Source organism: Macrotis lagotis, chromosome 1 (assembly GCF_037893015.1).
Source record: "Macrotis lagotis isolate mMagLag1 chromosome 1, bilby.v1.9.chrom.fasta, whole genome shotgun sequence".
NCBI classification, from domain to species: Eukaryota; Metazoa; Chordata; class Mammalia; order Peramelemorphia; family Peramelidae; genus Macrotis; species Macrotis lagotis.
In genome coordinates, this window is record NC_133658.1 from 501,574,398 (window position 1) to 502,151,113 (window position 576,716).

The window sequence follows — 576,716 nt, forward strand, 5'->3', positions numbered from 1 at the left end:
CTCCAAGATGCCTTTCTACCAGCATTAATAATAGTTCATAACTTCCTTAAGATGACTGGAAATTTATTTTGAATTACAAACTTTCTGTCTGAGAGTTTTAGCAGTCCTTGGTTGCAATTCTGGTAGATCTTTAGGACTGAAACAGGGACTGGATTTATGGAGATCCAAGTGATAAATATTTGTATCTTCTCCATAATTAGGCTTATAGAGCTGTTTTAGAGATCTTTACAATCTTTTTTCCCCCTTAATTTTAAGCAGTGTTATCATTATTACAAAACTTGTCACTCTGTTTAGAGAAGAAACGTTAGATCTTAAGTACAAATAGATTTTTTCCTACTAAATAATCTTAGTAATCAACATTAAAAAAGAACCCTTGAATATCAAAGAAAATATATCCCTGAACCTAGTGACAAAAAAAAGCTCTAGAAATTGTAGCCAAAAGGAAAATAATACATAATTATAATTACAATTTGAAGCATCAAGGTTCATTCTGATCTGAATAATAAAGGAAAAAAGTGAATATCTGAAACTTTTTACTTTGAGTAAAAGTCTATCAACTCTTTGTAATTCCCCTTGAACTCTTCATTTCCACAAAATGTTATCTTTCTTCTTTAAATTCTGCAGAGTTTCAGTGGGAAATTCTCTGTGATGAGGTGATCATCATGAAGCAGGACCACAATATTAACTTCAAATTCTACAAAAAAGGAGAAAATGTAAAGACTTGTATATTTACTGACATTCCTTTAGGAAAGCAAAATATAAATTCTTTGTCAGAATCAGCTGGTTCTAAAAAGAAGATCTGATTCATGTACAGTGTAGGCTCTGTTATCTTCTTGCATTTATGTTTAATCTTTCATACCCTAGCTTAATCTTTCATTAAAAAGAAAACGCCTATTTTATTATTCTTTTTAAATGCCTTTTAAATAAATTTCTATCTAGTATAGTTATTCAATTTAAAAATATATACTTCCTCATATTTTTTGCCTCTATTCTAACAAAAGAAATGATTTTGTATCATTGGATTCACTTGCATTTTCCATTAATTCTGTTTGCCTTCTGAACAAGAATTAGCCACTTATTTCTGCCCTATTCCCTTCACGGCTAGCTTGTGTTGGTCTGGATGGAAATTTGAAACCTCATATTTGCAAATGAGTAAAAGCAATTTTAGTAGGACTAAAAATGTAATTTTTCTTCCCTAGAAAATACATTTTTATGTAAACAACTTTTACTTATGCCTTCTTTTTAATTGAAAAAAACAGAGATCTTCACTAGCTCTTTAGATACTCTAGTTGAAATCGTTCAGATTACATTGAAATAAGATGATGGAAAAGAAACCCAAATTCACATCTTACATTAGAACAAAAAGAAGGAAATTTAGCATCATAAAAACATATAAGAAACAAACCATCCAACTCAATATGACCTGAAAAAATTAAGGAATGCTTTTGTAACTAAAGCACTGGATATTTAATTCAATTCAAAATATACTCACAGGTCTTCCAGTATGAAATACCCTGATAATTCTAAAGTCATTCCCCTCTTTCACAGCAGATATGCTCTCCATTTACCTCAGTCTACTCCACCTCAAACCAGATCCCAAATCTACTTCCTTCGTGTTTCAGCGAAAGCAGTGCTGCTTTGGCTATTAAAATCAATGATTTCTTGCCCCAAACATGATATTAAACCGAACTATAATTCTATATTGTCTAATTATGTTTCTCTGACACAAAAACACCAAAATAAATCTCACTAATCTGATTTAACACAGATAATTTGAGGTGAGAGGTATTTACAGAATAAAAGCCTAATATGCTTATTTTTCCACTGAAAAATATATAAGGATAAAATAAATTAAGAAATTGCTTCAAAACTTTAAATTATGGTCTTACCTTCAAGGAAATGCAACTTGGAGTATGTTTTTGGTTAGGTACCAAAACAGTAAAACTACTTTATTATCTTCATCAACTAAAGCTATTGTCATGAATCCATTACATTATGTTCTATTTATAAGCTGTTTTTAAAGTGAAAATCATGGTATAATTAATGATAAGATATTCTGATTAAATATATTTTGACAATGCATATAAAATTATGACATTAATGAAAATATATTGGATTAGCTATCTCAAAGAAAAAACTACCATTTGTAGTTTGTTCAGTGAAAACAATAGTAAGAACAATATGATTAAAATTTTCTTGTGACAGATTTATCTATGCCTTCTGCTTGGCATAAAAGATCTGACTCCAAAGAATGAAATAAAAACACTATTTGTTGAAAATTTTCAGTTAAGTGTGGTATGTCAGTTATAAAACCTAAATTATCAATTATATTTTTCTATTATCCCTTTGTCCAATTAAGTTATTAAATGACAACCAAATACAAAGTATTACCCTAAATGGCCTAGCAATATAAAGACAGCAATTCTAGCAACATGCGATAATGGATATATTATTATTAAAGTATGAGAATTTTCTTGTTCATAATAAGTTAAAAGATTTTGTTGAGGATACAGAATCAAAGAACACAAATGACAACTCATGTACTACAGTGGTATGCAGGAAATATTTGAAAAAAAAAAAAAAGAAAAGAAAAACCTTCTGAATTTTAGCCAGATCCTCTATGGAGAATTGGAAGGTACAGATAAACATGATTTACACCAGTGGAAGGAATGACAAAGAGATCATGGATCTATTGAAGAAAGAATAACAGAGATTTGTAAAATGAAAGAAATTGTGATATTATAATAATATCTATTGTGTGTACATATATGATCATAATAACCTCACTTTTAAAATAAATTCACACAACCTTTCAAGTTATAGATACATACTTACCAACTTTGAAATTGGTAGTTTCAAGGGTGGGGCAAGTGAAGAGTCTAGGGAATATCATATATATGGGAACAGAAAGACCTCTGCAAACATCACCATCAGCAATTTGAATATTCTGAATCTCTGTGGCATCTCTGGCATATCCTTCTGCACAACCTTGAGAAAGGAGCAAATAACTTAACAAAATTAAAACAAGAAACAAGAAGTAAGTGAAATGTTTTAAGCATTATGAAATCTCTAAATAAAAATCTAATTTTTCTCTTCATTCTGTTTACCAAAAATAAAAGACAAATAAAAGTGGCATTGTTTTTTTAAAATCTTTTTGTTCCTCATCTTAAATAGTATCTTATTTTTTCCAGTTACATGTAAAGACAATTTTTAATATTCATTTTTTAAACATTTTGAACTTCAAATTTTCCCCTTCCTCCCTGATCTCTTCTCACACTATGATAAACAATTTGATATAGGTTATATATGTGCAATCATATTAAACTATTTCCAAATTTGTCATGTTGTGAAACAGGCCAAAAGAAAAAACACACAAAAAAGTAAAAATAATAGAATTCAATATTCATTCATATTATATCAGTTCTTTTTCTAGCAATGATAACATTTTCCATCATGAGTACTTTGACATTGTCTAACACAGTTGATTAACACACCATGTTGCTGTCAATATGAACAATAGTCTCCTGGTTCTGGCTCACTTCACTCAGCACCAATTTATGTAAGTATTACCAGGTATTTCTGAAATCTGTCCACTCATCATGTCTTATAGCATAATAATATTCCATTTTATTCATATATCACAACTTGTTCAGCCATTCCCCTTTGATTTCCAATTCTTAACTACCACAAAAATAACTGCTATAAATATTTTTGTACATGTAAGTCTTTTCCCTTTTAATGATCTTTTTGGAATACAGACCTAGTAGTGTTATTGCTGGATCAAAGGGTATGAATAGTTTGATTGTCCCTTGGAAATAGATACAAATTGCTTTCTAGAATGATTGAATCAGTTCACAGCTCCACCAAAAATTTTTTCCATATTTTCTCCAACATTTTCCTTTTTTGTTACATTATCCAATCTGCTAGGTGTGAGATGATACTTCAGAGTTTTGATTTGCATTTCTCTAATCAATAGTGAATTGGAGCATTTTCCTGGTATTGCTATTTTTTCTCCAATTACCAATTGAGAAAATTTTTAGGATTTTTTATAAGATTTTGAATTCAAACTGTTGTCCCTTTACTCCCCTCTTCTGAAAATGATGGGCAGTTTGATATACTTTATACATGTAATATCATGTAAAATATATTTCCATATTCATCTCAGTTGTAAAAGAAGAGAAAAATCAAGAGAAAACAATGAGTAAGAATAAAGAAGTTAATAAAAAAAATGCTTCAACTGGCATTCAGAGTGCATCAGTTCTTTACCTGGACATGATTAGAATTTTTCTTCTTAAATTCTTCATAATTGTCTCAGATAACTATGCTGCTGAGAAGAGCTGAGTCATTTATAGTGGATCATCACATAATGTTCTAAGGTTTGTCCTTTATTTTCAAGGAAGACCATGCCATAAGGGAGGTGATAGCAAGACAACTAATACTATGTACATTGCTTTCAGTTCTTAAGAGTATTTTTTCATCATATGACTATAGATAGCTTTGATTTCTTCATCTGAAAACTCCCTATTCATATCCTTTGACCATTTATCAGTTGGAAAATGGTTCATAAATTTGACTCAACTTCTCTAAATATTTGAAAACTGAGACAATTTGTAAAGATTTTCTCAGCTTTCTGCTTTCCTTCTAATCTTAGTTGCATTGGTTTTGTTTGTGCAAAACATTTTAAACTTAATAAATATAAAGTTATCCATAAAATATTTTATAATGCTTTCTATATCTAGTTTTGTCATAAATGCTTCCCTTCTCCATTTATCTCCATATGTCTCCATATATTCCTCACTCTCCTAATCTGCTTATGGTGCCTATATGTCTAAATCAGGTACCCATTTTCATTTTATTTCATAATTCATTGCTAGATGATGGCTTATACCTAGTTTCTGCCAAATTGTTTTCCAGTTTCCCAGATATTTTTGTCAGATAATGAATTCTTATCCCAGAAGCTGGCAATTTGAATTTATAAAACCCTAGGACACTACTGTATTTTGTGTACCTAATCTATTCCACTGAGCCACCACTATATTTCTTAGCAAGTATCATGTAACTTTCATGATTACTGCTTTAAAATATAGTTTGATATCTCTGATAGTTGGACTACCTCTGCATTTTTTAAATTAATTTCCCTGATATTCTTCACTATTTGTTCTTCCAAATAAATTTCATTATTATTTTTTCTTGCTCTTTAAATTTTTTTTGGTAGATTGGTATGGCAATGAATAAGTTAATGAATTTAGGCATTATCATCATTTTTATTATATTGGCTCAACCTTTTTTTTTTAGTTTTTTTTGCAAGGCAAATGGGGTTAAGTGGCTTGCCCAAGGCCACACAGCTAGGTAATTATTAAGTGTCTGAGACCAGATTTGAACCCAGGTACTCCTGACTCCAAGGCCGATGCTTTATCCACTACACCACCTAGCTGCTCCCCAACCTTTTTTCTAATTGTTTAGATCTGATTTTATTTGTGTGAAATCTGCATCTGTCTTAGCAGGCAGATTCACAAGGATTTTATACTGACTACAGACATTTAAATGGAAATTCTCTTATATTTTGGTGCTGGGCTTGGTTAGCTATTTATAGAAATGCTAATGATTTATAGGAGTTTATTTTATATCCTACAATTGTGCTAAAGTTGTTAATTATTTAAAGTAGTTTCTTATGTGGTTCTTTAAATATACCATCATATCATCTGCAATACCTATTCTAATTGCTTCCATTTTTGTTCTCATTGCTAGAGCTAACATTTTTATTATATCACTGAATAATAATTGTGATGATGGGCATCCTTGCATCACCCCTGATCTTACTGGGAAGGCTTTTAGGTTATCCCATTACAAATAATACTTACTGATAGTTTAAGATATATAGTACTTATCATTTAAGAAAAACTCCATTTATTCCTAGGCTCTCTACTATTTTTAGGGTGCTGTATTTTGTCAAAAGCTTATTCTGTATTTACTTACAGAATCATGATTTCTGTGAATTTTTGTTATTATAATATGGTTAATTATGCTGATAGTTTTCCTAATACTGAACCAGCCATGCATTCCTGAAATAAATTCTACCTGGTCATAGTATATTATTCTGGTGATAAAGTACTGTAATCATGCTTTTCTAAACTTTTTGCATAAATATTCATTAGGAAAAATGATCTAGTTTTCTTTCTAATTTAGTTATCAATGCCATATTTGTGTCATAAAAATTATTTGATAAGACCATCCACATTTTTTTTTGAAATTTTATGTTTAGTAATGGAATTGTTTTTTAAATGTTTGGTAGAATTTACTTGTTAATTTTTCTGACCCTGAGGATTTTTTCACAGGTAGTTTATTGGATGGTTTATTCAATTTCTTTTTTCTAAGATGGGTTTAAGTATTTTATTTCCTCTTCTGTTAATCAGGGAAATTAGGGTTTCAAAAATATTTACCATTTTGTTTAATTTGTCAGATTTACTAGCATACAATTTGGCAAATATTTCCTAATGATAGATTTAATTTCCTCTTTATTGGTGATGAATTCACCTTTCCATTTTTGATACTAGAAATTTGGTTTCCTTCTTCCTTAACCAAGGGTTCATTTATTTTATTGCCTGTCTTTTTTTTTTCACAAAACTAACTTCTAGTTTTATTTATTAACTCAATAGTTTTCTTCATTTTAGTTATATCAATCTCACCTATGGTTTTCAGGATTTCTGATTTGGTACTTAAATGAGGATTTTTAAATTGTTCTTTTTCCAGTTTTTTTTTTTACGTTGCATGCCCAATTCATCAATCCACTCTTTATTTTACAGCTGCAAGAGTCAGATAAATAAAATTTCCCCTAAGTACTACTTTGGTGGAAAGAAACAACTGAAAGAATGAGGTGACTTACCACAGGTCTCCACTCGTACCAACTGCAACTCTATGTTCTTAATGGCAGCTTCTGAGTACTCAACCACCAGCTCCCCTGTTAGTGGCTGTGTAATAACACAATTGGTTGAGTTGAGATGTCCTCTGATGAGAAATTTGGGGAGGGAGGCTCTCTAAAGGAAAATGAAAAGAAGCAAAAATTGGAGGAAATATGAGAAACCCTTCATTAGATCTAAGTTTCTGATCTTCTTTAAAAGGAAAGTCTTCTAGCCAATATGGTTACTTAAATAGCAGTAGAGTGCCTAGTTCTCACATAACTCTTCTCTCTAAATCTGTAATTTGCAAGAGACAGAATGATCAAGAAATACAAAGAGGAAACCCCCTATATAATATCCCAGAATGGATTTTTAAAATTAGCTAAAGTTCCATGAACAATAGAAAAATGGACTACTTGGTGAAACCAATTGCCAACATAGACAAAACTCCTGTAACTTCCCACTGTTACCAGAGATGAATCAGAGACAAATGTTGACTTCAAGACTCTTTGTTCAGAATAACAGTAAAAGAGGAAAACTTCAAAGAAATCAGAGTCGAGGGTAGGTGGATCATGGAAGGTCCAGATACAAGTAATCAGAGAGGTGCAGCAGTACTTAGACTGGGACCGCCCAGGCATCTAAAATCTCCAAGATTCCCAGCACTCTGTCTAAAGATGTCATAGAGGGCTTATAAAGTCCAATATTCCAAATTTCAGAGATCCAGGCGACTCTAATTCTGGGAGGACTTTTTACATTAGACCCAATGAATATCAATATTCCCATCCCCCTAAAACAACACCCCCCCACAAACATCCTATTTTAGAGCTACTCACCTCTTCCACTATGCTCTCTAGAATGCCTGTTTTATCAGTAACAAACTTAATTTCAATAATTTTTTTCACATTCATTTTATTTTTAATATATGAAATAAAACACGCATTTCATAATAATATCAAAATATAATAGCATATGAAACTTCAAATCTATGTACAACCTACTATTCCTTTTAAATGCATAGTAAAGTTAGGCAAATTTTTTTTCTCCTCCCCCCCTTCCCACTTCTCACACAGAGATACTACAATTTGAAACAAATATCTCAAAAGTTATAAAATTATTCTATACATATCTTCATTTGTTAGTACTTTCTCTGGATGCAGATAGCATTTTTCTTTATAAATCCTTTATAGTTAATTTGAATATGTACAAAAGCCAAAATGTATATTCACTCAATACTGCTATTACTGTATATAATGTTCTCAGCTCATTTTGCTTTTCGTTATTTTGTGCAAAGCTTTCCAGGTTTTTCGTTTTTCTTTAAAAAAATTTTTTTTTATTTATTTAAGGCAATGGGGTTAAATGACTTGCCTGAGGTCACACAGCTAGGCAATTATTAAGTACCTGAGAACAAATTTGAACCCCGCCTCCAGGGTCAGTGCTCTGTCCATTGCACCATCCAGCTGTCCCCAGGTTTTTCTAAAGTCACTGAGCTCATCATTTCTTATGGTACCCTATAAGAAATTCCATCACAATAGTATACCACAAGTTGTTCAGCCATTCCCCAAATGATGGGCATTCCTACAATTTTCAGTTCTTTGCCATCATAAAGAAGGCTCTTATAAATATTTTAGAACAGGTGTCCAAAGCATGGCTACCAGGGCCACGTACAGCCCTCAAAATCCATTAATTAGCATTATTACATTTTATTATTATACTCATAAATAATAAGGGTTTACATTGTAGTCATAAATGAATAATAAATTGAATATGTGGCCTTTGCCAAGTTTTTGATGGGTGATACATCCCAGAAGAACTTAAAGATTGGACACCTATATTTTAGAACATATAGGCTCTTTTCCTCCTTTAATCATCTTTGTTTTATCTTTTTTTTTAATTTATTTTATTTTCAATTTACAGAACAAAACAAGTAATTCATTAATACAGTAAAATAAAAAAAGATGAGAACACATAAAACTGCAACTCTCCCATGTACAACTTGCTATTCCCTCTAAACATACAACAAAGTTCTGATGTAAATTTCTCTGGATTTAGAGTCCCTCCTCATATGTCCTTTATTTTTAATTTGTGCATTTGTAATAGTCAGAATGACAGTTACCAATTTGAATCAATTTAATTTTTCTCAATTTCTCAATGCTTTACCATTAAGTATCCAACATATTCAACTGTATTAAAAAGCAAAAACATCCAAAATGTAATTAGCTTTTTCTTTTAGGTTTTTGCAAGGCAATGGGGTTAAGTGACCCACCCAAGGTCACACAGCTAGATAATTATTAAGTGTCTGAGGCCGCATTTGAACTCAGGTCCTCTTGACTCCAGGGCCAGTGCTTTATTCACTACACCACCTAGCTGCCACAAAACCTAATTGTCATAATAGATGGAGAAAAACCCTTCGATAAAGTACAACATTCATTTATGATAAAAATTCTTAAAAATAGAACCTCAGAGAAAGCTTTTAAAAAATATCATAATTAAATACCTTTCCAAAACCAAGAACAAGAATCACTCAAAATGGTGATGCTTTCCCAATAAATTAAGGAGTAAAGCATTTGACATTATTTGTCGAAGTTCTAGAAATAATTGAAGTTGCAGTAAGAGTAGAAAAAAGAATTAGAGGTGTTATGAAAGGCAAAATGGAGATAAAACTAAATCTATTTACTTGATTATATGATGATTTATTTAGTAAATCCTAGGGTATCTGTAAAAAATGCTAATTGAAACCACAGCTTCAGAAAACTTGCAGACTACAAAACAATATAACAATAACAAAATCCAAGAGATGCTAACAGAAAAGCAAATCACATTCCAAATAATTACAAATTACATTAAAATATTTGGGGATTTAGGGGCAGCTAGGTGGAGCAGTGGATAGAGCGCCGGCCCTGGAGTCAGGAATACCTGAGTTCAAATCTGGCCTCAGACACTTAATAATTACCCAGCTGTGTGGCCTTGGGCAAGCCACTTAACTCCACTGCCTTGCGAAAAAAAAACACCTAAAAAAAATATTTGAGGGGATCAATCTACCAAAATACACAGAATGTATATATAAATTCAATTATAAAGGGCTCCTTAGAGGAATATTAAGTGCTCATGGACAGATTATAACAGTCAAAGGTAATTTATAATTTTAATTTAATTTATAATTTACAATAATAAAATATCGAAAGAATATTTTAACAAGCTTGATAACAAACTAAATTCATTTAGAGAGATAAAGACCTAGAATTTTGAGGGGAATAATGAAAACAATACAATAGGAATAAACTGTTTATAGTTTTTCAAGACTTCAAATTATATTGTAAAGCAGTAGTCAACCCAAACTGTTTCATGGATCAATGGAATAGACTAAGGAGAAACAAGAGATTAAATAACTTAGTATTAGATAAATTGGAAAACACAAATTTATTAAGGAAAATATTCCCTATTTGATAAAAATTGTTAGGAAAACTGGAAAGCAGTTTAAGACTGTTTTCCTACCCAGTATACAAATCAAAAGAACCCTGAGGATTCACTTCATATTCATCAGATTGGCAAAGATGATAGAAGATAGTACTATTTAACATTGGAGGGATTGTAGGAAAATAGTAAGACATTTTTTAGACCAATAAAGAACTTTCCTGCTCTAGTCATTAAAATGCCCCAAACCTTTGACCTAGAGATTCCACTAACAAGCATTTACCCTAAGGATGTCATTAATAAGAAGCAAACTTCCATATACATCAAAATGTTTACAGCAGCAAATTTTTTTTATATCAAAGGATTAGAAATAAAGTTAATGTTCATTGAATGGAAAATGATCTAATCAATATAATGGAATATTACTGTGCCAAAAGAAATATGATAACTATAGAAAACCAAAGAAAGATCACGTGTTCTGATTTAAATGAAGTAGGAACAAGAAAACAATAATGTGTAATATGTAAAATACCATAAAATAGGGTGGGAAGCTCTGCTGCACCAGAGTGAAAGAGTTGTGAACTAGCCCCAGTCATCCAAGAAAGGAGAGTAGAATGCCTGGATCAGTGGCAATGGTGGTAGTTTCCAGACCTCTCAGCCCAGAGATTGTCAAGGAGAACTTGGAAGGCCAGCAGGAAAAGTCTGCCCACCAGGGTGAGAGTGGAGCACAGTTCAGCCTAGGCTTCAGCAGCCCAGACCTGACCCCAGCAACCCATGAGCAGCCTTGGGATCCACTGAATGAGCAGAGGCTGCTGCTTCCAGAGCTCTCAGCTCACGGACAGTAAAGGGGAATCAGAAGGAGATTACAGGGGGTTCTTTGCTATCACTGAGGCAGGACTCTGGTGCTTTGCCTATACTCTGATCTAGATCATGGTCTGGGGTCCCTGTCCCAGGAAAAGGGGCAGAAGCACAACAGAGCTTGCTGACACAGCAGAGCAGAGACCCTCCTTACAGTTCCAAGGAAGAAAGGAGTGCTTGTGGTCACCCACAGACCAGAGCACAGACCAGGAGTAGTACAAACCTCTCTTTAGATCATGAGACCTTGGAAGAATTGGAAACCTGCAGATTCCTAGAAGTATAACTGAAAACAGCTGCAGAAATCCTCAAAAGCTTGAGACAGTACATCCTCTATCCTGGAAGCAGAGTCCCATCTTTAAAGTCACAGACTGGTAAATAAGTAAACATCAGAAGAAAAAAAAAATCTTACCACAAATTTATTATGGTCACGAGGAAGATAAAAATGTACACTCAGAAGAAAACAAAGTCAAAGCTACTACATCCAAAGCCTCCAAGAAAAAGGTTAAGGAAGAGTTCAAAAAGGATCTTGAAAATCAAGTTAGGGAAGTAGAGGAAAAACTGGTAAGAAAAATGAAAGTGACACAGAAAACTCATGAAACTAAAGATAGCAGCTTGGTGAAAGAGATAAAAAACAGACTGGGTCATGAGCACCGGCCCTGGAGTCAGGAATCCCTGGGTTCAAATCCGGTCTCAAACACTTAATAATTAAGTGGCCATGGGCAAGCCACTTAACCCCATTTGCCTTGCAAAAACCTAAAAAACAACAATAACAACAACAAAAAAGACTGGGTCATATGGAAAAAGAGATCCAAAAAGCCAATCAGGAAAAGAATACCTTAAAAAGCAATTGGCCAAATGGAAAAGGAGATACAAAAACTTACTGAACAAAATAATTCCTTAAAATATGGAAGGGAAAAAAAAGAAAAAAGGGAAGCTTGATAACTTTGTGAGAAATCAAGAAACAATAAACAAAACCAAAAGAATAAAAAACTAGAAGGAAATGTAAAATATATCATTGGGTAAAAAACTGATCTGGAAAACAGATCCAGGAGAAAACATTTAAATATTATTGGAGGGGCAGCTAGGTGGCACGGTGATAAAGCACTGGCCCTGGAGTCAGGAGTACCTGGGTTCAAATCTAGACTCAGATGCTGTGTGGCCTTAGGCAAGCCACTTAACCCCATTTGCCTTGCAAAAAAACCCAAAACAAAACAAAACAAAAAACCCTAAAAAAAGATTATTGGACTAGGGGATGCTAAGTGGCACAGTAGATAGAGCACCAGCCCAGGAGTCAGGAGGACCTGAGTTCAAATTTGACCTCAGACACTTAATAATTACCCAGCTGTGTGGCCTTGGGCAAGCCACATAACCCCATCTGCCTTGCATAAACACCCCCCCAAAATAAAAATAATAAAGATTATTGGACTACTTGAAAGTTAGGATCAAAAAAAAGACCCCAAACACTAATTTTCAAGAAATTATGATGGAAAATTGCTCTGATACTCTAGAAGCAGAGTGTAAAACAGAAACTGAAAGCATGCACCAATCAAGGATGGAAAGAGATTACAAAATGAAAACTACCAAGAATGTTATAAATATATTTCAGAGCTCCCAGGTCAAGGAGAAAATATTACAAGCAGTCAAAAAAGAACCAATTCAAATGTCATGGTGCCACAATTAGGATAAAACAAGATCAAGAGTTTCTATATTAAGGGCTCATAGGACTCAGATAAGATATTCTGGAAGGCAAAAGAGCTTGGATTAAAAACAAGAATCAACTACCCAGGAAAACTAAATTACACCCTTTCAGGGGAAAAGTTGGGATATTTAATGAAATGGGGAACTTTCAAACTTTCCTAATGAAATGATCAAAGATGAACAGAAAATTTGATCTTCCAATACAGGATTCAAGTAATAATATTCAACTTCTTATATTCTTGCATGGGAAGATAATAATGATAACTCATGAACTTTCTCATTTATTAGGGTAGCTAGAAAGAGTACATATGGACAAGGCACAGGTGGGAGTTGAATTTGAAGGAATAATATATTAAAAAGATGGAATAAATGGGTGAGAAAGGAATATACTGGGAGAAGGGGAAAGGGATAATTACTTCACATAAAAGAGGCAAGAAAAAGTTTTTGCAGTGGAGTGGAAGAAGGGGGAAGTGAAGGGGAAAGAATGAGCCTTCCTCTCACCAAAACTGACTCAGAGAGAGAGAATAATATACACTAGAGAAAAGTAGAAAGGGAAAGGAATGGGAGAAAGAGGTGAGGGAGGTGATAGAAGGTGGGGAAGATTGTGGAAGGTGATAGTTACAAACACTTTGTGGGAAGTTAAGGGTGAAAGGAGAAGGATAATAAATGGGAATGGGGGAGTATAGGATGGAGAGAAATACAGTTAGTAATAGTAATTGTGGGAAAAAATATTAAAAGAAGTTTCTCTAATAAAAACCTTGTTTCTCAAACATAGAGAACTGAGTCAACTTTACAACAATAAGAACTACTCCCCAATTAATAAATGTTGATAAATGATCAAAAGTATGAATAGTTTTCATGTAAGGTTAACAATGTTATCTAGTTAAATAATTTTTTTAAATGTTCTAACTATTGATAGGAGAAATGTGGGTTGGAACAATTCTGATATACTACCTTATACCTATTGGTTTCACTAATAGAACAGAAAAAGAATATGACAAATGTTGGAGTGAATGAGGGAAAATAAGATTAATGCATTGTTGGAGTTGTGAAGTGATACAACAATTCTGTAGAGCAATTTGGAACTATACCCAAAAGGATATAATCATGCCTAACCCTTGACCTAGAAGTGTCACTATCAGGTCCATATACCAGAAGAGGTAAAAAACAGGAAGGACAAGACCTCTTTGAGGGGATGTCCAGTGGTTGAAGAATGGCTAAATAAATTGTGGTATGTGATTATGATGAAATACTCTTCTGTTATAATGATGGACAGGATACTCTCAGTAAAAAATTTACATGAGCAGATGCAATGGGAAATGTACTGTATATAAAATACCAGTAATATTATAGGATGAATGACTTAACTTTTCTCAGCATTGCTGAAAGCTCTGAAGAACTTATGATAAAAATATTATTCATCCCAAAAGCAGAATTACTGGCATCTGAATACAGATTGATACATTTTTTTTAAACTTTCTTTATTGAGGTTCCTCTTTTCTTTGAAGAGTTATGTTTACTCTTACAACATGACTACTGTGCTAATGTTTTTCAAGACTACATATTTCTAACCTATAATAATTTGCTTTTTCAATGGGGAGACTGCAGTGGGCGAAAGGGAGAGAATTTAGAATTCAAGAGTTTTTTTTTTTTTTTTTAGATTTTTCAAGGCAATGGGGTTAAGTGGCTTGCCCAAGGCCACACAGCTAGGTAATTATTAAGTGTCTGAGGTCAGATTTGAACCCAGGTACTCCTGACTCCAAGGCTGGTGCTCTATCCACTGCGCCACCTAGACACCCTCAGAATTCAAGATTTTAAAAGTAGATGTTTATGCATGTAATCAGGGAAAACAAAATTAATTAAATTTAAAAAGGGCAGCTAGGTGGTGCAGTGAATAGTGCACCAGCCCCAGAGTCAGGAGGACCTGAGTTCAAATCCAGCTACAGGGACTTAATAATTACCTAGCTGTGTGGCCTTGGGAAAGTCACTTAACCCCACTGCCCTGCAAAAACCTAAAAAGGTTATTTTATTTGCCTCTCTTCCTTTTTATATTAAAAATATTCTTTGTTATACTGAATGGCTCTTATAGAAAGGGAAAGAAAGATACTGGGAGAAACTCAGATGATATAAAAAAAAGTCAAAAATTACTTTAACAAACTGACATAAAAAGTCAACGGCAGGACTCAGTTAAAACCAAATTCTTGTATTTATTGCATATTCTACCATCAGAATTAGGTTTTGGGTTTTGTTGTTATTTTTTTTTTTGCAAGGCAATGGGGTTAAGTGACTTGCCCAAGGCCACATAGCTAGGTAATTATTAAGTGTCTGAAACCGGATTTGAACTCAGGTACTCCTGACTCCGGGGCTGGTGCTCTATGCACTGTACCACTAGTCACCCCCTACCATCAGAATTAAATAGTTAGTAAAAAAAGGAAAAATATTTTGAGAAAATGAAGATCAACAATTTTTTTGTAAAAAAAAATTTTTTTGAGATCTTGCATAATGCTGTTACATTTTGTCAAATGGTGAGTTTAAAACCTTAATATGTAGTTTTAATATCTTTAATTCACAAGTACTTGGATATAGAAGGTCTTTGTACTTCTGGTGAGATGATCTGCCAAAGTTTTAAAATGGTATTTGATAAATTTTCAGCTATTAATTTTCACACAAGTCCAGGAGATAAGAACAAGTTCTTTTGAAGAACATATTTAATACATGAACTTCACTTTAAGTTAATTTTCTGGCTTCCATCTTCTCTGCCTGCTTTGTTTTCCAAAACAAGACTGACAACAAAATGAAGATCATCATTGAGGAGAATAGTGGGTGGTTTTTTTTGTTTTTTTTGTTTTGGCAAGGCAATGGGGTTAAGTGGCTTGCCCAAGGCCACACAGCTAGGTAATTATTAAGTATCTGAGGCTGGATATGAACTCAGGTATTCCTGACTCAAGGGCCGGTGCTCTATCCACTGTGCCACCAAGCCGCCCTTGAAGAGAATAGTTTCAAGAAAAAAAGCTTCAAAATAAAATGCAAGTTATCATTCATTGACCATAATCAAAATAAGTCACTGAACTGTCACAATAGAAATAAAGATAGACTGAGACAGCAAAGATCCATGTATGATCAATTTATTAGCTAGGCTCTCAACTGTTGTTTTTATTTTTCAGTTATAAGTGACTCTGTGACACCTTTTGAAATTTTCCTGGTAGAGAAACTGGAGTAGTTTGCCATTTTCTTCTGCATCTCATTTTACAGATGAGTAACTGAGGTAAACAAGAGTTAAATGATTTGTCCAGGGTCACAAAGCAAAAAAGCAGATTCAAACTCAGGTCCTCCTGACTCCATGGTGGCTGTTCTATCTACTACGCCAGATAACTTTGAATTATGCTTTATTCCTTTTTAATTGTGTTTTTTGTTGTGTTGTTGTTCAGCCATATCTGACTCTTTATGGCCCCATTTGAGATTTTCTTGATAAAGATGCTGGAATGATGTATCACTTCCTTTTCTAACTCATTTCACTGATGAAGAACAGGGTTAAGTGAGTTGCCCAAGGCCATGCAGTTAAATTTCTGAGGCCAGATTTGAACTCACTAAGATGAGTCTTCCTGACTCCTGGCCCGATTATCCATTGTGTCACTTAAGCGGCTTCTTTACTTAGGCTAGAAATGGTTGTTAGCCTTTGTTTTTGAAGAGGACCAAAATGACATCATTATGTTAGTGTCATGCGGTATGTCTGACTGTGGATGATCAGATCAACACAAGCTTGAAGTGTCCTGCCACATTCAAGCAAAAAGTTCTTTTAAGGAAGCATACATCTGACATTCAAACATGCCAGCTCAATGCAGTTGTGATCTCTATAAGTAATGTTGGAATGCTAGGAAATTTAGTTCGAGAAGGGACCTCAGTGTCTGGAATCTTCTGCTGCCAAGTGATTTCAGAATCTTCCTAAGACAATTTAAATGGAAGTGATTCAGTTTCCTGACATGCAGCTGGTAGACTGTCCAGGTTTCACAGGTACACGGCAATGAGGTCAGCACAACAGCTCTGTGGACCTTCAGTTTGGTTGTCAGTCTAATAAGTCTTCTCTTTCACACTTTTCTTTGAAACCTCTCAAATACTGAGCCAGCTCTGGCAATGCATGTGTCGATCTCATTACCAATGTTTATAATAATAATAATAATAATAATAATAATAATAATGATGTTTGTCCTTCATTTTTTGAAGATGACCATGACATCAAGGAGGTGATGCTATGACAAATACATGAATTGGAATGAAGGGTGCTGTGTTAAAACACCAGCCTCACTTTCTCCTCCAGAGCCATCTGGGTAAAATGGGGAGGTAGGAATCAGGACAGGAGATGGCCCTGGATGCAAGGCAATCAGGGTTAAGTGACTTGCCCAAGGTCACACAGCTAGTACATGGCAAGTGTCTGAGGTCTAATTTGAAGTCCTGTCCTCCTGACTCCAAAGTCAGTGCTCTATCCTAGAAAGTATACTAAGCTAAATACAACAGAATATTCAAAACTTTTCCATTTGCGGTAACCAATGGTTCCACATATGAATGGTGTGGTGCTAGTTGACAGAGCACCTAGGTTTTCTTGGTGTTAACTGTTAGGCTAAAACAGCCAATAAATTGAGTCCTCAGTAGTCAAGGACCCCTAGTCAGGGCTATTCAACAGGAAGACAGCAAAACCTTAAGTAGCACAGCTATGCCTTCTGATTAGCTAGAAAGTAAAAACCTCTGACATTAGCTTGAAATTTCATTTGAAACTCCTCTTCTGAAACCTCCTTAACCACAAACAAAATATATGAATTGGAAAATCTAGAAAAGGCTACAACCACTTAGATTTAATCAGCTTGACCTTTAGATTAAGTTTCTCTAGAATGTGGAAGATGGATGAAGTTACAAGGGTGGAGGTACAACTAAAATCTTAAGGGAAGAAATAGAAGTCATGAGCCAATGGTGGAAATACAAGTCAGATACCTGTCACAAGAAAAGAATTGTGACTGAAATTACCTGAGATTATTGTGAGGAAACTTGCAAGGTTAAGAAAAAGCAAGAAGGAATATTAAATTTTGCATGATCATGTCTTAGTATTAACAAAATAGTATTAAAAAATCAATTTTCAACTTTACAGTTAATAGTATCAGACAATTACTGAAACAACTGTTATAGAGGAATGGAATTAATTTTTTCTGACACCTTGATTTGGCACACAAAGGAAGACATTTCAGTTGGTCAAATTCATAGCACTATAATTAAAAAACCCCCACTTACTTCTTTAACATTCTGCAAGGTTTCAGGTGTAATTGTAAAATCCACAGGACTTGGAATTGCTTTACCCTTCTGAGGCTAAAATTGGAAAATAAAGGCAAATAATATTAGTTCAGGATATAAGGAATTCTGCAAATAGTTTTCTTTGTAAACAAAGTCCATAAATAATCAGCATTATTGTGAATATATCCATTTAAAACTTATTCCTTAAAAGTGACATTACACAAATCTAAACTTATTTTTTAGAGAAATCTCACCTTTACAATGAAATTAGTAATGACTGTGCCCAAACTACCAATTAAATTCTAAATCTGAGTTTGTATATAAAACCCGAGTGTGGTGTATAATAATCAGAAAAATAGATCAAGTATAGCTATAGTTAGGAAACATGTGCTTAGCCAAAAAAAGGAAGAGGGACAACTATAAGGTATAAAATAGACAAATTTGTTTTCATGAAATAGAATAGTTTCTGACCAAACTAATGCTTCTAATAATGGAAGCAATAGAATGGGAAAAAAAAAATTAGTAGCAATTTCTTACATACAGCTTTAGTATCCAAGCTATGTAAACAATATACAAAGTTACAGTATTTTAATATTTATTTTATTAAATTGTTCATAATGTTACTTGTCACATGGAATAACTGCTTTCTTTTCATAACTTCTGAGAGAACTGGGGACATTAGAACAGCAAGTAGTTAATTTGTGGTAATTGAGTGAATCACACTGACTTTATTTTATTTTTCCTCAGTTTCTTGATGATTATTTATTTGTCATTCAAAAAAGATTTTATTTACTTTGAATTTTATAATTTTTCCCCTAATCTTGGTTCCTCCCGCCACCCCCACAGAAGGCAGTCTGTTAGTCTTTACATTGTGTCCATGGTATACACTGATCTAAGTTAAATGTGATGAGAGAGAAATCATGTCCTTAAGGAAGAAAAATAAAGTTTAAGAGATAGCGAAATTACATAAAAAGATAACAGGTTTTTTTTCCTAAGTTAAAGGTAATAGTCTTTGGTCTTTGTTTAAACTCCACAATTCTTTCTCTGGATGCAGATGGTCTTCTTCATTGCAGACAGCACAAAATTGTGCCTGATTGTTGCCCTGATGGAATGAGCAAGTCCATCAAAGTTTATCATCACCTCCATGTTACTTTTTAGGGTATACAATGTTCTGGTTCTGCTCATCATCAGTTCATGCAAATTCTCACAGGCTTCCCTGAATTCCCATCCCTCCTGGTTTCTAATAGAACAATAGTGTTCCATGACATACATACAATACAGTTTAAGCCATTCCCCAACTGAAGGACATTCACTTAATTTCCAATTCTTTGGCACCACAAACAGGGCTGCTATAAATATTTTTCTTTTTAACCCTTTTTCATAATCTCTTCAGGGTATAGACCCAATAGTGCGTAGCACATTTTTGTTGTCTTTTGAGCATAATTCCAAATTACTCTCCAGAAAGGTTGGATGTATTCACAGCTCCACCAACAATGTATTAGTGTCCCAGATTTCCCACATTCCTTCCAACATCGATCATTGTACAATGACTTTATTTTGTGACTCAATTATGGAGCTAATCAATAATGGGTCTAGTCTAACTTCTGTCTTGTAAGACAATTTTATTCAATCGTAGGTACTGGGAGAAAATATCATTGTACTGTTTGAATACAGCCCTGCATGACTGGAAAATTGGACCTGCTCTTTAACCCTAAACCAAGAATTTAGGTTATGCTGACCAAAAACCCAGTCAGATCCAAAGACAGATGCAGACAGTTTTCTCACAACTGTACATCTCAGGCAATTCATGTCTTATCTAAATTCCTTTGTTTACAGGCACTTTGGGGAATGGGACAACTTTTCTGATTTCAGAGAATTGTATCGGTTCTTTCTCCCTTCCCAACTTGGAAAATCACTAATCCTATATTCAAACAGAAATCAGATTACCTATGCAGTACTATTTCCTTTTAATTGGTCTATTTTGATTAATTTAAAGTATAAAATTCCATCCCCCCCCATTTGGGAGCCGGGCGTAAACTGAGGAAAATTGGATTTGGTTTCTTGGGCAGTTGGCATAATTTGTTTAATAAACCAATATGCTCAAAATTTATGCTTTCCTCAGTCATTTCATCTTTCATTCATCATGACACTAATTTTCAGGGAGCTTTTTGTTTCAACGCTCACTTATGCCAAACTATTAATTTTCTTTTCTGTTGTTTTTAAGATTGAGAAAAGAAATTTACAAACAAGTACATCAAAAAATGTTAATCTAAATATGAAGCACAGTGGGTTTAAGTACAAGTTATATGTATTGTGCTAAGTTAATATTTATTTAGGAGTAAAAGCTTAGCATTAGATCACTGGAAGGTATGTATTTTAGAAAAATATATATAAACTAACATCTTCCCCTGAATAACTTACTTATTTTGCATGGAAATTTATTTTAAAATTTTGAGGTCAAATTTTTTAAAGTTTTGAGTTTTCAAGTAAAACTACATATATTATAGTATATCAGGAAAAAAGAGTTGAGATTTTTTTTGACAAATAAGCTAATAAAACAAGTTAACATTTACCTTAAACTAGAATAACAAGAAATAATTAAAGTATATAATTTCTATTAGTGATGTATCTTTTTAAATTTATTTTTCTTAAAGATACTATTTGAGTTTTACAACTTTTCCCCCAATCTTACTCCCCCACCCCCGGAAAGTACTCTGTCAGTCTTTGCTTTGTTTCCATGTTGTACCTTGATCCAAACTGGGTGTGATGAGAGAGAAATCATATCCTTAGAGAGAAGTCTAAGAGGTAACAAGATCAGACAATAAGCTATCTCTTTTTTTTCTAAATTAAAGGGAATAGTCCTTGCACTTTGTTCAAGCTCCACAGCTCCTTATCTGGATACAGATAGTACTCTCCTTTGCAGACAGCCCAAAATTGTTCCCGATTGTTGCATTGATGGAATGAGCAAGTCCTTCAAGGTTGATCATCACCCCCATGTTACTGTTAGGGTGTACAGTGTTTTTCTGGTTCTGCTCATCTCACTCAGCATCAGTTCATGCAAATCCCTCCAGGTTTCCCTGAAATCCCGTCCCTCCTGGTTTCTAATAGAACAATAGTGTTCCATGACATACATATACCACAGTTTGCTAAGCCATTGCCCAAATGAAGGACATTTACTTGATTATCAATTCTTTGCCACCGCAAACAGGGCTGCTATAAATATTTTTGTACAACTAACGTTTTTACCCTTTTTCCTCATCTCTTCAAGGTATAGACCCAGTAGTGGCAGTGCTGGGTCAAAGGGTATGTACATTTTTGTTGCCCTTTGGGCATAGTTCCAAATAGCTCTCCAGAAGTGTTGGATGAGTTCACAGCTCCACCAACAGTGTACTAGGTGTCCCAGATTTGGCACATCCCTTCCAACAATGATCATTATACGTCCTGGTCATACTGGCCAATCTGAGAGGTGTGAGGTGGTAACTCAGAGAAGCTTTAATTTGCATTTCTCTAATAATTAATGACTTAGAGCATTTTTTCATATGGCTATGGATTACTTTGATCTCCTCATCTGTAAATTGCCTTTGCATATTCTTTGACCATTTGTCAATTGGGGAATGGCTTTTTGTTTTAAAAATATGACTCAGTTCTCTGTATATTTTAGAAATGAGTCCTTTGTCAGAATCATTAGTTGTAAAGATTATTTCCCAATTTACTACATTCCTTTTGATCTTGGTTACATTGGTTTTATCTGTGCAAAAGCTTCGTAATTTAATGTAATCGAAATCATCTAATTGGTTTTTGGTGATGTTCTCCAACTCTTCCTTAGTCATAAACTGCTCCACTTTTCATAGATCTGACAGGTTAACTAATCCTTGATCTTCTATTTTGCTGATAGTATTGTTTTTTATGTCTACGTCCTGTAACCATTTCTATCTTATCTTAGTAAAGGGTGTGAGGTGTTGGTCTAATCTAAGTTTCTTCCACACAAATTTCCAATTATCCCAGCAATTTTTATCAAAGAGGGAGTTTTTATCCCAAGGGCCGGACTCTTTGGGTTTATCAAACAGCAGATTACTATAATCACCTCCTGCTTTTACACCTAGTCTATTCCACTGGTCCACCACTCTATTTCTTAGCCAATACCAAAGTTTTCATGACTGATGGTTTATAATATAATTTTAGATCAGGTAGGGCTAAGCCACCTTCTTTTGCACTTTTTTTCATTAAGCTCCTGGCAATTCTTCACTTTTTATTTCTCCATATGAATTTATTTACAATTTTTTCTAGCTCATTAAAGTAATTTTTTGGAATTTTGATTGGTAGGGCACTAAACAGATAGTTTAGTTTTGGTAAAATTGTCATTTTTATTATATTAGCTCTACCTATCCATGAGCAGTTGATATTTGCCCAGTTATTTAAATCTAATTTAATTTGTGTGAGAAGTGTTTCATAATTGTTTTCAAAAAGATTCTGAGTCTGTCTTGGCAAATAGACTCCCAAATATTTTATATTGTCTGAGGTTACTTTGAATGGGATTTCTCTTTCTAGCTCTTCCTCCTGTATCTTGCTAGACATATAAAGAAAAGTTGAGGATTTATGGGGGTTTATTTTATAACCTTAAACTTTGCTAAAATTGCTAATTGTTTCCAGTAGTTATTTTAGATGATTTCTTGGGATTCTCTAGGTAGACCATCATGTCATCTGCAGAGAGTGAGAGTTTTGTCTCTTCCTTGCCAATTAAAATTCCTTTAATTTCTTTTTCTTCTCTAATTGCTGATGCTAACATTTCTAATACAATATTGAATAGTAGGGGTGATAATGGGCACCCTTGTTTCACCCCTGATCTTATTAGGAATGCCTCTAGCCTCTCCCCATTGAATATAATACTTGCTGATGGTTTCAGATAGACAATGCTAATTATTTTAAGGAACAATCCATTTATTCCTACACTCTCTAGTGTTTTAATAGGAATGGATGCTGTATTTTGTCAAAAGCTTTTTCAGCATCTATTGATATGATCATATGATTTCTGATAGGTTTGTTGTTGATACAGAGTATACTAACAATTTTCCCAATATTGAACCAACCCTGCATTCCTGGAATAAATCCTACTTGATCATAATGTATTATCCTAGTGATGACTTGTTGTAATCATTTTGCTAAGATTTTATTTAGGATTTTTGCATCTATATTCATCAGGGATTATAGGTCTATAATTTTCTTTCTCTGTTTTAACTCTTCCTTGTTTAGGTAACAGTACCCTATTGGTTTCATAGAAAGAGTTAGGCAGAGTTCCATCTTTCCCTATTTTTCCAAAGAGTTGATATAGGATTGGAACCAATTGTTCCTTAAATGTTTGGTAGAATTCACTTGTGAATCCATCAGGCCCTGGAGATTTTCTTTTTCAGGAAGTTCAGTAATGCCTTGTTGAATTTATTTTCCTGAGATAGAGTTGTTTAGGTATTTAATCTCTTCTTCATTTAACCTGGGCAACTTATAGTTTTGTAAATATTCATCCATTTCACTTAGATTATCAAATTTATTGGCATAGAATTGGGCAAAATAATTTCAAATTATTACTTTAATTTTCTCCTCATTGGTGGTGAGCTCACCTTTTTCATTTATGATACCAGCATTTAGAGCTATAATATATCCCCTGAGAGTTGCTTTGAATGAATCCCATAGGTTTTGGTATGTTGTTTCATTATTACCATTATCTAGGATAAAACGGTTAATTCTTTCTATAATTTGTTTTTTGGTCCACTCATTTTTTTAAGATGAGGTTATTCAGTTTCCAATTTGCCCTGGGTCTATATCTCCTTGGCTCAGTATTGCATATGACTTTTATTGCATTGTGATCTGAGAAAGATGTATTTACTATTTCTGCCTTTCTGCAGTTGATCATCAGGTTTTTATGTCCTAGTACATGGTCAATTTTTGTATAAGTTCCATGTACTGCAGAGAAAAAGGTATATTCCTTTCTATCCCCATTCAGTTTCCTCCATAAGTCTACCATATCTAATTTTTCTAAGAATCTATTTACCTCCCTAATTTCTTTCTTGTTTATTTTATGATTTGGTTTATCTAGATCTGATAGTGGGAGGTTGAGGTCTCCCACTAGTAGAGTTTTGCTGTCTATGTCTTCCTGTAGTTCTTTCAGCTTCTCCTCTAAGAATTTGGTTGCTGTCCCATTAGGTACATATATATTCAATATTGAAATGACTTTATTGTCTATGGTACCTTTTAGGATGATAAAGTTTCGTTCCTTATCTCTTTTAACGCTATCTTTTTTTGCTGCTGCTTTGTCTGAGATAAGGACTGCTACCCCTGCTTTTTTTACTTCAGCTGAAGCAAAATATATTTTGCTCCAACCTTTTAGCTTTACTCTATATGTATCTCTCTGCTTCAAATGAGTTTCTTGTAAGCAGCATATTGTAGGGTTCTGGTTTTTAATCCACTCTGCTATTTGCTTATGTTTTAAGGGAGAGTTCATCCCATTCACATTCAAGGTTATGATTACTAATTCTTTATTGCCCTCTGTGCTATCTTCTCTCTGTTTGTATTTTTCCCCCTTTCCCCCCTTTTATCCATATCCCCCAGTATTTTGTTTTTGAATACTACCCCCTTCAGTGTTTGCCCTCCTATATCACACCCTCCCCTTTCTTTCCCCTTTCCCTTTTTCCCTTCCCTTCCTTTTGTTATTTCCCCTTATTTTCCCCACTCCCATTCCCTTTCTCTATCCCCCCCTCCCCTTTTCTCCTTCTAATACTTGAAAGGTTAGATGTTTTATAAGTTAACTGAGTATGTGTAGCTTGACTTTAAGCCAAGTCTGATGAGAAGAAGATTCAGGTGTTTCTCCTCTGCTCCCTTCTTCCCCTCTATTACCATAGGTTTTTTTTGTACCTCTTAGTGTAATGAGATTTGTCCCATTCAATCCCCTCCCTCCTCCCATCTCTTTCCTGTCCCCCTTTGTAGGGAGGCAGTGTATTTTTTTAGATCATTCTATCTAGGTCATAGAAAATTCTGAGTGTCTGTCCCTTCTAATTCAGTATATTCTATTGAATAGAGTCAAAATTCCTGAGAGTTATTAGAGTCTTTCTCCCAAGTGGGTTTAAAGCCAGTTACATCCCATTAGATAGCAGTCTCATGGATCAGTCATGGATATCCATCATTTCTGGCTAGGTGTATTCTCTCTGTTAGAGTTACATTTCTCAAGGTTTATGAGAATCCCCGCCCCCCCCCCCCCATGCTGGGATATAGCCAGTTTCAATTTACTCGATTGCATTTTTTTCCTTTTACCGTCCCCCCCCTTTTTTTACCTTTTCATGTGTCTCTTGAACCTCCTGTTTGATGCCCAAATTTTCTGTTTAGCTTTGGTCTTTTCATCAGAAATTTTTGGAATTCTTCCATTTCATTAAATGTCCATCTTTTTCCCTGGAAGAGAAGGCTCAGCTTTGCAGGAAAGTAGATTCTTGGCTGCATTCCAAGCTCCCGTGCTCTTCGAAATATCTCGTTCCAGGCCCTTCGATCCCTTAAAGTTGATGAAGTCAGGTCCTGCATGATCCTTACTGTGGCTCCTTGATATTTAAATTGTTTCTTTCTGGCTGCTTGCAGGATTTTCTCTTTTATCTGATAGTTCTGCAGTTTGGCCACCACATTCCTTGGTGTTTTCATTTTAGGATCTTTTTCTGGTGGGGATTGATGTACTCTTTCAATAACTACTTTGCCCTCCGATTCCATGATATCAGAGCACTTTTCCATCACTAGATCCTATAATATTAAGTCCAGTCTTTTTTTCTCTTCAATGTTTTCAGGAATTCCTATAATTTTCAGGTTGCCCCTCTTCGATCTATTCTCAAGGTCAGTGGTTTTGTTGATGAAGTATTTTACATTTGCTTCTATTTTTCCTATTTTTTTAAATTTTGTTAAACTGACTTGCTGTCTCATGGAGTCATTAGTTTCTGTAGACTCCATTATTTTATTTTTTTGGGGGGGGGAGTTTTCTTCATTAACGTTTTGCAGCTCCTTTTCCAATTGGTCAATTCTACTTTTGAAAGAGCTCTCCATTTGACCAATTGAGGTTTTGAGAGAATTAATTTCTTTTTGCATTTACTCATTTGAAGATCTGAGAGAATTAATCTCCTTTTGCGTTTGTCCAATTGTACTTTCTAAGGTTTTGTTTTCTTGTTGCAAGATATTAATTTTCTCTCCCAAATTTTTAAGCTCCTTTCTTATTTCTTTAAGGAAGTCTTTCTGTGCTGGAGACCAGATTGTATTCTCCTCAGAGGTTCCAGGTCTCTCTGAGTTGGGGTGTTTCCCTTCCAGGAATTTTTCTATGGATCCACCTTTCTGCTGACCCTTCTTCATTATGTTAAGACCTTGAGTTGGTGGGGAGGCTGGTTCAACTGGGCTTGGAATTACTAAAGGCTTTACTGAGTGAAGTTTCTCTGGCTGGCCAGTAGGAGGTGCTGGTTGCCCTTTCTGGAGTGTCTGTGACCTTGGTTGAGAGGCCTTCTCCCTTTGCCCAAAGGGAGGAGTTTGAACTATTGAATTTTGCCTTCAATCAATGGTGGGCTTTACCCTGGCCTGAGGTCATTCCTCAGCTGGGCTGGTTCTTCTGCTCACACACCTGGGCCTGAGGCAGAAGTAGTTTGCATTTGTTTGTTTGGGAAGAGGCCTCTGTGCAATGGAGGCATGCACTCAGAGTTTCTCAGACCCCAGGAGCCTAGGGATGGTGTCCACAGCTTTCCTGCACCAGAACTCTTCCCACCCCCGGCCAGCCTGGTCCCCAAGCTCCAAGGGGACAGCACCAACACCAGCGCCTCTGTTTCCCCATGGACCCAAGCCCCTTTTGTCCAGACCCACCACTGATCCATCAGGTCCAGCTTCAAGGCCCTCAGACTCCTGGTTCCAATTCAGCTGTTAATCTGGCTGATCTTGGGGTGATCCTCCCTCTGAGCCCAGACTCACCAGCCTGAATTAGGCCAAAGCTGCTGCAGGAGACAAACCCTGAGGTAGATGTTCTTTCTCCTGGCTTTTCTTTCTGGGTTTTGTGGGTCAGATTTCTTTTAAGAGGTTTGTTTCATGTGATAGATGGGGAAGTGATCAGGAGACTTTAGAACTGTGCCTGTCTTCTCTCTGCCATCTTGGCCGGAAGTCTAATTTTCCTTTTCAATTAGATACAAACACATACACACATGCCCTCAATAAAATATCAAAGGATATTAATAAACTGTTCTTGAAAGAAGAATTGTAAACTATTAACAACCACTTAAAAAAAGACTTCAAATTACTAAAAAGTAATGCAAATCAAAGCAACCCTGGGGGCTTTACTTTACCCTCAGAAAATTGGCAAAGATAAAAAAGATGAGAATACTTAATGCTAGGGAGCTGCAGGAAAAGAATACATTCTGTAAAGTAATAAAGAATTATGAATTATAATGACTAAAATGTCTAATCTGTTGACCTAGAAACTCCACTACTAGTCATATAATTCAAATAGATCATTAATAAGAAGAAACTAAGTATAATAAAATGTTTGCAGTAGCACTTTTTGTGCTACTGAAAACAAAACAGATGCATGTTGAATGGGGCATGGGTAAACAAACAGAAGCATAAGCAAGTAATAAATGTACACATTAACAGTAACACTTTGTGAGGATCAAGTCTTAACAATACAATGATCAAAGATAATTTCCAAAGACTTGTGATGGAAGATGGTATACACATCCAATGATTGTCTGACTACAGATTAAAGCAAACTATTTTTCACTTTTAAAAATTTTTTTCTTCCTCATGGTTTTTTCTCCCCTTTCCCCAAAGACTAACATGGAAATATATCTAATATGATTATACAAGTATATCCTATATCAGATTACTTGCTGTCTTAGGAAGGTGGCATGAAAGGGAAAGAAGGAGAAAAATGTGGAAATCAAAATTTTACAAAAAATAAATGTTGAAAACTATCTTTATATGTAGCTGGAAAAAATTAAATAATGTAATGGAATATTACTGTACTGTAAGAAATGATGAATATGATGAATACAAAGAATAGAAAAACTACTGAACTCTGAAGAGTGAAATAATAATATATGCAATAATGAAAAGAACCATCAAACAATGTAAATGAACACTGAAGAATTACAGAGAATAGAAAAGATACAAGGAGGTCCATGGGTGTGAAATATTTAGTATATTTTTGGATTTTTTTTATTTACTTAAAATTGTTTTCTTTTTTTTCTTTAAAAACATTCTTTGTTATATGAAATGGTTCTCAGGGAGAGGAGAAGGGAAGAATATTGGGAGAAATTTAAGTAATATATAAGAAGTTATCAATAAAATTGATCCTTAAAAACAGTTCTGATTAAGATAGCATTAGACATTTATTCTCAGGCAAATGAATTCAAAGGGAAGGCATTTTTATCCCATTTCTACTGCTAGGCCTCTGAAGGCTACCAGCTGCCTGATGATCATCATCTTAATTTTCCAGTATGATCATCATAATTACAGATCACTAATCAAGACATCGGATGACTTCTATGGTTATAAGACCAGAAAAAGGTCATATATGGCTCCTTAAAGTAGCACTTAATGTATAATGCCAGAACAAAAAAACAAACAAAAGAAAAAAACAGGTTTTATTCATTCTTCCATGAATGAGAATAGAGAAATAGCAGAAAAAATTGCAAAGTCTAGTTCTCTGTCATTACCAATTAAGCAAGTCACTTAATTGTCTGCACCTTACAAAATAGGCATAATAATAACAATTATAGTCTACTTCAAAACAATGTTGTCTGAAGATTAATCAATAAAGCTATAATGTGTATAAAATGTATTCTGTGGCCAGGCTTACATAAATGCAAGGTAGTTTTATTAGCATTATTTTTTGTTTAAGGCAATGGGGTTAAGTGACATGCCCAAGGTCACAAAGGCAATTAAGTGGCTAAAAAAACCCCAGCAAAACTCCCAAGTGCAGAGCCAGATAAAAATGTAATTGGGAATATTTAACAAAATAAATAAAATTATAATACAACATAACTATTATTTTCAAAGTCAATATACAGAATTTGAACTCAGGTCCTCCTGACTCCAGGGCTGGTGCTGTTTCCACTGTGCCACCTAGCTGCTCCCTTCTTTTATTAGCATTATAAAAATTTACCTTCCTCCCCTCATTGACACAGAAACTAACTCTAAATGACACTCCGAGTATGGTTACTTAATGTGAATCCCCTTTAACTATATTAGCTCTCTTATCTCAATCTTGTCCACAAAGTTATCAACCAACTTTTTCAAACATCTTAATTCAAGTATATAAGTCTACAACATTTCCTTGATCTACCAGTCTATCTATTAATGCTACTGAAAAAAGAAATGAGATTAGATTTCTTATAAGAAACCATATGGGGCGCAGTAGATAGAGCACTGGCCCTGGAGTCAGGAGGACTTGAGTTCAAATAAAACTTTCAGAAAAGAGAAAAGCAGGGGAGGCTAGGTGGCGCAGTGGATGGAGCACCGACCTTGGAGTCAGGAGTACCTGAGTTCAAATCCGGCCTCAGACACTTAATAATTACGTAGCTGTGTGGCCTTGGGCAAACCACTTAACACCATTGCCTTGCCAAAAAAAAACCAAAAAAAAAACACCTAAACACACAAAAAAGTAACCATACACAGAAAAAATGTTAATTTGGGTTTCTGATTTTCCTGCCTTCTATAAAATCCATCAAAATATAGAAGCTTAAAAAAACAAAAAACATCCCACATAAAAATGTTCATATCATAAACTTTAAAATATCAATAAACAGCATAATTATTATGATTCTTTTAGGCTTTTTCTTTTTTTTTTAAGGCAATGGGGTTAAGTGGCTTGCCCAAGGGGCCACACAGCTAGGTAATTATTAAGTGTCTGAGGTCGGATATGAACCCAGGTACTCCTGACTCCAAAGCCGGTGCTCTATTCACTGCGCCACCTAGCTGCCCCAACTATGTTTTTTTTTTTAAGAAAATTTTAGACCTCAAATATTATCTAGTAATATATTAACATCTCTCAATAGAATCAACTATTGGATTCAATGGCCTTAAGAAAACTCTATCCAATGAACAAAAGGGTTGGAAAAATACTAATGCACGTTAGTCACGATCATCTATCTAGCTACAATTATTTATAATTTTAGGAACTTCTATGACATTGTAATGAATTTTGGTTACATTTAAAAAGTAGAAATAGCAGAAGTTAATCATCCCAGACAATATAAAATCTTGGGAAGCAGACTCAAGTTTCAAAAATTTTAGAAATACAATTTAAAATAATTTCCAACATTAGATTGTAGCAATGTGAAATCAGCACATTTATACCCCTCATATCTACAACATAACATTACAAAAAACATGACATTAGTAACCCCATTGGGAGTGGGAAGAAACGTCAAGGATGTTAAACCCCAAATCCAAGAAATACCTGCAGCAACTACACTCAACAATCTTCTGGCCATGACTTTTTCTCCACTGCTAACATTAGAATGAGTAAATCTATTTTTTTAATTATTGTTTACTTTATGCAATGTGGCAAGCTGAGTGCTAAAGGAGATACAAAGTTAAGATAAGAATACTTCCCGCCAAGATGAAGTCTTGAAGAGGAAACCAACTTCTCAGCTCCTATAAACCCATCAAGTTTATACCAGACTAACTAACATCTTACTCCACTTGTATCCTGCCTAATCTCTCTAGACTTAGGTGGGAGTGGGAAGAGGAGATCAAAAAATTCAATAAGAAAACTACAGTAAATGATTTATACCCCACAACTGCAGAGATCAGCTACAGGCTCCTGAGTGTAATAGGAAAAGGGGCCACAGGCCAAGCTGGTGGCAACACAGGGAGACTCTCAATGTGACTGCCAGGGATAGTTGTAGCCTAAAATAAAAGCCAGGAAAACCCCCAAATGCAGAGCCAGATTAAAATGTAATTGGGAAATATTTAACAAAATAAATAAATAAAATTATAATACAACATAACCATTATTTTATAAGTCAATTTACAGGATTTATTTCTATTTTGAATTGAAACTACTGGTCTACAAGACACTACTTCCAGAGGCAAGAGCAGAATGCTCCCCTAAATAGGTTCCAAGTTATGGACCTTGAGAGTCCCCAGAGTAGCAGAGCTGCACAATAGGACCCAAGAATGAACTGTTCCAGACCCTGAGGTGTCTAACACTCAGAAGAAATAAATATTCTTTCAAAACTTTAATGTCCTCAAAAAGTATTATAATTAAAAATAAGATGTTCTATGTGGATTGTACATTGGATAGGTTCAGAGGGTTTTAATAGGGCAAAGAAAGGGGATGGTAAATAAGAAATATGGAAAGAAGGAAGATTTCTCATAATTGGACTCTATGAGGGAGAAAAAGCATATAAATATGAGAGGAGGGATGGAGTAGGTATCAACTGAAACGGACAGAAGGGGGTTAAAAAACATTTGAGTGTCTCAATATATCAAATCAACAAGTAGCTCTAGGGTTTTGAGAGAATCAAATAGTCACAAGCAAAACAAACTTCCTGGCTCCCTCTCCCAAGTCATCTTTTTCAGCACAGGCTACACATATACACATTACTCTCAAGTCACTAGTCTAAGTGGAGGAATTAAAATATTATTTGCTCCCCAATCCAGGTTTTTCTTCAACAAACTAACCCCTACTCCTCTGAGGTTCATGTAATCCACCCAATCAAAATCCTGTTGGCTGCTTTCCTAGATACCTCCAGGGTACTCAGCACAAATTATTCCTCTTCTCAATTCCTGGCCTCGTATAGGGTACTTCAATATTCACAGTGATATTGCACCAAAAACCCTAATCCCATTTCCCAACCAACTCATTTTCCATGATCTGCTCCTCTACTGTACTTGAGTCAAAAGATGGTCATATCCTTGATCCTGTCTCCATTCACAAGTGCTCCATCTCCATATAAATGAATTCTGAAATTTCTTTTGGTTGTTCAGTTATTCAGTTGCGTCTGATTCTTCATGACCCATGAACCATAATGACAGGCCCTTATATCTTCCACTCTGTCAAAATCTGTTCAAACTTATGTTCACTGCTTCCATGGCAGATTATCCAGCTCATCCTCTGACATCCCCTTCTCCTTTTGCCTTCAATCTTTCTCAGCATAAGGGTCTTTTCCAACGAATAGTCCGAATTAATTTAAGTATTGATCAGTTTGATCTCCTTGCTGTCCAAAGGATTCTCAAAATCTATTATAAATACCCAAATTAACTTAGAAAGGGCATATCAAGGAAGATGCCATCTGCATTCAGAGAAAGAAGTGATAAAAAGACATATAGAATAATTTTACAAATATAAAATATATAAATAAATAATTGGTAGTCATCGCTATGGTGGGATGGGGAAAGAAAAAAAAAGGAATCTACATGGTTATTTTATTATATATTTAAAAGGATTAGCAAGTGTATATAAGAGATTTGAACTTTTCATGTAAAATCATATTTTTAGTATACTGTATTATGGAAATTATTGCATTATTCCATAAATTAAATAAACAAAATTTTTTACAAAACCTTTTCCAACACCACTGCAAATTTACTTTCCACAACCTCAATTGATTTCTTACTATTATTAAGCAATCCTACATCTCCTTAATTAATTCATTATTCTAATCACTAAAGCAGTATGTTCAAATCTTTTCATCCCTTCTCAAACTTCTCATGGTTCCCTCTTACCCTTTCAGCTGAGAAGCATGCCTCAATATTTTACAGAAAAAAATAAGACTGTTCCCTCTTCCTAACAAAAACTTGTCAAGGGTCACATATAGAATGTAATATTTATTTATACTAAATTTAACCCATATTATCAATGAGTATAATAAGGCCACATGGATAGGCTTTGAGGGTCACATGGGCCCTTGGGCTTTGAGTTGTATGCATCTGCTTTAGTGCTCTTCCCGCTATTATTTCTTATTTATCTTGTTATAGTTAAATATAGTTATTTATTTGGTGTTTTCCTCATTAGATTGTGAGCTCAAGTGACCTTCTTCATATACACAGTGTTTAACATTTACTAGGTTTTTAATAAATGCTATTGACTTATTGATCAATAAAATAAGCAATTATGTTTTTAGAGGACCTATGATGAAGTAACTTCATTTTCTGACAAAGATGTGTTAGATATAAGGTGCAGAAAGGGACATACATTTTTGAACATTAAACTGATTCATTTTGCATAACTATGTTAATTTGTTAGAAGGGTTTTTTTCCAATATTTTTAGAGGGGGAGCAGTAATAGCAATGTCAAAAAAACAAAGATGTTTTTGTTAAATGGAGTTTAGATAAGACACCAACACAAATAAAATAAAATATAATAAAATAATAAAATATTACAGTGCATCAGAATGTACAAAAAAGAAGTGCTATATGAAGCCTAAAGAGGAAAAGAGATACAAAGAGATGGGGATGTGAGGGGAAAGCTTCTGGAGCATATAGCATTCTGATGGACTGATAAACAATAATTCAACAGGTTAAGAGAAAAATCAAGGATAGCAAAAGCATGGAGGCTGGAAATCTCTACATGTATATAGTAGGCTGACTGGGGTAAGCAATGAAACAATGCAAGATAAGGCTGAAAAAGTAGAATGGAAAGTTTGGCAAGAACTAAATTTGAAATTTGTGAGTCTAGCTGCTAATTAGGCATTTGCTATCTCTTAGACAAAAGGGAAAAGTAGTTGTAGTTGATCTTTGATTTTATTTCACTTTTTTCCAGTCTGCTTTCTTCTCTTCCTCCCTACAGATAATTTCTTTCAAATGTTTCAAGACAGAGTTCCATTTCAACAAAAACTTGAGCAGACTGAAAAATCTGTAAGACAACCCTCTCCAAAATGATTGCTGTATTACATAGGCAGCTGACCAATCAGCTGCAGGTCCTATCAGCTGCAATGGGAGAGGGGATTTTACTTCCCTAATGTAAGAAAAATCAAGTTGTACTAGAAAATGTAACTTTAAAATCCAAAATAAGACCCAGGAAATAAACATTAGTTGTGAATTTAGATGTAAATGAAATCCAGTGTTGTATAAACAACTTCTCTTGATTTTCTGTCTCACCAGTCCTACTTTTGGGGCATGTCTGAGTTGAACCTTGGCAATCGGTGCTAACCCTCCATTATTAGCAGGGACAGCCTCCAATTGTCCTATGGGCTAGAGAAGGTAGAAGGTAAACTCCTTGAATTTTTTTTGAATGGTTTGTATCACAGACTTGATTGATCTAACCATAAGTTCATTCTAGAATAAATGAAAGAGGGGTGAGGATCACCAGCCTCTGCCTGAGTCTCTGAGATTGGCCTACATAAAACAGATTAGATAAGCTTATTTTATTACTATAAAATGTGGCAGGCAGTCCCTCTGCCCCTTTTTCCTTTCCATCTTTATAACTTCCATCACAAAATCCCACTCTAATGTCTTACTGTAGGGCAGAAGCAGAACTATCCAAGCATCCCTATGCCTTAAAGAGTTAAGGTCTTGTGTCTTAAATACAGGGCTAGACACTGACCCTATGAATGCATTAGAATAAGGAACTCACAAATGAGGAGATTCTGATAATGCAGGTCAGTACCTTTTCCTGGTCTGTTTTTTATTCACAACATAATGATGCTACTTCTCAGAGAGTAAACGCTTAAAAAAATGCTGACCTGAATGACTATAATAAGAAAGTTTCTATTATCAAATATTAAAATAAGAGATACCATCAAGATCATATCTTACAGTTGAATGAATGATGAATTCACATATCTTTGTTAAGTCCTTGACCAAAAGAGAGCATCTCAGGTCACACCGGAGGGTATACTGTAGGAAACAAAATTGGAAAAAAAAATGTTGCTTCAGTGAAATTTATTTTCAACTTCACTATGCCTTTTTAAGGCAATTTTCTTTTAAGATTTTACACACATTTTCATATGCTTTTTCTTTTAATAGCTTTGCAAATGCTAACAAAATTATTTAAACACATTTAATAGAATTTCAATACATAACTGCAATGCCTTATTTATTTAATCCATGTTCTTTCTACTTTCTTTGCCTATTTTGTTTTAATATATCAGAAATCAATTTAGGTATTTTTTCGGCTAATTCTGTTTTCTTCAGGTTACTTGATTAAAAAAGCTTTTTTTATTTCTTCATATCCTTCATGTTTACTACTCTCAAAAGAATAATTATATCTCATTAAACTTCACAGTACTGTGGAGAAAGTAGGATTTGGAATTCAAGGATCAGGATTTAAATCTCAGTTCTGTCACTTACCACCTATATCATTTTGGAAAAATGATTTACGGTACATGATATAGACATAAAGAGTGATACCATAATCCAATTTAGAGAGCAAGGAATAGTTTACCTCCATAGTCTGAGTTATGGAGAAGGGAAGAAAAAGGAGATAGAGACCATTATGAAATGCAAAATGGATCATTTTGACTACATTAAATTAAAAAGGTTTGTTAATTTTTTCCTCCTGATTCCTTATGATTCATGAGCAAAAGATTAAATTGATAAAAATGATTTATAAAACCACCTACTAGATAAACACTTTGAAAAAAAAGATGATTATTCTTAGGGAAGTAGTTTTTGTTAGTGGAACAACATCTTTCACATGGGAGAAAATAAAACAATGACAAGTCCTTTAAATAAGTCTTAAAATTATGTGTAAAATTTGGTTTTTAAAATTTATTTGTAAATCAAGATCTTGATGTGACAAATGGTCATAGGTTTTGACCTAAAATTTCTTTTGAGACATTTCTTTTATCTAAAAGGAAGATACAAACAAAGAAGTAGAATGTACTTGGAAAAAAAGTCTAGTCATTGATAAACTCCTGGAGATATATATAAAAGACATCAGAAGTATCCAGAAGAAAGAAGAAATGGACCACAAGTTGATTTACTTTCTCCCTCCTGTGCTTCTTGATTATACAGGTGATTCTATCAAAATTAAAAAGGTTTTTCACAAATAAAATCATTGCAATCAAGATTAGAAGGAGGGGCGGCTAGGTGGCACAGTGGATAGAACACTGGCCTTGGAGTCAGGAGTACCTGAGTTCAAATCCCACCTCAGACACTTAATAATTACCTAGCTGTTTAGCCTTGGGCAAGCCACTTAACCCCATTGCCTTGCAAAAACTAAAAAAAAAAAGATTAGAAGGAAAACAGCAAGCTGGGAGACAATTTTTGCCCAGTGTTTCTAATAAAGTAAGTCAAATTTATAGGATAAAATGTCACTCCCCAACTGATGAATGGTCAAGGGAGGTGAACAGGCAGTTTTCAGAGGAAAAAAAACTAAAGCTATATTAACGTCAGATAACAAAAGCTCTAAATTACTATTGATTAGAGAAATGCAAATTAAAACAGCTCTGAGCTACCATCTCTCACCTATCACATAGGCTAATATGCAGAAAAGGAAAATGATAAATGTTGGAAGGGATGTGGGAAAACTAGGACACAAACATACTGTTCAGGGGTTGTGAAATGATTCAACCATTACAGAAAACAATCTGGAACTATGTTCAAAGGGCTAAAAAATGCTATAAAACTGTGCTTATCCTCTGATCTAGCAATACCACTATTAGGGCTATACCCTAAAGAGATCATTAAAAAAAAAAAAAAGGAAAAAAGACCCACAGGTATAAAAACATGTGTAACAGCTCTTTTTGTGGTGGCAAAGAACTGAAAATCAAGAACATGTACATTAATTGTGATATATGAATGTTATTGTTCTATAAGAAATGATGAGCAAGCAGATTTCAGAAAATCCTAGAAAGACTTACATGAATTAGTGCTGTGAGGTGAGCAACCAGGAGAACATCGTACACAGTAACAACAGCATTGTGCAATGATCAACCTTGAGAGACTTGGCTCCTCTCAGAATTCAAACTATGAAGCCTGAATGCAAAGCAAAGTATACTATGTTCACTTTTTTAAAATTCTTTTTTTCCCCTTCCTTTTTCATGTTTTTTTCTCCTATAGTTCTAATTCTTCTTTCATGGGGAGGAAGCTTGGAGGGGAGAGTAGCAGAAAAATGTGGCACTCAAAAGTTTTCAAAAAAGATGAATTGGAAAAAATAAAATAAAAAATTGAATGCTGAAAACTATCTTTACATTTAATTGGGAAAAATAAAAAAATTAGATGATAATAATAATAATAATAATAATGATGATGATGATGATGATGATGATGAAAAAGAAAGCAACTTAAAAGCTTTGAGTCTGAGTTTTTTCATTCATAAAATAATAAAGTCAACCAATACTTATTAAGCACTTCTAGGTGTCAGGCACTGTCCAAAGAGCAGAGAATATAAGAATAAGCAAAAAAAAGAAAGGCATTCTCTGCAGAGGAGATGGAGCAGCCCAGAGTCAGGAGAAAAGCAACAGATCTAGCTGGCTTGGATCCCTTCTCAACATGGGACCTCAGGAGCAGGGATCTTCCAGGTTGAGAAGGGGGAATTTGGGGTAGGATGAAGAAAGAAGAGAGTTGAAGCTAGATGACTCTGAAGTTCCTTCTAGTTCTAAATATATAATGACCACAAATGCCACAGTTTGCTTAAACATTTTCCTACCTTTAGCTACCTGTGCTGTTTGCAGTAATTCATACATAAGCAGTTTTCAGTTGTAGACTTTTTTTAACAATATTCTTAGGATGCATTTCCCCCAAAGAGGAAATTTGACTGGGTCACTAGGCACAATTATTTTCATTAACTAATCAGAAGCTGCCATGTTGTTTTCTAAAAAATCTCATAAATTTATAGAACCCATCAATTTTGTCATTTTTGCATTTGACTATGTGGTACATCTTAGTTTTGTCGTGATGCGTGTCTATTTGGATATTATAGAGGTTTAACTTTGGAAAAAAAGGAGTAATTATTGGTATTCAAGGTAAACATTAAACATAACATGAAATTGATTCCAGCTAATAAATTCTATAAAAGTCAAGTCAAGAAGCATTTATTAAGTGCCCTCCTATGTGCTAGAAGCTTTCCTAAAGAATTAATACATATAATTCATTTTTTTTAGGTTTTTTTGCAAGGAAGTGGGGTTAAATGGTTTGCCCAAGGTCACATAGCTAGGTAATCTGAGGCTGGATTTGAACTCAGGTACTCCAGGGCCAGTGCTCTATCAGCCCCTAACACATATAATTTAGAAGGCTTAATTCTCAAGATAAAACTATTCCCTTCAAGACAATAATATATTTTTTTAAGGTTTTTTGCAAGGCAAATGGGGTTAAGTGGCTTGCCCAAGGCCACACAGCTAGGTAATTATTAAGTGTTATTATGTGTCTGAGACCGGATTTGAACCCAGGTACTCCTGACTCCAAGGCTGGTGCTTTATCCACTACGCCACCTAGCCACCCCAAGATAATATTTTAATATAAATCTTCAATCACTCCAAGAGTCAACTTTTAAAGTTTAATATCCTAGAAAGTAGATGTGATTTCTATCAGCATTTCACTAATAATAAAGTTAAACCAGCAATTTCATAGAACCTATAATTCCTAGTTTCATGGAAAAATAAAATCAATAATAAATAGCAAACAGATTTTAGAAATTACTTTTGCAATAGCAGCCATAAAGAAAGATACAAAAGGGAAAGGCATTGTCACATAAATTCAATAGATCAACTGACTGTGCGTGTGATCTAATCAACTTGTTATCTTCTTCCAATAATACAGATCCCAACTCATCCATGCTTCCTGATCCTGAGTGACTCTTGTCCATATTCCCCAAAAGTTAGCCACAAGGAGCTCTAATGTTTATCCTTCAATTTCAAAGACCACAAAATCAGGGAGGTGATACCATGACAGGCACATGAACTGGATTTGAGTGAGAGGATGCTGTGCTAAGTCACCAGTCTCACTTTCTCCTCTAGAGCTATCTGGGTCCAGTGGCCAGAAAAGGAATCAAGACAACTGGAGATGGCCCTGGTTGCAAGGCAATCAAGGTTAAGTAACTTGTCTAAGGTCATACAGCTAGGAAGTGGCAAGTGTCTGAGGTTGGATTTGAACTCCTGTCCTCCTGACTCCAAGGCCAGTGCTTTAGCCACTGTACCACCAAGAGGTTCTATGAAATGAACGAAAGGTCTTTTTAAACTTTCTTCAGACATCTTTAAAGTGTCAACTTTAAAGTGTCAAGCCTATCCACTTGGCTAGCCTTCATTTTTGCTATATGATCAATTTTTTTCCCTGTTATTCAATTCTTTCTGATTACCATTAGATCCCCATTAGTTATATATTGTGGTCTGCTCACAGAGAGTATCAATGAAAGACTTTTGCAATCTCTCAAGAGTAATCCAGTTTGCTTTCTTTCTTTTATGCAACTTTATACACAACTTGGTGTCTATCTTTATTGTCCATCCCAAATATACAGGGAGTTCTCACTTTATATAAGGGGACCATTCTGCAAATCTTTATGTAAAAGATTTTTACATATTTTTGCCTTGGACTTGGGGAAGGAAAAAAGGAAGCAAGAAGGAAAGGGGGCTCACCCCTGCAGAGGAAAGGGGCCAGTAGGAGTGAAGAGTGGGGACCTGGAACAGAGAAGTGAGAACAGGAAGCAGGTCCAGGACAGGCACATGGAGATGCGGCCAAAACCAAGAGGAAGAATATGGGGAAAGGACATGTGAGGGATCAGTTATGGACACAAACAGGATGGTACAGGGGTGGGGACAGACAAGGTACCAAGCACAGAGGGTGAAAGACAGACACATGGGGGCCTGGACATAAAGATAAGTGGGTAGAGTGGGTCAAAAATCTCCTCTTTCAGCTGAATGAATTCTCAAAACAAGCCTTTAACCCCCTGTTGGCAGCAGTGGCTAAGAAGTCTCTCTGTGTGTCTGGTCTTCTGCTTTCACTTAGAAGATTTTTTGGGGAGGACAGAGGTACAGCTAGGGATGAGCGATGAGCAGAGGTCCAAGAGTGGAGAGACAGAATGTACAGTATAGTTAAATTAGCTTATTTTTTGGAATGTAGATTTCGTTCAGAATTCTTTGCATAAAGTTGAATTTGCATGATGAGAATTAAAGTCCAGGGAGAATTTTCTATTACTGAACAATATAGAAGAGACATCCATTTCAATTCAATTCAGTAAACATTTATTAAACTACTATGTGCCAGGCCTTATGGGAAGCACCAGGGTTACAAATATGAAAAAGACAAATAAGGTCCTCACCATCAAGAAACTTACAATGTAAAAAAGGAGGACAAAACACAAAAGGAAGCTGAGAAGGATGTAGGTGGGTAGGATTACCTAAAACAGGTGCATCTTGCTCCATAGGTTTGAAACCAAGCAGAGCTGCAAATGCTGATCAGCAGCCGTTCTTCATCTACTTGGTCTTTCCTGTATGGACTGATATTACAAATGGGATGTTTTCAGATTATCCATTATTCAACATTAATGTCATCAGAAGCAGAAACATCTGTTTCAGGAACTCATTATTCAAGAAGCCCCTCTTTTACCAGGACACTGAGCTAGATTGAAGATATGATGGTGGCAAGTACCTCTGGGAAGAAGCTGCTGCCATGTTTTATATCCCACTTGATGTCTATTCTGAGTGGGTATATGAATACAGTTGGGGGGAAGGAAAGAGAGAAACAAAAAGAATTTTCATCAAGGTACAATTTTAATACTTCAATAGTTATGATTTGACTCTCTTTTGTACAAACCACCTACCCACAACTTCAGAATAAGAAACAATTTCAGGGAATACAAATTTTGAGATCTGCAGTCATCTTTATACTGTACTCTTTGACCTGACCAATAACTTATGAAGGTAGGCTAGATAAGTCATTACTATAGAAAAATCACAAGTACTCTATCACAATATAGCCTATAGGGGGCAGCTAGGTAGCACAGTGAATAGAGCACTGACCTTGGAGTCAGGAGTACCTGGGTGCAAATATGGTCTCAAACATTTAATAATTACCTAGCTGTGTGGTCTTGGGCAAGCTACTTAACCCCATTTCCATGCAAAAAAAAAAAAAAAAGGTTCCACAATACAGCCTATTATTGATGTTCTAAAACCTAAATTAAAACTGCACTGTGGGTATGCTTACATATCCTTCTCCAAGATGTTGAGGTACCAATGTTACAATGATTTTTGTCCATCTTTTTTATATCAAACTGACCGAAAAATTCTGTTGTATCATTTCTTTGTACTAATATCTTTTATGAATGAAGACACTCATCACCTTTTCTAATGGAGCACTGCTCCTATGTAAATTTTTACCAATGCAAAACTAAATAGTAGCTACAATAAGCAAGGCAACATAGCAGGGAGAATCAAGGTTTGGTGGAAAGATCACTGGACTAAGGAGGCAAGATGAAGATCTAGCATCAATTCTTTTTTTTTCTTTTCTTTTTTCCAATTATATGTAAAGATAGTTTTCAAGACTGATTTTTTTAGGGGGGGTGAGATTTTGAGTTTCACATTTTTATACCTCTCCCTCCCTCCCATCCCTTCCCTTCCCCATGAAAGCAAGTAATCAGACATTGATTATGTATGTACAATCATGTTAAACATAGTTCCTTATTAGTTATGTTGTAAAAAAGAAACAACTAAAGGAAAAAATGAGAAAAGACAAAAAATTTTTAAACTGACAGTAGCATGCTTTGATCTGCTTTCAGTCTCCACAATTTTTTATTTGGATGTGGATGGCATTTCTCATCACAAACTTTTTAGAATCATTCTTGATCACTGAACTACAAAGAATTAAATGCATCGTGGTTGATCAACTCACTTATGCTACTTGTTCAATGCTCTCCTGATTCTGCTTACCTTACTCCACATCAATTCTCATAAAGTCTTTCCAGGTTTTTCTAAAGTCTATCTGTCAGCATCAATTCTTGAGAAAGTTACTTAATCTCTGGGGACCTCAAGTTTCTAATCTTTAATATGAGTATTTAAGAAGCACTTCCAATCTCTAACTGATATAGTCGAAGGATATAAATAGACAGTTCTCAAGTTGTGAACAATTACTGTTCCAAATTACTAAAAAATCAGAAAAAATTCAAATTAGAGTAACTCCTAAGTTTTTTCATCATACACATCAGTTTGGTAAAACTGATTAAAAAAAAAAAGGAAAAAGCTAGATAGAGACTCTGCATAAAACCAATACAAGTGCAGCAGTACCACTCTTCGGCCTATACCAAAATGAGGTCAAAGAAAGAAGAAATTTACATATACATACATATATGTTTGTGTGTGTGTGTGTGTGTATTTATATTTCTATACAATCTAAAAATGGTTTCCTTTCAATTTAGTCAGTGAAATAATGTCCATTACTGTCAACTTCAAAGGACTATCAAGCAACAAATTTTTATTAATTATTTACGTGGCACTATACTTGGTGTTGAAAATACAAAGACGAAATTGAAAGAAGAGAAAATATTTAATATAAAAGTATATACAAAACAAATACAAAGTAATTTTGGAGAAGAGGAAAGCTGGGGTAATCAGAAAAGATTTTATATAAAAGGGGAGTTTGGGCTGAATTTTAAAGAAAAATGAGATTCTAAGAGCCAAGATGAAAATAAAGTATATTCAAGGTATACTCTCAGACTTTAGAGAATAACCAATATAAAGGCATGGATATGTCAGGGTATTAAGTGAGAAACAAGATAGCAAGAAGAGTATTTGACCTGAAAGGAAGGATTAAACTAGAATTAATAAAGTGTAGAAATATTTTTTGTAAAAGAGTTTATTTATTGTAAAGCAATTTGTTATTGTTTTTTCATAATTATTTTCCCCTCTGGAAATTTCTTGGCAATTTATAGCAATCATATGTAGATGAAAAAGTTTTCCTTCAATTCTTCATACCTTTTTTAACTATATAAGGAAAACCTATATTAATTATGTTATTATAAACAAGTATATTTGACTACATCAATAACAAAATAACAAAAATCACATAATTATATCAATAGATGAATAAAAGGCTTTTGACAAAAATAAAACACTTATAAAAAAGACCAGAAAGTATAGAAATAAATGGAACCTTTCTTAAAATAGCAAATTGTCTCTATTTAGAAAAATAAGCTAAACTTGAAGCTTCCCAGTAAGATTAGGAGTGAAACAAGGATGTCCGTTATCAGTGCTATTATTCAATTTTTCTATTAGAAATGCTAGCAAAAGCTTATTGCTTTATTAGACAAGAAACTGGAGGAATAAAAACAGACAATGAAGAAACAAAACTATTACTCTTTGCAGATGATACAAGGTAAATTTACAGAACCCTAGAGAATCAACTAAAAATAAGTTAAAAACAATTAACAACTTTAGCAAAGCAGGATGATATAAATGCACCCACATAAAATCATTAGTATTTCTCTATATATTACCAATAAAATACAACAGACAGAGATAGGGATTTGGAGTATTTCTTCATGTAACTACTGAGAGCTTTGATTTTTTTCTTCTGGAAACTGCCTGTTCATGTCCTTTGACCTTTTATCAACTGGAAAATGGCTCTTATTTTATAAAAGTTCAGTTCCTTATATATTCCTCAGTTCCTTATATGTTAGAAAAATTAACCCTTTAAGAGAAACTTACTATAAAATTTTTCTATCTCTCTTTCCTTCAAATTTTGACTATATTAGGTTTGTTAGTACAAAATCTTTCTAATTTCATGGAATCAAAATTATTCATTTTATTTGAATGCTGCTCTCTATTTCTTGTTCGCTCATAAATCCTTCCCTTCTTCAAAAGGAAAAAGATGTATTTGTACAAAATATTTATAGTAGTTCATTATGTGACAGCAGAGACTTGGAAATTGAAGGTATGCCCTCCAATTGGGGAATGGCTAAAGAAAAACCTGAGGAGACATCCAGAAACAGTCTTCAGAGTAACAGGGTCAGTGGCAGCAGTGTGGTTTCCAGACCTCTCAGCCCAGAGATTGTCAAGGACAACTCCATTTACACCAGGGTGCGAGTGGAGCACAATTCAGTCTAGGCCTCAGCAGCCCAGACCTGAACCCAACAGACGAGGAGCAGCCTTGGGAGCCACTGAATCAGCAGAGGCAGCTGCTTCCTGAGCTATCTGTCCATGGACAGTAAAGGGGAATCAGAAGCAGATAACAGGGGTTTCCTTGCTATCACTGAGGCAGGACTCTGGTGCTTTGACTATACTCTAATATAGGTGATGGTCTGGGGGTCCTAGTCCCAGGAAAGGTACAGAAGCACAATAGAGCTTGCTGCCATAGTAGAGCAGGGACCCTCCTCACAGTTCCAGGTCAGAAAGGAATGCTTGTGGTCACCCACAGATCAGAGCACAGGCCAGTAGTATAAACCTCTCCTTAAGACCTTGGAAGAATTGAAAAATTGCAGATCCCTAGAAGTATCTCTGAAAACAGTGCAAAAATCCTCAAAAGTTTGAGATAGTACATCCTCTATCCTGGAAGCAGAGTTCCACCTGAAAAAAGAATTAAAATCAAGTTCTAGACTGGGAAAATAAGCAAACAACAGGAGGGGAAAAAACTCTGACTACAGACAATTACTAAGGTCGTGAGAAAGATAAAAATACATACTCGAAGAAGATAACGAAGTCAAAGTTTCTACATCCAAAGCCTCCAAGAAAAATATGAAATGTTCTTAGGCCATGGAAGAGCACAAAAAAAGAATTTGAAAAGCAAGTAAGGGAGGTAGAGGAAAAATTGGAAAAAAAATGAGAGTGATAAGGGAAAATCATGAAGAAAATATGAAATGTCTCACTGGAAAAAACAACTGGCTTGACTTCTGGTCAAGATGGCGGGGAGAAGACAGGCACAGTTCTAAAGTCTCCTGATCTTTCCCCATCTACCATATGAAAAAAAAACCTCTTAACAGAAACCCAACCCACAAAACCCAGAAAGAAAAGCCAGAAGAAAGAACATCTACCTCAAGATTTGTCTCCAACAGCAGCATTGGCTGAATTCAGGCAGGTGAGTGTGAGCTCAGAAGGCAGTTCAGCCCCAGATCAACCAGATTAGCAGCTGAAGTGGAACCTGGAGTCTGAGGGTCCAAGAGCTGGACCTGCTGGATCAGTGGTGGGGCTAGACGGCAGGGGCTTCAGTCAACTAGGGAGCAGAGGCACTGGTGTTGGTGCTGACCATCTGGAGCTTGCCAACAGGGCTGGGGGAAAGTTCCAGTGCAGGACAACTACAGACACCATCCCTGGGCTCCTGTGGTCTGAGGAACTCTGAGTCTAAGCCTCCATTACAGCTGAGGCCTCTTCCCATAACAAACATTTGCAGACTACTTCTGCCTCAGGCCCGGGTGTGTGAGCAGAAGAACCAGCCCAGCTGACAAAGGAGAGTGAATGACCTCAGGCCAGGGTAAAGCCCACCACTGATTGAAGGCAAAGGAATTCAACAACTCCAACTCCTCCCTTCATGCAAAGGCAGAAGGCCTCAGCCAAGGTCACAGACACTCCAGAGAAAACAACTGGCACCTCCTACTGGCCAGCCAGAGAAACTGCACTCAGTGAGTAAAGCCTTTAGGGATCCCAAGCCCCAGTGAACCAGCTCCTCCCCAACTCGAGGTCTTAGCAAAATGAAGAAGGGCCAGCAGAAAGGAGGATCCATAGAAAAATTCTTGGAAAGGAAAGACCCTAACTCAGAGAGACCTGGAACCTCCGAGGAGAATACGATCTGGTCTTCAGCACAGAAAGATTTCCTTGAAGAAATAAGGAAGGAGCTTAAAAATCAACTGGAAAATTTGGGAGAGACAATTAATACCTTGCAACAAGAAAAAAAATCCTTAGAAAATACAATTTGACCAATACAAAAGGAAAACAAATCTCTCAGATCCTCAACTGGACAATTAAAAATGAGAATAAATCTCTCAGATCCTCAATTGGACAAATACAAAATGAGAATAATTCTCTCAGATCCTCAATTTGGCAAATGCAAAAAGAAAATAATTCTCTCAAAACCTCAATGGGTCAAATGGAAAGCTCTTTCAAAAGTAGAATTGACCAATTGGAAAGGAAGTTGCAAAAGGTTAATGAAGAAAACTCCTCCCGAAAAAAAAATAATGGAGTTTACAGAAACTAATGACTCCATGAGACAGCAAGAGCCAGTTAAACAAAATCAAAAAATCGAAAAAAGTAGAAGAAAATGTAAAATACCTCATCAACAAAACCACTGGCATTAAGAATAGATTGAGAAGGGGCACCCTGAGAATTATAGGACTTCCTGAAAACATCGAAGAGAAAAATAAGCCTGGATTTAATAGTACAGGATCTAGTGATGGAAAACTGCCCTGATTATCATGGAACCGGAGGGCAAAGTAGTTATTGAAAGAATACATCAATCCCCTCCAGAAAAAGACCCTAAAATGAAAACACCAAGGAAAGTTGTGGCCAAATTCCAGCACTATCAGATAAAAGAGAAAATCCTGCAAGCAGCCAAAAAGAAACAATTTAAATATCAAGAAGCCACAGTAAGGATCACACAGGATCTGGCTGCATCAACATTAAGGGATCAAAGGGCCTGGAACAAGATTATTTCAAAGAGCAAAGGAGCTTGGAATGCAGCCAAGAATCCACTATCCCCTACAGCTGAGCCTTCTCTTCCAGGGAAAAAGATGGACATTAAATGAAATGGAAGATTTCCAAAAATTCCTGATGAAAAGTCAAGAGCTAAATAGAAAATCTGGACACCAAACAAGAAGTTCAAGAGACACATGAAAAAGGTTAAAAAGGGGGGGGGGGGGGGTAAAAGGGAAAAAAACCTGCTATCCAATAAGTTGAAACTGGCTATATCCCAGAATGGGGGAAAAGATTCTCATAAATCTTCAAGAATTGTAACTCTAACAGAGAGAATATACCTAGCCAGAAATGATGGACATTCATGATCTATCCATGAGACTGCTGTCCAATGGGATGTAACTGGCTTTAACCCCACTTGAGAGAAAGACTCTAATAACTCTCAAGAATTTTGACTCTATTCAATAGAATATACTTAACTAGAAGAGACAAATACTCAGAATTTTCTATGACTCAGATAAAATGATCTAAAAAAAACCACTACCTCCTTAAAAAGGGGGACAAGAAAGAGACAAAAGTAGGGATTGAATGGGGTAAATCTCATTACACTAAGAGGTAGAGAATACCTATGGTAATAGAGGGGAAGAAGGGAGCACATGAGAAACACCTGAATCTTCTCATCAGACTTGGCATAAAGTCAACCTACACATACTCAGTTAACTTATAAAACATCAAACCTTTCAAGTATTAAAAGGGGAAAAGGGGAGGGGGGATGCAGAAAGGGAAGGGGAGTGGGGGAAAAAAGGAGAAATAACAAAAGGAAGGGAAGGGAAGGGAAAAGGGAAAAAGGGAAAGGGGAAAGAAAAGGGAGGGGGTGATACAGAAGGGCAAATACACTGAATGGCATGTTCAGAAACAAAATACTGGGGAATATGGATAAGGGGAAGGGGGAAAATACAAACAAAGGGAAGATAGCACTAGCATGGAGAGCAATAAAGAATTAGTAATCATAAGTCTGAATGTGAATGGGATGAACTCTCTCTTAAAACACAAGCGAACAGCAGAGTGGATTAAAAATCAAAATCCTACAATATGCTGCTTATAAAAAACTCAATTGTAGCAGAAACAAATATAGAGTAAAGGTAAAAGGTTGGAGCAAAATATATTTTGCTTCAGCTGAAGTAAAAAAAAAGCAGGGGTAGAAATCCTTTTCTCACACAAAGCAGCAGCAAAAATAGATAGCATTAAAAGAGACAAGGAAGGAAAGTTTATCCTCCTAAAAGATACCATAGACAATAAAGTTATTTCAATACTGAATATATATGCACCCAGTGGGACAGTACCCAAATTCTTAGAGGAGCAACTAAAAGAACTACAAGAAGACATAGAGAGCAAAACTCTACTAGTGGGGGACCTCAACCTCCCACTCTCAGATTTAGAAAAATCGAATCATAAAATAAACAAGAAAGAAGTTGAGCAGAGAATTAGATTGTTAGAAAAATTAGATATGGTAGACTTATGGAGGAAACTGAATGGGGATAGAAAGAAATATACCTTTTTCTCTGCAGTACATGGAACTTACACAAAAATTGACCATGTACTAGGACATAAAAACCTAATGATCAACTGCAGAAAGGCAGAAATAGTGAATACATCTTTCTCAGATCACAATGCAATAAAAGTCATATGCAATACTGGGCCAAGGAGATATAGACCCAAAACAAATTGGAAACTGAATAACCTCATTTTAAAAACATGAGTGGACCAAAAAACAAATTATGGAAAGAATTAACCATTTTATCCCAGATAATGATAATGAAACAGCATACCAAAACCTATGGGATCCACTCAAAGCAACTCACAGGGGATATATTATAGCTCTAAATGCTTACATGAATAAATTGGAGAAAGAGGAAATCAATGAACTAAACATGCAACTAAAAAAAATTAGAGAAAGAACAAATCAAAAATCCCCAATTAAATACAAAATTAGAAATTCTGATAAAGAAGAAATTAATAAAAGCAAAAAAACTATTGAATTAATCAATAAAACCAAAAGTTGGTATTATGAAAAAAACCAATAAAATTGATAAACCACTGGTCAATTTGATAAAAAAAAAAGAAAAGAACAAACTGCTAGTATCATAAATGAAAAAGGTGAACTTACCACCAATGAGGAGGACATTAAAGTAATAATTCTAAATTATTTTGACCAATTCTATGCCAATAAATTTGATAATCTAAGTGAAATGGATGAATATTTACAAAACTATAAGTTGCCCAGGTTAAATGAAGAAGGGATTAAATACCTAAACAACTCTATCTCAGAAAAAGAAATTCAACAAGCCATTACTGAACTCCCTAAAAAAAAAAATCTCCAGGGCCTGATGGATTCACAAGTGAATTCTACCAAACATTTAAGGAACAATTGGTTCCAATTCTATATAAACTCTTTGGAAAAATAGGGAAAGATGGAACTCTGCCTAACTCTTTCTATGAAACCAATATGGTGCTGTTACATAAACCAGGAAGAGTTAAAACAGAGAAAGAAAATTATACCTATTTCCCTGATGAATATAGATGCAAAAATCCTAAATAAAATCTTAGCAAAATGATTACAACAAGTTATCACTAGGATAATACATTATGATCAAGTAGGATTTATTCCAGGAATGCAGGGTTGGTTCAATATTAGGAAAACTGCTAGTATTCTCAATTATATCAACAACAAACCCATCAGAAATAATATGATAATATCAATTGATACTGAAAAAGCTTTTAACAAAATACAGCATCCATTCCTACTAAAAACAATAGGGAGTGTAGGAATAAATGGTCTGTTCCTTAGAATAAGTAGCAGTATCTATCTGAAACCACCAACAAGTATTAATATTCAATGGGGAGAGGCTAGAGGCATTCCCAATAAGATCAGGGTGAAACAAGAGTGCCCATTATCACCACTACTATTCAATATTGTATTAGAAATGTTACCATCAGCAATTAGAGAAGAAAAAGAAATTGAAGGGAATTAGAATTGGGAAGGAAGAGACAAAACTCTCACTCTTTGCAGATGACAGGATGGTCTACCTAGAGAATCCCAAGAAATCATCTAAAATAACTACTGGAAACAATTAGCAATTTTAGCAAAGTTTCAGGTTATAAAATAAACCCTCATAAATCCTCAACTTTTCTTTATATGTCTAGCAAGATACAGGAGGAAGAGCTAGAAAGAGAAATCCCATTCAAAGTAATCTCAGACAACATAAAATACTTGGGAGTCTATTTGCCAAGACAGACTCAGAATCATTATAAAACACTTCAAACACAAATTAAATCAGATTTAAATAACTGGGCAAATAGTAACTGCTCATGGATTAGTAGAGCTAATATAATAAAAATGACAATTCTACCAAAATTAAACTATCTGTTTAGTGCCCTACCAATCAAAATTCCAAAAAATTACTTTAATGAGCTAGAAAAAATTGTAAGTAAATTCATATGGAGAAATAAAAAGTCAAGAATTACCAGGAGCTTAATGAAAAAAAGTGTAAAAGAAGGTGGCTTAGCCCTACCTGATCTAAAATTATATTATAAACCATCAGTCATGAAAACTTTGGTATTGGCTAAGAAATAGAGTGGTGGACCAGTGGAATAGACTAGGTGTAAAAGCAGGAGGTGATTATAGTAATCTGCTGTTTGATAAACCCAAAGAGTCCGGCCCTTGGGATAAAAACTCCCTCTTTGATAAAAATTGCTGGGATAATTGGAAATTTGTGTGGAAGAAACTTAGATTAGACCAACACCTCACACCCTTTACCAAGATAAGATAGAAATGGTTACAGGACATAGACATAAAAAACAATACTATCAGCAAAATAGAAGATCAAGGATTAGTTAACCTGTCAGATCTATGAAAAGGGGAGCAGTTTATGACTAAGGAAGAGTTGGAGAACATCACCAAAAACCAATTAGATGATTTCGATTACATTAAATTAAAAAGCTTTTGCAGATAAAACCAATGTAACCAAGATAAAAAGAAATGTAGTAAATTGGGAAACAAACTTTACAACTAATGATTCTGACAAAGGACTCATTTCTAAAATATACAGAGAACTGAGTCATATATTTAAAACAAAAAGCCATTCCTCAATTGAGAAATGGTCATAGGATATGCACAGGCAATTTACAAATAAGATCAAAGAAATCCATAGCCATGTGAAAAATTGCTCTAAATTATTATTAGAGAAACGCAAATTGAAGCTTCTCTGAGGTATCACCTCACACCTCTCAGATTGGCCAATATGACCAGAAAGGATAATGATCATTGTTGGAAGGGTTGTGGCAAATCTAGGACACTATTACACTGTTGGTGGAGCTGTGAACTCATCCAACCTTTCTGGAGTGCTATTTGGAACTAAGAGCAAAGGGCAACAAAAATGTGCATACCCTTTGACCCAGCAATACCACTACTGGGTCTATATCCTGAAGAAATGAGGAAAAAGGGTAAAAACATTACTTGTACAAAAATATTTATAGCAGCCCTGTTTGTGATGGCAAAGGCTTAGCAAACTGTGGTATATGTATGGCATGGAACACTATTGTTCCATTAGAACCCAGAAGGGACGGGATTTCAGGGAAGCCTGGAGGTATTTGCATGAACTGATGCTGAGTGAGATGAGCAGAACCAGAAAAACACTGTATACCCTAACAGCAACATGGGAGTGATGTTCAACCTTGAAGGACTCGCTCATTCCATCAGTGCAACAATCGGGAACAATTTTGGGCCATCGGCAAAGGAGAGTGCCATCTGTATCCAGATAAGGAGATGTGGAGTTTGAACAAAGTTCAAGGACTATTCCCTTTAATTTAGAAAACAAAACAGATATCTTATTGTCTGATCTTGTTACCTCTTAGAATTCTTGTCTCTTCTTTAAGGATATGATTCCTCTCTCATTACACCCAATTTAGATCAAAGTACAATATGGAAACAAAGTAAAGACTAACAGATTGCTTTCCGTGGGGGGGAGGGTTTGGGGGAGGGAAGTAAGATGGGGGGGGGAAATTGTAAAACTCAAATAACATCTTTAATAAAAAAAAACCAACTGGCTTGAAGAACAGATCTAGGAGAGATTATTAAAGGATTTTGGGGCTATCTGAAATCCATGCCTAAAAAAGAATCTAGACATAATTTTTCTTTTTTTTAAATTCTTTCTTTTGTTAGTTAAAATGAATTAAAAACATTGTTTATTCATTCTACAAAAAATTATTACACATCTACAGTTATACAGCTCTGATGAAGGTAGAAAGTTTAGAGAAGATAGCCTCTCCAACCCTATCTCTGCTTGTTGAAATCCTTTTTTATTTTTAGAGGCTCAAGTCTGGTGCTTCCTAGTCCATAAAGCCTTTTTCCCCCCCTAAATATTTTATTTCTTTTGAGTTTTACAATTTTTCCCCTGATCTTATTTCCCTCTGCCCCACCCCCCACAGAAGGCAATTTGTCAGTCTTTAAATTGTTTCCATGATATAAATTGATCCAAATTGAATGTGATGGATGAGAAATCATATTCATAAGTAAGAAACATAAAGAATAAGATAGCAAGATCAGATAATAAGATATCAGGTTTTTTTTTTTCTAAATTAAAGGTACTAGTCCTTGGTCTTTGTTTAAACTTGACAGTTCTTTCTCTGGATACAGATGGTATTCTCCATTGCAGACAGCCCCAGATTGTCCCTGACTGTTGCACTGATGGAATGAGCGCATCCTTTAAGGTTGATCGTCACCTCCATGTTGCTGTTAGGGTGTACGGTGTTTTTCTGGTTCTGCTCATCTCACTCAGCATCAGTTTATGCAAATCCCTCCAGGCTTCCCTGAAATCCCATCCCTCCTGGTTTCTAATAGAACAATAGTGTTCCATGACATACATATACCACAGTTTGCTAAGCCATTCCCCAATTGAAGGACATTTACTTGATTTCCAATTCTTTGCCATCACAAACAGGGCTGCTATGAATATTTTTGTACACATAATGTTTTTACCCTTTTTCCTCATGTCTTCAGGGTATAGACCCAGTAGTGGTATTGCTGGATCAAAGGGTATGCACATTTTTGTTGCCCTTTGGGCATAATTCCAAATTGCTCTCCAGAAAGGTTGGATGAGTTCACAGCTTTACCAACAAATGTATTATTGTCCCAGATTTCCCACAAGCCTTCCAAAAATGATTGTTATTCTTTCTGGTCATATTGGCCAGTCTGAGAAGTGTGAGGTGGTACCTCAGAGAAGCTTTAATTTGCATTTCTCTAACAAGAAATGATTTAGAACAATTTTGCTCATGACTATGGATTGCTTTAATCTCATCTGTAAACTGCCTTTGCATATCCCTTTAACCAGTTATCAATTAGGGAATGGCTTTTTTAAAAAAAAAATTCTGACTCAGTTCTCTGTATATTTTAGAAATGAGTCCTTTGTCAGAAACATTAGTTATAAAGATTGTTTCCCAGTTTACTGCATTTCTTTTGATCTTGTTTACAGTGGTTTTTAGACATAATTTTTCAAGAAATTATCAATGAAAACTGCCCTGATATTCTAGAAGCAGAGGTTAAAATAGAAATTGAAAGAATCACCTCCTGAAAGAGATCCAAAAACTCAAACTGCCAGGAAAAATAGTCAAATTTCAGAGTTCCCAAGTGATAGAGAAAATATTGCAAGCAGCCAGACACAAACAATTCAAATATTGTGAAGTTACAGTCAGGAATACAGAAGATTTAGCAACTCCTCCTTAAGGTATCATAGGGCTTAGAATATAATATTCTGGAAGGCAAAAAAGCTTGGATTGCAACTACCCAGCAAAATTGAACATATTCTTTCAAGGAGAAAAGGGACATTTAATGAAACAGGGGACTTTCAAATTTTCTTGATGAAACAACCAGAGCTGAATCGAAAAGCTGATCTTCAAATACAAGACCCAAGTGAAATATAAAACGCAAATCATAGGGGACTTAATGATGTTGAACTACTTATATACCTGCATGGGAAAATCACACAGATAAAATATGAACTCTCATTTATTAGGAGAGCTAGAAGGAGCATATTAGAGACAAGGCACAGGTGGGAGTTGAATATGAAATGATAACATTAAAAGTTGGAGTAAATGGATGAGAGGAGAATGTACTGGAAGAAAGGGAAAGGGGGGAGGTAGAATGGGTTAAGTTATTTCACATAAGAGGCAAGAAAAAGTTGTTGCAGTGGAGTGGAAGAGGACAGTGAGGGGGAGTGAGTGAACTTTCCTCTCATCAGAACTGTCTCAAAGAAGGAATGATAGACACATTCAATGGGTACAGAAATCTATCTTACCCTAGAGGAAAGAGTTGGAAGAAGTAGGGGGAAGTAATAGAAGGGAGGGAAGATTGTTAGAAGAGGAAGTCAGATGCAAAACACTTTTGAGGAGGAACAGGGTGAAAGGAGGAGAATAAATGGGAGTGGGGGAAATAGGATGGAGGGAGATATAGTTAGCAATAGTGGGAAAATATGGGGGGGAAACTGAAACAAGTTTCTTTGATAAAGACCTCATTTCTCAGGGGCAGCTAAGCAGCATAGTGGATAGAGCACTGGCCCTAGAGTCAGGAAGACCTGAGTACAAATCCAGTCTCGGACACTTAATAATTACCTAGCTGTGTGACCTTGGGCAAGCCACTTAACCCCTTATATAAGTTAAAAGTCTTATATAAGCCTTAAAAGCCTTATATAAGTTAAAAAAAATTTTTTAAAGAACGCATTTCTCAAACATGGAGAACAAATTTATAAAAAATAAAATCCATTCCCTAACCAATAAATGATCAAAAGATATTTACAGTTTTCAGATGAGGTTATCATTTAAATCATTTTTTAAAAATGTCTTAAATCATTATTGATAGGAGAAATATGGGTTGGAACAACTTTGAGTTATTACTTTATACCTACTGGATCAGTCAGCTAATAGGACATAAAGAGAAAAATGACAAAGATTGGAAGGGATGTAGGGCAAATGACACATTGACACACTTGGTGGAATTGTGAAATGATTCAACAAATCAGTAGAGCAATTTGGAACTATGCCAAAGGACTATAGAACCATACCTGTCCTTTGACCTAGCAGTGCCTCTACTAGGTTTATATTCTAGAAGAGGTAAAAACAGAAAGGAGGCTAGGGCAGAGCCAAGATAGCTATGTGAACGCAGTTATTTCCTGGGAACTCCCCCCCCCCCCCCCGCAAACTCCAAAAGCCAACAAATTAAGGCTCTAGCCAAAATTTAGAGGGGCAGAAGCCACAGTAAGACTGAGTGATACATTTTCCCAGTCCAAGATAACTTAGAAGTTCCATGGGAAAGATGTATTTCACCAGGACCAGGGATTGGAAAAAAAGTCGCAGCTACAATGCAGCGCAGCCCAGACCAGAGATCACCGGCAACAGCTTGAAGGGGTGGTGAGAGAATTCTGCTACACCAGAATGAGTGTAGAGTGAGGAGCATGGGCCACAGAATCTGCAGCAAGCAGCCTGCACCCCCCAGAGATGGTAAGGGAAGTCTGCAGAGATTTCTCTGCTCTCCCTCAGGGTAGGACTCTGCTGCTAGCCTACACTCAGATCAGAAAAAAGCAATTCAACTACTGCGGCTCTATAGTCAGGTTGCAGTTTGGGCTTCCGTACTAAGTAGACAAATTGGATCCCTCCTTATAGCTCCAGGGCAGAGAGGGAAGTACTGGGGCCACCTATATATCAAAGCACAGGCAAGAAAGCATACCTTGGAGGAATAAAAGTCCCAGTGGGGTGTCCCCCCCCTCCAGAAAAAAAACCCAAAGCCTTGGAAGTGCTGTCTTTGGCTGAGGGAATGAGTAAACAACAGAAAAAGAAGAATCTGACCATAGAGAATTACTTTAGTCCCATGGAAGATCACAACACATAGTCAGATGATAACAAAATTGAAGCTTCTATATCCAAAACCTCCAAGAGAAACAGAAAATGGGCTCAGACTATGTATGAGCTCAAAAAAGACTTTTAAAAGCAATTAAGGGAGATGGAGGAAAAATTGGGAGGAGAAATGAGAGCAAAGCAGAAAAATCACGAAAACCAAATCAACAGCTTGTGAAAGATATACAAAAAAAATACTGAAAAAATAATGTTAAAAACCAGTTTAGGCCTAATAAAAAATCAAAACAAAAGGCAAATGAGGAGAAGAATGCCTTAAAAAGCATAACTGGCCAGCTGGAAAGGAGATAAAAAAAGCTCTCCGAAGAAAATAACTCCTTCAAATACAGAATGAAACTCAAGGAAGCTGATGACTTTATAAAAAATCAGAAAAAAAGAATACTCTGCCAAAAAAGCCAAAAATTAGAAGATAATGTGAAATATCTCATTGGAAAATAACCAACCTCGAAAATAGATCCAGAAGAAATAATTTAAAAATTACTGGCCTATCTAAAAGTCAAGACCAGGAGAAGAGCCTAGACTTCATTTTTCAAGAAGTAACAGCAAAATTGCCCTGAGATCCTAGAAGCAGTGGGTAAAATAGAAATCAAGAGATTTCACCGGTCACCTCCTGAAAGAGATCCCAAAAGAAAAACTTCCAGGATTATAGCCAAATTCCAAAACTCCCAAGTCAAAGAAAAATATTAAAAGCTGCCAGAAAAAAGCAATTCAACTACTGTGGCTCTATAGTCAGGTTTACACAGGATCTGGTAGCATCTACACTAAGGGCTCATAGGGTTTGGAATATGATATTCCAGAAGGCAAAAGATCTTGGTTTATAGCTGGGAATCAACTCCCCAGCAAAACTGAAGATCCTCTTTCAGGTGAAAATATGGACTTCCAATGAAACAGGGGACTTTCAAACTTTCCTATTTGAACAACCAGAGCTGAACAGAAAGTTTGATCTCCAAATCAGGACTCAGGTGAACCATAGAAGGGGTAGAAGAGACGGACTAATTATGAGGAACTTAATGATATTGAACTGTTTATATTCCTGCATTTATTGATAACTCATATGAACTTTCTCATTTATAAGAGCTGTTAGAAGGAGCATATATAGACAAGACATAGGAAGGAGTGGAATATAATGGTATAATATAGTAAAAAGATGGAGTCAATGGGTGATTAAGGAAGTACTGGAAGGAAGGGAAATGAGATGAAGAAGCTAAGAAGTTTCACAAATGTCAAGAAAAAGCTTTTTGCAATGGAGTGGAAAGGGGGAAGGCAAGGGAGAATGAGTGAGTCTTCATTCTCATCAGAAATGGCTCAGAGAGGAAATAACATACATACTTAATAGGGTAAGGAAATCTATCTTACCCTAGACAAAAATGAGAAGAAATGGATGGGATAAGGGGAAATGGGAGGAGGGAAGGGGGGAATAGGTGATAGAAGAGAGGGAAGATTGAGGGAGAGGGTACTCAGATACAACACTTCTGGACAGGGCCAGGATGAAAGGAGAGAGAGAGAGAATAGAATAAATGAGAGTGGGGAAGAATAGAATGGAGGTACAGCTAGTAATAGCAACTGTGGGAAAAAACATTGAAGCAACTTCTCTGGTGGACTTATGATAAAGAGAGCAATTCACCCCAGAGACAGAGCCATTGGAATCTGAGACTGAGGTCTCTCATCTTTTGGAGAAGGGGGGGGTTTATGTTTACTCTTATAACACATTCAATTTACATCAATGTATAACATGGACTCAATGTAAAGACTATCAGAGAGCCTTCTTTAGTGGGGGGGAAGGGAGGGTTGGGGGAAAATTGTAACATTCAAAAACCTTACAAAAACTGATAGGTGGATATTACTACTGTATATAATTGGAAAACAAAATGTGAACCAAAAAAAGAAAAAACAAAAACAAAAAGGAAAAGGATCTCTATGCATAACGATATTTATAGCAGTTCTTTTCTGGTGGCAAGGAACTGGAGATGGAGGTGATGCCCATGAAATGGGGAATGGCTGAAAAATTTATGATATGGGATTATGTTGAAATACTATTCTGTCATAAGAAATTATTAATAGGATGCTCTCAGTAAAAAAAAATTTATATGAGCAGATAAAATGGAAAAGGTGCTATAAACAAAATACTGGCAATCTTGTAGGATGATCAACTATGAATGACTTATCTTTTCTCAGCAATACTGTGATTCAAGAGAACTCTGAAAAACTTATGATACAGAATACTATCTATTCCAAAGATAGAACTGATGGCATTTGAATACAGGTTGAAGCATATTTTTATGTTTTTACTTTATTTTTCTTGAGGTTTTTCTTGTGTTTACTTTTACAAAATGACAGTTTTAACTTATAACAAATAACTTGCTTTCTCAATGAGAGGGAGTGGAGAAGGAGGAAGGAAGGCAGAGAATTTAGAACTCAAGGTTTTAAAAGTGAATGTTAAAAATTCTTTTTGCATGTAACCAGGGGAAAAAGGATATAAAACACAATGAAAAGAAAAACCTGGGAATACTTACATGAACTTGATGTAAAGTGGTATCAGCAGAATCAGAAAAACACTGAACATTAACAGTAAGATTGTAAAGATAATCAATGATGAAAGACTTAGTCTGATCAAAAGAATGATCCAAAAGGGTGTACTGGGGCAGGTAGGTAGTGCAATGGATAGAGCACCAGCCCTGGAGTCAGGAGAACCTAAATTCAAATGAGGCCTCAGAAACTTAACTCACTTAACTGTGTGACCTTGGGCAAGTCACTTAACCCCACTGCCTTACAAAAACTAAAACCTAATTAATTAATTAATTGATTAATATAGTGATCCAAGACAATTCCAAAGGACCCATGATGAGATGAAAAATGTAATCCACCTCCAGAGACAAAATGATAAACTGAGTGTAGATTGAAGCAAACTTTCAAACTTCCTTTATTTTTCTTATTTTTATTTGTGTTTTCTTTTGCAACAAGGGTGGAAGAGGGTCAAAAGAGAGAAAATTTGGAGCTCAACATTTCAAAAAATGAATAAAAAATATTTTCATGTAAAAAACAAATAAATAAATAAAAATAAGTTAAGAAATAAAATAATCCATTATTAAAGAATCACAATAATAAAGGTTTTGGTTGCACAGTAAAATTATAATTTTTTGTTTTGAAACAAGTATATCTTAAGGAAGGAAAAATTATTGCTCAAACAAAAATCACAATAGAACACTAATATCATAAATGTAGTTTTTTCTACTGATTTCTCAAAATGGAATTCTTGAGATATCAATCATGCATGACAAGCTTAAAAAGCATATTAAGATACAAAATAATCTGCCATTTATTTTTAAAATTCTATTTTTTAGCAAAAAATCTACCTTCTAGTACTCTAAAAAATGAATGCACATTTTGATATTTGTTCTCAGCAATGACAGTTGGTCATTATGCTGAAGAATTACTAATTCTTTCAAAGTTTACCATATTTTTAACATATTAATTGTTCTCCTGATCCTGTTTCACTTCCCTCTACATCAGTATTTCCAGATTTCTCTGAAGCCATTATCTTCATTATTTCTCACAGCACAATAGTATGCTACATTTGTAATATACCACAACTTATTTGGCCATTCCTGTGCTGGTTGGTTAGTTCTTGTCCTTTGTTATCAAAGAAGACCAAAATGACATCACTATGTTTGAGACAAACTGCAGTGTGTCTAATTGTGGTTGATCAGACCAATATGAGTTCTGAATGCTCAACCATGGATCGGGCACAAAGAATCAATGTGAGCACTTGGGGTGGGTACTCTAAACTTAATGGATATCATGTTTCCTTTGAGCTGCTTCAGTTCTGCCTTGCTCAGCACAGCACTCTCACAGATAAGGACATGCCATGCTGGGTGGTCCTGTACCAGTGTCTCTCAAGCAGTACAATCAATTCTAAAGTTCTTCAATGAGACCTTCAGGGTATCTTGATATCAAGATAGGTAGAGAGGTCCTCTCTTAGTACCTATTCTTTGCTGCTTCAGAAAGTCCTATAACTGTTTTTGTACATCTACAAAGCTTATATTGACTAACCCTCCCTTAAGCTACCTTTCTTCTACTTCCCTATTTCCCTTTTGAGTGAAACACGTTTTAACCTGTGTATGTATTTGTGTGCATTCTTTCCTCCTTTCACTAGTTCAGATGACAATAAAATTCAAGTGTCAGTCACTTTCCTCTCATCCCTCTCCTCCTTGTTTGTACTGATATCTTTTTGAATATCCTGATGTGAAAAATTTTCCATAAGTTTTCTTTCCCTATTTCACTCCTTCCCTTCAAATGTATTCCACATTACATTCTTCTTATGTTTATCAAGTCATAAAGGAAATCTCATCTTGTGCTTAACTATACCCAGGAATATAGTGAACCAAGACAATACAAAAGACTATGATGAGAAATGCTATCAACAATCAGACAATAAATTCATACAGACTGAATGAAGATCAAATTATATTATTTTTATTTTTTTATTTCTCAGCAGGCTTCAGATTAGGCAAGAAGGTGGAAGTGAGACCCTGCTTCTATTTATTTATTTAAACATTTTATTTGTTTTCCAATTGTACAAAATAGTAATATGTACCTATCATTTTTGCAAGGCTCAGAATTCTACAATTTCCCCCCCACCTTTCCTTCTCTCCCCACTCCCCCCATAGAAGGCTGTCTGAGAGTCTCTACATTGTTTCCATGCCATACACTGATGTAAATTGAATGTGTTATAAAAGTATACATGAGAATAAACATAAACCCACTCCTCCCCCTAAGAAGATGAGAAACCTCAAGAATAGAGAGAGAGAGAAATAAAATTGTACTTCATTCTGTTTTCAGAGTTAAATGGCTTTGTCTCTGGGCTGAGTTGCTTTCTTTATCCTAAGTCCTCCAGAGAAGTTGCTTCAATATTTTCCCCACAGTTGCTATTACTAGCTGTACCTCCACTCTGTTCCTCCCCACTCTCATTTATTCTATTCTCTGTCTCCTTTCATCCTGGTCCTGTCCTAAAGTGTGTTGTATCTGAGTACCCTCTCCCTCAATCTTCCCTCTCTTCTATCACCTATTCCCCCCTTCCCTCCCCCCATTCCCCCTTATCCCATCCAATTCTTCTCATTTTTCTCTGGGGTTAAGATAGATTTCCTCACCCTATTAAGTGTGAATGTCATTTCATCCCTGAACCATTTCTGATGAAAATGAAAGGTTCACTCATTCCCCCTTGCCTTCCCCCTTTCCACCTCAGTGAAAAAGCTTTTTCTTGACTCTTATGTGAAATCTCTCAGCTTCTTCATTTCCTTTTCCTTCCTCCAAGCACTTTCCCCCATTGACTCCATCCCGTTACCACATCATACCCTTATATTCTGCTCCTTCCTATGTCCTGTCTATATATGCTCCTTCTAACAGCTCTTATAAATGAAAGTTCATATGAGTTATCAATATCTTCTTCCTGTGCAGGAATACAAACAGTTCAACATCATCAAGTTCCTCATAGTTAGTCCCTCTCTTCCACTCCCTCTATGGTTCACCAGAGTCCTGTACTTGGAGATCTTTCTGTTCAGCTCTGGTCATCTCAATAGAAAAGTTTGAAAGTCCCCTGTTTCATTGAAAGTCCATCTTTTCTCCTGAAAGAGGATCTTCAGTTTTGATGGGTAGTTGATTCTCAATTGTAAACCAAGATCTTTTGCTTTCCAGAATATCATATTCCAATCTCTATGAGCTCTTAATGTAGATGCTGTCAGATCTTGTGTAATACTGACTATGGAGCCTGGCAGCTTTTAGAATTTTCTCTTTGAGCTGGGAGTTCTGGAATTTGGCTATGATATTCCTGGAAGTTTTTCTTTTGGGATCTCTTTGGGGGGGGGGGGTGACCAGTGAATTTTCTCGATTTCTATTTTATGCTATGCTTCTAGGATCTCAGGGCAATTTTGCTGTATTATTTCTTTTTCGTGTGTGTGTGTGTGTGTGTGTGTGTGTGTGTGTGTGTGTGTGTATTATTTCTTGAATAATGAAGTCTAGGCTCTTCTCCTGGTTGCAGCTTTCAGACAGCCCAATAATATTAAAATTATTTCTTCTGGATCTGTTTTCGAGATTGCTTGTCTTTCCAATGAGATATTTCACATTTTCTTCTAATTTTTGACTTTTTTTGGATATTTTATTTCTTCCAGATTTCTTGCAAAGTCATCAGCTTCCTTTAGTTCCATTCTGCATTTGAAGGAGCTATTTTCTTCAGAGAACTTTTTTATATCCTTTTCCAGCTGGCCAATTCTGCCTTTTGTTTTGCTTTTTCCATTAGGTCTAAACTGGTTTTTAACATTATTTTCTTCAGTATTTTTTTGTATATCTTTCATCAAGCTTTTGATTTGGTTTTCATGATTTTTCTGCATTGCTCTCATTTCTCCTCCCAATATTTCCTTCACCTCCCTTAATTGCTTTTCAAAGTCTTTTTTGAGCTCATGCATAGTCTGAGCCCATTTTCTATTTCTCTTGGGAGGTTTTGGATATGGAAGCTTTGATTTTGTCATCATCTGAGTATGTATTTTGATGTTCCATGGAACTGAAGTAATTCTCTATGGTCAGATTCTTCTTTTTCTGTTGTTTACTCATTTCCTCAGCCCAAGACTGATTTGCAGCACTTCCAAGGCTTTGATGTTGGGTTTTTTGGGGGGACACCCCACTGGGGCCTTTATTCCTCCAAGGTCTTATGCTCTCTGGACTGTGCTTTGATATGTAGATGGCCCAGTACTTCCCTCTGCCCTGGGGTTGTAAGGAGGGATCCAGCTATCTTAGTATGGAAGCCCAAATAGCAATATCTGAGTGCAGGCAAAGAGCAGAGCCCTACCCCAGGCAGAGCAGAGAAATCTCTGCAGACTTCCCTTACCATCTCTGGGGGTGCAGGCTGCTTTCTCCTAATTCTCTCTGCAGATTCTGCGGCCGTGCTCCTCACTCCACACTCACCCAGGTGCAGCAGAGTTCTCTCACCGCCCCTTCAAGCTATTGCAGGTGATCTCTGAGCTGGGCTGGGCTGCACTGGGCTGGGTTGCAGTGGTCCTGGTGAAACACAACTTTCCCGTGAAACTTATAAGTTATCTTGGACTGGGAAAACAAATCACTCGGTCTTTCTGTGGATTCTGCTCCTCTAAATTTTGGCTAGAGCCATCCTTTATTTGTTTTGGGGGGGATTTGGGGGGGTCAGAGTTCCCGGGATATGCTGCCTTCACGCCACCATATTGGCTCTGCCCAACCCCTGCTCTGCTTCTGAAGAGAAAGCAGTAGTCTGAGTCATGCTGCTGGCTTCTATAGAAGGCAAAATGTCCTGAGCTTCCCAACCCAGGAACACCAGCCCAAGCACTGGTCCCGTCCTAAGCCTACACTGCCTCTCTGATCCAGACCTGGGTAGTGGTGTCAACAATACTAGGCATCTGTAAGTGTGGTTAGAGTCTGGAACCTCCTTTTGTCTGGTGAACTGTCTCTGGGCACTAAAGTATTCTATGTACAAGGTGCTTGTAGCCAGATTTCATCTCCAATGTCTGCAAATCACTCAGTCTGTCTCTCTTTGTTAACAAATAACAAATAATAATTGATTTTTTTTTCTGAATTTCTCCATCAGGCTTCAGTCTGGTGCATTTTCTAGATCTATTTTAAGGAGTTTTGAGAGGAAGCTTGCTTTACTGCTTCCTAGTACTCCACTCTCCAGATACATAAGCCCTTGTGCAAAAATGAATGCACTTTTAAGATTTACTTAATAAAGAGCATAAATTTAACTTAAAGCAATAACCTTTAGCTCTCAAGCACAGATATGTTTAAGAATGAGAAAAGTATGTAAAGCACAGATGCCTTTGTTCCAAAGCAACTAAAAACTAAAGCAGGGCATCAGAGAAGGGAAAAAAAAGATTGTAGGCAAAAGAGGAAAAAGCAACAGAGAATAAGATGCCAAAAATGAAGAAGAAACTCTTTTTAAGAAGCCTGAGGTATAACTTCAAATATTTATATTAACAGTGAATAGCTAAATATGAAATTAAATAATGTAAAATGAGAAATTAATATGTAGAATACATTAGGAAATAGAAAACAGAATCAGTTGATACATCAAATGTATTATCACAATTGTTTTTCATAAGAAAAACTGTAAATCAGCTATTTAAAAATAAAGAAAATCTCACCTGAATGTTGACAAATACACCATGATAAGTCTCATACAAAACTTTGTTGCCCTTCACAAGTAGAGGAAATTCAAAAGGAATTTATGTTTTTCCACTGGGAAATTTTCCTGGCTTCACAATTTCTATTGAACTGGAAATAACTTGGATAGGCTGCAAAACAAGGTTAATTTAATTATTTTATCAACATTTTATTTAATAAAAAGGTACTTTGAAATGAACAATTTGCAAAAGGCCCATTAAAAATTCCAATGTTTCCTTAGCTTTTAGAGAATATGGTGTCTTTTTTTATTATACACAATAGTAGTTTCTACCTATCATTTTTTTTGGTAAGGTTTTGAATTTTACAAGTTTCCCCCCACCCTCCCTTTCCTCCCCCCTCCCCCACAGAAGGCAATCTGATAACTTTACATAGTTTCCATGTTCTACTCTTTAATACATTTCTGGTCAATTTAATTAGGTTGAAGGGACAGGCACAAAGGATTCCCTCTCTCACTTTTTCTTCTGTTTCAAGGTAGCTGTAAAACAATGTCTGTTTTTCTCTGACACCACATATGTTACCATAGAAAAATACAGGAGTTGGATTTGGTTCTACATTTTCTAACTTGATGCCTTTGAAACAATGGTGAATACAAAAAGAGTCAATAGAACTTTCAGAGTGACCAACTCCTCTAGTCACTAACCAGTCAACTTCTACATTTGAAATTTGATCTGTTAGCTCCAGAAATGAGAAAGGCGATCAGCAGGTATAACTATATTTAGTATGAGGTAAATAAATATTGGGCAGTTGGGAGGAAGAAAACAAGTTTTCATTTGGCACTAGTTTTAAAAAGTCTATAAATTCTTGTGAAACAACCTAAAGAATTAAATTGATAAAAATTTAAAGAGAGTAAAGGAAATTATTAAAAAGGTAAGTTTTGTTTTGGTTTTTTTGATTTTTTGGTTTTTGCAAGGCAATGGGGTTAAGTGACTAGCCCAAGGTCAAACAGCTATGCAATTATTAAGTGTCTGAGGCCACATTTGAACTAAGGTACTCCTGACTACAGGGCCAGTGCTCTATCCACTCTAGCCACCCCCATGAGGCAAAGATATATGATAGATTATAGAATTCATAGATAGAAGGAATGGAAGGAACCTTAGGAACCATTCAGTTAGTAAGACTAAGCAAATCTTCTTTACAGGTAAAGAAACTAAGTCCTACAAAGATTAAAAGACTTCTCCATGGTCACAAATCTGAACCCAGGTCAATTAATCAATTAAAAAATTTAATTAATTAATAAACAATAACAAACATAACAGGCATTATGACACCACACTAGATACCACATATGAAAAGACAAAAAAGAAAGGCCTTGCCCTCAGTGAGCTTATATGAGATCAGGGAAAACACAAACAAAAAAGTACATGCAAGATATATAAAAAATAAAGAGAAGTGTTTGATTCCTACTCTGCCAGCTCAGTTGATATGGTTAATAATGAGTAGCTAGATGGTACAATGATAAGAGCACCAGGCCTGAAGCACAGGAAGACCTGGAGTTCAAATCTAGCCTCAGTCTTATGGGCTGTATGACTCTAGACAAGTCATTTAACCTCCATCTGCTTCACTTTCCTCAAATATAAAATGGGTATAATTAAAGCACCCACCTCACGGGTTTACTGTGGGGAAGTCAAATGAGATTACATTTGTAAAGTGCTTATATTAGGCACTACAGAAATGCTCATTTCCTTCCCCTTCCCATAGAATATCTCCCAGGTGAATGCTGATGTGGTCAGGTCTTAATATCTAATTATCTCTTTTATCAAGCATAAATATGTACCTCTGATTAAGGCAGAAGGGGCAATGAGATGGGTTGGATTAGGGAAAAGCAGAGGGAAAAAATGCTGCCTCCACTAGAAGAAAACAGAACATGCAGCAGTCAGTTCAAATGAGTTCGAGAAAGGTCTGAGGTTTCAGAGACAAAGGGAGAGGGAGACACACTTGCTTCAAGGAGCATGACTTCTGGCAGCTACAGATACTGGAGAACTGTGATGTCCAGCTGGGCAGGCCCTGGGAGTCCAACTGAGGCACTCCACCAAAAAGGAGAACTGTGGGGATGCCAGAGGCACGAAAGGACTCTGAGGCTGGACTCTCCCAAAGGAATGAATGACCTTGGCCACATGTTCTCTATATATGGAATTCACTACTACCATATTATAAGGATTCAAAAATTGGTAATTAAGTAGGTCCTCGAATTTTAATTTCCCTTCTTTTTTTCACAGATACCACTTAAAAACTCTTCACTTAAGTTAAAACTCTTCACTTAAGTTTGAATAATAATTCTTAAAAGTATTTAAATTTACTCCTTAAAGTTTATTTTTAATGATCAATAAAAGTAAACTATGAAAGTGCATTAAAAAATGTACAGGGTATCTTATTCTACATTCACATAGATGATAATAAAATGTATGTTGTATGCAAGTAGGATACAATAAATAAACAATGAGGAAGTCTGAAAGAGAACAAGGGCAAAGGTTAATATCAAGAAATTGGTACAAGAATGGAGTATGAAAGCTATTTAGAATGCTCAACCTTTGTCCCAACCAAGTGAGGAAAGGCTCCAGCACTGATCCCATATAGCAAGGTAGACTGTGGACAATGAAAGAATGAGCAGGTACAGTGTGGGTCTACTAATAGAGGGAATTCTCAATGGATCTACTGATAGAGGGAATTTTCAAATCATCTGACTATTTTCCTAAGTAACTAAATCAACTATATTAACTAGTAATGATTTTTTTAAAATGTTATTTACTTTAACTTTAGGAAACAAAAGGTTAAATATTTCTAAGCCTCAGGTACAACTTTATGGAAAAGGTCATGGTTTCTCAAATGGGCGAAATTAATCTAGTTTTGCTTTCTCAATGTCTTACTATTCCGAAAAATATATACATAACTGCAATAACATGATGAAGACATTCAGACTATAAATATCTTGCTATTTCTTCAAGTTAACCAGGCTAAAAATTATAGGAATTTTTAAATCAGCTTCTGTTTAGGAAAGTTCCCCACAATAAAGGGAAATGACTATACAATTCTATTGTAGTTTTTAAGAAACCACTGGGATAGTTTGTTAAACACTAATCAAATCATTCAAAAATGTAAGCATTCTTACCTTAACAGAATTACAGAAAGCTTCAAACATACCAACACTTTTGGCACTGAGCTGCAGGTTCACTAATCCTTCCATTGTTAATAAAATTCCCTGGTGTTGTACTGAATCTTTGCTAGATATAACCACCACACCAGAGAGCACTTCCTACAAAAAGAAAAAAAAAGTCACAATATAAATTAACTGTTACCTTAACTCAAAGAATAAAGTACTAAAAAATAAATACATCCTATCTAGACATAGATCTGAGAATTCCAAAAAATATTTGTTATGATAGCAACAACAAAGACTCTGATGTCATATTAAGTTCTCTAACTCCATTTTTAAATTATTTATATTACAGGTTAGCATTCAGAGTGATCTTTTAAGCTCAAACGACAGTCAGACCCAGTGTAGTTGTTCATTACTGATAGAGACAGAAAGGACCTGTGCTTAATTGGTAACATGAAATTTCTGGATAGTGAAATTCCCTATAAAAGACAAGTTGGCACCTTCACTGCAACTTAGTCTTAGGATAAGGGTTTATAATCTTATTTATTAGGTCATGGACTACTTTGGCAGGCCTATGAAACTAAAGATCCCTTCTCAGAAATAGATTTTCAGATGCATAAAAGAAAAGACAGGATTACAAAAAAGACCAATTCCATTGAAATACCGTTATTAAAATATTTTTTAAATATTTTTCATTTAAAAGGTTAAATCACTTGGTCATGGACACAGAGACAGGATGTGACAGAGACAGTTCTTAAACTTAGCTCTTCCTAATTCTAAGGCCTACTCTTTTTTTTTTTTGCTTTTTTTGCAAGGCAAACGGAGTTAAGTGGCTTGCCCAAGGCCACACGGCTAAGTAATTATTAAGTGTCTGAGACTGGATTTGAACCCAGGTACTCCTGACTCCAGGGCTGGTGCTTTATCTACATGCCACCTAGCCGCCCCATCCTTCTTTACTTCTTAAGTTGGAGCAGCTAGATGGCAAAATGGTTAAGTGTCATACCTGGAGTCAGGAAGATTCATCTTTCCAAGTTCAAATCTGACCTGACACTAGCTGTGTGACCCTGGGCAAGTCACTTATTCCTATTTGTCTCAGATCCTATCTGTAAAATGAGCTGAAGAGGAAATGGCCAACCATTCAGCCAAGAAAACCCCAAATGGGATCATTAAGAGTTGAACACAATTAAAACAACTGAATCTCAGAACTTTTCTTCTCTTTATTATTTTACTTTTTAATTACATGCAAAGACGGTTTACAATATTCATTCATTTCCATTCTTCCATCCCTTCCCCCCAACCCCCATGGAGGTGAACAATCTGGTAAAAGCTGTAATGTAAAATCATCTGTAATATATTTCCATATTAGTCGTATTGTAAGAGGAATTAAAATTAAGGGGAAAAAAACATGAGAAAGATAGAAAAAACATAAAAGTTTTTAAAAGTAAACATATTCTGCTTTCCTCTGCATTCAGACTCCATAGTTTTTTCCTCTGGATGTGAATGGCATTTTCTGTAACAGGTATCTCAGTATTGTCCTTGAACTGTCTTTTTTTTTCCTTTTGGATTTTATTATTTCTAAACTGATTCTGTGGGATGGGGGAGGGGATGCTCTGCCTTCCCAGACCTCACAAGTAGGATCAGAAGGTGAACACCCAGTGGGTCTCTGGAGACAATGGGAGGGGACTTGAACTGTCTCTTGATTCTGCTCTCTTCACTCAGCATCAGTTCATGCAAATCTTTCCAGGCTTTTCTAAAGTCCAGCCATTCATGAATTCTCACAGAACTAGTACTGCATAATATTCATATACCATAACTTGTTCAGCTAATCCCCAAGAGAAGGACATCCCCTCACATTGCCAATTCTTTGCCACTATAAAAAGAGCTACTATACATATTTTCGAACATGTGGAACTTTCCCCATTTTTTTTATAATTTCTTTGGGTTAAAGACCTAGTAGTAGTAGTAGTAGTAGTAGTAGTAATAGTAGTAGTAGTATCAGATCAAAGGGTATGCCCAGTTTTATCGTTCTTTGGGCATAGTTCCAAATTGTTCTACAGAAAGGCTGGATCTGTTCACAACTCCACCAACAATTCATTAATGTCCCAATTTTCCCATATCCTCTCCAACATTGATCACTTTCCTTTCCAATCTGATAGATGTGAGGAGGTACTTCAGGGTTGTTTTAATTTGCATTCCTCTAATAAATAATGATTTGGAGCATTTTTCATATGACTATAGATAGCTTTAATTTCTTCAAGTGAAAACTACTTGTTCATATTCTTTGATCATTTGTCAATCAGAAAATGACTTGTGATCTTATAAATTTGATCCAGTTCTCTATGTAATTTAGAAATTAATACTTTATCAGACACATTAGCTGTGAAAATTATTTCCTAGCTTTCTGCATTCTTCCAATCTTCATTGCATTGGTTTTATTTGTTTTTTTTATAAAGTTTCTTTTTTTTAGTTTTTATTTATTTAAAGCAATGGGGTTAAGTGACTTGCCCAAGGTCACACAGCTAGGCAATTATTAAATGTCTGAGTCCACATTTGAACTCAGGTCCTGCTGACTCCAGGGCCAGTGTTCTATCCACATCATTGGTTTTATTTGTGCAAAAACTTTTCCATTTAAACTTTATTAATTTTAATGTTGATTATTAATTTATATCATGTATTAATCTATGTTAATTATATAGTTGAAATCATTCACTTTGTAATTTATAATGTTCTCTATCTCTTCTTTGTTCATAAACTTCTCCCCCGTATACCCATTTTGACCTTATTTTGGTACAGGGTGTGAAATGTGGGGCTATGTCTAGTTTTTGCCATATCATCTTCCAGTTTTTACAGCAGTTTTTGTGAAATACTTTGTTCTTATCCCAGGTGCTAATGTCTTTGAGTTTATCAAACAGTAGATACCACTGCTTCTTTTGTACCTAATCTAGTCTACTGATCCACTTCTCTTCTTAGCCAGTACCACACAGTTCTGATAGCTATTGTTTTATAATATAATTTTAGATCTGATACAACTTGGATAACTTCTGCATTAAAAAAAAATAATTCCCTTAATATTCTTGATCTTTTATTGCTCCAGTTGAATCTTGTCACTATTTTTTCTACCTCTCTTAAAATTAGTTCTTTGGTAGTTTGATTGATATGGCACTAAATATGTAATTTTATTTGGGTAGAATTGTCATTTTTATGCCTGATGATGGTGTCTTATCTTAGTAATAACTTTGTAAAATTTTATTTAAAATTTTTGCATCACTATTATTTAGGAAGATTAATCTATAATTTTGACTCTTCTGGTTTAGCTATAAGCACCATGTTGTTGTCTCCAAAGGAATTTGGCAGAACTCCAACTATTTTTAAAAATAGTTTATATATTATGAATTTTATATTTTTAATAATATATTTTAAATAGTATATATATATATATATATATATATATATATATATATATATACACACACACATAATTAATTCCAATTAATTGTTCCTTAAATGTTTGGTAGAATTCACTGACAAATTACTCTGGTCCTGGAGATTTTTTGTTAGTGAGTTTATTGATGGTTTCTTCCGTTTCTTTTTCTGATATGGCATTATTTAAGTATTTTATTTCCTCTTTGATAATCTGGGTAGCTTTTATTTTTGTGAATATTCATCCACTTCTCTTATGTTGTCAGATTTGTTGGTGTACAGCTGGACAAAAAAACTCTGAATTAATTTCCTCTTCATTGGTCAGAGAGAGAATAGGTCAAAACTTCTGTGCTGATAAAAGGTTCAGAACAAAGAATGTGAAAATTGTGATTTTTAAAATATATTGTTCAATGTAATCCTAATAGTGGTCTAAGTGATGCTAATTATTATCATTTTTTTTTTTAGATTTTGCAAGGCAATGGTGTCAAGTGGCTTGCCCAAGGCCACACGGCTAGGTAATTATTAAGTGTCTGAGGTCGGATTTGAACCCAGGTACTCCTGACTCCAAGGCCGGTGCTCTATCCACTGCACCATCTAGCTGCCCCAAGATCCTAACACTTTTTAAAAAATATAGGCAAAAGGGGTGGCTAGATGGTGCAGTGGATAGAGCACCGGCCCTGGAGTCAGGAGTACCTGAGTTCAAATCCAACCTCTGACAATTGCCTAGCAGTGTGGCCTTGGGCAAGCCATTTAACCCCATTTACCTTGCAAAAACCTAAAAATAAAAAATAAAAAAAATTATAGGCAAGGTCTTCCAGACAAGATGGAGGAGAGAGAGGACAGGCACTGTGTTAAGTGCTCCTGATAACCCATCAAAAATAACATGAAAGAAACCTCTTAAAAGAAACTTGATTGACAAAACTCAGAAAAAGAAGCTAGGAGAAGAACAACTACCAACAAGGTCTGTCTCAGGGGACTGTGGGTGAACCAGGAGCAGAGACCAGAGAGTCAGTGCAGGGACAGCAGCAGGGGGAAGCCAAGGAACCAGCATTAGCTGCAAAGACTGGTGAGAAGTGGGTCCCAGAACCAACTTTAGCCACTGAGCTTTCATCAGGGGAGGGGAGGTCTGCAAGCCTAGAAATCTTCCAGCTTGGTGCCCTATTTGCTCCATACTTTTAGCAAAGCATTCTTCCAGGAACAAAATGGTAGCCACAAACCCTACGCCCTCAGGCTCAGGTGTGGACTACAGAGGTCACTCAACTGAACTGGAGATTGGTTTGCAGCCCATTGTTCAAGGTCAACTCAAATCCTGCTGCCCCTGTTCACTCCATCCTCAACCCCTCCTCAGTTCCTCCAGGATTGGGAGAGGGTTTCAATCACTCCACAGAAAGCAACAAGCACCCCTAGTGGTGGGCCCTTGGAATTACTAAACCAAGTGAACAAAGCCTCTAGGGTTATCAAAAGCAAAGGTCTGAAAGCCAGACCCTCCTCCAACACAAGATCCTAGAAAAATGAAGAAAACCAGGGAAAAGGGGGACCCACGGAGAAATACTTAGAAATTACAGATTCTAACTCAGAGAATTAGCACTTCTGAGGAGAATATGAATTGATCTCTAGCCCAGAAAAACTTCCTTGAAAAAAATCAAGGAGTTTAAAAATCAACTGGAAAAATTGGGAAAAGAAACTCAAGAGAAAATTAACATGTTGAAAGAGAAAATTAACATCTCACAACAAGAAAACAAATTCTTGGAAAATACAATTGGACAAATACAAAATAAGAATAATTGTCTCAAGTCCTCAATTGGGCAAATGCAAAAAGAAAGTAATTTTGTCAAAACTACGCTTGGGCAAATGGAAAACTTCAAAAATAGAATTTATCTGGAAAAGGACTTGCAAAAGATAACTGAAGAAAATTCTTCTTTAAAAAAAGAATGGAATCTGTGGAAACTAATAACTTCATAAGACAACAAGATTCTGTTAAACAAAACCAAAAGATTGAAGAAAATAGAGGAAAATGTAAATTATCTCATCAGCAAGACCACTGACCTCAAGAACATATCAAGAAGGAACAACATGAGAATTATAGGACTTCCTGAAAACATTGAAGAGAGAAAAAAAAAGCCTGGACTTAATATTACATAATTTAGTGACGGAAAATTGCCCTGATATAATGGAACCAGAGAGCAAAATAGTTATTGAAAGAATATATCAATCCCCTCTCAAAGAGATCCTAAAAAGCAAACACCAAGGAATGTTGGGGCCAAATTCCAGAACTATCAGATAAAAGAGAAAATGCTGCAAGCAGCTAGAAAGAAACAATTTAAGTACCAAGGAGCCACAGGAGCCACAGTAAGGATTACACAGGATCTGGAAGCATCAACATTAAGGGACTGAAAGGCCTGGAATGAGATATTCTGAAGAGCAAGGGAGTTTGGAATGCAGCCAAGAATCTACTATCCTGCAAAGCTGAGTCTTCTCTTCCAGGGGAAAAAAATGGACATTTAATGAAATGGGAGACTCAAGAGAAACATGAAAAGGTTAAAAAAGGGGGGGGGGGTAAAGAAAAAAACTGCTATCCAATATCATGAAACTGGTTATATGCCCACTTGAGAGAAAGATTCTCATAACTCTTGACAATTGTAACTCTATTAGAGAGAATATATTTAGCTAGAAGTGATGGTCACTCGTGACTTATATGTGACTCAGATAGAATGATTTAAAAAGACTTCCTCCTTAAAAAGAGGGACAGAAACAAGATGGGAGGATGGAAGAGATTGAATGGGGGGTAAATCACATTACATTAAGAGGTACAAAAGACCTATTGCAATAGAGGGGAAGAAAGGAGGTTAGAACCACCTGAATCTTCTTCTCATCAGACTTGGCTTCAAGTTAACTTAGGCACACTCAGCTAAATTAAGAAACTTATCTTACCTTTTAAGTATTGAAAGAGGAAAAGGGGAGGGGGGACGGGAAGGGAGAGGAAAAAGGGAAACTAACAGAAGGAAGGGAAGTAGGAAGGGGAAAAGGGAAAGGGGAAATAAAGGGGAGGGGGTTGATATAGGAGGGCAAACACACTGAAGGCGGCAGTATCCAGAAAAAAAATACTGTGGAATATGGATAAAGGGAAAAAAGGGGGGAATACAAACAGAAGGAAGATAGCATGGAGGGCAATAAAGACTTAGTAATTATAACTTTGAATGTGATTGGGATGAACTCTCTCTTAAAATGTAAGTGAATAGCAGAGTGCATTTTAAGTAGAGAGATACATATAGAATAAAACTAAAAAGTCGGAGCAAAATATATTTTGCTACAGATGAAGTGAAAAAAGCAGGGATTGCAATCATTTCAAACAAAGCAGCTGCAAAAATAGATAGTGTTAAAAGAGATAAAGGAAACTATATCCTCCTAAAAGATACCATAGACAATAAAGTTATTTCAATACTAAATATGTATGCACCCAGTGGTATAGCATCCAAATTCTTAGAGAAGTTGAAAGTGCTATAGGAAGACATAGACAGCAAAACTCTACTAGTAGGAGACCTCAATCTCCCACTCTCAGATTTAGATAAACTGAATCATAAAATAAACAAGAAGGAAGTTAAGGAGGTAAGCTAGAAAGCTTAGATATGATAGACTTATGGAGGAAACTGAATGGGTATAGAAAGGAATATACTTTTTTTTTTCTGCAGTACATGGCACTTACACAAAAATTGACCATGTACTAGGGCATAAAACCCTAAAGATCGACTGCAGAAAGGCAGAAATAGTGAATACATCTTTCTCAGATCATAATGCAATAAAAATCATGTACAATATTGGGTCAGGGAGATATAGACCCAAAACTAATTGGAAATTAAATAACCTCATTTCAAAGAATAAGTGGCTGAAACAACAAATTACAGAAAGAATTAATTACTTCATTCTAGATAATGACAATAATGAAACAACATACCAAAACCTATGGGACACACTCAAGGTCAGGAGATATATTTTATCTTTAAATGCTTACATGAATAAATTAGAGAAAGAAGAAATCAATGAACTAAATATGCAACTAAAAAATTAGAGAAAGAACAAATTAAAAACTCCCAATTAAATACCAAATTAGAAATTCTAAAAATTAAAGAAAAAATTAATAAAATCAAAAGCAAAAAAACTATTGAAGTCATAAAAAAACCAAGAGTTGGTTTTATGAAAAAAACCAATAAATTGATAAACCTCTGGTCAATTTGATTAAAAAAATAAAGAAGAAAACCAAATTGCTAGTATCATAAATGAAAAAAGGTGAACTCACCACCAATGAGGAGGAAGTTAAAGTAATAATTTGTGATTATTTTGCCCAACTCTATGCCAACAAATTTGACAATCTAAGTGAAATGGAAGAATGTTTATAAAAATATAAATTGCCCAGATTAAATGAAGAGGAAAATAATTGCCTATCTAACCCTATCTCAGAAAAAGAAATTCAACAAGCCATTATTGAATTCCCTAAGGAAAAAAATCTCCAGGTCCAGATGGATTCACAAGTGAATTCTCTCAAACATTCAAGGAACAATTAGTTTCAATTCTATATAAACTCTTGAAAAATAGGGGAAGACAGAACTCTGCATAACTCTTTCTATGACACCAATATAGTGCTGATACCTAAACCAGGAAGAGTTAAAATAGAGAAAGAAAATTATAAACCCATCTCCCTGACAAATATAGATGCAAAAATCTTAAATACAATCTTAACAAAATGATTACAAGTTATCACTCACATAATACATTATGATCAAGTAGGATTTATCCAAGGAATGCAGGGTTGGTTCAATATTAGGAAAATTGTTAGCATAATTATTATATCATTAACAAATCTATCAGAAATCACCTGATCATATCAATAGATGCTGAAAAAGCTTTTGACAAAATACAACACCCATTCCTAATAAAAAAAACACTAGAGTGTTAGGAATAAATAGTTTGTTCCTTAGAATAATAAGCAATAACTATCTGAAACCATCAACAAGCATTATATACAATGGGGATAGGCTTGAGGCATTCCCAATAAAATCAGGTGTGAAACAAGGATGCCCATTGTCACCACTACTATTCAATATCGTATTAGAAATGTTAGCTTCAGCAATAAGAGAAGAAAAAGAAATTGAAGGAATTAGAATAGGGGAAGGAGAAGACATAACTCTTACTCTTTGTAGATGACATGATGATATACCTATACACTAAGTGAGATAGCAGGAAACGATTACAGTAATCTGCTGTTTGATAAACCCAGAGAGTCCAGCTATTGGGATAAAAACTGCTGGCAAAATTGGAAGTTGGAATGGAATAAACTTGGATTACACCAATACCTCACACCCTATACTAATATAAGATCAAAGTGGATACAGGATTTAGACATAAAAAACAACATTATAGGCAAACAAGATGATCAAGGAGTAGTATACCTGTCAGATCTATGGAAAGTGAAGCAGTTTGACCAAGGAAGAGATGGAGAATGTCATTAAAAGCAAACTAGATAATTTTGATTACATTAAATTAAAAAGGTTTTGTACAGACAAAACCACTGTAACCAAGATCAAAAGAAATATAGTAAATTGGGAAATAATTTTTACAACTGCTATTTCTGACAAAGGACCCATTTCTAAAATATACAGAGAACTGAGTCAAAAGTTTTTTTTTTAAAGCTCCATTCCTCAATTGACAAATGATCAAAGGATATGCAAAGGCAATTTACAGATGAGGAATATGAAAAACTGATCTAAATCACTACTTATTAGAGAAATGCAAATTAAAACATCTCTGAGGTACCACCTCACACCTCTCAGGCTGACCAATATGACCAGAAAGGACAATGATCAATGTTGGAAGGGATGTGGAAAATCTAGGACACTAATATATTGTTGATGGGGCTGTAAACTCATCCAACTTTTCTGGAGAGCAATCTGGAATTACACCCAAGGTGCAACAAAAATGTGCATACCCTTTGAGCCAGCAATACCACTACTGGGTCTATACCCTTCAGAGAGTATGAAAAAGAGTAAAAACATCACTTGTACAAAAATATTCATAGCAGCCCTGTTTGTGGTGGAAATTAAATGAATGTCCTTCAATTGGGGAATGGCTTAACAAATTGTGTGTATGTCATGGAACACTACTGTTTTCTATTAGAAATCAGGAGGGATGGGAATTCAGGAAAGCCTGATAGAATTTGCATGAACTGATGCTGAGTGAGGTGAGCAGAACCAGAAAAACATTGTAGACCATAACAGCAACATGGGGGTGATGATCGACTTTGATGGACTTGCTCATTCCATCACTGCAACAATCAGGGACAATTTGGGGCTATCTGCAATGGAGAACAGCATCTGTATCCAGAGAAAGAACTGTGGAGTCTGAATAAAGACCAACAACTATTATCTTTACTTAAAAAAAACAATTATCTTCTTATGCAATTTTGCTATCTCTTATACCTCATTTTTTTCCCCTTAAGAATATGATTTCTCTCTCATCACATTCAACTTAGATCAATGTATACCACAGAAACAATGTAAAGACTAATAGACTGCCTTCTGTGGGATGTGGGGGGAGGGAAACAAGATTAGGGGGGAAATTGTAAAACTCAAAATAAATAAAATCTTTCTAAAATGAAAAAAAATGAACGCAAAAATTATTACGATATGTCACTGGGGAAATTTTTTTATAAAAAACTAAAAAAATAAAGTTTATAAAAAAGTGAAGTGGTGTAGTAGTAGTGATAATGGGCATCCTTGTTTCACTTTTTTCACTAAAAAAATAGTTTTTTTAAAAAATGGGGGAAAAATTATAGGCAATAATACAATTTGGAACCTTTCCAATGTTTCAACTAATCTAACCCTGTGTTAGGCAGTTAATCACTACTTAAGATTCATGGTGAACTGCAGTGAATTGAAAGACACTCCTTTCCTCATGCCTCAAGATAATCAAACCGATTTGGGGCCCCAATTTAAAAAAAAACAAAATCAAAAAACCTCTGCCATCCAATTCTAGTATAGATAGAAAACTCCAAGAACCATCTGGGTCTGATTAGGAATACCCTCTCCTATATCCTGCACTGATTATTTCTTTTCAACCAAGCCCATTTTAGGATATAAAACTCTGCTTGGACCCCCTACCTTGAATGTATATATCTTGCACCTGGGAAGGATAAACCTCTCTATGTATTGCCACATTATGTGTGTAAGTGTGTATACTTGTTTTGCCTACTTGCTGCAACACATAACAATAAAGCTCAAGTTTGTACTAGCATTCTGAGTACCATTTTCCTGTGAGTTCTCAATTCAGGACTTTGCTTTAACTCCAGTGGTAAGGTCAAATAAAGCAATCAGGGTTTCTGTAAAAAGAGACTGAGATTCAGGAAATCAGGAAAGAGAATTAATAGTTTAAAGCTGAAAGGAATTAAGAAACAGGATAATAGTATTTTGAATCCTTTGACAGTGTTTGGAGAGTCATTAGTAAAACATCATAGGCACTGTATGTAACTAAAGAAGTACTTCCCCTTTGTCTAATGGGCTGCTTCACATAATGCAAAAGACAGGATTTCCTTGGGCTCCTTCTGAGTTAGAAAGAAGGTGTGTTGTCTCCCATCCAAAGACAAAGCTATTCTGTCATAAAAAGCAGCCCACACTGGACAACAACTTAAAGGAAAGTGCAGAGTTTGCTGCTTTTACTGCTACTTCCTTTATTGTAAGAGAACCCAGTCCAGAAGTTTTCTGACCCCTAGCCCTTGGCACAAGTCTTCCAGGTATGTACTTCTTTTATTTTTTATTTGGCAATTCAAATATTTTTTAAAATAAATCAGAACATGTCAGCACATACAGTGCTAGTATCTAAATTAATTTTTAAAAAAGCAATTATTAAACCTACAGTGACTTGAAGTTGAATCTATATATTCAGCAAGTTTAAATCCATTCTTGCACACACCTGTGTTAATTCCTCATAAAAACCCTCATAAAAACGCCTTTCTTCAGATATGAACAACATGAAAATGAAAATGAAGATTAAGAGAGGTAAATCTCCCAAACATTTCTGCTAGAATCTGCTAGCAACCACCTGCCACCAAGTTAAGCAAAGTAGGAAGAAGAATATTACAATTCTTTCAGCAAGAAGGATGGTTAAATTGTGCTAAGCCCAATCCCAACCTCAATGAAACGACTGGGAACTCTTTAAAGAATGACACTGTCTACTCCCAACCCCCTTTTCATGACAACTCAAAGAATAATCACCAAGGTAGATACAGAATGCCCTTCTGAACCACAGAAAAAAAGCAGGTCCCTAACTTGTCCTGAGTTCCAGGTTCTGCTTAAAGACCTAACATAGAAGCCACTGACCAAATAGACTATACCTCACTGGATATGGCCTTAAGCTGTCCCCTGGTGAGCTGTGTCACTGCACTCCTAAAAAGTCCCCAGGTGCTACAGAGGAGATCTTGGTAAAATAGACAAATTAGAGCCAAGGAAGAAACAGATCCTGCACTGTCCTACAATGGACACTAATAGCTTGGACTATTCTCTTTGACCACATGCTCTGAAACCACCTGAGAGACCCTCTAAGAGAAATGTTCCCTGCTGTGGGGATTAGGGTTGATTTTGTGGCTAAACCACAATACTGACGAGTTGCAAATATAGGGTAGATGGGAAGGACCTGAAGAAGCCACCTTGGATGAAGTCACTCACAGTGTATCCTCAAAGGTATCATGCCACCCTACTAATGATGACTAAAGCTGAGGCCATTCAAGAGATCTAGAATCTAGAGTCGAGACTGTCTGAACATGAGGAAGAGAAAAAGGAGCATGACCCTCGGGTACACACCAATGAGGCTCCCAAGGGAAGATACAAGCAGCAAGAAATCTGGCCTTGAGATAGTAGAGACAAGGACACCCAATCTGCCCTACACTGGCACTTCTGAGAGCTGGGTGCTTCCAAATGGATGATTTTAGTTAAGTCAGTGAGTGAACTGAGGGACTTCTATCAAAATCTATGCAGAAAAAGAACAAGAGTAGAGGCCAGAAAAGACTGTGGAGGCTGAGCCCCCAACTTGCAAGGGTGCCAGAGGGGAAAAGAGGAACAGAGTGAGAATCAAATGGTTGCCTATGAACAAGTAACAATGTAAGGCCTTCCTGAACCCAGGAGTATAGATACACTAATTTCAGGAAATTCTGAAATTCATTATGAGACACCCAAAGCAATACAGAAACTAAGTGGTCATACTATCATGGGTAAAAGCACTACAAATAATTTGGAAGTAGGTCTTCCACTGGTTCCTCAAACATAGGTTGTCATAATCATCTCCCATCTCTCATTATAGGCAAGGATGTTATGAGGTGTCTGTTTCAGTTTCAGAATAAATCCAAAGCCCTGACACTAACAGCTGGATATATTCAGTGGCAAATAGTCTAGCTCTCCCTCCGAGAGAGTTGCTAACACTCCTCAGTTCAAACCTAGGCAAGAGGGACTGTACCAGTAATTAAGGAGTTACTTTGTAGTGATGATATTATCACCACTGTATCCCCATTCAACTCCTATCTGATCAGTCTAATAAGAGGGAACAATGACGGGTAGCTCACAATAGATTATAAGAATCTGAATGAGGTGGCTTATCCTGTTAAGCCTCTTCTGCCTAAGATCATAGAAACTACTAAGAGTATACAGAATGCTGGATGTGAAGCAATTTGGTATGTATAATCTTGCTAACATGTTTAATTTGGTTCCTATCTCCCCTGAAAGTCAAGCCCAGTTGCTTGATTTATGTTCACATGCTTACCCATGGAAATGATAGCAGCTGTTCACTGGGGCAATCATCTTGTGGCCAAAGGCAGTTTCCCACTAGACTATAGGGTGGTGGTTTCCAGACAGCAGAGGAGGCAGAACTGGTTGGTTCATTTTTTTCATTTTCCCATTCGAGAACTGCAGTCAAAGGCAGGACTCCCATACTAGGCTACAGGAGGGGCCATGGCACATAATCATAATCCAAAAACTAAACTGTAGACGAGAGCAAATCAAAGTAAACTTCTATTGCAATATACTAAATATTAAGAGAATTCCAAGAAAAAAAATCTGAGAGGAAAGAAAGAACTCCAAAATGATCACAGGTAGAACCTCGGAAAAAAGAAAGACTGGTCATAAGAACTCCAAGACTGGTCTAAAAAATGAAGGAAAGCTGAAACAAAGAGATAAAAACATGTAATTGGTACACTTGAAAAGAGAAAGCTTAAAGCAAAAACCAGACAACTTAATAGTTAGGTGACAGCCTGAAAAAGAGACTCAATCAAAGGGAACTCAATGATTCAATGAAGAAATATAAATAAATCAGAAGACTTCTTGGGGCAGAGTCAAGATGTCAAATTAGCAGCAGTCACCAAACTGAACTCTCCCAACATTCCTCTCCAAACAACTGTCTCATATCAAATATGGGAGTGGCAGAGTAAACAAAGTTAAAAGTAAGATACTACTAATTAGAGAAATGTAAATTTAAATAACTCTAAGGTATCACTACATCCTTATTAAAAAAAATGAGTAAACTAATAGAATATTGGTAGTTGAGAATAGGTTCAACCTCCATTCTGGAGAACACTTTAGAACTATGATCAAAGGGTTATAAAATGCCTTTTGACCCAGTTATAGCATAGAAAGGATAAAAACACAGATACAAGAACATTTAGCTTCAGAAAACTCAAGCATCCCTCACCTCCTTATGGAAACAAATCTGGAATCATTGGGTGATGTGCCTTGACTCATGGTTCAGAGACATCTACAAAATCTGAGAGGCCTGCATTTCATGTAAATGAGACTTTTTTTGTACTTAAGTAACCAAGAAGTCAGGCCATTGTGACCAAAGACTACTGTCAAGGATGCTTCAGGGAACCAAAGTACCTGGGTCAACTTTATTGTCTTTTAGGGAAAACTAGAGTAATGTTGAAGGAGGATGGAAATGAGGGAAATCTTATTACTGGTCCTATTACAGTAGGCAAAATGGATTCTAAAGTAGAATCTTACAATAAAAAGAACACTTAAAATAAAATAAGATAAAAATTCACCCAAGGTTAAGAAGCTAGAGCAGAATCTCTAAACAAATTGAAAGTGGCAGAGGTGACAAGGCAACCATAAAATTAAATACGATTAAAAGACATAGTAGGGAAACTACATTATGCTTAAAGGCACTATAGATAATGAAATATCAATGCCAAATATATACGCACCAAATGATATAGTATCTAAATACCTAAAACAAAACTTTTTATGTATATGATTTATTTATTTTTATTGTTGCTTTTTAATGTTATTTTACTTCATTTTTTCTAATTACATGCAAAGACAGTTTTCAACATTTATCTTCATATAAGATTCCGAGTTCTATATTTTTCTATCTCCCTCCCTTCCCTCCTTACCTTTTCTCTCTCACCCCCTCCAGACAGCAGCAAGGAATCTAATACTGGTAAAACAGGAATACTTCACCTTTTTAAAGTAACAGATCTCTCTGGTAAAGTCTATGGACTCCATCAGAAAATAATATTTTTAAATATATGAAATCAATCAATCAATATTTATTATGTGCTGGTATGAGCCTGGCACTGTGCTAATAAAATAAATGTTTTTACAAAGAAAATAAATTATACTGACTTTTAATTTTTTTAATGTTCCTAGGATGTAGTTATATTTATATATTTTTGATACTTTAACATTTTGTTTGTTTTCCAATTATATACAATAGTAATATGTACCTATCATTTTTTGCAAAGCTCTGAATTCTACAACCCCCCCACCATTCCTTCCCTCCCCCCCCATAGAAGGCTGTCTGATAGTCTCTACATTGTTTCCATGCCATACACTGATATAGATTGAAAATGTTATAAAAGTAAACATAAGAATAAACATAAACCACCCCCCCCCAAGAAGATGGGAAACTGCAAGGAGAGAGAGAGAGAGAGAGAGGAAAAAAAATTATACTTCAGTCTGTGTTCAGATTTCAATAGCTCTGTCTCTGGGGTGAGTTGCTTTCTTTAAGTCCACCAGAGAAGTTGCTTCAATGTTTTTCCTACAGTTGCTATTACTAGCTGTACCTCCATTCATATTTCTCTCCATTCTCATTTATTCTATTCTTTCTCTCCTTTCATCCTGGCCCTGTCCAAAAGTGTGTTGAATCTGAGTACCCTCTCCCTCGATCTTCCCTCTCTTCTATCATCTATTCCCCTATCCCCCCCTTAACCCATCCCTTTCCTCCCATCCTTCTCCAGGGTAAGATAGATTTCCTCACCCTATTAAGTGTGTATGTTATTTCATTCCTGAGCCATTTCTGATGAGAATGAAGGCTCACTCATTCCCCCTTGCCTTCCCCCTTTCCACTCCATGGAAAAAGCTTTTTCTTGACTCTTATGTGAAATCTCTCAGCTTCTTCATCTCCTTTTCCTTCCTCCCAGTACTTTCCCCCATCACCCATTGACTCCATCCCTTTACCACATCATACCTTTATATTCCACTCCTTCCTATGTCCTGTCTATATATGCTCCTTCTAACAGCTCTTATAAATAAGCAAGTTCATATGAGTTATCAATATCTTCTTCCCATGCAGGAATACAAACAGTTCAATATCATCAAGTTCCTCATAGTTAGTCCCTCTCTTCCGCTCCCTCTATGGTTCACCAGAGTCCTGTACTTGGAGATCAAACTTTTGGTTCAGCTCTAGTCTTCTCGATAGGAAAGTCTGAAAGTCCCGTTTTATTGAAAGTCCATCTTTTCCCCTGAAAGAGGATGTTCAGTTTTGCTGGGTAGTTGATTCTTGATTGTAAACCAAGATCTTTGGCCTTCCAGAATATCATACTCCAATCCCCATGAACCCTTAATGTAGAAGCTGCAGATGCTGTGTAATCCTGACTATGAAGCCTTGGTAGCTGAATTGTTTGTTTCTGGCAGCTTTTAGAATTTCCTCTTTGATTTGGGAGTTTGGGAATTTGGCTATGATATTCCTGGAAGTTTTTCTTTTGGGATCTCTTTCAGGGGGTGACCGGTGAATTCTCTAAATTTCTATTTTACCCTCAGCTTCTAGGATCTCAGGGCAATTTTGCTGTATTATTTCTCTCTTTCTTTCTTTCTTTCTTTCTTTCTTTCTTTCTTTCTTTCTCTCTCTCTCTCTCTTTTTTTTTTAGGATTTTGCAAGGCAAATGGGGTTAAGTGGCTTACCCAAGGCCACACAGCTAGGTAATTATTAAGTGTCTGAGGCCGGATTTGAACTCAGGTACTCCTGACTCCAGGGCTGGGGCTCTATCCACTACGCCACCTAGCCGCCCCTATTTCTTTTTCTTTTATGTGTGTGCATGTATATTTATTTCTTGAAAAATGAAATCTAGGCTCTTCTCCTGCTCGTGGTTTTCAGATAGCCCAATAATTTTAAAATTATTTCTTCTGTACCTGTTTTTGAGGTTGGTTGTTATTCCAATGAGATATTTCACATTTTCTGCTAATTTTTGGTTTTTTGGAAAAAGTTTTATTTCTTCCTGATTTCTTGCAAAGTCATCAGCTTCCTTTAGTTCCATTTTGCATTTGAAGGAGTTATTTTCTTCAGAGAGCTTTCTTATCTCCTTTTCCAGCTGGCCAATTATGCTTTTTAAGGCATTCTTCTCCTCATTTGCCTTTTATTTTGCTTTTTCCATTAGGCCAAAACAGGTTTTTAACATATTGTTTTCTTCAGTATTTTTTTTTTGTCTATCTTTCATCAAGCTTTTTGGTTTTCATAATTTTTCTGCATTTCTCTCATTTCTCCTCCCAATTTTTCTTCTACCTCCTTAATTGCTTTTCAGAGTCTTTTTTGAGCTCATCCATAGTCTGAGCCCATTTTCTATTTGGCTTGGAAGTTTGGGATATAGAAGCTTCAATTCTGTCATCATCCGAGTGTGTGTTTTGATCTTCCATGGGGCTCAAGTAATTCTCTATGGTCAGACTCTTCTTTTACTGTTGTTTACTCACTTCCTCAGCCCAAGACTAATTTATAGCACTTCCAAGGCTTTGGGGTTTGTTTTATTTTGGGGACACCCCACTGGGACCTTTATTCCTCCAAGGTTGTGACTTTTAATTTTTTAATTAAAATGTTATTTTTATTCTTTCCCATTCCCCCACCATTGAAAAGAAAAAGAAAACCTTTATAGTAGGCAAAGTATAGCAAAACATATCCCAGTTTCAATCATTTTTCATTCTGAACCCTGAGTCCATCACATCTCTGTCAGGACTTGTAATATAATCATTCAAAATTTTTCAAGAACTCCCAACTTAAGGAAAAATCTAATTGAAATCAAGTGGTTAAATGAATATTTTTAAAAATTGCTAAGGATATGTATGTACTCTTTTTTTCTAAATTTAAATAAATCTAACTGAAAGAAAAATAATAAATTAAAAATTAAATAAAACAACAAATCTGAAAAGAAATTTGTCAAGTTGAATGATAGATAACTACCGAGTGGAAATCATAATGGGAATATGTAGGAATCATATTTGCCCCAAAACCATTAAAAAAAACTAATGATCATAAAAGATAACATTTGAAATTCAAAAGTTTATTCACAAGCAAAATAATACAATTAGAGGTGGAAGGGAAACAACTGGAAAACTTGTGAAAAATTCACAATAAATTTAAATGAAAAAGAGCTAATAGTCAAGATACACAAAGAATGAATACAAATATATATCTATGAACAAGAGCCATTCCCCAGTAGATAAATGGTCAAAAAATTGCAAACTCTATTAACAACTAACTGAAAGAAGGCTGCAAGTACCTAAGAAGTCCCAAAACAACTTTGTTTTCATTGCATACATAGAAAATTGGCAAAAAGGGACAAAAGATGTAAACTATCAATGTTTGGGGAGTTGTGAAAAGATGGATACTAATGGAATGTTTGTAATAGTTATGAATTGGTCTATCAATTCATAGGGAAGTAAATTACTCAAGGAGAATAATTATAATGTCCATGCCCTTTGATACAATGATTCCAATGCTAGGCATATACCCTAATAAATTCAAAGATCAAAAGAAAACCTCTCATACAACAAAATCTATATAGCTATACTTTTTGTAGTAGCAAAAACCAGGAAACAAAGCATATTCTAATTAGTTGAGGAATAGACAAACTAAGTGAGGCACATGAATATAATGGAATATTAATATACTATAAGAAAATCAGGAGCGGCTAGGTGGTGTAGTGAATAAAGCACTGGCCCTGGAGTCAGGAGTACCTGGGTTCAAATCCAGTCTCAGACACTTAATAATTACCTAGCTGTGTGGCCTTGGGCAAGCCACTTAACCCCATTTGCCTTGCAAAAAAAAAAAAAACCCTAAAAAAAAAAAAAAAGAAAATCAATCTACAAGTGTTTATTAAGTTCCTACAAGGAGTCAGACCCTGTGAATAGAAGTATAAAAAATCAATCTGTTATTAAAATGGAGGCATAAAAGTGTGCGTGTATGTGTATACACATATATTTATGTATGTGTATATGTGTATATGTACATGTATGTGTATGTGTATATGTATATATACACACACACACACACACACACACACAGCCACAGGCACAGCACACCACAGCTGGGCCAGGCATCTGGGTCTGTGGCAGAGGGGATGGTTTCCAGACCTCTTGGCCCAGGACAGCTGGAAGGGATGGTGAGAGAACTCTGCCACCCCAGAGTGAGTACAGAGCAGAGCTCCTGCCTCAGAGCAGTCCCGCAGTGAGAACCTGCAGCAGAAGTAGGCAAAACCACCCAGTACTTCCAGAGCTATCAGCCCACAAACAGTAAAAGACTTGGGGGAGACTGCAGAGGTCTCTCTTCTCTCCCTTGTGCAGGACTCAGCTGTTTGCCCATACTCAAATCCAGGTTGCAGTCTGGGCCACCACAACACCACCATAGCCAAGCTCCTCACAGCTCCAGGGCAGAGGGGGGGAGCCTGAACACAAGTAAGAGAGCAGTCAGAGCCTCTCATAAGATCTTGGAGGAATTAAGGTCCCTGTGGGTTGTCCCCAAACCACCCCCCCAAGTCTTAGAAATGTGGTAAATCAGTCATAGGCTGAGGAAATGAGCAAACAACCAAAAAAGAAGAATCTGACTATAGAAATTTGCTTTGGAACCATGGAGGATAAAAATACATACTCAGATGATGACAAAATCGAAGTTTCTGTATCCAAAACCTTCAAGAGAAATAGAAAATGGGCTGAGGCTATGGATGAATTCAAAAAAGGCTTTGAAAAGCAATTAAGAGAGGTAGAGGAAAAAATGGGAGGAGAAATGAGAGCAATACAGATAAAGCATGAAAACCAAATCAGCAATTTGGTGAAAGAAATACCAAAAAAAAAAAAAAAAACTGAAGAAAATAACAAATTAAAAACCAGTTTAGTCCAAATGGAAAAAGCAACACAAAAGGCAAATAAGAAGAATGCCTTAAAAAGCACAATTGGCCAGCTGGAAAAGGAGATTAAAAAAGCTCTCTAAAGAAAATAACCCCTTCAAATACGGAATGGAACTAAAGGAAGCTCATGACTTTGCCAGAACTCAGGAAGAAATAAAACTATACCAAAAAAAAAAAAACAAACCAAAAGTTATAAGAAAATGTGAAATATCTCATTGGAAAAACAACTGACCTTGAAAACAGATCCAGAAGAGAGAATCTAAAAATTATTGAGCTACCTGAAAGTCATGACCAGGAAAAGAGCCTAGATTTCATTTTTCAAGAAATAATACAGCAAAATTTCCCTGACATCCTAGAAGATGATAAAATAAAAACTGAAGAAATTCACCAATCACCTCCTGAAAGAGATCCCAAAAGAAAAACTTCCAAGAATATTATAGTCAAACTCCAAAATTCCCAAGTCAAAGAAAAATACTAAAAGTTGCCAGGAACAAGCAATTCAACTACCATGGCTCTATAGACAGGATTACATAGGATCTGGCAACCTCTACATTGAGGGCTTATAAAACTTGGAATATAACTTTACAGAAGGCAAAATATCTTGGTTTACAACTGAGAATCAACTACCCAGCAAAACTGAACATCCTCTTTCAGGGGAAAAGATGGTCTTTCATTTTTTTTAATTCAAGATTTTGTTTGAGTTTTACAATTTCCGCCCTTGCTTCCCTCCCCCCACCCCCTCAGAAGCAGTCTATTAGTCTTTACATTGTTTCCATGGTATACATTGATCTAGGTTGAATGTGATGGGAGAGGAAATCATACCCTTAAGGAAGAAAAATAAAGTATAAGACATAGCAAAATTGCATAAGATAATGGGTTTTTTTTTTTTAAATTAAAGGTAATAGTCCTTGGTCTTAGTTCAAACTCCACAGTTGTTTCTCTGGATACAGATGGTATTCTCCATTGCAGACGGTCCCAAATGGTCCCTGATGGTTGCACTGATGGAATGAGCAAGTCCATCAAGGTTGATCATTGCTCCCATGTTGCTGTTAGGGTGTACAGTGTTTTTCTGGTTCTGCTCATCTCACTCAGCATCAGTTCATGCAAATCCCTTCACGGTTCCCTGAAGTCCCATCCCTCCTGGTTTCTAATAGAACAATAGTGTTCCATGGCATACATATACCACAGTTTGTTAAGCTATTCCCCAAATGAAGGACATTTTCTTAATTTCCAATTCTTTGCCACCACAAACAGGGCTGCTATGAATATTTTTGTACAAGAGATGTTTTTACCCTTTTTCATTATCTCTGAAGGGTATAGACCCAGTAGTGGTATTCCTGGATCAAAGGGTATGTACATTTTTTGTTGCTCTTTGGGCACAATGAAAAGATGCACTTTCAATGAAACGGGACGTTCAAATTTTCCTATTGAGATGACCAGAGCTGAACAGAAAGTTTGATCTCCAAGTACAGGACTCAGGTGAAGGGCAGATGAGAAGGACTAATTATAAGGAACTTAATGATGTTGAAGCATTTTTATTCCTGCATGCTTGGAAGAAGATACTTATAACTCATATGAACTCTCTCATTTATAAGAGCAGTTAGAAGGAGCATATGCAGACAAGGCACAAGAAGGAGCTGAATATAATGGTATAATATCGTAAAAACATGGAGTTAATGGTGATAAAAGAAAGTACTGGGAGGAAGAGAAAGGCTAAAATATTTCACATAAGAGTCAAGAAAAAGCTTTTTCAATGGAGTGGAATGGGAGGTGAGGGGAAATGAATGAGCCTTCATTCTCTTAAGAAATGGCTCAAAGAGGAAATCACACACACACACACACACACACACACACACACACACACACACACACAAACAATTAATAGGGTATAGAAATCTATCTTACCCTAGAGAAAAATGAGAGGAAAGGGATAGGATAAGGGGAAATGGGGAGGGGGAAGGGGCAAATAGGTGATAGAAGAGGAAAGATCATGGGCGAGGGTACTCAGATACGACACACTTCTGAGCAGGGACAAGATGAAAGGAGACAGAGAATGGAGTAAATGAGAGTGGGGAGGAATAGAGTGGAGGGAAATACAACTAATAATAGGAACTATGGGAAAAATAATGAAGCAACTTCTCTGGTGACTATGATAAAGAAGGCAACTCACCCCAGAGACAGAGCAGAGACATTGAAATCTGAACACAGACTGAAGTACACTTTTTTCTCTCTCTCACTATTCTTGAGGTTTCTCATCTTTTTGGGGGGAGGGGGGCTCATGATTACTCTCAGAACAAGATTACTGTGATAATACAAAATAAACAAATCTAATGGACATTATGATATAATAATGTAAATATTACTGTGTTGTAAGAAATAGACAGTTTCCAGGAAACCTAGGAAGATGTGAGTTGAAATAGAACCTAAGAACAATTTATACACTAACAATACAGAAAAGAGAAAAAACTTTGAATAAAGCATTATATCCCCCTCCTGATAAAGTAGAGATGAAATCAAGATTCAAAATGAGACAGAGTTTTGGACATAGTCAATGTGGAAAATTGTTTTGCTATATTATGTGTAGCTGTTACAAAGGATTTGTTTTTCTATTTATTTAGAAGGGATAGGTGAGAAGAGAAATAAATACTTGTTAACTTGTTAAGTTTAATATAAAAATAGAATTGTTCCTAAAACTGATAGGGTTCTTTAAACACCAATTCACAGTAATCCCTTCCTGTCAATTGCTGAGTAACAAGGACTCCTTTTTGAGTAAGTTTAGCCTGATTGACACTCATCTCAACAGACTAAGAGACAGAGACTACCACTCAAAGACTACCAGACATGGGCAGTGGTTCAGAAATAGATATTTCAAGTAAAAAGGACTCTGCATTGCATCACAAATCAAGCTGAAATGATGGTAGAGGATAGAAACCCAGAAGGAACATCTTTTATGCATAGTAATTTAGCCAGTCTCCAAATACCCTCAGATATACCTTCAGAGCACAGTACCACTGCTAGCTAAACTGGTTGCTCTCCCAGTAAACAAGACTATAATGCTGATAATGAAGACTGTGATTATACATACATTCAATCAACACAGATCACAGGAAATGGAAGATTTTCCAAATAGGAATCAGACTATCTTAAAATGTCACAGGTAAACCTAGTCAAACTATTACATATATAGACAGATAATTATGTTAATGTTTAGCTATGTAATATGTGTACTGTTAATGCAATATGGCTACATGATATGCCATTGATGGGTATTTGAATACACCTGTTTTATTTTCTTTTTATGCTTATTTTCTTTGTACTGGTATTATGTCTATATTGTAGCTAGGTTCATGTGTTAACTGTTTAGCTTTACTGTTAGCTATATATGCATACAGCATATTTTGCTATTTGTAGGCCTACTTATTACTTGTTTACTGTTAAACATATTTGTTTTTGCTTTGAAATGAAATACTGATATGATTGTATGTTATGTAGTCTTCAACTTATTTGGAACTATACAGACAACACTGCATTCTGAGAAGTGATGCTATGCACTGAGATTTGTATAGTTGACATCTAATTGCTGTGAATGACTCTCTACAGTGATTGCTTGGGATGCTTCTGCTCATTATCTTTGTAATGTGATGGTAAGACAGTTACCCAATCTGGACAAACTAAATCCTAGGATGCTGAAAGAAATGGCAAGCTATTGTGTCAATGATTTATAAAAGATGCTGGAAGACACAAGAGGATCATGTTGGGGGTCTAAAGTTAAGCAAAAATGTTTCAATTCTCAAAAAATATAAGAGGGAGAATTCACAAACTTCAGGCCTCTGAGCTTAACTTCCATTCCAAAAAAAATTTCACAATATAATAAATGGATTGCTTGTGAACAGGCTGAAAAGAGTGATCATTAAAAATCAGCCTAGCTTCATCAAGAATAATTTATGCAGGAGCAGCTAAGTTGCACAGTGGATAGAGCACCGGCCCTGGAGTCAGAAGTACCTGAGTTCAAATCCGTCCTCAGACAGTTAATAATTATCTAGCTGTGTGGCCTTGGGCAAGCCACTTAACTCCATTGCCTTGCAAAAATAAAAAAATAATTTATGCCAAACAACCTCATTTCCTCTTCTGACAGAATAGAACAGTGGATAAGGAGAATAAATGAATAAATTTTTCATGCTGTCCATTCATAAGGACAAGATAGAGACAGAGATTAGATAAAAGACTTGATCTTAATGGCAAGATAAGAAATAAGAGGTGATTCATGAGTTGATGTCAACTTAGTGGCTGTATAATTTATTACTGCCTTGAATTAATCAACCAATCAACAGGCAATTTATTGCTTTACAATGTGCCAGCCATTGCACTAGGTACCAAGATTACAAAAGACATACAAAGACTATTGTCTTTGTCTTTAAGAAGTTATTGGGAAAACAGTACCATGGGAAGCATAGCAGAGCTTGCGCGTGTGTGCATGCATGTGTATGTGTATGAAATAAATGCAAAATATACAGAATAGGTAAAAAATAATTAAAGAAAGCACTAAGCAGCCAAGAGGAATTAGAAAAGGTAAAATGGAGGAAGTAGCATTTGAGGTAAACTTTGATAGAAGTTTAGGGTTATGAGTATAAAGAAAAAATAAAGAGAATTCTACACTTGGGAATCAGCTCTGGCAAAGGGTCAGTAATGAATTTTTTTTTATAAATATATGGAATTATAAGATAAACTGGAAGGGACTTCAGAATCCATCTACTCCACAATCCTTGTTTAAAAGATGAGGCATTTGAGGCCAACCTAAGTTACGTGATTCACCCAAATTCACATAGATTAAAAAAAAATCAGAAAGAGTATAGAGCAAGTTTAAATGATGCAAAGTCAATGGACATCATAATTTTGTGGTGTCTTTGCAGACATTTCCTGATGTTAATATTTTTTAAGAAATACAAGCCACGGTTCAAGTTAGATTATTCTGTTTCTCAAAGTCAAGCAACATTTCCAAGTGGGTTTGTAGCTCTTTAAAATGAATTTCTGAGCATACGTAAAATCGCGTCACTTTTTTGGAAATGAAAATCATGGTGTTCACCTCATGGAGTTTTACCCCCTGAAAGAAGTGACTGATAATTAATTTTCTGTTATTTTAAAACAAATTCCTTTATTCTGCATGTAAACATTAGATTTTACATATTCAGTTAAAACTCACAACCCCAAATTCTATGGTAGCAACCAAGTATGTTTCCTCTCAATCTCAAAGAGCTATGGATAATAGTATTCAGGAGTTATGTTTTATAATTCTCTTGTCATTTAGCTTTTCTTGATGTCCTTGGCTAGAGTCCAGATTTCACAGATAGATGCAAGTGCATCTCAAAATAGCAACTTCAATTTTAAAATCTAATCATTAATTTTGCAGTTAAAAATAACTGTTTTCCATTTCAATTTTAATAAACACAAAAGTAATTAGTAGCTGAATCTAACTTCTATCTACTAGATAAATATGAAACATTTCAAAAATTAAGTGGGAATGGGGCTCTGGAGTCAGGGAGTACCTGGGTTCAAATCCGGTCTCGGATATTTAATGATGACCTAGCTGTGTGGCCTTGGGCCAGCCACTTAGCCCCATTGCCTTGCAAAAACCTAAAACAAAATACTTGGGAGGGTGGCTAGGTGGCACAGTGGGCGGGGGGGTGGTCCTGAGTCAGAAGACTCACTTCTCGAGTTCAGGGCGTGTGGCCCTGGGCAGGTCATTGATTCCCAAACTGTAAAATGAGCGGGAGTCAAGCTCTAGAAGAGAAAACCCCGCCCGGGGTCCGATAAGGCGGCCACGCCTGAAATGCCCCCAAAGTAAGCGGACTCCTGGGGAATCCACGTCGCCGTCCCGCCACGGCCACGCGGGGAGGGTCCGAGGCGGGCAATCCACGGCCATCTTCCGGTACAAAACCCGAGATGGGTGTGCCGCCCGCGGGGGGCTCCCACGCCGCCGCCTCCACGGCCCTGAGGGGCAGCGCCCACTTACCCCGGCGTAATACACTTTATTGGCTCTTTTGATCTTGATGTCCAGCACAGTCCCCATGGTGCGGCAGCAGCAGCGGCCCGAAGCCCTCCCTCCCGCCGCAGCCTCCTCCTCCACTACTCTGTCTCTTCCGGGCAGCCGCGGAGTCACGTGACGGCGCCCGGGTCACGGGATGGCTTGCACTATCTTTCCTCTTTCTCCCCCCTCTTCTGCATGGCTGGGGGCGGGAACGGGCGCCGTGCGCGCGCTCCTTCTCGCCCGGGGGCGGACCCGGGAGCGAGGGCGGCGGCCGGGGCGCGCGGTTCCCCCTCGTTGCTACAGCGACGAGAGACGCCGCCCGCTCCGGAAAGCCGGGGACGAGGGCGGGCGGTCGAGGCAAGCCCCGCCTTTCTTCTCTTTCTTCCGGGTCTAGAGCGGAAGGAGGCTCGAGGACCTGATGGGACTAAGGAAGCTAAGGGACGCCCCCTGGCGTATGGCAGAGGCACGCAGACGTCACCCGGCCCGGGGGCTGCCGGGGCGCCCTCATCCGGGCTCCCACATCCGGGCTCCCTCGCTCTTCTCTGGCTGCGCCGGAGCGGGGCTTTCCCCCTTCCGCACACACGCAAATCACTTTGTAGCGCTCTGTGGACGTAGCGAAACCAAGTTACGAACATGTAACGACGTGTAATCGTCTGCACACATTATAGAGTTACACACACACACACACACGGACATATATTATCTACAAGGTTCCTTCCAGCTTTAATTTATTCACGACTAACTTTCTTAAAACAACACAAAATGTATGGCTCCATTCAAAGATGAATGGTTAGGTGGCGCGGTGGATAGAGCACCGGCCCTGGAGTCAGGAGGACCTGAGTTCAAATCCAGCCTCAGACACTTAATAATGACCTAGCTGTGTGGCCTTGGGCAAGTCACTTAACCCCACTGCCTTGCAAAAGAAAAAAAAATGTTAAAAAAAAAAAGAAAAGAATCTATTCCATTGGTAACTAGGTCCTAAGCACTTTTTTAGAAGACCTTCCACTATTTCACTATTTACATACGCAAAAGACTTTTACTGGGCAATCCTTCTGGCATGGATGGTACTAAGAGAAAAAGAAAGGGAAAAAAAAGAACTAAAATAAAACCCCCCAGATCCTAAGCCTTCCCTTCTCAATTCTGAAGGCCCAAGGTTTGGGTCTCAGTCTGGACCCTGTGTGGATCAAGCCTAATCTTTGCAGTTCAAGATATGTCTTTGAATGTATAAAGGTGACAGCAGAGACACATTACAGAAGATGACACTTCCAGTACAGTTAAAAATCATTTTTTCTCCTGATTTGAGGTGATGATGATGATGAGGAGCAGGAACAGTTTCAGTAATAGAGTTACAGTACGGATACAGCTGGCATATTCAGCAATTCATCATACGGAGTCAGGCTCATCTAGATGTCATAAATTTCTTGTATGCGAATCCTAAATCCAAATCCTAAATGCAAATATGATCCCAAATCCTAAAGTTATACTCTTACCAGTTTCCTCTCCTTCCTTCCACTATTCTCTACTCAATATTCCCTGGCTCACGTGCATACCAAAACTTCCTCCTCTCTGAAAGTCACCGGGAAACCATACAAAATATTGACCTGGAAGGGCTGTCCCCTTCATCCTTAGGGGCTAAATAAAGATACTCCATCATTCCTATAGAGTAACTTAGAAATATTGCCAAATCAACTAAGGAATCTCCCTTTCATCCGTGCTATACATACCCACCATGGTTATATAGTGACAATTTCATTTACTCTTTCCTATTACAAAGCAAGAGGCCTCCAAACACCACCCCTTGGTAGCCCTTTCTTGGAAATTGTTGCACAAACCATTCCAGAGGAAAGGGAGCCTGTATTTCTCCAAGATATATGAGCCATTTGTAGGGTCAAGGACCTTGAAGTCAATATTTCATTGCACAGGAAAGGAATAAGGTAGAACCAGAAAAGGTCAGCCATAACCAGTCCATTCTTATAACAAGATTCCAAGAACGACTAGACCAGAGAACTCTTTCCAAGAGTGATCAATTCATCACAGACCTGCTGGGAGGTTGGATTTCTGACCTGGGAAAACAAACATATTATGATGCAGCTGTTGTTGGCAGTGACAATCTTCTTGTCCTCTTAAGACAACTGGGGGGAAGAGCTCAGTTTTACCAGCTGAGAACTGACTGAGGTGCTCTGAGGGTGATGATGATGACTGTCCTTCATTTTCAAAGAAGTCCATGACATCGGTGAGGTAATATCATGAATAGCACATGAATTAGATTTGAATGAGGGTTGCAGTGCTAAGTCGCCAGTCTTCCTTTCTCCTCCTGAACCATCTGAGTCCAGTGGAGAGATATGAATCAAGACCGGAGATGTGAGGAATCAGACTTAAGTGACTTACCTAAGGTTACATAGCTAGTAAGAGTCAAGTGTCTAAGGCTGAATTCCAACACTTGTTCTCCTGACTCCAAAGTCAGTACTTTATCCACTGTACCACCTAGCTGCCCTTAGGTACTCTGACCAGCACAAGCAGCCCATTTATATGGGAATAATTGCCTTGTCCTTTAATTAGGTCCTATGACCTACTAGGCAAGGCATCAACATTTCAATATCTAAATTGGCACTGGGGACCTACTCCCAAATCTCTATTCTTCTTGTAATAGGCTTAACTTGGTCATTTTGCATAGGATGTCTCTAACAACACGACTTTCTATGCAGTAGGAGGCATCAGCAAAATTCTTCTCTTTTTCCTGACCCTAAAGGGGAGAATCTTTGATTACCTAGTCCTATAGTCTTTAGATCCCAAACTAATCAGTAAATCACCTAGCAGTTATCAACTTCATATTATGTGGGGGCAGCTAGGTGGTGCAGTGGATAGAGCACCAATCCTGGAGTCAGGAGGACCTGAGTTCAAATGTGACCTCAGACACTTAATAATTCCCAGCTGTGTCATCTTGGGCAAATCACTTTAACCTCATTGCCTTGCCAAAAGAAAAAAAGTTCCTATTATATGCCAAACACTATGCTAAGCACTAAGAATACAAAGAAAGACAAAGAGCTAAAAATTTTGAGCTCTCACGAAGCTCACCATCTAATGGGAGAGACAACATGTAATCAAATATATCTTAACAAGGTATAGAGAATACATTGGTGGTAGCCTCAGAGAGAAGGTCCTAAGATTAAGATGGACTGAAAAAAGCTTCCTGCAGAAGGTTCGATATTAGCAGAGATTATCGAAAAAGACCAAAATGATATCACTATGTTAGAGATGAGTTGCAGTGTTTCTGACTGTGGCTGATCAGACAATTACAAACTTAGAATGCCCTACCACAGGTCAGACACAAATAGTTCATGTGAACACCTGAGGTGGTTACTCTAAACATATCTCATGTTTCCTTTGAGTTGCTTCAATTCTGTCTTAATAATAGAGCACAGCACCCTCTCTGATGTGGGCAAAGCAAGTTGGAAGGTCCTGTCCCAGTGTCTCCCTTGCTGCATAATCAATTCTAATACCTTCAGGGTGTCCCTGTATCACTTCTTCTGATACTCCCCTCCCCCCTTCCCCCGCCTCCCTGTGAGCATTTGCCCTATGTGAGTTTCCCATAATTAAGTCTTTTGGGCAAGCATATATTTAGTATTCTAAGTGGCCAGCTCATCATAGTTGTGATATTTGTAGTAAAGTTTGAATGCCTGACAGTTTAGCTTGAGAAAGGACCTCAGTGTCTGGTATCTTCTCCTTCCAGGTAATCTTCAGAATCTTCCTAAGACAATTTAAATGGAAGTGATTCAGTTTCCTGGCCAGATATACAGCAATGAGGTCGGCACAATGACTTTGTAGTCAGTCAAATCTTCTTTCTCACACTATCTTTTGGAGCCTCCCAAATAGGAAGTGGAGATAAGGAGTAAGATAATTCTAGTCATGGAAATAGCCAATGGAAAAAAAAAAAACCTTAACTTAGAAGATGCAAAGAAAAAACAACTAGGTCAAAGTCATTGGATCATAGATTACAATGGGAGTGGGGGTAAAGAGAGTCAGCAGAAAAGTAAGATGTAAGGAGACTTGAAAGAAGGAAGAGCCTTCCAAGCCAAACACATAATTTTTATTTGATCCTGAAAATAATAGGGAGCCTCTAGAGTTTATTGAATAAGGGGCTGATATGGACAGACCTGAACTATAGGAAGATCAATTTGTCAGCTAAATGAAAGATTAGAATGGGAAGAAAATTGATGCAGGGAGAAAGAAAAATTGATAATGACAGAAAATTGCAAATACCAAATGTAATATTACCTGCCACTCTTTTAAATGATTCTAGTAATGTCCAAATTCTTAAGATATTTACTCTTAATTAGGTTGAACTGAACCACACTCTAAGTACCTGCCCTGGTATCAGGACCTAGATTTGGCAGGATGTCAGCTTCTAATGTCCTTGTCCATCCTGTTCATTGAGGTATATGGCAAATTAGATCATGAAGGTAAATTAACCAGAATGAATGGGTATTCTTGCGCAGATTGCCAAGGGCAACTGGAATCTAATGCACAGGCTTTGTTAACCTCTCCATTTTCTCCTAAAAAAAATATAAGATCCTTATTGTGAGTCTGCCCTGGGCTGGCATCATTTAAGGACAATTTATTCCTCCATTCTTGAGTTTGATTTATTTCAGGACTTGATATTAAATGATGGCAGCTTCCAGGGTTGCAGAAGTGAGCTTCAAAATCCTGTCTATTATCAGTTGCTACGTTTGTTAATGTGTGCTTTCTCAAATACTTGCTTCAACAGAAAACCTAGCCAGATAAAGATTTAAACTCAATAACCTCAGTGTTCTTTTTATCACACCATCTATGTTTAATATCTATCTAGCCTTTTCCTATAGCCGCCATCACACTTCTTTAAATGTTTTCTGTTTCTCCATTAATCTGTCAATCTGTGTTTTCCTATACTTATATGACTCCTGTCAGAGTCCATGTCAATGTAATCTGTGTACCCTAGTTAACCACTCTTGGAAGTTCTGAGCTTTTGGAAAGAACTTTCCTTTATCTCTATTTCCCTGAACTAGGCAAATTTGGAAATGTAAGGAATAGATGACAGAAAAGTAAGCTTCTAAGGAAATTTAATTGTATATTTAGGAGTTTTGCAAATCAAAATGAGGTAGGAATCAACCTAGAAGTGACTTTTGAATTGTTCTGAATTTTGTTGGCAATTATATGAGACTCTAATTTATTTTTAGAACGGATTCAGATTTATTATTTCATAGCTAAGAGGAAAGGATACTCCAATTAGAGTCTTTCACCTCTCTTCTGTTCTGTACCTTTAATTTTTAGTCTTTTTTTGGCAAGTCGATGGGGTTAAAATGACTTGCCCAAGATCACACAGCTAAGTAATCATTAAGTGTCTGAGGTCAAATTTGAATTCAGGTACTCCTGACTCCAGGGCTGGTGCTCTATCCATTGTGCCACCTAGCTTCCCCTAATTTTTAGTCTTAGAGAGATTAATTGATAGTTTTCCATCTGTCCTAAATCACATGACCCCTTGAGAGGAATTTTCGGCCAAATTTGAATTACACTGAAAGATTTACTGAAAACTATTCATTAGAGACAAAGACAGCAGGGCAATGCCCTCTAGTCAGGGTCAATAGAATGAATGGGATATAAATCCCAACCAAAGGGAGGTCCTATCCTAATCCCTACAAAAAGAGAGGAGGGTATTGCATCTGGGAGCCTGTGGCTGAGCTCTGAATATGATCTGAGTTTTTGTTTTTGTTTTTGTTTTTGTTTTTGTTTTTGTTTTTGTTTTTGTTTTTGTTTTGAGGTAGAAAAGCTCAGGATTTTCATTTCACAAGCCTGCAAAAGTTCACAGATTAAACTTTTTCCTGGAGAGGCAATAAAACTTCTTGAGGACCAACTGAATAGCAAAGGTCTAGGTGAGAGTGCCTACGGGAAAGAGAGAAAGGAAAAGGTTGGGCTTAGACTGGAGTGAGTTCAGGCACTTAGGGCTGAGGCCACATTTCTCCATGTGGTTTTAGCTTAGAGAGAGAAAATGGTCATCCTGCAAAGATGAGAGGAAAGAAAGCAAGAGCACTCCACTTAAATGCATTTCCATAATGGGTAGGACAAGGGTCATGCTTAGGGAGTGGTTTAGTACCTGGCTCCAGGTGTTCTCCAATATATATGCCACAGGGGCAGCCCTCCAAGGAGTAACTAAGACAGTACCCTGTGTATAGGTGGCATTCTTCACATGTTTTTCCTGTCCCAAAGGAAGTGACATTCAAATCTAACATATCCTTTCCTCTATGACCTTCAAGTCCAACATAGCCATTTCCCTATGCCCTGCTTCATATTCTCCCCTAAAATTTTTGGGACCCAGATTCATCTGGGAATTGGGACATAGATCAATCAATATTTTGTAATTTCTTCAGATTTGAAAGGGGACATCATGCTTGCCCTATGCATCCTTTCAGGGCCCATTTGAAGAGGAACATATTGCAGTGGGAACTCAATTGAGGCAAGATCCACAGAATGTGGGGGTTGTCAGGGAAAGGTACCAGTTGGCTGGTATCTAGTAGAGGCCACTATTAGAGATAGCCAGCTGGTAGCCTGGAGAAACAAAACTCAGAAAAAGATTAAGCAAACAAAACCAAAGAGGACTATTTAACAGAAGTCCAATGAAAAGAAAAGCCAGGAAATTTATAGAAAACAAAAATTAAAGTTCACAATCTTAAGGCAACATCAGAATACATGGATACATGGATTCCTACATAACATGGATTCATTAATGGTTGCCATATCAAGTGGAATTGTAACCAAAAGTTCAAGAATGGTATAAACAAATACACTGAATAATCATTTTATAACAACACATGTCCAATAAGTGAATTGCAATATTTTTTTCTGTTTTAACTTCACCCATGTTCAGAATGGGAAAAAAAAATCTCTAGTTGAAGAAGGGATCTCTTTTTAAAACAGTTTAAAAATAGACCAAAGGTCAGCCTTCTGATAGAACTAGTCATTCTGAGATTTCTTTTCCTTAAAAAAAATTGTGATAAAGAATCATATCCTGATGTCACAATTTTTAAAAAAATCCAAGAGTAAATATTTGCTCACTGTTTAGGATTTAAAGAATGGTAGATCCAATGGCTCACTCATACTTTATTAAAGAGGACCTAGCATGATTATAGTAATTTACTATAAAGAGCATACTGGGAAATAAAATAAATGTTCCTTTATGTATTTAGATGTCTGGTCCAAGCAGAGGTCATGTAGACATTCCATTGTAAGGAGCCAGGGTGAGGCACTTTTAAGGGAATCCTGTCTTAGCTAATGCTGATAGCTCTTCCCTCAAAGGCCACTCCACCTGCAGTATTAAACCTCAAATCTCATAGTGCAAGTGAGCTCATTGGCATATTGTCTTTTTTGTTTAATATGCCTGATGTCAGAACAATTATAGTTATATATATGTGTATATATATATATTAATATAGCAATTTACTATAATCAGAGTTTCAGGTCGTTTCAGTTCTAAAGGAACCATACCGTGATTACGATCAATATCAGCAGAGATTCACAGAACAATGAAAACCAATTCTATCAATCACTGCACATGCACCTAAGGGCTATGCTGAAAATGGAGTATAATAAACAAAAACTTGGAATGTAAAAGTATAATAATACCAAATCACATTTAGAACTGGATTTAAAATTTTTTTCCCCTATATTTAAGGGGTTAAGTGACTTGTTCAAGGTCACACAGCTAGGCAATTACTAAATGTCTGAGGTCACATTTGACCTTAGGTCCTACTAACTCCAAGGCTGGTGCTTTATTCGTTGCACCACCTAGCTGCTCCCAGAACTGGATTTTTTTTATAAAAATAACTCTTTATAATAAACCTGTTTAATTATTAACCATGCTTAAAATAGATATAAATGTAAATCATTGCTTTCATAATTCTTTCAAACCATTTGAAAATCTTAGGTGACTTTAAATTTTTGACATATAGTATTCATTTCAAATGGAACAAAACAGAGTAGGAACAACCAGATTTCCAAATAGAGTGACGCATTAATTATTAAATTTTACTAAATATAATCTTTTCATTTTATATATATAAATATAATCTTTTAATTAATTATATATATATATATATATATATATTTATATATGCCTACAAATCTCTTGGTAACTCCAAGTAGCTTAAATTTTCACAGAAGATAACCAATTAACTGTAGGTGCACTACTTCTAAACCTTAAATAAAGATGAATGGAATTTAAGGCAGTTACAAAAGTTGATAATATAACCTATAAAAACTTACAAACATCAAAGAATAAGAGAGACTATTAACCTTCTTCATCATCAGTAACCTTACTGAGAGTTACACAATATTAAATTACCCAACTTTTCTTCAAAGTCCATCACACTTATACAATACTTCTGATTAGTTGTTTTTCTCTTCCTGGACTTTTTTTTTTATGTTTTTATGTTTTTGCAAGGCAAATGGCTTGACCAAGGCCACACAGCTAAGTAATTATTAAGTGTCTGAGACTGGATTTGAACCCAGGTATTCCTGACTCCAGGGCAGTTGCTTTATCCACTGCACCACCTAGACTTTTAAAGCATCTTGAAGACAGGATGAGTTTTTTAACATCCTGACTATTCTCTTCCTGAGTTTGCAATTAATATAGAGTGAAGATAGACAATATTGCCAAAAGAAATTAGCACTTATTATCAGGAACCAAGAAAATTAATATTACTTGAAACAATAGTGATAACAATCAACTGGCTTATGCCAAGCACTTTACAAGCACATAGCAAGGAAACAGTGTCACCCAGTTTAGTTAAAAATTTCAAGTACATTTTCCCTACTTTTTTTTTGCGAATAGAAAATGTAGTTACTCTAATCATATATGTATCCACATATATATATATATATATTCATTCACACAAATACATATGTATACATGCATATTCATATATTCCCTTTTATAAACACATGGTGGAAGACAAAAATTTCACCAACCTGGGCCTAAAAGACCTTGAGAAATTGTTGAAATGTATTTTCTAGTCGTCTACAATTCACACATTAACCTTTACAATCTTATGGTAAAGGACTAAATCATCAGATGAAACCTCAATTCATTCACTCTGTTTGCTATCAACAAGACAACTTTAAATTTCCAAAAGTTTAATAGGAATTTGTCCTTATACAAAATCTTTAGATTATCTTGTACAAAAAATACAGGCATTATAACAAACCACTCACATTCCAAAACTTCACCCAAGAGAACACTAAAAGTTCTAGTCTCATTAATTAAAATAGGTTAGACACAATTGTTATCAATATTAGATTAACATTACAATAAATTAATTTACAGATGAAAATATTTCACAACAGTATTTTTCACAAAGCTTCCAAATTTATCATAAAGCTTTTCTTGGTTAAAGTAAGATTTTTATATAAACACCCATACTTTCAAGTGTAAACTACTACACTTCAGAGACTAATGGAGGCTCAGCTTTTCTAAGCCAGAGAGAAGCGGGAGTAGCTCATCTCATGATTGAACTGAACTTTTAAGGAGCTCATTAAATGAAGAAAATTAACCAACTCAGGGGCTTGAACTTTAGGGTAGTTACACATAATTAATTATATAAAAAGATACCATTCTGTCCTTTTGTTTTTCTGCTAGTAAGGTATGACTTACTTTAAAAAACTTCCTACAGATATTCATCTTGAACGAAAGCGTTTTGTTTAAACCTGATTAACTTAATTTATAAAGGAAAATATTGCCTGTAAGTTTACAGTTTCTAACTGGAGTCATATTATTTATACTAATAAAATTTCCTAGCAAGGAGCTAGTCCCTAAGATCTTAAAACGATGATATCCTAACTCAGATGATAATTATTGATTATTTATTAATTTTAAAATGATCTTTTTAAAACAATTAAATCCAAAACCCAAACAAAAAGTAACTATAAACATTTCAAAACTTTCATTTCATTTAGACTGGTCTAGAAATGAATTCTGTTTAACAGGAACACATCCTAAACTTTTTCAGATCTATTGCACTCCCAGAACACACACACACACACACACACACACACACACACAATTCTCATTAGAACAAAAATTACACATTGGTTTACTTGTGTCTTGATATTTTAGGGACTCTGGCCAGTCCATTAAACCCCAAGAAAAGTCCGGTAAGTGACTCTTCTCAGTTCTCTAGGTCAGTGGAGAGGAAGGGCTTCCTGGAAGCTACACAGACTCAATATTTAAATTTAAATTAAATTAAATGATTTAAACATGCACTTATATACACATATACATACATACACTCAAATAATTTATTATTATTATTATTATTATATCATTCTAATTAAGACTAGTCAGAAAAAAAATTTTAGGGTCAATTAAAATTTCTTGAGGAACCTCATATTTCAAGATTTTAAACAGTCAATCAGTAATTATAATTCCTTGATGTAGTTAAATTCATTCTTAAGTTATCTTGTACAGATCAAACCCAGTTATCTAATTGCGTAGATAATAAAAAATGTTCATATTCACATAGTAAATAGCTCTAATGCTTCATGTTTTAAAATATTTGTTTTACTTAGTTCACTAAAAGAATTTACAAATAAAGCAATCTGGTATCAGGGTTTAGCATTACCCCATTTCTTATTAGAACACAACTTAATTGAGCTCATATATGGATTCCCCACTTCCAGAAAGAGTCTATAAATTAACTTTGGTTTATTTGTTCCCATATAGTTCTTTTCATTTCTTTTTAAAGATAAAGTTAGGAAACTTCCAAATCAGAATTTATTCTTTCAGTCAATTAATGACAAGTCATTAGTTAACTATAAGAAACCCTTTTGGACATTCCCAGGTTTTGAGTCAGAGACAAGGGGAGAGACTAGAAACCAAGCCAATACCTTAAGCGATACTTGTAGTCCTCTAGAAGCTGAGCAAGAGCTATGGGACTCTGTCTAGAAAGAGGGTGACATTGTGTGAATTTGTGGAGGGTGGCACCCCCCCAAAATTCACACAATGTCACTTCTCCCTCAATTTCTCAGGGTGTAACAAGGCTGACTAAAAGTTCAATTTGGTGTGATCTGGAAGAGATGGTCATGGTTCAAGGATCCCACACCTTCTAGAAGCCCAAGCAAGTCCAGGGCCAGATTCATTTCCCTTTATAGTTTGCCAGTATGATGACAGGGAAATTGGTGGTGCTTTCAAAAATATGAGAGTTCTTAAAAGTGAAAAATTCAAGACTAGATGTGGAGGTGGAAAAGTTCAGAATTTTTATTTCACAAACCTGCAAAAATTCATAGATTAAACTTTTTCCTGGAGAGACAATAAGTTGCTTTAGGACAGGCTGAATAACAAAAATCATAAGAGCTAACTGGGCTTAAAGTCCAGTCATGTAAAGTAGAGGTTATATTTCTTTACTGGCATATACCAGCTTAGAGAGATAAAGTGGCCATCCTACAAAGAAGAGAGGAAAGAAAGCAAGAGAACCTTTTTTTCTTTTCATTTTTTTTGCAAGGCAATGGGGTTAAGTGATTTGTCCAAGGTCACACAGCTAAGTAAGTATTAAATATTCAAGGCTGGATTTGACTTTAAGTAGAAAGTTCGAAAGATATAGTAATAATGAAAAAATTTGCAGCTTTATTTAGAAGTCAATAGAGAAAGTTATAGGATTAGGAGAAATTTGATAAGTAATGTGTTCCTAAATATGATAATTGGGACAGATTACTGTCACCTTTAAATCTTTGGCAGTAGATTAGATGGAAGTAGTAAATATTATAATAAAAAATGTGTGAAATAAATAGCCTTTATGTAAAATATAATTGAAATTATTAATTCATATATTGTGTGATACTATTTGGAAAATAGATCCAGGTGAATTGAATTTATTCTGATCTTAAATGAGATGTTTCCTAGAAATTATTATATTATTTGAATTGGAAAACTTGTTAGCTGTGTGATTTTAAGAGACTTGACTATTAATTTTTTATTTATTTTTAAACTTAAACATAAAATGAGAAAAGGAAAAAAGGTACATTCCCATGGACACAGTAGAACATAAGAGATGACTCAATATAAAACAATAAATTTCCATTTCCCTAAAACCTATGTAATATATCTTACACATCACTTTCAAAGCAACCCAGTTTTTTTTGTACTTCCTTTTAGTTTTATTCTCTGCTGTGTACTTTTTATTTTATTTTTTCTCCTTCCTTTCCACATCCCATCCTAGAAAGATATATATATATATATATATGTAATGTGTTTGTTTTTCTGATGAATTGTTATTATTTTTCCTTAGTAAAATAATTTTTTAGTAATTTCATTCATAGACTAGGCAAAATTGTCATTTTGTTTTATTATATTGACTTTACCTCTGTATGAACAATAAATATTTCTCCAATTATTTAAATCTGATTTTAGTTGTATAGAGAGTGTTTTATATTTATGTTCTTGTAGTTCCTGTATCTGTTTTGGCAAGTATTTTATACTGTCTAGTTATTTTAAATTGCTTAAAGCAATAAATAATATTGGTATCACATAGCATAGTTTTCCTATTTTTTCTCTTTTAGTTAATTCCATTTTAGCTTGACCTTTGTGTCTTACTTTGTAAAATTTGTAATTGAACTTTGTGATTACTACATCACTTTGTATTAAGTAATAACTTTTACTCCACCCCTTTATTTTATCTCTGTGTGTATCTTTCATTTTTGTTGTTTCCTGAAAGGGACCTATTATTAAATTCATATTTTTTAATCCATTCTGCTATACATTTCTGTTTTATAGGTGAATTCATCCCTTTTACAAAGTTATGATAATTAGTTGTATATTTCCCCTTCATAACATTTTTCCTCATTATTTATTCTTCTTACCTTCATTACCCTGTTCTATCTCATACACTTAACCTACTTCTATCCACTTTCTTGCACTTCTCTTCCTTATTCAACCCACCCCCAAGGGTCCCTCCTTTATCCTATCCCTTTCCCCTCTTATTTCTTTCTAAATTATAGGTTATCCCCTCTTTAGATTATTTCTGATGAGAGTAAAATTCCAGCACTACCAGTCCTCCTCCCCACTTCTTGCATACTCAATTATTTTTTTAAAAGGATTTATTTATTTACTTTCACATTACTACAATAATCTTACTATGAAAGTAAACATAAACCCTCCTCCACCCAAAAAGATAGAGAAACCTTGGGAGAAATAAAGTGAGAGAGAAAAAGTGTACTTCAGTCTGTATTGGGCTTTGTCTCTGGGATGGGTTGCCTTCTTTATCATAAGTCCATCAGAGAAGTTATTTCAACATTTTTCCTCATAGTTGCTATTATTAACTATATTTCCCCTTCATTCTTTTCCTCCCCACTCCTATTTATTCTATTCTCTCTCTATTATTACCCTGTCCTTCCTCAGAAGTGTATTGTACCTGACTACCCTCTCCCATGATTTTCCCTCTTTTCTATCACCTACATCCACCCTTCCCTCTCCCTGTTCCCTTTCTCCCATCCTTTTCCTCTCCTTTTCCCTTTATGTTGTTTGTTTTTGTTTTTAGGTTTTTGCAAGGCAATGGGGTTAAGTGGCTTGCCCAAAGCCACACAGCTAAGTAATTAAGTGTTTGAGGCCAGATTTGAACTCAGGTACTCCTGATTCCAGGGCTGTGCTCTATCCACTGCGCCACCTAGCCGCCCCTTTTCCCTTTATGTTAAGATAGATTACTATACCCTATTGAATTTGGATGTTATTTCCTCTCTGAGACATTTCTGATGAGAATGAAGGCTCACTCATTCCCCCTCCCCGTCCCCCACTTTTACTCCATTGCAAAAATTTTTTTCTTGACTCTTTTATATGAAATATTTTAGCCCATTTTACTTCTGCTTTCCCTTTCACCTTTCTCACCCATTGACTCCATCTTTATAGTGTATTATACCACTATAGTCATCTCTCTCTTCTGTCTTATCTATATATGCTGATCTTATAAATGAGAAGATTCATATGAGTTATCAGTATAATCTTCCCTTACAGCAATATATGAAGTTCAACATCCTTAAATCCCTCAAAATTAGCTCTTCCCAACTATCTTCTCTATGCTTCATCTAAGTTTTATAGTTGAAGATCAAAATTTCTCTTCAGCTTTGCTCATTTCAACAAGAAAGTTTGAAAGTCCCCTATTTCATTGCATATCCATCTTTTCCCCTGAAAGAGGATATTCAGTTTTGCTGGGTAGTTGATTCTCAGTCATAATTCAAGCTCTTTTGCCTTCTGGAATATCATATTCCAAGCCCTATGAGCCCTTAATGTAGACATTGCTAAAGCCTGTGTATTCCGGACTGTAGCACCATGGCAATTGAATTGTTTCTTTCTGATTGCTTGTAGTATTTTCTCTTTGACTTGGGAGTTCTGGAATTTGGCTATAACATTCCTGGTAGTTTTTTTTGGAGTGGGGGGTCTCTTTCAGGAGGTGATCTGTGAATTCCCTCAATTAGTTTCTATATAACCCTCTGCTTCTAGGCTATCAGGGCAATTTTGCTGTATTAATTATTTTTTATTTGCAAGGCAATGGGGTTAAATGGCTTACCCAAGGCCACATATCTAGGTAATTTTTAAGTGTCTGAGGTTGGATTTGAACTCAGGTCCTCCTGACTACAGGGCCAGTGATCTATCCAATGCTCCACCAAGCTGTCCCCTGTATTATTTCTTTTCTTTTTTTTTGCAAGGCAAATGGGGTTAAGTGGCTTGCCCAAGGCCACACAGCTAGGTAATTATTAAGTGCTTGAGACAGGATTTGAACCCAGGCACTCCTGACTCCAATGCTGGTGCTTTATCTACTACGCCACCTAGCTGTCCCCCCCCCTCCCCACCATATTATTTCTTGAAAAATGAACTCTAGTTCTTTTTCTTGTCATGACTTTCAGGTAGATCAATAATTTTTAAATTGTCTCTTTTGGATCTGTTTTCCAGGTCAGTTGTTTTTCCAATAAGATAGTTAGTTTACATTTTCTTCCAGTTTTTCACTTTTCTGGTTTTGTTTTAATTTTTCTTGAGTTCTCACAAAGTCATCAGCTTCCTTTAGCTCTATTCTATATTTGGAGGAATTATTTTCTTCTGAGAGCTTTTTTATCTCCTTTTCCATCTGGCCAATTCTTTTTAAGACATTCTTCTCCTCATTGACCTTATGGACTGCTTTTTCCATTTGATCTAAAATGTTAATTTTCTTTGGTAATTTTTTGTATTTCCTTCACAAGACTGCTGACTTGGTTTTCATGATTTTCCTGCATTGTTTTCATTTCTCTTCCCAATTTTTCCACTACCTCCCTTACTTGCTTTTCAAAGTCTTTTTTTTTAGGTTCTTTTGCAAAGTAAATGGGGTTAAGTGGTTTGCCCAAGGCCACACAGCTAGGTAATTATTAAGTGTCTGAGACCAGATTTGAACCTAGGTACTCCTGACTCCAGGGCCAGTGCTTTATCCACTGTGCCACCTAGACACCCCTCAAAGTCTTTTTTGAGCTCTTCCATAGCCTGAGACCAATTTCTATTTTTCTTGGAGACATTGGATACAGAACCTTTGACTTTGTCATCTTCTGAGAGTATATTTTGATACTCCATGGGTCCTCCTATGGTCAGATTCTTTTTTTCCTGTTATTTGCTCATTTCCCCAACCTATAACCTGATTTTAAAATACTCTATTATTATAAAAGCTTTTGGGGGCTTTTCATACATGCCCCAGGGACCTTAATTCATCCGATGTCTTATGAGAGACTCTGACTGCTCTCCTGGCTTTTGCTCTGGTCTGTGTGTGACCACAAGCAGTCCCCTCTGTCCTGGAACTGGGAGGAGGGTTTAGATAGAGGGATAGAGGGAGGAATCTGTTCAGCTTTGTTCATTTCAACAGGAAAGTTTGAAAGTCCCCTATTTCATTGCATATCCATCTTTTCCCCCTGAAAGAGGATGTTCAGTTTTGCTGGGTAGTTGATTCTCAGTCATAATTCAAGCTCTTTTGCCTTCTGGAATATCATATTCCAAGCCCTATGAGCCCTTAATGTAGACATTGCTAAATCCTGTATAATCCTGACTGTAGCACAATGGTAATTGAATTGTTTCTTTCTGGTTGCTTGCAGTATTTTCTCTTTGACTTGGGAATTCTGGAATTTGGCTATAATATTCCTGACAGTTTTTTTGGGGGGGGTGGGTAATCTTTCCCCAAATCAGGGATAAGGAGAGACCTCTGCAGTCTCTACCCACCCCCTTACTGTCTGTGGGCTGAACTCTCTAGAAGCAGCTGCTGGGTGGTTCCGTAGTTTCCCAGGACTGCCCCAAGGCCTGCGTTGGCCTTGGCTTCTCCCTCACTCTGGTGCAGTAGAATTCTCCCACTGACCCTCCAAGCTGTCCCAAGTGATTACCCAGCCAAGGGGTTTAGAAACAGCTCCCCTGTCACAGACCCAGGCACTCCCAGGGACCCAAGTGCTTCAGGGCTGTTCCTGGAAAATTGGAGCTGGTTGGCTTGAAAGTGGCTGTAGCCTGGGCTGCACTGTAACTCTTTCCATTCCTGGTCTTGGTCAAATAAACCTTTCCTGTGAACCTACCAAGTTGTCTCAGTCTTTGTTTCACTCAGTCTTTCCTTCAATTCTGTCACTCTCAAATTTGGTTAGAGTCATAATCTTACAGCATTTGGAGTTTTCTAGGGAATAACTTCTGGGAATTCCTGCCTTCATACTGCCATCTTGGCTCCGTTCCCCTCCACTATGTTTCTACTTTATAAATTCTTGCTTTCTTTCCTTATTATATATTATAATTACTCCTTTTGATCTATTATTTTTTAGAATCACCCCATCAAACAGATCTCAGCCTGACTAACAACTACTCGATAACAGAATTAGAGTACTGTTAACAATTTCTCTTATAAAAAGTAAACAGTTTAACCTTATTGAATTCCTTATTATTGTTCTTTAATGTTTACCTTATATTTTTCCGGGATCTTATATGTTGAATTTTCTATTAAGATCTATTCTTTTTTTCACAAATACGGAAAAAATCTTTCAATTGTGTCTTTTTTTCCTTTTATTCAGGATTACACTTAACTTTTGCTGAGTCATAACCCCAGTTCTTTTGCTCTAAAAATATATATTGTTGCAAGACCTGTGATCCTTCAACAAAGTAGCTGATATAATCCCAATTGTAGCCCCATGATACTAGCGATATTTTCTCTTTAACCTGGGAGCTTTGAAGCTTGTCTTTGATATTTCTATAATTTTTTTTCCTGAGATCTCTTTCAGGTAATGATTGGCAGAGTTTTTTTTTTTCTATTTCTGCTTTATCTTCTTGTTCTAAAACTTTAGGATAATTGTCCTTAATAATTTCTTGTAAATTATATCAATATTCCATTTCATCTAAAATGGTTTTTAACATGTTATTTTATTTGGGTTTTTTTTGTAATAATAATTTTCAGGTAGTCTATTTTTTTATATTTTTCACCTAAATATGTTTTCCAGATCAGTTGTTCTTCTGGTGAGATTTTTGCAGTCTTTTCTATTTTTTCATTTTTTAAATTTTGTTTTGTTATTTCTTGTTATTTTATAAAATCCTTAGCTTCTCCTAGTTGAATTCTTATTTTTAAGGAATTATTTTCTTCTTTATTTGATTTTCTAGTTTTATAAGTAGCCTTATTTGATTTCTAGCTGGTTGACTTTCTTTTTATCATTTTCTTAGTTTTCTTGGATTATTCTTTTTTCTTCTAATTTTTCCTTAATCTATCTTTAATTTTTTTTTTTAGGTTTTTGCAAGGCAATGGGGTTAAGTGGCTTGCCCAAGGCCACACAGCTAGGTAATTATTAAGTGTCTGAGGCCAGATTTGAACTCAGGTACTCCTGACTCTAGGGCCAGTGCTCTATCCACTGTGCCACCCAGCTGCCCCTCTTATTTAATTTTTAAAAGTTTTTCCAGTAATTCTTGTTGACCTTGTGATGTTTCCCATTATAAAATGAGTGGCTTTTTTTAGTTCCACTATCTTCCTCTGAATATGAACTCATATCTTCTCTCCCCATAGTAGTTGGATTCTCTATGCTTTGCTTGCTCATTTTTATTTTGCTTTTAGTTATTTTCTGAGTTCTTTCCCAGGGCTCAATCTTGGACACTCCTCACCATCCTTAAGCCATGGCTAGAGCCCTCCAGCCAAGCTGAACCACAAAAAATCTTGTTTTGTGTGGAACCTCTGGTAGCTGTAAACTTCAACAGTCCTCTCTATCCTGGAACTGAATCCAAGGACTCATGTCTCTTACAGCCAGTAAGGTGTGTGCTAGCTCCTTCACTCCCACATCCTCAGGTTGGAACCTGGTCTGGTCAGCTTAGCTGTGCTTGATGACCCTCAACAAGATACTTCAGTCTTCTCCTCCTCAACCATCCAACTGTCTAGGAGACAAAAAAGTTCCTGAAACTTGAGACTGCCTCCCAACTCAACTACTCGCAGAGCTTGTTGTTTGTTGATTCTATAGAGTCAGCCTGAAGGTATTTACATTTTAGTCAGGTCAAACTTCCACCCCTGGAGGTCAGGACTTTGCTGTGATCTTCTCAAGTTGTTTTACAGGACAACTGCATTACCCTGACTTTTGTTTATTTCTATTGACCTACACTAACTTTGAAGTAATATTCTGTCTTTTTTTATAGAGGAAATTTGTAGAACCTAAAGTTTCTGACCTACTCCACCATCTTCCCAAAATCTTCTCCAATTAGGTTTCTATTATATTAATAACCAATGATTAATTATGATTAAATTTTTTTTCCTTGCTTTTTCCTCATTCAGGGACCAGTCCCTATAGATCATTCAGCCAGTCTTTGAAAGACAAGACTAACAGATTCTCAGGGTACTTACTCTGTGATTTTCTTGGGCAGGATCTCATCCAACTTGTGGGCTTTTGTTTATAGTGTAAATAGAATCTGGTCTAGATGCATTCCAGACCTAAACCACTGAGCCCAGGTCCTTGCACCCCAATCTTGCAGTCTGAGGGAACCTTATAATGAAGGAGAAAATCAACCAGGATGGTCTGAGAAAAAATTAGTATTCTTTAGCTAGGTTGCTGGAGACAATTGAGCCTCATGATCAAGTCATGTTCTCAGCAGGAAAAGCTGAGAACTTCAGTCTACCTCCTCATTAACATATCTACCCCCTCCTAAATTGTTCATTTTCACCTGTCAGAGGTACCCCTTGTTCTAAAACTATTTAAGCATTCAGGGAACTCCAGTGTTTTATATTTGGTTACCAAGATAAACCACTGACCATCAATTTGATTATTAGCTAGCCTAATTAAACAATTGATTATGAATTACCCAGAAACTGTCTCTTGGGTTTTTCCATTCATGTCAATTTTAAGCTGTTACTTAGGTAATTGGTTTGTAATATGTATAAAGATAATGCTTAACATTATATCTGATAATTTATGTGATTAGAAATATTTTTAGAGTAGAGAACTCTTATTTAATTCTTTTTGAGATTTTTTTTTTTTTTTGCAAAGCAATGGAATTAAGTGACACACAGCTAGGTAACTATTAATTGCCTGAGGAAAGATTTGAATTCAGGTTCCCCTGAATATCCACTACACTGCCTAGTTGCACCTAGTCTTTTTGAGATTTAATTATTAAAAGACTTAGGTTATTATGTTATTAAAACTCTTTAAAAATATAAAAGATATTGATAATAGTTTTCTGTGAAGTTGGCATGCTAAGTTCCCCTTTAAAATGTACATATCTGTGAAAGCAGAATCCCATAATCTTACCAGAAATGCTAAGAGTTTAGTAATGATGAGTTAGAGACTTTTGTGGCATATTGACAACTGAGCAGTGCCAATATTTTAAGACTTCAAAATCAAGCCCTATACTCAAGTAATTTGTGACTATTATATAGAAACATAAATCTTTCTTTGTATTGGTCAAATTGAAAATAATTTAATTAACTCTTCTCTGAAAACTCTTAAAGGTTTCTGCCTGAGGAAAACTGACCACACCCTGCCAAGCATCAGATCAAACTCCTTAAACTTTTTATAAGGTCAAAAACCAGTCCTTCAACTAGAATCATATAATATTTAGCCAAGCACACTTTAAACTAACTTGCTAATACCAAATGTGAATTCAAACTGATGAATTTATTTATTTTTTCTAGTATTGTTAAGGTAAAATTAAATATATCCATATTGTGATAACTTGATAACATTAACTAATATAAATTCTCTTGCAATTTGAATATCATTAGGTTATAAATTCAGTGTTGAGTATTTCATTTTATTCAGATTATAATAATGAAAAAAATTTTCTTTGTTTTTAATCTGATGAGATATTTGATAAGGTTATACTTTTGCTTCAACTCTGCTCGTGACATGTTATTAATTCTATAATGTTTAAAGTTAAAAGCTACAGAGGTGAAAATACTTGCTACCCTTAATTAGAAAGAAAAAATTTATAGATCAGTTTATGTAAGTTGCACTTAAATTTAGTTAGAATGATTTCCTGTATAAAATAATTTAGAGATTCATTCAACTGAATTAAGGTTAGAAATGTGTTTTATTTTATGTTTCAAATTCATAATATTGTTTATGATATTATACAGGTATACTAATATGTACAGTTTTTCCTCTAATCTGGATGTTGTTACATTTTGAGCAGAACTGTTAAGGGAAAGAAAATATTTTAAAACTGTTATTATTTTTAAACTGTTAATATTCTGAAGTATTTGCCTGTAGCAAAGAGGAAGTTTCATTTAAAATTATTTGGCTATCACTTATGAAAATTGTAAAACTAATGTCTAAATTATTAGGGGTTATTATGAATTTAATTGAATATATTTTTGGCATTACTTCACTTAGAAAACTAAATCTACTCCCTCGTTGCAAATATTTTTGATGAGAAGGTAATTAGGAATTTATACTTTGACTATTGTGATTATGAAATTATATCTGGAATGTTTTATATTAAAGTTACTTTTTAACCAACCTTAGTCTTTTTATATCATGAAAGTAATAATTATCTTTTTACATCAGGATGGAGTTTAAGCTGTTTTTGAGAAAGAAAAATGCAAGTAGAAAGCACTAAGTAAAAATATTTTGTGTGATTTTTAGAAGGCCTGATAAATTTTTATTTGTTAGCCAATTTATTGCAACAACTTGAGAGTATTGACAATAATTGTGTCTAGCCCTACTGTGATTAGTTAGACTTTTCTGTTTGAGGTGAAACTTTTTGGTTTGAGGCCCCTAAATATTCTTTCTGAGCTTCATTGTTAGGTTTTTGTGACCTTGCTCCAACAAGCTTCAAGAAAAATACCAGCAGCTCTATGGGAGTGGCATATGATATATACATATATATATATATAGATAGATAGATAGATAGATAGATAGATAGATAGATAGATAGTGGACATCTGTCATTGGAAATAAAATTAGGAGGGTGACCTTAGGAAGGCTAAGGTGAACTTTCTTAATTCATCTTCCCATACAAGAAATCTTCACACCTATTAATTCTGAGCTTGATTGAATTATATTCATGGCCCTGTTTCTTCCTTTCATAAGAAATCTCTCTAACAAGGGCAAGATAGCTTCAATTTTTATGATAATTTATGGAATATCTAGTGTTAGCTAAATGGGAAAAGCTATTTTATTTAAGTTTATTATTTAATTTGGAAGTATCACCTCTAAATTGAGCATGTCTTGAAGAGCAAATATGTTTTATTATAAATAAATTATTTGATATGTACTGTAATGAAATTGATTGATCAATGTATTTATACATTCTGTCTCCAAACGTTTTAGTTATTGAAGTTAATCTAGCAACTTTTAAATAAATTCATTTTTGTATTACAGGTTATCTTTTTATATAAAATATTATGTTATTACTTCCTGAAGAGGGAAGGAGCAGCTGAAAGTAAATAAATAAATAGTTAAAGTAAATAAAATTTTGTTTTGGTGAAAATTTATTCAAAAAGATAATAATAATAACAAAATCAAATACATATGTCAAATATAAGAATACTGAATGTGCTCAGAAATTTCTGATTTTTTTCTAGTTGTATCTGAATTTCCTAAATATATCAGCATGACAATATGCTAACTTATATCACAAAGCAAATAAAGGTCAAAAAATCAAATTCCTTCCTTTTCTGGAATTTGAATCTGAGATGAATAATGAAATAGAATAGAGCAGAGTTAAATCATGATAGAATATATGCCAATTTTAGCTTTAGCCTACATAACTATATTGACAGATATCAAATTCATAACTAAAAGGGCTCATTCTATGTCAGATTCTCAGAGATTCTTTTTAGATTTTTCCCTTCTGCTTGTTTCTAGAAGTGTCCAAATATCTGACAGTTAAAAACAGGAGTGACAAAGAATATGGAAAAATGATATTTGTTCTTCATTTTCAAAGAAGACCATGACATCAGGTCATTTGCTATGATTAGCAAAGTAAATTAGATTTGAGTGAAGGAATGCTGTGCTTAGTTGTCAGCCTCACTTTTTTTCTCCAAAGCTATCTGGGTCCAGTAGTCAGAAGTAGATCAGGATGAATGGCAATGGTCCTAGATATGAGGCAATAAAAATTAAATGACTTACCCAAGGTCACACAGTTATTGTCAAGTGTCTGAGGTCAAATTTGAACTCAGGTCCTCCTAACTCCAGTGCTGATACTCTAAGCACTGCACTACCTAACTGCTCTATGGAAAATTATAAATTATCTGGTTTGGAGGTTCCTAATTTGTTATTCTTACTAGAGGTTTGAGCTAGCTCTCACTACTTGACTTGGTTATTGGCAAAGCAAATTTGAATTGTATTAAAATCTATTTTGTAAAATATTTTAACAGAAAAGATGATCTCTGCAAGTGACCTGAACTAGAAAAGCAGATCTGTTAGAAGCTGCTCTGAAATCCTACCCGTTCCAGAATGCCTAATGTTCAGAGGATCAGGAGATTACCCCTGGGACATGTTCTCAAAAGCCAAACAGCTTTATAATACATCCAAGGATAATGGGAATGGGTTATGTTTCTCTTTTCCCTTTCCCCCCTGTGTTCTTCTATTCTGTGTAACTACTATTTGCTTGCTGTGGATTGCTCCCCCAAAATCTCCTGTCAATGCATTGATAAATCTCTCTTCCCTTTCCCCTAAATTATTGAGTGTTGTGTCATTTAGTGATTCATTGCGAAAACTCTGCTTTCTTGAGTGAATCAGAAAAGCAATGACAGAAAAATGGACAATATAATTACAGAAAACTGTTTATACTAAATGTAATATTTCTTGCCATTCCCCTTTAATGATCCAAGTAATGTCAGAATTTCAATAATGCCCTTGCATTCCTACTCTTAAGATATTTATTCTCAATTAAGTTAACCTGGATCTCAGCTACTAATGTGTCTATCCTGTTCATTGAGATTTATGGCAAGTTAGATCTTGAAGGGTCAATTAACTAATATGAGTGGGTATTCTTGCCCAGATTGCCAAGGGCAACTGGAATCTCATGACCATGTCTTTTACCTCATTTGACCTCCTCCTCATTTTCTTCTTAAAGTTTAAGATCGTTTTTACTGTGAATTTCCTGGTGGGTCATCCCCTAGAGTGGCAGGTTTGTTATCCTGTTATCTTGGGTAAGGATGCTTTATTCCTCCACTCCTGAGTTTAATTTTTTTTTAGGACTTGACAAGGGAGACCAACCATTAGAAATGTAAGATGATAAGAACCTTTAAGAGGGTAATGAATGTAAGAAAAGAGAAAACGGAATATACAAAAGATATAGCAAAGATAGAAAGGATATGGGAAAGAAAGAGTCAAGTTTTAATACCTAAGTTGCCAAACTCATGGCCAAAATGCAGAGAAATTAGTATAAAGATTAATGCCATTTCTCAGAGCTCTCTTATATGCCAAGCATATCGCATGGAGCTCAGCCCACTGGAAAAACTTGCCAGGACCTTCTTTTTCTAGGTTGGTGGCTACTAAAATTCCTATTTATGTGCCTCTCATAGCAGATAGAGGCATCAGTCAACCAGGCAAATGGAATTTCTCAGAAGCCTGATGCTTATAGATGCGGGCTCATTGGACAAATGGAGGAAACAGGGTTCTAGGATATTGAAAAGGGGTATACTGGAAAGATTTACATGAACTGATACTGAGTGAGATGAGCAGAACCAGAAGAACATTATATACTTCATCAACAACATGTGATGATGATCAACCTTAATAGACTTATTTCATCCGTGCAATAATCAGGGACAATTTTAGGAGATCTGAGATGAAGACTACAATCTGTATCCAGAGAAGGAACTCTTTGGTTTCAAAAAACAAGGATTAATTTCTTCTATTTTTAAAAATTACATAATTTTGCTATCTCTATTATGTTTTTCTTCTTTTTTTGGTTCTGTTTCCTCTCTGAACACACTCAGTTTTGATCTATGCATTTCATGGAAGCAAATGTAAAGACTTTATCAGATTGCCTTCTGTTGGGGGGAGAGGGTGAGAGGGAAAGGAGAAGAAAAAATTGTCAGATTCAAAACCTTGCAAAAAAATGATTGGTAGAAACTACCATTGTATGTAATTGGAAAACACATTTAAAAAATCTGGAAAAAGGTGGGGGGGGCATAGTCATCTCTTGTTTGTGAAGGAGACTAATATCAGAGTGTCCCAAGCAAAGTGTCCCAAGATTATCAATGGAGGCTTCCTGGAACTATCCATCTTATTGGAAGGAATATCTAGCATCATCCAAACAACTTTGAACAGTCTCATCTATTCAAGAGCAACTATAGGCCAATAAGATTTAAGCAAACACTTCTCAAAGATGGAATGGTGTGAGAGATTGCTTTGGATAACTGGGAGTTCTAGACATCTAATTATTATTTGTTCTAGTTTCCTCTGAGTACCTTCCAAGGATTCCAAATAAGTTTTGTCCATAAAGACAAAATTCTCCAGAAACATCAATCTGTCAGGGTCATAAGGCCACAAAGGGAAAAAAAGACTGGATAATTTAGATCTTCTAGGATATCACTAATTTTGGGCCTCACTTGAAAGAGGTATGCTTGCAGATAACATGGTAAATAAAGGCTATAGGATCCACAGGCAGGAAAAAAAAGTTTTCTAAAATATGAAAAATTAAATAAATTTTTCAGCTTCCTTCTTTTTTGTCTTTTCTTTCTTTATTTTTTTCATAAGGTTTCACATTCAAGAAATATTGTTCTTTTTAAACTTTGACCAGACAATGAAGTCTCCAGACCACATCTTCTCTTGCTCCATGTCTTCCTGCAATTTCTTTTCCTTTTTTTTGCATGTTTTCTTTCTCTTTTTATTTTCCACATTACTGAAATAGTCTTGTTGTAAAAGTAAACATAATCCCGCCTCCCCATTCAATGATAGAGAAACCTCAAGAAAAATAAAGTGAGAGGGGGAAAAAAGTGTTCTTCCATCTGTATTTAGATACTATTGCTTCAGAATTTTTTCCACACTTGCTATTCCCCAATTGAAAACGGTCAAAGGCAATTTACAGATGAAGAAATCAAAGAGATCCATAGTCATATGAAAAATTGCTCTAAATCACTAATTATTAGAGAAATTCAAATTAAAGCATTTCTGAGGTACCACTTCACACCTCTCAGACTGGCCAATATGATCAGAAAGGACAATGATCAATGTTGGAAGGGATGTGGGAAATCTGGGACACTAATACACTGTTGGTGGAACTGTGAACTCATCCAACTTCTCTGGAGAGAAATTTGGAATTATGCATAAAGGGCCATAAAAATGTGCATACCCTTTGATTCAGCTATACCACTACTGGGTCTATACCCTGAAGAGATCATGAAAAAGGGTAAAAACATCACTTTTACAAAAATATTCATAGCAGCTCTATTTGTGGTGGCAAAGAATTGGAAATTAAGGGTATGTCCATCAATTGGGGAATGGCTTAATAAACTGTGGTATATGTAGGAACACTATTGCTCTATTAGAAACCAGGAGGGATGGGAAATCAGAGACATCTGGAAGGATTTTCATGAACTGATGCTGAGCGAGAACCAAAAGAACTTTGTATACCCTAACAGCAACATGGGGGTGATGATCAACCTTAATGGACTTGCTCATTCCATCAATGCAACAATCAGGCACAATTTTGGGGTATCTGTGATGGAGAATACCATCTGTATCCAGAGAAAGAATTGTGGAGTTTGAACAAAGACCAAAAACTATTACCTTTAATTGAAAAAAAACCATTATATTATTATATAATTTTGCTATATCTTATACTTTATTTTTCTTCCTTAAGGATATGATTTCTCTCTCATCACAATCAATTTAGATCAGTGTATACCATGGAAACAATGTAAAGGCTAACAGACTGCCTCCTGTGGGGGGTGGGGGTGGGGAGAAGGAATCTTGATTATGGGAAAAATGTAAAAACTCAAAATAAATAAATAAATAACTCAAAAAGAAAAAAAATAAATCCACCAAAGAAGTTGGTTCAATTTCTTCCCACAGCTGATATTACTGGCTGTATTTCCCTCCATTCTATTCCTCCCCACTCTCATTTATTCTATTCTCTCCTTTCACCCTGTCCCTGTTCAAAAGGGTGATGTATCTGAGTACCCTCTCCCACGATCTTCCCTCTCTTCTATCACATATTCTCCCCCTTTCCTCCCCCCATTCCTCCTTATCCCATCCCTTTCTTCTCATTTTTTCTCTAGGGTAAGATAATGTGTATATTGTTTCCTCTCTGAGCCATTTCTAATGAGAATGAAAGCTCACTCATTCCTCCTCGCCTTCCCCCATTCCACTCCACTGAAAAAACTTTTTTCTTAACTCTTATGTGAAATATCTTAGCCCCTTCTTCATCTCCTTTCCCTTCCTCCCAGGACTTTCCATTATCACCCACTGACTCCACATTTTTACTATATTATACCATTATATTCGTCTCCTTCCTGTGCCTTGTCTACATATGCTCTAACTGCTCTTAAAAATGAGAAAGTTCATATGAGTTATCAGTATCTTCTTCCCATGAAAGAATATAAACATTTCAGCACCATTAAGTTCCTCATAGCTAGTCTGTCTCATCTGCCCTCTCTATGATTCACCTGAGTCCTGTACTTTGATATCAAACTTTCTGTTCAGCTCTGGTTGTTTTAATAGGAAAGTTTGAAAGTCCCCTGTTTCATTGAATGTCCATCTTTTCCCCTGAAAGAGGATGTTCAGTTTTGCTGAGTAGTTGATTCTCAGTTGTAAACCAAGATCTTTTGCCTTCTGGAATATCATATTCCAATCCCTATGAACCCTTAATGTAGATGATGCTAGATCTTGTGTAATTCTGACTATAGACCCACAATAGTTGAATTGCTTGTTTCTGGCAGTTTTTAGTATTTTTCTTTAACTTGGGAGTTTTGGAATCTGGCTATAATATTCCTGCAAGTTTTCTTTTGGGATCTCTTTCAGGAGGTGATTGGTAAATTCCTTCAATTTCTATTTTACCTTCTTCTTCTAGGATCTCAGGGAAATTCTGCTGTATTATTTTTTGAAAAAATGAAGTCTAGGAAGGGGCAGCTAGGTGGTGTAATGGATAAACACCAGCCCTGGAGTCAGGAGTACCTGGGTTCAAATCCAGTCTCAGACACTTAATAATTACCTAGCTGTGTGGCCTTGGGCAAGCCACTTAACCCTATTTGCCTTGCAAAAAAAAACACCTAAAAAAATGAAGTCTAGGCTCTTTTTCTGGTTGTGACTTTCAGGTAGCCCAATAATTTTTAAACTATCTCTTCTGGATCTGTTCCAAAGTCAGTTGTTTTTCAAATGAGATATTTCACATTTTCTTCTAATTTTTGTTTTTTTTTGGGGGGGGTTGGAATAGTTTTATTTCTTGCTGATTTCTTGCAAAGTCATTGGCTTCCTTTAGTTCTATTTTGCATTTGAAGGAGTTATTTTCTTCAGAGAGCTTTTTTATTTCCTTTTCCAGCTGGCCAATTCTACTTTTTAAGGCATTCTTCTCCTCATTTGCCTTTTGTGTTATTTTTTCCATTTGACCTAAATTGTTTTTTAATGTATTATTTTGTACAGTATTTTTTTTGTATTTCTTTCACCAAATTGCTGACTTGGTTTTCATAATTTATCTACAATGCTCTCATTTCTCCTCCCAATTTTTCCTCTACCTCACTTAATTGCTTTTCAAAGTCTTTTTTTTTTTTGAGCTCATCCACAGCCTGAGCACTTGTTCTATTTCTCTTGGAGGTTTAGGGTACAGAAGCTCCAATTTTGTCATCTTCTGAATTTCCATGGAACCAAAGTAATTTTTTATGGTCAGATTCTTTTTTTTCTTGTTTTGTTTGCTCATTTCTTCAGCCTATGATTGATTTACCACACTTCCAAGTCTTTTGGGGGTTTGGAGGACAGGCCAGAGAAACCTTAATTCCTCCAAGGTCTTATGAGAAGTTCTAACTGTTCTCTTGCCTGTGCTTTGGTATGTGGATGACCAAAGGCCCTCCCTTCTGCCCTGGAGCTGTGGTGGTATGAGAGTCCAAACTGCAACCTGGATTTGGGTGAGGGCAAACAGCTAAGCCCTGCCCCAGGGAGAGCAGAGAGACCTCTGCAGTCTCCCCTGACCCTGTTATCATTTCTAGGCTGTGCTCTTGAGGTGCAGACTGGCTTCCCCAATTCCCACTGCAGGTTCTCACCAAAGGGCTGCTCTGAGACCAGTACTCACTCCATACTTACTCTGGTGCATCAGAGTTCTTTCACCACCCCTTCAAGGTATTCCTGGTGATCCCTGGGTCAGGAAGTCTGGAACCCCCATTCTGCCATGGACCCAAGCACCCCCAGGGATCTAGGCACCTGGTCTGGCTGCGTGCTGCACTGTGGTTGTGGCTTTTTCCAATTAGTCCCAGTGAAACACACTTTTTCCATGGAACTTCTAAGTTGTCTTGGACTGGGAAATTGTATCACTCAGTCTTTCTGTGGGTTCTGCCCCCTTTAAATTTTGCCTAGAGTCCTAATTTGACAGCTTTTGGAGGTTTTTGGGGAATGAGTTTCTAGTAATTCCTACCTCATGCCACCATCTTGCCTCTGGATCCCCAAACCTATTTTTAAGATTTATTTTCTTCAATATTTTTTTTGTATCTCCACCAATCTGCTGACTTGGTGTTCATGACTTTCCTGCATCACTGTCATTTCTCTTCCCAATTTTTCCTCTACTTCTGTTACTTGCTTTTCAAAATCTTTTTTGACTCTGCCATAGCCTGAGATCAATTTCCATTGTTTTGGGAGGTTTTGAATTTAGATGCTTTGATTTGGACATCTTCTGAGTGTGCGTTTTGATACTCTATGGGACTAAAGCAATTGTCTATGGTCAGATTCTTTTTCTTCTATTGTTTGCTCATTTCTCCAGCCTAAGACATGGTTTTAGTTCTTTACTAAAGTGGGGGTCTGCTTCCAGGGTGGAGAATGCATCGTCCCAAGCTTTTGAGAGTTTTTGCAATTGTTTTCAGGAATACCCTTCTGCACCTTAGGGGAGGCTCTGACTGCTCTCCTGGTTTGTGCTCTGATTTTGGATAACCATAAGCACTCCCCTCTGCCATGGAACTGTGAGGGGAAAATCCCTGCTCTGCTCCCCCAACCCCTTTACCGTTTCTGGGCTAAATGCTCTGGAAGTAGCTGCTCAGAGACTTGTGCTCCATGTTCACTCTGGTGTGGCAGAGTTTTTCTGCTCAATTTCCAAATCGTCCTTGGCAATCCTTGGGCTTGGATCTCTGGAAACTGCCACTACTGCCACAAATCTAGTTGTCTCCAGGGACCCAGACATCAGGTGGGCTGTTCCTAGGTGACTGGCATCATTTTGCTTCAGTGCAATTATGGCCCTTCCATGTTGTCTTGGGTCAGAAAATTGTTTCACTCAGTCTTTCTGTGGGTTCTACTACAGTAGAATTTGGTTAAAGTCATTGTTTAAAGGCATTGGAAGGGATTTGAAATGATTTGTCAGAGAGTTTCTTGGATTTCCTGCCTTCATTCTGCCATTTTGGCTCTGTCACCTGAGCTTCCCTTTTAAATAATGGTGAAAAAAGTATCAGTAGCTTATTCTGAACTATGCCTGAAGTTTTCTGAGTTTTCCTGGCTCACCATATTCCCTCCAAATTTGACTGAGTAATCTACACCCTGGATTTTTTTAGGATTGATCTCCCATTCCTTGTCCTACATAAGAGCTACTATCTTGTCTAGTGCCTCTAGCACCCTGGTCTCATCTGGTCTTGTCAACATTATATCATCAATGTAATATACATACCAAAGTCTCTTTCAGATCTCTGTCCACCATAATGTAGGATATGAAGGAGAATTAAGAGAGACCTGGGGAAGGATAGTGAAAATATATTGGAATCCCAGGTGAAAGCAAACTACTCCTAACCAGTCATAGGAATAGGAGAAAAAAGCAGTGGCAAAGTTGATGGCCATTTGTCATTCACCCTAGTCTTGGGCTATCTGGACTACAACATTTATAAGGCCAAGAGTTATAATAATAGTCATGACTTTCTTTAGTACACTCCACTATTAGCTGCCAGGTACCATTTACCTTCATCATAGGTAACAAAGCATTATTGTAAAGCAAACAAAGGGTTATTGTGAAGCAATGAAGTCTTCCTGTTTCTTTATCTCCATTACCAGAAAAGAATTATCATCTCAAGTACTAACCATAGAAGTAGGTGTGGAAAATTAGTGCCATACCAATCAAATTACCAAAAGAGACTCTTCCTGCCCCTAGAAACAAATGGAATACCCCACAATCAATCTTGACCACTAGATTTTTTTCAAGAACCCTATACTCTTATCTGCAGCCTCTATGCATATACACAGATTGATTTTGGAGTGTTATGAATACTTGATTCATCTGGAACTTGCAGTTTTCAAAACAGATGTATCTGCCACTTGGAGAGAGAGAGAAGAACCTCCTTGGATACTAGAGTAAAGTCATAAGGATCAACTTTCCAGGAAAATAAAAGAGAAAAGAAAAAAATTCCCATAATGTCTATGTTTAAAAAAAAGAAATCCCTGTCTCATATTCTGGATGGACCATGTATCAATCTCCTCTCTGTCAGAAGATCTGCAGCCTGTTTCATCATTGGCCCTCTGGAATCATGAAGTCATTGCAAGACTTCAGTTGTTTGTATTTATCTTGTTTTTATAACTGCATTGTATGAATGCTTTTTAAAAAATACAATATTCACTTCTCTTTAAAATCCTAAAAAAAATTGGGAATAAGTGGACCTTTGCTTTATGTGCTAAGTAATATCTTTCTAAAAACAAGAATCAGTATTAAATATATGTATATGTATATATATATATATATATATGCATGTATATAAAATAGGAGAAGACTAAAGGCTTTTTATAGCACTTTTTTATTTTTATTTATTTAAGGAAATGAGGTTAAGAGTGTCTTACTTACCCAAGGTTACACAGCTAGGCAATTATTAAGTGTCTGAAGTCACATTTGAACTCAGCTCCTCCTGACTCTAGGTCCAGTGCACTATCCACTGCACCACCTAGCTGCCCCCAGACCAGAGGCCTTTTAAATAAGAACGGGACAAAATAAAGATGACCATTATCACGATAACTCTTTAGCATAGAGCTAAAAATACTAGCTATAGCAATAAGGTAAGAAAAGAAAGAGAGAATTAGGATAGAAACAAATGAAAGACAATGACTGCTTTTTTTTAAGATCATAAAGGTTTACTTAGGGAATCCTAGAGAACCACCTAAAAAATTAACTTTAGCAGTTACAGGGTATGAAATAAAACATTAACGTATTTGTGTATTATCAACAAAATCTAACAGGAAGAAATAGAAAGGGAAATTCTACTTAAAAATAACTTAATATTTTTGAACATACCTGTAACTCTATTTACCAAGAAAAACATAGGAGCTATTTGAATACAACTAACACTTTATAGAAAAAGACAAACTTAGTGCTCATGGGTACTTAAGTAGATATAATAAAAATGATTATACTACCCAAATTAATTTGCTTATTTAGTGCCATACTAATCAAACTATGAAAGGATTATTTTATAGAACAAGAAAAAAATTAACAATGAAATTCATCTCAAGATACAAAAGGTTTAGAATCTCAAGGAAAATTTAGGGAAAAAAAGCGACAGGAAGGAAACCTGGAATTACCAGATCTCAAACAACATTATGTAACACTGATTATCCTGACCTCAACTACTTAAAGGCCAGGTATATTAAATTTTAATATTCGGTCAAGGTTTTCCTATACCCTTAAGGGGTTTGGGATGTCTAGGCTCTCTGCCATTGGTTCTAAGCCTTGCTGATGGTATTCCTCTAAGCGTAGGGATGGGTTCTCTGGATTCCAGTTCCCATTATCCTTTTAGCAAGCAGATTAAATATATTATATTAATATATTTATTATTATATTAATTATATTATTATATTATATTAATATTAAATATATGTATATTAATATACAAATAGCCTAACTCAATTCCTTCATTTATGTCAATCAGTGCCACGTACTTGATGAGGGGTGAGGCAGAGTTGGTGAAAGCAGGAGAGAAAGAGTCCTTTAAGGTTTTGTAGTCATTTTGGAAGCTTTTTGTCTTTCAGCTTTGAGAGAGAAGATGGATGAGGCCAACCCTATTTTAGTTTGCTGAAGGAAAAGTCTGTTATTACAGGAGCTGGAAGACTTCATCATGTCCCTATCTCAGAATGATACACTATTAACTCTGTGGAACTTATCCTTGGGTGAGATCTAGGACTCTGGTAGGGCTGTTAGCTCACTCTCAATAGGAGAGCTCCTTCACTTTGAAGTGTCTGGTTTCTATTTTCATATGTGTACTTTCTCTGATTTCTGTTTTCTAGTTTGGATTAAATAGGTTTCTTAGCTAAGTGTTATGTATGTTCATTGTTCATTTGTGTTCATTTTGTAGGAAAGGAGTTGAGTCTTGGATAAAAGCTTGGCATCTTCCTCTTTTCCAATGATAAACAACATGATAATAGATTGAATCTGAAAATCATATTATGTAGACATAATATATAAGGGAGCAGATATAATACATTTCTAGCCTGGTACCATCTTTCTCTGAGGATAGTAGAGTGGCCAACCCTTAACCCTGCTATTCTAGCTTCTCCTTCCTAGAAATGATGCAATGATACAGTCATGCTATATATAAGGGACAGCCCTACATTGAGAATAAATAAAACAGAGAAGTAGCAAATCTGAGTAAAAGAGGGAATACCACCCTCCCCCTACTGGTTTAGTACATGATAACTGATGTCTGGTTGAGCTGTGTGATCTCTACTTATTGGACAAAGAAGTAGGGACTAAGAAGGAAAGAAAAATACTTTTTCAGGAAAACCAGTTTTAAGGGCACAGCCCTTTCTGATTTTTTAACCAATGTCATAGGGGAACACAAAGTGTCTCTATATTATGTAATCTGGGCCTGCTTAGTACAAGGCTCTCAGAAAACCTCTATGCTGGGCAAAATGCTTATAGTCCAAAGGCCCTTTGCAATGACAAAGTAGTAATCATGTAGTCCTGGTTTAAAAATAGAGAAGCTGATCAGGGAATTAGATTAGGTGCCCAAGATATAGAAAAGCAAATGAACTTAGTTACCTAGAGTTTGCTAAACCTGAAGATCCTGTTAATGTTATTGTATTATTGAATAGTAATGATTCATTTTTAAAAAAAAGTGCTTGGAAAACGTCTTGCTAAAATCAATCTTAGATCAATTATTGAATACCAATGTTAACTCCAATAGATGTATAGCAAACATAAAAGTTCGCTTCATAAGCACAATAGAAGCATAATAGCTGAAAGATAATCACTTCATTCTTGGTATAAATCCATTCTGGTCATAGTATATGATTTTTATTGTATATTGTTGTTATCTCTTTACTAGCATTTTATTTTAAAAATTTCCATCAATATGCATTAGGGAAATTGGTCTTTCTTTTCTTTCTCTGTCTTGGCTTTCAAATGTCATATTGGTATCATAAAAGGATTTTGATAGGACTACTTCTTTACCTATTTTTTCAAACAGTTTACATAGTATTGGAATTAATTGTTCTTTAAATGTTTTGTAGAATATGCTTTTTAAATTCACTTGGCATTGGATATTTGACTGATTTTTTTTCTTTAGGAGAACATTTATGACTTCTTCAATTTCTTTTTCTAAGACAGTTGCATAAATGTTCTATTTCCTCTTCTGTTAACCTGGGCAATTTTTATTTTTGTAAATACACATCTATTCATTTAGGAGCTCAATTTTATTGATATATGGTTGGGCAAAATTGCTCCTGATAACTGCTTTTATTTAATCTTCATTTCTTGAAATCAACCTTTTAATCTTTGATACTGGCAATTTGATTTTTTCTTTTCTTTTTTTTTTGGCAAGGCAATGGGGTTAAGTGACTTGTCCAAGGTCACACAGTTAGGTCATTATTAAGTGTCTGAGGTCAAATTTGAATTCAAGTCCTCCTAACTCCAGGGCCAGTGCTTTCCACTGTGCCACCTAGCTGTCCCTTTAAAAATATTTTAAATCTAATGTTTTATCTATTTTATTGTGACAATTTTTAAAAAAACAAATCTTACTTTGTTAGTTCAATTTTTTTGTTTTCAATTATATTAATCTCTTCTTTGATTTTTCAGGATGTCTATTTTGTGTTTAGTTAGAAGAGTTTTAAATTGCTGTTTTTCTAGGTTGTTTTAGATGCATGTTCAAATCTTTGACCTGCTTTTTTTTTCTTGTTTATTGTTGTACATGTTTTTTCCTAAGTATTGCTTTAGTTGCAACCAAAAAATTTTAGTATGTTGTCTTATTGTCATTATTTTTAATGAAATTATTTATTTCTATTATTCCTCAATTTAAGATTAGTTAATTAATTTCAAATTAATTTTTAATCTCTGCTTCAAAGATCCTTTATTGAGAGTAATTTTATTAGTTTGTGGTCATGCATTTAATATTTCATTTTTTCCTGCATTTTGTAAGATCATTGTTCCCTAATATAATTATTGTCTATACATAATTGAGAAATAGATATACTCTTTTCTATTATCATTCAGTATTTTCCATTGAGAATGTGTCATATCAAACTTTTCTATCATTCCATTAATTTCCTTAACTTCTTTCCTACTGGTCTGAGAGGTGTAAATTAAGGTCCCCCCTTAATTTACTAATTATTGTTTTATTGCCTAATTCTCCCGATTAACTTTTAAATTTAAACTTTTTTAAAAAAAGATTTAAACTTTTAAAAACTCCTATTTTAATACTTAGCATTTCCTTCAAGAATTTGGATATTGTTTAGTAATATATGTTCAGTATTTATATTAATTCATTGCATTTTGGAAAATGCAACTTTTCTGTTTATTTGTTTTAATTATATCTGTTTTTACTTTTACTTTGTCTGAAATTATGAGTTCTACCTCTACCTTTTTTACTTCAGCTAAAGCAGAAGATTTTCCTCCAGTCCCTTATTTTAATCCTATGTATATCTTTCTGTTTCAGATGGACCACATATTGTTGGATTTTTTATTTTCTAATTCATTCTCTTATTCTACTCCATTACATGGGAATGTTCATCTCATTCACATTCATGGTTATGATCATTAAATGTGCATTTTTCATTAAGATTCTGTTTTGCTTCTAACCAATACCTCCTTTAATCCACCCTCTCTTATCCCCACCCATTTTCATAACCTTTTCTCTCCTACTTCCCTGTTGGTTAAGATGAATTTTTCTATTCAACTATATATATATATATATGTATATATATATATATATACATATATATATATATGTGTGTGTGTGTGTGTGTGTGTGTGTGTGTGTGTGTGTGTCTTCTTCCCTCTTAGACACAATTCAGATGAGAGTGAGGTTCAAGTGTTGTCTCCTCTTTGCCCCAATATCCCTCCATTGTATTCACGTTTTCTATTCCATTTATATGAGATAATTTTCCCATTTTTCCTCTGCCGTCTCCCCCCCTTAATGTATTCCTCTTTCTCACCCCTCCATTCTTTTGATATTTTCTCATCATAATAGAATCACATCCAAATCCTCTATCTTAGTAGAATCCCTCTAAGATGCCTATTTGGTAGTAAAAGTCTGAGGGATTATACATATTCTCTTCTTATGCAAGGATGTAAACAGTTTAGCTTGTTTAGTTCCTTATGATTTCTCATTCACCTTTTTATGCTTCTTCTCACTCTTGTGTTTGAGTGACATGTTTTCTATTCAGTTCTGGTCTTTTCATCAGCAATGTTTGAGAGTCCTGTATTTCAGTAAATAACCATTTTTTTCACATGTAGGATTACTGGGTAGGTTATTCATGGTTATAATCCTAACTACTTTGTCCACCCAAAATATATCATATTCCAAACCCTCCTCTTAAATTAAATTAAATTAAATTAAATCTTTTGTGAGCCTAACTGACTCCACAGTATTTGAATTCTTTTGTTCCTGGATATTTGCAGTATTTCTTCCTTAACATGGGATTTCTGGATTTTGGCTATAATATTCCAGGAAATTTTCATTTTGGGACTCCTTTCAGAAGTAGAAGTAGAAGACTAAAATATGGAAGGAAAATCTTTGAATACCTAACAGAGGATTTTATATTTATCCTTAGAGGTGACAGAGAACCACTGGAGTTTCTAGATTTTGGAATGGGGGTGGGGTGGGGTGGTATTTGAATTGTTCACACTTTTGGTTACTTTGATAGCTGAGTTAAAGATAATCTGGAGTGAGAAAAAACTTGTGGCAAGCAAACTAGCCAGTAAACTACTGCAAGAAACTAGGAATGAGGTGAGGTATGAAGATTTAAATTTATTAATGGGGTGTGAAATTAGGTATTTTTTCTGCATGTGTATATTTGATCAGCTCTGAATATGATTCCTAGTCCAAAACAAAAATTGGTAGAAGATTAGAATTGTTATCATTTAGGGGTTTTTTTTGGCTTTAACCAGACCTGTAATTTCAGTGGGGTAGAAACTCACAACAAGAAAACTCCATCTATAAATACACATTGACACCTGTTCTGGTGCTATACATAGTCTTAGAAAATTGTCTGAGGATTAAGTTATTTGCCCCCCACAACCAGTATGTTAACGCTAGAAACCAAATCTAGGTCTTCCTAATTCTGAGACTAGATATTTATCCTCAACATCACTCTGCCTCAAAATTTGTCCTTTAATGTGTATATGTAAATATATTTTAATATATATATACACACATATATATATACATGCATATATACATGTATTTGTTGACAATAAGGTACTATAATTCTAGATTAAGTATATTAAATATATTAAAGAGCTTCATTGTTCCCTCATGAAATACGGATGAGGTTAGAGTCTAGCTAATACCAAGCAAGACTTGGTGCCAACAGTATTGTCATAAGGTGCACTCAGCTACAACTACATCACACACTATTCTCCACACTCCATTAATAGATCTGTTTCCTAGTGTAATGGAGATTTGAAATTTGCATGGACCCCATCAGCTTACTCAGTTGATGCAACTTCTCCATATGAATGATACTACTATAAGAGTTCCAATGATGCCTAAAGGAAAGACCTTGGATAGGCTAAGGAGCATGCATAGACATGCTGTAACCAATTCTGAGTTTCTCTTACATGTTATCATAACTTTAAGCATCTCTCTCATGCTTTACTCCTCTATTACAAAAGTATATATCAATTGTCAATTTTAAAGCAATTCCCCACAAATAATTCCTATTTAAAATACTCAACAAAATTATAGTTCATCAGTAGTCCTCATCTGTGTTGAGCCTCACTTTGACTTCTAGCAGCATACCCATTTATTTAGAAAATATAGCTCTCTAACCTGCCAGAATCAACTCAGTAATTTACCTTACTCCCAGTAAGTAAACTTCAAAAAACACAAATCTGTATCTCTTCAGAGAATTGCTTTTGGTTTGGCCAAGCCTAGCAGTTAAAAACCCATCTGTTCATATCCAAAAGACAAATTTTGGGGGAGAATGAAGGGACAGTGTCAAAACATGCATAATCATTCTCTTTTCTGAAAACTGACTTACAGCAGAGTGCAAAACAAATACCTGTGATAGGAAAAATTTGACACCTTGGGTTTAAACACTATACTATTTCATGTTGTTCAGTTTTTTTTAATTCAGTCATATCTGATTCTTCATGACTCTAAGGTTTTCTTGGCAAAGATACTACAGTGGTTTGTCATTTCTTTCTCTGGCTCATTTTACAAGTGAGGAAACAAAGGTAAACAAAGTTAAATGACTTGTTCAGGGTCACACACTTTGTAATTCTCTAAGGCTGCATTTGAACTCAGGAAGATGAGTCTTCTTGACTATAGGCAAAGGATTCTTCATGTACCACCTACTTATCCAACTATTTTTATAGGCAGCTAGAATCATGTTCTATAATATAACAGAAGAGATCTCTTGAAAACATAACTGACATCTATGTGATTATATTTCTATCATGTTTGAAAAGAACTTTACATCTACCATCTCATTTGAACCTCAAAGCAGCCCTGCAAACAGGTATCCCATTTTATATATGCCTCAGAAAAATTAAATGTTTTTCTTTATAATTTTATATTTTATGGAAAAATGTTGTATGCAATTACATATGAACACCCTATCAACCTATATCAGATTGTTCACTGCCATGGGGAGGGGTGAGAGAAGGGTAGAAAAATGTGAAACTCAAAGCTTGCAAAAAATGGGTGTTGAAAACTATTTTAGCAGTAAGTAAAAAAGGAAAAACCATTGTAAAATGTAGCTATACAAAAAATTAATATTATATTTATTCCCTAATTACATGTAAAAAATTTTTACATTCATTTAAAAATTTTTTTGAATTCCAAATTTTCTTTCTTTCTTCCTTCCAACTTGTCATTGAGAAGGCAAGCAATCTGATACAGGTTACACAAGCGCAATCATGCAAAACATATTTCCATGGTATTCATGTCGGGAAAGAAAACAGAAAAAAAAAAAGAAAAATAGAGAAAGTAAAGAAAAAGTATGCTTTGACCTGTATTCAGACTTCATCAGTTCCTTCTATGAAGATGAATAATATTTTTTCATCGTATATCCAGAATTGTTTTGGATCATTGTTTTGCTGCTAATAGTTAAGTCATTCACAGTTGATCATCACACAATATTGCTGTTAGTATACAAATGTTCTCCTGGTTTTCTCATTTCATCTTTCATCAGTTCATGTAAGTCTTTCCAGGTTTTTCTGAAAGCATTCTATTTGTCATTTCTTATAGCACAATATTATTACATTACAATCATATACAACAACTTTTTCAGCCTCTCCCTAATTTGATGATTATTACCCCTTATTCTTTGTTACCACTAAAATATATGCTATATATATATACATATATATATATGTATATATTTGTACATGTAGATTCTTTTCCTTTCTTTTTAATAAATCTCTTTGGGATACAGACCTAGTAGTGGTATTGTTTGGTCTAAAGAAGTGCATGTTTTTATAGCCCTTTGAGCATAATTCCAAATTGCTTTACAAATGGTTGAATCAATGTATCACTTCACCAAAAGTGCATTAGTGTCTTAATTCTATCACATCCCCTCTAGCATTTGTCATTTTCTCCTATTATTTTAGTAAATTTGAAAGGTGTAGGTTAGCAGCTGAGAGTTGTTATACTTTGCATTCTTTAATCAATTGTGATTTAGAGTTTTTTTCACAATTGTAGGTAGCTTTGATTACTTTATCTGAAAACTGTCTATTCTTTTTCTTTGACTATTTATAGAGAAATCGGGTCTTTATCAGAGAAACTTCCTATAAAATTTTTTCACAGTTATGATTACTAATTATGCATTTCTATTCATCCTATTTCCCCCTGTTTATCCTATTCTTTTGTTTATGTTTTTAATTTCCCCCAATTTGCTCTCCCTTCTAGCAGTGGTCCCCTTCTCATCCCTTCCTTTCCTACTTTCCTGAATGTCAGAAGAGGTTTCTACACACAAATGAGTGTGTATGTTATTTCCTCTTTGAGACAATTCTGATTAAAGCAAGTTTCAGCACTCTGCCTCCCCCCTACCAAATCAACCATTTTCCCCTCCCCTCTTTTTCATTTCTTTTATGCCAGATGATTTTTCCCATTCTATTTCTTCCTTTCCTCTCCTCCCAGAGTATTCCTCTTTTTTTCAATTCATTTTTAGATAATTATTCTAACATATTCAACTCATATCATGCCCTTTCTATATATGTCTTCCAAATGCTCTAACAATAAGAAAGTTTTAAGAGTTACAAGTATCTTTTTCCTGTGTAGTAATGGAAATAGTTTTTAACATCCTTGAATTCCTTATGATTTCTCTTTCCTGTTTTCCTTTTTATACTTCTCTTGAGTCTTGTAATTAAAAGTCAATTTTTCTATTCAGCTCTTGTCTTTCCATCATGAGTGCTCTAAAGTTTTCTATTTCTTTAAATATCCATTTTCCCCCCTGGAAAATTATACTCAATTTTGCTGGTTAGATGATTCTTGATATAAAACTAAATTTTTTTACATTTTGGAATATCTAATGAAGAAACTGCTAAATCATGGGTTATTCTGACATAATATTTGAATTGTGTTTTTTTTTGGCTTACAGTATTTTCTACTTAAATTTATGGAGTTTGACTATGATATTACTGGGAGTTTTCATTTTAGGATCTCTTTCAGGAAGTGATTGATGAATTCTTTCAGTTTCTTTTCAACCTCTGTTCTGGAATATCAGGTAATTTTCTTTGATAATTTCTTGCAAAATGATATCTAAGTTCTTTTGCTTTTCGATCATTGCTTTCAGTTAGTCCAATAATACTTCAATTATCTCTGCTGGATTCAGGTCAGTTGTTTTTACAATGATTAAACAGTCTTTTCTTTTTTTTCTTCTTTTGATTTTGTTTTATTGTTTCTTGATATCTAATAAAATCATTAAATTCGTCTTGCCCTATTCTAATTTTTGAGGAATTTTTTCTTCTTTTTCATCTAGCCAACTCTACTTTTTTACAGAGTTCTCTTCAGTAAATTTTTATACCTTTTTAAAACTAATTGGCCTATTCTGGTTAAGGTACCATTTTATTCTGTATTTTTTGTGCCTCTTTTACCAATCTATTGATTCTTTTTTCAAATTTTCTTTCATCACTCTCATCTCTGTTCTTATTTTTTCCTCTACATCTCTGACTTGATTTTTAAAATCCTTTTTGAGATCTTCCATATTCTGAGACAATTCACATTTTTCTTTGAAATTTTTGATGTAGCATTTTTGACTTTGTTGTCTTCTGAGTAGGTTTTTGAGCTTCTTTGCCACCACAGGAACTTTCTGTAGTCTGGTTCTTTTGTTATTGTTTGCTCATTTTACAGCCTATTTTTTTGCTTTCTAACTCAGTGCTAAATGGGACTCTGTTTCTGGAGGGGAGGATGTACTGTCCCAAGCTTCAGGTTTTTTGTGCAGCTGTTTTCAGAGATAATTCTGGGGACATAGAAGCTTTCAGTTTTTTCCAAGGTCATATGATCTAGGGCGAGGTGTGTTTACTATTTTCCTGGTCTGTGCTCTGGTCTGTGAGTGATCACAAATACTTGTTTCCATCCTAGAACTGTGACCAGGGTTCCAGCTGCCTGTAGCTTTAAGCTCTGGTAAGCTAATGCTCCTCCTCAATTTGATACTGAAACCTAGGACTGTGACCCTGATTCAAGTATAGGTAAAGTAATAAAGTACCACCCCTTCAAAGCAACCACTTTAATCTCCTCCTAACCCATTGTCTGGTCCCCTTACCATTTATGGACCAAGAGGTCCAGAAACTTCCACTGCTGCCACTGATCCAATCATTCCCAAAGCCTACTGCTTGTTGACTTGAACCTAACTCATCTTCATGTAATAGAACATTTCTGCTGATCTTCTACATTGTTGTGGACTGGAAAATTGTTTCTCTTCATCTTTCTGTGTCTTCTGTTGATTCAGAATTTGTTTTGAGGCATGATTTAATGTTATTCAGAGGGGTTTGGGGTAAAACTCACATGAGTCCCTGTCTTTTCTCTGATATCTTTGCTCTACCTCCTTCCCCTCCTTATTAAATGTTTCCACATGATTAAATATCATGTAAGTGTTGGAGGCAGGCTCTGAGCCCAGGTCTTCACAATTTGTGGTATGATGAAAGAGTGCTGACTTTGTAGTCCTAGATCCAGATTCAAATCCTAGTTTTGTTATTCCCTATCTATGTAAACTTGGCAAAGTTATTTAATCTTCCTGGACCTCATTTTTCTTACCTGTATATTGAGACAGGACTAGATGACATTTACAGTTTTTTCCAGCTCAAATCTATGATCCTATAACTCCAAGTTCACTACTCTATCCACTCTATCATGCTGCTCCCAAAAAGCAAATGAATGTCTAAATCTAAAATTGTTTAACCAGATTATGATTCATTTTTAGAAGATCTCCAAAAATGGAAGCTTTTCTACTATTAGTGCATTATCGAACAATCAAGAAATTCTTTATATTCAAGTATTTTATTGATCAACTTTTAATGCTCAGTATATATTCTAGATACTCTGGGGAATATATGTTGAATATGAAGTCTTCCATCAAAGGAATTTTAATTTAATTGGGAAGACAATAAAATATATGAGTATGATTCATATAGGAGTTCAGAAGAAAGGGGGATTAATGAGGGTTAGTTAGAGAAGCATTTATGAACCAGGTGGGACTTAAACAGAATCATGGAAAATAGGGAAGATTTGAAAAAGTAGAAAGAGAATTACAGGTAGGAAGAACTTTATGCTTTAAGATTGAAATAAGTATCATGTTTATGGGACAGTTAGATCTGGAGCCTGATCTAACTAAAGCAGAAAAATGCACTTCAGAATAATGAGAAATGAAATTAGGAAAAAATCATTGGAATCAAATTTTTGAAGGAATTTGTACTTTATCTTATAGACAACAGAAAGTCAATGAAGATTTTCAATCTCAAAATAACATTATCAAAATAGATCTTAAAGAAGATTTTATCTGGCGGCAGTATATGGAAGACATTGAAGGAATGGGAGACTGAAATTAAGATGCTTAGATGTTACAATTATAAAGATATAAAGCCATTAGACAAAAATAATGAATGAATTGCGAATGAAGGAATAAGGATGAATACATATACAATATATTTTATAATTTTTAATTTATTTTTAGTGATATATTTTTATGTTTCATTAATTTTTAATATATCCTCCTCAAACTCCCAACCAATGTGGCTGAAGGGGAGGCAGACCACTCAATCTGTAACAAAACTCTAAAGTTTACACCAATCACAAGCTTCAGTAAATTATTTTCTCTATCCTAGCATTGCCCGTCTTCCTACAGATAAAAGAAAATGATTATCAACAAGACCAGCATAGGATAACTTGCATGGGACCAGCAAAGGAAGATAAAGTGTAAACCTTACCTAAGAAATAGACTCAAAAAACTAGAAAGACCACTTAGAAACTAGTGAGCTTTTTTCCCCCTCAGTTTGTATTCAGATATCATCAACTCTGTCTTTGGGATAGATAGCAATCTTTATCATAAGTCCATCAGAGAAATTGCTTCAATATTTTTTTCCCACAGTTGCTATTGTTAGCTGTATTTCCCTCAATCCCATTACTACCTACCCCTATTTATTCTATTCTCTCTCCTTTCTCCCTGTCCTTCCTCAAAAGTGTGTTGCATCTGATTACCCTCTCCCATAATCATTCCTCTCTTCTATCACCTTCTCCACTTTCCCTGTCTCCTTTCTCCCATCCTTTTCCTCTCTTATTTTCCTAGGCTAAAATAGATTCCTATAACCAACTGAATGTGTATGTTATTTCCTCTCTGAGCCACTTCTGATGAGAGTTAAGGCTCACTCATTCCCCTTCACCTTCCCCCTATCTATTACATTGCAAAAACTTTTTCTTGCCTCTTTTATGTGAAATAACTTAGTCCATTCTACTTCCCCTTTCCATTTCTCCCAATACATTCCTTTCTTGTCCATTAACTCCATCTTTATAATATATATTTTCATATGCAGCTTCCTCCTGTGCCTTGTCTAAATATGCTGCTTCTAACTGCCCTAATAAATAAGAAGGTTCATATGACTATCAGTATCATCTTCCCATGCAGGAATACAAGCAGAAACTGGCCAGTATTTGAGAAAGTAAGAAATACTAGAATAAAATTAAAAGTCTGGAAAAAATAGAAGAAAATACAATATACCCAATGTTAAAAGCATTTTTTGTTCTGCCAGTATGTCCAGTATATTCTATCATTAAGTTATCCATGGAAGCTAGATATTGCAAAATCAAATTAAGACTTTTAGTCTTTGATTATGAAGTTTTTAAAACCTTTGACATTTTGGAATTACATTCTTACTATAAACACACACACACACACACACACACACACATACACAAACCTACACAGTTTGGTGAGTCAGTCAACAAATAAATGGCAGTGACTAAGAGGGTAAATACTGAATATAAATAGTCACAAGCAAAATCAATTTCCTCATCTTCTAGTAGGAAATTAAAAGAAAAATATCTAGAATATAAGAGGAGAGTTCATCAATTTGTGAATGAATCTATAAAAACAAATGTAATGGAATATCATTGTATCTATAAAATCAGACACTTGAATGTAGAATCCTAGGTATACAATCAAAAGTAAAGAGTGAAGTGAAGGGACAGCTAGGTGGCGTAGTGGATAAAGCGCTGGCCCTGGAGTCAGTAGTACCTGGGTTCAAATCTGGTTTCAGACACTTAATAATTACCTAGCTGTGTGGTCTTAGATAAGCCACTTGACCTGGTTGCCTTACAAAAACCTAAAAGAAGAGTGAAGTGAGCAGAATCAGCAGAACAATATACAGAAGAATAATTTTATGCACAAAAACATCTTTGAATGGTTTAACTCTTATCAGTGAAGTGACCAATGATTCATGGAGAGGACTTATGAAAAAAGACTACTACCCACCTCCTGACAGAGATGATAGATTCAAAATGGAGAAACAGTCTGTTTTCTTTATGACCTTTATATGGATTTATTTTGCTTGGCTATGATCACTTGTTTAAAAATGTATTCTTAATTTCTTTTAGTTTTTCTAAAGGGGCAAATGTTAAAAATGTTAAAAAAAAAAGTAACAAAGCAATATGAAATAGAAATTCATTATTTCCTGTAATTTTCTTATTTTTGTCCTGTAAATGTCGAAATGCTCTTTTTTTTGCATTTATGTTTAGAATAAAAAATGAAATAAAATATTATATAGTACATTTATTTTATTTGTTCCATAGGTTTCTGAATTGTTTGTATATGGTCCTTTGAATGTGCTCTTAAAAAATAAAAAATCCTTTCATTGATGCTTTATTTAAATCATTCTTTATTTCTACCTCATTCTCTTCACCAATCATGCTCTTCAAGACAATCTAAAAAAAGAAACTCTCCCTTGTAATCTATTAGCATAGTCAGGAAAAAATAATCCATACCTTTGGTCCTGTCCAAAAATGTATAACATTTTTGACCTCTGGTTTATCATTTCTTTGCCAAGAAGTGGGAAGCATCTATCATCTTCTAGAGCAGTGATTAGTTATTCAATGAGCATAGTTTTGTTGATATTATTGTTCTTTTTCTTCTGTATGGTGTGGTTGAATACTTTGTTCTGGTTCTGTTCACTTCATAGTGTATCAGTTTGTACAAATTCTCACATATTTTTCTGAATCTGTTTCTTTCATCATTTCTTATGATGTAATAGTATTCTATTACAATGAGTATACTGCCAAATAAGGACCCAGTCCTTAGTAGATGCTTAAATTTGCTTATCCTTGTAGATTATATAGAGCAAGCAGATATTCTCTGCCTACTTGATAATACAACACATGGAGCTTCAGGTGATGGTTTTGATCATGATGTCTCATGGATGGTATTATGTGATAAAATGCCTTCCAATTAATTTCAGAAACAGAAGAATTGGTAAATCATTAGTTACTTAGTCAAAATGGAGTATTTATACCAAAGGTTTAAATAAATGATCTCTCCCTCCTATCCTGGCATCCTTTGAATTAGAAAAACTGTATAAACTACCAGTTAGAGGAGAGATGATCTCTTTTTCCCACCTGGTTGCCTTGTGTCCCTATTTCTTTTGGGTTATTTTTTTTCCCAGACCTGAAGTGAATGATTATCCTTGATATAAGAGTCCCATGGAAAGCAGTTAGAATGGAAGATATATAGGGGTTTTTTTAGGTTTCTTTTTGTTTTTTTTTTTTTTTATTTTGCAAGGCAAACAGGGTTAAGTGGCTTGCCCAAGGCCACACAGCTAGGTAATCTAGGTAATTATTAAGTATCTGAGACCGGATTTGAACCCAGGTACTCCTGACTCCAGGGCCGGTGCTTTATCCACTACGACACCTAGCTGCCCCAAGAATGGAAGATATATAAAACCTGTCAGAGGTGCCAGTAGAAATCAGTCAGTGGCAGAATCCACTGCAAACTGACTGTAAAGCAAGTGTTTGAAAAAGGATGTGGAGGGTCAGCTAGGTAGTGCAGTAGATAGAGCACAGGCCCTGGAGTCAGGAGTACCTGAGTTCAAATCCAGCATTAATTCAAACATTTAATAATTACCTAGCTGGGTGGCCTTGGGCCAGCCACTTTAACCCCATTTGCCTTTCAAATTCCTAAAAAAAGAAAAAAAAAGAATGTGGAAAGACAATCCTCTGAAGACAACAGCAACTTCCTGGATCATGGCCCCTCATTACTGAGACAAATAATACTTATGCATTCTAAAAAGAAACCAATTTACCTAACCTATTCAAAAGCTATACATAAAGGAATATTCATGGAAATAACAATGAAGAGAGAAAAGGTCTCTGGGGACCAAGAGTTAGGAGATATCCAATGACCACACATGTGCTTCAGTTTCATAGTATTTTAAATTTAATTCCATTCTCTTCAGTGACCTTCTGCATGCAAAGTGTCAATCAGCATTCTTCCAGGTTTGAGGCAAAAGATATGTTTTATAACTTGTTGTTGCTTTACTTTTTCAGTAAATACACTTGGCTAAAAGTTTATGGTATGATATTGGTTGATTGGGGTTTGTGAGTGATAATATTAAACTCCCTCGGAGTTTACTCCAGGATACTTCTCTCTAGGAATCTGCCAATGAGTGTGAATTAAGTAATAGACCTCCAGAGAGCTTCCAACTTATTCACAAATTATAATTTATTCAAACATTTTCTAATTTCCAGTTCTTTGTTACTTCAAAAAGTGCTGTTAATGAATATTTTTAGAAATATTGATCCTCCTTTTAATTCTTTGGGGGTGTAGGTATAGTTGGGATTTTATTGAATCAAAGGGTATTCATAATTTAGAAATTTGAGGGGATGTAATTCCAAATAGGTTTTCAGAATGTTTCAACTAATATTGTGATTGAAGCATTTTTATATGATTAATTATAGCTTGGTTGTCTTCTTTTGAAAAAATGTTTATTCATATCCTTTGACTATCTATTGGGAATATTTCTTGTACTTAAATATTTAAATTTTTTCCCTATATATTTAGTAATTTTTTTTAATCAAAGAAACTAAGCTATATGACCAGGAGATTCCTGTATACTGTACATGTCCTTGTCCTCCTTCATTTTTTTAGATTAACCAATATTTATCAACAACTTAACCCCATCTTCATCTACTCTCATCTTTGCCCTGAAGTAACCAAATATGTTGATTCAATTTAGAGAGTATTAATGATTTTCTCTAGCTCTTTATTGTCCACACTATATTCTACTGCCTAAAAATACAATTATTTTCATAATGGTCTTTGAAGAAAATTAAATTATTACTTCTTTGATTTCTAAAGTTGCCTCTTAATGTCCTTGAGTTGAGTTCAGGAATTTAGCTTTCCCTCAAAGTTAATAAAGGTTGTAATTAAGAGGAAAGATTTTATCTCCCATACCAATAGTCCCTGAGATACTTCCAGGACATCTGCTTCTTAGCATCAAGACCCATAAGTTAACTTGATACCATCCCCTAAAGATATATTGTCTGCCTTTGTCTGACTTTGTGTAATTGTAGGAGTTTTTATATCTTCCCAAAGAGACAGTAATTTTGGTAGTTTTTGACCCACTAGCAAAAATTACAGGATGTAGATGGGTCCCATAAAAATTTGTATTCCTTTATTGATAGAGAAGGGCAACAGTTAGCCTCATGTGAATACCAGTCCAACTTTCTTAGTATAACCTATTGTAATATTCCTGGCCCAATCCTACAAAATATCACTTCTTTGTTATGTGTCAGTAAAGAAAACTCATTGGGGTTATTAATCTTACTGAAGTAGCCAGTCTGACCTATTTGGGTAAGTTATACATAACCCTGTTAATAAATTGATTTTGCTCAGAATTCTCTACCTCAATTTGCCTTATTAGCTTTATTTGCTACAATTCTGAGGGGATTGCCTGGGATTTGGGAGAGAGGTTAGTCTCCATACTTGGAGAATCCCACACTTCTGAATGTTCCCCAGTGAGAATTTTTCACCTGAAAGGGGAACATACTTATCTTTTTTTCTTTTAAAAAATGTATTTATTTATTTTTCAATATTTTTTCATAAATGGTTTAGCATAAAACTATGCAAAGATAGTTTTCAAAAACTTTTTGGTAAGGTATTAAGTTTCACATTTTTCTTCCTCCCTCCCTCCCCTCTCCCCCTGACATAGAACTATCTAATAAAGGTTATACAAATAAAACTTTGTTAAATATATTTCTTTTTTTTTGCATTTCCATTTTTTTCACTTAAAGATTTTATTTATTTTGAGTTTTACAATTTTTCCCCTAATCTTACTTCCCTCCCCCCACCCCCCACAGAGGGCAATTTGCCAATCTTTACATTGTTTCCATGGTATACACTGATCCTAAATTGAATGTGAGGAGAGAGAAATCATATCCTTGAGGAAGAAACAAAAAGTCTAAGAGATAACAAGATCAGACAATAAAATATGTTTTTTTCTAAATTAAAGTTAATAGTTCTTGGTGTTTGTTCAAACTCCATAGTTCTTTCTCTAGATACAGATGGTATTCTCCATTGCAGACAGCCCCAAATTGCTCCTGATTGTTGCACTGATGGGATGAGCAAGTCCATCAAGGTTGATCATCGCCCCTGTTGCTGTCAGGGTGTACAGTGTTTTTCTGGTTCTGCTCATCTCAATCAGCATCAGTTCATGCAAATCCCTGCAGGCTTCCGTGAATTCCCATCCCTCCAGGTTTCTAATAGAACAATAGTGTTCCATGACATACATATTCCATAGTTTGCTAAGTCCCCAACTGACGGACATTTACTTGATTTCCAATTCTTTGCCACCACAAACAGGGCTACTATGAGTATTTTTCCTGATGAAAAGACCAGAGCTAAATAGAAAATTTGAACATCAAACAGGAGGTTCAAGAGACACATGAAAAGGTAAAAAAAAGGGGGGGGGGGTAAAGGAAAAAAAAAACTGTTATCCAATAAGATGAAACTGGCTATATCCCAACGTGGGAAAAAGATTCTCATTATGCTTCTTCATCATCTTTTCAGGGTATAGACCCAGTAGTGGTATTGCTGGATCAAAGTGTATGCACATTTTTGTTGCCCCTTGGACGTAGCTCCAAATTGCTCTCCAGAAAGGTTGGATGAGTTTACAGTTCCCCAACAGTGTAAAAGTGTCCCAGATTTCCCACAACCCTTCAAACAATGATCATTATCCTTTGTGGTCATATTGGCCGGTCTGAGAGGTATGTGGTGGTACCTCAGAGAAGGCTTAACTTGCATTTCTCTAATAAGTAATGAATTGAAATAATTTTTCAAATGACTATGGATTGCTTTGATCTCATCTGTAAATTACCTTTGCATATCCTTTGACCATTTGTCAATTGGGGAATGGCATTTTTTTAAATTTTTTTTTTATTAAAGATATTATTTGAGTTTTAAAATTTTCCCCCTAGTCTTGCTTCCCTCCCCCCAACCTCCCATGGAAAGCAAACTGTCACTCTTTACTTTGTTTCCATGTTGTACATTGATCCAAATTGAGTGTGATGAGAGAGAAATCATATCCTTGAGGAAGAAACAAAAAGTCTAAGAAATAACAAGATCAGACAATAAGATATATGTTTTTTTCTAAATTAAAGGGAATAGTCCTTGAACTTTGTTCAAACTCCATGGCTCTTTATTTGTATACAGATGGCACTCTCCATTGCAGACAGCCCAAAATTGTCCCTGATTGTTGCACCGATGGAATGAGTGAATCCCTCAAGGTTGAACATCACCCCCATATGTTGCTGTTAGGGTCCACAGTGATGTTCATGCAAATCCCTCCAGGCTTCCCTGAATTCCCATCCCTCCTGGTTTCTAACAGAACAATAGTGTTCTATGACATACATATACCACAGTTTGCTAAGCCATTCCCCAATTGAAGGACATTTACTTGATTTCCAGTTCTTTGCCACCACAAACAGGGCTGCTATGAATATTTTTGTACAAGGGATATTTTTACCCCTTTTCATCATCTCTTCAGGGTATATACCCAGTAGTGGTATTTCTGGATCAAAGGGTATGCACAGTGTTTTTGCCCTTTGGGCATAGTTCCAAATTTCTCTCCAAAAAGGTTGGATGAATTCACAGCTCTACCAACAGTGTGATAGTGTCCCAGATTTCCCACAACCCTTCCAACAATGATCATTACCCTTTCTGGTCATACTGGCCAATTTGAAAGGTGTGAGGTGGTGCCTCAGAGAAGCTTTAATTTGCATTTCTCTAATAATTAATGATTTAGAGCAATTTTTTATATGGCTATGGACTGCTTTTCTCTCCTCAGCCATTAATTGCCTTTGCATATCCTTTGACCATTTGTCAATTGGGGAATGGCTTTTTTTAAAAATTGACTCAGTTCTCTGTATATTTTAGAAATGAGTCCTTTGTCAGAATCCTTAGTTGTAAAGATTATTTCCCAGTTTACTACATTACTTTTGATCTTGGTTACAGTGGTTTTGTCTGTGCAAAAGCTTTTTAATTTAATGTAATCCAAATTATCTAGTTGTTTTTAGTGATGTTCTCCATCTCTTCCTTAGTCATAAACTGCGTCCCTTTCTATAGATCTGACAGGTAAACTAGTCCTTGATCTTCTAGTTTGCTTATAGTATTGTTTTTTATGTCTAAATTCTCCATTTGGATCTTATCTTGGAATAGGGTGTGAGGTGTTGTTCTAATCTAAGTTTCTTCCATACTAACTTCCAATTTTCTCAACAATTTTATCGAAGAGAGAGATTTTATCCCAGAGCTGGACTCTTTGGATTTATTAAATAGCAGATTACTATAATCATTTCCTGCTATTGCACCCAGTCTATTCCATTGTTCCATCACTCTATTTCTTAGTCAATGCCAGATAGTTTTGATGACTGTTGCTTTATAATATAGTTTTAAATCAGGTAGGGCTAAGCCACCTTCTTTTGCACTTCTTTTCATTGAATGCCTTGACTTTTTATTTCTTTAATTTACTTACAACTTTTTCTAATGCATTAAAGTAATTTTTTAGAATTTTGAATAGGGCACTAAACAGTTAGCTTAGTTTTGTAGAATTGTCATTTCTATCATATTAGCTCTGCCTATCCATGAGCAGTTGATATTTGCCCAATTATTTAAATCTGTTTAATTTTTGTGAGAAATTTTTTGTAATTGTTTTCAAAAAGTTTCTGAGTCTGCCTTGGCAGGGTGATTTCCGGGTATTTTATATTGTCTGAGGTTACTTTGAATGAGATTTCTCTTTCTAGCTCTTCCTGTTGTATGTTGCTCGTCATATATAGAAAAGTTGAGAATTTATGAGGGTTTATTTTATATCCTGCATCTTTGCTAAAATTGTTAATGGTTTCCAGTAGTTGTTTGGATTATTTCTTAGCATTCTCTAAGCATACCATCATGTCATCTGCAAAGAGTGACAGTTTTGTCTCTTCCTTCCCAATTCTAATTCCTTAAATTTCTTTTTCTTCTCTAATTGCTGAAGCTAACATTTCTAATACAATATTGAATAGTTGTGGTGATAATGGGCATCCTTGTTTCACCCCTGATCTTATTGGGAATATCTCTAGCCTCTCCCCTTTGAATATGATGCTTGCTGATGGTTTCAGATAGATACTGTTTATTATTCTAAGGAACAAACCAAATTTTCCTACACTCTCTAGTGTTTTTAGTAGGAATGGGTGCTATATTTTGTCAAAAGCATTTTCAGCATCTATTGATATAATCATATAATTTCTGATAGCTTTTTTTAAATATAATTAATTATGCTAACAGTTTTCCTAATATTGAACCAACCCTGTATTCTTGGATAAATCCTACCTGGTCAAAATGTATTATCCAACTTGCAATAATTTTGCTAAGATTTTATTTAATATTTTTGCATCTATATTCTTCAGGGAGATAGGTCTATAATTTTCTTTCTATGTTTTAACTCTTCCTGATTTAGGTATCAGCACTGTATATTGGTGTCATGGAAAGAGTTAGACAGAGTTCCATCTTCCCCTATTTTTTCAAAGAGTTTATATAGTATTGGGACCAATTGTTCCTTAAATGTTTGGTAGAATTCACCTGTGAATCCATCAGGCCCTGGAGATTTTTTCTTAGGAAGTTCAATGATGGACTATTGAATTTCTTTTTCTGTGATAGGTTTGTTTAGGTATTTAATCTCCTCTTCATTTAACCTGGGCAATTTATATTTTTGTAAATATTTTTCTATTTCACTTAGATTGTCAAATTTATTGGCATAGAGTTGGGCAAAATAATTCTGAATTATTACTTTAATTTCCTCCTCATTGGTGGTGAGTTCACCTCTTTCATTTATGATACTAGCAATTTGGTTTTTTTCTTTATTTTTTCAATTAGATTGACAAGATGTTTATCAATTTTATCCTTTTTTTCATAAAACCAACTCTTGCTTTTATTTGTTAATTCAATAATTTTTTGCTTTTGATTTTATTAATTTCTCCTTTAATTTTTAGATTGTCTAATTTGGTATTTAATTGGGGGGTCTTAATTTGTTCTTTCTCTAATTTCTTTAGTTGCATATTTAATTGCACATTCATTGATTTACTCTTTCTCTAATTTATTCATGTAAGCATTTAGAAATATATAATATATTCCCTGACATCTGCTTTGAGTGAATCCCTTAGGCTTTCGTATGTTGTTTCATTATTGTCATTATCTAGGATAAAATAATTAATTCTTTCTAAAATTTGTTGTTTGATCCACTCATTCTTTAAAATGAGGTTATTCAACTTCCAATTAGTTCTGGGTCTATATCTTCCTGGCCCAATATTGCATATGATTTTTATTGCATTGTGATCTGAGAAAGATATATTCACTATGTCTGCCTTTCTGCAATTTATTAATAGGTTTTTATGCCCTAGTACATGGTCAATTTTTGCATAAGTACCATGCACTGCAGAGAAAAAATGTATGTTCCTTTCTATCCCCATTCAATTTCCTCCATAAGTCTATCATATCTAGGTTTTCTAATAACCTATTTGCCTCCTTAACTTCTTTCTTGTTTATTTTATGATTTGATTTATCTAAATCTGAGAGTGGGAGGTTGAGGTCTCTCACTAGTAGAGTTTTTCTGTCTATGTCTTCCTGTAGTTCCTTCAGCTTCTCCTCTAAGAATTTGGATGCTGTCCCATTGGGTGCACACATATTCAGTATTGAAATCATTTTATTATCTTTATGGTACCTTTCAGGAGGATATAATTTCCTTCCTTATCTCTCTCTCTCTCTCTCTTTTTTTTAGATTTTTCAAGGCAATGGGGTTAAGTGGCTTGTCCAAAGCCACACAGCTAGGTAATTATTAAGTGTCTGAGATCAGATTTGAACCCAGGTACTCCTGACTCCAAGGCAGGTGCTCTATCCACTGCGCCACCTAGCTGCCCCCCTTATCTCTTTTAATGCTATCTATTTTTGCAGCTACTTTGTTTGAGATTGCTACCAGTGCTTTTTTTTCACTTCAACTGAAGCAAAATATATTTTGCTCCAACCTTTTACCTTTACTCTATATGCATGTCTCTGCTTCAAATAAGTTTTTTGGAAGCAGCATATTGTAGCATTTTGGTTTTTTAATCCACTCTGCTATTTGCTTACATTTTAAGAGAGAGTTCATCCCATTCACATTCAAAGTTATAATTACTAACTCTATATTGCCCTCCATGCTATCTTCCTTCTGTATGTATTTTTCCCCTTTCCCCCTTTATTCTTATTCCCCAGTATTTTGTTTCTGAATACCACCCCTTCAGTGTGTTTGCCCTACTATATCCACCCTCCCCTTTCTTTCCCCTTTCCCTTTTTCCCTTTTCCCTTCCCTTCCTTCTGTTAGTTCCCCTTTTTCTCCCCCTCTTTGTCTCCATCCCCCCTCCCCTTTCCCTCTTTTAATACTTCAAAGGTAAAATGTTTTTTAAGTTGACTGAGTGTGAATGAGTATGTGTGTGTGTGTGTGTGTGTGTGTGTGTGTGTGTGTGTGTGTGTGTAAGTTAACTTTAAGCCAAGCCTAATGAGAGGAAGATTCAGGTGTTTCTCATTTCCTCCCTTCTTCCCCTCTATTATCATAGGTCTTTTGTACTTCTTAATGTAATGAGATTTACCCCCATTCAATCCTCTCCCTCCTCCCTTCTCCTTCCTGTTCCCCTTTTTAAGGAAGAGGTGTTTTTAAATCATTCTATCTGAGTCATGGAAAATTCTGAGAATCCATCACTTCTGGCTAAGTATATTCTCTCTAATAGAGTTACAATTCTTTTTTTTTTTTTAGTTTTTACAAGGCAATAGGGGTTAAGTGGCTTGCCCAAGGCCACACAGCTAGGTATTTATTAAGTGTCTGAGGCTGGATTTGAACTCAGGTACTCCTGACTCCAGGGCTGGTGCTCTACCCTCTGTGCCACCTAGCCACCCTAGAGCGCACATTTTGATATGGAAAAAAATTGCAAATAAACTGTATATAGCCAGTTTCTTCTTATTGGGTAGCAGTTTTTTTTCCTTTACCCCCCCCTTTTTTTACCTTTTCATGTGTCTCTTGAACCTCCTGTTTGATGTCCAAATTTTCAATTTAGCTCTGGTCTTTTCATCAGGAATTTTTGAAATTCTTCCATTTCATTAAATGTCTATCTTTTTCCCTGAAAAAAAAAAGACTCAGATTTACTGGATAGTGAATTCTTGGCTGCATTCCAAGGTCCCTTGCTCTTCAGAATATCTCGTTCCAGGCCTTTTGATCCCTTAATGTTGATGCAACCAAGTCCTGTGTAATTCTTACTGTGGCTTCTTTATTTTAAATTGTTTCTTTCTGGCTGCTTGCAGGATTTTCTATTTTATATGATAGTTCTAGATTTTGGCCACAACATTCCTTGATATTTTCATTTTAGTATCTCTTTCCAGAGGGTATCGATGTATTCGTTCAATACCTATTTTACGCTCTGGTTCCATGATATCAGGGCATTTTTCCATTACTCAATCCTGTAATATTAAGTCCAGGCTTTTTTTTCCTCTTCAATGTTTTCAGGAAGACCAATAATTCTCGGGTTATCCCTCTTGATCTATTCTTGTGGTCAGTGGTTTTGCTGATGAGGTATTTTATATTTTCTTCTATTTTTTCTATTTTTTGATTTTGTTTAACAGACCCGTGCTGTCTCATGAAGTGATTAGTTTCCGCAGACTCCATTTTTTTTTTTTAGAGAGAAATTTTCTTTATTAACCTTTCGCAACTCCTTTTCCATTTGGTCAGTTCTATTTTTGAAAGAGCTTTCCATTTGACCAATTGAGCTTTTGAGAGAATTATTTTCTTTTTTGCATTTGTCCAGTTGAGAGTCTGAGAGAATTATTCTCATTTTGTATTTTTCGAATTTTATTTCCCAATGATTTGTTTTCTTGTTGCAAGGTGTTAATCTTCTCTTGGGCTTCTTTTCCCAAATTTTCCAATTGATTTTTTTTAGGAAGACTCAACATTTATTAAGCACCTTTAGTTGTGAAAGGTACAGTGCCGAGCACTGTACCAAGATACATAGAGTGACACAAACATTCAGCCCATGAGAGGGCTTAAAGGCTAATATGGATTTATGAAACACAAATGATGTAAAATGAAAAACATTCTTTACTGTTCAACATCTTGCCTAGCTGTCATTCCTACCTCTCCCTAAACATAATTTTTATCAGTTTTCAATTCACAGGGATTTTGATCACTATTGATTAGTTCACAGAGAATTCAACCTAGAAATGGGAAGTCACTTCATTAATACTTTGAAAACAGGGTATGAATGAGTTTGACTAATAAATGACCAGGCAGTTCAATCATTAATATTTTTCAAACAGGGCAGCCCCTAAAAGTGATGAATTAAGTACTTTTAATTTGCTGAAAGTCTATAATAGGAATACAATTTTCCTGTATTTTTAATTAGTGATTTTTTTAATTGATTTATATTCCTAATTTATCAAACTTTCAAGCTGCCTAGGAATCCAGGCTGTCAGCAATTATGTTAGCCATAGTCCTAACAACCAAGTTCTCCAGGCTCCTCCCGCAATGATCAGCTGGATTTTCTCTCTATAACATAAATCTCATTTAAGTAGATGATTAAATTACAACATTCGGTCACATCTTCAAAAACTATTCCTATGTGGGAACAGCTTCACATAGTACCAGACTTGGTTTTTTTCTCAAGTCTTTTCCTTTCCAAGACAAAAAACACAAAAACCAAGGAATGGAATGAGATGGGTTTTTTCCCTATCAAGACAAAAACAATGAAATTCAGAACTGGATCACTTGGCCCTTTCTCTTCTTAACTCCTCCCAGTTCAAAATGCTTAAACCTCTTCATGGCAAGCTTCCTCTTAGACCTGCAGCTGGGTTCCACACAGTCAAGCCTCAGTACAATCTCTTTTGTTTTTTTTTCTTTTTCTGAAAACTTTCTTTTGTCTGCCCACCACAACCGCTCTGCTTCCGACGGTTTTGTCTTTTCCCCAGTTCCTTCAGAGAATCCTGGCTTTTCTTGAACTGTGTCACTTTCTGAGGCTTGCCGCACTTTTTGCACAAAGTTCTGCGGATTCAGGGACGTTCACCAAAGGACTACGCTGGCTCTCCACCAGGTTCCTCCTGTGGCCAGGCCACTGGGGTCCCTGGGCCGAGGGCTCAAGGGCCGAGCGCCCGGCCAAGGATGAGGACGAGCTGCAGAAGACAACCGGCTTAGAGGGCTGACAGCAGAACACTCTCCAATTGATTTTTAAACTCCTTCCTTATTTCTTCAAGGAAGTCTTTCTATGCTGGAGACTAGATCATATTCTCCTCAGAGTTTCTAGGTCTCTCTGAGTTAGGGTCTTTTCCTTCCAAGAATTTTTCTATGGACTCTCCTTCTGCTGGTCTTTCTTTATTTTGCTAAGACCTTGAGTTGGGGAGGGGCTTGTTCCCAGAGGTTTGGTATTCGGATCCCTAGAGGTTTTATTCACTGCATGTAATATCTCCAGATGGCCAGTAGGGGTGCTAGAGGATTTTCTCACTAAGTGTAATTTCTCCAGCTGGCCGGTAGGAGGTGCTGGTTGCTTTCTCTGGAGTGTCTGTGACCTTGATTGAGACCTTCTCCCTTGACCTGATGGGAGTGACTGAAGTTGTTAAATGCTTCTGATTTCAATCAATGGTGGGCTATATCCTGGGGTGAGGTCATCACTCTCCCTATTGTCAGCTGGGGTGGTAATTTGTTGTTCACACATCTGTGCCTGGGGCAGAAGGTCTGTAATTGTGTTTGTTCTTGGAACAGCAAACAGCTGAAATGGAGACATGTACTTGGAGTTCCTCCCAACCAGAGGAGCCCAGGGATGATATCTGCAGCTCTCCTGCCCTGGAACTCTACCCCCAGCCCTGTCAGCAAGCTTCAGATGGTCAGCGCCAACACCTATGCCTCTGCTCTCTAGTTGACCCAAGCCTCTAGAGCAGACCAGGCCCTAGCCCTGATGCTGATCAAGCAGGTCCAGTTCTCCGGCCCTCAGGTTCCTGGGCTCCAACCCCACCGCTAATCAGGCTGACCCAAGGCTGATCTGCCCTCTGCACTGGACTCACCCAGTCTGTGGAAGATAAATCCTGATGTAGATGTTCTTTCTCCTTCCTGGCTTTTCTTTCTGGGTTTTCTTTGATCGAATTTCTGTTAAGAGGTTTGTTTTATATCATATATGGGAAAAGATCAGATTTTAGAACTCTGCATGTCTTCTCTCTGCCATCTTGACTGGAAGTCTCTAAACATATTTCCATATTAATCATGTTGTGAAAGAAGAATCAGTAAAAAAAAAAGGGAAAAAGAAACCATGAGAGGGAAAAAATCCATAAAACATAAAACAAATTTTAAAAATTGAAAATAGTAATGCTTGTCTTTTCTTCATCATTATATGTAAGTTTCAATATTGACATTTAGTACTGTCTATATGACAACATCTCTTCAACTCATTTAAGGAGAGATAGATGGAGCCAAGATGGTGGTGTGGAGGCAGGAATTCACAGAAGCTCTTCCGCAGATCACTCCAGACACCATAAAATTATGGCTCTAACCAAATTCTAGAGGGGTAGAACTCACAGAAAGACTTAGTAAAACAATTTTCTGGCCATAGACAACTTGGAAGATCCACAGGAAAGGCAGCCTGGGCCATAGGCACACCAAGCTTCAGCCTTCCAAGAATAGTCCAAGGGATGCCTGGGTCCCTGGGGGCACCTAGTTTGTGGCAGTGGGACTGGTTTCCAGATCTCTCAGCTCTGGGATCACCAAGGAAAGCTTATAACTTCCTGGGAAAACTGCAGCACCAGAGTAAGCTCAGAGTGCAGGTCCGCGCAAGCCTCAGTACAGCCCTTCCCCAGGAACCTGCAGAGCCACTCAGCAGCTGCTTCCAGATATCTCATCCCACAGAAGTTAAGGGGGGTCAGAAGAGATTGTAGAGCTCTCTGCTGTCCCTGGGGGCAGGACTCTGCTGCTTTGCCATACTCAGATCCTTGTCACAGTCTAGGGCCCCATACTTCCATACTACAACAGTGACTCTCCTCCCAGTTTCAGGGCAGAATGGAGTGCCTGTGGTCATCCACATACCAGAGCACAGGCTAAAAGAGCAGTCAGAACCTCTCATAAGACTTTGCAGGAATTAAGGTTCTTGGGGGAGAGTGTCCCAAAAACCCCTTAAAAGCTTTGGAAGTACATTAAAATCAGGTCATAGGCTGGGAAAATGAACAAACAACAGAAGAAAATGGATCTGACCATAGAAAATTACTTTGGTCCCTTGAAGGATCAAAATATACTCTCAGAAAATGATAAAGTTTAAACTTCTGTATCCAAAGCCTCCAAGAAAAATAAGAATTGATCTCAGGCTATGGAAAAGCTCAAAAAAGACTTGAAAACAAGTAAGGGAGGTAGAGGAAAAATTGGGAAGAGACCTGAGAATGATATGGGAAAATTATGAAAACCAAGTCCACAACTTGGTCAAGGAGATACAAAAAATACCAAAGAAAATTGTATGTTGAAAACCAGTTTAGGGGGGCGGAGCCAAGATGGCGACAAGAAGGGATCGAGTCTTAGGAGCTCTCTGATAAAACTCATAATCTAAGGACTCTAACTAAATTTTCGAGAGACAGAACCCACAAAGGGACCCAGTGAGACAGTTCTCCTACTCAAGATAACCTGGAAAAGAGCAGAAAGGCTCTGCTCCCCGGGGTCAGAGAGGCGGACTGCCAGAGGGGTGGCCCGCCAGAGCCAAAGAACTTCAGCCTCCAGGAGGCATCCCCAGGGAGTACAGCAGTAGGGGAGTCTCCTGAGCTGCACCCCGAGGAGCACCAAGCACAAAGTGGGGGAACAGCGGGGGACCTCTGCCAGAGCAAGCACATGGAGCCCAGCCCTCAGGGCACACAGCCAGCAGCTTGGTCTTTCTGCGGCCCAGATCCGGAAACAGAAGCAGGCTGAGGGGTAAGCAGGAGCCTCCAGGGCATGAGCCCATTGAGCTGAGGGAGGGGAGTGAAGAGAGACTGCCTAGCTCTGTCCTCTGCCCCTGGAACAGGACTCTGGGGTTCTGACCACATTCAGATCCTGATCACACTCTTAGGCCCCCCCATAGAACAGCAGGACCCCCCCCCCCACCTCAGCCCCGTGGCAGAGGGGGGTGCTTATGGTCATTCACAGACCAGGAGGGAGGACAGAGCCTCACACACTGAGACCCTTGTGGGAGTGTCCCAAAAACTCAGGAAGCACCCCAAAACCAGGCCCAGGCTGGGAAAATGAGCAAGCAGAGAAACAAAAGAAAGACTATTGAGAAATATTTTGCAAATGAGCCCAAGAAGGATCAAAATACTCAGTCTGAAGATGAGGAAGCACAAGCTCCTGCATCTAAAGACTCCAAGAAAAACAGAAACTGGGCTCAGGCTATGACAGAGCTCAAAAAAGACTTTGAAAATCAAATGAGGGAGTTGGAAGAAAAACTGGGAAAAGAAAGGAGAAAGATGCAGGAAAAACATGAAAATGAAGTCAGCAGCTTAGTCAAAGAAATCCAAAAAAATGCTGAAGAAAATAGCATGCTAAAAACCAGCTTAGGTCAAATGGATAAAATAGTTCAAAAAGTTACTGAGGAGAAGAATGCTTTAAAAAGCAAAATTGGCCAGATGGAAAAAGAGATAAGAAAACTCTCTGAGGAAAACAAATCCTTCAGACAAAGAATAGAATTCAGGGAGATTGATGAATTTACCAGAAATCAGGAATCAATACTTCAAAACCAAAAAATGAAAAAATTAGGAGAAAATGTGAAATATCTCATTGAAAAAACAACTGATATGGAAAACAGACTTAGGAAAGATAATTTAAAAATTATTGGAATACCTGAAAGTCATGATCAGGAAAAGAGCCTTGACATCATTTTCAAAGAATTACTACAGGAAAATTGCCCTGATATTCTAGAAGCAGAGGGCAAAATAGAAATGGAGAGAATCCACTGATTCTGCCCAAGAAAGAGATCCCAAAAAACCAACCCCTAGGAATATTATAGCCAAGTTCCAGAACTCCCAAGTCAAAGAGAAAATATTACAAGCAGCCAGAAGGACACTGTTCAAAATATCAAGGAGCTGCAGTCAAGATCACACAGGACTTAGCTGGAACTACATTGGAAGCTCATAGGGCTTGGAATATCATATACTGGAAGGCAAAAGAGCTTAGAATGCAGCCAAGAATGAACTACCCAGCAAGGCTGAATGTCCTCTTCCAGGGAAAAAGATGGACTTTCAATGAACCAGGGGAATTTCAAAGGTTCCTTTTGGAATGGCCAGAGTTGAACAGAAGCTTTGATCTTCAGATACAGGACTCAGGTGAAGCATGAGATTGGAGGAGAAGGGGGAAATATGAGGGACTTAATGATGATGAACTGCATGTATTCCTGCATAGAAAAATGACACTGATAATACTCATATGAACCTTCTCAGTTAATAGAGCAGGTAGAGGGAGCTTTTATAGTTGAAGCACAGGAGAAAGCTGAATTCAAAGATAAAATATGGTGTAAAAATAGAGTCAATAGAAAAAAAGGGAAATGGAATGGGAGAAAGAAAAAGGAGAAGGGGAATAGTCCAAGATAGTTCACATAATAAGATTTTTTTTATTACAATGAGCTATTACAAAGATATGGAAGGGGGGAGGCAAAGGGGAATGAGGGAACCTTTGCTCTCATCAGAGATGGCTAGGAGAGGAAACAGCAAATATACTCAATGGGGTATAGACATCTGGAGTAAGAAGAGGGGGAGCAGGGGGAAGGGGTGGGGATGTGAATAAAGGAGGAGAGGATGGACCATGGGGGGAGAGTGGTCAGATATAACACATTTTCTTTTTTACTTCTTGCAAGGGGCTGGGATTGGAAGGCCTGTTCAGGACCATAGAGCCAGGTGAATTCTGGGCCTAAGGGGTGGTATGGGGGCTCAGGGCTTCTTGGCCCCAGGACCAGGGATCTGTCTGCTGCACCACTCAGTGACCCTACAGCAGAGTCAGAGTGAAAGGAGAGAGAAAATATAGTACGTGGTAGTGGAGAAATAAGAAAGGAGGGAGTTGCGATCAGCAATGGCAACGTTGGAAAAATATGGAAGTAACTTTTGTGATGGACATATCATGAAGAATGTGATCCACCCTTGACAGAGTTGTTGGTGTTGGAACAAAGACTGAAGCACATTTTTTGTTATTATTATTTGGGGGAGGGTGCAGGGCAAGTGGGGCTGGGTGGCCTGCCTGGGACCACATAGCAGGGTGATCTTTGGGTGTCTGGGGCTGGATTTGGACCCGGTTGCTCCTGGCTCAAGGGCCAATGCTCTGTCTGCCACCCAGCCACCCCTACTATTATTACTATTTTATTTTATTTTGGGTCTTTTTTTTTCTTCTTTTTGGTTTTTGCAGGGCAGTGGGGATCGGGTGGCTTGAATGTCACATGGCTGGGTGACTGTTGGGTTTACAAGGCTGGATATGAACTTGGGTGCTCGAGGCTCCAGGGCTGGTGCTTTGTCCATTGTGCCACCTGGCCATACCTACAATTATTACTATTATTTTTTTAATTTTAATTTTTTTCTCTCCCCTTTACTTTTTTCACCCAAGCAAGTCTATATTCATGGGGGGAGGGGTATTTTGTTTACTTGTAAACAAGAATATTTTATTAATGTAAAAAAATTTGTACAAAATGAGAATAAAAATAAATTTAAAAGAAAAAAAAAGAAAACCAGTTTATGTCAAACAGGAAAAGCAGTCTAAAAGGTCAATGAGAAAAGTACCTTAAAAAGAAGAATTGACCAAATGGAAAACTAGATACAAAAAAAGTCTCAAGAAATAACTTGAAAAACTAGAAGAAATTGTGAAATAACGTATTGGAAAAACTACTAACCTGGAAAACAGATCCAAAAGAGATAATTTAAAAACTATTGGGTTATCTAGAAGTTATGATCAGGAAAAGAGCCTAGTCATTATTTTTAAAGAAATTCTTCAGCAAAATTACCCTGATATCCTAGAAGCAGAGGGTAAAATATAAATTAAAGGAATCCACAGATCACTTCCTGGAAGAGATCCCAAAATTACAAAATGCCAGGAGTATTATAGCCAAATTCCAGAACTCCCAAGTCAACAAAAAAATATTACAAGCAGCCAGAAAAAAACAATTCAAATATCATGGAATAATAGTCAGAACACAGCAGGATTTAGCAGCAATTACATTAAAAGCTTGTAGGCTTAGAATAATTTATTCCAGAAGTCAAAAGAACTTAGACTATAACTGAGAACCAACTACCTAGCAGAACTGAACATCTTCCTTCAGGGGAAAACATGGACATTCAGTGAAATAGGGAACATTCAAGCTTTCCTGTTGAAATGACCAGAGCTGAACAGAAAATTTGATCTTCAAGTTTAGGGCAGATGAGAAGGACTAACTATGAGGAATTTAATGATGTTGAACTGTGTGTATTCCTGCATGGGAAGAAGATATTTATAACTCATATGAACCTTCTCATTTATTAGAGCAGTTAGAAGGAGCGTGTATATATAGACAAGGCATAGAAGGGAGCTGAATATCAAGGTATAATTATTATAAAGATGGAGTTAATGGGCAAGAAAAGAATGTACAGGGAGAAAGGGAAAGCAGAGGTAGAATGGGCTAGGATATTTCATGTAAAAGACAAGAAAAAGTTCTTGCAATGGAGTGGATGGGAGGAAGGTGAGAGGAAATGAGTGAGTCTTCATTCTCATCAGAAGTGACTCAGAGAGGAAATAAGAAATCCATCTTAACCTAGAGGAAAATAGGAAAGGAAAGGGATGGAAGAAAGGAGACGAGAGGAGGGAAGGGTGGGTGTTCATGAAAGAAGAGAGGGAAGTTCATGGGAGAGACTTTTGAGGAGGGGACAGGGTGAAAGGAGAGAGAAATGGGGGTGCGGAGGAATAGAATGGAGGGAAATACAGCTAACAATAGCAACTGTAGAAAAAATATTGAAGTCCATTGAAGTTCACATACGATAAAGAATGTGATCCATCTCAAAGACAGAGCTGACAGTATCTGAACACAGACTGAAGCATACTTTTTTCCCTCTCACTTTATTTTTCTTTAGGTTTCTCTAGATGCTTGGGGGAAGGAGGGATTAGGGATTTACTTTTACACAAGACTATTGTAGAATTGTGGAAAAATAAATAAATAAATGAAAAATAAAAACATAGACAATAGGGATTTACTGAAGATTTGATTAATAAGGAATATTATGGTCAGGCCTGTATGTTATGAAGATAATTTTGGTAACTTGTTTGAATTGACTTTTATATTCCAAAATAGAGTTATTGAGGTATTGAACTGGGTTGGTAGTTTAGATCATAGACCTCTATATAAAACTTAGGGAAAACATACACTTAACTTTTATATTTATTATAAATTCTATACATATCTAACTGTACTAGTAATGATGTACATATAAGTTGTATGACTTGCACATAAAACATTGGATGAGATAAAGATAAAATAAAACTTTATGCTAAAGTCAAAAAAAAAGAATAGAAATAATCTTCAGACTTTGCTCTAATATTGTTTTGTATTAGTACATAAACTGGGACCTTGGACAAAAGGATTGAACCTATTGACAGCTGTACCTATGTCAGGAGAGTAAGACTGTGAACCTAGATGTAGAAATCATAGGAGAAATCTGAGTCCTCTCAGGAAGGATTCACTTTTGACAAAAAGCATTAATGAGTCTTTTCCTTAGTATGTGTTCTGGCCTCAAACCTGGTTCCAAGTTTGAATAACACAAACCATCAAGTAGACTTTTATGAGGTATTCTTTAATCTTTCGTTTTGTTTTGTTTTTGTAAGGCAGTGGGGTTAAGTGACTTGCCCAAGGTCATATAACAGGTAATTGTTAAGAGACCAGATTTGAATTCAGGTCCTCCTGACTCCAGGGCAGGTGCTCTATCCACTATACCACCTAGCTGCCCCTTCCTTAATCTTAAACTAAGGATCAGGTCTGTGACTAGACTACTTAGTTGAATGAACTACATGGCCCCTCAAGGAAGGATTCCTAAAACTATAAAAACCTCAGAATATATGTCTTTCAGAAAATATATCTCTGTTAATCACTAAAATATTTAATTGAAAATTGGACAAGGAAAAGATCTTTTTAATTTCTCCAGACTGAAAAGGTACCTTAGCTGATAAGTAGAGGAAAAGCAGAGTCTTCTACATTAGTAGAACTACAACTAACTCAAAGTAATACCAGATAAGAATTGTCATATTTAGGACTTGGGGAGGGCATGTCACAAAAGTCCATCAGTCTGTCTCATAATGTTTATTTTTGAATTTTTTTTGACCAAGATCTAAGTTGATGGTTTTTTCCCCAAAATTTCAAGAAAGATAATTTCTCTCTGACTCCTGATACTCGGCAAGTTAGAAAGCAGTCAAGAGATATACAGATAAGAAGGTGTCTTCAGGGGATCTAAGTCTGCATGGAATTTATGGCATCATAAATCAACTAGAGGCTAATCAGAAACTAAAATGTAATTTCTTTACTGAGAATTTTCAAATTCTGGTTTGAATGCTTTTTATAAATGCTAAAATATATGAATGAGTTTTGGAGAAAACATTCTATAGAAATTTGTTTAAAGGAAAAATATGAAACAGAGATAAACAGATTTGAGACAAGCACTAAATTTCTTTTTCTAAGTGCTTTCCTTCTTCCTACCCTCTCTCCCCTCAAAAAGAATGTGGAAGTACTTGGCAGGATTTGGGGTTAGAGTCACTCAAACCACATGATGCAGAAATGATCAACTTTGCTTTTGTTAATCAATCCTTGCCAGAGATCAAATGGTTTTTTTGTTATGTTTTCTGTCCTAATTGGAAGAATGGCTTAAAGGAAATAAGTCCACCCAGAAAGACAATGAATATTCTAATTTATTTTATGCTAGACTTTTCAATAGTTCTAAAAAGTATTTTAACAAGCACAGTCCAAGATGACTTAAGAAATACTTTTCAAAGGATGGCATAAGAAATGATTTTTATATTGTCACCCAATATTTGACATCAGGACAATTATTTAGAGATTTGGATCTGAATGGTCTTGTATGTAACCACTAAAGAGCATCAAAAACTAACATTGAAGCAAGGGAGGGAGAGAAATACAAAACTCAAAACTCAAAACCTTACAAAAAATGATTGTTGAAAATTACTGTTACATATAGTTGAAAAAATAAATAAATAAAACATTTTTTAAAACAACTAATAGTTGAATTTATTTAAATCATTCAGTTATGTTTTTAGTTTTTTCTTACAAAAGGACATTGAGGGGTTAAAGAAAGATTGTAATTAAATTGTTCAAACCCTGTTGTCACTTTAATAGGTATAAAGAGAGTGATGCCATTATATTATTTTAAATTATCAAATATTGTAAAATTATTTATTTAGAATGCTATAAGCCTGACAGATACTCAGTTGGATAAATTTTAAAACATTTAATTACTTCCTGCATTACAGTCAGGTAAAATTTCATTGCTTGTTAATTTAGCAAGTTCCTTTACTCTCACTTGATTGTATAGGGGGATGGCTGTGCAGAAAACTTTGCTAGTTGAAGGTTTACTATCAAGCATTATTTGATCAGGTTTAGCCAGGTGGTAAAGAAGAGTACTGGCCTGGGAAAATTGAGTTTCAAATGTCACTACTAGTGATTATAAATCAAAATTTGATTTGGTCAAAATCTGTCCTTAGAATTAAATTGCAATAAAGTCTCATTTAGCTCATTTACCTGAATAATTTTCTTGAAAAGGCATTCAGCTACATTGTTGTTATCTGACTGATAATAAATTTATTTACGTTTTAAATGCATATTTATGCTGTGAAACTTGATATCATTAACACTTAGAAAAATAACTTGCCTTGCAATTAAAATACTAGTGGGTTAAATATTTAACTGTGGTTTGAAAACTATTAAAATTTTCATTGAGATTCTAATAAGAGTTTCCCTCTTGAGGACTAGAGAATGAAGGAATGGAATTGTGTGGCAATATCTTGCTTTCTAATGTCAAGGAGGAGGTGAAACTATGTCTGGATAATTACCTAACTCCTCAGAAAGAGAAAGTCTCTCAGCTGAGACCTCTAAAGCATCAAAGATTTGATATCTTACTTCCCCCTAGTGAAGATTTCAAAAAAGGGGATGTCTTTCCTGGTAGGACAAATTTTTGGCATAAACTCTGGAACCAATACAGACTGTATGCAAAAAAGGTAATGACCTTTATTTCAAATACCCATAATCAATAATGAGAATCAGTGACTGGGCTGAAAAGTTATCTTAATCTTTTTGTTTTTCCCATTAAGTTCCTTTAGCAGGCAGTCTGGTGAAGCCTTCTCAGAAAAATGCATTTAAATGTATAAAATAAAATATTTAGGATTATAAAGGAAACTAATTATATCAGAATTGTTATTAATTTTTTTAAGTTTATAGATCCCATGTTAGAAACCACTGATTTATATCATGACTGAAGTTTCTATTATCAATCCTGTTCATTGTTGCAATTTTACAATGGGAGACCAACTGGGAACTAGAAAGATTTGGCAAGATCCATCAAATGTGACAAATACTGAAAATCTTGAATTTAATTCTTACAAAGGGGAAGGCAAAGACTTTGAGCTGATGTCTGTCATATTTGGTAACTCTTGTTCTTTTTTGCTTTTTTTCTCTTTGTTTAGCTTTCATATATGCTAGGTATTCTAGAACAGGAGTTCTTAATTTTTTTTTGGTCATGGACCCTTTCTCAGAATAATGCTTTTAAATACATAAAGCAAAAATACACAAGATTACTTCAAAACCAATTATATTTAAATAGTTAATGAAATATAATAAAAAAACAAGTTCATAAACAAGAATTTAAGAATCCTGTCTGTAGAAGACTTTTAAGACCTTTCTGATGAAGGGTTAGGTCAGTACATCTATTAAAGCCTCTGCTTCACAGTATAAATCATTTTTTTCATGAAAGGCAATGAAGCCAAGGAGCCAAGATATTGGAGAAAAGTGGGACCTGAGCTCTCCTAAATTCCCCTACAAACAACTTTAAAATAATGCCTTGAAATGTACTCTGGAGTGATAGAAACCATCAAAGTATGGGGCAAAAATTTCAACCCTAGGCAACTTAGGTCAACAGGACGGGGGCATTTCACCCAGTTGAGTGTACAGGTTGTGCCTTGGCAAGTCAACAGTACTGAGTCTGACAAGTCAATAGCAGACCAAGTCTGGCAAACAAACCCAGATCATTGAGGCATCTGAATCAGTAATGGCAACTTTGGAGTTCTTACTCCAAAGACAGTAAGGGCAACAGAGAACTCATCAGAAGGAGATTACAGGGGCACTGCTGGCATTGGATACAGGACTCTGTTGTATTGCGCATACTATAATCTGGGTCTCAGTCCCAGGACTAGGAGGGACCCTAACAAGCCAGAGGACAGTCAGAGAAGAATGAGGACCCTGGTCATAGTTCCAAGGTGAAAAGAATGATTATGGTTACTCAAAGACCACATAACAAGCCAGGAGAGAAGTGACTACATCTCTCCTTAGATCAGGTGTGTCCAACCTGCAGTCCATGGACTCCATGTTGTCCTCAAAGCCCATTCATGCAACAGTATTACATTTTATTACTATGCTCATTGGTAATATGGGTTACATTATAGATTAATATTAAATCTTTATGTGTCCCTTGACAAGTTTTTATTATATGATGTAGCCCAGAAGAGCTAAAAGGTTGAACACCATGTTTTAGATCTTATTCTGGAAGAAGCAAAAACAGATTCTTAGAGTTAACTTTGAAAAAAAACAGCACAAAAAATCTGAAGCTTGGGGACAGTGTCTCCTTCACCTAAGAGCAGATCATAATTTTAACATAAATTTTTAAACTTTAAGAAATAAGTTGGAAAATGAGAAAAGCAAAAAAACTGACCCATAGTTATGAAAGATGAAAACAAGAGCTCAGAACAACTGTATCAAACTAACTATGTGCAAAGTCTCAAAGAAAAGGGTAATTTGGTGTCAGGTCGCAAAAAAATTCCTGGAAGAACTCAACAAAGATTGACCTGGAAAATAAATTCAGGAGAGATGATTTAAGATGATGACATGGACAATGCCATGATCAAAAAGAGACTAGATATCATAGTCTAAGAAATTAAAGAAAACTACTCTAACATCCTGGAACCAGAGAGTACGATAAAAATTAGAAGAATCTACTTATTACCTCTTGAAAGAGATCCAAAGATTAAATCTCCCATGAACATTATAGCCAAATTCCAGGCTTCCTAGTCAAGAAAAAAGTACTGCAAGCAGCCAGAAAGAAAAAAACTTAAATATTGTAGAGCCACAATCAGGATTACACAGGATTTAGCAGTTTCCCCATTAAAGGATCAGAGGGTTTGGAATATGATATTCTAGAAGGCAAAGAAGTTAGGTTTACAACCCATGAAAACCTACTCAGAAAGACTGAATATAATCCTTCAGGGGGAAAAATAGATGTTTAATGAAAAAAAAAAGGACTTATAAGCATTCCTGATGAAAAAAATGAGAGCTGAATAGATTCTTCAAGACTCAAGGGAGGCAAACAGGAAAGAGAAGCTATGAGGGATTCAATGAGGTTAAACTCTTTACATTATTAAATGGGAAGATGATACTTGCAATTCCAAGAACTTTATCATCTTTAGGGCAGTTAGAAGGCATAGAGGGATGATATTGAGATATATATATATATATATATATATATATATATATATGTTTATGTATATACATCTATGTTTGTGTGTGTATATATATGCACACAAACATATATGTGTGTGTGCATATATAGTTATGGAAACCCTAAGAATTGAGAAAGAGGTATGCACTGGAAGAAGGGGGAAGGGAAAGGTGGAATGGAGATAAATTATTTCACATAATAGAAATGCAAAAGAGTTTTTACAGTTGAGGGGAAGATGAAGGGTGGAGAACACTTGAAACTTACTCTCATCAGAATTGGCTCAAAGAAAGAACAATATACACACTCAATTGGGTGTTGAAATTTATTTTACCCTACAGGAAAGCAAGAACAGAGAGGAACAAAGGAAAGTGGTTAAGGGTAGTAAAAAGGAAAGCATATTAGGAAAGGGAGAGGTCAGAAGTAAAACACTTTCAAAGAGGAACAAGGTGAATAGAGTTTGTGTGTGTGTGTGTGTGTGTGTGTGTGTGTGTGTGTGTGTGTGAGAGAGAGAGAGAGAGAGAGAGAGAGAGAGAGAGAGAGAGAGGAAGAGGAGGATAAATGGAGGAAATAGGTTAAAGAGAAATACACAGTAATTGTAACTATCAATGTGAATGGAATGAACTCACAAAATGGAGCAGATAGCTGAATGAATTAAAACCCCAAATTCTCCAATATATTGTTTACAAGAAATATACTTTAAACAGAGATACAGAATAAAGGTAAGGGTCCAGAACAGAATCTATTATGCTTCAACTGACATAAAAAAAGTAGGGATAGTGATCATGATTTCAAACAAAGCAAAAACAATTATAGATCTAGTTAAAAGAGCTAAGGAAGGAAACTACACCATGGTAATACTATAATGTATAATTTTTTTTGCAAGGCAATGGGCTTAAGTGGCTTGCCCAAGGCCACACAGCTAAGTAATTATTAAATGTCTAAGGTCGGATTTGAACTCAGGTACTCCTAACTCCAGGGCTGGTACTCTATCCACTACGCCATCTAGCTGCCCCAAGATATAATATATAATGAAGAAATATTAAAACTAAGTATATATGCATTAAGTGGTATACCATTCAAATTCTTAAAAGTTAAATGAATTACAGGAAGAAATGGTACTTGTGGAGGACTTCAACTTTCCTCTCAGAACTAATAGAAAGGACCATGTGCTTTTCTCAGTGATATATGATAACTATACAAAAATTGACCATGTATCAGGACTCAAAAATCTCACAATCAAATGCTATAAAACTCAAATATTAAATATATTTTTTCAGTTCATAATACAATAAAATTGTATTCAATGAGAGTCATTTAGATATAAATTAAAAATTAATTAGAAACCAAATAATCTAATCCTAAAGAATGAATATATATCAAATAACAAATCATAGAAATAATCAGTAATTTCATCAAAGAGAATGACAGTAATAAGACAATATGCCAAATTTTATAAGATACTACAAAAGCCATACTTAAGGGAAAATTTATCTCTCTAAATATTTATATTAATAAATCAAAGAAAGAGCAGATCAATGAACTGGGTATGATATTAAAAAAATTTAGAAAAAGAATTAAATAAGTACCAAAGTAGAAATTCTGAAAATCACAGGAAAAATTAATAAAAATGAAAGAAAATCATTAATAAGCAAAACTAAGGTCTGATTTTATGAGAAAAAGACAACAATAAAAATAGATAAACTAATTGTTAGTTTGATTTTTTAAAAAAGAAAGAATAAAATAAAATTACTAGCATCAAAATGAAAAAGGTGACTTCTTTCCTGATGAAGGGGAAAATTACTGCAATTACTAGGAGTTATTTTCTCCAATTATTTGCCCATAAATCTGACAATATAAGTGAAATAAAATTAATATTTTGAAAAACACAAACTGTATGATTAGCAGAAGAGGAAAAAGAATGCTTAAAGAATGCCATCTTATGGAAAATATCCATATCCAGAGAAGGAACTATGAAGATTAAATGCAAAGCAAAGTTTGCTCTCTTGAATTTTTAAAATTGTCTTATGTACTATGTCAATTTTTCTCTCTAATGTTTTTTTTCTCCTGTTTGAATTTGATTCTTCTTTCACATAATTAATATGGATTTATTTTTAGCATGGATATACATTAGAGCCCATATTAGATTGCCTTATGTCCGGGAAGTGGAGGAAATGAAGGGAGAAAAATGTAAAACTTAAAATCTTGCCCAAAAAAATGATTGTTGAAAACTACCATTGTATATAGTTTGAAAAATAAATAATTTTTTTTAAAAAAGAACTCCATCTTGGAAAACAAAATTGAAGAAATCATTGATGAACTCCCTAAAAAAATTCCCAGGACCAGATGGATTCCCAAGTGAATTTTACCAAACATTTATTATTGTTGTTACTGAGTCATTACTCATGTCCAATTCTCCTTGATTCCATTGGGGTTTTCTTGACAGAGACACTGGAGTGATTTACTATTTCCTACTCCAGTTCTTTTTGTGGATGAGGAAACTGAGGCAATCAGGATTAAGTTACTTGCCCAGGATCACACAGATAGTATCTGAGATCAAATTTGAACTCAGGTCCTTTTGACTCCAAGTCTGGTAGTACACCTGCCTCAAACATTAAAAAGTTATTCCAATGCTATATAAACTATTTGGAAAATAGACAAAGCAGTCCTACCAAATTCCTTTTACAACACAAATATGCTGCTGATACTTAAAATGGAAAAAAAGTGAAAATAGTAAGAGAAAACTTCCTAATTTCCCTAATGAATATTACTGCAAAAAATAATGATACAAAAAATAAAATTCTAAAAGGAGATTACATCATTGTATCACACATCACTGTATCACAATGAACATGTATAACCAGGAAACATTTATACCAGGAATGCATTTCAATATTAGGAAAACTAGCAGTAAGAATTTTAATAAAATGCAATACTCATTCTTACTAAAATACACTTAAGAATATAGTTATAAATGGAATTTCTCCTAAAATGCTAATATGTATCTACCTAAAACCATCATTAAGGAAATTTACCCTGAAGTACTGGAACAATAGAATAAAATTGAAAAAAGAAAAAAATCCAAGGAGATTCCAAAGTAAAAACTTACAGAAATTTTACAGCCAAGTTTTAAAACTCCCAGGTTAAGGAGAAAATATTACAAGTAACTGGAAAAAAATTTACATTCTGAAGAGTAACAATCAGAATAACACAAGATCTAGTAACTTCTGCATCTGAAGATCATAGGACTCAGAACATTATATTTCAAAGAGAAAAAGAGTTGGGGTTTCAACCAAAAATTACTTATCCAGCAAAGCTGAGTATAATCCTGAGTGTAAAAAAAATTCTAATGAACTAAAAGACTTTCAGGTTTTGTGACAAAACCTGAGGTAAACAGTAAAGACCAATTATAAGGGACTCAATATATCCAACAATTTACTTCTTATATGGGAAAATGTTATCTATACTCTTAATATTACTATCATTACTTGGATAGTTCAAAAAATCCTACACTGATAAAAGACTTGAGATTGAGTTGAGTATGATGGAATGATTCTGAAAAATAGGTTGGGTAGAAAGGTAAAATGGGGGTAAATATGCAAATGAGTATGAATGGAAGAACTGTTACAGTGGAAGCAGGTAAGGGTAGAAAGCTGGTAGTTCTGGAATCTTACATCATAACTATGTTAAAAGGGGAATAACATGTACATCTATAAGGGTACAAAAGTTTTATAAATTTATAAAGAAATAGGAGGGTGATGATAGGATAAGGGATGGACTTATAGAGGGTGAGGGTAGACAATAAGGGAGGCATTCTTAGTGGGTGAGTAGATTAAGGAATAGAAGGGCAAGATAGTGGATAAAAGTAAATTAAATACATGAAGTAGGTTAGTAAATAAGGCAAAAAAGGAAAAACGGGGCACAACTAATAATAACTTTGAATGTGAATGGGATGAATTCAGTCATAAAATAGAAATAGACCCAGAATTGATTAAAAATCAGAATCTGAATATGTGTTGTTTATAATAAACAATTAAAAACAAGAGATGCATACAGAGTTTAAATAAAGAGACTGGAATATAATTTATTATGCTTCAACTGATGTTAAAAAAAGCTTGAGGTAGAGAAATTATGATCTCAAAGTTAAAGCTAAAATAGATTTAATTAAAAGATGAAAAACAATGAAACTAGTGTAGTTATCAATGTTATCAATGTTGCTTAATATTTTTTTTTAATTGCTAATAGTAACAAGAGAAGGAAAAGAAATTGAGAGTGGAGCCAAGATGGTGTCATGAAGCTAACATGTTCCCAGAACTTTTCTCTACCCAAGATAAATGAAGCCTCTGCTCTGACATTCAAGCTACAGATCCCATCCAACTTTGTGGGAAAAGGGGGAAGTAAAGCCCAGGAGGTGGGAGAGTGGGGAAAACCACTGGGAAGCTTTTAGCCACAATGCAATACAGGTCCTGACACATTAACAACAGCAGGGATCCTGGCAGCTGGATACCAAGCCAGCAGAGGGTCCCAAACTCAAGCTCTGAACCCTGGGAAAAACTACAGTACCTACTGGTAGGGTCTTAACCCCAAACAAAGTCTAAACCTGGGAACATTGCAGTAAAAGACAGGCCTGGGTTGAGAACAAACCACTGCTAAATCAGAATCTGGACATAAAGGAGGAAACAAACCTCTGGAAAGACAAGGTCTGGTCTGCATAGGCAAAACCTTGGCCAACAAGAAGCCAGGGATTAGACCCCAGCCCCAGCATCTATACTCCCTATACCCTGAGAGCAGAACTAAAACAACAAAGATAAACAAAAAAAGTAAAAGAGCATTCACTATAGAAAACTACTTTACAGACAAAGATGACAACAATTCCATGCCTGAAGAAGAAATCATTGAAAAGTCAGTCACAGGGGAAGTGTCAAAACAGTATATGAATTGGACTCCAAAAGCTTATTGAAGAGCTTAAAAAAGAATTCAAAAACCAACGAAGAGAGGAAGAAGAAAAATGGAAAAAAAGAAAAGAGAGTCATGCAAGAAAATTATGAAAAATTGACTAGAGAATTCAATACCTTTAAAAAAGGAACACAAAAGGTAATTGAAGAAAATAAAACCTAAAATTTAGAATTGAACAATTAGAAATCAACAAATTTATGAAACTACAAGATCCATCAAACAAAACAAAAAGGTTGAATAAATGTAAGAAAACATAATACCTTTTAGAGAAAATAAATGACCTGGAAAATGGATCCAGGAGAGATAATCTATGAATCATAGGACTACTAGAAAGTCCAGATCAAAAACAAGAACAACAACCAAAAAAACCTGGAAAACATCATGCAGGAATTTATTAGGGGAAACTGTCCAAATCTCCTAGAACAAGAAAACAATATAACCATTGAAAGAATACTCAGAACATCTCCAGAAAGAGACCCCAGGATAAAAACTCCAAGGGTTATAGCCAAATTCCAGAACTTTCAAATACAAGAGGGACTACTGCAAGTAGCAAAAAGAAAAGAATTCAAATATAGAGGAAACACAATTAGACTCACACAGAACCTATCAGCCTCAACAATGAAGGACTGGAAGACCTGTAATACCATATATTGAAGGGCAAAGGACCTGCTATTACAACCCAGAACTTACTACTCTGCAAAATTCAGCATATACTGTGAATGGAATGAACTATCCCATAAAATGGAAGCAGATGCAGAATGGATTAAGAACCAGAATCCTACAATATGTTCTTTACAAGAAAGATTTGAAGCAGAGAGTCAACACACACACACACACACACACACACACACACACACACACAGACAGGTTAAAGGTAAAAGGATGGAGCAAAATATATTATACCTTAGCTGAAATAAAAAAAATCAGGGTTAGAAATCCTGATCTCAGATAAAGTAAAAGCAAAAATTGATCTCGTTAAAAGGGATAAGGAAATTACATTTTCTTAAAAGGCATTATTGGTAACAAAGCTAGAACATTACTAAACATTTATGCACCTAGTGATATAGCATCAAAATTCCTAGAGGAAAAGCTGAGTGATTTATAAGGAAACATAGCAAAACTTTACTAATAGGAGATCTTAATCTCTTTCTCTCTCTCAGAACTAGAAAAATCTAACCACAGAATAAATGAAAAGGAAGTTAAGAAGGTGAATGAAATGTTAGAAAACTTAGATATGATAGACCTCTGAAGAAAACTTAATGGGGATAGAAAAGAATATACCTTTTTTTCTCAGCAGTACATAGAACCTATACCAAAACTGACCATGTTCTGGGGCACAAAAACCTTGTAATTAAATACAGAAAGGCAGAAATAATAAACACACATTTCTCAGACCATGATGCAATAAAAATTACATGCAATAAAGGGTCATGGAAAGATAAACCAAAAACTTATTGGAAACTAAATAACTTAATCTTAAGTAATGTGTAGAACAAACAGCAAAAAATAGAAATAACTAATAATTATATACAAGAAAATAATATAGTGAGACACCATATCAAAATTTATGGGATACAGCCAAAGCAGTTTTGAGGGGAAACTTTATATCTCTAAATACTTATATAAATAAAGTAGAGAAAGAGGAGATCAATGAATTGGGTATGCAGCTAAAAAACTAGAAAAAAGAACAAATTAAAGATCCCCAATTAAATACTAAATTAGAAATTTTGAAAAATAAGGGAGAAAAAAGAAAAATAAGGGAGAGATAAATAAAATTGAAAGCAAAAACCCATTGATCTTGCAAATAAAACTAAAAGTTGATTTTATGAAAAAGCCAATAAAATAGACAAATCTTTGGGTAATCTGATTAAAAAAGATGAAAGATAACCAAATTATCAGTATCTAAAACAAATAGGGTGAACTAACCAAATGAGGACAACATTAAAGAGATAATTCAGAGCTACTTGCTGAATTGTATGCCAATAAATTTGATAACCTGAGTGAAATGGATGAATATTTACAAAAATACAAGCAGCCCAGATTAACAGAAGAGAAAATAAAATAATTAACACCATTTCAGAAAAAGAAATTGATGGAACCATCAATAAACTCCCTAAGAAAAAATTTTCAGGTCCAGATGGATTTACAAGTGAATTCTACCAAACATTTAAGGAATAATTCCTGCTCTACATAAACTATTTTTAAAACTAGGAGGAGTTCTGCCAAACTCCTTTTATGACACCAATATTGGTGCTGATACCTAAATGAGGAAGAACCAAAAAAGACAAAAAAAATTATAGGCCAATATCCCTAATGAATATTGATGCAAAAATCTTAAATAAAATTTTAGCAATGAGAATACAGCATATTATTACTAGAATAATATACCACGATCAGGTAGGATTTATACCAGGTAGACAGGGATGGTTCAATATTAGAAAAATAATCAACTTATTTGGACATATCAATAGCAAATCCAACAGAAATCATATGATTATCTCAATAGATGCTGAAAAAGCCTTTAATAAAACACAGCATCCATTCCTATCAAAAACACCAAATAAATAAATAAATAATTTTTAAAAGGGGCGACTAGGTGGCACAGTGGATAGAGCACCAGCCCTGGAGACAGGAGTACCTGAGTTCAAATCCAGCCTCAGACACTTAATAATTACCTAGCTGTATGGCCTTGGGCAAGCCACTTAACCCCATTGCCTTGCACTAAATAAATGAATGAATGAATGAATGAACAAACAGACAAACAAATAAATGAATGAATAAATGATTAATTAATTAATTAAAAACACTAGAAAGTTTAGAAATAAATGGATTTTTCCTTAAAATAATAAATAGAATCTATCTAAAACCATCAACAGGGGTGGCTAGGTGGTGCAGTGGATAAAGCACCGGCCCTGGAGTCAGGAGTACCTGGGTTCAAATCCGGTCTCAGACACCTAGCTGTGTGGCCTTGGACAAGCCACTTAACCCCATCTGCTTTGCAAAAACCTTAAAAAAACCCCATCAACAAAAATTAAAGATAATGAGAATAAATTCAGAGCAAAAATTAGGGGTGAAACAAGGATGCCCATTATCATCTTTACTATTCAATATAGTTTTATAAATGCTAGCTCTAGCAATAAGAGAAGAAAAAGAAATTGAAGGAATTAGAATTGGCAATGAGGATGCAAATCTTTCACTCTTTGTAGTTGATATGATGGTATATTTAGAGAACCCAAAAAAATCATCTAAAAAACTCCTTGAAACAATTAACAAATTCAGCAAAGTAGCAGGAAAAAAAATAAATCCACATAAGTCATCAAAATTTCTATATATGAACAACAAAACTCAAAAGCAAAAGATAGAAAAAGAAATTCCATTTAAAGTAACTATAGACAAGATTAAATATTTAGGACTCTACCTCTCAAGACAAACCCAGAAACTGTCTGAACATAATTATAAAGCACTTCTCATCCAAATAAAGTCAGATCTAAAAAAATTGGAAAAATGTCAATTGCTCATGGTTAAGTAGAACTAATATAACAAAAACGACACTTCTACCCAAATTAAATTACTTATTCAGTGCCATACTCATCAAAATATCAAATAACTATTTTCCTGAGGTAGAAAAAATAGTAACAAAATTCATTTGGAGCAACAAAAGATCAAGAATAGCAAAGGGATTGATGAAAAAAATGTAAAGGAGGGTGGTATAGCCCTACCAGATGTAAAACTATACCAGAGGGTGGCTAGGTGGTGCAGTGGATAGAGCACTGGCCTTCGAGTCAAATCTAGCCTCAGACACTTAATAATTACCTAGCTATGTGACCTTGGGCAAGCTACTTAACCCCATTTGCCTTGCAAAAACCTAAAAAACTAAAACTATTCAAGAAAGCAGCAGTCATCAAAACTGCCAGGTACTGGTTAAGAAATAGAGTAATGGATCAGTGGATTAGGATAGGTTCAAAAGAAACCATAATAATTATCTATAGCAATCTACTGTTTGACAAACCCAAAGACATCAGTTTCTGGGATAAGAACTCACTATCTGACAACAATTGTGAGATGAGCAACCTCGATAGAAGCAGCTCCTCTCAGCAATTCAGAGAGCTAGGACAACCATATTAGATTGGTTTTGGACAATGTTATCCCCATCTAGAGGAAGAAAAACAAAACAAAACAAAACAGAAACCCCTTCAGAATCTGATAAATACTTTGTAAAAATTATCTCTCTCCCTTAATCCTAATTCCTCATACTGAAAATTACTATCTGTAAACATGTTTAATCAAAAATATGTATGTACAATATTCACCTGACTGCTCACCACTAAGGGAAGGGGGATGGAAAGGGAAGAAGGAAATTTTGTAACAAAAAAAAAAAATATATATATATATATATATATATATATATATATATATAATATGCATATGGATGAATGTTGAAAAAAACTTTCATATCATGTATTTGGAAAAATAAAATGTCAATTAAAAGTATTAAAAAAAGAAAAGAAATGGAATCAGATTGGGAACTGAAGTAAAGGACTACCTATTTGCAGATGATTTGATGATGTATTTGGAAAATCCTAACCATTCAAAAACTTAGTTTAAACAGTGATTTTTAGCAAAGTAGTAGAATATAAAATAAACCCACATAATCATCAGTATTTTTATATGTCAACAACAAAACACTGCAAGAAGAGATGTAAGAGATACTTTATTATAAATAACTGTAGAGAGTATAAAACATGTGAGATTATACCTGCCAAAACAGACCCAGGAACCGCATGAACAAAATTACAAAATATTCTATATACAAATAAGTCAGATTTAAATAATTAGAAAAGCACTTATTTTTCATGGGCAGGCAAAGCCAATATAATAAAAATGACAATTTTATCTAATTAATCTATTTATTCAATGCCATCTCAATTAAATTATCAAAAATTATTTTACTGAGTTAGAAAAAAATAATAAAATTTATTTGGAAGAACAAATGGTCAAGAATATTAAAGATACTAATGAAAAATATAAAGGAAGGAAGTTCAGCAATACCAGACCTTCAATTATATTATGCTGTATAATTACCTAAACCATCTGGCACTGGCTAAACATGTAGATCAGCAGAACAGAGTAGAAATTCAATATACAACAGTAAATTATTATAGTAACCTTGTGTTTAACAAATGCGAATATTTAAGTTTTGGGTATAAGAATTCATTATTTGGTTGAAAAAAATTACTGAGAAAGCTAGAAGAAAATCTGGCAGAAATTAAGCCTAGCTTAAATCATTTGTCAAGACAAGGCCAAAATGGACATATCACCTAGATATAAAAGGAAATATGGCAAGAAATTTAGAACAACATGAAACGTATTATGTATCAAACTTATAGATAGGACAATAATTTATGAAGACAAGAGATAGCATTGTGAGGAGCAAAATGGACCATTTCAATTACATTAAATTTAAAAAGTTTTTGAACAGATAAAACAAATTTAGGGGCAGCTAGGTGGCGAAGCAGATAAAGCACCAGCCCTGGAGTCAGGAGTATCTGGGTTCAAATCCAGTCTCAGACACTTAAAAATTACCTAGCCGTGCGGTCTTGGGGAAGCCACTTAACCCCGTTTGCCTTGCAAAAAAAAAAAAACCTAAAAAAACCCAAATAAAACAAATTTAGCCAAGATTAGAAGAAAAGCAAAAAATTGGAGAGAGGAATTTTATAAATGGTCTCTCAGATCATGGTCTCATCTCTCAAATAAATAAAGAATTTTGTCAAATTTATAAGAATACAAGTCATTCTCCAATTAATAAATGGTTAAAGGATATGAACAAGCAATTTTTCAATGAAGAAATCAAAACTACCCACAATGATATGAAAAAATGTTCTAAACCATTAGATTATATTAGAGAATTGTAAATTAAAACAACTTTGAGATTTCATTTTGCACCTATCAGATTGTCTAAAGTGATAGATGCCCTTTAATTGGGGAATGATTAAAAATGTTGTATATGATTGTTATGGAATACTACTATTTTATAAGAAATGATAAGTTGATTTTAGAAATAATTCAAAGATTTGCATTCCTTTGCCTATTAGATTGATGTAACATTGAAAGTGTAAGTTAACTTTTGTAATACTGTTATTTTTATTAAATAATGAAAAGCTCATGCTATTGGCTGAGCACAGGATTTTCCTTAGCTATTTGCTTTTGGTTTCTTTGAGGAAAATTTTGTCATTGGATCTATATAAATATTTTTGCATGCTTTGATACATTGATCAGATATTTTATACTTATTGTGGTTATCTGGAATGGGGTTTTCCTTTCTATTACTGCTTTTATGATTTTGTTATTACCATACAAAAATGGTATTGATTTTTAGGGTTTATTTTGTAGCCTTTAACTTTGATGAAACTATTGTCTATTTTGGTATCTTTAATGATTCCCTAGGATTTTCCAAATATACTTTCATATCACATCATATAATATGATACTATTTCAAACATACTAATATAATAGCAAATGAGCTTTATTTTCTCTTTATTTACTTTATGGCTTTAACTTCTTTCTTTTGTTTTATTGCTGTTAGCATTTTCAGAACTCTATCACACAATAGTGAAGAGAGTGGGCATACTTATTTTACTTTCACAGTGGAAAAGTTCCTGGTGTATCCCATTGCATATGATACTTGTATTTAGTTTTAGATAGATACTTTTTATAATATTAGAAAGGTCTCCAAATGTATACTTTGCAGTGTATTTTTTTCATAAAAAGAATATTGTATATTGCCAAAGACTTTTTCTGCTTCTTTTGAGATGATCATATGGTTAGGATGTTTTTGGTTCTTTTACTTTTTTTGCAAGGGAATGGGGTTAAGTGTCGAATTTGAAAGCAGGTCCTCCTGACCCCAGGGCAGGTGCTCTATCCACTGCACCACCTAGCTGCTCTGATGTTTTTGTTTTTAATGTGATTATGCTCATTTCTATCCTAATGTTGATCTTTGTATACCTGGTATAAATTCCATTTGTTCACAATGAATGATTGCTTGAATAAATGGCTTTGATCTGAAAGGATTTTGTTCAATGTTAATGATATTGGCCTATAATTCTCTTTCTATGTTTTATGTTTTCCTGCTTTAGACATTAGGAGTATTTTTTTCCACAAAAAATTCTAGTAGAATGTTTTCTTTCTCAATTTTTGGTAATAATTTGTGAAGCAAGGGTAGTAAATTGTTTTTTAAGAGGTTGATGACCTGGAAGGATTTGCATGTATTGATGCTGAGTGAGATGAGCAGAACCAGAAGAACATTGTACACCCTAACAGCAACATGGGGGTGATGATCAACCTTGATGGACTTGCTCATTCCATCAGTGCAATAATCAGGTACAATTTTGGGATAACTGTGTGGCCTTGGGCAAGCCACTTAACCCCATTGTCTTGCAAAAGACTTAAAAAAAAAGTTTGATGAAATTCTCTTGTGAATCCATCAGGACATGGAGTTTTTGTTGTTTTTTTTTTTTTTTAGTAATTCCTTTACAACTAAGTCTATTTCCTTTTCAGAGATCCTTGTCTGGGCTTCTGATAGTTTGGATATTTTATATTTTTGAAGGTATTACTGTCTTTTAGGGTGTTATCAGTTTTGTTATCAAATAGTTGTTCTTAGTATTCTATCCCCTGTGGCTTTGTTGTGACGTCACTTTGATCATTTGCTATTTTATTGATTTTATTTTTTTGCCTTCTTTTTAATCAGATTAGCTAAAGGTTTATCAGTTTTTTTAAAGTCCTTTCAAAATATCTGCTTTTATTTTTATTTTTTTGTTTCCAATTCACTATTTTCTCCCCTAATATTTAGTATCTCTTCTTTGTGTGTTTATTTTAAGTTGTGTACTTTTAGACTTCCTATTTTTTTTGCAAGGCAATGGGGTTAAGTGACTTGCCCAAGGCCACACAGTTAGGTAATTATTAAGTGTCTGAGGTTGGAATTGAACTCAGGTCCTCCTGACTTCAGGGTCAGTGTTCTTTCCTCTGTGCCACCAAACTGCCCCTGACCTTATTTTTAAGAATAAATGTTCAATTCATTAGTTTTCTTTTTTCTATTTTCTTAATGTATGTTTGTAAGAATATGATTTTTCTCCTGAAATTTGCTTCAACTGGCTCTAAGAAATTTTAGTATGTTGTTTTACAATATAATTTTTTCTCACATAATTATTGTGTTTTTGTGATTTATTCTTTGATCTACTTATTATTTAGCGTTTCATTGTTATGCCTCCATTTGGGTCTGTTTCTTTTATTTGTGATCCTTGAAGTGATTACAATTTTTATGTCATGATCTGTAAAAGATGTAGTTACTGTTTTTTTCTTTTTGCATTTCTTTGCTATAATGCATGATCAGTCTGAGTAAAAATTTCATGTGGTGCTGAGAAACACATCCATTCTTTTGCATTCCCATTTAGAAGATGTCATAAATCTTTTAATTTTAGTTTCTCCAGCAATTTGTTCAATTCCATATTTCTATTTTGTTTGTTTTCAGTTCAAGTTATATAAAACTGAGAGAGAGGCATTGAAGTCTCCTGTCACTATTGGGTTATTGTCTATGTTTTCTTGTAGCTCAAATGTTTCCTTTGTGACTTTGTATTTAGGACATTTAATTTTATTACTAATATTGGTTTTATGGTTTCTTTCACTGTAATGCACTTTTTCCTCTTAATTTTTGCTCTGTTGTGTCAGATAGCATGATTGTAATTCTACTATGTTTTCAGAATTATTTGCTACAGAGTAATTTTTTTCCATCCCCCTCAGTTTTATGTATGTCTTTTTGTATTTAAGATTTTATTTATTTTGAGTTTTACAATTTTTCCCCAATCTTACTTCTCTCCCCCACCCCACAGAAAGCAATTTGTCAGTCTTTACATTGCTTCCATGTTGTACATAGATCCAAATTGAGTGTGATGAGAGAGAAATCTATCCTTAAAGAAGAAACATAAAGTATAAGAGATAACAAGATCAGACAGTAAGATAGCAGGTTTTTTCCCTAAATTAAAGGGAATAGTCCTTGAACTTTGTTCAAACTCCACAGTTCTTTATCTGGATACAGATGGTATTTTCCATTGCAGACGGCCCCAAATTGTCCCTGATTGTTGCACTGATGAAATAAGTGTGTCCATCAAGGTTAATCATCACCCCCATGTTGCTGTCAGGGTATACAGTGTTCCTCTGGTTCTGTTCATCTCACTCAGCATCAGTTCAAGCAAATCCTTCCAGGCTTCCCTGAATTCCCATCCCTCCTGGTTTCTAACAGAACAATAGAGTTCCTTGATATACAAATACCACAGTTTTTGGAAGGACTTTTACTTGATTTTCAATTCTTTGCCACCACAAACAGGGCTGCTATGAGTATTTTTGTACAAGTGATGTTTTTTACCCCTTTTCATCATCTCTTCAGGGTATAGATGCTGCAGTGGTATTGCTGGGTCAAAGGGTATGCATATTGTTGTTGCCCTTTGGGCATAGTTCCAAATTTCTCTCCAGAAAGGCTAGATGAGTTCACAGCTCCACCAACAGTGTAATAGAGTCCCGTATTTCCCACAACCCTTCCAACGATGATCATTATCCTTTCTGGTCATATTGGCCAGTCTGAGAGGTGTGAGGTGGTACCTCAGAGCTTTAATTTGCATTTCTCTAATAATTAATGATTTAGAGCAATTTTTCATATGACTATGGATTGCTTTGATCTCCTCATCTGTAAATTGCCTTTGCATATCCTTTGACCATTTGTCAATTGGGGAATGGCTGTTTTTTTAAAATATGACTCAGTTCTCTGTATATTTTAGAAATGAGTCCTTTGTCAGAATCATTAGTTGTAAAGATTGTTTCCCAGTTTACTACATTTCTTTTGATCTTGATTGCAGTGGTTTTATCTGTGCAAAAGCTTTTTAATTTAATGTAATCGAAATCATCTAGTTTGTTTTTGGTGATGTTCTCCATCTCTTCCTTAGTCATAAACTGCTCCCCTTTCCATAGATCTGAGGGGTCAACTAGTCCTTGATCCTCTAATTTGCTTATAGTATTGTTTTTTATGTGTAAATCCTGTATCCATTTGGATCTTATCTTGGAATAGGGTGTGAGTTCTTGGTCTAAATCTAAGTTTCTTCCATACTAACTTCCAATTTTCCCAGCAGTTTTTATCAAAGAGAGAGTTTTTATCCCAATAGCTGGACTCTATGGGTTTATCAAACAGCAGATTATTATAATCGTTTCCTGCTATTGCACCTAGTCTATTTGTATGTCTTTTTTTAATGCATTTCTTGTAACCAATAGATTGTACAACTTTGTTTCCATTTGTTCGTTTTTTATTTTATTAGGCTGTTTAACCCAAACACTGTTATATTTTCCTCCATTTGTTCCTAACTTTGAGACTTCTTTGTCAAGCAATAATTTTTTTATCTTTTCTTCTTTTAATATAGTACAATGTTCTTTCAGTTACTTTATTTTTTTAAGGTGATTCTACTCCCACTAACTCTCTTCCCCTCATCTCTAATCCTCCCTTCATCTCTGAGTCTCCCCTTTTATTTTTTCCTTTTTTTCCTTTCAGGTTTTGTTTGTTAGTTCTTTTTAGTTCCAGCTCCCTTCACCCATATTTACATTCATCAGTGAAATCCCTCCCACTTCCAAAGCAAGAACTCCTTTCTTTCCCTCTCTTTTTTGATCTTTTCCCCTCTCATCACTTATTGTCCTGCAGGCTCTTCTCTTTGTGAGACCACAGTGACCATCCCTTCATTATCATCTTCAAGTTGACTCAGACAAATCACATACTCTCCTTTATTGTCCCCTCTACTCTTTCTGAGTACCTTTCCATTTTGTAACATTGTCTCACAAAAAAATCCCAAAGCATTGAATCACCTGTGGGCAGGGTGTCACAGGCTGCCTTTTCACTTTTACCTCCTCCAGACTTTTTTCTTTACTCCTGTCTCTTTGAGTACATTTAGAAAGAAGTCTCTCTTACTTGACTCTCTGCTGTCAGTCTTTTGCTTTTGCAATCCTTGTTTGTTGCATTTATTTACTCCTCCTGTGTTTTTGTTGTCTGGGAATATTCAAGAAGCAAATCACATCTTCTTTGTAAGAAAAATTCCCCTTTATTATTGAGTTCCCTTTTAAAAAAATTTATGGTTAAACTGAGATTTAAGATATCTCACCCTGAAAGGCATCTTGAGTTTTATTGCTCTTCAGGATATATCATTCCATTTCTTCTTACACTGGTGCAGATAAATCCCATATGATTTGAATTTCCTTCCCTTTTTATTTGATGGGCTTTTTCTTGATTATTTACAGAACTTGCAGTTTATTAAATTAATTGTTAAATTTAACCACCATGTGTCTTGAAGTTTGTAGCTTTGGATATTTTTCTGGAGAGCTATGAATTCTTTCTATTGGTATTTCATTTTTTTGTGTTCAGAAGTTCTAAGTCATTTTCTTTCATTATTTCTTGTGTCATGGTATTCAGCTTTTTTGTTTTGTCATGTTCTTCTGAGAGACCTCTGACCTTTAAGTTGTCTTGATTTTTCCTATCTTTGAGATCAATGTTTTGCTTGTATGCACATGTTATCCTTTCCATGTTATTGTTTTTTGCATCTCTTCTTCCTTGTATATTCGCTTCACTTCTCCACATTTCCATTCCTAATCTATTGTTCTCCTTTTTTCTTTACTGAGACTTAATACATTCAAGTTCTTCAATTATGTGCATTATTTTTGCAGAGCAGGTCATAAATTCTCTTTTGATAATTCTTGTCTTCCTTTGAACCATTCAGGAACCACAGTCTCCTAACATTCCATAAGATCATCTGTCTCATCAAGCATTGTATCATATTCTTTTTTTAGAATATTTATTTATAGACTCCTGATCTCATTTTCAAGATCTGGATACTATATTTCTTTTTGCAAATATTTTGCCTGTTGATTCATTTTGCCTGTTGAGTTTGAAGTCTTTGAGTTTCCTTCTTCCGTAGATTTTTGGTTCAATCTTTTTTCTCCCTCTTATTTTCCCCCTTATTTTAACCCCTTATAAATAAATATAATAAATATTCAAAAAATAAAATAACATTTTATTATCCCTTTATTTTCAAAGGTTCTCAGCCTCTTGCCACACTAGGCAATTCAAAGTTCAATAGTCTACATCTTTGCCCTAGTCCCACACACTAGTCCCAGGTAGGTGTTGAATTCTTTTCTTCCCAATAATGTTTGTCCTTCATTCTTGAAGAAGATCACGTCATCAGGAGGTGATGCCATGACAAGCATGTGAATTGGATTTGAGTGAGGGGATGCTGTGCCAAGTCATCACTTTCTCCTCCAGAGCCATCTGGATCCAGTGGCCAGTTAGATATGAATGAGGATGATTGGAGATGTCCTTGGATGCAAGGCAATCAGAGTTAAGTGACTTGCCCAGGGTCATGCAGTTAGTTAGCATCAAGTGTCTGAGGTCAGATTCTAACTCCTGTCTTCATGTGCTCTATCCACTACATCAACTCACTGCACTTTCTTCAAGGTAGGTAGAATGAGGAATTGTTCCCTTCCCCTAATTCCCCACTCCCAACTAGTATCCTGTTTCAGTGTCCTATCCTCCTTCTGTTCCTAAGTTGTCTAGCCCAGCACCAACAATTCAAAACATTGCCACAATTATTCTTTGTGGTTGATTTCCATAGTCTGAGTTCCCAAGGTTCCAGGAGGTGGGCATTTGAATGGGGATAGGTTGGGAAAAGTGAACTCTATTTCAAACCCTGGCATGCATCATGGCTCTCTCTTTTGCTCTGTTCTGCTCTCCTTCAGAAAACTTTTGCAGCATTTTGGTTTAATATCAATAAAACCATAAATTTAACCAATATATTAATAACAAAATCAAGAAAAATGATTTATTTTTACTAATGGTTTAAGATATAGTTTTTACCAGAATATAGCACCCATTTCTTTTTAAAACACTAAAAAAACAGGAATAAGATAAAACCCCTTTTTAATTGGCAAGAATGGACAAAGATAACCAGTTTATCTTGTGAGAATGTACCAGTTTAGCTTGTAGACCTTCAAAAATAGCACATAGAGTTTTTTCAGAGTAGACAATATGAGGAATGATAAGGTTCCTAGGTATGAAGTGATTTGCAGGTAGTACTTTCCTTATAATTAAAATACTTTATGAGAGCACTGAACCTCTAAACAGTTCAGAGTTTTTCCTTTGATTAAAAGTGAACGATAAGAAAACCAAACTTTTGCAACTAACTTGAGAGAGCAAGATTAAACTTTTGAATTCCTGAGTTTCCTTAGAGACACAGAAAAGGGTGTAAGTTGTTATATAATATAGAAGAGAATTAACTACAAAGTGTAATGAAATATAAAATGCAAAACCAATATTTAGTTTTCTCATGACTTTTATAAATCTCATTTAACTGATGAACTTGGGGGAAATATTTTCATCTTTTGGTCCCTGATAATGCTTTGGAAAATGGAAATCCCTCATCATCTATTTTGTTTTATTTGTATCATCAGTCTGAGATGGTTCTGAATACCCATTCCATTCATTCTTTTCCAACAGTTGTGTGTATGTTCAGGAGTTGGGATTCCATCCTGTTCTTGACCAAAGATCTAGGGGAGAAAAAAGGAGGAGAGAGAGTTGGAAGTCAGTTTCCCTAAAGAAGAAAATTTGATCTAATTTCCAATTCACTTTATTTCATGTGCAATAAAACTTTGTGATTACAGTATACTAAGTATTGAATCTATGAGTGCATTAGGAAAAGACTTGAAAGAGTAGGATACATTTCATGATGGGGTTTCTGAGCTAGGCATAGGAAGGAAATTTCCTTTTTAAATATTCTGAGGAATATTCTATTATATTCTATAGATTTAATTGTGATTTTGCCAGTGAGGAAGAATTTAATCAAAGTTGCAGACTTTATTGGGGTATGGTGAAAAGAGCCACCCAAGCATTTAGAGACTGAATTCCCTCTGTTGACCAGTAAAAATACTCCATATTCATAAGAAAGGACTATTACCTAGAGCTTGTATCAGAGTAACTGACAAAGTTCAGACTTGTGGTTCAAGTAGAACTTCACCTGGTGGATAATTCAGATAGTGTACTTAGCTAATTAAGCCCTTGTATAATTAACAGAATGCATATACTTTTCTCATAGGGAAGGCACAAGTTGACCCCAACAATCAAAGGATCCCATGTAGGGACAGTGGTTACAAAGGATAATTATTATTGACCATAAATATTATCTTTGTTGGATGTTCTTATGTTAAACTACTTTGCATCAACACAATCTTTGAAACAAACATTCACAGAATCATAGAAGCATAGATTTGAAAGGGACCTAAGATGATCTCAAGTTCAATTCAAGCTGAACAAGAATCTCATCTAGAATATAACCAATAAGTTGTCTTCCAGCCTTCATTCAAAGATCCTTAGAGATCTGAACCTGTCCTACCTGAGTCCATTCTACTTTTGAATATTTCTTATTGTTAGGAAGTGTTTTCTTACACTAATCCTGAATTTGCTTCTTTTCTTCCACGAGTTGTTCCTAGTTCCTAGTTGCTCCTGGTGGAGCAAGTAGAAAATGTTCAATCTCTTCTGTGCATCAGTTCTTCTAATAGCTTAGAGCATGTATTAGGTTTTCCTATATCATTTAGTCTCCATGTTAAGCAATTATTCAATTGATCATATCTACTTTATAGGGTGGTCATGAAGAAACTCCTTTGCAAACTTTAAAACATTAAGCAATATGCAATTATGACAATCAACGAACAGTTAAAAATAATCAATAAATATGCATTTATTAAGCTTCTTTTATGTGCCAGGCACTATTCTGGGCACTGGGAATAAGGAAAAAATAAAAATAGTTTCTACCTTCAAGGGGCCTACATTATATATTAAAGACAAGATGAACATAAATAAGTATATTCAGTATATATACAAAATAAAATACAAGATGATTTTGAAAAGCGTATTACTAGAATCTGGATGATTGGGGAAAAGCTTCATTTAGAAAGTTTTCCTTGAACTGAGTTTTAAAGGGAAAAATACCTTTGAGAGGCAGAAGACATCCTGAATTTGGGAGATGGACAGTGAAAAAGCATAGGATTGACAGATGGCATAAAGTGTACGAGGAGCAACAAGAAAACCAATGTGACTGTACCATAGAATATAAGAAGGGGAGTAAGCTGAAAAAGTAGGTTGGAACCAGGTTTAGAAGGGCTTTAAATGATTATTGTTTGGTATTAAGTCAAGGTCCTTCAACCTTGTGGTGATTCTGCTCTGGCATTCTTCAGCTTATCAACACTTTCTAACCCCCCAGAAGTACTCAGTGGCAAAATTAGCTTTGAGCAAGCAAGGGACATAAGTAAACCCTAGGAAGTTTATTTTGATATTTTTGTGTGAAGACTATTGCAATAGTCCAGGTGGGAGGTAATGAGGGGTTGAACTAGGGTCATGGTAGTGTGAATGTAGAATAAGGGACAGATGAAAGGAATGTCATGAAAATAGAATTATCAGGCTTAATTGGGTGCAAAGGTTCAAGAGAGATAGAGGGTCAAGGATGATTTTTGAGGCTGAGGATCTAGATGACAAAGAGCTAGTGATGCAAACCTCTGAAACAGGTAAGATAACTGAAGAATAGGATTAAGAAGAATGATAATCTATTTCTTTTTGAACAAATTAAGTTTTAGATGCTATTGGGAAATCCAGGTGGAGGTGCACAATGGACAGTTGGTGATTCTTCTGAGAGATTAAGATTGTAAAATAGATGTAGTGGCTATATGTCATACAAAGTTTGGCTCTTGTGGATAGATCTAGATCTGGCCCAAGTTTCTCTAAGGAAGACTATGATTTCCACTTTTGTGGAGGCTGATGCTTGCTCTTTCCCTCCAAAAGGAACATTGGACTAGAAATATATCTGTCCTCAATACTTCAAATAATTGTACTCTATGAGTACAGTACTTGTATGACCTAGCTGTTTTGAAAGGACTCAGGAGTTCTAATTTCTTACACTCATAAGGTTGACTTCAGGTGTCAATTTTGGGATTGGTTTTTGTCAGCTATATTCAGGAAAAAGCCACATAAATTAGAAAAAGGCAGCCAGAGCCCCTTCTCAAGTTCACAGTTGATAGCCTAGCTCTAGTTTCCATGTGGGAGTAACTTCTCTTCACACACACACACACACACACACACACACACACACACACACATCATGGAATACATTTGAATAGTCCTCACACCATCCATAACCAGGAAGAAAAGAAGAAATGATTGTATGTCATTCCCTTGTAAAGATTCACTCAGTCAACAGTTCTTCCTTATTTCATCATCTGTAAAGTACCAGAGTCCTGAGTGCTGAGTCATACATAGTTGGTAGAAATTTGTTGCTGATGATGTTTGTTTGTCTGTGGTTCTTGAAGAAGACATTGACATCAGGGAGGTGATGCCATGAATTGGATTTCAGTGAGGGGATGCTGTGCTAAGCCACAAGTCACACTTTCTCCTCTGGAGCATCTGAGTCCAGTGGCCAGACATGGATCAGAACAACTGAAGATGGCTCTAGATATGAGGTAATCAAGGTTAAATAATTTGCCTAAGATCACACAGTTATTAAGTGTCAAGTGTCTGAGGACAGACTTAAACTCAGGACCTCCTAACTTCAAGACTGGTGCTCTATCCACTTCACCATCTAGCTGAACTTAATTAGCTAGGGGCTCAATAATCTACAAAGTACCCAAATATAGAGCTACCACATGCGGCTGTTCAGAAGTAAGCAGAACAGCTCTTTACACACCCTGTTATATTAATAATCTGCATATTGTTGAACAAAGTATCTTGCCACTATATTTTAAGTAATTTCATGCAATTTGACATAAGGATGGGATACCCCTAGTTGGAGGTGAATCTTTTAAATGGTATGTTGATCTCTCAGATCAAAAACTTTTATATATTCAATAAGCATTATATCTTGTTTTCATAATAACTTTAACCATGTGTCTATATAGTTTTGTCTGGTTTTGGTAATGGGGTTAAGTGACTTGCCCAAGTTCACAAGAACTTAAAAAAAGCTAGTATCAAGTGTCTGAGATCAGTTTTGAACTCAGGTCCTCCTACCTCCAGGGTCAATGTTCTATCCATTGCACCATTTAGCTGCCCTATATCTATGTAGTTTTGCTGTAAAATATGCCTTGTAAAAACGTGCCTTTTCTAGGTCTCATTTTCATTGAAGATGCCCTAAAATATATATTCAGATGATAATTTTTATATAAAAGCAGATATCTGGATTACTGACTTTTAATGTTCTCTCAGTAATTTTTCAAAAATAATAAGATCTGAGATTTTCTTTTTTATTTCCTCCCTCTTTCAGAACTGATGCCTCAAATTGTTAAAATTCTGTACCTCCAGAATGGGCTTTCTCTGTAAACTTGATATAGTCCAATTGTTCTTTGCATCTGTGTTTTCTTTAGCATCCTTTTTACTTCCTCTACTTCTATACCAACATCTAAAAGTGGGATTTCTACTGATACTAATGGAGGAAAAAAAAGATTTTTTAAAGGTTTTTGCAAGGCAAATGGGGTTAAATGGCTTGCCCAAGGCCACATAGCTAGGTAATTAAGTGTCTGAGGTTGGATTTGAACTCAGGTACTCCTGACTCCAGGACCTGTGCTCTATCCACTGTGCCACCTAGCTGCCCCTAAAAAATAGTTTTTTAATAAAGATTTTTACAGATCTTTTCTATTTTAGTCATTTTGTTACACTCCTTCCGATGTCATCCTTCAAAATTTTAGGAATGATTTTTCTGAGCTAGGTCTCTCTTTCCAAGCTTTCCACAAGACTTATTTTTCTCTCCCCTATTATTTAATGCCTTATTTTGCTCATCTTCTGTCATTATCCTTTACACAGTGTTACAAATAAATTTCTATTTTTAGATCAGTGCTGCCCTTCAATGTCTTTCTCTTCTTTTAAAAGAGAAATCAAGTTTAGTGGCTAAATAGATTTTTAGATCTTTTGACCTCCTCGTAGTATTAGGAATAGATTGTAGGTCCTCTTCCTTCAAGGACAAATCCTCTTTATGTGCCCTTTATTCAAGTCTCTTCTACCTTTTCATTTAATAAGGAATAATGAAATAGTAAAATTAAAAAAGATTTTGTACAAATAAAACCAACATAGCACAATTTTTCCTAATCAACTTGCTCTCTTCTTCTTGTCTTTAAACATGCTTCCAGTCTCTCATCCTTAAAACAAACAGGCAAAAAAAAAACCTTCACTAGACTTTACCATTCCTTCAAGGTATCATCCTATATCTCTCATTCCTTTCTGAGTCAATCTCCTTGGGAAAAATGCCCACTATTGTCTTCATTTCCTTTTTTCTCATTCAGTCCTCAGGAGAAAAGAGTAAAAATTCCAGTCTCACTGTACTGGCAATCCAATTGGTAATCCAGTTGGCAAGTCAAACTGAACTTTTTTCTGTTCCTTACTGAAGATATTCTATCTTTTGTTCCTGTTATTTTACCCTGACTCCATCCCCCATGTCTGGAATGTATTCTTTATATTTATATATAATTATATAGTTATATTTTATATTTATACCTTAGACATTTTTACATTTCTGTCTCATTAAAATGTAAAATCATTGTGAGTAGATAGTATTATTCTTTGTACTTGTAAAACCACTGCCTAACATGATGCCTGGCATCTGACAGGCTTGGCCTAAATGATTGTTAATTGATTTGCTAATTGATACCAATTATACTGTTTTTGGAAATGTTAAGAAGTTGTGTCTGTGTGTATGTTCTTTTATCCTGTTCCCAATTTGGGTATCAATAAATTGTTTCTTCTTTTAACATTCATTACCATTGTAGTAGGCTTGCAAAATATCTTTTTTCTCCTCCCATTAGGCTATCTACTTAATTACATATTTCAGTTTTCATGCCCACCTATACCATATGAAAAGGATCTAATAGTGATGATCAATAATGACAGACTTAGCTCTTCTCAGCAGTGCAATGATCAAAGACAATTGTAAAAGACTTGCGATGGAAAATGCCATCCACATCTAGAGAAAGAGCTATGGAGTCTGAATATAGACCCAAGCATACTATTTTTACTTTTTAAAATTTGTTTTATGCTTTTTTTCCTTTTCTTGGCTTCCCCCCCCCCTTGTTCTGATTCTTCTTTTACAACATGACTAATATGGAAATATGTTTAACATAGTTGTACATGTATAGTTTATATCAGATTACTTTCTGTCAAGGGGAGAGAGGTGGGGAGGGAGTGGGGTAAATGTGAAACTCAAAATCTTACAAAAAAAAAGAATGCTGAAAAACTATCTTTACATATTAGTGGGAAAAAAAGAAAAAAAGAAAGGATATAAAACATCAGGACAATAATTAAGAGATTTATTTGACTGGCAAAGAAAATTGGCAAATTTAATCCAAAGAACAAGAAAGCATAAGTATTTGGGAAGCAGGGTAACATGATATGACTTATGAGCTTTGAGGTATCCCCAACCTGAAAAGTAAATCTTCCATAGCCAGATATACCAAATTCAAAGTATACTCTTGGTCTGTATCCATTTAAAACTATAGTGTTCAGGTCTCAACAATGCATTTCCTTAAAAAATTTTTTTTTGCAAGGTAATGGCATAAGTAACTTGCTCAAGGTCACACAGCTAAGTAATTATTAAGTATCTGAGGCTAGATTTGGACTCAGGTCCTTCTGACTCCAGGGCTGGTGCTCTATCTACTGTGTCATCTAGACATGTATTTACATTTAAGAATCAAAATTGAAAGCAAAGGCATGTAATGAAATGGCAAATAAGCAATAGAACATATTCCCTATAAACACTCTCCCTCAAAGACACACACCATCATACATACACCTGTGGGGAAAAGGACACATGTGGGAAACACCTGTGAAGGGGAACATGTGTGAACATGGTATAGATTTAGAAAGCACACAGATTGGCAACAGATGGTCATGGTACATTTAGAGAGGGCAGATAGTTCAAGGTCTGAAGCTGTTGTTATCATCTGTAGCAATAGTCTAATCTTCCAGTTCATGCAAAGTTCTCTTCCACTTTACCTCAACTATGGACAAGTACAGTCACACCTTGCATCTCACTTTTTCCCACAAGTGTTTCATTTCCATAATCAAAAGCTCTGACAGACTTTCTGACCATAACCTCTTATCATTACATTTCTCCTCATTTTGACCTTTAATTCTTCTATTCCTAAGGATTTTTTCGGTGACTTCACTTTCCTCCTTTCTCTGACTTCATTTTCCTTCCCTGTATTGATATTACTGTTAACTAGTTTAACTTCACATGAAATGCTTGATCAGCTTCATCTATAGTATGATAAACCACACCCAGCAAGGAGTCAGCCAAGCTGAGAAAGGGAGTGCCTTATCCCAAAGTGAACTTTGTCAACTGATGGGTTGATATTGGGAAGGGCATATCATATGACAGTTTCAAAATAATAAAATGAGAAGCCATAACCTCTCAGGGTTATGACAAGATTTCTGAGGGGAAGAATAGTCAGTGCCTCTGGGAACAAAGCTTAACATAATGCTTAGAACATAGTAAGCACTTGATTGACTGGTTGACTGATCATTCAATAAGTCAGGGGAACATTCATGCTGTCTCCCCCGATGGAATGTAAGCTCCTTGAGACCAGGGCTAGCTTCTTTTTTCTTCTTTTTTGGTCTTTGAATCCCTAGCTCTTAATACAATGTCTGCTGGTTGATTGATTGCGCTGTTCTTGTTAATCATATAGGTATCCACTATATAGTTTCCCCCTGGATGCATATTGTCTATCCTTCTGGATACTGGATGTATATTCTCTATCAGATATAGGTTGACATGCTGCTGGTTGCACAGCTTCTGACACCTACTGCCAGGAATGACTCCAAAGGGCATGTGTGTGGAGTGTTTCTCTGCTTCTGTCTTTAGCTGGTACACTTTCTTAGTTTAAATCCAAAGACTTTTTGATGGTTTTTGTTTTTGTTTTTATTTTATTTATTTATTGTTAGAAACACTGTTACCATTACCTGACCAAAATCTCAACAACACTCCAATGAAAAAACTGTTTCTTGACTTTTCCTGATGTCCCTCCCCCTTTTATTGATTCACCTATTTATTTCCTCCTACAGATTCTCCACTAGGACATATTTCATTCATCAGCAGTAGGAGTTTCTTTGCTCCAAGCACCAAGATAAAGAACAATTTCCCCTCCAGCTAATTAATGCTTCAGACTTTTAGGGGATTTTTCCCTTTAAAACCAAAACTTCTTGATCTAGGACTTAGATTTCTGTTAGAGACCTCATCCTAGCCTATGTGTGAGCATTCTCTATGCCTTGTCATATTAATCTGCAAAGTCTAGATTACCCTTGTTATTATACATAGCTAACATTGAAGCATAAGGGTACCCTTTATCCCTAAAGAACTCCCTTCAATTTTACATTGAATTCAGTTCCAAAGGGAACCTGCCTCTGATGAAAGGTACTCCTGTTTTCTCAGTTTTGTTTCCTTGTATCCTCTATTATGTCACCACAAGGAAAATGTTTAATACTACACCACCTAGATGCCCCCCCCTTTTTTTTGATTTTTGCAAGGTAAATGGGGTTAAGTGGTTTGCCCAAGGCCACACAGCTAGGTAATTATTAAGTGTCTGGGGTCGGATTTGAACCCAGGTACTCCTGACTCCAGAGCCTGCTTTATCCACTGCGCCACCTAGCCTCCCCCTAGTTGCCCCTTTATGAAGATACATTGACAACATTTAAACAGGTTTCAGTTACTTAGGATTACTATTATGTTCTCCTGTGAGGTTGGTAATTAAATCTCATCAGAACACAAAGTAATTTGTGGAACTGCTAAATAACATTGTTAAATTTCACTTTAGCTTTTCATTGTTTCCTCAGAATCCATGTCTGACAATCAGACCATATCTTGGGCACTTTCACTAATTAGAGGTCATCTCCTCCAGTGCAGAAACTTCTGTTCCTAATCAGCTCCACCTAAAAGACCTAGCACATCTCAAACTCTCAGTCTCATAATCCCTCCTTGTCTATCTCAACAGCAATGTCCATTCATCTTCTCAGGAACAAAGGGACAAAGTTGAAAAGACAACCAGGTGCCCAAATTTCAACTTGCCTAGTTGAGTCATCTTGCTCTGGGTGACTACATGGGAGCAGTTGCCAAATAAGCAGAATAGAAAAGAAATCTACCCCTCCCTACCCCTATCCCATTCTGGGATATCTAGTTAAGAAAAACTAGGGGTGTGAAGGAGCAGTCTTGTGACAACAGATTGTTAAAACTTCAGTATGAGTTACTGTTTTGTTTAGTCTAGAGTCTAAGACTTAAAAAAAAAAAGATGGAGAAAATGTTAATGCAGATTAAACTTAAAAGTATGTCAAGAGAGCTGGGTTTTTTTTTTGTTTCTTTTGTGTTACCAGTACATCCCTAGCTATTTGCTACAAGGGGAAAAATTGATAGACAAATGAAATCAGAGGTGAAAGCACTCCTCTTTTAAAGGTCTACTGAATTATTAGCTGTTCCTGCTCAGTAGTCAATAAGGGGATTCTTTATTCTCTCTAAACATCAAAGTTCATGGTCAGTGAGAAGAGATTTAGACCCCCAAAACATTCAAGGAATTAACATATTTGTGTAGAACAGGGCATCTCTGCGCATTTTCTGTACAATCTCCAGTTACTCTTCCCCCAGTTAAATATTTGCTCTTTAGCAAATTAGCCAAGTAACAATTGGTACATCTACTCATCCCCAATTCTCATGAAACAGTGGCTATCTGGTCCCCACTGCCTGAGGGCCAGGTATGTGAAATGTGACAAAACTTTCCACCCTCCCCTAAGTCTTCTTCAATATCCTTAAAGGGACTTTTTCCTGGGGGGATGGGTAACTAGTCTCTATCAGTGATTTCAGCTCCCACTGACTCTATTTTCCATAATTTTAGAGGATACCAAGTATCTCGGTTTCATCTAACTATTTTACAGTCAGAATAACTTTTATAAAGGAATATTACTTCAAAGATAAATAAAGAACGGACATACTTTTACCCCAAACTTAAGGGCACAATCTCCCCCATTCACCATTTTGGTCTCTGGGGAATGGAGGGGGATTAAGTTCAAAGCTTTCTTCAGTTCCTATAAATACCAGTCCCATGAAGTTCCAACTCCAAAAGCTCCCCCTGGGCTTTCTTCCTAGTACTCTGGTTTTTTAGGTTTTTTTCTGTTGGACTGGCAGTAGCATTGGTTACCTTGGCTTCAGCCCCCCAAGGTTGGATTCCTCCAACCTGGCCTTAAAACAGAAAAAGATAGCAAAAACAAAACCTAGACTACAAAGCCTTCAGGGAAAGGGAAGGTGAGAGGGGGAGAGAGAGACAGAGACAGAGACAGAGACAGAGACAGAGAGACAGAGACAGACAAATAGACAAATAGACAGAAAGATAGATATTGTACTGGGTTGGTGGTTTTTAAGATGTAGTCTATAGAAGCAGATTGTTCTCACCTACATGATAGGGAAATATGAATATCTTTTCCCAGAATCTGGCTCCTGTTGTCTTTCACATGGTTGCTTCTCCCTTTTAGTGATCTGATCATGTGCAAAAGTCCAATTACACTGGAGAGTTCTCTAGGATTGTGGGAAGGCACTGTTTTTTTCAAATACTCTCCTTAGTGCTTTGCACAGTTGGTTCTCAACTGGTTCATGTGGTCGTGCAATGACAAAAAAAAGTCCCAACAGTTTGTATTCATAACATTTGGTATCCAGTTCTAATCTTAACAGTTTTTAGGAAGGGGCTAGCCTATCATGACTGATGGGTTTAGAAATCATAATTACCTCCCAAATATAATGTAGCATATTTTTTAAAAAAATGTGATATTTTATGCTCCAAATCATTTTTGATAAGAGAAATCCAATCAAAACAACTCTGAGGTACCACCTGAAACCTATCAGGATTGGCTTAAACTGGAAAATAATCAGTGTTAGAGAGGATGTGGGAAGACTGGGATGCTAGTGCAGTGTTGTTGGTAGAGTTGTATACTGGTCCAAATGGTTTGGAACTATGCTGGAAAGGTAATAGAGTTGTGCATTCCCTTTGATCCAGTGATGCTGCTAGTGGGTCTATATCCCAGGGAAATCATGGGAAGGGGGAGAAGATCCACATATACAAGAATATTTGTGGCAGTTCTTTTTGTGGTGGCAGGGAATTGGAAATCATTGGAAATTGCCCATTGGTTGGGGAATAGTTGGACAACTTGTGGTTCATGAATGTGAATACATTCTGTAAAAAATCATGAGTGGTTGGACTTCAGAAAAGTCTGGAAAGACTTGCATGGACTGGTGCTGAGTGAGGAAAGCAGAACCAGAAGAACACTCTACATATTAACAGCATTACTGTGAGATGATCAGTGAAGATGGATGCAGCTCCTCTTAGCAGTTCAGTGATCAAGCCTGAGAGACCTGTTATGGAAAATGCCATCCTCATTCAGAGAAAGGAATTAGTGAGTCTGAGTGCGATACTAAGTATACTATATTTACTTTAAAATTTTTCTTTTATGTTTTTCCTTTTTTGTGTTTTTTTCTCCCTTGGTTCTGATTCTTCTTTCACAACATGACTAAAATGTGAGATATGTTAAGCACAATTGTACATATGGAAACTATATCAGATTGTTTGAAGACATGGGGGCTGGAGGGAAGAGAGGGTGATAGAAAAATGTGCAACTCATAAAATTACAAAAGAATGAATGTTGAAAATTATCTTTGCAGGTAACTGGAAAAAATAAAAATAAATAAGGACCCAAGAAAATAGATAAAATGACAAAAAGAAAAGTTAAATAAAACAATTAACAAAAGGGGAAAGTAGATTATTTTTAAAAAAAGACAAGAAAAAACATCATCCCCTCTTAGAGGGATATTCTAGTTCTAAATGAATTCCCAGAACATTTAGGGTTCACCTCAAAGAGATTAGGAATCTGGGGTTGAATTAAAATCATTCCCTCCCCATCCCAGGTGAGAAGCCAAACTGCCCTGGATGCAAATTATCCTTGTCTGCTTCAGCTTAGAGTTCAACATATACATTCTTTGAACCAATTCCCTGGCAATACAAAGGGGGAGGAATCCTTGTAAAACAAAGGACACTGCACTTTTCTCTAGGGTTCCTTGCCAAGGTGAAGTGACCCCTTGAACTTGTTTTCTTGAATTGTCTTGTTTTCCAGAGATGAAACCCCTTTTAAACTAACACAATAGTGATCTTTTACAATTGAATTCTATTAAACTCTTAGTGTCCTTGAAGCTAAATCAGCTGCAATCCAGGCTCAGCTGGCAACCATGCTGCATCTGGGACCCTTTCAGATAAGCAGAACATCCTCCCTCCATGATCCAATGTTCCAAAGCCCTCCCACTCCCCTTTGCTCCCTTCCCTTACTACCCTTTCCTCTTCCCATGCCACTTCCTTTTGGGTGAGGATTGCTCTCCTTTTTGTGGTATTCCATTGACATCCAAGGCATTGTCTGTGGGAGGGTTCTTTGGTATAAGGAGTTCCCACATACATGTGCCTTTCTCTTGTAATAAATCAAGGTATTGCCCATATCTTGTGGAGTTGTGTTTTCTGATTAACACCAATATATAAGGCAATAGGAAATGCAGATTTATTTTAAAAAAGAAAGTAAATAAGGATGTTCAGTCATCACTATTATTTGATTAAATACTAGAAATGTTAGCTACAATGGCAAGAAAATTAAATTCAGGGAATAAGTATAGTAAAGAAACAAAATTATAGGTTTTTGCAGATGATACATTGGTTTACTTAAAGAACCCTAGAGAATCAACTAAAATTTAATTAAAATAATTAATAACTTCAGCAAAGCACCAGGATATAAAACAAACACACATAAATCATCAACTTTTTGTGTATTTCCAATAAAATTCAGCAAGAAGAGCTTATTCTTTCCTGGAGTATGCACAGACCCCACCAGATTGCTTGGTTAATGGAAATTTTCATGGACAGCCTGGAAGTTTGCTTCCAGTATGTTATCATAATGGGGAATAGAAGAGTCTTGTAGAACCTGGAGCAAGCAAAGATATTTTAAAATTATTTCTAGTTTGTAATATAGGGAATAGGAAGCTCTTTGTTTGGCTATGGAGAAATTCAAAAAGGCCTGTCAGTTTTAGCTATGAACTCTTGGGAATCTCAAGTAACTTTTGAGATTGACTTGATCATTACATCTAATTAGAGACTATACTGTAAAAGAGTGAGTCTAATTGACCTTGAGAAAAAAAAACAGGTCTTGGTCCTTTCTTTTATTCTCTTCTGTTATCTTTTCTTCTCTCTTCTCCTCCTCTCTTCAATCTAGTGAGTTAAAAAGATTGCCCAAGTTCCAACATTATGGAATCTGTATTCCAGCATCAATTGATGTCCTGAGGAACAAGGAGTAATTTTTGGAGGTGATTTTTGGGACCCCAGCTCAATGGAATGACTCATCTGACCAAAATGCTGGGTCTGGTAGTGGATTTGATGCTCCCAATGCTATATAGGAACTGAATTAAATTTTTAACTTAGTCCCCCAGAAACCTGGCAAGTGGGAGACTATACTTCTTGAGATATTGTGAAGAAAAGGTTTGTACATTTGTTTTTGAAGCAAATATTCCATTATAAAGTTCAATGTTAAATGGTTAAATGGAACTGGGATGTTAACCTATTTTATTCTTACCAATAGAGGAAAGATAGCTAGGGCATCTTTGAGGTAATTGGTAGTAGGAAAAAGACCCCTTACTCCTCTGGATACCTTAGCACACTGAGTATTAGGAGAAGATGCAGGAGTATCCACACTAAAAGGAGCAAAGTTGTAATAGTTTTGCACAGTTAGCTTGAAATACCATTTGAAATTTAAAATACCTAAAGAATATATAAACTGTTTAAGAGTCCACCTACCAAGTCTAGCACTAAGTGAACATAACTGTAAAATGCTCTTTACAGAAATAAAGACATACCTAAATCATTGGAAACATATTACTTTCTTATATTTTGACTATACCAACATAATAAAAATGAAAATGCTTATTAAATTGATTTAGTTATTCAGTGCTATAGCAATCAAATTATGAACAGGTCACATTGTAAAGACAACAGGTCACATTGTAAAAACAACAAAAATGAATTTGGAGTAACAAAAGGTCAAGAATCTCAAGGGAAAATAATGAAAAAAAAAGATGAAAGGAAGAAGACTTTGAATACTAGATCTTAAACTATATTCTGAACCAGGAATCATGAAACTATTTGGTTTAGGTTACGAAGTAGAAAAAGTTGATCAATGGAACACTTTAGATATATGACAAACTAATTTGGTAATAGAATAAAACATTCTATTTTATAGTGCTCAGTAAACTCAAAGATCATAACTACTGGATTACAGATTTATTATTTGTCTAACCTATTGGAAACATAGAAAGTGGTCTGACTGAAATTATATACATAAAGCATTTATTGAATACTTATCATTTAAACTTTGGGAATACAAATTAAAAGCAAAAAGAAAGAGCCTACTCCTTCAAAGCAGCTAGGCAGCACATTGGATAGAGCACCGGGTCAGAAGACCTGAATTCAAATATGATCTCAGACACTTACTAGATATGGACAAATTATTTCAACTTTGATAGTATGAGAAAGTCATTTACTCTCTGTCTTCCTTGGTTTCCTCACTTATAAAATAGGAATAGTATCTAATTCACAGGGCTATCATGAGGATCCAATGAGATAAAAGAGAGCTTAAAAGCAGAGGATAAAGAAGCAAAAGGAGAGGAAAGTGGCTAGATAGGGTTAAAGCAGGAAAGTGATCCATGGAGTCATGGACTGGTTCAGGTTTGAAGTTAGGTTTTGACAGAGGTTTCACATTATACATATCAAATTGATAAATGACTTCAACAACCACAACAAAGTTAAAATATCAGCAAAGAAGAACAGGAAGGATATACCTCTTTCTACTATGGACAGGGTAAGACTCCATGATTATACAAAGGATAGAAAGGACCATAAGATATAAAGAAAAGGCTATTTGATTATATAAAATTGGGAAAGTTTTCACAAACTAAAAAACATTGTTGAAATTGGAAGGAAATTATTAAATTGGGGGAATATAGAAGATACAGTTAAGAACATGTACCCTTCCTCCATAGTCAAAAAACTGAACATGTGGTTTTTGAGGGATGAAATCTAGCCTACCAACAACAATATGAAAAAAATGCTTTAAGTCACAAAAATAGAAGAAACATAGGTTCAAGCAATTCAAATACCTAAAATATTGGAAAGATTTTTAAAAAGGTCAATTGTTGGAGGAAATTTGGAAGAATAGGAACACTAATGTTCTGCAACATTCATCCAGTCATATGTGAAAACAATTTAGACCCATATCCCACAAAGTCATTAAGCTATGAATACTGTTTGACCCAAAAATACTACTACAAGTTATATATACCAAAGAGATCAAAGAAAGCAGGAAAGGATTTATGTATATGGGACTGATTTTCTATAAGTGGTTAGGTACCTCATTGGTACAGGAAGACTTAGACTCAAGAAGACCTGGATTCAAATCCAGATTCTATCTCAAGTCACTTAACCCTTGCTTGCCTCAGTTTCCTAATCTGTAAAATGGGGAGAATAACACCTACTTCATAGGGTTGTTGTGAGGATCAAATGAGATAATAACTGTAAAATGCTTAACACAGTACCAGGTTTAATGTGAATGCTATATAAATAATAGCTATTATTATTATACATAAAATTGTAATAGCACTTTTTGCTTAGCAAAGCACTAGCAATTAAGGGAGTGCCTGTAAGTTTAGGATGATTAATGAAATTTTAGTACATGAACATAGAATTATTTAGTTCTGTTAAAAATATTGAGTAAGAGAAATCTAGGGAAACTCATCTGAACTATTACAGAGCGAAGTAAGCAGAATCAGAAGAAACATTTATGAAATAATAATAGGTAGAATTTATTTAGCACTTTGAGGTTTGCAAAGGATTTCTTAAATATAATCTTACTTGATCCTCTGATCAAACCAATTGAAATAATAACAACAATTCTGAAGGGTAGGGACTATTAGTGCTCCCATTTTACCAATGAGAAAATAAGTGACTTGTCTAGTATCAAAGAGCAAGCATTTATTTGAGGCTATATTAGGATTCAGGTCTTCCTGACTTCAGGTCCACAGGGATAACCATTGAGTCACCTAGTCCCCTGTAATATTAACAATATTGTAAAGTCAACAACTTTGAAAGACTGCAAAACTTGGGTCTAATAGTAAGGTTTGGACTGCACCGATGCTGGGGATTGTAGTTCTAATTAGCTTGGGAAGAGGAAACTACTTTGAGATCGGGATCATAGAATGGGATTTTTCTTTCTATAGTGGAGGTTTGTTGAGGCTTTTTTTCCAGAGGGAGAGGGGAAGAAAAAAGGGAAGGACAAGGGAGAGGTGAAGTTACCCAACATATGGAGTGATGATTGTTGACAGTGACATTTGTCTGAATGATTCAATCTGATTCATCTTCCATTTTCATAAATATCTGTTGTAGATCTTGTTCTTGTGGGTTTTTTTTTGTTCATGGAATAAGGGTATGGCATTGCTCTAGAAGTCACAAATCAGAGTTACCTTTTCCTCTTCAAACCTGGAATCCCAACGTTCCAAACAGAATTTTTACTCTCTAATTGGGACACAGTGATGAGATAGTTGGATATTTCATAACTGTACTTGCAAATTAAATTATACTTCCAAATGAAAGCAGTACAGACTTGAGGGCTTTTCAAAGTTGCTTAATCACATGGGTTAGAACGGCAATGACCAGTCATAATTCCAGAGAACTAATGAGGAATGAATTATGCTACCCACCACCTGACAGGTGATGGATTCAAGATGCAGAATAAGATATACATTTCTGGACTTGGAAAATGTTGGAATTTGTTTTGTTTGACTATGTTAATTCATTAACAATGAAGAGTTTTTAAAAAATTGGGGAGAATTGGGTTGAAGATTGGGACTGGTGATAGTAGATAGTACCAAAAAAAAAAAAAAGAAGAAGAAAAGGGAATCATTTGTCTATTAAAAAAAAATGCACAGAAGATGACAAAAGAAAGTTCAGAGGAGCCACCAGACCAGCAGGATAGCTTTGAATCTAACATATTGAATCAATTTGTTATTCAGTCATTTTAGGTCTGTCCTACCCTTTGTGGGGTTTTCTTTTCAAAGACACTGAAGTGGTTTGACATTTCCTTCTTGAATTAATTATATACATTTAAAAAGGAAGCTCAAGGTTAAGAAAGTTTGGTCTAAAGCTAAAGGGATAATTTTAATGATACTTAGAATCCCCATTTTTGAACACTTGTGTCACCTTATTTATTTAACTTAGAAACAGAGTATATCATTGAAATGCCAGGTTGGATGAATCAAAAGTCAGAAATTAAGGTTGCTGGGAGAAATATCAACAATTTCATATATTCAGATGATACCATTCTGATGGCAGAAAGTGAAGAAGAATTAAGAAGCTTTTTGATAAGGGTGAAAGAGGAGAGTTTTAAAAGCTGGCTTAAAGTTTAACATCAAATATACTAAGATCTTGACAACTGGTCCCATTAATTCCTGGCAAGTAAAGGGAGAAGAAATGAAAGCCGTGTCAGATTTTATATTCTTGAACTCAAAGATCACTGCAGATGGTGACTGTAGCCATGAAATTAAAAGATCTTGGAAGGAAAGCTAAGGCAAATCTGGACAGCATACTAAAAAAGCAGAGACGTCATCTTGCCAACAAAAGTCTATATAGTCGAAGCTATGGTTTTTCCAGTAACAGTACATGGCTGTGAGAGTTGGAGTAAAGGAAAACAGTGCTGCAGAATCAACACTCAAATTGTGGTGCTGGAAAAGACTTTTGAGAGTTCCTTGGACAGCAAGGAGATCAAATCATACTGATTCAGACTATTCACTGGAAGGCCAAATATAGAAGCTAAAACAAATACTTTGGTCACAAAATGAGAAGATGAATTCACTGGAAAGGATCCTATTTTGGGAAAGATTTAAGACAAAAAAAGATATCTGAGAATGAGAGTGATAGACAGTGTCATAGGAACAATGAACATTTTGGAAGACAATGGAGGATAGAAGGGCTTGGCATTCTGTGGTTTATGGGGTCATGGGGTCACAAGGAAAGGGATATAACTGAATGACTGAACAACAATAGTACGAACAGTTATTAATGTAGGCAGACAAGATTTTTTGACTAATCAAAACACTGAATACTTAGTGATGATAGTTGTCTTCTGAACTTACCATTTTTTCTGACTCAAATTATTTTGCATGTTAAATCAGATAGGTTAGAAAGTTATTTGTTAAGGAAATTTGAGATCTCTCCCTAGACATTGATTTCAAAAGAGATCTGGTGCTACTCAAACTCAAGCTAGCGTTTGTAGACTGGTGAGCTAACTTCAGCTGAGATAGCTCACTGGTGGCCCTGAACAGATAAGCCTACCTTGAAAAGGTGAGGATGACCAAGCCCTCCTTCATTCAGATCAAATTAGTCTTCCTAAAGAGCAAGTTTGACCCTATCACTTTACCTCTTTCCTATTCAGTCAACTCCATTGGCTGCCTTGTACGTCCAGGTTCGTATACAAAATCCTTTGACTTTTAAGCTCTGCATAACCTGGCTCCTTCTTTCCAGTGTTCCTTCATATCCTCTATAACTTGGATACTCCCATCTCCAGACCCGGCATTTTCACTGACTCTTTTTCCTCATTGCTGTCTAATTTCCAGGGCTCCCTTCAAACCTCAGATAAAATCCTATCTTCTACAAAAGGCCTTTCCCGATCGGCCCCCAGCCCCTTTCCCTTTAACGTGTCTTAATTCTGTTGACTATCTCTAACTCATTTTGCACATATTTTGATGGTTCAGTTATTTGGGGGCTGTCTCCCGGATTTCAAGCTCCTTGAGAGTTGCCGGGAGCCACTTTGTATCCCTTAGCACAGTGCCTTGGAGCTCAACAAACAGCTGTTAGATGATGCCACCAGAAGAAGCTGATGGTCCTGGACCATGGGAGGGTCAAGTTACTTCCTACGTGTTCCCTCCAGCGTGCCCATTCTCTCCGCCGAATCCATGTGTATATTTGCACCTTGGGTTTATAACTCAGTTCTGTTGTGACTTTTAAATGTCTTTGCTTGGAAAGAGCTCTGTCCTGTAGGACTAGAGAAAAGGTCAATGCAGCAGGATTTTAAGTGGAAGTAGACTCTCTGAAAGGAATAGTTTTCTCTTATGAACACACACACACACACACACAAGTATCTGAGTGATTTAGTCTGGGTGGGAGGAAGCCAGGACGTTCTTGGATTGTTTCAAATCTTGAGATACATCTAAGACAGCTTCTCCCGGAGCCCAGGGATAGAATGTTGCTGTAATTAGAGACTTTTCTCCCTTCTTGTGTCCTATGCCTTTAGCAGGCATAGAGATAGTTTGCTTTCAATGAAGCGACATTTCCAGCTAAGTGTGATAGTTGGAGACACGAGACCCAGCTGGCTTCCCAGCCCTCGGGGGCTTCTGGTGCTGGAAGCCGGGAAGCCCGCAGCACGCTGGCCAGGCGCAGGAGCCGGGCTTCGCCCGGGGTCTGGTGGGTTTGAGTGAGGCCGGTGCGGGCAGGGAGCGGAGCGGCGGGCGGGGCCGCCTGGGAGGGGCTCGCGGGCCGCCGGCATCGCGGCCGCGAGTGCGGAGGGGGGCCCGCAGTGGGGCCCAGCCCGCAGCTGCTGTGCATTGTGGGGGAGTGCGCAAGGGGAGAGTCCGGGGTGGGGGGGGGCGCTCTCCGGCTTTCTGCGGGCCGGCCTGGTTCGGGGCGGGGCCTGGGGTGTGTGTTAAGTGTGTGCGCGCGCGCGCGTGTTAAATGCGTGTGCGTGCGCCTGCGTGCGCGCGCGCGCGAGGGCCGACTCTCCCTCTACAAATGCAGCACTCGGGGATGCAAAGTGGGATCCGACCCCTCCTCCCTTCTTCCCGGCCTGCGCCGCCAGCCATCCTGCCCTTCCTCTCCCTCCTTCCTCCCTTCCTTCCTTCCTTCCTTCTGCCCCCTCCCCACGGTGAATCACGCGCCCTCCTCTGACACTTGGCAGCAAAACAGCGCCGAATTTATCCTTCACGTGACCCGGGGGGGGTTGGGTAGCTGGTTGGGGGAAGGGAGGCGGCGAGGAAAAGGAGGGAACGGAATTCGCCGTTACCCCAGCGACAGGCCCCGCCCCCCGGTTTGGGGAAGTGGGGTAGGAGGAGTACGTCAGCACGTCAGCCGGGGTTTTGCCGTTTGATTGACAGTTGCCATAGCGACCGGGTCGGTCAGTCGCCATTTTGTCGGTAGGGTTTTTTTTTAAACCCTTTAGCTTCCCGCCCGAATAATAATAAAAAAAGCTCCCTCGGAGTGAGGTGGGGGCGGTCGCTGTGACTGCGGCGGGGGAGCCCGGGAGGCCGCTGGGGTTGCCGTGGCGGAGCTGGCCCGGGCCGGCGCGGGGAGCGGACGCCGCGGGCGCTGCTGTTCCTGCTACGAGCGTTCCTGCCGCCGCCGCCGCCGCCGCCGCCGCCGCCGCGGGCGAGACCGGTGTGTGTGCTGTGCGTGTGCGTGTATGTGTGCGCTGTGTGTGCGCTGTGTGAGTGTGCCGAGCGAGAGGGCAGGGGCGAGTGTGCGCGCGCGCGCGGCTGGGAGTGTGTGAGCGCGTGTGGATGCGTGTGTGCGCGTGTGTGTGTGCCCGTGCGAGGAGGCTCTCTCGGGGGGCGGGCGGCTAGGACTTCCCTGGCGGAGCCGCCGCCGCCGCCGCCGCCGCCGCCGCCGCCGCCGCCGCCGCCGCCGCCGCCGCCCCGGCCCCGGCGCTTCTCATTGCGCAGGTTTGGAGCGCGCGCCATTTTGTGAGATTTACAAAATCCTGGTCGGAGAGGAGCCGGGAGCCGCCGAGGCCGCGGGGCCCTGGGCCGCGGCCGCCGCCACAGGCCGCCGCCGCCGCCGCCCTCGCCGCCGCGCCCGCCCGGCCCGGCCCGGCCCGGCCTCGCCCCGGAGCCCGGGGACTGCGGTACTCGCCGGGGAGGGGGCCGGCGCCTCGTCGGCCTCCGGCGCCTCGTCGGCCTCCGGCGCCGCGGACACCGGGAGCCCGAGACGCGGCGGCCGGCGGGCCGAGCCGGGGGCGCCGGATCCGGAGGCCCTCGGACGGGACTGGGACTGCGGGCACCCGGGCGCCCCAAGGCCGGAGTCTCGGTGAGTGTCCGCCGGCTGCCCCTGCTCTCCCCCGCGCGTAGGCCGGGCCGGCCGGGCCGCGGCGCCCCCCGGGGCAGAGGGAGCGGGCCTGGGGCGCCCTGCGTGTGCGTGTGCGCGCGTGTGTGTGTGTGTGTGCGTGTGTGTCGGGGAGGAACCTGCCATTTTAGAGAGAAGCGGCCCCGGCCCTGCCAGGGCAGCAGCCCCTCGTGGGGGAGCCGCGGGGAGCCCTCCGGGACCCCCGGCCCCGCGCCCTCCCCGCGCTCATTTTGTGGCTCCGGGCTGCCCACTCCCTTTTCTGTCCACCTTCGGGCTTGGAGAAAGTCCTGGGTCTGTGCGGAGGGAAAGGAAGTGTCTCTCCTCTTCTCTGCCCCTTCAGCCCCTCCTTTAATTCTTCAGCCGTGGAGGGAAGAGAAGAATTATTCAGCAGTTGACCCTTTTCCTCGTTAAAATGAATCTGCAAACACGGGTAGGAGGAGGATGCAGTGAGATGAGGAAAACAAGGAGTTGAGACGATTTGGGGTAGGTGGCCGATGAGGACATGATTTTTACAAATACTTAATCTTTCAATCTGGGCTTTTAAAGTCAGATAGTCTGTGATAGTCTGTATTCCCTGATGTTCCAGCAAACTTGGCCTTTTGAGGTGGCAGCTTAAAAATACCTGTGTAGCAACGAGAGAATTTGATGGCACAACATATTTCTTATAATTTACCCACTAAAGTTTTCAGACGTGACTTTCAAAATCAGACACAAATCCCAGAGCCTTCTTAGAATTAAACATTTTTACCCCCAAAGCCAGTGAATACTTCAATATACAGAAAAAAAAGGTCAGTGTGTCCACATTAACATTCCTTAGTTAAAAATATCAATAGGGTAGGTGTCCATCTCTTAGACATCTTCAGGTTACTCCTTATTCTTTACTTAGATCAGAAGAATTCTGTCATGCCAAAGTTGTTTGATTCTGGCATTACTCATCAGAAAATAGATACACCTTAAAAACTGACTTTACACTATAGCAACATTAAAGAACACTGCTAATTCTGCAAAACAATTCATTTGATACATAAGCAACTGATTATAAGCAATAATGACATTGTAGCTCTTCTATATTACTAAAGCTTCATGACTAAAGGGAAGTAGTGGTTGTAGCTTGTAATTGGTTCTAACATTTGTTGAATTGGAAAGTGAAGGCTGAGACGATTTGGTGCCATTTTGTCCAAATTTGTTTTTTTAAAAAAATTGTTAGAAGAATATTCTTGTATTTCAAAATTATGTACTTTATGACTGGAAATTCTTAATGGAAATTGCTTCTTTTGGGTGTGTAGTATATACAAATAACCTTTTAACAAGTATTCTAATTAGATATAGGCCTTATTTGCTATTGATAACTATTCCTATAGACCTGTGATTTCATCTTTTGGGAGTTCACTCCAATAATGCAGATCCCAATCCATTCCTGCCTATCCTGAGTATCCATGGTTTCCCAAAAGTTTGCCCCAGGAGGTCTACAAGGCAGTAATTGATGAATATAAAATGAAATTATCTGTGTACCATTTCATACTTTGTATGATTAAGATGTGGAAGATTAAATGTATTGGCATAAGGAATTTTTTTAATTAATATAAGGAAAAGTTTTTTCCTTTAAATAGTTCTACATTTCTTTTCTGTTCTTTTGTTTATCAGATGTAGACAATATTGATTCCAGGTAGACTATGAATTTCTGTGTAGCATAAGATTCATATGATAATTTTTTAAGTAAAGTGTATGGATTGTGTCAAATACAATAATTAAGGGAATCTTTAGCTCTAGTTAAAGTTTTAAAAGTATGCAATGATTGAGAACTGTTCAAATTAACCAATTTAAAAAAAAAGATTTTGGGTGTTAGAGTACTGGCATTTTTATAACTACTGTCTAGATTTATTCAGAACAAAAGTCATTTTTCCAGAAAGTTTTCAGTGACTTTCTAAAACTGCATTCTACATAAATGTCATGTGAAAATGGGTTATGGCAACTTCATATGTCCTTACATTGGTTTGTTAATTAAATAGCAAGATTAACTATTTTGACATAGCATACATGTTGCAACTTTTTACATCTTTAAAAACTTTAATATGTAATATACCCTTTAACTGTCATTTGTTTGACATGATTTGGGACATTCCCAAAGATTTTGACACATTCTTTAATTAACACTTTGTCGCATAGGATATTGAGTGTACCTTTACTGAACAGTCTGTTTTTCCAATCTGACCTTGATTGCATCCCATAGGTTTTTAATGGACTTTAAATCAGGCCAGTTGCCCAGCCATGACACTTATTTATTACTTGTTTCTATTGAAAAAAGTTCTTAATCTTTACTGACCATGTAACATGTATAAAGTTATGTATAAAGTTGTTTGGAAATATTCCAGCTATATTTGAGAATATTTGTAAACCCAGAACTATTCTGCTTCTCAATCTGTCACTATATTAGTGTTTTTAATTCTTCAATGGAGCCAAGATCTGGGCCCATTGGAAGTTTAAAAAAAAAAAGCCCCAAATGACTTTTTTGTGGGTAAATGTTTACCAGAATGTGATCAAGATCTTATAGCAGGCTCACTTGAATTTCTTTTTTTATTAAGAGTTGGTTTAGCTCTGAAAGATAAAAGTGAGTTTCATTAATAAGAAAATGATTTTCCAGTTATTAATATAAATTCAAGTTTTTGTATTGTTTTGCCTATGACAGCCTCCCCCCCTTCCATGATTAGTGTTTTTTTTTCTCTTTTAAACTGGTCTTATCACTGTTCTTCCAATGATCTAAGAAGCCTATTTTGTACTGTAGAGGCCTCAGCATCATTCTTTTTAGCTTCAGGGCCCTCTGAAAGTCTTTGTTTTCTGAGGATTAATTAGGTTATTTCTTAGCAAGAGTTTTTCAGGTCTTGGTTCTGTTTTCATTTTTTTGACTGTACTTTGTTTTGTGCTTCAGTGTGGCTATGCTGCTTGATTGTTAACTTGATCAGACTTAGCTCTCATCAACTGCTGCAATATCTATTAGCTTTTAACACCTACCTCTTTTGCATGTTTTCTTGGTATAATAATCTTGATGTCACAAGTAACACAATAAAAGGCCACTGAAACTCATGGTTATGATAGGTATGAAATTCAGCACTCAACTGACAATTAAATCTGGTGGGGGGGAAATAGCTCACTTTCATCTGTTTTCATCTGAGTAAGTTCACATATTTTCAATCAGTCTAAAAATACACTTGAATGACCTTTGCTCTCCCAAAATGAAACCATATCACAATTTTTAACAATTGTTATAATAATTAGTGGACAAGTAATTTGCACACAACTGTAGAAGTAAGCTTGTAATGTGCAGTTAGGAAGGCAGTCTTCTGTGATTGCAAGGATAAAGGGAATTTACTTTAAAAAGAGCAAATTTACAAGCTTAGTTGTCTCGGATGGAGTGTATAACTTTTGGAAGGCATTTAATATGTACCATTCCATGACTTAAAAAAGTTATGTCTATGAAAGTTTCATAGAGGACACAATTAAGGCACAATTTTTAAAATCAGCATTTACTTACTGAACACCTGCTGTGAAAGGCAGTGTGGGAATAAAATATACAGAATATAATTCCTGTTCTCAAGAAATTTCCAATTTAGTCACACAAACACATTTTATTGACTCTAATTGATAGTTTATTGCTGGTTATAGGGACTTAACATAACATTTTGCTATTTCTCCTGTATCTCCCAGATCCACTAAGACTTCATCTTAAAAACAATAAAGTGTTGGTCTTTGTTTTGTTAGAAAATTTAAAATCAAATAGCAATTTTCTAGGATGCAATTTTTGCATTCTGTAGTGTTCTTTTGTTGAGGTAAAATTTTAAAATTCTTTGGGTAGGAATGAGAAGAGTAAGAATTGCTTAATAATTTAATATAATCTTAAGAATGCCTTGAATATTTAATTAAGAGAGTGATATACATGACAATTTATTAGGCACATTACTGGGAAAGAAAATAACGTTTACCACTTGCTTAGTACTTGAAAGAAAACTCACATTCTCCTATTTTTGTTCCTTATTAATTTGGATATTATGTGAATATTTTAGACATTCATTGTATAGAAACTGAGTGTATTAAAATAGTCTCCAAATAAAATTGAAAGGAGAGAACTTAGAAATAATCATTGAGAAACCTAAAAAAAATTTCTTATTGAATTATGTTATCTCATTCAAATACTTTTCATTTCCCTGATGGAATGAAACTTTCCATATAAAACTGATTTCTAATTGTTTCCTAAAGGAACAAGCCCTCACCCAAATGTCTCTCTATTCCCATAATTTCCTGTCAGTGATCTCAAGCATGAACTTGGAATCCTGCTGATTAAACCCTAATGAGTAGGAAGGCCACTCTTTTTTTTTTTTTAATGATTTCTATCTCCAGATTAACATATGCGAATCAGTATCTCCCTCTTCCCTCTTAAACTAAGAGTTACAAGTTTACTACTTGAAACAAATAGGCTATCACTTAAACATTGTCATTGAAAAGTTATATATTAACATACATTAAAATTATATAAATTTAGGAACCTGTTGTCAGTGAATTGTTTGATTTTTATTAAAAAGTTTAAGAATGTCATCTAGTTAGGGTGAAATAATAGAAAGATCATTAGTTTTGTAGCTCTTTGGGCAAGTTACAACTTTCTCTTTCCCTGAGTTTACTTGTCTGCAATCTGTGGTTTTTTGTGACCCTTCCATTCAAAGTACTTGCCTTATACATAACCATAGGTAATTGTCATACTTTTAAATTGTTAAATTATTGTAGTTTAGATCTAATACTAAATTGTGGATTGAAACAAAAGTTTGAGTTTGGATATAATTTAGCTCTGTAAACATTAAATTGATTTATTGTATTCTAAACATTTTCCTTATTTCCTTTTAGAGTTTTCAAGACAATGGGGTTAAGTGGCTTGCCCAAGGCCACATGGCTAGGTAATTAAGTGTTTGAGACCGTATTTGAACCCAGGTAGTCCTGACTCCAAGGCCGGTGCTTTATCCACTGTGCCACCTAGCTGCCCCCCCCCCCCCATTTCCTTTTAAAAAAGAAAGATTTTTCTTCTAATATTGCCTTGTAGCAACACTATTACAGTTGGGTGGAGAAAAGAAACAAAAGTTATTTAAGTTGGGTAGTTGAAATTACTAAGCACATTTATCAATTTTATCTAATGATACATACAATTTTCATATACTTGGTTTGAAAAGCTATTTTTAAGATAAACATTTCTTTCCTTAACCTTTCTTTCTAACTAGTTTTTGAAGGGATTATCTAAAGTCATTCATTGGAAAATAAATAACTGAATACTGGGAATGACCCAAATGATCTATTATCATTTTTGCCAATTTCTGTTAACTTTACTGCCATTAAGTAAACTGTAAGTGACCTGTAATTCTGATATAAGAAATAATTGCCAATTTAGAATTTCATAAGTTTTCCCCCCCTCTTGTTGTAGATGAAGTAGAATGCAGCTTTCTAAGTTTGACCTGCTGTTCACATTCATTGAAATATGGGAAACAAAATTTTGCTCTGTGGGACAAAGCAAACACCTATAATCTAATGCATCCCCAACTGTAGTTTAGACTCTAGTTTAGTTTGATTTGTCATCTTATATCATGTTTGTTTTTAGAATTAGAATTAACTAAGAAAAAGAGACTATTTCCTCAAGGAGCTTACCATCTAAAGAGAAGACAATACATTGGAGGAAACTGAAAATGGGGGAGGGAGAATGAGAATGCTTGACATCAAAGCATGATGTTTTGTGAATTCAAAACCAAGCAGAGCAGCTGAGAGAAAAATGGAGTTACCTGAAAAATTCTTAAAAGTTCTGTGCCCTCCAGTCATAAGGGAGAGGCATCTCAGTTGAGAAGGTTGAATATCAAAAATTAAGTCTATCAGCCTGTGGTGAGCCTTGGGGTCAAACTTAGTAGAACTGATGTTGGAAAATGGAGAGTTACCTGCAAAAGAGAAAGGAAAACATTGTTCCTTTGGTGATAGTGAAATGGATTAAAAAGATGAAATTTGTACCTGCTGGGGAAATTGATGAGCCAATTTTTTTTGTCCACATAGTGAAGTTGCTGAATAGTTACAGAGAAGAGTTGGGTCTTATCAGCATTTTGACTTTCTAAATTCAAGACTGAGATTGGTGTTGGCTTATTGATATGTAACTTTTGGTTAAAAATATGACTGTGTTTACTATCTTAATTAAACTGGTCTGCTTGATGTCCTGCAGTAATAGCTGAAAATGGGTATTTCACTAGGGAGTTGCCAACCCTAGACTTCATGATAATAGAGCTTGTAGTCCAAAAAAAAACCCACTTTTTACCTGAAACCTTCCCCATTTTCTCTTAAGTTTATCATTCTATTTATCCTATTTATAGCTCATTTGTATTTATTTGTTTTGCTTTTTTGTCTTTCCCTTTAGAATGTGAACTCTTCCAGAGCAGGGGCAGGGACTATTGGCTTTTCTTTGTCTCATTGCTTATCACACAGTGCCTGACCTGGAGTAGGTGCTTATTTATAAGTGCTTATTGACTGATTTTAACTACAAACTCCAGTGCTCTCTCCATTGTACCATCCTATCTCAACTGAAGTTAAAATAATTGTAATTATAATCTTGACTTTGAATTAATGGTACAAATATTACATTGTTCATGTATGTATAAAAATATTTAAACCAAGAAATTGATTTGTCATGTTTTTAAGAGACTGGCTTTGACAAACTTTAAAATGTTTTGAAAGAATATTTTGGATATAAAATGTCTGTTAGTCATTACTTTTGCAAGTAGTTATCTAATAGTTATGGTATATTGAGAACCACATATAACTTTATATACAGTCCTGGATTTGGTTTAGCTGGCAGTACCTTTGTATGTATACAGAATATTAACCAAATTTAACAGTAAGGATTAAGTTAATAGACCAATATTAGGTAGAATGTGTTTGCATTTGAAAGGAGACATTTAATGGATTGCCAAAGTTATTATCAGTTTTCTTTTGTGCTGTGAAAGACTGGGATGGCATGTCTAATTGAAATCCACAGTTAATCTCCTCATTTCTGAGGAATTATATTCAAAACCTCTTATCAGTGTACTTGTCTTTCAGAATTTATGGATTTAAGTTTTACCTCCTTGTTCTAGGGATGTGTAAAAAGAAATGAAATGACCAAAAGACACAGCAGGAGAAAGTAGGAACAAGGTCTTGCTTGGGTAATCTCTTGTGAACAATTGAGATTTGACTAGAGATTCTGTAACTCTATAATTTGTCTTATCTTGAAATAATCCTGATTCTGATTGTCATATTTTCTATTAATTAACCATTTAGATACAGAAGAATTGGTAGAGTTTTTATTCTTATTTTTGGAGATTGCATTCAAGTTTAGAACTTCCTTATATTGGTGTGTAGGTAACCCTGGCCTTTTGGAAGACTATCAGTGTTGTTAAACCCTGGTAAAGTTCATCCTAAGTGTGGATCTGTTTTTTGACAGACTCTTTTTTCAGGATCCATCTGGCTAAGTTTGCAGAAAAACTTTATCATCAGATTTTATTGTCAGTATCTGGTATCATTGTACAGGGGATGAAACAGAGTAAGGAGTAAACAAATAGAGCATAGAAAGTGTTCTGGTTATGAATCCTTCAGTGACAGTAGCCCTGGAAGACTTTATTAACATTTAAAGAGGTTGCTACTTATGTCAACTGAGAAGGAAGAGGTATACCCACAACATGAAAATTTCCTTAAACCACTGACATACAAGATTTAATTAATAAATCTATTTTTTATTTTAGATTTGTACCCATTTCGTGAAAAGTCTCAGTGTTACGCTTTCCCCAGGATTAAACTACTATTATTCTTGAAATTACTAAGTAAATCTGGTAGATTGATGATCTTACTGATGTGAGTACATTCCTCCCTTGATAATAACCTGCCATGCTTTTTCATTCTGTGTAATTCTTGTCCATGTTGTTATATAACTTTATATACTGTATCTGTCAGAGGTTTTTCTTAGAATCATTCTTTTAACATTCAGTGGGGTAACAGCAATTTTTAGCTGTCCTGTCCTCACTTTTGTTACATGACAAATGTACCTCCTTTTTTTTTTTATTTTTTCCCCTAGATAATGTCCATTTTGCTGCATAATATAGTAAATTATGATGTGCTATAGCCTAGTTAGGGGATTTGGGGAAACCTGTCTTTGTGGAAACCTGTGGTTTTTTTTTTAATTTTCCAAGATTCAGAGTCATGCAGTATATCTGGAAGAATATTGATGGAAAGTAATATCTATTTTCAGAAACTTTCTATGGAGTAAAAGGAAGTTTGTATAAAAAATTATTTGTAGTTCTTAGAACTTCTATTTTTAGGAAGTAAAATGTGTTATTGGGCAAAAGAGACTAATCAGATTTTGATAGGTATAGATTGTGATATAGGAAAAGAACATTAGATTTGAGAACAGGAGATCTGGCTCTCCATTCTATCTGCTATTCATTGACTGATACTGGGCCAATCACTTAGTTTGTCTGAGTCTTATCTCTAAATTGCATTATTTATAAAATGAAGATAGTAAATTCCTATACTAACTATTTCACAGGATTATGTTAGGAAAATCTTTGTGAAGTGCTACTTAGCTGTGTTTTTAGCTATTTTTCCTTTTCATTTTTGGGGTGCAATTTTTGTTTTGAGCCTTATGTTCTTAACCAGATTTTATATGAAGAACCATATTGAGTAGAAACATTTAGAAAAACTGATGCACTGCTCTTTAATACAGGACTCTGAAAGCCTTAAATATTGGACTTGAATTTAATTACTACATATTATAGTTTTATACATGGAGATATATGATGATTTCATGGGTATTCATGCAATCATTTTTTCTGCTCTTCTATTTAGTAATCGTGCATAAGTCAGAGCCTTCTTATCCATCTTATACATCTTTAAATAAAACTTTTATAGATAACCTACTCCATTTGTTAGAGAACTTTCTCTGGTTCTTTAAATATGTTGAATATATATACCAGCACTATCACTTGGGCTGCTACACCTCTCAAGCTTAACACATTATTAGTCCTTTTCTGGGCATTCATGCACTTAGTGATTTTTTTTAGTGTATTTGTCTTATGTGAGTTATCATTGGTAATGTACTTCAGCTAAAGTTCTACACTGATGTCTTATCTTGATATAGCTATGAAGCTGGATTCCCAAAGTAGAGGGCAAACTCTGAAAGACTTTTCTAAGCTGAATTTTTACACAAGTGGAAGGAATGCCAATATCATACTGGTGTAAGTATTGTAGATGTGTAGGGTATATATAAGTTGAGGACCAGCTCAGCTCAGTGAGGAGAGGATTGTTATTTTATCATTGATTGTTATTTGGCCACAGTGACCATTGGTGGTAGGGATTGTATTAATTAATTGTGTGCTTCTGAACTATAATATGTAAGTTTAATGTAGATTACTAAATATAATAATGTGTAAATGTGTTCTCAAATCGATTGGAAAGAAAATGTTGTAATCTAAAATTTTTGAGAGGAGAGAATGCATATATTTTTTCTTTTTTTCTTCTTTTCAGTTTTGTGTCAAATAACTTCTGGTTGGTGTTTATCTGTCATGTATGTGCATTCTAAAAAGATCCATGATTTTATCACACAGATTATTAACCCTTCCACATACAGAACAGATTCTCAATGACTCATTTATTCATTTTATTTGTTTATTCATTATTTACATGTCTATTTATTTTTGTATGTGCCTCTGTTTTACTTTGCTCAGTTTGGTAGTTAAGGGAATAGGACTAGAAATTGATTTTCCATTTAAATTTCAACTTGGACAGATAGTACGTTATGGTCTAAGATTTTGATTGCCTTTGAATTTCTGTTGTGCTCTGAGCTGCTTAGGTTCCAGGACTTTGGGTCTGTGTAAGGCTTACCCGGGAGGCTATCAACCTGGGGATTGGTTGTCTGGAGGGCATCAGAGTGCTTTATGTTTGAAGATATACCTCAAGGTAATTCCTTTAAATGTGCTGTTGCTTCTTGCAGGCTGCTTTTTGTTAGTTAAGTCTTCTCTATATAGATACCAGTGTAGTTTTCTTCTCTCCCTTGGCTATCCAGTTTCTTGACTCTTCTCTTTTCCCTTAAATGGAGAGACACTTTCAGTTTTGTTAATAAGCCTTTGGTCTTTGTCTTGTTACTTTTGAATCGAGTAAGGCCAAACTCTTAGACAGCTCTGGAGACTCCATAGAAACTAGAGGATGACCAGGTCCCCCAGTGGATTTCAGTCTAGCCATTTTCTGTGGGGGGGGTCACACAGTAAATACATATCAGTCAACAACTACTTATTAAGATACCTTTTGTGGCGTGGCTAGGTGGCGCAGTGGATAAAGCACCGACCCTGGAGTCAGAAGTATCTGGGTTCAAATCCGGTCTCAGACACTTAATAATTACCTAGCTGTGTGGCCTTGGGCAAGCCACTTAACCCCGTCCGCTTTGCAAAAAAAAAAGATAATTTTTGTGTGCTAGGTACCTAGGGATATAACTACAAAGAAGGAAACAATCAGGGTATTTAAATTATTAATTTGAGAGATGAGTTAATATATATATATACACACACACACACACAGATAAATAAAGGGTGGCTGGAGGGGGCACTGATAGGCAAAGATGTTGTGTGATCTGTTTCTTAAAAGATGAGGGATTCTCTGAGGAGGTAAAAGAGTAAATGAGAGTGAAGTTGTGTTTAATATAGAGGTTGTGATCATAGGATAGTATTAGAAGAATGGTAGTAATCTTGACAGAATGATATGAAATTTTAGAAGAATATATTTAGGAGGAAAGTCTTTTGAAATAGCTATCTCATAGACAATTGATAAATTAAAAGTGAGGAGAGAGACAGGGTCTGGGTATATAGATCTCAGTCATCTGGATAGAGATACTAATGGAATCCATGGAAGTTGATGAGGTCATGGGTAGAGTATATTAAAAAAAGAGAACACGGCCCAGTATATAATCTTAGGGAACACTCACTTTTAAAAGATGTCATCTATATGATATATCAGCAAAGGAAACAAAGTAAAGACTTTTCCCATACTGTATCTTTGGCAATCCCATCCAGTCCTATTATATTAACTGTCTCCTATGCAGATGATACTCAGATCTCTTTATTTTCAACCTTAACCTCTTCCAGGTTTCATACTCTCATGTCTAATCTCCTTCTAGGATATTTCTGATTATATGCAACACTTTAAATTCGATATACCATCTTTTTTTTCCCTTTAAACTTATCCTTCCTTATGACTTTACTGTTTTTGATTTGGGGTTGATTTCCTAGTTAGCCCTGAGTCACCTCCTGTCTTGTGCACTTTTCAGCTGTGAAGAGCTTTAAATAGCAAATAGAGGTCTTTGTGTTTGATTCTAGAAAGAGAGAGATCTCTTGAAGATTTTTTTGATCAGAATAGTGAACTTCCAATCCTAAAAGTTGTCTTTGTTGGGTTTTTTAGGCTTCTCATGTACAAAGTTCAGAGTTCTATCCACTGCTTCATAATGCTTTTCTTTATCACTTTCCAGTCTCGTCTTAAGTTATATGTAACCTCCATAGACTGAAGGAATATTGCATCCTATGCCAGCACAAGTATGCTTAGTTTCAAGTTTACTCCTTCCTTCTCATTTCTTAATAGTTTGGTGCTATTTGAAATAGATGAGACAAGAGACTGTGATATTAAAATAGGTGAGATGTATTTAACAAAACTGCTTGATCTGGGAGAATGACTTTTAGAAATGTTAGTAGAAAGGGAATAGGGAGAAAAGCAGTATCTGGCTTTTTAAACTCCTACTATTTTTGTTTTGTAGAATATTGACTCTTGCAAAGTATAGATTTGGAAGTGTAGTACTATAACTAGAGAATGTGTTGAACTTCTGACTGTAGCTTAGAAGGAAGATACTATTTGCCTAAGGCCAACAGACAAAGTGAAAAATGGAAAGTTTTTCTTTTTTGCTTTCCCAAGTCTTTCAGCCCTTCTCCTTCACTTTAGATATCCCATTTTTACACTCAAGCCATCAAGTTCCTTTACAATGAGACTTGAGTTTGTGGGAAAGGGTTATAAGATTCTTCTTGCTTTCGGATATTTTAAGTTTCTGCTATTAGACTTCACTAAGGCAGGCCCCAGTACTAAAGAAAATATTCCCTTTGTACAGCTCCATTCTATTTACTTACCTTATCACCTTTTGAGCCGACCCACTATATACAATTCCCAAGAAATTTGGTTATGTAAGGAAGGTTTCAAACTGAGTAAACTAGGGACTTTGACACTCCTTGGTTTTCTTATATAATTCAGTATAATTCAGTAGTATATTAATTTCAAGCTTCATTGGTATTTGTTTTAATAATAATAAGCAAATACATCATTTTATTTCCACATGTATGGTTTTTTTTGTTTTTTTTTTATTTTTTTTAGTTTTTGTAAGACAATGGGGTTAAGTGGCTTGCCCAAGCCAGCTAGGTAATTATTAAGTGTCTGAGGCCGGATTTGAACTCAGGTATTCCTGACTACAGGGCCAGTGCTCTATCCACTGTGCCACCTAGCCACCCCAACACATGTTTTTTTTTTTAAGAAAGATTTTATTTATTTTGAGTTTTACAAATTTCCCCCCATTCTTGCTTCCCTCCCCCCACCCCCAACAGAAGGCATTCTGTTAGTCTTTACATTGGTTCCATTCCACATGTGTTTTTTAAAGGAAAAAAAAATGATAAAAATTTTATTTTCTGTTATTTTCCTATTTGAGTATTTAATCTATTTTTAGTAGACTGTAAACTTCCAGAAGGTAGAGGAGTACTTTTTTTTGTACTTCTTAAGTTAAAAGCCATTTTTTTAGATGTTTTTAGTAGGAAAAAGATAAATTAAAAATCTAATTCATATACTATCTCACTTTAATTCTTAGCAGACAATAAAGCTCATATACTATTGAGGGGAATAAGTGGCACAGTGGATAGAGCACCACCCCTGGAGTCAGGAGTACCTGAGTTCAAATCCGGCCTCAGACACTTAATAATTACCTAGCTGTGTAGCCTTGGGCAAGCCACTTAACCCCATTGCCTTGCAAAAAATAAAAAAAAAACTATTGAGGAACATTGATAGTGAGTAGAAGGGAATTGGCATTAGAAATGAGTAGAAATAAACCAGTTTATTTGGAGAGACATGAAGGGATCGGGTAAGGAGTCGGGAGGAACAGAAATAACTAATGTAGATTTGGTTCACTTTTGTCAAAAGACCAGCTTAGTCTGATTTGGTGTGGTCCTTGTCTAGAATGCAAGGGAATAGTTAAATGGAAGGGTGAAGGTTGAAGAGTTTGATGGTTAAAATGATGAATGCAGTTGATAAGAAACTAGCAGCAACTAACTCTTTTAAGGTGATGTGTTCCAGCTAGTATTTGACAGAGTCCTAGAGGGATGTATTTTCTAAGTAGCAGTTAACTAAGTGTTTCTAAGCTTCCAACTATGCCTGTGTGAATCTGGGGGACCAAAACCTCTACCCTTGTGAAGTGCTTGGTTTTTGCCATGGTTACAGAAACTCACGTTAATCATTAAAAACATTTCATTGGAAGAGAAAAGGATTGGAACCAAGATGTCAGAGTAGAAGAAAGTACTGACCTTCCATCTACCACTCCTCCAGATGTGTAAAATATATAATTCTGACAGAGAAATTCAAAAAATGTCACAGTGAATCCTTTGTTCATCCCCAGGTAGGCAGATGGAGACAGGCCAAGAGGTCTGCAGATATTGGGAACATAGTTGGGGCAGGAGTCCGTGCTCCATGGACTCCACCAGAACCCAAGGGAAAGATTGAACCACCAGCATAAAGAGGTCCCAGATTCATACTGGAATACTTTAAGCACCACACTAGGGCACTATGACAGGGACAGGTGCCAAATGGTAGTTTTTTTGTCCATGTTGTCCAGTCTGATAAAGGAGGCCATGGGTAGCATGCTAAGAAAGGAGTAAGTGCAGAAGCTACTAAGTAGACTCATATCCTAGGTATGAAGTAGATTCCCACTCCCAGATTTAACCCAACCTGTAAGGGAAAATTCAAGGTAGCTAACTCAGACCAAAGGGGAGTCTACTTGAACTAATAGAGTGTTTCAGGTAACTGATGGGCATAGATAGAACTTTGCAGTAGTTGGAGCTTTGCATCTACTGAAATCTAGGTGAGGAACTTGGAGAACTCAAACCAGAGGGGCAGTCAGATGTTTTGCATCAGATCTCTTTGGGAATACTGAAAATTTGCAAATCCCTAGACTGTTCCTAAGGTACTGGAATAGCAACACTCCATTTCCCAAAAATCCGATTCAGAAATGTGGCAGAGCCAGGCTTACTCTAAATCCAAAATTAGGAAACTGTTTGAAAAGAATGAGAAAACCAAAAAAAGAAAACTACCATAATGAACTGTTTTGGTGAAGTTCTTATTGGGGGATACTTAAGACACAAAAGCAGAAGAGAGAATGATTTGGAAACATTGATGGGCAAATATCTCAGAATAAAAGACAGCTTGAGCACAAACTGAACTAGAATTCCTGGATTGGATGAAGCAAGAGTTAAAAAATTTTTTTTATAATGTTTTTACAAATGCAATGAAAATGTTAGATGAAAAAAGTTGGGAAGGAAATGAGAGTCTTGGAAGAAAATTATAAAGGGAAATGCAATTTGGCATAAGAGTAACAAAATCTTGTCCAAGCAACAAACTCCCTGAAAATTCAAGTAGATCAAATGAGAACTCATGACTTCATATGAGACACCAAGAAATATATATAATATAAATAAATTATATGTATTTTATATATATACTTATAAATAAAAAAACTGAAAAAATAGAAGAAAATGTAAAATATTTTTTAGCAAAAGCAATTGGTCTGGAAATGAGTTCAAAGCAAAAAAATTTAAGGATCATTGGATTATGGTTTTCACATGAACAAAATAAAGAACCTAGACATCCTGTTTCAAGAAATCTTAAGAGAAAACTAGCCAGATCTTTTAGAATCAGAAGGCAAAGTCACCTCCTGTAAGAAATCCCCAAATGAAAACTCCCAGGGACATCAGCCAAAATGAAGAGCTTCTAGCTCAAAGAAAATATACTGCGTGCAGCCAGACAAAAAGAATTCAGATCTAAGCTTACAACCAAGAATAACCCACCCAGCAAAACTGAATATAATGCTGAAGAAAGAGGGCTTCTAAGATTCCTACTGAAAAGAGTGTAACTTTGGAGAAAATCTGATATTCAAGCACAGAGTGAAGAGAAGCAGAAATTGTTTATATTCAAATGTAGGGAGGTAATTCATGTGTCCCTTCTGTGCTTTATCATCATCAAGCTTCATAGAGAAGGGGTCCAATTTGACAAGACCTTGCCATGGTTCTGTTATGTCTTGATGGTTTTAGGGAAAAAAAAATGGAAGAAGGGGGAAAAAGGGAATATATTGGAAGGGAGGAGAGGAAATTATCTAACATAAGAAGCTGCACACATAGAAATGTATGCAAACATGTTTGTTGTAAGGGGTAAAGGAAGAGACACTGGAACTTCACTTTCATCTGAACTGATGAAAAGAAAAAAGAATACCTCTATGCACACATACATACACACACACACACACACACAGAGACTTGGGTTTAAATATTCATTTCACTCAATTGAAAAATAGAAGTAAAAGGATAAAAGAAAATGAAGGGGAATGAGAAGAAGGTATACTGAGGAAGGGATTAGTACTGAGCAAGACAGACTTTAAGGGTGTATAAAAATACAACTCTTTTTGAGGTGGCAAAGAATGGGAATCTGAAGAAGTGTCCATAATTTGGGGTAGTTATGGTATGTAAATATGATGGAATATTATTATGCTGTACTTTTATAATGGTTAATCAGGATTCCAAAGAACTAATGATGAAACATAGTCTTCATCTCTTGTTAGGGAGTCAGGGGACTCACAATACAGATTGAGACTTTTTTAAGACATGGCCAATGTGGAAATTGGTTTTGATTCACTGTATATGTTTATAATGGGAGAAAATAAAACAAACCTTTATGTTTAGCATTCATCCCCCAAATATATTTCTGTGTTTTTTTTCACAAGAGTTAACTTTTATATATATAGATCATTCACCATAGACTGTAGATTTTAGGGAATTAAGGTTGTCTTGGCTCGTTTGGGAAGCTGGAATATGCAAAGCAAGTTGTGTCATAATTCTTTGTAGCATTCAAAAAGTAATGAAATTGCTGAAATTCATAAAATATAAATAGAAAAAAAATCCTGAGAAATTACATAGTCTTTTCTAGAAGATCTTTGGATATTCAACAACATAAAATAATTTGAAAACATCTGGAATGGAATTGTGTTTAGATAGGTATGGTATCATAGTTCCCACAAAATGTTTTCAGGGAATAAGCCTCAAAAGTTACCAAATCTTTTTTTAAAAAAATAATTTTTCTTTTTAAAAAATCAACACTCATTTTTTCTCAACTTCAAAACCTTTGTAACAAAAACTCATTGTTAAGCAAAACAAATTATTAGCTGTATCCAAATAATGTGTCTCATTATGCTTTAACTAGGTCTCAATTAATGTAAATACCAAATCTTGCAAGTGATCACATGTTCTAATTCATACTATTCAGAGTTATAATTATGCAAAATATGGTCATTGTTTCTAGCTCAATGCAAAAATGCATTGCATATTCAAATAGTGTGACTACTCATAGAATTCATTATGCACATTAATTGGGACTTAACTATATTTAGTTCAAAGTGTCTCTATCAATAGAGAAATGTGGTATTCATCTTTAGCCCTATGGAATCATGAGTATTTTGTTGATTAGAAGTGTTAAGTCTTTCAAAGTTGTTTGCTTTTATGGTAGTGTTACTAAGTTCTGGATCTACTCATTTCACTTTATTAGTTTATATAGTTCTTCTTAGGTTTTCTCTGAAATCAGTAAATCATTTTTGATGTTGCCTTTGCTTTGAGGATCAGTTTGTTTTTGATAACTTTGTTTTTTACTTCTTTCAAGTTAAAAGAGTAGTAGATTTTTTAAAAAAGAGACTTCTCAGGTACTCCTGACTCCAGGGCTGGTGCTCTATCCACTGCGCCACCTAGCTGCCCCAAAACTTAATTTTTTTTTTTTTTTAGGTTTTTGCAAGGCAAATGGGGTTAAGTGTCTTGCCCAAGGCCACACAGCTAGGTAATTAGTAAGTGTCTAAGACCGGATTTGAACCCTGGTACTAATGACTCCAAGGCCCATGCTTTATCCACTATGCCACCTATCCGCCCCAAAAAACTTAATTTTTCAATGAACAAAAATCTATTTTTTCATCCCTTCCTTCCTTCTTCCTCCCCCCCTTCTCCCACTGGAGGAAAAAGACCAAAAAACAAAGACCATTATAACAATTCTCACATTGGCCCTGACCAAAAAATATGGCTCAGGCTGTATTCTGATTTCATTGGGTATGTACCCGTACCATACCTTGATTTTCCTTATTCATTGTAACTTTCATCTGTAACATGAATATCACACTTGAGGAAATTATTGACTAATGTTGATCAGAAATGAAGGATTTAAAGCAAGAAAAGAAAAGAGCCTTATAACTTTGTATCAGCAAGTATCTACCAAGCTAGGTATTATTCTGGGTATTATGATAGGAGTACAATGAAGAAATAATGCTTACTTGCAAGGAGCTTGTGGTCTTACTGGAGAGGTAATTGTTATTGTCATGCTCAACTCTTTGAGTCCCCATGGATCATAGCAAAACAGACCCTTTACTATCTCTTGAAGTGTGTTCAGATTCATGATTGTTATTTCTATGATATTATATACATCTTCTCTGCTGCCCTCTTTTCCTTTTGCCTTCAATCTTTGCCAACATCAGGCTCTTTTCCAGTCTTATCTTCTCATTGTGTGACGGAACCTTTAGCTTCAATCTTTGACTTTCCAGTGAATAGCCTGAATTAATTTCTTTAAGTATTAACTGATTTGACTTGCTTTCTTGTCTGAAGGACTTTCAAATGTCTTCTCCAGCATCACAATTCCAAAATGTTGAGTCTTTTGTGTTCAGCTTTTTTTAAAGTCCCACTTTTCACAGCCATACATAGCTTTTACTATGCAGAACTTTGTCAAAAAGATGATGTCTCTGCTTTTTTTTAGAATGCTGTCTATATTTGCCTTATCTTTTCCTTCTAAGGAGTATCCGTCTTTTAGTATCATGGTTGCATTACCATTTGCAGTGATCTTTGAGCTCAAGAATATAAAATTTGATACTCCTTCCCTTTCTTCTCCCTCTGTCAGGAATTGATGGAAATTGTTGCCAAGTTTTTTTGATATTAAACTTTAAGCCACCTTTTTTTACGCTACTTTATCAATCTCATCAGTGGCAATATGCATGCAGTCTTGTCATACTCCTTAATCAGTTGTTCTGTGCTTGGTTCCAAGTGTCTTGGCTTACATACAAGTTCCTCACATGACAAATAAGTTGATCTGGTACTCCCAGTTCTTTGTGGACTTGCCACATTTTGTTGTGATCCACAGTTAAAAGCTTTTTGTGCTGCTAATGAAGCAGAAGTACACGTTTTTCTGGAACTTTCTCCATATTCCTTGAAGGTTGACCATTTGGTTTCCAGTTCCTCTGCCTCTTCAAAAATCAGCCTGCTCTTCTGTTAATTCTCGGTCCACATATTATTTAAGTCTACCTTGAAGAACCTTAAACATAATCTTGTTGATATGTGAAATGAATGGAGTGATTCTGTTAATTTGAACATTTTTTGGCATTGCCTCCTTTCTGAGTGGAGCATAAGCTGATCTTTTTTCAATCAAGTGACACTATTGAGTTTTCCAAATTTGTTGGAATATTGAGTACAGTACTTTAACAGAATGATGTTTTAGATTTTGAATAACTCAGCTGGAATTTTTGTTGTCATCTCCTGTACAATATTAGGAACCTCTATATTTCTTCAGGCATTCTATCTACTACATCTAATTCCTTTAATCTATTTATCACTTTCACTTCAGAGTCATAAAGTATTTTATTTAGATCATATATATCTATATCTATATATATATATCTATGTATGTATGTATGTATATAAGGTCTGATGTCTCCTCCTATTTAATTTAAACCTGAATTTTGTAATAGGAAATTTATTATCTTAAGCCACAGTCAACTTCAGGTCTTGTTTTAACTGACTGTAGAGCTTCTCTATCATTCCAGTTTTCTGTGCAATATTGATCTTTATAGCATCAGACATAAGTTTTGTTACCAGACAGTCGCAGCTGAGATTTCTTTTTGTATCCACTTAGCCAGTTCATTATTACTGGAGCTACTTATAGTTATCTCCCTATCTTCCTCAGCAGTAGATTGGTAACCTTCCAACCTGAGGGACTCATCTTCTGATATCATTTCTTTTATCATTTTAGTACTCTCTTTGGGGTTTTCTTGGCAAATGTACTGGAATGGTTTGCCATTTCCTTCTTTGCTGGATTACATTTTGTCAGTACTCTGTACTATAACCTTTCTTGGGTCACAGAGACTTAGAGATGGAGTGTCTATCATGTACAAGAAATACAAGACCATTTAACTGGATTATAGAGTAGGAAGGGAAATTATATCCATGGAAATTATATCCATCTGGAAAGATAGACTACAACCAAGTTGTGTAGAGCATTAAACAATAAAGAGAAGAATATATTTTATCTTTGGAAAATGAAAACTACTGGAGTTGATGAAATAAAAGTTGATCAAATTTGAAAAATCACATGGTCAGTTCTATGCATAAAGACAATTATTTGGACAGTAGTGTGCAGGATGACCTGGACTGTTTTTAGGCAGAAAGACCAATGAGGAAGCTAATGTAATAAGATAGACAAGAGGTACTGAGAAATGGTAATGGTAGAGGTATTGTTTAGCAGTGTGAGTGATGAGAAGGGTTTGAATTTGTGAAGGGGTGAAAATGGAGGATTTGGCAAATGACTGATTACATGGAATGAGGGAGGGTATGGGATCTAGGGAAATGATGAAATTAGGAAACTGGGGAAACTGGAAGCATGGCAGCAGTATCTTGGACAGATATAGGAAGGAGTTCAATTTTAGATATTTCTTGGATGTCTAGTTTGAATTGTCCAATAGACAATTTGTGATTGGGTGACTGAAACTTGGGGAGAGATTGGGAGGTAGGTATATAAATCTAGGAATCATCTACAAAGAAATGACAGTTATATTTATGGAAGTAAATGAGGTTACCAAGAGAATGTAGAGGGAGAATATGGCTCAAGACAAATAGCCAGAGGTAGAGGTATAATAAATAAGAATGGTAAAGGTGGCTGAAAAAGAATTCATTAGATAGGCAGTAGGTGAACTAGAATAATAGTGCCATGAAAGCCTATAGCAGATATGGTTGTAAAGTATGTGAACTAAGTTGATTTACCTTTATGTTGATTAGCACTACAGAACACTTAAACAGACTTAGTCTTCTCAATGCATATAAATCAAACTTTGGCTATAAATTTAGCAGTACAAACATCAACATCTCTAGGTACAAATTTCCAACCTGATTGCTAAAGGTCCCTTAAACCTATCTCATAATTGTGCTCGTGATAAAGTTCCTTCTCTGTCCAATTGAAGGCCATGTGTCTTTCTCCTCAGGTGGTGTTCTGCCAAATCTCCATAAATCACGACTGCTCTCCAGCAAACATAGCATGCTCAGGTTTTGAGTTCAGGAAATGCAACAATCTGACCTAATTTTGACTTAAGGAGCTGACTGGTTGCTTTAGACTCTTTTGGATTTTTGATTAACGACTTTTACCGGTTAAATCCACGTTCTGATTTGTGATTTATTACCTAATTTGCTTTATGTGATTTTGGATTGATCTTACCTAAAGTGTTTGTAATGATTTTTCAATGTTGTTTTCCCTCATTCAGTAGGTTCACATATATTTTATCAGTTGTTTTAGGAATATAAACATTGGCCAATTGTTTGATAATATTGTCTGTTATTTACTAAATTATACCACATTGGTGCTTATCATAATGAAAAAAACCTGTAAGAAAAATAATTAAAACCCAACTCAAAGAAGTGGTGATATAGAACAAAATGAATTGGTTATGTTAACAAACTTATTCCCCCTATGATGGTTAACAGGATAAAATGCATTGTCAATTGGGAGAAGACTGAGGAAGAGTATTGGTTTTGGTGAATAAGAGGAAGAGAACATTCTTGGTATGGGAAATACTCAGAGAAAATGCCCATATTTGAGAAATAGAATGTCTTAATTGAGGAACCAGTAGGGAAGCTAGTAGTGTCATGAGGAAGAGCTAAGTTGAGTAAGGTAGGGGGAGAGGTTTTGTAAGACTTTGAACACCAGATAGGATTTTGTGTCCTAGAGGTGATAGCCAGCAGAGTTTGAGTAGGGAGAGTGATGTTGACATCCAAAATCGATGTTTGCTTTTGGAAAGTCCTTTTGGTGACTGAATAGAGGGTGGATTGGAGTATAGAGACTTAAGGTAGACAGATCTACCAGCAGCAGGCTATTGTAGTTGTCCAAACGGGAGGCAATGAAGGCTTGTACCAGGATTGTTGTGATAAAAGAAGTGAGAAGGAAGAGTATTTGAGGATGTTACAAAGTTGAAATTCAGTAGTCTTGGCAAGAGATCAAGGGTGGGAGGCAGGTGACAGATAGTGAGAACTTGGGAGTGACACTGAGGTTGAGAGCTTGGAGGACTGTGAAGATAGTGTTGCCTGGGTTAGCACAGAAGGAAGTTGATGGGGGTGGAAGTGGGAAGAGAAGAGGTGAAAAGGTTATGAGTTCAATTTTGGACATGTTTAGTTTACTAGACATGTTACTTAGTTTACTAGTTTAGTTTTACTAGAATCTGTTTTGAGATGTTTTGAAAGGCAGTTGCCTATGTTATAAGATCAGCAGAGTGAACAGGACAGGATAGATACTTCTCTCAATTGACAATTTTCTTTCCTGCAGCCTTCAAACATTGACCAGTCTTCCCCATCTTTAAAACATCATTCACCAAATCTATTCATTTTTTCAAACTTGTGTCTTATCTTTCTTTCCTTTTTCATACAGACCCCTAGAAAAGGCTGCCTATTCTTAGTGCCTTTACCTCCTTTACTTTCTCACTCTCCTCTGCTACCACCAGATCTCTTAATTGCTAAGAAGGAAATTAGCCTTTTCTTAATCCTCATTCTTCTTGATTTCTCTGCAGCGTCTGAAATGGTTGATCACTGTCTTCCTTGATTCTCTCTTTTCTCTAGGTTTTCAGAGCATATTATCTCTTCTGGTTTTCCTTCTACCAGACTACTCCTTCTCTTACTGGAATCTTATCTAGTAGTAGGATCTAACTGAAGGGTTCCCACAGGGCTCTGTTCTGGGTTCTCTTCTCCCATTCATTAGGTGATCTCATTAGTTCCCATGGATTTGATTACCATCTGATGGAAGAGCACATTTGTAGCTGAGAGAATGAGGGCTAGTCTTCAATAGGAAGACTTTCAAGTTGAAGTTTGAAGGAAGACCTGGATTTAAAGAGATAGAAGGTAGAGTGTATTACAGTCCTAAGGTATGGAGATAGAATTGTAAATAGTCCAGTTTTACTCATAAAATAAAACGAAGAGTGAATTGTCATTTTCTAATTGAGTCTACCCTACCTTAGGTTTTTTTTTGGTGGGGAGGTGGAGGTCAGAATTAGGAACTGAAAAAAATTTATTTTGAAGAAAAAATTACCAACTGTTCTTGTTTTTTGGTTTTTATTAATATATTTTATTTTGGAAGAAAAATAGATTTTCCAATAAATACCAAACAAATGCCCTACAAAGGAGGAAAAGAATCTAGATTTACAAAGATACCAGTTTATTTCAAAGTAGTTAAAAATTAGAAACTAAGGCAGAGTGTACTGTCTTCTGACAGAGAAGTAATGAACATAAAATGCTGAAATTTTGAGATGGCAAATATGGACATTTGTTTTGCTGGACTATACATTTGTGTATTAAAAGCTTTATTTTTGATTTTCCTTTTTCAATAGGGTGATTATAAGGGATCAATTAATTTTAAAAAGGTATCAATTTGTCTAACTATATTATGCTCCATTTATTTTGATGTAATTTATTGCCAGGCAATGGTGTTGTTCTGAATTAAAAACTCAGGCATTGAACCACACTGACAAAAAGGAATAGTGAAAATATACTGCACAATCTTCTTACAAAATAAAAACACATTGCTCTAATGGAATAGGACTGCTTTTATGTTAGGAATGAAAGGGAAGTATTTATTGGAAGGAAATGTGTGAAGTACATAGGATTCATTTTTTAAATCATTGTATTGATAAAACATTATGCTCTTTAACAAAATTAAAATTAAACATTATTGAACTAATAATATAGTTATCCAATAAAAATTCACTTTTTTAAAAAATGTTTTTTACATACTGTTAGAAAAGAACTATATATACTTTAACATGGATAAAATGGTACCACCTTTGTCTGTTATTTCACTTGAATTTTATTATGTTTTGTTATCTTTATATTGCTAGTGTATTAATATTAACATATATATGCTATTCCCTAAATCATTGGGCATTTGTTTTCACCTTTTTGTTTTTACAAATTACTATTTTTAATTCTTTTAAATGCATGAGCATTTTCTTGCCATCAGTAATTTCCTTGAGGCATAATTCCATTAGTGGAATCTCTTGGTAAAAGTAGGAACAATTTAGTAACTTTTCTTATGTAATTACATATTGTTTTCCAGATTGATTGGGCCAGTTTGCAATTACAGTGTGGCATTTAACTACAGAAATATAGAGTCTCAAGAATTGGAAGGAACCTGAGTTCGTCTGGTCAAATACATATCTGAACAAGAATCCCCTACAATATAGCTTTACAGCTGGTCATCTTGACTTTACTTGAAAGACATCTGTTGAATTGGGGGAAGAGTATCCCACTATCTCCTAAGGCAGCTCATTCCACATGTGAGTAGCTCTAATTGTTAAGAGCTTTCCCCTTATATTAATATTTAACGCTAATAAGGCACCTAGATGGTGATGTGGATAGAGCACTAGCTCTGGAACAAGGAGGATCTAACCTCAGATACTTGATGCTTACTGTGTGAGCTTGGGCAAGTCACCTAAACCTGACTGCCTCATATCCAATGCTGTCTCCTGGTTCATAACTCACCATTGGACCCAAGATGGTGCTGGAGGAAAATGGAAGACTGGTGACTTAGCACAGCCTTCCCTCTCTCAGATCCAGTTCATCTGCATGCCATAGTATCACCTTCTTGATGTCATGGTTTTCTTTGCGAAGAAGGACAAAAATCATCAATGTTAATATTATTTGTATGATGTTATGGTAATATTATATGTTTAATATTATGTAGATAATATTAACATATTTCAAGGTCGGTTTTTTCTTTTGCAACTTTCACATGCTGTTTCTAGTTCTGTCCTAGGCTTCTGGGACCAAATAAAATTAAATCCTCTCTTCATGACAGTTTAAATACTTGAAGACAGTCACTCTCTTTACGTTTTCAGTTGTCCTCATTCCCTTCAACTAATCCTACCTACTTAACAGTCTGGTTGTGAGGAAATATGATTCATATAGCAGGATTCTGAACCTCTTTACTAACTTGAACAACCCTTTTGTAGTTTCACTGTAGCTTATCAACATCCCTCTTGTGGTACCAGAACCAAGTACTTGAAAGGAGGTTTAATTTAACATAGAATATATTTTCCCTCTTCCTAGATACTATGCTTCCCTTAATATAGCCTGTGATAAAATTAGTTTTTATATTGCTACATTATACCAATGACTCCTAACCTTTCATGCTACTAAAATTACCAAGATTTTAAACTTTTGTCCTTATGGGAAACATTATTAAAAAAGAATTTTGTAATACTTAACTTTGAGATTGCTGAAGTTGAATATTTTAAATTTCATGTTAAGCTCCAAAATTAGAGAATTTTCTTTTTTTTAAGGATAAATAGAACTTGATAAATGTGAGGAGAGAATTTGTAGATGATTTTGAGTTGAGTTTCAATTCAGTAGTAGTTTATATATCTACTTTGTGCAAGGCTCATTGTGCTGGGAATAGAGAGGCAAAAACAAAAAATGTTCACTATGTTCAAGTAGTGCCTTTTATAGACTTATTTCTCCTCTTTCCACTATGCTAGCTTCACCTAAGCCAATTCACTTGCTGATCCCCAAATATGACCCTCCATCTCTGTTCTTGGTGTCTTCTGCATAATCCTTCATACTTGAAAAGAGCTTTCTCCTCAATTGTGCCTTTTAAAATCAAGTCCAGTGCATTCTTTTTCAAATAATTCTCAGATGAACATTGCCTGTCTTTCCATAGCTTCTCAATTCTTAATAGTCACCCTTTATACCAATTTGGTTATAGCCATTTCCTGTGAAGTGATCGCTCTAGAATGTTTTAATTTATATTGATGTTTACTAGTGGTTTTTGAATTTGTGGTTGTTGGGGGTCAAGGTACAGTGTGTTGGACACTGGATGATCAGACCAATACAAACTTAGAAAGCTCTACTGCGATCAGGCACAAATAGTCTATAAGAACTTTTGGAATTTTTTTTGAACTATTATGGGTATTAATTGGCATTTCTGCTTTTGAATTTTTTCACCATTTGCCATTTGGGCACGACCCTGCTTTTAGAACATAGATTTCTAATAGAAGTCCAGATCATTCCTATTATAGATAACTCCATCTTTTTTTTCTTTTTCACACCCTCTTCTGATCTTCACCCAAATGTTTTCCAATAATGCTTGGAGTTATTCATGAATGTATTCTTGTTCGACAGTCAGATCTGTGACACTGACTTTTTTTAATACACCATTTTGAGTAAAGTGCAAATTCCAAAACAGTATTCCATTTAAAAGTGAAAGTCTATCAGGTTTCAGTGACACTTATGCTTTCGTTGAATTAAGACCTCTAATTTACATAATGTTACTCCATATTATCTATATTTTAAAATAAATATCTTACAAAATTTTTTGAAAATGAGATTCTAATATCTTCTTATATCATTGTAGATGATTAAGGGGGGGATCAATCCAATTGATCCATACATTGAAAAAAATCTGTGAACCTCCCACTTTCATGACTTCCATCTCTTTATTCTAGTCCAGCTGGATCTTTGCTGTGATATTTATTTCTGTTTATATTGTTGTAGTTACTTTGTAAATTGTTTTCTTGGCTCCATCTACTTCACTGTGCATCACTTCTTATAAATCTTTCTCTGCTTTTTGGTATTCACATAATTTCTTAAGAACAGTAAAATTTTGTTACAATGATCTACTACAATTTGTTTAGCCTTTCCCAGTGATGATCTTGTTTATACTTTGTTTCTAATTCTTAGTTGCCACAAAAAAAGTGTTGCTATAAATATTGTGGGGGTATATAGGAACTTTTTCTTTTTTTTAATTAACAATGTCTTCTTTTGGAGTGTAAGCCTAGAAATGGAGACTAGTTCAAAAGCTATGACTATTTAAAATTTAGTTACTGTATTTGTATAATTTCAAACTGCTTTCAAAATGGTTGTATTATTTCAAAGCTCTACCAAAAATGTATTAGTATGCCTATCATTTCACAGTCCCTCTAATACTGATTATTGCCATTTTTTTTGTCAACTATGCCAATTTGCAGTGTGATATGAAACTTCAAAATGTTTTGGTTGGCACTTGTTTTTTTCTTGGTCATTTAGATATTCCTTCATGAGGTTGTGGATGCTTTTTACAATTTTTCTTTTTTGAGAACTGTTTGTTTATATCCTTTTAACTATTGAGGAATGACTATTAGTCATATTTATTAATTGTTTATATATCTTGGATAAACAATTTATCAGAGAAATTTCAGTACAAAGATTTTTTTCCCCACATTCAGCTGTTTTCTTTCTTACTGTGCATTAATTTGTGCTGAAGATTTTTGACTTAATCATAATTACACACACACACACACACACACACACACACACACACACACAGCTTTTGCCACTATCTCTTTTGGTTAAGAATTCATTTCAAAGCTGGAGAAGTATATGTGCTATTTCTCTTTTAATTTTTTAATAGTCTGATCTTCACTATTTAAGATCATTTTTTCCATTTAGAATATATTATAGAATATAGTGTAAGGTATTAGTCTGAGCCTAATTTCAGCTAGATCATTTTCCAGTTTCCCAGGTAATTTGTTTTCTGCATTGTCAGACTTTGTCAAGCATAGGATTATTGATTTGTGTTGTTAGCCTGATTTTTTCTTGTCTACTCTATTCTGTTAATTTTTCTCTCTTTTTTTAAAAATCAGCATCAAATGTTTTTTTAAATAATTACTGCTTTTTTAATATAGTTTATGTTCTGGAGGTGTCATTCCCCTTTCTTTACTTCTTTTCATCATTTCCCTTAATATTCTGAATCTTTTGTTTTTCCAACTGAATTTTGTTATTTCATTAAGTTCTATCTATGGTAATTTCCATGCTATGGTTTTAAAAATGTAATTAATTTTGGTATTTTCATGGCCTAGTCTCTAGCTTTTCAAGTTGTTTCTTTTAGGAGCACTTTGTAATCTAATCTCTACAAATCTACTTTTTTACTTTGGTGTGTTGATTTTCCAGGTCTTTTATACATGTTGTAATTTTACTTAGAATGAAGTTTTCTCTTTTATTATTGCTTCTTGAGTTTTTTTTTGTTTTTTTTTTTTTTTTGGCAAGGCAGTGGGGTTAAATGACTTGCCCAAAGTTGCACAGCTAGGTAATTATTAAGTGTCTGAGTTTGAATTTGAACTCAGGTCCTCCTGACTCCAGGGGTGGTGCTCTATTCACTGTTCCACCTAGCTGCCCCAGTGCCATTGACTTTTGAAGATTTATTTTGTAGCCTTTAATTTGCTTTAAATTTATCTCAATTAGTAGTTTGTTAATTCCTTAGAATTTTTCAAGTAAACCATCATATCAGAAAAGTGATAATTTTATTTCTTCTTTATGATCTTTATGCCTTTAATTTCTCTTATTTTAATTGTTAGTATTTTTGAAGTATATTAATAGTAGGGAGAGTTGACATCCTATTTTTACTCTTGAATGCATTGGAAAAGTTTCTAGTTTATCTTCATTGCAATGGGATGCTTTTGGTTTTAGATAGTTTTTTTTTTTGATGATATGCCTTCTAATGCCTTCTAATTTTTATGGGGTTTCACAGAAGTGTATTGTGTTTTATCGAATGCCATTTCTGCATCTTTTGAGATGATCATGTAGTTTTGTGTGTGTGTGTGTGTGTGTGTGTGTGTGTGTGTGTGTGTGTTTGCAAGGCAGTGGGGTGTTGCCTAAGGTCACACAGCTAGGTAATTATTTTAGTGTCTGAGGTCAAATTTGAACTCAGGTCCTCCTTACTCCAGGGCCCAGTGCGTATTTGGTTTTCCACTAATGGAATTATGCCTCAAGGAAATTAATGATGGCAAGAAAATGCTCATTCATTTAAAAGTATTAAAAACATAGTAATTTATAAAAATAAAATGGTAGAAAACAAATATATATGCTGTCACTCTGTTGCTGTCCTTGGCCCCTACATACATTCATTCCCTCTTCTTTTTTTTATTTGAGTAATTAAAAGCAAATAATCTCTGCAGTTGTGGTTTTCTTTCTAATACTTTTTCCTTCCTTCCTTCCTTCCTTCCTTCCTTCCTTCCTTCCTTCCTTCCTTCCTTCCATTTTTTGCAAGGTAATGGGTTTAAGTGAAGTGACTTGCCCAAGGTCACACAGCTAGGCAATTATTAAGTGTTTGAGGCCAGATTTGAACTCAGGTACTCCTGACTCCAGAGCCAGTGCTCTATCCACTGCACCATCTAGCTGCCTCCTAATAATATTTCAAATGCTTCTTCATTATTATCTATATCCATGTTTGGTTAAGCTTGAATTTGCAGGCCCATGTCACTGTAGGTGTATCCTGAGCTCTGTTGCTCTTTGAAGCATCTTTTTTCCATTTCTCTTGGGTGTAGATACACTTGTGCTATTCAAATTTCTTTTCTTTGGTATTTGAAGGTCTGTGTCTTGACTACTTATAGAACTGAATGGAGTTATTAATTTTACCACTATGTATCTTGGAGTCTGAAACATTGAAGTTTTTTCTTTTTGTGAATTGTTTAAATTTTTATTTCATTTTCTATGTTCATAATATCCCGTAGTTCTCTTGTATTATTTCATTCATTCTAATTAAGGTCTTTTTTTGACATATTGTGGAATATTCTGACATATCCTGATATGGATCAGTATGTTTTATTTGCATGGTGAGCACATATTTCTTATATTTTCATTATTCTTTACTTCTAGATTGTCTGCTACTTCTATATTATTTTTATTTCTAGTCTGTTGTTTTCTCTTGTTTCTTTAGTGGGACTTGCCATTGCAGATTTCCAATTTTCTCTCCTGCACATGCTCTTATAATTTTCTTTACTCTTTTGAATTACTTAAGAGACAGCATATTGATTGGTTCCTTGTTCTTTTCTATCAGATCCTGTCTGGACAACTTTCCTTTGTTTGAAGTGTATTTATAGATGCCTAAATTAGTAGAGTAGATCTCGAGATCACATTTCCTTCTGTTTTTAATATTTATCCTGTTGATTTAACTGCTTATCATCAAGGTCTGTGAGCTTTCTCCTTCACAAGATCTATAGTAATTTCAGGGGTTTTTTCCCCCTTGTTCATTATCTGATCCTTTCCCCTTTGACTTGTTTTTCTTGGGTGGGATACTGGATCTCAAAGGATCTCCAAACTATCTACTTTGCTCCTAGTAGATTTAGAGTGGTTACAAGTTTTCCCAGATCTACATTGCTTTTTTCTTTAGGTTTAATGAGTATTAGCACTCTTTTATCCTCAGCTCTTAGGGCCTTATGGCCTCTATCAGACTTTTGCTCCTAAAAGACTGTGACTCTGGCTATTTTAGCCCCAAACTTTGGCAGTGATATGGGAAAGAGGGAGAGGGTCTGGGGTGAAGAGGTGGATTTTATTGTAAGCCTTTGTTGATTCCTTGAAAGTTGAATGTAGGGGGCAGCTAGGTGGTGTAGTAGATAAAGCACCGGCCCTGGAGTCAGGAGTACCTGGGTTCAAATCCGTCTCAGACACTTAATAATTACCTAGCTGTGTGGCCTTGGGCAAGCCACTTAACCCCGTTTGCCTGGCAAAAACCTAAAAAAAAAAAAAGTTGAACATAATGAGAGAGAAATCATATTCTTAAGAAAAATAAAGTATAAGAGATAGCAAAATTACATAAAAAGGTAACAGTTTTTTTTCCCCCTAAATTAAAAGTAATAGTCTTTGGTCTTTGTTTAAACTCCACAATTCTTTCTTTGGATACAGATGGCATTGTTCATCACAGACAGCCCAAAATTGTCCCTGCTTGTTGCACTGCTGAAATATTTTTATTTTTTCCAAGACTATGCAACAGTAGTTTTCATCAATCATTTTTTAACAAGGTTTTGAGTTTTACGTTTTTCTGCCTCTTCCTTTTCTGCCCCCTCCTTCTGAGAGAAAGGCTCTACATGTATAATTATGGTAAACATAGATCCATATTAACCATGTAGCACATTCTTTATTTGTGTTTCAGAAATTTAAATCTTCATCTTGGAACCCTTTTCCCCCCCAGGATATTCCTGCCTGCCCCATCTTCCTCCACAGTCTCTTTTTTTTAAAATTTTTTTTTTTTTGCAAGGCAAACGGGGTTAAGTGGCTTGCCCAAGGCCACACAGCTAGGTAATTATTAAGTGTCTGAGACTGGATTTGAACCCAGGTACTCCTGACTCCAGGGCTGGTGCTTTATCCACTGCGCTACCTAGCTGCCCCCACACTGTCTCTTACAACTAATAATCAAAAAAGAGAATTCCCTTCCTTCAAACAAATCTAATCAGTATATGGAAAAAGTTGAATACTATATATGCAGTGTCACACTGCAAAGAAATGAGGTAAAATATTTTCTTATGACTCCTCTTTGGAGACATACTTGTGTAGGAGAAGCTGGGGAAGGAGAGCTGACCTTCAGGCTGCTTGGATATCAAAGAAGCTAGTGGGGAGTCTGGGGTCTTCAAGGAGTTCAGGGGATATGGAGGAGGGAAATGTAGGTCCTATTATATCTTGTTTCCCTGCAGAGTGACCTGTGCACATTATTCTGGCCCTTGGTTCTGTTCTGTCAGGGATTTGGATTTAGAGCCCTAATTTTGGAATTCTTGCTGACTTTTGTGAGCCTCTGAACATTCCCATTTAGAACTACTGTTTTCAAGTTCCTGGCTTTTGTGGAGGGACCCCTTTCTAAGTATTTCAAGGCACTTTCTGGTTTCAGGCCTAATTCATAGTTTTTGTTGCCATCTCTGGTATGACTCCAGTTCCAGCCTTTGCCAACTTCTTTTTATGAAGTTCTGGGTCAGGCCCAGTTTATTACAGTACATAGCAACTCTCATATCTGTATCCTTTTCCATTCATAAGCAGCCAGATTTCTTTTTCTGGCTCTTTTCATTTCTTACTTAGACCATTAACATACCATCTCTTAAAATTTATAACTGTATCAGTATAACTGTAACTGCAAGAGTAATTTTTACTAAGATACAGGTTTAATCATGTCAGTGCCTTTCTCAAGAATCTTCAAGAGTTCCTTATTTCTTTTAAGATAAACTATAAATTCCTTATTATTATATTTGAGGTCTTCCATAATCTAGTTTCCAATTTACCTTTTCAGGCTTATTTCACATTATTTTTTTTCTCACATAGCCTACTTTCTGTCTAAATGTTTTAGGGAATAATTAATAGTTATTCCAATTTGTCAGTTGTTCTGAATATCAACCATTCCTGAAATTTACTCCCTTTTCTTTTCTGGTTTTTTGAAAATTTTGTATTTCTTCAAGGTTCAGGTCAGAGGTGCCCATTCTTCTTTGAGGCTATTTGATTCCCTTTCAACTTGAACCTCTCCATCCCCTGTTATTATTATTCTCATTTCTCAAATTTCCTTTGTGTAATTACTTATCTCTGTCCTAGACTAGCAGTTACATGGTAGTTGCTATAAGAGCTGGGACCTGCTTCAGACTAACAATATTGCAGGCCTAGACTACTATAGAAAGAATCTCAACAAAATTTTCCTTACTAGCATAAATATTGTTTCCTCTAAATTTTTTTGCCTTGCTGTAATATGAAATTGGAAAATCTTAATTTGGGAACAATGTTCTTGTTTTTTAAATTTCATTTAACATTTTGTCAACTTTTTCAATATAATTGATTTCCTTTGTAATCCTATTTATTTTATTTTAAGCATTTAAAAATATTCCAAGAAAGGGTCTTTAGCTTTATCAGGCTTGTTAAAAGGGGTCTTTGATGCACAAAAATTATTATCAAATTGATTCAGCTAAAAAGCTAGTTGAAACAATAAATTATATTGTATTTTGATCTGATAATATATGATACTATAATATTATAATTACCATATTATAATGCTTTAGCAAAGTAGCAGAATAGAAACTGGATAGATAAATCATCAACTTTTTTATATATATTACCAATTAAATCCCTGCAATTAGAAATAGTAATAGATGGCCTATTTAAAATAACTGTAGGCAATATAAAATACATGAGAGTGTATCTGCCAGGGGCGGCTAGGTGGCATAGTGGGTAAAGCACTGGCCCTGGAGTCAGGAGTACCTGGGTTCAAATCTGGTAGACACTTGATAATTACCTAGCTGTGCGGCCTTGGGCAAGCCACTTAACCCCATTTGCCTTGCAAAAACCTAAAAACAAAAATAATAAAAAAATAAAAAAATAATTTATTGAAGTACAGTGTCAAGACTTTTTTGAGCATAACTTTTAGGTATGATCTCTCTTTGATCTCTTGGTTTTTCTAGTGAGATATTTTATATTCTCTTCTGTTTTCCCATTCTTTTGATTTTGTTTTATTATTTCTTCTGAAGGCATTAGTTTCCTCTTGCCCAGTTTTAACTTTTAAGGAGCTATTTTCTTCCATAAGTTTTTGGATCTTTTTTCAATTGGTTGATTTTTTTTTCATAATTTTTTTGCTTTTCTTGCACTGCTGTTATTTCTTTAACCAACTTTTCTTCAACCTCTCTGATTTTTTTTTAGGTTTTTTTTTTTTTGGCAAGGCAATGGGGTTAAGTGGCTTGCCCAAGGCCACACAGCTAGGTAATTATTAAGTGTCTGAGGCTGGACTTGAACTCAGGTACTCCTGACTCCAGGGCAGGTGCTCTATCCACTGAGCCGCCTAGCCGGCCCCTCCTCATTTGATTTTAAAAGTTCTTTTCAAGCTCTTCTAAGTGGGTTTATGATTATTTACTTTTTCTTGAAGATTTACAAGTAGATATTTTGACTTCTTTGTCTTAATTTGAACCCTGATCTTCTGTATCAGTATCTGTCATTGGGTACTTTCTCTGTTGTTTTTTTCTTAAACAAGTTATTTCTTAACTGTTCACTTTATATTAGGGTAGTACTCTGCTCCCAGAGTGTGGAGGATAATGTCTCAGGCTTCTGGATTTTAAGCTTTCTTCTGAGTTCTTTCTATGATTCTTTGATTTCTTGGTTCTTTCAATGTTCTGAAATCTAAGACCAGGTGTGATCATTGATCCTCAGGCTTATTCATGCATTGGTCTCTGAATGACTACAGATAGATATTCTTCTTTGTTCCTGAGTCTTGCCTAGGGCCTCTAGCACCACTACTATTTCAAATGCTCTTGCTTCCTGGTGGACTCAAAATGTCAGTTCATTCCTCTGCCCTGGCATCCGGGGAGTGACTAGTTGGTTGGTTCTTACCCTTCATAATTGAAGAAGTCCAAAATCACATCAATATGTTAAAGACAAGTTAGGGTATCTCTGACTTTGGCTGATCAGTCCAGTATGAGCTTTATCACAGATTGGGCACAAATTGTCTTTGTGAACACCTGGGATGGATACTCTGAACCCATGCATCTCATGTTTCTTTTGAGCTGCTTCAGTTCTGCCTTGCTCATAGAGCACACAGAACATTAATTGATAGGAGGAATGTGTCCCTCTTATTGCACAGTAAGTTCCAGAATCCTTAAGAGAAACCTTGAGAGTGTCCTATACTGCCTTTTCTTAATCCCTTTGTGAGTGCTTGCTTTGTGTGAGGTCTCTATAAAATAGTTTTTTGGGGGCAAGCATATGTCTGGCATTGTACCAACGTGTCCAGTCCACCGTGGTTGCGTTCTCTATAGTAATGCTGGAATGCTAGGCAGTTAAGCTCCAGAAAGGATGTCAATATCTGATAGCTTCTCCTGTCAGGTGATCTTTAGAATCTTCCTAAGACAATTTAAATTGAAGCGATTCAGTTTCTTGGCATGGCATGGTAGACTGTCCAGGTTTCAAAGGCATATAGCAGTGAGATCAACACAATACCTCTAACGAACTTCAGTTTGGTAGTCAGTCTAATACCTCTTCTCTCCCATACTTTCTTTGGAGTTTCACAAATATTGAGCTAGTTCTGGCAATTCGAGTGTCAACCTCATTGTCAATGTGTAGCTCCTTGGAAAGGACACTGCCAAGTGAACTTGTTGTCCACAGTACTCAAAACTTCTCCATTTGCTGTAATTGATGTTTCTACATATGGATGGTATGGTGCTGACTGATGGAGCACCTGTGTTTTCTTTATTAGACCAAAATTAGCATAAGCAGCAGAGAATAGATCAATACTTTGTTGCATTTCAACTTCAGAGGCTGCATTGAGGGCACAATCATCTGCAAACAGATCATGCACCAACAATCCTTCCACTTTGGTCTTGGCTTGTAACCTTTTCAAGTTGAAGAATTTACCATCATTGTGGTAGTTGACCTTGAGGCCCTGTTCATCCTCAGTGAAGGCATTTGTGATAACATGACTGAGGCATTATGCTAAAAAGCATGGGACCACAGCCTTATTTCACTCCATTGGTGATTTGGAAATCATGAGAGCATCGTCTACTATCCAGAACCCAGGCAAGCACCATGAAATTGATGTACAATACTGTTGAACTTCTCCAGGCAACCAAATTTTGACATAATTTACCATATGCTGAAATGAGTGATCAAAGGCCTTCCAGGTCTAAAAGAATGGTATACAGACCTCTGTTCTGCTCCTAGCATTTTTTCCTCAAGTTGTCAGGTAGCAAATACCATATTGACTATTCCTCAATCCTTTCTGTAGGGTTGTGACTACAGCTCCTAATGTTTCCACACTTGCTCTTTCGTCACTTGTCTGTTGCCATGGGACTTTGAGATAGGATTTAAAATGGTAAGAAGTGAATTGTCTTTTAATTTGTGCATGAACTGGATTTAAGAAGGCCTAAGTTGCACAGAGTCATTGACCTTGTTCTCTCTTCCAAAGTCATCTTTGTCCAGTGACAAGACAGAGTCAAGACAACTGGTGATGGCTCTAGATGCACTGGATAACTTTTTGGGTCTTTGATGTCTAACCAAGCTCCAAGCACTCCACAGCACCCGCTTCAGCTGCCTTCATGATATTGGAATGTATTGTTCTCATTCTCCCATTCCACCAGGGAACAACTTCACATGCTTTGGGTAGACACCCCCCCCCCCCCCCCCCAATTCACTGCTGGGTTTGAGACCCCTCAGTTATCCTCAACCTCTTTGCTGAAACAGTTTACCAGGGTGTGACCACTGTGCATGCTGTAGCTTTTTGGAGCCACAGGTGGGAGTTCAGTGGCTCAGAGGTGGGCATCAAAGGTAGAAGTAGTCCTGAAAAGGGTTTGGCAGCCTTCACACTCTAAATACCAGTACTTCCTTGAGCACACCCATCTGGGACTGACTACAACCTGCAGGGCTCCACCCCTGTGTTGCTGCTACACTCACTCTTCCTACATATTGCAAGGGGAGGGATAGAGCTGCCTCTAGTCAGTGCCCCCACTCCCTTCAATCATTCCCTGATCAACACACTCCAGCACAATGCCCACTTGGTTTTTGTTGATTGGGTGATATATGCCCAGAACTTGGACCCATGAAACCACTGTAGGAAGTTAGATTTTTTTCCTGTCATCCTCTCAAGAAATCCAAGAGAGGTTTTAATGACTTTTCCCAAGGTGATCTTGGTAGTAGTAAATAGTAGATCCAGAATGGAAAATAGGTATATTTATTATGTATTTTTACATTGTACTAAACACTGTGCTTAGTGCTGGGGTGTGTGTGTGTGTGTGTGTGTGTATAAAGAAAAACAAACCTTTTTTCTTATGGAGCTTACTCTAATACTGTATTTATATTTTTCTATTCATTATCTAATCTGTTATTCAGTAAAACTAAAGGTAGAATGGTTTGCGATATACTGTTTTGATAAAGCTAGTTTGTATTTTGCTACGATTTTGCATGTTCTATGCTATTGGCTTAACAATCCAAGAATCTTTGCTTTGTGATAGTATCATCTATCTTTATCATAGACATTGTACATGCATAGATGTCATACCTCTTAAAATTCAGGTTGCAAAAATACCTTGACAGACTCTGATAGAGGTTCCAGTATGATGTGGTACCTGAGCCAGGAGCATGATTCAAGGAGTCTGGAAAACACCAAACTCTAATCTCAGATTCTCTGTTTGCTACCATCACATCTACCTTTCACCCATATTATTACTCAAAACTTCCCCACTCTTTCTGATCCCAGCACTGTGCAAGCCCCTAACTTTCTACTTTTTGTACTAGGTTTGTACTTGACTTCTCAGGTCTATGATAATCTATCAACCAAGGAGCAGCTGAAGGTGAAGTTCCATATTTTCCCTCCCTTTCTCCTGATAATTTCACTGATGTAGAAAGACACCTGCCAGCCGCCTCTTTTCTGGAGACTGTAATGCCTGATAGTTAATCTGTACATAAACTCCCTTTGCTCTTTGGGTAACACAGAGTTAAGAAGCAGGCAGGTTGCATGATCTTATTTTATTACTCTTTTTCCCTACCAGCATAACCCTCTCAACACTTTCACAATAAGAGAAACCACCATCCTTCAAGTTGACTCAGGTTTACAAATGCAGTGTCATCTGTGATGCCATTCACTGAAATACATCAATAGTCATATGCCAAGTCTTATCACCTTGAACCTTACAATAGGTCTTGCATCTATACTTTGCTGTTCACTCACAGAGCCACCACCCTGATCAAATAGGGAATCTTGTTTGACTTAAAACCTTTTGTAACCAGTTCTCTGCCTGCCTGCCTGCCTCCCTTCCTCCCTTCCTGTTTTCCTCCTTTCCTCCCTCCCTCCCTCCTTTCCTCCCTCCCTCCCTCCTTTCCTCCCTTCCATCTTTTTTCCCTCCTTCCCTCCCTCCTTCCCTTCCTTTCCTCCCTTTCCTCCCTTCCTTCCCTTCTGTGGGTGATATAAATACACTGAACAAAATCTCCAGGGACTGGTCTAAGCAAAAGAAAGTTTTTATTTGCTTTTCTCGAGAGAAGGGCACACTCCAAGTCTCATAAAGGTAGTGAAGATCAAGGAGCTGCCCCAAATTGACAGTCAAGCAAGATTGCACGGCCTAACACAATCCCCTCCTCCCTATCGTCCCTCTCTGTCGACTCATTGATTGGTTAGTCTTCAGAGTTATAGTCTACTTCTGAAAATCTACCCCAGCAACAAAGAATGAAAGGTTTTCATAAAGTATTACCTCACCATCCAGATGGCGAGAACATCAAAAAGACTTTAATGACCTTCTATGTCTGTCTAAATGAAATGTGAGTATGCAAGGTCTTCTACTATCCTCCTAGTCAGTAAAAATAGTCTTATCATTGAACAAGAGACTTATGAGCTTCTTTGGAACCAAGGTTTTTTTCATGGGAAAAATATCCTTCTAGTCAGTAAAAGTAGTCTTATCAAAAGTTAGAAGAGTGAGCCACCTATTTGGATTACAAGGGACATTCTTCTAGAAATAGTTTAAGAATAATAGCTTGTTCTTTCTTTAATATTTCTTGTTGATTTTCTTTTTAAATTTATTTAAGGCAGTGGGGTTAAGTGAGTTGCCCCAAATCACACAGCTAGGCAATTATGAAGTGTCTGAGACGGGATTTGAATTCGATATTCCTGACTCCAGGGCCAGTGCTCTATCTACTGCTCCAACTACTTGTCCCACTTTAATATTTCTTAACCCTGAGAGGACTTCACTAGGAATATTAACCCTGAAATGGTTTTATTAGGAATATTCCACTTCCATCCTTCTTTTCCTTTTGCCCTTAATGCCCAGTCTCACCCCTCGCTTCTTCAAGTGTCACCTAAAATCCTACCTTCTGCAAGAACCTTTTCCTAGACCTCTTAATAATCATAGTACTTTTCTCACTAAAATTTTCCCCAGTTTATATTGTTTATAACATGTTTTACACACACACACACACACACACACACACACACCCCCAGTCTTTTCCATTTAGACTGTGAGGTCCTTACAAGTAAGGTCTGGTTTTTCTTTTTGTTTTATTTTATTTTATTTTATTTATTTGAGGCATATAGCTTTGCACGTGAACAAATATTGGGTGGTTTATTAAATACTAGTTGATTGATTATTATTCCCCATTTCATATTGTCTTCTATTAAATCACCCCCTTTTTCCAAATCTTGCAGATCCTCTGTTGAGCTTTCTGCTTCAAATTTTTTATTTTGTTTAGCTTTTTTTTTTTGGATCTCAGAATCCCTTATGTTTGTATAGTCTTCTCACCTCAATTATTAGAGAAGAAGTTATGTCTCCTATCTTAGTCTATACACTAGTGTATTCCTTTTAATCTCTCTTTTTCTCTCTCCCATTGAGATGGTAAGAAATATACTTATTACACATGTGAAATCCTGCAAAACAGAACTCTTGTTAACTGTGGTCTAAAAAAATAAAAGAAAAACAATGCTTTGATTTGTATCCTTAGTTTTCTGTCAAGAAGTGGATGGTATTTTTCATCATGAATCCTTTGGAATTCTGGTGGATAATTGTATTTATCAGAGTTAGCAAATCTTTCACAGTTTACAGTATTACTGTTAGCAGAATGTTTATTGTTTTCTTGGTTCTCCATTTTGCATCAATTCATATTCAGAAAAAATCTTCTTCATTTCTTAAAGTACAACTGTATTCCATCCCAGTCAATATCTCATAACTTGTTCAGCCGTTTTTCCAAAAGATGGGCATCTCCTCAATTTCCAACTTTTTGTAACTTTAAAAAAAGATTTCTTTGATCTCTTATGAAGCCTAGACCTAGTAGCAGTATTACCGAACCAAGTATGCATAGTTTATATCCCTTTGAGTACTCATAGTTCCATATTCTCCAGAATGATTGTACTAATTGACAGCTCCACCAACAGTATAGGTTTATCCATTTTCCCACATTCCTTCAAGCATTTGTCATTTTCCTTTTCTGTCATTTTAATCAAGCTGCTGAGTGTTGGGCAGGACTTTGGAGTTGTGTTCAATTTGTATTTCCCTAATTATTTGCATTTTTTACTTTTTTTTCCCATTGGCTATTAAGAACTTGTATTTCTTCCTCTGAAAATTGCCTATTCATATCCTTTGGCCATTATCAATTGGGGAATGTCTTCTAATTTAAAAAAAATTTGCTCAGTTTCTCTGTATATTTGAGAAGTGGTACCTTATCATAGAGATTTACTATAATTTTTTTTCTTACGATTAACTTATTTTAAAATTTTGACATTGGTTTTGATTTTGTAAAAACTTTAATTTTATGAAATCAGAACTGATAATTTTGTTTCTAATGGATCTTCTTTTTCTTTGTTTGTTATGAACTCTTTCTTTTTCCATAGATCTGGCAGGTAATTTCTTCCTATACAGTCTTCTCACTGCAATTTTGAGAGAGAATGTTATGTCTCCTACATTACTCTCTACACTAATTTGCTTATGATATCATCCTTTTTTGGTCTACATCGCGTACACTTTTTTGAATTTATCTCGGCCTATGACAGAAGATGCCTAGATTCTGCTAAATTTTCTAGTTTTCCCAAATAGTCTTATTGAATAGTGATTCCTTGCCCCAATATCTGAGATCTTTGAGTTTAATGAAGCACTGTATTACTTCATTTGCTTTTGGATATTTTGTATCCTAATCTATTGATCAACCATTCTGTAGTCTGGTACCAGGTTGTTTTGATGATTACTACTTTGTAGTATAATTTGAGATAATTTACTTTAGGTCCCCTTACATTTTTACAAAAACAAGAAATTGATTACCTTCTGATGTTTTTGATCTTTGTTTTAGCCCTTCAAATGAATTTTATTTTTAGTCTTTTTTAGTTTTAATTTTATAAAAATAATTCTTTTGAAAGAAAGTTGGTTTAGTTAGTATTGTCATTTTTATTATGTTGTCTTATTCTGTCAATTGATATTTCTTTAATTATTTAGACTTTCCCTTATTTGTGTGAAGAATGTTTTGTAATAGGTTTTGTACAATTCTTTTGTTTGTATGTGTGTATGTATGTGTGTCTTACAGCTATTTTAGGTAGAATTTCTCTTGATGGATTTGGTTGCTAATATACAGAAATACTGGTGTTTTGTGCGAGTTTGACTAGATTTTTAGTTGATTTGCTAGGGTTCTCTAAGTAAGCCATCATATTATCTCCAAAGAGTGATAGTTTATTTCCCTCATTGCTTATTCTTAATCCTTTAATTTTTTTTGTCTTACCTTTATAAGAATTTCTAGTATGATACTGAATACAAGTGGGATAATAATAGGTAGCCTTTCTTCACCCTGATCTCATTGGAAGTGATTCTACTGTATCCCCATTACAGACAATACTTGGTTTTGGTTTCAGGTGGCTAGTATTTCTCATTTTAAGAAAAACTATTCCTATGCTTTCTGTTGTTTTTAATAGGACTAGGTATTATATTTTGTCAAAGACTTTTTCCTCATGTCTATTGAAATAATGATATGACTTTTGTTTTTGATATCACATTCTTATAGTTTTCCTAATGATCAGCCATCCCTGAATTCCTGATATAAATCACATCTGGTTATCATGGATAATCTTTGTGATGTATTGTTTAATCTCTTTGATTACTTCATTTACTTAAAATTTTTACATCATTCTTTTGGAAACTTGGTCTACAGTTTTCTTAGTTTTTGCTTTCCTTCATTTAGATTTCAAAAATGAAATTTGTGTGTCATGAGGAAATCATATTTGTGTCATAAGGAATTCTATTTTTTTTTTCAAACATTTTATGTAATTTTGGAACTAAATTTTCTTGAAATGTTTAACAGAATTCACTCGTAAATATATCTGGTCCCAGGAATTTTTTTAGGGACTGTAGTCAATTTCTTTTTCTAAGATTGGGTTATTGAAGGGTTCTACTTCCTCTTCTGTTAATCTCTTAATCTAGGAATTTATATTTTTGTAAATATCTATCAAATACATTGGCATATAGCTCCCAATAATTACTTTAATTTTTTTTTTTTTTTTTTTTTTTTTTAGGTTTTTGCAAGGCAAATGCAGTTAAGTAGCTTGCCCAAGGCTAGCTAGGTAATTATTAAGTATCTGAAGCCTAATTTGAACTCAGGTATTCCTGACTCCAGGACCAGTGCTTTTTCCACTGTGCCACCTAGCTGCCCTGGTTTCCTTCTTTTTAAAAATCTAAGTAACCAATTGGTTTATCTGTTTTATTCTTGGCTTATCTAATTGCTTTTTTATTTTTTTAGAAACTGAAAGCAAGTTCTGGTTTTATTTTTAGTTTCAGTGGGTTTTTTTTTCTTTCAGTTTCATTACTCCTTTGAATTAATAAGATTTCAACTTTTTTTCTTATTTTTTAGTTGCATAGTCAATTTTTTGATCTCTTATTTCTTTATTTCATTTAGGAAGGTCTGTAGAGATATAAATTTTCCCCTAAGAATTTTTTTGACTGCATTTCATAAATTTTGATATATTATCTTATTGCCTTTATCTTTAATGAAATTATTTTTATCATTTGTTCTTTGACCTACTTAATCTTTAGGGTTAGATTATTTAGTTTCCAATGAATTTTTAATGTGTTACCATCTGAAAAGTGTACTTTCAATATTTCTCCTTTTCTGCATTTTTTTGGTGAGGGTTTTTTGTTTTTGTTTTTGCAAGGCAATTGGGTTTGGTGACTTGCCCAAGGCCACACGTGGCTAACTATTCGGTGTCAGAGTCCAAATTTGAACTCAGGTCCCCCTGATTGCAGGACTGGCACTCTATCCACTATGCCATCTAGCTGACCCTGGTGAGATTTTTATGGCCTAATAGTACACTATCAATTTTTGTGAAGGTGTCAACATGTTCATTACTGAAAAAAAGATACACTTTCTGCAGAACTATGATATCTAACTTTTCTAAAATTTTGTTCTCCTGAACTTTTTTGTTCATTTTATGATTAGATTTATCTAGCTCAGGGTGGGGATAAATTGGGTCCCCTACTAGTATAGTTTTACTGTCTATTTCTTCCTATGTCTCATTTAACATGTTCTTCAAGAATTTGGATTCTGTGCCATTTGATGCATTTGTTGTTCAGCCTCATTTCAGAAATGTCTTGACTCTTTGTGACTCCCATTTCGGATTTTCTTGGCAAAGATACTAGAATGGTTTGTCATTTCCCTCATTTTAAAAATGAGGAAACTGAGGCAAACAGGCTTTGCCTAGTGATTTGCCTATTCCACACAGCTAGTGAGGGCTGATTTGAATTCAGTTCTTCCTGACTCCAAACCTAGCACTCTATCTGCTATGTCACAGTGCCGCTCCATTTGGTACATAAATGTTCAAAATTGAAAGTCATTTCTGTGATACTTAGTACAAAATGTAGTTTTCCTAATTATCTCTTTTTAATTAGTTTGTTTTTGCTTTGTCTGAGATCATGATTGCTACCCTTGCTCTTTTTACTTGTAGTGAAACATAATACATTTTCTCCAGCCCTAATTTTAACTCTGAACATCTTTCTATTTCAGATGTTTCACTTGTAAGCAACATATTATTGGATTGTGGTTTCTAATTCATTCTGCTTTCCTCTTCTGTTTTATGGGTGAGTTCATCCCATTGATATTTATAATTATGAATGTTATCTATATACTTCCCTTCTTATTATCTTCTGTTTATTCTTTTTTTACCCTGTTCCCTCTTCAAAAGTCTGTTTTGCTTATTACTGTGTCCCTTCGTGTACCTTCTCTTAGCCTATTTCACCCTCCTTGTTTGTATAATTTGAGTTTTTAAACCTATATGTATCACTCTCTTTCTCTCTTTCTGTCTCTGTTTGTCTCTCACATCATTTCAGATGAACGTGAAGTTCAAGAACTGCCTGCTCCTACTCTATTTCCCCTCTCCATTGTAAAAAAAAACGTAACATCAAAAACTCTTCCTTCTGTATTTCTTTTATGTGAGAATAAATTTCTCTTATTTTTTTCCTGTCTTCACTTCTCTAAGTATATCCCTCTTAATCATCTTTGTATTTTTCTTTTGATATTATCACAACATAATAGACTCAAGGCCATGCCCTCTGTCTTCTAATTACCCTTATGATGATATTCTTTTAAAAAAATATTTTATTTATTTATTTTTCCAACTACACGCATTGATAGTTTTCAACAATTTTTTTGCAAGGTTTTGAGTTTCATATATTTTCCTCTCCCTTTCTTTCCCCCCTGACAAAAAAGAATCTAATTTAGGCTATACATGTATAACCATGCTAAAAACAGATCCATATTAATCATGTTGTGAAAGAAGAATCAAATCAAGATGGGGGAAAAACATCAGACGGGGAAAAACTATAATATAAGACAACTTTTTTTTTTAAATTGAAGATAGCAAGCTTAATCTACATTTAAACGCCACATTTCCTTCTAGATGTGGATGGCATTTTTCCATTACAAGTCTTTAAGAATTTTCTTTGATTATTGTACTACTGAAATGAACAAGTGCATCATAGTTGATCATCACCCATTGTTGCTGTTAATGTGTACAATGTTCTTCTGATTCTGGTCACTTCACTCAGCACCAGTTCATGCAAGTCTTTCCAGCTGTTCTGAAGACCTGTCCCTCATGATTTCTTATAGAACAATAGTGTTCCATCACATTCATATACCATAACTTGTTCAGCCATTTCCCAAGTGATGGGCATCCCCTCAATTTCCAATTCTTTGCCATGATGAAAAGAGCTGCTATTTTTTTTATGTGAGATAAATTTCTCTTATTTCTTTTTCCTGTCTTCACTTCTCTTTTGGTGATCTCTTTGTAGTGGTATTGCTAGATGAACGGGTATGCATAATTCCAAAGCGCTCTCCAGAAAGGTTGAAACAGTTCACAACTACATAAACAATGCTTTAGTATCCCATATTTCCTACATCCCCTCCAACACTGATCATTTTCCTTTTTAATCAAATGGTCAGTTTGATAGGTGTGAGCTAGTACCGCAGAGTTATTTTAATTTACATCTCTAATCAGTAACATTTTGAACATTTTTAGCTCTGATTCCTTCATGATGATTATGTTAACAGTTTAAGCTTGTTAATACATCTCTTAGATGATTTCTCACTTATGTTTATATGCTTCTTTTGTGTCTTTTATTTTCTATTCTGCTCTTGTCTTTTTATAAGGAGTGCACAGTTTTCCAGTCTGTGTGTCTATGCACTGTTTTCCTGGATAGGTTATTTTTTGCTCCATTGCCTTCCAAACTTTTATTAGCAAGTCCCCCACTCTTTTATAGTGGAAGTTACTAAATTCTATGTCATCTTGATTGCAACTCCATGGTATTTGAATTTTTTTCTATTTGCTCTGTATTTTCTTTATTTTGGGATTTTGATTCTAATATTCCAATGAGTTTTAATTTTAGGATTTCTTTCAGGCGGTGACTAATGAATAATTTTTTTTTTTACTTTGCCTTTCTAAAATAATTTTGATTTCTAATTTCTTGAGAAAAGTTAGAAAGGGAGATAATAAAGAGTTTAATGGCAGCAATTAGTTGAAGAAATTGGGTTTGAGGGATCAAGAATATAGTTGGAAACACTGACCCAATTCATGGGTTACTTTATTGATTCCAGGATCAAATAAAACTACTGGTACTTAAAGCTGTGACAGTCTGCTAATGATCTCCCTTTTTAGCTTTTTTATACATTACTCCACCTGCAGCATACTATTGTCCAACCAAACTGACTTGGCTATTCCTTACACTCACTAAAATATAGCTTAATATCTAATAGTGACCAGGAAATTAAGGTGTGATACTATCTCTTAAACAGAGATAAAGACACAGTAATGAATCTCTATAGAAAGTTTTATGCTGAATTCAAATTAGAGATAATTCACTTAGTATTTTTACACTGTATATGATAAGTATTTTCACAAAGAAAAATGAGGATTCATGTTTTCTTACAGTTCTTAATTGTTATTGTTCGATTGTTTTATTATGTCTCATTTAATTTAAAAGTTCTTAAGACATCATCTAGTTGACTGAATACATTGATCAAATAAAAAAAGATTAACAAAAAATTATTTACCTATTTGTCCTATTCTCAGAAACATACAGAAAGATGATTAATATAGGAAGTATATTAAATCACATTTTTCTCACTAAAATAGTTTGAATCATTTTATATTTCATAATAAATTTACTTTCATCATAATAATTTAGTGAGAGTAAAAAGAGTACTATTAATAAGGAAAGTAATATTTGGAAATATGGTTTTACCTTTATCTTCAGTTGCTATTTTTGGTATTCTGTAATATATATATATATATATATATATATATATATATATATATACATACATACATACATACATACATATATATAATTGTAAATGCTAATTAATAAAAATTAGTAATATGTTGAAAATTGATTGTTGTTTTACTTTGTTCTGGAAGGAAACTGACATCAGGGAGATGATGTCATGCTGTTATAGATGAATGATCAAAAAAAGTCTATAGAACACAAGGTTAAAATGTTGAATAGAATTGAGAAGGATAAATGTAAAGTGAATTATTTGAGTTTAATAATGAACTTCTAGGGGCGGCTAGATGGTGCAGTGGATAAAGCACTGGCCCTGGAGTCAGGAGTACCTGGGTTCAAATCCGGTCTCAGACAATTAATAATTACCTAGCTGTGTGGCCTTGGGCAAGCCACTTAACCCCATTTGCCTTGCAAAAACCTAAAAAAAAAAAATAATAATAAACTTCTAAAGTTGGAAGGAAAAAAGTAGTTAGTTAGAAATTTGAGAACTATCTTGAGATTTGAGTAGATTTCAACTGCAATTGAATATAAGGTAGCAGCCAAAAAAAGTCCAATGCCATCTTAGGCTGTGGTGAAAAGAATAATATTATCCCATTGTTTTTGACCCTACTCAGATTACATTTAAAGTATGGTGTTATATTATGGTACCATATTTTGAGAAGAACATAGATAAATTGGAGAGCATCTAAGATGGTGAAGGGAGACTTTGAGATTAGTTGAAGGTTTTGATCATATTTAGACTGTAGAAGAGAAGAGTGATATCATAGCCTTATAGAGGAGACTTTATCTTTGATCTCAAGAGTATAAAACTGGGATTAATGTCTAAAGGTTACAAATTTAGGCATGTTATAAGAAAAAACTTAATCACAGGTAGCTAGGTGAAATAATATGGTAGAGAGAAAATAGGATCGAGAGTCATAAATACTTGAGTTCAAATCTAGCTGGAGACAAGTTACTAGCTCTATGACCCTGGGCAAGTCCCTTAATCTTGTTTGTCTCAGCTTCCTCTGTAAAATGATCAGAGAAGGAAATGGGGACAAATCCAATTTCTTTGCCCCCCAAACCCTAAAAGAATGGACATGACTGAACAACAAAAATTAATAGTCATAATTGCATAAGTAGGAAGGATTTATTTTGTATCCTTCATTTTCCTTTACAAATATGTTGAATATTGAGTTGGGATTTTAATTCATGTCAAATTGAGTCATGAAGCATTTATATACATGTGTGCCAGACATTGGGTACAGAGAAAGATTGAAGCACATCTTGATCTCAAGCAACTTATGGTCAGGTATGGGAGATTTGTAATAGCCAGGAAGATAAAAGAAATATATTGAAAAATTGCATTCTGAGAAGAGAAAGTAAAGAAGATGGGGCAAGGCCTGGGATTTTTAGTTTATAGCTGGGTTGGGGGATTAAAAGTGCCTTAGTATAGGGGCAGCTAGGTGGAGCAGTGGATAGAGCACCAGCCCTGGAGTCAGGAGGACCTGAGTTCAAATCCAGCCCCAGACACTTAATAATTACCTAGCTGTGTGGTCTTGGGCAAGCCACTCAAACCCTTTTGCCTTGCAAAAACCTAAAAAAAAAATGCCCAGTACAAAGACTGGGAGTATGGAGTATTGTGTTCAAAGACCTGCCAAATAAATCATTGTTTCTTGAAATGGATAGCTTGTGGAGGATATTGAACACTGGCAAAGGTAGAAATGATTTGGAGTCTGTAAACCTAAAAATGCCAAAGAAGTAGCTTATGTGGTACGGAATCATTGGGGATCATTGAGTAGGAGTATTATATGACATGATCAAACCTACATGTCAGTAGTATAGGTGAAAGGTGATAAGTCTGTGAGCCAGCTTGTGGTTGAGAAAGTTGTGTCATATATATATATATGTGTATATATATATATATATATACACATATATATATATATACATATATATATGATGTCATTGAGGTAGAAATGATGGTTTGAACTTTGTGGCATTTTATTTATATTTATTTTTACATATTTATATTTTTCTACTTTAATTTTTTTCACCTCACTATATTCTGGTCAGTACAAAGGCATATAATTCAGCATTTTTCTAGTATTGTTTTGGAAAAAAAAATACAAACTTCAGGCATTCAAACTCCATTTCTACCTCCTTCCTTTGTGACCTTAGGCATATCATTTAATCTCACTGGATCTTAGTTTCTTCCTCCTCCTCCTCCCTCTCTCTCTTTCTCTGTCTCTCGCTTCAAGTTCAGTTTTATTTTCAGTTCCAAATTCTTTCCCCTTTTCATTACAAAAATGTATAGTCATAGAAAACAAATTTCTGCATTACTTATGTTGCCGACTCCTCCAAAGGAAAGGAGAAGAAAATATGCTTCATTCTAATGTTTAAGAAAGAAGGGTTGGACTACATGATCTCTAAGCATCTTGCCCACTTTAAATCCTTTTATTTTGAATTATATGTACATTTGTGTGACTTATTTTTGGTAGGAATTGTGAAAGAAGGTAGTCTGAGTCTGTCATTATTTTTATCTATATTTTCTTCTATCTATCTTCACTTCCGCTACTTTAATCCTTTATCTTCACATCTATACTTCCTTCCCTTTATCTTCTGTGAACTTGGGATGTGGAATGTCTATGCTTCAATGCAAATTTATGAATTATTAAATTAGTTGGAGGTGATGTAGGGCTGGGAAGGACATGAGTGATTTGATTGATCTTTTTCCTTAAAGAGTAAATTTGACATTTTAAAAGGAAAGGAAATAATATACTTTCATAGATTTGTCATTTGGAAAAGAATATATATGTTTCAATAGATCTACTTCTAAGTCAATAATTAAATACTTGATAATGTGCCAGCTACTGTGTTAGGCTCTGATGATATACTTCTTATACATTAATCTATTCACAACCTATTTTTTTTGTAAAGCACCTTTTTTTTTTAACATTGCTTACAATAATCATACTGTAAATGTAAATAAAATCCCCCTTTCCCCCACAAAGAGAAATCTTAAGAAAAATATACTGAGGGAAAACAAAAGTATGCCTCATTCTGTATTCAGATACCATCAGCTCTGTCTTTGGCATGGATAGCATTCTTTATCTTAAGTCCATCAGAGAAATTGCTTCAATATTTTTTTGCAGTTACTATTGCTAGCTGTATTTCCCTTCATCCTATTTCTCCCCACCCCCATTTATTATATTCTTTCTCTCCTTTCTCCATCCCTTTCCAAAAGTGTTGTATCTGACTACCCTCTCCCTCTTCCCCACTCTTATTACCTTACCCCCCTCCCCATCTTCTTTCCCCGCCCCCCATCCCTTTCTTCTTTTATTTTCCTCTAGGGTAAGATAGATTTCTATACCAGTTGAGTGTGTATGTTATTTTCTCTCTGAGCCACTTCCATTATGTCAAAAGCTTTTTCTTGCCTCTTTTATGTGAAATAATTTAGCCCATTCTGCCTCTCCTTTTCCTTTCTCCCAGTACATTCCTTTGAAGAAAAAACTACAACTGTTGAGTAACTTTTCTAATATCATTCAGCAGTTAAGAATATTATTCTTGCTCACTATGGTACACTAGAAATTATGTATGCATATGTGAACATTTATATGTGTATATTTGTATTTCATATAAACATATGAACTCCTATAAACCTTGTTTTAAGATGTCACCTGTCCCAACCTAACCCAATGCAAAGAACAGTACAGTTTAGATTGCACAACAAAGAACAGTTTAGATCATAATTTCACCACTGATTACTAGGTTAACTGAATTATTCCAAGTTAATGGGTATTATTTGCCTGATTGTTGTTAGTAATATTGTGTTTTGGATTTGTTTGCATATTTAACTTCCATTTTAGAAGAAAATAAGGGAAAACTAGTAAATTTTGGAAATAAATGGTAGACAATCTGAATTGGATTAGTTCTTTATATATTTTTTAAAAGATTGTTTCTGTTGTCTGCACACATATATTCTAGTTCTTGTTATGCATCACTTTCTGACCCTTTGCCCTGTTCTCAATATATTATCTTGATTTCTGTAATAGAATTTTCTGTCACAGTATATTTATTTAGTTTGGTTGATGTTATTACTTTTTAATACTTCTAATACTTTCTCATTCCTTTCTTGGGTATTGTGGTGAGAATATAACCAATATCTATTGTTTTTTTTAAAGAATATTTCAGATTTTTGTGTGATTTTTTTTCATTAGTGCATCTCCAGTTTTAAGTCATAACCTTGAGTATTTTTCTTTATTTTTGTATACCTCTTGATTTATTTTTCATTCTGAGCTAGGGTAGCTTCTGTATCTTGATTAACTTGTACATTTTGGGGAACACCAATTAGTGCTGTTTAGAATTTCACTTAATCTCCAATTTGTCCAATTGCTTTTTCAGCACGTGGGCATGGAAATGTCTTGTTGGAAATTGATAATCTTTTAGTCTGGACATGATAGACCATATCCTTAGTTGGCTGTAGCCAAATCATGACATTTGTGTATTACCTTTTCTTTTTCTGTTAGTCTTTTTTGTCCCTGTTGTTCTAAGACCCTTGTTAGCACTTTTCAGCCAAGGAAACAATTTTTTTCTATCATGTCTTTTCCAAATATATTAACAACTGAACAGCAATTTTAACAAAAGTCCTCTGCTTCTTTAACTTGATTCTTTTTTTTTTAAGGTTTTTTTTTGTAAGGCAAACGGGGTTAAGTGGCTTGCCTAAGGCCACACAGCTAGGTAATTATTAAGTGTCTGAGACTGGATTTGAACTCAGGTACTCTTGACTCCAGGGCTGGTGCTTTATCCACTACGCCACCTAGCTGCCCCCTTTAACTTGATTCTTGCTTAGTCTTGTGTGCTCCATACTCAGACTCCCAAGGTGAATGATTTTTTTTTTAAGATTTTTGCAAGGCAAATAGGGTTAAGTGGCTTGCCTAAGGCCACACAGCTAGGTAATTATTAAGTGTCTGAGACCAGATTTGAACCCAGGTACTCCTGACTCCAAGGCTGGTGCTTTATCCACTATGCCACCTAGCCGCCCCGGTAAATGATTTCTTTATGACTGTTTGTAGTATTTGTTCTTTGAGTTCTGAGATTTGGCTATCAATTTACTTCAGACATTCATTTTAGGATCTCTTTTAGTTTGATGATAAGTGGTTTCTTTCAAGGTCTATTTTACCCTTTGGTGTTAGAATAGCTGGGGAGTTTTTCTTTATAATTTCTTGAAATAACATGTCAAGGCCCTTTCTTTGATTAGGATTTTTTTTTTAACAATTCTTAAATTTTGCCTTCTTAGTCTTTTCTAGGTCATTTGTTTTTTCAATGAGATGGTTCACATTTTCTTTTTTTTTATTCTTTTGACTTTCTTTTATGTGATCTCATTGGATCATTAGCTTCCACTTGGCCCAATATTAATTTTCAAGGAATTCTCTTTTTTGGTAAGTTTTGTATCTCTTTTGCTATTTGGTCAATTTTGTTTTTAAAGTGTTCTTTTAATTTTTTTTTTTTTGCTGCCTCTTTTACAAGGTGTTAATTGTCTTTGCATAATTTTCTTCTCTTAGTCTCATTTCTTTTTTCTTCCCTTCACTATCATTCTTTACTTTGATTTTCTTCTACCACTCTGGTTTAGAAAAATCAGTTTTTGTTTTTTAGCTTTTCTTTTTCAGCTTGTGTTCATTTTACATCTTTTCTTTGAGCCTTTGCTTTTGTAGTTCTTTTGACATCGTTGACTTCTGAATTCCTGTCCTAATCTCTCACAGAAACTTTTTGTGGTCAAGCTCTTTATTTGTTGTTTGCTCATTTTTTTCAGCCAATTTCTTGACTTGGAACTTTGTCCATCTCTGCATGAGAGATGGAAGGGGAATGCTCCAAGTGTCAGTCTTTTTCACATTCCTCTTTTCAGAGCTAGTTCTAGGGGTTTGATAGTTTTTGAGGAGGTCTGATTATTCTTTTCCTATTCTGCACTATGGTCCTTACCTAAAAGGGTCCTTAATCTGTCTGAATTGAGATCAGTATTGCTCACTAGAATTCTTGTTCTTTCTTGACTTTAAAGTATTCTTTTCTACCCTTTAATTGTGACTCGGAGGTAGGTATAGTGGTTTTGTGTCCAGTGCTAGAATGGGGGTTCCCGTAATCTTTTTCTGATCACTTGCTCAGTCCACTTAATAGCTCCCAAAGCTGTTTTTGTTCCTTTTGTCACCACCTATCCAGGCCCCTGATGTTGCAGCCCCTCGGACTTCTGGCCAGTTTCTACCTCCTGTGTCAAAGATCTCTCCTTCTGACCTAAATTATTTTAGGCTGAATGAATTTTCACCCTGACGTTTTTTAGGCTCCATCACTTCAGAATTAAGTTTGAGGCATTATTTGAAACTCATTTGGAGAGCTTAGCTGTAAGGTTAATAGACTTTGTTTCTCTTTAGCTCCTACATTTGTCTGACCTTTTTTGGTGGGGGGGGGGGCGGGGGGAAGGTCAGCTATGGCAATCTGATGGGTATAAAGTAGAAACTGGAAATTGCTTTAATATACTTATCTTGTTCAGCGTTCTCCAAGTGTTATCTCCAGAGGTGTCCACAAAGTCAAAAGCAATCTTTTTTTTCATAATACTTAAATATTTTAATTTTGAATGTAAATATATCAGTAGATATGAAGTATAAAAGTAGTCTCTTTTTGTTTGCGGGGGAGGATCATCAAGAATTTTTAGGGGAGTGAAGACCCAAAAGTTTGAGAATTTATGATCTTGTTACTAATGATTTGGAGCATTTTATATATTAATGTTGATAATGTGGATTACTTCCTTTTGACATTGATTTGAAATTATCAGTTGAAGAGTAGCTTTTTTATCCTCTAAGTTTGAATTAGTCTCTTACATATCATGGAACTAAGACCTTTATCAGAAAAGTTTTTTGAAGATTCCTCTTTACCTTCTAATTTTAATTATTTAGTCTTACTTGTATGAAACCCTTTTTTCATTACTGAAACCAGCATTGCTCATTTTAACTTCTGGAACCTGATAGTTCTGTCTGAGGCTCTTTGTCTCTGTTATAATTTCTGCCTTTCTCCTCTAATTTGTTTATTAAATGATTCTTTATATGTAATTCATATATATCCATTTCCAGTCTATTGTGTGCCACATGATCTATACCTAATTTCTTCCAGTTTTCTGAAAATTCAAGTCCTCACATTGTGATAACTGGGTAGCATTTACATTGTGCTATAGTTTTCAAAGCACTCTATATTTTTTCTCACATAATCCTCATGACATCCAGAGATCTATCATATTTAACTTTTCGAAGATACTGTATACCTCCTTAACTTTTCTTTTACTTGTTTTGTGGTTAGATTTATCTAATTCTGAGAGAGGGAGGTGGTTTATTTCTTCCTGTAACTCACTTAATTTTTCCTTCCAAGAATTTGAATGTTATACTATTTGATGCACATGTGTTTAGTACTGATACTCCTTCATTGACTGTGGTACCTTTTAGCAGTCTTAATTAGATACATTTTTGCTTCCATTTTGTCTGATCTCAGGATTGCTTCCCCTGCTTTTTTTTTTCCTGCTTCAAGTAAAGCACAGTATATTCTGCTCCTGGCTTTTAGCATTATATTTCTGTGCTTCAAATGTGTTTCTTGTAAACAACATATTCTGGGATCTGGTTTTTGATCTACTTGATTACCATTTCTTGTAGTTTCTTTCATCCTATTCCCTCTCCTCCTTTATACTTTGCTCCTTTCATTCTGTCCCCTCCTCACCTCATCTTCCTCAATCTACCCTCCCTCCTATTGTCATCTTTCCTCCCCCCTCCAGTTTCTGCCTTTTCTATAAGCCCCTCCTTCCCTTTTAGTTCCCCCTTTCCCCTCGTCTTTGTAAGATAAATTTCTAAACTCAACTGTTAGTGCTAGTCCCTCTGTAAGCCAAATCTGTTGAGAGTAAGATTCTAGCAATGTCCATCCCCTCCCTTTTTTCCCTCTTTTTTGTGCCTCTTTGTGATCCTTTCCTCCTCTCCCAGTACAATCTTTTTTTTGTGCCTTATAATTTTTTTATATCATTACATCAAAATCAATTTATACCCCCACACCCTTTAAGTATACTTCTTCTACTGTCCTAATAGACTTACAGTTCTTAGGAAATATTAGTATCCTCTTTCTGAATAGTAATCAGTTTAATCTTATTGAATAATATGTTGGGTCCCCCCCCCTTTATCTTTTTTGTGCATCTTGAGTCTTGTATCTGAAGATTGAATTTTTTGTTCAGCTCTGATCTTTTTGTCAGAAACATTCCCTATTTCGTTGAATGTCCATCTTTTCCCCTGAAAGATTATGCTCAGTTTTGCTATGTAGTTGATTTCTGGTTGTAATCTAAACTCCTTTGCATTTCTGAATTTTTTCTTCCAGGCCTCCGATTCTCTAATGTTCTAAATTCTATATAATCCTGCTATGACTCATTGGTATTTGAACTGTTTCTTTCTGGTGATCTACAGTAGTTTCTCCTTGAGTTGATAATTCTAAATTGTCTGCAATATTCCTTTAAATTTTCTCCTATTATTTATTTCTATCTTTATTTCTGTGAAGTTTTCTGTAGTTGTTTTCAATTTTTTGAAAGAAATTTTTCTTTTTTTCTTTTGGTTGAGTATCAATGAGAAGATTCAGAAATACTGATGATCTAAATGAATTTATTTTCTATCTTGCAATTTTGCAGTTGCTGCTTTGTTTAGTTTTTATCTAGTTGATATCTAGAGTTCTTTAAATTAATAATCAAAATATATTTTTAAAATGATAGCTTTATTTCCTTCTTGGCATTTTTTATTCCTTCACTTTCTTTTTCTTGTCTATAAATAGCATTTTTATTGCTATGTTAAGTAATAGTGTTGCTAATGGATATCTTCCCTGGCCCCCCCTCACAAAATGTGGAAGGGGGGGTGAGATCTTATTGGAAAGGCCTTTAATTAATCTTTATTACATATAATATTGGTTCTTGGTTTTAAATATACTATTTACCACATTAATAAATCTTCATTGTTTTTCCTCTGCTTTCTTCTTCATATATATGTATATATATGTATGTATTATCATATCATATCATATCATATCATATCAATCATCCCCTGCTTTCTTCTAAGAGAAAGTGTTACTAGAAAAATCTGAGTTATAATCCAAATTTGGATGCTTACTAGCCACTTGACCCTGGGTAGTCACTTAACTTAATTTGCTTTAGCCATCCTCATCTGTAAAATGGGGGTAAGAATAGCAACTATTCTCTAGGGTTATGATGACATAATAAGATAATAAATGGTAGTTCTATTAATAATGTTACTACTAACCTTTTCTTCATTAATATGATGTATTATGTTGCTTTTTTCTTAATATAGAATCAGCACTATATTCTTGGTCATAGGGTTTGTAATTCTTTTAAAATATATTGCTGTAAGTCTTTTTACTAATATTCCATTTATAATTTTTGGAACTTTATTCATTCCAGATATTAGTTTATACTTAAATCTCCCTGATTTAAGTATCAAAACCTTATTTTTGTATTAAGGAAGGAATTCAGTAGAGTTCATTAACTCTTCCTATTTTTCTGTATTATTGTTATAAAATTGAAATTACTTATTCTTTGAATATTTGATAGAAAAATTGCTTATAAATCCATTTGGTCCTGGTTCTTTTTTTCATTGGGAGTTCATTTGTGGTTTGTTCAGTTTCTTTTTCTGAGATTGGGTTTCTTGCATTTGCATTTTTTTTCTGTTCATCTGGACATTTGATTTTTTTGTAAATATTTTTTTGTAAATATTTAGCCCTTTTGTAAATATTTAGCCCTTTAATTAAATGGATTATTGGACAAAATGGTCCTCATGATTACCTTTTTTTCCCCATATTTGTTGTGGACTCTTTTGAAATGCTAACACAGTTTCTTCTTGTAATGAGTTTATTTTTTCCAACAAAAAAATTCCTGGTTTTCTTCTTTTAATTTATTTCCTTAATTGATTTTTAGAATTTCTTTTGGTGTAATATTTACACCAAATTGGTGTAAATATTTTTGGTTTTTTAAAATTTTTTAAATTTTATCCCCAAGTTATTGACTCATTTTTTTCTGTTTTTGAAGAAATTATATTAACATAACTTTTTCCTTAAGAATTATTATAAATGAATTACAAAATTTGGACTGTTGTCTCATTGTTATCATTTTCTTTAAATTTTCTTTCTTTGACTCACCTTTCTTTTTTTTAATAATTTAAAAAATTTTTTTGCAAGGCAATGGAATTGTGACTTGCCCAAGGTCACCCAGCTAAGTATTAAGTGTCTGAGGTCAGATTTGAGCTGAGGTCCTCCTAACTCCAGGGCTGGTGCTCTATCTACTATGCCACCTAGCTGCTCCCTCACCTTTTTTTTTCTTTTAAGAAATTATTGTGTCTACTTTTTAATGCTTTCTTCAGTGTCTTTACTAAATATATTTTTTATTTCGGTTGATCAGTAAATGATATGTTTACTATTTCTATTTTTCTCAATTTGTTTTTGATGTTTTATATAGCTGTCATAGTCTACTGTTCTCCCAGTAAAGATAGTGTTATCATCAAATAGGTGACTAACTAAAAAATGGCATGGTTTTTCTAGTAGTCGTTCACTGTTTCCCCTCCTAAAGGGAGGGTGCCTGGTTTGGAATGCAAGGGGTCTCCCTCTTTCTTCTAAGGACAATCTAAGAATAATAGTCTGTCTTTGTTTTAATGATTATTAACCCTAGGAATATTAACCCTGAAATGGTTTTATTGGGAATATTCCACTCAATTCCTCGTCTCTTTTTCTTAAAACAAACACACACACACACACACACACACACACACACACACACACACACACACACACGGCATCTGAAGTCCTCTTACACTATCCTTGATACCCCCTCAGGTTCTAATTCTCTTTTCCTGTCCACTTGGGACACATCTTCTTCTTGGAACCCTGAACAAACAACCCATACACACACAGAGACACAATGGAGGAAGATGGACTTGTCTGGTCTCTTTTCCCCTAGAGACATTCAATATCTTTCTGTATCTGCAGAGTCCATTCCAATCTCCAATTCGGATGACTTGTTGAGATCCCCTCTTCTGGTAAAGGAACTTCTTAACACAACATCTTATCAGACAGACTCATATTTTCATCATTAACCCATAAAATTATAAAGCTATTAAAATTCACATTTTGCCTTACTTACTGTCACATTAATATACATACTTTACTTGAACAAAAATACAACTTCCATAATTGTTCACTTCTCAAATGAATGTGTTGAAAATTATCAAGTTAGCTTGAACTTATAACATTTATATTAGATGACCATCTTTGTACACAAATAGCCTTAATCTCTTGCTCTTCATTAAAATACCTCAAGCATCGTCAGCTAAAATAAATTCTTCTTTCTTCCCAAAATGTTTCTTAACTAAACTATAAGTGATTTTTCTGATATACTCAACTGACTTACATTCCCTTCTCAAAGTAGAACTTGAAACTGCTACTGCACAGAAATGTATCTTGAGATTATATAACCTTCTTTATTCTTCTTACTAATTACTTTTTTTCCTAGCATAAAATAAAATCAAAGAATCTTAATTCTTCTCAAAACATATAGCTAACAGCAGAGATTAAAACTACATGCTGTCCTATCTAGCTATTAAATTTCACTTGCCCTAAATTTCCTATATCAGATTGACCTTTAGTGATTTACTATAAAGATCCAGGACATCAAAGGAAAATTCCTTTATAGACATAATTTTGAGTGTCAGTTTCTAGGCAGAGGTCATGCGGATAGTCAAATGCTTTAAGTCAAATTTTCTCTTTATCCAGTGAGACATTATTCAAATGTCATGTTTGGAGAAGTCAAGTCAAAAGTGTCCAACCTCAGGTTGCACTAAAAAACCACCCCTTCAGCTTTTTCTCCCAATACACTTGTCACCTGTCTAGTGTCAAAACCTCCTTTGGTTCAAGAGATCATTGACTGAACAGCACTTCCTTTGCTGATCATACCTGATGTCAGACACAAAACAAAAGCCAATTAAAAGTCCCATGATCTAAAAATAGTAATTCTGTCTAATTAGATCTCCAAGTGAATCCACTTCACAAGGATTAAATGCTAATTCTAATCTGGGTGGGGTGGTTCGCAATCAATCAGCCCCCTTCCCTACACATCTATTCTGAGTGTCCCTGATAACAGAATACATTAAATAAGGTTACTTTCTAAATGTTCAAAAAGCTATCAAGTTCCCCCCAGTATCTGGAATATTCCTTGAAATACAAAAAAACAACACTTCTTCACAAATATGTTTCAGAATTCTACTAGAAGGTTTATCTTCCGGGTGGTACTAACTTCTGATCTGCAGACCCACATTCCTTTGTTTGAAATGATATGTTCTATTTCTGGATAAAGACTGTATATTAGAGGCCTCTTGGCTAGCCTGCTGTATTATAGTAAATAAACACCTCCTTTGTCTAGGAGATTAGCCAGAGATTGTCATAGAAAAATTTCACAAATTATTATCATATTGTCTTGCCCATGTTCCTCATGTGCTTTTACTTCAGACAACTACAACTTTGATGTATGTATCAATGCAATCAATCATTAATTCCAGGTTTGACATCATTACAGTAAAATAGTTTACATTTCCAAAAAGTAGATCACATATTTGCACTCTTCAGCATCTTACTCATTGATAAGTCATCTAATTAGCATTACATAATTTTAATTTCCAAATCATTTTCCAAAGCATCCCTCACATTTATTCAACATTATTGGGAAGGGTATCTTGCAGTTAAGATATACATCCCAATCTCTTATACACTATCCTGAATCTGCATTTAATGTGGGGGAAGAAATCTGCAATTTTACTTCTTTAAAATTTAAACATTAAATTCTTAACCTACATTTCATTCTGACATCTCACTTTCTTAAAGCAAAACAAACAACAGGTTCTCTTAAAGTTAACCTTATAATTAAATATCTTTTGCATACAAACCTCTTCTAAATTTGTGCTTTATAAGCTTATTTATCTCTTCTTCCAAATACACTTCTATTTTCAAAACAAAGTAAGATTCTCCATGAATTTAGTCTTATACATATGATAATTTCAAAAGCTCAGTGTACTTTTTACTTAATGCCAGTGTTACATTTACATCAATAATTTCTTCTTTGTAAATAGCAGATAATAAAAAAGCTACATTGATCTTACATATAAATGTTAAATCTTTCACAAATTCTCTGGGCCAAAAAAACTTGAGAGATATAACCTGTTGGCAAGGTATTCTCTAGTTTTCTTATAACAAATCTTTACAAGTATGATAGATTAAACTTCAATTCATTTGTTGGTTGTAACAGAATTTTAAATTCCCAAAAAAAGTTATTTGAATCTGTTCTTGGTTTGTTTTTTTGGCAAGGCAGTGGGGTTAAGTGACTTGCCCAAGGCCACACAGCTAGGTAATTAAGTGTGAGGCCATATTTGAATTCAGGTACTTCTGATTCCAGGGCCAGTGCTCTACCCACTGCACCACCTAGCTGCCCCAAATCTGTTCTTATACAAAGTTTACTAATTATTCACTACATATTTCAATTTCATGTATATTCCCTTTATTCCCTAGAATTTTGCAACACAAGAAAAATTCTGAAGACCAGTTGTTACTAAAAATCCCTTTTTATAATTGCAAAATTTTCTTTATACTTCTCTTAAATTCTAAAAGTCATATTCAAAATAACCTTAAAGCATTTTCTTTTCAAAACCTAAAAAGCTCACAAATTCTTTTTATCTTTATCAGTTCAATTCCAACTTCTCAATGGTCTAACTTGTAAGAGTTTTCTATCCTTACTGACCAACATTTCTTAATATTAGAACATTTTATGTTCTAGGAATTGGAGATTCCCCTCAATTTGAGATATTAAAGTAATATGTACTAATTCTTTACCTTTCTGTTTATCATTATTCACTTACCCCAGATTTTTCCAGATATACATGAACTATACCCCAAGCATATTTTGAAACAAGAATAAAATACTACCTTCCCAATTGTTGTGTAATTCTAAAGCTTGATTAAGAGTACATAACTCATAGTCTTTCCTGGCTTTTGTCAGACTCCCAGCCTCCACCAAAGCCCTTCTGTCCATATCTATTATAACATTTCCATTAATTCTTTTTTCCTCCGACTCTGGAGGAGCCATAAAACATTAGAATGAAAAAAACAACACCCAAACCTTTTTTTTTCCCAAACCCCTTAATTCAGGTTACATATATCTTCAGATTATTTTTTTACAGAAGATTAAAACATCATGGAATTAACAATAACATAATAAAAAAGTTAACATTTACCTAGCAATTGCTTTCATAGGAAACTTTCCATCTTACTGGGTTTATCACTTTTCTAATAAATTCCCCGCCAGATAGTGTAAAAGTGGCAATTTAATGCAATTTTCAGATTATCCCAACCTCATTTAAACCTACATCTCCATTTGAACTTCTAGCTTTCTATACTACTTTTTTTACATTGATTTTTAAATCACCTCCCAAGGCTCCACAAATCCCAAAATCAGTCCTTTTACTTGTACAATGTCAAACCTGCTCAAACCTTCTGTCTACATGCTTTAACCAATTTCCATACTTAACAAATGATCTAAAAGCCCCAATTGTTTCTATGCCTTGATTCTCTTCTCAGATCTTTCAGAACCTCTTACTCAGACTATACAACTTACATTTTCCCTTAATATTCTTTTTCATAGCTTATACAGCTATATAATCCACAGACGTGATTTCATTTTCGACAATACATTTTCCATTCAAAGGATTTAATATTTAATGCTTCTTGATTTTTAACCAGTCAAACTTTGAGAAGACAAACAGCTACTCAAAAAATTTCACAGCCTAATTGGAATATTACTTGCTCCTTTCTTCAGATGGAATAAACCATATAACTTTTTTCATAAGGAGACAGATCCAAAAATCTTTCCTGGGGGCTCTTCTCTCAGCTGGCACTTCTGGAACCTTCTGTCTTGTCCCTATGGCCTTTAACTGCTTGGACTTCTTTGGAATCTCTCCCTACAAATTGTATTGTTTGGGAGTATTTCCACTCTTAACCTTTTTTTTTTGCTCCCATCAGACTCAATCTCTAGATTTGATCTGTGTGGGAGAGGATAAGGGTCAGGTCACCCAGGGTTACACCTGGGCTTATGTACACAAACTTATGGACTGTGGCTCAGTCTCTGGGTCTGTGGTGGGTCATCTCCCTTGTTGTGCTGCCTCTGGAGGTCCTCTGGCTTTCAATTTTGCTGAAGCTAAGTCTTTTCTTTGGGATTCTTCCCTCGCTCTTCAAGGGATCTGCCTGGGCACTAAATGACAAGCTGCTGACAATTTCCAGCATGGTGCCCACTTGTATGTGTGTCCAAGCAAGTCTTAAGGAGGGGCTTAATTTCTTGGCCAACACACCAAACTATATGGGATAAAAATCCACTTTAAAAAAATATAGAGACTCCCCTGAGTAAAAACAAAAAGTTTATTTTGGCTTTTCTTGAGAAAAGGGCACACTCCAAGTCTCACAAAGGTAGTGAAGATGGAGGAGCTGCTCTGAATTGATGGTCAAGCAAGACTGTGATCTAACGCCATTCCCCCTCTCCCAGACCCCTCTCCTCCACCCTGATTGGTTAAAGTTTTCAGAGTTACAATCTCTACATGAAGAAATCTACCTGGTAATAAAGAGAATAAAATGTTTTCATAGAATATCCAGATGGTGAGGATATCAGAAGATTTCTAATGACCCTTTGTTGTCTATTTAAATGAATTGTCTGAGTATGCAAGGTCTTTTAAGAAAATCTATTATCTTCTTATTTTAGCACTTAACATTAAACAAGAGAAAGTTTATGAGCTCCTTTGGAATGCAAGGTTTTCCCCTGAGAACAGTCTACTGTTCTCCCATTAAGGATAGTATTATCATCAAATAGGTGACTAACTAAAAAATGCAAGTTTTCTATAGAAATAGTCCACTATTTCCACCCCCCCCCCCCCAAAGGGAGGGTGCCTAGCTTGGAATGCAAGGTCTCTCTCCCTCTTCTAAGAGTCTAAGAGTCTGTCTTTGTTTTAATGATTCTTAACCCTGAGAGGACTTCACTAGGAATTAACCCTGAAATGTTTTTTTTGAGAATATTGCACTCATTCCTGTTCGGCAATCTTCAGAAAACTATCATAGGTTAATTTATTTAAAAATCTACTTTCAATAATTAATTTTTATTTTGTTAGAACTAAAAGGTTCTCAAAAATACATTAAAATCCTCAAGTATTATAATTTTACTATTTTTATAAATATCTGATAGGTTTTTTTATTTGTTTTGGTTTGTTTTTGCTTTTGTTTTTTGCAAGGCAATATGGTTAAGTGATTTGCTCAAGATCATTCAACTAAGTATTAAGTCTTTGAGACTGGAAAGAGTTTAATCCCAGGCCCTCCTGACTCAAGGCCTAGTACACTATCTACTGTGCCACCTAGCTGCCCCCTATTTGATTGCATTTTTAAGCATAAAACTTTTCTCAGTTTCTTTTCTTTTCTTTAAGTACATGTACTTGCTTTTTTTCTTGTATTCTTTTCAATCAGATGTGACCTTGTTGAGGGCTGAAGTTATCTTCTGCTTTTTGTATCCTAAATGTGGGCCACATAGAGACCCGTGATAGCTATTACTAAATATTTATTGACTGACTTCATATAAGATTATGATTGCTGCTTCATAGTAGAATTTTTGCTATTTGCTTATTTTTGACTCTGGAATTTTTATTTCTAGAATGGTTCTTATAAAAAGCAGTGAAAAATTCTGCTTTCTGAATCCATTTTATTGTCTTTATTTGATTATGGGTAAGTTCATCCCAAGCATATTTACAGTTAACATTAATTGTGTATTTTCCACTATTCTATTCTCAATACTTTTTCCTCTTCATAAAGATGAGGTGTGCATATCAGAAGAGATTTATGCTTAATTAAATTTACTCCTGCTGTTCTTCCTATCTTTTTTGCCTCATCCAATCACCATTCACTTTATTTCTTTCCTTTTGAATCCCTTCAGGATCCCTTTGTTGCTCACCCTCATCATTACTCTTTCTCCTTTTTCTGTTTCTCTCTCTCTCTCTCTCTCTCTTTCTCTCTCTTGTTTTTTGCAAGGCAGTGGGGTTAAGTGACTTGCCCAGTCACACAGGTAATTATTAAGTGTCTGATGCCAGATTTGAACTCAGGTACTCCTGACTCCAAGGCCAGTGCTCTATCTACTGTGCCCCACCTAGTTGCCCCTTCTCATTTTTAATTCATGTCTATACTAAACATTATACTTGCTCTCCTTAATTTTTTTAGTTGAAAATGAACTTCATGTGACCCCTTCTCTGCTTCCTTACTTTTGTTTTGATAGTCTTTTATTTGTGCATTCAGATTTCCTAATAATCCCCCTATCTTTCCCAAGTATATTTTCCTAGTATATTTTTTCCCCATCCCTCTCTTTTTTCCCTTTTTAAAATTATGAAAAGATAAAATCAATACCATGCTTTGACTTTTGATAATGATTCCTGATGACTGTAGGATGTGAAGGAGGTAGGTGCCTGGTTTCTTCTCCCCTTATGAGAATGTAAACTTAAAATTTTTGTATATTTCCTTGAAATTGCTCATATGTCTTTATGTTTTCTTGGTTCCATTGTTTGCATTTCCAAATTTTTTTTCTCATCAGGTCTGCTTCCAAGTTCTGTATTTCATAATGGTTTCTTTTCTGATTTTTCCTTTTGTTTTATTATATTCAGTTTTGTTGAGTAAATTTTCTTGGTAGTAAACCTGTGTTATTCTCCCCCCTCTTAGAATATCATTTTCCAAGTTTTCTTCTCCTTTATAGTGATGGTTGTTAAAATATCATTTCATTTGGATTCTTGTCCTGTGATATTGAGTGCTTACTGGAAATTTTGTTTGATCAGAAAGTTCTGTATTACAGCAATTTGCTTTCATGAAACCTTTTGATTTTGAGTTTCTTTGAGGATATAAGCAGGGATTATTTTTAATTTCACTTTGCCACTCTGTTTTTAATTAGTCTTAAGTTTACTTCCATAATTACTGAAAGTCTTTCTTTGGTCATATCTTTCAGGTAGTCCAATCATTCTTAGCATCTTTTTCTTGTCTTGTTTTTAAGGTCAGTCTATAAAATGAGTTAACCTTTTATTCTTTTTTCCCTAACTATATGCAAAGTTAGTTTTCAGCAGTCATTTTTTTGGTAGGGTTTTGAATTTCACAATTTTCTCTCCCCCTTCCTCCTGATAGAAAGCAATCTAAAATAGGTTATACATGAGGAAATATGTTAAACATGTATCCTTGCTGATTATGTTCTGAAAGAAGAATCAAAAGGGGGAAAAACCATGGGGGGGAACCATAATACATAAAATAAATTTTAAAAATTGAAAATAGTTAAACTTTGGTTTTCATTCAGACTCCATAGTTACTTTTCTGGATATGGATGGTATTTTCTATCAGAAGTCTTTTAGAATTGTCTTTGATTATTGTACTGAAATAAACAAGTCCATCATAGTTGATGGTTTGTATATGATGTTCTTCTGGTTCTGGTTCACTTCCCTCAGCATAAGTTCATGCAAGTCTTTCCAGGCTATTCTGAAGTCTAGTCCTGCATGATTTCTTATGTGTATTTTATCACATTCATATACTACAATTTGTTTATCCATTTTCCAATTTATGGGCATCCCCTCAATTTCCAATTCTTTGCCAAAAAGAGCTGTTTTAAATATTTTTATACATAAGGGTTTTTTTTTAACTCTTTGTTATCTTTTGGGGATACCAATCTAGTAGTGATATTGCTGGATCAAAGGATATGCTCAGTTTTATTGCCTTTTGGGTGTGGTTCCAAATTGCTCTCCAGAAAGGTTGGATCAGTTCACAAGTCCACCAACAATTTTTTTATGCTTTTAAAACATCTTTTGTTATTTTATAAAGCCACCATCTATTATTTGCTCTGTCCTAAATTTTCTTGAAACCTTTTACTTAGGTACAATTTTGTACTCCTTGTTGTTTAGTTGTTTCACTTGTGTACAATACTTAATGATTTCATTTGGAGTTTTCTTGGCAAAGATACTGGAGTAATTTGCCATTTCCTTCTTCAACTCTTTTTTACAGATGAGGAAGTTGAATCAAATGGTATTAAATGACTTCCCCAGTGTCAAATAGCTATTAAGTGACTGAGGCAAGATTTGAATTTAGGTCTTTCTGACTTCAGATGCAGCACTATATCCACACTGTTCAGAGTATCTAACCAGAAGAAGGTGACCAGCAACATTTAAGAGGTCAAGCAGTGAGGTCAAGAAATATGAAGAATAAGACAAATTTATTGGGATTGAGGAATGATTAAAAGGATAAGAAGTTGAGACAGTGAGTGTAGACAGTTTTTTCTAGAAATTTGAAAGCTAAAGAGAGCCATATATGAAGATAGTTTTGGGTGATAGTAGGAGCCATTGAGTTTATTTAGAATGTGGATACAAAGAACTTGGACATGTTTTATATTCATGAGGGAGAGAATTGAATAGAACCACAGAGAATATGAATCTGATTGAGGCAGTCAGCTGGCTGGAGGGGATTAGAGGGAGTGCCTTCAAATGTGTCTAATACCAAAATTTGACCTTGGTAGGGAAAGAATATATCTGGTCAGACTTTGGAGGAAATGGAGTTGGGGGTGGACATGTAAGGTGGTTTTTAGGATCAAGAGAGAGTTCAAAAGGGAATGGACTCAGTTTCCTAAAAGGAAATAACGAGGTGAGGGAGTTGGAGGGGGGGATTTGGAGAAGTTTTAGGAAAAAAGAGAAAGTTTGAAAATGGCTTACTGACATTGAGTTAGGTGGTCAGTCAGAGAAGAGTGACTGGTGAGAGTATTGCTGAAGTTGAGTAATTTTGTTTTGTGACTTTAACTTAGCTCTATTGATTAGCAAGTGAATATGCAGGTTAGAGGAGGTATGTTAATAAGCCAAGGCTTGGATTTGGGACTTGATGATAGGACAAGGAGAGGAGGGATTCAGTTTGATCTGGAAAATCATTCATTTGGAAAATACATAAAGTTTCATTCAGTAAATAGTTATTGAATAATTATTAATCGCAAGGCATTGCAATAGGTAGAGGGATTCCAGGATGAATTAGATCATAATATCTAGTCATCAGGAACCTTGTGATATAGTCTGGAAGGTAAGGTGAGCATAGATATAATTATATTTGAAAATAGAGTGTGATTGATAAATTGCTGGGAGGTACAAAGTGCTTTGAGAGATTGAGGTTGCTGCTACCTGGGTAGAAATGGTTGGAAGCATTCAGAAATTTGCTTCCAATTTTTTTTCTTTTTTTTACTTCTATCTCTTTTTGCAAGGGATAATAGTGAAATTGCACTTGCAGGTACTTTAAAAAATTTTGGCCAAGAATAATCCATTGTCTGACAATAGAAGATAGTAAATTAGTAGTCAAAAACTGAGTAATAATGTAAAACAGATAAGAGAAAGTCACAAAGGAAGTTGGTTCCAAATGGTAGATAATTTATGATGTTTTAAATTTTAAATTTTGAACTGTTTTAAATTTTGAATACTTTGCCTATTTTGATTTTTTTTCTCTATCTGTATTTTCTTTGCTCTTTTCCCTTCTCTGGTAAAGGTTCAATTCTCAAAATAATATAATTCACTGCCATTTAATCTCAGCTGGATTGAGTGATGAGACTTATAAAATGATTTCTTAGCTTAAATATATTAGGTTAATAATATAAGCAGGTTGTGATAGTTATTTTTCTTTTATAATTTGGCTGTTTTTTAAAATTATTTTACTTTTTTTTTTGGTTTGTCCTGGGTGAGAAATGTATGTTTGTATTTTAAAGAAAATTGACACTGTAAAATTTGAAAGAACAAGTAAAAATCAGAAAAATTTCAAAGCTTAAAATAATTTTATTCTCATGTTTAGTTTTGGAATACTGAATTTACTTTAGATGGTCCTTGATAAGAGTAATTGTCTTTGTATCATTATCTCTTATCATAATTTGTTTTTCTTCACACAGTGTTTGTAGTTTTGCTGCTGGACTCTTCCCTCCCTTCCCCCACCCCATCAGGATGATATGAGAGTTGAAAGAAGACGATGCATACAGGTGATTCAAATTTTCAAATACAGTTTGACCATGGTTATTTGAGTGAGTGTAAAAATTTATGAAGTTTCTTGAGACAGGGGTAACTTTATGATTAAAAACATTGGGTGTTATTAGATGTCTAGAAAAAAGTTTAAATGCCCAGATTTGTTCTTTTGGCAGCTTAATGAAATTCAAAACTTTAATAAGTTGAACATTAAATAAAATTTGATAATTTACATTTCTTTAAGCATTTACAAATTAATTATCTCATCTGATTCCTCATAATGGAGATAGGAAGAAGTTTCTATTTAGGTAATGATATCCTAGTTATTTTAAATGATCCAGCAGAAGTGTTTTTCTTTTAGAAGTAGCCTTATTATCTGAATAACAAAATTAGAACGTTAAAGTGTAAGTACTCATCAGGTGGCTTTAAAAAAATATTCTTTTAAAATGAAAAGGGCTCAGTATTGTGTGGCCTATTCTAGCTTTGAAAAACTTACAGTTTATTTCTCCATGCTGAGCTTATTTAATACAATTGAATATCCTTGCTTTCAGGAGTTGTTTTACTATTGATATTTTACTGTTGGTGGAGTAAAGATTTAATAATTGACTTTTCAGGAGAGAAATGTTTATTGGTCAGTTTTGTTGGTTTTATATTCAACTTCACCATTCTCCAGAAAGGGAACTATTATTTGTGTACCATATGATGTACCTGAATCAAAGGTGCTGTGTTCTATTCATGAAACAGAATTGCAGTAGCTCAAAAAAAAATGTGAGATGTTCAAATTTAGAGACCTCTGCATTCCAAATGTTCATGTGGACTATTTGAGCCCAATTAGATACCCTTCCATGACTCTAGTATAGTGATGTCTTTTTGGTTCTCTTTGAGAACGAAAGACAATAACAAACCAACCAGTCAGTTAACCAGCTAACTGTTCTCTTTAGGTAGTCTTGTTGGTACCTGAGTTCATAGTGCTACCAGATGTATTTAATTTTTTAAAAATGTCAGTTAACTGATGGGATTTCTACAAATTCTAAATTAAACAAGATTTTATGTTTTGAGTTGGAGTGATTCAGCTATATTTGTAGTTTTTACCTGACTATGTTTATAATCTGCTGTTTAAAAACATGGTCAGTTAAGCTCAAAAAGAAGTACCATAACTGCACACATTTTGAATAGATTACTCTTGTTGGTATGGCTTTGGAATATTGTGTTTCTGTCTATAAAGGGTAACAATTGCAGTTTTTTTAGTATGATAATGGTGAGTTTTACAAATTAATATGATCAATAAGATTACCATGTCTTAAAAGAGAGTTAATCCTATATTATAATCATATTTATGATTTAGATAATCCTAAATGGAATCATATTTAAATGTTTATAAGGGAATTCAGTTTTAAAGGACTTATATAGTGATGCTATTTGTGAGTAAAAATTTTATTTTTTAAATCAGAATTTTCATATATTTGATTTGCAACACAAAACATGAATATGATCTTATTTTTATAGATAATTGTTTGGTCATAGTACTTGGTATAAATTTGGCTTGACAAATCTTTTTTAATCACTTGGAAGTAGTTAACTTAAAAACAAAGATTTATTTTATTCAATTTTTCTATGGTAAATTTATTAATAAGTTAATCTTATTTATGACCATGAGAACAGGTAAGATGATTCTGTATTTTCCACTTAATTTAAACTTTCAGTCATAGACAGTAGTTTATCCCAAAATTTTATTATTTCACCAGGCTAAAACTGAGGTATTTTGGTTTGCTTTTAAAGCTGCAGTTTTTAACCATATCCATATAATGATATAATAGTAGTTACTGATTAAAAAAAAAATAGGTCTTTAAAAAATTTTTAAAACTCATTTATTTTAGTCTAAACAGAAATTCCTGTATAACATGATTATGTTGCAGTTTTAAAAATTAATAAGAAATTGAATAATATTCTTGGCTTTTATACGATCTTTTTTTTTTGTTCTTTCACAATCAGAAAAGTTTTTCATCATATCATTTAAAAAATGTGTTGAATGCCAATACTAGTGAGTAATAGACACTATCATGTCATTTTCTTTATTTCTTATTTGCATTTTATTTATTTAAAGCAATAAGGATAAGTGACTTGCCCAAGGTCACACAGCTAGGTAATTATTATTAAGTGTCTGAGGCTGGATTTGAACTTAGGTACTCCTGACTCCAGGACTGGTGCTCTATCCACTGTGTCACCTAGCTACCCAAGTCATTTTCTTATTAAAAAAAAATTCTATTATGAAACTTTAGCAAAAAATAAAAATTGTATCTGTTTATGCATGCACAATAATACACATATGCATTTAAATGAATTGACATAAGGTAGTCAGTTATTCCTTTCATTACTTTGTCCTTCAGATTCACTTCTGTCTGTATTTGTGTAAATTTTCTTTTAACAGTTTTAGTGTATGCATATCAGTGTTACTGTTTTCCTTTTTCATTCCTGATTGTTTAATTTTAAGTTCCATATTCCTCATTGTACTTTTAAATTTTATTGCAACATTTCATAATATTGATGTAACATGCTTCAGTCATTTTTTCAGTTGTTAAGCAGTTGGGTCATTTCTAATTAATCAACACTCTTTGAAGACAGGGTCTCTTGTCTTTCATCTTGATAGTAACTGCACACAATATAGTGATTGTGTTTAGAAGCTTAATAAATATTTACTGAGTGTATCCAACCTGTGGCCCACGGGCTCCATGTAGCCCTCAAAGCCCATTCACACAGACAGTATTGTGTAACTGGAAAATGAAGGAACAGGTGTGCTCATGTGCCAACATTACAATACCATAGACTTAACCTTTAACTATCATGGCTTGACTTTTTTGTAACTAATGTTGTGTCTTCTTACAGAGTGCTAGCATTTTTTTTAACAAGATATGCATATAGGAATTAGAATCTTTATTTTTAAATTTTATATGATTCAATGTAATTGCAATGGGCAGGTTTATTGTATGCAGCATTAATTGCTATTTTGTTGCAGGAGTTTGAGAATAGATATCAAGATTTTAGAAAATACCTGCTGCAGTTCTGTATATTTGTTACTTTATTCTCAGTTGACATTAACATCTTGCCTGCAAACTTGCAAATAGAATGGATAGAGTTGCAATCAGATATGTAACTTAAAGAAAAATTTATTCAAGTGTCCCTATTGGACTTATATAAATTTTACTTGCCCAAAAGAAGTATATTCGGCATTTCATGAATATGCCCTGTTTGGGCGATTTCTCTTGGGTAGTATGTATATTTATGGGCAACTTTTTTTTTCCTCGTTTGAAGCATGCAAAAAAGTTAAAATAGAATAAAAATTTCAGAGGAGCATCTTGAAAATATTCTTATTATAATCTCTATCAAACCAGATATAGATGCACTTCTTTTGAAAAACCAGACTCTGTTCACATTAAAAATGACATGTTTTTATTTTTGTGTTTAAAAATAAATGTTTTATTATACTTTATTCATTGTTACATTTCATTTTTATACTCATTGGTAATATGGGTTACATTATAGTCATAAATAAATATTAATTCTGTATGTGGCTCTGGATAAGTTTTTGTTCGATGATGTGGCCCAGAAGAGCTAAAAGGTTGGACAACCATGATTTAGACAATTCAAGGAATAATGGATAGTCACCTTAATCACCTGTTTCCCTCAAAGAATTCTCTCCCAACTACTGAAATTCTGCCTGTATTCCTTCTTAAATGCATTTATCTACCCTCATATTTAGTTCAGCTTTGTGAAAGTGAAACCCTTTTTTACTGCTGTACAAACCCTATTGCCTACCTCTCCCCTCTATTATTCCTATCAAGGTCATTCCTCGCCTCCCCTTCCATTGTGTCTCTTTCATTTCATAAGTAATGAAATTCATTTCATTTTAAACTTTTTCCTCTTAAGCTATTTACATCTTCTAGGACCCGGCCCCTCTGTGATGACAGTTTCCTTGAATTCCCTTTAAAGTATTGGTGATATTCTGTCATCTCCCTGCCCCCTCCTGCCCCAGATTCTTATTGTCTGGTCATGGAGTCATTGTTTTCTATTTGGTTCATTTTAGTATTCAGGAAGTTTGTTGCCCGAGTAAGATTTTTGCATTCTTGTCCCTTTTAAACTTGGGTCTGAGCAACAATAAATAGACTTCTGGTAGATTCAGCCACTTTTAAGCCAACTGGGAAGCTTTAGTGGTTCAGAATGACAGAACTATTTTCTTGTGGACTTCCTTCAAGCAAGTTTCTTTGCGATTCCTATACTTATCTTTGGGTATGGGATTCCTACTTTCGTTATTCCTCTGTAGACTGGGCTAAAAGTTTAAGCAAAAGCCCTGTTCTGCTTTGAAGTCTGAGCCATACCACCACTGCTTGCTTCTGTACTAGTGCCTGTAGCTGCTTTTTAATCTTAGAATGCTACCTCTAGGCACAGCTGTCTTACTCAGTTGTCCTTGAGTTGATGACCCAGCACTGGGTAGTGACTTAAAACCCAACTTCCAGTTGGCATTTGTTCCTGCATCCTCCATGAAGGATGCTCCTTATGGGTCTAAGATCTCCTCTTGTTCTGGTTCATAGCCTGTTCCTGGGTTGGTATTCTCAGCTCTACAGCCTTGGCCAGATCCCAACTTCAGTATAAATCAGTACCTATCTGTCTTATCTCATGCTAATCTGGGCAAGAAAAAAATGATTCGCCCTCATGATTTTCTTTAAAATTACCTATAAGAATTTTTTATGGCTTATTATCTAGATTAATTTTGGAGGAATTGGGGAATATATTATGTAGTTCACTATCCTTCCTGCAACTCTATCTTCTTGATTCCCCTTATTAACTCTTTTCCCCCTTTTGGGGGGAGAAGAAGGTGAGGCAGTGGGACTTGTCAGTGACTTATCAGAGGCTAGATTAGAGTTGAGGTTTTTCCTGACTCCAGGACCTTTGCTTTATCCACTCTGCCACCTAGTTGCTTCATTCATCATTAACTCTTATCCCTGAACACCATCCTCATGAATCTTACTATAGATAATCTAAGGTGATAAAATTCATCAGGAATCTTCTTCAGGAGCTAGATACACCTGATTTAATAGGAATCTCACTACTTTTTAGTAAAGTTCAGTTGATAACATCATCAGTCGATTATTAGAAAACCTCTGCTTTCTATTCTGAACAAGCACGTTAAAACCCCAGGCTCTAGCATTCCTTACTCTACACTTATTTGCTGCCAGTGTTAAGCTTATTATAGAAAACTTCAACCCAACTCTTTTACAGCTTAGGCAACAACTAAACTAGTCTTTACTTGAAGATCTAGTGAAGGGAAACTTTGTACTTGTTTTAAATAATTTTATCTAGAAGGGGAGGCTAGGTGGCGCAGTGGATAGAGCACTGGCCCTGGAGTCAGGCCAGCCTCAGACACTTAATAATAGCTGTGTGACCTTGGGCAAGCCACTTAACCCCATTGCCTTGCAAAAAAAAAAACCCTAAAAAAAGAAAAAAAAATTTACTGATTGTTCCTGTGTTTTTCTCTGAAAGGTTCAAGTAGAATCCCTAATGCCGGTCTTTCATATATTGAAGTCAGGAATTATTTCTAATCTTCTTTAGGTTAAATATTCCTGGTTCCTTCAGCTAGTCCTCATGGTTTAATTCTTAGGTATTTCACCATTCTGGTAGCCCTTTTTGTGAATATTTTTCTCTTGTCATTGAGCTTAAAATGAATATGATTATGAATTAAATTCATTAAAATGAATATGATTCTTCAAATATGATTCTTTTGTATTATTAGATATATTCTTTTTACTTCCTATAATAACAGATGTGGTCATTTTCCTTATTTTTGACTTGATTCTCTCTATGGTTGGCCATTTTCCTTCTTTCTGTGAATGGTTCTATCTGTTTTGGGTCTGCTCAATTCCTCCCTTCCCCCACTTCCTTTTTTCCTGCAAAAATTTATTCAATTACACTGTGCTCATACTGTATTTTGATTCTGCATTTGAATCTCTTTCTTCCTGACTGTAAGTCTATTTTTTATTGGCCACATCATTGCTACTTAGCACTTCTTTTATCCATGGTCATTCAAAAGTCACTAAGTGCATCCATTTTTACATCTAAAAGTTCTTTTAAAACTTTTTATTTATAGGTATCTTTTATTGTTACATCAACTACAATTTCTATTGTATTCTTTCCTGCTATATATTCTTCCCCTGTAATAATATTACTTAAAATATAAAGAATTTAAAAAGTGGGGGGAAATTTAAGAAAATTGACAGACATTAAAAATAGTGATGTAATATGTAGTGTTCTGCATTCATGGTCCTCTTCTGCAAACAAGCTTGAGGAAGGTAGTTTCTCTAAGTTTTTCTTTGAGTTCAAGTTTTTACCTGTTCATTTAGTGTCTGCCATTGAGGTTCAACTGTACTACTAGTTGATGTATGATAAGGAAGGTAAGTACCCTTTTATTATTTCCTTCTTTATTTCCTTAGCCATTTTTTGTTGCCTTTTTCATTGAAAAATAATTCTTCTTTGTCATTTAGCATTGTTCTATTCAATGATTCTAGCAATGTTCTAGCAATGATTCTGTTCATCATATCCTAATAAGGTATTTTATTGTCCTTGTTTTCTTAAGCTGATCTCTTGAGTTTTTTGCATTCCTGATAGTATTTTTCACATGACTATTCCAATGCTTTTATATTCATCCTGTTATCTTCCCTTGCTTTCATTTTATATACATTTTAAAAAAAAATCAGTTAAAATAGTTGTTGAATTTTCTGTTTAGCCACATTGATCTTTCTAGGCTACCTTTTCTTTTCTTTCTCCATGGAGTTCTTTCTCCATGGAGATGACTTTTCTTTGAGTTCTCAGGATTTATTTTTGAGAGCTTCTTTCCATTGTTTCCTTTGGAATTCAAGCAGTAGCATCTTTCCTTAACTTTTTCTGTATTTTATTAAAATTCAAGATGCACATCAAACTATGACTTTCTTTTCATAAATTTTAAGAGGGAGTGGTCTCTTCAGATTTTAATTATTTTCATTCTGGCATCCAGTTTTTCTTTGTCTAGAATCAGGTTCTGAGTTGTTCTTCTCATTGTATGCAATATCTTTAAAATATAAAACAATAACCAATATAAATATTTTATTAGTAACTTTTGTCATCTCCTGCTGTATTCTACTTGCTGAAGAAGAGGTGACCCTTCTTGTCAATGTTACCTCCTTTATGTGTACATTTGACAGCTCATAACTTTCTACTGTTATCTCCTCTCACATCCCCCCCCCCCCATTTCTTGCTTCTTTGGTCACTCTTAAACTTCTTTTTTGCTTAGCTCTCTTTTATTTCTCTGAAGTTTATTTCTAGTTGTGGAATAGTGCTTGGTTTTATCTCTTGGACTTCTCTTGTCAGTATTTCATTTTGTTTGGTGTTTTCAGCGTATGGTATACTTTGTTTAATCATATTCCTAGCCTTAGTTCTCTCATTCAGACTTTGAATTGTGGCTATTTCCCTTTGATACTTCATTCTTGAATGGGTCAGGTAGACCTTGTTTGGTCTTATCCCTTCTAGATTCTGGATTAAGCTGTTTTGAATGTCATTGGTGTTACAGATATATAAGGTATTTGGCCCCATGCTCTGACTTACTCCTTGGATTTCTCAGTTTCCTCATGGTGCTTTAAGGGTTCTGGCCTTAGCTAATCTGTTTCTTTTCCCTTGCACAATGTCCAGTCAGGAGGAAGTTGATTGTATTCCTTCTTGTGACTCTATTGTATGTTGGGGAGTGCATCGGTCTCAGGTCTCTGTAGAATACATGTCCTGGAATTGACTTGGCTTTTTATCCTGCATCTCTTTATGTTACCAGAAATACATATCCTGGCCTGGTCTCCCTGCTCATTGACCTACCATAGCTGACTTTCTCAACGTTGTCTTTGTTTCATTCTGAAAGGACAGCATTCATATTTGAATTAAGATCTCCAGGAACATTCACTGACTAAGAATCTTCCATGTTGAGCACACTAATTGGCATAAGATAAATGATAGAAGCCAGAGCTTTTGTGGAATTAGAGCTATTGTAGAAGCCCATTTCTAGGTTTCATATCATTTAAGCAGTGTTTGGACTGGTTTCCCTCATATGAACCTTCTTTCAGCTTTAGCAGTATCTGACATCTTTGTTGGAATTTGAACTAGCCTCTCTAATGTGACCAATGTCCCAGTATCAGATGATATCATTTTGTGCAGTTTTGGCCTGATCTGAATGGAGGAATTTGTTCCTATTTCTTTTGCTTTCTCCAGCATAGATTTTTCTAGGGCCCTTCTCAGGGGTTTATGTGGGAGAACTGGGATTCCCCTATAACTTTTATTTGTCCCTATTAGTATAAAGTGTCTCTCACCCTACTATTTCTCTGCCCACCACTATCTTTATAATCTTTCAAAATAATTGGTTCATTGATATACATCACGACCATTTCAACTCTTCCCCCTTCATTGGATTGTTAAAATTGTCCCATATAACAAAGAAAAACAATTAAATAAAAACACCAAAAGCATTGACAACATCTGACAATGTATACTATATTCTAACAGTCCTTTATTTCTTTGCTGTGAAGGGCAAATGTTCTATTTTCTATTTTGTAGTTAATTTTCAATGGCAATTTATTTAAATACTTTGATTATCTTTAAGTATTCATTTCCTTTACATTGTTGTAGTCATATATTTTTCTCTTGCATCATTTCATATATCTCTTCCTTTGTTTTGGGGAATCTCTCCTTTGTCTTTTCTAATTGAACTATAGGACTCCATTACATTCATGTACTATTGCTTTTTAAGTATTTCCTTGGGATTCTGCTTTGTTTCCAGTTCTTTATTTTAAGAATAGCATTTCGAGTAATATTTTTGTTTATTTTGAACCTTTATAATGGCCTTATTTCGTCAGGTTATGTAACCAGTAGTGTAGTTACTTGATCAAAGGCTAGAAATAGTTTGGTCACTTTTATTGCATAATTCTAAATAGGCATAGTTTGACTTCTTTATGGTGTTGCTAATGTTGTTTATATAATCTCTTTTTTTCCATGGCCCTTCCACACTGACTCTCATTTTTGGTCATTTTTTGCCAATTTTCATTGTATGACTTTAAGTTTATTTTTCTTGTTTATGATATGGACTTTGTTTTCATATAAGTCAAAATGGCCTATAATTCTTAATTTAAAAGTTGTTCCTGTTCTTTGACCATTGATCTATTTATCTTAGTTCTTGATATTAGATATTGTATTTAATTCCCTATATATTTTGGATATATTGTTGGTGATACTTGATGCAATTATTTCTTTTATCTTCTAAATCTTTTTATTTTGTTCTTGTAAAAGCTTTTTAATTGAATAAATTCAAATCTGTCTATAGTTGTAAAAGTTCTTGTTTGGTTTCTTTTAACTTTTTGAAGAATCAAAATGTGAAGGTGAATCAGTAAGTTAGAAATTTCTCTGATTTTGGAAGAGGGAGAGTTTTTGCAGGTGTCCAGATATCTTAAGTTCTCCTTATCTACTATATAAAACTTCTTTGAGTGGTTTATGTTCAGTATCATCAATTTTGTCTAGTTCCCAGTTCTCTCTTGTCTAATTGTTTTTGTGGCTTTTGTTTATATTTCCATATTGATCTTTTTTCCAAATGTTCTTTACTATTTTTCCCCTTGGTTCCTGGACTTTGTTAATGTCAGTTCATTTTATTATGAATGAATGAAAAAGTGTTTCTTGATGGTGTTTGAAGCACCATATAGTCTGTTAAGCCCTGGGGATACAAATAGAAAAGGAATAATGTACCTACTCTCAAGGGTCTCACTTTCTAATAGGGGAAATACACACACACACACACACACACACACACACACACACACACACATACACGAAAGAGGACTCAACTATTAGGTGAGTGGCACTTAAGGTGCAACAGAAATTATATGGCAATGGATCTTCTTTGTTTTTAATTTTTTTTAAGGCAGTGGGGGATAAGTGACTTACCCAAGCTCACACAGCTAGTACACCTCAAGTGTCCAAGGCCAAATTTTAATTTAGGATCTCCTGACTTCAGGGATGGTGCTCTGTCAACTGCACCACTTAACTGCTCCACAGTGGATCATCTTTAATATCATTTCTATTGATAATATCATATCAATTTCTGCTGTTCAAATATTTGGTGGTACTAAGAATTTGGTTGGTGAGAACTTTTTTAACTGGGTTTTTATTTACTGTGATTTAATTTGGGACTGCCTTACTCACTGAAGCTGCTGCCAGATCACATCTCTACAAGGGTTGCTTGCCCGATTGATTGATGGCTGTAGAAGCTGGGTTGTAAACATAACCAGTAGTCTTATGGACATTGTTATTTCTGGGTTTCTTGAGTTTACCTGTCCCTCTATGACAGTTGGTGGTGTTAGTGAAGCTGGATTCCTGGTCTGTTAAAGGAAGTTTTCTTAATGTTTATGGGAAGTGAAAGTGGAAATAGGGCTGGTGGACTAGAAGTGGAGTGGTAATGGGCACAGGGTCCTGGACTGTCTCTACTAGGATCTGAAAGGAATTGAAGTCAGCAGTGGTTTGACCTGTCCTGCAAGTGTTCTCTCTTGTATTTCCCTCAGGGTACCTTGTGACTCTTATCTACTCTAGCTTCTCTACCTCTATTGGAGGCAGGTGGTGGTAGTGGTTGTTGGTGATAATAGCTGTGGTAGAATTGCTTCTCTGGACAATGCCTGGGAGAGGGGGGATTGGGGGAAAGGGTGTGATATGAAGGTTCTAAAAGGGAACACTTCTATTTCTGAGGTTCTTAAATGTTACCAAATAGTATTATTATTCTTTCTCTTTTTCTTCCCTTTTCCTTTTGAATAAAGTTGTTGTTTGGTCATCTTCATTAATGTTCAACTCTGAATGATCCTTTGGGTTTTCTTGGGAAAAATACTTCAGTAGTTTGTCATTTCCTTCAGCTCATTTTACAGATGAGGAAACTGAGGCAAAGTGAGGTTGAATTTGAACTTAGCTCTTCCTGACTCCAGTCCCTGTGACTCTGTTATACTACCTAGCTATCTTTTTCAATAAAATGTACTTTTCCAAAGCTACATTCCTGTCCTAGGTCTTATGTCTTATTAGTATTATTAGGTAGATAAACTTGCATTCGAATGTATAATTTGCTCTTCTCTTCTACTTTCCCCAATCCCCCCCTTCCTTTTTATCCATGTATATGTTTCCTTTATTGTATTACTCAATATATCACACTGACTCGGATCATGTTTCCTTTCTGTTTTACTATATTATCAATGATAAAAGTAGACAGTAGAATGGCATCTCAATCATATCCTGATTGACCTTTCTGTAGTTGTTACTTGGAACATGATTAAAGTATTTGGTTTAAGCCTGTTCAGGTTGGAATTGATTACCTTACCTTATTGTGATAAGGGGATTTTATTTTATTCTCTAAATTATTCACATAACAATGAAGAAAAGAGAACCAATGAATAAGTAAGCAGTTATTAGTACCTACTAGTTGCTAATTCTTGACTTAGGCACCACAGAAACAAATGAAAGTCACTCTAAAGGAGGATATTCTCCCAATAAGGGGGGAAAATGTGTACCCATATAAGTTTGATACAAAATAATATGGGAGAATGGGCTATTAATTAGAAGGTAAGAATTAGAAAAGGTCTCCTGTCATTTAAATTGAACTTTAAGGGAAACTGGGAATTCTCTTAAGAGACTGAGATGAAGAGCAAATGCACTTTTAATATGGGGGAAATACCCACAGAATTTTAGAAATGGAAGGAACCTCAGTGTCATCCTAGTTCTAATCCATAACTGAAAAAAATTCCCACCGAAGCATACTTGACAAAGTTCAGATTGTATACCTACATTTCTATTTTAATTTATTTAAAAAAAACCAGATTTGTTTTTTTTCAATTACATGTAAAGATAGTTTTCAAAAATCATTTTTGTAAAGTTTTGAGTTCCACACTCTTCTCCCTCCCTACCCCCCCAGAGAGTAGTCTAATATAGATGTGTAACTCCGTTAAATATTTTTCCATATTAATCATATTGTGAAAGAAGAATCGAAACAAAAAGGAAAAAAAACATAAAGCATAAAACAAATTTTAAAAATTGAAAATAGTTTGCTTTGGTCTACATTAAAACTTAATAGTTCTTTCTCTGGATGTGGATGGTATTTTCCATTGCATGTCCTTTAGAATTGTCTTTGTTTATTGTACTGCTGAGAAGAGCAAATTCATCATAATTGATCCTCATACAATGTTGTTGTTAATGTGTATAATGTTCTCCTGGTTCTGCTCACTTCACTTGGCATCAGTTCATGCAAGTCCTTCTAAGCTTTTCTGAAGTCTTAACTCATGATTTCTTACAGAACCATGTACTCTTTTTGTTTTGTTTTGTTTTTGTAAGGCTGTGGGGTTAAGTGACTTGCCTAAGGTCATACAGCTAGGTAATTATTAAGTGTCTGAGGCTGGATTTGAACTCAGGTCCTCCTGACTCCAGGGTTGGTGCTCTATTCCCACTGCACCACCTAACTGCCCCAGAATAATGTACTCTTGCAGTGCAATATTACCTGCATCTTCTGACCATTTTAAGCAGACCTAATTGTTAATTTTCCTTATCATCAAGCCTCAATTTGCATCTTCCTAACTTCTGCCTATTGTTAATGGCTTTTTCCCATTCAAGGGTCCTACCTAACCATTCTGATTCCTTTTCCACTTGCTAATTCTTCTTATACTTGAAGATAGATACCTTATCTCCCCCTTTAATCTTCTCTTCTTCAGGTAAACATCTTTAGGGCCTTAGGCTCATTTGACAAAGGTCTGATGCTTTTTACCCTTATGGCTACCCTCTTTGGGACAATCTCCAACCTTCATTATCTTTCCAAATCTTTGTACTTAGAATGGGAGGCAATGCTGGTTGGTAAATGACATCTCTGTGTTTGAGCCATATTACCAACTGTGGCTGATCAGACTAAAATAATTCCTGTGATCACCTGGGGTAGGTACTCTAAATTTATGGATGTCGCATTTCCTTTGAGCTGCTTCAGTTTTGCCTTTCTTTAAGAGTGAAGCACCCTCACTGATGCCATACTGAATGATCCTGTACCAATGTGCCCCATCTTTGGGGTATTTTAGTATCACTTCTTTTGACCCCCCCCCCCCCCCCCCCCCCCCCCCGCCGTAAGTGTTTGCCCTGTGTGAGTTCTCAATTAAATAGCTTTTTTTTTGGCAAGTGTACATCAGGCATTCTAACAAAGTGTCCAGCTCATCATAGTTGCACTCCCTATAGTAATGTTGGAATGCTAGGCAGTTTAGCTCAAGAAAGGACCTCAGTGTCTGGTATCTTCTGCCAGGTGATCTTCAGAATCTTCCTAAGACAATTTAAATGGAAGTGATTCAGTTTCCTGGCATGAAGCTGGTAGATTGTCCAGGTTTCGCAGTCATAGCAATGAGGTCAACACAGCTCAGTAGATCTTCAGTTTAGTAGTCAGTCTAATACCTCTTCTCTCCCACACTTTCTTTTGGAGCCTCCCAAATATTGAGCTAGCTTTAGCAATGGAGTGTCATTCTCATTGTCAATGTATGTATACCTTCCTGGAAAGAAACTTGTCTACAATACTCAAAACTTCTCCATTTGCTCTAACCAATGTTTCCACATAAGGACGATATGGTGCTGACTGATGGAGTACCTATATTTTCTTGGTGTTAATCATTAGACCAAAATTAGGACAAGCAGCAGAGAAATATCCCTGTGATTGTCATAGGACAATCTATTCCCTCTACCTTTATAGAGATGGACAATGGAGGTATCCTAAAATTCTTGGGGGATAGTCTCTTCATGTCATATAACCTGCAAAATTTCAGTCAAATAGAGAGGTTTTGGATGAACAATGGACCCACACACACACACCTTGTAGGTCTCAGCTGGACTAGAATCAGCACCAGGTGCTTTGCCTACTGGAAAGGAGCCTAATAGCATTCAAAACCTCTTTTTTTACTTTCACCTTCAGCTAGGGACTGATTGACTTTAACTTGAAGTAAATAGTCAATGGCTTCTGCATTGATTGATGATAGTCTGTTAAGAACACTATGAAAGTGTTCAACTCATCTCTCTAGGATCGTGTCCCATCATAAAAGCATTTTGATTTGTTACTGTCTGCATAAAATTGAATTTCATTTGCCTTCTTACTGAGCCAAGAATCCTGTATCTCTCTAAGTTTTACTTGTACTCTTGATGGAATTAAATGCTGCTTTTCCTATGAATGGAAGAACTATCCTGCTGACAAATCCTGTGGAATCCTCATTTTTCATTTAGCAGCTTCTGTATTTCCCATCATTTTCATCAAACCAGTTTTGATGTTTGTGAGTGTTCTGGTCCAGATGAGCAAATGCAGTGCTGTACACCAGATCTCCAAAAGCTGCTCACTCCTTTTCTGTTCCACTGTTGCCAATTTGAGTGGGCTCAGTTTTCCCTCCAAATTAGTAACAAACTGTTCAGAGAGACACTGTAATCTCTGGACATTAATTCTTTTAGCATTCAATTTTCCTTGGGGCTGCTTTTTTTGAATGTGAATATTTAGCTTAGAGAGAATGAGTCTGTTATCAGTTCAGCATTCTGCACTACATGTTGCCTTTGTCACTCTCACATCCTGTCTGTCTCTTCTCCTTACAATAATCACATAATAGATGCCAATGTTTGTTACCAGAGTACATGCAGGAAATTTTGTATGTAGGTAAATGGAAGATATTGTTTGTGATGAGAAGGTTATGAGATGTACAAGTCTACAGTAGAAGGTGGCTATTGCTATTGCTCTTACCTCCATTCCTCCCAGTGACTTCCTCCCATGTCTGGTAATCTGAGCCTACTCTTTCATTAAAATCACTCAGAATTATAAGCTTGTCCACTTGTGGTACATTGATGATAAGGTCTCCAGATCTTCATAAAACTTTAACTCCATCAGGGTTTGTCATGGTAAGGAGCATAGGCACTGATGATGCTGGGATGGTGTTTTCCTGGAAATGGCAATCTCATTATCTTGAACCTGCCATTCGCTTCTTTTGGTGGGCATTCAAGAATGTTAACTAGTTTAGTTTTGATTGAAAAACTTACCCCAGCTTCACAAGTCCCCTTTTACCATTACCACTCCAGAAAAAGGTGTATACAGCTCTAAGTTAAGTAAGCTGGTCTTCATTTGGCAGTCTTGCAACAGGAGCTGTTGTTCAGGTCTATTGGATCTTGTTTTATCTATGAGTGTCCACTTGTTCCATTCACCAGTGCTGAATAGAATCTTTTTTGTGGATTATTTTTTGTCTCAACCGAATTGTGGGATTCCCCCACCTGCTGCAGGAATCAGGCCAGGGTTGGGCAAGCAGACAATTTTTAGGGCACCTTTTCTAGCCCCTTCCTTGCAGTGAGCAATGCCATCTTTAAACACTGCTCAGTCACCCAGGAGACTGCCAAATCCCACTGCTGCTTTCAGTGGAAAAACGATCCTATGGCTTAGGTCACCAGTGTGTGGGGTTTTGGCTACAGCATCTAGTGTATCTACATCTACTGCTTTGTCATTTGCCTGTTATCAGAGGACTTTGAGAAACAATGATGTTTTTTGTTATGTGCATAAATTCGATCTAAGTGAGGTAGAGGTGCAGGAAGTCATTGGCCTCATGCTCTCTTCCAAAGTCATCATGATCCAGTATAGCAAGAGTCAAAATAACTGGTGATGGCTCTAGATGCAATGGATGACCTTGGTGTCTTCCATGTCTAACCAAGCTCTAAATGCTCCATAGCAGTTGGCCTCATGGTCATTGTTCTCCTCCACCCATTCCACCATTGGTAGACTTCACATACTTGGGGTAGACCCTCCCCCCACTCACCATTGTGTTTGAGACTCCCTTGGTTACCCTCAACCTGGTTTAGCCTGCCTGCCAAAAGCAGGTTTACCAGTGTAGCTGCATGCTATAGCTTCTTGGAGCCACAGATGAGAGTTAGATGGTTCAGGTAGACATCAAAGGTGGAAAGCAGCCCTGAAAAGGCTTCCTCAGCTCTCACACCAAGGTACTAGTCTTCCTTGAACACACCCTACACCCTTGGGAGGAAGCAGTGCTACAGGTGAAAAGGACAGAGTTTAGAAACTGCCTCTTTTAATACATTAAGAACATTTAGGCTTTTTTTGGCTATGATATTACATGAATGATTAATTGAGCTTGCAGTCTAATAAAGCTTTAGAATCTTTTTCAGACTAGCTCCCTCTTCTTGGCTTTCTGTAGTTGATTTTTTTAAAAAAGGTTTTTTATTTTGCCTAATGCATCTCCTCTTATTAGACAAAAGGTGTGGTACTGCTATAATCAAAGTCAATCAGTCAACATTTATTTATTTATTTGGTTTTTTTTGTTGTTTTTTTTGTTTTTTTAGGTTTTTGCAAGGCAAATGGGGTTAAGTGGCTTGCCCAAGGCCACACAGCTAGGTAATTATTAAGTGTCTGAGGCCAGATTTGAACTCAGGTACTCCTGACTCCAGGGCCGGTGCTCTATCCACTGTGCCACCTAGCCGCCCCTCAGTCAACATTTATTAAGCTCCTTCAGTAAAACCCCAAAACAGCAGAGGCAGCTGGGTGGCTACATGAATAGAGAGCAAGTCTAGGAGTCAAGAATCCCTGAGTTCAAATTCAGTCTCATATTCTTACAAGCTGTGTGACTCTCAGCAATTTATTTTACCCATGTACACCACCTTAATCACCTAGAAAAGGAAATGACAAATCACTTTAGTATCATCCCCTAAAAAAAACCCATTTTATAGATTAAAAAGCTAGGCACAACAGGTCAAGTCACTTATCCAGGGTCACACAGCTCCCAAGTATCTCATTTGAACTCAGGTCTTTCTACCAATTGCCCTGCCCATGAAGCATGAAAAAAATAATGATATATGGGTCACCCTTGGGGAAGCTACTATATTGGATGATAATGAAACATATTGTGTCAAAATTTCAACCTTAATAGATTCACAGTTTAAAAATTACTTGTACCCTAATTTTTGGAGGTAATTTAGCTGAATAAGCAGCAAGATTTCTTAGTATCAGACACTGTCATAAACTAATTGCCCCAGTTAGAGATATTTTTGATTTTCTGGATAAATATAATAAGCTATTAAATAGTAGCCCATCTCACATAATCAACAATCATAGGGACCAGAGAGAACATATGCAACTCTGCTTTGAAGAAACTTCTATTTCATCTAGAGTTACAGTGTGAAATCTCATCGTAGATGTAGAGCTGGAAAGGTCCTTGGGGTCTATTTAACCTGACCTCTTTTTCCCTGAAGAAGGAACTAAGGCTCAGAGACTTATATTTGTGCAAGGTCCCATAGTTAGTTTTAGAGACAGAAAGAACTAGTGTTTTTTTTCATTCAATCAATAAGCATTTATTAAATGATTATGATTTGCAAGATACTAGAGAGACAAATATAAAGATTGCCTGCTCTCAAGAAACATCTGCTAAAGGACAGAATAATATAGAGAATAAATATGTACAGATTAAATACAAGATAAGGTGAGAGATACTAGGAGTTAATTAGGAAAAACTTCTTGTAGAAGTCAAGAGTGTGGGGTGGCTAGGTGGCACAGTGGATAGAACACCAGCCTTGGAGTCAGGAGTACCTGAGTTCAAATCTGGCCTCAGATACTTAATAATTACTTAGCTGTGTGGCCTTGGGCAAGCCACTTAACCCCACTGCCTTGAAAAATCTAAAAAAAAAAAGTCAAGAATGAACTGCATCTTGAAAGAAAAGGAGAATTCTGTAAGACAGAGATGAGGGATGAATTTCATTCCAGTCATGTGGGAATTGCTATTGCAAATGGAAATGAGAAAAAATGGTGTGTTCTATGTGTGTGAGGAATGGGGAAGGCCATTTTGGCTGGATTGCACGATGCAGAAAGGGGAAAGAATGTATAATGATTAAGAAAATAAGGTTAGAGCTTTTCAGTGAAGTATTTTATGAGAAAAACAGAAGATGTTACATTTTATTGAGTAGCCCCTAGAAGTTTGAGTAGGGATGTAAGAAGTTTATGCCTCTACATTTTGAAATGGTAGCTATGTGGAAGGATGCATTAGAATGGGAGTTACAGTTAGAGGGCTGTTGCATTAGTCCAAGACAGGATGAGCTAAATTATTGGCTGTTTGAGTAGAGAGAAAGGAATACATGTAGTTCATATGGATTTTTTTTTTGCCCAATCTGGAATAGAGCTTTTTGAGATCAAATTGTTCTGTTCAGCCACAGTTGGACACAAACATGGTTTTATCTATCATTTTGGTCCTCTTTGAAAAAGGATAACAACCAAACAGCAGGCACTTAATAACTATAGGTTAGATGCAAGGGATACTGTGGAAGTAGAAGCAATCATTGGCAATTAATGTCAAGTGAAGGGAGACTGAGGAATTGAGGATAACAACTTGGTTGTAAAACTAAGATGCTGAAAGAATGGTGTAGCTTTTGACTGAAATTTGCCTTTGCCTTTGCCTTTTGATATATATTGGCTTTGTGATCCCCCAGCAAATCACTTAACTTCTCAAAGTTGTAGGTAGTTCTTTAAAGAATTTTAAGGTGTAATGAAGGAATTGATCTGCATTGGTTTCCACTTCTGGGATCTTTCCTCTCCATTGAAATCATAAGTCTAATGAATGAGGTTAGGGAGAAAGGCAATGATTTTTCTTTTGGACATAGTTTATGACATCATATTGAAATGTTTATTGATCAGTTGGTGATGTGAGATTGAAATTTAACAAAGTGATACTGATTATATAGATCTGAGAGTCACCTGTGTAGATGTTTATTAAGTTCTCATAGATGCAAATTGAGTCCGTGGGAACTGAATGGATTCCCAAAGGGTGATCTATAAAATAGAAAAGAAGAAGACAGGACAGCCTAGTAACTTGTATCAGGGATATGACATGGCTGACAAGCAAAGAAGACAGTGGTCAGACAGGGAGGAGAACTGTTAAATGCAATAAGAATGATTACCAAGAAAAGATCTCATCTGATTTAGCGTTTAAGATTGTTGATAACTTTTAGACACAGCAGTTTCAGGTATGTTGAATTCAGAAATTAGATTGCAAAAGACAAGAGAAGGGGAGAATAATCAGTATAAATAGCTTTTCTTCTAGGAATTTGAGAAAGGGAGGCGAGAACCAGAGCTCAAGCTATAGGATGATGGCTGAAGAGGATGGTAGTAGAAAGTAGGAAATGTGGGATTGTTTGAAGGTATTGGAGAAGGAAATAGTAGTTAAAGGGGAGGGTGAAGATTATAGAGATTGTGGGGATGATTAAGATTGTAATCTACTGGAAAGGATGGGACAGGTTAGTATCTAGGGCATAGATAAGAGGCTTTGGTAAGAAGGACTGCCCTGACAGATTGAAAGAAAGGAGGAAAATAAAAGATGATGTTAGGAATTTTTGAGTTGGAAAAAAAAGAGGAAAAGTGAGGGAATTAAAGTCTAATGGCCTCAATTTTCCCAGTAAAATGAAGAGATAAACTTATCTGCTGAGAAGGTGGAGTAGAAGATATGTGTGGGAGGCTTAGGAGAGAAGATAAGATTTGGAATAGTTTCTGTGGGAAGTGAGAATCATTTACTGAGTAGTAAAAGAATTTCCTTGCTGCCATTTATTTATTCTGGTATTAGATTGGTTAACTGTAGGCTTGAGATTAGAAAAGGGAGAAAGGTCAAATCAGAGCAGAAAAATAACCAAAAGAATATTGGCAAGGATCATTAACAAATTTAGTGTATTAGGTATATGACCTCATAAAGGAATTGGTAAACTTTGAGTTTGAGCCCTTGGTAAAGTCCAAGGCTTTAGGGAGAGCATTCCAAGCATAAGACAGTCATTGTGAAAAAATGGACATAAGGGAGAGAATATCATCTGGTCAATGCAATTAGTTTAGTTCTACTTGAAGAGAAAGAATTTGAGGGGTTGTAACACTGTGTAATCCTCATTGTGGGGAACTATTAAAAATAGTTATGATTTTATCTTAGAGGTAAAATGAATGAACAAAACTTCTTAAAAATATTTTCTCCAATTACCAAGCATTTATTTCTCTTCCCCAGCCCCCACAATTGAAGGGATGGGGGAAGAGAATAAGAAGAATAAACAAATATAGCATAATTAAGCAAAACAAATCCCTATATTGATCATGTCCAAAAAAAATTTCTCAAGTCACAGTAATGTCTTAAACTTATCAGCAATATGTTTCAATCTCCCCCTTGGGAATGTTGTTAATTTGTCATTTGTTTGGAAGAAGAATTACAGAGGGACAAGTGGAGAGGCCTAAGGAAGTTAAGTAGTCTAAATGAAATTTAAATAGGCTTTAGGAGATTATGACTTGAAGCAGGTTCTCCAATTTTCAAGCTGTAATTTAGCTTTATATAATGTAGTATTCTTTGTCTTAGTCACCTCCTGTTCTCCCAAAAGTACTTGAAATGATTTCAGTAGAAGATAAGTTTCTATTCCTTTTTTGTTCCTAAGAAATTTTAGGTACTAAGTATGGTGGTAATCCATAAATTGAAATTGGAATACTTCTAAGAGATATTAGTGAATTAGTTCTGAGGTCTAGCTGTTTGCCCAGCAATTCAAATACTTACACACAGATTTGTGATCTCCCCGTTGTAGGGATTCCTTCCAGTTCCATCCATGCCCATCTATCTGTTGTTACTTTAATACTATAGTTCTTCTATAAGTTTGCCTCAGGTTTTGAGGATTTTTTACAAGTGGAGTTTATGAGCTGTTCAGCAGTTATCTCTTTTCATCACAAAATTAGCCCATCTATTTTTGGTCATCCTTTTTTGATGATATTAACTTGCCCACTTCTTTGATGTAACATTAACACCTCCCAGTTGGTCCATCTTCATTTTCAGTTCTTCAGAGTGTTGCATTTATATACAATAGAATTAATAATATTGGCATTAAAAATATGTGTCTGTTTTAGGGAGATATTTGAATTTATACAAAGAAATTTACAATTTTCCAAAGGTAATCTAGTCTTTTTTCTCCATTTTGTTCAGTTCTGGATTAAAGTTACTGTTTGTTGTGCATTTTCTGATATGTTTAGATGGAAGAGCTCTTACAGTTCATTTAAATACACATTGTAATCTGGAAAATTAAAGTTAAAAAAAAGTAGGTCAGCTGGGTAGCACAGTGGCTAGAGTGGCAGATCTGGATCCAGGGAAACCCATCTTTCTGAGTTCAAATATGACCTCAGACACCAACTGACTATGTGACCCTGGACAAGTCATTTAACCCTATTTGCCTCACTTTCCTCATCTGTAAAATGAACTACCGAGAAATTCCACTTGGAATCGTGAAGAGTCAGACCCAACTGGACAACAACAGCAAATATGGAAAATAAACATTCATCTGTTTCTCTGTTTCTTAATGGACATTTACCTAAACTCTTAAAGGGTATTATTGATCTTACATATATGAGTCTTTATAATGTGCTGTTCCTTTAGAAAATCTACATGATGTCATTTGCCAGGTGCATGCAGTGGATAGAACACTGACCTTGGAGTCAGGAGGATGGGAGTTTGAATTCAGCCTCAGACACTTAATATTTACTAGCTGTATGACCTTGGGCAAGTCACTTAACCCTGATTGCTTCACTCCCAAGGTCATCTCCAGTCATCCCAATTCATATCTGGCTACTAAATCTAGAGGTGAAAGACAGACTAGTGACTTGACACAGATCCCACTCACTCAATCCTACTCAAATCTAATTAATTTGCTTGTGATGTCATTTTTCAAGAATGAGGACAAACATCATCCAGGTTGTTATTTCTCAGTTTGAGTTATTCTGGATTTTTTTCATGATAGTGGCAAAATCTTTGCCATTTCTCTCTGTTATGCTTTGTTGAGTGGGTCTCTGCCCACTAAATTAATTTCATATATGTGTTTTAAAGCAATCTTGGGAGGAAAAATTTGACACAATTTGTGGGGGGACAGTCTTGTTTAGAAGTGCCATTAAGGCAGTGTTATTTTATATTGTAGCAAATGCTTTTTTGTGATCAACAGTATTAAACATAAGGTTTTTTTTTTAGTTAATTTTGTGATGGCAGAGATGTATTCTACTTGTTAAAAGTTGCCTTTTCCCTTCTCATATGCTGTTCATAGATTCCTGTGATGCTATGTTAATCATTTTTGTAAAAATTTTATATAGATGCAAAAGTAGGCATATGGTTTGTTATTGATTCCATAAAACCCTCAAAATTGTGTATGATTGGTCTATACCTGTGATTTTTGTTTTCTTCAATGTGATTTCTACTTTGTAATGCATTTGAAGCTATGATCTTTCTGACCAAATGCAGTGTCTCCTTTGTCCTTAATGGTGAAGAATATTTGCTATTAAAAATCTTTGTATTTTCCCATCTTTCATCTGTTGTCTTCTTTTTAGTTTCATCCTTAAATGTCCTTGGGATGATTTTTTTTAGGGTTTTTTTTGGCAAGGCAAATGGGGTTAAATGGCTTACCCAGGGCCACACAGCTAGGCAATTATTAAGTGTCTGAGACTGGATTTGAACCCAGGTACTCCTGACTCCAAGGCCAGTGCTTTATCCACTACATCATCTAGCTGCCCCAGATGATTTTGTTTAGTATTGTGTCTCTGGCCAAGTTTTCTTTAAATTTTTTTTTCTTCTCACTTCATTTTATAAGATGTTACTATACTGTTCACAGTCTTCAACTATATTTCCTGTAAGAGTTTACAAATAGATTTACATTCTAGATTGATGTTGTTCTACTCTGCTATAGATCTCTATGTGGGGAAGTCAAGTGTTTGCAGACAAAAACAACTGGCAGTTGATTTATATTAGTTAAACTATTTGAAATTGTTGTTGATGAACATGCCTTCATTAATCTCCCCCACTTTAAAAATCAATTTAGCATAGGCTGAATTGTATTAATTGTACACCTTATCTTTTATTCTTTTAGATTGACATTAATTGTGATCTTAGTTCTCACAGGAGCACTGAAACTAGTAGTATACATTCCACTTTACTGTACTGAATCTATCGAATTCTGGACTTGAAAAACATGGACAACAATCTATTTTATATATTAAAACCACATTCTACAATCAGGACAATACCTAAAATAAAATAGTAACAAGAGAAAAAACAGCAGAAGCAAGATCTGAAAAAAAAAGCAGAAATATTCTATTAAAAGTAATGTATTATTTCAGTCCTATGGGGCTCAATTAGAACACTATAAAATGCTTTAATTTGTGGATAGGTCACATAAATTTTTTTCTCTTGATTTCTTAAATTGAAATTAATATGGGAATAAGGCTTGATATTTGTTAGGTTTTTTTAAATTTCATGAAACCTACATGTCTTAGGAGTGAAGTTGACCCGAAAGCAGATATTACCAGTTTATAATGTTTTCTTAAAAAACTTTCTAATCAAAAACTACAAATACATGTTAAAATTTTTGTATTGCTGTATTGTTTGGTTTATATTCACTTTATAAAAGCAACTTGTCTTGATAGCTTAAAAATTAACATATAATTCCCTATATGTCCTTCACCTTCCCACTCCTAGAAAGCTGTTTTGACAGATTTAAAAGAAGAGGAAGTGAAATGAGTAAACCTGCTCAAGATATTGTAAAAATCTGATATGCCCAGTGACTTACCTAGACTCCTAGTTCTGTAAAGTGGAGGAAGGGATCTTCTTTTCTTTTGGGTCAAGCTTTCATACCATTCAACTTTTTAAAAAATCTTTTCATTTACATTTTTAGATTCCTGTCCTTCTTTATTTCTTCATCAACTACTCAACATTTTATTTTCCCCTATCCATTTATATATTTATATGCTGTTCTATGCTGATCATATGACATTCTATTCCTTTTGTCCTATTTTTTTTCCTTTCGTGTCTTTTTGTGTCTTTGTACTCCTTATCTCTCCATTGTTCAACTTTTCTAGTTTTCTTCCAGACTAAGTAATTTTTATGATTATTGTCTAGTGTAAGTACTGGTACTTAGATCCCTTCCCTCTTCTTTCTGTATTTGAGAGTTTTAGGAAAACAACCCACCCCCATTTTGTTACTATATTTATCTTATTCTATGAAGTAAACTCACCAAATGGTAGGCTTTTTTGGGGGTGGGTTTGGGGGAAGGTGTTAGGAGAGATCAGGTCTTCCTATTTCACTGAAGCTGAAAGTGTGGCTGCTTATAGAACCTATCCCATTACAGATTGCATAGAAAGTTTGACCCACCCCGTTTTCAACCTGGGCTGCTTTACTCCTTCTTTTTTTTTTTTTGGCAATTTGGTGACTCACTTTATTGTTGCTAATCTTACTATGAATAACCAAGGTGGCTCACCTTATTGTTGCTAATCTAACTATGAATAGCCAAAGTAAAGAACCTCAAATGATCCACTGGTTTCAACCTCACCAGGAATAAAGGATTCTGGATGTATGCCACCATGCTTGAGTTTCTTCATGTAAATAGTCTGGATTTGTAATTTAATTTAGTTAATGTCATTTTTTCATTATACCAGCATGTCTCAATCAGGGGCATATTGAATTGTTTAAGTGTGTATTTCTGTTAAAGAATGTTTTTTAGTTATGTTCATATAATTGCTGAGTATTTCTTGGTAGGTGCACTCACAAGTATTTCATGTACTCTAGCTATTTTGAATAGAATTTCTCCATCTCTTCCTCCTGAGAGATGTCAACTTTGTTGATAATATATTTTAAAAATGTTACTTTTGTCTTCATTTATTTTAAATCTTGATAGTTTGCTAAAATTTTTTTGGTTAAATTTTTAGGGTGCTCTAAAACCATTATTTTCTACAGAAATAAAAAATTTATTTCCTTTTAAACTCATGTTTATTAACTTAGTTTATTTTTCTTGTCCTTTTCTTGTGTAAAAATAGTATTTTTAAAGTTGTAGTAGTAATACTGGTGGTGGTGGTGATACTAGTACTAGTTGTCATACTGGACATTCTTGCTATCTGTATTCCTGATTTTAATGGAAATGTCTTTTTTTATTCATTACAATTAATGTTGACTCTTGGTGTTAGGTAGATATTATTTACCATATTTAGGGTAGCTCCATTATTCTTGTATTTTTTTATATTTTTCTGGGAGGGGTACATCTATTGATATTATTGTATGGTTTTTATTGTTTTAATTTGATCTTTTATGTTTTCTTTTTGCCCAAATAGAATCAGCTCTTCATTCCTGTATAAATTGATCATGATCATAATATATAGTCTTTAAAAAAAATTGTTGTTTCTTTGCTACCATTTGATTTCATTTTCTTGATTATTGCTTTTATAATATATTTTTGAGATTAGTATGTAATAGACCTTTTTCATATCTTTTTAAGATATGATAGGATAAGATAATACCTTTTGTTCCCACACAGATTTGTTGTTAATTTCTGAATATATTACTCTTCATTCTTTACCCTCTAAGCCTTTTCTTACAACTAAGCTGAAAAATGATCCTGAAAATGTATGCTCCATACCCAGTGAGTTGATATGCTTGCTTTTTTTCTATCTTTTTGAGAATACGCTTGATTATTACGTCATTCATTTTCATTTTGTTCTATGATTTTATTTTTCATCGTCATATTATATGTATGTGGGTATGTTATATAGAATGTAATGGAGTATACACACATATGTTTATGAGACTTTTATGCCTTTCCATGTTATATATGGTGTAGTGGGATTGCTATAAGAAAGATTAGAAATGGCAGATTAATTTTATAGAGTTTGGCAAAACTGCCAATAACTAATTATCTGATTTTTTTTTAAATCACTTCTTTGGAATTAAATTTCTTCATATGTAAAAATGTCCTGTTAGTTCTTTTTAACTCTGAAATTTTATGACCTTCTATACCTGTCTTTTGGTTATAATGCATTCTTATAACCCATAGATCTTAATTTCTTCCTTTCTCCCTCCTTCTCCCCATTTCTGATTATGAACTTGGCATAGAATATCCAAAGATATTATCCAAAAAAGATATTATCCAAAAAAAATCCAAAGATCTTAAATTCTATTCCATTGTGTTATATTACACAAATGTATAAAAATACAGTTGCTATAGTTTAGATGTGTTCTATTTAAAAACTATATCAATTCCCCATCGCCATACCTGAGAATGATTGTTAAATGATGTGGATGTTACATTGTTGTAGAAGTGATTTAGAGAAATTTGGGGGAGAATCTTTGTCCCTTTAGTAAATTTCTTTGTACCAGTTGCAGATATTCAAAATCATTCTATTGACTTAAAGGCTAAACCCTTGTGGTTTGTTGGTACAAGAATTGATCTTTTAAAAAAAAGAAACTGATATTTCCAGTAGACTTTTAAAATTACTTTTAATAAGAAGGGTTTGGGGAAATGTTTTTAGAATTTAGTCATCTTGTTCTTTTTTACTTCTTGTTTTTTTCTGTTGCCCCAGTCTCAACAAACATCAGAAAGCTGGCTTTTAGAGAGGTATGGGAAAAGAAGCGGTTCATATAAACTCCCTGGTGTTAAGTGATTATATGTAGGCTGGTTATAAGTATAAAAATTATTTTAGCATCACATGGGAAGCTCCTTCTGTTCTTTTGTTGCATCCCTAAGGTAATGGAATATAGGAGTTTACTAGGTAGCATCTAATAAAGGACACTTGGGAGAATAGAAACTGCCTTTGCCATCCTGTCATTAGAAGATGCATAGCATGTCGGAGAAAAATTCTTTCTCTACTGGGATTAGAAGAAGCTGATGGCATCTTCCTCCCAAAGGAAGGGGTCTTCTATTGGTACTAAGAGTATAATTGCAATTCTCTGAAGCCTTGATTATATTCTCACTTAGGTAATTGAAAAGCTGCATCAGATATATCATACTAAGGGGATACAATGAATCCAATAATTTCACTCATGGAGAGAAAATTGGAATCCCTTTAAACTAAAAGCTTTTTATATCAGATGTATCTTCCGAGGTTTAAGTACTAATAGGACCTGGTCTTCATAATTATCATAACAAAATGAATCTTTTTTCTTAAACTTGACCAAAAAAAATATCATTAATTGTTTAAAAAGTAAGTTTAGCTGATATCTTCACTAAATTTTGTTTCTAGTCTGACCTTGTAACAAAAACAGTTAAGTAAGAATTAGGTAGGTCTTAACAATATATAACTACAATATTATATATGTATACGGGTGTGTGTGTGTATAATTCTGTTCATGTGATCCTCCATCTACCCTCCACCCCATCCCCCATTTTCATATCCTTAAGCGAGGAATGTTTATGATCTATTCTTTGGGACCATTATTGTTTTGTATTTCCTTTTAGTATTACTGATGATGATGATGATAATGATGATGATGATTGTGATTGTCTTTTGTTTTTGAAGAAGAAGCCCTCTTAGTTCCAGATTGCTCTCCAGAATGGTTGGATCAGTTAACAAAGCATAACAGTGCATTTGTATCCCCAGTTTCACATCCCCTCAAATATTCATCATTTTCCTTTTTTGTCATTTTAGCTAGTCTGTTAGTTGTGAGAGTGGTACCTCAGAGTTGTCTTAATTTGCCTCTCTAATCAGTAGTGCTTGAGAGCATTTTTTGTATGCCTGTAGATAGCTTTGATTTCTTTGTCTGAAAACTACCTGTTCAGATACTTTGACCTTTTATCAGGTGGGAAATTCTTGTCTTTTTATAAATTTGACTCAGTTCTTTAATATATTTGAGAAATGAGACCTCTATCAGGGATACTTGTTGCAATTTTTCACTTCAGTTTATGTGCTTTCTTTGTAATTTTGGTTACATTGATTTTGTTTGTACAATTTTTTAAAATATACACATAATGATCTATTTCGCATTTTGTAAATATATTTTCAGTGGTGCTAAATTCTTCCTATAGCCATATATCTGAGTTAAACTATTCCATGCACTCCTAATTTGCTTATGATTTCACTCTTTATGTGTAAATAATGTACCCATTTTGGCCTTATTTTGGTATATGGTATGAGACATTGGTCCATACCTAGTTTTTGCCATGCTTTTTTCCAGTTTTTCCACTAGTTTTTCTTCTAGATCATGAATTTTCATTCTGGAAGCTTAGACCTTTGAATTTATCATATGCTAGATTCAGGACTTTGCAACCTTACTTTTTTTTTTTTTGGTTTGTTTTTGCAAGGCAGATGGGGTTAAGTGGCTTGCCCAAGGCTACATACACAGCTAGGCAATTACCAAGTATCTGAGGTCTTACCTGAACTCAGGCACTCTTGACTCCATGGTCAGTGCTCCATCCACTGCGCTACCTAGCCACCCTGTCCAACCTTACTTTTAAAAGTGTTTATTGAAACAGTAAACAATATATTTTGATTTGCCATTTAATGAGACTCTAGCTGGTCTTTGTTTACTAAAACATTTAGTAAATCCACAGGTGGCAGTAAAAATCATCTGCAGGTTGCATATTGTATAGCTCTATGCTAGATTACTATGGTCATTTACTGTAATATAATTTTACCTAATCTGTTCCATTGAACACTACTCTTATTTCTTAGCTAGTATCAGATAGTTGCTGTTTCATAATACAACTTGAAATTTAGTTCAACTAGACCACTTTCCATCACATTTTTTCTCCATTAAGTCTCTTGATATCCATAACCTTTTGTTCTTTTAGATCAATTTTGTGGGTTTTTTATGTCTTTAAAATAATCTTTTGATAGTTTAATTAATAAGGTACTGAATAAATAGATTAATTAAAGTAGAATTTTCATTTTTATTATTTTGCCTTGACTTACTCATGGATAATTAATCTTGAGAAAGGGGATTCTAAAAGAGATTATTTTAGCTTTACAAGAAACTCCTCATCATTTAAATTAAAGAAATATTCTAGACAAAGAGAAATAATATATTTGAAAGAATAATATTAGTAGTGTCATAGTTGAAGCTTTTGGAGAAAAATACAAAAGATTTGTTTGTGGGGGAAGTCAAGGATCAAAGGAAGCATAAGATTGGTGGATGTTGGATGGATGAGCTGATGATAAGGTACAATGTGCAAAAAAAGGAAAATTAGTTATTCTTGATTTATTTTAGGCAATATTAATGGTTTTTGGATTAGAAGGAACTGAACAAAAATGGATAATGGGTGGTTGAAATTCAAAAAAAGTTAGAAAATTGCATCTAGCTTCTTTGAATGAATTCAGATCACTATGCTTAGATAACCTATTTCCTAGCTTTCTTAACTTGAAGTGTACAACACTGAACCAATCATTTTTAACCCCATCTGCTCATTACTTCATTTGGAAAAATGGGAATAATAACATTCACCTTTCAAGGTTGTTGTAGAGATAAAATTAGATGTATTTCACAATCTATCCAGCAACCATTACCTTTTCCCCCATTATTAATTTTAAGCTAGTCTGATTATATATATTGTGTGTGTGTGTGTATGTGTGTGTGTGTGTGTGTGTGTGTGTGTGTGTGTGTGTGTGTGTGTGTGTGTGTGTGGTCTCCCAGAATGTTTCTGTTTTTTTTTTTTGTTTGTTTTTAGCAATTCTATCCCTCCACTTCACATTTCTTTCTCGGGCCATCACTTTTTTTTGGGGGGGGGGGGCAAGGGCAGTGGGGTTAAGTGACTTGCCCAATGTCTGAGTGTCTGAGGCTGGATTTAAATTCAGATCTTCCTGATATTCACTGTGCCACCTAGCTAGCTACCCCTAGGTCATCACTCTTGAACCAGCTAGAACTCTTTTCCCATTTCACCATCTTGAGCTCTCAAAGAATCAGATCAACTCTACACTGTCTTCTTTTGAGTTCCCTGTTCCCTTATTTCTGTTTTTGATCTTGCCCTGCCAAGCCTCAAGTTTACTTGCTACCTTCACTTTTATATATTTCTGAAAAAAGTTGAAGAAAATCATGAAACCTGTTTTCATGATACTAATTGAATCCAAATTATGTCACACAATTTAATGTAGACCCTCATGTTACAAAGTAATTTTTGCAAATCTTTGCTAATCATTTTACTGTCTTTCCACAGCATCTTTTAAAAGCCTTTCAGCACTTTAAAAGCTTTTTCAAACTTCCCATCACTGCCCCTCTCTTCACTTTCTCTTCTGAGAAGCTTGCATTATATATAACTCATTGAAAAAATTGAAGATACTTGCTAAAAGCTTCCTCTTTTTCCCTTCCACTTCATCTTATATCACTCAGACAGATACCTTCATTTATTATTTCTTCTTTCATCTCTAGGTAGATTTTCTAGGTGGTGCATTGGATAGAGCACTGGACCTGGAGTCTTGAAGACCCAAGTTCAAATCCAGCCTCTTTTTGACTTAGTTTCCTTATCTGTAAAATGGGAGTAATAGTGAAGATGGGAGGAAATGGACTTCAGGGAAAGGGATTTAAAGATCAGCTTATGGGGGTTTGTTTTGGAGTAAAGAACTCACCGATCTCTAACTCAGGTTGGTAAGAAAAGAAGACAAACAAATTCACTGGTTGCTTGAAAATTTGCAAGTTCACTACATAAAGTTCACAGGTGACTACAGTTTCCAGGTTAAGTTCTTTGGAGAAGCAGCAGGATAGTGAGTTTCTTAAAGGACTGATTAGCAGAACTTGAAGTTAAAAATGGGGGAACAAAGAAAACAGCTTAGATCAACATAGTTCCAGCTGCAAGGAGTTGGGGTAGTTATTGGTATTGATAGTTATAAGCTGGAAAAGGAGTGGTCAGGGTAAATGGGAAAAGAAAAGATACCTAGAGAAGAAAGGAGAGGAGTGGAGAGGAGAGCTCCACTTTCTGTGAATGTTTGCTTAAATGTATTTTTGTGGTGGGTTGGGCAAGAGTGCTGCTTGAGGAGTAGTTTAATACCTGGCTTCAAGTATTCTCCAATGTGCATGCTATGGGATGAGGGTGGGGTCCCCAAGGAGTGGCTAAGACAGCTCTTACTCTGCCTGTCCATGCACTGTTTTCTCCTACCCCAAAGGGCATGACTAAAAAAAAATGGTGTTTGAAGTTCACCCAATAGTACAACTGTTTTCAGAGCTGCTATAGTAGTAGCAACCACCCAGGGTAGTTGTGTGGATCAAATGAGTTAGTAATTGTAAAATGCTTGGTATAGCACTTGCTACATGAAGTTAGTTGTTATTATTCTCCTTGCCAAAGAAAACCCCCTTATATGCATTAGTGATTCCATAGCATTCCATCTTCTTTTCCAACCCCACCCCCCAATTAGCTCTCTCTCACCATTCATCAATCTCTGTCTACTGGCTACTTTTCTACTGCCCACAAACATGTCCATTTCTCCCTCATTGTTAGAAAATACTGACTTCATCCATCTATTCCCCACAAGCAATCTCTTCCTCTCCTTAGATGGTTTCCAACCCCATTCAACTGAAACTTTTATCTCAAGTTACCAATCATCTCTTAATTGCCAAATTAATTAATCCCCTATTTTTCTTAGTCCTAAATCCTTTTTACTTTTCTCTAAGAATTTCACTTAGCTCTCTTAAATATTTTGGTGTTCTTTGCTGGTTATTCATTTAGTCATGCCTGATAACTATGGGTTATGGTTTGTTATAGGCCCTCTTCATCCATCTGTGGTATAAATTCTATATTATTGTACTTGGTGACCTCATCAGATCCTATGGATTTAATTAAAATTTTGGGAGCCACTGAATATTGATGTAGTTGCACTTAAATTTGAAAATTAAGAACAAGGTTCTGAGGACTATCATTTTATTAGGTTGACTAAGCAATAACCAATAAATTGGGTTAATGAACTCTTTCAATGTCCAAGGATCCTGAGTGAGGACTGATAGGGTATTTTATAAAAATTACAGGATGCCAGTAAAATCTAAAGTGTTGTAGGTATGTCTTTTTTCTGATTGATCTTACAACATGGTAGACTTTTTTAATGAAGGAGGAAGGTTAAGAGTCAATTCAGCTCTTTCCCATTAGCTTTCTCTTTGGGAGATAGGAATAATCCTCTGGTGATTTAATTAGTCTTCAGACTTGGATATAGTTTACAAGGCTTTTTGTTATTTTATTTTATTTTTTTCAATTGATGTTTTATTTTTCCAATTGCATGTTATAAAAGTTTTTTCAACATTCATCCACCTGGGTATGTGTGTTTTTTAAGTTACATGATTTTCTTCCTCCCACCCACCTCCCCTCCCCCTCACACCAGGAAGAGTCTAGTGAATATTGTACATACACATTTGCTTGCAAGACTTTTGTTGAATTCAGTTTGAATTTGGTTTCAGGTAGTGGATAGTGAAGTTATTAAAGTAGACGGTACTAGGTGGAGATTTAATTCAAAATAGAATTGAGTCCTGAGTGAAAGTAATTACCTGAAGATTAGAGTTACAAAAGGTAAGGAGTTTGAACTTACACTGCCTGGGAGAGTATTAAGCTTTTAGAAATAGAATTAAAATTAATTTTCAAGCCTCCTCAAGATTACATTCTTATCTGTGTGGAATTTAGAGAGGAGAGACTAAAAAGAGACAACATTTAGGATATTATTGAAGGTGATCTAGATGAATTGTTGAGGTTTGAACAAGGGTTTTGGCAATGCGACAATAAATGGACCCAATAAAGGAAATGTTCTATAACATTTATAAGTTCAAAGGCAATGTTGAATTTATAAACCTGGATAAATGTGAAGATGGTAGTATCCTAAAATGAAATAGGGAAGTTTGAAGGATGACTGGGTTTAAGGAATAAAGAAAAGTTCATTTTCAGACATGTTGAATTTGGCATGCTTGTGAGACAATTAGAAGATGGAGAGTATCATTCAGAAAGAGAATTCTCAAGTCTGTGAGCATAGATCTCATTCTTTTATGGGTAATGGTGATATATACAAAATGTTCACACTTGTGTGGAGTAACTGAAGAAGATTTAAGATACTGGGAATCGAAAAAGTTGATGAATGAGGAGGTCAAGAAGAGAGTATGTGTATCTGTGCACACAAATATGTCATCATCACTGGAGGAACATGGTAATGTGGGACTGAAATTTAATACAGATTATATGGCTAAGCAGAGATTTGGAGGATAGAAATAATACCTGAATTTTTAAAAATTAAAGAGATCACCACAAGAAAGGATGAAGGGAAAGGAGGAGGCAGCCCAGGAGAAAGATTGGGTAGCAGATTTCAAACTCCAGCAAAACATACTAAAAAAAAAAGGAACTGTCAGAGAGGAAGAGGACAACCAGCAGAACTGTCACAGAAGCCAAAAGGGGAGAGAATTTGTTTGAAAAGTTACTGACCGCAAATGCGAAGCCATATGCAGTGAGATCAAGAAGGAAGTAGAATAAGAAAAGACATTGTATTCTGCAGTTATTGCCAACTTTAAAGAATAGTTCTTGTTGTTTCATGGAGTCATTGGCTTTTATTTAATTAATTATAATGTTCAGAGATCTAGATGCTTGGGTAAGGTTTTGTAATTTCTTGTGCAAAGCAGTTAATTTCTTTTCCATTTTGTTCTTTTATGGCTGTTTACTTAACAAAATGTTTTCAAAACTTTAAAAAACTGTCCTGCTTCATCTCTTCGAAGCAATCTCTTCTAGAGATTCTATTTGAATTTGTTCTCAAGCTGTGTTTTTCTTTGAGGGTTTACTTTTAGATGTTTTGAAGCCATTTTCTTTTGGGTTTGTGTATTGAACTTCATTCCCACTAAAATTTTTAAGCTTATCTCTTTATAGTGGTAGTATAAATTGTGTTCACACATTCTTTTAGCTTTCTTTCTAACTTTTGAACTTGACAGTGGAGTACATTGCACACTTGAAAAGTAAGTCTGGGCTGGTCCTATTGTGTTGTTTGGGAATATTGACTGTTAGGTTATTCTTAGATACTCTGGCTAGGAACCTGATGAATTTCAGTACTCCCAAAGTGGTCTAACCTAGGACCAAATCTGATTGCTGCGTCCCTAGTTTTTCTTATGATTTTTTCTGATAATAGTGAATTTTTGTGGTATTTGACCCTTGATAGGAATTAAGGAAGTTCTACTGTTTCTGAGTGTTGGAATTACTGACTTCCCTTAGGTCTGTAATTACCATCTTGGTCATTCCTCTGCCAGCTTTATTTATAGAGTTGAGACATTTCTATCCTCCTGGAATTTGAACCAAAGCAGATGGATTGAATTTTTTAAGTGAAGTAAAATGTGAAGCCCTCTTTCACCTGAGAAGAAGGGTACTGTAAGAAATGATTTTAAGAGAAAGACCAAAGGGTGGAACAGCTTCTTTAGGTAGTTGGATAGGGAACCTATTAGGACATAGCAAAAGGACTGTCTTGCTGTTGTAAGTGCACCAGTTTTTTTCTGGATCTGCTGTAGTAGGTGGGAAATTGCTTTTAGCTTTTGGGAAGGGGTATTTATTGCAAAAAAGACATTAAAACTACTTTTTTCTCCCAATACCACGGGTAACATTCTCTTCTCTATTACCTTGATCCTTGTGAAAAGTGGGTTGATACCAAAGAATTTCTGAATTGTATTTTACTTGTCAATGTTACTAATAAATGTGGCATAGCTTCTAGATGAATGATTCAGTGTCTCAGCCACATCTGAACTGGGTCTTGATGGTCTTCTTCCAATCCTAGATGCTGAACTGCCTAACTAAAATCTAGTGTGGATTTTCCCCTTGAACCTACTACTGACTTGCTTCCTCAGTTTTTAAAGGTCACATTATTGTTTGCCTCGCTGCAGTGAGGATCCAAGTGAGGCTAGATACTGTAAATTTTTAATGGACCCTGTCAGAGTAGTTTAATGATTCCTCAGCAGTTCTGTTAAGCATCCATGTAAAAGAAAATTAAATAAATGGTTAGAGTAATCTAGGATTGGACTTAGGGAAGGTGTACATAAGTACTCTGTTTTTGAAAACCATTCATAATTTGGCTTACTCTTACCTATTCAGGCTTCTTACACTTTATTTACTTTTTGTAGTTTTGAACCATAGCACTTTCAATTTCTATAGGCTCTGTTTTTTTAATGGCTACACCCCATCCTAGAAGTATCTTCCTCCTTATCTCTGCTTCTTGGCTTCCTGAATTTCCTGGTTTCTTTCCTTTGGAATTATTTCCAGTTATCGTCTGTGTGTGTGTGTGTGTGTGTGTGTGTGTGTGTGTGTGTGTAATTCATAATTATTTGCATATTTTTTCTTTCCAGTAAACTTGAGATTAAGGACTGTCTTTTGTCTTTGTAGTCTCAGAGTATAGTGCAGTAATTGGTAAATTGTAAATGTTTGTTGACTTAACAAAAGTTAATATTTGGTGCTTTTAATTTTAGTGGAATAGAAGGAAGCATCTGTTTGATGAATTCATCTGTCTTCTATCTACTCTCTTGCTCCCTGTCTTGTAAATTTCATTTAAATATAGATGACTAGTTAAGGTTTATAAATTTTTTACTCAAGCCTGATTTGAGGTTGGATATCTCATAACTACCCAGTTTGTAGAAGAATCTACTGTTTGTTTTGTAGGAACAATTCTAATTATGGTAATCTAACATGATGTAAGATCAGTGGGCAGGTTAGATAGACTTTAGCTATAATAGTGTAAATAGTGTAATTCACAGTCAGAGAACTAAACAAAATCTTATCACTGTTACTAAAAATGTGGCATAGCTAGTAGATGAATGATTCATTGTCTCAGTTATGTCTGAACTAAGTCTTAATTGTCTTCCTCCAATCCTAGAAGCTGAACTGACTAATTTTAAAACCCAGTGTCGATTTTGTCCTTGAACCTCCTGGCGACCTGCTTCTTCACTTCTTAAAGGTCACATAAATAATTTGCCTTGGTGTTTCACCTTTCCTTTCTTCCTTTCCTGTAGAATTAAAGTAAAAACCTTTGTTTATTTGTAAAGATGGGGCAGCTTAAAACAAGCAAAATTAGTAGTTTTAATGCTTTTCCTTACCCCATTCCCTCTCAAGTGAAATTGTGGCTTTTTTTTGAGAAATTTTTAATTATATCCAGGTTATGGATACTAGTAAGCTTTTAGAAAGTCCTTGATAATAGAAATTTCTGAACTGGTCAACTTTAATTTTAAATCAATTGCTGAATTATATTTCACTCTCCTTGAGGATGGGTATATTGATATTGTCATAGGTCAGCTGGTTAGATTTAGAAACAGTATTAACAAAGTAAGTTTGGAAAACTTTAACAACTGAAATTAATTGATTACCTCCTTAAGATTAAGAAGTCAGTGTTGCAAGGTGCTCTGTTAGAACCTAAATTAAATCAGTGACATGGATCTTAATACTGAAAATGTTCAGGATTCCATTTTGTAGTGGTGGATAATAAGATCAATTATTAAGTAAGATTTTTGAAGCCAGGTACTGTGATGAGAATTGGGGAGATACAAAAGAAGTAAAAAGTTCATCACTGCTCTCAAGGAGCTTATGATTTTGTGTGTGTGTGTGTGTGTGTGTGTGTGTGTGTGTGTGTAGACAACATACAAACAAATATATACAAAGAAAGCTATATACAGGATAAATAATACATAATTACCAAAGAGAAAACTCCAGAATTAAGAGGGATTGGAGAAGGCTTCCAGTAAATGATGTAATTTTAGTTGAGACGTAAAGGAATCTAGGAAGATCAGTAAAGTGGAGTAGAGAAGGGAAAGTGTTATTTATATGGGGAACAGTTAAAGAAAATGCCTAGAATCAAGAGTTGGAATGTTTTAATCATGGAGTGAACAAGAGGCTAGCATCACTGCATTTAAGAATATATCTTGGCAGAGTAGAGGAAACACCACAACAAAATTCCCATCCAAACAGTTTTAAAATGACACCTCAGAAAGAATTTTGGAGTGCTGAAGCCAAGAAAAGGTCATTCTAAGCAAGATATTCCAAGCTAAAATAACTTAGGAAACTGGCAGGAGAGATCTGTGGCATGAGGCAGAAGATGGCCCAGAGCCCATGTGGATGGGACAGCAGTGATGGATTGTACACTAGTTTTGGGAGCTTTCAAGCCAAAGATTGATCAGTCAAATGATTGGAAAGAGATTAGTGGGTTAGCATGGGACATAGGAATGGACACTATTATGGAACTCTTTATCCACTTCCAGGTCATTGTTTAAGGGTGGAGAGGAGTGCCTTTTGGGTTATGAGAGAGCAGGGAAATTGAGACATATTTGTTTGATGCTGCTGTGAATCAGGGATTCTTCCTGCATAAAGACCAGAGCTAGACAAGGGGAGTAGTTATGACACAGCTCCCTGATCTTATCACCTTGGAAACATGAAAAATTTCTAAATCCCCAGAACAAGTAACTTCTCCTTTTAACATAAAGTTCAGTTCCAAGAAATAGGCTAGAAAAATGTACATGCAATAAATAAAGAACATGACCATAAGAAGGTTTTATAGCAGTAGGGAAGCTCATTAGTGAAAGTAGCTACACAAAGCCTCAAAGAAAAAAATTCCAATTCTCAGAAATAATTTTCTAAAACAAGAGTGGTAGAAGGAAATAAAAGGTAAAAAAAATATGAAAGGGAAGAAAATTATGAAAAGAGACTTAACAATTTGGTAAAAGAGGGGGGCCTAGGTTGGTGCAGTGGATAGAGCACCGAACTTGGAGTCAGGAGGACCTAAGTTCAAATGCATGCTCAGATACTTAATAATTGCCTGGCTATATGACCTTGGGCAAGTCATTTACCCCCCCCCCCCCAATTGCCTTGCCCCAATTTTTTTTTTTTGCAAAAGAGACTCAAACAACTCCTGAAGAAAATAATGATTTAAAAAGCAGAATTGTCCAAATGGTAAATGAAGTACAAAATTTAACTGATGAAAACAACTCCTTAAAAAAGTAGAATTAGCCAAATAGAAGAAAGACACAGAAGAAAAGAATTTCTTAAAAATTAGAAATGGGCAGGTGGAAGCTAGCAATTCCATGGGACATCAAGAAACAATAAAACAAAGTAAAAGAATGAAAAAATAAAAGGTAAATGTGACCTGGAAAACAGATTGAAGTGTGATAATTTAAGAATTATTTGGCCACCTAAGTTATAATATTTCAAGAAATTTTCAATGATAACTATTTCAATATTCTAGAACCAGATGATAAAATGGACATTGGAAGAATTCACTGATTGCTATCTGAAAGAGATCCCAAAATGAAAATTTGCAGTAATATTACAGCCAAATTTCAAATCTTCCAGGTCAAAGAGAAAATTACTTCAAGCAGCCAGAAAGGGACAATTCCAAGTATTATGCACCATACCAAGGATCACACAAGATTTAGCAAGTATGGTGTTAAAAAATCAGAGCCTGGAATATGATATTCTGAAGGCAAGATATTACCCAGTAAAATTTGACCATAACTCTTCAAGAAAAAAAAGGGGGGGGGATATTTAATGAAATTGAAGACTTTCAAATATTCTTGATTAAAAGACAGGGCTGTTTGGCATTCAAACACAAGACTCTAGAGAAGCATTCTAATTGGACTCCCAACTCAGAAATAAGAGAAGCCATTATTTGCATTTCTCTCTATATATCTGACATTTCTGACTGAATATTATTAAGGCAGTTAGATAAATTCTACATAGCTAGTTGGGGAGGGTAATTTAATTATTTTAGTATGATATTTTTAAAAATGCATGTACGAGAAAGAGTTATATCCTGGAAAATGTGGGAAGAGGAAGAATGAGGAAAAGTTATCTCCCAAAATAATATTGGGGGAGGGTACAGGTAATGCTTGAACCTTACTTTCCTTTAAATTATCTCAAAGGGGGGGAAAATATATACATTCATTTAGATATAGAAGCTATTCCTCTACAGGGAAGTAGAAGGGGATAAGAGAAAGGGAAGGGTGATAAAAGGGACAGAAAAGAAAAAAGATGGTCAGATATAAAGTGAACTTTAAAGAAAGGACAAGATAAAAAGAGAGAGATAAATAAGAAGAAAGGAAATGCACACTTGTAATAACTGTGAATTGAATGAGATGAATTCTCCCATAAAACAATCAGATAACAGGTTGAATTAAAAGCCTGAATTCAACAATATGTGATCTACAGGAAACATGAGTTAAACAAAGGGATGGAGCAAAATCTATCTTGCTTTAACTATTCAGTTAAGAGTAGCAATCATCTCAAAAAGCAGAATTGAAAAGTAAATCTAATTTAAAAAGTTAAACAAGGAGATAGTTTAGGTGGCACAATAAATAGAATATTGATTCAGGAAGACCTGAGTTTTTAAATACAGCCTCAAACATTTGACACTTACTAACTGTGTGACCCTGGGCATGTCATTTAACCCTGATTGCCTTGAAAAGAAAAACAAATTAAGCAGGGAAACCATATTTGCTAAAAGGTCCAATAGACTGGAGTGATAGCAGCATCAGACATGCATGCACAAAGTGGCATACCATCCAAATGTTTAAAGGAAAAGTTATACACATGGGGACCTTGACTTTCCTATGAGAGGTGGATAAATCTAATAAAATAAACAAGAAAGAAGTTAAGGAGATGAACAGAACCTTTAAAAAGTCAACTATGATAGATCTTTGGAGAAAATTAAATAGGAATTTAAATGATTATACTTTTTTCTAAGTCATACATGGTAAGTTCACAAAAAATTCTCGTGTATTATTAGGGCATGAAAATCTCATTGTCAAATGTAGAAAAGCAGAAATATTAAAAATATCTTTTTCAAACCATAATATAATATGCATTCAGTAATGAGCCATGGAAGCATTAAAGAAAATTATTTCAAAAGTAATATGATCCTAAAGCATGAGTGGATCAAAGAACAAATTGAAACAAAATTGTATTGAGTTGTAATAGCCATGAGACGTCACCATTTGTGCAAAGTAGTACTTAGTGAAAAAATTATAATCTCTTAACACGGTATATTTAAAAGAAAGAACAGGTGATTAAATTGGGCATGCAATAAAATAGCAAGAAAAAACAAATCAAGCATCCTCAATTAAACATAAAAATGGAAATCCTGAAAATCAAAGGAGAGATTAATAAAAATGAAAGTTAAGAAGTTGAACTTTTAAATAAAACTTGGTTTTATTAAGAAAATAAACTGATTGATTTAGAAAAAGAAATGAAAACCATTTTATCAGTATCAAAAATGAAGAGTAAATGCTTCACCAATTAAGATGAAATTAAAGCAATAATTAGAAATTATTTTCCCCTTTATATGGTGGTAAAATTGACATTGTGGGTGAAATGGATAAACATTTAGAAAAATATAAACTGCCCAGATCAGAAGAAGAGAAAGTAAAATATTCAAATAACCCTACCTCAGAAATTGAACAAACCACAAAGGAGTCCCACAAGAAAAAAATGAAAGGACCAGATAAATTTATCAAACTTTTATTAGTAAATTCTACCAAACATTTATGGAAAAATTAATACCAATGGTTTTATGAACTATTTTAAAAAAGTCCTAATAAATTCCTTCTCTGACAGAAATACGGCTTTGATACCTAAGGCAGAGAAAAAGAAAAAGAAAATTATAGACTAGTTTTCTTAATGATTATTGTTGTAAAAATTTTAAATAAAATTCTTGCAAGTTGATTGCAGCAATATATAACAAAGTTCATATATGATCAGTCAGAATTTATATCAGTAAAGTAGAGCTGGTTTAATATTAGGGAAACTAAGAAAAATCAGTAACAAAAATGGCAAATCACGTGATTATGCTGTTAGATGTAGATAAAATTTTTGAAAAAATGCTTCTATTTCTATTAGAAGCACTAAAAAGTTTAGGATTAAGTGGAACCTTGAGCATGTTTTTTATGTAATGAGGAGAAACTTGAAGTCTTCATACTGAGATCAGAGTGGAAGCAAGAGTATTTATTACCATCACTATTATTGTGTTATATTAGAAATGATAGCTATATCCATGACAAATATTGAAACAATAAAAATAGAACCAAAACTTACCACTCTTTGCATCCACAAATAATGCATCTTATCCTAGAGAATCAGCCAAGACCAATTGAAACAATTGACAACTTTTCCAAAGTTTCAGGATATAAAATAAATTTACATAACTTATTAACAGTTTTATATGGTTCTAACAAGACACAGAAGGAAGAGATTAAAAGTATTTCTATTTAAAAATTACTGTGGACAAAAATAAACTACTTGAGTCTACCAAGACAAACTGAGGGACTATATGAACTATAATTAAAAACACTTCACACAAATAAAGACAGATCAAATCAATTGGAATAATATTAATTGTTCTTGGATAGGTCAAGTCAATACAATAAAAATGATAATTTTGTCTTAGGTTAATTTACTTATTCAGAAATACCAAAGAATTATTTTGTAGGACTATAAAATATAAAATGCAAATTTATCTGGAAGAACAAAAGATCAAAAGTTTCTCTGGAAGAACAAGATCAAGGGGGTGGGGCCAAGATGGTGTCATGAGGACAGCATTTTCCAGGAGCTCTTTTCCAAAATATTTTAGAAACTAAAATTATGACTCTAAATTTCTGAGACAGGGCCCACAGAAAGGTCTAGTGAGGCAATTTTCTAGCCCAAGATCATGAGAAGGCTCTGTTCCATAGGGCTGGAGGGAGCTGCATTGCAGCCAGGGTTACCAAGCCAGAGCAAAGGAGGTCCAGCATTCTGGGAGCACCAGTTCTTGGCAGCAGAAGCCATTTTCTGACCTGCCAACCTTCCAGGGAACACCAAGCACAACTTGGAAGATCAGCAGGAAAACCTCTGCCAAGACAAGCATGGAGTCCCCATCATGGATCTCAGCGCAGCCCAGATCTCAGGACATGGAAGCAGGCCCACAGGGCAGCTGCTTCGAGAGCACTCATTCCATGGAAGGTAAGGGGGTAGGGGGGAAGATTGTTGAGGTCTCTCTTCTGTCCCAAGACTGGTCACAGTCTGGGCTCCCCATTGCCATGGAGCTAGGGACCCCCCCTCACAGCTCCAGTGCAGAGGGGCTTGTGGTCATCCACAGACTTTCAAAGCACAGGCCTGGAGAATAGTTAGGAAGGAACTGTGGTCCTTGCAGGGGTGTCCCAATAATACCCAAAAACTTGAGAAGCACCCCAAAACTAGAACACAGGCTGGGGAAATGAGTAAACAGGGAAAAAAGGAACCTGACCATAGACAATTATTTTGGTCCCATGGGTGATCATCATGCACACTCAGAAGATGACAAAATCCAAGCTTCTGTATCCAAAGCCTTCAAGAAAAACAGGACTTGGGCTCAGGCTATAGCAGAGCTCAAAAAAATTTTGAAAATCAAGGAAGTAGAGGAAAAATTGGGAAGAGAAATGAGAGAGATGCAGGAAAAGCATGAAAACCAAGTCAATAGCTTAGTCAAGGAGATTCAGAAAAATTGCTGAAAAAAAAATGTTAAAAACTGGTTTAGGTCAAATGGAAAAAGCAGTCCAAAAAGTTAATGAGGAGAAAATCTTAAAAAGCAGAATTTGACAGATGGAACAGGAGATGAAAAAGATCTCTGAAGAAAACAACCCCTTCAAATGTAGAATGGAGCTCAAGGAAGCTTATCACTTTGCAAAGAATCAAGAAATATAAAACAATACCAAAAGAATAAAAAACTAGAAGAAAATCTGAAATATCTTATTGAAAAAAACAACTGATCTGGAAAACTGACCCAGGAGATTGGACTATCTGAAAGTCATGATCACGAAAAGAGCCTTGACTTATTTTTTAAAGAATTTCTACAGGAAAATTGCCCTGATATCCTAGAAGCAGAGGGCAAATTGGAAATTGAGAGAATATACTGATTTCCTCTGAAGAGACCCCCCCCCTCAAATAACCCCTAGGAATATTATAGCCAAATTACAAGCAGCCAGAAAGAGACAATTCAAATATCATGATGCTACAGTCAGGATTGCACAGGATTATAGCAGCATCCACATTAATGGCTTGTAGGGCTTGGAATATATTTTGGAAGGCAAAAGAGCTTGGAATGCAACTGAGAATCATCCCCCCCAGCAAAACTGAACATTCTCTTCTAGAAAAAAAGATGGACATTCAATGAAATAGGAAAATTTCAAATGTTCCTACTGAAATGGCCAGAGCTGAACAGAAAGTTTGATCTTCAAGGACAGGACTCAGGTGAAGCTTAGAGAGGGTGGATGGGAAGAGCAAATTATAAGGGATTTAATGATGTTGAACTACATGTTTTCCTGCATGGGAATATGATAACTAATAATACTCATATGAACCTTCTCATTTATTAGGGCAGTTAGGAAGAACCATATATAGTCCAAAGCACAGGAGGGAACTGAATTTAAAGGTATGTAATATATTGTAAAAATGGAGCAACCAATGGGAGAAAGGGAAAGGATAGGTAGAATAGGCTAAGATATTTCATGTACAAGAGTCAGGGAAAAGCTTTTGCAATAGTGTGGAATGGGGGAAGGTGAGGGAAAATGAGTGAGCCTACATTCTCATTGGAAATGGCTCAAATCTAGAGGAAAAAGGAGAGAAAGGAGATGGGAGAAAGAGGACGGGGGAGGGGAAGAGAGAGATGTAGGTGATAGAGGAGAGGGTAGATGGGAGAGGATAGCCAGATACACTTTTTTTTTTAAACTTTTTGTTAGATAGTGGGATTGGGTGGCCTGTCCTGGACAATGGGGACTTACTTGCTAGTTGCTGGGTCTCTGGGGTGGGATGTAGGTTGTCTGCTGTTCCACTTGGCTGCCCCACAGCACACTTTTAAAGAGGGTTAGAATGAAAGGAGAGAGAAAATACAATAAATGGTAGTGGGGAGGAATGAAGAGAGGGAATTACAGTTAGCAACAGCAAAGTGTGGAAATATATGGAAGTAACTTCTCTGATGATTTTGTGATAAAGAATGTGATCAACCCCAGAGGCAGAGCTGATAATATCTGAACACAGACTGAAGTAAATTTTTTCTCTTTTATTCACTTTATTTCTTGAGGTTTTTTATTTTTGTGGAGGGGAGGGTAGAATTATGTTTACTCTCAGAACATGAATATTTTAGTAATGTATAAATAAGTAAAAATGTAAATTAAAATAAACAACATAAAAGAATATCAGGGCCGCTAGGTGCCATGCACTGGCCCTGGAGTCAGGAGTACTTGTTCAAATCCAGCCTCAGGCACTTAATAATTACCTAGTTGTGTGACCTTGGGCAAGCCACTTAACCCCATTGCTTTACAAAAACTAAAAAACAAAAAACAAACAAAAAAAAGAATTATCATTGGAATCTATGGAAAAAAATTATGAAGGCAGCCTAGCACTATCAGATTTCAAAATATACAATGTAGTAAACATGAAAACAATCTAATACTAGGAAATAGAGTAGTGGAATAGATTTGGTACACAATGTCCAGTAAAAATGACCACAGTATTCTGGTATTTGATAAATTCCTAGCTGGGAAAATTGGAAAGCACTTGACAGAAACTAGGTATAGACCATACCAAAATAAAATAAAAATAAATGATTTAGCCATAGTTACAGCATAAGTAAAGCAGGATGGGAACATGGAAAAATGGGCCTGTCACATCATTGTATAGGGGAAGAACTTGTATAGAAAGTACAGAGATGATCATGGGAAGTAAAATGGATAATTTTGATTACATGAAATTTAGAAAGGTTTTGCAGAAATAAAATCAATGCCACTAAACTTAGGAGTAAAAGAAAAAAGGAAAAATATGTTTTGCTGTTAGTCTTAGAAAGTCTTAATTTCTCTACTCCATAAGAAATGGAGCCACATTTATAAAAATAAGAGCCATTCTCTAATTGATAAATGGTCAAATGATATATGAACAGGCTGTTTTCAGAAGAAGAAATTAGACTGTCAATATTCATATGAAAAAATGTTCTAAATCACTTTTGAGTAGAGAAATTAAAATAACTCTTGAGTTATCACTTTACATCTATCCAATTAATTAACATGACAGAAAAGAAAAATTTCTGATAGTGGAGTGAATGTGGGAAAAAAATGGGGACACTAATGCTCTATTAGTGGAGCAGTGTTGAGAATAATTTGGAACTATGCCCAAAGAAATATAAAACTGCAGTACCCTTTGACCTAGCAAAAACTACCATTAAGTCTATTCTAAAGAAATAAAAAAATGAGGGAAAAGGACTTAAACATAAAAAACTATTTATAATAGCTGTTAGTAGTGGTAAAGAATTAGAAATTGAGATGCCCATTAATTGAGGTAGAGGACAAAAATGTGGCATATTGCTATGATGATGTACTATTTTCCTATAAGAAATAATGAGCAGAATGGTTTTTAAAAAATTTGGAAAATTTTTTATGAATTGATGCAAAGTGAAGTGAGCAAAACCAGGAGAGCATATGCTATCTAGCATAACAATGTTGTAATGTGATCAACTGAAAGACTTAGCTATACTAATGAAGACAATAATCCAAGACAGTTCCAAAGTATCTCTGATGAAAAATGCCATATACTTCCAGAAAAAGAATGGATAAACTCTGAGTGTATATTAAAGCATATTTTTTCTCTTAATGTTTCTTGTTTTGTGTATATGCATAGTGTATTTGTATTTGCAATATGAATAATATGGAAATATATTTTCCATGACTTCATACTTATATAGGGAAAGAGAAAATCTGAAACTCAGTTTTTAAAAATGAATATTAATTTTTAAAAATGTAATTTAGAAATATTTAGTAAAATTAAATATATGTTTAAAAACCTGGAATAATATCTTTTGCCTTGTAAGGTTTGTAAGAAATATGCAAGGGTATGAGAGGACTAAGATATAAAGAATTTTGAATGACTAACAACACATTTGTATTTGGTCCTGGGAGTGGTAGGGAGACACTGGAGTTTATTGAGTGGAGAGATTGACTTGATTGACTCTGCATTTTAGGAAAATTAATTTGGTGGCTGAATAGAGGATTTATTGGAATGAGAGACAGCTTGATCAAGGAAATCTGATAGCTGTTTCCTTTGCATAGTTGAGGCATGAGGTGATAAGAACCTGTTCTAGAGTGTCTAACTGGGTAAAAGTAGAGAAGGGGGCACAGAGAGAATTTCATAAATTAAATCAACAGACTTTTCAACATTTTGAATATGAAAATTGAGAGATAGTAAAGAGTTCAGGATAAGTAGAGAGGTTGTGAAGTCTGAAGGACTGGGAGAATGATGTTGCATTCTACAGTGCTAGGCAAATTAAGAATGGGAGAAGATATAGGAAGATAATGAATTCTGTTTTGGAAGTGAAGAGATCACTAAATGAAGTAAAATGGAGGGGGAGAAGAGGGGCCAGCCAAGAACCAAAAGCCTAGAAAAAAGTTTCAAGGAAGAATGAGTGGTCAGCAGTGTAAGAGGGTTGTTTTTTATTTGTCTTTCATTTTTGTTTCTATTATATAAATATGTTATTGGTTTCCAATTACATACAATGGTAATTTCTACCAATCATTTTTGTAAGGTTTTGAATTTTATAATTTTTTCCTCCCTCCCCCCAACAGAAGCCAATCTGATAAAGTCTTTACATTTGCTTCCATGATATGCATAGATCAAAATTGAATGTGTTGAGAGAAGAAATCTATCCAAAAGGAAGAAAGTAAACAAAAGAGATAGCAAAATTGCGTAGTCTATAAGACAATTTTTAAAAAATTGAAGATACTGAGTTTATGTATAACACATTGTTTTTCAAAAAAATTAGAGTCTAAAAACTGGGAGTGTCTTACCTTGTGGTTGTGGATTTTTTTATGTGCATCTTCCACTTTTTCTGCACTTCTTTTTGCGTTCATTGTTGTAGATTCTTTTACTTGCATTTTCTGCTTTTCATGCTTATTGTCTTGGTATTCATTGTTTCACATTTGTTACCGCATACTAGGTTATGTTTTGCCACGTTCTGCCAAGAATAGGCTCAGATTTTTGTACAATGCTGAATTCTAGTTCAAAGTGATCCAGTTTGCCAAAGTGAATGGAAATCATACTGCTGAATGTGTTTGGTCCTCCTCTAACTGAAAAAGCAATCTGAGATGGGCCATGGGAAGAGAAATCCCACTGAAAATGCTACTGCAGAAGACCATGAAAGACAAGTCAGCAAAATGGTCTGATTTAGAGAGGGAATTGAAGATATGAATTGAAGAACAAAGGGCCGGGGCTGTCAGGTGGCGCAGTTGATATAGCACCAGCCCTGGAGTCAGGAGTACCTGAGTTCAAATCCAACCTCAGACACTTAATAATTACCTAGTTGTGTGACCTTGGGCAAGCCACTTAACCCCATTTGCCTTGCAAAAAACCCCAAATAACTTTTTTTTTCAAAGTAGGACACAATTGGTGCTTCAGGTTGATGAAATGGAATGGACTAAGAATGTGTCCACATACCACACTTGTCTGAAAGGTGCTTGAAAACTATGAGCAGAAGATCCTTGAATTTCATGATGAATAAAACTTAGTTCAGTAACTTTATGGAATACTTTTTTTTTTTTCAAATTTCAGGCCCTGAAATTAAGTTGTATCTTATACATGGGGAAATGCAGTAATAATCTTTGATCTTCGTTTAAACTCCACAGCTCTTTCTCTGGATACAGATGGTAATCTCCATCATAGATTCCTCTAAACTTGTCCCTGATCATTGCACTGATGGAGTGAGTAAGTCCATTAAGGTTGATCATCATTCCATATTGTTGTTAAGGTTTATAATGTTCTTCTGGTTCTGCTCGTCTCACTAAGCATCAATTCATGTAAGGTATTCCATACTTTTCTGAAATCCCATCCATCATGATTTCTTTTGTTTAATTTTTCATTCATTCATTCATTCATTCATTCATTCATTCAATTTATTTATTTGGATTTTGGGAGGTGAATGGGGTTAAGTGGCTTGCCCAAGGCCACCCAGCTAGGTAATTATTAAGTGTCTGAAGCCTGATTTGAACTCAAGCACTCCTGACTCCAGGGCCATTGCTCTATCCACTGTGCCACCTAGCCACTCCATCATGATTTCTTATAGAGCAATAGTGTTCCATCATGTACATAATATAAGACGTTTGAAAGAAGTCAAGAAAGATGAAGATTGAGTAGATTTGGTGGCAGTAGACAAATTGAGATTAAAAATTAATGTAAGGGTGTGTGATAGAGGATGCCAGTCTGTTAGAGAAGATTGGATGAAATGCACTTGAGTGAGTAGAGAGCCTAACCCTTAGTAAGGCATAAGGCCACTTCATCAAGGATAAAGGAGGAAATAGTGACAGAAAGCATCTGAGTATTTTAGTAGATGAGAAAGAGAGAAGTTGCAAATGGTTTCTGTTAAATATGAGCTGAGATCCACAGCTGAGAGAATTGGGTGGGGAGGGTATGGGTATGGTTGAACCTTGAGACATTTGAGGGAAATGGAAAGGTGAGTTGGGGGTTGATATCTATACATAAAAATGTGTGGATACAGACTCTGCTCAGATCTTCTATTTCACCTGAAAAGAGACAATAATCATGGCACTTGACCTTGAAAAAAGATTGGAAACTTCTTTGTAGGAAAGTTGTTTGAAGGATATATCCTGTGAATTGTTATGAACTGGTTCAGTTTTCTGCTTCCTTGCTATTTCTCCCTGATGAAATTGTAAGGTAATTCAAAAATTTAAATTATGCTCAAGGTTTTCCCCCAATATATTATTATTATTATTGGAACAGGTTTACCTTTTCAAAATGTGTTATAACAGCACTCTTTGGAGAAAATAAGGCTTAGGAGAGGTGTTCCTTTTACTGCCTTTTGTGAATGAGATATCTATACAATAGCAGTTATGTCATCAGAGAAGTGATAATGAATCATAGGTGTCACTGGGATAGAATGAATATTACCAATAATTGAAACCATCTTCTCTATTTAACAGACAAAGAATCTGAAGCCCCAGTATAACAAGATTTAAAAGGAGAAAGGAATCTTAGAACTAATGTAGTCATAGCTCCCTCATGAGGAAACAAAAAGTTAAACAATTTGTCCAAGGTCACAGAGCTTAGCTAGATGGTGTTGGGAGAAAGCTTGGATACAGTTTTTTGATAAATAGGTTCCATGCTCTGTAGTGCTGAGGTACCTCACTGATAAGGGAGACTGAAGGGCCAGTGACGCCAGCGACGTTAGGATCGTCATCAGAATTCCTGTTAATCTATCAAATTAGGCCATATGGTGAAATGTTCTAGAAAAGGCAAGAAATAAGGATGTCTTTGCACAACATACCCCTCATTATAATAAGCATTATGTTGCATGGTCCTGTGTGAACTCAGACAACTATTATTATTTTGTTCTTTATACTTCATTATTTTTGAACTTCTACATATATTGCTACCCAATTTATACAGACTATTTTTGTCTTTCAGTTTTAAATCTTAATTTTAGTTGTGTTTTTTCTTCCCAAATTATTAAAGAAATTTCTGAAGAAAAAAAAGAAAGTAACAGTCTGAGGTTTTGTGTATAGTTGCTATTCTTTTGGGGAAAACAGATTGTAGACTTACATCATTTTCATTTGAAATTACATGACTGACTGAATTCTGCTTAGAGAGAAAAAAATATTATTGGCATAGTAGGGTTGAGTTAAAAAGCACAGGTAGAGAACTGTATCTTCTTGACTTGCTCCAAAGAATTTTCTGAATATGTAAAATTTAGGAAATTATTTTTAACTTGAAATGGATGGTCAAAAGAGAACTATATTTGTTAGTCTGTATTTAAAACCTTGAAATTATCTTATTTAAATTTATTTTTGATTTTATTTTTGTTTAGATTATATTTGTTTTTTCTCCAATCTTATTTGCTCTTATCAACTTAATTTATATTATGTCTGGAAATCATATATATCAGCTTTGCAACAAAGCTTGAGGATGTAATTTTGGGGGGAATGCAAGAGGGAGGTCAAATAAGTTTAACTGAACAACTGTTCACCTATGCTTTCTGTAGTTTTTCTTTTTCATTGGAGGTTAATCTTTTTTTTTTTAAAAAGGAAAGTTTCTTTTTTTTATCTAAGTGGATGTTTAAGTATTTGTGATGGAGGTTCCATAAATTGATGACCTTATATAAAAAAAAACCCCAAACTATGTATTTCCTGTTTAAAAGGTCAAAATAAAAGGCAGAATTATAATGCAAGGTATAATTGTAATAAAAAAAAATGTGTCCCTGGAGTTGCTCTTTTTTGGATGGAAAGGCAAACTATGATTCTATGATTTTTATATCTGCAGCTAACTTGAAAATGTGACAAAGCTCACTTTCATTTCTTGTTTATTGTTTTCCTATTGGACAATTCTTCCTTGGCAACTAAAGCCTGCTATTTGCATAGTCCATTTTGATTGGCCAGATCTCTGTCTAAAGTTTCCAATCATATGATACTGGTTTAGTGGTAGGCTATGCTAATTAGCTGCTGTTGCTGAGTTTTAGGATAGTTTTCTCTGTGCTGTTCTGCTGCATTGTGTTGTCAAGTGAAAGACACTGATATATGAATATTTAATGATCTCTAGCACTTTCCACTCACTGTGGGCAGGCAGATTTTAGAACCCACATGGAAATAAGAATTTAACCACTCTAATAAACAAAATGTGCAATACATTTAAGAATATTTCAGTATAAAATCCTATTCAATGAAATATTTTAGAATATAAAGGAAAAAAAATTTTAGGTCTCCTAAATATAACTCTAAATAATAGCTGTTTTATTAACCATTAGAAAATGACTTCTCTAAAAGCCTTAGTGAAATATAATTGTTGTCACTGACTGGGACAAGTACCATTTCAAGAGCTAGTAATATAAATGCACATATTCTTGGCATGAGACTTAGGGTTTTTATGAGTATTACATTTTTATTGCTTTTAATAAATAAGATTTAAATGACATGAGTCAAGATGTACCTTGCCCTGCCATTACTTCCAGGAACAGTATTAAATCAATAACTTTTCCATTTATGATACCATCTTAGTTTTAAAAATCATGTGGGTTCTTTCCTCTGTTGCTGTCTTAAACTTTATTTCTGGTTTCTTTAATCATTCTGCTAATTATAAGGAAGATTAGTTTTGACATTTTTATTCTAAAATACTAATCTTGATTTTTACTATTTTCAAACCCAACAATAAACATTTGATGATTTCTTGTGGATAATACAAAGAAGAAGAAAATTTCATTTGTCTTCAGGAAAAATACTGATCTATTTGGAAATTAAAGCCTAACTGTTGGAGAAATTAAATAACAATATAAAACCACAATACATGATAAATTAAAAGGAAGTTCAATATAATACTGAAACGGGTGCAAGAATTGGAAACCAAAATGATGCCTATTAATTGGAGAATGGCCAGACAAATTATGGAATATTACTGTAATAGAATATTTTTGCACCATAAGAATTCATAAAAAGGATAGATTCAGAAATCCTGGGAAGCTACATAGAGTGAAATAAGGAGAGTCAGGAGAACAATTTGTAAACAATAATTACAACAGTAGAAAGAAAACATGTTTTTAAAAAAGCCTCTGATCAAAGCAGTGATTATTTTACTCCAAACGTGGGATGATGAAGCATGTAATACACCCTGAGAGATAGAGGTGGTGGACTTTGAGGGGCAGGTTAAGAAAAAACATCCATTTCATATTTACAGTTATGATTACTAACTCTCCATTTCCCTCCATGCTATCTTCCCCCATTTCTACTTTTCTCTTTCCTTTCTCCTCATCCCTCTTCACTAGTGTTTTGCTCCTGATTGCTGCCTTTCAGTTGGCCCTTTCTATAGCCCTTTTCTTTTTCCTTTTCCCTTTCCTCTTTGACTTTTCTTTTTAGCTCTTCTTTAATTTTACATTTACTTTTACTTTTGTCCTTGCTTTTTTCAGACCTTCTTCCCCTTTCTTTCCTCTTTCTCCCCACTCTCCCCCTATTTCTCTGTAGGGTAGGATGTTTTAAATCCATTTACGAATCTTAGGGCCAAATCTGTTGGGAGTAAGGTTTACTCAGTGCTCACAGCCTTTCTTCCTCATCCCTCTACTTTAATAGGATTTTATATCTCTTCATGTGGTGTTATTTATCCTCTAATGGCTCACCTTCTCCAAGCATAAACCTTCTTTTCATGTCTTGACTGTTTTAAACCTGTCTTGCACATACAACCTCTGTAAAGATACACTCCTTTTATCTGTCCTGAAATAAGTATAATTTCTCAAGGGTTGAGTGATTGATTCATAAGCAATATTGCCTAATAGTTGCTTCATATCACAGCCTCTGTCCAAGTACACTCCCCATTATCTATCCCCTTAGAAATACAGTTCTTGGGGCAGTTAAGTGACACGGTAGATAAAGCACCAGCCCTGGTGTCAGGAGGATCTGAGTTGGAATTCGGCCTCAAACACTTAATAATTGCCTGGCTGTGTGACCTTGGGTAAGTCATTTAACTCCATTGCCTTAAATAAAAAAAATACAATTCTCAAGAGCCACTAACATCATTAAAAATTATAATCAATTTATACCATACCCTCTTTCTAGGACCCTCTATAGAAGTACAATCCTCATGAGTTAAGTATCATGGAAAGCAAAATCACTCAGGAGCTAAAAGTTTGATCACAGCACAGTCAACTTATATCCACACCCTTTGTCTAAATATGTTTATTCCTTTCCACTGTTCTAAGAGAAATAACTCTCCAGAGTTAACTAACATTTTCCCCTCTTTGTTTACCTTTTAACACATCTCTTGAGTCTTGTATTTGAAGATCAAATTTTTCTGGTCAGTTCTGATCTTTTTATCAGGTAAGTTTGAAAGTCCTCTTTTCCCCCTGAAAGAATATACTGAATTTTGCAGGGTAATTGATTCTTGGGTAATTCATGCTCCTTTGCCCCCTCGAATATTATATTCTAGACCCTCTGATCATTTATGTTGAAGTTGATAAGTCCTGTTTAAATTTTACTGTGGTTCCCTGGTATTTAAATTGCTTCTTTTTGACTGCTTGCAGTTTTTTCTCCTTTAGCTGAGAATTCTGATATGACTACAATCTTCCTTGGAGTTTTTTTTTTTTTGAGGTCTTCTTTTGATGGATTCTTTCATAGACTATTTTATCTTTTTGTTTTAAGAATTAGGGCAATTTTCCTGCATGCTGTTGTTTACCTCCCTTTCTGATTGTGGCTTTTAGTAGCCCAGTAATTCATAAATTATCTCTCCTGGATCTATTTTCCAGGTCAGTTTTTTTTTCCCAAGAGGTACTTTTATACTATTTTTTCAGCCTTTGGTTTTGTTTGATGGAATTCTGGTTCTCAAAGAGTCATTCATTTCCATTTATCCAATTCTAGTTTTTAAGGGTTTTATTTTATTCAGTTAATTTTTTTGTTTCCTTTTTCTAGTTGGTTAATTTTATTTTCTGGTTGGTCACTTTTACTTTTAAAATTATTATTTTCTTCATTTAATAATTCATAATTCTCCTGCATAACTCATTTCTTTTCTTCCTTTTTCTTCTTACTCTCTTCTTTGGTTTTCAAAATCCTTTTTGAGTTCTTCCAAGAACTTTTGGAATTGAGACCAGTTCATCAGTTCCTTAGAGGCTTCACTTGTAGGTGTTTTGTCTCTGTTTTCCCCTTCTTAGATGTTTTTACCATCCTGTCAGAATAGTAACTGTCGGTGGGTTGGCACTTTTTTGTTGTTGTTGTTGTTGGGGTTTGTTTTTTTTTTTTGGTCATTTTGTCATCTGAGCTCTGTTCCTGTGGTATATAGGGTATATACTTTCAAGCTTTTTTTTTTTTGCTGGGGGCCAGAGTTCTTATCCCTGACTTTACACTCTGGTCTGTCTGGTGTTCCCAGTTTACATCTTGCACTAGAACAGCCCAACATCACACCAGCTTACAAAGTCTCAAAACCTTTTTTTCTGAGCTGGGGTTGGTATCCTCATTGCTGGCAGATCTGGGCCGGGATCTTAGCTGAGTGGGGCTAAAAGCCTCTCACTCATTTCCCAACTCTTTCGCCTGTACTGGTCTATACTCCCTTTTAACCCATGCAACAGAACCTTTCCTGAAGTTCTTTCAAGATAATGCCTTGAAAAGTTGTTTCACATTTTTGGTAACTTCTGTTGCTTTAAGATTTGTTTAGAAGCTTCATTCAGAATTGTTTCAGGAAAAGCTCCTCAAACTTAGTATCACCTTCCTGGTTTTCTAGTTTCTGTTGCAACCATCTTGCCTCTATTCTGGAAGTTCCAAAATAGCATTTTTTAAAATGGTCAAAAAGAATAAAAGGAGTTGCAGAAATAGAAGCAAGCAGGATAAATTGGCTTTGAAACTAAGGTATAACATATCATATTAGTTTAAAAATACAAGCTGTACATAATAGAGATTCAAAGTTTTATGTGGTTTTCATTTTTATTTTTATTTACTTTCTGTACTGTTTATGTGGAAATACTGGTTATTAAAAAAGTATTGAATAAAAACCAACTTTTTAAACATAAAATAACAAAAAATAAAACAGAAAATAAAATATTTTAAGATTTTATAAGATGATATGAGAATATGAGCTGAAAGGGAATTTAAGTCTATATCATAAGAGTAATCGGGCCCCTAATTTTATGGATGAAGTGATTAAGGTTCCTAGTAAGTGACTTTACCAAGTCCCCACAGACAGCCAGTATTCTAATGTGTCAGAGTTGAAATCTGTCTTAGACACATATTAGCTGAGTGACCACGGGAAAATACCTTAACCTCTCTTATCCTTAGTTTCCTCTTCTCTAATAAGATGTTAATAGTAGAAGTGTCTATATTAATAGGGTTATTATTAATATCAAATTATATAATGTGTATTTTTTCAAATCACAATGCATCCTATATAGAAATGTTAGTTATTGTTCTTGTAGACCACATTTGTCAGGAAAAACTAAATTATTTTAAAGGAAGTTTTGAAGGATGATAGAATTTAGATACCTTGAGGGGACAATTTCTGAATGGGGTGAGAGAAACTAAACAAGGATATGGTGACAGGAAAATAGAAGTGGTATGCAAGAAATAAGACTCTTTTGACTGTACTGGAGGATGCATAGTTAAGTGGTGCAGTGGGCTATAGAGATTGAGGCTAATTGTTAGTGACTATGAATCTAAAAGCCAGATAAATGGATTTTTTAGTGATTTGTTTGTATATTTGAAGAAGTCATGATTACTATTCCTATTTTTAGTGCAAGTCTCTCTTGTCTTGGATTTTGTTTTAGAAAGAGTTGAAAACTGCTGGTATTTTCAGGTTAAAAATATATTAAAATTTTTTTATAGAAGATGAATCTAGAAGATGGCAGCATTTCCTGGGAACTCTTTTCCCCCAATACTCCAAAAGCCATCAAATTATGACTAGTCAAAATTTAGAGGTGCAGAATCCACAGAAAGACCGAGTGATACATTTTCCCAGTTCAAAATAACTTAGAAGCTCAGTGGGAAAGGTGTGTTTCACCAGGCCCTGGGGTTGGGAAGAAGCTCGGACCGCAGCCCAGCCCAGCCCGGGGATCACTGGGAACAGCTTGAAGGGGCAGTGAGAGAACTCTGCTACACCAGAATGATTGTGGAGTGAGGAGCACTGGCTGCAAAACCTGCAGCAAGAATCAGGGGAAACCAGCCTGCACCTCCAGAGCACAGCCCACAGACAGTAAGGGGGTCAGGGGAGACTGTAGAAATCTCTCTCTGCTCTCCCTAGGGCAGGACTCTGCTGTTTATCCACACTCAGATCCAGGTTGCAGTTTGGCCTTACTAAGATAACAGGTACCCTCCTCACAACTCCAGAGCAGAGGGAAGTGCCTGTGGTCATCTACATATCAAAGCACAGGCAAGACAGCATAAGACCTTCAAGGAATAAAGGTTCCAGTGGGGTGTCCCAGAAAAAACCCCCAAAGCCTTGGAAGTGTGGTAAATTAGTCTTGCACTGAGGAAATGAGTAAACAACAGAAAAAAGAAAAATTTGACCATAGAAAATTACTTTAGTCCCATGGAAGAACAAAACACATACTCAGATGACAACAAAAATCGAAGCTTCCATATCCAAAACCTCCACGAGAAATAGAAGATGGGTTCAGACTGTGGATGAGCTCAAAAAAAGACTTTGAAAAGCAATTAAGGGAGATGGAGGAGAAATGAGAGCATTGCAGAAAAATCATGAAAACCAAATCAGCAGCTTGGTGAAAGAAATACAAAAAATACTGAAGAAATTAATATGTTAAAAACCATTTTAGGCCAAATGGAAAAAAGTAAAGCAAAAGGCAAATGAGGAGAAGAATGCCTTAAAAAGCAGAATTGGCCAGCTGGAAAAGGAGATAAAAAAAGCTCTCTGAAGAAAATAACTCCTTCAAATGCAGAATGGAACTAAAGGAAGCTGATGATTTAGTGAGAAATCAGGATGAAATAAAACTCTTCCAAAAAAGCCAAAAAATTAAGAATGTGAAATATCTCATTGGAAAAACAACCGACCTCAAAAACAGATCCAGAAGAAATAATTTAAAAATTATTGGGCTACCGGAAAGTCATGACCAGGAAAAGAGCCTAGACTTAATTTTTCAAGAAATAATACAGCAAAACTGCCCTGAGATCCTAGAAGCAGAGGGTAAAATAGAAATTGAGGGAATTCACCAGTCACCTCCTGAAAGAGATCCCAAAAGAAAAACTTCCAGCAATATTTATAGCCAAATTTCCAAACTCCCAAGTCAAAGAGAAAATTCTAAAAGCTGCCAGAAAGAAACAATTCAACTACCAAGGCTCCATAGTCAGGATTATACAGGATCTGACGACATCTACATTAAGGGCTCGTAAGGATTGAAATATGATATTCCGGAAGGCAAAAAATCTTCCTTTACAACTGAGAATCAACTACCCAGCAAAATTGAACATCCTCTTTCACAGGAAAAGATGGACTTTCAGTGAAACAGGGGACTTTCAAACTTTACTATTGAAACAACCAGAGCTGAACAGAAAGTTTGATCTTCAAGTACGGGACTCTGGTGAACCGTAGAGGGGGTGGAAGAGAAGGACTGACTATGAGGAACTCAGTGATATTGAACTCTTTGTATTCCTTCAATGGAAAGAAGATGTTGATAACTCATATACAGCAAAACTGCCCTGAGATCCTAGAAGCAGAGGGTAAAATAGAAATTGAGGGAATTCACCAGTCACCTCCTGAAAGAGATCCCAAAAGAAAAACTTCCAGCAATATTTATAGCCAAATTTCCAAACTCCCAAGTCAAAGAGAAAATTCTAAAAGCTGCCAGAAAGAAACAATTCAACTACCAAGGCTCCATAGTCAGGATTATACAGGATCTGACGACATCTACATTAAGGGCTCGTAAGGATTGAAATATGATATTCCGGAAGGCAAAAAATCTTCCTTTACAACTGAGAATCAACTACCCAGCAAAATTGAACATCCTCTTTCACAGGAAAAGATGGACTTTCAGTGAAACAGGGGACTTTCAAACTTTACTATTGAAACAACCAGAGCTGAACAGAAAGTTTGATCTTCAAGTACGGGACTCTGGTGAATCGTAGAGGGGGTGGAAGAGAAGGACTGACTATGAGGAACTCAGTGATATTGAACTCTTTGTATTCCTTCAATGGAAAGAAGATGTTGATAACTCATATGAACTTTATCATTTATAAGAACTGGTAGAAGGAGCATATATAAACAGGGCACAGGAAGTAGCAGAATATAGTAATATAGTGAAAAGATTGAGTCAATGGATGATAAAGGGAAGTACTGGGAGGGAGAGAAAGGAGAGGAGGAAGGAGCTAAGAAGTTTCACAAATGTAAGGAAAAGCTTTTTCAATGGAGTGGAATGGGGGACGTCAAGGAGGAATGAATGAGCCTTCATTCTCATCAGGATTGGCTTAGAGAGGAAATAGCATACACACTTAGTAGAGTGAGGAACTCTATCTTACCCTAGAGAAAAATGAGAAGAAAGGAATGGGTTAAGGGGAAATGGGGGCAGGGAAGGTGGGAATAAGTGATAGAAGAGAGGGAAGATCATGGGAGAGGGTATTCAGATACATCACCCTTTTGAACAGGGACAAGGTGAAAGGAAAGATAGAATAGAATAAGTGAGAGTAAGGAGGAATAGAGTGGAGGGAAATAGTAATAGCTACTGTGGGAAAAATATGAAGCAATTTCTCTGGTGAACTTAAGATAAAAGAAGGCAGCTCATCCTAGAGACAGAACCATTGGAATCTGAACACAGACTGAAGTACATTTTCTGTCTGTCTGTCTGTCTGTCTGTCTGTCTCTCTCTCTCTCTCTCTCTCTCTCTCACTCACTATTCTTTAGGTTTCTCTTCTTCTTGGGTATGGGTGTTATGTTTACTCTTATGACAGAATTATTATAATATAAAATAAATAAACCAAAATCATACTTTTAAAAGGATGAATCTAATAGCAATAAGCATTAAATTTAAGTGGCAAAAGCTTCAAGCTTTTGAGTCTAGTTGTAGTTCAGGTCTGATAGAGGAAATACAAAGGGAGAGTTTTGAGAGTGATAAAAAAAACCACCAAACTTAGCAATTGAAGGCCAAGGAATCAAATCTGATTCTGTTATTTTGAGCCTGAAATACTGATCATACAATTTACAGAACTAAGGAAATATCTCAAAGAACCATAAATGTTATCTATCTGGAGAAACTTTTTTCTAGTTCCCTCATTTTAGATGTTAAGGAAAATTGAGTTTCCGAGAGCATGCAACCTAGCATACAACCCTGGTCTTTATATTCTATTTGTTATTTCTTTCTACAACATCAAGGGAGGGGGGACTGTTTATGTTTTCTTCCCTATCACTATTTGTGCTATAGGGTGGATATGAATTAGTGGGGATGACAGAAGTTGAGGTAATACATTATAACGATTAAGTATGAAGCAGCATTGAGCTTACTTCTCTTCTTTCCTTCCAACAAAGAACATGAATTTTAAACATATTGGGTTGTTACCAGATCTTTGAGATTCTGCATGGAGGAGGGTGACTTCAAGTATAGCAATTTAAAAAAAAAATTTTTTTCCCCGTGCAGACTCTTTTCCTCCATGTACCAACCTCCCTTTCCTCTGCAGAATAGTATAATGAAAACAACCCTGAATTTGATGCCATAAGACTTAAAGTTCAAGTAATAGCTTTGCAAATTGTGTTCCAAGAGCAAGTATTGTAGAGACTCGTTTTTTTAATCCATATAAATAGGTTTGACTAGATGATCTGAAACTCTTTTCAGCCATAAATTTAGATTTTCACATGAGATTTCGCATTAAGATGCCTGAAATGTATTTATTATTTATTTCTCATACAAGATCAAATCCTTGTCATTTGATATGTCAAATTTGCATGTTATCTTTTTTTGAACCCATTGTTTTAGATACTGTATTCCAGTGTAAGACTGGAGCAAGCTTTTAGTTTTGTTTTACAAGTGACTAGGATTAGCCTGGTGGCAGTCATCTGAGACTGAGTTTGACCAGGCATGACTGTCATAAAATATGAAAAAAATAGAGCATATTGTTGAATTAAAAGTTAAGATTGAAAAAAGGGGAAAATGAAGTAAGAACATTAAAAATAGCTATGTAAGTACTAAACATAAGTAATTGCAAGTCCAGGAAAAGATGGATAACAGATTAGGAGGGGTTAAGGGAATAATAACATGCTCAACTGTGCCTTAAGCAGATTTTGATAGTTTTGTGAAAGACCAATATGAAAGTAAAGACAATAGAATGAGATAAGCAATTTAGGTGATATTGTAATAATTGGATGAAATGTTTCATAATTCTGCAGTAGTGCTTTAAGTGCAAATATCTAGTTGATTGTCCAGTTTTGTCAGTTCTGTATTCACATCGCTTATGTCCTCTTTCTTCTGTTTATTCACACGGACTCAAATTCAGGTGCATGGCAGGATTATAGTACTTACAGTAGAAGTAGGAAAGTTTGGAGAAAAAAAGGTACTTTTAAGGGGATATAATAATGAAATTTATTTTGTTTAAGTTACCTATGAGCTTCCATGTAGAACTAATTCAATACAGTGGTGAGAACATAGGACTTTTTTAAAAATTACTTTTTGCTAGTTCATCTCTTTGCTTGATGATGCCATTGGGTTCTATGTGTTGAATTAATAGGTTATTTATAGTGTAGGGAGAAGGAACTGAACTTATAATTTCAATGTCCGGGGAACCCCCTTGATTGATGCAGGTTGATCAAAAACACTGAAAAATAAAGTAACTAGTCAATACAGCAGTAAGTATAACATGAAACCAGGTCTTCCTGATTTTGAAGCCAGCCTTTTATCTTCTCCTCAACTTCTCCCTCCCATATCCTTTTTATATATCTTCCCTTTATTCCCTGCCTTCCCTATTGTCATCTCTGTCACAATATTTCTCTGTCTATATATCTGTACCCATCCATATACATATTCATATACTTGTGTATACAACATTTTATCTACATAAAGATAAGTGATTCCATTGAATCAAATGAGATCACTATAGAAGTATATTGAGAAAGTAAAAAGAACAACATTTTTAGGGAGCACGAGATTGAAAAGGAATGACTAGATAGATGTAGGAGGAAGAGAGTACACAGTATAAAACTTTGGGAGAGTTTAGAGGGAATAGTTGAATGAGGAGAGCCAGAGGATCTTATTTTGAATTCCTGCTCTGTGTCTTGCTATTGAACATCAGGAGCATGACTGAGTACTAACTTAGTCATCTTATGTAACAAAGAATAAAGAAAGGTGGGGGGAAGCACTTTAGCAAAACTAACATATCAAGTACATGCACTTTTCTACAGTTGTAATTTCCCACTAGACATCCAGTGAAAGCAAACCCATCTTTCCTGAGTATAGTTTTGGCTTCAGACTAGCTATGTGACCCTGGGCAAGTTATTTAACTGTTTGCCTGTTTCTTCATTTTTAAAATGAGCTAGAACAGGAATTGGTAAACCACTCTGTTATCTTTGAGAATAATATTCCAGATGTGGTAATAAAGAAATTGTATATGACTGAAAAAAATGACTAAACAACAAGAAGTTTCCTATCTTTCCAACATTGATGATAATAAATTTGTATTTTACTGAATCATGCGCGTGGGGAAAGTAATTCCAGAGGATCACTAGAATTTTGATGAGTAAATACTACTTTGTAGTATTCTTGTGATATGAATTGTGAAGTCCTCTTCTTATTTTTTCTATTACCTTTGAAATTCTTAATCTTTTGTTCTTCTAGATGATTTTAGTTACTTTTTTATATAGAATAATTCTTCCTTAGTTTTATTTGTAGAACAATGAATAAGTAAGTTAATTTAGGTAGTCTTGTCATTGTTAACCAGAAGCAATTAATTTTTTTTTAAGTTTTTGCAAGGCATTGGGGGTTAAGTAGTTTGCCCAAGGCCACATAGCTAGGTAATCATTAAGTGTCTGAGACTGGATTTGAACTCAGGTACTCCTGACTCCAGGGCCAGTGCTCCATCCACTGTGCCACCTAGCCACCTGAAGCAATTAATTTCTAGTTATTTAGATCTGCTTTGTTTCACTAAAGATTATTTTGTAGTTGTATTTGTTTAGTTCCGTTATGTGACATTGACATGGTAGATGGACTCCTAGGTTTCATATATTCTCCAGGTATTTTGAATAGACTTTTTCCCTGTTTCTTCCTGTTGGGTTTTATTGGGAGGGTACATTAAAACTTGTAATTTGTAGGGGTTTATCTTTTTTTTAAAGTCTAATTTGTTTATTTGTTTGTTTTGAGTTTTACATTTTTCCCCCTAACCTTGCTTCCTTCCCCCCACCCCCACCAATCTGTTAGTCTTTACATTATTTCCATGCTATACATTGATCTAAGTTGAATGTGATGAGAGAAAAAAATCATATCCTTAAGGAAGAAAAATAAAGTATAAGAGATAGCAAAATTGCGTAATAAAATAATGGGTTTTTTTTAAATTAAAAGTCTTTGGTCTTTGTTCAAACTCCACAATTCTTTCTCTGGATATAGATGATATTCTCCATTGCAGATATACCAAAATTGTGCCCAATTGTTGCACTGATGGAATGAGCAAGTCCATTAACGTAGATCATCAAGGGGTTTAGCCTATTTTTTTCCCTGAAGATATTACTGTGAATAATGTAATGCTTTAGGGTTTTTTTTTTGTCAATGCTTATTTCTTCTACTTTTTCTTATTTTATTACTATAGCTACTGTTTGAACTGTATCAAATAGTGGTGATAATTGGCATTCTTGCTTTACTTGTCAACCTAAACAAAGCAGGAAAGTCCACTATTATTTTAAAAATTATATATATGTTGTTTTCTGGTTTTTGATCAACGTTGATCTCATATTGAAGAAGAATCTATTTCCGTATTTTTAATTTTTTGTAATTAATGTAATAACTTGTTTTTCTTGTTTTGTTATTAATGTGATCTATTGTGTTTGTAAGTGATAGTATATCATTATATTGAACAATCCTGCAGTTCTTGTGTAAATCTAACTTTTTTCGTAGTATATAATCTTTTTAAAAATTGTTTTAGCCTTTTCACAATTTAAAGATAATATTTCTGAAAGTATTTTCTTTAAGTAATTGTTAGAGATATTCGACTTTTTTTCCCCCACTGGTTTAAGTTCATGTAACATTAGAGGAATTAGATAGGATTCTTTCTTTTCCTCCCAGGGAAGAGTTTCATAATATTGAAATTTATAGTCTTTGAATAGTTTGATAGAATTTTTAAAAATCTATCCCTTTTAATCTCCACATTGCATATAAATTAATTTCATTCTGTTAAGATGGGCATTTCATATTTTTGTAACCATTCAATGTACTTATCAGTTTTTTTGATTCTAAAATTAGCAGAAAATTCATTTCTATTATTTACATTATTCTTCATTTCTTGTGTATTCTCTTCTTTCTATTTTTATATGGGCAGTTTGATTTTCCTCTCATTTTTTAAAATTTTTTATTGTTTTGATTTTTTTTTTTTGCAAGGCAATGGGGTTAAGTAACTTGCCCAAGGTCACAGAGCTAGGCAATTATTAAGTGTCTGAGGGCAGATTTGAACTCAGGTACTCCTGACTCCAGGGCCAGTGCTCTATCCATTGTGCCACCTAACCACCCCTTTCATCATTTTAAAAGACATTCTAACTAAATGATTTTCTCTTTTATTAGTTTCTTCCCCCAGAAAAAAAAAGTTTCTAGATTTATTTTTTCAATTCAGGGGTTTCATTATTTCAACTATTTTTTAGTCTATTTGATTTTTCAGAATTTCTATATTATTGTTTAATTTACCTTTTGTAGACATATATGTCAGTCAAGTAGTGTTGTTGAGTCAAGAATCTATATACAGTTTTTTTGGGGGGGATGGTGTTCCAGATTGACTGTCAATATAGAGTAGTATTTTTCCTTAACCTTTCCAGTAATTGTCATTTTCTTCTTTTTGTCACTTTTTTTTCAATCAGATGGATATAAAATAGAACTTCGAAGTTCTTTTAATTTATATTATTTCTTGAATTATTAATGACTTGGGACACTTTTTTCATATGAAAGACTTTTAGATTTCTCCATTTCATTTATTGTTGGCTCTTGGCTTTAGATAGATGTTTATTTTCATATTATTTAAAAAAAAGGAACCATTTATATCTGCTGTTTTTTTTCTTTGAATGTTATTTTATTTTTTCAAGTATATGCAAAGATAATTTTCAACATTTATTTTTGTAATCTTGAGTTCCACATTTTTGTACTTCTCTTCACCTTCCCATAACAGTGCATAATCTAACCTAGATAATTTATGTACAATCATGAATAACATTTCCATATTAATTATATTGTGAAAGAAGAATCAGAACTAAAGGAAAAAAACATTTGAAAGAAAGAAAAAACATAAAACAAGTTTTAAAAAGGTGAAAATAGTATGCTTTAGTCTGCATTCAGACTCCAAATTTTTTTTTCTCTTGATGCTGATGGCGTTTTCCATCACTGGTCTTTTAGAATTGTCTTGGGTAATTGAACTGCTGAAAGGAGCTAAGTCTGTATCTGTGCTACGTAATTTAAAAAAAATTATCAGAAAAGAATATTGGTTTTTTGTTAAGTTTTTTCTGCTTTTAGTTTTATTGATTTCATTATTATTATGGTTCATCATGTGTGCTGTTTTTTCATTACTGTTTTACTTGTGTCCTATTATAAAAGGAAAAAAGATGCATAGATAATATAAAGGAGAGTATAATCTAAGGTACACATATACTTTTGTCTCCAAGATTTGTTTTGCTCTCTTTGTTTTTGTTAAATTTGAATTTGTTAAATAGTCATGATTGAGCCCTTCATAACCTGGCATCTTACCTTTTCAATCTTTTTACATCTTATTTTCTCCAATACTTGCGGTTCCTTGAATAAGACAATCCCACTACTGAATGTTCTCATTGTCTGTCTACCTTCCCCAGAAAGCTTTCTTTCCTCATTTCAGTTTCTCTGACATTCTTTAAGTCCCACTTTTGCGAAAAAACTTTTCCATTCTAACTTAATTTTGTACCTTCCCTTTGAGACTGTAAATTTATCCTGTATACACCTTGTTTTTCTATAGTTTGTTTGCATGTTGTCTCTCCACCTTCTTGTCAGTTCCTTGAGGACCAGAATCTTGTCTTTAAATCTTTGTACTCAGCTCAGTACCTGACTCAGTAGGCTTTTAAGAGATGCTAGTTCACTGACTGTCACTGACAATGGGAAGTAGATTTCTGTGTTCTCTTGAATTGGTACTACTGTAATGAAGTGAAAGTGAATGCAAACCTTAGTCCACTGGCTCCATATGATATGGGCAGTCAGAGTCTGACTGGCAGAGTAGAGAGAGAAATAAAATGATTTTGAAATCATTAAAGAGCTGTATACATATGTTCTAAGTTATTCATGCAGGGTATAGCATACTAATTTATAGAATTCAGCGGCTCTATTCTTAGTGACTATTTTAATTTCTTTCCTGTCCAGATGGAATTACTAAAAATAAGTTATTGGCATTTTATTTCAACCATAAGACTCTGATTTGCCATTTAAAAAAAAACATTCCATTGCAAAGGGTTAAAGGACCTTTTGTGTAGAATGGTTCTCTAAGATTTTTTTTTTTTGCTTACCTACATACATTTTTAAATAATTGTATAGGGATAGGGGTTATCTTGTGATTTCATTAAAATCAGGAACTTCTTGATAAGGAGATTCCCTCTATTATTGTGAGTTGGTACTTCAAAATTTATACCTTTAGAGAATTGTTAAGAAACTTGTCCATGATTACACAGTCATTAATTATCAAAGGTGGAATCAAGCCATGTCTTTCTGATGCTAAGGCCAGCTCTCTTTCCATTATTCTGCATTGCTTCTTGTAATCATAGCTCATATTTAAATAGTGCTTTCACTACAAAAGTGTGTGAGAACTACTATCCCTTATCCTTAGGAGAGCTTACTAAATGATAGTTGAATTTCAGATAATGTATTTTAATTCTGCTTTCTTTCAAATCCCCTATTTTTTAGGCAAGAACTTTTTTTTTTCCCAAGGCAGTGGGGTTAAGTGGCTTGCCCAAGGCCACACAGCTAGATGATTAAGTGTCTGAGGCTGGATTTGAACTTAGGTACTTGTGACTCCAGGGCCATTGCTCTATCCGCTGCACCATCTAGCTGCCCAGGCAAGAACATTTTCAAAGAAATGAAACAACATTTGCTAAAGTCTCACAAGCTAGCAATATTCAGAGGTAATATATGAATCTAGACATCTTGATTCCAGGATATTATTTTTTACATGCTACCAAATTTAATCAGACAAGAATTTTTGTTTAAAAAAAAAGACTTTTATTGATATTTTTAAAATCCTAAATCTTATCTCTTCCCCTCCAAATGGTCGATCCCTAAAAGAATAGTGGTGCCCTTGACAATGACAGGGCAGTTAGGAAGTGGAGAAGATTGGGGGGGGGGTTAGTTTTGGATATATTAAATTTAAGGTTATGATATTATTGGTTGCTGTGACCAACCTATTGGTGACAAATATGTGCTTAGGCTAATCCTCAATTCTATATTTAGCTACTTTGAATTATTCTTGAAGGCTTGCCATCTTCATCAAACCTGTTAGAGATTAAGCTCTCCTGGAATATTCTTAGAATTCCTTTCCTTCATTTGCTTTGTGGATCATTCTGTTTCCTGAGGATGAAGATGATCAAAGGATCATGCTTTTAGAGCTGGAAATTTTGTGAAGGATATTTGAGTTCAGTCCTCTCATTTTAGATATGAGAAAACTGAGACAGAGATTGAGTGACTTCTGTTGGTAGGGTCACATTGTTAGTCGAGTCTGAGGTGAGTTTTTACTAAGTCTTCCTGACCTCACTTATCTGCTGTGCCATATCACTTTTGTTAGTTTTTTTTAAATTTCTCAGAACCTTTAAAACAGCCTAATGCAGTAAGGTGCACTAGACTGGAGTATGGGGATGTGATTTGAATCCCAGTTCTGTCATTTTAATTGCAGTTAACTTCTTTGGGCTTTAGTTTTTTCATCTGTACAATAATACTTGTTCCTTTCCAGTTCAAATTCTTCCCCTTTCTCTGCTGATGAGCCTAGGTATGATAGTGCAACATGTTTATTTCAAAGTATAACTTACATTTATTTTTATGCTTTTTAGATTCTGAATTTTAAGTATTTGAAATCAAGCAATTTGTGAATGATCATTAAGAAAGTAAATGTTGTAACTCAGGGAAAGGGGAAAAAAAGATTTTATTCTTGATGAAAACTGTACCAAAGATTTTTGAGTTGGTTGGTGTTTTGGGTCATTGATGCATATCAAAGAATTATAGATATAGAATTCAAATAGAATTAGCAATTCCCAGATCCTCAGTTTGTAGATCAACGGAGTCATCTGAAAGATTGAGTTTCAAGAGAATTGTCTGTCCAAAGTCTTATGACTGGTAAGGAACAACTGGGATTTGAAAGCATGTTCTCTGATTCCAAATTAGGTACTTAGGACTGTGACTTGTTGCTTTTTGATCGCCTTATAGGGGATCTCTGGCCTAGAGCTTTGTTATCCATTTTCTACAATCAGGAAATACAATATTGCTCATTCAAGCATTATCTATTTTAAGTACTTGAAGGATGCATAAGACTAAATAGTAAAATATTCTACATTTCTGTCCCCAGATATCTTGGATTAATCAGGAATTATTAATAATAATGTAATTAGGATTTTTTGAATCATAAAATCAGGCAAATCTGTATTGACAAGTTCTTTTTTTGATCTAGTTTTATTTACAACTTTTATCAGCAGTTTGGATAAAGGCATAAATGCTATGCTTGTCAGATTTGCAGATGCCAGGAACGTCAGAGGGATAAATAAAATGTTGGAAGAACCAATTGGAGTTCAAAAAAAAATTGATTAACTGAAATAAAGGGTCAAATTTAATAAGATGAAATATAATGGGTGAGAGGTCAGTTTAAAGTTGTATTGGTTCAGGGCGGCTAGGTGGCATAGTGGATAAAGCACAGGCCCTGGAGTCAGGAGTACCTGGGTTCAAATCCAGTCTCAGACACTTAATAATTACCTAGCTGTGTGGCCTTCGGCAAGCCACTTAACCCCATTTGCCTTGCAAAAACTAAAAAAAAAAAAAAAAAAAAGTTGTATTGGTTCAAAAATTTAGTTGCCTCAATTCTAGGTGAATTATAAATATAAGAACATTTATTAACCCCATACCTTTTATTTCCTGAACTGTGCTAAGCAAAGGATCTAACTATAAATACAAATATAAATGTATGCAAGACAATTCCTGTCCTTAAAAAGAGCCTACTTTGTAATGGGGAACAATGGCAAAAAGGGGAGCCAGAAGGGCTATCTATAGATCTGTATATTCATGTGTGTTAAGAGAATGGACTCCTGCTGGAAAATGGTGTGGAATCTGAGGCCTCATTCCTGTGAAAGCTCACTTATTAGAACGCAGGTATAAAAGGAATGTTAGGGACACGACTCAAAAATAGGGATAGTGGGATGGTTAAGAGTACATGTGAATAAGAACTAGAATTTTTGTGGCATACAAATATACTGACAAGAAGTAGTATATTATTAGTTCATTGGTCATTAATAGAAAAGTTGAATCGGGAGTGCAAGGAGTGGTGTTTATCATTCTGCTGTCCAAGGTTAGGCTGAATCTGGAATATTGTGTTCCATTGTATGTGTCAGATTATAGACAGAGAATGCATGTAGAAAAAATGATGAAGGGATTTGAGTTGTTCAAGGAAGTAAAGGTGTTTTAAGGCTGAAGAGGACAATGCTTTATGGAAATTAGGTAAAATAAGTAATATGATAGCTGACTTAGGATATTTGAAATTTATCATATGGAAAAGGTATGAATTTTCTTGTTCTTTGCTCTTTTTCAAGGTACTTTAATTCTACATTTGTATCTTAATACAGCTGAATGTTTTGATGTGATACCCTTATGAAGTGTATTTTGAGTGTTTCTTATTTGGATAAATGGAATATATGGTTACTTTAAAGCATTTGATATGGGTACTTATATTTCTGAATAACTATTGAGATTTGCAATTGGTCTTGGACTACTGCAATGGCCCTAATTGAGGTTTATTTTAGTTTGTTTTTCCAATAGAAAAAAGTGTTACAGTGGCTGCTGTTGACCACTAGAGGGTAGTAGAAGCATAGCCAGCTGGCTGAATTGTTAAACTATTCCTAAAGCAGATTGCTCAGAAATACATCTCTCTCTCCCTTCCTCTCTCTCTCCTCAGCTTACTATGCTGTGGTGATACTATTCCCTTTTCTTGTTTTAGGTGCCCTTATTTTGAAAATATTTTAACGACCTCTATTTCTTTTAGCTTCCCTTAAAATTTTCTTCCTTTGTTCCTTTACAGAGCCCAGTTTATATAGCCTCCATCTATAGCTAGATTCTTTGTGTAACTATTTCTAACAACTCTGTATCTTTGCCACTGACTTAGATGCAGTTTTTGAAAGTTGTCTTGAGGGGTGGCTAGGTGGTGTAGTGGATAAAGCACTGGCCTTGGAGTCAGAAGTACCTGGGTTTAAATCCAGTTTCAGACACTTAATAATTACCTAGCTGTGTGGCCTTGGGCAAAGCCACTTAACCCCATTTGCCTTGCAAACACCTAAAAAAAAAGTTGTCTTGATCAGTCACATGGTAGGTTAGCAGAGAAAAGAGACTTGAATAAGTCTTGCTGACTAAAAAAAAAGAATCAGTCTATTATTCACCATGCCACATAGCCTTCCCCCCCCTCTAACTTTATATGTATTTCCTTTTCTTTCTTTCCTACTGTGAATAACTCCAAAAAGTTTTGTTCTCTGTTATCTCTTTTGATGAGAGATCTTTAAAATGACATGGTAGAAAGGGTTAAAAAGAAAAGCTCTGCATTTAAATCTATGTGAACTGTGACAATTCATAGTCCTATAGGAGCATGATTTTGGAGCTCTAGGAACCTACATCTCAATTTCTTTTTAAAACAATAGGCTTAGATTGGATAAAATCACATTTTTTTAAGAGTTTGAAAACATGGTAGCAGGGGTCAGGTAATAGAATTTAGTTTCAAGGTTGCTAAGCTCAGATGATGCAAAAGATGAAATACATCACTGCTAATTTATAGGGATAGTTCATGTATACAAATAACACTGCTACAAAGTAGAAAAGTCCATACTAATTGTGATGGGAAGTTGGAAGATTAGGAAATCATCTTAATTTTAGAGAGATCAGGAATCAAAATGAGGAAAGACTTTGCGGAGCAGATAGCACTTGAGCTAGACTTCATAGAGAGAAATATTGGTGGTTCTGTGGTATAATACTGATGAATCTGGAGCAAGGAGATTTGTGGATTTAAATTGCATCTCTATCACTTAGTAGTTTATGACCTTGGCAAATCTCAAGTATTTTTTAAATACTTAAATATTTTTAAATACTTAGTCACTGCCTGAGACTACAGAGACAAAGTCCATGCCCTTAATAAGTTTATAGTTGGGGTGGGGGGGGTAATGGTACAACCTGCACTCAAAAAATGAAGTGTGTGTGTGTATACATATATATATATATATACATATATATATATATATATATGTATATATATATATATACATACATACATACATACATACACATATATTTTATACACAAAAGAAATTTGGAAGTGCTAGCAACTGGGTTGATCAACAGTGCTACATTATGTAGGAAGTGGGCTATAGAGAGGCATTTAGTACAGTGGACAGAGTCTGGGCCCAGGGTCAGTAAGAGCTGAGTTCAAATCAACCTCAGACACATATTTACTGTGTGACCCTGGGCAAGTCACTTATCTATTTGCCACAATTTCCTCCTCTCTAAAGTGGGGATAATAATCTAGGGTTGATGTGAGGTTCAAATGAGCTAATTTTAATATGCTGTGCTTAGTACCTTGCTTATTGTAAACACTATGCAAATGTTAGTTGTCAAGAAATGATAATGGGAATAAAGAAAAATTTAAGATCAGTGAGGCAGAAGAAAAAATGGAAATACAGAAATTTTTATGATCAGAGAGGAATGGAAAAGGTAACAGTGATTATGCTTGGTGAGATCTTAAATGCAATTTTGTACTAGGCTGTGAGGGAATTGGGACAACTAGGTGGCTCAGTGGACAAAGTATGAGGCTTAGAGTGAGGACGATTCACTTTCCTGAGTTCAAATCTGAACTCAGGCTCTTACTAACTTTGTGACCCTGGGAAAGTCATTTAACTCTGTTTGCCCCAGTTTACTCATCTATAAAATAAGATGGAAAAAAAGATGACAAACCACTTCAGTTTCTTTGCCAAGAAAATCCCAAATAGGGCCATGAAGAGTAGGTCATGGAAAGGTATATCTATATCTATATCTATATCTATATCTATATCTATATCTATACCTATACCTATATCTATATCTATCTATCTATATATTATATTTTATATATATATATAGAGAGAGAGACAGACAGACAGACAGACAGACAGACAGACAGACAGACACAGTGTGTGTGTTCCCTGGGTATCAAATGGGGGTGTGAGTTTCTTGATTCCCCAAGGCAGTGGACAACAGTCTGGACCAAGTGATATAGATGAAGGAGGAGAAATTCCTTAATGGTAGTATCAAAGTGTTAGTTTACAACAGGGATTCTTAACCTCCATGATTTTTTTGCTTGTTTTTGTTTTGGTAAGCTGTTTTTCAATATACTTTGTTCCTTTGTAACATAATGTTTTATTTTCTGCATTTAAAATATTATTATGATTCTTATTCACTGAAATGCCAAAAGGAAGGATGCATTATACAAAAAAAAAAGATTTAGAATTCCTGCTCTAAAAAAGTAGGATTTGAGGAGCAAGGAGTCCTCCTTGGGGGATGGGGCAAAAACTAGGGAGTAAGGCAGGAGGGCTTCAAGGGGCAGGGGAGGTTCTAATACTAAAAAAAGGGATATACTATGTTCCTATCAATCAACTAAGGAGCATATTAAAATGCCACCTAAGTGCCAGGAACTGTGCCAAATACTGGGAAGAGTGGAATTGAAGGCAAGTTCAAAGATAGAGCCAGAGGATATATGGAATGGAAAGGCATAGATAAGAGAATATGATGACTATGGCAGGAAGAAAGCATTTTTGCCTGAGTAGATGATGACTGTTAATCACAGGATTAAGGAGAGCTATGGCTGAATATTTGCCTTGATCAAGATAGAGAAACTAGTTCACCTAAATCTCAGTATCATGGAGTTAAAAAAAGTATATTCTCTATCTTTTCTATTTAGTTTTCACTATCAAATAAGGTTTTTCCCAACATTGATTTGAACCTGTAACATTTATCTTTTTGTTTGATTTAATATATTCCTTTGGGGGGGAGTATTGAAATTTCTCATGACTTCTGTCTCAATCTGCTAAGTTTTCCTTTCAAGATTTAATTGTAAATGATATGTTTTTATTTTCTAAGCCTTCTTTAAAACTGATAAAAATCCTGCTACCTCTATTGTAGGGGAAAGTTCATCAACAAATCAGCTATCTATATAATATTCTACCACCATAGTCACCTTTTTCTGCAGGAAAAGGAGGGATATGTCTTCTTCCTTTTGGTTCTTCAGGGCTAAACTTGTAATTGCAAGTCTTTGGTTTCTTTCCATTTACACTATGTAACTGTGTCACTGTAATAAATGAAGTAGATGTAATAAACAGAATGAAGAATTATCTGACTGTGTATTTCACTATGCATGATTTCATAGTTCTTTCTATTCTTATGTCTTTTTCACATTCAACATTTTTTAAACCGTGCAGTAATCATGCATTACATTTTTGTAACACAAAAATCATACAGAAAAAAGGATAAATTTTCCCCACTGGATGAATATTTCTAGTTCTTGACTGATTTTTTTTAAGTGTGCCTGTGTAAATATTGTGGCATATATGAGATGTTTCTATAATTGATTTCTTGTGGTATATTTCAAACAATTATAGTACATGATAATAATAATGACATACAGATACTTTCAAATGGTAATTTTTGTCAATATAATTATGGTTTTATAGAGTTGTCACATTGTGAAAGGTGATTACATTGAGAAAATATTGTGAAAGAAAAGGTATTATTTCAACAAATAAATTTTTGCATTTATCAGAGTTTCTCATTAGGATGTGAGTACTTTTCCTCTTAGTTGTGCAAGAAATTTGAGAATTAATGACAGTTTAATTCTTCAAAAGGCAAAAGGTAGAAGAAATGTCGAGATGAATTGTTATAGAGTACATGCTTGTAATTAACACAAAACTGGTTGCTCAGCTGGAAAGGACAGGAACCTTGTGGACTAATGACAACCACAAAATGGTTTTTGATAGTGAAGGCAAACCATGCCAGTTATTATCTGACATACTCTCCTAGATCTTGAGAAAGTTGAATTCACAAGATTCAGAGAAAGGATACTTAGGATCACGTGGAGTGATTTTTTTTTTCAGAGAAAGTTGATCCAAGAAGAATGAGAAGCTTTCAAGAATAAAATTCTGAAGATAGAAGCAGAAATGATTTTGATGAGAGAGAGAATCTAAGGGAGTGGACTTCTTAAAGAGTCTGATGTAACTTTAAAGGGAACTCATCAGCCAGCTCAGAGTTTTAATATATATTGAAGTTGTAAACAAGGGCAGGTAATTCAGAATGAATTCATAAATAGTCATTTTTACAGTAGTCAGTAAGCCTTTATTGTCTCTTGTGTCTCAAGCATTATTCTAATCTTTGGGGGCAGAAAGAAAGGCATTAGACATCCCCTGTCCTGTGAATTATTATTCATAGGCCCTATTGAATAAGGAAGGGGTAGTTACTGGGCTTCATTGCTGTGAGCTAGACATTGTACTAAACTCTGGGGATTCAATGAAAGATAAAAAAACAATCTTTACCCTGGAGGAACTACAATCTAATGGGAATTGTGGAAAAAACTGGAAAAACAGGAAATAATCAATAGAAAGAAGGCACTAGAATTTAGAAGGAACTTTAAAGGCTTTATGTAGAGAAGATGGAATTTTAATTGGAATTTGAAGAAACCTGTAAAAACCAGGAGAAAGACATGAGGATTGAGAGAGCAATTCATACATGGAAGGAAGAAGAGAAAAATGTCTAAAGCTAAAAGATATAGTGCCTTGTTGAGGTGTAGCAGGGAAACCAGTGTCATTGGATCGAAAAGTGAAATAGCATATATGGAGAAGAGAAGGGGGCGTTGCCTATGGAATACCTAGATTTGCAGAAGGATTTAGTGAGATATAAAAAGATTGCCTTTTATTTTTTTAACAAAAATTTGTAGTTGATAAAATTTTGTAATTTTTTTTTCCCTTCAGGTTCATGTAACAGCATATGAGTAAGAGTAAAGATAATGACTAATGGGAGTAATCCAGCATTGGAATTTGGGAAAACAAGATCAGATGATTTAATGTATGCATAAAACACTTCTGAAATTTATAAAACACTAGTGAAATAGGTGATGGGATCATATCTTTTTTAAAATTTTATAATATAAAATATTAAAAATTATGAAAATTATAAATTTAAAATTTTGTTACAGATATCAGGATAGCTAGAATTCATTCCATGTTTTTCTGAAGTGATTTGAACTAACTCCTACATTGTGGTTATTAGAAAAATTTGCCTTATACATTACTTAGTTCTTTCTTGGGGGAAGAGCCTCATGGTTAACTAACACTTAGGATAGTTTTATTACATGAAAATACATAGGTTAAACAATTTCTCTGGTTCAAGAGACACTAAGTAATAATTACTCAAATAAGCTTTTCCCCACAAATTATATCCCCTGAAAATGATTCACTTTATATTGGCCTAATATTTGTTTATTTTGTTCTTTTGGCTTGACTTCTTTCATGTCACTGTTTCCAGATCTTCTCGTAGTTTTCTGACTTTTCTGTAGTGATCCATTTGGTATAGTAAAATGACATTAAATTTATGTGCTGCTTGCTAATTCTTGAGTGCTAATCCATTCTTAGATTTTTGTTATCGCAAACAATATGATATGAAAATTTTTGTATTTGTTACTTAATTTCTTTCTGTCAATAATCTCTCCGTATGATATATTCCTAATTGGAAACTTTTAGATAAAGCTGTTAATTTTGGGGACATAATTTATACTTTTTTATAGAACAATAAGAAATCTTATCCAAGTTATACTTGGAAGTGAATTAAGAATGAGCTTTTTATATTTTCTTTTTAAGTTGCTGGATGTGAGATTGTATATTAGGACTATTTAAATGTGTGTTTTTCTGATTTTTAGTAACATTCTTCCTTTCTTTACACAAACATCCTTTTGTAATTGGGTTTTTAGGTTTTCTGGGTTTGGAAGCTAAATGTATCCTTTGTAGATTTTTAACTTAAATACTATTAAAGAAATATGAACAAATGATGCTGGAAAATGAAGGCTAAATAATTTTATTGTGAAGAATAGCTTGGCCATGACAAAGAAAAAATGAGGTAGTATTAAATTTTGTAAGAAATTTTGAATACTTGGTATTTATCTCCTTATAAACACTTATTCACAAAAAGGTACCAATTGCATGTGTATTTTAGGTATAACTTAGAAATCAAACCCATACACGGAAATATGGAATAACAAGGAATAATTAAGTGGGTGGATAATTCATTTTTTTATCAACATAAAAATTAGGAAGAAATTTTCAAGGTATGGAATAGTTAGGAGGAAAATTATCAGTTATGCTACTCAAAAAACATGAGATACTTAAATGAACAAAACAGGAAAAGAGAATCTAAATATCATCTGTAAGCCAAAAATGAATTCCCACAGAAGAAAAATATCCTATTCCATATGAAATTGCTTGTGAAATTCATCAAGGGGAAAAAATCAATAACATTTTCTCCTCTCTCTCCCTTTTCCTCTCCCTCTCTAGAATAAAGAAAAGAAATATAAATTAACACAAATAGTTCACTCCAGGGTAGAAATGGGGCCTCGAAGTTTGTGGAGATTGGGGAAAAAACTTTATGAAGAAGGTTATGTTACAGTAATAGCAACATTGTAAAGACAAGTTTCAAAGATTTAAAAATCCTTGTTCAATTCAGGGACAGATCACAATTCTAGAAAACTGGTAATGAAGCAACCTACCTACCTCTTGACAGAATCATGATGGATTCAAGGTGCCAAATATATATATATATATATATATATATATATATATATATATATATATATATATATATGAACATGGTGAATTAAAAATCTATTTTATATAACTGTTTCATTTATATCTTCCTTCTCCTTTTTTCAGTTGAGGGTGTTAACTAAACATTAGTTTAATAAAAGTTCAAAAAAATTAAATTTGCAGTTTGACAGTGGGGGAAAAACTTCAAGAACTACTAGTTCATCAGATAGAATTTCCATGAAGTTGCTAACTAGATTCTCCTTGAATATTTAATGATACTTTGATCTTTCTTATGAATTCTTACTCTGGCTCATATTAATGTTGCCTGAAATTCCTTTGTCTTATTAGATTATAAATGCATTATTGAGGGCAGTGACTTTGTCGGTATTTTCACAATGTTTATAATGAATTCTTAACAAATGAATGCTGAATTTCTTTGTGGAATAGCAAATATTCAAGTAAATTAATAGCCAGATGGATATATAAAACAATCATTCATTCATTCATTCATTCATTCTTCTGTTTCTTTTGCAAGGTAATGGGGTTAAATTACTTGCCCAAGTCATACAGCTAAGTAATTATAAATGTCTGAGATTAAATTTGAACTCAGATCCTTCTGATTTCAGGGTTGGTGCTCTATCCACTGGGTCACCTAGCTGCCCTGATAAACAATTTATTAAGAACTTATTACATGCCAGGCAGTGTAGAAATCATTGAAAATACAAATAAAGGGCAAACCCACCAAAATCTGGGGGTTTGTATTCTAATAAGGGAAGAACACACATGAAAGACAACTAGACCAGTGGTATCCCCTTGGGGGTAAAGTGAAAAAAAAATTACTAAAAAACTTACTTTTTTCCTTTGCCTTTGGTCTATGATGTACATGGTTGACCTAAGTTTCAAAACTTAGGGTTAATTTAATTTACTACACTGCCTGCCTGGGTTGCACTTGCTTTTTATCTCTGGCTTTTGGGATCCTTAGTTTCCTTTCAGGCTAATTTCAAGCACACCTTCTCTCTGATGCCTTTCTTGATTTTTTCCCCCAGGTGTTAGTGCACCCTTACCCCATTCCCCTTTCTCTTTGCCCTTCAAGGCAAGTACTGTTTCCTTTATATTTTATTTCTAGATAAAACTGTTATTGTTGTCATTTCTAATACCATGTTACTCAGTAACAATGGAATTATAGTCTCACTAACCTCAACAAGTCCATTTAGTGTTAATGGAGCAGATCTCAACCCATCTTGTCTTATATAACCAATGTAGTTTGTTGTTGTCATGAAGCATTTCTTTCAAACTAGATTTATTTTTTAACAGGTAGAATTTATTATAGTAGTGTTGTAGAACTAATGGTCACAGTATTGTGGCAGGGCTTGAAATATATAAGGTGGGCTTCATTATAGTTGCAGTGAGCACATAGAATACCCTTGTGTTGAAGCAAATGTTGGGAAGGAAAGTAGAAAAAATTAAACTATTGTTACTCTCAAAAATTTATCCAGAATACATTTTTGCCCTGAAAATAGATAATGCATAGAAATATTCTTCCTTGTTCTGCATATAACTTTTATTAAAAGTCTCATTTTTAGTTTCTCTAATAATTTTAAAAAATAATAATTTTTGCTAAAAACCCTTTATAGACTCCTAGAATAAAAGTATTTTGGAAAGGTAGATTATAGGTGAAAGACAAAAAGATCTTTCTTAGGAAATAGATTAAGTGTAATTATTAAACTCTGTCGTGTTAATTTTATTTTTTTCCATTCACTTAAAGTGACTGGTGCTAGTGTCATTTTTCTCTACTGCTGGATTAAAATATGGATGGAAAAGGAAAGAGTTCCTTTATTTACTTCTAGAATGAAGGGGAATGGTCCAGAAGAGAAAGAGATAGTTCCATGATTAGTCATATTTTTCTTTTTTCTTTTTATACATTGTGATGTTTTATGTAAAACTTTTAAAATTAAAAATTCTTTTTTATTTTTGTGGTACAGATAGGGATCTTTGCCATCTTTGATATCTCTCCAAGCAAGTAATAGTTTAGAGATATATTCATAGTGAATTAAATTGTTTCTTGCAGATTTACTTGAAATCAAAGCATAGTATTGGCATGCTATTTTTCTCCTTCAAAATTCAGAATGTAGATTAAAGATATTGCTATTCCATTGCTATCACAAGTACTTCTTTTGTAACCTCCTTCCTGTAATTATGAGTTCTTCATAAAGAAAAGGAATCCTGGTTTTGTTGTAAATAATAAAAATATATTTGCAAAAAATGAAAAGTCCACAAGAACTCCATACAGACTGAATATTTTTAAGTAAAATCCATTCTCATAGTATTGTTTCAATTATCTACCCTTAGACACTTAAAAGTTATATGACCCTGATAACTCTTGTCAGCTTCAGTTTACTGAACTGTAAAATAAGGATAATGTTTTCACCCTTTCTCATCTAATTAGCCCTTTTTTAGCAGCTGTTTTGCTTCATTTCAGCTCTGTCATACCTCCAAGGTTGAGTACCCTCTGCCCTTGTCTTCCCAAGTTACACTGTAAGATCCTTGAGGGCAATGACTATCTTTCGTATTATGTAGGTGCTTAATAAATGTTTATTTCCTTCCTTTTTGAGAGCTTCATTTGGATGAATGAACTAAATAGTCATTTGGGGTGGTGTAAAATATTGTCTAAGCATTTTACAAATATGATTTCACCTGATTCTCATGGCAACTTTGGGAAATAGGTGGTATTATTATCCTCATTTGACACTTGAAAAAACTAAGATAATTAAAGTGATTTGACTTAATTGATTAAGTGATTAAGGGTCACACATACAGAAGGTGAATTAGGCTAGATTTAAACTCAGGTGACCTTGACTTGAGGTCCAGTGCTCCATCTACTGCACTACCTAGATTGTCAAAATGAAAGCTAGGAGAATCCTTTAAAGTATGCCAAGACAAAATGCATTCCACTTGGAAGAAATGAAATTTGTATGTTTCCATCCCTTTTTCCATTATATTGTGCCTATATCAGTTTCCCTACTGCTGAGATGCTGACCCAGAGACACTCTGAGTCAGGATTACATCTAGGGTCCAAAATGCCCAGTTGAGGGTGAATAGCAGTGGGGGCCAAGTTAAGTTGTCAGGAAAATGTCTGACACAGACAACTCCTGCCCTCTAATTCTACGCTCAATACCAGTGAATTTTTAAATTTCAATCAACAAGCACTTTGGTGGGTACTGGGATAGCCATTGTGATTCTAATGGCAAAGAATGGAATAAATATTCCAAAGTAGGCACTATTAAGTGCCTACTTTGTGACATGTAAAGTTCTAAGTGCTTTTTACAAATTATCACATTTGAACCTAGTAACTATCCTGGAAAGCATTTTGCTGAGGAAACTAAGACAGACAGCTTAAGGAAGTTGTCCAGAGTCACACAAGCTAGTGCATATGAGACCAAAGTTGAATTCAGTTCTTGTCGATTCCAAGCCCAGAGCTCTTATCCAAAGAGCTGCCTAGTACAAGGGGGGAGTAATATGCAACTAGGCTAAAACTATGGGTTGGTTTCCTATGATGGGTTTTCAATGCCAATCAGTAATTTGTATAAAATTTTATCTTGGAAGTATAGGGAACCACTTGCATTTCAATAGGCTACCACTGTCCTTAAGGAAATCATGTTTGTTTGTATGATACAATACATTGTATGCAATGTATTGAAATATTGCAATATGCTAGAGGAGAGTTCTGTCATTTGAAATAAGTTTGATCTATGAAAATTACATTTTTCAACCATAGCAACTCGCACATAATACTTAACAATTTACAGATAAGATTTGAATATTTTAGTTTTTCAATTGCAGGAAAAGATAATTTTCAACATTCATCTTTTTGTAGGCTTTTGAGTTCCACATTTTCCTACCACCCTCCCTTCTCTTCCCCTTTCTATGACAGTGAGGTTATACATGGATAGTCATATTTAATCTATTTTCATATTAGTCGTGTTGTGGAAGCAGAATCAGAAGAGGGAAAATCATGAGAAAGAAAAATATAACACATGGTTTAATAAATGAAAATAATATGCTTTGCTCTGCATCCAAACTTCATAAGTTTTTTGCAGGATGTGGATAGCATTTTCCATCACAAGTTAACTGCAGGTTTTTTGAAGTGTTTCTCTAAAGCTCAGTCACCTTAGTACCTTTAAAGTACAATGATTAACTTAAAATAATTTTTAAATAGAGTTCTTTCAGAACATTTATTGTCTACATAATATTTATATATTGTTTTGAAAGATCCTGAATGAAATTAAAAACCTAAATAAACCTAAATAAACAAAGTGATTCACAAGTTAGGACACTATGGAATGTTTCCTTATAATCGTCTTTTCTTTTCATAGGAGAGACTTCAGCATGCAAACCTTCATCTGTTCGCCTTGCACCATCATTTTCATTCCATGCCGCTGGTCTTCAGATGGCTGGACAAATGCCCCATTCACATCAGCAGTACAGTGACCGCCGTCAGCCAAACATAAGTGACCAACAGGTTTCTGCCTTATCTTATACTGACCAGATTCAACAGCCTCTAACTAATCAGGTATGTTTGTATTATATTAGCTTAATTTCTGGTTGAAGTTTATCAATGCCTTAAAAATTTGAGAAAATAATAAATATGAATTTTTTAGTTGATTTATTTTGCAGGATTCCAAATCATTATTCTGTTTAATTTAAAGATAAACTATTTTTAGTAAAATCAGTTATGTTTTTACTTGAAACAATATACATTCTCAAGTCAGAATTTAGTCTCAAAAATGTTTTTTTATATAAAATTACATCATTTGAAGTAATAACTTGGTTTTTTAGATGGTAAAAGAAGGTCATGATTTGTAATAGCAGAACATCCAGTTATCCTGTTGATCTGAATTTAGGTTACCCCCATTTAATCTACTTCTACTTCTAAAGTGAAAAGTCATTAAGGGGGGGGGGTCTATAGTCTTACTATGACAATATAGCTACTATTGCTTTATAATTATTTTTTATATTTATTTAAGCTTTTTTTAAAAAACACTTTATATCACCAATGACTTCCTTTTCACTCACACAAACTAATGGAACCGTCCTTCATTACAGATTAAGTATAATTAAAACATTCACCATATCTGAAAAGATATGCCTCATTCCAAACCTCAGATTATTTTCGTTCTGCTCTCAGGCAGGAGACATGCTTCACTGTCAGAGAAAGCTTTTTATCAGTGAAATCTAATGTAATAAACTTAATGGTGATGAGGGTGTTATATGCTTTAGGCTATTACTCTAGGTCTTGTGGCAAATTTTAGCAATGTTTCTATTTCATTTTGGGAAGAGATAATTTCGTGTTATGTTTCAAGACCTGGAACTGAAAAATGGAGCAGATATTACATTATAAGTAATAGATTTCCATAGAGTAATTAAGTGTTTCATAGTACTGCAATATTAGACTTGGAAGGAACCTCCACAGATAAAACTAAAGGGGGGGCGGCTAGGTGGCGCAGTAGATAAAGCACTGGCTTTGGAGTCAGGAGTACCTGGGTTCAAATCTGGTCTCAGACACTCAATAATTACCTAGCTGTGTGGCCTTGGGCAAGCCACTTAGGCCCATTTGCCTTGCAAAAACCTAAAAAAAATAAAATAAAATCTTTTTGGGTCCCACGACCAGTTCTGCTTCTCTTATCCTACTATTCCCAAGATTTACTATTTGAATGGGTATTTGACAAGGAAGCTTTATTCAAGTAGCCTATTTTGTCAAATCAATATTCTTTAGCTAAAGTGCATTAGAAATGCCCTTTTTCCCCCTCCCTCCCTCAATCCTTTTCCTTCTCTTCCCATCTCCCCTGGGATCTTATTTTCAGTACCTGGAGATAAGATCATTCTCATTTGTTCTCCACAGTTTAGCAGCAAATTCTACTTTCTAAATCAAGTGATTTTTGTAATAATCCAATGGCCTTCTCAGAAAAAATTATTATTGTTATTATTTTCAAACTCCATTGTCTTTGGAAAAATATTTTTGATGATTATCTTATTCATAATCTAAAAATCCACACAACCCAGGTATGCAGAACTACAGTCTGTCTAACACATTGAAAGCAGACTGATTAGTGAGGATGCCATTGGTATATTCTCTATTAGAAGTAGCTAAGAGCTCTAGACTTAAAAATCAGCAAGACCTTGCTTCAAATACTGCATTAGATATCCAGCAGCCTTCTAGATTCTACCCCAGGTTCTTCCCTTGTCTATAAAATGAATGAGTGGACTCAGTGACTTCTGATGTATTTTCTGGATCTAAATTTGCAATTTATCTTAATACCTTATTGTAACATGATATTTTAATATGACATGAGGTTTGAATGAGGGCATTTTAGTAAAGTTTTTTAGTTTTTAAAAAAAATCACCAAGAATATTTTTTCTTTTGTCCTTTTGTTATAAAATCTTCCTCTGTATTGATGAAAGATAAAACTTGTCTTTTTGCTCTAACTTATTTCATTATGATTTCAATATTTTATTTATTTTTCCAACTACAGGCAAAGGTTATTTTCAACAATCATTTTTCTGCAAAGTTTTGAGTTTTATGTTCTTCCCGCTCTCTCCCAAAAGAAAAAATCTAATATAATAATATAGCTATACATGTACAAACAGGCTAAACATAGATCCATATTAATTATGTCTGACTTATTTTATGATGTGACTTTATGCTTAGGTCATTTGTTTATGAAACCTGAATTTCTATTTATCCTATTCACTGGAAAAACAAAAACCTAATTTCAAAAGTGTCCTGCTTGTTTGTCTATATTCTCTTCTGAACTTCTTCCTCTTTCTTTTGTGTACTCCTTAAAACTTACAGCTGAGTTTTTTCTTCTTAATCCCACTTTCACTAATACAGATATAGAAGAAATAAAATACTTGTCATAAGTTAGCATTAGTCAAGCAAGACAAATGTGTTCAACAATGACTATCTCTTTCCATGCATTTCTCTGTCATCAAAAAGGTTCTTTGATCAGGGTTTCTAAGGTCTTTCAAAGTTTTTCTTCTTTGAATGTTATCATTGTATAAATTCTTTTGTGTTCTGCTCACTTGATTTTGTATCTGTTCCTACTTTCTGTGATTCTTTGAAATTTTTTTTGGTAATTTCTTCTTGTTGCAATCACATTCCCTTACAGTTTGTTCAACCCCCCACTCCCAATTCATGGGTAGACTTTAATTTCTAGTTTTTTATTTTTCTCTTAAACATCTTCTGTACCCTCATTTAATCTCCCCATTTCCTCTCTTATCCCTTTCTCCCTTTTATTTCTTTTTCTCCTTCCCCTGTACCCTTCCTCACCCCCTACCCCCATTTTTTTTTCTTTTGAGAATGTGTTTTTGTGACTAGGTCTTTCTAATTCAGACTACAAGTGTAGCGGCCATTCATAAACTGGATGGCACTATTGATCAGCACAGAACTTTGACATGTTCCATTTTTCTTACCTGAGCCAGTTTGCATTTTTTAAACATCTTGATGGCCTCATTTATTGGTGCTGGACTCAGCATGGACACCTCTCAGGAGACAAATCAGGTTAAGTTCAGAACTCTCAGACTTCTAGAGGACAAAGGTTGTTTCTTAGGCTGACCCACTAATCTCAATCTCCTTGGTAGCAGAGATTACTTGTCAAGTTATAATATCCAGTTTATTTTCTCTTTTAATCATTGTTTCTCTTATTTCTTCACCATACTCTTTGTATCCTCTTTCATGACACACATGTTTTGTGTCAGAAGTACAAGTTCAGTTAAAAGTGACTTTCATCTTTTTCTTGACACTCGTAACTTTTCTCATTTTTGTATTCTATTCTCTCATATCCATTATAAGTCATAGCTAATGTCACTCATATCTCTTTTCTACATTCTCCCTTTTCTTTACCTTTTAAAATCCTCAGAAAAGAACTAGTCCCTTCTAGTTCCCTCTTTATTTGTTGAAAATATTAACATTTTGAAGAGATATTTGTTTCTTCTCTTATCAAATGTTAGCTCATCCATAGTCATATGAAAAACTTTTCTAAATCATTACTGATTAGAGAAATGCAAATTAAAGCATCTCTGAGGTACCACCTCTCAGACTGGCCAATATGACCAGAACGAACAATGATCAATGTTGGAAGGGATGTGGGAAATCTGGGACACTATTACATTGTTGGTGGAGCTGTGAATTCATCCAACCTTTCTGGAGAGCAATTTATTGCCCAAAGGGCAATAAAAATGTGCATGCTCTGTTATCCAGCTATACCACTACTAGGTCTAGACCTGAAGAAATCATGAAAAGGGGTAAAAACATCACTTGTACAAAAGTATTCATAGGAGCTCTGTTTGTGGTGGCAAAGAACTGGAAATTGAGAGGATGTCTATCAATTAGGGAATAGCTGAACAAATTGTGGTATATGTATGTTATGAAACACTATTGTACTTTATTAGAAACAAAGAGGGATGCGATTTCAGAGAAGCCTGGAAAGAGTTGCATGAACTGATGCTGAGCAAGATGAGCAGCACCAGAAGAACATTGTATATCGTATCAGCAATATGAGGATGACGATCAACCTAAATGGACTTGCTCATTCCACCAGTGCAATAATCAGGGACAGTTTTAGGGTATCTGCGATAGAGAATACTATCTGTTTGCAGAGAAAGAACTGTGGAGTTTAAATAAAGACCCAAGACTAAGTTTTCTTATGTACGTAATTTTGCTATTTCTAATATTTTATTTTTGCCTCAAGAATATGATTTTTCTCTCAACACATTCAATTTTGATTAATATATATCATGGAAACAATGTTGATTATCAGTCTGCCTTCTTGGGGGGGTGGGGGGAATGTGTAAAATTCAAAACCTGACCAAAAAATGATAGGTAGAAACTACTATTGTATATAATTGGAAAATAAATAAAATATGTAATAAAAAATGCCAAGTATAAGAACTTTAATTAGATCTGATAAAAAGATCTTGCTAGTTGTGTGACTGAGATCTCTTTGAAGCCTCAGTTTTCTCACCTCTAAAATGGTGATAATATTTGAGCTACCTATTTCATAGGGTGGTTGTGAGGAAAGCATTTTATAAACCTCAAATGTTATGTAAGTATGAATGCTGTACCTATTTTGCTGATGGATATTAGTATTTTAGGCTTATAAAGGAATATGACCATAAAAGAAAATAAAACACTGGTATAAAATGTTAGCTCATCACCAGCCACTTCTGGTTCTTATGATTGCTCATATATTTCTTTCTAGATCTTTTGCTTGCATTTCCATACCCAGAATGCTTGGTAGACCACTCACTATTTCACAAAAGTTCTCAAAAAAAAAAATTTTTTTTTTTTTTTGCAAGGCAAATGGGGTTAAGCGGCTTGCCCAAGGCCACACAGCTAGGTAATTATTAAGTGTCTGAGGCTGGATTTGAACTCAGGTACTCCTGACTCCAGGGCTGGTGCTCTATCCACTACGCCACCTAGCCGCCCCAAAACAATTCTTTTTAACCTTGCAGGATGAAACTTTGCTGGGCAAATGATTCTCAGTTGCAAGTTTATCACTTATCTTTTGTAATATTGTATTCCCAGATGTCTTCTCATTTATAGTAGATGTTGCTAAGTCTTCTATGATCTTGAAGTTATTCTAATTTGTTACTTGAGTACTCTTTTTTCTTTTTCCAGGAGGTGATTGGGTTCTTTCAATCTTCACTTTGCCTTTCAGTTATGTAATAGCTTTTAGCAATTTTTATAATTACCTTTATATTTACTAAAACATAATTTTTTTAAAATCATGGTTTTCAGGCAATTCAATGATTTTAAAATTACCTTTGACCTATTTTCATTTTGTTCTTTTTCTTGCTGTTTTATGGAATCATTCATTGTCTTTTGTTTGATAATCTTACTTTGGTAAGATTTTATCACTTTTGGTTCTGTTTTCCAAAATCTCTCCTAAGACTTTTATTTCATTTTTTTAAATCACCTGCTTCATTTCTTCTTCATATTCATGTCATCTTTGTGGGGGAAAAAATTTTTTTCCTCTTGAGTTAGTGTTTTTTTCTTTGTCTTTTTTTTTTTTTGCAAGGCAAATGGGGTTAAGTGGCTTGCCCAAGGCCACACAGCTAGGTAATTAAGTGTGTGAGACCGGATTTGAACCCAGGTACTCCTGACTCCAAGGTCAGTGCTTTATCCACTACGCCACCTAGCTGCCCCTGAGTTAGTGTTTTAAGTATTTATGATGCTACTCTTTTATCCAGGCTAAAGTTTTTGACGTCTTTGAATCAATAGTAATTCTTCATAGAATTGTGCTTTCAGTTTACTTATCTCTTTTTCCTTAGAGACTGAAGGACTTTGGGAACTTTGCAGTTTTGCTCTAGGACCAAACTCTGCTCTCTTCTCCACCTTTGGTTTGGGGTGGTTGCCATACCCTTGTTTTTGCATTGACTTCCAACTCCAGAAGTAGGTTTTTCTGTGTCTTTCAAGGTTCAGAGCACTGAGTATTCATGACTTTCTATGAAATGGTGATGGGGTATCCTAGTTGGGAAAGTTGGCATTGCCACTTCCATTATTGTCCCAAATTAATGGAATAGGTTCTCTTCTACCTGGGGCTTTCTTCAATGAACTTTCTACACTTAATGAATTCAGAGACTTAGTATATAGGTGTCTTTTTCTCATCTCTGTTTTTTCGGGGAGTCCTTATACCTGTTTACTAGTACCGGCACTAGCTTTTCTGGCAGCTTTCTTTCATATTGCCTTTGAGTATTTGATATGGCTTCTTGTTGGATTTTTGGATCATTATTCAGGCTGGTATAATTTTTAGATGTTTGGACTAATTATCTCTTATCTATACAACTGTCTTAGCTTCTTATTCAAGATCTACATAAATATAATCATACTATTGCCTTGACAAATCTAAAGACTTAATTTTTTTTTTTATCAAAATACCCTGAGACCTAGCCCTTTCCCTATAGAAGATCATAGATTCAAAACCTAACATCGAATCAAGTCAGGAAGTGAACTAGAAGGTTGAACTGACAACAAAATTTCCACAATAAAAGCAATTGTAGTGATTTGGATGCTCAGGACAAAATTTCAGAAGGAGGGAATAAACTCCAAAGTATTTACAATCTACCCATTAAAGAAAAATACATCTTTGGCACAATTTCAACAAGAATTCCTAGAGAAGATGAAGGAAGATGGTTGAGAGAGGGAGGAGCAGTAAAAAAGTGATTTACTAATGAAATGAGAATCCTAGAAGGAGGACCTGGAAAAGAATGACATCTATGAAAGAAATAACTAGAAAGAGATTAACAGATACAAAAAGATGTGAAACTTTTCCCAAGTAACTAACCCCCTGAACCAGTTAGAATGTGTTGGAGAGAAGCCAATTATTCCATGAGCTAGGGAAAAAATATTGAGCTGCTAGGTGGTGCAGTAAACAGAGCACCAGCCCTGGAGTCAGGAGGACCCAAGTTTAAATCTGGCCTCCAACACTTAATAATTACCTAGCAATTGGGCAAGTCACTTAACTTCATTGCCTTACCAAAAGAAAAAAGAGAAAGAAAAGATTAAAACAAAGTTAAAAGACAAAAAAAATGAAGAAAATAAGTAGTATTTAATAACATTAATAAAACAGATTAAGGAGAAAAAAATTAAGATGTATTGGATTATGTGAAACCCACAGCCAAAACAAGAGTCCAGTTATCATATTAAAATAAATTTTAAAAGAAGATTGCCTAAATCTTTTATAATAAGAAAGCAAAATGGAAATAGAACACATTTGTCTGTCACCTCCTGGAAGAAACCTGAAAATGAAAGCTTCTGGGAACAGTATAACCAAAGTCCAAAGCTTCTGGGTCAAAGAAAAGAATACTGCAAATAGTCAGAAAGAAAGAATTCAAGTACCAGGGCACCATTATCAGAATCACACATGATTTAGTAGATATGTGATAATAAAGCAGAGCTCAGAAAGCATTGCAGAATTTATTTACCCACCAGCAAAGTTGAATATAATTCTGCAAGGAGGCAAAATGAATCTTTAATGAATAAACTTAAAAGCATATTTGGTAAAAATACTCAAGCTATGAAGAAACTTTTGAGGTTCAAATACAGGATTTGAGAAAAACATAAAAATGTAAATATGAACAAGAAATGATAAAGGATGAAATTATTTTTCATCCTAATATGAGATGATGTATGCCCCCCCCTTAATCCTGTTAAGGGCATCTAATTAGACAGAAGGCACTGCAAAGTTTCTGGTAAGTCTTAATGTTTTTTCCAATAAAAAAAGGAGAAGCAGAATAGAATGGAGGAAAAGGTGAAAGAAGATAGGGAAAATTATTTCACATAATCAGGGTCTGGAAAGTAGCCATCTTATACAAATGAAGAGCAGGGTAAGGGCAAGTGGTTGATACTCATTTCTTCATGTTATTTGAATTGGTCAAAAGAGGGAAGACTATATACTAACAGAAATACATCTCATTCAGCAGAAAAATAGAAGAGAAAGGAGAAGGGAGAGAGAAGAATAAAGAAAGTATTAGTACTAAGAAAAGAAACCCTAAGGATGTAGTACTAAGAAAACATATTTAGGTTTTTAGTTTGTTTTTTGGTAGCAATGCATGGAATTCTGAGGGACAGTCCATAGATGGAGGAATAGCTGAGCAAGTTGTATTATACAAATATGATAGAATAATTTATTTAAAGGCAACTATCATAAAAACAAATAATTTTGAAAGAGTTAGGCAGTCTGATCAGTATAAAGACCAACAATTATTTTAGGGAACTGACTATGTTACACAACTCCTAAAGAAAGTGAAGTACTCATAATTCAGAATGAGGTCACCTCTTCATTTTTATTCCTGGCCAATGAGAAAATTTGTTTTGCTTAAATGCTTGATACTTATTTGTATCAAGGGTTTTGTTTTTCCTTTTGTTCTCCAGGTGGGGTTGCAATTAACACCGATTTTTGCTGATTGAAATAAAATAAAAAATTTAAAGTTAAGAAGATGTTTTAAAAACATTAAAAATATAGAGAAACAAAATTTGATAAAATTGGAATAATCTACTGTTACTTAGATACCATAAATCAGTAATTTTAAAAGTTATAATAGCATTAATTTGAAAAATACAAAGGTGTAGGGGTGGCTAGGTGGCGCAGTAGATAGAGCACTGGCCCTAGAGTCAGGAGTACTTGAGTTCAAATCTGGCCTCAAGACACTTAATTGCCTAGCTATGTGACTTTGACTAAGCCACTTAACCCCATTTGCCTTTCAAAAACTAAAAAAAAGAAAAAGAAAAGAAAACTATAAAGGTGGATCAGTGGAGTAGAGTAGAAGAAATGCAAGTATTGAGAACTAATTGTAAGAACTCAATGTAACATGTAAATAACTATATTGCTTTTGGGTTTCCTTGCCATGAACATATATGTCAGTTTTAATCACTGGGAGCATATTATAAAAATACAAATAAAGCAAGCAGTAGTTTCTTTACTTTTCTTTAAGGAAATATTAATGTCAAGACTTTATACTACTGTGTACATCACTAAAGTACTTTGAGGAAGTTTTCCTGTGCTTCCCTATTAGAAATGTGTATTAACTCTTGAGTACTGTATTGTTATGATGGTATGTTGGCCTTTATTAAATGCCATATTAAGGCACCAATGAAGGGGTAAATGAAATTTTAAATTTCTAACTGTTCATTTAGCACATTGCATTAGAAAGGATATAGATTGTAATGACTAAAATTAAGATAAACTGAAGAGCACAAAGCTCTAACCATGATCATTTTGTCAGTAGTCTTACTTCCTTAGCAAACTAAAACTAAGACCCTGGCCCTGAATTTAAGCAAAATAAAATTATTTTTATGAACAATAACTGAAGACTGAAAGGCAACATTATAGATGGAGAAAACAATGCAATTTGTTACAAAATCAGAAGTAGCATAATTTAGAGGTTCAGTATGATTGAATGGAAATAGGGCTAGCAATAAAACTCTCCTCCTATCTTGTTGTATGGGAAAGCTTATTGGTGTTATTCACCTCCCTGGCTAGTTAGTGTCACAGCAACAACAGATCACACTTTGTTGAAGGACAACCAAGTATTGCAGAGATAACAGAGCAGACTCCCTGCATCCACCTACATGCCAGATTTCCACACCCAAGGGCAATAAGACTTGCATACTCTTTCATCCAGAAACACACTACTAGGTCTGAATCCCACTGAGCTCACAAAAAAAGATTTAAAAAAAACCCTTATGTACAAAAGAATTTATAGTAGCTCTTTTCATAATGGTAAAGAATTAAGGGGGTGCCCATCAATTGAGTAATGGCTGAACAAATTATGATATATGAATGTGATGGAGCACTATTGTTCTATAAAAAATCATGAAGGGCAGGACTTGAGAAAGACTTGCATGAACAGAGATGCTGAATGAAGTGAATAGAACAACATTGAACACACTAACACTGACATTGGGTTGATGATCAACTACGATGAACTTGTTCATTTCAGCAGTACTGTAATCAAAGACAATTTTAAAAGACTTGTAATGGAAAATGCCATACATATCCAGTGAAGGAACTGTGGAGTTTAAATGCAAACCAAAACTTAGTCTTTTTAGGTATTTTTTCCTTTTTCCCCCCCCTCTTTGATTTGATTCTTTTTTCACAATGTGATTAATATGCAGTTAAGTTTAACATAAGTTGTACAAGTATAATCTCTCTTAGTTTGTTTTCTGTCAGGGGAGGGAGGGAGAAAAATGAGAAACTCAAAACCTTGCCCAAAAATGATTGTTGAAAACCATCTTTGCATGCAGTTGAGAAAAATAAATAAAATATTAAAAAAAGAATAAGATTTCCTTGACATGAGATTAAAATAGTGATTAACCAGCAAACTGAATTTCTTTATTTAATTCTGAGACAATAAACAACTTACAGGCCTCAACTTCCAAACTTAAATGAAATGTGACTTAGGTATACAGAATGTTGGTGTGATACAGAATAGAATCAATTATAAAAACAGACTTATCAATTTGATTTTCTCAGCATATTGTAGTAATATTAAACAGCTATTCACTTTTCTATATCTGCCTTTTCTGAATGGGCATCAGTGATTGCTGCCCAGTCTTCATTTTTATATACAAAATTATATATTTGCTATAACCATTCTGTAGAATTTTTTTAAAGTAATGTTTGTGTGTGTGTGTGTGTGTGTGTGTGTGTGTGTGTGTGTGTATAAATTGCTACAAGTTGAATAGTAATTATGAAGTTTAAATAATGATAGTGGTGTTTGTGGGTCAGGTCAGGAATTCTCAACCTTTTCTGTTGTTAATGTCCTTTTTAAACATTACTGCCTCATCCTTTACTTGGGAGCCAACCACTAAGAATCTTAAGACTTTTTCATTATACTTATTTCATTCAGTGGATCCAAACTATCATTTCAACAAGGATACATGACATTTCTATTCACACGTCTAGTTTCTTCCTTTTTGGAGTTTCATATCACTTTATTCAATTCTAGGTATTCACTGGTTCTTCTTTTCTTCCTTTCTACTTTTGCTTGACACTCTTCTCACCTTTCAATTGCCGCTCTTCCCTTTCTTTTGTTTATCTTTAAAATAAACTTCATTTTTGCTTAGAACCTAAGCATAGCCAAGTGTCTTTTGAGCTCTTTTGTGGAGATTAGCCTAAAATAGTGTTTTGTTTTGTTTTTTAAAAACTTACATAGAAACATTTTACTTCAATGTCAGATACTTTCAATTTTTAGGCATAGGCACTCTCACCCTAAGTTGTAGGGTGTTTTGCTTTCACAAAAAGACAAGCTGTGTAGAGCTGTTTAAATGTAAACATAACAATATGAACATTTCTTATTAGATGATAACAATTTAGTTATTTCAAATACTGAGCAAGTATTTATATAAGACTGTGAATATAATATTTTTAAAAAAAGAAATGTATCAATTTCAAAAACAAAAAGTTTGAGGACACTTTGGAAGGGGAAAATCAGTTGCACAATTACAACCTAAAAAAAATTGCCAAATTTTCTCTTTGCATCTTGTAGACTAGAGTATCAAGAATCAAAAGTCCTGGGGAGAGAATCTTTCTAGGAGTATCTACCAATATGGGTCCAGTTTTATTCCAGACAAAGTCTCATTTACTAAATATAATATCATGACCCCTAGGGCTTACAGAATTCTCCAGTTACCTTTAAGATGGATTGGGAGTATCTAGACACTCTGCAAATGGTTCTAGCACTCCTCTAACCACTACCAGATAACAGTAATGTTTTTTTAAAAAAGGAATATTTACTTCAGATGGTATAATCTTATTCCTTTAGTATATGGGAGGCATAATCACCCCCCCCCAAATTCCCTCCTATTTATCACTTCAGTCCAGGGGAAAGTGATTGGGATTAGGTCCACAATTTAGATTACAGTCTCAGTTCCAAGTCCCAGGCACTTGAAAACTATTAGCTTCTTAAGGCTTCCATGATGAGCTGGCCAGCTGCACAGTCTACCTGTAAATCTGCCTCCAAAGTGATAATGGCTCAAATAACTGGGTCCATAGGGAAAACTCTTGGTACCTGAAACTGAGAATACAGAGCAGTAATAACAGACACCATAGCTCCATTTCCAGAAGCTTGAGTAAAAGATAAGAGAACTAGAAGAATGAAGTCTTTCTACCTTTACCATTTCATTTTATTACACCCACACTGTGGTTGAAATGGCATCTTCATTCTCTGTAGAAAAACTGGTTGAAATAGTTGAAATAGTGTTGATAAAATGGAAACTTGACCCATTTTCATGGATAACAAGAATATTTTAGAACTTCAGTAACAGGAGAGAATTTTAGACTGGAATCATCTGAATATAAAGTTTTATACCTTTTTCAGGTCTCTTGCAGTTTTTTTCTGATTGATGACTCTTGAAATTTCTGTAGAAATCCTTGGAATCAGCTACTATTTAGAAATGTCTTACATCATTGTATTAAAATAATATATTTATAGTGTTAATTAAAATACTTGGTTGGAGGCCAATACCTACCTATTTGGAGACCAGATGCATTATATTTTGACAATTTTTTTGTTATTTACACTTCATATTTTCATGATTTATAACATGTCCCTTTTCTTTCCAAAGAGCCATTCTCTGTAACAAATATAACAAGAAAAAAATTGTTCCACAAAACTAATCGCTTATTCATTGTAATTAACCAGCATTTAGTTTCTTTTTGGTTGTTCTTTCCTTGAATATCACTGAAATTATTGTGTATATTCCTCTTTTTTGCAAGTCAATGAATTGCCCAAGGCCACAACAGCTAGGTAATTATTAAGTGTCTGAGATCAGATTTGAATTCAGGTCCTCCAGACTCCAGGGCCAGATGCCCCTCCTCTCCCAATTCTACTTACTTTTATATTCATATAATTTTTTATTGTTGGTCTTTATTTTTCATAGCCATTGTGTGAAATAGCTTTCTATTACATGAATATATGTACAGTGTTTAGCCATTCCTAAATCACTGAATGTATAATCTGTTTCCATTTCCTTTATTTCTTCAAAATATGTAGTTTTGAATATATTTTATTTTTGTTTTAATTGGAGTATCTGCCTGAGATCTTTTGAGTCAAAGGGTATAGACCTTTTAGTCATCTCCTTATAATTCCAAATTTGCTCCTTAGAATGATCATAACTCTTTACTTGTTAGAATATATATATTGCATTCTTGTCTTTTTATAACCCTCATAATAATTGGCTATTCCCATTTTTATTTGATTTTAATTTCTATGATTCTCATTTATTTGTTCATTTATTTAGAATTATAAAGATTTTATTTATTTTGAGTTTTACAATTTTACAATTTTTCTCCTAATCTTACTTCCCTCCCCCCCACAGAGGGCAATTTGCCAGGATTTACATTGTTTCCATGGTATACATTAATCCAAATTGAATGTGATGAGAGAAATCAAATCCTTAAGGAAGAAACATAAAGTATAAGAGATAGCAAGTACAATGTTTTTCTGGTTCTGCTCATCTCACTCAGCATCAGTTCATGCACATCACTCCAGGCTTCCCTGAATTCCCGTCCCCCCTGGTTTCTAATAGAACAGTAGTTCCATGACATACATATACCAGTTTGCCAAGCCATTCCCCATTTGATGGACATTGACTCAGTTTCTAATTCTTTGCCACCACAAACAGGGCTGCTATGAATATTTTTGTACAAGTGATCTTTTTACCCGTTTTCATCATCACTTTCACACCAAACATAAGCAGGGTTAGGATTAGCATCTTTCTTGTGAATTAGGGATATCTCATCAATCAGTCATGTCCTTCAGAAACTGACTGACCTAGAGGGGCCAGACCCTAAATGAGGAAATAAAGGAGAAAAAGCTTAATTCTAATTTAATAATTGGATATTAATATAATAGCAAAATAATTCCTCTCATTCATATACATGATCATACATATTCATTTATTTCCCTTATACTGGAATTTAATTTTTGATTGTAGATATAGTTAATGTAGTTTAGTTAAAAGTAGTAGTCTTTTCTGTCTATTTAAGGTGATACCTGATATTGTCATGTTACAGAGACGGATGCCCCAAACCTTCCGTGATCCAGCAACTGCTCCTCTGAGGAAACTTTCTGTTGATTTGATCAAAACATACAAACATATTAATGAGGTATGTAAACCAATTGTTTATTTTAAACCAACATGCTTTTGATAAAAAGGCTGAATGCTATGTGGAAAACCATTTTGTAATGGAGGCTGTAAATTTTTCCTAATTGTCATATTGATAATGAATTTGAAGGTCTTAGTGATAGTTATTCCGTGGGTTTAAAGAATTATATAAGTTATAGAAAGCAATATATTATAAGGGAGAAAAAGGTTTAGGATTTAAATGCTTTTTGACAATTTATTCCTTAGACACATCATAATATGCTCTCTGGGTTTCACCTTGCTTATCCTTAATGAGTAGGTTTCATCTACACTGGTTTTGAGGTCCATTTCAGCTCCAAATCTACTATCCTATCAAATTTTTTTTACTCTGTATTTTGACACTTCAGATACTATTCTCTCAGAGATATCTATGGAACATAATGTGACCTTGCTCCCTACTTTAGTTCTGACTTGGCAATTTGTTGTTGAAGGAATGTTCCTTTAAGAAAATGGATGTATGTGTTTCTTTTTTACACTCAGAATTTATTCCTAGAATTCATTTGTATTAAAGGCCAACCATCTCATGAGCTTTGGAGTAGAGGAATGAGGAAAGGTATGCATTATTGTGGCTAGACAGGTGGTACTAATGTATTTATACATTTTGTTATTGGATGATGTTAACTGTTGGCAGTAGAGTTTGATCTGCTTCTAAATTATAAATGGTCTTGAAATTTATTATTGTCATCTGTAAAAATTGTCATTTGTTAATTTAAAAAATTTTTGGATGCAGAAACAGTTTTATATATTTTCTCATAATAATTTATTTTATATTTGAAAGTATTGAACATAAGCTGTAGTACCTCCAGAATTGACTTTGAAGGCGCTTTTTTGCAATTTTTTCTTTGTAACTTTAAAGAAAAATAGATGTTAGTATTGATTGCATCTGTTTTGAATAGAAATAGGCTCAGTGAGCACAGAAATCATCTTATTTAAACTTTAGTTCCCTCAGTATAGGAATAGAATAAGCATTTCAGTGATTTTGAAGGAATGAAGATGCAGTACATCAATCCATTAGTGTGTGCAGTTGTACTCACCTCAACAAATACTTTATAAATGATTTAAATTATTTGCATACATAGTCATGTAAAATTATATGACTATACATAAAACTACATGTGTAACTGTGTATCTTGAATTTCAGGTTTACTATGCAAAAAAGAAGCGAAGACATCAACAAGGCCAAGGAGATGATTCTAGTCATAAAAAGGAACGGAAAGTTTACAATGACGGCTATGATGATGATAACTATGATTATATTGTAAAAAATGGGGAAAAGTGGATGGATCGTTATGAAATTGACTCTTTAATAGGAAAGGGTTCCTTTGGACAGGTAATTCAATGAAAATTTATTAAATTATTTGAATTGTAAGAGCCTATAATTTTAAAATAGAGACTAAAAAAAATCGCAAGTTACATTTTTCTCTTTGTAGTCTGTGCTTTCAGTAGAACTATAAAAGATAATAATATTTCTTTAGCAAAGAATTTATTCTATATAATATTATTATATTTTTAGACTTTATGATACATACACCAAAGACATGTATCTACTAGTAGGATTCTTGTATAGTCAGGTTCATCCATATAGGTAGGTTAGCAAGCCACTAGTAAAAAGAGTGCCAGCATCTGGATTCAAGACCCACCTTTGACTCAAAGTTGATGTGACCCTTAGTAATTCACTTAAATTCTGATTGAACCAGACAACTCTCTAAGATTAGAAGTTGCACAGAAGTTTGTCATGTGTATTGAAGAAGAAATTTATTACCTACATAGAAGAAATCAATCTGAAGTCTGGCAAATAATTTAAATTATATGAATGAATTTTTAACTATCTCCTGGAAAGTCAATATAAAGTTAAAAAATTTTTCTTGTCAGAGAAAAACTGGAGAAATAATACAATTTCAGTCTGTAGCTTCCATGTGGTTTTAATTTTTTTTCTTTTTCTGTTGTTTACACTTTGCTGTGCTTTCAAGTTTGATGTCTTACCTCCTAACTTATTAAGAATGGAGTAATTATATGTAAAAAATATAATTCAGGTACTTTAATTTGGGCAGAATTTGTCATTCAGACAATGCTGCAATACTGAATGTCACGATGCTTATTTAATTATATGTGTAAGTCAACTTTTCTCATTTTAATGTTCGGCTGTGGAAAATTAATAGAAACATAGATTAGAGAATAACTGAATGTTGATTATCTATTGAAAAAATTTGAAAATTGGATTATATTTTCTTTCATATTTTATTTCTAGTATTCCTACATTCCCAGGAATGAGATCTTACCTAATTAATTTTTCTTAACTTTTCCTTGTCCTCCAAAAACCTATATTAGCATCAGAATCTTGAGCAGTGAATAAGTTAATAGCACTACAACAAACATTCACTATATTCCTTGATTCTTTGAGTTGTTTTTCTGATGAAAACAACATTAATTCAGTTTTACATTAATTTAAATTTAGCAGTTTAAGGACAAAAGGGAATGGGAAATATTTATCTTTTTTGTACACAAAGTATGTTATAAGAGAATAGAACTGATATTTTTCTTTGTATCCAATACTTCCCTAAAAAATCAAATTTGCAGTATATTTGCATCCTATTGAAATGACTTACAAATTGAAAAGTATTAGTGTGATCTTTAAAAGAATTTTTATTTACTGCTTTTCATAATCAACTATTTTTGTTTGACTCTGGCCATAATTAAGCTTCCATCATTACACTGTCAATTTTTAAAATGTCATTTCACTGGAATTAGACTAAACTTGGACCAGCGAAATATAAGATTTTAATAATTTTTTGAAAAAAATTGTTAAAAATTAAATTTTATTTCCTTTTATTTTCCTTGAGTTTGGTGACTTTTTATAAGTGGTTTAATTTCATGACCTATATTGAATATATGAATAAAATAGGTTATTTGAAATTTCATGACCTAGAAATACAGTTGAAGGTTGCCAGTCTTACCATTTCATTTCTATCTGTATCTAAATTAGTCTGCACCTCAAGGGGTAAAAAAAAAAAATTGAAAGATGGTGGCATAATTTGGTCAAAAGAGAACTGCATGCTATGTCTCCTATTGAATGCGAAAACATCTTCCACTCCATGGCTGACATACTCCTTCAAGAAGAAGATCTCAAATTTGCCTCCATAATGGTTTACACCCTCAACACTATCTTGCTGACCTCCACAGAGCTCTTCTAGCTGAGAAATCAGCTCAAAGATCTGAAGACTCTGGTACTTAGTCCTCAGGCACTCCACAAAGTGAAGAATGTAGTCTTGCAAATAAGAACAGACACTGGCCACTCCTCATAGCCCCCATGCCCTTAGAAACCCTCAGACCACCAGGACAAAAGAGAATTTCTTTTCAGAGTTTCTTTACTAACTTAGCATCAAATTTAACTCACCTTGAGTAAAAAACCAAATGCTCCAAGGCACCCTTTGATTTCCATCCTTAACCTTTCCCAAGATACTGCTCACAAGAGACTTCCAAATCTTCACCAACCCTTCACAGCTTCCCATGTCCCTCTCTCCTTCCTCATTCCATCCCTCAGTTAAAAAAAAAGCCCCTTTATAGTTTCCCCCATAGGCCAGGTTGATAAAGAATCTAGATGACACTGCCCAAAAAAAAGAGAGAGAGAACTGCATTTGAAGTTGAGGTCTGAATTCAAAAAAGCTTTGGTAGTAGGTTAGAATTGATTCCTGCTGCAGCAATTTTACAGTTACAGAATCACAGAAACTCAAGAATTGTTAGGCATGTTTGAACCTGATTTATCCTAGAAGAACATTCTCTAATGTAACAGAAAAATGATCATCCATTTTTTTTATTAGAGGTCAGTCCTTTTAAAATAGGCCAATCTGACAGGTTCAGGGTTTAAGATACAATAATCTGAAAGCACTTTACTACTTAAGAATTAAAATAAAGGAATATACAAATATAAACTGGGTCTCCTTTTCTTAGATTTGCTGGCATTGAAGCTCTGGAAATTGCTTCAACAATTTCCCCCTACCTCTTGTGAGCTTTGTTTTTGTTGTTATTTTGATCATCAACCCTGTTTCCTGTAACTCAGTGGGTCTGGAGTGAAGGAGAAAAACATTTCATCAGTAACAACGTCCTTTCAGTCCTCCAGGCTTTAAGGCTAAGTAGCCTTCTTGACTCTTCACTATCTGGCAGAAGACACTCTATTTCTTAATTCTAGGCATTGTCCCCAAATGCTATTTTTTCCTCATTTCTGTTTCCTTGCTATCATGACTTTCTTAAAATAAAATTCCATTTTCTACAAACTTTTCCAGATCCCTCTTAATTCCAATGTCTTTATTCTGTTGACCCCCTCCCCATTTATTCTGAATGTACACACCTTATTTGTCTGTAGTTATTTTCCTGTTTTTCTCTCCCATTAGATTGTGAGTTCCTTGAGGGCAGGATCTGTCTTTTACCTTTCTATGCATCCCCAGTATTTAGTATATAATTCCTGGCACATGGTAGACCACCTCTTAATAAGACTGATTGATTCATGATAAGGCCTGTTACAGCTTCTTTCCAGGCAATAGAATCTTTGCTCAACTGAAGAGTTGAGCAAAACTCTTCACAACCCTCTTATGTGGCATTATCCATTCATTATACAACTTAGCCCATTGGGATGAGTTACAATGACTCCTGACCCTGTAATTGTCCTTTGCAGTTGGATTTCTGACTGCCAAGGTCTGACAGAACCAGTCAAAATCTAGTTCTTCAGTACCTAGTTCTGTGGACCATTGGGCAAATAAAGACTTGCAATAGGGACTAGAAGTCTTGTGTGTCTGTAGGAGATATGTCATCTCCTATGAGAACTTATCCTGCAATTCTCAACTTATTCATAATGGGCACCTCTGGATGAAGTATAATAATAGTATTGACTACATCAACTATTCAGTTAATCCAGGACCTAATAGCAGGGATGCAGTTATTTTTCAAATGTAATATAGTGACCGTTTCAGTAGTTTGTTTCCCAAGCCTTAATAGTATTTTGGTGTCCACAAAATAAAACAAAAACCTCCACTTGACCTCCTCTTTATAATCCGAGGCCTATAAGGCAATAGACACCACAAAATCACAAGGAAAGACCCTGATAGTCTACTTGCAATCTTATAAGTCTGTTGTCTGTTTACCTACAGAGATAGACTTGTAAGTAATTAGGTAAGTGAGTTTATCCATAGAAGTTGTCCAAAACCTTAAGTGTCATTAATGAATGATCCAGATCCTGAAATTTTGGGAGACTTATCTTGACCACATGTTTCTTGAGCTACCTGCCATCTCTTTAATTGCCCTCTGCCACCATGGCTTCACATGTTATTCCATATTGCATCTTTAATGTAATTGTGGAAGTCTGCTCTCAAGAAGAGTGTTTTTTCAGATTTCTACCCAGTAAGCCAGAAAAATTTCAAATAACCTGGAAGTATAATGGTGAAAGTATACTGAATATTTTCCAACATAAGAGAAAACAAATGCTCTTGACTTTACATAGTCATGATACTGTTGAAGACATTGGTGAAATCATTAACTCCAACCCACTCCACTGGTAACTGGGCTACCTGATTCATCATGTTAACAAGTTCAGGAAAAGCTGGTTGATGCTATATCTACTGCACTACCTAGCTGCACCTAAAGGTGTATTTTTTTTTTTTAGGATTTTGCAAGGCAAATGGGGTTAAGTGACTTGCCCAAGACCAGGCAGCTAGGTACTCCTGACTCCAGGGCCAGTGCTCTATCTACTGCACCACCTAGCCACCCCCTAAAGGTGTATTTTTAAGAGATACTGGTAACACCTGTACTTTTTTTAAAATTTTATTATAAATATATTACACCTGTACTTTTGGTCCCCCAAATTGATCTCTTGTGTTTGTCTTCACAAAAGTTTAATGGTGCTATATCTAAGGTATCTGGTGACTGGAAAGAACTATGGGTCACAATGAAATTTGCCATCCAGAACAGATAGAACCAGATTGAGATTGTGATTTCTAAATCAATCTTGATAATCAAAGGCCTGAAAGATCTCTCCAGAGAATCAGAAAAATACTAGGCAGAGTAGAAATGTCAATCTCAATGAAATTATTAATCTTGCTTGAAAAGATAAAGCACTTAGCTCTGGCATTATATCTATCTGTAGCAATTGAAAAGTTTCTTGGGCCAGTCCAAACTATTGGCTTCAGATTGAATATATATATATATATATATATATATATATATATATATATATATATAATCTCCTCATGATGGTCATTGATGCCAACCATACTAGGATTCTAAAACATCCAGTGAATTAAGAGCCACAGAATAAACTAATAAATTAAAATTCAACAACCAAAAATAAATTACTTCGCGAGCTTTCAATGGGTTAAAGAAAAAGCCAGCTCTTGTTTTTAGAAAGGTCATGAAACTTAAGCTTGTCTGAGTATCAGTTTTCTTATATAAAATGAAAAACTTAAACTTCAGTTTGTAGTTCAATGATCTTATTGTATGTAATAGTCAATGTTATTAGTCCAAACTGCTTTTGGGTATACAAATGCCTAAATGTTTTCTTATAGAATAAGTCATAATTCTTTATTCCTTTTTTTTTTAAAGAGAATTAAATGTTTACTCTGTAGCAATCACTGTGCTTGATTTAGGGGATAGGAAGACAAAAAAAGTTCATTTTCTCTGGAGTGTATGTTCTATTGACAGACAACATGCACTTTTAAAAATGCACATAGAGTAAATAGCAAATATATAGAAGGAGGTTAAAAAAAGATAGTGAATTAGGGCACTTAAAAGTTGAGATCAGGAAAGGCATCATTTGGAAGGTGGTGCTTGAACTATATTTTTAAGTTTTATATATATATATATATATATTTTTTTTTTTTCTCTTATATAATGAGGAAGGGAGTATATTCCAGATACGGGGTGTGGTTAATGCATAAGCATAGAATTGGGATAATGAAATGTCATTTGTAAGGACCATCACCATGACCAAGTATTTAATTATCATTTACCTACTATTCATTAAGAACTGAGGATACAAATAAAGCCAAAAACAAGTTGCAGGGTGGGGCTAACATAACAACTATGTACATATAATATAAAAAAGGTCATTTCATAAAGAGTTGGAGTGGGAAGTAAAACCTGGAAGGACCCTCCTGCAGAAGGAAGGATTTGAGTTGAGCCTCAAAGGAAGCCATGAATTAAAAACAAATAGAATAGGGAGGAGTGTCATGTGAATGGAACATCAAGGAGTCTAGTGTAATTTGATTGCAGAGTAGATGAAGGGATATAAGGAAGAACATAGGAAACATAGGAAGAGGCCAGGTTGTGAAAAGTTTTAGAAGTTAAACAGGATTTTCTGTTTTATCTTGGAGGTACTTGGGAAAGATTTGAGTTAATTGAGCAGAAGGGTAACACAGTCAGGTATGTGCTTTCTGAATATCACTTTTAACAATTTGGTCAGGTGAGATAGTGAGATCATTCAAAAGCCTATTGAGGATAGTCCAAATTTGAGGTGATAAAGGCCTCCACTGGAGTGAAGTTTGTGTCAGTGGAGAGAAAAGAATGTATTCATGAAATACTGGCAAGATTTGGTAATGGAGTTGTGTGGGGTGATCATGACTGAGGAATCAGGAATATCACTGAGAATTTTAAGATGGTGATAACATCAAAAATATCAGGTTTGGGGTAGGAGTTTTGAGGGAACAAGAGTAAGGAGTTTTGAGGGAAGGTTAAGGGAAAGACATTGAGTTCTATTTTAGATATGCCATATTTCAAATGCCTATGGGCTCTCCAGTTTGAGATGACCAAAAGGAAATGAGGGACTAAAAGTCAGGAAAAAGATAAGTACTGGAAATTTAAATTGGAGAATAGACCATATGAAAATGATTAATTCATGTGACTTGATGAGATTGCTAAGCAGATAACCAAAGACAGAGGCTTGTGGGACCACCTATGGTTGTTAGGTATGACCTGGATGAAGTCCAAGTAAAGGAAACTGAAGAGTGATTAGACAAATGGGAGAAAAAGCAGAAAAGGGTAGTGTCAGAGACTCTAAGGTCACTAAGAATGAGAATTGAAGAGGCTATTATATATAATGCATGAGAGGAGTCCAATTCGACTGAATTGGGGTGAGAAACAGGAAGAGGATAATGTGTATGAGGAATATATAACAGACAGTAGCATGGGGCCAGATTGTGAATGATTTTCAAGTTAAACGAGTTTATATTTGACCCTTAAGTCAATAGGGAGTCACTGCAGTTTATTGAATAGAAGAATGATAATGGTCACGTCTACATTTAAGGAAATTCACTTTGACAGGTATATGGAAGATGGTCCATATACCTAGTCCAAAAAAACGAGTGAAAGATGATGAGCAGCTGAACTGTGGTTGCTGTTTGAGTAAAGAGAAGGGATAAGATAGATGTGAGAATTGTTGTTTATGTAAAAACAGCCTGATAGTTCAACTAATTTGGTATGTAGGATGAGTGAGAGTGAGGAGTAATGAATAACGAAGGTTAATAACTTTGGAGACTTCAAAATTGATGTTTTAAGAAACAAGTAATTTTGGTAGAGGGGAAGATTTAATTGGGAAAAAGGATGAGTTCAGTGTCATGAAAATCTTGAAATAGTATATACAAGGAAAAATTGATTAAAAAGTAGTCAAAACAAAAAAAATAGTCAAAGCAAAGATATCAAAAAGGAGAACTGAGAATTTATCATATGTGAATATTTGGTATGAATGGGAGGAGACTTGGTTCCTTGTGCAATAATATATTATGATTATAAAATGTAATAATCATTAAGATAATGCATAATCTTCATGAATTAATATATTCATAAGTTTTGGCTATGTAAGAGCTTGCAAGTTCCAGATTGAATCAGTAAAAGTTTTTTTCCTATACTGAAGGGTTTGAGAATAGATGAGAAATTGCTGTTTATTAAAGAATGAAAGATTTGAAATATTTTTATTGGAAAATCATAGCCTTGGATATAATTCTACTGCTGATTTTAATTTAATATTGAGTTTGAAAAATGATTATCCTTTATTTCTATCCTGGATTCCCCCTTTAACTGAAAGGCCACAGTGAACAGTTTTCAACTTGTACTGAAATTATGTATTCAAATGGAAGGGAAATAACTATCCTTTTTTTCAATGTTTAGAACTAGAGAAGAGGAAATGGAAAAAAGTACCATTATACTAATGTAAAGAGTAGTAAAAATAATTTTTATAGTGTAATAAAAAGTATTTTACATCATCTCTCAGAAATTGAATTTGGAAAAAAAGTCCTTCTTCGATGATTCAGTACTCAAAGTTGGTCCGATAAAGATGTCTTAGTTTTTAATTATAGGTGAAGATAAGTAATACTTTTTGTAAAAATTTTTTATCTTTGAATATTCATTGCATCAAAAATGCATTTTCAGGATTTTAATTTTTGTTCTGATCTTTACAGATGAACATTTTCTTATGCAATTATTATGCAGACTTTTCTTCTATTCATATTCTTATACAAATATTTCATATTAAACCACAGATCTTTTAAAAATATTTATACATTAATTCCGAAGTTGAGGTTATATTACAAGTATGTATTTTTTTTTAATCTGTTAATCTCTGGGATTAATTTCCTTGATTACAGGGAAAATGCTGAATGACAGATTATGTAAAAGTTCAACATTTTAGGCTTTTAGCTCAGTCACTGAATTTTAGAACATAATTTTTCAATAGGTACATGTACCAGAGAGAATTAATAGACTAAGATACTTAGTTGAAAAGAACTTCCAAAAATTTAAGTAAACCTGGACTTGACTGAAAATTCTCTACCATTCATAGGAAATGATCATCTTCATTTAAAGATCTCAAATGAGGGAGAAAACTTATTACTTGAGGCAGCAGGTTCTAATTTTTGATGACTTTAATTGTTAGGAAGCTTTTCCTTTCTATTAAATCTAAATCAGTTTTTTGGTAAGTCCTACCTACTACTGCTAGTTCTATCTTTTTCGTTCATGAAGAACAAATGTAATCCTTCTGTATGTGTTTAAAGTATTTTTGATTGCTGAAGCATTTTCATTTATTTAGTTTTAACAATTGTACTTGGGTTAAAATGATCCACAGGTTAAAAGTTCTTTAAGGACTTTGAAAGTCATACCAAATGTCATTTATGTGAAACAAAGATCATGAAATGTTGAGATAAAACTGACACTTTTCTTCAAACAAGAGGAGAAAAACATGGAAAAATTGGAAAACGTGGAGTTAATAATAAAAACAATGTTAAAATACTGGAAGTTAAAGGTAACGGGTATAGAAAGATCATAACTAGGAATGAGAACCTGAATTTTAGATTTATCTCCACTTGCAATTAGCTATGTGGCCACTTAATTTCTGGGCTTTGTCTTCCATATTTTTACAATGAGGGAGGTAGACTAGATGTGGCCTCTCCTAGCACTGATAATATATTTCATTGACTATGAATTATGTTGCTGTATGTTTTCAATTAGAATTGTGGAGCCTTTTTTTCATGAATACAGTATAGATATAGCTGTATAACAATTCTTTTTGCTTTTATAGGTTGTAAAGGCATATGATCGTGTGGAGCAGGAGTGGGTTGCCATTAAAATTATTAAGAACAAGAAGGCTTTTTTAAATCAAGCCCAGATTGAAGTGCGACTTCTTGAGCTTATGAACAAACATGACACTGAAATGAAATATTACATAGGTAAATAAAGATTCAATGTTTGCTTTTGTTTTACCTTCCAGTCTTTGAATAAAATTATTTATTTTAGATGCTTGATTAAAAACAGACAGCTAGATTGCATTTGGAGACTGATAAATTTGCATATATGAGACTCAGTTCTTCCCAGTCTCATTTAATTTTTAGAATTTATTCATATAAAAATCTTCTGAGTTTCCACTCCAAGAGAACATCAGTATATGAAGCAATTCATATTTAAATACTTAATAGGATCCATGATCTCCTCAATTTGGAGTCTTACATCAGTGGTACAGATCACATTTCATTGTACTATCTTATCTGGTGTATATTTCCCCCAACTCTTCCATGGGGAGATTATCAAGTGCTCTTGAGCCCTACCTCTATAAATTCTATGGTTACTAATATGTTTAGTCTGTCCACCTTTTCCCCATTCTCTCCTTACATAACCAGTAACATAACCTGTTAAAATCATACATTTTCTTGGATGCAACTTCTCTGTCATTCTACTGGTAAGATGATAGAACTTCATAGCCATCATACATTTCATTGTTTTTGTATTACCTGTAGTTGTGATAATTTTGAAGTTGTGATGTTCTCATGATTTGTAGCAGCACTAGAAGTTTATTAGCATTTTAATAAAGACAGAACTTTGAGTCAGTAGGGAGCAACTTGTGATCATTGAAAATTTGACATAGCTTAACTAATTTTCAGTTTTCATTTCTTCTAGTCTCTTCTGGTTCCATTTAATTGAGATTGCATTATCCATCTAACTGCATGCTCTGGTCTGAATTTCCACTTTTAAGTGGCTGTATATCTGTTTGTAGGCCCTATAAATAGGACTTCTTAATGTAAAATCTAAGAATTTTGTTGTTATTTTTTAAAAAATATTTTGGCAAATATTTTTTGGTTTAATTGATCTTCTTTGTAATTCTATTTTATTTTGTGTGTTTAAAACACTATTCTCCCACAGGCTCCACCAGACTTCTAAGGGGACACAAAAAAAAATGTTAAGAACCCTTGCCCTGTAGTATTCTGGGATTTGATGAAATCAGCATAATGTCACCCACAAACAGCATTTATTAAGCACCTACTATGTACATTGCATGCTCCTTACAGAAAGACAAAAGTGGTTCTGTTTGCTTTTTGTCTTCAAGGATACTTTTTTAAGTTTGGTTTTTGGTTTTGTTTTGTTTTGGGGGTTTTTTTGTTTGTTTTTTTGTTTTTGGTTTTTTAATGGGGTTAAGTGGCTTGCCCAAGGCCACACAGCTAGGTAATTATTAAGTGTCTGAAGTTGGATTTGAACCCAGGTACTCCTGACTCCATGGTTGCTTTATCCACTGCGCTACCTAGCTGCCCCTTCAAGGATACTCTATTCTACTAAGAGATTCAGGTTAATAGAAAAGTATGCATATGATCAGTAGATACAAATGTTTTCTTTGTCTTTTAGGGTAAAGTAATCGTGTTATGTGACTTCCCCTCCCCCCAGTCATATGGAGTCTTCTTTACTTCAGATATCTTGAAAATTGATTCCTTTGATAAAAATTATATTGCATCTAGAACAGGTTTCTCAGAGTACTTTAATCTGCTTTTTCCATCTCTAGTGCCATTTTTACTCCTTCAGTAGTAAGTATGTCAAAAAAGTAATTCTACTTTCATGATTAAAGTAGATCAGAGAATATATATTAGCTGATCTGTTGTTTTTCTTCTTTTTATTCCCTTTCCATTTGCAAGTTTACATGCTCTTAGAAAGATTTATCCTAGTTGTCTTTCTTGCCAAGCTTTCTTGCAGACTCATTTTCTCTGGATTATTTTTCTTTGTCCTTCCTTCTTTCCTCCCGCCTTTTATCTTTCTTTCATTCCTAATAACCAGAAATTGGAGAATTTATATAGATAAACTAGAAAAATATGCAAGAGTTAAACAAGCTGAAATTATGTAACCAAAAAGGACTAGACATTTTCTCAGCTTCTCATAAACTCTTTTTTTAAAAATTTTTTTTATTAAAGATATTATTTGAGTTTTACAATTTTCCCCCATCTTACTTCCCTACCCCCACCCCCACGAAAAGCAATCTGTCAGTCTTTACTTTGATAAACTTTTTTTAAAAAATAGTGAATCAAAACAAATTTTCACTTTAATCTCGTCCAGAAAATTTTTTGTCTCTGCTTTCTGTGTTTTTCATCTCTATTAAGAGTTGGGTATATGTTTCATTAATAATCTTAGAATCTTGTTTGGTCATTGTATTTATAACAATTCAGCATAGTACTATTCCCTTAGTAGCTATTTCCCAATTTATGGTTATCCCCTCAGATTCCCCACTGCAGCAAGAGCCATAATTATTTTTGAACAGCCTTGAGAGTCTGTTTTCTTTATGACTCATTCTTCACTCTCCTCCTCCTCCACCCCCTGCCCTCTCATGATTGGAAATGTATTTTTTCCTGTTTTCCTATTGACTGAAATGTATTTTTCTTTCCAACTCTCTATGTGAGAGAGAGAGAGAGAGAGAGAGAGAGAGAGAGAGTGTGTGTATTCTGACTTTTGTACTGATTTTTATATCTGCAGATGAGAGTGAGGAATCAAATACTCTTCCCCACTTGTTCCTCCCTTGTTTGTATAGATGCTTGTATACCATTATTATGTGAGATAATTTCCCTGACCTTCCTTTTCCTTCCTCCCTAGTGATTTCTTCTTCCTTCCTTTCTATTCTTTTCTTCAGATTATCAAGTCATAACAAGGTAATACCAAGGTCTTTGGATTCCCTCTATGAGTCTTGATGATGATGAGGGGACCCAAATTTGGGGATGTTTCCCCATATTTAAATGTAAACTATCCTTGTGTCATCTTTTATCATTGTTCATTCATATTTACCTTTTTTATTTCCCATACTTCTCTGTATTCTTATGTTTGAGTAAGACAGAAACTTTCAAATCTGATATTTTTCTCAAAAATGCTTTAAGTCATGTATCATTAAGGATTCATTTCCCCCCCTTAATATTATATTCAATTTTCCTAAGTTATTCTTGGTTATAAATCACATCCCTTTGGAATATTTTATTCCAATTTTTCCATTCATTTGGTGCTACTAAATCTTATGTGCAACATCCCTGTGGTGCCCCCCCCCCCCCCGCTATCTTAGTACTTCATTTTTTTCTTTTTTGTCCACTAAGTATATTTTATTTTACCTGGAAGCTAAGGATATTGGTTTTAATGTTCCTGGGAGTTCCCATTTTGCTCTTTCTTTTAGAAAGTGACTAATGAATTCTTTATTCTTCTAAATAGTCCTCTGGTTCTAAGAGACCCTGGATGGTTTTTTTAAGATTTCTTGAAATGGAATGTGTAAGTTCTTTTTTGGTTATGGTATTCAGACAATCTTTAATCTTTAATTTTTTTCTCCTTGGTCTGTTTTCTTAGGTCAATTGTTCTTACTATGACTTTTAAGTCTTTTGACCTGTTTTATATTTCTTGTTGAAATTTTCTGGAATTTTTGTTGCTTGGCTTGGGTTTTTTTTTTTAATCTCTTTGATTCTCCCATATTCTCTTTAAATTTTATACTCCTACCAAACTCCTTTATAGGTCTTTACAGGCAGGTCTGTATTTTGAGTTATTGTTGCTACTGACATCTCTGTGTCTCTGCCTTTCCCATCCCATTGTCTTTTTCTAGAGGTAAAAAAAAAATAGGAATGGAATAGTCCTTTCATTCAATGAATGTACATTCATAGATAGGGAAATGATGTGTATGTATGTAGATATATACAAAATAATTAAAAGATAATGAGAAGTGGTGGCACTAGTAGTGAACAAGGATGGGGATTTGGGCTTCAATAAAGATCTAATCACAAAAACTTGAATTCAGTTAAGGGATTCTGAGAGGTGATGATGAGGAGGGGAATGCATGCCAGAAATAAGGACCCAACCTGAGCAAAGGTACAGATGAGAGATGGACTGTTATGTGTAAAAAAAAAAAAAAAAAAAAAAAAAAAAAAAAGAGTAAGAAGCCTGATTTGGCTGGACCACAGAGTGTGTGAAGTGAGCATTATATGAGAAGGTTCAAAAGGTATGTTAGGGATAGAGTATGAAAGATTTTAAATGCCAGACAGAATTTTTGTATTTAATTCTAGAGGTAATTGGGAGCTATTGCCTTATTTGTACAGGGGAATGACATAAGCAGATAAGCAGATTTTAACAGCAATTTGGACAGGGTTTTGGATGGGAATATAAACAGTTAATTATGAGTTGTAATAAGGGAAAAGTGCTGGGGCTATGAACTAATCTTTAAGTTTGAGAAATGTTCTGGAGACTTGACAACTGATTGAAGAGCAGAGAAATTCTTGATGATATTAAGATTTTGTGAACTGGATGACTGGTCTGATGACCTCAGGAGAAACTAAATCTATACAGAGCTTATCATTAAACCCATGAGACCTAATTAAAAACCTCTGAGAATGGACAGTTATTCAGTCAACAAGCATTTAACATCTGACTCTGGTGGAGATGAGTAGTAGGGAGAGAAAAAGAGAGAACCAGATAAGAAAAGAGAGATCATAATTCCCTGATCACAGTGACAAAGAAGATTGAGGAGTTCTCAGATGCATAAAAGGAGAAAGCAGTGGCACACAACCTCAGAGAAGGTAGAATACCTAGGAGGAAAAGGTAGCCAACAATGTTAGATTTCTTCAGGACACAGTGGTATGCTCTGAGCCCCAATTTCCTTATCTTAAAAATGAGAATAAAAATAATTTTAGTACTTACCTGGCAGGATTGTTATAGTGAAATAATTGTTCCAAATCTCAAAGCTCTATGGAAGTGTCAGTTATATTATTATTTTGTTGTTATTATTCACATCTTTTATGATATAATGCTGACAAGATACTATTGTTCTGTAATACTTAATGTTCACTAAGGGGTAGCTAGGTGGCGCAATGGATACAGAACCTGCCCAGGAGTCAGGAGTACCTGAGTTCAAATGGCCTCACACACTTAATAATTACCTAGCTATGTGACCTTGGGCAAGTCACATTGCCTTGCTAAATAAAAAAAAACCCTAAAAAAATAATTAATGTTCACTGGAATATTAAACAAGTCTATATGTGTTTTTTTTAATTTAATAAAAGTATTATGAGGTGCATTTTATTTTTCTTTCTGTTCATTGAAAGCATCTTAGTTTCAGTACTTTGGGGGTATGTTATACTTCCTTCTATTCCCACATAGTTTTGTTTTTTCTTTTATATCTCTGCATTGGATATTTTTTGAAATAGTTCTACCATCTTCTCCCTTCCTTAGTATAATCCCTTTTTCTTTCCTATCTACTGTGCAACCTAGCTGCCTTTATCATTTAATTTTTAATAAACCTTTTATTACATTAGGTTTATGTGGGCCCTTGTTTCTTCCCATACTGCTGGAATATAAATACTTCATCATATAGTCAAATATTTTGATCTTTTTTTTTGTCTCGACTCCTATATTTGCATCTCAGTTTATTTGTTCTCTTCCAATTTCTTTATCAGGAATACTTATAAGTCCAAGTGAACAGTTCATTACTTCTCTTGTAGAATTATATCCAGTTGTTCCAGGTAAACTATTCTTGGTTCTAAAGAAATACCTTTTAAACCCTTTAGAATGTAAATGTTTTTTGTTTTCCTTTCCTTTTGAATGATAGCTGCCAAATCTTGTGTGAACTTAACTAAAGACTTTTCTTTTGGGGTTGTACAATATTTTTCTTTTCATTGAAGTTCTAGATTTTAGGCTTTTACATGTCTGGGTATTTTTGTTTTACTTTGTTTTTAAAAGGAGGTAAAGTGTGGATTTTTTTCTGTTGTCATTTTGACCTCTCTTTCTAAATAGATCAATCTAATTTTCCACCATAATGTATTAAAATGTATCTAGGCTTTTATGGGATTTTTTTTTTTGGTTGAGGATTTTAAGTAGTCCCATGATAGTTAGATGATCACTTCTTGACTTTTTTTCCTAGACCAGCTTTTTGGGGATTTTTTTTTTTGCGGCGTGGGGGAGGGGAGAGATGAGATACTATTTTTGTCTTTTAGATATGCCTAACCTATTTTCCAAGGATTAAGTATTCTAGATCTGTATAGGGGGCACATTCCAAAAAAAGACTTGCTACCTGTTTATTATTTCAGCCATAGCAATCCATAGAACAAAAAAAAATACCTTTTAAAAAGCCTTAATCCTGTGTCCCTTCTGCTTCTTCACTGATGTCAGTCAACTGGCAAGAAAGGGGGTATAGGATGCTAAGAGTCACACATTTTTAAAAGACCATCAATAAAATTTAATTGACTTAAAATTCTAAATATGAGATTCTTATTCATTGAACAAATACAAATACTGTTGGCATTTCATATATCAGTGTTGACCTCTTGCTATGAGCAAAAAAAGAAATTACAATGGAATGGAAAGCTGGCTCATAGATACTGCTAGCAGAGATAAAGAAATGTTCTGGCAGAGTGGGTTTTATCTTATGCCTAAAAGTGACAAAAAATATTTTACATAATAGACCTTTCTTGTAGTGCTACACTCATGATACAAAATGACCACTATAAAAATAATTGCTATAACCTATACTGCTGACAAGTGATAAAGAAATTTTACAAAGAACTTGATAAGACCCTCCACATTAAATCAACAGATACAAAGTTCAAATATTAATTTAATAACTTTAGTGTAAATTTGGCAAAATATAAGGATGTAAAAAATAGATGGGGAAAGCATAGTTGGAGGAAGGTATGAGATTATTTGTATTCCTCCTCCCCAAAAAATACAGAAACAAGTATAAACAATAAAGGATTATGGTTGTGTGTTTGTGTGTTTATATAACTTGGGAATAAAAGTTTGTTATCTCTGAAGTCAGATCACAATAAAAAGACAAATTAGTTTTTTAAAAAGAAAAAATAATTAAAATATGATACAATTTAAACAGTTTAATCTTGAAATTTTTACACAAATAGTTTAAAATTAAAATGTGGGAAATGACCAATAGAAATGACATTGCACCAAATATAAGAATTTTATCCAGAAATTTAACCTTTGCAAATTAATTGCCTCAATAAGTAGATGAGAGAAACCAGAAAGCAACAGTCTGCAAATATCTGATTTATTTGACAAAAAGAGATGACTGCCAGAATATAAATTTTATCTTAGAAAGATGATTTTGAGAAATATTCTCTTTAAAAAGCAGAGTTGTAATGAAAAATAAAAACCAGTATAAAAAAGCTTAGCAAGATATCCAAAGGTATAGTAAGGTCATCCCAGGCATGAAAATAGGAGCACTTTAAACATAAAAGATCCTATACAGAGTTCAGATTGGAAGTTAATTCCCTGTGGATAGTGACATGCTCCAAATCATCTTGTTTTTGGATATCATTGTATTTATTTCATTAAGCTCTAGAACCTATTCCTGCTAGAGATTGTCGTTATTCAAAAGATTTGGCCGAACTAGCCAGACAGAAAGATCAAATCTATTGTTCATAGATCCTAAGCTAGTAAGTAATGTTCTTATCATGAGGCATAGAATAAACTTTTCCTCAGAATAATTAAAAGAGCAGTGTATAGAGCAGGGCTATCCAAAATGCAGCATGTGGCCTGCCCTTGGGTTTACTAAACACTTTAGTAAATGAAGCTGAGCTACCACAGAGCTCACTAAAATGACAAAAATATGTTGTCTATTGTTTCAATTAAAACTTTTAAAAGTAAGGTTGGACAGCCCTGGCAGAGCACAGTGGAGAGCAATATGGTGAATATGATCAGGTTGTAACACACCACATGCAAGGAAATTCCACCCCCCCCAAAAAAAAGTAAAAGATGTAGTACTGTTTTAAAAAAGTAACCTTGGCTTTGGAATTCTGATTTCAAATCCTGCCTCTCTCCCATCTTGTCCTTGTGTTTTTAGGCAAATCTAATGTCTCTGATCCTTGCTTTTCTCATCTGTAAATTGAAAGAGGTAGACTCCAAGTTTCCTTTGTGCTCTAAATCTATAATCAAGAAATTATATAAGAAGAAGAAAAGATGGGCAAGAATAAGAGATGAACTAGAGACAAGCTAGATTATTCCATTATTATACTTACCATGTCAGGAAAAAAAATAAAGGTCTCCAACACAGATGAGTGGACCTTTTGTGGTGAACTGGGCTACTGACATTTGCTATCCAGGATTGACCTACTTGAATGGATTGTGGTATTCATTGTTGAAGAGAACCCCCTGAAATGCTTGCATTCATTTGAGTATAGAGGGAAGTTAGTGGAATGTATAATTCTAATTATACTAGTTCTAAAAGTTACTTATAGAAACAAAGACTGACCATTGTAATATAATAAAATATTTAGGGATTCTGAACCAGATCTGTGTAGACACAGGAGAGCTCATTAGCATTACAAGCTATGTTTACATAACTTTGGGCAAGTTTCCTAATCTCTGGCTCAGTTTCCTTCCTGGTAATTTGAGAAGATTCTAAGTTTCTCTCCCTTGGACTAATTTTGTGAATTGACACTATTAGGAAAGACATCATATTTAAAAACCTTGTATAAACAGATCATCATTTCCCTCTTTTAATTATCATTAACAATCTTTAGCTAGTTTTATTTTAAAAACATGATTTAAGTCATGTATTTAATATAAATATGAGCTTTAGTATCAAAAAAGAGGATATTTTAAATTTAAGCAATAGTTCTCCACCTTCTCTAATAATCTGCATGATTTCTAACAATAATTTTGATGGCGAATGAACTCTTTCCTCTTAATTTTTATAAAAGTCTCTAAATTGTCCTTGTCTCCCAGTTTCTTTTTTCCTTTTTTTAAGTCCTAAAATAATGTTCCAAAAAGATACACTTGACTAGATCAGGTTGTTTTCAATGCTCAAAATCTTTAAGGTTCTCCCTTTACCCTACTTCTATTTTTTTTTATAGAATGTGAAAATGCACTCCTTTCAGAACTCTTACCTTTTGAATCTCTTCCTTACCTTCCTTTTAATTCTAGCTTAGGTCTTTCTGATTAAACCTCTAAAACTTTTTGTCCTCCAAAACTTCATCCCCCCCCCCCCCCCCAGCAAAAGTGAATCTTCCGCTTCAGATTTTCTCAAATAACCTACTCTGTTTTGTCTTGTGTAAGGCTTATATGTGTAGATGCATCTGCTGCCTCAGTCCTATTAAATGTATTTTCTTCACCATCCCACGTTTCTCCAGGACCTAAAACAGTGCTTTAATGCCAATGGAGTCTTAATAAATGTTTTCTGAAATACAATGAAATATTAATGTTTAAGTTAAACACTTTTCTGATTTTACATCAACAGATTGTTGCTTCTAATAGGAATGATTATACCTGTTTATATCTTTGTTTTTGAGTACAAATAAAAAAATCTGTTGTAGTGATCAAAAATTATCCTTGTTTATTGAATATAATGGCAGTAATTAAGCCAACAGTAGGAGTTGCCTGTTAAACATTTAATTTACCATTTTCTCAAGAGTAAATATCCTTAACCCGACCAGATCATTAGAACACAATTGATTGGGAGGTAGAGGTTTTTTTTTATCAGGCATAGTATTTGCATTTATGTATCTTTTCCATCTCTGATGTTAAATATTATTTCCTGGAATGAGAAAGCTATGCTTATAAACTTGTTTTGACAGCTAATCCTGCTCAGGAATTCACACATACTAGTGTAAAAATTAGATTCTTTTATAAGTCTGAAAATATTACCAGAAAAAAAGCATAATCTTGATTTTGTATATTTTTCTTGGGATTAAAAAATATCACTTGTTCCATTGTGGTTTTATTTTCATATATATTTTGACATTCTTACACACCTTCAGTGACTAATTGTTGTGGATGTTCCTTTTAGCAGTACTAAATTACAATCCATTTGATCTTGTCTATGTCCTTCTACAAGTTCTCCCATAAAAGAGATCTAATAATTGATGAGTTTTTCTGGGTTTTTGACATTACATGAATATCAGTTGAACATTCAGGTTACTTGTTAGTTATCCCTCATTCTTGCAATGTTGCTAAATTAATTCTCTTTCTAGTTAAGTGTTAATGAATGATATATTTTATTTATTTTTAATTTAATATTTTTCGATCAATGAAACCACCTTCTTTTGCTCCTGTCTCTCTTCATACCTGGAGAGTTATACCTTATCTAAATATATAATGTGAAAAATTAGTCATATACCAAACTGCCTTCCCATTTGGGAACATTAGACTCCTAGGTTCATTTATTTCTCTTTATTGTATATCTAATGTTTTTCCAGTGACCAACCTCTGTTTCTTAATCACTATTAAATTTTGATGAGAACTACTTTGAGATCTGGCATTCTAGACTTTGTTTTTTTTTTTTAATTTCTCTCAAGATTCTTGACCTTTTTTTCCTTTGAATAAGTTTTTAATTATATTTTTCTACCTCTAAAAAGCAGTCTTGGTAGTTAAACTGGCACATAGTTGGATATGTAAATTTATGTGTAAATTAAATACACTATTTACTAATATAGTACTTTTACTATGTTGACTTGGCATATACATACATGAACAATTAACATTTCTCCAATTATTTAAATTTATCCTTTTTTTGGTATACTGTTTTGTACTTTCTGCAGTTTTAAAAATAAAAAAAATAATTTCCCTTTCTCTTCCTGGTGGATTTTGTTGGTAATCTTTTAGAAAGGCTTATTTTATATTTTGCCATTTGACCACAGTTGATTATTTCAGCTAATTTTTTTTTTTTGCAAGGCAATGTGGTTAATTGTCATACAGCTAGGTAATTACTGTCTGAGGTCGTATTTGAATTCAGGTCCTCCTGACTCCAGGGCTGGTGCTGTCACTGCACCATCTAGATGCCCTTCCACTAATTTTTTTAGTTGACTTTTTAGGGTTCTCCTGATTTTGACTCCTTTTTCCTTATTGCTTATTTCCTTGATTTCTTTTTCTCATATGGTTAGCATTTCTAGCACTTTTTAAAATAATAATGATGACAATGGATATCTTTGCTTTATTCTTGGTCTTATTAGAAAAACTTCTGGTTTTCCCATAATATATAATACTGGCTTTTGTTTTAGATAGATATTATTAATCAAAATAAAGAAAGGTACATTTATTCCTGCTTTCTAGTATTTTTTAACAGGAATATATCTCTATTTTTCTTCATCTATTTTTAAGAATTTTGTGCCCTAACAAGTGGTTAATTTTTATAAGTGTGCCATGTGTATTTAGCAAATATGAATCTCCCCCTTTTATTCTCATTCAGTAATCTACAGGGTCTTATTATCTCTTAATATTTTATAAATTCTTTTCAGATGGTTCTTAATTATTTTTTGGTAAGTTTTATCTAGGGCTTTAAAAAAGTACTTTGAGGTCTCCCATTGTTACAGTTTTACTCCTTGATTCTCCCTTTAATTTTGCTAACTTGGTCTATGTCATGCATTGCTGTTTGGTGTTGCTATTAATTCATGGTTTATGCTGCCTTTTGGCAAAATATAATTTCTCTGTTTCTTTTTTAGTCAAACATTTTTGCTGTTGCCTTGTCTGAGATTGTGATTGCATTCCTAACTTTAACTTCAGCATCAACTTAATAGATTTTATTCTTACCCTTTATGTTTAACTCTGTGTGGATCTTTGTTTTCAAGAGTGTTTTATTGTAAAGAATATGTTATTGGATTCTGGTTTCTGATCCATTTTATACTATCCTTTTTCATTTTCTGAATGAGTTCATCCTATTCATGTTCACAGTTGTTTTTATTAAATAATTGTATCTTTCCTTCTATTCTTTTATACATTTCAGGCTTTTTGTTTCCAGCTTCCTTTTTATAAAGATAAAGATGGTGAAAAAGTATGTTCAACATCATTACTCTTGGTTAAGTGCAATCTACTTCTGTTCTCCTGGCCTTCTCTTTCCCTAGCCTAGATTCCAGGTTCTTATCTTTTCTTTCTAAATCTCCTTTTGTATAGAGTTTGTTTTGCATTTGATTAATTCTTCTGTTAGCCAACTTTCTCTCCACTCCCACTTTCCTTTCCTCTGTTTCCTAGTTACTTGTATTTTTCCCTCCTTAAACCAGATGAAATGCTTGTGAGGTTCAAAGGTCTTCCCCTAGCTTCCTCACTTCTTCCTCCCTATGTCTTTTTACTTGTGCATCCCACTTAAAATAATTTTTCTTATCCTTCTAACTTTTGCCTTTTTCTCCCTTCCCCACATATTCCTTCCCCCCCTTTCTTTTTATCTTCTAGGATCATTAAAGCATTTTAAAAAATATGTCTCAATTCCTCTATCTTCTTATATTCCTTCTGTGATAATTATCTAATATATGAGGATATTAGAATTTTCAATGGACATCACTTCTGGTCTTTTTGTTGGTAATGAAAAGAAGTCCTCTGTGTTTTTGAGATCCATTTTCTCCTCTTTAGGATTATAATTAGCATTGACCTACAGTCTTTTTTTCTTCTGTATCATTGTATTCTAGGCTTTCTGTTCTTTTTCTGCAGTGATCACTAAGTCTTGTGTAATCCTCACTCTGGTTCATTTGTAGTTGAAGTCTTTCTGACTGTTTTACTTTGGAATTGGATTGTAGTGTCCTTATGGACATTTTGTAGTCAATTTTTTTATTTTTCCTTTTCTTTCTATTTCTAAGTGATCTGGCTAGATTTCCTTTTATTATTTCTTCAAATATTATTTTTAGTTCCTTTTATTCTGGTCCTGTCTTTTAGAAATTCTATTGATTCTTAAGATATCTTTCTTCAGTCAGGTTTCCAGATAAATTATTTTTGCTGTGATGCATGCACCTCTTATTTTCTTTTCTTTTTTCAATATTTTAACTTTGTTTAAATGGTTCTTGTTATCTCATGGAGTTATTAATTTCTATTTGGCCCATTCTAATTTTCAATGAGTATGTTGTTTGGATAAAGTTTTGTATCTCTTTGGCAAGTTGTTAATTCTCCAGTTTTTTTTTCCAGAGCTCTAATTTTTCCCCTACATTTTAATTTCATTTTTAAAATCTTTTTAACCCCCCCAGGGGGGCAGGCTTCTTCATCTCTTCCAGGAATTCTAATTTAATTTATGCCCTGTATTCTTTGAGATTTTGCTTGTAAATGTTCTCCTGGATTTGTGTTGAGCTCATGAGCATCCTTGTCACCATCATAATTATTTAGATGGGTTGTTGTTGTTTTTTTGATTCTTACAATCTATTTTGTGATTGAACATTTTGTTAGGACCATGCTCTGTATACTTTAGGAGGGAATGGCTAAGTCACGTTTATCTCCTTTTAGATTTTTCTTCTTCTTTCTTTTAGAATTTGAGTATTTTATTATTCCATGTTCTTGGGGACAGTTTAGCTCAGGCTGAGGTCAAGTTTGAAGCAATTTGATCTAGGTCTTCAGTCTTGAGTGCTCCTTCCAGATCTGACTAATGATTTGTTTTGGATCTGAATGAGATATTGCCCTTGCTTAGAGTGCTGATACTCCACTCACCCACTTTTAAGGATCCAGGAATTTTTGATCTCAAAGGCAGAACCAAAAACATTACTCTTTGCTCAGTATAGATGAGGACCTTTGACCACCATGCTTAGGACATAGATCTTCTCCTCCCTCAGTTTATGTATTAGTACTCATTTATTCTTGTAATAGTATCAGATCTCTGGTGCCCAGACACAGGCAGTTCCCCCCTCCCCATTCAGTCAGTCCCTGTTTTTGGGGGACCATGTGACATTTCTAATGTCCTTAGACTTCATTGCCTCAAGAAGCTGATCTAGGTTATGAAAGTGTTGTAAGGTGATAAGTGAGTTTTTTCCCCTTGGACTTCACTAATCAGTGTGGCATGTTTTTTTTGAATCCTTTTGGTATAGTTATAAATAAGAATTTGGCTCCAGTTCTTCCTGTTCTACCATCTTTGCTGTTCTCCTGAGGTCATTTAATTTCTTTTTTTGTATATCATATGAATGATGTAATGAGTAATAAGCTTTAGTCTACTTAAATTATCCTTTGATATAATATCTTTTTGTCATTACAATTTTTGGATTCTTTGGAGACTAGTATTTCATGAATTGTGGCTCCAATAGAGACTGTTTTTTATTTTAAATCAGTTTTTAAACAACTTTTGTGTCAGGAAATTGTTTGGAATCGTTGTTTAGTCATTTCATTCATATCCAATTCTTCATGATCTCCTTTGGAGTTTTTTCCTTAGTAAAGTTACTGGAATGGTGTATCTTTTCCCTCTCCAACTAATTTTATAGATGAGAAAACCTAGACAAAGTTAAGTGATTCTCCAAGGTCACATACCTAGAAAGTGTCTAAGTCCAGTTTTAGTTTAGATCTTCCTAACTCGCAAGTTGGATGTTTTATCTACTGTGCAATCTAGCCACCCCCTTATAACATTATATGATTTCCCAAATGCAATCTAGCCCATTGTCTTCTAGGCCTCAGTCATTGTCTGTTAGTAGTTTTGTCTAAGATACATGCACTGACTCATTAAATTTTTCCTGCTATTTTTATTCCTTTATTCCTTTTCTTATTTGAGTTGATTGCTGAATTGCTGAATGTTACTTTTTAAATTATGAGATTTTATAAAATGTAGCATTTCCATATAGGAATATGACTATAGAATTTCACTATGTAAATGTACAAAAAATGATGTGTTTAAATATAGAGATCCAGGTAATTATTACCAGGAAGTTGAAATATGTTTTACTTAATATTCACTTACACAATTATTAGTATTTCTTCCATAGAACACTTTAAAGGTACTTGTTTTGAATTTAATTTCTAGAAATATAGAAGTAGAATATAGTTAGAAATTCCTAAGTTGTTGAAAGAAATATCTTAGTGCCCTAAATACTGGGTTCTTAAATCTGGTCATTTCAAGTTTTATATGTAAAACTTAATGGTTTAATAATTTGGGAATATGTAGATGTCTAATATGAATTTCTCTTTTCTTTCAGTGCATCTGAAACGCCACTTTATGTTCCGAAACCATCTCTGCTTAGTTTTTGAAATGTTGTCTTATAATCTTTATGACTTGTTAAGGAACACAAATTTTCGAGGTGTCTCTTTGAACCTGACACGAAAATTTGCACAACAGATGTGCACTGCACTGCTTTTTCTTGCAACTCCAGAACTTAGTATCATTCACTGTGACCTCAAACCTGAGAACATTCTTCTCTGTAACCCCAAACGCAGCGCAATCAAGATTGTTGACTTTGGAAGTTCTTGTCAACTGGGACAAAGGGTATGTATTATTCAAAAATAGTGTAAATAAATAAATTAAATAGGATTTGGACTTTAGGTAATTTAACTTCTTTAGGAATCAAGATGTGTGTGTGTGTGTGTGTGTGTGTGTGTGTGTGTGTGTTAAAGGATTGATTGCTTTGAAAACATCAGGTCTATTTTTTTAAAGTATGTCATTTAATTTCATAAAGGTCAATAGTCTTTAAATGAAAACCATTTTAGAGATGATAGAAATCCTATACTTTATTTGTACTTAGAACTATTTTCAAATCCCTAATTTTGCACAAAAAAATGCCTTTCTGAAATTAAAAGATGGCATTATTGATAAATGTTCTAAGTTTGGTTGAAAAGACTTAGCAATTCTTTCTACCCAAATAAACTGACATTGTTTGAAATTTGTTTATACACCCTAAATACTAATGAAATAATCTATTCTTTGTGTTCCCTTATAAAAACAAAAATGATTTTTTCACATAAGAAAAGCAAAAATGTCAGAACAAAGATCATTACTATAACCATATTTTGAGATTCCTTAGGATCAATAATTATGACCTGAGGCATCCTACATAACTATAAGGGCTCTAAAAGGGAATTTTGAAAAAGCGAAATGAGTGAATTTATAAGAAATAACTGAAATGGAGTTACCATAGAAAGTATATTGAAAGGTCATGTGAAATTGAATTAAATCATATTTAAAAGATCCAATCATTAAATTATCTCATCCTGGCTAAAGGGTGTTTTGTTTTAATACCAGAGTACTAAGCAGAAGTGGTACTTAGGAGTCCTGGTAGGGAAGAGGTGAAAAGCTGAGACCTGTGGTCACCTTACTAGAGGATGGCCCCTGACTCTAGCCTAACAGCCACCCCCACCCTCCTCCCAGTAGTCATTCAGGCACTATACATTTCTGAAGTACCTCTTAATGTGCTTCAAGCTGGGGGTACAAAAAGAATCGGACCCAACAAGTCTTTTGATTCCTGGTCTCCAAGGAACTTATGTTGGTGGAGAAGCTAGAACAAGCACATAAAGAAGTTCAAACTGTACAGACAGGAAAAAAAAAAAAAAAGATGGTAGGCACCGGAATTAAGAAGGGATAGGAATGATTTCCTGTTAATGATGGGGTTTTAGTTTAGACCTAAAGAAAGCTAGGAAAGCCAGTAGATAGAGATGAGAAGGGAAAAACATTCCAAGTATGCGGGATAACCAGAAAGAATGCCTGTAGTGAAGTAAGGAGGCTACACTGGATTGAAGAGTCAATGAAAGAGAATAAGGACTAGAAAGGTAGGAGCAGGGCTAAGTTATGAAGAATTGAATGTCACACAGGTCACAGGGAGCCACTGAAGTTTGAGTGGGATGGAGAATGACATAGTCAGATGAACACTTAGAAGTTTCCAAGAAACTGAAGGCAAGCAGACTTAACCAGCTAGCATCCTGGTAACAGAAATATCAGAAGAAAGAAGAGGGCATATTTGAGAGATGTTCCAAAAGAGAAATTGCAACTTTGGCAGCAGATTAGGGGCAGGAGGGATGGAAGTGAGATAGTGAGATGAGGATATACCTAGGTTTTGAACCTGGGGAGAATGGGATGGTTCCTTTAGCAGTAATAATGAAATTTGAAGGAGAGCACAGGGGAAATGATAATGAGTTCAGTTTTGGACATGTTGAATTTTAAATATCAACTAGCTAGACAATCTGAAATGCCTGAAAGGCATTTGGAACTACAAGACTGAAGGGGCAGACTGGGTAGATATGAGAATCATCAACATAGAGATGATAAGAGGGAGAAAAGAAGAGTATCCAGGACATACCCTCAAGGGATCTCTTATTAGTATTAGAGAGAATTACTTGGATGAGGGTCTAATAAGGGAGAATGAAGAAAAGCAGACTACAGGAGAATTGGGACAGAGTAATGACCTGGAAATATAGAAAGAAGAAAATATCAAAAAGGAGAGGATGGTAAAAGTGTCGAAGGCTACAATGAGGTTTAAGAAAAAAAGGCTATTGGATTTGCAAGATATAAGATTACTGATAATTGTAAAGAAAGCATAAATTAGCCTCGATTATAAGGGAGAATGAGGGGAACGTCAAGCCTCTTATTATAGACAACCTTTTTCCTTTTCAAGGAGTTTAGCCACAAAGAGCAAAAGAGTTATATGACAGCAAAAATGGAAAGATCAAATGAAGATGAGGGACACATCCACTAGACAAGGAGAGATTGAATATATTGATAGAGTTTAGATGAAAGAAGAGGCAATCTGTTAGTGGAAATGGGACAAAGTAGGATCATTTCTGTAGATAAAGATTTACCTTAGAGGTATAAGAACACTTTTTTTCATGAAAGTGTTAAGGACAATGTAGTAATAGTGCATCTGAGTGATATGAGATGAGAAAGAAGGGAGAAGAGAAAGCTCCTGGAGAATGGATTGTGCCAAGCTTCTCGGATGAGAGGGTTGGGATAGAGGGGAACCCTGGGGAGGTTTAAGATAGATGTAAAGGTCTAAAAGAGCCTCTGTGGGGAGTGGAATAAGTGGTAAGGTATAGTGGGATTAGAGATATAGTAAAGATAGAATTTGGCAAGGGAAGTCAAACAGAGATAGGATTAGAATTTTAATAGAATATTATCAAAGAAAAGGATTTGGGAATTTTTAAATTTGGAGGTGGTACATTTATGAGTGGTGGCAGGAACAAGAGTATGATCATCTTTCTCCCTAAGGTAAGTGGATGAATAGGGACATGCCAAGTGAATAGGTTGAGGAACTAACTGGTTACAGTTTTTGAGGAAGAATCATTATATATGTTTATAACCTTAAGTATGAAGACAGAAATTGAAAAGGAAAGAAAACTTGATCCAGGTTCTAAATTCATTAAGAAAAGAACACAATGATCTGAAGACATCTGATACCAAGATATTGATTGAGTGATAGATATGAAAGGCACGAACCTCAAAAAAGAAGGGCAAGGTTGAACCTGAAAGTAGGAATAGGGAACGTAGTATATTCTTCTCTGACCACTGAACCAAAGAGAATGAGTGAAAATGCAGCTTGTGCTAGAAAAAGTGGCCAGGGAGGCTTTGTAATTATAGGGCATCAGGTCTAAATGATAACCAAAATTCACTTATTTCTAATTCTGATTTAAGTGTATCAGAATCCTTAATCTAACTCTCATTTACCCTAATAAATCCCTCCAGAGTAAAGCACCATATTCTCCCTCTGGCTTCTAGGAGTATCCTTGCATCTGCTTTGAAGGTCCCTTCCCACCTCTGTAACTATAATCCTATTCAATAAAGCTTGTTGCTCAACTGGAAAGAGCATGTCAGTCATCTCTTCTTCTTCTAATCCCCATCCTGTCTTTATGTTGCAGAGGTTGACTTAGGTTTTTAATACCAGCAGCTTGAGCTACAATTCGCAATTTATTCTCCCTAATGGGAATTACCAGTTTTTAGTATTCCAATGTCACTTAACCCATTTATGTTAATTAAATTAGATTTTACAGAGGGGATATTTCTTGAGAAGGTACAATAAAACAAGAACAGATATTTCCTTTCCCATCACCTAAAGGCAAACTCTGTTCCTTGGGGAAAGTGGGCTCAAACTTATATCAGTTTCTAAAGTATTTGCCCCATCGTCACTTCTGACTGTGGCATAGGAAATGGAGTTCCTCTCTTTATTCCCAATCTGGCATCTTTGCTGTAATAATATTCTACTTCTTGACTGGCTTTCATTTAGTTCTATCCTGAACTCTTACTCAATGGCTTCAAACTTATTTTGTTGACCTTTTGAAACACCTCAGCATCACATTCTAGTTCTAAACTCCTTTATTTAAAAGCAGAAAAGAATTGACCCAATAGAGACTGAAATAATTGCAGGACTCTGCTGTTATGAGCTACATGGCCACAGTCTGGTTCATAGATAAGGCCTCTTTCCCTTGGGAGACAGAATAGTCTTTTACTGTCACCTTGTTGCCACCCTGCAGGAAAGTGTATTAGAATGGATTTTCAAAGCCTTGAGGAACAAGATTGTTCTCTTTTGGAATGAATGAAATAAGCACCTGGTGTATAAATACACAAGTGAGACCATCCCTTCAGGAACTTAATTCTGATGGGGACGACGGCACAGAAGACCACAGTGTTTTGGTCTGGGAAAAGATTAGAACGGGAGTTGAACCAGAAGTGTGTGGGGGTGGTAAATGGCATATTCTTTTCAGTATTATAACTATACTGATCTTATTGTAGTTCCATAAGTGGGAAGGGACCATCAAAGCAGATGGTAACATCCAGAGACTTGGAAGTCATGGAGAGGGAGATGGGATGAACATGACCTAGGTGGACTATGAAGCATGCCTGAAGTCACCTCAAGTCTATTTTACCACAAGACACTTACCAATTTGGACAACAGAGATCTCAGGTCGAGAGCTCCAGAACTAAAAGGGAATCTAGATATTTGGAGGTGCAGGGCAAGAAAATGTGATTTAAAAAGTAGGAAACAGGAAGGAACAAAACATGGATGTCTAAAAAGTAATTCATACTAAAGGGATTCACCACTAGTTCTTACATATGAAACCAGCTTTAAAGTGAGGCAGGAATATGAATCTAGATATCATTTTAATTTGAGGGACTATGAATTTCAGGAAACTTATGAAAAGTCAGGATTCTGTTAAATCCATTTCTGATCTCTAATTCCATTTTTTCTTACAATACCAAGTATTTATTAAATATCTGCTACATAAAGCTGGGGATACAAATACAAACAGTGCCTCCTCACAAATAGCTTATGTTCTAATGGAGGTGTCATTCATATTTACATATACTCAGCATAGAAATAAAATGAATTAATAAAAGTATATACAAAATACATATTGTCCTACTGCACTCATGCATACTTCTCTCTCTCTCTCTCTCTCTCTCTCTCTCTCTCTCTCTCTCTCTCTCTCTCTCTCTCTCTATCTGTCTCTCAATCTCTAACTCTCTTAACTCTCTAAACATCTATACTATACCTGAACTGAAAGCAGCAGTGGGTTGGGGGGTGGGGTGGAATACCTCATAGAGATTCTGATGCTAAAATGATTCTGTATAGTTTTTTAGAAGGAAAGGAAAAACAGTTACATACTTTCCTGTGGTTCCATCTAATGATTAATGAAGTCCTAAAAAATGGGGTCTGTGGTTGCTTTGTTGTAGTCTAAGGTAAAGCACAAAAATTCATACCTCTTTTGGAAGCTGAATGAAGGATTATTTAGTTAGGATATTTTATTTTTTCAAAAATAGCTTTTTTTTAAGGGTCAGGATTTGATTAATCAAAAAAATGTATTTTAATTTGAGGCTTTACCTGTTCTACTGGTATGAAGTGAACTTTAGCCATAAAAATCTAGCTTTCTATATTTTATTATGTAAGGTAAATAAAGATTTAAGTATTCAAAGTTGTTGTTAAAGCACTTTTGTTTTTAAAAAACAACAAATGATGGTAATGTTTTTTGTTTTTGTTTTTTGATTAAGAATTCAACTTTATAAAGACTGACAGTTTGCTTCCCATGGGGGGGGAAGTAAGATTGGGGGGAAAATTGTAAAACTCAAATAATCTTTAATAGGAAAAAAAAGAATTCAACTTTAAAAGAGAAGATTTTATTGAACCTTACTAAAGTTAATTCAGAGTAGAATTCATTAGATTTCTTTTTTTAATTATCATTATTTTTTATTTATTTAAGGCAATGGGATTAAGTGATTTGCCCAAGGTCACAGAGCTAGGCAATTATTAAGTATCTGAGACTGGATTTGAACTCAGGTCCTCCTGATTCCAAGGCCAGTGTTCTAAACACTACACCACCTAACTGCCCCAATTCATTAGATTTCAATTACATTTTATAGCTATTTGACACTGTATCCTAAAACATTCAAGTAATTATTGTATATCTATCAGGTTAACCAAGCAATTCCCACAGCAAATAATTCAATTCATAAGTAGTTGGGCTTTCTTTGCAAGGTTAATTTATTTTACAATATTTTATTTAAGAAGCATAATATGAATTTAATAAAATATGCTTTATTTCTAATTCTGTGCTGTACTATCTCTTGTAGTCATGTATAACATTTTAACAATTATCTTTCAACACTTTCCTCTATCGAAGATGTAAGAAACTGTTGGTTTGGAATACTGCAAATAATGTTTCCCATTTTTCCAGTATTTTAATTTTCTAAACTGTGCTTACATTTTCCTTTTTAATTTGTTATATGAAATGGTATTTCCGGGAAGGAAAGACTATATTGAGAAATGTAGTTTATATACAAACATGATACAATTACACATCAAAAATAATTCTTCAAAACATAAATATAAACAGAACCTAGTAGAGGAATTTGCCAATTATACTTCCCTTTAACAATTGTTCTTAGAAATTTATTTATTAGAATTATACAAGTCAAGAAACTAAAAATTCCATGAAACTTTTTTAAAATTATATTTCAGATATACCAGTATATCCAGAGTCGCTTTTATCGCTCTCCAGAGGTACTACTGGGAATGCCTTATGATCTTGCTATTGACATGTGGTCCCTTGGGTGTATTTTAGTTGAAATGCACACTGGAGAACCTCTTTTCAGTGGAGCCAATGAGGTGTGTAATGATTTTTTTTTCTTATTATCATTAGGCTACCCCCCCCAAAGTAGTAGGCACTAAATTAATTATCAGATTGTTTAAATTAAATAATTGTTTAAATAGATCATTTTATGTTCTTTATTTAATTTTATGTGTTATTGTCACACAACAGTGAGTTCAGAATTATTAAATGTGAATATGGACATTTAAATTGGTTGGCATAATAAATAACTGAAGCATTCAATTTAATTTGAAATGTTTAAGAAGTCTTGCTTTATGAATTTTAGATATCTTAGGCATCATGAAAGTGAACTTGAGTGAAGATAACAAGAGAGGAGTGTGAATTTTGAGTGATATTTAAGAATGGATAAGTACTTTAGATTACTTTCTGGAACTCTGCCCAAATAATTAAATTTATTAATACCATATAAATATTAATAATTTAATAATGACAAATACTATCAATATTAACATTCTTGTATAAGGAAATTACATCTGAATAGAAAGATAGCATATGGGTTTTCTTACAGAGTTAAATAAAGGAGTTGATAGATTTGGACACTGGGTCATTTTACCTTGCAGTATTCATGATGTACATAAAAAAATCATCATAAAATAACTTTTTATGGGATTACAGATTATGAGTTTAACAGAGAAATTTTGTAAAGAATTTGATGAGATTCTTTAAACTTAATTATCAAGACAAGACAATTGGCATTAAAGCACTGAAACTACACAGTGCAGTAGGGAGGCAAAATGCAAGCAATTTTGTTCAATATATATATATATATATATATATATATATATATATAGAGAGAGAGAGAGAGAGAGAGAGAGAGAGAGAGAGAGAGAGAGAGAGAGAGAGAATAATAGGAAATAATAAGCACATGAAGGCACTCAGTTTTAGTGAATTTGGAAACATTTCCTATAAATGCGGCATTTTAGCTGGGACTTCCATCTAAACCAGGAAGCAGGAACGAGAAGGTATCCTTCAACACCTTCTCCTGGGCAGAAGTAGGGAACTATGGGTTTGGAATACTACAAATAATGTTTCACTTTTTCAATATGTTAATTTTCTGAACTGTACTTTCTCTTTTTTAAATTTGTTAATATGAAATGGTTTTTTTTCTGGGAAAGAAAAAGGCTGTATTGAGAAATGTCCTTAAGGACAGCAAGTAGAAATTCCAGGAGTCAGATTAAATGTCATGTTTAAGGAATATCAAGATAAAATATCAATTGAGAAAAAAGAAATATCAAGGAGACAAACCATCAACCCTGAATCACAGATTTGGGAGAGGGAGTATAAAGGTGTAAGAAGGCTGAAAAGGTGGGGTTGGGGCTGGGTTTGAGACCTTGTTTAAATGATAAACAGGTTTTTGTATTTGATATTGGAAGTTGATAGGGAATACTGAAGTTTGTTGAGTGGGTAGGTGACACGGTTTACTAAAGCTCTGCATCAGTGGATGGTGAAGAGACTTGTGACAAGGACACCAACCAGCTGGACAGGAGTGAAGCGATAAGGACTTGCACCAGGGTGGCACAGTATCAGAAAAGGAGGAATGAGGTTGAATTTGAGAGGTATTATGAAGGTAAAATCTATACACTTCTGCAACAGATTGAATTTGAGAGAAATGGTGTCAGAGTGATGCCTTGAAGATGACACCTAGGTAGCCTGTAGTACTGGATGGTAGAGTTCACAACAATAGCAGGGAAGTTTGGAAGAGGAAAAGAATTTTGAGTTCAGTCCTGGACATGTTGAATTTGCTACTTTGATATGTTTAATAGATAGTTAAAGAAAACTGAAGGTCAGCAGAGGAGTAAAGGGCTGGAGAAAGTAGATTTGAAAATCATCAGGCTCAAGATGATAACCGAATCCATGAATGATGATGCGATCACTATTGAAAGAGTATAAATAAGAAGAGAAGCCTTGAGGGACAAGTTGCCCTTTTGCACCTGTTAAATTATTAATTTAACTTCAGTTGTAACTTTTTCATTAATTATCTGATTGGCAACATTAGTCAAATAGGCATATGTGCTTATCAAAAATATTCACCATTATGGAACACTTTCAACACAGTAAAAATGGAATAAAGATTTACTATATATGTCTGCTAGTATTCTTTTTGTATGTTATCTAATTCTACAGACTCTGTAAAGCCTCAGGATATAATACCAAATCTTTTCACTGATGTCTTTGACCACTCAAAAAAACTGAACTAACTTTCCACAAAAGAACCAAATAGATGAAATATGCTTATTGTTCAGTCTAAGATATGGTGGTTGATATTCAGTACTTCTGTTTGAAACAGGTAATACAAGGAGGGTAGTAAGCTAGGTCCGTAGATAAATAGGAGAAAGGGATTTTACTAGATTGTATTTTGGTAATTGTTTGGCATTTTCAAAAATCCCAAACTGCTCCCTGTGCCACCATTATCATACTTCATCATCATCATCATCATTTCAATTTTGACATTTTTCAGTGTGGTTCAGATAAAAAAGATCCTGAGACAAATCAGTATCCCGATATATCATTTATATTTAGCATTTATCCCATATACTGTTGTGCAGATGAATAAAATAACTACTTTTTAAGTTGAAAAAAGTATTAGAGTGAAAATTCATTCTTTGTAGGTTTCAAAAAGCATTTTGGTGCAAGTTGTAATAATAAGTATTACCAGTGATGTTATCATCTCATTTTCACCTTTTTTGATGGTTCAGATAGATTTGAAACTATATCTTGTTACTATTGATACTATTTAGTATTACTGTTGTTCTCCTGACCACATTGACTGCGAATCACAATAACATCATATTTTCTGAAGAATTAAAAAAAATCACAGTTTACTCATATACTGATCAAAAAACTCATGGCAAAAAAGAGTAGACTATGGTATATTATAATGCTTTTTTTCACAAATCTTAAGTAAAATAGATTCCAAAAATATTGGGTCCAAAATGGAGATATGGGCCTGTCAAGTAACAGTAATGAGTACTAAGTTACCAATAATATTAACTCTCTGCTATGTGTTGGGCACGCATAGTAATGTGGTAATGCACTGGGATACATGAATTGTTAAATTTCCTAGTAATCCTCCTGGGAGAATACATATTAGAACTTTATAGGGATAAATAGTGACAGAAAGAATACTTAAATTCTAGTATTTAGAACCAATAGGAATTATGGCATAACAATTTGAATTATTTAGAGTTAACTTGACTGAAGGAAAGGAATCTTTAAGTCAATATTCTTATTTTACACTTGGAGGAAACTAATGACTTTAAAGTTTTGATCATTTGAGAAAAGAGCATTGCTAGGTAGTTGGAAAATACTGCTTTCAAATGCTGGTCTCCTGTTTTTCATTATCTTTTTCTTTTTACATTTACATTAAATTCATTTCTTTTATCCCTTTTGCCCTCTTCTACCTAAGTTATAAAATGTCTTTTTTTATCTTCTACAATCCATGTTTAAAGTCTCTTTGTGGGTATTACTTCTTCAAAGAATTCTGTCATTTTATAAATGATATCAGAGAAAGGATTAGATGATGATGATGATGATGATGGTGATCATGATCATGATGATCATGATCTCTTATCAGAGAAAGGATTAGATTCTGGTTCTGACTCAAAACCTCTCCAGTCACTACATTATACAGTCTTACTCTAGACAATTGTTTATGCAAATAAATTTTTCAAAAAATTTTTGCATGTAAAGACTGTGGACTTAATTACTCATTCTTATAATGAATCTCTGCAACATGGCTGATAAATCATTACCCATACTTAAAAGACCTTTATCGATTGAAAAAGTTTTCATAAAAAAATTTTAGTAGTAATAATGAACAGAACTGATGATATAACATACAGTAGAGTTTCTAACTCGATTATTGCCATTTTATGCAGGTGGATCAGATGAATAAAATAGTGGAAGTTCTGGGAATAGCACCTGCACATATTCTTGACCAAGCACCCAAAGCAAGAAAGTTCTTTGAGAAGTTGCCGGATGGCACTTGGAACTTAAAGAAGACCAAAGATGGAAAAAGGGTAAAAAGATCATGTGATAGGATCACTTTTCACTTGCATGTCTTTCAAAATAATTGTTTACATTCATGTTATCTTTTAGTGTTTCACCATTTATAAGCATTGCTTTGTCTGTTAATACTTCGTTATGCATTTATATTATTAAAAAAATAAAATATTTCTTTCACCAACATTCTATACAGTAAAAATTATTTCATTAATTAGAATTGACTTATGACTAAAATTTTAGTACTTTTTCCTTATCACCATCATATTAAAACTCTTACTGCTATTATCCAAGCCACTGTGCAGCAGAAGGATCACTGTTTCTGAATTTTGTTTTTTTGGTTTTCTGAACAATAGGGAAGTTGTGTTTATACAAATCTAGGAGTGATTTGTGATATTATATTAAAAAATGCTTTTCTCCAGTTTTTTCATTATTGTAGAGATAGCAAAGGCATTCAGTGTTCCATAAATTCTTTGGTTATATTCCACCTTTAAAGACCAGTAGTTGTAAATAAAATAAAAATATTTTTAATTAAGTTTTTAAAGCATTTACTTTTTTCTGTAACTTTTATATATAAACTTTAGTTATTTCCTTGGTAAAGAAGGATTGTATCTTAGTGTAGTCTATTTTACTATAGGGAAATAGTTAATTATTCAGGTCTTTAGAGATATCTTCTAGACTTTTAAAGTAGCCTCTGAACTCATCTTTGTCTCCTAGCTCTTCCTTTTCACAGCTGCCAAAATGTTATTCTTTATGTATTATTCTGCCTAAATCACTTCCCTTTTGTTCCCTTTTCCCTGTAATCCAAAGAACAGACTCCTTGGTCTGATAATTATATCTCTGGCTAGATCTTGACTCTAGCTAACTTTCCCAGCCTTACTTTATACTGTTAAACATGGTTCCTTTTTAAAGCTCGGTCGGTTCAGGTGCATGAAACTTTTCTTAATATTCCATCTAAAAGTGAAATTCTTGTGCTTTAATTTTTCTTTTCACACTTTTAAATATCTTTTCTTTGATTTTTATCATATTTTGTCTTGTACAATACTTCTCTTATTTGTTTAGGTTTTCTTTTCCTTTCCTCCAATAAATTGTAAGTTCTTTGATAATTGGAATTATCAGTTTTCCTCTTTTTATCTTCAATTTTTACCTGTGTCCTTTCACTTAAAATGTATGTTGAGATGAAATGAGATATTCATAATTTTTCTTGATTTATCTGCTTCTTATGTGCATTTTAATGTCACAAAACTGTCACCAATAACCTTTTGGGGAAGATGTAACAAGGAACTTTAAACTTTTAGGGTGGGTTTCTTTTTGCCTCCTAGTTACTTGCTGCCCCTTGCATTCTGGGCAGTGGTGTGTAAGACGCATAATTTTATCAAAGGTTGTGTGGAATAAATATTTGTATCTTTTTAATAGTTTTTTAGCATTTTCAGCTTTGATAACTAAAGTCCATATTATCTTCTCTTCCAGACATAAAAATAACTTTCTTTTGTGGATTTTTGAAAATCTGATTTCTGAGTCAGGTTTTCTCTTTTCTTCAGTTGAGTTTTGTTTTAGTCTTTTCCTCATCCTATCTCCTACTCTTTCACTTTATAAGAAGAGAAAGTCCTATCAGAAATTTAATGTGCATATAAAACTTATATTCTAAGTCAGTGAATTTGCTCTAGAACAAGGTTCCATTAGCCCTTGGCTAGTTTAGTAATTTAGAGAGTCTAGAGTACTGTAACTCTTAAAATGGATCCAAAATGGTTTGGTATTTTTTAAAAGATATACCAAAAATACACAGGGTTCAACTTCAGCAATAAGTGACAAACTATCTGATCACCTTTTACTGTCTTTGTTTGAATATAATTCATTTACTCTTTTAACATTTTTCCTCCATTGTTTTATGTGAGAATGATTGGTTTTCCTACCTCTTGACCTTTAAATAAACTATTCTCTCCAAAGTTAGCAGTGATCTTAGCAGTGATCTTTTTGCTAAATACAGAGATCTTTTCTAGATACATTATATTCTTCTTGACTTCTGCAGCTTTCAACATTTTTTTTTTAAATTCCTGCCTTTTAGACACTCTTTTCTGGATTTTCTTGACTGATCTCTCTCGTTCTTTTCAAACATGTTGGACTGTTCCTTCTCAACTCTCTTCTCATCCACAGTTTATCCCTTTTGCTTGAATTTAATACAGGGTCCTGTCCTAGACTCTCTTTTTACCCTTTTTCTTTGTAATCTCATATGCTCCTGGGTGTTCCTTGATCTCTATGCAGTTTATTCCCAAATCCATTTTAATATAGCCCTCATCTGTCTCCTAAATTCTGGTTTCTCATAACCAACTGAGTGCTGGATTCTCCAATTCGATAGTCTAGAGGTATTTCAAATTTAACATGTTCAAAATGGAATTCATATCCCACCCCCAAACCCACTCTACCCTACCCCCTAATTGACCTCTTTTTGTCAAAGGTACCACTATCTTTTATTTTGCAGGGTCTGATCATCAGAGGCATCCTTAGTTTTTCACTCTCACTCTTCCCCTGTATAAAGCCAGTTGTAGAGTTTCATTGATTCTTCCTTGGCTGTATCTCCCACATTTCCTTTCTCTTCCCTCCTTACCCAACTCCCCTTTAACATCACATTATAATCATTTGAGTTCAAGCTTTGATCATCTCTCATCTCTGGTTTCTTCTGTTTTGTTATTCATACAACAGCTAGATTGTACAAAGGAAAGAACACTAACTCTAACATTACAGAATCTGAGTTGAAATCTTCTTGATACATTTTCTGTGTGACCTTGGATTGATCATTTAACCTTCCTCAGTCTCATTTTTTCATCTGTAAAATAAGGAGGTTGGATTGAAGTACCTCTGTGTTCCCAATTCTATATCTATGATCCCAAGTGTATCTAAGTTACAAGACTCTAATTGTGTCACTCCCTTACTCAGAAAACTTGAGTGGTGTTTTATTGCCACAAGATATATATCTCTGTTGTAAATTTAGTGTTGTACACGATTTGGCTTAATCTTATCTTTATATACTTCCATGTGTTACAAGTTCCAGTTAAATTACTATTCCTTACAGCATTCTGTCTCTCACCTTCCAGATTTTTGACCCTTAGTCTCCTTAAGAACGAGAATTTTTTTGTCTTTTTTTTTTTAATTCCCCCATGCCTAATGACTGGCACATAGTGGAACTTAGTCTAAATGCATTTTGACTGACTGACCTCACATGCTTCTCTGCCCAGAATCTCAAGGTCCACCCTAAATTCATCTCAAGAACAATATTCTTCAAGAGGCCCTTCTATTTTTCTCTGTTCCAATAGCCCTATTCCAGCAAAATTACTATATATATATATATATATCCATATGTACACATTGTTCCCTTTCTCCCTTCTTAACCCCAAGACAATATAAACTTGAGGGCAGGATCTTTTACATTTTTTTAAAAAAAAAAAATATATATATATATATATATATTTTATATATATCCAGTAATTAGCACAATGCTTATTGAAGTAAATTGAATTTCATATGCCTAGAAATGGAACTATTATTCATAGCACTGTCTTTGGAACTTAGGCTGTAAATAATTTCTGTTTAAGGTAATGCCATTAATAAATGTGAGTAAAAAGTATTTAAAATATTTGATTTCCTCATTTGCAAAATTAGTAAGTCACAAGGCTAGTTGACCTTTTTGAGACTAAGGCAATTTCAATGTTAAGCTTACTCTTGTGCTTTGAGTATGATGTCATCAGAAGATGGCAGTGTGCCACAAGCAAAATTCTATTAAATTTTTATTTAGTTATAATACTAATAAAAATACATGTCATAACATATAAAAATAATATATAAAAAGTTTCATCATAAAAATTGATTTTGTATTTGACTATTTTTTTTCAAATTTGAAGAAATCCTTTTTTTTTTTAATCTCCCCCCACCCCCAATAGGAGTACAAACCACCAGGAACCCGCAAACTTCATAATATTCTTGGAGTAGAAACAGGAGGACCTGGGGGACGTCGTGCTGGGGAATCTGGACATACTGTAGCGGACTACTTGAAGTTCAAAGACCTCATCTTAAGGATGCTTGATTATGACCCTAAGACTAGAATTCAACCATATTATGCCCTGCAGCATAGCTTTTTTAAGAAAACAGCAGATGAAGGTACAAATACAAGTAACAGTGTCTCCACAAGTCCTGCTATGGAGCAGTCACAGTCTTCAGGAACCACCTCTAGTACATCTTCAAGCTCAGGTATATTCTTGGTTTAGAGTCTTGAAAGTTTTAGTATCTTTTTAACATTACTACTTACCACATTTTTAAAATGACAAAACTCCATCATATTTTAAAATTTTGGACAAAATTACTCATGTATTTTAGCTAGGCCATCCCAAAGTGAGTCATATAACTTGTTTTCCAATTTAATGTTTAAGTTTTAGAAATATGACTTCTATAGAAGAATTTTATTCTGTTTTGGTTCTTTTAAGGTGGATCTTCAGGGACAAGCAACAGTGGAAGGGCCCGGTCAGATCCAACACATCAGCATCGGCATAGTGGTGGTCACTTTACAGCTGCTGTCCAAGCAATGGACTGTGAGACACACAGTCCTCAGGTATACTTTAAAATTGCTAAAGAATGAAGGGCTTACTTCAGTAGCTCTTCTCATATTGATAATATTAGGTGATTGTGATGGCTTCCAATTTTTTTTAACTGAGTCTTTCTCTTTACTGAAATGTTTGCATATTTAATAGGGACGTTATTTGGCTTCATTACCATATATTTTATGTTCTGGGAGAACGTATGACAAACTAGAGGCAAAATATTTAGGTTCATGCTCTACTATTTCTAGTGTAACCTTGAGAACTTTTCCTTTTATTTGTTTTTTCCATTTAAAAATTGAAAGTTAGATTAAATGATCTTTAGTATTTCTTTTAGCTCTTAACACCTCAGTGAGATTTATAGTGAATTTCTGGTTTATTTGGCAAATGAAGTATATCTTTAGTAATTATAATTAAATACATAAATTTAATTATCACCAATAATTAGTATTTCACAGTTTAAATCTGCCTAAACAATTAAAAAAGCAATTAGTCCCCTATTTTCATGTATGACTATTGTAATTTAGTCAAAAAGGCAGTGCCTTTATTGAAGTAGAAGATTACTTGGATCATGTTGGTGTGAATTTTTTATATTTATATATGTTATATATTTTTCTATTTATAGACTTCAAATTTGTTTGATAAAACTGCTAAATTCCTTCAGTCCCCCCCCCAATTTTCTTAAATATCAGTATTGTTTTGAATTTGAGATAAAAATATGGACCTCTGTATTAATTTTCATAGGTGCGCCAGCAATTTCCAGCTCCTCTTGGTTGGTCAGGCACTGAAGCACCTACACAAGTCACTGTTGAAACTCATCCAGTTCAAGAAACAGCGTTCCATGTAGCCCCCCAACAGAATGCATTACATCATCATCATGGAAACAGCTCCCATCATCACCACCACCACCACCATCACCACCATCACCATGGACAACAAGCCTTGGGTAACCGGACCAGGCCAAGGGTCTACAATTCTCCAACAAACAGCTCCTCTACCCAAGATTCTATGGAAGTTGGCCATAGTCACCACTCCATGACATCCCTGTCTTCCTCAACTACTTCTTCCTCTACATCTTCCTCCTCTACTGGTAACCAAGGTAATCAAGCCTACCAGAATCGCCCAGTGGTTGCTAATACCTTGGACTTTGGACAGAATGGAGCCATGGATGTTAATTTAACAGTCTACTCCAATCCCCGCCAGGAGACTGGCATAACTGGACATCCAGCATACCAATTTTCTGCCAATACAGGTCCTACACATTACATGACTGAAGGACATCTGGCTATGAGGCAAGGAATTGATAGAGAAGAATCTCCTATGACAGGAGTTTGTGTTCAACAAAGTCCTGTGGCTAGCTCGTGACTAAATTGAAACTTGTTTGTTTCTTGTGTGTTTTTATAGAAGTGGTGTTTTTTTTCCAAAAACAAGTGCAAAGCTGCTTGAATCAGAAGGAGTTTAACACACTGAACCGCTACAAGAGGGCAAAGCTGACTATTTTTTTAAACTTGAAAAGATTGCAAAGGGACAGTGAAGTGTTTTTTTTTTTTTAAGAGCCATGTTTAAACCCACCTTAATGGATATCTCAGAGGTGTTACCTCATCTTTTGCCTCCCCCATTTTATCTTGCCACATCTCAATCATAGTGTTTTTGTCTTTCTATTCTACAAAAGTTAATGTTCAGATGTTGGTCTTAGTCATTTGCCAACTAATTTTAAAATAAAAAGTCACTGCATATAATTTACAAAAAGGGCCCCATGAGGGTTTTTTTGGGTGGGGGGTGGGGTTATTTGGGTTTTTTAAACCTCCAAACACACATGGGCACAGATATGCAGTACTGTAAGGAAGAGGGACCTTCAGATTACACAAAAATATATTCAGCTGTACAAAGGGACAGTTGTATTGGAGTTTTTTAGGCACATTAAGCATGCTAAGTGGCGGTGATCAGAATTCTCCTTTTCTGAACCTACTGAGGATCAAAGCAGCAATTATATTGGGATTCTGTGTCTCATTTTACAGACCAGAGTCAGATAGTATTTGGAACATGGCTGGCCTCATAACTAAGGTGCACTGAGAAGCAATCAACGGGTCAGTTTTGGCCAGTCCTGGGGAGGTCTAATTGGTGGTCTTTGGGATAACCTTTGGCCTTATGGATTTGGACTCTAAGTTAAAAGAGCCTACCATTTCAAATGCAATCACTATTGGACATGCTTTTGCAGACAGTCCTTAATGCTGAAAACACAGAGAATGGGTAATTCAAGAGGCCTTTCTTTTAAAATAGACTTTTGTGACCCACTAATTGTAAGGTATTGCAAGGTCACTTTTGCGTGTGTCATAAAGTTGACTTCCTTATTGGTTGAAGGTCACAGAAGTAGTGGTTTGCGTTTGATGGAAATAGCTACAGCTGTGTCCCTTCCTGCTTTTTACTTTTGCTTTTGCTTTTTCTCGGCACGTGGTATCTCCACCATTACTTCTGCACAAAGATGTCTTCTGTTCATCCTGAACATTTTAAAAAAATGCAGAATTTTATGTGACTGCTTTTTTTGCCTCACAATTATGCTGTGAATTTTACAAAAATTTATTTTCTTTTTTGATAATTTATTGTACCAAAGCTGTTTTTATAGCACATAGATGTCTGTAACCAATAATGTAGCAGTTCTGCACTTTGACACAAGGTGTAACTAGACCATTTTTAAATGTCAGTTGAAAATTATGGCTGTACTATTGCTTAAACAAAACTGGAACTGTTGTTGAATTCATAGCCAATACATTTATAACGATCTGTGTACTGAACATAATAGATTGACATCTAATTCAAGACTATAACATCTGTTAACATTATAAATGTCTTCAGGCTTCTGAAGGGAAAAGGGACACAAGATCTAGAAGCTATGAAACCAGCAGTAGTTTCTTGTATTCCTGATTAACATTCTTGTAAACTTGAAAGTAAGACCTTGATTGCACCAACAGGTCCCAAAGTGTTACCATGAGTGAAGCAAAAAGCTCATGTATGTCCTGAAGTTAACAGGCTGTATTTAACAGGTGCCTAGTTTGAGGTTATGCTGCCTTAATGTAACACAGTCTGGCAGTTGCTAAATTTGTGTTCCCACTTAAAATTGACCAATGTTTCTGAGTGGTCGAGTTGGGAGAATGAAGATAGATTATTTATTTGTTGAGGATTAAAAAAAAAAGCCTAGAAAAGAAGCAGTAATCTACCTCTGCCAATAAACCCTGTTAAAAATAACTTAGCAGAACAGCATATACTTTTTATCAGTCGTTTCCATGTGGCTGACATGGTCAATTTTTTTTTCTGAACAAAACAGGTTTTTATATACAAGACCTTGAAAAGAGAGGCCCAATATGTGTAAATGTGAATGGATACTTGGAAATATCAGTTTTATAAAACTTTTTTTTTAATCGAAGGATCCTTATTTATTTTGTATTAAAATAACAAGCCTGTGGGTGACAATTTTTGAACTCAACAGTTCAGAGAAGTTTACAATGAATGAAAGGTTGTCATCTTGAGTATAGCAATATTTAAAAAAGAATCCAATAGTTACTGCTGTCTCGGTATATAAAGTTAAGATATTTTATGGGTCAGGTCATTTTTTTTTTCTGTGCTGGTTGCCACATCTTAGGAAGCACCAAAAATTTAAAGCAGTTTTGAAACCAATATTTACATAAAAAAACCATAAAATCCAATGCTTCTGCATACTGTGTTATGTTACAGTCCAGTTTTGTGTGCTTTACTACACAGTTTGGTTACAGGACTAATGTGCATTGTAAACATAAACAGCATGGAAAAGGTTAAATACCTGTGTTCAGATTGTAAGATCTAGTCCAGACTTGCTGTGTATATTGTAACGTTAAATGAAAAAAGAAACGCCCTTTGTATTATAGTCATGCAGTCTTATGTATGATAAACAGTTGAATAATTTGTCCTCAGACTCTTTACTATACTTTTTTTTAATTTAAAAAATGTAAATATAGTAAAAATCTTCCTATGCAATTACCCTGGTCCAGGTAATGGTCTGGTAGGTATACTGGGTATAACTTTAGTCAAATATGTAAAAATATTAGTTACATTGACATAGGTTTCAAAAAATTCTGAAAGTAAAAGTTGGAGGTTTAACAGATCATTTTGAGTTCTTTTTTTTAAACTTAATACATCAGTCTTCTGTTCTTAATTTAATTTCTAAGTTTTTGTACAGGTGTGAAGATTAGATGATTATTTGGGTACTTTGAACTATTTTGAAGAAAGTATTATTTAAACATTCTGGTTACTTTCCCAAATAGTAGACTGAAATTTTGGGCGGTTTCTTTTGTGTTTCAAAGTTATCCAAGCACATTACTTTTAAGGTAACCAGAAAATGTTTCCTTTTAACTATTCATTTTTCATTTTTTAGACATTAGCTTAGTAATATTTTTGATCATGTGGAAAGAGAATAAATAGTTGATGATTTTTTTTCTGATAAAGACAAATTGATAAGGTAATATTAATCTTATGTAAGACATGTAGGTAATTCCCTGAAATATTTGTTTGTAATGAAAGATTTTTATGTAGGCAGTAGCATTTTTTTTTTTAAAAACTGAATACTAAAACTCTGGATTGAAGTTTATGTTTACTTAATGAACATTGGAAAATGTTCTTAAATTTACTGAACTGTAAAAGTTCTCTGACCTACAAAATTAATATTGGGTTTATCCATGCCATTGTATCTTTTCTTTCCCTCATCCTTATGTCACTAAGGGGAAAACAAATAATTTTTATCTTGGATGTAATCAACTTTAGGCGTGGGGGTTGTTGGAAGAGTTTTAAAATTTTTGTTGTTTTTGAGTAAACAGCTCTTTAGAACATCAAAAAAAATAAGAAAAAGTTCTCAAGTGTAGATGCTAAATTTCTTCTATTTCCTTTCCTTTTAACTGACCTCTACTTAAAAAATTTTTAAGATCCTCAGACCGTGGAATTAAAAGCATTTCATCACTGCTAGTTTTATTGGTGGAAACTATAAATTGCAGACTGACTCTTTACTAGGACACCATTCACACTTATTTCAAAGAAATTATCTTTTACTGAGATAAGACTGCACACACAGATTATGGGCATATTAAAACTTTTAACTAAAAATTTTTTCGGAACTCCCTTAGGATATGAGATTCTGTTTCCTTTTAGCTTTAACAATGGGATTGATACTTTACATTTATTGAAATGAAAAAATCTTATAAAAATATTTTCCAATAAAATTGCCCTTTCTACTATTTAAGTTATATATGTAATGTAGTATTGCTGTATATTTGTGTATTATAGGTATACATATATATATATACAATATGACATAAAATCTTTAGATCAAACCTATGATATTATTAGCATAGGGAATCTCTTGGTGAGTAAATTCCTTTTCCCAATAAAATCAACATCTACTTTTCAGGCATTTTTTTAAAGAGTAGATCACACAATCCCAGGATTCTCTGAGTTTGAAGCCAGTTTTCATAGGAATCAAAATGGTAATATAAGTAAGTCTAAGTAAAATAGAAATGCAACCACAGATATTATATTCTATGTTGCATTCTTTCAATGATAGAGCAGTTCAATTTATAGGTCCACTAAAAGGTGTCTTATGACTGAAAATAAGCCCCTTTATTTTATTTGAGGCCTGGTTTTTATTTAAAGTATTAATGTAATTGTTTTCTCAGAGTAATCCTTAAGGTAAGTATGTCTTCTACTGTCTCTATTGTCAGTATCTAGTAATTTCTCTCATATCCAGTATGATGACATTTTATTGAGCTTTTCCTTATCATTAGCATATTTATGCTAATCGGTAATTTTCTTGGTCCATTTTTGTCTTTGAAATTGATTGTTATGAAATAATTCTTTAAAGATCTTATCAAAATATCTTCTTTATCCCAAAGCATTGTATTTTCTCCCATTTTTATATTTGGGGGAAATATTTTCACACCAGAACAAATGGGTTATGCTGAAAACTCAATTTTTTCTTCACAGAAGCTTTGAAAAAACTTAAGAGGAGCTTCTGTATCATGTAAAATGACTCCTTTATTTCTATTAGTTTTCAATTGCTGGTATAGATCTAGAGGAACTTCTGTGCCACAAACCATCAGGATGGAAATTTTATGGCAAAAACAACACATTACATAATATTGTTAGAAAATACTGAGATAGGATGGGAGGAGCAATATCTACAAATATAAATAGAATTCATTCTTAACATGTGAAGATTATGCCAAAGTTTACAACTGTCTGATATGCCTGTCATTGATAGGATTTTTCAGACTGACACAAGTTAAAAAAAAAATCAAATATATTCATATTTTGCACGTGTCCAAAACACTGCAGGACTATTTGGCTATTTTCAGTTCAGTTTTTATTATTGCTGGCTACCCTTGGGTTATTTGATTTTCCTTTCATTTATTCTCGATCACTTTATAATCCAAGGTTCTCTCACCAGAAATGTTCTGCAGAGGTGGGAGATAAAACAGCCAAAGAAATTTAAAAAAATGATATATAGTGAGAATCACCAAAGTCTTGCCCAGTAATGAAAAGTGGAAAGCCTAATAAACATCTTATATTGATGATTCCCTGGCTTAAAGGTAAGTATACTGAGTTTAAGTGGGATATGCATCTTCCAAATAAAAACTGAAGCATAAGAAACATTATATTTTTTGGTTATGCAAAGGGGACCTCATTGTAGAATGCAATTGAGAAAGTTATAACTCACTAAAGGAGGAAAGGGGGGGAAATACTTTAAGTCTAATAAACTGAATCTTAGGTGACTTAAAAATATATTTTTGACTTGGGAATATATTTTAAAAGCTTTGTGTTTACCTGTAATTGGAAAGAAATGTTAATATGTTAAAAGGCATGCACAGATTTTGTTATATTGGAATAATATCCTAATTCTTTGAAATAGTCTGGAACTGATATTGGGAATGATTTGTTGAAACAAAGGATAGATAACATTCTACTACTTTTTGACTTGAACCAGAAATACTTTTTAAAACTATTTTGGATATTTTGACAAATATGGTGCCTAAAAGGGAACAGGGTGATGATTGAGAATTTCCTAAGTGCTTTAAATTTTTTCGTATGTTAGTGTTTTACAAACCTTGTTTTCTTGATTGACTTTTATTATTGTCCCCATCAAATAGCTATCAGAAAGGATTGCTTTGATAAGCCATTAAATGGTCTTGAGTTAGTTTTAGATTATGACATGTTATTTTGTTTATTTATTACTCTGTTGCATGACGTAAATACTTGATATTTGTTATACTGAATTCATTCTAATGGGGTGTGACATCATCCAAGTGTTGACATCATCCAAGTATTCTGGACATTCTTTGAGGTCTTAGAATACTTAGAGAATATAGCTAAAGATATCATTGTGTTCATCATATGACAATTGGTAGTGTATAAAATATTAGCTGGCATATTATTATCAGACAGTTGATTTTTATCCCCATCACTACCAATGGGGTTGGTGATGGGAAGGAAGGAGGCATTTAATGTTAGAAGAAAAAAAGTTTGAAGGTATATCTTAAAATGTAAATGCTCATGAAGGTATAAATGTAGACAAAAAGTTTGTAAGCTAGAGGAGTCAAGTTCTTTTAGAATCTTAAAATATTGAAAGAAAGATTTTGGAAAGAGGTAGATTTGGGGACTAAGTGCCTCTACAAAATCATGTAAATATTATCTTGAAGGTGCTCCACATTTAGCCCTGTCAGTTTTATTCATCTGTATGATTCTCATACACATATAATGTGGAGGCTTGGTTTGGGATTTCTTTCTAAGGTATTAGGCAATGGGGTAGAAGCTATTCACCAGCTCTGAACTAGAATGTGATCAATGAAGCTGTAGACTTATAAAGGTTGGGGCAGATATAAGTAGTTCTTGAGAGCCAAAGAGATGATGTTATTGAAATTGAAGTCAAGTTATTGGTAAACCTCTTTATCTGAGTATGTGTTGATCTTCACCTATCATTTATCACTTCTCATCCATAAAGTATATAATGCTTCAGTTGGAGAAAACAGTCTTGCTAAATGGATATGAAAATGCAATTATTCTATTCTGCCTTACTTCATTACTCCAATTTTTGACTTAACAATTTATTTTGACCAGCAGAGTAAAAATAGGTACAGTGACATTCAAAATAACTTAAAACATATAGAGCACCATTTCCAATGAAAGGCAAGGTTTAACACAGGTAACTAATTAATTATGAACTTGGTTTTAACCATTTTCTTCCTTGTCAACATTTCCACCTTCACTGACTTTTGAAATTGTTTTCTTTGATTCTACTCTGTTTCACTCATTATTCTTCCAAAGTTTAATGACTGGGATATGGAGTACAGCTAGCAAATGGATGGTAAATATTTCTTTGGAGCCTTGACTATCTAAATAAAGATTTTAATTGAAAAGCAAAGAGGAAAGTAGAAAAGTGCTTATAGGTAATTGTATTTACAATACAAGATTAAATGTATTAGAGAGGCTCAGAAATTCAGAGAGATTAACTTTCAGGATAGAACTAGCTGTAAACTCCCTAGCTTCATATATCTTTATGTACATATGCACCAAGTATGTATGGGTAAGAGGGCAGATGAATTAGATTGGTTTTGAGAGGGCATATTTGAAAGCAAAGGTATCTCTCTCTTAACTTGATGGAATAGAATCAATGTCTAGATACGGTTCCAGAAGGGTATACTATATTTAGAAAGGAGAATGATTAGTAAAAGGGTAGAGGCGGGGAAAAGTTGCATAGTATATTAAGATATGTGTGAAAAAAATCTAAATTGGACACACTGTATCTCCTTTCATTCTTTATTTTTCAGAGACTGTCGAGTTCCAGGATTCAGCCATCCAATAATGACATTAAATAATACTAAAAAATGAACCTTAGTTTCTAGGAGAAGTCAGGAATTTCCCAAAAGTAATCTGAAAAATGCCCCTGCTATTTAATTTTAGGTCTTGATGACCATTTGCAATCTGTCCAAGGTAATATAATGAAGAGTGAGTTCTGCAGGTTCTTAATTTACTTAATTTATAATTTACTGGAAAATAGGCATTCCTTCTCCACTTAGTTGTTCATATATACATTCAAACTCCTAAATGGTTAACAGTTCTTTTTAAGGAGATTTTACAGTGCTCCAGAGCATGATGCAGCCAGCAGTGTTATCCATTATACTCTGTGTATACCTCCCTCAAGACAATGCCAAAATACCTTTATTGGGTATACATCTGTTTTAAGCCATTCCTGATATTTATGATCAGAGTAGTCAAATCAAATATATATATATATATATATATCTGTTATATCTATCAAAAATCTTAAATAATTTTTTATCAACAAGCTAACAACATGTGTTCTAAACATATAACTATAAAGAATGAATTCCCTTCTCATGGAGACAATAATTGTTGGAAGACAGCCATGATAATGTTATTTTGCTGTATAAATTAGTTACAGTGGAGAGAATTCTAGACTTGAAGTCAGGAAAACATCTTCCTAAATTTTAATCTGGCCTCAGTCACTTAGGAGTTGTGTGACCCGGGGCAAGTTACATAATTTAATCCTGTTTACCTCAGTTCCTCATCTATAAAATGAGTCTTAGAAGGAAATGGCAAACCACTCCACTACCTTTGCCAAGAAAACCCTAAATGGGGTAAACAGAGTTGGACAAAACTGAAAAACAAATGAACAAACAATGGAATCTTGTATTCTTTGCCTTTTAGTCAGATGTGTAATGTTAAATGTAGCCTTTTGTATAATGTTACTTGATAATTGCTTGTTCCATACAGTACCTGTTCAGAATCCTCAAAGTATCTGAGGGTTATTAAGATTAGAAAGTCAGTTGGTAGGCTTGTAGTTGTTTTCTTAATTACTTTTTCCAATATTTGCAAGATTTGAGGGTTTTTCCTTTCCCGCCATGCCTTTGGCATTTTTAACTGTCTTTAGATACCTTGTAAAACTGTCCCTCAATGCACTAGTACTTGTGTTCTCTCCAATACTGATTTCTTTCTATACTTTGTCTAATCCAACTCTTTTCCCTTCATCTTTGATTTAGTTTCATTCTTGGTTTTTGTATAAATACATTCAGGACTGTCATGTTGTAGTCCCAAGTACAGTAGTTGCTTTGTTTTTTATAATAGTTTGATTTAAAAACACTTCTTCAGGGACATCTAGGTAGTGCAGTGGCTAGAGCACCGGCCCTGGAGTCAGGAGGACCTGGTTCAAATCCAACCTCAGACACTTAATAATTACCTAGCTTGTGATCTTGGGCAAGTCACTTAATCCTTTTGCCTTAAATAAAAAAAAAATTTTAATTTCTTCATCTATTCCATCTTTTGTTATCTCCCCTTTTCATTACTAAATGACTTAGCTTAATTTAACTTCCAACTATACAAAAAAATTGAACAATGACTTTCATATCAATAATGAGCCATTTTCTCTCTCTCTCTCTCTCTCTCTCTATATATATATATATATATATATATATATATATATTAGACATACCTGTTTAACTTTTTCTCATACCTTTTGGTGCTTGCCTTAACTAACACCTTAGATTCATTTCTTGAAGTTTTAATGATGCTTGAAAATGAGGCTTCCATGGAACCTTCAAAAACTTTGATCTTCTTGATTTCTTATTCCTGATTGATACTTTCCCATATTTTCCTCATTGATCTCATCCATTCCCACCTTTGAATTGAAGTCATTCATTATCAGAGTAGGTGTTGATTTGATTTGTAAATTTATAAAAAAAAATTTACTTCTTCATCCTTTGCACAATTATTGGTGCAAACAAATGTTGGTTGTTGGTGAAGATGGGAGTGATAATTCTTTTTGCAAAAAGCACTACAATATGTGATAACCAAATATAAGAAATGTTTCTTACTTATACCTTTATTTGCCTAAACACTGACATTACCTTCAGCTGATTCTCAAATGATATGGACTAATTAATGATCTTTCACTATTTTAATTGCTATTCTCTGGATGCTCTTAATTTATCATTGTCCTTTCAACTTTGTCATCCTTGACTTTTCATTCTATATATCCAGCCATTTGTTAGACCTTGTCTTAACTACCTTCACAAGATATTTATATGTTCCCTTCTCTCCAAATATACAACCATATTATAGATCTTCATCACTTGCCAGGGTTGCTTTACTAAGCCTCCTAATTGATTTTCCTGACTTTAGTCTCTCCACTCAGCTACCAAAGTTATTTTTTTAAAAGGGCAGGTCTCATCTTTTTTACACCTCAATAAATCCCAATAGTGCCTTATAATCATTTTTTTTTTGGAAGGCAAACAGGGTTAAGTGGCTTGCCCAAGGCCACACAGCTAGGTAATTATTAAGTGTCTGAGAACAGATTTGAATCCAGGTACTCCTGACTCCAGGGCCGGTGCTTTATCCACTACGCTACCTAGCCGCCTCCCTTATAATCATTTATAACCAAATGTCAAGTTTTCTATTTGGCATTTAAAGACTTTCACCAACAGGCCCTTTTTTTTCTTCCAGTTTTACATTTTCCTCCCCACACTCTGTAATCCACCCATACTAGTCTCCTTTGCTGTTCACAACAGCACTTTCATCTTTTCACTCTGTACCTTTTCAGTGGCTGTCATCTCCACCCAACTCCCATCCCAGCCACTAAATGCCTAGCATTTATTTTCTCTCTCCTCATCCTTGTCTTTCTATCCACTTCCCTGCCTTCCTTCAAACCTCCATTAAAATATTTTTTGCAGGAGATTTTCCTCATTTTCCCCTTATTCCCAAAGCATTTATTTGCCTCATCAAAATTCTATCTTAAGGTAGTTTCATTCTTTGCATAGAGCATAGGCCAGTGTGGATACCTGATAAATGCTTGTTGATCAGAATTATTCAAGGTTCTACTGTTGGGTGTGTTCTCTATGAAATTATATTCCATTTACTATCAATATATTTTATATAGATATAGTCCTTTAAATAGTCTCTCCCCATTAGAATATGAGGTTTTAGGCTCTCACAAAAGGCAATATAGATTTAGATATATTCAAAAAAACTACTAGTCTAGTAGAGAATGTATAAAAGTTTTGAAAAGTTAGGAAGATGTAACTCAACCATTATTAGAAAAATAAGGTGGATTCAGGTTGTTCAGAGAGAGCCAAGATCTTTTGGCTTTGAAGTATACAGAAAAAGGAAAACTAATAGTCCCACTCTGATCAGAACACATCTGCTTGGTGCTTCACTTTGAGAAGGATATTAATATATAATAGATTGTCTGGAGAGCAGGGTGACAGGTTAAAGGGTCTTGGGATTATATAAGAATCAGTTGAAGGAAATGGGATATTTGGGAGGGAAAAATTGTGGGAGGGGTATAACAGCTGACTTAAATGATCTGAAGAGCTGTCAACATGGAAGAAGGGTTTGATTTGTTACGCTTTGGTCCAAGTGGAAGTATTCGGAGAAAAACGAATGTTGTAAAGAGATCAATGTAGAACAGATATAAAGGAAAATCAAATAACAATCAGAACTACCCAAAAATGAAATGGGTTACCATGGAAGATAGTGTCCCCTCCCTAAGTGACTGAATAACAGTAGATTAATTACTTGTTGGATCTTGTTGTAGAGGGAGTTCTTATCCCCTTACAGTAAAGACTAAAGATAGCCCCTGAAGTTTAAGATTCTAAAATGTTTTATAGTCATTACCATTTTAACCAGATCTCTCAGATATTAAACACTCAAATCTTATCTCCATTTTCCTTCAACTTCCAACTATTCACTATGATGATGAATCTATATCTCACTTCCTTCACTTTTGCTTTTTACTAATACCTAAAGCTAACCCCAGACTCTGAGGACTCTGTACTCAATACAAGTGAATCAATGCCTTTATATGCATGGCAGTATCCTAGTTGTTGGCCAAGTTACAGTTTCTCTCTGCTTTCATGGGCTTATCAGCTAAGAGGATACTACTGTACTTGATATATTTAAAGGTGTTGCACCAGCCATTACCATTCAGAACACATATCAACCACTCTATGAATTTACTGAACTAACTTATCAAATGCAAAATGATTTAGAATTTTAATTGGCTCAATTTTAAATTACAGTAAACATTTCCAATCACTTATCCACATCTATGTGAATATAAAAATTTCTGGAATCAAGCTTAGAAATCATGAAAAAACAAAAGCCAATTTCTTGAGAAATAAACAAGCATTTGTCCAAAGGAAATTTACAATTTTGCAGATGTCTTATGTCAATGAGATCTAAAACTTTTTAAAATACTAAATCCAAGGCTTTGCTTTTGTCTCATGCTATATAAGTTCATTGCTAGAAATGTGAGAACTTTATATTGTCTCAGCTTGAGAGAAAACCAACAATTCTTTATATCTGTTCTAAGGGAATAAAAATTAAGTGGCATTTAAAAAAAACTTATACTTCTAAGAGCATTTTATATCCTCGGACCTATGCTGTGTACACAATCTCCAAATGATCTCCAACTTCCTTTAATTTTCCCTTTTATTTCCAATGCTGATCAAAGTCTTGTAAATCAGTCAATAAATGTTAAGCACCTACTGTATGTCAAACACTGCCAGGAACAAGACATACACTACCCTGAGGAGCAGAGATTCCCTATTGAGGAAGACAAGACCTAAGAGGGCAAGCACTAAGAGTTGGAGAAGCTTTCTCTTGATTCTAGAAGATAGGATTTTATTTGATGCTTGAAACCAGGGAAACTTGAAAGAAAAGATTAGAGAGAGCATTTCAGGCAGGGAGGATAGCCAGAGAAAATGCTTGAAGCCAAGAGGTGGGAGTGTCTTACTCATAAGTAGCAAGGAGGCCAGAGCACAAGGTGAGAAGACATGAGTGCTGGGTTGGTAGTGGTATGCTTTCCAAGAGGACAAAATGATATCATGTTGGGATCAAGATCTAATATATCCAACTGGCTGGTCAGATCAAATATGAGCTCAGAAGACTACTTCAGATCTGGCATAAATAGATCACATGAATATCTGAAGTGGTGATATCATTAAATTTGCACATCTCATTTCTTTTGAGCTATTGAAATTTCGCTTTGTTAAAAAAAAACCCACCTTTTTTGATGGGGGCATAGCATGCTAGGGCAACTCTTTAGTGTCTCCCATGTATTGCAGTTGACCCTAGAGACTTTGAGAGTGTTCCTGTATTGCTTCTGATCTCTATATGTGAGTACATGCCTTGTGTATGTTCTCTGTAAAACAGAGGCAAACATACATTTGACATTCAAACAATGTGGGCCAGCCCATTAGAGCTAGACAGTTCAAATGGAACTAATTAGTTTTCCTGCCATGGGGCTGGTCTTCACAGGCATACACAATGGGGTCAGCTCAATGGGTCTGAAGTAGACCTTCAGTTGGGTGGGCAGTCTAATACTTTTTCTCTCCCATACTTTCCTTCAGAGCCTCCCAAACACTGAACTAACGGGCAATGTATGCATCAATCTTTGTGTACATGCCTGAAAATAATACTGCCGAGGTAAGTGAACTGATCTGCAGTATTCAGTATTTCTCCATTTGTGATAACTGATGGTTCTATGTGTGGATGAGGTCATACTGTCTCGTGGAGAACCTGTTTTCTTGGTGTTAATTGTCAGAACAAAATTAGCACAAGTAACAGAATGATCTATACTTTGTTGCAGCTCAGCCTCAGAAGGTGCATTGAAATACAATCATCTGTAAATAGAAAGGCATGCATTGTCCTTCCTTTGTACTCTTGGCTTGTAGCCAAATAAGATTGGAAAGATATGATGGGACTAGATTATGAAGGGCTCCAAACAGAGGATTTTGGTTTTGATCCTAGAGGTGATACGGAGTTAAGAGAGAGAGCAATGAAAGGGCATGACATGATCAGACTTGGATTTAGGGAAATAACTGGCTGGATGGTAAGATGATAGTGGGGAAAGACTTGATGCAGCAAATCCACCAGGATGCTATTACAACAGTACAAGCATGAGGTAACAAAGGCCAGTACCAGGTTAGAAAGTGTCAGGAGTTTAGGCAGATGTGGGTAAAAAGATAGTGAAGAGTCTAAGATGAAACTTAGCTTGAACCTGAAAGACTGAGAGGATGTTGGTATCTGTGGAAGTAATAGGGAAGGGAAGAGGGTTTTGGGGGGGAGAGAGAAAGAGTTCTGTTTTAGACATGTTGAATTTAAAATATCTACTGGAGTTCTGTTTGAAAGGCAGTTGAAGAGGCAAGTCTGGAATTCTGCAAAGAATGGAGGGCAAGATATGTAAATTTGGGAGTTAAGAGCAATGAAATAATTAAAGCTATGGAGTTAATGAGATTAACAAATGAAGTAGGATGGAGGGAAGAAGAGGGCCCAGGACAGAGTCCTATGAGACACCTACAGTTAATGGGTATGACCTGAAAGAGAGCAAAGGAGACTGAACAGTAAAGGGCTAATAGAGAAGAGATAGAAAAACCTGGAGAGAAGATTTATCAAGGAGAGTCATAATGGTCTCAAAGATTGCAAAGAAAAATGAGAACTGAAAAAAGGCTGTTGAATTTGGCAATGAAAAGATCATTGGAGAAAGCGGTTTCCCTGGAATGATGAGGTCTAAAACTGGATGTAAAAAAGAGTGAAAGTAGAGGTATGTATCAGAAAAAATATAGGACAATTGATAGAATGGAATGATCAAGTGAGAGATTTTTGATGATGGTGGAGACATGGGCATGTTTGTGGTAGGGAAGAAGTCAATTGAAGATAATAGTGGAGTAGGGAAATTGAAGGGAGTAATCTGCTGGAATGAGATAGAGCACTGGCCTTGGAGTCAGGAGGATGGGAGTTTGAATCTGGCCTCAGACACTTAATATTAAATTACTTAGCTATGTAACCCCGGGCAAGTCACTTAACCTTGATTACCTCACATCCAGGGCCATCTCTGGTCATCCTGATTCATTTCTGGCCACTGGACCCAGATGGCTCTGGAGGAGAAAGTGAGGCGGGTGACTTAGCACAGGGCCTCCTCACTCACATTCAATTCATATGCTTGTCATGGCATCACCTCCCTGAAGTCATGATCTTTGAAAATGAAGACAAAAAAAAATTTGTTCAGGGTAAGGAATTGAGGTGCCTTAATGACACCTCTTCCTATGTGATAGGAGGGGAGGAGACAGTGGCTGAAGCCATTTGAGTAATCTAAGATGAAGACAGGAGAGGAGGGAACTTAGGTAAATGGCCTTAATTTTTTTCTGTGATCTATAACCAAGGTTCTCAATGGAGGGGTGTGGGGTAGGAGGAGGAGGAGTCCTAAGAGGTTTTAGGAAGGATAAAAAAGTTTGGAAGAACTACTGTGGAGGTGACGTTGAATAAATGTAAATAAGGAAAGATTACCTTCCAGTAAGGGGAGTCCAGCTGGCATAAATTTGTAGTAGATCACTCAGAACAGCTGTTTTTAGAAGCACACATGTAGAAGTATGTAGGAGAAAAGTTAGAAGATAATGGAGTGATCCAAGGCAGAAGACTGGAAGGGCACATATCAGCAATATGATAAAAGAAATGCACATTTCTACCATTGATTTGATGTTTTCTTGGCAAAGATACTAGAGTGGTTTGCCATTTTCTTCTCCAGCTCATTTTATAGATGAGGTAACTGAAGGTTTAGTGACTTGTCCAGGGACACACAGCTAGTGTCTGAGGCTACAGTTGAACTCAGGAAAATGAGTTTTCCTGACTGCAGATCAGACACTTTGTACTGGACCTCCCAGCTGCCACTACACAGATTTTATTTTTCTCTTATTTGATTTGAAATTTTCAGTTTTACAGTTACCTCATTTTGCCAAGTACATTTCTTCCATTTAAGTTTCTTAATAACTTGCAAATGCATCATCTGTTAGTTTCTTTTGGGTTACTGCTATTCTAACTTATTTAGGCAATAAAGTTCTGCCAAATCATTCACATGAATGACAGGTCTCCACTTTTAAATATTTTGTGTTTTTCCAAATTAATTCCTAATTTTAGTCTCATGAGTTTCTTTTTTTCCAAGCTGGAAACAAGACTTAATACCTGACCTAGGCAGGCTCTGAAACTTCACCCTGCAAGACTACTTGCTTTAAAACTTTTAAACTGGCTTTGGTTCCATTTAGAACTGAGCCTTTTCTAGTATTATAAAGTCACCTTTTCCTTTTACACTAAAGTAATACAAATTTTCACTCTCAAGGGAAGGGAGAGAGTAATAGAGAAGCTTAGGTAGTGTTTGTTTATAAGTCTCTTTTAATAGTCCTAAGGAGCTCTAGGGGCAGCTAGATGGTACTGTGATAGGTCAGGAACACCTGAGTTCAAATGTGTTCTCAGACATATAATCACCTAGCTGTGTGACCTTGGGCAAGTCACTTAACCCCATTGCTTTACCAAAAAAAAAAAAATACTACTGGTAACTAAGTTCTCTTTAAAAAAAAAATTTAAGACATTATTACTTAAAGTATTGAGTTCCATATCCTCTTCCTCCTTTACTTTAACCTTTTCTCCCTGAGATAGTAAGCAATCAGGTATAGGATATATGTATACAATTATATAAAACATTTCCATATTAGTCATTCTGTACAAGACTTGAATAAAAGAAAAAAAATGAAAGAAAGTGAAATACATCATGCTTCAATCTATTCAATCAATATCAGTTCTTTCCTTGCAGACACTATCATTAGTCCTTTGATTTTGTTTTTGAGCAATTATTCACAGTTCTTCATCAAATAGTATTGCTCTTATTGTGTACAACATTGCATCAGTTCATATAAATATTACCAGGTTTTTCTGAAATCATCCTGCTTATTGTTTCTTATAGCCCAATAATAATCCATTACAATCATATATCACAGCTTGTTTAGCCATTCCCCAATTGATAGGCATTCCTTTGATTTCCAATTCTTAGCCACCTATAAAAGAGAGGGAGGGAGGGAGGGGGAGAGAGGGAGAGAGAGAGAGAGAGAAGAAGAAGAAGAAGAAGGAGGAGGAGGAGGAGGAGGAGGAGGAAGAGAAGTAGTAGTAGTAGTGGTGGTGGTGGTAGTAGTAGTAGTAGTAGTAGTAGTAGTAGTAGTAGTAGTATTGCTGAATCAAAAGTTATGTTCAGTTCTAATGTGCCCTTTAGGCATAATTCCAAATTGCTGAATGAGAATATTTCTGCTGAAAGTTTCAAATAACACCTGTTATTCTTAATGAAGATTTTGAGATCTATAGGGTTGAAAAGTCCACAGTAGGAAAAGTGACGTTTCTGAGCTACAGGTAGAGCAGGGGACAAAGAGATCCTTAATATTTTGGTTGTTTCATGCCTGGTCTTAATCTTTTAAGCTAGCAATAATGCTTTTGCTCCCTCTTCAGTTCCTTCGTCCCAATGATACTAAGTCTTAACTAGGAATAAGTTCTTCCATAAAACCCTTTCTTTGTCAGAATTGAAACCCCTTTCATATGATTATTGCCAACTAGATTCTTAGTACATCCATTCTAGATGTGACATAAGGATAGACCTTAGGGCTGTTTTTCACATTGAGAGTAAATTTTGACCATATAGACCAGAGGAAACTCAAAATGTAGTTTACTTTATCAGCCCATGATTCAGTGGACAATCCTTATTTTTAGGGATTGCCCCTGCTTCTGCTGCTGCTATTTTTGTTATTGTTTTGATCTTTACCAGTCAAAGGGTCTCCCCTCAAAGGCATTTTATCCCTCATAAATAAGTACTATCAAAGCAAGAGAGAGAGAGACAGTTTTTGCTTCTTGAAGAGTCTAACTTAAATTCTTCTTTGCATCTCAGAACCAGATAACACACAAAACTCCAAGTAAAATTGTAGGAAAAACCAGAATGGACATATTTCTTGCTTCTTAGTCTTGTGATAGGAGGTGGCAGGGGCACACGATTTTGATTTCTCTTAGTTATAGTTGGGATACACACTTGGAAACAAAAGGAGACCCTCTACCAAAGCATAGAATTCTGTTCTGTTACTGTAAGCTGCTTGTTAAAGAAGTGATGCTACTATTCAAATCATGATTCCCAACTCTGCAATAGTTTATGTCTGAGATTTTCAGGTGCATGAGACACATGTTAGGGAAAGTAGGACACAGAAAATAAACTGATATGCTGATTAAAGAGGCAATTCTGCCAGTACTTCTGTACAAAAAAAAATACCAAAGTTTTCCCTCCGTTATCCCTCAGTTCCCTCAGAAATATCAGTTTAATTGTCTAATTTCTTAAAATCTCTTCAAATTATCTTCTAGGAGATCTTAAATAGTATAAAAATGTGAGAAAAATGACTCATCACCCACCTAAGATAACCGGATCCAAGGAAGCTGAGGTAAGAAATCTTATCTAGTAGGCATTTCATCAATCCTAGAGTTCAAGTCCTCCCCTGTTCTGCCCAGTAGTTTTTCTATTGGAGTTATTCCAATTTGTGGAAGAATTTCTTAACCTAGAGGTTTTAATACCTTCTAGAGAATAATTCCTATCTCCTCAGTGCATTTGACTTAGAAGTCAAGAGGCGAGGCAAAAAAATAAGCTCAGTTAGCATCAGTTGATGGGCAAGTGCCAAGTGGACAGCAAGTGCACAGAATAAAGGAAGATACAGACATATCTACAGGGTTTTTGCATAACTTCATTATTATTCAATCCTGTTCAACTCTTTGTGACCTCTCGGACCATGCTACATGGGTGTTTTCTTGGTAGGGATACTGGACGGATCCATTTCCTTCTCCAATTGTTTAAGGCAAACAGGGTGAAGAGACTTGTTTACTAGCTGGGTCCACATTTGAACCCAGGTCTTCCTGACTCCACTCCAAATACTCTATTGACTGAGCCATCTAGCTGCCCTTTTACACAGCTTTAGAATGACATTATTTGCTGTAGAAAGAACCAAAATTAAGGGGCTTCCCAGCCACTTTTCCTTATTTAGGAAAGTGAGTACTAGGAACAGAATGTCAGGTGAATTGTGGAAATGAGGTAACTCACTGATGGGCAGCTGACTTTGCAAGGGAGAGAATGTGTTAACCATGGGGACTCCTGATTTGCTGAGATCAGGTTTGTTCCAGTGAGCTGATACATTTTTCTGAGGAAGGTCTCATCAGTCTTATCCTAACAGGAAATCTCTAAGACACTGGAGGCCTCCTTCAAGATAGAAATCTAGAAGGTTTATCCTGTTCTGGCTAGCCTTAGGATCTTTCTCTATTTACACAATACAACAACTCTGTTTCTTTGACTTCAGAGGTTGCTTTTTCCAAGAAGATTCTTCCCCCAAATTCATTCATTGTCTTCTTATTCCACAACACAAATCATGCCACTGATAAAAACATTAAACAGGACAGAGTCAAACATCACTATGACATTCCACCAGAAACTTCATTTCAAAAATAATACTGGGTTTAACCTTCCTACCAGGTCTGAATCCATTTTTGTTCCATATCATTGTTTCCAAATGTAAGGTAGCTCAAAGATAGAAGTTCCATTTGAAACTTTTTTCTTCCCAACCTTTCATTTATGTGGATTCAAAGGATCATATATTAAAATTGCAAGGGAATTTGTAGAGGTCATTTTGTCCAGTCCCTTTATTTGACAAATGAGAATACTGAGGTCCCAAAAGTTTAAGTGATTTTTCCCATAAGAAGTGGTAGAACTAGAGACTCCAGTTAATCTGATCCCAGATACAGCAAAAGAACCTGAAGGTGGAAAAAAGCTAGAGAGTAAGGGCCTTAAACCTAGAAAGCCTGTGATGGTTTCCTTAAAGGCAGATCCTAAAAATGATTTTGAAGTTGGGCAATCAAGAATGTGCCAGAGTTAAAGGAAACTTTCTTAACTCTAAGTTAAGTAGAGGATTGGGAAAGAGATGTTTCTCCTAAAAAGCAGAAGGATGTGGATTTTAAGATTAAATGCCTTTGAATTCTTCTTAGATGTTTGGCTGTTTTGTGCTCCAAATGAACTTAAATTCTGGAGGTAACATACTCCATCCAGTAGGAAAAGCTACACTATATTCTGGGACTAAGTGGCAAGAATCAGGGATATCCCTTCCCCCTTCCCCTTAGATGATTACTAGTTGTTGAAGGGCCCTCTCCCTTGTCTCCCCCACAAATGCAAGCCTTCCCTTCACCAGCCCATTCTCATTTAATCCCCCTTGGTTCTAAGATAAAAGAGGCGTGACAGAGCCTACTTATCCTTTTCTGGGGAAGAAATAACATCTCCATTGAAGAGATATATAAAAGTTATTTGTTGGTGAAAGAGTATGTCGTAAGTTTGTGAGTAAAGGCTCTGTTATTGCTACTTTCTTATACTTTTATCAATAAATGCCTTTGCTTTTAACCAAGTGTGTCCCCTGCATGACTCATGTATCTCTTGACCCAGTTTTTTAGAATGGATTTGGATATAGCTGTACAAGAGTGCCACCACCACCTCCTTACCTGGTACTGAGCTAAGCACTTTAATAAGTAATTCATTCAGTCTTCCCAACAGCCTTTGAAGTAGGTCCTATTATTATCCTCATTTTATACTTTAGGAAACTGAGCTAAACAAAAGTTAAGTGACTTACATAAGATCACATAGCTTAAGAAGTGTGAAGTCAAATTTGAAATTGGATCTTCCCGACTCTAGGCTCAACACTCCTAAATATACTGTACCATCTAGCTGCCTTCTTGACTTTAAGGTAGCTTTTCTGAGAGTATCTCATGCAAAAGAAGGCACTATCCAAAGTACTATGTAGCTTGAAAGAGATCTGGATCTACCATATTTGTAGCACAGTGGAATTTCATGATAATTATATTTAATGTTTATCCATCAACTTACTTCATCTACATATATATATTATATATTTGCACATAGTAAATACTTAACTACATTTAAATATCTACATGTATATGTGTACCTTTGCATACATGCACACACTTTGAATTATAAGCTTAAATACATGTGTGCTCGGATATACATACAAAGTGTAAATGAGCATATACATTCAGATAGACAAAGGACATTAATAAATTGGAGAATGTGGGAGAATCAGATCAAATGAGTTTTTGTGGAAGGAAATCTAGGTGTTTATCCTGGAGAAAAGATTTGGAAGTGATGTAGTGACACAATAGTTATCTTTAAATACATAGGAATGGGATTAAATCTATTCCTTTTGACTTCAGAGGACAGAACTAGGTGCAATGCTTAGTAGTTACAAAGTGTCAAGTTTAGAGTTTATATTTCATGGATATCTATATGAAATCTTTATAAGAATAATGTATATACAGTGAGGACACCTGTGATGAAGGTATTACTAAAGGATCAAAAGGTTTTGCAAGTGATAGTCCATAGTAGACTATTGTTATGTCTCCAACATCTGACCAATACATAGAGAGAATATAAAACTTCACTGAGCTTATTGTTTGCTGATTGCAAAACTCAGCAAAGCAAAATAACAATAGCTAATATTTACATAAAGGCAACTAGATGGTGCAGTAGATAGAGCATGATCTTGGAGTCAAGAGGACAGGCTCTAACCAGCTGTGTGACCTTGAGCAAGTCACTTAACCCTGACTGACTCATATCCAGGGCCATCTCCAGTCATCTTGATTTGTATCTGGACAGTGGACCCAAATGACTCTGGAAGAGAAAGTGAAGCTGATGACTTAGCATAACACCCCCTCACTCAAATCTAATTCATGACATCACAAGTCCCTTTCAAGTTTAAATCTATGATCCTTGAGAGAAACAAGAGATCATTTTATTCAATTTCCCCTCTAATCACAACTATTATATGAGAGAAAAAAGGAGATGTTTCTTTGCCAAAGGTGGTCATTTTGATGGAAGAATAGAGAATGGAAGAGATAGATTAGAGAGTCTAGATGATTCTATTTGTAGATACCATTATGAAGGCTGCATAAAATCATGTAATATTGCAGAACCTCTTGTAAAAAGAGGTCTATAATCACTCAAGACTGGTCTGACAAACTTTATATGAAAAGCAAAGTAGGTAAAGAATGCATAGTCTTGAGTTATGAAATACAGTTATATAGATGACCTATCACTCATCTATCAGTCAATATCTAATGAGTGCTGGGGCAGCTAGGTGGCGTAGTGGATAAAGCACCGGCCTTGGAGTCAGGAATACCTGGGTTCAAATCCAGTTTCAGACACTTAATAATTACCTACCTGTGTGGCCTTCGGCAAGCCACGTAATTCCATTTGCCTTGCAAAAAAAAAAACCTAAAAAAATATCTAATGATTGGTAACTAAGCCACACCTCAATTTATAGAATTGATCTTCCATAAAAAAAGTTTACACCAGGTTTAACCACAGCTCATAGATTCCCCTACCAATGTGTTTATAGAGAATGCAACATTCATAGCAACAGTATTTGATAACATAAAAAAGTAACAAAAAATTTTACTTTTGACTATTAACTTCAAACATATGCCCACAAGTATACATAGCATCCATGGCAATTGTGGATTCTAACTGGGAATCCATATAGAGAGCCTCACATGAGGATCATGGAGCCAAAAGGCACTTCCAAAGAAGCAAATCATGGCAATAAAATTGCTGTGATATCACACTACTTAATTTTTGACATGGAACTGGTCTCCAAAGGACAATGATCCATGGTTGTGGAGTTTGTTGTAACTTCACTTTTAATCTAAGTTCTGAGGCTTTCTGCACCTATTTCTTCTTTAAGAAGTATTGTGGGGGGGGGGCGGCGGCTAGGTGGCGCAGTGGATAAAGCACCAGCCTTGGAGTCAGGAGTACCTGGGTTCAAATCCGATCTCAGACACTTAATAATTACCTAGCTGTGTGGCCTTGGGCAAGCCACTGAACCCCGTTTGCCTTGCAAAAAAAAAAGAAGTATTGTGGGGACGGCTAACCTGGGTTCAAATCTTAATTACCTAGCCGTGTGGCCCTGGGCAAGCCACTTAACCCCATTGCCTTGAAAAAAAAAGTTATGTAAATTGGGTATTGGTGCTTTTTATGAGTCTTGACTAAAAAAGAAACTTCCTTTGCCCTAGTCACCAAGCTTTACCTAATTAGGTCACTCACGCTAGTCTATCTTTGAAACACAGCTTCCAGGTTGCAAAAACTTGGCACTATCCATTAGACACTTCCTCCTTAGTATGGGTATTCCTTATATGTTATTGTTGTTATTTGTTAAAAAAAAAAAAAACTACTCTGAAAGAACCTCCTCTACACAGGGGCTGCTTTCTCAAGTATCTGCCAGGGCTCTTGAGTCCCCAAGTTTCTCAATTATCAAACCCCTTCCATCTTTTTTGTATTAACGAATGGTCTAGAGAAAAACGTGACAAAATGAAATCCTGAATGAATTGTAGCCATCATCTTTATGTTACTGCATTTCACCCTTGTCTAACCTTGCACTCTAGATTCCACTCTGGGGGCTTGTACTACAACTGATAAGAGTTCATCATATCTAGATGCCCCCCCAAATCTAATACAATATACTTTGACCATCCATATCCTTGCCATACTTTCCCTGTTTACCCTCACATCCATGCTTTCTGTCTCATATCTGTGTCCCATATCAAATCAATGTGTCTTATCTTGGAAAGGATCTATCAATAATTCTATGACCACACTCACCATCCCTGTGACTCCTTCCTGCCACCACTTCAGTGTGTTCTCCTTTATGTAGACGTCTCTTATTAGAATGTAAGTAGACATTTTGTTTTGCTTTTGGTAGTTGAATCCACATTTACTTGGCACAAAATGGTGCTTAATAAGTCCTTTTTCATTCTGAAAGGAGACTGTCTTCTCCACTCCTAGCCTCACACTCTCTCCTTTATTATACATTTGTGACCAGCAAAAACTAAAAGATTTTTTTGGAATGTATCTGAAATTGACACCTGCAAAAGATGATTCAGGACCAGAACTAAATAGGAGAAAAGTAAAGAGGGCAGCCTTTGGGAAACACAAAATTTAATCCAAATTTCTTCCTGAAAAAAAAAATTACCAGTGGAATGTCTCTGAGCCATGAAATAAAACAGGTTCTAAAAAAAAAATAAAAATGAATATTTCTCAAAGGGCAATGGAAAAAAAAGAACAGTAGTCAAGAGTAGTCTATAAATGTAATATGGAAATATAAAGAGCTGCAATAAGGTATGTTATCAAGTTAATGTGTAATTTTAAAAAAATATGTAGTGAAATGGAAAGATCAAGGGATAACTGATGAGCAGCTCATGTGCTCCACTGATATTCTCAACATAGCAACAAAAAGTGAAGTGTTCCCATGGGAGACATATAAGAGGATGTAGCAAGGAGTACACAGGATGGGCAGGCATGAATAGGTTACCATCTATATTATTTCAGGAAATATCCAACTCGAGATCATAGGTATATCCTAGTGATAATAAAATACTTTCTAATATAAAACTATTTAAAAGTTAAAGGTGGTAGGGTCTCTTCAGTGGAGGTGTTTATGCAAAAAATAAATCTTGCTTCCAGTTTGTGCCAGCCTTTACTGTCCCTTGGTGATCTTGCCAATTCCCATAGTATATTATCCTCATCCTGCATATAATTCTTAAATCTATAATCCAACTTTAATTAATTCCTGGCAAGACAGGTGACACAGTGAATAGAGTGTCAGGCCTCAAATAAGGAAGACTCATCTTCTTGAGTTCAAACTTGGCCTCAGATACTTACTATATGACCTTGGGTAAGTCACTTAACTCTGCTTGCCTTGGTGTCTTCATCTGTAAAAATGATCTGGAGAAAGAAATGGCAAACTACTCCAGTATCTTTGCTAAGAAAACCCGAACTGGAGGCATGAAGAGTCAGTCATGACTGAAAAATTACTGGACAACAACAACAATTTCTGTCCTAAAAGATATGTGGTTCAGGGGATCAGAGCTCTGGCTGTGAAATCAGGAAGACCTGAATTTAAATTCACCCACAATTTCTTACTAGTTGTATAACCCTGGGCAAAGTCAATCACTTAATCACTGTTTGCCTTACTCCACTGGAGAAGGAAATGGCAAACCACTCTAGTATCTTTGCCAAGAAAACTATGGACAGTATCAAAGAACTGGATGTCACTAGATGACTGAACAACGACAAATCTCTCTCTCAAATGATGTTCTAGCATTAACAACTGCCAGATGGACATTTGTGCATTACTACTCTATAGGCATCTCAAATTTAACAAGTCCAAAATGAAACTTTTTAAAAATTCTAAATTCATCCCTCCTCCAACCTCTGTTGAGAACACCATCATCCTTTTAATCACTTATGCTCATATCTTTAGTTTAATTTCTGACTTCCCTCTCTTACTCCCTATATATCCAATCAATTGTCAAGTATTTTCATTTCTTCCATTACATATGTCCTTGTCTCTATCCACAGTTTCTATCCTAGTTCAGGGCTCATTGCCTCTGACATGTTCCATTGAAATCTCCTGATTGCCTCCAGGTTATCTTCTAGCCTATACAAGCTGCTTTTGTCTGGAATGTAGCTCTTCCTTGATCCTCCTCTTACAATCAATAGCTTCCCTTACAGTTCAGTCTTTCCTAATACTCTCAACTAGTAAATATTCTCCTTGAAATTTCTTTGTATAGTTTTGCACATGTTTCGAACTTGTTAGGGAACAAATTCTATTTTAATTAATCAACAAATGCATATTAATGGCCTACTAAGTACCAGGACAGAATTAAAATCCAGCCTCAGACACTTATTAGCTGTATGACCCTGGCCAACCTTTGTTTGCCTTAATCCACTGAAACAACTTCCCAGTATCTTTGCCCAGAAAACCCCAGGGCTAACACTGGCATTCAGTGGTCCACAGGGTCACAAAGATTCAGATAGAACTGAACAATAGCAATGTGCCAAGCACTTGCTAAGCACTGAAGATAAAAAAAGACAAAACATAGTCTCTGTCCTCAAGGAGCTTACAATCTAATTACTTACATACAACTATAGACAAAGCAAGATACAGACAGAAGGGAAACACAGGAATTAAGAAGGGTTGGAGAAGGCTCCAGTAAAAGACAGGATTTTAGCTGGGACTTAACAGGTCTTGGAGGTTGGTAAGTAGAGTGGAGGCTAGAGACCATTACTGGCATGAGAAAATACCCCCAAATTGAGAGTCAGAGAGCCTTGTTCATGCAGTAGCCAAGAGGCCCATCTCACTGGACTAAAGGGTGCATGAAGACTGGAAAGGAAAGGGGATAGGTTATAAAGGGATTTGAATGTCAAGATAGAACATTTTGTATTTGATTGTGAAGGCAATAGGGAACCACAAGAGTTTATTGGGTGACCTTGAGGAAAGAGACTTATTTTGTTTTTTCTTTGTATCCTCACATAGCATAGTGCTTTGAAGGTGGTAGACTGTAAACATGGGTGACTGAAAAGATTATATGTTAGCTTTGTCAATGATAATGAAGTTGGGAAGAATAATGATTTGGGTGGAACTGTTGTGGATAAAACTGGGGTCACCAAAAAGAGATTGAGAATTAGTGAAAAGTGACTGAATTCATGTAATCCCTGGGATTAAAAACTGCTCAGGATTTATTATAGAAGCTTACAAAGTATACAGATTAAAACCTCCTAGAAAAAAAACAACAAGCACTTTGAGGACAGGCTATTAGAGTAGAGAGAGAGAGAGAGTTCAGAGAGTCATAAGGGCATGGCTTAGTTCAGCCACATGGCAGAAGGGACCATGGTACTCCAGCAGAAGTTAAGCCAGAAGTATGTAGCCTAAAAAAGAGAGACAGCCATCCCTGCAAGGCTAGGAGTAGAGTTCAAAAGAAAAACCAAGCCTAAGGAGGGCCAAGTCCTTCTCTTAAATGCTTTTCTATAGTGGGCTGGACAAAGGGAAGCACTTGGGGAGTGGCCAAGCACTGGGCTCAAGTATTCTCTAATAGGCAAGCTACATATTGGGTCTCAAGATCTGTGACTTACAAGTCCAACATGTCATTTCCTGTCATGCCAGCATCAATGGGCAGGGTCAAGTAGCTGGCAACCAGAAGCTGGGGGAAGTTGTAAGAAAGGTAAACAATCCAAGGCCACTCCCATCCTTTAATGGAGTCACTTTGAACAACAGAATTCTCCAGATAGGTACAACATCTTCCCTGCATCAGAAAGATAATGAATTAAAAATTCAGAACATCTAGTTTGAAAGGTCCAACAGACTTGAAGGAAAAGGAGGAAGAGAAGGAAAATCACTATCACAAAAGATGGAGAATATTTAAGCATGGAGAGAGAGATGGGGAGAATGAGCACTCCTTGAAAGCTCATGGAATTTTTAATGTTCAATAATAAAGGAAGATTGAATACTATTAAATCTTTCTCCACACCACTCCTATCCCCTCCATAAACAGATTTCAATACAAAATACGTTAAACTAGAAAAGGAAATAGGAAGAGTAAGGACAATGGACAAGTTTAAGAGAAAGGGTAGAATAGATAAATTAATGGTCATAAACAAAATAAATTCAGATACTGGAGTGCTGAAGAAAAAGAGGAAATTATAAGGAAAAGAAAGAATGAAAAAAAACCTGGGATAGCAAAAAAAGGGAAAAAATAAGAAACAAGTCATTTCATTTATAGATCATAAGTGTCAGATAAACTCTCTTTCTACTTTATTTTTCTGTCATATTCCCAGCAAACTTTTGGAGTACTCTGCTGCTTCCCATCTTTGACTAAATTGCAACCTGGAGCCTGAAGCTCCACAGCACTGGAAAGAGAGCAGTCATCTAGCACCTGTGTGAGGCTGGATTTTATCACAAGCTTATATGTACAGTCCTGTGTCTGGACCACAATCTCGGGCCATGTGGTGGGCTTCAGTGTAGTGGGTTAGAGAGTGCTTAGTGAACTCTAGGGAAGCATTCATGGTTTTGGGTTTTTTTTAAATTTTCTTTTGGATTTCAAAAGTCTTTGACCATGAAAACACCTGAAGTTGCTTTATCTCTGGAGACTAATTTCTGTTTGGAAGAAGTTTGAAAGGTAGTAGGGAATCCTAGAATGTCTAGTCATCCATCTTGTTATCACCTGACTTGGAAGTCTTAGTGGCACTTTCTCCTGAGATAAATAAGTTTAGATGAGGGGAAGGGATTTAGGTAAATATAATGAATTCTATTTTTAAAATTCTGAGGTTTAGATATCACTAGAATATACAGTTTTAAATGATCTACTGGTAGTTGGGAGATATGGATTTGATCTCAGGAAAGACTGGGACTGGATATCTAGATCTAATCTCTGAACCATGTAGAGAGATAGTAATTAAACCCATTGAAGTTGAAATTTTTAAAGGAGAATATATAGTAAGAGAAAACTAGAAGACTAATGTCAGTGTTCTGAAAAACACTTAAAATGGATGTACATGTATGTGTGTTTGTGTATGTTATTAATGATCAGCTAGCAAAGGAAACAATGAAGCAATGGTTAGATAGAAGATCCAAGAGAGAATGGTATCATAAGAACCAAGAGAATATTCGGGAGGAGAGAGTGGTCAACAGTGTCAAATAGAGAAGTCAAATATGATGAGGACAAAGAAAAGGCTAGGAAAAAAATCATAATTTGGGGAAGAGCAGTTTCTTTTGAGATATATTACAAAAGGAATAAATAATAAAATAATAATAATAAATAATAAAAATATTAAAATAATAAATAAATAATAAAAGGAAGCATGCCCAGAGACAGTAGGGAAGGGACAGAAGTAATCATTCAGGAAATAATTTGCTATATAATGTGAGAAGGGAATAGGATCAAGGGCTCCACTGTAGATATCATAGATGTAGATGATATTAAAAGGATTTTGAGAAGAGATAGGGGAAAAGAGACAACTTATGGGTGAATAGCTTAAATTATCTCAGTAAAGAAAAGGGCACGGTCCTCAGCTGAGAGAGCTGGCAAGAGAAAAGTGGGGAAAACTTGAAAGAAGAAGAATTAAGGAGAAAAAGGAGGTCTGTTCTGATGTGATAAAAGCTCATTTAGTATAAAGGTTACTTAGCATTTGACTTCCTCAAATTCCATTCAGTGGCTAGTTGAATAGTTTTGGAGAAGGCAGATAGTGGGAATAACTAAAATTTGGTACAAGGTGAGCCAAGATAGGACAGGAGAGAAAAGGATTATTTGAAAGTATAGAAGAGTATGGAATTGAATCTGTTAACATTAGGGCAAAGGGAGATAAATGAAATCAAAGCAAAGGTGATTGAGGCGATACAGAAATTGGAAGATGCCATAAAAGTAAAGGATAGGTTTAGGAGTGATACATAGAGAAAGATAGAAAAATAGAAGGCTAAAGTCAAATGGAATGTCAGAATTTTTGATCAAGGAAGTGGAACACTTTTGGGAAATGGAGAACTCCAAAGTGTGATTGTCTTTGTGGATACTTGAGATGGAGTAAAGGAGTAAGTCATGAGATATGAAGAAAAAGAGAAACTGGGAGATTAAGACATTTGAGGGTGCTTCAAGATGATTGTTGGAGTCCCTTTGTATAAATAGTCAGCAGCTGTGGAGGAGAGAACAACAATGAACTAGGTACTGATCTCCATTAAGAAATCAAAGAATGTTAGTGCAGGCTGCTATTTCCTGAGGAAGTTTAGCTGGTAAGGAGACTGAGATTTTAAGACATTCTTTGGTCAGCAAGTGCATGATCTTTTCAGGAAAGAGATGGAAGTCATGCATTCATTTGTTGTTCTTTTCTTTCTGCAGAAAAAGAGAGTGGAGGCTTGTGAGCAGTGTATGAAGAGTAGCATCAGGTATCAAGAAATACTGGAAATACTGTACTGGGAAAGGCAAGTTTATAAGAAACTTGAGAGATCCAATTAAGTAAGAAAGATCATCTAAAGATCATCTCCAGGGCATTTGAGGATCAAACTGGAAGGTGAACAAGAAGATGGAAAATGGAAAAGACTATAAAGAAGTGTTATGACAAACTCTTTTCCCTTCAGTGATAGTACAGCATTATATTTGGATTATAGTACCACAGTCCACTATATATAGCTTAGGGAAGTAGAGATAGTATTAGGACAGAGTGACACAGGAGCAGGGTGTAAGAGGATATTTGGAGGAAGTCTTTCTTAGAAGGACCATAGTTTTGGGGAACCAAGAGTATCTGAAGGTGTGAGAGGATATCAAAGACTCAAAGTAAACCTTGGACGTTATCAATATTTAAAAAAAATACTGAGAAAGAATGATCACTGAACCATGTCTACTTTTAACACCCATAAAAATAGTTTATTAAAATAATGCATATACATATTAAAAGTATCCTTAAGATATTTAATTGGGAAGAGCAAAATGTTACAGGGACAACCCTCTAGAGGGGTAGCAGAATCTGTTTCCCCTATAGTGACTTGGACCTGCACAGACTTCTGGGAATTTGAGTTTTCACTTCTCACCTCAGGTAAGGAAATATTTCATGATTTTGGAATGGGCTGGGTACTTAATGCAAGGAGAAAAAATAACAAATTCAGAAAGAAAGAGAGATGCAGGAAGGTGGTTACCTTCCCAAGTGGTGGCAGTTGCACTTATGATCACCTGCTCCTGTCCTGGAGTTTTGGTAAGAGCAGCTGTTTTTGCCATTTAAACAAACTGACAGTATTATTCCCATTTTCTTACCCTAGTTTAATTGGGCTCAGTTAGCTCCCATTTCTGAGCTTGTTCATTTGCTCTGCTCAAAGCTGACTCTTGTAAACACCTTTGGTAGAACTGGTAATTTGGTATTTCCCTTTTTGCTTTTGTTTATGGCCTGAGTGTGTGGTGGCATAAACAGTTTTTCTTTCTGAAATTGTTATTTTTTTCCCTTGCACTAAGTACCTACCCCATTCCAAAATCATGAAATATTTCCTCATCTCAGAAGAGAAGTGAAAATTCAAAATCCCAGAAGCCTGCTGGTTCAATTTTGTTCTCCCTCTGTGAAGATTGTCATTGTAACATTTTGTTCTACCCAATTAAAAGTTTTACATTCTGGTTTTAGGCTGGGACACTCTTCAATTGAAGCCAACCATTTTGTGGCATTTATCTGGCATTTTCACTAGTTTGCTCTCAAATTTAAAAGAGGACTTGAGACCTATCACTCCCTAAGGACTAGCAGGTTTGTTGGAGGAATGGGGGGAGGGGAATGACAACACGAGATTAATTTCAGTTTCACTTTGACCTCCCTAAACCTTGCTTTACAGTGACTCCTAGTGTTACATAACATAGAAGAGTATGGAATTGAACTAGGATCATCTTTAAAGTTATTTTAAAAAAATTTCTCTGCATTGACTTTGAAAATACTTAATACAAATCATATTAAATATGCATAATGAAGCAAAACAAATTCCTGCTTTGAACAAAAGATTATTAAACTGTTCATACTCTTTGACCTCACATTACTAGTAGTCTTATGCTTCAAAAATTTCAAAGAAGAAAATGACCTACATATATTAAAATATAGCAGCTTTTTTGTGGTGTCAAAGAATTTGAAAATAAGGATAGCATTCATATGAATGTAATAGAATATGATTATAAGAAAAGAGACATTTTCAAAGAAATCTAAGAAGATTTCTGTGAACTGGTTAAAAATGAAGTGAACACAATCAGTAGAACAACATTTTTACAATAGCAGCTATATTGTAAAGACAAATAACTGGTCAATTATTGTGTTGCATTTTGATGAGTAGTTCAATATTAGTATTTTGGAGCAATCTTATAATCCTCTGTTACTGTTACTAGTGAAATAATGTAAATACTTTAAATATTGTAAATAAAAAATACTGCAAATAGTGATATGGATAAAGGTTTGCAAATCTTTAGAGCTAAGGGATAGTAGGATAGTCCAGAGAGGATTGACTTTTGAACAATAAAACTCAAATTTGTTGTGTGAATTACCAGCATTATTTGACCATTCCAGCATACCAGAAAAACATTATATAAGAAACAGTTACATTTGTCCATGATCTCCATCTGAACTGGAGATCTTTAATAAAATAATGACAGTAAAGGGGAGAACACAGCAGGGTACTCCAGGATTAAATTTTTAAAACAGATTCAATTTTCACATATGCCAACAGAAACAAGCTAGCTATTCTTCTGTGAGTGATGTTTCCTGGGTGAGCTATATGTTTCCTTCAGTCAAAAATGTTGCCTTTACTTATCCCAAGCTATCAAGAGTAGGAGGATATTTTCACTTAAGTTAAACAGTAGTATGCTATCTGAGAGGCAATCCAAAGCTGGGTCCATTAGGTCAGTGGGAGACTGAATAATGCTTTTTCATAGAAAAAGACCTGGATCAGTCCTGAGTCAAACTTGAATATAAGGACAATCAATGAAAAAGCATTTATTAAGTATTTCCTTTGTGCTCACAAGACAGCCAGATGGCTCAGTGGATAATTCTGGGCCTGGAATCAGGGAGGCCTGAATTCAAATCCAGAGTCAGATACTTACTAGCTGTGATACCCTGGGCAAGTCACTTAACCCTTTGCCTTAATCTACTGGAGAAAGAAATAGCAAACCAGTATAGTATTTTTGCCAGGAAAATCGTATGGACAATTTTGGAATGCTATGGTCCACAGGGTCATAAAGAGTGGAACATAACTGAATGAATGAACAACAAATGTGTTTACACTATGCAAAGATCAATAAATCCCTTCTTTCCAGGAACTCATATTCCAAAGGGGGAGATAGCATTAAAATAACAAGACACATACAAAATATATAAAAGTAGAGGAGAGGTAATATAAGAAGGGAAAGCCCTAGAAGATGGGAAGGGACAGAGAGGGCTGGGAAAATCTTCCCATAGAAGAAGATATTTGAGCTGTGATTTGAAGAAAACTACTATTTACTATTTGAAGAAAAACTAAAAGACAGAAATGAGACAGAAAAACATTCCTGTCATTGGGAAGTCTAGTACATAGGTATGAAGTCTGGAGATGGTATATTGAATTTGCCTGTTATCAGAGTTGCAAATTCAGAAGAGATTTCAGAAGACATTTATTCCTTTCCACCAGAAAAAGAATCCCATTTTACAACATACCTGAAAACTGGTCATCCAACTTTTACTTGAAGACCTCTAGTGAGGGGAATTCACTACCTGCTTAAGTCACCTATTCCACCTTTGGATGATAGTTCAGAGTGGTTGAATTGTGGAGGATAGGTAAGGGAATAAAGGAGACTAGAAAGGTATAAAGGTATAAAGATCTACAAAAGAAAAAAATGACTATATTTTATCCTAGAGATAATAGGGAATCATTGGAGATTATTGAGAAAGAGGTGAGGTCAGGGTGACATTGTTAGACATACACTTCACCAAAATCACCTTTGCAGATGAATGTAGGATGAATGAGAGTAGGGAGACATTTGAGGGAAAGAGACTAATTAATAAAGCAATTCTAGGATCCTGGGGACAGACCATAAGGATGGTGGCCATGTGAGTAGAAAGACAATGATGGAAATAAGAGTAGCTGTTTCATTTTTCCCAGAGGATTAGCATGATGCCAAGTAAATGTTCATTGAATGTAAGTGCTTTTATCATCTAACACTGGGATATTTTACAGTTCTATTCAGCTAAAAAATAATTGTAACATAGGTACTATCATATATAGTGCTTAGAATAATATATTACTATGAAAGCCTAGGTGGGGAGGTAGGGTGGTGGGCAGAGATAAAATGATGGCGTTAAGGCAAGAACTCAGGATAACTCTCCCAAATTTACCTCTAAACAACTATTAAATAATGTCTCAAAACAAATTCTAGAGTGACAGAACCAACAAAAGGATGGGATGAAGCAATTTTCCAGTCCAAGACAACTTAAAAGTGGCCCCCAGCAATACAGGAACAGGCTGAAGCAGTTCCTGCAGCAGCAGCTGTGTTGATTTCCAGAATTCTCAACCTACATAGGAATGGCAAAAGAAAAAAAAAAAACTTAAGGTATACAGGAAAGGTCTGTTATACTAGGATGAGCATTGGAACCCTGTCTAACATATAGGCTGACACAGACCCAGCTGCAACTAACTGGAAGCAGGCCTTGGAAGCTACTGAATCAGCATGGCAGTGGCTTTGCTTTGCATCTTGGCAGCCCATTAGTCTTTTAAAAAGGTGACCTTCTTCCCATAACAGGAGTCAAATCCAGCTTGCCTGGAGGAAAACCAGTAATCCTAACCACTAGACCATATGGGAGGAATCGATTACAACAAATGGAGAAGTTTTGTGGATTTACGTTGGCAGTGTTCTTTCCAGGAAGGTACATACTGACAATGAGGTTGACACTCATATTGCCAGAGCTAGCTCTGTATTTGGGAGACTCCAAAAGAACATATGGGAGGGGTGAGGTATTAGAATGACTACCAAACTGAAGGTCTACAGAGCTGCTATGCCTTGTCAGGAAACTGAATCGCTTCCATTGAAACTGTCTTAGAAAGATTCTTAGGATCACCTGACAGAAGATATCAGACACTAAGGTTCTTTCTCAAGTTAAACTGCCTAGCATTCCAACATTACTACAGAGAGTGCAACTATGATGGGCTGGTCATGTTGCTTACCAAAAAAACTATTCTATGGAGAGCTCACTCAGAGCAAGTGCTCACAAGGGAGTCAGAAGAAGCAATACCAGGACACCCTGAAGCTCTCATTGAAGAACTTTAGAACTGATTGTACAACTTGGGAGACACTGACACAGGACTGCCCAAGCATGGTGTGCCCTCCATCAGTGAGGGTGCTGCCCTTTATGAGGAAGGCAGAACTGAAGCAGCTCAAAGGAAACATGACATACCTAAATTTAGAGTACTCATCCCAGGTGTTCACATGGACTATTTGTGCCCAACTCATAGTAGGGCATTTCAAGTTCATATTGGTCTGATTAGCCACAGTCGGACATACTTAATTTGTCTCAAACATAGTGATGTCATTTTGGTCTTCCTCAATAATGAAGGATAAGACCCAGTGGCAGTGGCTGCTTCCAGAGGTCCAAGATGACAAACAGGAAGGAGATTACAGGAGTCTTTTTTGCTAGCACTGAGGTAGGACTCTGTTGCTTTGCTTATATTCGGATCTGGGTCACAAAGTTTGCTGCTACAGGGGAGCAGGGAACCTCTTCACAGTTCCAGGGTGAAAAAGAATGCTTGTGGTCACTCTCAGAGCAGAGCACAGGCCAGAAGAGTAGGAAACACCTCTCTTTAGATCATACCATCTTGGAAGAACTGAAAACTTGTAGATCTCTAGATGCAGCTCTAAAAACAGCTGCACAAAACCCCAGAAGCATGGACAGTGCCCTTCACTCTGGAAGTAGAGCCCTACTTTAACAAAGAGTTAAAAATCAAATTATAGGCTGGAAAAACGAGGAAAACAACAGGAAAAAATCTGATCAAATGGGGCGGCTAGGTGGCGTAGTGGATAAAGCACCAGCCTCGGAGGGAGTACCTGGGTTCAAATCCTGTCTCAGACACTTAATAATTATCTAGCTGTGTGGCCTTGGGCAAGCCACTTAACCCCATTTGCCTTGCAAAAACCTAAAAACAAACAAACAAACAAACAAACAAAATCTGATCAAAGAAAGTTACTATGGTGACAATGAAGCTCAAAACACAAACTCAGAAGATAGCAGAGAAAGTTCTGACATCTAAAGGCTCCAAGAAAAATATGAATTGGTCTCAGAGGTCATGGGGGAACCTCAAAAAGAATTTTGAAAATCAAATAAGAGAGATAGAGGGGAAAAATGGAAAGAGGAATGAGAGTGAAACCAGAAAATCATGAAAAACACGCTAGCAGCTTGGTAAAGGAAATACAAAAAAAAAAAATACTGAAGAACATAATGCCTTAAAAACTAGTCTAAGCCAAAAGAAGGACAAAATGCAATGAGGAAAAGAATGCCTTAAAAAGCAGAATTGGCCAAATGGAAAAAGAGGCACAAAAATTCACTGAAGAAAAAATATGAAGGAATAATATCTTTAAAAAATTAAAATAAGGGGTGGGAGAAAGGGAAAAGGGAAAGTAGAATAGGGTAAGTTTTCCCCACATAAAAGGAAAAAAAAAGCTTTTTACAGTGGAGTGGAAGAGGGGAGAGGTGAGGGGGAGTGAGCGAACCTTACTCTCACCAGAACTGGCTCAAAGAGGGAATAATATACACATCCAGCCAGTTAAAGAAAGAAGGGAGGGGATTCTGGAGGAGAGGGCAGATTGGAGGAGGAGCTAGTAAGAAACAAAACACTTGAGGAGGGGCAGGGTGAGAAGAGAATAAATGATGTTGGGGGAATAAGATGGAGGGAAATACAGTTAGGAATTGTAAATGTGAAAAAGCATTTTTTTGAAGCAAGTTTCTCCAAAATACACAAATATGTCAAATTTATAAAACTAAGAGCCATTCCCCAATTGATAAATGATCAAAAGATATGAAGTTTTCAGATGTTATCAATGTTATCTATAGACATATTTTTAAAAAGTTCCAAATCACGACAAATTGGAAAAATTCTGAAATACTATCTTATAACTATTAGATTAGCTAAGATAATAGAAAATGCCAAATGCTGGAGGGGATATAGAGAAAATGAGACATTAATGCATTGTCGGTGGAGTTGTGAACTTAATTCAGTAATTCTGTAGAGCAAAAATTATGCTCAAAGGATTATAAAACCATGCCTAACCTTTGACCTAGTAATGCCACTACTAGGTTGGCATTTCAAAAGAAATGAAAACAAAAAGGAAAAGAATCTATATGTACAAGGATATTGATAGTAGTTCTTTTTCTGGTGCCAAAAAATTGGAAATTGAGGGGATACTCACCAGTGGGGGGAATGACTGAACAAATTCTGATATGTAATTATGATGGAATGCTATTCTGCTTATGTGAACTGATGTAAAGTGAAATGTATTGTGTACAAAGTAACAGAAATATTGTAGGATGATCAACTTCGAATGACTTAGCTTTTCAGAAATACTGTGACCTAAAACAACTCTGAAGACTTATGATAAATAATGCTATCCATCCCCAAGGAAAGAATTGATAGTATTTGAATACAGACTGAAGCATCCTTTTAAATTTTATTTTTATTCAGGATGCTTTTATTTTGGGGGGTCTGTCTGTTTTTGTTCATAACATAACCATTATGGAAATATTTTGCATGACTACACATTTATAACCTATATCAAATGACTTGCCTTCTCAAGGGGAAGGGGGGACATGGACGGATGGGCCAAGAGGACGTGAAAGAATTTGGAACTCAAAGTTTTAAAAACAAATGTTAAAAATTGTTTTTACATGTAACTGGGAAAAAAATAAAATACTAAATAAACAAATTTTTTAAAAACTGAATGAGAATAAAAAGGATATACCATTTTCCTTAGCTGTACATAACACCCACACAAAAACTGACGATGTTTCAGAGTATAAACACCTCACAAACATGCAGAAAAGCAGAAATGATAAATATATCCTTTTCAAATTATGATGCAAAAGAATTTACATACATTCGACAAAGGACCATGGCAAGATAGATGAAAATTATATCTAAATAAACTATATAATCCTAAACAATGAGTGGGTCAAAGTACAAATCACAAAAATAATTTCATTAAAGGGAATTAACAAAATAAGATAACATACCAAAATGTTTGGGATGCAGCCAAAGGATGAAAATTTATATTTCTAAATGCTTACATTAATAAAATAGAGAAAAAACAGATTAATGGTTCAGGCATGCAATTTAAAAAATATATGAATAGAACAATTAAAAACACCAAATTAATCACCAAGTTTCAGATCCTGAAAAACTGAAGGAGAGAATAATAAAATTGAAATAAAAATTACTAAACTAATAAATAAAACTAAGATCTAGCTTTATGGAAAAAAAACCCAATAAAACAGATAAAACCATTGGTCAATTTGATTTTTTTTAAAAATAGGAAAATTAAATTACAGGATTAAAAATGAAAAGGGCAAATTCATCAGCAATGAAGAGGAAATTAAAGCAATTATTAGGTGCTATTTTGTTTAATTATAAATCTGACAATGTAAACAAAATAGATGAGTATTTCAAAAAATATAAATTGCCCAAATTAACAGAAGAAGGAAAAGAATACTTAACCCAGGGCGGCTAGGTGGCGCAGTGAATAGAGCACCGACCCTGGAGTCAGGAGTACCTGAGTTCAAATCCGACCTCAGACACTTAATTACCTAGCTGTGTGGCCTTGGGTAAGCCACTTGACCCCATTGCCTTGCAAAAAGAAAAAAAAATATTAACCCATCCCAGAAAATGAAAAGTGAACAAATCATCAATGAATTCCATAAGAAAAAATATCCAGGACCAGGTCAATCCACAAATGAATTCTACCAAACATTTAAAGAATAATTAATTCTAATACCATATAAACTATTTAGAAAAATAGGTGAGGAAGGAGTTTTGCTAAATTCCTTTTATGATACAAATATGGTACTAATATCTAAATGTCACAAGGATCATACACAAAGATCAGATGAGCTTTATACCAGAAGTGCTTGGCTCATTCAATATTAGCAAAACTATCAGCATAATTGACCGTATCAGTAACAAAAGCACAGAAATTATATAATTATCTCAATATATGCAGAAAATGTTTCTGACAGAATATAGGACCCATTACTATTAAAAACACTAGAAAGCATAAGAATAAATGGAACTTTCTTTAAAATGATAAATAATATCTATCAAAGCAAAGGACCAACATTATCTGTAATGAGGATGAACTAAAAGTCCAGTAAGATCAAGGATAAAACAAGGATGTCCATTATCACACTATTATTCAATGTTGTACTAGAGGGGGCAGCTAGGTGGTGCAGTGGATAGAGCACCAATCCTGGAGTCAGGAGGACCTGAGTTCAAATTCGACCTCAGTCACTTAATAATTGCCTAGCTGTATAACCTTGGGCAAGTCACTTAACCCCATTGCCTTAAATAAAAATTCAAGATATATTGTATTAGAAATGTTTGCTATAGCAATAAGAGAAGAAAAAGAAATTGTGACATTTAGAATAGGCAATGAGGTAACAAAATTATCAATCTTTGTAGATAGTATGAAAATATACTTAGAGAATCCTAGAAAATGAACTAAACATATGGTTAAAATAATAAACCACTTTAGCAAAGTTGCAGAATATAAAATATATCTAGAAAATCCATCAATTTTTCTATATTTTTCCAACAAATTCCAATAGCAAGACAGAAATATGATTTAAAATAACGATAGACAATATAAAATATTTGGAAGTCTATGTCAAGATAAATCCAGAAACTATATGAACACAATTACAAAACTTTTCACAAAAATAAAATAAAATCTAAACAACTGAAAAATCAATTGTTCATGGGGAGGTTAAGCCAATATAATAAAAATAACCATTCTAACTAAATTCATTTGCTCATTCAGTGCCATACCAAATGAACTAGCAAAAAGTTATTTTTATAGAGCTAGAAAAAATAATGACAATTCATGTGGAAAAACAAAAGATCTAAGTAAGATAAGATCTAAGTAATTAATGAAAAAAATATGAAGGAAAATGCATACCATTTCACAAACTGAATTATAAAGCAGTAATCAACAAAACTATCTAGGACTGGCTAAGAAATAGAGTGATAGAATAGTGGAATAGATTAAATACATAAGACAACAGGAAAGGAAAATAGTAGTCTAGTGTTTGATAAACCCAAAGACCTCAGCTTTTGGGGGGAAGAACTCACTGACAAAACTGCTGGAAAACTGTCAACACTGTGGCAGAAAGCAGGTATAGAACAATATTTTACATCCCAAGAGAAGGTCAAATGGAGAGTGATAACCAAGTCAGTCAGGCTTTACCTGTCATATCTATGATTAAGGGAAGAATTTATGCCCCCAAAAGAATCATTATGAGATATAAAATAGATCATTTTGAGTATATTAAACTTAAAAGTTTTTGCATAAACAAAACAAACACAACCAAGATTAGAAAATTTTATTGCAAGTTTCTTTTAAAAAAGGCCTCATTTCTCAAACATATAAAGAACAGTCAAAAAACAGTCAAACTGGGTAACAGTCATTCCCCAATTGATAGTTAAAGGATATGAACATGCAGTTTTCAGACAGAGAAATCAAAGCTATGTATAGTTATATGAAAACATGTTCTAAATCACCTCTGTGTATGTATGTATGTATGTATGTATGTATGTATGTATGTAAGGCAATTGGGGTTAAGTGATTTGCCCAGAGTCACATAGCTAGTAAGAGTCAAGTGACTAAGGCCAGATTTAAACTCAGATCCTCCAGACTCTAGGACCATTCCATTTTCCACTGTGCCATCTAGCTGTACCCCAAACCTACTAAATCACTACAGACTAGAGAAATGAAAATTAAAATATGATAGAGGATATGTGAGAAAACTGGGGCAATAATGCAGTTAGTGTAGTTGTGTGTGTGATCCAACCATTCTGGAGAGTAGTTTGGAATCTATCCAAAGGGCTATAAAACTACATATCCTTTGTTCCAGAAATATCACTCCTAAGTCTGTATCTCAAAGAAACAAAAAGAAAAAGACCTACATGTACAAAAATATTTAGAGCATTTCTTTCTGTTGTGACAAATAATTAGAAATTGAAAGAAATGCCTTTCATCTAGAGAATGCCTGTTGTGTTTTATGATTGTAATGGAATACTTTTGTGTTATAAGAAGTGACAAGTATACTAATTTCAGAAATGCTTGAAGAGACATAAACTGGTGCAAAGTGAAGTGATCAGTACTAGAAGAATATTATAGATAGAAACAATAATATTCTAAGATGATCAACTATGAATGATTTAGCTATTCTAGGTAATATAATGATCCAAGACAGTCCCAAAGGATTCATGATAGAATTACTACTCACATCCAGAAAAAAAAAACTGATAAAGTCTAAAAGTCTTCTATTTTTCAGTTTTTTTTTAATGTTGTGTTTTTTTGGTCTGTTTTCTTTCTTTTGTAAAAATAGTTTCCCCCTATTACATGTTAAAATAAAAATTTTAAGGTTTTTTTTGGTGAAAGAAGAATCAGAACAAAATGATAAAACTGAGAAAAAAAAACCCAAAAATAAAAAGTGAAAATAGCAGGCTTAGAGCTGCATTCAGATTCCTTATTTTTGTCTGAATGTTGATGACATTTTCCATCATAAGTCTGTGAGAATTGCCTTTGATCACGTATTGCTGAGAAGAGATAAAACTAATAAAACTGATAAATCACTAGCCAAAAGAAGAGAACAGGGGCACCTAGGTGGCGCAGTGGATAGAGCACTAGCCTTGGAGTCAGGAGTACCTGAGTTCAAATACTGGCCTCAGACACTTAATAACTACCTAGCCGAGTGGCCTTGGGCAAGACACTTAACCCCATTGCCTTGAAAAATCTAAAAAAAAAAAGAAAAAAAGAAGAGAACAGAAAAACCAATCCAAAAAAAATGAGTAAAGTGAAATTATATCACTTTGTCTAAAATAAATAAAAATAATAAATAAACAAAATAAGAGTAAGCAAATAAAATATAAAGTAAAAAGAATGAATAAATAAAAAAGAATAATTAGAACATTTTGCCCAGCTACATGCTAACACTGAGAACACAAAATGGAGGAATACATTCAAAAATATAAAATAAACTATCAAAAGACCAGATAAAGATCTTAAATAATTCAATTTTAGAAAAGGAAATAGATTTAGCTGTAACAGTACTTCCAAAGAAGAAAAACCTCTGAATCTGCTGAATTCACAGAGTAATTATATCAAACTTAATGAGTTAGGAATCATAATACCCATATTATTCTGAAAAACTGGGAAAGAAAGACCCCTAATAGAATCCTTTAAGAGACAAATATAATCTTAATACCTAAGCCAAGGGAAAGAGAAAACATAACTCAATTCATTAATAAACTAAAAAATGATAAACAAAAACCTATCCAACAGATATGGTGATTTATTCTAGATAACATCTATTATGATCAAAATGAGATTTATACCAGGGATGTAAGGATGGTTCAACATTAGGAAAAGAATCAACAAAATTATATTAAATCACAAAACATTCCAAACCATATATTCATCTCAGTAGATGAAGAAAAAGGTTTTGACAAAATAGAACAATATTTTATGCTAAAAATCCTACAAGGTATAGACATAGAGGGACCTTTTAAAAATGTTATAAAAAAACATCTAAAATTAAAAGCAAACCTCAGATGCAATGAGGACACACTAGAACGTTTTCAATAAATACTGGAGTGAAGCAAGAATGTCCATTTTCTTCACTATGATTTGATACAATTCTGATTGATATGAAACTGCTGTAATAGCAAGAAAAAAGAAAAAAAGGAATTTAAGGATTTAAAATAGGTAAAGAGGGGAAACAAACTATCTTCTGGCTGATGATATGATGGCTTACTTGGAAAACCCCAGGGAATCAGCAAAGACATTAACTGAAATGATTAATAGCTTCAGCAAAGTTGTAAATATAAAATAATTCCTCAAAAGCCAGAAGCATTTTTTAAATTAACAATAAAAGTAAAATACAAGAAGTAATAATTGAAAGGAAAATTCCATTCCAAATAACTACAAAATGCATAAAAATTTCTGGATGTCTCCCTTTCAAAGCACACAAAAAAACTTTTATAATTAAATTACAAAACACTCCATAGAGAGAATTAAAGAACAACAGAACTGGAGAAATATTCAGTACCTATGCCATGTCAGTGTAGTAAAAATGACAATACCTCTTGCTATCTCTTTAGCTTTATGTTTCTTCCTTAAGTTTATGATTTCTCTCTCATCACATTCAATTTGGATCAATGTATACCATGGAAACAATGTAAAGATTGGCAAATTGCCTTCTGTGGGGGGTGGGGGGAGGGAAGTAAGATTAGGGGGAAAGTGTAAAACTCAAAATAAATAAAATCTTTAAAAAAATCAAAAAATAAAAATGACAATACCAAAATTAATTTGTACTTTATGATAAAATAATGACAAATTCATTTAAAAAAACAAAAGATTTAGAATATCAAAGGAAAATGATGAAAAGAATTAAGGATTAAGGGAAATAGCACTTCTAGACCTCAAACTATATTAGAAAACAATAGTTATCAAAAACTACTTGATATTAGTTTTAAAAGAGTTATAGATCAATGGAACAGATTAGACAAAAGAAATTCAGAAACAATAGAACTCAATAACCCAATGTTGGATACAGTGGAAAACATAATTCACCTGGGAGATAACTTTTTTTTTTTAAACAAATACTAATTGGAAACTGGAAAGCAACCTGGTAGAAAGTGGGCTTAGACCAACACTTCACACCATAGTCCACAATACATTTTAAATGGATATGTGCCCTTAACACCTCACACCAATTCTCCATAATGCATACTAAATGGACATGTGCCCTTAATATTAAATTATATTATGTCATTAAATTATTATATTAAATCATATTATAAAGAAATTAGAAGAGAAATAGATCCTACACCTCTCACAGCTCTGGGTAAGAAATGCATTCTTAACCAAATAAGTAAATTTTAAAAGATAAATTATAAAATTTTGATTATCTGAAACTGAAAAGCAACTGTACAGACACCATTAAAGCATCGAGGATAAGAAGAAATTTTCTATCATTTCTCTGAATAGATATATAAACAATAATAAATGTAATGTAATATTAATAAAAATAGTAATAAAAATATATGTATGTGGGTATGTATTTATAACCAAAAGCCATTCCCCAGTAGATAAATAGAAAAAGGAAGAATCAAAGATTTCTCAAAAGAATTGTAAAGTCACATTCTTCATAGTCACAAGAAAAATACCCCAAATCACTAATAATAAGAAATACAAGTGAAAACAACTCTGAGGTTTCACCTCACCCCCTGCACTTTGGCAAAAATGATCCTAGATGGCAACAGTCGATACTGGAAAGATGGGCGCGCTAATACATTGTTGGTGGCACAACTATTTTGGAAAACAGTTTGGAATGATGCAAATAAAATAATGAAAACGTCCATACCCGGCCGGTGAGGAGGAAGCGGTGGCGACTGTGGCCGCGGTGTGGGGTGGGGGGTGGAGAAGCGGAGGGGGAAGGGCAGGGGGAAGGGCGGAGAAGGGGGCGGGGCGAGCTGGGAGGAAGCGGAAGTGGAGGGGGAGGGGAGTGGGGGAGGGGAGCCATAGGAGGCTGAGGGGAAGAAGATGGAGAGCGGGAGGGGGGCAGCAGGTCATGGGAGCAAGAGGTGTGGGATGAAGAGGAGCAGGAGGAGGGGACAAGCCCCCCTTCCCTGGGCTCCTCACCTGACCCCCCTGTGGGGTCCCACCTCAGCATCCCTAACCTCTCAGTGGGGGTGGAGGGTTCCCCGGATTTGGTAGCCCTGGACCAGAGTTCGAATCCAGCCCAAGCACAGGAACAAGTCCCTTCTCTAGGAGCTTATTTTCTTTCTGGGTAAAAATAAAAGGATTAGGGGCGGCTGGGTGGTGAAGTTCAAATCCAGCCTCAGACACTTAATAGTTACCTAGCTGTGTGGCCTTGGGCAAGCCACTTAACCCCATTGCCTAGCAAAAACCTAAAACAAACAAACAAACAAATAAATAAATAAATGGATGAATGAATGAATAAATTAATTAATTAATTAATAGATGAATAAATAGATAAATAAATGGATGGATGGATGAATAAAAAGTAAATAAACAAATAGATAAATAAATAAAATAAAAGGATTGGACTACACCGAGGATTATGAACTTGGGATCCCAGAAAGAACTTTCAATATGTCTGTCCTTAATGATGTCAATATAAGGAGTTTCCATAGTATCCTTCGGGTTCCCTAAGCTAGGAGCTCCCTTCCTACCCCAACATCCTGTGATTCATTAAACATGACCCAGGCTTGCTGCAGTATTACACATGCTCGGGGATAAGAAGTAGACCCTGTCCTGGGAGAGCTTATGGGGGGAGGTTTGAGGGGCTCAGAGAGCAAACAGGTAAACAAAACAACCAGGGGACCAAGGAAGGAGAGGTGTCTCCCAAGAGCTCCAGGGAAACACTCAGGAGATTCTGACTCCTCTGAAGAGGGGTGCCTTGCCACCTGCACAAGCTGGATCTAGATAAAACTAAGGAAAAGAGAGCTGACATCAATTTTAGAGGTAGCCCCTTGAATCTTCCCCTCCTCACAATTGCTTCTTGTAATTTATAGAGATAACTGTTCATTGAACAACAAAATGCTAAGAGGTAGGACTAAGTTATTATCTAGTTCAGTCGCCGTCTTAATAAATTAGGTCTGGCGATGGTAAATAACTTGCCCAGCACTACAACACAAAACTCATATTGGAACCCAGTTCTATTGTCACTACAAATTCAATTTTCTTCCCATAGGATGAATGAATGCTTTCTTAGTAGAATCTGACAATGGAAACCTAGCCATGAATTGGCCTCAATGCCTTGGACAGAGAACTAATAGTCAACTTTTTTCCAGTTTTCTCTACTTAAGAACAACCTTATTCCCATGTTAGAATAGGGGGTTGGCAGAGTGGGAAGAGCAGGAAAAGTGTCTGAGAATTCTACCATGGATAGTATTCCACCATAGGAGTATAAAAAGGATAAGAGCATCATGGTATTAAAGGAGAAAGATTAGAGGAATTTTTGTCTAGCCTTTCCTGCAAAGTTTAAGGAACTATCTGTGTTTGACATTTTCTGTGAGCCTCTGACTCACTCTACAATGTTCAGTTTAATCCTCTTCTCAAATGTAAATTCATTAAGATAATAGAGAATAACTTCAACTCCCCCCATCCCTCCTCTACCTGTTTAGCTCTTAACCTTTCAAGATGTTCATCTGATTCCAGTTACATCCAAGTGAGTCACACCTTGACCCCATCCACCTGAATCTTCCTTATATAAGAGATAGGCTAGGAAGGTTTGGCCAACCCTCTTTACCACGCTGGATCCACTTTGATCTAAGACCAGTCATCATCTTGTGGCTACTTCCTTTCCTTTTTCTTCCTTTTTCAGCTGTCCTTGATATTCTTACCAATCCAGCTTGAAGCCATTTCTTCTTTATTTAAAGCTACTATTTTCTTAAAAATTCACTTTCTTTACCTTGTTAAAGAACCTGACCTGTGAACTTTATGTAGTGAACGTGAACTTTTTGAAGTAACCCATGAACTTTTGCTGTGAATTAAAATCTATATCTTTTCTTACCTTCATGAGTCAAAGAGCCTGGTGATTTCATCACCCAAAACAAACCTACATCCTTTAGTCCCACTGCCCATCCTTCCACCGACCCCTATTTTCCTATTGGAAAGTAACTTAACCCTAATCCTCACATTCAGGGCCATCTCTAGTTGCCCTGACTCATATCTGGCCACTGGGCCCAGATGGCTCTGGAGAAGAAAGTGAGGCTGGTTGACTTAGCACAGTACTCCTTAACTTAAATGTAATTCATGTGCTTGTCAAGACATCACCTCCCTGTTATCATGGTCTTCTTCAAGAGCGAACGGCAAACATCATATTCCCAATGTCCCAGATGAATCTACTAAGACTAGAAATGATCATCTGCAGAGATGACTCAGGAAATCAACAGGGCTGATCCAGAAAATCCGAAATCAAATGCACTGTACTTAGCAATGGGTGACATATATTGGCAAAAACAAATATTTGTCAATCTGATGCAATTTTTCTCCCAGAGACGCTCTTCTGCAACAAAACAGATAATAGGAAAGGAGAAGCAAAAATTGTTGGAAACATTTCAATATAAGAATGAAAATAGTTTACATTCATAACTATCTATATTGATAAGTAAATACTTATTAACATTATAAATAATAGATTACCATTTTCCAAGGCAAATACATCAAATCAATCCAATCACTTGAAAATAAGTGTTGCTGGGGCGGCTAGGTGGCGCAGTGGATAGAGCACTGGTCTTGGAGTCAGGAGTGCCTGAGTTCAAATCTAACCTCAGACACTTAATAATTACCTAGCTGTGTGGCCTTGGGCAAGTCACTTAACCCCATTGCCCTGAAAAATCTAAAAAAAAAATAAGTGTTTCTGAAAATGCTTAAAAAGTCAATTTTTAAGAAAACCATGTTTTCCATTTAAATATTTACAAAGTACTATTTTTACTATCAAATATTGTAAAAAGAAACACAAAAAACTGAACAAAAAATTGTCTATACCCTTTGAACCAGAGACTCATCATGACTGGGCTTGTATCCCAAGAAGCCATCAATTTAAAAAAAAAGATCTTCATATATTCCAAAATATCTATAGCAACATTTTTTTGTGATCAATAAGAATTAGACGGGAGAAGATATTCAGCAGTTAGGGAATTACTAAACAAATGGTGGTTCATGAAAGTACTGGAAAATTGCTGCACTGTAAAATAATGACTGTGATGAATACAGAGAAGTATGGAAAGATCTATATGACCTGATACAGAGTGAAGTAGTAGAACAACATATGTGGCAATGGTTCTTGGTTCTTGTCCTTGAAGAACACCAAAATGACATCACCGTATTTGAGACAAATTACAGTGGGTCCAACTGTGACTGAGCATCCCAATATGAGCTTGGAATGCTCTACCACAGGTTGGGCACAAATAATCCTGGGGTGTCATGTTCCTTTGAGTTGCTTCAATTCTGCCTTCCTCATAAAGTGCAGTACCCTCACTTATGAGGGTACCCCATGCTGGGCAATCCTGTGCCAGTGTCTCCCAAGCTGTACAATCAATTCTAAAATTCTTCAATGAGACCTTCAGGGTGTCTCATTATCACTTCTTCTGACCACCTTGTGAGCACTTGCCCTGAGTGAGTTCTCCATAGAATGTACAGAACAACACTTCAAAAAATCAAAAGTAAAAATAATAAAATTATAAAGATCAAGTAGGACTTGAATGAAAGATAAGAGGAGACATCACTAATCTGCTTCATGTAGGTGAGAGGCCCATGGGTATTATACATTGAACATGTTTTTGGACTTTCTCGATGTTTCAATCAGTTTTGCTGATTTTTTTTTCTTCTGTTGAAAATATTATTTTCCATAAAATGTGGTAAGGGAAGGAGGAAGAATACATTGAGGTACTATGGAGATGTAAGAAACAAAACATCAGTAAAAAATTTTTAAAAATCATTTGACTCCATTTTGTTTTAGAAACTACTCAAACTTTTGAATTATAACAAAAATTTCCCATGCAGATGGGTTGGGAGAACTAAACCTTTCAGGCTGTACATATCTCAGTACATGTAAAGTCTTGAATTTTTTTTTAACTTTTTGATAATGACTGATCCTCTCCAAATCCCTCTGAAAGTCTACATTTATCTTACAGACCACCAAAGACAAAGCTTCTGTGAGAAAATCTAAATTGTAGGATGAAAATAACAAGGAAATATTTGTAAGTAGATGGAAATATTTGCAGGTGGACTATTTCTTCATTGTCAACAAAATCTTTCATCTAGAAAAAATAGGCTTAATCTCATCATATTTTCATGATTTTGTTGTAGGATGACTAAATTCAGTGTTCTCTTAGTTCAGGTTCAATGTTGGGATGAAGTGAAGCACTTGTAAAGCAATGAGTATTTAATCAAGGAGGAAGTTTGCTTTTCTGACACATAGCAAGGATGTACAACAAGAAATCAGCAACTCTGAGGATTCTCTGGATGGTTTTCCACCTGGAAACATATCTGGTCAGTCATACATTACAGGTATAGTTACTCCCATGGTTTCAGACATCCACCAAATCTGAAAAGCCCAGAGTCCATATGGGTTGATTTTTTACTGGTCCTGGGTTTCATGAGGAGAGGAAATTTCACCCAGAAAACTACTAGGAAAACTGATGCCAAAGGAACTTGTGTGGAAAGAAAACTTTTTAAGATAAGAGGAACTATACCAGGAAACTATTGTCTACCACAGATTTAAAATGGGAATTCCAGTGCTGTATCCCAACTCAAATTTTATATTAAAGTGTTCAGAAAAGATACACTATTCCCAGGCTCAAAGTGAACTGTTAAAAGAAAGTCTTCCATGGATATTATATTGTTTTGGAAACTACTTAGGCAGAATAGAAATATGCTTGATATGAACCTTGAATGTCCCAGAAGAACTCAGAAGTATATTTTAATGTATTTTTTCATTTTTAATATGATTAATTATTGAAACATTTTTAATGGTTCCTTAGGGATTTATCATTTTATGTTTATAAAAACATGGTAGAGTTAGTAGTGTCTAGAGCATCAGCCCTGGAATTAGGACAACGAGACACTTAATAATTGCCTAGCTTGTGATCTTAGGTAATTCACTTTACCTCTGTCCCAAAACTTATGGGTTGGGATTCTTTCCTTTTTGATGAAGATAAAGGCCCTGTATGAGGGAAGGGGTAGAGTTGGTAAGGGTAAATCTTTAGTTTTTAGTCAATCCCTTTAGAATCTCTCCACACAAGTCTTCTTCAAGCCCCTTTTATGGACACTTCAAATGAGGTGTCTCCTTTCAGGATCCTTTTGAATCAGTCCCCTTTGGGATTCTCGGGGTACCAATCTTCTTCAGAATTCTTCAAGTGAATCATTTTGGATTCCTGGCTTCCAGATTTAAAAGAAAATATAGAAGAGACCAAATCCACTTCGGGTTAATGGAGGAAAACTCTGGGAAGACAGGAGAGAAGTGGGAAATCTTTACCAAGCCTCTATATCCAGTTTGCTATTCTAGAGTCTGGCAAGTTCCCTTTTGGGTGAGATCCAGGATACTTTCTTGGTTGAATTGAACTGTCTTGCTCCCTATGGGAGCATTGTATTATCTGATATATACTCTCCTGTGTATAACTTCTTTGATATCTGTTTTGCCATGATTTGGATAGACAGACTTTTTGTATTTGTTATGGAACTGGTATTAGATAGGGAAAGGATAAACTTTAGTTTTAGAATTTAGGATCCTCCTCCCTCAAATGACAAAGCAATCACAATTTAGATGGACCCTGATTCCCTAGATGAACAATATTTAAGGAAACAGATAGCCATATATCTAGTGTGGTATCCCTTCTCCATCTGAGGAGAGCATGGTGGTAGCCTACAGTTCAAATCTTCTGCTTCCCCTCCTGGCAGGAATGAAAATCATACTTACAGAAGTGTTGGGGGAGAAGAGGCTAGAGATGTCTGTTCTTCCTCTCTATAAGTCACACAAGGACAGCATCCTCAGAAGACATTGGGGATCACTCTATCTCTCACTCATAAGAAAAATGATTATTTAGCTGATTAAGAAAATAGTAATTTCTTCTGGTACTCAGAAAACAGGAAAATACAGAAGTTGGATGAGGTTATACATAATCATTGTCTTTATAACTCACTGTAATACAATTATGTACATTTGGCTTTGGGATTTTTTAAAAAATTTTGTTTATTTAAGGCAATGGGGTTAAATGACTTGCCCAAGGTCACACAGCTAGGCAATTATTAAGTGACTGAGGCCAGATTTGAACTCATCATTTTGACTCCAGGGCTGGTGTTCTAGCCACTACTAAGCCACCTAGCTACCCTCCCTCCCCCTCCCCCAGCTTTGGGATTTTAAAAGAAATGAAGATAAAAGTAATAGGAGAAAAAATAATTTGTAAGAAGAGTCTTATAAGGAAGGAACCCCATCCTTCCTGTTGACTTTCTTAGTGGCAGTGGTTGCAAGAATTTGGATATAGCTGGGCTCCAGAGGAATGGAGTTAGGGCCATGTTGTTATAATTTTTTCCACAAAAGGTCTCTCCATCTGGGGCCCAGAGAGCATTTGGATCATTGAGGGAGATAGAACATATCATCATAGGTTTATAGTTGCAAGTGACCTTAAAAATCATCAGTCTATAATATAGAAATATGTTAGATATAATTGTACATTCACAATCTATTTCAGATTGCTTGCTGCCATGGGGAGAGAGGAGGGAAGGGAGGATGGAAGAAAAATGTGGAACTCAAAAACTTACAAAAGGATGAATGTTGAAAACTATCCTTGCATTGTAATTGAAAAAATTAAAAATATATTTTTAAAAAGTCTTTTAAAATGTGTATTTTAACCTCTATTACATAATTTGCTTTCTCAATGAGGGGGAGTGGGGTTGAAGGAAGGGATTTGAAACTCAAGGTTTTAAAAATGAATGTTGAAATTTGTTTCTGCATATAAGAAGGAATTGGGAGGGGGAAGGAAAGTGTTTTACTCTATACCCTCATTTTACAGATGAGAAAACTGAGACCCAGAAATGAAGTGACTTTCCCAAAATCATATAGGTAGTTCAAATCCAGGTTCTTTGAGTACAAATCCAGTACTCTTTTCTTTTCTTCACAATCTGTCTTGCAACCAGGGCCCAGGTATTATTTGTCCTTAGTATATCATAGATAATAGCAACACAATAATTTTTATTTGAAGGTCTTACATTTCTATTTTATATACTCAATATTATTTGAAGACTTCCAGAGCATTTTTATTTAGAATGTTTTTCTTTACTGAACTCTTGGAGCATTATTTTTTGTATAATTATTTGACAATAAATCAATGTGTGAAGGACTTTGAAAATAGATGTTTAAATAAAGTAGATTTTTATTACTGTTTTGAGATGGTTCATTATTTTTTTTTGAATTACGAATCAACTTTGCCAATCAAGAGTTTTTTTTAAAAACTTTTTATTTTTCACAACCAGAGTGTATTTTATTTGAGGGTATTATATCTTTGTTATTATTGATTGGGAAGCATCATTGAGCTATGGAAAGAGCACCATACCTGGGTTCAAATTCTGTCTTTGTTGTTTGCTACTTGTGTTAGGCAAGCCATTGGCCTTAGTTCCTTCTCCTGTGAAATGAAGGGTTTGGACTAGAGGATTCTCAAGTATTTTCCAGATCCATATAGATGGTCTTATGATCCTTATATCTCTGGCAGCATCTAACATAATAATAGACAGATAATATAAAAGGAACTTATAGCTATTTGTCAAATAAATGAATCTAAATGGACTTTAGCTTCTCAATAGCATGTTACCCAGTGAAGTAGGTACAAACAGATGATATGTCTCTAAACTTTAAATCTGTCCTATGGAGTCAGAGTCAGGGAATTGCCCTATTAAGTTTTTGACTATATTTCCAGCAGCTGATAATTTTTCAGGAATTGAAATCTTGGAACTTCTTTTTCTGGTTTCCAGAGATGTAGAGAATAGGGACCAGTGTAATGATCCCCTGTAGAAACTGAGTAGGTTCTAATACAGTAGCTCCTACTGTGCTCTGAAACTAGATACTAAATTTGAACTAACTTTTTTAGGGGTTGTGACTTGCCAAGGTCACACAACTTGTAAATGTCTGAGGTCAAATTTGAATTCAAGTCCTTCTGACTCCAAGATCAGTTTTCTATTCACTGTGTCAACCATCTGCTCCTAACATTTTTTTTTAGGTTTTTTTTTCTTTTGTAAGGCAAACGGGGTTAAGTAGCTTGCCCAAGGCCACACAGCTAGGTAATTATTAAGTGTCTGAGACCGGATTTGAACCCAGGTACTCCTGACTCCAGGGCCAGTGCTTTATCCACTGTGCCATCTAGCTGCCCCCCCCCTTTTTTTAAAAAGAGATAGTCTATTCTTTTTTCCCCTGTTAACTAACCTTTTTTGCTAACTGGCTTCTTTGCACCTTCCACCTGGTTTTGACCTCTGCAGCCAAAGAGAAGTCTAACCAATTTCAGCCATGAGAGCACTTCAAATATTTAAGCACAGCTATCATATTCTCTTCTAAATCTTCTCTTTTCCTAGCTAAATATGCTCCCTTCAAAACTAATCCTTATGTGATGATGGATTCAATATTCTCTTTTTTTTTTCAAGGCAATGGGGTTAAGTGGCTTGCCCAAGGTCACACAGCTAGGTAATTATTAAGTGTCTGAGACCGGATTTGAACCCAGGTACTCCTGACTCCAGGGCTGGTGCTTTATCCACTGCACCACCTAGCTGCCCCTTGGATTCAATATTCTTCACCAATCTGGTTGCCCTCCTTGGAACAATTCAACTTATCAATGTTCTTAAACAAAACAAAAAAAAATCCAAGTCTCAGTACAATACCCCAAAAGAGAACAGATCAAGGCAGAGTACAGTGGAACTATCTCCTCCCTATCCTGAGAATCTTCTCTCAATGATGAACAAATTTAGCTTTTTGGCTGCTATATCACACTGAGGACACATATTGAGCTTAGAGCCCATCAAAATCCCCAGATATTTTTCAGAACTGTTGCCTAGACATGTCTCCATGTCTCCTTCACTTTGTACTGGCTAGAATGAAGTGTGTGTGTGTGTGTGTGTGTGTGTGTGTGCCCAAGTGTAAGAGTCACATTTATCTCTATTGATTTTCATTTATTTAGGTTTGGACCAATTGACCATTTTATTTTTGATGATTTCTTCCAGGCCTTGTTCCAATATGAACTTTTCTCTTTTCTTCTTCTTTTTCTTTTTCTTTTTCTTTTGCAAGGCAATGGGGTTAAGTGGCTTGCCCAAGGCCACATAGCTAGGTAATTATTAAGTGTCTGAGGCTGGATTTGAACTCAGGTACTTCTGACTCCAGGGCCGATGCTCTATCCACTGGACCACCTAGCCGCCCCTACTTTTCTCTTTTCTGAAAGATTATTTTTTTTCTTATTTATTTGTAACTTGTTGGTCTAGAATTAATTTCTTCCAAACAGTTATCCAAATTTCTCAGAATTTTTTTAAGTAAATGATGAGTCCTTACCCTAGTAGTTAGGATTTGGGGGTTTATCAAACATTAAATTACTAAGTTCCTTTGCTTCTATATATTGTGTACCTAACCTGTTCCACTTATTCACATTTCTATTTTTTAACAGTACTAAATTAATCTAAGAATTAAGGATTTGTAGAATAGTTTGAGCTATGGCTCTGCTAGGCCCTCTTCATTTGCTTCCCACCCCCTAACCCCCACTGTTTTTCCTTGAAATTCTTGACCTCTTTTGCCTTCTGAAGAATTTTTTTCTCTAGTTCTATAAAGTAGTTCTATAATAGTTTGGTTGGGATAGCACTGAATGACTGAATAAATAAATAAATAAAGTAAGATAGTATTGCCATTTTTATTACATTGGTAATCTATACTTGAACAATTAATATTTCTCTAAACATTTAAAGTTATCTTTAAGTTAGTGTTTTGTAGTGGTTTTTATGTTATTATATGAATATTATTATGTAGACTTTCAAATATTTAGTACTTTTTTGGGCTATTTTAAATGGGATTTTTCTTTCTATTTCTTCCTGTTGGATTTTGTTGGTATTAAGCAGAAACTGATGATTTGTGTGAATTTATATTATAATCCTATATTTCTGCTGAAGTTGTTTCTTTGTTTTCAATTCAACAAAAATTCATTAAAGCAATAAACAAAAGATTCAATGCATTTTATCAATATGAATCACAGCATTTTCTGAACTTTTCTACATAGTATCTGAAGTATATGGTCTTTTTATATCCATAATACACTGAGTTTCTCCTACTACTTTTCTTTTCCACTGTACCAATATTCCTTCAAGGAATTAGTCTTATAAAAGAAGACCAAAAGGCAATATCCCAAAACTTCAATTATTGTGGATAACTCTCATCTGTCCTGTAATAATAATGATGATGATGATAATAATTGTTAAAATTTTCAATTATATTAAGGCATTGTTTATTTTAAAAAATAGTTATATTTTAACATTTAAAACATTTTGAGTTTCTCAATTGTCTCCTTCCTTTCAGCCACTCCCACTGAGAAGGAAAGCAATCTGTTTTCAATTGTACAATAAAATTATGCAAAACATATTTCATATTAGTCTTGTTGCAAAAAAAAAGCAAGAAAATTTAGTGAAAAATGTGCTTCAATTTGTACTCAGGAATTCATCTGTTCTTTCTCTGGATGTAGGTAGCTCCCCCCCCCCCCCCAAGACCTTTGGAATTGCTTTGAATCATTGTATTAAGCAGAGTAGTTAAATCTTTTACAGATGATCATTGCTAAAATATTGATGTTCATGTATACATTGTTTTCCTGGTTCTTTCTCAGGTTTTTTCTGAAATCATACTCTTCATTATTTTTAATAGCGTAATAGTATTTATTATAATACTATGCCATGACTTGCTCAGCCATTCCCCAATTGAGAGGCATCTCTTCAATTTCTGATTATTTGCCTTCAAAAAAGAACTGTTATAAATACTTTTGTACATATATTTCCTTTTCCTTTTTATCTGATATTTTTGTGGTACATTATCTAGTGGTATTTCTGGGTTCAAGTTGTATCCACAATTTTATAGCTTTTGGACATGTTACAAACTGTTCTCCTGAATGTTTGGACCATTTCCCAAATCCACAGGCAGTTCATTTGTGTATCACTTTCTCATTTTTCATTGCCTTGCTAAACAATCTGATAGGTATGAGATGATACCTCAGAGTTGTTTAATTTGCATTTCTTTATTCAGTAATGATTTAGAGTATTTTTCAAATATAATAATAATAATTTGCTTTGATTTCTTCTGAAAATTATTCACATCCTTTGACCATTTATCAATTGGGGAATGGTTCTTTTTTTGTTTTGGTGGTATAAAAATTTTTTCCCCAGTTTTCTTCTTTTCTAATTTTGGTTGCATTGGCTTTATTATTGTAAAAACAATTTTAAATGAAATTATTGAATGTAATTGTATCACTATGATTTTTGAAACATGCCATCATATCTAACATAAAAATGATAATTTTACCTCTTATTTACTTGTGCTTATTCCTAATTTATCTTTCCTCTTATATTGATGTAACTAGGTCAAATAAGAATTATGATAATGGAAATCCTTACTTTTGAACATCCTTTCTTCACCCCTGATCTTATTAGAAAATATTCTAGTTTATTCTAATTACAAAATTATATATAACAATTCATGTTAAAGTAAGATTCATTTATTCCCATATTAGCAGATATGGTTTTGCAGATATGTGTACCAAAAGCTTTTTCTGCATCTATTAATAGCACAAAATGCTTGTTGTTCACTTTATTAATATTCCTAATTAAAAGTTTGTAGTTATGCTAAGATTAAACTAACCCTGGATTGTTATTACATATCCAGTCTGATTATAATTGTAGGCTTTGTCAAATATTGTCATAACCTCTTTACTAACATTTTATTTTATTTTTAAAAATGTTTTAATTTTAAAGAATTTAAAATTTATTTTTAAAATTTTATTTTAAAAACTTCAAATTTGAAATGTTCTTTAAGGATATTGATCTTTGGCTTTCATTTTCTATTTGATTCTTTCTATTCTAATAGGGCAGCTAGGAGGTGGAGTAGTACTACTGAAGCTGTAGTCAGGAAGACCTGAGTTTAAATGAAATCTCAGACACTTATTGCGTGACACTGGGCAAGTCATTTAACTCTGTTTGCCTCATTTATTTCATCTGTAAAATAAGCTGGAAATTACAAACCACTTCAGTATCTTTGCCAAAAACAATCTCAAATGGGGTCATGGACTGTTAGACATGACTTAAACAACTGAATAACAAGAGTCTAATGATAGCCTCTCTCTGTTATGCTACTAGCATCATACTGATCATGTTACCATAGTTATAGTATTAATCTCTTCCTAATGTATAAAACAGTAACAGTTTCTCACATATAATTTTACTTTTTGACTTCTCTCTGTAACTCTGTAAACTATTTATTTAAGTATTTAGGTGCTATGTCATGTGGTACCTAAATGTTTATATATGAAGACAATATTTGTGTCAAAGGAAGAATATAGTAGGATCCCCAATTTATTATTTTTAAATAGTTTGGACATTATTGGAATTATATTTCCTTTTCATTTTGGAATTAATCAGTCAATTAGTATTAATATACCAAAAAAGGGTAATTAGGCAGAAGAGTGGATAGAATATTGGACTTGGAGTCTGGAACACCTGAGAGCAAATCTGGTCTTAGATACCTTGGCATTGCTTGCATCAGTTTCTTCAATTATAAAATGAGCTAGAGAAGTTAATGGTAAACCATTCTAGTATCTTTGCCAAGAAAACTCCAAATGGGATCAGATGCTACTGAAATGACTGAACAACAAAAATAAATATGCCAACCTCTGTGTTAAGTGTAGAAACTATAAAGAAAGTTTGATAAAATTCACTTTTGAATCCATTTGGTTTTGGGTTTGCTGGGTTTTTTTTCCCTTTAGGAATTCATTTAAAACTAGTTCAATTTCTTTTTTTAAGATTAAATTGCTTAGGAGGCAGCTAGGTGGTACAGTGGATAGAGCATCAGCCCTGGAGTCAGGAGGACCTGAGTTCAAATCTGGTTTCAGACACTTAATAATTACCTAGTTGTGTGACCTTGGGCAAGTCACTTATAACCCCATTGCCTTGCAGAAACCTAAGGAAAAAAAATTACGTTGTTTAAATTCTCTATTTCTTGTTTTCTTAATTAGACCTTATAAATTTGTGTCAAGATTCTTTTATTTCATTTAAGTTGTTGACTTTATTGCCATGTAGCTGAGTAAAATGGTTTCAAACAAAATTTTTTTCATTTAAAATTTTTATAAATTCTCCTTTTTTCATTTTTACGACTGGTAGTTGTTTTCCTCTCCTTTTAAACAAATTTGCAAACAATTTATTTCATAATTTTTTTCAAATTATCATTGAGTTTGATTTGTTAATTCAATGTGTTTTTCTTTTTAATTTTGTTAAATTTCTTCTTTGATTTTTTTTTTTAGTATTTCTGTTTTGGTATTTAATTGGTTTTTTAGAAATATTTTCATAGTGGAGACTGATTAAGCTTATGTGAATTTGACTGTAGTTCCTTGTTACTTTAATTCTTTTTTTCCTTAGATGCATTTGTAGGTTTTGTTCTTAGTCTTGTAATTTCTAGATTTTGGTATAGTGTTCCTGGGAATTTTCATTTGGGCTTTTCTTTCCTTCAGGAGATGACTGATGGATTTTTTTTTCTATTTTTACTTTATTACCTTGCTACTAGAGATCTGGTAGTTATCTTTTAATATTTCGTGAAATTTCATGACTATATTCTTATATTTTTGTTGCGGATTTCAGTACAAAGATTCTTGAAGTATCTCTCTTCGAACTATTTCCTGGGTTAGTTGTTTTTTTTTTTTTAAATGAACTATCTTACATATCCTTTTAGTTTTTCTGCCTTTTGATTTTTGTTTTAATATGTCTATATCTTCTTGTCACATGAAGTCATTTTTTTTTTTTTTGTTGTTTCATTCTCATTTACAGAGAGATTGTAGTCGGGTAAGACTTTGTATTATTTATACAGAGAGTTATTTCCTTTTCTATTTTTTGCTCTCATTTCTTTTCTCTTTTTTTCCCTCTTGAATATATAAAACAACTTTTAGCTCTTTAAAAAAAATCCTTCATATTGATCCGGGGATTCTAGTTGAAATTTTCCATAGATGCTTTTCTTTTAGGCTCTGCTTATGGATATTTTGGAGTTATTGCTTTTCTTCTGGGTTTATGTTTTGAGCATTCCCGTCATCAACCTAATATTTTATGGTGGGATTATTATTATTTTTTGATAATTCATTCTTCTAACTTACTTCCTGATTCTAGATTCAACCTTTGTAGACTTTAGGAAGCAATATCTGAGCAGCTACTGCTCCTGCTTTCTTGGGGTTTTGAGTGGTGAGTCATTCCAGGATCTCAGGGATTTTTTAGTGTGCCCAAACTGTTCTGATACAGAGCAAAACCTGATTTCTGTTCTTTTGGTCTAAATTCTGCAAGTTCCTGACCTGGGTTTGAGTCTGAGCAACACTTTCCATTTGCTTGCTTCTGGAGTGGCTCCTTGTTCTATACATAGCCTCAGGCCACCTGTTTCTGCAGTATGCATAAATTGGTACCCCTCTGAGAGATTTGAAACCTCTTCTTGCCATGTCGGAATGCTCTTTATGGATGTTCCTTGTCAGATCCCATTCCCAGTGTCCCTTTACTTCTCTATTAGTTTCCCCCTGCTAACCTGGGCTGGGAAAAAACAAACCTTGGTTTTCATTTTGTACCAGCAAGGGTCCTTCAGTGGAATTACACATTTTAAAAAAAACTTTAAAAGGAATACATTTTTTATGAAAAAATTGATAATTCCTTTTAGCAAAGAATATTAGTATATTACATTAACTGTGATTTTGCCACATATATTTATATATTATTTTTCTGGGTCTCTAAGAGCAGAGTTGGTGGATTCAGGCCATATTTCACAAAGCTACTAAAGCTTTCTGATAATCAGGTCATTTTTATTTGTAAACAGAACAAAGGCTTGTCTTCTTAATCCCATCAATATAGCCCCTACAATTATCTCCATTCCTTTGAAGATAGGGCACTCATTTTACTGAAATGTCTGATGTGGCTCCCTTGCCCCTACCCAAAACTCATCCTGAGTTGTCAGCTTTTGGACAAGCTGAAGGTGGTTTCAGATTCCATTGTCTGATATTCAAAACTATATAAAGTCCACCATAGAGTCCTATTTTGAGAGGTTTGACTCTTTAGCTAGGACCCCCTTCCTCCTAGACACCCTGATGAAATCCATGACTTAGAGAAATATCAATAAACATGGCCTTAAGAAAGAGCAAAACAGAATTAGGTTAATATTCACATTTCATGACTGAAATATGACTAAACAACATAAAAGAAAAAGTTAGACATAACAATTTCATGTCTTTTAAAGCTAAATCAGGGACAATTTGGGGCTGTCTGCAATGGAGAATACCATCTGTATCCAGATAAAGAGCCATGGAGTTTGAACAAAGTTCAAGGACTATTCCCTTTAATTTAGGGGAAAAAAACCTGATATCTTATTGTCTGATCTTGTTATCTCTTATACTTTATGTCTCTTCCTTAAGGATATGATTTCTCTCTCTTGAACTCAATTTGGATCAATGGGCAACATGGAAACAATGTAAAGACTAAGGCAGCTAGGTGGTGTTAGTGGATAAAGCACTGGCCTTGGAGTCAGGAGTACCTGGGTTCAAATCTGGTCTCAGACACTTAATAATTACCTAGCTCTGTGGCCTTTGGGCAAGCCACTTAACTCCATTTGCCTTGCAAAAACCTAAAAAACAATAAATAAAATCTTTAATTAAAGCTAAATCTAGTGTTTTATTAATTTTTATTAATCACAACGACTTTATATACCTGTTTCCTTATTTGTAAATGTGGATAATAATACCTTCTCTGCCTGCCTTACAGGGTCCAATTCAATTGAATTCAACAAACATTTATGTGTAAGGCACTGTGTTACAAAGATGAGGAAAAGCAACAACAAAACCAAAGTATGGTCCCTGTTGTAATAGAATTCCTGGCTCAACTTTATTGCCACCATTTACTTAAGATGAACAGCTCCTATCTAACATCCGCAATATCATTCTGGGACATCAACAATAACACCTCTGATAACTAGTTATCAGAGGTGTTATTGTGATAAGAGAATTCCTGTCCTTTGCAAATTTACAGTTTCAGTTTTTAACTATAAGCTTTAGTGATGTTTTATCCTTGAAGAAGGAGAAATTTTGGACAGAGAAATATAATTTTTTGGTTAGTAATCTGTACCCCCAAGTTATTGAGATAAGGTCAATGAACTTTTGCTAAAGTACCTTGCTCCTCCCTGAAATCCTAGCAACAAAATAATGGTCCTTGCCCTAGCCTGAAAGAATTAAGTCTGATCTACCTATACTACACATCTTTGCTTTTTGATCTACCCGTCCCCCACCTACATCTCTACATCTCCCTATGTCTCTCTACTTCTCCCTACAACTTCCCTACATCCTTAAGAAGTTTACTCACTTCCTCAAGTGGGCTGCTCACCTTCCTTTGGAGGGCAGCTCGCGCTTGGGATTATGTGATTCCCTCAAATTCTCTTGTTCCTATACCTTTCCTTACTGCTCAGCCTCTCGTGGCAGTTTAGGTCTAGGTTGTTCTTTCCTTTAGTTTCTTTGCTTAGGGATCAGTGCTTACAGCAACATTTAAACAAACTTTTTTTTGTTCCTAAAATTCCTTCTGGGTCAGGCAGTCTTTTACATGAATTATTTCACATTTCAAGTAAAATTTTAGCCACATTTTCCTCGGCATCATTTTGACAAGCCAGTCAGAATGTAGGCTAGCTCTGACTTCAGAAAATAAGAAAATTTCCTTAAACCTCCATTCTATAAGTCTTGTAGCCATTTGTGTTTTTTTTTCTTCTCTCATTAACATGAGAGGACAAGTATGTGTTCTTTTGGACTGTTCTCTGTTTCCTCAAGAGCACATGAGTAGGAAGACTTTTATTGTCCAGTTCCCAGAGACTCTTCTCCTGGGGACTGGGGATAGGACTCTTGGCAAACAGCCTATCTACATCTCACTCTAAGTTGCTAGAGAACATTCAGGGACTTCAAAAAGCTATAGCAGGTCACTTAATCTTACCAGAAGCTTAAGGAGGAACCAACAACCACTCAACTAGTTTTTTTAAGGGTTTACTTTGAAAGAATCTATATGTTAATTTCTAGTTCTATCTCCCCAATGTCAGATTTGGAAAGCCGTTCCCTCAACTGCTGCAAAAAAGTACCTCTGTAGTTCCCTTATCCTTCCTTCTCTTTTCCTTTAGCTTCTTTCTCTACTCTCTTTCTTTCCCAAGGTATGTGAAAGTGTGAGGAAATTCTATCCTTCACTACTTTTCTTAGGAAAGTTTTTTTTTTTAAAGAAATCATTGATCTTAAAGAGGTAGTTGACCTTGGAATATACCTTTTTGTTCCCTCCTCTCTTTTTGCTGACTGAGACTACTTCTTTTCTCTCTCCCATTATGATATGAGCTTTTCTCAGAAAAAAAGATAATTGGTCTTGAAATGTATTTTTCGTGTGCAATTATAATATGAAAATTGGGAAGTTTGTTGAGTAAATTTTTAGTAATTGGGTCTAAGGACAATATGAATTTAAAATCATAAAAGAAAATCCGGGTGTCCTTGGACATACTATCAGCACTGGTATGATTAAAAATTGACCCTAAAATTACTTCTGGTCCTAATTGGCTTGATTTCAAAGAAATTTCAATGTAGGTGCCTAATTTATAATGTCTTCTTTGAGGAAATTTGTGTTTTTTAACTGTTTTTTTCTCCTGTAAGCTCTTCTCACTCAGTTTTTCCCTCCCTTATCATTTCACTGGATCAAGAATCACTTCACTCAGTCCATCATCTCAGCTTGATTTTTGTGCTGGTGCGGCCTTGGTTCTCTGACCCTTCCTTCCCACAACCCTTGCAAATTTGGACATGCCAAAGGGATGTGAATATTTTGAATTTATTAAGTAGAGTGTGAGCTCTTCCCTTACATGAAATTTAAAATTTTAAGACTAAAACCTTATATACATTTGAGTATTCTGTAGGGAAAAGTACAAATTAGTTAAAGTAGGGAAATATTTTTAAGGAATCAAAATATGAATCTCTATATGGAGATAAGATCTCAGCATTTTAAGGAATCAACATGAAAAGGTGTTCAAACTTCTTGCTATAGTCAATCAAATAATACTTGATAATTGAAGTTATAAATTGAATTTCTGTAATACCGGGAAATAGCTGGGTGTAATTTATTTTGGCCTTATTTTAAGTGAAATTTAGCATTATTAATATATTTAAGTGGATCTTAAGCCAAGATGTATGATTTGTAAAGTTAAATAAGGGTATACACTATCCTGGATCATAGAGAAGGCCACCTGACTGAAGAATACTTGCTATACTGCTTGCTTTTTATCTCTTTAATTAAGTGTAATTGCTTCATAACTTTACCTGATTTTTTTATTAGGAAATCCATTGTTTTTGAGATAATATTCTATAAGGAAATCTGGATGAGTGTTTAACAAAGTTTAAGCCACCTGATTTGGTAATTTTAATTAATTTAATTGGTAATGAATGGGGTAACCATGTGTTAATTAATTTTAAAGATCAGATAAAATATTGTTTTATAATAGTACCTTATTAGCTACTTTTTTCCTCTGCCTTAGAACACTGAGCCATCTTAAAAACCAGAGTCTAATTGAAATAAGACAGGAAGTAATGTGAAAAGGTTATATAGCTACTTCTGTGAAAAGTTTGAATAGATTTTATAATTTGCTTTCAAAGGTAACTTAATATACACATATATGTATATTTGTATATGTATTAGAACATTATATAATTTAGAATGCTAAATTATTATTCTAAAACTCTATTTGACAACATTTGGGAAAAATGAGATCCATGGACAATTAAGTTTAATTTCTAGCCCGAGACTAAATGAAATTTGTTTTGGTTTTAAATTTAATTGTTTAAAAAGGACTAATTTAAAATTCATAAGCAATAACAGATTACCATCTAATTTAGGATGTCATCAGGGCTTAGCTCCTTGCTAGAGCATTTTCAATAATACAGTGACTTGGCTTCAGCTAGAAACCGCAATTATAAGCTTTTCTTTTAAAAATCAGTTAGTTAATAGAATTTAAACTAGAAGAAAGGGTTTGAGATAAATAAAATTTTGTATTAAATTAAATTTAGTTTATGAGAGAATGAATGAAGAACATTTAAATGAAATAAATCTTTTATGTAGGACCATGTATTATTCTTACTGTCCATTAAATTTTGTTATAATAAGGATAAATTAAGGATTATAATAAGGATAAATTTTGTAACTACCTTTTATTACAAAAAAAACCCAACTTGGTGTTTATAAGGACCTTTTGGAGTTTATGTATGGTACTTAAAACACTTTACACCAATTTGGATGTGATAAAATTTTATCTTAAAGATTTGTTTTTACTTGAAGGCTGAATAAGAACAGGAGAATTTTTTTTTTCAAACTAGTTTAAGATAAATTTTGTATATGATTTTAATTTTCCAACATGTAAGCTAATACAATAATCTGAGGTTAACAACTATTTGTCCAACTTGTTTAATTAATGAGACCATGGAACCATGTATATATATATATATATATATATATATATATATATATATATATATATATATTTTTTTTTTTTTTTTGCAAGGCAAATGGGGTTAAGTGGCTTGCCCAAGGCCACACAGCTAGGTAATTATTAAGTGTCTGAGACCGGATTTGAACCCAGGTACTCCTGACTCCAAGGCTGGTGCTTTATCCACTGCGCCATCTAGCCGCCCCCCCATGTATATTTTCATTGTTATATTTGTTGCTTTGATTTTGTTTTGAACCCTAGCTCTGGTAAATATATTTAAAGGGAAAACCTACTTCTCCTCCTTTTTTGGTAGGGGTGCAGATATGAGAAGCCATAATTTACAAAAAAAAATGGGAATGTTTTCTGGATAGTCAGACCAAGTTATTAGCAATTGAATGAATGAATCATGCTTCAACGTCTCTCCAACTTCTATCCGACCATGCCTAGCCCCATACTTTGTGAAGATCTTTTATAATTGATATTGTGATAACTAAGATTCTGGGACTTTGTTTTTTTGAAGGTCTATAGTGTAAGGTGAATAGTATATTATTATATCTATATTCTCTGTGCAAGGGTATTTGGAAATGTCTTTAATGGGAGTCCTCTTATAAGTAATGGGTCTGTGTTTTGCAATTGTCTCAAGTTAAGAGGGAATTATTTCTACAACTTGGTGATTTGACTATCACCAAGAAAATATAAGTTATTTGAAGTTACTGTATTAATGTTGAAACCTGAAATTTGTAATTGATTGCTCTATGAAGATAAGGAGGCAGGGAGTGTATCAAAGTTCATGGCCCCTCTCTGGGATCTCAGAAGTTTCTAAACAGAGAACTGAGCTTGTAGATCTGCAGGTTTATGTATAATATAATAATGATTTCTAATGATTTGGTTCTTTACATCAGGACAAATTTAAAATTGAAAAGAAATACAAGAAAAATGTATTGCTTTGTGAAATCTCTTTGGACCATTTCAGAACATAAAATAAAATTCAGTTACTGAAGAATCTCTTACTTTATAAGGTTAAAGTTAAGAACTCTTTTTTGTCTCTTTTTTTTCTCTATCTTGTTCTAAGAAAGAAGATATTAGTATAGTAATGTTATGTTAGTGAACAGTAATAACAATTCATGTGCCACCCTACTTGGAAATCTTGGTTTTTCTTATCACTGTTCTGTTTCATTCGGAATTTATTTCATTTGGAATCAGTAGCTTTCTGATATTAATGAATGATTATAATCACCACATGGCACATTCAGATCCTTTAGAGCTGAATCCACCTGAAGTTCTGATTATAGGAAATTGCAATATTGTAATTATATTGCAATATCTATTGCTACTAACTGATTTGGACTGTGTCTGACATCAGGTATGCTAATCAAAGGGATGCCACTATGCCAGTGATGCTACTTATCCCTGTGGGGTTTGATATACATAGCTACCAGTGGAGTACTCATAAGAAAATTCCACTGAGGGAATGACCATCAGCAGAATAGGTTTCTCTTAATTGGATATAATGTTCCACCTGGCAGAACTGAAATCTGGCTCATTGCAATGTAGTGTCTATATGACCTCTGCCTGGAACAAACATCTAAATATGTATGGGAACATATCTTTTATAGTAAATATAATCATGTCAGGTGATCAATATTAAAAAATTTTAATCAGGTATAAAAATGTGAACCTTGATCTTCAATCCTCTAAAGTCTAACAGTCAGCTAAACGAGTGTTTAACTTTGGTATCTGCTACTAACTACATTAATTGAGAGCATTTAATGTTTCACTATGGGGATAGTTAGGCAAATGATAAAGATTTGTGCCGTCAAGATATGATTCTTTACCATAACTAGTCTGACTTTTTAAAGAAAAATATCAGCACAACTAGTTATATCAGAAGATTGGCCAGTGGTCTATTTTAAAATTGTCTTAAAAAGAGATCCATGTTCAGCTAGGAGTTTTGATTCCTTTTAAACATTGGTCAAAGGTTATAACTGTTTTATTTGTAAAACACTTACTTGATACTTGCTGTTCTAAAATGATTATCAAATAAATATGTTGCAAATTCAAGTTGATCTGGTACCCTTTAATGAATTCATTTTGTATTAGAATCCATATTTTTATGAAAGTGAGTGGAAACTCACCATCCAAATATAAACTGAGTTTTAATTGAATGATGCCAAGTATAAAGAATTGAGTTTTCTATGTATATCAGTTGATCAGAGTTGTGGATTCCCCTTTCTGAGAAATTCCCAATTTCTTTTTCAGATCATGAACATATAAGGTCTGAACTGATTATTTCTCAAGGAAAAATGAGTATTAAGATGTCCTTTTTTTCAGAAACCAAAAGTTTCCAGCTAGCTTGAGCTGGACACCTAGGTGCGTTGATTCAATTACCGACTTAATCTTTGCTGGGATTTTTATTCTGTTTCCCTACATAGCTAATGTTTTCCCCAGGCTTTTTTCTGGGACTCTTAGGTTTTCTTCTTCTTCTTTTTTTTAGGTTTTTGCAAGGCAAATGGGGTTAAGTGGCTTGCCCTAGGCCACACAGCTAGGTAATTATTAAGTGTCTGAGGCTGGATTTGACCTCAGATACTCCAGACTCCAGGGCCGGCGCTCTATCCACTGTGCCACCTAGCTGCCCCTTAGCTTTTCTTCTTACTGGCTTCTATCTGAACCTGGGATCCCACAGTTTAATCTTTCTAATGAGGTTTTTTCCCCTTCTACAGGTTAAAAGTGATACATCTCAATCTAATGGTTCAAGCAGAATGTCATCCTGTACTGGAACCTAGGAGCCCTGTGGATCCTGACTCAGCAGATTCTTTGTTGCACCCCAACTCCCTCTCAAACATGACTTTCTAGGCAGAGAGAGTTCCATATCCACTTTTCAACAGGAAGTCTCTTTCAGAAGAAGAGAGATCTTTACCAACTTTCAAATGAATTTGGTCCTAAATTGTTTGAGTGGGGAATGAAGTAGGGGAAATATTGAACAGAGAAGTATGTTTTATAGTTATTAATCTGTACCCCCATCCCATTGTTCAAGTTATTGAGATAAGATCATTGAAATTTTAGTGCTGTACTTTGCCCTTTCCTGAAATTCTATCAACAAAATGATTCTTGCCTCAGCTAGGAAAAAATTGATATACCACCCCCTCATCTACATATTCTGCTCATCTCTGCTCTCTAAGCTACCTGTCCCCACTTACATCTCCTTATGTCTCTCTACATTTCTCTACAACTCTACTTCTCCCTAAATTCTCCATAAAAAGCTGACTCACTTCCTCAATTCTACTGCTCACCTTTCTTTGGAGAGCAGCCTGCTCTGGGTGGGGCGGCAGTGATCTCACAAACTTCTGATACTTTTTTTACTGCTCAATCTCTCATGGTGGTTTAGGTCTAGGTTCTTTCCTTTAGTTTCCTTCTTTGCTTAAGGATCAATGGTTTCTTGCCCATTAGTTTCTTTTCCTTTAGCACATAGCAATATTTAAATAAACCTTTTATTGTCCCTAAAATTCCTTCGGGTCAGAGTCAGTCTTTTACATAAATTATTTCATGTTCCAATTGAACCTCTAGCAGGCTACATTTTCCCTGGTGTCAATCTGTTAAATCTTTCCTCTTTTCATTTTCCTTTTTCTGCAACATCTTGTTCCATCTTCCCCATCCTTCCTTTTCCATTTCCTTTTCCCTTCTCTCCTCCTCTCCTTCCCTTCCATTCTTTCCTCCTTTCTTCTCCTTTCTGTACCCGCCTCCTTCTGGTCCTCCTCCTTCTCCTTCTCCATTTTATTTATTTTTATTTTTTTTCAAAAATCTTGGACAATTTAGTTTTTGTCCTGCAGTTTTCATTTTTGATTTCTTGAAATTTCCGAAAAGACAGGCTTTTAAACGTCCATTCCATTTTAAATGTAGCTACTTGACTGTCCCTTAAAACCCAAATCACTCTGGCTTTCATTGAGTGACTAATAATATTCCTAACCCAAGCCTTGTGACGGTAAAATTAAGCCATTGTTTGTTCCAACTCTTAGTCATTGAATAGGCATAGCTTCAGGCAAATTGATACCTGGGAAAGACCTTAATTTTAGAAAGGTCAAGGTAGCCTACAGCATCCTAGACCTTGACTTTTGTTTTGCCATTTGACTTGGATGACTTTGGAAGAGAGAGTGAGGCAACAGCTTTTATGCAGCTCTATCTCACTTATATCCAATTCATGTACAAGTCAAGACATCAGTCTTGTAATTTCATTGATCCTTTTCAAGAAAAGCATGAGCAACAATAACTTGCAACAGCTCCAGTATTTAGAAGCGAGTTTCCCATTTTAACTGATACATATCTTTGCCTTCAGCTATCTGTTTTTTGGACTGTAAATCATCATCTTTGAAATTCCATTGTACTAAAATTGTTTATGTAATGAAAAGCTAATTAAGGTTGTTGAAACTGCTGCTCAGGTTTCACTCACTTTTGTTTATGATGCTTTGAGCATAGTAAACTGCTTTTTTAAAAAAAAATCATATCTCTGCATAGTTGGTTTTGTCAAGATATTTGGAGACCCCTGTTTCCCAGAACACAGGTCCAACAAGAAATACCCTGAGCTTGGCTTAACAACAATACCTTGCACCTGGGTGATCTCACTCTCTGGATGACCTCAACCAGACCAAAATCCCAGAACTGGCTCTTACCAGCATCAGGTTTCCGACCTTGGACAAGCGTGAAGTCCTGCTATGAATCAGACTTGTTATATTGTTACTGTTATTCTTCATTGTCAGAGCTACGCTCACTCTGCAGTCATACATACATAAATATTGAAATCTTCCTACACTGCTTCTGGTCAGTCACATTAGGGATGGGTCTCTGGCACAGGTACTCTTGCTTGCAAGCTCTTTTCCTCACTCTGAAATTAAATAAATGATCCCTGGCTTTGATGTCTCAGGCTGTTCTATTCTGTCCTGATCCCAGCTGAGAGACCAGTTCTGGTCTGGTGGCAATTCTATAATTATCAGTATTACTAATCAATAGAATGCTTGTCAAATTTTGCCACACTGCTCTCAAGGATTTCTGAATTGGATAGAATTTTTGAGGATCAAATGAAATAATTTCAATGTTTTTGTATATCATATATCCAAATGTCAGCTATTAAAGATAAAGTCTGTATCTTCCTCTTTTTGTGTGCAAAAGATACAGAATCCAGAGATCACACGATCATGCTTGTATCTTAACATTCTTATTTGAAATGTATGTCTACCTATGATTCAACTCCATCTCTCCAGAGAAGTACTAAGGTTCAAAACACTTAATAGGAGTGTGATCTTGGGCAAATCACTTATGTTCCCATGACTCAGTTATCTGTTAAATGGTGATTATGATAGTATTTCTTTCACAGGTCTGTTGTTAAGATTAAATGAAATAAAATGTATAAAGAATTTTGCAAACCTTAAAATTTTTTGTTAGCTATTATTATCTCACTAAAACATCAAAAAGAAATATTCTTGGTTAATTTGAAGTAACTTGCTGTCTCTTCAGTTTCTTTGGGTGCTTCTAGTTTCCAGGACTCTCAAGAGAAGATGGACGATATCAACTCTACTTGAGGTTGCTGAAGGGAGGAAAAGACTCTGGGAAGAAGCTGACTTAAGAAGAGATGGCAGGGGGCAGCTAGGTGGCGCAGTGGATAAAGCACCGGCCCGGAGTCAGGAGTACCTGGGTTCAAATTCAGACTCAGACACTCAATAATTACCTATCTGTGTGACCTTGGGCAAGCCACTTAACCCCGTTTCCCTTGCAAAAACCAAAAAAAGAAGAGATAGCAGTCTCCATTATATCTTTATTCTCAGCTTCCTACGCTAAAGACTTTAGGAATTACCCTTTTGGGGAAATCTGGGACTTTATTGGTTGAGATGCTTTGTCTCACTCTCAATGGGAGAGCTCATTTACTTTGTATCATTTGGTATTCATGTATATTTTCTTAGATTTCTGTTTGGCTATTGACTTGAAAAACTGGGTTTCCTTCCTATTTGCTATGTGTAGAATTGGTATTTGGTGGGAAGGAGATCAGGTCATGGATATAGAATTTGGGGTCCCTCCTTTCTTGTTTAGAAATTATAATCAGGAGTTCACTTAACCTGAAAACTATATCCCCTAGATCATTAATATTCAAGGAAACAGAGAGAAGATAATTCTAATCCAGTGCCTCACTTTGTCTCTGAGGAGAAAAGAATATAGTCTCTATCCCTTGCTTCCTTCCTGGAAGGAATCAAAATTTCCATTGGAGAATAGTAGGGGGAGAGACACTAAAAATGTATATATTCTGGCCTCTGAAAGCCATACTGAGACAATGACATGTTACACACACATGCTACACATAGGATGGACAGCCTTTTAGTAGTAATAGTCTCAAATAAAGATTCATTCTTTCTACATGATTGTAAATAAAGAAAATCTGGATCTACAAATCTACCCAATACTTAATGTTATTTATCTAAATTATAAATAAATATATGTATATATATATATATATACACACATTTATATATTTGTACATAGGTAACCATGCTCATATATGTGCATGTGTGTCTATATATAAAATATATATACTGTTCCTGTAAAATGTACTAATTAATCTACATTATTCTGATCCTCTCCATGAGATTCTTAGCTACACTAATGTCAATTAGGGGCAAAGGAGTTTTCCTTCACTTTTCATTTAAAGGATAACAATTCATCAATGTATTTGTACAATTAAACCTCCAGAATATCATCTAGACATCAAGAAGCAAAATGCTCCTGTGTAAGATAAGGGTGATCTTCTACCTCCACCTCAATTAACATCATTACATATTGTTAAGAGGTGGTCATAGTGGTGAAGGGTTAAATAAGTGAATCTTTTTGATAGGGTCAGATATGATTGGCTAATAGATGATATCATGGAGTGGGCAGCTTTGAAGAGTGAAAGAATTTCTACAGTTAATAAGTAGTAGAGAATTCCGTTGTTAGAAACCCTGCTTGATTTCTTTGCTACTAGATGGAGTAACTGCTGAAAAGGAACCCATAAGGAATGGTATTGCCTCTCCTCCTTGTCTCTCACCTTCTCTTTCTTGATCATGTTATAAGTAGACAATGAATGTATCTAGAAAATATACAGAGGACAAATAGACAGAGATTTAAAAAAAAAAAGATAGCCATCTAAGAGATGAAGCAGTTTCAAGGAATGGAATTCCCTTACACAAGGAGAGGATGTAAGCTGTGGACTCAAGAAAGAACTTCCAGTTACCAGGATTTGTGAAGGGGGTAATCCCTTGCCACATATTCTCTACATGTATGCTTAAGTACTTCTAGGATATTGTGCCCCAGGTTATTTTTGGGGGGAGGAATACATTATATCTACTATTTTATTAAAAATCCTTCTTTGAAATCTATACAAATTGTATTTTTAATTAAAAATGAGAAGCATACCTAGAGGGAAATCATACAATATTAGAAACATCAGCCTCTTTGAATTTTTCCCTAGATTCCTGAAAAGCATCATATTTGGGTATCACTTTGAGGACATGACTCACTAATTTAAGAGGGAGTTGAAGTAACCCAGACTGGGTGCTCTATTGATTCAAGTGTTAAAATGCCTTTACAATTATTTGAAAATTTTAAAAATGAAAACAGAGTAGTTCTCTCAGAGGACAACAGAAAACATTTTTATTAGTTACATAAAGTCAATTTTAAAATGAACATTTTTGCTTCTAGTTGTGAAGCATATTGTGGTGGGTGTGAGAATATGAGGATTTTTGTAGATAACTTGAGGGAAATCTATTCCAAAAACCCCTGTCCTGTTAGGATCATTAGCCTAGCAAGGAGACATTCATTCAGAGCCATATTCTGTAAGAATGAGCAAATACTCTATGGTATTTTAGCCTAGTCTCCTATGTCTTCATAAATTCCTAAAAAACTAATTTAAATGAATCAACAAACCAAAACATTAATTTGGGAGCAACTCTTGTTTGTAGTACAGTTACATTAAATCAAGTGTATTTTTTTATGTTGGGTAAAGAATATAATGGATAGCAATTGTAGCATAAACAGTAATGAAAAATACCATTCAATATTTGCCACTTGCAAAATTCAGTCTTAATAACATTTAGTTCTGAAATTTTGATACTGAAGTTGAAGTAATTGACACAAAATACATTGTTAAACTGCTTAATTGTAGAAAAATAGAGGCTGTTTGATAGGGACATTCTAGTACAAAGTTTCTGTGAAGCTTCCCCTTTTAAAGCCCAGAAAGCTCATGTTACAAAAAAAAAAAAAGATTTGGTAAACATTTTGTCTCATACTACATTGATACCAAAGACATTGAGAGGGAGAGACATTAAGTTTTAAGTACTACAGTCACAAAAATAGAAGTTACACATGCACATGCCCTCAATGGCATAAAGTTTTTCTCTTTTTTATTTGTGCTGAAGGACATGTAAAAGTTCAGTAGGGCCCTGAGCTGCTCTTTCAACTCAGCCAACTAGAAAGGTGTTTGTTTCAGAATTAAAAGTTAGAGTGGGAATGAATTCTTGATTACAGCTTCCTTTGCTTTATCCTAAAACCCAAGGCTGATACAGAGATAATGAGCCTTATGGGCACTGTTGGTTATTTCCTCACTATGAGGCACTCTGTTTATAAAGGCTACCACTGATAAAAGGTTATCATTCTCCACCCTGAAGTTGGTGACGGTGGTTTTTTTTTTCTCTGAGAAGCAAACAAACTGCTTTAGCACACAAAATACTGAATTTTCTCTTCCTAGAGAATAATAGCTTTCCATTTACAGTATAAAATAAGAAGAGAAGTATTCAATATAGATAGATATTGAGTGCCTTGGCATTCCCAGTAAAGGGAACAGCCAATAGCAAACACAGCTTTGTTTCACTAAAGGGCAAGAAAAAAAGTTATCTTAGAGCAGATCTACCAGAGTAGGTGAAAACAGACTAGTCTGCCTCCAGAATTGTCATTTACTTTGGGGGAACCACACCCTGCTTCTCTGTGAAGTCTTTTAAAATAGACAAAAGCTCTACCCCCACCCCAATGTAGCAATGGACTGTGCATCTTCATTGGGGAGAGAAGAGGAAACAAACAGATTTGATCTCTTTTGACCTAGATGATACAGCTGTAAAAGCTAAAAATAAACACATCCACTGAATGAATAAGTATGATGGGCCACTGTGTTTAGGGACAGATAGTTTGTAGATGTGAAATTAATGTGAAAGATCTGTCACAGTGCAAAATTTCCACCTGCCCACTAAGTTTCTCCTGAGGTTTTTTTTTCTTTTTGTGTATCTGTATTTATCACTTTATAATTCAAATATTCTGTACAAAAAATACTTTAAAAAAGTGAAACCTTCTTTTTTCAGACTAGGAAGATAAGATATATACATGCAATTTTAAAAATTAAGGCTGCAGTACTTTTGTTTTGGGGTCAGATTTATAACCTTCTACCCAATTCCAGAAATATTATCTCAAAGATGACACAGATTAATAATCTAGTTCTTGATTTGAGAATCTTCCAGGGGAAAAAAGTCCAGATGCAAATCTTTTGTGACTACCATGTTCTTTTATGCTGATTCTATATAAATAGTGATAGAAAAACATCTGGAAGTTGAAGGAGTGTGTGTGAGGTAAAGATAAAGTATTTTAGTATTAAGAAAACCAATAACATGACTAATGACCCTAAAAAATGTCATTCATTGAATCCTTTCATAAAATCCTGTGTCTTTAGGTTTAACATGCCCACAGCTAGCATATCCAGTTTCAAAATTTTTCAATGCTTATGATGGAACTACTTGGACACAAAAAGTTTGGAAAAAAATTTTTTCCCAAACATTTAGATTTTAAAGGAAAAGGCTAATGTGAAGATGTGTTCATATTTATGTGGAAGATAACCTTATTCCCAAGAAGTTACCACAAACCAGATTGGTAGATGAAACTATCTTAGAAAAATATCCTTGTCCTAATTTAAACAAAAAAGATTAATTTTGATCAATATTTCCGAAGATATCTGGTTTCTTCACTTTCTAATCCCAGCTCCGCCCAGACCTATGGCTTTTTAGAAAGGATCAGTAAAGAAACATTGAGGTGACCTAAATAGCTGCCAGTGTGATACACTGAAGAGAGGGCCATGCACCAAAGGGCCAGATAATAAAGGGGGATTAAAATAATTTGAGAAATACAAATCTTAGAACAGAAATACCTATTGTACAATGTTTGGTAGATTTTTTTTTAATATAGTTACTTCTAAAGTTAGATGTCTAAACCTATATAAGTTGCATAACTATGTACATTATTTAGAAGGTCTTCACTACAGTACCTATGTACATGCTGGGTTTTATTACTAAGTGTGAAGAGAAAAAAATTATATAAGGCATATGTACAGTGTCTTGTTAAACTGTAGGTCTTTGAACATAACGGCGTTTAGAAAGGCAATGCCCATTTTTGGCAAGCGCATCACTCTGTGAAATTTGCTGGAATATATACAATTTAGAGCTACTCTCTATTCATTACAGGAATGATTAGGCACCAGAGATGGCTTTTCATGTTCCAGGTATTAAATATGACCCTCTTTTTTAAGCAACCTGATATCACAGGTCCCATGCACATCTCCAGCTGAAATCTATAAGAGTTTGAAAGTATGCCAGTCTGCAAGGAGACCACTTAGAGAGGCCACTGCCACTGGGTCTTTGACTGCTTTGTGAAGCTCTGTATTTGAGAATGGGCAGGCAGATATTTCACACTTTGAAGATTTCTTTTTTTAAAAAAAAACACATTAAAATGAGGGAAAAAGAAAAAAAAACAAAAGTTTGTATGAGGACAAGGGGATGCTCCACCCAAGATTTTAAACTTTGGATTCATTCTCTAGTTTGGTCACATCACCATTCCTCTCTGTTTGGTCTTCATGATTTTTTTCCTCTTCAGTTTCCAGTTCAGCATGATGGTTGAGTTTACTGGACACAGACCAACTCAGAGGCAGTTCAGCCCTACTGGACAATTCTGCCAGCTCTTTGGCACTGAGAGATGGTGTGCTGGTCTCATATGTCTCATGAAAGCTGTTGTAATCCACTTCATAGAAACCATCCTCTAGTGTCAGAACAGGAGTAAAGCGATAACCCCACAGGATCTCACTGGTCACATAAGAGCTCCGGGCTTGGCATGTCATTCCTGTGAAGAGAAAAAAAAGTTTTAATGTTTGTGAATGAGAAAGTGAATTTTTTTGTGAATGAAATTTTTTTTTTATTCTTCATTTTTGATGAATGAAATTCTGGGTGTTTTTTTTTCAAGTAAGAAACCACAGATTAAGAGAAGTTTTAAAAAGTTTTGGAAAACCATGGAATGGTTTCTATTTTTGTGGGAAGATTACACTGTTTATGGTTCCTCTAAAGAGTGAACTTTGTGATAGTCTTCAGAAAAGTATGTATATATATATATATATATATATATATATATACATATATTAAAAACAAGTTAACATCATTTACCACTGTGAGAAACATGGAAAAGAGAGTAGAGGGAAAGGGGAAAAAAAGGAGATATTTATTTATGCCTTAAATAAGTTTACCTTTTATAATTTTTTAAAAAATGGGTAAAATTTATGACTATTTTAAAATTTATAAAATGTTAGCTTCATTTTTACAAATAGTAAGCTTTCCAAGTAAGCTTTCTACACTTAAGTGTAGAATTTAATTTCAATGTAGTCTAAGATGGAAGTATATCCTTTTACAAAATACAAGTTTTATTTGGGACAAATCTTTTTTTTAGGAAGATTTTATTTATTTTGAGTTTTACAATTTTTCTCCCATTCTTGCTTCCCTCCCCCCACCCCCCCACAGAAGGTAGTCTGTTAGTCTTTACATTGTTTTCATGTTATACATTGATCTCAGTTGAATGTGATGACAGAGAAATCATATTCTTAAGGAAGAAAAATAAATTGGGACAAATTGTAACTGAATGTGTTTTAATTAGGAAAAGTGATGTGGTATTTCACAGGATTTGGTTGTTAGAAATCTAGTCCAATTCTCTTATTTTATAATAAGGAAATTTAGAATTAAATGGTCATGGTTTCAAATCTAAATTCTATTTTCTTGTAGTTAACTAATTAGGTTTTTTTTTCTTAAAAATCATCTTATGTAAGATCACATTCAAGTTCTTTCAACATTACCTGGCTCTGTGACTCTAAGTGAAATCACTAGGATGTGGAACAGATAGGATCATAAACTTGACGGAAATTATGTAATGCAGCTAATCAATAGCTCCTGGCATGTAGGCAATTACAATAAAAATGTTTCTTTGTTTATGAATAAAAAAAGACCTTGCAGTGGTAACAGTTCCTGGTATTCTCTTAATCCATCAAGGTAGCTTTCTACCTTCTTAGATCTGGAAGATTCTCCATGCTGACTGTGTTGGCTACACTCAAATATGGTATCCATGGAGAAAAAAGGGAGACAAGGGAAGGTCTTTACTCTCAATTCAACTAAACTGAACCAGAATAAGCGCCACCAACCAAACAAGAACCTAGTGTCTGACTGGTGTAAAACTAAGTCAGCCTATTTTTTTTTTTTAATTTTATTTTTGCCAGGCAATGGTGATGAAGAGAAACTTGGACATGCCTGAAATCAGGTGGAGACAAACTTTGTAAATCTTTTGTTTGCAGTAAAGAGAATTTTCCTTTGTCCTTTCACACCTGAGGGCCTGACCTTTAACCTTATTTAGATTGTATTGCTTTTTTGATGGAGCAGCCAGGGAGCACAGACCCTGGAAGACCACCCAAAAGACAAACCCCAAAAGTCAAACTCTCCAATGAGGGACTTGGATCTGGGGAAGGGGCTGGTCCCTTTGACCTTCCAGTCTCCTGCTGACCCCTGGCCAGCTGGCCTGGCCACTTCAATCAGCAATCCACATGGTCTTCTCTTTAAACTTTTTTTTAAAGTTTTCTATCACTTTCTTAATATGCTGTAGCTTCCTTTAATATATCTCTATTTTTTTTTTCCAAAATCTGCATTTCTGAGTCTGAGTTGAGATTCTTTGCTGGGCAGAACCGAAGCCAAGAAACAAATCAGTGGCTACAGTGGGGTAATTAAGTGACTTGCCCAAGGTCACACCGCTAGGTAATTATTAAGGTCTGAGACTGGATTTGAAGTGTCTGAGGCTGGAGTTCCTCCTGACTCCAGGGCTGGATCAGTCATTTATAAAACCTTGATATATAAAGTTAGAAGAGCTACCAACCCATTATATTTGGCACTCTGAAGAGGATGAAAATGGTTTTCTGGTTCAAAAAAGGACAAGGGGAACACAAGAAATTGATTCTCTAACTTCAGAGGGGGAGACACTAGTATAAGTTCTTGTGGTGGCACAAGAACTGTGGGCAGTTTTGGAGAAATGCCACCAACGGGATGAGATGAGATACTCTGCCAAATCTCAGAGAGTGGTGTGGTAGGTGTAGGAAAAAAAAGAAATATGGAAATGACAAGGCAGGGTCTCCAAGAGTGAGAAAAATCTGCCTCTCTGAAACATAAATTTTAATCCCTTTAATCTTAGGAGAAGCTCAAACTGATTCTCTGTGTTTCTTATAAAAGAGAAAAGTTTTCAATTTCATGTTTCTTCATTGTTGTATATAGCTAACATATGTTGTTAGCAATGCCTCTATTCTACATCTGGTTTTCTGGAAAGACTTCCTTCTCTTGTGGGTTGATCTGCCAAAGGAAAAGGGGTGGCAGAATGAGAATTTTTCATTGGAAATTTTCTTAAATGCTCATCTTATCTTTGAAATCTAATTCTGACCAGTTTGGAATGCAGAGATAAAAGACAGATAAAGGTTAAGAGAAGGGAAATGTTCACTTTCCCTCAGCAGTGGGGATTTAGTAGTAGAAAACTACTGTAGATAGATAATTTAGTGATTCAGGAATAATCTTTCAAATGTGGATTTCTAAACTGTCATGGAAATGAAATTTGACTGTTTTTTTTTTACATGCTAAATAATCTTGGTGAGATTTTTTTTAAGGTGTACCTCTTTGGGATTGTTAAAAAGTAGAGATTTTATGAAATTTATATCCAACCCACCTCGATTTTCCTCTTTTACTCTTCCCTGGAGAATTAGGAATGTTTATTGCTTTATTGTCTTGAGAAGGGAGTGATTTACAATTTTAAGACTGTTTTTTTTGAACCACCCTCACACTGAAATTTAATCTTGCCTCAGTCCCAGACACTACAATCAGAGATTTGGAAAGATCTATTGCTCACAGAGCTTTTAAAGTTTATAACCCACTGTGGGTGAAAAGTTAAGATGTTCTTGGGGGAAAAGGACAAAAGACTTTGGAAAGTCTCACTATATGAAAAGTTTTGTAAGAATTTGTCAGATGCTCTGAAATTTTGGTCTTGAATAGTTTGATGAGAGAAACAACTTCAAGAATGTGTGTGGAAAAAGGAAAAGCTCTTGTGAATACTTAACCAGAGAAATGAATACCATAATAATTAGGAAATAGACTTTTTGATGTTGAAAAAATGCAGCTATTTTTTTTACCTGCTCCATCTACTAGTTATAAAACATTGGAAAATAGGGCAAAATAATGAAACAGCAGATGACTACCTTCTGGCCAGTAGGAAGAAGATGAAGTTTTTTGAGTTTCTAAGAGAACGATTTTATACATAAAAAAACTTAATTCTCAGACATAGACTCTCTATTCCAACACAATGAAAAAATTTGCTGAGGAAAAGAACTCAGTGAGACCATACTTTCTCCAATATCCAGGATGAAGGATGGGAAATCTCTGAACATGTCTAATGAAACCATTTGGAGTCCTAATTAAATAAGTTCTCCAGTCTACTTCTGTTTTTGTAAAGAGCTTTGCAGTTTGTTTTACAGAATTTGTTTAAAATGTTGCATTTAGGGGCAGAGCCAAGATGGAGACAAGAGAGGAATGTCTTTTAGGCACTGTCTCATAAAACTTACAAACTAAGGACTCTGACTAAATTTTCGAGAGACAGAACCCACAGAGGTACCCAGTGAGGCAGTTCTCCTACTCAAGGTAACCTGGAAAAGAGCAGAAAAGCTCTGCTCCCCGGGGTTGGAGGGGTGGCCTGCCACAGCAAAAGAACTTCAGCCTCCCAGAGGCAGCCTGAGGGTGCTGGGAGCCAAGGCTCACAGCAGCAGGGGAGTTTCCTGAGATACACCCAGGGGAGCACCAGGCACAAAGTGGGGGAACAGCGGGGGACCTCTGCCAGAGAGAGCACATGAAGCCCAGCCCTCAGGGCACACAGAGAGCAACTTGGTCTTGCAGCAGCCCAGATCCAGGAAACAGAAGCAGGCGGAGCAGGAGGCCCCAGGGCATGAGCCCATTGAACCTAGGGAGGGGAGTGAAGAGAGAGAGACTGCAGAGCTCTGTCATCTGCCCCTGGAACAGGACTCTGGGGTTCTGACCACATTCAGATCCTGCTCACAGTCTAGCCCCCCCCCAATAGAACAGCAGGGCCCCCCTCACCTCAGCCCCGTGGCAGAGGGGGGCACTTGTGGTCATTCACAGACCAGGAGGGAGGACAGAGCCTCACACACTGAGATCCTTGTGGGAGTGTCCCAAAAGCTCAGGAAGCACCCCCAAAACAGGCTTAGGCTGGGAAAATGAGCAAGCAGAGAAGCAAGAGGAACACCATTGAGAAATATTTTGCCTGTGAGCCCAAGAAGGATCAAAACACTCAGTTTGAAGATGAGGAAGCACAAGCTCCTGCATCTAAAGACTCCAAGAAAAACAGAAATTGGGCTCAGGCTATGATAGAGCTCAAAAAAGACTTTGAAAATCAAATGAGGGAGATAGAAGAAAAACTGGGAAAAGAAATGAGAGAGATGCAGGAAAAACATGAAAATGAAGTCAGCAGCCTAGCCAAGGAAATCCAAAAAAATGCTGAAGAAAATAGCATGCTAAAAACCAGCTTAGGTCAAATGGATAAAACAGTTCAAAAAGTCATTGAGGAGAAGAATGCTTTAAAAAGCAGAATTGGCCAGATGGAAAAAGAGATAAGAAAGCTCTCTGAGGAAAACAAATCCTTCAGACAAAGAATAGAACTCAGGGAGATTGATGAATTTATGAGAAATCAGGACTCAATACTTCAAAACCAAAAGAATGAAAAATTAGAAGAAAATGTGAAACATCTCATTGAAAAAACAACTGATATGGAAAACAGATTTAGGAGAAATAATCTAGAAATTATTGGAATACCTGAAAATCATGATCAGGAAAAGAGCCTTGACATCATTTTCAAAGAATTGCTACAGGAAAATTGCCCTGATATCCTAGAAGCAGAGGGTAAAATAGAAATGGAGAGAATCCACCGATCTCCCCGAGAAAGAGATCCCAAAAAACCAACCCCAAGGAATATTATAGCCAAGTTCCAGACCTCCCAAGTCAAAGAGAAAATATTACAAGCAGCCAGAAGGACACAGTTCAAATACTGTGGAGCTGCAGTCAGGATCTCACAGGACTTAGCAGCAACTACATTGGAAGTTCATAGGGCTTGGAATATAATATACTGGAAGGCAAAAGAGCTTAGAATGCAGCCAAGAATGAACTACCCAGCAAGGCTGAATGTCCTCTTCCAGGGAAAAAGATGGACTTTCAATGAACCAGGGGAATTTCAAATGTTCCTGTTGGAATGGTCAGAGCTGAACAGAAGGTTTGATCTTCAAATACAGGACTCAGGTAAAGCATAGAGAGTGGAGAAGAAGGGGAAAATATGAGGGACTTAATGATGATGAACTGCATGTATTCCTGTATAGAAAAATGACACTGATAATACTCATATGAACCTTTTCAATTAACAGAGCAGGTAGAAGGAGCTTTTTTAGATGAAGCACAGGAGAAAACTGAATTTGAAGATATAGTGTGGTGTAAAATGTTGCATTTACTATTGTTTTGAACTATAGGGTGAGATGGAGTAGGCCAAAGACCGGTCTGTTTGTTGTATCTGATTCTGGGTATCCTATGACCCAGAAAGAAGTATAAGGGAGTTGTTTTTAGGTTGTATAGCAAATAACATTATAGACTATATAGGAATTATGGTATGCTGCTGATCAATATTCTCTATTCTGTAGGCAACTATATGAGAAGATTTTCTTTAGTTTATATGTAATAGAAGGCAAATGGTCTCTTCTCAGTCCTTAGTCTCCTCAACTTCTGTGGATATCCAATTCTTGATATTTTCTTCCCTATAGGTTTTTTGGAATTCTATTCCTGCCTAGTTCTCCATTTTCCTATCAGACTACTCTTCTTAGTTTTCCTTTCTGGATCATTGTTCTGATTACTACAAAGGTATGCTACAAAATGTCAGAAGAGGAGCCCTATAAATCAGAAAATAATCCCTGAGAAAATGGCCTAGAGGGTAGTTAGGTGGAGCAGTAGATAGAGTACTAGCCCTGCTTCAGGAAGACCTGCATTCAAATTTGGTCTCAGATACTTGTTAACTTACTAGTTGTGGGACCTTGAGTAGGTCACTTGACCCCCTTCCCTTGCCAGAGAGAGAGAGAGAGAGAGAGAGAGAGAGAGAGAGAGAGAGAGAGAGAGAGAGAAAGAAAAGAAAGAAAAAAAAAGAAAATTGAATTGAATTGAACCTTGAAGTAATTGTAGGAATTCCAATATTAACCCCAGACTTGGAACACAACTTGTGCAAAAGCACAGAAATCAGAGATGAAATGTGTTTTAAAGGGAACAACCTGAAATGTGTGTATTGTTGGGGAAGGAGAAGATAATGTGTAATCATTCTGGTTGGAAACCTATTGTGAATGATTTTTAATACCTGAGGATTTTTTTTTTATTTTATTCTGTAAGCAAAAGGAAGCCACTTAAGTTTTATGAAAAAAGGTGTGCTTTAATCATATCAATTTTGATGACTATGGGGAAGATAAATTAGGAGAGACACCAATAAGGAGGGTTATTAGAGTTTAGGAGAGAGGTAATAATTTTTTGAGTTAAAGTGGCTATGGAATGGGTAGATGGATACAGGACATTTGGAAACTTTAAAATGTGGCAACTCATTTGATTTGAGGACAGAAATGAGGAGAAGCTGGATATGATTGTTAGCTTTCAGATTTCTGTGACTGAAAGAATGAAGAAGCTCTCAATAGAAAGAAGAGATCTTGGAAGAATTTAGGAAGAAATAAAAGGAGTTGAGTTCGTGTTGAGTTTAGATACTTGCAGAATATCCATGGGGAGATGTCTTGCAAACATCTTCCTTGAAGATGAGAGTCTGATGTTCAGGAAATATATGAAAGCTTTTTTATATATTTGGAATGATGACTGAAACTCAATGAAATAAATTGGAAAGAGCATAGAACAGCAGGCAATATACCCATATATAAGGAAAAGAACAGGAATGATCCCTCAAGGGTGACTGAGAAAGATCAATTATTTGGACCAGAGAACAAGACTAAGAAAAGGCTGCTTGAATTGATAATCATTGGTGACCTTGTGGAGAATAGTTTTAGACAAATGATAGAGATGGAAGAAAAATTTCAAAAACTCAAGAATAATTAAGTGGGAGGTGACAAAGTGGTAGCAATGATTGTCAATAGTTTTATCTAGGAATCTGTGAAAGGGATGAAAGTAAAAAAAATTAGCTCAGAGGAATGGTAAGATTTTTAAAGATGGGGGAGATCTGTTTATGCTTCTAAGCATCAGGGAAGAAGCCAGTGAATAGAGAGGCAGTAATTTAGGGAGAGAAGTATGATTAAAGAAGTAAGTTCCCAGAGGAAATGAGAACATTGAATTAAAGTCACAAGTAGAGCAATTGGTGTTGGCAAAGAGAGGGATCATTTCATCTTCCAGGACTGGAAAAGAGGAGAATAGAATGGGGGATAATATTGAGATGATTCTATTATTTATTATGATTATTCATTATTTATCATATTACTTCTTTTGGTTTTACTGTTTTCTCTCTCTAACTAGGGCCAAAGTAATAGTTATTTAGATTTCTGGTAACTTTCCTTCCTTTCAAAGCACCTCCCACCCCATTCCCCAGGAACAGTCAGTGAAATAGAATATTGTGTTCAGAGAGGAAACTGAAATCCAGGGAAGGATGCCAGAGTTGTTCTACATTGTGCAGGATTGCTGTGATTTGATATTCCTTTAAGATAAGCCTGGTTGGCTGTCTCTAAGAAAAATTTTAGAGCTTGGTTTGAGGAAAAAAACTGGTACTTCCCTGCCGCCCCCAATGCTGAACCATCCTTACATCTTTGGTGTAAGGCCCTTTTGGTCATAATGAATAATTTTTAGGCTAAGTCTCTGTAATCTCTTTGATGGGATTTTGTTTAAAATCTTTGAGTCATTATTCATAAAGATTTGCCTATAGTTTTCCTTATGTGTTTTATCTTTCCCTAGTTTAGTAATAGTATATTTGTCTCATAAAAGGATTCTAGTAAGTTGCTTTCTTTCTCATATTTTGAGACTAATTTGTGAAGCATGGGACTAATTATTTTTTGAGTTTGATAGAATACTTCTGTGAATCTATCATGACCTTTCTTCCCTCTGCCCTTTGGTAGTTTCTTTCTAACTAGATCTATTTCCTTTTCTGAAATTAGGTTACTTAAAATCTTTATTTGACATTTTAATAGTTTGATGTTTTATATTTTTAAAGTATTCTTCTCTTTTATATTCTCAATTTTGTCAACAAATTATTCTGCTTAATATAGTCTTATTTTTCTGTTCATTTCTTCTGGTTTTGATATTACACCTTACTCATATTCTTGCCTATGATGGTAATTTCCTTGGGAGCTGCATCTCAAAATGACTCAGCCTCCACTCAAACTGGGCAAATCACACTTTGCCAGTCTAAGTTGGTCCCAAGTTACTTTTTTGGGGGAGGAGAATGCTGCAGAATTGGCCTTAGCTGTAAACTAACCTCTTTCCTCCATGCTTAGTGGAAAACCGCAATTCCCTCCCTCCCCCAATATACACCCAATGTCCTGTTCTAGTGACTTGTCTTGCTCTCTTCTATTCCTCAGTTCTCTGGACCTGAAAGTACAAAGAATTACCATGCTGATGCTACGTGGTTGATTTCTATAGTTTGTATCCCTTTGGCTCTGGGAGGGGAGGGTATGTGTGAGATTGAACTCTATTTCAAGCCCATACGTGTGTCCTTTTCCTTTCCCTGCTTTCCTGCGGAGATCAGTTGCAGTCACAAATATTGTAGAAATGTCTGTCTCATCTCTAACAAGCTTCTGCAGTCTAGACTGCTGCCACAGTACTGGTTGAGACTTCCACATCCAGGACTAGCATCTCCACAACACTGGAAAGGGGAAATGAGGAAATCATGGGCTTGGGGTTGGTTTTGTTGCAAGCCTGTGTTTTGGACCCCTGGGTTCTGTTGTTTTTTTCTGAGTCCTTGAGTTATATCCTGTAGGTGCTATGACGATAGTGGATAGTAGAGAAGGGGGTGCTAAGTGAACTTAGGGTAGGCATTAGTTCACTTTTTCAAAAAATTTTTGGGTTCTGAATATCTTAGATGATGCACACAGCTGAAGTAGCTATGTCTTTGGTACATAATTTTTGTTTCAGAGATGTTTGAGACTATGTGGGGAGTTAAAAAGATGTTTTTTTTTTAGGTTTTTACAAGGCAAATGGAGTTAAGTGGCTTGCCCAAGGCCACACAGCTAGGGAATTATTAAGTGTCTGAGACCGGATTTGAACCCAGGTACTCCTGACTCCAGGGCCGGTGCTTTATCCACTGCACCACCCCCCAAAAGATGTTAAGATCTCTATTTTATTGGTAATACGACTCAGAGCTCTACCTATTCCTTTTTTTTTCCCTAGATGGTCACTTTAATAATACATTCTTACATTCTAGAGTTCTGCCAGGCATAGAAAGCAGTTTCACTGATCTATATATTTTTCAGATTCTATTCCTTTCCACCTCCTTTTCTTTTTCCCAATGGAGATATTATGTTCCCTTGTTTAATTCTATCAGCTCATTTAGTTTTATACTTTCTAAAGATCATTGACAGTAGCTAAGCTACCATATTTGCCAGTTTGGAAGTATATTGAGGAAGTTTGTGATCTACAGAAATAGTGCTAGAACCTAAGGAAGGGTATGGGGACCCAAACTACCAGTTCAAACAGGAATTGGGGAAATGAACCCAGAAAGGGAGCTACATGTTTTTAAAATTTTAGTTGGTCAGTAAATTCCCTATGTCTTTTCAGATAAATTATTTCCTCCTCACTGGAATTATTTTCCTTTGTATCTTGAGAATTTCATTTTTGAACCTTTACTATACCCTATATTGAATAATCATATAATTCTTTAACTCTTGCCAAGGTGCATGTACTAAACCTAAATAGATTGTTTTGCTAATGTTAAACTAATATGATCAATTTAGTTAGGTCTTGATAAAAATGAAGAAATAGGGGGCAGCTAGGTGGCGTAGTAGATAAAGCACCAGCCCTGGAGTCAGGATCCCTAGCTGTGTGGCCTTGGGCAAGCCACTTAACCCCGTTTGCTTTACCAAAAAAAAAAAAAAAGAAAGAAAAAAATCTAAAAAAAAAAAATCAGGAGGGATGAGATTTCAGAGAAGCCTGGAAAATAAAAATGAAGAAATAACAGGTTGATTGTTCTGGAAAATAGTTGTATTAAAATAAATGCTGAGGGGACAGCTAAGTGGCACAGTGACTTCGGCCCTGGAGTCAACAGGACCCGAGTTCAAATCCAGCCTCAGACACTTAATAATTGCCTAGCTGTGTGACCTTGGGCAAGTCATTTAACTCCATTGTCTTAATAAAATTAAAATAAATTTGTTGTTTCTTCCTTAAGGATATGATTTCTCTCCCATCACACTCAATTTGGATCAATGTACAACATGGAAACAAAGTAAAGATCAACAAATTTCTTTCTGTGGAGGGGTGGGGGGAGGGAAGTAAGATGGGGGAAAAATTGTAAAATTCAAATAAAATCTTTAATAAAAAATAAAATTAAAGTAAATTAATAAATAAAAAATGCTAAGAAATAGTTCTATTTTTTTAGTTACCTATAGAAGGTCACTCAATGGCTAGAATGCTAAATCTGAAGTCAGGAATATCCGAATTTAAATCTAGCCTCAGTCACTCCTGGCTGTGTGACCCTGGTCAAGATACTTACTCTGTTTGCCTTAATCTGCTGGAGAATGAAATGGCAAACCAATCCATTATCTTTACTAAGAAAACCTCATAATAAGTTGGGAAAAGCTGGACATGATTCAATGACTGAACAACATAGAAATTACTTCTCTGTTACATATTTTTCTTGTTATCTCTCCTGTGGGCTGTCCATATGCACGAATATACTCTGGAATAAACTCTATTTTATCAAGGATTGTCTCCAACATAGGTTTATTTCAACTCTAACAATATGACATAGTAGGATTCTTATGCACTGAGGGAAAGGCAAACTCCCCATGGATATTTGTGGCTATCTTTTAGCAGGTATGACTGACTTTTTAAAAAAATTTTCCTTCCCAAGAATCTACTTACTGACTGATGCCTTGGAAAATAAAGACTTGTGAAGACATTAGAGACTAATTATTTTAAATTGGAAAACAGCCAGCACAAGTTCTAGAAAAATGGGAAGGGCAGCATGTTTCAGTTCTCTGTCTGTGCCTATCTCTATTTAATCTCTGTCTTTTTCTTTCTGTCTCTTAAACTCCCTATCATGGCTAGAAATTTGATACTTATTAAAGGCCAGATTTTCAACCACTGATAAAGGATTTATTTGAAGAATGCAAGCTGCTTGAGATTTTTAGAAAACCTGTATCCAAAGCAAATGGATTATTGGTACCTTTGGGATGGGTATTATGCCTCCAAAAACCTTACAAATGAATTGGATTGGAATGGGGTGGGATTTAGATGGCAGAGTGAAATCAGCAATTGTGCCTCACTCTCCCCTCTAGCAAAACCTTATAAATTCTCATAATCTGTAAATTTCTTTGAAGACTAGCCAGATTCTCTCAATTATACTTGTCAGGTTCCCTTGATCATCAACCTTGTTGAGGTTGAAAAGCTTGCTTTTCCAAATAATTGATTTTTATTCCAGGGTATGTTAAACTAGAAAAGAAAAGAAGCATACTGAATGAATGTTTTAGAAAAACATTGTATGTACTTAAGAGCCAAAGATAATTTTTAAAAATTTATTGTTAATTGTTATTACAAAAACAAGAAAAGCAATTATACCTTGCCTTAAACTGTGATTAGTGAAACTTGCTATATGGGGTGAAATCTCTTGGGATTGTAATTTGATTTGCTCTGATTTTTTTAAAATTCAGTTATAATTATTTTGAATTATTACACTAGTACTCCACCATTCAAGGGAAAACCCATGAGATTCATCCAGAATATTCTATAGGTGGAAGTATATACCTGGGAAAATTGAGAAGACAGTTTTTTTACAAAGGTAATGGCAATAGCTTCTTGTCTTGGTTTCCCTACTGTGCTATGTTTATTTGGAATCTGTTCCATTCAGTTGATTCTGTAGTAGAAATCTCTTGCATGATTGACTCTTCGAAAGGGTATTTATGACTTTTACCTGAAATCTAAGACAATTTTATCTTGGTATATCTATGATAGGTTAGTCTTTGATTTTAAGTTTAGGTCTGAGGGAATAGTTCTGTTACAATCACATCCTTCTTTTTTAAAAATTAATATTTTATAACAGATATTTTTATTAAAATCAGGAAGTATTTCTGAACTATTGTAATAGGATGAAAATATGAAGAATTTGATTTTACTGTCCTGAATTTATGTCCAGCAACTGTCAACTTTCTAGCTCAGGCATCTAAGACTTCTGAGTGAAAGAACAGGATTAGACTAGTTTCAATTGAAAACTAAAAGATATGTGACTGGATTTCAAATGTTTCTTATTGAGTAAAGAATATGCTTAAAGGACTTGTGGTAGCTGTAATTGTTTTAGCAACTTTAGCATTTTTTGCTATGACTGTTAAATGTAACAGAAAAGACCAAGTAAAGATAATGGTGGTATATGATATCTTTTAAATTTTATTCTGGGGGAATAGAGTACTACCAAACTTCTTTCAAGTTTATTTGAATATTCACAAATGCTTATCAATGCAAATGCCTAAATAAACAGGTTTTGTCTATTTTTTTAATTGTCTTTAGAGATAGTCTATAAGGTCTCAAATTGAAAATTTAGAATATAGAATTGTTTTAATTAGTGATCAAATAACTTTTAAAATCATGTTTTTTTTGAAAAATGCACAAATAAAGAAACAAATTGAAGACCAATATTTGTGATTCTCAGCATGACCAAAAATAGAGTACCTTGTCAAACCACCTTATCAAAAGTCTGAGTGAGTTCAATAAGATTTTTAAAGCATTAATCTGACACTTTGGAAAATAAAGGATGTAAAATACTGTCATTTTCTATAAATAAAATATTTTTATGGTTTTATAAATAAAAGCTAACAATTTAGTAGCTTATCTGTCCATGCAGAGACATGGACAGTAATTATAGTATTTGATATTTTCTGTTACTCTTTTTTTTTAAGGTTTTTGCAAGGCAAATGGGGTTAAGTGGCTTGCCCAAGACCACACAGCTAGGCAATTATTAAGTGTCTAAGACCGGATTTGAACTCAGGTACTGCTGACTCCAGGGCTGGTGCTCTATCCACTGCACCACCTAGCCTCCCCTCTGTTAACTCTTTTGGTAGAAATTGGTGCTTATAGTTAATATGAAAATGTAAAAGATGTTCAGTGAATGATCACCCTTGATGGACTTGCTCATTCCATCAGTGCAACAATCAGGGACAATTTGGGGTTCTCTCCAATGGAGAATACCATTTGTATCCAGAGAAACAACTTTGGAATTTGAACAAAGACCAAGGACTATTACCTTTAATTTAGGAAAAAACCCTGATATCTTATTGTCTGATCTTGCTATCTCTTATACTTTATGTTTCTTCCTTAAGGATATGATTTCTCTCTCATCACACTCAGTTTGGATCAATGTATACCATGGAAACAATGTAAAGACTGACAAATTGCCTTCTGTGGGGGGTGAGGGGAAGTAAGTAAGATTAGGGGGAAAATTGTAAAACTCAAAATAAATAAAATCTTTAATAAAGAAAAAAAAGTTCAGTGGAATACTCCAGGGTTCTGTCATTGACCCTATGATGTTTAAATTTTTTGTAGGAGACTTGGATAAACACATGCTCATCAAGTTTGTAGATAACACAATATTTCAAAGTACTACTAACAAACCAAATGATAAAGTCAAGATTCAAAAAGATTCTGATAGTCTAAGGCTGCAGTGTTAAACTCAAATAGAAATGGACCATTAAAGTATATTTAAAGACCATTACTGCCAACATGTTGACTTAGAAAAATCATATTATCATTATCTGTGTTCTATTGGATTTTAATTTCATTAAGTATTTTCCAACTACATTTTAATATGATTTGGCTATTCTTGAGATTGTTGCTAGCTTTGATCCTTAGTCTAGAACACTGGGTGAATTTAATAAAATAGAATTAAATAGGGATTAATGTAAAGACTTTCCCTGGGAATCCCATGAAGTCATCTCCACAAGCAAAAGCTAGAAGAAATCTGGTTAGAGAGCAGTTGTCCAACAAAAAGATGTCAGGATGTATTTAAAATAGAAAAATTAATATTTTTAGAAACATTGTATGTACTGGCTATGAATGTTTCTTAAAAATTAATTGTTATTGTTAACCAACTGTTATTATAACATGCAAAACAATTATATAATACTCTAAACTGTAATCAATGGAACTTCCTATGTAGCATCGAACTGTAATTTGATTTGCTTTGAGTTTTACATTGAAGAATAATTGTTTTTTTCTAAAGTCAGTACTCCACCATTCAAGGAAAATGTTAAAAGCTGCTCAGAGAAATGTTTTCTGGAAATTGCTACTAGTGTATGTTAAGAACTGGGAAGGTTAGGGGCGGCTAGGTGGCGTAATGGGGTGGCCAGGTGGTGTAATGGGGCAGCTAGGTGACACAGTGGATAAAGCACCGGCCCTGGAGTCAGGAGTACCTGGGTTCAAATCTGGCGTCAGACACTTAAAAATTACCTACTGTGTGGCCTTGGGCAAGCCACTTAACCCCATTTGCCTTGCAAAAACCTAAACAAAAAAAAAAGAGAACTGGGAAGGTTGAAAAGACGACTTTCCATGTTAATGACAAGATACTCCTGACTCAGTTTCACATTGTTCTGTTTTCTTTTTGGACAAGAATTTTTCCCTCCTAGTTGATTCTGAGATTGGCTCAATATACTATGAATAATGTAGAACTCTGTTGTATGATTGCCTGTTTTAAAAGGCATTTACAACTCCCATCTGAAACTGACCAGTCAAGGGAATTTTGTCCTGGTTTACTCATAATAGGTCAGTCTGTGACTTTAAGCTTAAATATGAAGAAAGTGTTTTAATTTTATTATGTCAGTATTCTTTTTTTCATAACAATTTTCTTTGGCTGGATCAGAAAAACTGAAAATGTTTTATAATGGATGTCTTTTGTTATAAATAGCAAGCATCTCTGACTTGGAAGTGGGGGGGGTACAAGTTTGAAAGATCCTGTTGCTTTGCTTTTACTCTTAAATTTTTGACCATCTTGTCTCAATTTCTTAATCTGGGTTAACTATGGAAAATCGATTCTTAGACTTGTTCTATCTCCTTGCTTGTTGACCTAATAGTTATGTATTATTGGATAAAATAAGAGATGTAAAATATTACATATTTTCTGTATGATAAGAAGATATAATATGTAGAATATATGCAGACATATGCATACACATATGTATGTATGTATATTTATATCTATATCTATCCTTAGAAGGGAGTAGGATAGAGATGTGATATGATGGAATGTGACATAAAAACTGTAAAAAGTTTTACTCTTAAAAGAGCAGTAAACTTCTCTTTGGAAAAAGCAACATGATTATATTGTTTCTACCTGAGAAGTAGGAAAAAGGTGATTGGCTTTCAAATGTTTCTTTTCAATTGATTCATTTCATTCATTGTGGACAATAATGATGAAGGTTCTAATATATATATATATATGTATATATATATATATATATCTTAAATTTATATCTTAAATAGTATATCTTAAATTTTATCTTGAAAATAATAGGGAACTACTAAATTTCTTGGAATTCAATTTGACTATGCACAGATAGATATCTATCCATACAGATGCCTAAATACATAGGCTTTGGATGTTTTAGTAATAGATTTTTTTATATGTTCTAGTAAGTTTCAGATTTTTATAGTACCTTTCTTTTGATATTTTATTGATCATTGATATAGACTCAAGTTGGATTGAGACTCTCATATAGAGAATTGCTTTTAATTGTTAAGGAACTTTCATTACCATGATTGAATATATAAACATTTGGAAAATAGAAAGAAAATATCAGGATGACTAGAAATAGTAGCCCTCATCAAATCATACAATACATTTTTGCAGTTATATGATCTTTAAAAAACTTCATTTTAGGAAAAAGGTTTCTTTCAATTTAGTGAAGGTTATATTTTAAAAGGATTGGTTGCACATAGCATTTCAGTATGTGTGAGATAGCTAAATAGATGTTAAAAAAAAGGTATGGGGGCAGCTAGGCAGTGCAGTGCAATGGATAGAGCACTGGTCCTGGAGTCAGGAGTACCTGAGTTCAAATCCAGCCTCAGACACTTAATAATTACCTAGCTGTGTGGCCTCGGGCAAGCCACTTAATCCCATTGCCTTGCAAAAAAAATCTATAAAAAAAAGCTTTGCAATATGATCTAATTGATTTAATAAAAGACCAAATTTCAAATTAAAACAATAGTTACTAATTATAACTATACTTTTTTCCATTGTCATCAACTTCTTTTTTAAATTTTCTTTAATTTATTTACACATTACTAAAATATTGTTGTTTAAAAGTAAACATAATACCCCTTCTCCTATAAAAATATAAAACCTCATGAGAAATAAAATGAAAGAGGGAAAAAAATGTGCTTCAGTCTGTGTTCTGATACCATCAGCTCTGTCTTGGGTGAATTACTTTCTTTATCATAAGTCCATCATAAATGTTACTTCCATATTTTTCTACAGTTGCTGTTGCTGATTGTAATTCCCTCTATTCATTCCTCCCCACTACCATTTATCATATTTTCTCTCTCCTTTCACTCTGTCCCTCTTCAAAAATGTGCTGAGTGGTGCAGTGGACAGAGCACTGGCCCTGGAACCAAGAGGCCCCAAGCCCACATCCCACCCCAGAGACCCAGCAACCACCTGCCTTGTGGTCCTGGACAGGCCATTCAATCCCACCACCTTGCAAAAAGAAAATAAAAAAATATTTTATATCTGATTATCCTCTCCTATGATCTACCCTCTCCTCTATCACCCCCATCCCCCTTCCCCTCCCCATCCCCCTTCTCTTCTTTTTCTTTTAGATGTCTATACCCTATTGAGTGTGTATGCTGTTTTCTCTCTGAGCCATTTCTGATGAGAATGAAGGCTCCCTCATTACCCTTCATCTTCCCCCCTTTCATACCATTGCAAAAGCTACATGAAATATCTTTTACATGAAATATCTTAGGCTATTCTACTTCTCCTTTTTCTTACAGCACATTTCCCTTTCACCCAGTGACTCCATTTTTACAATATATTATATATTCAAATTCAGCTTTCTCCTGTGCTTCATCCCTACTCTATTAAATGAGAAGGTTCCTATGAGTTTTATCAGCATCATCTTTCCATGCAGGAATACACTCAGTTCATCATTAAGTCTCTCATAATTTTCCCTTCTTGTTCACCCTCTCTATGTTTCACCTGAGTCCTGTACTTGAAGATCAAACTTTCTGTTCAGCTCTGGTTGTTTCAACAGGAACATTTGAAATTCCCCCATCACATTGAAAATCCATCTTTTCCCCTGAAAGAGGATGTTCAGTTTTTGCTGTGTAGTTGATTCTTGGTTGCATTCCAGGCTCTTTTGCCTTCTGGAATATTATATTCCAAGTCCTATGAGCCCTTATGTAAATGCTTCTAAGTCCTGGGTAATCCTGACTGTGGCTCCATGATATTTGAATTATGTCCTTCTGGCTGCTTGTAATATTTTCTCTTTGACTTGGGAGTTCTGGAACTTGGCTATAATATTCCTGGGGGTTATCTTTTGGATCTCTTTCAGTAGGAGATTGGTGGATTCTCTCAACTTCTATTTTACCTTCTGCTTCTTCTAGGATATCAGGGCAACTTTCCTGTAGAAATTCTTTAAAAATGAGGTCAAGGCTCTTTTCTTGATCATGATAAGTAATTTTTAAATTATCCTTCCTGGATCTGTTTTCCAGATCAGTTTTTTTTAATGAGATATTTCACATTTTCTTCTAGTTTTTCATTCTTTTGGTGTTGAATTATTGTGTCTTAATTTCTCATAAAGTCATCAGCTTCCTTTAGCTCCATTCTATATCTGAAGGATTTGTTTTCCTTGGAGAGCTTTTTTATCTTCTTTTCCATCTGGCCAGTTCTGCTTTTCTAAAGCCTTCTTCTCCTCAATAACTTTGAACTGTTTTATCCATTTGACATTGTTTTTGGATCTCCTTGACTAAGCTGTTGACTTCATTTACATGTTTTTCCTGCATATCTCTCACTTCTCTTCACAATTTTTTCTCTACCTCCCTTACTTGATTTTCAAAATCTTTTTTTGAGCTCTATTATAGCCTGAGCCCAACTTCTGTATTTTGTGGAGTCTTTAGACACAGAAGCTTGGACTTTCCCATCTTCAGATTGTGTATTTTGGTTTTCCATGGGACCAAAGGCATTGTCTATAGTCAGGTTCCTTTTTTTTCTATTTACTCATTTCCCCAGCCTGTGCCTGGTTTTGGGGTGCTTCCTGAGTTTTTGAGTATTATTGGGACACCCCCACAAGGACCTCAGTATGTGAGGCTCTGACTGCTCTCCTGGTCTGTTGAATGGCCACAAGCTCACCTCTCTGGGGCCCAGACTGTGACAAGGGTCTGAATGTGGTCAAAACTCCAGAGTCCTGTCCTAGAGACAGAGGACAGACCTCGACAGTCTCCCTCCACTCCCTTACCTTTCCTGGGCTGAGCACTCAAGGAGCAGCTGCTGGGTGCCTCCTGCTGGGAGGCTACACAGGCCTGCTTCCATTTCGTGGGATCTGGGCTGCACTGAGGGCCCCGGCTGTGCTGAGGTGGGCCCTGCTGATCTTCATAGTTGTGCTTAAAGTCTGCCTCTTTGATGCAGAAAAACCAGTCATGCAACCATGACCCCAGGTCTCTTGGATCCAAGAATGAGTGGTTTAAGTCATTGAAAGAGTGTAGCTCATGAAGCCAAGAAGTCCAGAGGGAATAGCAGCAGAATAGACTATATTGACAGTTTAGATTGTCAATACTTCCACTTTTAAATGTTATTCATTTTCCTCCTAGACCAGGTCAGCAAATGCTAGCTGCAGGAGGTCCATTCTAGGACCCACCTCCTCAGCCCAGCTGTGCCTAGTCCTGCCTCTTCATTGTCCAATCACCTTAGGGTGTAGGCACAAGTGCCTTTACTTTTTTTAAAAAATGAAGTTTCAAATCATTAAAAATTTTTATCTTATTTTCTGAGGTGTTCTTAAATTGAAGATTTTTTTTGTTTGCGGTCTCTCACTCTGATAATGTCAACAGATTATCGCCCCCCCTTTTTTTACAAAGTCTGATTCTTCTTCAAGTTTATGGATAATATCCATCTCATAGACAGAGTTCAAGTACATACAGATAGAAGAAACGGTATGTAAAAAACTGATATTTTTCTTTTTTTTTAGGCTTTTGTAAGGCTATAGGGTTAAATGGTTTGCCCAAGGTCACACAGCTAGGTAATTATTTAAGTGTCTGAGGCTGGATTTGAACTCAGGTTCTCCTGACTCCAGGGCCAGTGCTCCATCCAGTGCTCCACCTAGCCACTCCAAGACTGATATTTTTCAAACTTTTAGATGAATTCTGGGTAGCTTAATTTGATGTCCTTCTTACAGATAGATTGTTTATAAGGTCAATTCTATAAGGTTTGAACTGGCTTTCAACACTTGAACTAATTACTGCAGAACAAATGTGATTAAATTTTGTCAGATTCTATTGAGTTACACTAACCTGCTGTTACTAGCAGGTTTAAGTAGCATTATTTAGGGAAACCTTTATGAGTAACTTGGAACCTTGGAAGTAGATCTACTTGTAGGAATATCTCTCCAAAACTGCCCTAGGAACAAGGCATAATTTTGGTATTATTATTAATAAAAGCACAATTAAGGATATGGATTCAAAGGTGCAAGTTTCTGAGTTAAAATGAATTGAACTGGACATTTTGTGAACAGTGGTCAAGAACAGACCATTTTAGAAGCAGAATTTCCAAGAGAAAATGTTTTCTAAAATCAAATGACTTTATATGGTAGTCAACTGTTGACTTCTAACAACAAATTTCATTGTATCAAGGGTCACTGGGTGTGCCAATAGCCTGGAGAGGGGAAGATTAGCTTTGCTTTTCTGGAGATCTTTAGCAGAATTGAAAAGGCTCTTCTTTTAATGGAATATCTGATATCTAGCTCCTCTGTCCCAATCTGAGTTGACCCCCATATGGTAAACCTCCCCTTCCTTCTTTGATTGGACAAACTTGGGGGTTGATTCTCTAGCCAGAGTCCCATGCACACCTGAGTAATCAGCAAACAGAGAAAAATGAATAAATGTGTATGCTTTGCTCTTTCTTAAGGCCAAATTCTAGAGGTTAATATTTGTCCCTTATTAGGTTATTGCATCTTTAATTTAATTATTATTTTTAAGGTCATATTCATAGAGGAACAGTTCTCACAACTAAACCAAAAATGACAGGATAAGAGATGATATTTAAATGAACATTAGCTAAATGTTGCTCATATGTGTTTGACCAAACCTGTAATATTTCTTCAGTTCTTATGGGGAATTAGGAAAGGTTTTGGAGATTATTAAACATCTCACTGAATCAAAAGACATTCTGAAAACTGTATGCTAATAACTTATCAATTTGTTTTTGCTTCGCTGTTGAATTAAATGTCTCTTAATACCTGTATTTGCCTATGGAGATACTTGTCAATAGGATGTACATGATGATGACATCAAGGGAAGTGATATTATGATTAGCACATGAATTGGGTTTGAGTTAGGAGGTGCTGTGCAAAGTTACTAGTCTCACTTTCTCCTCTAGAGTAATCTGGGTCTAGTGGTTGGATATGGATCAGGAGGAGTATAGATGGCCTTGGATGTGAGGCAGTCAGGGTTAAGTGACTTGCCCAAGGACACACATTTAGTAAGTGTCCAGTGTCTGAGTCTGAATTCAAATTCATGTCCTGACACCAATGTCAGTCTCCATCCATTACACCATCTAGCATGTACATAAACATGGTCAATTTATATATGTGTGTGTTTGTGTGTTATGTGTATCTATGACCACAAACAGGAAATGTCAGAAGAGGATTTCTAGTATTTTCATTTGCTTGAGACAATGAGTTACATCTCTAGGTAGATTTTGCAGTTAATGACAGAAGAATTTATGATTTACTTTTATTATCCCAATTTAATTGAGACATCAACTATAACCCTGGTACTATCTGGATAGTTTCTATTCTGTTTGTCTACAAATTCCAGTTATTAGTATTTGCTGGTCAGTTAATTTTACCCATTGTAACTTTTCCCCTTTTGCTATATTTCTTTGATGTGTAGATCTCTGCCTTTCCCTTTGTTCTCTGTAAAATCCCAGTATATCCAAATAGGTGATGTAACTAAGGACTATTTAAGGTTCCTGAAAATATTATTTGGGACCTAGTGATTTTTGTGTGACAGAAGATTGTGCTCTGAATATATATATATATATATATATATATATATATATATATATATACATATATATATAATAAACTAGTTATTAAAATATTTTTCATATTGATAAGTTTGATAGCAGTACCTATCAATGAATACTTGGAAAATTTTATGTTAATTATCTATGTCTGTCTGTCTATCTATCTATTTATCTATCTATCCATCATGCTTTTGGTCTTCTTTCAAAATGAAGGACAAATACTATTATTATTATCATGCTTTGAGGTTTACAAAATATTTTCCTTAAAATACTACTATGAAGGAGTTAATCCAAGTATTTAGGGATGTAGGACTGGAGAGAGATGTGTATCTGTGATTTCACCTACCCATTCCCTTTAAGTTTTACAGAGTTATTTGGGGCCCCAGAGGGGCTAAATGATTTGACTGGAGTCATTCAATCTTACTGAAAGCGGGACTTTCTTCCAGGTCTTGCTGATTTTCTATACACTATGCCATGTTGATAGTATTATCATATTGACTTTATAGATGAATAAACTAAGGCAAAGATAATTAGGGTCATATAGCTGGTAATGGCAAAGCTGGGACTTGAATTCAGGTATTCTTAACTTCAAATTTAATATTCTTTCCAATCTTTCTATACTCATTCCTTATATTTACTGAATAGAACCTTTTTTATTTAGTTTATAATAATCTTTTATTTAGTTTATGTAACCTCCAAGAAACATGAAATAAATACTCTTTTTTGTAAAATTAACAGTTATAGCCAATAACAATTGCCTGATATAGTGGATGTTTTGTTATTAGCGGATTTTAAAACAATTGAATGATAACTTCTAGAGAGATCCTGAGATTATATATCTCTGAATTTAAACACTGGGTTTAATCCTGTGATGCCCAGAATGACTAGGAACAACTTTGAAGTCTTAATCCCTTAAATTAGAGGAGGATATTTAGGTCCATTGGGGTCAAGTTATTTACTCAAGGTCACACAAACCATCTTCTCAAAGCACTTTTTTTTTTAAAAAGGAGGATTAGTGTAAAGATTTCCTAAGAGATAGCTTGAATATATTTAAAGAACTATATGACAAAACCATGGAGGTATCTGGAGAGGTACAAAAGACTGGAGATTATTCATTGCAAAGGTTTGGCTTATACAGCTTGGTTCAAATATGGTTATTTTGAGTTATTCTAATATATTAGAGGAGAAAATATGGAAACTATGGAAAACTATGTGACTCAGTGATCTATTATTCTCAGTCTGGCTTGTAAATCAGTGTGGAGGAGGTATCACATAGTTTGCAGCTTTTTGTATTACCTGCTATCTGTCACATACCAGATCATTCCCTATTAAACATCTCCTATAAGCAATTGAGGGGGAGCTGAAATCAAAGGCTACTGAGCTTTTGGTGATGTGGATCTATCCAAATAGTCTTTATCTCATTAATGTGAAATGAAAGTTTATCATTAAAATTGATTTCATCTTGAATCCCTTGCTGATCACTATCAGCCTGTCAAAGTGTTGCTACTTTTAAGTTGCTTTTAATAAACTATTTTTACTGAGTTTTGCCTCATTAATCAAAAACTTGAGCAAAGGATTTTCCTTTTAATAAATGGTTGGTTACTAGAGACTTTTGAGGACTTTAACTCCTGGCAATCACTGTGGGTGGATCTATTCTACCCCTTTGACATAGTAGTCAGGCACTGCCTCCTTCTGGGTGATTAACTAAACCATGGAATACCTGAGAATTTAGCTTCCCAAAATTCAGGATATGTCCAAAATCCATGTTGTGATTTTTTTTCATTTTTGCATGAAGAAGTAAAGACAAAAAGAAAGTGAGCAGGAGAGAGAGAGTAGGAGGAGGGAGCCCACAGGAATTGTAGGTAGACAATTCAGTAAGGAACAGGAGACCTGAATCTCCTATATCCTTCTGGGTAGAAAAGCTGTAATAACTTGGGAAAAGTCCTGCTGGATATATCCCACCCCACTGTGTGACTGGCAGTGGGAAACTGCTATCTAAGGCTGCTCCTAGTCTGAAAAGCCTTAGGGACAGTTAGGAGAGCGTGGGGACTATTTCATGGACAGAAGGAATTGATCAAATTCTGGGTTAGTTGAAAGGGAAAAAAACCCACAGGAATGCCACTCTGCATCTTTAAAAATGAATTTATTGATAATACTGGGTTCTCCTTTTTAAAGTGCTAATACTAAATAGTCCTATGATATACTGAGATTTAAATATTGCAATTAGCTATCATAAATTGGAATTTGATTTGGGCCTGAAACTAAATCATACTTTGATCTCATTTATAGTGAAATGTAATCTCCTATGAATAATTTTGGTAAATAAGAATAATGTAAAATACATTCATTGTTTAGCATTTGTGCAAAGAAAAATTTTTTTTAAATGGAAGAAAATACATAGACCAGAGAAACCTAAATGTTACACTCTTGTCTCAGAGGATTTATTTACTGTGTGATCTTAAAACAAGTTGCTTTATCTCAGTTTATTAATTTGTAAAGTGGACAATAGTAGTGTCTACCTCAAGGTTTGTTGGGCAAATATAATGATTGAAAAGTATCCAATTCATTATGTTCTAAATAGTATTTACAACATGATAAATTCTCTTTTAATCTGGATACATTTGGATTATTGATTCAATTGTTAAAAGAATGATGTAAAATGTTATAAAATTGTTTATTTAGGAATATAATAGATATTGATAATATTTTTACTGTAAATTTGGTATAGCAAAGATCTCTTTAATATGTCCCTTTCTGTCAAATTAAGAGCTCTAAGATTTTACTGGACCTATTAACAGTTTAAAGTGATGAACTCTTGCATCAAACTGGCAACTGTAGAAACTTCTATACTTTGCCTTTTTGCTGATTGACACTTTAATGAACTCTGTTTTGCATTAGTGCCTTTCAAAACTGTGAGGATTAAAAGTTTAAAAGACACATAATAGAATGAATGTTTTTCTGTGTAAGGTAATTTAACTAAAATACGATAAAAAAAACTAACATAATTTGTCATCTGACTGATAAATGTTTTGTTTCTTGGTTTAAATTCATGATTGTGAATATTATTATTATGTTTCTCAATTTTCTTATATGTAAATTGTGAGGAACCATTTTTTTTTCTTAGTTTTTGCAAGGCAATGGGGTTAAGTGGCTTGCCCAAGGCCACACAGCTAGGTAATTATTAAGTGTCTGAGGCGGGATTTGAACTCAGGTACTCCTGACTGCAGGGCTGGTGCTCTACCCATTGTGGCACCTAAGTGCCCCAAAGATTTCTTTTTGCCTTAAGGACTTAAGAGCTCTATCTATTAGTCTACTGTTGCATAGCTCTGTTAGCCTACTTTTGTATAGCAATTGACCTGAGTTTTTGAGAGATTATCATATATTAACAATATATGATATGAAATTCTAATATATAGAATTTAAAAATATGATTATTTTCTTGCTTTCTAATGATTCCTTTTCATATTGATGAATTTAAAACCTTGAGGAGAAGACAAAAGGAAGGAAGGAAAGGATGTTGAGTAAACTTTTAATGGCCTGGTAAATTTTTGTAATTGCAATATCATGAGAGTCTATATCTATCCCTATACTGTGGAAATTGTGAAATATTGTGGAAATTGCTTTCTGAAGCAAAATTTTGTGGAATTGCAATCTGATATTATTTGAAGTTTTAACTTTAGACATGATTGTCTGCATTGTCATGAAGTCAGTAATCCGAGATTCAAGGGGGGGGAATGATTAAAAGGAGCAAAATCTGGGAACCTCTATGGGTGGATATCTATCCTTGGAAAAGTTTGAGGAGATGAATTTAGTATGGTTGAAAGGAGGATCTTTTTGATTCATTTTCTCCATGGAGTATCACAAACCAGGTCAATACCTAATTTTTTGAATGGGAATATTTCTCACCTAGTTAATCCAAGTCTGACAATGATATCCTGTGAATTAGGTAGAACTTTGCTATGTAATTAACTGTTCCAAAAAAAACTTAACAATGACTGTTGCCAGAAATCAAAACAGAAATAAGGATGCTTTATCCTGGTGTACCTATGCTGTGTTATTCTGTGCCTTTAGATTTAGGCCTGAAAGATCAATTTTGATGCTCTTATAACTATGTTTCTCCTTCCTTTCATAGAAAATTTCTATTATCAGGGCAGGTAGGCCATGAAAGTTTGTCATTGCAATACTAATATATTTATTATTAGAGTAATACAAAAGCATCTGTTTTACTATAACAAATTGCAAGTGGGAAATACTCTACTGTTTTCAGTCAGAATTTATAGTCATTCCATATTCTAATGAAGAATAAATTAGTGCTTGAACTTGTCATATGCATAAAATTAAGTCCCTGAAATATCTCATTCTTTCAGAATAATATGGGAATAATTAGATAAAGATAAAGAAGTTTGTAAAACCAAGATACACCTATTTGTAAGGTTTAAGTCAGAAATCTCTTCTGTTTTGTTTTAAGGAATAGAAATTTAATGCAGTTATATTAAAGAGTAACTTATAAACTATCTATGCTATTCCAATGGGAGATCTGGTTTTATTTAGGTTTGTTATTTAATATGGTATTAAAACCTATCTATAGAGCATATCCAGAAATGCATGCAAACTATTCAAGAATTACCTAACAATTGAACATGTCTTTGTTCTCTCTATATAATTTGGAATTCATTACTTAGTGTATTTATAATCCTTTTGTTGTTTGTTACATTTCAATAAGCATCTTTTAAGCAAGTTCATCTGTGTAGTTTTTGAACCTGGGAATAAAAACATTTACTTACAATAAGGGCTAGTAGCTCAGTATTCAAGTATAGGAGACTAGATCCTTAAAGTATTTCCTCCTAATGGGAGAATCAGGAGTGGAAAACTTTGAGAAAGCAGTATGGTATAACTTTTGAACATGTTATAAGTTCTAAAAGTTGGGTTTAGGCCTTTTACATGCAAAATTGCACTGAAGATATAAATGTCAAATGGTAAGAATTAATTGAAAATCTTCTAAAGTTTCAGGTTATGTATTTATACTTTGCTATTATTCTTATTGCTCTATTACTAAGACCAGAAACATGAAATTTGAGTTTTTTTAATCACTTGATTGATTATTGAAAGTTCTTACTGACAGATTTTTAGTAGAATTAATTAGGAATCTCTGCAAGTGATCAGGAACTAGGACTGAAAATCCATTGGAAGGGGACCACTTCAGAGTTGTCCTAAGAACAAAGCCTACTTTGGAATGTTATGGGGAAGATGTTTCGAAGGATCAGACAATTACATGAGGAATCTGGGATTCAAGAAGAAATGTACTATCTGACTGAAGATTGGGAGTGGTTACAAAGAAAACTGATGTGAATTAATATTGATGATTATTATTGTATTTTTTTGTTTCATCTACTTATGTTTACTGTTTTTTTAATGTCTTTGCTGATATGTATATGATGGACCCTCTAAATGACTTGATCTGAAACCTGTCTTAGTTTTCATACAGAGTTTATTTAATAAGGTTTGTTTGCTTGAGGGATACATGAGATTTTGATTTGTGTGTCTAAGTTTATTTGATTTTATGACACTGATGGAAACATGAGATTATGGTTTGTGATGCTTGTTGCTTATTTTTTGTTGTAATTATAAGTTTTCTAGCTTATAATCACTAATGCTTGTTCAAATTGATTTGGCATATGCAACAGAGATAAGGATGATGTAGTTGAGGATAAATGAGTGATACAAAATCAAATGTGGTTCTGTATCATATACATTTTGTTTTTGCCACTTACATATTTTATACTAAATGGGGGAATGAATGAAAGTTATATTTTTTCCAGTTCAATGAATCCATTGTTCCCAGTTCTGCTTGTAAATTAGTGTTGAGGGAAGTTCTGTTGAGGGAGGCTTTTGCATTATCTGCTCTCTCTCCTGTACCAGGTCACATCCTACCTGTTAAATATCACATATAGGCAATTGGGGAGGATCTAGGATGCAATGATTGCTCCTCTTTTTCTGATGTGGACCTATTCAAATTATCTTTATCTCATTATGAAAGTAATCGGTAAAAGCTGACCCTATCTTGAATGTCTTGCTGATCTCTTAGTGATCAACCCATCAATTTGTTGCTACCTTGATGTAGTTTTTTAAAAAAACTTTTTTTTCTTTAGTGTTGCCTCATTAATCATGGCGAAAGCCCAAACAAGGAATTTTCCTTTTAACAATACCTTCAACTGAATTGCAAATATATAAAAGTTAATTTTTTTTTTGTACAGTAGTTTTTGCCATTGGCAAGGTTAGATGACTTCCAGAATCTCTTCTATCTTCAGTGCTATGATTCCATGATCCTGGGCACTTTGAATTGTGCATTATCTATTTTGGTCTCTTTCTTTTACTTGTAAAGGTATATTTTATTTTGTGCTTTAGAGGTACAGAATCAGATATGCATTCTCATTTGCTTGATTACACACATTTGTTTTAAGAACAGTTTCTACACAGGGTAGGGGAATGGGAGAGGTGAGTTAATGAGTGGTTTTAGATGTTATTTTCTTTGGGAATTTTTTTGGCAAGGTAATGGGGTTAAGTGATTTGCCCAAGGTTACACAGCTAAGTAAGTAAGTAATAAGTGTCTGAGGTTGTATTTGAACTCAAGTCCTCCTGACTCTATCCAATGGTCTATTCACTGCACCACCTAGCTGCTCCATGATAGATGTTTAAAAAAAACCCATAGATGCAATCATCTTCAGGATGCAAAATGCAGAAGGGGATACAAATAAAATAATTTTGTTACTACTTTGTTAAACTTGTAAAACAATATGTATATTTATTTCAAAATTAATATTAACAGAAGTTCAATTCCTTATACTATCCTTATTTTTTGTATCTTGAAATATTTGTTGTTGATAAAGTTTCAATAAAAAATAAAAATGCTATGCTGCCTTTCTTAAAACAACAAAAATGACAAACTCAAACATTGTTAAGTGTATTATATCATAAAAAATATGGGATGACAAAAGAGATGTGATGGGAAACATATAATAACTGGTCCTGGGTGAGAAATGTATAATGACAGGACACATTTCTATTTTGCATATTAATATTTTTATATGATTGAAACTAATGATTTTTGTTGTATTTGACAATTTCTGAGGCATAAAGGCTCACAATAAAAATTTAACAACTACTCCCTGCCTTCAGTACACTCTTGAAAAAGATGGTGTTGGCAGTTTGGGTTGAAAAAGATTATGATAATATAATTGTTCTTAAATTTAATTGAGTAGGTTTGTCCTCTTTTACATATTCTCTTCAGACTATATTTATTTTTTCATCCAAAACTTCATTTGATGTTAGTTTTAACCTGATTTGACATTGTGCTAAAACTATGTTGCCAAATTCAAATAGAAATATAGGGGGCATCTATCCTTTCATGAGGATCCTTGCAGGCATTATATTGACATAGTTTTAAAAGATAATGTTATCTATATTTAGTGTATTATTTATTTTGTTAAATATTTACCAATTAATTTTAATTTGATTTGGGTGTCAGGAATGTTTCTACAGTGTTCAACAATTTCCTAGATTAGGGCTGTCCAAAATGCCCCTGCAGTGCAATTTTATACAGTCCCTTGGTGGTTTACTAAATGCTTTAGTAAATGAAGCCAAGCTACCTTAGAGCTCTCACTAAAATGGCAAATCTATTGTCTATTGTTTCAATAAAAAACTTTTAAAAGTTAGACTGGACAGCCCTGCCCTAGGTAGCTGAACCTGGATGATATAGTGAATTGTGGCATTTCTAAAACTCAAAACATTAGTTGTTTAGTTGTGTTAACCTTTAATTATCCTTTGATAGAAATCATGCCTATATATGATTTAAAAACCCTTAATTTGTGATAAAATGTCCTGAAATCTGTTATACTTTGAATTTTTTTTGTATTTTTGCTATATGTAAAGGATCAATATGTTGTTGCAGACACAAAGTAGTATCAGTCACTATCCTTGATGGAACCCCTTATAATTGGGATGGTATAATAATATCAATTATTTATAAAAACATACATTTATAACATACTCTGGGATTGCAAGTACTTTCTTTACAACAAGCCTATGAAATTTCAACTAATAATACATTGCTATATATATGTTGAGTATCAAATGAATAATACAGACAACAAGTGCTATAAGAGAATAGAATGAGGAAAGGCCAAAATGTTTATAACTGAGGATCAAGCAAACTGCTTGTGGGCACCAAGGTACCAACAAAATTCTGTTGGGAACCAGATTGAAATGTAATTAGAAAAAGTTTAATAAAATAAGCAAAAATATAATACAACACAAACAAGGTTAAATTGTGTTTTTTGAAGTCAATAAGCTGTCAGCAGGAAACCATTTCTATTTGACTATGACACTACTAGATTACAGAGGAGTTAGGACTTTAGGTCCCAAAGGAAGAGTAAAAAAAGTAGATAGAAATAGAGGAATGAAGGTGCTGAGATAGAGAAATGGAATTCCATGCTAGAAAAATTATTTATCCTTGAAAAGACCCAAAGTATTCTTTGCAAAGCATGTCTTAGGCAAAGTAGAATAAGGTAGAATTTTGTTTTTAATTAAATTTTTTTTTTCAGTTAGCAATCACTTATTTTCTTTCCCTCTCATACTTACCTTCTGCATATCCAATAGGGAAAAAAGGAAAGACAGAATCTTTCTAATTAGTATGCATAGTTAAGCAAAATAAATATCGATATCCAAAAATGTTTATCTCATTCTATTTGTAGTCCATCACCTCTGTCAGGAGATGGGTAGTATTCAGAATTGCCAGTCCTTTGGAATCATGGTTGGTCATTTCATTGTTCAGAATTCTTAAATCTTCCAAAGTTATTTGGCTTTAAAATGGTGTTGTTATAGTATGTTTCCTTGGTTCTATTCACTTCATTCTGATTTAATTAATATAGGTATTCCCAAGTTTCTCTGACTCTCTCCTCTCTCCACTTTCATCTTTTCTTAAGACAAAAGTATTCTATTGCATTAATGACAAGTTTTCAAAAGTTGAAGATAGTTTAAAGAGAGTGATTCATTTAGTGAATGTCCAAAAGCAAATTAAATAAAATTTTCCTAGCCTTTAAGGAATTTATGTTTAGGTTTTGATGTTATATATTTTTTTATTTGTTTTGGAGCAGACCAATGAACTCCCTGCATCAATCTTAAAACTCATACTGGAATATGGAGAGATTGCTGGGATTACAAAACTAGCATGCCTCATGTACTATCAGTTTTTTCTATTTACTATGTTATAGTTACCTCTCAATTTAGCAATGTTCTTCATGTCTCAATTTTTGTGAATAAGCAATTTATTTTTGCAGTTCAGTCAACTTTTTGTATTTGAGGTTTTCATTGACAAAAATACTGGAGTAGTTTGCTATTTCCTTCTCCATCTCATTTTAGAGATAAGGAAACTGAGGCAAAGAGGGTTAAGTGATATGTCTAGGGTCACACAGCTAGTGTCTGAAGCTAGATTTGAACTCAAGGCATTATATCCACTGCCCCACTGAGGTGTTCTTTAAAAGTTGTTTAAACGTTTAATATAATTCTGGAAGTCCAGTAGGACCAAGGCACGTTTCTTTGGTAATTCCTTTACAGTTAGTTTTATTTCCCTTTCTGAGAATGGATTATTAAGGTCTCTATTTGATCTTCTGATAGATATTTTTAAAGGTAATATTCCATTTCTTATTCTTGGGTTTTTAACCATAAAACTGTAGGCTCATAATTATTCTTTTTTTATTCTTGTTTTATTGTATTTTTTTTTTTTGCCGATTTGATTTTCTTCTCTTTTCTTCTTAACCATGTTGGTGGTAAGCTCTTGTTAGTATTTCGAAAGCTTTTAATTTTATATGTTTAAAGTTTTCCATTTATCTATTTTACTGCAAATTTTAGCTATCTGTTCTCATGCTTTTTTGTGCTTGTTAGTTTCTAATTTTTAAAAATTTACATTCGATTCATTAATGTTTTTCTTTTTCATTTTGTAAAAGTATGTTTTAATGATATAAGTTTTTTCCATAAGGACTTACTGTAATTCAATTTTTTTTTCTTTAAAAACTTAAATGCTAAGGTATTTGAAGCATATAAATTTAATATTTATATTGGTTTCTGGACTATAGTTTCTTTCAGCATAATGTTATTTTCTTGGCTATCTCTACATCATGAATTTTGCTTTTGCTTTGTCTAATTACATTACTGAAAATTTTGCTTTTTTTGGATTCACTTGATGCCTAATAAATTTTGTTCCTACCTCTCATTTTTATTCTGTATATATGTCTTTGCTTTTTAGGTATGCTTCTTGTAAGCAACTGATTGTGCGATTTTGTTTTCTTATTCTTTCCCCTCATTTTATTGTATTGTTTAATTCAATCACATTTAAAGTTGTCTTTAGTATTGCTTTTTTCTTTAATTGGGCAGTTTCTTTTGGTTGTTTCTCTTCCTCTTTTAATATAATACTTAGTCTCTGCAATTATTTTTGTTTAACCTACCTTGATACAACCCTATTAGAATAGTATAGTCTCTATTCCCCTCATCTTCAACCCTTATCTCTCTTGTTTGTTACCTCCTTTCCTTAGTTTTTGAGTTTTGCTTAACTTACTGATTCATTTTTTCTTCCTTAATTTCCCTTTATAATATAATACTTCTCCTTTTCCTCCTTTTTTCTCTCATTAATTATTAATTTAATAATTAATTAAAATTCTCCCTCTCCTCTTTTATTTATTTAAAATATTTTGTACCCTTTCCATAAAGAATTTATTGATCTTGTTTACTTTTTTTTTTCCAGTTTTTGCAAGGCAATGGAGTTAAGTGGCTTGCCCAAGACCACACAGCTAGGTAATTATTAAGTGTCTGAGGTTGGATTTGAATTCAGGTACTCCTGACTCCAGGGCTGGTGCTCTATCCACTGCACCACCCAGTCACCCCTCTTGTTTACTTTTTAAAATTCTATTCCCTTTCTGTCTAGTCTAAACTTTTTTTAAAAAAAAGTCTTTGTACTAGTTTAGTCTCTTTGTGTTCCTCATTTTAAAGTACTAATTTTAAGTTCCTTTTTTCTTAATCAGTTTCTATGTTATTGATTTGTAGACCTTAACAACCCTTTTTTCCTTTTGTGCCTCACTCTTAAATGTCTCAATTCTTAAATTTTTTCTTGTTTCTGATACCATTCAGACCCTAATAGGAGCGATCTCTGCTATCTCTTTCTTTTTTCCCTATTTCAAACTCTCTCTTTGTCACTTTATCTGAGAGTTATTTTCCTTTTACTAATTATCATTGGGTTGTTTAGACTACATTATACATTCGCCTCTTTTACCTCCCATCTCTGCTTTATGCATCTTCTTATTCTGTACTTTAATGGGCCAGCTAGGTGGTGCAGTGGATAAAGCACTAGACCTGGAGTCAGGAGAACCTGAATTCAGATCTGGTCCCAAAACACTTGACACTAGCTGTGTGAACCTGGGTAAACCACTTAATCCTTAGTGCTTTGCATCCAGGGCCAAGTCTAGTCCTGAATCATATCTGGTAATTTTACTGAAGGAGAAATATTTGTCTACCCTTTCCTGTAATGTTGAGGAACTAGTCTAGCACTTCGGTGGGCCTCAGACTCTCTCTTTCTCTCCATCATTTATTCTAACCCTCTTCTCAAATGTAAATTCACCAAGATAATAACAATCTCAACCCCTTCCCCCTACTGTTCCTTCATCTGTCTGGCTCTTAGCTTCCAAGGTGGATGCTTCACTCCAGTCCCTTTTGGGTAGGTTACTCCTTGACCCCCTCCACCTGACTCCACCCTGCATAGGAGGTGGGTTAGACTCCTTATAAAGGTTTGGTCAATATCTTCCTCCTTGCTGGATCCAGGTGGATCTGAGCCCAGTCACTTCTTGTGGCTGTTTCCTTTTCCTTTCCTTTTTCCTTTTTTAACTGTCTTAGCTGTTAACTTTTCTGAACTTTTTTTTTTGGTTTTTTTTACAAGGCAAATGGGGTTAAGTGGCTTACCCAAGGCCACACAGCTAGGCAATTATTAAGTGTCTGAGTTCAAATTTGAACTCAGGTACTCCTGACTCTAGGGCTGTGACACCTAGCCACCCCCTTTACCTGAACTTTTAAAGTTACTCTGAACCTTTTGCAGTACCTACCTGTGTGTACCTTATCTCCCTCAGTCAGAGATGGTGAGTTCTTCACTCAAATGAACCACAGCTGCTCCCTTCATATTTACCCTACCCCAAATACAATGGCAAAAATTAGATTCCGATGGATCTAGAGGGTTTAAGAAGAGAAAATGAGTCTAGTGACAGCACAACACTTCCTCACTCAAATCCAATTCACTTGTTTGTTATGGTTTGACCTCTCTATTGTCATGGTCTTCAAGAATGAAGGGCAAAACAACAACAGCTTAACCTCACCAAGTACACTAATTCATCTGTAAGATGGCTATTGTAAGATTTTGTCCATAGTTTATTAGCCTTGTTTCTCCACTGTCACTTCTGTTTCTTTAAGTTCTAGTTTTATTTTTATCTCTTTATATATATATATATATATATATATATATGTATATATATATATATTTTATAAAGAAATTGCTTAATTCTCCTTTTGTTGTTTCTTTTTAAAAATATACATGGATATCTTTCTTACTTTATTTTCCTCTTGTTCTGGAGATGGAGTAGCTCATTGCACTACTTGTCTTTCTTGGGTAGTTGTATATTTCTATTACTGAAGTTCTTACAAGTCAAATACTCTGCTCATTTCTTTTGTTGCTAAGAATTCATTAAATACATTTCATTTAGTATCTATCTTTTTACATTGATGATTAAGTCCAAGTTTGCAGGATATGCCATTTGGGACTGTATATTAAGATTTTTTTTTTTTTTTTTTGCTTTTGGGAATTCATTTTAAAATTCCCTTTTATTTATTTATTTTTTAATTGTGAAGAAGGTCTGGACAGCTAGGTGGTGCTCTGGAAGCAGGAGGGCCTGAATTTAAATTGTAATAACTTTCTTACAAAATAGTTATCCAAACTTTAACATCAGTTTGGACTTGAATAAAAAATTGGGAAACCACATACACACTTTTTGTGATAACTAAGAATTGGAAACAAAGTAGATGCTCATCAATAAGGAATGAAGTGGGGGTTGGCTAGGTGGTGCAGTGGATAGAGCACCAGCCCTGGAGTCAGGAGTACCTGAGTTCAAATCTGACCTCAGACACTTAATAATTGCCTAGCTGTGTGACTTTGGGCAAGTCATTTAACTCCATTGCCTTAAATAAAAAAAAGTTAAAAAATAAGGAATGAAGTGTGTGATGAATACAGAGATGCATGATAAGATCTACATGAATAGATGCAAAATAAATAAGGAGAGTCAAGAAAACAATATAAACAGTAGCTACAACAATAGAAAAGAACAAATGGAAAGAATAATAGTAAATGGAAAAAACATACCAAAAAGTCCAAATGAAATGCTAGAAAATTACAAAAGTCAAGTGAGACTCAAATGAAGACATATGAGAAGGTATCTCCAACCTATCCCTTTTGAAGTTTTACACATTACACATATTTTTGGACTTTTTTGATGCATTGACCAATTGTGCTTACTAATTTTTCCTCTCTAAAATTATATAAATTTGTCATATGGGTTTACTTTCTGGAAAAGGCAGAAAATAATACATGGGAATATTATGACAATAAGCTAGAGAAAGCTTTGTCAGTGTTATTGCCAGAATTATATGCTTTACTTCTAAGGTTGTCTTTCAATAAAAGAACACTATTTCTCTAAGTTTTCAATAAAATGAAAAATTCATAAAAAATAAAAATTCTTATTCAGAAATACTCTTCTCTATTTTTATTTAACCTTGTTCTCCTTCCTATTTTAACAGAATGGGGATTGTAGAATGGGGGAAGATTGTTGCCTTTCTGAATTATTCTCAATTTTGTATTGTCCCGGTAAGAAAATGGTCATAGATATTTGGAAAGGTTTGTTTATTGCTATTGAAAGGCAGACTTACTAACTTAAGAGGTTGTGTATTTTCCCCTTTAAAATATGAGCTAATCAGTCTTAGTAACTGGTCACTTTTACATATAAAACAAGGTTTCTCATTTTCCTTTGTCAGAAAAAGCAAGTTGTGGTCCTTTTAATAATGACAGTTTATGGGGCAATTAACTGGATAACTAGCACATAGAATTTGTGAGGAACTGTGGACTGCTTCTTTTTAAGCCATGGGTTCCCTGAAAAGGTAAGGAAAAAAAATTCCTTTTCATGCATTTGAAATGGATTTGAACATGGACTCTGCATATATTTCCAAAGCAATGATTTCCTCCCAATCCCCAAAAAAGAGCAGCAAAAATTTGTATTTCTATTTTTATTTAATTGTTTGCATTTTGGCCTAGCATTTCTGTTTACTTGTTGCTGATTGAGTTCTGATTAGAAATCTTTTTTTTTTTTTGAGAGTTAGAGAAAAGGAATGGAAGAGCTAAGGAAACCTTTAGTCGGGTAACTCTGAGAAACTCCCACTTTGGTAACTCCCTCTCCCCTAAGATGAGGCTGTGATGCATTTATTGGAATGTGGGAGAAGGAAAGCCTCACACTGCAACTGGGAGATGAAATAGAAAAAATGCACTGTTAGGTTTTTTTAAAGACATTATCCCAATTAGGGTGCAGAGCGCTCTTTCCCACCATCCAAACCCTTCTAAAGTGAGCTATGTTTCCCATCTGCTTTTGACAAAGCCAAAGAGGAAAAAAATTACCCAGAGAGTTTAAAACAGTTTAATTTTTTTGTGAAAACCTAAAAATTCTAACTCACCCTAAAAAAAACCAAAACAAAAAAAAAAACACACTTTTCAGTGCCAGATTGAATTATGTGAGAAAAGGCAGTGTCTCAAAATCTGGCACAAATTCTAGGAAAGATATATTTTTCAGTGTAAATGTAACTGCACCAGAAGTAGACATACATTTATCTCTGCCAGCAAGACTGGGAAAATGTCTAGTCCTCCAGACATCTAGAGTGGTACAGTAGATAAAATGTGAACTCAGGAGGCAGGAAGACCTGAAGTCAAATTTGTCTTCAGACATCTACTAGCTGTTTGACCCTGGGCAAGTCACTTAATCTTTGCCTCATATTCTGCGACTGTAAAATAGAGATAATAATAATACTTGTGATAAGAAACAAATAAGAGAATATTTGTAAAGTGCTTGGAACAGTTACTGATTCATAATAGTATTATGTAAATGTTTATTCCTTTCCCTTTCCCCTCTACTGTGTCTGAAAACTGACCTCATACTGACCAAACAGTTACTGTTTATGTACTCCTTTGATTGTTGTAGATTCTTGGGATGGGAATGGGTAGGACATCTCTTTTTCTGAATTCAAAGAATTGTACCTGTTCACTCTTTTACTTCTTTGCAAAGTCCCTAATTTTTCATTTAATTAAAAATCAGATCATCCAGTACTATATAGTTTCCTTTTAATTAATTGACCTTAATTGATTAATTGCTAATGTATAAAAGTCTGTTCCCACCTATATTTGGGATCCAGATCTAAGCTGAGGAAGGGGGTCTGGTCCTGATTTGTTGGGTAATTACCATGCTTGCTTAATAAATAGATATGCTCAGAAGATCAAACTTTGATTCCTTAGTCATTGCATTTTTCACCCACCACCATCTCATGACCTGAAAGTTTCAGAAACAACTACAGTTAGTCTGTTTGCCTTGTAAATGGAATCATAGTGATCTTACTCTAGATTGTTAGATTAGAAATTAAGAATATGACCCCAGCAGTGCCCACCCAACCCCAGCAGACCAAGAACAGACTTTGAAGTCACTGAATCAGCAGAAGCAGCTGTTTCCAGAGATCTCAGCCCATGGATGGTAAGGGGGTTAGAAGGAGAATATAGGGGTCTCTTTGCTAACACTGAGGCAAGGCTCAGTTTCTTTGTCCATATTCAGATCTGGATTGTGATACGGAACTCCAGACCCAGAAAGAGGTAGAGAAGTAGCACAGAGCAGGGACCCTTCTTACAGTTCCAGGGAAGAAAGGAATACTCCAGAGCAGAGCTCAGGCTAGGAGACTAGTATAAACCTCTCCTTAGATCATAAGACATTAGAAGAATTGAAAACTTGCAGATCCCCCTATAAATATCTCTAAAAATAGCTGCCCAATTCCCCACCCTGGAAGCAGAGCGCCACCTTAACAAAGAGTTAAAAATCAAATCATAACCTGGGGAAGTGAATAAATAACAGAAGGAAAAAAATCTGACCATAGATAGTTCCTGTGGTCATGAGGAAGCTCAAATTACCCAATCAAAAGAAGCTAACAGTCAAAGCTACTATATCCAAAGCCTCCAAAAAAAGAAAAAAAACCAAACCCAAAACAAACCATGAATTAATGGGAGAGCTCTAAAAAGATGTTGAAAGTCAAGCAAAGGTGATAGTTGAAAAATTGGGAAGAGAAATGAGATTGATGTGGGAAAATCATGAAAACTGAGTTAATAGCTTGATGAAAGAGGTACAAAAATTACTGAAGAAAATAACATCTTAAAAACAGATGAGGGGTGGCTAGGTGGTGTAGTGGATAAAACACTGGCCCTAGAGTCAGGAGTACCTGGGTTCAAGTCCGGTCTCAGACACTTAATAAATACCTAGCTGTGTGGCCTTGGGCAAGCCACTTAACCCCATTTGCCTTTCAAAAACCTAAAAAAAAAAGATGAGACCAAATGTGAAAAGAAGTGCAAAAAATCAATGAGTAGAAAAATGCCTTAAAAATCAGAATTGGCCAAATGGAAAAGGAGATACAAAAGCTCACTGAAGAAAATAACTCTTTAAACTATAGAATGGAATAAAGGAAAGTTGATGACTTTGTGAGAAATCAAGAAACAATAAAACAGAACCAAAAGAATGAAAAAAACTAGAAGAAAATGTGAAATATCTCACTGGAAAGAACTGACCTGGAAAACAGATCATTGGAGTACTTGAAAGCCAGGACCAAAAAAAGAGTTTGGATGTCATCTTTCAAGAAATTGTCAAGGAAAACTGCCTTGATATTCTAGAAGCAGAGGTTAAAATAGAAATTAAAAGAATTAATCTATCATCTCCTGAAAGAGGTCCCAAACTGAAAACTACTAGGAATGTTACAGCCAAATTTCAGAGCTCCCAGGTATAGGAGAAAATATTGCAAGCAACCAGAAAGAAACAATTTTGATATCATGGAGCCACAGTAAGGATAACACAAAATTCAGCAGCTTCTACATTAAGGATCAGAGGCCTTGGAATAAAATATTCCAGAAGGCAAAAGAGCTTGCATTACAATCAAGAATCAACTTCCCTGGGGGCAGCTAGGTGGCACAGTGGATAAAGCACTGGCCCTGGAGTCAGGAGTACCTGAGTTCAAATCCAGCCTCAGACTAGCTGTGTGGCCTTGGGTAAGCCACTTAACCCCATTTGCCTTGCAAAAACCTTAAAAAAAGAGAAAGAAACAAAAAAGAATCAACTTCCCAGAAAAACAATATATTCTTTCAGAAGAAAACACAAACATTCTATGAAATAGAGGACTTTCAAACTTTCCTAATGAATCAACCAGAGTTGAATAAAAAATCTGATCTTCAAAGTGAAGCATAAAAAGGTAAACAGGAAAGGGACTTAATGAGTAGGACTGCTTGTATTCCTGCATGATGCTGGTGACTCATATGAACTTCCTCATTTATTAAGGCAGTTAGAAGGAGAATATATAGACAAATCACAGGTGGGAGTTGAATTTGAAGAGATAATATATTAAAAAAGATGGAGTTAATGGATGAGAGAGGAATGTACTGGGAGAAAGGGAAAGGTGGAAGTAGAAAGAGGCAAGGGAAAACCTTTAGCAATGGTGTGGAAGGGGGAGAGGTGAGGGGAATGAGTGACCCTTAGTCTTATTGAAATTGGCTCAGAGGGGCAGCTAGGTGGCGCAGTGGACAGAGCACCGACCCTGGAATCAGGAAGACCTGAGTTCAGATCCAGCCTCAGACACTTAATTATCTAGCTGTGTGACCTTGGGCAAGTCACTTAAACCCATTCTTTCCAAAAAAAAAGCAAAAGGGGTGGCTAGGTGGCGCATTGGATAGAGCACTGGCCCTGTATGGCCTTGGGCAAGCCACTTAACCTCATTGCCTTGCAAAAACCTTAAAAAAAAAAAAGGAAAAAAAGGCTCACAAAAAAAGAAATTGCCTCAGAGAGGGAATTGAGTATAGAAATACATTTTATCCTAGAGGAAAGTGGCAACAGAAAAGGATGGGAGAAAAATGGGGGATGGGGTGAGAGAAGGGAGCAAAGATTGTGGGAGGGAGTAGTCAGGTGCAAAACACTTTTGAGGAAGGACAGTGTGAAAGGAGAGAGAATAAACTGGGGTGGGGAGAATAAGATGGAGGCAAATATAGTTAGCAATAGTAACTGTGGGAAAAATTATTGAAATGTTTTTCTGATAAAGACTTCATTTCTCAAACATAGAGAACTGTGTAAAATTTAAATAAAATATAAAAACCATTCCCTAATTGAAATATGAACAAAAGGTATGAGGTTTTCAGATGAAGTTATCAATGCTATTAATTTAAATCATTTAAAAAAGATTTAAAAATGTCTTGACTCACTATTGATAGGAGAAATGTGGATTGGAACAATTCTGAGGTACTATCTTATACTTATGGGATTCATTAATAGGATAAAAAGGGAAGGTGCAAATGTTGGAGGGGATGAGGAAAAATGAGATTAATGCATTGTTGGAGGAGATGTGAAGTGAAATGATTCTATAGAGCAATTTGGAACTATAAAACCATGTCTACCCCTTGACACTATTCTGTTATAAGAAATGATGACCAAGATATTCTTAGTAAAAACCTTACATGAGGGGCAGCTGGGTGGCACAGTGAAGAGAGCACCAGCCCTGGAATCAGGAGGACCTGAGTTCAAATTTGACCTCAGATACTTAATAATTACCCAACTGTGTGAGCTTGGGCAAGTCACTTAACCCCATTGCCTTGCCAAAAAAAAACCTTACATGAGCAGATGAAAATGGCAATGTACTAAATACAAAGAAACAGCAATATTGTAGGATGATCATCAGCAATGCTATGCCCCTAGACAACTCTGACAGACTTATGGTAAAGAATACTATTCACACAGGAGACAGAACTGATGGTGTCTGAATATAGATTGATACATACTTTTTTTTTTTTACCGTATTTTCTTTTCTTGCAACACAATTTTTGTGGCAAAGTTTTTCCTGACTGCACATTTCTATATTGAATAATTTGCTTTCTCAGTGAGGGGGATTGGAATGGGAGGAAGGGAGAGAATTTGAAACTCAGGATTATAAAAGTGAATGTTGAAACTTGTCTTTGCATGTATCCAGGGAAAATAAAATAAAAAGTTGTACATTTTCCTAAGTGACTGATGAGTTAGGAAATAACTCTGAAGTGTGACCTTAAGTTATGGAAGAATAACCTCTAGAGGTAATTGTTCTTTGCTTCACCAGTGCAATGGAAGAAATCTCTCTTTTTCCTTACACATGTCTAGAGATATTTTTCCAATAAGAGATGCTGGAAATACCCAATAGCAGGCCAATTCAGTCAAGGCATAATAACAAAGAGGGACTTGTCCCTGGACCTGTTCTTCTCTGCATCTCAACTCCCAATGAACCCAGTTGAGTAATGTAACCAGTAGAGACACTATGACCAGAATAAGCAAAATGACATCATAAAAGAAGATAAATACATTTATCTTTGGTAGCTGGCAGCAGACAAAATTTTCCCATTAGTTGGAGCTTTCCAGAAATGTCACTGAAAGACAAAAAGCATTAAGGCCACAAGCAACAAGAAGATAGTATCATTACATTATCATTATGTAGTACAAAATGCGCAGAGGCCTGAAACTTGCTATGAATACAATTTATCAGATGCTTTCTTTGCCTGATATTAACCATTTCTTACAGATTATTAACATGACAGCTTTAAAGATGTGTACTCCCTTTTTGGACACAGAAGTTGCAGATATGTTATGATTGCAAAATTCATATAGTACAATTATATAAAAATATAACTACAGGCTATTCTAGCTTTTTTAAAATATAAAATATAGGTCCTATACTTTAAAATCTTCTGAGCCTAATAGTTTAGTAAGTTATGTACCACAGTATATCTTGTACTTGGGAGTGCTCACCCTCCTGGGGATCCAATTCATGAATTTAAGTTTGGAGGGGTGCATAAATAACTAATTAATTGAATAATCAGTAAAAGCTATGAAACATAGTATTTTTGCTGCTATTTATTGCTTTATTGATTTAGAGTTGAAATTGTTGAAATTACTGAATTGTAATAATGTAGAAAATTTAACTGTATTATATAACTGGACTCTCAAAGTATGAATTCAATCTGCTATTTTATTGTGAGAAATGGACTCTCACTTGTGACTAAGTAAAATCCATATAGTAAGACTAGGAAACTTCTGATTGATATTAACTTTTTGAGATATACAACAATAAGTTGTGACTATATTTGTAATTTTGAATATTTGATATTGTGTCAGAGTCATAGATTTAGAGCTGAAAGGACCTTCAAAGTTCTTACAGACTAATTCTTATTATATGTGTATACACACACACACACACACATATATATGTATATGTGTATATATATATATATATATATATATATATATATATATATATATATATATATATATATATATACATATACATGAGGAAACTGAGGCTCAGGACACTAGGCTAAGATCTGAATCAATGTGTTTTGATTCCAGAGTGAGTGCTTTCTCCATTATATCACATGCAGAATGAAGTGAGCAAAACCACAATTGAACAACAATAATGTCAAAGAATACAACATTGAAAGATTTAACAACTCTGAGGAAGCAAGTGATAATTTAAACAAGAAGACCTTTGATGCATGCTTCCAAAATCTTGGTAGAGAGATCTTTGGCTTCTCAAATACTGAAAGACACATATATTTGACTTTCCATGAATAGTCTGAATTAATTTCTTTGATTATTGACTGATTTGATCTTGCTGTCCAAGGAACTCACAAAAAAAGTCTTCTCTAGCACCAGAAATTCAAAGTGTCAATTCTGAGATGCCCAGCTTTTCTTGTAGTCCAACTTGCACAGTCATACATTGCTACTTGAAAAACCATAGCTTTTAATATGCAAACCTTTGTTGGCAAGGTGATGTCTCTGCTTTTTAGTACCCTGACCATATTTACCAAAACTTTCCTTCCAAGAAGCAAGTGTTTTAACTTCATAGGTGCAGTCACAGTCTACAATGCTCTTTGAACCCAAGAATATGAAATTTGACACTACTTCTGTTTCTTCTTTCTCAATTTTTTAGGAAGTATTGGAACCACTTGCAAAGATATTAGATTTTTTTAATCTTAAGCTTCATGGCACCTTTTATACTGTTGACTTTTGCCTTCATCAAAAGGCTTCCTAATTCCTCTTCATTTATTGCCATCAGAGTGGTATCATCTACATATCTCAGATTATTGATATTTCTCCTGGCAATCTTAATTCTGGCTTTTGATTCATCCAGTCTTTCATTTTTCATAATATGCTCTGCAAATAAATTAAATAAATAAGATGACAATTTATAGTGCAGTTATACTCCTTTCCCAATCTTAAATCTGTCAGTTGTTGGATGTTTAGTTCATAAAATAGTTTATATAGAATTAGATTTAATTGTTCCTTAAATGTTTGATTGAATTCACTTGTAAATTCATCTGGACCTGGAGATCTTAGGGAGTTTATTGATGGTTTCTTCAATTTCTTTTTTTCTGAAATGGGATTATTTAAGTATTTTATTTCCTTTTATGCTAATCTGGGTAGTTTATATTTTTGTAAATATTTATCCATTTCACTCTGATTGTCAAATTTATTGGCATACATTTGGGCAAAATAGCTCTGAATTATCATTTTACTTTCTTCCTCATTGGTGCTGAGTTAACCCTTTTCATTTTTGATGTGATAATTTAGTTCTTTTTTTAATCAGATTAATTAAAGCTTTATCTGTTTTATTTTTTTTTCTTAAAACTAATTGTTTTATTTAATAGAGCAATGGTTTTTCTTTCTTTCAATTTTAATAATTTATCTTTTGATTTTCAGGTTCAAAGTATTTGATATTTAATTGGAGATGTTTTTATTTGTTCTTTTTCTAGCTTTTTTAGTTGTATGCCCAATTCTTTGATCTCCTCTTTCTCTATTTTATTCATTATAAGCCTTTAGAGTTTTTGACTGCATTTCATAAATTTTGGTATGATGCCTCATTGTTGTCATTGTCTTGGATGAAATTGTTGATTATTTCTATGATTTGTTGTTTGATTCACTCATTCTTTAAAATTAGGTTTAGTTTCCAATTAATTTTTGGTTTATCTTTCTATGGCTCTTTATTACATTCATTTTTATTGCATCATGTTCTGAAAAGATTTTTAGCATTTCTGATTTTTTACATTTCATTGTAACATTTTTATGTCCTAGTACATGGTCAGTTTTGGTATAGGTGCCAAGTACTGCAGAGAAAAGGATATACTCTTTCCTATCCCCATTCAGTTTTCTCTAGAAGTCCATCATATCTAAGTTTTCTAAGAATTTATTCCCTTTCTTAACTTCCTTATTATTTATTTTGTGGCTAGATTTAACTAATTTTGAGGGAGCAATACTTTTGCTTATCTATGTCTCCCTGTAATTTGTTAACTTCTCTCCAAAAATTTGAAAGCTATAACTACTTGGTACATATATATATTTAATAATGATATTACTTTATTGCCTACGGTGCTCTTTAAGGAGATGTAGTTTCTTTTCTTATCCCTTTAAATGAGATCTATTTTTGCCTTTTCTTTGACTGAGATCAGGATCATTACCACTGATTTTTTTACTTCCACTGAAGCATAATATATTTTGCTCTAGCCTTTTACTTTTACTTTGCATGTAACTCTCTGCTTCAAATATGTTTCTTGTAAACAATATATTGTAGGATTCTGGTTTTTAATCAGTTCTTCTATCTGCTTCTGTTTTATGGCAGACTTCATCCCATGTATTTCCCTCCATGCTATCTTTCTCTGTTTATACTTTTCTCTTTCCTTTCCCCTTCTCCTTCCTCACCAATGTTTTGTTCCCTTATCCCTTTAACTTTTCTTTTTAATTTTAACTTCACTTTCATTTTTGCCTTCCCTTTTATCAATCCCTTTCACCCCTTTCTTTCCCTTTTCCCTGCTACTTCTTTGTAGGGTAGGATAGATTTTTTATTTTAGATTTTTGCAAGGCAAATGGGGTTAAGTATCTTGTGCAAGGTCACACAGCTAGGTAATTGTTAAGTGTCTGAGGCCGGATTTGAACCCAGGTACTCCTGACTCCAGGGCCAGTGCTCTATCCACTGTACCACTTAACTGCCCCTAGATTTTTAAACCCAATTGGAAATGTTTATTATTCTCTCTTTGGGTCAAATCTGTTGAGTAGTATTTACTCAATGTTCACACCCTCCCTTCTTTCCCTCTATTATAACAGTGACTCTTCATGTGATGTTATTTGTCTTCTAATGCTTAGCCTTCTCCTAGTATAATCCTTCTTTTCATGTCTTGTACCTACAATCCCTCTGTCAAAATATACTCCTTTTATCTGTCCTAATGGAAATACCTTTCTCAAAAGTTGGTTGATTGATTGATTGATAAGCAACAGTGTCTTATAATTACTGTTTAAGTACACTCCCCTTTTCAGTCCCATTGGAAATACACTTCTCAAGAATCATAAAAATATCAAATTATAGTCAATTTATGCCATACCCTCTTTTCAAGATTTAATGATCTTGACTAGCATTCTTTTAAGCAATATACTGTAGGATTCTGGTTTTTAATCCTTTCTTCTATCTGCTTCTGTTTTATGGTAGAGTTCATCCCATGTATTTCCCTCCATGCTAGCTTTCTCTTTTTATACTTTTCTCTTTCCCCTTCTCCTTCCTCACCAATGTTTTGCTCCCTTATCCCTTTAACTTTTCTTTTTAAATTTTAACTTTACTTTTATTTTTGCCTTTCCTTTTATCAATATCCTTCCCCCCTTTCTTTCCCTTTTCCCTGCTACTTCTTCATAGGGTAGGATAGATTTTTAAACCCAATTGGAAATGTATGTTATTCTCTCTTTGGATCTAATGATCTTTTTGCTTTAATGATTTTGACTGGTATTATTTTCCCCTTTCTGTTTGCCCTTTTATGCATCTTTTGAATTTTGTATTTGAAGATCAATTTTTTCTGTTCTGGCCTTTTTTTCAGAAAATTTTGAAGTTCCTCTATTTCAATGAAAATTCTCTTTTTCCCCAAAGGAATATGTTGTATTTTGCAGGGTAGTTAATTCTTGACTGTAATCCAGGGTCCTTTACCCTCTGGAATATCATATTAGAGACCCTCTGATCCTTTAATATTGATGTGGATAAGTTCATTGTAATTCTGATTGCGCTTCCTTGGTGTTTAAATTGCTTCTTTTTGGTTGCTTGAAGTATTTTCTCCTTTAACTGAGAATTCTGGAATTTGGTTACAATATTCTTTGGAGTTTTTATTCTGGGGTCTCTTTCTGGAAGTGTTCTGTGGATTCTTTCAAGTATTATTTTGTCTTCTTGTTCTACAGTATTAGAACAATTTTTCATGTTTATTTCCTGAAAGATTTTTTCCAGGCTCTTTTTTTTATTGAGGCTTTTAGGATGAATAATATATAAATTATCTCTCCTGATTTATTTTCGGATCTTTTATTTTTCCTAAAACTTTACATTTTCTTCTATTTTTCAGCCATTTGGTTTTGCTTATTGGAATCCTAATGTTTCATAGAGTCATTAGTTTCCATTTGTCCAATTCTGATTTTTAGGATTTTATTTCCTTCAGTTAGCTTTTGTGTTTCTTTTCCAGTTGATTTATTTTACTTTTAAATGAGTTATAGTATTTTTCCACTTCATCATCTTTACTTTTGCTTTTAAAGGAGTTGGATTCTTCATAATTCTCCTAGATGACTCTCATTTCTTTTTTTTCCTTTTGTTCTTTTCTTTGTTTTTTTTTTTTTTTTTTTTTTTTGGCAAGGCAACAATGGGGTTAAGTGGCTTGCCCAAGGCTACACAGCTAGGTGTTCCTGAAGGTTCCTGAAGTAGGATTTGAACTCAGGTACTCCTGACTCCAGGGCTGGTGCTCTATTCACTGTGCCACCCAGCTGCCCTTTTTCCTTGGGTTTTTAAAATCCTTTTTTAAGCTCTTCCACTTTTATCATTCCTATTTGAATAGTAGCTCACTATGGTTAGCACATTTTTTTTTTGCTCAATTTAATAGTTGACCTCTGCTGAGCCAGGATCTGGTCCCTGGCTTATCACTTGCCTATACAGCCTAGGCATCACCTATGCAGATCTTTATTTCCTCCTTTATGGCCAGGCATCACCTAAGCAGTGGTTTGTTCCCAACCTATCTGTTGCCCCAGGATTCCCAAGTCTCATACTTTGGGATTGGGACTTTCCCGGCTGGTCTGTTATTAAGCTGATTTGCTGAGTCAGGACCTAAGTTTTTCTATGACTAAGAACCTTCCACTGACTTTTCCACTTTGCCTCCTCTGCTGAATGATATTTCCCCTTTACCTCCAAAGAGACAGATTTTTTTTTTTTTTTTAGTTTTTGCAAGGCAATGGGGTTAAGTGGCTTGCTCAAGGCCACACAGCTAGGTAATTATTAAGTGTCTGAGGCTGGATTTGAACTCAGGTTATTTCTGACTCCAGGGCTGGTGCTCTATCCACTGCACCACCTAGCCGCCCTAACACAGATCTGATGAAAATAAGGTTTCACCACCAGCTCTCCACTTCCACCTGTTTCATCTGTATCTTCTGCTCATGTCTCATTTATATAAGATAATTGCTCCTTTCTACCTTTTCTTACCCATTGTTTTTGGAATCACCCCATCATACTTAGATCAGTCCCAAACTTTCTTTCAGACTACCCAAGTACTGATGACAGTCTTAAGAATACTGTTGTGAAAGAAGTAGCATTACAAAAGATCTTGGTACATATGCAAGTGTCTTTGTAAAATTCACACTGTTTTGTAAATATTTAATAGTGACAGAAAAATATCTGCAATTCAGAACATTTGAAAAGAGTTGTTCATTTGGTAAAATGTTACAACAAATAGGAAGAAATTTGAGATTTTAATGGATTAAACCTTCTTGAATATGGTACTGTGTTGCTTTTTTTAAAATATATTTTTCTTATTACAAAATTGATGAAAAAAAACCAAACCAAAACCTTTATATTTGTGATCATCAAGATCCCCAGTGCTCATAGGAATGAAAATAATGCAGATAATGTTGATTTTATTTTTCCCTACATAGAATCATAAGGTGCTTTGTGCTCAGGGAAAGAAACACAAAGCAAAAGTAGTTTGGGCCCTGAAGTTCAAGTCTCATCAAGGCCTCAATCTCATTTGGGCATATGGCAATGTACTTGTTATTTGTGAGAAGCTGCCATCCTACAAGATATTTCCAGGTAAGGCCTGCTAGATGGTACAGGGAATAGAGTCAGGCCAACTCTTCTTACTGGATTCTACTAGTTGTGTGATCCTGGACAAGTCATTTAACTCTGTTACCTTAGTTTCCTCATGTGTAAAATGAGTTGGAGAATGAAATGACAAATCATTCCAGTATTTTTGCCAAGAAAAACCAAATGGGATTACAAAGCATAAGAGTACTGAAATGTCTGAACATCAGCAAAAGTCAGCGTAAATATTTGGGTGTCCTTAAATGACAGGTCCAGTCCCTATCCCCTAGGTGAGAATTTATTGAAGGATATGTCAATGAACAAAAAGCACAAATAACAAATTAGTATTCCTAATGTATAAAACTGATCATGACATGTGCTTAAGAAACTCCAATACCTCACAGTTCTCTCTAGGATGAAATATAAATGCTCTTGTTTGGCTTTAATTTTTCTTCTCCTAAGTACTTATCAAATATAACAAACTTGTACATTTCAATGTAAAAGAAACAAAAAGATGATTACATGTAAAATAGTGAATTTCTCTTAATGCCACTTTTTAAAAAAGTATATAATATATTTAAAAAAATAATGTCACTTATGTCCCTTTTTGGACTTTCTTCTATTCCCAAATATATGTTTATATATAAATCTATAAATACATATAAAATGAATGCATTATTTTAATGTTTTATGTACTTTTTCTTCTTTTTCTTCCTTTATTATCATTACCCACAAATTCTTTCCCAAATATCACAATCCAAAATAGAACTGCAACTAATTATAACCTTTCTAACATGTTTAGTAAAAAAAAAATCAATACATTGACATATTGGTTAGTGCACATTTCATTTTGTATCACTAATTCATTACTTCTCAGTGTGTTGGACTTGGAGTCAGGAAGATCAGTTCAAATCCTGCCTCAGTTACTTATTAGCTGTGTAATTATGGGAAAGTCACTTAACCTCTCTCAGTCCCTGTTTCTTCATCTGTAAAATGGGGACAATAATAGTATCTACTTCCCAGGATTATTGTGAGGATAAAATGAAATGATATTTATGAAGGACTTAGCAAACTTTAAAGTTCTAAATGCTAGCTATTATTATTATTATTATTAGCATCAGGTTGTATTTATTGTATTGACCAGAATTCTATAGTCCTTTAAAGTTGTTATTATTTAAAACTATTTTCCTAGTTCTACTCATTTCACTAAGCATTTATTTTATAAAGTGTTTCCACATTTCTCCATATATTCTCCAACTTCTCCCTTTCATGTGCAGTATTATTACCATCAATAATATGTTATATTCATATACATAATTTGTTCAACCAAATTGATGACCCACTCACTTTGTTTCCAGATCTTTGCTAAAAGAAAAAGTGTTGCTATATATAATATTACATAAAAGAGTCCTTTCTGTCAGTCTTTGATATGTTGAGGATATATGCCTTATAGTATTACCGTTGAATCAAAAGATGTATTTGAGGGTTTAGTTCCAAATTGTTTTCTATAATGGATAGAAAAATTCATTGTTCCAACAATACATCATTATGCATGTTTTCTGATACTTTCAACAATAGTAACTTTCCTTTTTTTGGGGGGGTCATATTTATCATTCAATTTATGAGAGATGGAAACTTAGACTTGTTTTTAAATTATATTTATCTTAATAGTTATTTGGAATATTTTTTATTTAGCTGTTGATAACTTGCATTTCTTCCTTTGTTGGGTTTTTTTTTTTGCAAGGCAATGGAGTTAAGTGACTTGCCACGGTCACACTGCTAGGTAATTATTAAGTATCTGAGGTCAGATTTGAACCCAGGTACTTCTGACTCCAGGGCCGGTCCTTTCTTTACTACACCACCTAGCTACCCCTGTACTGTGCCACCTAGCTGCCCTGCCTTTTTTCCTTTGAAAACTGTCTAACTATATCTTTTAAATATTTATCTATAGAGAAAACATCTTCCTGGTAGGCTTTGTTAGTAAAACCGAGAAAATATTATAATTTGGTGCATTTATTTTATGTGATACTATAGTACTTTATTGAAGTTACTTAAATTATTTTTTAGTTGAACCTCTAGGATTCTTTAGATAAATCACCATTTATTCTACAAATAGATATCACATTGTTTCATTTTTGACTTTACTTATTACTTTAGTTTAAAAAATCTTGTCTTATTGACATATCTAAAATTTCTAGTATTATATAAAATATAAATGTAGTGACAATGAAAATTCTTGATTTACCCAAATTTATTAGAAAGGACTTTGGTATTTCTCTGATAGAGATACAGATTAGGTTTTTGTTTCAATATATGCTACTTATTGGGAGCCTATATAGGGAAATGGTTTATTAAGAAAATATTATTTTATTCCTATGGCTTTTGGTGTATAAAAATATGTGGGTATCATATATAATGTCAAAACAATTTTCTACATCTATTCTGCATCCATGACTTTTATTGTTTTTGTTATTAATATATCCTATTATGCTTAAAGTTTTCCTATTGTTTAACCAACACTGAATTCTTAGCATAAATCCAACCTGGTCAAATGTAGAATTAAAATAAAATTATGGGGGTAGCTAGAAGGCACAGTGGATAGAGCACTGGCCCTGGAGTCAGGATGACCTGGGTTCAAATACGACCTCAGACACTTAATAATTATTTAGCTGTGTGACCTTGGGCAAGTTATTTAACTTCATTGTCTGGCCAAAAAACTCCAAAATAAAATTATGTTTCCATATCCTCTTTGCTAACATTTTCTTCAATTTTTTCTAATGATATTCATTAGAGATAGTAAACATATTTTCCTTTTCTGTTTTATCTCTCCCATATTTGGGTATCAGGAATCATATTTGCCTCATGAAAGTTTGGACTAAGAATACTTCTTTCCAATTTTTTGCAAGCAATTTAAGCAATATTGTTAACATACATTGTTAGATTTTGCTTCCTAATTTGCTTTAGTATGATCCTTTCTTTATTGAGTGAGTTCATTCCATTCATTTTAATAAATTCATTTATACTGCTCATTGTGCTTTTGTTTTCACTGTTTCCTATAATATTTTTTACCATATTCTATTCTCTTATTATAAAGAAAAAATATGGTGAAATAAATGGAATGAACAGCTCATAATTGGAATGGTTTGATACTACTCTGTCCTTTGACACTTGTCAAAATAGCATTTTATTTTTTCTAATTATATGCAAAGATAATTAACATTCAATTATACAAAATTTTGAGTTCCATTTTTTCCTCTCTCCTCTTCCTAAAATGGTAAGTAATTCAGTCTAGGTTATATATATGTGTAACCAAGTTCTGAGATAGTTGAGATCCTGCACTAGTTCTGCAACTTAGTTTTGACCCAGTTATTTTTTAGGATTAGATTATTTGATTTACAATTAATTTTTAATCTATTTTCTAGTCCCTTTTGTTGAATATATTTTTATTGTGTTATGATCTGAAAAGGATGTATTTAATATTTGTGCCTTTTTACATTTGATTTTAAAGTTTTTATGCCCTAATACAGGGTCAGTTTTTGTGTAGGTACCATATACTGCTGAGGAAAAGATAAATTATTTTCTATTTCCATTCAGTTTTCTCCAGAGTACTATCATATCTAACTTTTTTAAAATCCCATTCACCTACTTAACTTCCTTCTTTTTATTGGATTTATCTAGTTCTGTGAGGGGTCAGCTGAGGTCTCCCACTAGTATAGTTTTGCTCTCTTTTTCCTCCTATGACTCAATCTCTCTTTTAAGAATCTGGATGTTAAACACTTGGTGGAATTATGTTTCATTTTGATATTACTTCATTGACTATGGCATCTTTAAGTAAAACATAGTTTTTTTCTTTATCTCTTTTGATTAGATGTATTGGTGCTTTTTGCTTTGCCTGGGATAATGATTTTTACTTATATTTTTATGCTGAAGCATAATAGATTCTGTTCCAGTCCCTTACTCTGTGTGTTTCTCTCTGCTTCAAGTGTATTTCTTGCAAACAACATATTGTAGGATTTTTGTTTTTGATCCACTATGCTATATACATTTCTATTTTTGGGGAGTTTAGATCATTTTACTGTGTATTCCCCTCCACAATATTTTTCTTTCTGTTTTCTTCTTTTTTTCTTTCTCCTTTCAACTTTTCTCCCTCACAAATGTTTTGCTTCTGTCCATTGCTTCCCCAATCTACCCTCCTTTCTATTAGTCACTTCCCTCCCCAACTTAATTCCTTCTTCTCCTACTGCATTGTAAGGTAAGATAGATTTCAATATCCAACTAATTTTGTATGTTATTACCTCTTTGAGCCAATACCAATGAGGATAAAATTCAAATTCCCATCTTTCTCTTCTCTCCATTCTACCTCATCCTTCATTCTGCTCCTAATGAAATCCTCTTTCTAACCTCTTAATTAATTTTTTATGTCATTCCTTTAAATTCATCTTATATCCACACTCTTTGTCTATGTTTATTCCTTACTTAGTAATATGGGTCTTAAGAATTTCAAGTATCACCTTCCCTTATACAGATATAAACAGTTCAGTTTTATCGAATACCTTAGGGTTTCTCTTTCCTTTTTACCTTTTTACCTTTTTTAATGTTTCTCAAGAGTCTTGATCTTGAAAATGAAAGTTTTTGTTCAGTTCTGATCTTTTTTCAGGAAAGCTTGGAATAACCATTTCCTCAATCTTGAAGTATTATACTTAATTTCACTGGACAGAGGATTCTTGGTTGAAATACTAACTCTTGTCCTTTATGAAACATCATGATGGGGAGACTAGGTTGCTCAGTGGATAGAGCACTGGCCCTGGAGTCAGGGGTACCTGAGTTCAAATATGTCCTCAGACACTTAATAATTACCTACCTGTGTGGCCTTGGGCAAATCACTTAATCCCATTTGCCTTGCAAAATCCTAAAAAAAAACAAAAAACATGTTCCAGGTCCTCCCAATCCTTTCATGTTGCAGCTGCTAAATCCAATCCTGATTGTGGTTCCCTGATATTTGAATTGCTTCTTTTGGCTCTGTGCATCTTTTCTTTTTCCTAAGTGTTTTGCAGTTTGTCTATAATGTGCCTTGGAGTTTTCTTTTTGAGAGTTCTTTCCGAGGTGAGCAATGTATTCATTCAATATGTATTTTTTTCCTTCTAGTTCTAAGATGTCAGGGCAGTTTTCTCTAATAATTTTACGAAGTATGAGGTCAAGATCCTCCTTTCAATCATGATTTTTAAGTAGTCCAATGATCTATTTTTCCAGGTCAGGTGTTTTTCCGAGGGAGGTATTTTACACTTTTAAAAATTTTTTTTCATTCTTTTGATTTTGTTTGATATTTCACACAATCATCAGCTTCTACTTGTCCAATTCTATTTTTTTCTTTTTTTAAAAATTATTCATTTGTTTTTCCAAATACATGCAACTGGTTTTTTTTCCCTTAAATTCTCTCATAGAATCATAACTTACAGCTAGAAAGGATTTTAAAGGACACAAAGTTCATCCACTTCATTTTACAGGTAAGAAAAGTGAGACTCAGAGAGATTCAGCAAATTTTCCAGGTCACAAAGCTGAGGCATGACTTGAACCTTGTCTTCTAGAGTTTAAGTCCAACCTTCCAGCATGATATTTCTTGTTTTTGGTAGTAGTTTTTCACATCTAAATTGTACAGTATTTTGATTTTTTTTTTTATTAAAGACTAACTTTCTCCATATCACTTGGACTGGAAATGCAGTTTACCTCCTAAGTTTGCTTCCACAACATATCAACACAAAACTTTGACCTGTTCTTTTTCCAACTTGGGCTTCTTTACTCCTCTTCTAGGAAACTTGCTGACTCAAATTTAGTGAGGACTTAATCAATATAACCCATTGCAGCTCAGAATTCCTTAACTTAAGAGATTCTCTAGCCTTTGTCTCTCTAGGATTAGAAGCATGTGCTAGTATATTCAACTCATTAAATTGCTGTAGTCTGATCTCTGGCTTTTTTCTACCAACGGTTTTCTACTTCCTACTATGGTGGATGTTGCTTGGATGCATTTCTTTTCTTCTCATATAGTCAACTGTAGAAAATTAACTCTATCAACTGCTGTAGTTCTGACAAGCTAGACCTAACCAGATATTGGGCTTCTTTTAGTTCTCTAGGCAGAACCTGACATGCATATTTCTTGAGGACTTATTTCTTATCAACTTGGATATGGCTTTGTCCTTTCCTTTAGTTTGGATAGTCCAAGATAAAAATCCTGTTATCTTCAGATCCTGTTACCAGATATAGAACTGAATACAGATACCTATTATCTTATTTTGTGTGTAGAACTGAACTTGATAGATGGGGTAGTTAGGTGACACCAATGGATAAAGTATCAGGTCTGGAGTCTGCAAGACTGAGTTCAAAGCTGACTTCAGGTATTTACTGGTTGTGTGACCCTGGGGAAGTCACTTAATCCTGTTTAGCTTAATTTCCTCATTTGTAAAGTGAGCTGGAGAAGGAACTGGCAAACCACTCCAGTATCTTTGCCAAGAAAACTCCAAATTGGGTCATAAAGAGTTGAGCATGAATGAAATGACTAAATAACAATGTACTTGATAGAGAAATTAATTGTATTTATCTTTAATAGAATCTTTTATTTATCTGATTTATCTATATTTCTTAGTTTCTGAGATGTTTCGCAGGAATTTTCAGTTTTGATACTTTCACAACGTGTTGGAAGTCTTCTATTTGTTTTTAAAGGAAGCATTTCTCAGTATGGATGTAGCCAGTCTTTCCAGGGTTATTGTAATTCAGTCTTCATTAAATACTTTATTTTCCATTTGAATTGGTCTAAATGTTGATTCCTATAAATAATTTCTATCTTTCATTCCCATGTTTTTGCCCATGCTTGAAAATGAAACCCTTCTCACTTCCACTTCTTAGAATCCAATTTTCTTCAAGAATGATTGTCTACACGAAGTCCATCTTGATCATTCCAGTGATATCCTTCTAAGATCCCACCAAAATTACTTTGTATTTTATTTGTATGTACTAGTCTGGGTTCATACTTTTTCTTCCCTAATAGAAGTTAGGTATTTTTTTTTTTTTTGGTGGGTAGATGCTGTTTCATTTTTGTCTTTTTATCCCTAGCAACTTGTAAAATACTAGTACACATGACAAATTTCTTCAACTATAAAATGGAGGGGGTTGGAGATGGATTGACTTTCAGTCTTTCCATCTCCAGCTCTGTGAACTGGTATTTAACAAATGATTATTAAATGAATGAATGACAATGAGATTTGGGGTAGTTAATGAACTCATTTTTAGAATCTTTATAGAAATTCTATCTTGGGATTTTGGTTAGTGAGTGAATATAACTTAAACCATTATTTTTAGCTTGTTTAAGACCCAACACATAATTTGCTTTCATATTCCATTTAATTATCTGTCCCAGGCTATTAAAATTAATTTCAATTTTATTTTCCAGTTTTCAATCTCAATTCTCTTATGTATAGTCAGAGAAAAAAAAAATTCCCACAACTGACCAAGCCCCAAATTATGTGTCTCAATCTACATATTTATTCCTTTATCTCTCAATCAAAATAGCATTCTTTTGTCGGTCCTTTGGAATCATGATTGGATATAACAATGATCAAAGTTCTTAAGGTTTTTAAATTATTCATTTTTTTTGTTTTTTGTTTTTTTAGGTTTTTACAAAGCAAACGGGGTTAAGTGGCTTGCCCATGGCCACACAGCTAGGTAATTATTAAGTGTCTGAGACCAGATTTGAACCCAGGTACTCCTGACTCCAGGGCTGGTGCTTTATCTACTATGCCACCTAGACGCCCCAATTATTCATTTTTTCAATGTTGTTGCTATAATATAAAGTATTCTGACTCTGCTAACTTTATAATATATCATATCTTGCAATGCTTCCCAAGTTTCCTCCAAAACTATCAATTTTATCACATTTTATGGTGCAATAATATCCCATTACATTTTTATGCCATGCCTTCTCTTTTAAAAAAAAATCTACTACTCTCTAATCAATGGAAATGTCCTTAGATTCCACAAAAAGAGCTGTTATAAAAATTGTATATCTCTAGGTCTTTTTATTCTTTCTTTGGACTCCTTAGGGAATAGACCTTACAGTGGATCAAAGGTATTCATAATTTAGCGAATTTTGGACACAGTTCCAAATTATTTTCCAGAAAAATTAGTCCAATTCATAGTAGTACCAACAGCACATGAATATAGCTCTTTATCCACAACTCTTTCAATATTAGTTATTTTCCTTTTTTAGATGATTTTGCCAATTGATGGGTTTGAAGTATAACCTAGATCTTACTTTAATTTATGACATGGTAATTATTAGTGTTTGGAAGGATTGTTTCATGTGGCTATAGATAGATTACATTATCTTCCTTGAAAACTTTTCTATTAATGCCACTTCACCATTTGCCAACTGGGGAATAGCTCTTATTTTTATAAATTTGAAGGAATAGTTGACACTGATGGGAGAAATTTATTGCAAAGATTTTTTATCCCCCTCGGCCATCTATTCCTTCTAATCACAACTGCATTGGTTCCATCCACTCCTTCAAACATTATTTATTTTATATGGTCAAAATTGTTCATTTAATCATCTATTATTTATTATTTTTTTGGTCATGTACTCTTCTTGTCATTAAATCTGAAAGGTGATTTCTTCCTTAATCCTCTAATTTGTTTATGTCTTTATGTCAAAGTTATACCTTTAATTTGAGCTTGTCTTGGTATATATAGAGGTAGTTATGTGGTGCAGTGGATAGAACACTGAACTGAACTGAGTCAGGAGGATGGGAGTTCAAATCTGATCTCAGACACTTGAAGCTTAGCTGTGTGATCCTGGGCAAGTCATTTAATCCTGAATGCCTCACATCCAGGGCTGTCTTTAGTCATCCTGATTCCTATCTGACCACTGGATGACTCTGAGGAGAAAGTGAGGCTGGTGAGCATCCCCTACTCAAATCCAATTCATGTATTTTTCATGGCCTCACCTCTATGATGTCATGGTCTTCTTTGTAAATGAAGAACACACATTATTTTCGTATATGGTGTGAAGTATAGTTAAAACTTTTGTCTGCCAGAATGCTTTCTAGCTTTTGCAACAATTATTTTTGATTAATGAATTTTTAATCTTAGTTGTTGGGATCCTTAGTTTTAACAAACATTAAGCTACAGTGTATACTTCTGTTCACTGTATACCTAATCTGTTCTATTGTCCCACATCTCTAATTTTTATTAGTGTTAAGTGGTTTCAATGAGTTTGTGTGTTCCCCTACACTTCATAATTCATTATTTCTCTTGAGGTTCTAGACCATTTTTATCCTTTAGATGAATTTCATTGTTATTTTTCCCAGTTCTATAAAGTAATCCTTTGGCAGTTATGTCACTGAATAAGTAATTGATTTAGGGTATTTTTCATTGTTGTAATATTGGCCTAACCTATCCATAAGCATTTAATACTTTTCCAATTATTTAGGTCAGCCTTTATTTGTGTAGAGTGTCTTGTATTTGTTTTTAAAAAGAAAAGAATACTTTAAATTATAAATATGTTAACATTTATTTCCTCTGTAGTCTGTAGGTCTATAAACTACTAATTTCAGTTTAATAAACTATTTTGAATATTTTTCCCTTTTTTGAAATGAATATATTTTGCCAAATTTATTTTTAGTTGACCTTTTAGGGTTCTCTAGGTTAACTAAAATACTTGCAAAAAGGATTAATTTTGTTTTGCCTTTATTTATTCCCTCAATTTTAAAAATTGTATTATTCCTATAGCCAGAATTTCTGATCTTTTAATAAATAGTAGTCGTGACAGTGGATATCTTTGCTTTACTTAATTTCTTTTTATATAGATTTTTTTTATTTTTCTCATTCTTAATATCTTATTTTTCCCCAATTACCTTAAAAAATTTTAAACATGCATTTTAAAGCTTTGAATTCCCAGTTCTTTCTTTTCCTTCATATATACATGTCAGTTATACATATGTCAGTCATGCAAAACATATTTCCATATTAGTCATGTAGTGAAAGAAAACAGTCAAAAACATGAACAAAAGAAAGTAACAATTGTTTGCTTCAATCTGCATTCATACTTGATCAATTCTTTAGCTGGAGGTGGATAGCATTTTTTTTTATCATAAGTTTGTTTTTGTGTTGTATATTTTTATTGATGAAAATAACTAAGTCATTCACAGTTGACCACAGTACAGTATTGGTTACTGTTTTCAATGTACTCCTGGTTCTATTCAATGACTTTGAATTGATTCATTTAAGTCTTCTCAGCTTTTTTGTGATGTATAGGATGGTTTCAATTGCTTACCTTCTTAATTGGGGAGGTGGGGTGATGAGGGAGGGAGAGAGAATTTGGAATTCAAAGCTTTAAAAAAATAAATGTTAAAATTGTTTTACATGTTATTAAAATAAAATAAGAAAACAAAAACAAAAAAATTGAATCAATTTCCCAAAGGGGAAAAAAGGATCCTGGACATTATCTTTCAATAAAACATGAAATGAACAACCCAGCACAGGTCCAAATAGCAAAATAAAAGTCAGAAGAAAATCAAAATACAACAATTCCATGGAGCATTACAGTCAAAATCCTGGGATTGAAGTCAAAGAGGAAATTCTGCAAACCATGAAAAATAGAGTTCAAGTACTAAAGACATAGAATCAATATTTACAAAAAAATTTAGCAGCTTTCATTTTAGAGAAGCAGAGAGATGGGAATACAATAATCTAAAGGCAAGAGATGCAGACTCAAAACCAAGGATACTGACTAAAATGGATTATAAGCCTAGAGAGGAGCAGCTCTATCTTCCCTTAAACTCCCTCCTGCTTTCTCCTTTTTCTATACAATTTTCTATATAACAGTCTACTGTTATTTGAATTTTCTTTGTCTTTGAAGGACTCTTGATTGCTCACAGAGCCTGTTGTTTCTGAGTTGAATTGTCAATCTCCCTCCACCCTCCACCCTTTTATTTTCTTTATTTTTGATTTATAGAATTAAAAACAAATAAATTCAGTTACTATATATTTCAGAGTTTATGGCCATAGGCTTTTTCCTATATGTAATCTTTTAAACAAAGATGAAGTGGAATCAAACAAATTGGTAGAGAAACTAGAGCTAAATGGCATCTTCTAAATGAGACAGAAATGTATATATATATATATATATATATATATATATATATATATATATATGTATTTCCTAGAACCTTGTGGAATTTTTATGAAATTGTCTATTTTCTAAGGAACAGAGATAATGCAAACAAATGGAAAAAGACAGAATTAATAAATACAATCTTTACAAACTATAGTACAATAAAAATGGTCTTTGGTTCAGAGATCTCATGGAGAATTAACAATGAAACCCCAAATAATGATTGGGCGCAAAGAACAAGTCATAGAAACAATTAATTATTTTGGGAAAGAAATGTTAATGATGAAACACTCTATCAAAAATTCTAGGATACAACTAAAGTAATTTTCAGGGGGAAAATAATATCTTTACAGAAACGAACTAGCAAAATAGAAAGGCAGGATTTATAAAATGCATATGTATTTTTAAAAAATTGAAAACTAACAAATAAACCCAATGTAAGCACAAAAGAGGAAATATTATGTTAGAGGAGAAACATAAGCTTGAGAAAAAAACATGTAAATCACAAATAAAACTAAAAGCTGTTTCTTTGGAAAGACTACTACAACCATTAACTAAATGAATAAAATGAGGAGGGCAAAAAAATAAGGTCCATAAAATAGTAAATCAGCGAAATAAAATCATAACAAAACCAGAAGAAATAAAAAGAATAATTAGAACATACTATGCAATTATATGCTAGCACACAATATGTGTTACATTAAACATAGCACATATTATACAGACTTATATGTGTGAGAACCCAAAGAAACAGAGGAATACCCTCAAATGCATAAAATATTTAAGATATCAGAAGACCAGATAAGGATCTGAGCTAGCTAGCTAGGCATCTTAAATATAATAGTCATTGAAAATAAAATATTTGTAATGTAACTACCAAGGAAATTCTTGAATTTCTTAGTCTTTATGGATTTATAGGAGAATTATATCAAATTTTAAAGAACACTCAATACTCATACTTTATCAATTATTTTCAAAAATTGACAAAGTACTCTATCAGAAGCCTTTTGTGAGACAAATATAGTTCTGATACCTAAACCAAAGAATGACAAAACACAGAAGGAAAACTAAAAGTCAATATCATTTATAAATGTTGCCTCAAAAATTTTAAATGAAATCCTATTAAACAAACTATATTGATTTAAGTGAGATTTATAACAGAGATGCAAGAATGGTTCAACATTAGGAAAACAATCAGCATAATTAAATATTAAAAACCAAAGATCCCAAAACACATGGATGCTGAAAAACCTTTGAAAAAAGTAAAATACTCATATATATTAAAACTCCCTAAAATAGAGGCATGGAGGAATATTTTTTTCATATCAAAAGAAGTATCTGAAATCAAAAGGAAGTCTCACATTTGAAGTGGATGTACTTTCCAGTAAATAAGAAATAAAAGTAAAAATGTCCACTCTCTCCAGTAATGACATCAATGGTTCTGAAAATGCTAGCAACATCAATAAGAAAAGAGGAAGGCATTTAAGGTACAAAGAGAGCTAAAGAGGAGTAAAATAAAAAAGGCACACAAGGAAAATCCTAGGGAATTAGCAAAGACAAGTAATAACTTCAATTAAGTTGCAAGCTACAAAATAAACCCTCAAAAATCAAGTGCATTTCCATATAATAGGAACAAAACCTAAGAAGCAAAAAAAAGGGAAATCTCATTTCCAATAACTACAAAATGCATAAAATATCTTCATGATCTCTAAAATCCCTTGCAGCTAAATATATGATCTTGTTACTTTGCAAATAAAGAAATGGTATAAGGTTATATGAACATCTCATACAGAGCAAATTAGTTGTCAAACCAGCACTAGAATCCATTATTTTTTTCATAATGATTTTTATTGATTCACAAACATTTTAGAAGCATTCATTCATTCATTCATTCATTCATTCAAATTCATTTCTGTGGTTGAATGACCAGAATTATTAATATTACATTGTTAATTCTATTACTTTCTAAACAAATAGACGCATCCATTTAAGTTCTAGTCTCCCACTTGCTAATTTGTGTTTTTATGGGATCTAGAAATGAAAGTCACAAGTAACATGCACTCCTCACCTCCAAATGTATCCATGGAAATGGACAAAAGTGAAGGTAGACAGAATAAGTTTGGAGAACTGTTTGGACTGTGTGTGGTTTTCTTGTGGCATAGTACTTAATAGCACTTCTGAATATTTTATGAAACACATTGAGGGCCAAGTCAAAAATGCAAACTTTTCTTTGATGAAACATCTGTTTTACTTGCTAAAGCCTCTGATATTAGATGCATAGAAGACTTCTGAATACATAGTATAGTCTGAGCAGTGTAGCCCCAAAGAACAACAGTTTGTGATAATATTGTGATAGTGTAACCAAAAACCCCAGTCTCACTGGAAGCTCTCTGAGTCAAGTCCTACTCTTAGGGAACTAACTACTCCATTGAAGTTGTTTTGCCTAAGATAGTTTTTCACTTGGTGTATATAAAAGCAGTTAATGACAATGGGAAATTGCCAGTGAAAAATGTTACATTTTAGTCATTTCCAGGGGCAGCTAGTGGTTACAATGGATATAGGACCTGAATTCAAATCCAGTCTCACACTTGTACTAGTTGTGTGATCCAGGGCAAGTCACTTAATCCTGATTGCCTCCAAAACAAAAGCTATTGCTATCCATAAATTTTTAACAATTAACTTTTCTTTAAAATTAAATGAACTTAAGTTTTACACATCTAGTAATATATATATAAAAGGTTTGAGAATATAGTTGAGATGGGGAAAAGAAGGGAAGGAAATAGGGATTCATATAGTGCCTACTATGTAATGGGAACTGTGCTGAGCACTTTACAAATATTATTTCATTTAATCATATTTAATTAAATGCTTTATTCTATGCTTCTCAGAAGAATATATTGAATTGTTTATCTCTTTGGAATGTCTTACCTCTAAGAACATTATCCCTGATGTCATTAGAAAGACATGTTTCACCCTTGAAAAAATTCCCATTTATAAAGGATGTACTTATTGCATATCCATTTAATTTCCTATATTGGGCTCTATTGATATGATCATTGATTTAAGACCAGTATTGGTACCTGGATGGGGGGGGGGCAATGTTTACTTAGAGCATAAATTTCTAGTGTTTAGAAAATAAAAGAGGTAACCAGATTTGCCAGCCTGTTTTCTTCCACTTCCAAGAGAGTTTTAAAATCTCCGATGTCTGAAGAACTCATTCAAATATACAAATATCATACCTATTCTTAAATTCATAAATGTTTGAAGGATGTGAATAGTCAGTATTCAAAAGAAGAAATCCAATCAGAAGTCATATGAAAATGTTCTGAATTTCTAATAATCAGAGAAATAAAATTCCATTCAATTTTGAGATACCCCCCCCCCAAACTCATCAGATTGGCAAAGATCCCCAAAACAGTTCCTCCCAAATCAGTTATTAGGGGGGGGACAATTAGGGAGGGATTGGTCCAACCATTCTGGAAAGCAATTTGGAACCATGCTCCCAAAGTTATGAAACAATGTGAGATCAAAGAGAAAGGTGAGATACTCAAATGTACAAGTTTTTATTTTTATTTAAGTTTTTGTTAAAAAAAAGAAGTAAAGCTAAGGATATACTCATCAATTATGGAATGATTAAACCAAATTATGATATTTGAGTATATGGAAATTTCACTAAAAGAAGTTTACTAGGTAATATAAACCTGGTTAGAGTTGAATGAACTAAAAGAATAAAGTGCATTAAAACCAAGAGAACAGGTTAAAGAATAATAAACACATTATAAAGAACAACTTTGAAGGACAAGAAATCTAATAAGTAGAGCAATTGGTCAGAATTCCATAGTACATCATTCATGACGCATGCTATCTTCCTTTTGATAAAGAAATAATATATTCAACATGTAGAATAAGATATACATTTTGGGAGAGGGGCCCATATGTAATTTATTATTATTTTTCACTGGGGAAAGGAGTTAAAGAGAGAAAATAATTGAGGCAAAAGTTATGTTTTTAAAAAGATTTATGAATTGTATTCAGTGCAATGACTAAACACAATTCCAGAGCATTGATAAATGAAGCATGCTATGTGTCTCCTGACAGAGATGATGAAATGAAGGTGAAAAATGAGACATAGATTTTCAGACATGGCCAACATAGGAATTTATTTTGCTTAATTATGTTTGTTAAAAAGATTTTATTTTTCTTATTTTTCCCCTTGGGGTGAGAGAGGTTCAGAAAGAGAGGGAGAATAGCAATTGGGTTGACATAAATATAAAAATAAAAAGAAAGGAAAATCTTTGATGTATTTTTAAAAATACATAGAAGAGAGGTGGCTAGGTGGCGAAGTGGATAGAGCACCAGCCTTGGAATCAGGAGTACCTGAGTTCAAATCCGGCCTCAAACATTTAATAATTACCTAGCTGTGTGGCCTTGGGCGAGCCACTTAGCCCCATTGCCTTGCAAAAAACAAACAAACAAACCCCCCCCCCCCAAAATAAAAATACATAGAAGAGAACTAAAGGACAACAAGGATAGTTTTGAAAGTTACACATTGAATTTATTACCTACTTAAAAGGAAAAAGAAGCTATACCCAATAGAGGATTTTTTTTTGTATATATAGGAGTACTCATTTAGTTTAAGCCCAATATTTAATAAAAAAGATGTTTAAAACAAAACACATTTTATGTGACTAGTTTAATCTACAGAAGTCTGAACTTTAATAAACCACTAGAGGGAACTATAGTCACTATACTGCTAAATAGAAAGTTTCTTCAATTGTGCTCCAATATGTTAAAAATTGTTGTACTTTCCTGTTTTAGTGACTTCCTTTTCAACTCCTAAAACAACTATAGTTGCCATTGTTCCTCCTCAAGTCTACCTCCTATCCTTTCAACTGAGGATCTCAGCTTTTAAGTCACTGAAAAGAAATGGTAGACATTCATTGGAGTTCCCTCTTATCTCTACCTTGTATCATTTAGACAACTCTTCCCATTTTCTTCCCTTTCAGTGCTATTTTTTTTTCAAAAGTGACTCTTCTTGACAAAATTCTCCAGGTACCCTTGAATCCATCCCTTACTGTCTTCTTTTTTTTTATTAGGTTTTTTTTGGCAAGGCAAATGGGGCTAAGTGGCTCGCCCAAGGCCACACAGCTAGGTAATTTTTAAGTGTCTGAGGTCTGATTGAACTCAGGTACTCCTGACTCCAGGGTTGGTGCTCTATCCACTGCACCACCTAGCTGCCCCCTCAAATCCTCTTCTTTAAGAAGTCTTTCTGGGTATCTATTTCCTCCTTCACATATCCTATTCCTGTCCTTTGAAACAATAACTAATTGAAGAAAATTACAATTTGCACTGTATGTTTTCTCCCCTTTAGAATATAAACTCCTTGTGGACAGAGATTGTTTTTGCTTTCTTTATATCCTCAGTACTTGGCAATGTCCAATCTTAGCTTAGACTGGCACATAGTAAGTACTTAAAAATGATGATGCTGATGATGAACAATGATCTTCTTGCCTGCTGACCTCTACTTGAAATCTTCTTGTTCCAGAGTGTATGTAAAATTCCGGATACTCTGGTGTCTTTGTTCTACTCTCTCTTTGGAACGTTGCTTAATTTCATTTGGCCATTCATTTACCAAAAGTTTAAGTACCTACCTCATGCAAAATTTCTCTTTCATCCTTTAAAGCCTAAATCAAATATTACCTTCATCTTGAATCTCCCACATCCATGGTTTTTATCCTGGGATCCATGGAATGGAGTCTATGGATAGATTATAGAGGTTCCATAGACTCAGGTGGGAAAAAAAAACACATCTTTATTTTGACCTAAGGTTTCCTTTCTAATATTATGTATTTTATTTTGTTCACTTAAAAATAATTAGTTTTGTCAGAATGCCACAGCAGTTCATGATACAGAGAAAGTTAAGAATTCCTAATCTAAATGAAGTGATTTTCTTCTTTTCTGAAGCTGCATAACACCTTGTACCTTTGTTACTGAACTTTAACATTTTGCCCAATATTATAACTTTTTGTTATAATAGTAGGGTAAAGTATGGGACACTGGATCTGTAGTCAAGAAGATATATGTTCAAATATGAACTCAGTGACTAATCTGTAAACATGATAAGCACAAATGTATATGTAAAATGTTTACCAGATTGTTTGCCTTTGAGGAGAGGGACTGGGAAGGGAAGGTGGAAGGAATTTAGGTAACCTATAAATATGCATATTTGTGTAGATGAATGTTGAAAAACTTTCATAATATGTAATTGGAAAAATAAAATTAAGTAACCATGGGAATAAAAAAAATCTGACCTCAGATACTTATAGACTGTGTGACTCTGAGCAAATAAGTTAACCTAAGGTTGCCTCAGTTTTCTCCTCTGTAAAATGCGGATAATAATATTACCTGACTACTGGGTTGTTAGGATAAAAATAGTTAATATTTATAAAGATTTTTGTAAGCCTTGAAATGCTATATAAATTCTTGCTACTAAAAAGCCTTTTGCTAGACTGTAATATCCATGTGGTCAATGCCTTTATTATATTTCTTTGAATGTGTTCAGATGTGCCTTGTACTATGCTATTCACTTAGTATTTCCTTAGAAGATTCATTAAATTGAATTGTAAAGTGGGTGCAGTGAAATCAGTAACTTCCTCTGAAGTTTGTTCTTTCTGAAGTGATTTCTAGACTGGCACAAGAGAGACAGACTAGCTGACTTCTTTAGATCTTTTGAGGTACAGTAATTGTTCCACATTGTACTTTATATCTACTGTATAATCCTTGATTTTTTTTGAAGATCATTTAATTTTTCATTTTATTTCATTACTTTGATTAACTTTTGATTTCATTAGTTGGGGCATATTTCATTTTTCAATTCAGATTATAATACTTTATGTCTTATAATTATGTGTGATTCTTGTCCATTTTGTTCCATAAGTACTCTTAGTTTTTTTGTGCTGCTTTTGTTGATTGGCATTCAATAAGGACTTCAATTGGGGGAAATTAGGTGGTGCAATTCAAGATACTTACTGTATGACCCTGGACCAGTATTTATTCTGTTTGCCTCAGTTTCCTCATCTGTAAAATGAGCTGGAGAAGGAAATGGCATACCACACCAGTATCTTTGCCAAGAAAACCCTCCCAAAAGGGCTTCAACATGAGTATAATAATAACTATAGCAATAGTAATTAGAATTATATTTATAGATTACTATAAGATTTACAAAACTCTTTTTTTCCAAACATGCTGTGAAAATTTTTGGTGCAATGAGAAGAGCATTAAACTTGAATTCACAGAACCTGATTTCAATGTTCATTCTGCTACTTATTACCTGTATGACCTTGGGCAATCTTTTGGCCTAAATTTTCTCATACTAGATCTATTACCCATATTCTCCACTTCCATTGCAACAAATGTCTTTTTTACTACTTGCAGTAGCAAGTCACATGATGTCTTGTTGTCTCAAGATAGTACAATCTTATGTTTAAACTTTTCCAGTGACAAATTGAATCATGGGCGTTAAGTTTGCATGATATGTATTAACTTTGAAAGTTTACAACTAGTGAGGAGGAGATTTTTTCAAAGTTAAGGTTTATGACTGGAGCAGGGAAAGAACAATTAAGAAATTAAAAGAATGAATTTTCTTTGTTTCTTCAAGAAAAGATGCTACAGAGAACAAAAAGCAAAAACATGATGTCTAAGGGGGTACAAAAAAGAGACAAATATAAAAGAGAAAGTTTTGATGAAAATTAGATAGTTAGACACCCTAAAAAGGTTGGGAGGCTTTAATGCTTTTGAAGAGGCCAGTTAGACAATGAAATTGCCTTAAAGGCATAGGGTACATTCATACCATTGTCTCTAGTCACTTATCTATTTTTATAAGAACAAGGTGCAATGGCTTCCTGTGGGCTAACAGAGGAGAATTACTCAGTATACTCAGTAGGGATGGTAAGGCTTTTTCCTACTTCCTACCTGGAGGTGAAAAATAATCTAAAAATTGATTCTAACAGGGAGTCAAAAGATAGGCTAAGTCCTAAATTAAAATTACTTAGAATCTTTACTCTGGATGAAAGAAAGCAGGCACTGGCACTACCTAGCCAAAAGCATCAGCAGCAGCACTTGTAATTTGCTCCATCCAGCTAAGCATTGCATTTCCCCATCCTTTAAGGATACTTCATCTGGGTTGTTCCTTCTATGAAAATTCTATGCAATGAGAAGAGCCTAGTTGAATACTAGAGCAACTTTTACCTCATCTCTAGCATACTTTAAAGGGAAAGGAATGGTGATGAGAAACCCTGAGAGGCTAAGGAAACTCAAGTTACAGACTTTTGAGATGCCTTGGCTACATGTTATATGCATGCCTCACTAACATTTTACTTTTAGATTCATGATATTTCTTAATCCCTTCCCTTACAATAGGTGTATTTATAGGAGAGTGGATCTTTAATGTTGGGGGAAATGCTTTGGAATTACTGTATTGTTCTTTCCATGCCACCTTGCTAAAGAACTAGATTTATTGACTAAGAGGGCTGAGGAAGAAATACTTAAAACCTGTGTTGTTAAATTTTTTTTTAACATCTCCCCTAAAAAAAAAAAGGTAATCTTAAAAGTTAAAGAAATAGAGTTTGGTTGGTGTGTTGTGTAAATAGAGACATATCCTCAATTTGGACTTTGTTCTATTTTGAAGGAGGCCTTTACAATCTTAGCCCCATCAGCATATTCTAAGAGGATTAGCCTCAGAGAAGACATATCTGCTTAAACAAATTTGATCTTTGGCAACTCCTGAAACCAAAAGGTTAAAGACAGGTTAAGACAGGTCTCTGAAATTACTGACATCCTGTCATTCTTCAACCTTTGACATAAGGAAAGAAGTTGAGCAGCCTCACCTGATAGTTTCCTTTTGACTCCAGTAATTTTACCTTAAATCCATGTAAAATCCTTTAAGCATATGTATTTTCTTAGCACTTGTTATCCACTTGGCAATTGGCAATCAGTGTATCCTAATGAAATTTTTTCTTCTAGTCATGCCTCTTGATTTTTTTTAACTCCAGGGGGACCAAGGTGAGAAGATCTCTGGGAACATTTTTAAGACCTTTAGATTGAGGAATTCCCCAAAAGGGCACATGAGTTACTTTCAGAATGAGGCCCACCTGCATGCTTATCCCCTAGAATCCTAAAAGTAAAAAGTGACAGTTACTCTTCTGAGGACCTAATCTGCCAACGCTAAAGTGAATTGATCCCCTAATTGAGACAATTATATTCCTTATGTGAAGGATAATCATGTTGGTTCAGTAAAGATTATATACTTTTATTATGGGTGCCAATATGAATAATTATTGATTGAACCCTGTTAGAAAGTATAAGATGTATAGAATTCTTAATTACATAATTCAAATACACTTTTGCTTATTCCTTACTTGTAGCTTTAATAAAAGCTTTCTTAAAACAGATAATATCAATAGAATTATAAGCAGGGTTTAACTGAACTCAATCATTAGAGAATATAAGTGGAATCCATATTTTAAAAATTCAAATACATTTTGCTTACTTATGCAATTAGTTTTCATGAAATCTTACTTAAAATAGATTATGGCAATAGCCAAATAAATACTATTATTACTTAATTTTATAATTTTTTTTCTTGCTGAGGCCATTAGATAATGTTCTGTTTCATATATGCATTTCTATTCAGTAATGTTTCTTAAGAGTTCAGTGGATAAGTTTGGGAGGGAGACAGAAGGCTAGAGTTATTCTTCCATTCTCTTTGAGTACATTGAAACATGTCTTAATGTACTCAATAACTTTTTTTTTTAGGTTTTTGAAGGCAAATGGGGTTAAGTGGCTTACCCAAGGCCACACAGCTAAGTAATTATTAAGTGTCTGAGACTGGATTTGAACCCAGGTACTCCTAACTCCAGGGCTGGTGCTTTATCCACTATGCCACCTAGCTGCCCCTCATCATGATTTCTTATAGAGCAATAGTGTTCCATCATGTACATAATATAAGACATTTTAAAGAAGTCAAGAAAGATGCCCTGTAAATAACTTTCAAAAAAATTCAAGACAATTTGGCAAAGCAATTTTAATCTGACTCCTTTAAAAGGTTTAATTTCTTCCTACGATTTAACAATAGTTTCTAGAAAATATCTGAGAGCAGAATTTTTATATTTTCAAAATGAAAGATTCACTTTTTGTAAGAGGAGATGAAATAATTTCAACTTCAAAACACACAAGTGCTATTTCCTTAAAAGCAATGTTTGCTTTTGTCCTCTTGAAGGTCCTAGAATTGTTTCTTTAAGAAATGCATTATAAAGAATGGGGAAAAAAAGATTAGTGTTAGAATTCAGATTTCCACACGCTGTTTGCACTTAAATTGTGAGTTTTCTTAGGAACTAATCATGTTTGCCCATCTTGAAGAATGAACACAGATACCACAAAAGCCCAAGAATGTAAAGAACCTTCTTACCTGTTGCCTCCACCATTCCTTCTAGGATCACAACAATTTCTAGCTCCTCTTTGGGCAGCTGGGCTTTGGAGATCTCCCAAAAAGGACTCTGTTGATTAATTTCATGGCTAATGATCAACGGTGACACGAGAAACAGCCGATCATCCCCTGTGTAATACCCCACATTGATATCTGTCTGGTTCAGTGGTATGAACTCTCCTTCTGTGGTCTGTTTAGATTTGATCAACTTGGCTCTAATTGAGGCCTCAACGATGTGGGAATTCCTAAGGTCCCCCACCCGGAACATCAGGCATAGTTTCCCATCCCGCATGGAGATTACCGCATGGGTAGAAAATACCAGGGTCTCTGCCCTCTTCTTAGGCTGCGATATTTTTACAAACATGCAGCCTACCATGAATGCATTGACTATAGACCCCAACACAGACTGGACTAAAAGGAGGATAATTCCTTCAGGACACTTGTCTGTGATGACTCGGTAGCCATAACCAATGGTGGTTTCTGTCTCTATTGAGAATAAAAAAGCTGAGACAAACCCATTGAGGTTAGTGACACATGGAGTCCATGTGGGGTCCTCTATATGGTCCATATCTCCTCGGATATAAGCTATAAGCCACCAGATCATGCCGAAGAAGAGCCATGTCACTGTGTAAACCATAACAAAGATCAACAGGTTGAACCTCCATTTCAGATCAACTAAGGTTGTGAAGATATCAGTCAGGTAACGGTAGGTCTCCCTCACATTGCCGTGGTGAACATTGCACTTTCCATCTTTCCTCACGTACCTCTGGATTTTTCTTTTAGCTCGGTCTCTGCTGATGTGTTTTGGTAGATCATCTCTGGCTTGTTTAGGCAATTTTGGTTGGTGAATAGTTACTGGGCTTTCTACATCCTGGTCCATTGAGTCTCCCTCCAGGACATTAGCTGGGATTTGGAGAAAAAAAAGAAAAACTAATGGTTGGTTGTTTTTGAATATTGAATAAATTTTGAAGGGCCCTCAAATGCCATTTACATAGCTACTAATGTAGTATAATGTATTATCCTTAGATTAAATTTGTCCCAGGGATTGGGGTGGTTTAGGTTTAGATTTAATTGACCCCCAGAGATTGGGGTAGTTTAAATTTAAATTGTTTACCTCCAGGGATTTAGATGGTTCTGGATTACAATTACCTTTTAGTTTTTTTTCTACATTTTCCCATACAATGATGAAGGAAAATGTAGTAGATTCCCTTTGAATAGATTTTTGGTGACATGGGATCATGAGGATACTTCTGATAATTGCAGCAATAACTAAATAGCCTGTGTTGAGTTCTGTGACATTTGACATAAATCTGCAGTGGATACAAGTGGTAATCTGTTTTGTCTCCCTTCTCCCAATTTTACCCTTTTCAATGAGGCAAACTAAAAAAAAATAAGAGTAGTCATTGAAAAATTTTATTCTGATCAGATGAACTTTTGGTTTTGTTGGGCAGCTTAAATGATGATTTAAGTTCATCTTCCCCTGAAGGGGTTTTTTCTTTACATACCGTCTTTCTTACTCTTCTTCTATTATTTTGAAAGATTTCTAAAGGGAACGTGGAGTCCATTAGAAAAACTGTCAAAAAGTTACAGTCAAAAAGTTTAGTAGGCTGAGAAGATGAATGACATTCCATACTTGAAACAACTGCCCCACTAAGCTGGACTAACTCCCACTTTAGGCATTTAGTGGGAGATAAGGTTAAAAAGATTACTAAAACATTTTAGTAGATTAAAGAAAATTGGAGATTAATTATCAAAGAGATGGAATAATAATAATAATAATAATAATAAGATTGTAGGAGAGAACTATGGGGATTTTGGATTCTAGTTTGATATAAGAATTAAATTCTGTAAAAATTTTAAGGTAAATAGCACTTATATTGATAGAGTTATTGTTTTACTGTTATATAGAAAGGCAGCTACTTTAAAAGTAATTCTAGAGTGAAGAAAAAATATATATATAGGTATGTGGTTTGGATTTTATAGCTAATTTTTGTTCATCCTTTCTTGATCATGAAAAGAGAAAAGATTATTTAAACTAGTGATCCCCTGAATCCCTCCAACCCCAGCTCAGAGACCCATTATGACCACCCTAGGTTAGACACTCTCCCCTTCTCCCCCTGTTAAACTCTCTCAACTCAGAACAAGTTCCTAAATAAAGATTTTGAATAATATCAACAAAAAATACTGGAAAATACAAGGAAATCTGAGGTACATTCTGGTCTCAGATAATTTATTAGCTGTGTGATCTTAAGCAGACTATGTTATATTGATTTCTAAAGAGAAAAATAATAATGATACTAGGGTTGTTATGAAGATCAAAATGATAGAATCATTGGAAAGTGTTTAGCAGTGACTTGCATATGGTAAACACTGTTAAAATGTTGACTCTTGTTATTATTTCTTTAATTGCATGTAATTATATTCTGGGTTTTAGATGTGATTAATATAAAATGCCAAAGGTAATAAGATTAATGATTTTGATGTAGGATAATTTAGAATTGCATTCTGCAGAGTTGATGTTATCTGACTGATTATAAGTTTTGTTTCAGGATTTAGATACATGATTTTATAGATGTATATTATGTTTATATATTATTTTATAACATGATATTTCTAAATATTCTTATACTATGAAATTTGAGAGATCATTATATTAGAAATGCTGTTAAGTAAGTAATTTTTTTATTCTGGATAGTGTTAGATTATGGACTGAGCTTTATAAAAGGTGATTAAAAGATATTTGATTTAATTTAATATTTAATGAGGCATATTTTGTTTTAAAACATCTTCATAAATTTACTATATTAGAGAATGTTTTCATTTGAAAATTTTAGGCTATCCCATAAAATTTATGAAAATATGTAAGGTAGTTTAAATCTGTGATTTATACATTACTCTGTCATCAGGTATTTAGTATATGTTTGAAACCTCAGAATATGGTTACTTTAAATTTAAGTAAACTGTATAAAGTATTTAATTAAAGCATAAATGAAATTTATCTGTTAGGCAAACATGAGATTAATAATGTTCAAGTACTAAGTACTGATTAGTGAAATTTTGCTAGATGAGATAAAAACTCTTGGGACTATAACTTACTATTGTTTTGAGTTTTGATTACAGGGATGGTTGTCTGAAGTCAATAGTAGAAAATGGCGTGTGGGTCATTTGCAATCTTAGAACTGCAACAGGTGACGACTATCTGTTCCTGGGAAAAGTTAAGGGAACAACCTTGGCATTGTCTAAACCAAGACCTTCTTGACTCAATTTCCCCATTGTACTATTTTCTTTCTGAATGCTTACCTTCTATCTGAACCTGGGTTTTGATGTCATGTTTGGCTGTCAGGTTTAATGCCTGGAATCAAATAGAGGGAGGTGGGGTTTTCCACTGTAATGGTATATATAAGGTCAATCTGTGCCCTTGAGGGGTCGATGAACATTATTATATCTATATCCTTTCTTTAGAGCAGGTGAGTTTAGAAGTTTTGTGAGTACAATACTAAACATATTAATAAATAGATGGATACTAGAACTTCTCTGAGCTACTATAAAAGAATACAAGCATGAAAAATCTTACAAACTTCTACTATATTTGTGGACAAATTATAAAATAGCTATGATAGCCTCATAATGGAAAATTAGACAAAGTAATAAAACAAAAATTTATTATTAAAAATTTCTCATTAAATAGAATAGTAAAATTTTGGAAAAAAACCAAGATTAGACTGTTTTCTCTAAGAACTATGTACCTATGTATAAGATTGGCTTCCAAATGCATTTGTGTAGGTGGGTGAGATGGGGACAGTGTAATTTGAGGATTAACTCCCTGAAGGTTTATTTCTTAAGGGTTTTTTTTTTTGCAAGGCAAATGGGGTTAAGTGGCTTGCCCAAGGCCACACAGCTAGGTAATTATTAAGTGTCTGAGACCAGATTTGAACCCAGGTACTCCTGACTCCAAAGCCGGTGCTTTATCCACTATGCCACCTAGCTGCCCCAGGTTTATTTCTTTTAAAAAAAATCAGACTCTGGGAGTTATTTTTATGTCCACAGAATAAACAGAAAACCCAAAAATCTTTGCAAAAGTTTTTTTATTGAGAGCTTTCACTTTCATATATTTGAATTAATCTTTTCTTCCTCTTATCTGTTCCCTCTAATTTATAAAGGGATTGCATAAATTTCCCTATGTTGTAAAATTATATAACCTTGGAATTACAAAAAAACCTCACAGCTCATCTAACTACATGACTTACACATGTATAAAATGCATATAATATATATAAAATATATATTATATAATTATATATAATATAAATGTATACAATACATATAATATTTAATATAGATTATATAATAAACATAAACATGAAAATAATAATAATTATAATACTAATACAGTACTTTAAGGTTTGCAAAGAGCTTCTAAAATATTATCTCATTTTATTCTCACAATCATCCTGGGAAGTAGGTACTGTTATTTTTACAGATAAAGAACTTTTTTTTTGCACAGATGGGGAAATCAAGGCATGCAAAAGTTTTGTAACTTGACCAGGGTCACACAGCTAGTAAGTGTTTGAGGTCAGATTTGAACTCAGGTTTTCTTGAATGGCAGTCTAGAGCTTTATCCGCTATGCCAGAAAGCTACTCATACAAAACCCCGCAACTTATCAAAGATGTGATTTTGATCATATTGACAGTTTGTAATGAGTAGGAAGATGAGTGATTTGACCTAAAGTGTTGAAATTCTGAAGGTTCTTGATATTTGTGTCCCCAATTGAATTCAACATTTTATTAGCAAAAATGGTTAAAATTGGAAGTGAATAGATGATCTTTTTTCCTTATAGTTTCTCTCCCCAAAACTTCATGATCCTATTCTCCTTCCATGGGGTCTTTTTACCTGAGGTTCAAAGTTTCTCCCTACAGTCTTTCAATACAATTCAAATGAATTTGTCTTAAAAAGTTTATGGGAAGGTATTCCTCCATTTCAGTTTGCCATGGGTCTTCATACCCAATATTTTCATCCTAAAGACTCACTGCAACCACATAATTCATACATTGAAAGTATTCTTCCCCTCTTCAGGCTCTCCTTTAACTGGATGTCTCCTCCCAGAACCTGCATTTGAGGAGGGCTCCCTGATCAGTCATGTCCCATTCCTCTCCGTGGCACTAAGGACTTCCTCTACCATGTTTTCTTCTTTCAGCTTTTTTCTATGCATTGTCTTCCTCCATTAGAATGTAAGCTTCTTGAGGGCTTAGACTGTTTCCCTTTCTATTTGTATTTGTATTCCCAATGCTCAATACTGTATCTGTTACATTATAATGCTTAATAACTATTTTTTTTTCTTTTTCCTTTTCGAGGCAGTAGGGTTAAGTGGCTTGCCTAAGGCCACACAGCTAGGTAATTATGAAGTGTCTGAGGCCGGATTTGAACTCAGGTGCTCCTGACTCCAGGGTGGGTGCTCTATCCATTGCGCCACCTAGCTGCCCCCTTAATAACTATTTTTGATTGGTGTTTACAGCAAAACCAGATATAGCACTGAATATGAACTCCTGGAACCCCCTGAAAGAGAATAAAAAGACAGTGGAAGGCATATACCTATAAATCGGACCCAGCTATCATTTCTTTCTCTGTGGATTCATGTCTATCTATGTACCCATTACTTATATTTACCAGGGTCCTGAATTTTCATGTTTAAGTAAGAATATAAGTAGAAGGAAACACCATTAAATGATAAGCTCCTTGAGGACAATGACCTCATTAGTTTGTGCCTTTCTACTTTATTTCTTTGAATACAGTGTGTGCGTAATACATAATATTTACTTGGAAAATTAATTGTGGATTAAGACAACAAGAAAAGGACAGTTGGAAGTTAATATGAAACTCTATGGCTACCATATTCTGGCGATAATTCATTCTTTAAAGATAACTTCATACTCAATCTATGATTCTAACATTTGTTCAATATGTACTTACCTTGATTTCTCCACAATTTTGTAGACTATTTTTGTATAATGAAAAAAAGAGGATTATTATCTGTTGGCCAAAGTTTTATTTACAATATCATACATTCAGAAATGGAAGGAAGCTTAGAGGTCATCTAGCTCAGAGCCATTCATTTAGCACTTGAGCAAACTAAGGCTCAGAGAGATTAGGTGATTTGCACAAGACCACATTAATAGTAAGTGAGAGAGTCAAGTTTGTCCTCAGATTCTTTGAATATAAATCCAGTATTTTTCCAACACATCATCCTTGTAATGAGCCTTTCCAATCTAAGAAGATTCTTGGATCCTAGGCATACACTGAGAGATCTATGCTTAAAGTCTCTCTAGATTGCAGGACCTGCCAGACTTTACACTAAACTAGGACAGTTTTTGAGAACTCAGGGTCATTCTATGTCACAATGAGATACTGGAGAAGTGCTTGTGAAATTTTTAGAAATACAGTACCTGCTGCTGAAACTGCTTTTCCTTTATTTTGACATAGCATGTATCTCTAGGATACTAGATAGTTTTCCTAAAGCAGGAAAGTCTGTTAGAAAGGCAAAAATGCTATTGGGTAAATATGGAAGGGGTTCCTGATACAGGCAAGTCTCAAGGGAAATTGTGTCAATTCAGCTAATGGTGGGGCAAGGGAAATTGAAGAATTTTTAATTGAGTATTGGAGATAGAAGGACATCACCTAGTCTGCTATAGATGAAGAAACAGACCAAGAGATCTGAAATGATTTAATAATTTCATATAAATAGTATCAGAGGTAAGATTTGATCTCAGTTCTTCTGACCTGTTCTTCATATGCTCTATAGTCCAGCCAAATTGACCTTCATGTTATTTTCACATACTATAACCTCTGTCCTCTTTTCTCTTTGTTTTTGCCTTGGCAATATGGATATATCAATACCTAGAATGCATTCCAACTTCATTTTTGCCTTTTCAAATATCTTGTTTCCTTTAAAACTCAGTTCAATTGCTACCTTTGATATGAAACCTTTACTGATATTCCTAGCAACCACTACCTCCCTTTTCCCAACTATCTTGTTTGTTTTCTATAGTATAATGGAAATCTATAGTATGATTGGATCAAGGAATTACCTGCTCTAATAGTTCCCAATACCAGAAAAAATTATTAAGACCAATCACAATCCCCATATTTTGTTTATACAATTTATATTAAATTTTCTACATAGTAGAAAGTAAGCTTTTCTGTTGCAGGAACTATTTAATTTTGTATTTGTTTCCCTAGTTTCTCACCTATTTCCCAGTACATAGGATGAATTTTACAAGTGTTTGCTTTTTTATTTTAATTGAGGACAGCTTTGTAAGATGAAGTTTCTCCTCTTAGGAATTCAATTACTAAGTAATTTTATAAATTTACAAAATTTAAAAATTTATAAAATTTTGTAGATCAGTCCTTGATTTAAGCTAACAGCAATCTCTTTTTAAATAAAGTTGGTAGATATATTTATTTATATATTATTTATTTATTTATTTATTTTTATTTTTGTTTTATTTTTATTTTTTTTATTTTTTGCAAGGCAATGGGGTTAAGAGGCCAAGACCACACAGTTAGGTAATTATTAAGTGTCTGAGGCTGGATTTGAACTCAGGTACTCCTGACTCCAGGACCTGTGCTCTATCCACTGCGCCACCTAGCTGCCCCATTTATATATAATTTAGATATATTTTATATTATTTTTTAGATATACTTCATTTATATATTATTTTCATTTTCAAATATATTTCTTCATATTGATTATATTGTGTATATATAGAATTTTGTGTAGTAATTATATTCTGGTATGATTAGATTAGCTATTCTTCATTTGGTGAGTATCTAATTTATTTTCAATTCTTTACCCATTCAGATGCTATGACTATTCTGGATTATAAGGAATCTTATTTTTTTGTTTTTGACCTCTTTGCTGCACACGAAACATTTAGTCATTTTAAAAAACATTATTCCAAATTATTTTTTGTAATTATTAGACCAATTCATAATTGCAACAAAAAAATTAGTGTATCTGTCTTTCTAGTCTTTCCAACATTGACTATCTTTACCAATTTGCTGGGTTTGACATGAACTTTCAGAATTGTTTTGATTTCTATTTCAGTTATTATTAGTGATTTGCAGTTATCTTTCACATGGATTTTTGTAGTTTGCAATTATTCTTTTTTGGAACTGTTTCTCACCACTCAAATCTAGACCCATATCTGCAATACTCTTGCAAATACTATTTCCCAAACAAAACATTGATTTTATTAATGTAAAAAAACTTATGATTTTAATATAAACAAAATTACTTTAACTTTTGTGATTTCCTTAATCATTTGCTTGGTAAAGATTTCTTCCCTTAACCAAATCTGTGTATAGCACCTTGATAATATTATTTCTTCATTTTTATGCTATATCCTTGAAAATTCAGATTATTTATTCAATTTGTGTTTACCATGGTATATGGTAGAAAATGTTGATATAAACCAAATTTCTGCAAATTGCTTTTCAGTTTAAATAACTAGTTCTTTCTAGAAGTTTTTTCTCAAGTAATTTATGCCCTTTTATTTACCAATACATATTAATAAGTTTAATTTTTCCTTATGTAATTTATTCCATTAATCTGGGGTGTAGGGCATGTTCAGGAAAGACTAGTATCTCTGGCATGAGGCTTGTTGAGCCCTTTCAGGGCTACTTTCCACCTTTGATGTCCACCTGAGCCATTTCTCACCTGTGGCTCCAAGAAGCTGTTGCCTTCACAGCAGTCACATCCCAGTGATGCTTTCTTAGCATGATGTTTTCAGTCATGTTATTAAATGCCTTCAGTGAGGATGAACTTGGCATTAAGATCAACTACCTTACTGATGGTAAATTCTTCAATTTGAAAAGGCTGCAAGTCAAGACCAAGTAAAGGGAGTGTTGATGTATAATTTCCTGTTTGCAGATGACTTGATGTAGACTCTGAAGCTGAGATGCCACAAAGTATGGATTGATTCTCTGTTGCTTGTACTAATTTTGGTCTATCAATTAACACCAGGGAAACCCAGGTGCTCCATCAGCCTGCACCACACCATCCATATGTGGAACCATCAATTACAACAAATGGAGTAGTTTTGAGTACTGTAGACAAGTTCACTTACCTTGGCAATGTACTTTCCAGGTATGTACAAATTGATAGAGGTTGCCAGTGCCAGAGCTAGTTTAGTGTTTGGGAAACTCTGAGGGAAGGTGTAGGAGAGAAGAGGCGTTAGACTGACTACCAAACTGAAGGTCTACAGAGCCGTTGTCCTGACCTCATTGCTGTATGCCTGTGAAACCTGGACAGTCTACCAGTGCTATGCCAGGTACAGAATCACTTCCATTTAAAAAAATTGTCTTGGGAAAGAGATCATGTAACCGGAGAAGATTCCAGACCCTGAGATCCTTTCTTGAGCAAAACTGCCAAGCATTCAAACTCTGTTCGAATGCTAAACTGTCAGTCTCTCTTAGGAATTTTGGAGTTGATTTTGCAAACTGGTGGACTCAGGCACAGGACTACCCAAGGTGATGTGCCCTTATCAGAGAAGGTGTTGTGCTCTATGAGCAAAGCAGATTTGAAGTAGTTCAAAGAAAATATGAGATGCACAAGTTTAGAGAATCTCTCTCAGGTGTTCAGAGGGACTACTTGTGCCACACCTGTGGTAGAGCATTCCAAGCTCATATTAATCTGTTTAGCCACAGTTGGATGCAAGACTCTAACATAGTGATATCATTTTGTCCTTCGAGAAAAAAATAAAACAACTAATTCCACTAATCTGATTTTTTATTTGTTTAACAATATCAAAAAATTCCAACAAAACAATAACAGATCACTTTTAGAATTATACATTTATAATTTAGTTTCAGTAAATGTCATTCTCCCTTCATTCTTATTTTTGTTTAATTATTTATTTTGGGGCTTAAGGCCTTTTTTCCTTTCAAATATTTTATTATTATTATTTTATCTAGTTCTATAAAGTATTCCTTTGGTAACTAATTTAGTTTGTAGCTGAGTCATTTAAGTTGTGTGACTCTTTGTGACCCCAAGTAGAGTAGTTTGCTTTTTCTTTCTCCAGCTCCTATCAAAGATGAGGAAACTATGACAAACTAGATTTAGTTATTCAGGGTCATATAGCTTGTGATTGTCTGAAACAAGATTTGAACTCAGGAGTATCAGCTTTCCTGACTCTAGGTCTAGCACTGAATTCATTGTGCTACTTGAAGCCTCAGTATAACATCAATCTATAAAATAATTTTGGTATTTTTTCATCATATTTATCAATAGCTTGGAGAAAGGAATATATGGCATATTCATCAAATTTTCAGATCCCTCAAAGCTGACTCATTTGTTTGATACTAAGCATTTTAAAATCCAATATCTCTATAGGCTAGAATGTGGGACAGAATCTAATAAGATTAAAATTAATAGATACAAATGTAAAATCTTTTGCTTGTGGACAAAAAATAAGCTTAAAACAGGATAGAGGAGTTTTGGCAGGAAAATAATTTGTCTGAAAAAGATTTACTGCTTTTAGTATAATGCAAGTTCATTTTGGGTCAACAATGTGATATGGTAGCTAAAAACAAAAATTAAAATCTTAGATTCCTTTTAGAGAGTCATGAAATAAGGAGTCAAGATGGTAGAGGATATATTCATAGCTCAGCTCTTCCATCACACCTCCTCCACAAGATCAAGAAAATGTACTAGACTGAATCCTGATTGGGAAATTCAAAAAAGAGCTATATATGAGTAATTTTTCCAGACCATGTTGGAACTGAGAGACATAGAAATCTGTAGATACTTAAGACAAGACCTAGTTGCCCAAATTATTTCAGTGCCCAAGACCTGTAAGAAGTCTGAGGATGTGTATCCTGGCAGGAAACCCTAGAGTAGAAAGAGATCTTGGGGGTCTCTGAACTTGCACAGGATATGGGAAGAAGTGCCATCTGACACCTTTGTTGCTCACTATTCAGTTCTATTTCACATATCCAGGGGAAATTGAAGAGGGAACCATTGTTTAGCAGTAGTGGAGATGGGTAGTTAGTACTGGGCAAGTAACAAGTTCAGAAGCAAATAGTAGCTATGAAATTTTAACCCCAGCAGAGCAGAGACTCAGTTCCAGAGTCCATCCCAGGTTGAATTCATAGTGATTCCAAGACAGGAATCTCAGATCAAAGGGGTTTCTATAGTTCTGTTGCTCTGAGTATGAAAAGCTTTACAGTGGGCTGATAGTGGCTGAGTCTAGTAGTAAACTACTGAAACTTCTAACCAGGAAGAAGCAGACAGGTATCTTGCCCAGACCCAAATCTCCCAATCAGGAATTTGTAGAAATTAAATCATAAGGACAGTCAATTGACTTTGTCCTATGTCACATCACTTGCAGATATTGAACACTCACAGTTCTTCAGACCAAACTGTCCATGAGATCATGGAATCATACAATGCTTAATACTTCAAGAAAATCATAGAAAGTATCCAAGAGGATGAAAGTTCAGCTTAGCTATTACCCCCAGAAAGTGCAGAACTTGACCGTAACATAAAATTCAACATTAGTAAATAGGTTGGAATAATGAACAAATAAATAACAAAATAGAATTGGTGCCTTGAGTCTTGAGTTAGAATCTATCCTTGATATTTTGCATTTTGAATTTAATCTGAATTTTTTTGTTAGAAACCTCCTGTTTTTAAGTAAATTACCATCACTTTACACTTTCCTTTATGGTTTATGATACAATAATACTGATCTAATAGCTATTCCTGATCTATGACATTTATCACCTAACTCTCTGTCTTTGCATTTTCGCATGCTCCAGATCTATTCTCATATGTCAGTCTTATTGTAACTCAATTTTTTTCAAAATGTTACAAATATCACTTTCTATGTGAAGTTTTTCCTGATCCTTTCAGCTACCAGTATCCCCTTTCTACAAAATATATATTAATTGTAGGCTTATATATTGTTTCCTTCAGTAGACATGTCTTTGTATCTCCATTGCCTAGCACATGCTATGCTTTTTGATTAATTGGTTGGCTGACCTCACTGAGATGTAAAGTCTTCAGCCCTGGACTTCCCTGAACAAAAAGGTCATTAAATACTTGTTGACTGATTGAATGGGCCTCAGTTTTGTCATTTGTAAAATGAGGGGATTTACTTATGACTTCTAAGGCTCCCCTCAGCTCTAAATCTATGATCTTAAAAGCCTATGATTTTAGAGCTAAAAAATCTTTAGTAGATATTTCTAATGAACAGTTGGTATAGACTTCTGTGGAAATCATTTAGGATTGTTCTTCTGATTACAGCTTTACTGCAAATAAAGTGGAGGTAGTGACTTAATCAATGTTGAAGTCTCATAGTTAATATTTTGAATTTTGAACATAATCTGATTTTTTTTATGTTAGCAACTTCCTATTTTTAAGGAAATGTTCAACACAGACAAGACATTTGATTTTTATTGAACTTGATTTTTAGGAAGTTTAACACATAAAAGTATGCTAAAATGTTTTGATAGCATTAAATATAGAATGAATATGATTATTTCCAATGGGATTATACTTCATATATTACCTCAGGTGCAAAGTTGTTTCATTTTAACTTTTACAATATCTTGAATCTACCTTCTTTCTATCACTCACATTTATCACCTTGGTTCAAGCCCTTATTATCATTTCTGGGTTATTGTAATAGTCTCCTAATATATATTCTTGTCTAAAGTCTCTTCCTTCTTCAATCTATCCTACCACCAAAATGATTTTCCATTAGCAAAGTTCTGTCCAGTAACTCCTATACTCAACAAAATGCAGAGGCTTTATGATATGGTATTATTTGGCATATGAAGTGTTTCACAACTTGGTATCAACCAACTTTTTCAACTTTATTATACATTTTTCCAGCCCTCTACTGACTGTCTTACCAGAAAGGGTGAGAAAGGAGGGAGGGAGTGAGGCAGAGAGTAAGGCAGTAGTTGTCAGGATCAGAGTGGCAGCAATGCTAGTTATGGTGTCATGATCTTCCATGTGTAAGAAGAAAGAGGGAGAGGAAGGGAGTGATGGTGAGAAATATATAGCTACTGTAATATATAGCCTTTGCGGTTAAACCTCTGATCACATGGAAAATGCCTGTGTGAAAGGAAGTTCAACTGTTCTTTCTTTGAGAAAAGTAAGGAAGTTTCAGAAAAGAAAACCTCTAACCTCCCCATGTTTGATTTTTACCAGAATTTTTATTTTTTTCTATTTCCTTATATTATGCCTTATTCTCATTTTGAATTTTCCCCTTCACATAAAGATTTAGGAATTATGTCTTAAGCTATTATAATTTTACTGATTAATAATATTACTATTTTATTCTTTTTTAAAGGGCAACAAGGTATTATATAGGATAGAGCACTGAACCTGAAATCAGGAAGACTCATTTTTCATGAGTTCAAATCTAACCTTAGATACTTACCAGCTGTGTGACTCTGGGCAAAGAATTGGACATGACTGAACAATAACCTTTTTTAAACTCTCTAAATTAACAAAGAAAAATACACTTGTATACAGCCTGCCATTGGCCATTGTAGGTAACAGAGATTAAGCTTTCCCTATGAACTTTCATTTATTTAGGTCAATCTAAGATCCTGCTATCTGGTCCAACTTATTATTTATTTGCAATAGGGAATTGGAATAAGGAAGGGAACTTCTAATTAATTGTATCTTCAAATATTTTGCAGTTTGTAGGAAAGTTGCTTGGAGCATTAAGAGGTTAAGTGCTTTGACTGGATTCACAAAGTCAATTTGTGTCAGAGGCAGGACTTAAACCCAAATCTTTCTCTTTCCAAGGATAGTTCTCTATCTGAAAGACATATCTTCCAAGTTCTCTGATCTCAAGAAGGGCATTCCATTAAAAGGGGTTGTATTAGGTCAAAAAAATCTAGCTAAATCATAATTAGCAATAATTCCAATTGTTTTTTTACACTTTATTTTGCTAAAAGGCTGGGATGTGGGGCAAATAAAAGAAACACAGAATATGATACAAGAAAAATTCAATTGAAAATTATAGTCATTAATATGAAGGAGATGAATTCACTCAATAAAACAGGAGACTAAAAGAATGTATTAGAAACTAGAAAACAAAACCATGCTGTTAAGAAGAAACACATGTGAAGCACAATAATTCATTCAAACTTAAGTTGAAGGGCTAAAGTAGAATTTATTATGCTTCAAGCGAAATTAAAAAAAATTGAAGTGACATTATGATTTTTGTCAGGACCACAGATACAATAGACAACACTAAAAGACTTATAGATAATAACATCCATACTAGATATAAAGACACCACATTGTATAGCATCTAAATGCCTAAAAGAAAAACCAAATTGAAATGCAGAGAAAAATAGAAAGCAAAATGATAATTGCTAGGAACTTCAATATTTCTCTTTCAGAATTAAATCAATCCTACCCAAAATAGAAGGCAATTAAATGTCTGAATAGAATTTTTAAAAAGATAGATATGATAGATTTCTTTTAATTATTAAATAGGAATTTTAAAAATGTACTTATTTCTAAGTGGTTAAATTGATAATGTATATAAGGGAATGAAAAATTCATAAATAACAGCAGAAAAAGTAGAGATATTAAAAAATTCTTTATAGACCACAATACAATTTGACCCTTCCCAACAAATCTTTTTTTGAAAAAAAGTTCACATTTAAATTTTGATGAAATAATACAATTCTAAAGTACATATAAATCAAAGGACAAATTATAGAAACAATTTTATCAAATAAAATAATAATGAGAAAACACTAAAATTTTTAGAATGTAGTCAAAGCAGTTTATGTGAGAAAATATCTATCTCTAAATTATTCATCAACCCTCAAAAAAGAGAAGCAAACATCAATGAACTGAGGGTATAACTAAAGAAAAACAACTTAGAAAGTCAATAAATAAGAAAGCACAAAGAAGCATGAAAAATATAAAATTTGGAAGGAAGAGAGAAAAGAAATGGAAACAAATCTTAAAATATTGAATTAGTTAATAAACCTAAAAATTAAAGTCTAACAAAATAGACAAATAGCTAATTTTATATGCTAGATAATATCAATTTAATAAAAAAGAGAGGAAAACTAAATCACCAATATAAAATATGAAAGAAAAAAACAGAGAGAAAATAAGAGAGAAAAAAGAAAAATATTTCTAATATTAGTTATGCATAATTATATGCCAATGCAATTCATACCTTAGAAGAAATAGATGAATGCTTACAAAAACAGAATTGTCCAGAATAAAATAATAAAAATGGAGAAATTAAAAACTCAGTCTTAGAACAAGAAACTGAACACGTCTTAAGAAAAGAAATGCAATTAAAAAAACAAAATTGAAACAAAAATAAAAATACCATTCTATTTGACCTCATAGTTAAGTAGAGAAGACAAAATGTAAATAGCTATGTACAAAAAGGAATATATTATTAATAAATGTAATATATAACATACATATTGTTAATCAATTGAAGCTAATCCTAGTGAGAAGACATTAGTATTAAGGGGGATTGAGATAACCTCTCATAGTTGATTTATTTTACAAGGTTATTGCATAAATTTATCATTTAATTTGCTCACTTCACTCTGCATCAATTCTTATGTTTGCTCTGAAATCTGTTCTTTTGTCATTTCTTAAAGTACAATAGTTTTCCATTACATACACATTTCATAAGTCATCAATAAGCATTTATCAAGAGATACAAAGAAATATATATAAAAAAGATCCTGTCATGAAGTAGCTTATAGGGGTGAAAACATAAGGAAAAAAGATACAAGATATACACAGGATATTGGAGAAAATCAGAGGGGACACTTTTATGTTACAGGGGACCATTTCATTTTTTTAAATTTTTTAATTTTTTAGGTTTTTGCAAGGCAAACGGGGTTAAGTGGCTTGCCTAAGGACACACAGCTAGGTAATTATTAAGTGTCTGAGACCAGATTTGAACCCAGGTACTCCTGACTCCAGGACTGGTGCTTTATCCACTGCGCCACCTAGCCGCCCCAACAGGGGACCATTTTAAAAAAGGTTCCTTGCAGATGAGATTTTGAGACTTGAAGGAAGCCAAGAAAGGCATGAGGGAGAATCATTGAAAATGCATCACATTGGGAACTAAATGTCATATTGAAGGAACAGAAATGAGTCTAATGTCCTTGGATCATAGAATTCATGGGAAGGAGTAATGTATAAGAAGACTGGCAAGATAAGAAGGAGTGAAATTAATGAAGTGTTGAAAAATTCCTAATATGAAACACATATGATCTATGGGTCAAAAGAAATTCAAGGGAAACTACAGACCAATATATGTCATGCAAATATCAAATAAAATATTAGCAAAACACACTATAGCAACATGGTCAAAAGATTGTCTTCTAAATTTATAATAGGAAAGCTGGTATGGGCCAAAACTAGGAAAACTATAAATAATATTTTAAAAACCATATAATTATATCAATGATACAGAAAAAAAAACTTTGGTTAAAATCCAACATTGATTTATGGCAAAATATTTTAAAACATAGAAAAATGTGAATTTACATTGTATAAAATGTAAAAATTAAAAGCCAAGTTGCAGTGACTCTTGAGTATGATGACATGTATACAATGTTTTGTAAATCTTAAACCACTATCTATCTTTGTGCTGTTGTTTTTGTATAGACCTTTTGGCAAAATTTTAAATAGTATCTTTCAAAACTCAATGACTAGCAGTTGAACAAAGAAACACTTGAGTTGTTATCTGCATCTGGAGAAATAGTAGTATACATAGAATTATTTTACACATATATAAATATTTATGTCTAATGGTAGGTTGGGGAGGGAAGAAAAATTTAAAAAATACATAATAAATTTATAATATATTTAAAAGGAATAGTAAGTTGTAAAGAATAGATTTGTGGTTCATATGCAGTCATCTTTTTGTTCTATTATGTCATAGAAATACTTGTTTTATGTCATAAACTAAAAATAAATAAATGAAAGGAGATATTTATGACCAGATATTGATTAAATAAAATAATTTTTGCTATTAAAAAAGAAACATTTTAAGCATTTCCCTTTTAATGAGGAATAAAACAAGAATGTCCTTGTCACTGCTATTACTTGATATAGTTTGAGAAATGGTAGACATAAAAATAACACACAAAAAAATTTAGGAAATATGCATAGGTAGAGAGAAAACAAAATGATTACTGTTTGCAATGATGATTTTCCAGCTAACCCTGCAAATGTATCAAGATAATTAAATAAATAATAAAATCAATGAAGTAACAGACAGATCCACAAAAATCTCTACTTAGATTTATATAGTTAGCCTTTTTAAAAATTACTGGAAAAAATAACCTTAACAGGAAAAGATAAAAAAAAGGAACCCCCCCATTCAAAGAAAATACAGAATGCTTACAAAATTCAGGAATTTTCCTACCATGATATGCCCAGTAATTAAATGAATACAATCAGTTAAATATGTAAGCCTATAAGCATTTATTAAACAGAAACTGTGTTTAGCACTGGAGATGCAAAGAATGGCAGCATATGTTTCCCATCCACCAGAGTGCCCTTCATTTTAATGGAGGAAGAAACATGCAAATAACAATGACAACAACAACTGTATATACAAGATATATACTGTTTAAGTGGAAAGTAGTTTCAGAGGGAAGGTACTAGCAATCTGAGGTTGAAGGAGGATGTTAGTAGGGCCAAGGGTAGAGAGAGAGAAATGGACAAATCTTTTGCAGAAGGTGGATTGTGAGAGTAGTTTTGAAAGAAGCTCAAATTTAGGTAGCAAGACTTAGAAACAACTGATTATAGTATTATAGTATTTAACTCAGATATACTAACTACTGTGATAAGGATTTCCTATTTAATAAAAAATTTCTGGAAAAACTTTAAAGCACTCTGGTATAGGTTGACACTATATACTATCATGAACTCTAAATGAATTTAGGATAGTTATAATAGAAAATAAAAGATTGGGGGCAGCTAGGTGACTCAGTGGATAGAGTACCAATGCTGGAATTAGGAGGTCCTGAGTTAAAATCTGACCTTGGGCAAGTCACTTAATTCCATTGTCTTGCAAAAAAATCAAAAAGAAAGAAAGAAAATCAGGGCTGAATAAAAAAAATTTTTCTCAGTTATGATTATGAGAGGATTCTTACCTAAACAAGCTACAGAGATGATTATAAAAGATAAAATGAATAATTTTCATTACTTACAATTGAAGAGTTTCTGCACAAGCAACATAAATATGGTAAGAATCCAAAGGGAAATAATTAATTTAATCAAATATTTACTGCAAATTATTTGATAAAGTCTATGTATTAATACCATTTTTTCATATATCTTTTATTATGTGAATCAAATGTGTTTGGAGACAGGAAATGATGGTACAGCAAGGAAGCAGTATAATCTAATCTATTCAAAATCACTCTAACAGGGGCAGCTAGATGGTGTAGTGGATAGAGCACCAGCCTTGTAGTCAAGAGGACCTGAGTTCAAATCCAGCCTCAGACACTTAATAATTGCTTAGCTATGTGACCTTGGGCAAATCACTTAACCCCATTGCCTTAAATAAATAAAATTTAAAAAAAAAACTACTCTAACAAAGATGTAGGAAGAACACAAAATCGATTAATCAATGAGAATTAGAAAAAGAAAGCAAAGTGATTCATTTTTCTAGGTCAAGAGCAACCTCAAGGCAAGATATCAAAAATAGGTTTGAAGTTCTTTCACTCTGAACTGACAAAATGATCTAGGATCTTATAGTCAGTATGTGAGCAAACATTGAGTGTGGGCCTGCAGTTCTATTGATTTGAAGCCATAAAAGGGACAAATGTATACAGGCCACACTGTGGGCCTCATACAGCCCTCAAAGACCATTCATAAGTTATTATTACATTTTTTTATTATACTCATTGATAATATGGGTTACTTTGTAGTAATAAATAAATATTAGATTCTATATGTGTACCTGGAAAATTTTTTGTTGGATGATGCAGTCCAGAAGAGCTAAAAAAGTCTAGGACTTTCCTTGGGGCAAGTGACCAGGGAAGGACAAGTGACTATGGATCTGTCTCTTAAACTACAGTCTTCTAGATAGATAGCAGGGGTTGGGACTAGCAACTATCTACTAGAGCTACAACTAGGAACAAACATACTATTACACTGTCCAGATCTAAATTAGAGTTGGGAAACTACAAAACTACTTTGTTTGTAGTTCCCTGACTTGACCAAACCCTGACATCTTGGAAGAAAGTAGCAGAAAGACCCTCATTGATACAAATCAGAAACTTACAAGGTTCCAAAAACCCCTTCAAAATTTTCCTGAACCTCAGTCACCCTGAATCAAACTCCCAATTCAGGAAGTAAATAGAAGAAGAAATAACCAGAAGTAGAAATCAAAGGTAAAAAGTTATTATGGTGATGACAAACAAAAGTAAAAAGCTATTATGGTGACAAACATATCCAACTCCAAAATATTCACAAGCAACTCATCAAAAGAAAAACATAGAATTGTCTAAGGTCACTTAAAATTTCTCAAATGTTTTTCTTTTGAAGATTGTAAAAGTATTATAAATAAAATGAAAACCCTAAAGAAAATAAATGGGAAAAAATGAGACTTTTGTAAGCAAGACTTGAAAGGTCAATTAACAGCTTAGAACAAGATATGCTAAATCTTACTCACATAACGGACTTCCTGAAAATTAGATTAGAAGAAGCAGAAGATAGCCACTCTAGGGATTATAAAAATGATAAAATCAAAAGACTAAAAAGAAGAAAATGTAGGATTTGTTATTGATTAGTCATTTCAGTCAACACTGATTATTCATGACCCCTTTTTAGGGTTTTCTTGGCAAAGATGCTGGAGTGGTTTGCCATTTTCTTTTCCAGTTCATTTTATAGATGAGGAACAGAGGCAAATCAGATTAAATGACTTTACTAGGGTCACACAGCTATTAAGTATCTGAAGTCAAATTTGAACTTGTTTTCCAGACTGTAGCCCTTGTACTCTAGCTACCATCTATGCCCTTTAAATGTAAGGTATTTCCTATCAGAAAGAGGTCAAGTACAAATAATTTGAGAATCATCGAATTACTGGAAATTATGATCCAATAAATGCATATAATATTTTAAAAAACCATGAATGAAAATTGCCTTTATCTATTATAATGAGAGAGCAAAGAAATACCAAAATGAAGACTTCCAAAATCAGAGCTTCCAGGTCAAAGAAAAAAATAATTTATATAGCTAGAAAGAAACTCCTCAAATACTGAGTAGTCACGTTGTGATGTATCAATACCACACAGTATTTTGCAGCTTGTACTTTAAATATGGAATATGATTTTACAAAAGTAACCAATAATGAACTACTTAGAAAACCTACAGGAAGAAAATACATTTTTTTAATGAAAAGCAGCTAATAATACCAGAAGACTGATTACATAACAGGAGGTGCACAGAATGGTGGTTGATGCAGTCTCTCATGTGAAAGCAATTATGATCTACAGTGCAAGTTCCCTATTCCCTAGTTTGAAGTATATTCACAGGTTTTGTAATTGATTCTGCTCTGCTAACCATGTAATGTGGAGACAAGCTGTTGATAGACTGTGAACTTGGCCACAATCCAAAGACTCTAGTCTGCTAGGGCCAATCTTTTGTCTCTGGAGCTTCTCAGATTGACTGGCATTGGAGAAAGTATAGATTAAACCCATAGCCTGAGGACTTTATATCTCCATCAGAATACTGGAATAGAATTGGGAGTATGATGATGATGTTAGTCCTTTGTTCTTGAAGAGGACCATGACATCAGGGAGGTGATGCCCTGACAAGCACATGAATTAAATTTGAGTGAGGGGGGTGCTGTGCCAAGTCACCAGCTTCACTTTCTCCTCCAGAATTGTCTGGATACAGTGGTCAGATATGAATCAGTAGGCCTGATGGAGATGGTTCTGGCGGGTCACACAGGTAGTAAGTGTCAAGTGTCTGAAATTCGATTCGAAACTCCTGTCTTCTTGGCTTCAAGGTCATTGCTCTATCCACTGTACCACTTAGCTGGGAGTGTATAGCTCTGTTATTATTTTTGTCTCAATTAGTTAGATCTGTTCTTTCATCCTATTAGATGAAGGAGATTGGATTGGTTACAATCTTTGTAAGTCAGAAGAGTTGTCCATGAGGAGAACAGGGAGTGGAATAAATGCCAAGATTTGCTGGAAGTCAGAAAATGAAGAATTAATCCTATATAATCTGCAGTGAACTCATTCATTCATTAGCTATAATTCTTTTAGAAGTAAATTTCCAAGACTTCCAGCCAAGATGGTGGAGAGAAGACAGGCACAGTTCTAAAGTCTCTTGATCTTCCCTTATAAATAATATGAAACAAACCTCTAAACCAAGAAAGAAAAGCCAGGAGAAGAACATCCACCTTAGGATCTGTCTTCCAAGATTGTGGGTGAGTCCAGGTGCAGAGGGCAGACTCTGCTGGGAACACAGGACTAGTGAGAGCTTGGGAGCCTGGATTAGCCATGTATTAGCCTGATCAGTGGCGGAGCTAGAGCCTGGTCTACCATGGGGGCTTGGGTCAACTAGGGAGCAGAGGTATTGGTGGTGCTGCTGACCCTCTGGAGCTTACTGGCAGGGCTGGAGGGAGAGTTCCTGTGCAGGAGAGTTGCAGAGACTATCCCTGAACACCTTTGGTCTGGAAGAACTCAAAGCCCACACCTTCAGCTTCCAGCTGAAGCCTCTTCCCAGAACAAACACAATTACTGACTACTTCTGCCCCAGGTGCAGGTGTGTGAGCAGCAGAATCATCTCAGCTGTCAATAGGGAGAGTGAGTACCTCACCCCAGGGTATAGCCCACTATTGATCGAAGACAAAATATTTAACAGCTTCAAGAACTCTCTCCAGGCCAAGGGAGAGGGCCTCAATCAAGGTCACAGACACTCCAGAGAAAGCAACCAGTACCCCTACTGGCCAGCTGGAGAAATTGCACTCAATGAGCAAAACCTCTAGGGATCCCAACACCAAACCTCTGTGAACCAGCCCCTCCCTAACAGAAGGTCTTAGGAAAATGAAGAAAGGCCAGAACAAAGGAGGGTCCATAGAAAAATTCTTGGAAAGAAAAGACACTAACTCAGAGAAACTTAGAATCTCTAAGGAGAATATGATCTGGTTTCCAGTACAGAAAGACAAATTGAAGAAAAAAGGAAGGAGTTTAAAAATCAACTGGAAAATTTGGAAGAGAAAATTAACACCTTGCAACAAGAAAACAAATCATTGGAAAATACAATTGGACAAAGGCAAAAAGAAAATAACTCTCTCAAAACCTCAATTAACAAATGGAAAACTCTTTCAAAAATAAATTGACCAATTGGAAAAGGAGCTGCAAAAGGTAAAGGAAGAAAATTCTTCTCTAAAACAATGAACAGAGTATGTGGAAACTAATGATTTCATGAGACAGCAAGAGCCTGTTAAACAAAATCAAAAAATAGAAAAAATAGAAGAAAATGTAAAATACCTCATCAGCAAAACCACTAACCTCGAGAATAGATCAAGAAGAGACAACCTGACAATTATAAGTCTTCCTGAGAACACTGAAGAGAAAAAAAGCCTAGACTTAATATTACAAAATTTAGTGATGGAAAATTGACCTGATATCATGGAACCAGAGAGCAAAATAGTTTTTGAAAGAAAACATCAATCCCCTCTGGAAAGAGATCCTAAAATGAAAACACAAGGAATGTTGTGCCAAATTCCAGAACTATCAGATAAAAGAGAAAATCCTGCAAGCAGGTAGAAAGAAACAATTTAGATACCAAGGAACCACAGTGAGGATTACACAGGACCTGGCTGCATCAACATTAAGGAATCAAAGGACCTGGAGTGAGATAAGCAAGGGAGCTTGTAATATAGCCAAGAATCCACTAACTGGCAAAGGTGAGTCTTCTCTTTCAGGAGAAAAGATGGACATTTAATGAAATGGAACAATTCCAACAATTCCTGTTGAAAAAAAACAGAGCTAAATAGAAAATTTGGACAGCAAACAGGAGGTTCAAGAGACATAAAAAGGTAGAAAAAAAGGAGGTAAAGAAATATAAAACTGCTATCCAATAAGATGAAACTGTCTATATACCAGCATGAGAAAAAGATTCTTATAACTTTTGAGAATTGTGACTCTATCAGAGAGAATAAACTTAGCCAGAAGTTATGGACACTCATGACTTAGCCATGAGACTGCTACCTAATGGGATAAAACTGGCTATATCCCTACTTGGGAGAAAGGCTCTAATAACTCTCAAGAATTTTAACTCTATTAGAGAGAATATACTTAGCCAGAAGTGATGGATACTCAGGATTTTCTATGACTCAGATAGAATGATTTAAAAAGACTTCCTTCTTAAAAAGGGGGACAGGAAGGAGACAGGAGGAAGGAGGGGCTTGAATGGGGTAAATTTCATTACATTAAGAGGTACAAAAGATTTATTGTAATAGAGGGAAGAAGGGAGATGCTGAGAACCACTTGAATCTTCCTCTCATCATACTTGGCTTGAAGTTAACTTACACATATGCTCAGTTAACTTAAAAATCATCTTACCTTTCAAGTATTAAAAAGGGAAAAGGGGAGGGGGAATGGAGATAGGGAGGGGGAAAAAGGGGAACCAACATAAGGAAGGGAAGGGAAAAGGGGAAAGGGGAAAGGAGAAAGAAAGGGGAGGGGTGGATATAGGAGGGCAAACACACTGAAGGTGGTGGTATTCAGAAAAAATACTGGGGAATATGGATAAGGGGGGAAGGGGAAAAATACAAACAGAGGAAAGATAGCATGGAGGGAAAATAAGAGTTAGTAATTATAACTTTGAATGTGAATGGAATGAACTCTTCCTTAAAATGTAAGCAAATAGCAGATTGAATTAAAAACCAGAATCCTATAATATGCTGCTTACAAGAAACTCATTTAAAGCAGAGACATACATACAGAGTAAAGGTAAAAGGTTGGAGCAAAATATATTTTGCTTCAGCTAAAGTGAAAAAAGCAAGGGTAGCAATCCTTATCTCAGAAAAAAGCAGCTGCAAAAATAGATATTGTTAAAAGAGATAAGGAAGGAAACCATATCCTCCTAAAAGGTACCAAAGACAATAAAGTGAGTACAATACTGAATGTGTATGCACCCAATGGGATAGCATCCAAATTCTTAGAGGAGAAGCTGAAGACATAGAAAGCAGAACTCTACTAGTAGGAGACCTCAAGCTCCAACACTCAGATTTAGATAAATTGAATTATAAAATAAACAAGAAAGAAGTTAAGAAGGAAAACATATTGTTAGAAAACCTAGATATGATAGATTTATAGAGGAAATTGAATGGAGATAGAAAGGAATATACTTTTTTTTTCTGCACTACATGGCACTTACACAAAAATTGACCATGTACTAAGGAATAAAAACCTAATAATCAGTTGCAGAAAGGCAGAAATAGTGAACACATCTTTCTCAGATCACAATGCAATAAAAATTATATGCAATATTGGGCCAGGGAGGTATAGACCCAGAACTAATTGGAAGCTGAATAACCTCATTTTAAAGAATGAGTGGATCAAACATCAAATTACAGAAAAATTAATCATTTTATCCTAGATAATGACAATAATGAAACAACATACCAAAACCTATGAGATTCACTCAAAGTGGTTGTCAGAGGATATATTATAGTTTTAAATGCTTATATGAATGAATTAGAGAAAAAGGAAATCAACGAAATAAATAAGCAACTAAAAAAATTAGAGAAAGAGCAAATTAAACCCCCCCAATTAAATGCCAAATTAGAAATTCTAATAATTAAAGGAGAAATTAATAAAAGCAAAAGCAAAAAAGCTATTTAATTAATAAAAAACCAAGAGTTAGTTTTATGAAAAAAACCAATAAAATTGATAAACCTCTGGTCAATTTGATTAAAGAAAAGAAAGAAGAAAACCAAATTGCTAGTATCATAAATGAAAAAAGTGAACTCACCACCAATGAGGAAGAAATTAAAATAATAATTTGGAATTATTTTGCCCAACTATATGCTAATAAATTTGACAATCTAAGTGAAATGGATGAATATTTACAAAAATGTAAGTTGCCCGGGTTAAATGAAAAGGAGATTAAATACCTAAACAACCCTATCTCAGAAAAAGAAATTCAACAAACCATCATTGAACTCCCTAAGAAAAAAATCTCCAGGGCCTGATGGATTCACAAGTGAATTCTACCAAGCATTTAAGGAACAATTGGTTCCAATTCTGTATAAACTCTTTGGAAAAATAGGGAAAGATGGAACTCTGCCTAACTTTTTTCTATAAAACCAAAATGGTGCTGATACCTAAACCAGGAAGAGTTAAAACAGAGAAAGAAAATAACAGACCTATCTCCTTGATGAATATAGATGTAAAAATTTTAAATAAAATCTTAGCAAAATGAATGCAACAAGTTATCACTAAGATAATACATTATGACCAAGTAGGATTTATCCCAGGAATACAGGGTTGGTTCAATATTAGGAAAACTGTTAGTATAATTAATTATATCAATAACAATATCAGAAATCATATGATTATATCAAAAGATGATGAAAAAGCTTTCGACAAAATAACAGCACCCAACACCACCTACTGAAAACACTAGTGAGTGTAGGAAAAAGTGGACTGTTCCTTAGAATAAAAAGCAGTATCTATCTGAAACCATCAACAAGCATTATATTCAATGGGGAGAGGCTAGAGGCATTCCCAGTAAGATCGGGGTGAAACAAGGGTGCCTATTATCACCACTACTATTCAATATAATTTTAGAAATGTTAGCTTCAGCAATAAGAGAAGAAAAAAGAAATTTAAGGAATGAGAATTGGGAAGGAAGAGACAAAAATCTCACTCTTTGCAGATGCCATGATGGTATACCTGGAGAAACCCAAGAAATCTTCCAAAAAACTACTGGAAACAATTAGCAACTTTAGCAAAGTTGCAGGATATAAAACAAACCCTCATAAATCCTCAACTTTTCTATACATGACTAGCAAGATACAGCAGGAAGAGCTAGAAAGAGAAATCCCTTTCAAAGTAACCTCAGACAATATAAAATACCTGGGAATCTATTTGCCAAGGCAAACTCAGAAACTTTTTGAAAACAGTTACAAAACATTTCTCACACAAATTAAATCAGATTTAAATAAGGGCAAGCATCAACTGCTCATGGATAGGTTGAGTTCATATAATGAAAATGATAATTCTACCAAAACTAAACTATCTGTTTAGTGCCCTACCAATCAAAATTCCAAAAAATTACTTTAATGAGTTAGAAAAAGTAATAAGTAAATTCATATGGAGAAATAAAAAAGTCAAGAATTTCCAGGGATACAATGAAAAAAAGTGCAAAAGAAGGTGGCTTAGTCTTACCAGATCTAAAATTATATTATAAAGCATCAGTCATCAAAAATGTCTGGTAATGGCTAAGAAATAGAGTGGTGGACCAGTGGAATAGACTAGGTGCAATTGCAGGAAATGATTATAGTAATCTGCTATTTGATAAACCCAAAGAGTCCAGTTATTGGGATAAAAACTTTCTCTTTGATAAAAACTGTTGGGAAAATTGGAAGTTAGTATGGAAGAAACTTAGATTAGACTAACACCTCACACCCTATACCAAGATAAGATCAAAATGTATATAGGATTTAGACTAAAAAAAATATTATAAGCAAACTAGGAGATCCAGGAGTAGTTTACTTGTCAGATCTATGGAGAGGGAAGCAGCTTATGACTAAGGAAGAGCTGGAGAAGACCACTAAAAACAAACTAGATGATTTTGTTTACATTAAATTAAAAAGCTTTTGCATAGACAAAACCACTGTAACCAAGACCAAAAGAAATGTAGTAAACTGGGGAAACAGTCTTTACAACTAATACTTCTGACAAAGGATTCATTTCTAAAATATACAGAGAACTGAATCAAATTTTTTTAAAAAAAAGCCATTCCCCAATTGACAAATGGTCAAAGGATATGCAAAGGCAATTTAA

General features: G+C 34.8%; 3 protein-coding genes and 3 long non-coding RNA genes across 27 annotated transcripts; 2 read left to right on the plus strand and 4 right to left on the minus strand.

The window, feature by feature from the left end:
- Positions 1 to 442: 442 nt before the first annotated feature.
- On the minus strand, positions 443 to 93,142 carry VPS26C (VPS26 endosomal protein sorting factor C). The gene is given in 8 exon segments (XM_074213978.1): positions 443 to 694; positions 2,836 to 2,988; positions 6,884 to 7,034; positions 18,141 to 18,215; positions 34,899 to 34,979; positions 63,751 to 63,900; positions 66,897 to 67,040; positions 92,735 to 93,142. Coding segments are annotated over 8 exon segments (894 nt in total). The 5' UTR covers positions 92,792 to 93,142; the 3' UTR covers positions 443 to 611.
- A 107,625-nt stretch (positions 93,143 to 200,767) lies between these two features.
- On the plus strand, positions 200,768 to 407,790 carry DYRK1A (dual specificity tyrosine phosphorylation regulated kinase 1A). Of its 22 annotated transcripts, none has more exons than XM_074213979.1 (15): positions 201,957 to 202,249; positions 209,554 to 211,041; positions 225,527 to 225,746; positions 268,504 to 268,590; positions 310,072 to 310,339; positions 348,421 to 348,617; positions 362,596 to 362,715; positions 363,895 to 364,083; positions 373,306 to 373,453; positions 388,370 to 388,656; positions 395,108 to 395,254; positions 399,137 to 399,277; positions 403,196 to 403,502; positions 403,736 to 403,860; positions 404,591 to 407,790. In XM_074213979.1, the coding sequence occupies exons 4-15, from the start codon at positions 268,561 to 268,563 to the stop codon at positions 405,209 to 405,211; spliced, it is 2,580 nt and encodes an 859-aa protein (XP_074070080.1). In that variant the 5' UTR covers positions 201,957 to 202,249; positions 209,554 to 211,041; positions 225,527 to 225,746; positions 268,504 to 268,560; the 3' UTR covers positions 405,212 to 407,790. The 22 variants fall into 22 exon arrangements, with proteins under 22 accessions (XP_074070089.1, XP_074070091.1, XP_074070101.1 ...); XM_074213982.1 differs by having other exon boundaries at positions 209,554 to 209,662; XM_074213988.1 differs by lacking the exons at positions 201,957 to 202,249; positions 209,554 to 211,041; positions 225,527 to 225,746 and adding exons at positions 200,768 to 200,841; positions 244,681 to 244,754.
- LOC141506857 (uncharacterized) lies at positions 358,960 to 362,682 on the minus strand. Its single transcript, XR_012473992.1, has 4 exons — positions 362,603 to 362,682; positions 362,270 to 362,396; positions 361,077 to 361,181; positions 358,960 to 360,622 (listed from the first exon to the last, which is right to left on the minus strand). It is a non-coding gene; the product is annotated as an uncharacterized LOC141506857 (long non-coding RNA).
- LOC141506856 (uncharacterized) lies at positions 375,023 to 448,840 on the minus strand. Its single transcript, XR_012473991.1, has 4 exons — positions 448,773 to 448,840; positions 381,287 to 381,430; positions 379,614 to 379,668; positions 375,023 to 375,309 (listed from the first exon to the last, which is right to left on the minus strand). It is a non-coding gene; the product is annotated as an uncharacterized LOC141506856 (long non-coding RNA).
- On the plus strand, positions 421,895 to 435,022 carry LOC141506858 (uncharacterized). The gene is made up of 3 exons (XR_012473993.1): positions 421,895 to 423,174; positions 432,447 to 432,548; positions 434,498 to 435,022. It is a non-coding gene; the product is annotated as an uncharacterized LOC141506858 (long non-coding RNA).
- Positions 448,841 to 479,496: 30,656 nt separating the features above from the next.
- On the minus strand, positions 479,497 to 550,553 carry KCNJ6 (potassium inwardly rectifying channel subfamily J member 6). Its single transcript, XM_074232387.1, has 2 exons — positions 549,638 to 550,553; positions 479,497 to 479,819 (listed from the first exon to the last, which is right to left on the minus strand). The coding sequence occupies exons 1-2, from the start codon at positions 550,533 to 550,535 to the stop codon at positions 479,497 to 479,499; spliced, it is 1,221 nt and encodes a 406-aa protein (XP_074088488.1). The 5' UTR covers positions 550,536 to 550,553.
- Positions 550,554 to 576,716: the final 26,163 nt, after the last annotated feature.

What these genes read in the sequence shown, in the direction of transcription:
- DYRK1A (XM_074213988.1), top strand. Translation starts at nt 268,561, where the DNA reads ATGAGAGTTGAAAGAAGACGATGCATACAG. An exon ending in AACAGCCTCTAACTAATCAG is followed by an intron (nt 348,618 to 362,595) that starts GTATGTTTGTAT and finishes TGTCTATTTAAG; the next exon opens with GTGATACCTGATATTGTCAT. An exon ending in CATACAAACATATTAATGAG is followed by an intron (nt 362,716 to 363,894) that starts GTATGTAAACCA and finishes CTTGAATTTCAG; the next exon opens with GTTTACTATGCAAAAAAGAA.
- KCNJ6 (XM_074232387.1), bottom strand. Translation starts at nt 550,535, where the DNA reads ATGGACCAGGATGTAGAAAGCCCAGTAACTATTCACCAACCAAAATTG. An exon ending in AGGAATGGTGGAGGCAACAG is followed by an intron (nt 479,820 to 549,637) that starts GTAAGAAGGTTC and finishes TTCTCTTCACAG; the next exon opens with GAATGACATGCCAAGCCCGG.